The 573,988-nt window shown below is 41.5% G+C and overlaps 13 protein-coding genes and 3 non-coding genes across 20 annotated transcripts; 6 read left to right on the forward strand and 10 right to left on the reverse strand.

The window, feature by feature from the left end:
- Positions 1-229: 229 nt before the first annotated feature.
- EIF1B (eukaryotic translation initiation factor 1B) lies at positions 230-5,356 on the reverse strand. Its single transcript, XM_048950952.1, has 4 exons — positions 5,203-5,356; positions 3,576-3,739; positions 2,792-2,893; positions 230-2,199 (listed from the first exon to the last, which is right to left on the reverse strand). The coding sequence occupies exons 1-4, from the start codon at positions 5,231-5,233 to the stop codon at positions 2,155-2,157; spliced, it is 342 nt and encodes a 113-aa protein (XP_048806909.1). The 5' UTR covers positions 5,234-5,356; the 3' UTR covers positions 230-2,154.
- Positions 5,357-13,601: 8,245 nt separating this feature from the next.
- Positions 13,602-20,094, forward strand: LOC125696442 (prolactin-releasing peptide-like). Its single transcript, XM_048952131.1, has 3 exons — positions 13,602-13,637; positions 16,686-16,854; positions 17,894-20,094. The coding sequence occupies exons 2-3, from the start codon at positions 16,707-16,709 to the stop codon at positions 18,070-18,072; spliced, it is 327 nt and encodes a 108-aa protein (XP_048808088.1). The 5' UTR covers positions 13,602-13,637; positions 16,686-16,706; the 3' UTR covers positions 18,073-20,094.
- A 193-nt stretch (positions 20,095-20,287) lies between these two features.
- LOC125696427 (myosin VIIA and Rab interacting protein) lies at positions 20,288-352,304 on the reverse strand. Of its 2 annotated transcripts, XM_048952071.1 has the most exons (20): positions 351,816-352,304; positions 230,871-230,931; positions 230,432-230,538; positions 198,507-198,657; positions 116,381-116,602; positions 65,712-65,848; positions 64,015-64,095; positions 63,326-63,423; positions 62,934-63,014; positions 61,232-61,381; positions 50,873-51,050; positions 46,534-47,183; positions 40,373-40,612; positions 35,351-35,413; positions 29,552-29,746; positions 26,334-26,495; positions 24,628-24,732; positions 24,472-24,532; positions 23,580-23,698; positions 20,288-22,934 (listed from the first exon to the last, which is right to left on the reverse strand). In XM_048952071.1, exons 4-20 carry the CDS (start codon positions 198,614-198,616, stop codon positions 22,902-22,904), a joined length of 2,685 nt encoding a protein of 894 aa, XP_048808028.1. In that variant the 5' UTR covers positions 198,617-198,657; positions 230,432-230,538; positions 230,871-230,931; positions 351,816-352,304; the 3' UTR covers positions 20,288-22,901. The 2 variants fall into 2 exon arrangements, with proteins under 2 accessions (XP_048808028.1, XP_048808027.1); XM_048952070.1 differs by lacking the exons at positions 230,432-230,538; positions 230,871-230,931; positions 351,816-352,304 and adding an exon at positions 210,235-210,374.
- Positions 314,918-344,524, forward strand: TMC2 (transmembrane channel like 2). Its single transcript, XM_048952107.1, has 20 exons — positions 314,918-314,963; positions 315,258-315,305; positions 317,186-317,507; positions 318,108-318,260; positions 319,920-320,010; positions 320,882-320,963; positions 321,251-321,357; positions 323,370-323,468; positions 325,491-325,633; positions 326,560-326,707; positions 327,219-327,407; positions 329,064-329,243; positions 330,071-330,220; positions 330,912-331,040; positions 334,151-334,218; positions 335,023-335,262; positions 336,805-336,930; positions 341,017-341,095; positions 342,597-342,717; positions 344,268-344,524. Exons 1-20 carry the CDS (start codon positions 314,918-314,920, stop codon positions 344,522-344,524), a joined length of 2,778 nt encoding a protein of 925 aa, XP_048808064.1.
- Positions 352,305-355,515: 3,211 nt separating the features above from the next.
- RPSA (ribosomal protein SA) lies at positions 355,516-360,221 on the reverse strand. Its single transcript, XM_048952128.1, has 7 exons — positions 360,113-360,221; positions 359,725-359,892; positions 359,078-359,196; positions 357,426-357,671; positions 356,465-356,593; positions 356,074-356,242; positions 355,516-355,657 (listed from the first exon to the last, which is right to left on the reverse strand). The coding sequence occupies exons 2-7, from the start codon at positions 359,855-359,857 to the stop codon at positions 355,563-355,565; spliced, it is 891 nt and encodes a 296-aa protein (XP_048808085.1). The 5' UTR covers positions 359,858-359,892; positions 360,113-360,221; the 3' UTR covers positions 355,516-355,562.
- On the reverse strand, positions 357,108-357,263 carry LOC125696531 (small nucleolar RNA SNORA62/SNORA6 family). The gene has a single exon (XR_007378378.1). It is a non-coding gene; the product is annotated as a small nucleolar RNA SNORA62/SNORA6 family (small nucleolar RNA).
- On the reverse strand, positions 358,319-358,477 carry LOC125696530 (small nucleolar RNA SNORA62/SNORA6 family). Its single transcript, XR_007378377.1, has one exon. It is a non-coding gene; the product is annotated as a small nucleolar RNA SNORA62/SNORA6 family (small nucleolar RNA).
- A 7,126-nt stretch (positions 360,222-367,347) lies between the features above and the next one.
- Positions 367,348-374,154, reverse strand: SLC25A38 (solute carrier family 25 member 38). 2 transcript variants are annotated; one of them, XM_048952129.1, is made up of 7 exons: positions 374,064-374,154; positions 373,692-373,813; positions 373,388-373,472; positions 372,525-372,704; positions 371,943-372,111; positions 371,169-371,335; positions 367,348-370,005 (listed from the first exon to the last, which is right to left on the reverse strand). In XM_048952129.1, the coding sequence occupies exons 1-7, from the start codon at positions 374,082-374,084 to the stop codon at positions 369,883-369,885; spliced, it is 867 nt and encodes a 288-aa protein (XP_048808086.1). In that variant the 5' UTR covers positions 374,085-374,154; the 3' UTR covers positions 367,348-369,882. The 2 variants fall into 2 exon arrangements, with proteins under 2 accessions (XP_048808086.1, XP_048808087.1); XM_048952130.1 differs by lacking the exon at positions 374,064-374,154 and adding an exon at positions 373,928-374,051.
- An 854-nt stretch (positions 374,155-375,008) lies between these two features.
- LOC125696438 (C-C chemokine receptor type 8-like) lies at positions 375,009-378,689 on the forward strand. Its single transcript, XM_048952126.1, has 4 exons — positions 375,009-375,101; positions 375,200-375,346; positions 375,436-375,498; positions 376,219-378,689. The coding sequence occupies exons 3-4, from the start codon at positions 375,445-375,447 to the stop codon at positions 377,296-377,298; spliced, it is 1,134 nt and encodes a 377-aa protein (XP_048808083.1). The 5' UTR covers positions 375,009-375,101; positions 375,200-375,346; positions 375,436-375,444; the 3' UTR covers positions 377,299-378,689.
- Positions 378,690-386,626: 7,937 nt separating this feature from the next.
- Positions 386,627-396,554, forward strand: CX3CR1 (C-X3-C motif chemokine receptor 1). Its single transcript, XM_048952127.1, has 2 exons — positions 386,627-386,875; positions 394,979-396,554. The coding sequence occupies exon 2, from the start codon at positions 394,993-394,995 to the stop codon at positions 396,055-396,057; it is 1,065 nt and encodes a 354-aa protein (XP_048808084.1). The 5' UTR covers positions 386,627-386,875; positions 394,979-394,992; the 3' UTR covers positions 396,058-396,554.
- A 7,816-nt stretch (positions 396,555-404,370) lies between these two features.
- Positions 404,371-413,469, forward strand: CCR4 (C-C motif chemokine receptor 4). Of its 3 annotated transcripts, none has more exons than XM_048952124.1 (2): positions 404,371-408,777; positions 409,951-413,469. In XM_048952124.1, exon 2 carries the CDS (start codon positions 409,969-409,971, stop codon positions 411,043-411,045), a length of 1,077 nt encoding a protein of 358 aa, XP_048808081.1. In that variant the 5' UTR covers positions 404,371-408,777; positions 409,951-409,968; the 3' UTR covers positions 411,046-413,469. The 3 variants fall into 3 exon arrangements, with proteins under 3 accessions (XP_048808081.1, XP_048808079.1, XP_048808080.1); XM_048952122.1 differs by having other exon boundaries at positions 404,371-405,915; positions 407,154-413,469; XM_048952123.1 differs by having other exon boundaries at positions 404,371-405,915; positions 408,543-413,469.
- Positions 413,470-424,928: 11,459 nt separating this feature from the next.
- On the reverse strand, positions 424,929-470,382 carry GLB1 (galactosidase beta 1). The gene is made up of 16 exons (XM_048952108.1): positions 470,275-470,382; positions 458,182-458,351; positions 450,086-450,236; positions 449,747-449,807; positions 448,575-448,669; positions 447,628-447,808; positions 446,758-446,816; positions 445,790-445,911; positions 445,641-445,681; positions 444,278-444,390; positions 441,632-441,706; positions 436,751-436,840; positions 435,019-435,132; positions 434,058-434,189; positions 430,424-430,663; positions 424,929-426,889 (listed from the first exon to the last, which is right to left on the reverse strand). Exons 1-16 carry the CDS (start codon positions 470,326-470,328, stop codon positions 426,629-426,631), a joined length of 1,959 nt encoding a protein of 652 aa, XP_048808065.1. The 5' UTR covers positions 470,329-470,382; the 3' UTR covers positions 424,929-426,628.
- Positions 463,115-470,388, reverse strand: TMPPE (transmembrane protein with metallophosphoesterase domain). Its single transcript, XM_048952120.1, has 2 exons — positions 470,275-470,388; positions 463,115-467,554 (listed from the first exon to the last, which is right to left on the reverse strand). The coding sequence occupies exon 2, from the start codon at positions 467,468-467,470 to the stop codon at positions 466,151-466,153; it is 1,320 nt and encodes a 439-aa protein (XP_048808077.1). The 5' UTR covers positions 467,471-467,554; positions 470,275-470,388; the 3' UTR covers positions 463,115-466,150.
- A 228-nt stretch (positions 470,389-470,616) lies between these two features.
- LOC125696523 (5S ribosomal RNA) lies at positions 470,617-470,735 on the reverse strand. The gene has a single exon (XR_007378370.1). It is a non-coding gene; the product is annotated as a 5S ribosomal RNA (ribosomal RNA).
- A 1,779-nt stretch (positions 470,736-472,514) lies between these two features.
- On the forward strand, positions 472,515-495,108 carry LOC125696436 (cartilage associated protein). The gene is made up of 7 exons (XM_048952121.1): positions 472,515-473,030; positions 476,482-476,631; positions 477,240-477,411; positions 480,084-480,212; positions 482,220-482,365; positions 483,948-484,031; positions 494,376-495,108. Exons 1-7 carry the CDS (start codon positions 472,590-472,592, stop codon positions 494,433-494,435), a joined length of 1,182 nt encoding a protein of 393 aa, XP_048808078.1. The 5' UTR covers positions 472,515-472,589; the 3' UTR covers positions 494,436-495,108.
- Positions 495,109-501,695: 6,587 nt separating this feature from the next.
- On the reverse strand, positions 501,696-546,077 carry SUSD5 (sushi domain containing 5). Its single transcript, XM_048952109.1, has 5 exons — positions 545,639-546,077; positions 536,880-537,057; positions 524,129-524,247; positions 516,183-516,371; positions 501,696-505,218 (listed from the first exon to the last, which is right to left on the reverse strand). Exons 1-5 carry the CDS (start codon positions 545,730-545,732, stop codon positions 503,936-503,938), a joined length of 1,863 nt encoding a protein of 620 aa, XP_048808066.1. The 5' UTR covers positions 545,733-546,077; the 3' UTR covers positions 501,696-503,935.
- Between the last annotated feature and the right edge of the window lie 27,911 nt (positions 546,078-573,988).

Below are 573,988 nucleotides of genomic sequence, written 5' to 3' on the forward strand. Positions count from 1 at the left end.
TCATGACACCAGTTTTAAACACAGTTCAAGGATAAATTCCTACATTCTTTCTAGCAAGACAAATTTTTGCTTGCTGCAACAACAAATCCCATCAATTTGAATTTAAAAGGTACTACTTATTCCCTCTCATTTTCTTCAAAAGTCAAAGCACAAGCAGCTCCACCAGTACAGCATAAAAATCAAGCCACCTATCAACTCAAGACTCCTCCTTTCAGAAAGCACTCTTAAATGAAGGGAACAAAATAAAGTTTCTTATTTATTTCAAGTAGAATGACTACAGAGAAATGACTCAGCTTAGGTAATGAAAGTTAACAGAACAGCATTTGAAATGAAGACTGACTCAGTAACACATGAGACTTGCTAATCATTTGTTAATCTCCAATTCAAAAACCCACTACAAGTACTCATGTAGTATCAGTGAAACAGACGACTATCCTGTTTCCCCGCTCCCCGCATTGGGCAACAGAACAAGCTTTGAAATAAAACATCTTTTTCCAGTATTTGATCAAATGAAGATCATTAAGTGCTACACACACCAGAGGATTAATCACCTGTGAATCAGGACTTGGTAAACTCGGGGAACAATGACTTTATCTCACTAATGTGCAAGACTAGCATAATAGTTGTCAGTCTTTGGATTTTAGTTCCATGTGTTGATATTCTGTTTACAGGAGGCTTCTCCTCCTCATCCTAAGCACATGACACTTGAAGGGTACTCTCTCTTCTGGGACACCCTTCTGGAGCAGAAAGGCCTGAAGAATGCATGGAAATTGAGAGACAGAAGAGTGGATTCTTACAATTCTCTAAACCACAGAGTACAGAAATGTCATATGGATGCTCCACAGTGCTCCCCCAGTTGTTGTTAGTGGCATAAAAGTTCTTACCTGAACTCCAGAATCTAAAAATGTTCTAGCAGGTTGCAACTGAGCACTTGTCTAGAAAGGCAAGCCTCTGAATGTGAAGAGTACAGCTACATGTGGTAATAAACAGGAAAATTTCTCACATTCTTGATGTCTGCTTTGGCAATCCATTTTTTTTCCCCCCACGTTCACCAGATGAAGTCATTTCATTCCATTAAGAGACGTGCCTTGCACTCAAAACACTAAATACCTACAGCTAACTAAAACTAGATGAGGAGCTTGGTAGGAAAGAACCCCACCTCTATTGTAACACTGGATAAAGCCTAAATCAGCTTTCTCTAGTAACACACAAACCCCAGAACAAGATCCTCCATATTAAAATTTTTCACACCAGAAAAAAAGCTTAGTGAAGAGCCTGTTCCTTTCCTCGCTTCTGCAGCTAACACTACCAGCTAATAGAAGTACTCTGCCAGCCAACATTAAATGTTCAGTCGTTGCAGAATCCAACCCTGTACTGTTCCCCTTCACTCTGACAGAAGAGATGAAAGTCAAACGGTTTGGGAGAAGCATTCAAGACCCTGATGTTTAATATACTCTCAGTAATAGCAGCTTTAAGTAGATGAACTTATGTTAGCCCTACTATGCTTAACACCATTACTACATTCTGCAGTAAATTTTGGAGAGAAGATTCAGCTACTTAACAAAGAACATCTTATCATGCTGCTATTAAGATACACCTACATAAAAGACTTAAGCTCTAGTCTTACAGCTACAGCATAAGATTGCATCAAGCTAATCTACTGATTCATCAGCTAATACTTCGTGTAGATTTGCCATTTTTTCTCAGTAAGCAGTGAGCTATACTTGCCACAAAACACTTCAGCCACTCTGTAGTAAGGCTGCTGCACTAGTTTAAACCTTAAGCTAAAGCATTTCAGATATCCCAGAAAATACATGAATCAACTTTTATTTTTTAAGCAACACCACACACTATTTTAATACAACCCACACAGTTAAGTCAGGTGAAAAACAGTCAACTGAACAATCATCACTAAAACATTTCCATTGGAAATGTGCTGAAGTTCACAAGCGTCTTCATTACCACCTTACTGGAGTTTTCTTATGTGTTTCTAGTCTACACACCACATGTTTCACACAGTCATGCAAATCTGAAACCAATTCAGAATGGTGACATAATAGGGAAGTCCATTCACTGCAAAGATACATTTTTCACAGAAGAGCCAGGCTGGGTAGGACCAAACACTGAAGGATTCTTCATGGGAGTAGGGGTGGGTTAGAAACCATGAACCTTCAGTTGTTCTTCCTTGACAATGCCAATCTACAGGAGAAAAGCAACAAACTTCAGTACAGCTTCCACATGGAAGATACTGTGGTATTAAGTCACTGCAATCTTCTACTTTGATTAAAGAAACTGAAATACAGTATAAACTCAAGAAAGCAGTGTTCTGTTTTCTAGACTATTTCTGGGCCACAGAGAAGAATTTACTACACCAAAAATAAAATCCTGTCAGATGCTGGATTCTTCTGTAGTCCTAGCACTTGGTCTTCAATGGTTTAGAATCCCTGTGCATCATGATTTACATCAGCAAAACGGTGGCGACAGCTTCCTCTACAGAAGCACCAGTTTTAAAGTTATGGTTTGCATCAAGCACTTGATTTACAAATGAAGTTGAGCTGCACTGCCAGAAAACAAAAAGTGTGTTGTGTTGTAGCAGGGTAAATGCACTCCAAAGCAACATTTTCGCTCAAGGTCTACTAATCCTGCAAATGTCATTCTACTTTCTGGGTACAAGTATAAAGGAACTATCATAGACATATTTAACTGCTTAATTAGCATCAGTGTCATCCATTACACTATTACCTGCAGACAGGTTTAGAATACTGCTAGGTATTTATCAGTAGTTCCTCACCTCCAAGAGGAACTGGCAGATGTTCTTCCTCTGGTCACCTTGAAGCTGGATAACTTCACCGTATTCAGGATGCTCAATCACAGTACCATTACAAGCAAATTTCTAGAGAGAGAGATTTGTATTGTAAGACATCTAACGTGCATTTTGATTTTGCTTAGTAAGACTTTTCAGGAGAATTTTATCCCCAAAGCTGCTCACTAAGTTCCACTGCCAAGCTCAGCAAAGGCTAGATGTACTCTAAGCTCATTCTGAAAGCAAATCGAATGTGTCTGATATATACAGAGAGAAAAAGCAAGCTGCTGAAATTCAAGTAAAGAGAGGATTAGCTCCCATCCTAAAGGAACTGGCCAATGCAAACTACAAGAACAAAAAACAAAAGGCCTAAAGTACTCTTCCAGCTCTGCACTATTAAAAATATAAGTATTGTTACCCTAGAAAAACTCAAGGGCTCTACTTCAATGGTAACCCAACTCTGGCAGAAGCAGGAATGCAGATATAATTTATCTGCAATTGATCTTATTCTTTACATCAACAATGCCCAAACATTTGTGAAATTTAAATGAACAATTCAGAATATGCTGAATTTTATTCATAGGAAAGAAACATTTAGCTTCTTAGCAAAAAGCAAGCATCACTGGACACCAATGGAACTTTTGAGACAGATAGGAGAAGGGAATCTCAAGTGATGTCCACTACAAGGAATGATATAAAACAAATGTTTGGTTACTTAACATTAATAGCTAACATAACTCTTTCATCTTTATTCTTAAATCAACAATTTCACCTTTTTGAAGGCTTTCACAAGTTTCTTCTTGTCATAGTCATCTGCAATTCCCTGAACGGTGGTTAGAGTCTTTCTTCCGTTTCGCTGTTGGATCCTTATATGAATGTAATCCTCAGTCCCTGCCGGGAGTAAGTCGTCACCCTTTGTAGCATCAGCAAAGGGGTCTGCAAGAAGAAAAACATCCATCTAAATCCCATGGAAGAAAAAAAGAACAAGCTTAAAACCCAACAATTCCTCACCTCACGTCTTTTTTTAAGGGTAATGTAGCTCTTTTTCTCTCCTGTTTCAAAATCTGTTAACAACAAACTTTCTAGAGCTCTATTAAGTCTCACCTGGCTTACTCACAGCGCTCTTTAATACCTGTCTGGATGTAACACTTTTCAGCCACAGTCCTATTTTACTGCACTATTTTATTTACTGTAAACTGTAAATTGTGAAGCTCCTCACCTCAAATGAAGAATCCCATACAGCATGGGCTTTTAAAAGCACGTTTCAGACAGTCATTAAGTACTTCAAGGGGAAAAAAAAAGTTTGTAAGGTGGTCATATTTCTGTTAATCAGGTTAACTGATTAAGTACAGAAAAATAGAACAACAACTGAACGAACACACCTTTACAAGTTCAAAACGTAAACTGTATGCCATGACAACTACATTACCAGCCTTTTCAGTCACAGACATAATTCCTAGCTTTTAATGTAAACCATAGCAACAGACACTATGAGATACCAGATGCAGTCTCTGAACCAACCTCTCAACATTAGGTAAGAATTATAACAAGGTTATTTAGGCTTTAAATGCAGCAATGCCAGCTCTGAAGTACTTCCAAGCTTAAATGTACCTAACACTGGTGAAACAGGCATTTCAGAAGAAAGGTTTCCAGTTAATGAAATCATACAATCATTATAATAAGAAAAGACCTCTAAGATCACCTAGTCCAACCACTGACCGACCATGCTCACTGACCATGTCCCTCAGTGCCACATCCACTCGGTTCTTGGACACCTCCAGGGATGGTGTCTGCACCACCTCCCTCGGCAGCCTGTGCCACTGCCTCACTGCTCTTTCTGGTAAGAGTTTTTTGCTACTATCCCGAACATCCCCTGGTACAACTTCAGGCCGTTCCCTCTCACCCTATTTCTTGTTAGGTAGGAAAAGAGGCCGACCCCCACCTCACCACAACCTCCTTTCAGGTGATCGTAGAGAGCAATCGGGTCTCCCTTGAGCCTCCTCTTCTCCAGACTGAACAATCCCAGCTCCCTCAGCCGCTTCAGTCCCTCACAGCTCCGCTGCCCTTCTCTAGACACGCTCCAGGGCCTCTGCGTCCTTTAGTGAAGGCCCCAAAACTGAACGCAGTATTCCAGGTGCGGCCTCATCAGCGCCGTGGGACAATGCCCTCCGCGCTTCCAGCTAGTTATTTCTGATACAAGCCAGCGAGCAGCTGGACGCCCTCGCTTCTGTTGCCCCATGTTGGTGCACAAGGCCAGGCAGCCCGAGGCGGCCTCAGACCGCAGCGCTGGGAAATGGCGCTGCACGAGGGGCTCCGGCGGCTCGACACCGACCGGGGCTCGCTTGGGGCCAGCTCCGCGGCTACCCGGGACGGGGAGGGGGCGGCCAGCGGGCTCTTACCGAAGGATTGGAGGTTCTGGATAGATGACATGCGATTCTGCGGCGAGAGGCTGGCGCAGCGGGGAAAGGCCGCGGCTGGCTCCGCTCGGGTCACGTCTGCGGCTCCGCAATGCCGGCGGGGGCGGGGAGTGGGGAGGGGAGGGAGCGGGGAGGGTGGGGAAAGAGCGAGGGGTGGGATAACGAGAGCGCAAGGAGGCGGACGAACCTGCGAGGGGAGCAAAAAGAGAAAGGAATGAGAGGGGGAGCGAACGCCGGCGGAAAACAGCGCTCGGAGCCCCCGCGGCACGCCGCCCCGCATTACCGCTAACAAGCAGCGGCCTCCGTTTCCCCTCACAAAATGGCGGATCTCCCGCGCCGCGCTCCTGAGCGCCCCCGCCGGCCCCGCGCTGCCTCACGGGAACTCGAGTTCTCCCCACCCCGCCGCTGAAGGCCGCGCGGCGCCGTTCCGCGCCGAAGGACTACAGTACCCAGCGTGCACCGCGCCGCCGCTGGGGGAGCAGATGGCTGCTGGGCCCGCAGCCTCGGCTTTGGGGCGTTTTATTGAAAGAGCAATATTAAAAACTATTTAAAAATATTGAAAATATTGAAAAGGGCAGTTGATCTAAAGAAGTAAGTTGTAGCATATCCTTAGAAATAGCTGATGTGAAAAGCAGAAATACCATATAGATATTAGTTACATATTTTTGAAACATGGTTACGGAATTATGTGACAAATTCTTTCTCACAAAGCTGCCATAGACTTTAAATGTTCTAAACATTTACGTTGTTCATTAGGCCAGCAGGAGTGAAATACATTTAATGTTAGGATGCCATAGGCAGGCTCCAAGATACTCCCCTCTATCCTCCTTCCAAGCTTATCTCTATGCAAGGACAGATGGATGATCGGAACAACGACCCAGTGTAAAGGGCACAAATGCTAGGGGGTAATTAAACAATTAAGAGGTTGTGTTTATGTTCATGTTGTAAAGCAGGCATGAAAGTTATGAGCAGATGTTAAGAAAGCGATTGTTAGAAGGCAATTAACCAATTAAGATATTTGTGTTTGGGTGGCAAGGATTTGTGTTTACTTGGTATTTGCATGATTAGTGAAACATGGTGAAAGAGTGTAATGTAAACCTGCAGTACTCAGCCAATGAGGACCAAGGGGAGAAAGAGATAAGAGTCGAGCAGTAGGGGATAAAAGATGAAACTGTTTTCTGTGAGCTCCTGCTTGCAGGAGGCTCAACACGGCAATTGTGCATAATATCTCCTTTATCAGAGATACAATCCTGGAAAATTATTTGGATATTTCCAACACCTCCATCAGGAAACCCTGCTGGAATAACTACTCTCCAGCATACCTTCAGCAGTTACTGTGACTGACCAGGTCTGATCCTCCTTGTTGCCTCCCTTATCATTTGTTGGTCAAGACTGTGATGCCATATGCTCTTAATTATGACTTTCTCCTTTCCCTACTATTTTTTTTTCCTTATTCTCCACTAGAAATGTCCTTGATCAGAGAGCCTTACAGAAATGAGAAGTTATGATTCCTATACATACTTCTGGGGCATAAATTTAAGCTAAATCCATTGTGGATTTCTTGCTTGCTAAGCCCATCTGATTTTGTCTTTACATTTGATACTAGAAAATGCATTTGTCTATGCAGGTAAATAAAAGGAATACTTTCCTACATGACGCTGCGCAGCCAAGTTAGACGAGTTCAAAAAAGACTGAGTTTCCATATTATCTCCAGCTTTTGGGGGAAATGTTGCCTTTGTGTTAAGTTCAGCCAATCTCTTTATGGTCTGGACTGTACTACAAGAGAGACTTGTGTAGAATTAGTTAAATGAGAGGCTTACCACACCAATACTTTCTTTTTACTCTCTGTCTCCTTGCTTTTTCCCCCATTTTTCTAGCAGTGATTCTTTTTTAAGTTTCTGATTTGAAAGATGAAACAGTAAAAGCCCTGTGATTTTCAAGATGGCTGGAGCACATTGGTAGGCAGGAGCTGATCTGCACAACCTTTTTGTGCTGGCTTTATCTTTCTTTCTGCAATGTTGATGTCTGTGATCCGTAAGGACAACACAGAATAAATTGTACAAACATGACGGCCTGGTGGTGATGGTTGGCTGAGGGGCAGGATGCAGCACTGCGCGCGTGGATCGCCAGCTCCGTTTGGAGTGAAACCGAGACTTTGCGGACTAATCTTTTCTACCTTTATTTTTAAAGATGCTGCTAGCGCCGCTGATGGCACAGCCTCTTGCAGGGCTGCTCTGGGTCGTCGTCACTGTCAGCCCTTCTCTTAGGGGCTGCTGGGCGCCGACAGGGGAGCGGCGAGGAGCTGAAGAGCTGCTGTGCCCCACTCTGTCTGCTCGTGGTTCCCTCAGGCTGTGAGCAGTGGGGCAGTGACTGGGGCAGCCATGAAGGACAGCCTGCGGTGCGCTGGGCAGGTCCTGCGTGTTGGGACTGGTGGGCCGTGAGCTGAGGGTCGCTCGTAGGGAGGCTGTGGGGCTCGGAGCGGCCACAGGGATGTCCTGCTGCTCCCAAGGCCTCGTTGGCACCTTGGAGGCCCAGCTGACTGAGGGCCTCCTCGCCACAGTGGCACACAATGGTGTCCATGAGTCTCTGGATGAGGGCCTCTGCTCTGTCCTCCAGGACAGGCCACACCTCCTGCACCAGGGCCTGGCTGTCCAGCCCGACCTTGCACAGAGCATTCAGGATGATGCTCTCGGTTGGCAGCGTCGGCCACCACTGTGCCCCAAAGATGGCTGTCAGCGCTTGCCGCAGCCAGGGCAGCACAGGGTCCAGGATCTGCTGGTGCTGCCTGAACAGAGCTGCCCAGACCTCAGGCAGGAGACCTCCCACTGTAGGCTCATCCTCTGCCTCCTCAGCCTGCAGCTCCTCTGCTTCCTCAGCTTCCTGGTCGTCTGCTTCATCAGCTTGCAGCTGCTCTGTCTCCTCTGCCTCCCCTTCATCTGACTCTTCGGCCCGCTGCTCTTCCTCCTCCATTGCCCGCTGCTCTTCCTCCTCCATTGCCCACTGCTCATCCTCCTCCTCTGCCCACTGCTCCACTGCTTCCTCAGCCCCCTCTTCATCTGCCTCCTGAGCATCCTGCTCTTCTGCCTCCTCACTCTCCTGCTCCTCTGGCAGCGGCAGAAAGGGCAGAGGGGATGGCAAAGGGGACAGTGAAGGAGATGGCAAAGAGCTGTGGGGGCTGTAGGCAGGAGCAATGCCTGCCTGGAAGCTGGCAGGTTCAGGCTGTGCTGGGGGCTGGATAACGAAATCCAGGTCATCGTTATCGTCCCACTCAGCAACCTTGATGACAGTCATGACCGTCCTGCAGAGCGGGCAGCTGTTCCTCTGCTTGGCCCACTGCAGGATGCAGGCCAGGCAGAACTCGTGGCGGCAAGGTACCACATAGGCCACGTCCTTTTGCTCGTCACGGCAGATGGGACACATCCATGCCTGCTCAGCTGCCATGATGTTCACGCTGTGGCCTGCTGGGGACTGAAGGCGAGGATCGGCTCCCCCGTCACCAGCACCACAGTGATGAAAGTTGCGCACTGCAAGAAGGGAGAGAGGCCACAGTCAATCGCTGTCCCAGGGTCAGGCAGAGGAAATATGCCAGTCCCTGGGCAGGAAACCCTCCTGGTCCCATGCCTGCGCCGCCCACACCCCTCAGGGTCAGGCTTCGGCCCTGGCAGCTCCCCACATCCACCCAGCTCACCCCATTTCCACCCAGCTCACCTCTGCTGCTACGCGTGCACCTCGTGGGACCCCGGCTGCCTGAGCCAGACAGGCCAGGGAAATGCAGGTGATGGCTGTAGGGATGGGCACTGAGAGCCGCTGCCCGCAGTCCCCAAAGCACAACCCAACACCCAAACCAAACGCTCGTTCCACCTCCAAGCCTCGCACACACGCTCGACAGGAGTCCAGGCACGAACAAACTGGACCAGGCTCTGCCCACGCCCAAAGGTTCTCAGTGAGGCTGATGTGGTCACAGTCCTTCTCTTGAACGTGTCATCGCCTGTTGCTCTGTGATGTTACCACTGTCCCTGTGCCCACGCTGCACTTTGTGTCTGGACACTGTAAAACTCCTCTATAAGTCAGGAATTCTTGTGCAGCCACTGCTGTGGCCATAGTTCTGTGACTGTCATGATGCCAAAGGTTTCCAGCTGCACTTTGCTGTAGAAGATTGCACAGAAAAACAAAAAATAGTAGCAGTTAAAATAGGTCTAAAACCCGTGTGGAACCCAGATTTGTTGTTGGTTTGGGTTCAATTTTAGATTATGTCCAATTGTTGGAGAGCCCAGGCTGGAGTTAATCTCAGTCACTGATATCTACTAGACATCAGTACTCAAAGAATGGATTGGGAGTGATACTCCTGCCATTACATGACTAATGGATAACCTGGCAACTGTTGTTCAGGAAAAGATGATCATGTGAGTCGTTTAAGGTTATTTATGACTGGATCAGCTCCAAGGATGAAATCCGGGGATTCATTGGCTTGCAGATGAAAAATAGAATAGAATGCAGGCAAAAAGTACACTTTTGTGCAAAATGCCATGCTAATTCAGAACGCAGCAGTAACTCCCCAGATAGGTCAGAATGCTGGAATGAAGCACTGCATGCTTCAAGACAGGCCAAACTATTTCCAACCTCCATTTCCTTTCTTGAACTGTAATCTTCCCTGCTCCTACTGCATGAGTGTCTACTCTAGCCAGCTGCATTCATACGCCATGCATACCTCAGTGCTGTGCAGAGGGCTGTGTAATGGAGGGAGGAAGAAAAGTAAAAGTTTCAGAAGAAATATTCTCCCTACCTGCAGCAGTGTGTTTTGGAAGGTGGCTGTAACCAGGCTAAGCCTGGCTTCTATTTTTCCATCAGGGTTCTAAGTGTGGTGCAGCATGCCAAAGAAGGGCTTAGGGAGATTGGTCAATAGCCTGAGCTGCATGCAGCCCGTGCCTGAGCTCCTCAGTAAGCCTGTGATAACTGGGAGAACTGGGAAAAGTTGGCACCTTGCTAGTGGTAAGCACATGAATATCCAGTCCAGATTCCTAGAGATCTGGGTCATATGCCGTTTGGTTTAGCTTTAGGTATGCATTTAGGGTTTGACATACTCACCCTTTCGTTTGAAAGCTATGGATGTTCGTTGCTCTGTGATAACAAGAAGATAATTTCTGTGTTAGCCACTAGATGGTTCTGTTTCTCAAAGAAGAAAATTACTCCAGAATACAGCCAGTCCTGGCTTTTCTTGAAACCTGAATATTAGTAGAGAACGGCTTCAGTGTAATTCCACACGTAATTAACACTTCTTCTACTTGCCTGACGTGGTTTTCTGAAGCTCACTTATTGCAGCTGGATGTCTCCTCAATCGCTGATTAAATATTTCCTAGTTAATGTCAATTCAGAATTTCCAGGCAGAACAAATCCCTCCCTCTTATTCAAAGATAAGCCAAATCAGAATGGCAACGTTTTACTGCTTCTTTTCCCGTACAGAAGTCATGCTGTACTGCAGTATGGAAAGCAGAGCAGATTCATGGCTCATGCAGACATTCAGCACCATCGCATTTTCAAACTGTTTGCGTTCTGGTATGTGAAACAGAGTGGTGGGCTGGAAAAAACACCACCACCCTATTTCTCTATCCACTGTATCCAATAAAGTACTGAATGTGCACTGGTGGTTTTCACCTTCTGTTTGTGAGCGCGTGCCCAACTTCTCCCTAAACACAGAAAGATGCAAGTTTTAACACTGAATCTTCTGCCCCTTCACTGCACACCAAGATGTCCTTGAGATGATTTTCCCAAGTCACTCTCTCATTAACTCCATTCTTCTGATCGCTCTCTCCCAGTGACTTCCAACTAGGAATGTCTTGCTTTTCTGTGCAGCCTTGCTTTCCTCAAAGCATAAGCCTTGCTATGAACAGCATCATAAAAAAAAAAAATGAAGATCACAATTTCCAGAAATGACTCTGAGAAAACAGAATGATTGATGTGAAGCTTCTGAGTATCATATATAGCACTGAGGCAGTTTGGTTGTGGTCTGCTGGAAAAAAAAAAAGACACCTTGCAGTCAACACGGATGGAGTAAAATAGTACTGTGATAAGAGAAATGCCTGAGAAGGCTCATTTAAATAGACTGTCTCTATAGCTGATTAATCTTCATCACTTAGAATATTTTATAGTAATGTTTCATGAAGGCAGAAAGACCAAAAGCAAAAATAAAAACATATTTGGAACTGGCAGGTGGTGTGCTTGGGACAGAGGCATGGATGTGATCCTTGTAGCTGGGGGACAGCTGTCAAGTCCCTGGCATATGATTGTGTGGATGCTGAGAATTTAGATGGGTTCAAAAAGCAGTCGTGAAGGAAAAAGTAATCCATTAAAGGCTCCCAGCTACAAAGACACCTTTGACTTGGGAAATCTCTGAGCCACACGTCTCAGGGTCCTGGGAGAATATTCCCATGGGGAACATCAAAATGTATTCCCCTCTTTGCAGCTTACCTAGATGTTCTCTGCTGGCTGCTGCCAACCACAGGATGATGCAGTAGATCGACCTGGGGCCTGAGTGAAGGCAGCTGGGTATATTATAGCATTTTACATGCTGGCTCTCCTAATAATGCTTTTTTTCTATGTACGGCATGCTATTTTTCAGGCACATTTATCTATAAGCAGCAAACCATGTTAACACGAAGGTATTGCACAGTTTTGTTTTACACAGTCACTTCTGAGTAAGTATAAACCAGTGAAAATTCTCACTGCTCTCGAAAGGCTCCCATTGAGGTTGCAATGGCAGCCAGGGGAGAAGGAGTAAATTGGCTTTTATTTCTGCTTCAAGATGATAGGGTCACTTAGCAAAACAAGAATACATGCTACACATCCAGCAGAGAAGAAGCTCTCATGCTCTCATTCTGGCAATTGCTCACTAGAGATCAAGAAATGATACTACATTTTGTGGTCAAAATAAACATGTAGGGAGAAGATCTGTGATCCAAAGCATTGAAGGGCTTTACTTAGTGAGAAGACACCCTCTCCAGGAGTACACATGGAATTAGCACAATGGAAGCACGGCCACTGACTGGCTCTTGGGAGCAGATTGATTTTTAAGTAGGGGGTATTTGCAAGGTTCAAAGCAAACATGCTAATAGGAGGTTGCTGAAGAAAGCATGTGTATCGATTGCGTTAGGTGCAGAAAGACCTTTTGTGCTATCTCAGACTTGAAGTGCTCTTCACATGCTGCTATGGTACACGATCCTAAGTAGTCTGAGTAAACTCTTGAAAACTTTGATGAGGAAGACACTTCTTTTATCTGTTAGTAAATGGAAACTGGAGAGAGGAAGAGTATTTCTTAGGCTTTACTCCATGTGTTCATGCACATGCACATAGAGAAAACTGCTGTATATAAAGGGTAGATTCATTTTAACCACACAAATTAGTGATCACCTCCTCCCCAGGCAGAGATAGGGTGGTGGTGGGGTTACCCACTTGATGCCTGGATACTGAGTAAGCCAGGGAGAGGCATGGGAGCATCTTTATAGAAAAACTGAACAACAGGTCTTGTTGTAGTATTTCCTATTCACTCTCAGCTTGTGAAGTGAGTCACATCTCAGGGCCAGCTTCCCTGAGCGGAGATTTATGGAGGTGCTCACTGCAGATGCTCAGCCTCACCAGGCACAGAGCAGGATCCTCTGCCTGAACAGAACCCTGTGGCTCAGTCCCTGGTCCCTTCACATTTCAGCCTCTCCTCAGGACTCAGATGGAGAAGGGGAACAGTTGCCGACATGAATGCTGCAAAACTTGGTGGTGAATACAGCTGCTAAACAGTGGATTCTTATCAGCAAGAACTGTGCTAACACATTAGTCAAGAGAGAAAGGTAAAAACAGCTGTGCCAAAGAGATGGATGCTGTAGAAATGCAGAATTGCCCAAGATCTCAGCCTCGTGCAGATGAAACTTCCTTGCCACAGCACTTATCCACACTTAGGCATGCTGCTGAACCAGGCTGGGTTCAGTCAGTTGCAGGGCCTCACACATAAGCAGGCTGAGTTGGCCCCAGCTGTGGGTCAGACGAGAGCTCCTCCACATGTGTGGCCTCGGATGGGGACAGCAAGAAGAGGAGCACGGCTGCTACAGACTATGGGGAGGTGGGCTCTGCTCTGTGCTGAACGTGGCAGCCGTGCTGCTCCTGTCTGCCCGTGGCCCCAGCCCTTGGCACTACCCTTGGCTCCTGCTCCCTGTCCTGATCAATGGCTCTCTTAACAGAGCCTCACTTCTCTTCCCCTCCCTTTGTGAATTTAAATTTTGCTCTCCAGCATTGCTGACGTCCTCCTGGCCCACCTCTTGGCTCTCCCCGCCTTCAAGCCCACTTCCCTGTGCTATAAAAGCCACAAGCCCCCAGCATCTGCCCTGCTTTTGCTGGGAGCAGCGCATCGTGAGGAGCAGCCCTACTGCGCACAGGTGAGTTACTCCTGCTACCTGCTTCGGCACCTCTCTCTTCTGGATTTCCTTTGTATTTCAGCTTTTACTTTTCTCCACTAACGTACATAGCTGTGCTTGTTGCTGAGCACTTTGTCTGGTGTTGGCAGCAAAGCAAGCAGGGCTGAGGAAACACAGCTCCGCAGGGACGGAGCCCACTGGAGCCTGAGGTGTGGTGGTGATGGGAGCCCTGCTCCCAGACCTACAGTCACCCCATGTTTGAGCTCTGGCAGAGTTTCCACCACTGCTTTCAAGCGTGAAAGTTGATTGGTTTGCACTGGAGGAAGGTCTGCAGTTGCTGGTCTTGAGTAAGATGCTGCTTTAGGGTTTAAGGAATTTATAGCACTTTGTCTTCTGAAGATATCCACAATCAGTTTAGATCTGGTGGATCTGTAGCAGAGCTCAGGTTCAGTGTGTACTGTGAGCCGGGTGCCCAGCAGGAGGGCTGGCAGGGCCAGGCTGCCTCCACACTGCTTGGGGCTGGGACTCAAGGCCAGAAATGGGACCTAGGTTTAGTGACTTCCTCGTGGGCTTAGCTAGAAATAGAAATGAGTGCTTCACTGTAACTTTACCAGTGATTTGAATATGCCATAACTTTTTCCTCTGATGCTGCTCTAAGTTGCCAGACTGCTCTCATCAATATTGCTCAGCCAAAGTGTAAAGGCTCTGCACAGGGACCAAGAAGAAGTGGCAAGTTGACTGGATTGGCAGAAGTGCCAACTTTGTGCTTTGCTCCAGGAGCAAAACCGTTCCTGAAATTTTTGCGTCATGTTTGGTTGAAACTGGTGCATTTTTAAAGCTTTTTGGCGATCATTTAACAGTTGGAAATGAGGAGCAGGCAAGGAGACCACATCGTCTTGTTTTTACCGTTTTCCCTTTGGAAGAAGGCTGGTAGGCTGTGGGATTAGGAAAATCCAGACCTGAGGAGATCACAGGGCCAACACAAAGACCTGTGAGGAGGTAAACAGGGATTTGTACTTCTCTTTTGTGCCTAGAAAAAGGTGGAGCTGGGGTTAGAGTTGCTTGGCATCATTTGGGGTCAAGTTGGTGGCATCACCTCTGCCTCAGTTTCTCCCCATATAAGCAGAGGTAGAAAAATTAGAAGGTGGAAGAATTAGAGAGAACTGGAGATGCCGGGCCCCCTGATTATTTGGGCATTGCAAGTTACTCAGAGGAGAGCCATGTGCTTCACCAAAACCCTAGCCAGGTCAGGGGGCAAACAGAACATTGAACACACTGCGGCAGTCTGGGAAGTGTCCCGACTGGCTGATTCAGGCAGAGGACCAGATGTTGGATGCTGAGACAAAGCACTGCTTAGGAAAAACTGTGTGCTAAAAGCTCTTCCTTTTATTTTTGCCATTTGCCACCAGTAAGTTCCCAGAAAAGCTGTACACAAAACCAGACAGCAAGTAATCCAGAAAACCCATCTGCAACTGTGTAAGCACACGGGAGAGATTCCTTAAGCACCTTCATTTTTGTCTCACTGCGACATACACCAGCTGGAATTGGTGCACAGAATGCATCCCATGTTGTTTTACACATAAAGAACATTCTGTGCCAGTTGCCTCTGTGATATTCAGTGTAGAAAAAAAAAAAAATCAACTCACAGTTCTGTTAAAATTACTGGTTAAAATCGCTTTTCTCTAAGCTGCCCGCTAAGCAACTGCTAGAGTGGGGGAAAAAATACACCGGCACTGAACAGTAGAAGTTAAAGAGCTTTTGACTTTGTATTGCAATAAAAGACATTATCAGATTCTGTCTTTTTTCTTTTGTTGCCCTTGCAATATGCTTGGGAACAACTTGAATCAAGAGTTTTTCCATTCCTGCTCTGCCCACACTGAAAATGAGCTAAGACTTGAGCATAACAGTGCTGAGGCAGAAAAGGGGAAAATCCCACCCTCACACAGGGAGCAGCTTCAGTGTGGGCATAGCCAAGAGTATTTCCTGTAGCTCTGTACCCGTACATCTCTTAAGTGACACTTAAGCAAGCAAGGCTTCCCCTTACTTCCACTGGCAGAGGCTCCAGACTGTCAAATACAGTTAGATTTTGCACAAGGTAGGCTCTTAGCATTACAACTGGGAGAAACGTGATGAAGCTTGACCAAAATGTCACACATACAGGGTGTAGTGGTAAGCAAAGGCCAGGATCAGGCACCTCCTACATGCTGTTTTCCCAACCCAGCACCTTCTGGCTGTTGCATCTAAATGCATTTACAGGACTGGAAGAACTAACAGTGGAAACAAAACTGGAAATCATACTTTTGCCTGCTATCCGTGAAAGCTCACATAAGAAGATGATTTCCTTTCAAGAAGATTTTCTAATGTATTTAGATGTAAAGAGATTGTTTAAAATATAAATGTGAAAGGTATCTCACAAGTGGGGAAAGGGTGATTGTGCAGTCAATGAATATACAGAGGATATTGTATATCCAGGAGCTTGGCTGATGTAATTATTATATTGGAGTAGGAAAGAAGGACACTCACCCTATCCTAGGCTTGCTGTAAAACTCCAGTGGAGTGGATCTCCAGAAGAGGCCCTTCCCCACTGGCAGTCAGCTCTTCAATAGGTCTAGGAGAGGTGCAGCCAGGCTCCACGCCTTCCTGCAGCACAGCTGAATTGCCTTCACCTGTGCTCCTGTGGCTGACTCAGTGCTCACCTCAGGTGGTCAATCAGAGGCTCAGGCCGTGATTCAGCAGCTCCATACAATGATGGAGATAGTGGCTAGAACGTACTGATGTCCAGTGCCCACATATGAAAGGCCATGAGGACGGTCAGCGACAGCCTCAGGGCTGGGATTCTATGCCCTGTGAAGCTGTGCCATGGGCTTTCATGGATGTTGAGGGAAAGCTCAAGCTGCACGTCTTCACTCAGTAGATGGTTCACAGCAGTCTTTAAACAGAAATACTCAGGACATCCCCAGTGTCAGCACTGAGTCATGAAATGGCCTTGATAGGAACGTGCAGTCACAACTGACATTTTCCTTCACCTTGAGAGCTTTGATGTCCCTATGTCCACTTTCCTCCTCACAGCCTTCCTACCATCGCTCCACCATGTGGCATCTGATCCTGTGGGCATCGCACCCCCCGTGGTCACCAAAGCACTTAAAGCTGGTCACCATCTACATGCTGGTGCTCTTGGTATCGCTCAGCTTTGCTTCGAGACAGAGCAGACCATTTAAACATCAAATAGACAACAGAAGTAAGTATAACTCTCACCTGATGCAATGTGATGGTGATCCTGTGGCCCCTGGTTACAAGGGATCAGGGTCAGGCTTCCAGGCAGAGTTCAACTGCAAATCCTTGCAGGTGTTTCTATGGTAAAACAGTGGAGGGAGGTCCTGCTCTTCAATTTACACTTTTAAGAGCATATACAGATCTTAATCTCTACCTTATAGCCCTGAATATGTCAAGGGAAATACTGCAATTGTTAATAAATACCTGAGAACACACCGATGTACAAAAGACTGACAAAATGCAAGGCGGTTTATATTGACTATTTAAACAGCTTATTTTCAGCTATGTTCCTTAGATCTGTGACAGTTAACATTTACTTTTAAGAAGTAATAAAGCAAGCGCCGGTTGCTTAAATGTGCTTAACAGAGATCCTAATTTGTGTCTGGAAACATCATAGAATCATAGAATGGCCTGGGTTGAAAAGGACCACAATGCTCACCTAGTTTCAACCCCCTGCTATGTGCAGGGTCACCAACCAGCAGACGAGGCTGCCAGTGAGCAAGACGTGCGTGTGGGAAGTAAGGCCACAGGCTCACAGGGGGACATCCCTCTCCTTACAGAGAGAGCTGGAGATGTAGGCAGTCTTGGTTTTTAGGTCCTTGAGTCAAAATAAAGAAACGGCTTGGGATTTGGCAGGCAGCGGGATGTTAAACACTGTGTGGAGAAACAAAAGTGGATCTTTTGTTTGGTTTTCTGAGTTCAAGCAGCAAAACTCACAGGGGAAAATCCTGCTGCCCTGTGTGAGACTTTTGTGTGACTCTCATACTTGATTACGCATTTGAAGTCCTGTTCCTTTGGGGTCTGTTTCCTGTTCCTGTTTCCTGTTCCCTTTGGGGTCTTTGGAATGATTTGGTATCACCTCCAGTGTTTGTTCATTTTCACTGACGCTGTACGTTAGTATTATACCTTCTCCACACCTGCTGTAGAACTAAACTAGGCTATAAGGCCAACTATGAGTGCATTCGTTAGAAAAAAAAATATCAACTCAGCTCTTTGAATTCCAGGCCCTGAGATTGATCCCTTTTGGTACGTGGGACGTGGTGTTCGACCCATTGGCCGGTTTGGGAAGAGGCAGCTGAGAGGTGGCCGTGGAAGCTTAAGGCCTGTGAGCAGGCGCCTGGATTTCCTCCTGAACGCCTTGTGGGAGCAGGAAGTGTTGGATGCAGAGGACAGTGACTGGTGATGGCTGTGCCCTGAGGCGGTGACCTAACCTCTGCACTCCGAGTTGCCCCTGCCTGCACCTCAGGGCTCTGCTTTTGCCTGGCAATCCCATGCTGCTCCTCTCTCTGCTGCGGCAAATTCCTTCAAGAAGAAACACATTGAGGTTAGAGGTAAAAGGCAATGCGTTGACGCCAGCACTAAGTGTAACCATAGCTTTAAAAAGTGTTTCTTCTCTCTTTAATCACCACCGTTCCCTTCTCTGAGCTGTGATGATGCTGCACACTGTAACGTTACTCTTACCCAAAATCCAAAGAGCTCCTGTGCTGGGATTTAAACTCAGCAGTGTTAGTGTACCGTGAAATCCTCCTGTCACATTTTAAAGTCAGTGGCTGTTGGTATGTAAAAATAAAAAGCAATGGTTGGGTGAAAGAAAAAAGGCTCTCGTTACTTTTTAACGTACCTGCATTAACGGCATGAAATCTGTAGCTTTTATGCAGACTGTTAACATTCACTTGTGGGAATGCAGCCCTGAAATACACTCTGGCCTTTTATCATTCTTGCTGTGCTGCTGAAAATATATCAGTGAACAAAAAGGAGCTTCTGTCAAAGATAACTATCTTGTCCCTGAGGAAGGACAGAAAATTAAGAAATAATTACTATTAAAAAAAGTGCAAGGTTTTGCACTTGGGTCAAGGTAATCCCAGGTGTGTACTCAAACTGAGAGGAGAAGTCCTTGAGAGTAGCCCTCCTGAGAAAGACTTAGGGGTCCTGGCTAATGAATAATTTAACACGAGCCAGCAGTGTGCACTTGCATCCCAGAAGGCCAATGGTGTCCTGGGTTCCATCAGAAGAGGGGTGGCCAGCAGGACAAGGGAGGTGATTGTTCCCCTCTACTCAGCTCTGGTGAGGCCCCCTCTGGAATACTGCATCCAGGTCTGAGGCCCCCAACACAGGAAGGATATGGGGCTTTCGAGAGGGTCCAGAGCAGGGCCATGAAGATGATCCAAGGACTGCAGCATCTCTCCTATGAAGACAGGCTGAAAGAACTGGGCTTGCTCAGCCTGGAAAAGAGAAGACTGTGTGGAGAACTCATTGCGGCCTTCCAATATTTAAAGGGCATTTATAAACATGAGGGAAACCAACTTTTTACATGGGTAGGAAGTGACAGGAGAAGGGGGAATGGTTTAAAACTAAAGGAGGGGAGATTTAGATTAGATGTTGGGAGGGAAGTTTTGTACTGAGAGAGTGGTGAGGTACTGGAACAGATTGTCCAGAGAGGTTGGTGATGCCCCATCACTGGAGGTGTTCAAGGCCAGGTTGGATGGGGCCCCGGGCAATCTGATCTAGTACTAGATCTAGCAGCTGGCAACCCACCTGTGGCAGGGGGATTGGAACTTGATGGTCCTCGAGGTCCCTTCCAACCTAAAGTATTCTGTGATTCTAAGAAAATTGGCTAATTAAACTCTTCAGAGTAGTTCTGTGCCTACTGCAGGTAGGGTGCACTGATATAAAAAGAGATAAGGGCCTAAACTGTCTGATTGCCTTTAAAACCATGTTGATGTTTTCAAGTACATGATCTGATCAAGCTCTCTGAGCATCACAATGTATGAATGGCAACATTAGACCACATCAATAAGCCTTGTGTTGTGGCTCAGTACTCCTGTTTGCCAGAGTAATTAACTCATGTTATACTCATTTTAGAAGAAGCGTTATTTGCAGTATGTTTAATCTTGATAACTACTCGCAGCAAGACTACTCAAATGCAGTTTAATCCACTGCACGCATCCAGAAAAGACAGTTTACAATTCAGCTAATGAATGATGGTTACTGAGTCATACTGCAGATGACAAACTAGAATGAACTCGCATTCCTAGTCATGCTTTGTTAGAATCACTACTAAAATTTAATAAAGATTGCATTAATTATAGCAGATAATTCAACTCTTGTTTCTGCTTGTGAGTGGTCTGTCAGTAAGGTACGGATGCTCCACCTCCCTGGAAAATGGAAAATGAAAAACCTGACTTGGGGGTGGTAGGGGTCATTTCTCCCTTCAGCTGAGCAAGAGGACTTTGAGTTGCCCATTTGCATTTAACTGAGAATGGTTGTTTGTGATGCAGCAGTGTGGGCAGAGTGTTTCCTGACCAAAGGGCACACAGATCCACACTACAGAGGAGAGCTTTTGTGTTTTCTTTATGAATCAAGTCCTTGGAAAGGCATTTTTTTCATAAATTGTTTTTACTCTTTTATAATTTCTCTTGACAGTAATTCTTGGTGAGTATGCAGATAACAACAACAAGGCAAGCTTAATATCCACTCAGACTCAATCAAATTGATCATATCGCCTTCATTTTACCTGTTAAAATATTTTCATTTATAAAAATTAATCTAAATATAAACACTAAAGATTGAAATCACTTGATGACAAAATAATCCTTTGTGTGCTATAACGTATGCTTTGATGATTTTTTTAAAACAGTAAATTATATCTTTGCACATATTTGGCACAATAAACAGTTGTAAAAATTCAAATGCCATGTAGCAGGTGGGATTTTTTTTTCTTTTTTTTTTTTTTTGCAATGCCTACACAGTACACATTTTTCTGTCAAAGAAGACTGAATATTTTAACATTGTAACACGATAATAGCTGTTTTTCATGCCTCTTAAAGAAAACAACCTATTCCAAACTTTGTTGGCTTGTTTAAATCACGCTAACAGAACAAAAGCCAAAGAGTTATTCTATTAAAATTAGTCATTTCTGCATCATACACAATATTGGTTATTATTATTAGACGAATATGTAGACCAACCACCAGTAATGACATCTCATAACACACATACCTGCGTTAACCAGAACCTGGGAATGTGTTGTATACATACACGAGAACAGTCAAGGGAGGAGGAGGAGACTGCATAACAGAAAATTCCTAGGCATCCTACTCTGTTTAATCTCCTTTATGGATTGCATATATAAATAAAGTCTATTGTTATATATATACTTATATATTAAACAGAGCGGGCCAAATTCTGCCCTCACATCTGTGCAAACCAGTTCCGGAGAACTGGTATTGTGTGAGAGTAAGAGAAGGCGTAATTTCACCCAGAATAAACACATTGAGCCACATTTCGGCAGATGGAAATTCATTGGAGAGATGGAGCAACACTTCTGCCTCCAAGGTAGGAAGATGGCTGTAGATATGTGACATGTCCCTACGTACGGCTGGACAGCAGCACGCTAACGGGCTCAGCTTCAAATACTGAAGGTGGAAATGTGGCTGGAGCTGTTTTCCCAGCCTGCCCATCCAGCCCTTCCTTACCAGCCTCCCCTGCCTCCTAGGCCCTGATATACTCCGAGCATTAGGTTTTGCTCTGTAGGTACCAGCAAAGGACAGAGACATCTCACTTCAGGGAGGTGTCCTCTGACCCTTCATGCTGTGGGGGATCTTAGCAGTTCATGTCCTCCTTCACAGCATGCCTCCCATCTGCCCAGTCTGCATATGTGTGCATATATCTGCATATACTTGCACTGCATTGTGTGGCATACAAAAGATTCACCAGCCTCACACTTACCTTCTCTAACAAATTCCTTTGTACACCCCAGAACAAAAAGCACTGCAAATTGGCACGGCCCTTCCCAGAAAGGGTGAGAGGGACACCTTGTAAGCAGCATCGTCCCTCGTGGGCATCTGTTCAAAGGCTTTCCAGGGTTTGGTGCAAATTTCTGGGGTCTCAGGAAAGGAAAGAAGACATCTGGTGACTCACAGTCCAATTCAGAGTGGTCCAATTGTAGTGAGCACCAGTGACAGGCCCTAGGTACTACACCAAATTGGTTACGGATGGGTAAAGGAAAAGACATCTGGGCTACATTCATCTCCTCCTCAGAAAAGACAGCAAGTGGCAGAAGGGAATCTCTTACAGGTTGCAGCCACCTCACAGCCACCAGTGAGTCAGCAGAGATCTCACCCACAGCACTTTTACTTTCTTTCTCCAATCTTAAAGACTTGGTCAGAACAGATTCTGAACTACAGAGTGGTTGGACATCGCCAAGCGGACAATGATACCAAGAAGAACGAGACAGACAAAGGTGGTGGTTTCACAACAGTACTCAGATGTGTCCAGATGCCAGGACTGTAACCCAGCAGACATCTGGTCCACATGTGCTGCGTACCACCAATTCATGGCTCATCATGACATCCATGCTCCCCCCATCTCCGACAGAACACAGAGCCCTGGAGCTAGAACTCTGTCAAAGGTACTCTGAGCGAACAGAGAAGTCTTTGCACATCGCATCTCCTCCCACCTGCCTTGTCAAAACTTCCACTGGCTCCGGGGGAGCAGTTAGATACACAGATCCTCCACTCTCACCAAGCAGCTAAAAGCAGCATACACTGCACAGAGTTGTTCTTATTGCTCGACAAGACAGATGCCTACATATATAAGAGGCCAGCAAATGTGGATCACAGGTCTGCTTTGTTCACTCTTTCGGTATGAAATATTGGCCTGTAATTGTGATTGACTGAGTGTACAAAAACATACTGCAGTTTAAAGACGACATACTTTAGTACAATCAATGGGGAGAAAAAGTGCATCTTAAAATGTGGAGCCTTGCTTTTGAAACTCAGCGTCCCTTCCAGAGTCTTGTGAGAACTTTAAGGCAGAGTTTCCTTTAGCAGACCACAATGCTGAAGACTTGGACAGCTTTCTCAGTGAGGTATCCAAACAAAGCCCTATAACTGAGGCATTGTGGGTTCTTGAGGGTCCATTTTCAGCTGGACATACACAATGGCTGTTAAGTAAAGGCACTCTAGTGTACAGCCTTAGGCAGTGTGTTATTGGCAGTAGACAAGTCAAAGTTTAGTACATCACAGCAGATCCTATAGCAGGTTCCTGGAATAGAGAGGGACAAGGAAGAGAGAAAACATCAGCCAAACACAAAACAAGCCTGCCAAAGGGAGCCTGGTCCTTCTCACTTCCTCATTTCTCTTCCACTTATTTAATGGCAAACTGCTTAGGCACAGTTAACATTTTTGCCTTGATGAAAGATCAACGACGACTGATAGTTCTGCAGTGAAACCTATTTGTTCAAATCCTGCCTTGCCAACACACGGCCTGCCTGCCTACTCCTCAAGTTTCACCTAGGCTACCTTTGAACACTTCTCAGAAACCAGTGCAATTCAGGATGACCCCTCACCTGTAGAACTGCACTGTGCAGTTGGTGTTGGGAGGGCCTGAACTGCAGGACCACAACTTTATTTCTTTACTTTAAATAAGGATAGCACCTAACTCATTACCTGACAGCTGGCATGCCTTCCTACAGGCTAACATTCAGGAGCAAACAGCTGCTATGTGCTGGTGGTATATAGTCAGACAGCTTCCAGTATAACGAACACAATCGTTTAGAGCAATGTATTATTTTTCTTCACACTATTAAGAGAAGTTTTGTGAAGATGTTGAAATACATCTGCCTACACTGGCATCTCTCTATATAACCCACTTCATAAGCAGCTTTAAAAACATTTGTGTTGATTTTACCATTAAGTCCTTGGCAGTGCTTTTCCTCTCTTTAGTTCTTTGTGTTAGAGATCCTTGAAGCATGAAGTTTCTGTTAAATGTTCTGACAGTGGTAATTGGAGACCCATCTATTTTTTCACCTGGGAAAAATACAAACATGGAGATTTTTCACTTAACAGACTGCAGCCAACGTAGCAATGCTCCTGAAGAGTCACAGCTGCTGGAGGGAGAAATCTTCCCCTAGGACAAATAAGACAAAAACTTCCCCTAGGACAAAACATGGATTTAATTTAAATGGGAAACAGCATGCTGTGATACTGGAAGTTTACTAAAGTTTGAGGCCATGTCAAATATTGGAATTACACAAGAGTAAAGCAGGATGTAAAACTGTCAGAGATGAAGGAAACATGGAAGAAAAGAGCACTGTATTTTACAAAACTAATTCACAGCCATACTCTAGCATACTAGCCACATCTCTGAGCCTGGTAACATGGACTGAACTTGGTAGGCACAGTCATTAAGAAAGCAGCTGTAGGCTGTGAAGGGTGGCAAGTGGCAATTAGTCCTATGACTGCCTGCCCCTCACAGCCTACCCTTGTGTGCTTGGCAGCAGCCTAACTTCTGCAAGACATGAATTCAGCATGCTTCATTTGCTTTTCCCAGCCTTTTGCTTCTGCTCCTGCTAATTTGCTACTCTCATACCATCTGCTGAAAGAGGGAGTGGTGATGTTTTATGTACTGAATGCGTATTTTGTTTTTACAAGTGCAATGGCAAATGAAGAGGGTGGACACATCTAGGCTTTCTCTGTTCATTTTATAACTTAATCTCACCCCTATTTTGCTGAATTGTACATTACACTGAAACTTCTAAGGAGCGTCTACAAACACAGCATAGGTAACAACTTCAGTGCACCTTTTATTGGTGGAGCTGGAAGTTTCCTCCTCTGCTGTCTTGAGGTGTCAATAGTATGCATCTGAAAACAACACAAATGCATTACTCAACTCCATTATGGAAAACGAGGCAAGATTTCCCCAATGTATTTTTGAATACTACATAATGTTCTGGCACCTGGTTTGTTTGCTTTTGATCCCGTTTCCTTGTCAGGTGAACACATGGAGCCACGTTCAAGCCTGCAACAGTGAGAGCTGATATTCTGCTCTCAATATCTGAAATCTTCAAAGAAAATAAGAGAGAGAGAGAGAGAGAGACAGACAGATGGGGAGGGGGAAAAAGAAGTTTGAAAATTACTATGGATGCCACCACTAAAATATATCCCTCCCCCCAGTCACATCTCCTTTAATCAAAGCATACAAACAGATGGCTGAGCTCTTCAGCAACTCTGACACTTTGCTTTCCTGTATACTTTAGTCCTGATGTCAAAAGGGGGTTAATTAAGATGAAGGGAAAGAGCAATCCAACCTACTGTGTGACTCCAAGGAAAAAGCACTTTGCTCCTTTTGAGGAAAAAAAGAAAGAAGAGAATCCCCTATCTGCCATCTCCCAGTTACTGCTAGCTATACTTCCAGGTTCATTCAAGCTGTGTTTTTCAAAGGCTACATTTAAATAACTACTGCTTGGGACACATTTCATAATTCAAAATTAATTTCAAGCACACACAAAGTACATCCTCTGTCACAAAATGCAAACGTTTGATCTTGAAAATTTGTTGTAAGTAATATCCATGCTAAACACAAACATGCATAAATGCAAGTATCACTATGAAAAAGCATTCAATGGAAAAGAAGTTGCTGGGAGAAACAACAGGCCAGGGAAGCAAACGTAGGGGGAAAGTAGGCTGATGAGTGTCAGAGAAGTGAGCTGTCAGCTGCACGTTAATCTGATTCCTGATTTACAACACCTGAGGCGTTTGTTCTGCAGAGGGCCTTCAGTCCAATTGCATGCTATCTTTTTGTCATCCTGCCCTCGTCACTCAGGCCTCTCCCCTCCTCTCTTCTCACTTCCATTAAGGTGCGTAGCAGAAATTACCGACCATGGCCAATGAGGCCACTGCCAATTTGCCATCTATTTATTTCAGCACTGCACTTCTGACGTCTGGAAGGTATCAAACTGAGGGCTTTGAGCACACTTCCACTGAGCAAAATAAACAGGCAATGCCCTGCTGAGGCCATCATGTGGCACAGCCCAGTCAGGAAGCACTGCAGCACACTGCTACTCATGTGTGCACTGTCCCCATGCAGCATGGCAGCCTTATCTTGTTCAGCTTTCTGATCAGGCCTTGAAGTTTCTTTCAGTCTCAGACTTCCTGGAACCTGCTAGAGAGACACTAGGCCACATAGCACCGGAGCCTCTGCCTTTTGCTGGGCTGTGCACGGCTCAGCAGTCAAATCCCAAAGCAGACTTGCAAATGCTGAGCTCTGCCCATGGCCTTTTCAGGTAGATCCACCCTGGCTTCTTTATAGAGTGCTCTACAATCTGTTGATTAGAACTAGCCAAGGCTGCATTTGCAGTCAGACAACAGCCCCATGCATGACAGCACACCACACGATCTCTATGGGAGCGAGGAGCAGAGACTGTACTACAGCAACACACTGCTGCACTCCTGTCTGAAAACAAGGGAAGAAACAAATACAGTACATCTGGCTGTGCTGAGTGACACGTCTCAGCTGTGCTTTGCTCAGCTCCTGTGATGCAGTCATGTATCCTTGGACCGAGAGTTTGCTGCAGTACAAGAGAATGTTGCAAAGAAGCGTGTGCAGGTGGAAGGGAGGGAAGGCGGCATGAAGCAGCGAGTGGCGAGGAGCAGCCGTCCTCACCTGCAGCTCTGCATGATGCACCTGGGCAGCTGCAGTGGCCACCTGGTCCTCCAGCTCAGCCAGCTCCGATTCTGCTGTCACGCTGCTGATTTGCCGTGCTGCATCCTCCAGGCTGGTCAGCTGCCCCTCCAGGCCATACACTGTGCTGGCCGTCAGGTACACCTGTGGGGCCAAGGGGGACAGGGACAGTGATTCCTGTTCTGTGAGCACAGAGGTTCTCCACGACACCTCTGAGCTCCCCTCCTCACTAAGTCATTGCTAGTAGGTGCTGGCAGAGGTAAATCATTCAGGAATAATCCAAAAACACACATCTGTAAAGAGAAGGGAGGAGAATGAAGAAGCTGAACTCCAAATTCCTTAGGTGCTATGATGCTATGCCAAAAAAGACTTGTTCTGGATTCGCTAGCAAAAAAACCTGCACCAAACCAAACCACAAAAGAATGCTTAAAAGTTTCCTTTTCTATTTTTAACATTCAATTTCACAACAAAAATTAAAGCTCGCAAGGTAAAGTCAACAGATCACACCTCATGTAAAACAGTATTTACTGAAACACTTAATGCCTTCAGTATTATTCACACTCAATGCATTCTGGCAATCCAAAACCGTGCAAGAATAACAGTCCAGCAACATGTGGCCATGAACTTGTTATAAAATAATGGTGCTCAGATGTACAACACAGTTTTGCATTTCACTCGGGTCTCACACAAATATGCAGCAGCCAAAAGTTTTGCCATCCCCTGGCCCTGTGGGGAGTCAATAGACTTATCTGGGCAACACATGAATGACAGATGCCATAACTTAGAGATCTTCCCTAAAAAGAACTTAATATGTTGACCCACCTATGATAATTCTGATAACTGAAAGAAGAGATTTCATTTCCCATTCTGCCACTCAGAGCACTAATTCACGATGCATTGTGTCTTATGTGTTTCTTCTATTTCATAAAGAAACCTAAGATACAGCTGAATGGAGGTGTTTGGTTTATAGAAAAGGGTGATTTTCTAACACCAGCTTTTGACAACTGTGCTTGAAACTGTGCTGACCCATGTCAAAATACTACTCTTTCTGCCTATTTATAGATAGCCAACAGACTGTTCCATGAGGCTGGTAACAGGACAGTGGAAATGAAATATATTTTCTCATTTTTCCCACTGGCAATTTTACTCACCCCAACACCAGTAAGGCTGCAGTGCTACAAAAAGACCATGAATTCAACATACCCTGTGGCAGACTTCATGGCTCAATGGGCAAACAAACGGGATCAGAAGCAGATCCTTGAGTGTAACTTCCCTACATATGTCTTGCACTCAAGTCATTATTTCTGCCTGTAACTCCCAGACCCTGCAGTCCTTTGACATAACAGGTATTTAAATAATTTCTGGCCACATTGTGAGTTTATGGGTCTACAGTGATGAAGAATTACTATTATTATTATTATTATTTTATTTTGTTATTAAGCTCTTAGTTGCTTGCAATTTTTTCTTCGTATTCATTGTTTCAAGGCATAAATGTATACATATCTTGTTCATATTTTTGCTAAGAAACAAACTCACTACATCTTGTATGAACTGCATTTTCTAAGGGGCAATATAATGGCAAGAAATCCTTCTAAAATGTACTTAGAACAAATAAGTGACCTGATTTAACACCTTTGCTCAAGTACTTAGAGACAGATATAGACTGTGAAGGTAACATTATGATCTAAATATAATTGTTCCTGCTTTTGTGGGTTTTAATTATTCTTTCCATTTACTTCAGTGAAGTGTCTTTGTGGTCCAACATACAACAGCCACTTCAGATTAACAGGTCCTTTTTTGGATTTATCTATTATATCCAAAAGCTCAGAGAAAGAAGAAAAGGGACAGTGCAATAACAAACCTCTTCAGAAAGAGACCACAAAAAAGAAGAAAAAAGAAAAAAGAAAGAATGTCAATGATATTTTTGTAACTCAGTCACTCTCTACATTTATTAAATTTCAATTTTATTGATCATTTTCCAGCTACATCTAAATAGAAGGTTTTCCCTAATAGAAAGATTCTCTTTACCTGAACTTCCAAACAGCAATGGTGTATTTCCAGAGGAGGAGGAGGAGGCTTCCAAGAGGATGTAGCACATGCATGTGTGCCCCCATCTGCATTGGTAAAAATTCTGCATTCCTGAATAAGGAATCTTTAAAATTAAGAATAAGGCTCTTTAAATCTGTGGATGTGCAGTACTGCAATCCTGACAGCAAGCACTTTTGCCACCTACTTCAAAATCCTTTCTGAAGCAGAGAAAGATGTGTGGGGTCTCAGCAAGGCTGAGCTGAGCCTTATTAATGAACACCACAGCAAGCAGTGCTCTGCCTCAGCATACAGTATCTTCTCAGTGAGAAATGCCTGGCCCAAATGCAACTGGAGATCACAGCACCACAGATGTCAAATAGTAAGAAGGACATGAAGGATTGCTGGAGCTTAAGTGAGTAAAAAATGCACCTCAGATAGTTTTTAATGCAGTTTCCCCTAAGAAGAGATTCAGTCTTTGAAAATTTTCTGGGGGATAAAGACATACACGATGGGCTTTCTTGAATTGATTGGGATGGTATAATAGGAGTGGATTCCTGTGAGATCTTTTAAGTTACAAGTGTACCAACTGCATGACGTGGGTCCATGAAAATATTCCAGTGGGCAGTGACTTCTCTCTGATTCAGCATCACACCTTTCCTGAAGATGACAGGCACTCAAGAAAAAGGAGATGTTTGTTTAATTTGACCCCTCCAGCCTGCTGCTCTTACTGGCTCCTGGTGCTCAGTGCTGGGGAAGTGTGCACGGAGAAGAAGCCCTCCACTTTTCTGTGTGACTTGGGGCAGGCTTTCCCTACCTGCCCTTACAACAGTGAAGCTGTGCTGGGACTTGGGGATGCGTGGTTTCAGCAAGGCATGGCACAGCTGGACAGCCACAGGGATTTGGAGGGCTTATGTTAATTTTCAAGATAGGGTTTCTGAAATTGGTTGTAAAACACAGCACGTCCCCTCTCTCAAATAACAACACATTGAAAAAAAGGAACACACAACGCAGCTGAATACGCTGCGTTGAAATAAGATCTTCGGTTCTGTTGGTGTATTTGTTTAGCAACACAGGACTAATTCATACCACAGGCTGATGCTGCCTAAGCACTCTCTCTTTCCAGCTGCCTCACACTCACACACACCCACTCAGACGCTGATTTGTGTTCTTACATTTTCTTCCAGTGTGGTGAGCTGCTCGTCGAGTCTGATGGGGTCGGTCCCCAGTGGGAATGAACCTCTTCCCTTGTCCTGAACATCATCTGGGAAATCACAGGGACTGGTGGATTCTGCTATCAGCTCTTCAGTGGCATTGATGACTTTCAGGACCTCTGTAGATATGTTGCAGAGAGAGACAGCAGAGTACTTCTGTTTTGATACAAGAGTAGAGAGAGAAAACAGCACTATGTTAGCACAGAGGGGTATTATGTAGCATGGCTTTGCTTATACCTGTTTAAAAATGCCAAAAATAATACACCTGGCTAGCTGCTGAGGCACCTGTTTCTCCCTTTTCAGCACATGCACACAGATACAGCAGACAAGTAACACACATACACAACTATTTCTACTGAAGGGCTATTCCAAACCTTATGTGAAAGGAGCATACCCATATCTAGCTTTAAAATCCAAGTGAGCTAGATACAGCTATTTTTGCAATAGCTTTTAAAGCAGATTTTGAACCACAACCTTCTTTTTTGGGTGCTGGGAAACAGATGTGGAAGCATGTTTCCTTATCTACAGGAGCCATCCTATTGCAGCCACAAACAGGGGAGAGCAATCTGCAACAGCCCTGTGAGGACAGTAGTTTATATGGATGACTGCTAGGAATTGTACGATGGCCCCAAAAAAGAAAGGTTGAGCTATAAGTACATAAACATTTGTTAAATAAGCTATATCAAATACCAAGGAAAAGCATGCAGTTTAATCCATGTTCAAAAATGTAATACCTCAACCAACTGTAAGCCTTTTTTCTTCATCAGTGTTCCTGATTTGCAATTGGTTGTCACCCATCCCAATTCAGATGATTCTTACAGAAGCTTCAGCCTTCAGCACAAAACCTCCGATGGCAGTGAAATTTCACCTGCCGTAACCCTCAAGCATCAAACCCAACATCTAAACTGTACAACTTGGTGGCTGAGACAGAGCCTGTTGAACTTGTGTTGAAGCCAACACAACCACCATCACTGAATTTACGTGCAATACATACAGTGCTGCTTTGTCTAAAAGTGAAGGAAGTTCTTATCTAAACTCAACTAATCCCTCAAACACGCATATACTTATGCATGTGAATGTGAGACCCATCCACCTACACCCTTTGTAATGCAAATGTTATTGTAACCAATATTTCAGACAGTCTTCTTAGCAGAATATGGGGAAAATAGTGTTTCTTTTGTTCACACAAACGCTGGGGGGTTGAACTGGAAAACTTCCTATTCTCTTTCCTGTAGTTTGTTTCCCATTTCTATGTTAGATATGACTTTTACTGAACTACTATGTCTTTAGCAGTGTCTGCTCAATTGTAGTACACCAGTACGATAAGGCATCCTTAGCACTGTTATTTCTCTGAATTACAAGAAATAATTGGACACATGAGATTAAAAATAAAGAGAACAAAGCAAATACTGTATGCTACTGCACACAGATCTTTTGCCTGGTAGGACAGCCATGAACAAGGAAGCCTAGGACTCTCTTACAGCGAACAAATACTTGAATCCCATAAATAGCTGACTGTTTTTTCCATTTATGTTCACAAGTGCCAATTAGGTTAAAAACAGATCAATAATTTTATAGGATAGAAAAGAAATCAATGTTACTTTGTTTTATTATTTGCTTTTACAAGTACCTAATTCTTATTCTACTTTGTCAGTAGAGAACAAGACAGAATAAAGGCCAGACACTACATTTTCATCATCTACATTTTCTTCATCATCTTTGCTGATGTGTGTTCTCCATTTCAAAACCTGTAACCTCACTTCAGTGTTCTTTTTTTTTTTTTAATTATCCTTTGTAGTTAATGATGGATTTCCAAAAGAAGACTAAATCTAACTAGAAAAAGGTTTCTTACACCAGTATCAGAGAGTTCATACTGGCACTTATTACGCAGTACTGTATAACAGCGTTATTATTTTCCTGGCAAATGTTCTATGATAGGAATCCTTATGAAATCAAGATTTTGATCAAAATACCCTATATTCTCAACATATATGATCAGGAGAAAAAAAGTTCAGCCAGAAACAAATACGAATTTTAGCTTTTCTAGATTTCTGAGGTAAGTTGTTAGTGGCAAATGCTGCTTGGCTTTTAAAACCAAACATTTGATTCACATTAAATGTTGCACAAGGCAGCCGGATGAATGTTTATAAAGCGCCTATCTCAGTGAACATATTTCGATCCTGGTTGCAGGTATCCAGGCACAGGAGTCACAGCTTTTATTTAAGCTTTTGAAACTCCTACTTTTACAGTGTGACAAGGATACAGCACTAAATATCATAGAGAAATAACAGGGACAGTAAAAATGACCTTCCTTAGAGTACCTCTGACCAGCAGATCTCACAAAGCTTAAGAGCACGAGCAACACTTTGAAGTGTTTACACTTAAACTTTGTGAAAGTTCTCTGCTGAAGGCTATTCAGAAGTCAACTTTGCCTTGGGCTGCATGATGCGAGACATAAGAAGTGATCAATGTCTGCTCGAGGAAGACGTGAAATAAAAATGTAGAGTGTTCAGGAGTTCTCAAAGTGGAAAAACTGCATACTCAGTAAATGTTTTCACTGATGTGCCTACTTCTTCTTCAGCAACTGTCAAAAGCTGTTTCAGTCACTCATGTTTCATAACGGCTGGCTTGCAAACATAGTAAGCTACTCTAGGGAAAATTATTTCATGCATGTAAGGAAAAAAGAAAAATTCTGGAATTTTGGTGCTTCACAATCCCTCTCTCAATCCATCACATCAAGCTTAAGAGTTATGAGATTCTATAAAAATAACTTAACATTCACAGACACGCATACCAAGACCATCCTGGTAGGTGGATATTTCAAACTGCTACAGAGACCTTTGGCTGTCTAATTTATCTTGTCCATGCAAGAAAGGTCATTGTTAACACCCATAGGGCATTCACAGAGACAGCTAGCACGCCATGACAAATTCTCTCCCATCTGTCTTGTTGAGCAAAGAATATAGATGTGATACACACAGAAAGCAATTTCTATTTACAAACAGCTAGCACAGAAAAATTAAGCACAACCATTCTTCCTGAAACACCGTGATGCATCCTGTTTTCATCTGCCATACCACAATAGTCAGTTAACACCACTCTTCTCAAATTAAATTGATACAGATGATTTAAATTTGTGTGCATGAACCACTTTTGAGAATCTCACCTCCTACTGAATTTGAGATTAAGAGCTTAGAGGAAAGAGGAAAACATCCATTTGTATCTTTTTATGATAATTCACGCTCAGGCTTACAAATATTGTGGATATCATCAAAAGGAGAAGTTCAGGTTCCTGAGTTCTTTGTGGAAGTGTTTTAAAACCAAAGGAATACTAAAAAAGTGTTTGTGTGTGCAAACAAATGCACATGTACGTGTGCCTGCGTGTTCTGAACATAACTAAAAGCATCATATGAAACATCTTTGCCATTTCCATCTGTGCTTGTGCAGATGTTTCAGTGGTCTAAGCCAGCTCTTCCTGTCAAGCCATTTCCCCTCTCTTTGGCTGACACTCCTTCCCCTGCTGACACTGCCTATTTCTTTTTTTTCTTCTTCTTGAATTAGAAGTGCTGACAGAAAGGATGATGAATAATGGAAATCAAGTAAAATGCTTTATTTATATCTGAATTTATTTATAATTGTCTTTACTTATTTATTTATACCTGAAACAATGTCAGTGTCCAAGCTGCTGAGAGTAGTCAAGCATTAAGTACTTCTAAGCAATTCAGCAACCTATGACATCCACACATCATTTCTTGTCCATGAAAGCTATATATTTTATTGCTCAAGCTCTTTAAAGTAGTGAAGTTCTCCTTTAGTTGCCCTATTTTTCTCTTCACGCTGTACTCAGCCATTAGAATCTTCTTTTTTTTTGCCACTATAACATTATACTACTGTTAAGCTCTGTTAAACTGTTGTGGCAGGCAGCAACCAGTGATTCCTTAGAGCACAACTGACATCAACAGATCAAGAAATAAAGCAAGGGGAACTTCCTTTGTTGCTAAGAGTCGTGCCAGTTTTGATCATGACAACTGCATTGCAGTTATGTTCAGCTCCAGTCTCAAGCCTGTTTCTCAGTCAACAGGCCTCACCTTCTTTATGTGGGGAGCTTATGGCGCTGGGAGAAGAAAAGTTTGTCTTTGCTTCTGGTTCATTCATCACTTCAGGGTACCTAGACAAACTTGACAAAAACAACACCAGAACCCAAATCTGCCTTTTCCCTTCTCTGAAGCCTATGGGAGTTCACTGCAAAGCTTTGAGAAGGACCTGAAAAGACCACCACAAGTTTGCCTTCTGCATGGGCAAGCAAGAGTGGGGACACTGGCCACATCACGGTGTGCAAAGAACAGAGCTACCAAGGCCCAGCCAGCTTCCTTGGCATTCAAAAGACATTTTGGCTTAAAAGTGTGTTGCAACCAATCAACACCATAAAGACTGGGAAAGGAAGCTAAAATTTCCTTTGAAATGAAGACAAGTGCACAATAATAAACTATGCTATTAAGAAATGACTCTTCTATCTGAGACTTCTTACCCTGACTTTAGTATCAATACCTCACTGATGAGTACTCATTTAGAAAAGGAAAGCCAAATCATTGTACAGAATCACCTATTTTCTCTCTCTTTTTGGTTCTGCAAGGTAATTATCAATACTACATTTTTGCTAACGAAGTCAATCCACTGCCCTAATATAGTTACAGGTTTCTATAGTCATGAGGAAGGAAGTTATTTTCCAGGAGGTAAAATATTACGGAAAGGAAACATTCAAGTCTTAAAATCTACCCAGCATTCTCTGTGAGTGTCTACAGCCTGACAACATTGCACAAAAGTAAAAATACTTCTTGTTTAAAATGGTCCTTGGTATTTTCACTAAAGAAAACCAAGATCCTTCGGGTGATTAAAACTCCCAGGACAAAACTTAACTCAGAGTACAGAAAAAAAGGAAAAAGTGGGGAGCAGTAATGCTTTGATGAATTAAGCATCAACCTTTGACACAAAAAAGGTACTGCATTTTTTAATGACTGAGAAAATGGTGCAACATTAGTTTGTTGAGTACTACGTACGAGATACTACAAATAGCATGCATTTTAAAATACATGGTAAGTATACATTTGTTTAGTGAATAAAATGAAAATATGTTCTAACACTTGATTCTTATAAACTGAGACTCAAATAGCACAGAATGTGAGATCTATTCCCACCTAAAAGAATGATAAGCAATAGACATTAGCAGCAAAAAGAGAAAGTGCCTATGCACTGTGTACAGCTTCTATAATGAATTAAGGGTTTTGTTCAATTTTAAATTGGGAGCTTAGAGTGAGCTTTGGAGACTGCTGTGATCAGGAACTGCTAAAAAGGTATTGCTGAAATCAACTTCTAAAATTTTCCTTTCAGATTTTTTAATAGACGTGAATGTGAGAATATGAAGATAATATACCTTATGTTTGCCTTCTGTTCTTTGCTGATAAAATCAGATTTTCTCATAATGAATCCAAATAAGAGAGCCAGTCTGCTTCAAATATCTACTTCATGCTCATCACTGCCATCATAACACAGGTATCGTTCTGATTAGAAAACCATTTTCTGCAATGATCATTGAATCTAGTCAAGAGGTTTGGTATCTCAGGCCTAATATTTCTAGGAAAATAATAAGAATTTGAGAATTTTGCTTGGGGAACGAGGAAACCCTCAATATCACTTTGTAACATCGCTTACGTAAGTACGTAAGAGATGTCAAAAGACACAGACAAAACAAAATGCTCTCACCTGCTGCAATACAGTGGATAAAAACTGCAGCTTTAAATGAAGATCAAAAGCCTTTTGTTTTTCCTAGATAGTGGGAAAGCAGTTAAATAAGAAGGCAGAAAAGTTATGTTAATATCTGCAGAGGTTAATATTGATAAAGCTTCAGACTTAGAACTCCGGGATGAGCACAAGGACAAAGAAACTAACAAACATAAAATACTAGGAAGTATTATCCTCATTACTAAAATATTTAAAACAAAACAAAGTCTGATTTATTTTATATTCAAAATAACTGATCTCATTAAGACAGATTTTGCAAATGACACATAGTTTTTCACAAAATAAAGCAGATTGGAAATACTGATTTCTACTCCCACCCCAAAACAACATGGAACTAGCAACAGGAGATTTTTGCAGCAGTGCTAAGAAAAGTCAGCTATCTCTTCAATTTCTGGATGCTGTGTGTGTTTCACATTACAAAAGGGTATGTACTCCACTTATGCCAGTCACTCATGTCTGAAACACCTGTGCTTAGATGAGATGTCTTGTGCCAAATCACTTCTTACCGCTTACTACTGTCCCTTTCCTAGAGTTCACTGTCCCAAACAAACTCATAAAACCCATCATACTACCACTCTCCAGAGTCAAGTCAGGAGCTTTACCTTAATCTCCCTGACTTACTGAAGTCTATTCAAACTACACTGACTGATTTTGCATTGGAGCAGTGACAGAACCACAGCTGTGCTGTTGGCTGTGCTGGGACACTGTCACCGAGCTGAAGAGCAGCACTTCCTTGAATGCCTTCTGGGCAGATCTGACAGATCTCATCTGTCACTGCCAAATTTCTGGACTGCATAAAAAAGACAAGAAAACAATAACTTTTTGTGTGTGTGTGACAACCTATTTTTTTTCTGCCAATCTGTTACAGGAGTTTATACTAATCGTAACTGATTTTCTGTAGCTGTACCTGTCAAATGACTTTTACGTTTTCTTGCTAAGTAAATAAGTTTTCAATCATCACACAACTGAATGAGATTCCCATTTCATGCACACTGGACAGAGATGTCTTGGACAAACTTCACATAAGTATAAAATCCAAGACTACAGAAAACCTATTTAGAAAGGTGTTGTATTCCCTGTGTGAAGCCTGCTGAAATCCCACACATTCTTCACTTCTCCAGGTAGACTCAATGGCTTAAACATGAGGTGCAGTTTGAAACACCTCAAAGCATCTGGGGACTTTCAAACACAGCTGTCAGACAGACATGAGGGACATGCCTTCCCCAGACAAGCAGCTCAAGATCCTGTGGGATATCCCAAGGCATCTCAGATGGACAAGAAAACCAGACATAGGCAACTGCATTCAGCCCAGAAGGTGTCAGAACTGGGGGATCACAAACATCAATGTCCATTATTAAAAACTTAAAAAAAATTACAATTATGCTCTTGAAGCATCTATTTTGCTTGAAATCACACTCAGATTTTGACAAAACTCTCAGGATCAACTTAATTTTGCATAGTAAATATCAATAAATAATATCTGGGAGAAATCTCACGAGTAGCATTTGTGTCCACCAAAAACTAGAACATATGCTCGACTTCTTTGTTGAATTGAGGATTTAAACATTTACTTGGATACTGATCAAATTGCTTTCTAGGATGTAACTCTTGTCTGTTCCTTGAAATACAGACCTGACTTATTTGCTTTATTTTTTGCTTTTAATTGGATGGGGTATTAGTGGGGGGGAAAACAAAAGACCCCCATGGCCCTTCACTTCATTATGCAGCTGGGATGAGCAGGCTTTTTAGGGGTCTGCACACTGGTTAAAGACCACAAACTGCTTCTGTAACTTAATAAGCACAAAATATTACCTATAAAAACAAGCGTGCTGTGGGGTTATATTTGCTTTAAAGAGTTGTGAACCTCCACAAGACCATTTTAGGCAATCAGACTTAGAAACATTGAAGGTGAGTGTGCTGAGGTTTTAGAAAAGTTTAAGTCATAAAATTAGCCAATATTAATTAATACCCATTTAAACCCTCAAGTATCATACATGATCTAAACAAGTATCTCACAGGTCAGCATTTTCCATCTTGTATCTTAAAGGCAGACATACAACACAAAAGCTCAGTTGGAGGGAAGAAATAAAAATCCATGAATGTCCAGCATCAGCTAACTCCCCACTGAAGATGTAAGGTGTGCCAGTTCTTCTCACTGATAGAAACCTTAATATATTATTTTTAAAGCATCATATAATCAGTGTGATTACATGAGATTCCCTGCTTCCACTAAAAACAGAACTCTAGACTTTTAAAGGTGTAGACATATAGAAAGCAGATTTTCATCAGCATGAAGTACTCAACTGCCAGTGATCCAACAGAAGATACATGTTTTCTGAAATCTTATTCTGTGGTCAGGTGTACTGTAATCAGTAATTCCCTGTGATTTAACATTGCTAATGTGTGCCAGAATAGAGCTTGAGAATAGAAAACTAATAGCTAACAAAGACAGGCAGCACAGCTGAAATGTACTATAGAATATATTACAGTACTAAAATATACTAAAATACAGTTTAGTCTGTGGTCAGAAGCTCCAAGTGGACTGTAGGCAACAAAGCTTTGCTCAGTTAGAGCAACTATAGATTTACTTTGAAACTTCATGCCCAAATCAGAAGTTTGGGTCTCTGGCTGAGAATGTCCAACATCAGTCTGAGATCTGTAACTCCCTGTACACGTATTCCTCTAAAATCAGGCTTTTAAAAATGACAGTTTACAGGGTCTCTGGCTTTTGAGGCATCTAAAATTACTGGTTCTTTGAAAATATGTTTTCTGTGCTTGCCTCCACTGAGACATGCCATCTAGTCATTTACAAGTTAATGCATGGGTATATATGCTTTAGATTCTGGATGGTCTTGAAGTATGTTGTACTGGATGATCACTGAAGGTCCCTTCAAGAGATCCAGGTTGACCATGAAGACAGTGTCCAAAAATATAGTTATGGTGTCAGGAAAGCTAATATCCACCTGGAGTTGAATTTGGTGAAGAACACAAATGGCAACAAGCTTCTGCAGGTAAACCAGCAACAAAAGGTAGATGAAGGAAAATGGGCCCCATTACTGAAGTGAAATGGTGACATGAGACAAGAAAAATACTATGGCTAAACAATACTGTCTTCAGCTCAACTTACACGCAAGATTTGCTCTCAGGCCCCTGAGTCCAATAGAAAAGTCTGGAACAATGAAGAAAAGCTCTTGATAGATGAGCAAACATCTCAACAAATGGGACACATACATGTTCACGGGACCTGATGGAGCACGCTCACCAGAGCTAAGGGAGCTGGCCATTGGCACTGGGAGATTGCTCCTCTTCATTTTTGAAAGATGATGATAATCTGGGGAATGTTGGAATGTTGCTGGGCACTGATCCAGAAGCAAATCCTCCTGGAAGCCGCTTTCAAACATGAAAAACAAGGTGGTGACTGGGAGTAGCTAGCATGGATTTATGAAAGGAAAATCATGCCTGGCCAACCTGACTGCTTTATACAATGAAGTAAATGACTACTTCACTACACTCGAAGAGCATAAAATGATATTTTGGCTTTAATGAAGCTTTCAGTACTGTCTGTCATAGTATCCTCATATATGAACTGAACAAGTATGGACTAAATGTGTAGACAGGTAGACACTGACGTGGGTTGAAAATTTCCTGAACTGTTGGTTTTAAATGATTATGCTGAGAGGCTTTAAGTCCAACTGGAAGCCAGCCACTAGTTGTATACCCGTGTGGCCAGTACTGGGGCCAGTACTGTTTATTATCATCATTACTGGCAGAAACAATGAATCAGAGAATAAATTAGGAGGAGTGGTTGAGATCTGAGATGGCCTTCTTGCCATTCAAGAAGGGACCTTGACAAGCTGGAGAAACAGGCTGACAGGAATTTCATGAAGTTCAACAAAAGGAAATTCAAAATCCTGCATCTGGGGAGGAATTCTCCCTTGTATCAGTATAGGCTGGAGACTATCTGGCTAGGATACAGCTTGACAGAAAAGGAAACAGGATCCTGGAGGACATCAAGTTGCACATAAGCCAGCCATGTGCACTTGCAGAAAAGAAGGCTACCAGCATCTAACAGACAAAGGAAAGAGATTACCCCCACCCCCCCCCACGTTAAATTTAGCTCATCTTTGGTTTACCAAGACAGACCAACAATATCAAATTATTCAACAGAATATGTAGGTTAGCTTAGGATATAACACAATGCAATTAAAGTCCAGAATTAAAGGCTATGGATAGGACTTGAGGAATTCTCCTGTGTGGTGAACTGAGCACAAAAATGGTTGAACACAGCACCAAGTACACCCTACGATATGAAAAGAAATTCAGGAACAGGAAGAGAGCAGATGTTAAGCCCTGTGGGGTGACACTGAAGTCAGACTTCATATTGTAAGGGTGAAATGAAATGAGTGGAAGATCTCCTCCATTATCAGAATTGGATTATTCATTATCTGGCACTAGATTACCATTTTGCTACAATATGTCACCACTGACTGGAGCTGCTTATTTGGCAGCATAAAAGGGCTGTAAAGTTCTAAGGAAGCACAGAATATCCCTACAGATCGAAGTAAAAGAAGAATCCATAATATCAGAATGAGCTGAACAATACTAAGAAAAGGAAAGCAAACAACAGGACTGAAAAAAATTAAATGAGCTAGAGGAAAAAAAAAAAAGGAGATATGGATATAGTTTTAACTAAAAACATATGTGCAGATTCTCCATCAGCATAAACAGACATAATTCCATTAGCATCAGTCACTTAACAGGTTTATTACACAATGTTCACTGCTTCTGAGTTAATGCTGTAGGCTCACAGGATGGAACAAATACCTTAGTTGAAGCTTTATCTGCACAAGAGATGCAAGCTCAGAAGCACTTCAGAGATTGAAGTTTTTTAATCAGCCAACATTTGATTTTCTAGACACAGGTTCCTCTTTCTGGATTCTAACTTGTACAGCATGGACCTACTTCCCTGTAATAAGCACTTACCTTCTTTAACTCCTCCTGAATGCTTTTGCCGTTTTCTTCTGAGGACAAACTTTCCTTCTGGTTTTCAGGGTCTGTTCTAGGTTCAGACTCTTGTTCTTCACCAGAAGATGTTTCTTTGTCACTCATTTTAGCAGCAAGCTGAAATAACCTGGATTTAAGCTCCTCTTCCATAAGTTCAGGCTTGATATTCTGATGTTGATCCTCACTGCTTCTATCCGTTTCTGATAAATCATCCAAATCCTACAAAGAAATTAGAAGAAGAGTGTAAAACGGTATAGGTACAGAAGGAAAGCAGTTTCACAGAAAATGGTATACGTACAATCAGAGTGCAGACAGGATAGAAAGAAAGCAAACAATGTGGGCTGAAAAAGAATTACCACATCTTAACAGAGGAAGGCCAACCTACACCTGTTGTGTTGGATAATGTTTCTAATTCCTGGCTTTTATATCACATTGAAAGGAGCTACTAAAATCATTACACATCTCAGTGCAGCTAATAAAATGAAAGAATAAATGGCATTTCTCATTCCCAGACTGCACTGTCATCACTCTCAGTTATGGTACATATAAGGAAACTAAAGTGCAAGAAGTAACTTATTCTGACAGCCTGGCAGTTGTGTCCACCTTCAAGCTGAAAGCCAGGCTCAGATTCCTTTACTGCTGGTCCTGAGCATTATTCTTATTTTCCTAAGGGTTACTGGAAGCAAGGTTTGAAAAGTAACTTCTTGTTGTTTTTTTTTAAAGCAACATTCATTAAGATTTCCAGCTTTCCCAGTGACTGCTACATAGGTGGACCCACTACAGCTAGAACTATTTTCCAAACACCAGCCTCCTTAGAATGTGACTTCAGGAGCATCTTTTCTTACCTCTGAATCCTCAAAGTGAAAGTACTCAGATGTTTGGTTAAATAGGGTGGGTTAGAAACAGACCTGACCACAAGTTTTTCATTTTGCAGGCTGAATAGAAAGAAAGCAAAATCCTTTTACGTGCCTGCCTAGTACGGTGCCTGCTCAACATTTAATCATGTGCGGAGCATGATTTCTTCTTTCTGCCATCCAGGAGGAGGCTATAAAGAACACAGCCTGGGACTTGGAAGCGGCAGGCACACTGCAGCAGATCTAAGGTAATGGTTCGGAGCAATCTTCAGACAGGATATTATTCCTATTTGGCAGGAAATTTGCCTTGCGCTCTCTTACTGTGACAGGACCAGACATGGCCGGAGAGACTAAAAGCTGCATTTTCTCTGCCATGTATTTGGAAATACATAAGCAGATCTGCTTTGCACAGCTACTCTCTCTCTGCAGCCTCAGCAGCAGCGTTTATGGATGGACCAATTGCCTCCAGTTCTCACAGCAAATGTTAACTCTGATGATTCCCTCAAATCCTCCTCACTCAACTGCTCTTCATGGTGACACATTATGTTTGTAGTGTCAACCTTCATCTCTCATACAGCAAGCTGTACTGTATTCCCAGGCACTTTCACAGCTCAGTGTTACAATTTGGTATGGAAAAATACATACTAAGCTACTGTAAGATCTGAAATTTGCTGCTGAATCCATCTATCCAGTAATTTGGAGAAAAACTATCACAATTTAGATAATTTACGGCACATTTGCATTTTAGGAGTTGCAATTCATTAGCTTGAAATATTTATTATTAGTTACCTAGTCTCAGCTAATTACTAAAATCCCTCTTTATTTAATTTGGGTATTTGGGCATTTATTGAATGGTACCTACTCTCCTGCTTCCAGATGATGTGGTTTAGGATCACAAGACTTGCTAGTGAGCTCTGACAGCTCTGCACCGTGAGTGTAGGCTTCCTCAAGAAACATCTGGGCAGGAAGAGTACGGTTTAGCCTGGAGTTGAGACTGCAAGGGAGCAAAAAAACCACCATTCTATGCAGACACAGAATTTCAGCATAGAGTCCTGTGGGAGGACGCACTTTGAGGGTGTTTATTTGCTTACAGCTGGATTCTTATTCCCCATCTTTCTGCTTGCCAACCTCCTCACATTTAGCAGCTGGAGTATTTACATCTGTAGGAATTGTCAGTTCCTGCTTACACGCAGAGATAATGATATCCTGAAATGCTACATTTTGCTGCTTCTGTTATTGCTGGGCTGCTTGACTTGTGTTTGACTATTTGTGATGAAATGTTACCTCCTCTGTGGATTAGCTGATTAAAAATGCATTAGAAGCCGTGACAATGAATAAAAATAATAAAGACACTGAAAGGTATTATTTATTTAATAGATGCTCTCTTAAATTTCATTATTCTTTACTGGTCACACTTTTGCTCTGTCTGCTAAGTTTAGTGACATCTTTTTGTTCATATAAATCATTGTATAAGTTCCTATCAGCATGTATCAGCAGTAAATAACATGAACATCTGCAAACAAGAATGAAAGGCCTGCTGGTTCATCTGAAAGCAGAGCCTAAGGGAGGGTCTGGCAGGCTGACACAGCCACACTAAAAGTAAATCAAGTAGGTTTAATGCAATTGTAAATCCTTTGGCAGACAATGAAGAGGAAATACACTTTCCTAATACACACTGGGCAAATCCTTGCAAGCAAATAGCTGATAACTCAGAGTAATCTCAGTGAATGCAAAAGCCTCAAAATAAAGTAAGCAAGCCAAATACGGTCTCTGAGGCTCCAGAAGTCCCTGCTACATTATAAACCCTGGACAGAAAAGATCCATTCAAATAGGAAATAGATTAGAAATTCCAGTTTCCAGATGAAGAAGACACAGATAGTGAGTTTGCAGGCAGCTACTCAGTGAGAACTGGGGCAGTTTCAGGGCAGCTGTTCCCATAAATACACCCCAAGCACCATCCTGCGGGCACCAGCAGTCCCACAGTGCTCCCCCCTACCTGCACTGTATGGGGAAGGTCTTCTGATAAAAGAATCAATTCTGTAATGAGGGCACTCTCATCACTGGAAGCAATTAAGTGACTCTACTTTCCACCAGACATCTAAGAATTACAGCTACACTAAGCAACATCTCCACTCAAAATGATAACGAAGGCCAATAAAGCAACAACAGTAATGATGACAAAAACAGAGTGATGGTTTGCGTGGTCACTTCTTGTAAAGAAGTTGGAAAATAATTCCTGTTACAAGCAGGGTAGGTGGATAAAAGTATGCACCACTCAATTATGGTTCCCCAGGAATTTTAGTCTTCTATGCTCCATAAGCAATCAGAAACTTGTTAGTAGGACTTTGGTGTTGTCAGGACAGTTTTCACATCCCACTGTGCTTGCTTTGTGGCTGTGTTTACAACATTTCTACGGGCAACCTGCTACAGGAGGCTGTTCTTTTACCCATCATAAAGTGGCGAAAATCTCCCCACATTCAGCTGCCCAGAGAAGCTGTGGTGCCCCAACTCTGGAGGCACTCAAGGTCAGGTTGGATGGGGCCCTGGCAGCCTGGTCTGGTGGGTGGCTGCCCTGCTCACGGCACAGCGGCGGAACTGGATGGGCTTTAAGGTCCCTTCCAACACGAGCTATTCCATGAAATATTAAGTTCCCTTGTTTGAGTGCAATCCCAGACAGTTCTATGAAATGTTCTGTAAAATTCAGTTGTAAGATACAAACTGACTGCAGTTGTTCCAGAATGTTACTGGTGACAGCTCTGCAGATTTGGAGAAGGGAGAGAGCAAAGAGCCTGCTTTCCTTTTATTGTGAGTCTCAGAGACGATAGTAAAGAGACAAATTAAAAAGAAAGCCCAATGCTTAGACTGCTAAACTGAAGTCTTATTCTAAAATATGGATGAAAACATAACTGTTAACAAGTTATTGTGTTATCATTACAATGCAGTAAGATATGGAAAAAGTATGTTTCTTCACTGCAATTTACATATGATCAGTTGTTCACCGACGTTGTGATGCAATTTTGTGTGTTTTCAGTAAATTCTCTTTAATCTCAGCATGTGAAAATGTACACAGAGTGAGAACTACACAGTGAAATTTCCTTAAGCTGACAGTCAGCAGTTCACTATGCATGCATGCTACCATCTTTTGCAAACTGTTTACATGTAAGTCCCTCTCTGATGCAGCCTCCATGGCTCTAGACCAATGCACTACTTTGGGGATCACATGAAATCCCCACATCCCTTTAATTTTATTTTTCCAAGAAATGGAAGTGATGCTTAGTTAATTTAGTATAATAGCTCAAATCCGACCCCTTAGGCTCTTAATGATTGTAATTGTTTCCTAGGTTTTTTCATCCCTAGCAATTTCCTTGCTATGATGGTTTCTGGCCAGCCCCTTCCTGCTCTGAGTTTTCTGTACCAGAGAATGGAGAAACAAACAGCAGCTGGCATGCACTGATGGTCCCACCAGGGTGTGTGCCCACACACAAACTAAAGGCACGCACCCAGCCATACTACTTCCCAGGGAAAACTGCATTGCTTTAAGAGCATGCATGTGATCTCAAGTCAGAGCATTGCTGCCTGCCCCACTATGGCTGAAGGAGCAGACAGCAGAAAGAATCTCTTTTGCCCACGTGGTAAAATGAAAGGGAGAATGGCTCAGAGTCCCAAACCTTGCATTTTGAGCACAACAGAGAGGTACAGTCAGCACTGAAGATGCAAGGCAACTCATAAGAGAGTTGAAAAGAGCAATTGTTTTCTGCATCAGGTTGCACTCTGAGACACAAACTGGTCTGCTGAAGGATGCAGTCGTGTGTCTGGAGGCACCCCGCTTCTCTGCTCTCCACTGGAGGAACATCTGCAGGACTTACCTGCAACGGAGCAGCAGAACGTAGGAAGACAGACACCCACAGAACATGCACAAATAGGCAAAGCCAGAAATGGAAAGACAGATGTCTATGTACAAAATACAGTCCTTGTGAGTCCCTGGAAAAGTCCTGTCATCCCATCTGATGTTCTAAGAGGTCGTTAATGGCTACTGAAGTGCTGTTGGAGCATATGAAAGTCCCCTTCAAAATCTGGAGCTCACAAACATATGAGGACACGACTATAAATGACTCAGCACAGAACACCCACACCTGCCTCCTAGAAGCAGATGGATAGATACAGAATTAACTATAGTTTATCCTACATTAAAAGCCTGCCTTAAATCCTAGAACCCTAGTCTTGACCTATCAAGGTCAAGTTGTACCAGGAGAGGTATGTAACACTTGTTTCCAGGAGAGATATGGGCTAGGAGCACAAGCAAACAATTCCAGCCATCCTAACATTTCTCAGACAGCTTTAAAGATCAGATTGTGATCAGAAGTATAGTGAGAAGACAGTGTTTTGCTCCTTGCCTCAGACTCGCCACTGCAGCATTGCAGCAATGATCCAGCTACAGGAGTTGAGAGGAGTAGGACACAAGAAATGGAACTGGACAAGAGGTCAGGATTCTCCTCCACCAGATTGAGAAGTGTGCTTGCATGGCTGGTAAATGCTGGGGGACAACTGGATCCCCTGTATAATACTAGTCTCTGACTTGAACAAATCCTAAACAGAGAAGACTTCTTTGCTTTCATGTTATCTCCTGCACGTTTAAGATAAATGTTTGGGGAGTGCTTTACTGTCTTTAAGTTCTGTGATAGTTTTTTTCCAGTTAAAGTACTTACATTCTATTTGCTTCTTAATCAAATGACAAATCACTTAAATGGAAGTAGTTTGTGAACACTGACTGTAACACACCAGAACTGAAACAGTCAAGTGATTAATAAAAAGCAGACAGTGTTTGGACCATATTTCAAAATCATTAATTCCTGAGTTTCTACTGCTCCTTAGCTTTATCCTATACCAGGACATTTGCAAACAGCACAGTGAGGACTCCTAGACATATGAGTTCATTCTTATTCCAAGAACAAAGGAGTAAAAAAAAAGATAACATCTACAGGTGATTACTCAACATTTGATGGCTGTTGGCAGATCCTGACTTTTTCTTAAGGAGTATTGTATTTTTCAGCATTACTGATGTGATTGATCAGATGAAAGTGGCACATCTGAGAAAGAAGCAAAGCCTGCTCATGGTATATTTAACACTTTACCTTTTGTTTCTTCTTGGTTATGAGGCAAAACGAAGATAAGGCTTGCAAGAACATTCCATCTCCCACTCACAATTCACATGCCATTGCCAGCACAGTTTAATTAGTTTTGCCTATATGTATAATTTTAGATTGCATTCAGTAAGATCACAATTACCTGTCTTAAATTCTTCACGTTGGCTTTTGTGTGATTTTTTCCTTCAGATAATTCTTCAGCGATCGTTTTGTTCTTTTTCCATCTTCTTGATCTCTTTTCTAAATCGTACTGAACTTCTTCAGTCTCACTGCTATCTGAATACTCCAGGCTGGTTGCCTGTGGGTTGAAGTTTACATCCAGTTCTCCATGGAAATGTTTTTTTTCCATTCTGGGCACATTGCTCTGAGTTCTGCTTTGTAACCAGAGAAGTTTGCTAGGTCTTTTAGCTTCCTGGGAAGAGTTTACCGACGATGTTTCAGAATCAGAGAACAGCGTCTCAGTATTGGTGTATAACCCAGAGGAAGGTGAGGTGACTGCCTGGTACTGATCATTGCCATAAACCCATTCAGAATCATACTGGGAATTGGTACAATAGAAATCATCCGGTAATTGCCGAGGTCTCCGCCGCAGCTTGTTCAAGGCCACATTCCAGTCGTAATCATCCTCGCTGTCTGAGCCCATCTCGTCATATGCAGACACAACGCTGGATTCATTCTCCAAAGCTTCAAATACTTGACTCTTTGGTTTGGCGAGCATCCGAGGGCGAGGCAAAGAGACATTCTGCAAAGCTACCCAGTTTCCATCAGTGCTTTGTAAAACGGGAGGCGGATCTATGAAAAGGAAAGAATAACAAACTTTTCAAATATCATACATTATCACAGTGTGGAGAGCTCTTGATGCCTGCTTGCAAGTGGCTGGCCACAGACTGGAGATTTCAACAAAACCAATGGACAAACGCATCATGAATTGCTATCTTGCTGCTATCATGAATTCTCTCATGTTCTGAACTGTGCTGCTGTATTTCTGATCAGAAGTCACCACTTAAAGTCATGGTGATGACAACTTGAAATATGAGAGTCCTTAAACCAAGACTCCAGCCCCCCTGGAAAAAAATATTAGGAAAGGATGAAGGAAACCAGTACATAGACATCTATAAATCCCATATTTTGCATATGTCTTTGATTCTATGTGCAGTTTTGACATCCCATCTCAAAAAGAAAAGATAGAAAAAGGATGGAGAAGAGCAAAAAAGTATGAGCCAGATTCTGAAAGGGCTTCCTTTTAAGGAACAATCAAGCCAGAGTGTTCTGGAGGAGACAGAGCACACATTTTGGAAGAGATGAGGCAATCTCCTTCAGCCTAATCACTACAGGACATAAAGTAAAACTAGAGAAATCTAGTTTCAAGATCAACAAAAGACCAATAAATAAATAAATAAATAAATAAATAAAAAGATAAATAAAAAGATAAAAAAGGGATGCAATGGGTAACAGACCTGCCTAAAGATGTTAGGGATGCCTGAAATGAATCTGTAATAACACGGAGATGGCTATGGATATAGAAGAGAAATCCACTGAAAGTCACTAAATACAAAAAAAGACTTCCAGCTGATGTACATTCTTTACTATAATCGCTGATACACAAAGAAGACAAAATATCAAGCATGAGAATCATTCTCACAAATGAGGAGCTTTCTTACATTTTCCAGCAATGCTCCCTAATTTCAGCACAGGACTCTCTTGAGAGAAAGAAGACCACTTTTCCTTAAAAACCTCACTTCTTTCAAACAAAGCAATCAGCTTTTTGGAGAGAAGAAGTTGAATTCGGCTGTGCCATGTTACACAAAAGTAATGCAGTGGATTCCCATGCCATTATGTTTTTTTCCCTCTCCCAAGCCACATCCCTTGATTTTGTTTAGCAACTACACATAAGAATCATCCTCAGTTATCTGAAGAGAGGATAATGACTGATTAGATCCTACAGGGTAAGCAGGATGGAAAGGCAACTCACAGAGAAATTTACATTCAAAAAGCTTCAAGTCATATGAAATGGGCCCTTCTGATTTTCCAAACCAAAGTCACTTATTTGAAAGAATGGATTTTGCGCACAGTTCTTAAGGTGCACATCATCATTTACCCAAGAGAAAATTAAAACAGATTTTAAGAAATCTCGTTAGGAAACTATTGCAAAAAGGGAAAAAAGTGCAAAGTCAGTATTCGTCTCTTGAGTCATCATTTAAACCAGTCTAGTCAAAATGAATTGTGAACTGCTTTTTGGCTATGTGGCTACAAAAGCCCACTAATGTAACCGCTTCAAACTCTTGGCTAAGATTTCTTGCATTTTCTGCATCTAATACAAGCTATTTACTACTCAAGAATAAGGTTTTATTTACACATATTAGCACACTCAGTTATTTAAAATAAGCTCTACAGGCAGCTCAATTTCATCACAGATATGGTTCTTAAATGAAAGGAACAGAGCAAATCTTCTGAATAGAGCACCTGAAAGGAAATTGGGTCAATTTGCCATTCTGCTCTGGTTAAGCAACTGTTAAGTACTAAATTGCTGAACAGTTGAATTCAATGGGATCGAAGTGAGTTCTTTAATTTAAGTACATAATTAACTGCTTTGCTGAAAATAGGCCTCCAACTAAAATGCCCAGGAAAACAACATTTCCAACAGGAGACTGAAGGAACAGTTCACAAATAAAGGATACTTAGCTAAGTCACATTTTAATACTACTTTATTATCACCCAATTTTCAGGTAGAGGACACTATTCATGCTGTCTGATTTTCAGCCTCCCAGCTTCTCTAATACCACTCAATTGGCATTACAGAAACACAAATGGAATTGATGGGAAGTCCCATCAGGGATCACTGCAGGGATCAGACAGATGCAGCAGCTCTACAGCTGCCTTGGGATAAAGCACAGAAATGAGCAGCTCCTGTGTCCTGGAGGAACAATAGCAAGAGGCAGGTCGGCTCTGCTGCTGTGCCCCTTGGAGCCAGGGCTGCTGCTGAAATGAGCAGTTCATTATCTCCCATTGTGCCAACATGATCATTATTAGTGTGTCTGTGAGGATGAAAACTAAGCTGCTCTTTTGTGCAACAGTTACTTGACGTGGCCTCACAAACAGTAAGGCCAGAACAAGAGAGGCAGAGGAAACTGGCACCACAACAGCAGAAGCCATATTCTTCAGTGACAGACTGTACTTATGTCACCTTGAAGCAAGCAGGGAACTGCACTCTAACCCACGGTGCTGGCTTAGTAATGGGGCTAACTTATGATGCTGCTCCACTTATTTTTCACATTCGCATTCGTATCCAATGTACACAGAGAGGGCATTTAATCTAGGGCAACTGCTTGTTCTCACCCATACTGCTTCATCAAACCTGCAGGGCTGCACAGGTGAATTCATCAGGGTAGAAAATGAATGTGTGAGGGGAATCTTAAACTTGAATTATTTCACTGTTTGGTTCACTATGCAGCCTCACAAACGTTAACCTGTGCAGCAGAAGGGAGGCTACAGGCATCTGCAAACTCCTTTCACTGGAGAACAAATAACTAGGCAAAAAAACAACACAGCCCTTAGGCTCCTGTATCTTAAAAGCTCTGAAACACATCCAAGTTACATGCCTAATGCTTCATAATACTCCAAAATCAACTTCCCAAAGGCCCAAATTTTGAATCTGTTATTGGAAAAAAACAATGGTAGGATAAGCAGTGATACAGTCCAATGCAATCATGACCCTCAGCATTACCAAACAGACATACAGACATAGACATCTTCACATGTGACCTCTGCAAGCACAGATGCCAGCAGGAATCTCCTAGAAGAGGCCCTTGCTTTATGTCTTATTTATTCCACACAGTGGACACCTACCTGTGCAGCCTACTGTAGGGAACTTGCTTTAGCAGAGAGGGATGGACTCGATGATCTCAAGAGGTCCCTCTCAATCCCTGCGATTCTGTGATTTTGTGCGTGTGATTTAAGTGAAAAACAAGTGACAAGGTAAACAACTTGACCACAAGAATGTCAAGCATGTGCTAATGTGAGAGTATCAACAAAAGAGGAAGAGAAAGTGCTCCTTAAGTGACCTTTAGGCTCATTAAGGGTCATTAACATATTAAAAAAGACATCCACCAATACAGAAAAAAGATGGACATGAGACAGCAGCTACCCCTCCCTAGACAAGGGAAACCTTCTAGCTCCATAATATGCTTCTCCAATAAAGATGAAACAGAACAACCAATTCGAAACTGTCAAAGAAAATAGTTTTGTAAAGTATTTTGTAAGTTATAAGTTAGTGACCATCCTTCTAGTTGGGGATGTGCTTGCTTTGCAGAGGATCACCTAACACCTGATTCTGTGCAGAAACAAAACAGAGACCTTAGTGTGGATTCTGACTATGCATGCTTAATGGCAATGTGCATTGGTGCGAACCTAATCCCTATTATAGATAGCAAGGGAATGAAAACTGAAAAAAAAAGAATCATATTCGTACTAGAAATATTTACTTGTTTCATTTAGCCTGTCCACACTTTTCCAGCTGGGTAATGCAGAGAGCTTGCGTTCCTTCTGCTTCTTGAATTGTCCTTTCTGCTGTCTCCAAAGAGCCTCGGTGACAGACGATGCAGGGTCCAGTCCTTTGCTGGGTGTATCTTCACTGGCCAGGGAGAATGCTGACTGAGACCTCTGCAGGAATAGAAATCAAAGAGCATAATTTAATTACAGAAATATTTAGTTATTGAACTCTTCTCTGTAATTAGCATGAACATTCTGTTACTCAAGGAAGTGTGGGGCCTGTGAGCATCCAGAAACGGTATTTAATGCGTTCAAAAGAATTGCCTCAGTGCTAGGTTGCTTATCCACGTGTCTTTCTGGTGTTATGCAAGGAGGCAGGGAGTTGTTTGTACTACCAGGGGCCAGATGGAAGGAGCAATTAAGGTGTAGCAGTTCCGAATGTGCTTGGTGAGGACTGTTATCTACCAGTTCCAATTCAAGCTAGCCAGAAAGAGACCCCATTGTGTTGAGACATGATGATCTATTGTTGGCTCAACAGGCCATCTGTTGTAACAATATTCAGAAGTTAAAAATTAAAAAGAAAATGCAAACAAACAGCCTGTTCCCCAGAAATAGATCTGCAATTCAACTGATTTTAATGCCAAATTCTTTTGTTTGCTAGGATATACATATCTCACAATATGCAGTTTTGTGCAATCGACAAAACTGACAATTGCACACCTATCTTTTTGCAGTAAGGTCTCACTTCAAGTCAAGATGAGGTAACCTGACTGTGACTGAGAGGAGAGGGTCCTCCTTTGGATCCACAAAGAAACATCAGACATTTTAGCTTTGATTTAGCTGTTGGGATCAGTTACACAAATTGTATTTAAAATAGGCCAGATTGTCAAAAAATGGAGAAAACTGGCAGTGCCCTGCTGATTTCAAGGCAATTCACTCTCATCTTACACTAGAATTACTAGTGTAATTCTAGAAACATGGTTACAGCAGCTCAAATCATGTTTTAACATCTGTTTGACACTATTTTGATGCTGCACAATTTTATTTCTTTACTTAGTGGCTTTGCTTTTGATGGCACTATGCGTTTAGGCACTTTGAATGGCAGAAGTGATCACCTTTTAGAACGACAACTAGCTTCTTCCCCTCAGAAAGTTTTACCCCTCAAAAACTCTGTCTAGGCCTTCATTAAGGGAGTTTTAGATTGTCTGTATGTTAGGGTTTCATTAAGAAGTATGCTTTCAATTGCTCGGCTTCATTACAGGGGCCAAGCTGGCACTCTGAAAGATTTGTACATTTTAACTGATGTGCACTGTACAAATAATTGACTAAATCTGTTATCCTCAAAAGGGCCAGCCTTTTCCTACATCAGAGCTCTACTTTGCTCTTGTTGTAGATGAGGAAAAGGATAACTTGTCTTTAAGATACTTCCAAGTCCCTTCAATTCCCAGGTAAGCATAAACACTGCTGGGCGTCCTTGATGCTGTGAGAGCAATGTTCAAATGTCTGTTCTGGCTGTGCTTCCTCCCATCTGAAATGCTCCTGTGTGTGTCCTGTGGGACCATGCCAGAAGATTTAATTAGCTGTAAATCTTCCCATTAACTACAAAACTTCACATTTTTACAGTTATTTAGGACCAGTTCATGTCTGCCATATACTCTGATATTTTTGTGTTAAAGCTGCCACGTATTGAGAATAGCATGTAGTTGTGGCTGTCTCCATTTGCCCAGTACCAAGAATATTCCCTTAAGGAGAACAAGGCAAACAAAGACATAAGAGATGCTGAGGAACCCAGAAGAAGTAGTATCCTACAGTCTCTGTTTTCCCTTATTAGTTAAAGAACTGAATCATAAGGAGGAGAAAAAAATAATCAGGAAAAGTTAAGTAGCCTGTTTAATGATAACCTGGCCTTAGATAATGGAAGCAACATGCTTTTCCTTATTTATGTATAATCCGTAGGTTTGACAACTTCAAGTAGTGTTTTGTTTAAATGGCAGCTTCTCGCCTGCCTACTCACCATTTCACAAACATCCCAGTAAGGTTGCATCATGGCAGTGGCAGTGTTTGCACTTAGCTCTCAGCTAACTTGAGATCTGCTAACAGCTTTGCTGCTATAACACAGAACCTGGCATGGGTTGCAAATCTCAGGGAGGGAGCTGAGCAAATCCTGCCTGAAGACCTCTTCCTCTGCAGCACTGCTGCAAGCAGTACCCCTGTGCAACCTAAAGCCAACTCGAGTGCGTGTACACCGTGAGGCAGATACATCCTTCAGGCACACTAGAAGATACACAATGCCATGAAGGATTTTAAAGAGGAGAGGGCTACCTTAAGAGCCTGACTGACAAACAGCACTGAAAGACAGGGAAGCACGCTGTTCAATGTACTGTAGAGCCCAGGAACTCAAACACATTGGAAATGTGTTACTGAAGACAAACTGATTCTTTTAAGTTGTGTCCTGAAGCCTTTGGGTCAGGCCAGATGGAAACTGACTGCAGCCTCTGTCAACTTTCTGTGGGCAGCACAGAACCAGTAATATGCTGAATCTACTGCTAATGCCAGGCTAAGATGGCTTGACTGCACCTCTGTATTCACAATGTAAAAGGGTGAAATGATGCTTCTGTAGGGGGCTGTTGAGGTAGCACACTTCATTACTACTTTTATAGCTGTTTAGTTGTTTTATCTGGACAGACCAAGAAATGGCAGTGCTCTAATAAGCTCCAATTAAGTTGTAAATAAAAGGATTGGGCCATTTCTTGCTCTGAAAGCCGGTTTTAGTTAAGGCTGGAAGAACACAGTGCAATTGTTTTATTCAGACACATGTAAGTGCAAATGCAAGTATTCTCCCATAAGAGAATGACTGGTACAACCACAGGTAGTCCTAATTACTATAAAAAAAGGAGTGCCAATACTCAAGCCTGGTGCAGGAATACAAAGAAGCACATCCTGGCATGAGAACAGATCAGTGTACGGTGGCACAGATACGCTCATTTTTTTCAAAGCACAAAAGCAAGCATTGCCTGTAAATCCATCACTAATTAACTACTGTCCTGATTGGTGACTGTATTTGATGAGAAAATGATTCACGACCTCCTTTTGTTTCTTTTGCAACTAAAAGTAGAGACAAACTAGAATGTCAGTCATCTAAGGTGAGGTTACATAGCAAAAGCTCTAACCTCGGTTGGCACATCAACCAGCTGGCACAGGTAACTCAGCAGCTGTACAGCTATGGGGGTTCTATGTGGGCTACCAACCCACATATGTGCCTGCTGACTGCACTGCCACATGAGGGAACAGGGCTGGAAGCTGACCTGGTACTCCATACAGCTGTGTGTAGAGGCACAGGGGAGACTGAGGAAGGCCAGCTGCACTGACTGGACCTTGGGTCAGTTGGCACTGGAAAAAGGGGCATGTGTTGACTGAATGGAGGAGTCATGGCCCTGCATCTTTACCAATTACCTACAAACTTGAACAGCAATTAGATCTCATGACTGACAAACCAATCCAGTGCATTTGCCACAAGAACCCAAATAATGCAACAGCCCAAATATGACTTTCAAAAGGAGACAGAAGTGTAGGAGCTTTGATTTATAAAGATAAGAGAGGTGAAGAGGATCGTTCTTGACCAGCTAAAACTACTGGCACCTTTTCTAACCAGAGGTTCTGCTTTGTCAGAAAGTGATAACCTGTCAGCCAAGTGCAAATTACAAGGCTGTCCTGTTTGCAGTGAGACATTGAAGTGCTTTAACTGTTCGTTTCTTTGTTTCTGCAATAAATTTAAACATCGGCAGATGGCACTGCAACCATGCAGGTCATTTGCTGTGCTCCCCACACACGCTGCTCCCTCTGAGGTCCGTGCTGCATATTGAATTGCTGCGCGGTACATCACAGCACGCAGAACACAGTTACAGCATTCCCAACGTTTCAGTTAGATGAGTGCTCACCGAATCCTGCCTACTGGCACCTGCTGTGAGACGTTTGTTTCAAAAAGAAATCCTAAACACTGTATTACTGTCTTTCCCCCACCTGTTCAGGCAATTTCTGCTGCACAGTAATAAAGTCTTAATGAAGAAAACTTAGCCTTCATCTTGTTCTGGCATAGCACTAAAAGCAACCTGCTTTCTATGTATAGTCTTCTATAAGCAATGTGATTTCTGAAGATTAAAGAAGGATAGGATAAGAATTAATCACATACAAAGTCTATTATTACATAAACATTCCATCATCTGAACATCTATAGCAATTTACAAGATCATGCTTTGGAACACTAAATAAGTGCTACCAGAATAATTATCTTCAGGAAGAACAATTTTTTTATAAAAGCACTTGCAAATATTGAATCTAAAGTTGATAAACTATGGATTGTTTACCTTTAATAACTGCCACGTATGTATATATAGTATTTAGAGAGAGAATATGCAGATTTTGCTCTACATTCTTTATCAAAAGATGAAATGGTGTAATTAATGGGCAATTCCTCTTGCTTCTTAGCAGAAGCCAGAGTAGTATTACAAAATAGGACCCAAAAACAACTAATTGAAGTCTACAAAGAATATTCTGGATCATGGATGCTTTTCCCCTCACTTATCTTCCATTTTACCCTATTCCTTTGGTCTATTTTAAGTAGCAAAACTTTGATTTATCTACACTTATCTGGTATAGATAAAAAAACTCTCTTAAAACTGTGGTGCCACGAGGATAAGGCACTGCAGGGCCTCCATGGCATTGGAACCTCACCCCTGGGCAGCTGCTGGGTTGAGATTTGAGGCCCACCTTGTTTATTCAGTGATGCAGCCTGAAATTGCCAGCACAAACACAGACGACTTAGGTACCTCTCTCCGTGCCTGCAAATTTTACAGCTACGCCTGTTTGCAGCAAAAAACCCTCACTTGCTTCTCATCTGAGCTCTATAAATACAATCAGAGCACAGACAGAACCAGCAGGTCCCACCCACCTGAACAAGCACTGTAGCAGTCCCTAAACATCAACAGATACTGCATCCTTTGGTATGAAAACTCCCACACCAGGAAGGAGATGAGATGAGCCTGAGAACGGTGCCACTCTGCCACAGCATATTTATCCCTGGAAGTGATTCTTCCCTCTGCTCAAATGTATGCAGTCCAGACATTTAGCAGTGGGTGTGAAATACCAAGGGTTTCATGCATCTGTTCCTTAGTTAATCTTGTATGTGGCAAAGGATCTGTTAGCAACCCTAGGGCTTCTGAAAAGGGGCAAGAATAGGAGATGAAAGGGAGATTTTCTCACTCAACTGATTAGGGTATCATCCCATCCTGAAACACCACCTTGAGTAACAGCATGTGCCCCAGCTACTTGGGCAAATTCTTGAAGAACAGACTGGAAAAAGCAAAGAGAACCGCTCCCTGTCCTGCCAAAACCTCAGAGCATCCATTCCTGCAGGGCTGTCAAGCCGACTTCCTTGCTAGTGCCACAGATGCAGCCTGGCTGCTCTTCAGGTGGGTTTGCCATCCTGCCACTGGCTGCTCAGACAGCCGTTCTCCTCAACATCTCTGGTCCTTTAAAGGGACTTCAAAGGAGTGCTCAGTCCATCAGCAGTATGAACTGCACAGCTGTGAAAGAACACATAGAGCCGTGTTTGGGTGTACATTTGTTTTGGTTCAGCTTGGATTATCTGACCCTGAGGATCTGGAGATTGCAATGGAGAGCCGGGAGATTATTCCCCAACAAGCCCACTGGAGCTGAGCATGCAAAAAGCTCCACACAGCACCACACAGAAGTATAATCCACTGTGTTTGATAGACTTTGTTTTTTTTTCCCAAACAATAACAAAGCCGTGAAATTGAAAATGCTATTGCTTTTAATGCAGAGGATTTTAAGCTAGTAGTAAGGAATATTTAAATATTGGTTCCAGCAAATGAGTATAAACATCCTTCTATTGTACTTAAGTGGTTAACAATTTAGGAAGATACTAGGAACATAGAAGAGCTAGTTCAATCAATAGCATGGATGTATGTGAGCAAGTCTATAGAGGTTTCTGGTACATCAACTATTACAGACTTTTGCCCACTCGACCTTTCATGTCCCATTCTGACCTTTGTCTGTGAAGTCGTGCTCAGAAGAGCACTCACTCATCAGAGAAGATCACAGCATGTCTGACTCAAACAGCTCCTCAACAGAGAAATCTTCAGCGTTCCATGTTTATTCGCTTCTCTCTGTGATAATACACACCAATTTCAACTAAAAATAAAGTAAGCGTCAGGCTCTCTCTCTCTGAACATCACAGATTTTAAATCAGATCTTAAGGCTTTGTGTGTTAGGATAACAACTTCAAACCAAAACAAAGCTGAAAGAAACACACACAATCTATGTTCTTCAGAAAATAACAATGCAGAACAACCATCTTTCTCTATCCTCTCTCCTATTTCCTTTCATGCCTTAAAACCTATCTTGGCTTGCTGCAAGGGCTTGATCATATATCTAGAATCCAAAGCTGTCTTTTTGGATGTTTGTCAAGTGCACAAAGAGTACTACACAGCCCAGAATGAGTAATCTTCTGCTAGGGCTGCATCTCAAACAAATTCAAACTACACAACTTAAAAAGGACAATGCTGCCATGTTGAGCTTTGCACTGATTATTTAGCTACGTGAAGCCTTAAAAGGTGATAATGACTGCTGAGATAGTACTGCAAAAGCAGCTGTAGCCTATCTTCCTATTGCAGTGGAAGAGAGGAAATTAACCAGACTACTGTGCCCAGGGATGTGTTGATCTGAAATGCATGAAGTGTCAAATGGTCAGCTAGCTCCTGATCAGTTTTCCAACGAGTCTTCAGTGTTACACTTGAAAAGCCAGTAGATGGCAGCAGGATTCGTAACCTGCAAAACATTTAGAGAAACTTGATCTGCTTGAAATTGAAGTGAATTTAAAAAGACCCATTATTTCTAGCGCACTCATGGCTTTTCCACTTCAGAGTTTATTGTTCTTTCCCATTATGTGATAGGTTGTGTAAAGAATCTGGCTTCTCTTGTAAGGAAGTAAATAGCCCACCAGGATCCAGCATAAAAGCATGCAAGCCTTATTGGAAGGCATTAGGTCCAGGCAACACGTTCTGTGCAACTTTCTGACCCCTGCTGACGCTGTAAGCTCCACTTATGACATGATATACTAATGAGCCATAATACGTTTTTTTTCTGACACAAAGTTGTTGAGAGGTAAGAACTGGAGTTGGCATAAACTTCCTGCAGCATTACACCTCCCTCATCTGAAGTGGCTCTCCTGCTGCACCACATGACTGCTGAACAGAGCTCCTCCTTGAAAAGCTGTTCTTCAAATATTTGTTTGGGACAAACCTACAAAGGTACAGAACACCTGCAAAATCTGCAGGGATTTCCAAAGCAGTGTTGAACCTCAGACTTTAAAGCATTCAAAGAACAGAAAAGGAAAAAAAAAAAAAACAACAACTCATAGTACACTGCGGACCTTATAATTAGCTTAACCAGTAAATTTCCACTTCCCCTGAGGGGCATCATAATGTGTATTTAATGAAATCCTCCTTTTCCCTATATCCCTAGCTGTTTTAAATATTATAAATTATGGATGAGCTTCTGTTTATATATGCAATCTTGTAGCTATAAAGTAAAGACCGCTAATACAGCACTTAAAGCACACCAGGATGCCTGCACTCCATCAGTGTTTAAATGGGATGCAATATGCCAACCAGTCGTTTGCTCTCACTGGCAGTGATGTATGGGGCAGAAAGGGACTGCAGGAGCATGGAATCACCCATCCATCACGTTAGGCTCCTCCTATCCCAGCACTGTACAGCCTCTGCTTGATAATGAGAAACAGATGGTGCCATCTATCTCTTTTTATGAGATGGAGAAATAAAATAGTCAGCTGTGCTAAAAAAATATGTATTTGTAGGACAAACAACGGATCTTGAAGAAATCCAAGAAGTAAAAAAGGAAAAGACGGTATTTTTAGCTACTGCCATACCATAATAATGCAGTTAAACAATCAATAATATATCTTTGGGAGATACGAGGTGGGAAGGGCTCATTATAGAGGAGATCAATAGATTTCCCTCTAATCAAGCAGGTCTCATGCAGCCGGTCTGTTGGCTTCCACAGTGCACATCTACAAAGAGATAACCAAACAAATGCAATGGTCATTTCAAAGCTGGTGATTTTGGATGCCCACAGGAATTTTCTGAATGATGTGAATGAGCTCCATGTAAGTAGTTGTGCTTAGAAAAAAACTGCTCAGCAAGTGTAACCCCACTATTATATTTGGGATCACTACAGCTTCCCCATGCTGTTAGCAAGCTTCTGGTAATACAGTGCAATGCAGTAATAAATACAGGTTTCTAGTGGCCAGTGTTATGGCACCCAACTGCCTTAAGCACCAACGTTGTTAGCTTTATTATACTAGTAAGCCACACGTGTTATGTTCTACACAGAATATAAATATAGATATCTACTTTAAGATAAATCTCTAGTTCAAAGGTGTGAAATTCTAATTGCCTTCATGTTTGAGATCGTTACTTCCCTGCCCTCTGCATATTTATATTTCTGTTAATTATTTCTTCTTCCCTTACATTTAATCTATCTTGTTTCTGCTTGCTTCAAGGACTAAGTTGTTTCTTTGCTTTCCAAAGACCAAAGTCTACTTAAGTAATCCATAAAGGAAACAGGAGTATATAGACAACTCCAGCCTTTGTAACAGCACACTTAAAATGCTTTCCTTTTTCCTTCCCTTGGGCTTGTTGTGGCTAATATTTGCTCACATTATGACAACAATCACATACAGCTCAATGACAGGATGTGTACAGGAAAATTGAGGGTTTGCATTATTTTGGTGAACATCAGTGCCATCAGTTAGGAAAGCTTCACTTACTGCAATAAAAGCTCATAAAGATTTGCTGTCACAAATTTGGACGAGAGTTCTAAAATCCTCCTGGAAGGGTGTAAGGAACTTTTCATGGAATGTACATCTGGTCATAGGACCTAACTGCCAACTTCTCTAGAATCCAGGCTTTCATTTTGGAAAGATGAAGAACTGCAATACTTTTGTCAGAATAGACGAAAGCTTTCTCAAATGGCAAACAGAGGAGAAATTAATGCAATTCAGCCCCCCAAATCTGGTGTGTGTGCTTAGCATTTATAGGTGGATGAAAGCAATACTGAATGGAAAGCAAGCTCAGGTAAAAGCATTCAGGGTTGTTCTACTGTTGCAGCTGAGTATCAGGCAGGTAGTAACCGCTCTAAATTTGCTCTGCACAAGTTGTCTTTCAGTACACTCTCCAGCAGACCTTTTGCTAGAGTGAATGTGACTGTATTTCTGCTATCCTAGTAGGCTAACCTAACAGCCTAGGAGCTGCAGAGCAAAGTGCTTAAACATGCCCACTCTGATTTGTGATAGCTCGGTAAACAGCAGCAGCTTAAAGGCACTGCTCACTCCAATTTGGAAGTAGATGGGGGGATACTCTCATTTATATCTCTGCAATTCTGGCCCACAGTCTTATATTCTGGGGTAAATCTATTTTCACTGGCAGCGTAAGCTGGCAAACTAAGCTGGAGATAAGACTCTGCTGTGGGGGAGCAGCATGCATGAGCACAGCAGCAGGATATTCAGGAGCAGCAGCTTAAACCTCTCTATCAAAATTTACTGGAACTCATCTGTCACTGTCTTCACTCTCCAGTTGTGAAACAACGTATTCAAGCCTATCACTTATTTTCACTTCTTTTCCTAGCTGCTCTTCTTAAAACATTACTAATGCAGCCTGTCAGATTTTCTCCAGCTTTGTAAGCAGGAACTAAAGGCACTGTGGTGAGAAATAAGTGAGAGGAAGTGGAAATACTCTCTAGTATAAGGCATAAATGATGCAGTAAAGTTGTTCTTAGGGTTTTTTCTTTGTGGTTTTTTTTTTTTTGTTTTTTTTTTCTGGTAGGGACTGTTTTCCTTAAGATGGCTAAGGAACAAAATATAATTTATAGAAATCTAGCATGGTAGACGACATTCGTAGGTAGATTCAGCAAAAAATCCAAATAAAACCTAAGTGAACATAAAAAGTTTAAGGAATAAACACTGAGGCATGGTATCTTTTTAGCATTCAAATCAAGCAGCAAAACCACTTTTGGAATGAACTTAGTTTTCCCTAATGCACTCACCAATGCAGTACAGTGTCTGTGATGTACTTCCCTAACCCAGGGTGTCCTATGAAAAGTACGAACTGAGTGATGTGTCTGTCAACACACAGATTTAATGCTTGTTCTTTGTAAGTCTATTTGCATCATTCCAGGCAGGAAGCATACTCATCCAGGATTTCAATACTGCAGCTTCGTGCAGCAGAAAACATCAATATTTTCTCTTAGTCACTCACCCACAGTGTGTATGACCCCCTGCGACTCCCAGGAAAGGTCAGCATGCTCTGATCTGAAACAGCAACGGATGCCAGGCCACTGCTTCTGGATGGCGGCCATTCGAAGTCAGCCTCAGTCTGCTCAGTTTTGCCTTTCTGCTTCTTTATAATCTGTAAGGTTGGGGGAGTGGGGTGGGAGGGCAGGATATGGAAGGAAGGGGGAAAAAAAAAGGTACTTTTTTTCATGGAGAACATGACATTAACTCTTTCTCAAGACAAACTCCCTAGAAAGCAGTTTCCCTTTGCCTTTTTTCCCAGCTCATGCAAGGATGATTCTGACAAGCTGCACACACACTTCTCATCTAAAGTCAGACTGCATGCAAGCACACAAGCTTCGGTACAATAAATCATAATCAATGCCTGGAGGAACACCAGAAGTGAACTAAATAAACGTGGAAACCTGATCCTACCCTAACACTTTAAGCATCAGCAGCATCTAATGTCAGGTATTTTCTCAGATAAGAACATTTGCAAAGACACATAGTAGATATGAGGGGAATTTCAGAGGCTCCTATGACATCTAGAAACATTTCTACTTAAAACAAAGAGGTTTTAGCTGTCTAGACACTATTTTTGTTCTTGCAAATCTAGACTGTCTTGAGAGAGAGATCATATAAACTACTTTCCCCCTACACTGGCAGATTATTTCCTGCTGTGCTTCATTTCCATACGTTTCCCAACTCCACTTTAAAATATCTACAGAAAGTTATCCTATAAAAGATCTTGCTAGGCAGCTTTTAACAAATGTGGTAGCAATTCAAGCTCAACTAATACAGGCCCTGGACTATCAAAGACCTAGTAAGGAGACCTGATCTTCTAAGATCCCTATTAAAAAATGAGGAAGATTATTTTCCATTGAGCTGCTGCTCCTCTAGCTCTATTTGATAGCCCTGTAAACATGTTCCTGTTGCAGTCATTCATATATTGCTGAATGCTGCATCTCATATACAAATGTGGTAATGAGGTTAGCTCACACAGAGGGAGATTGATCCTCCATTGTGGCTAATTCTTTAATCACTAAATCTAAGAATCAGTTTTTTCATGTTTGTCTTGCCTTGCTCCAGACTGTCCAGGCAGTCTCAAGGGTTATTTGTTTCAAACTAGCCCTCCATTTTGGTTCTATTGTGGCTCTATTGGTGTCACCTGCTGCTTTGCAGGCAGAAGACAAAGCTTCCCAGAAAAAGCCAAACAAATCAGACGAGTTCTGTGATTTTTTTGTCTCTCTCTGTTAATATTTGTCTCGTAATGATTCTATGTTTTGTAGATGCAGAGTTCAGTACAGTTGGTATAGCCAAGTGCCTGTTCCTTTAAAGGGGAAAATTTTGTACCTTTTGGCAAATACAGATTTCAAGTTTGAGCAAGTAGGGTTCTCCTCTTCCCTGTTAGTACATCACAGACAGAAGGAATTGTACCTTTCAGCTCTGAGTGTGTAGGCCATCACTTTAGGCACTAAATTAATCTTATTTGTTCACTAATGTCACTGTCAGATACAGTTGGTTAAACCTTGATTGTGATAGTTGAGGTTGCAACTTGTCATTTATTATGTACTTCCTATATTGATGTCACACTGTTCTCTGCTAGAGCCCAAGCTCACTGGATTAAAGCATCATGTTTTGGTTATTAAATAAGCTAAAATAAAAAAAGTAAAAAATGCTTGCCATACCTTCTGCACAATGGTTGTGGCCAGCTCTTCTATGAGATCCTCCTTGTGTTCTTGCAAGTAACAAGCCTCGTTCTGTTTGTCCTGCATGAAAACAGATACCTGTAGTTGCCAACAAATACCTGTAGACTTCTCACATAATTTGTACAGATCAGAAAATGGGTAATATGTCCTGTTGGCATTGTGGGAAGAGATTGCAGGTACTTACATCACATGTCACTTTCTGAAGCGCAACATACATCTTGAATACAAGTTCATAAAACTCATGCTCAACACTGTAGGTTACACACGAGTCACTACTCTTTTTTCATTGTTTCCTTTATATCTACTTCTTTTAGTACCACATTAAAATAATTGTTATGTTTAAATTAACAAACTATATTAGAAGATGTTACCAGGCTGTCACTGTAGGTCTCTGCCTTAGAAATAGCTTCTTCCACTGCTTCCTCAGCAACACGTAAGGCCACAGCAAGGGTATCCATCATGCTGTGTCCTAGGTGAAGAGTAAATTGAAATGATCATGTTCATTACTTGTGTTTTGCATGACAGAATGCAAACTTTAGACCCATGTTCCAGACATATTTTCTCCTATTTTGTTCATGACTAAATTGATTTCCTCAACCCAAAATTTTGCATAGCAAAATAAACACCTTAAGAGAGAGCGAGCAATTTTTTTTCTACCAACTTCCATGTAACTTCTTAAATTCAAATATTAAATACCATAAACCATGGTATTTCAGTAACTAAGGAGGAAATCATAGGGGGGAAATCCATAAGCTTCCTATAAGCACTAAGAGGATATAAGAAAAAAAAATATGAACATAAGAAAAGAAGTAGGAGAGAAGCAGCAAATACTGAATGTTAAGAAAATCATGCCAGAGTAAGCGTGCAATATCTTGAATACTGAAGCATGAAATCTCAGCATGGCACATATGAACACAAAGGATTTTTAATATATTTCTGAATGTTCCAGCTAAAAGATGGCTGGATCTGTGAACAAGACTTCTCAGCACTCTAGGCCATTTGTCCAGTAATTCAAAGTGTAAGGGCTATGTCTTAATGAAATGAGTCTTTAGCAGTGTACCTTCTGTCTGCCTGTAGAATGTAGAATCACTGCCACAAATGCTTCCATCATTTTCAAAGCTTCCTTCAAAACAACCTCCTTCTGCTCAAAAAAACCAGCAGCACACGTTAGTATAAGAAATACCCACTCACAGCGGAGGCACTGTTAGATTAGGATATTCTCTCGAGGTACAGTGGCAACGCACACAAAGAAGGATAACTGGAAAATTCCTCTTACCTTTTTATATAAAACATGATTGCAGCAATTTTTGCACAAAATAGGACTCCTTTTGAAATGAAAAATTATTTGTACAATAGAAGAGAGAGAGGAAGAAGCGACTAGAATATAAAACTTACATGGTGAAACTTAAGCACTCGGAATTTGCTTTTAATATGGCATGGGGTTGAAATAGATTCTACTTTAAAGGGCAACGCTGTATAAATAAGACAAAACTAGATACCTGTGCTAGAATTTATCTTCAAGTGGAACAAAAGGTTTACCTAACAGTCACATGGAGGAAAGTTAGCCATGACATTTAGACTCAAAGACCTTCCTCAGAAAAGACTCACAGAGCACACGCCACTGCATCTTGTCACTGAATGTTCGCTGTACCACTCAGGGACAAATCCAATGACAGTGTGGCTTAAGGAAAGACTGTATGTCACAGGAAAGTGCTCAAGGATCCCTCCCCTCAGTTTTAAGCCCCACATGCATCCTGACTGATGTATTCTTGCCTTTACACATATTTGCTCTCAGCTGTTACAGAATCTTCTCTACAAAGACAAATTGATGCAGGCACAGCAAAATAATAATAAACCAGAATGCATCGGTCACTGCTTCCTAAAGTTTACAGCAATATTCATGAGAAACAACTGGAATTTTCACTTGGGACTAGAGAGGCCATTGGCCATCCCATGTAATTTCAGGAAAAGTTGAAAACTGTAGAAAAGCTACAGCTGCTGTAGAATTTGAAAGAATTACATTAGGAAAATGTTTGGCCCAATAAAGCCAATGAGATCTCAAACATTCATCTAGTTGAACTTTAATTAATTCACTAAAATTACCAGCATGACACAGAACACCACTTAAGAATCTATTTTACATCTCCAATTATTTTTATGGGGTGATGCACTGTAACACCACTGCTAAGGAGGGATCATGTCTCTTCATTTAAAGGTTGCTATCAATTCTTGATTTTCTTTTAACCCTTTACAAACACCTTTATAAAAATAAAACGTGGCCAGTTTGTGATCTTTCTGATAGCAAAACCTTGTGGATAAACTGAGTTTAGGTCAACTTAGACATAAGAAATGTATCCCATGCTGACCAAATTTTGCTTCAAATGCCACAGAAATATTCTCAGGCCAAATGCTGAATGCAAAATCCTTCTCTCACTCATTGGCTACTCAGAACTGCAATAAAAGTTGGGATACAAACTTGAATACAAACTGCAATTTACTTCACAGACTGAAGATCACAACTCTGTTTTGAGTAGTATCATAATTAAGATTATCAGTGGTGTAACTACAACTAGACATTCTTTACATTATTGAAATGGCTCTCGAGGCACTTTACCTCTTTGTTATCTCTAGTTTGGTATTTCTGGAAAGATACAACATTACAAAATCTTTTAGGAAAAAGATTCTCAGAATTTTCATTGTTTCAGTTCTTGTGTTGAAGCAGGTAAGGTCATAACAAATGAACACAGCTGCTCTTACCTATTACATCAGGACAAACGCCACTCTCCAGTCTATGCTTCTTGTATAAATTCTTCAGGACTTTGGCACTTCCAAAACACTTGAAGCGGCTCTTCACATTATTATAGTACCAATCCAGAGACTGGGTCCTTAAGAGCCTAAAGCAAAAAGGAAACAACATATTTGGAATTATTCTACAACAAACAAAACCGGACATTAAAAGGGATCACTGCTCCTATTTGGGAGAAAACACTGGAGCTGGAGAAGTCTACTCTGCTTAGGGAACCTCAAAGCAGCAAAGAGCTGCATGCAGACAAACTTTCTTGGCTATCTACTCACAACTGCACTTTGGTGTTACTTCCAAGCACCACCGACATCAATAATCCATCCTACTGGATTTGTCCCCAGAGCTCACAGACTGTTAGAAAGCCACAAGAAAAGCTCCGTATCTTTTTCTACTGGGCAGAGAGCTCTCAGTTCACCTCTCTTCCTTCAGTAGCTGGTGATGGAGCATCTATGCCACATCCCCATCCAACACTACCACAGATTTCTATGGGAAAAACCACAGCAGACCCATACATTTCCTAAAGAAGGAGGGATGCATCTTAAGGTCCCCCTATAAAATAAAGCTGACTTACCCAAAGGCATGCAGGAAAGAGAAATACGTTTGAGCCAGTGAACGTGAACTTACACTGCATGTTCTCTTCCCTGTTTGAGCTCATTTGTTTCTTTGCATATTGCCACAGTAGTTCATTTTTAGTTAATTTACTGCACTTACAAGTGCAGGAAGCAAGATATTTTGATATGGCATGAAAACATCTTGTATAAAACAGTATGTAGTACAGGCTGCAAAGGTAATTTCCCCTTTGCACTAATTACTATTATAGAGGTCTTAACTTAAAAGGCTTATCGAGCTCATTACATAAATAAGCAGAGATTATTCCCAACACAAAGACTTCAGAAAACAAAAGACTAAGGTTAGCATCCAGGGCCAATATGTGATCACACAGCAAAATAATGCTAGCAGTGCTGAACTCTCACCACTTCCAGACTTGAAGAAATCCAGATGGTTTAATTCCATTTATTAAATCTGGGCCATTAGGTGAAAACCAAACCAAAACACAACCTCACTGTAACCATAATATTTTGCTTCAGACTCCAGATTTTTCTTTATAAAGAGAAAAACACATGAAAATCCAACCATTTCACAAGGAAATATTCTCTCACCCTTAGCCACACTAACAGTGTAGATCATATTCAGCACTGACGCTCGAGAGATGCTCAACAGTGACCCACTATGCTGAGCAGGAGGCTTCAGCCAAGTGCTTCCAGTCAGCCACTGCATTTTTTGAGTGTCAGTACACTTACAAAGGAGTACCTGATTCATGTAAAGCAGAACGTCATGGTCTAGTCTATTCCTCTGTCACCACTGGAAAGTGTCTAATAGCAAATACCATCAGCGGGAAATTAAAAATGATTAAACATGCTGTATTCAAGCTGTGAAGTCTTAAAGTTGCATTACTTGCTCAAATGAGGGTGACAACTGAAGAAAATGCACAATTGGAACAGAAGCATGTTTTTTTCTGTATGTGATTAGATGTAGGAGAGGTGTGTACAGATAATGTAAAAACATCAGACCTTTACTATCTATCCACACAGTAATATCCCAAGGGGATAAATTAGCTCCACCAGTCACATTTCCACAAATACCATTTGCATCTGACAAGGAATAAGCTCTTTTTTTATTTTTTTTTTCCTGAAAGATGTTCTTACAAACTGAGCAACTGAGATGTGCTGCTGGCTGAACAGGTACAGTGGGAAGCATGCTCAGGTCTGTTTGTGACACAGAGGGTTTCTGAATTCCTGCAATAGTTCTAGCAAGGAATCAGTGCCGATGCCTGACCCGGTCCTGAGCAGGGCTTGGCAGCTGGCACAACTATGAATCTGTGAACGAAGGCCACTTTCTCTCCACAACCCACAGTTCTTTGGTGCTTTGAGATCCTACCTTCTCTGTGGGCAGGAACTGTTAGCTCTCATGGAAACTGTACCCTAAGAAAGCATAAGATTTCAGTCAATAGCATGGAGTACGATCAGTACGATGGATAAAACTAAATCTGCACGACTGGGTTGGAAGATGTTTGGCAGAAGACATTTGCCAGAAAGGATGTTCTTTTACCCCACTTTTACTATCTTTTTCCGGGTCTGATCAAAACTGCTTTCATAATAGCAGAAAGCTAACAACAGTTTTCTTAATGAGTTTAGACAGTGCTTTGTAACGGGCACAATTTTAGAGACAAGCTATTTATTTACAACGATAACATTTTCAGTGTGTGAACTTTGGGAGAGCAATGATAGACTTCAGACAATGAAAGAAGAGGTGCTGCTCTCTTTGCACCAGCTAATCTGGTGGAAAAACAAGGGCTGGGATTTTTTTGTTTAAACTTTCCATTTCTGCAGGATTAATGCTTTGTGAGTAATCTAATCACCTCATCCTTCTCTTCTATGTGCTGAAAAGCTACCAACAACTCCAAGTCTACACTTCAATCCTGCATATATTTTAGAGGAGATTACAAGATTCTTGTAAAGCTTTTCAGCCTCCTAACTTTCAAATAAGTCACAATGGGCCTGCCTGCTGATTCCTCCTGGAGAGAAAGGATTTGGAGAAGAGAGTTCTCCTTATAGATACTAAAACAAAGGGCCCATTTAAGGGACAAACAGCATTTTCTTCTCATTTCAAAATTCTTTAATGCTGACCTACATTTTAAAGCTGTATTCTGCAAAAGCAGTTCCATGAGGCTAGGATAATGAAAGGGTATGGCACTGCTAGCATTAAATTGTAAAAATGAAATGCTTCTCTTATTATCTCTAATAAAATGTGCACAAGTTCTCTCCATAAAAGGAACGTTCACGCTTATAGGATGATAGTTGTATTCATCTTCCGATATTTTATTTATCTTTATTTCTGTGCCATAAAGACTGCTCTGTCTGACTGCTACGTCTATTTCTAAGTAGTCTTAAATGTTAAGGACATCATTTGTATTATATAATATTGCCATGGTACTGAGTTATATTTTGACATGCTCTTTTTATAGTTTAAAACCACTGCCCCTTGTCCTGTCACTACAGGTACGAAGTATTTCCTTGTCTCTTCTCAAAAGCAATAACATATTCCCAGAGCTCTCTCTTTTCTAGGCTGCACAGCTCCAACTCTCTCTATCTGTTCTCATAGCGGATATGTTTCAGATGAGGCACTGATGCCTGTGCAGAGACATCGGGCTGCATCCAGGTGACACTGCAATGCATAAGCACTGCACCTTGACCTGCACAGGTATGCCACAGGAATGGTTAAAGCAGTGCAAAACAAATGCCACGGGAAAAGGCCAGTGAAATTCAAACAGCAGAGGAGAGAACACCTGAAATCAAAGCATCCGTCTGAGAACGAAAACTGCTCAACACAGGGAGAACAGTGCAATCATCTCTGTCCTGTGCCAACAGCAGTGAATTCAGGACAGTGATCTTATTGCAGTCCACAGAACATTAATTCAGTGAGCTCAACATACACTGTTGTCCCATGTAAGGTGTTTCCTAACAACACACGTTCTTCCACTCCACTTAGAAGTTCACTGCCCCAACTTCAGCTCTTAAATTCCCTTGTGGATGACAGAGATGACATCTAGACTCCGGGTAGATATCTGTGTGCAATCTGTTAACATTCATTACCTGGATTGGTTTAAACATCAGCCATATGCGGTGACAATAACATTGTTAGTATGGAAGAGTTTGCTCAGTGGCATACTTTGACCTTCCAGAGCTCCTGAGTTCAGCTGAAGCCAAGTCCTTGCGAACTAAGGAGGCTGGATGTAAGCAGAGCACACCTGTGACCTTGGCTGTGCACCTCTGCTGGCTCCTGTGACCCAGTCAGAACATTTGTATTTTCACATCCTCCTGAGAAATGCCAAACCTGACACACCACCTTTGCTTCAGATTTATACCCCTTCACCATTTACACCTCCCATGCTGCCATCTCCCATGATTTAACCTCACCCAAGACTAAAAGCATACTCCTCCATCACCACATCCTCTTTTCTTTTTGGCAGCCAGCTGCATATTTAACTCACTTCGCCTATGAAACTGTTTGGATCCTCTCTGAGTTTCAGTCTTTCAATTCCTTTTTCCCAGAACTGAAGAGGTTATCTGCAAAAAGACAGCCTTCTTTTTGGATTTCTGCAAAGGATAAAATTTGAGCAAGTGGTGGCTGTACATAGGTCAGGCTCACTGTTTTTGCACATCGTTTAAACTTAATCCTCTCATATGAAAGCAAACAGGCTGAAAAAAAATATGTTGTGAGTGCAAGTTTGATGAGGACCATTTTCAGGTCTGTTCTCCACAGGCAGTCTTTTGAGTGAGGAGAAGACTGAGGTCATATTGGATATAACTGGAGTTAGGGTTCCCTCCTTCAGTAGGAAAACACACCTAAGAGATTAGAACATCAGCCTTTAACTGGGATATCCTGCCCTGAAAGGCTGTATGTCAGGAATACCTGATTCACAAATGAACACACGTTTGGTATATTAGCACAACCTGCTGCCCCCATGAAGCACACTGTGTTTAAGGGTAGCAGAAGTAAAAATCTACAGCAGTTATACATGTCAAATTTTAAGAAGAAAGGGTTCTCAAACCCAGTGCTCCACTGTAATTTTGCTGACAGTAAACATGGAGTCAATGGCAGTTAAAGCATTGACCTATGTAGGGTCAGGACCTCTCTTCAGGCGTCTTACCAGCAGTGAAAGATATAAGAGGCCAAGTCCAATATAGCTCCTGACAGTGTCTCAGCACGAGCTGATAAGCCTTTGCCATAGCAGCATGTCTACGTGGATGTCTGCCATGTCTAACAGCCATTAGTGAATATTCCTTGCCAACTTTTGCTTTGCAAAGGGAGCATCACTGACTGACACTTATTTATTCAGAGCTGACCTCTGCACCTACAAGTTCAGAAGGCCGCATTCCAGGGAGCTTGTGGACTGTTTGCAGTACCAGCTATGGTTGTTTTAAGCCATGAAACAAATGGGATCACATAGGTCTTTCTGTTGCCCCCCTGAAATGATGATGTCTACCAGAAGATACACAGCTGTACTGTTCTTAATGACTCCCCCATCCTCACACTGGTGTTCTTCTACCCTAATATTGAAATGTTTTCCTAACATTTAAGCCACATCTTCCTTGTTTCTATCTAAATAAGGTAACTTACGATGCTTGTTCTCCTCATTTATTAAGGCTAAAGAATCCTGTTTCCCCATGCATCCTGTTTTCTAGCCACCTGATTGCTCCTATTTTTTTTTTAATTTTCCAGGGATCCTCCAGCTCCAAGTGGCCTTTGTCTCTGTTTAAACACAAATCACACAACTGGTCATTTGAGTCCTTAGCTGTACTCCCTCTTTTAAGAAAGCCAAATCTAAGCGTCAGAATACAACTTGCCACAGTGCAGACCCTACACATGAGATGAGATGGCAATCAACAGATATGCCTTGGTGATACTGAATCTGGGTGGTGCGATGCTGTGAGTCATTCATCTATTGAAGTCTTGCTGAGACTTGCAGCTTTGAAACTGCCATCTTTTCAGAAAGCAAGATCCTGTCAAAGTCCAGGGTATTTTCACTCTACCCTTCTTTCAAATAGATAATCATAGACTATGCTTTCAGAAACGACGTTTAGGGTACATCTCCTCACAAGCTGTCACCTGCTCTAAAGCATCACTTTTGTAATGAAATCCACGTGCTTGGCTGCCCTATTGCCTTATCAACAAGCAAACAGCTCTGTGAGATAAGAGAGCCATGAAGCCTGCAGTAGCCAAGAAGGCTTATGGTCACACCCGTATAGATTCCCTCCATGGGCATAAAAAACCCGTCTCTCTTCATTTTACTTCTACTCTCACATCTGTATGGATGTGTAAAGAGCTCTAAACATTACTGCAGTGGCTGTAAATTATTAAGTGGCAAAAAATGGCTTGCAATCCTCCTTGCAGCGGCAAAAATGGAGCCAAAGAACTCGCCACCCTCATTTCTCAGCCCTTCCAGGTGTTTCCTTCAATGTCTGAAAACCACCCCACCGCCACACTGCCAAATGTTTTCCTCTTAAGTTTTTCGTTAGAGGGCTTATCTTTACACAGAGAATTAATGAAAATTAAATAAGTGGCCAATGGATATGTGAAACTAAATTGAAACAACTCCAAATCCAAATGCTTGTGTGAAGCTGGAAAGCTCTGATATTTTGGTTTCAAAATGCTTCAACGCTTTGATATTTACGTACAATCTAAAGGATTTATTTTCATATAAAATAATAAAAATACAAATAAAAACATCGGTAAGACAATACTCTCCCTCTTAAGCAAAAGAAGAGATTTCACTTTATCTAAATCCATTTTCTCCTAAAAATTTCATTTTGTGTGAAATATTGCATGTTTTTTCCTATCTCAATTTGCAGCAAAATACATTTCAGTATCTCAATATTTTTCAAAGGGAAGGAATTTCATACCCTGATCATCTTGTTCTGGATATTTTTTAAGGTAAATGATAGGAATTAATCAACATTGCATCGTTAGCAAATTCATGACACTTGCAGGCACACAACATGCTAAACAAAAATTCAAGCAAACTTGAATCAAAGCAAGTTCTTACAGCTATACTGAACACTGACATGCTGTCTTTTCCCATCACATTTGTTTCTACTTGCTATAAGCATCAATGTAATGTTTACTTTGGATTTCCAAGATAAGAGAGGCAAAAAGAACAAAAATTCACACTGACGGTACCTCAAAATAATACACCCTGCTGTACTTAAGAAACAGCAAGAGCTACAGATATTCCTAAGCTCTCAACTGGACAAGCATCCTTTTCCTACTCCGCTGTCACAGCAAACATTATGAATTTATCCTTTGTTCTTATCCACTGAAGTGAAGAAAAATTCAAACAAAAAACTCATATACATATATTTCAGAATGCTACATCAAAACAGTCTCAGAAAAAATCTGGTCATTGAACTGTGCATTTATGTTAATGAAATGAAAGCATTTTCAGTCAAAATATAACTGAACATTAATGGCTACGAACAAATGCAGCATTCACTGACATGAGAAATGATTTCCATTACCACAGCAGATACCAAAGGAAACAACAGAACATAAAGCAAGTTTGATTAGTTATTCAAATTACCTAAGTGAAAGATTTTCTTTCTGCAAACTTCATTTTCAGTCCACAGATTCTTAAAAAACAGCAGAACAACAACAACAAAAGCGAGGTCGATGCAGCGTAAATATTTTCACAAAAGAGATACAAACTCCATTCCATCAGAAAAAAATACCGGAGGATAAACCATGCAAATTAATTCTGTAATCCTGATTAGAAAAATACGCAGGGCTTTTAATATAGAGCTCAAGAATACCAAAAAGACAACAATCCTCTGCGTTAAGGTCTGTTTCTGTTCTTGTGTCAGGAGAAAGATGTGAACAAACTGCTGTGAAACGCCGCCAGAGATGAGAAGAATCATCGCCAGGTGAAATCAAAAAGGAAGGTGGGCTCATTTCAAGATTATTTAAAGAAAGAAATTAAAAAACAAGAAGAAAAGAATTAAAATAAGCTCAAAATAGGTAAAACTTTGGTGGGGAGCAAAGAGGTGCGATTTCAGGTCCCATCTTTCGCAGTGGTTATCTCACCCACAAGCCCAAGTCGTGCTAAGCCGGGCTGTACCGTCATCCTCTGGGAATTAAGTGCAGTGACTCTACCACCCCCTTCCTGAGATTACATGTATTTGTAGCTTTTCAACTCCACAAGCCACCGCACAGCTTAAGAAACATACTGTTCAGCTGAATGCACTGCTTCATTATAGATACAGCAGTATATGTGACTATTATGTACTTGACAAGAGTAGGACATCTCCAGAGCCCAATCTTTCTAAGTCCTGAGCTGGAAGATGTAAGGGAAGCGTTTCCCCACCGCCCACTTGGCCATGGCAATAAGGAAGAATGAGATGCAGCCATGCTGCGCTCCCTTGACACAGTGCAGATGGATACCCAGCACAGTCCAAGCAACAAGATTTCCTTGAATTACAGTGGAAAATGGGTTAGAATGCGAAGAAGTCAGCTCAGCCACTCAGCCAACACCTGCACCACAGCAGCTCTTCCCCACATGGACCATGGGCATGTCAGCACTGAGTGAATGCTGAGCAATGGTACTGCTACTGCTGCATGTCAGTGAGCAGCCTGAGCACACAGTGTGTGCCTCACCATGCTCTGTCTGCTTCTCTGTTTTGTGCTCCTTGTCAGTGGCGCTCTCTGATTAAGCCTTAAAACCACACACAGGATGCTTTTTAAAAACAAAAACATGTTTTTTCAAAAAAAACCTCAGAAGTCACCACATCTGAAATGCATGTTTTTCCCTGGTGTAGTTTACCCCGACACACAGGGAATATTTTTAGTTGTAAGCTGTATTGTGCAAGCTGCCCAGCAGTCTGACAAAAGCTAAATTCCAGCTTACAGCTGAAAACCGTAGAAAAATTCCAAAGCCTTTACAAATTATACAAATGAGACTTTAATCCCAGCTGGCCTCACTGATGGGGGCTCTACATCTGGGCACACACAATGTACTTTTCATATGGATTTTCAGCTATTTGAATAATGAAAAATGGAAAAAAGGAAACCCCCTGTTTTTGTGTGTGCGCGTGTATGTAAATACTTGTATTGCAATAATAAAAAACAAACAGTCCTATAAGCACAGATTAGAGAGAGATAATGTCAGAGAAATACAGCTGGTTCTGAAAAACAGCCCAGCTCAGAGCTCTTGGGTAAAACCGATCTACTGCCCAGAGCACCAGAAAGCTTCAAGGCCAATTAATCTTCCCATCCTCTCCAGGGCCGGCTGTTCTCATATGCCAGTGTTTCCAAATGTGCTGCTCAGACCCTAACTGAAGGGCCTCAATGTACATACAAGGCTGTATAGAGTGGAATTCTATATATAAAATGCTACTGTAGTCTCACCTGATAACGGCAGAGAAGGTCCCACAGAAGTAACAGAAGATATCTCTAGACAGGCCTCTCTCCTGTATGTGATGGCCATGGGGAGAGTCGGGGCCAACAGGAGCTACTTGTCATTCCCAAGACACCACCGACCCGCGGTTCTCGACAAAGGGAAGAGAGCATAGGTCTCATCTCAAGTAGAACTTGCCCCATAAATGCTCTCAGACACACGGTTTGAATTTTGGGTGGTCACGTATGGAGCCAGGAGGATCAAGGATCCTTATGGGTCTCATCCAACTTGGGATATTCTGTGATTCTAAGGTGGGGAAGCAATGCCCAGTACTGGCCGTTAGTTGGCTGCTGGGCCCTAGTGGCTCAGAGACAAAGGGCAGTGTGCATTGCCTCTCTGCGCTTTTAAGGCAGGAGCCTCACACAAATAAAGTACATCATTTCTCTCTGACATGCACAGAACTTCTGTCAAAAGGCTGTCGAGGAGCCCTCAAGCAGTAAGAGAAAGTTTCTTGCAATTCTTTTTTCTTCTTTCCTTTTTTTCTTTTTCCTTAGGAAAACATGCAGGTGGGATAAATGTTTCGTTTGCATTACTGAGATAAATTTGGCGAGTATTGGAGCAGGCAGTCAGTAGAAGGTGGTACATTAAGGATGTTTTCAGTGTATGTGCTGCTCCATTAGTGTACTGACTTTCTTTTAGGAGATGAGAATAAGAGAAATCACCAGCCCTTGTCCAGCAAATTCTGGAAATATAGGAAAAAGCCAAGTACATTAAATGCTAAAACATTATTACACAGCCTATTCCACATTGCAGAGGGACATGGGTAGTGTTTTCCTGGGTAGTGTTGCTTTACTGGGCAACCCTGGCAGATCATTGATTTGTATCTTGGCCAAGGATTGTGCTGCAACAGGAAGAGAACTCTGCAACTGCAAAGAACAACGCGCTGGTGGAACTGCATTGAGATGGGAGATTCCAATGCACTAGATAGGATAGGTCTGAAAAAGCTGGAGGATACCAGTGTCTTGCAAGAGACCAAATTATCTGACATTAAACATCACGGCTGACAGACTACTGCACTTTGTTTTCACCCAAGGCAAAAGACAGCCTGCCTTTAAAATGATGGCAAACAAACAAATGACTAGTTGCTCAGGACATGACAAAAGCAGAGTGGAAATCAGAAGACTTGGGGATACAGAGAAGTGCTACCCAAGGCCAGAAACTTCAATCTATCACCTCACAGGCATGTTTTAAAAATAGTACAAACATTTTAACTAACACAAATTCCACACTGCAGAATAAGTAAAAAATGATTTAGGACCTAGAAAAACATTACAAGTCACATATATATATGGAACACAGAATAGTTCAGCATTCAATACAGAGTAGTCTGTGTAATGAAAAGTAGAATGACAAAAATGATTATATCTTCTAGCTATTAAAAGAAAGATGTATGTTGGCTACTTGAATGTTTACCCTCACTGTGTTTTCTTTTAGTTATGATGAAGTTTCATAGAAAAATACATTCTTATTTTCCTCAGTTCATTTCTGAAAGAGTACCCCAGGGGTAGAAATACCAGGGAAGCAGGAAAAGCAAACAAAACCCTGAATAAAAAAACCCTAACTTACATTGCAAGATGAAAAAAATAAATTCTTCTTCTCTCCCTGCTCTCAAAACAAAGAGATTGTACCAATATAAAGCATTAGGAATATCTATTTACTTTCAGCATATGAAGGAAAATGATGAAAGAGTCTACATTCAAGGACATTTGACTCCTGGAATGAATCATAGCTTGAGTAATGACAGGTTAGTACTACTGTTTTAAAATATTTGGATTTTATATGTCTAATCCACCTACTATATCAGTCAAATAAGCTTCACACGCTGCAATAGGATTATTTACTGAGTAGAGCTAAAATAAAACCGTGCACAGTGAGCAAAAAGATTTTTCAGAAAAAGGTCTAGAAACAGAGTTAAAAACAAGGACTTCTTTTGTAGTCACAGAAGAATTTTTCAGACCAGAACCAACTACCAGATTCTGTGATACAATCTATGATCTACGCCCTAATCTTTCAACAAATTAACTTCTTACGGAATCAAATGCCACAATTCCACAGTTGGTGAAGAAGCTAATGAAATTTTTTACATATAGTCTACTTCACGCTTCATTTTTCTTTACAATTTCATTCCTGTTCACAATCAGTAAGTATAGCGTATGTATCAGGGTTTCTTAAAACTTATTAACTCATTGGCAATAATGCAATTATCTGAAAGCATTTAAGATCGTTGAAAGAAAGCTGACTAAAGTCTCAGTAAATAAATAAAATAAATGGCTAAGCATTCTTTAAATCCATTTCACAAGTGAAAAACTGAGGTGCTGAAAGACTTGCTTCCAGTTACTTAGGAAACACAGCATGTTGAGAAAGGAATTCAGATAGCCTGACTGTAAAGCTGGTGTTTGTGACTCAAGCTGACCCCTCTTCTGTCTGAGGCATAAACATTTTTGTAAAAGCTCCGTTTTCTTATCTGCAATTTGTTCAGGTTAAATATTTGATACAAAACACTTGTGCTGAAGAGAAAAGGAAACCAACACTCTCTAAACCTCTAAGCTTGAAGAACGTTGAGCGAGATCAAAGGGTCGAGTAAGCCTGCGTGACAACGCGTGCAATCTTCTTCCAAATCCAGTAGACAAGCAGCACATCTGAACTTGGAAACAGCCTGTAGCCAAGGATTTTGCTGATTATTTAGTGAAGATATACGGCAAGAATTATAAATGGCTGAATACGTAACGACAGACACAAACCTGAAGAGTGTTCAGCTGCATTAAATCTATTTAGCACCATTTCTATTACAACACGACACTGCTCTGCTCAGAAACTTATCAGAGAAATAAGACGTTGCCATTTCACAGGCAAAGATCCACAAATACATACCATGCACCTCAGCCAGCTCCTGCTGTACAAATCCCTTAGTGCAAGTCTGCACTCCCTGCAGCCCTAACACTGGCTGGCTTTATTCTCAGAAGGTTTTGAATGGCACAGAAACCTACATGCTCGCACCAACAGGCTTCTTCACGGTTCCTCATGTGTCCTCATTGAGAAAAGACTGTAACTGCTCAAGAGCCCAACTATCAACAGAGCAAAGCTTTTTAGAAATGTTTTTGCAGAGGTTATCAAAAAATGCCCTGCATTCACAGAGACATCACAGCAGCAAGGCTCAGGTCTGCTTAGCTGAATGCTTTTAATTCGATTCCCTTTATAAACAAAATCATCACCAGTAAGTTTAGGCTTACTGAAATCTCCACGAAGTAGAAGACTGCAGGAGAAAAGGGAATTGCTTCCTCATCCAACATCATTCTGTGATCCAATGTCTCCTCTGAATCCACCCATAGCATGCTTTTTAGGGTAAAAGCAGTTTTGCTTTCTTGCAAGCAGAAAATAAATGCACAAATTTCTGCATATTCTTGAAAGCCAAGTGTATCCTCCCCTAAAGCAGTAAAAACATACCTGGAAAATTAACATCAGGGCTCTGATTTAACCTTCATACATGCAGATTCAGTGCATATCAGTTAATGCAAGTCACTGGAATATACATGAGGATACGAGAACAGCAAGGCCGCAGCAAAAAAGATGGCTCAGATACTGTTGTATCAGGCCATACATTACAGAGTGCTAATGGAAGATCAATCTTCATTCTAATATCCAACTTCTCCAGTCACCTATTTCCATGCTACAAGACATAGGGAAGGACACAACAGCCACACAGCGCACACTGCACAGCACTTCAGGATTGTAACGGGTCTGTGCAGACTGTTTCAGAGCTACAGAAGTCTTGCATTCAAGGCACTCACGTATGTAAAGCCAAACAAGATACTGCAGCCGTTATCACAACGCTTCAGCTGGGTTATAGCAAAGTTATTCATCACTCACAGGGTGCACTTACTGCTTACTTAGCACGTGATGAAACTTATTTGGGAGAGGAACATGTTTCTTCATGGGGAAGCTCACTGCTGTTAGCCAAACCTCTGATACCCAGGGAGCAGTATGTTGCTGCCTTTGGGACTGAGTCACTTCAGGAGGGGGAAATGGAGAATGAGGAGAATACCGAAAGCTTTTTTCAACATTAAGTCTTCAGAAACATCGTAGCCCAATTTGTGCAGGTGCCAGCCACTCCTTTTGGCAGAATGCATAATGTCTTGTATTCTACAGCCAATTTGTTGACTCTAATTAGCAATTTGTGAATAGAGTAAGAGCAAAGGAGGAATAAAAAATTGAGAGCACAGTGCCAGAGTTTGTAGCAGGACATGCATTCTTTCATTATTATTTTTTCTAGTTCTTAATTAAATTTTCTTCATATCTCTTAAGATCTATGCTCCAATTTAACCGCAGCAGCCTGGAAACCTGGATGTCTCCAAATATGTTGGTCCCCAAAAGCACTGAGAGAACACTACACAACATAAACAAGCTATTCAACATGGCTAAAAAAGCCACACTGAGTTGAAGTTCACTACGTAGCAGAATACTTAGTCTGCTCCCCTTCAAAAACTTACACTCTAGCATCTCCAGCTTTTTCTCTAGCAGTAAGTGAAACTTTTAAGTGCCAGCGCAACAAATAACTGCAAACCCCCCCAGATTTTTGTACAGTCACTATGTTCTCTCACATGAGCCACCACATTTATGCAATACATTCTCTGATTCATATCAGAGCATTTATGGCAAAAAAAAACCAAAAACAACAACCCACAATCCCACAGATGTTGACAGATCAGTTTTTCAATGCAAAACAAAGAAATAATAACAATGAAAGAGAAAACTGTGACAACCAAGCAAAGAAAAGACAAGAAATACCTATATTTATTTATTTCCTGCAAACCTGGGCCTCTTCTAGAGATCCCTAGACTAAACGTCCCAGTAGTTGATGCAACCTTTCATGAAGTTCGATCTCTTGTGCCCAATTTTTCCTATTTAGAGAGATTAATTTTTCCAACAGCCATAACATGGATTAGTTCACCACCTCTGAACTCTCTCAGATACTTTTTGAAGGGCATTTTGTAACTCCGTTCCCTTTACAGATGATGGAGCTGTGGGGTGGCAACCCCGAAAGTATGAATCAATGCACAAAAGAGAGATGGGTAAAGCACTTCAGCCTGAATATCGATCTTGAAAGAGTCTCAGATCATCCTTCCCATGGTCAGCACCAATATCTCCACCTTTGACAATGTCCCTGAAGGCTTACTCCTGCTGTCTTCCCTGTCTAATGCAATGACTACTCTCACACAAGCAAAACCAGAACACCTTTCCCTGCTTTCACTACTGCCTTCCCTCTTTTCTAAAAAAAATCATGGTTTTTGTTTTTGGTAAAGGCAGCTGTTACCACAGCTTTGGTTGTTGGCTGAATACAGAGCATCTCAGTGGCACAGGTGGCTATGAGACACTTACCCACCCCTGCTGCAGCAAGTTTTTACCATTTCTTTCTCAACAAAAACAAGTGTATCTTAAACAGCGCCCTTCAAAAGAAACAGGGAGGAATAATAAGCTGAAAATTTGCAACGGCTTTGATGAGAATTGCTATTAAAACATTACTCCCAGCCACGAGCATTCACACAGTACTAACAAACACGTAAAAAACCATAAAGAACACACAAGTAATAGGAAGTTTAAAGATATTCTTTATAGTAACTGTTCAAGTTTGTACTTTGAAAATGTACATTCCTAGTGAGAGATGTCATTTGATTTGGAAATGCTAGCTCGGGACAGTTAGGCGTGAGTATCTGGCTGCTGAGCAATTAGCATCTCTTTCAGGAAGAAAGCTTTCCCAAGAGGCATGGTATTTATATCATAACATTCAAATTTATGTGATCACAGTAAGATTAGATAAAGAACACTCACAGACTTGGAGCAATTAAGGAGACTATACAGTCACCTCGTGCAGTTTCTCTCTTCTCTCCATCCTCTCCTAATAAACCTGTTAGGGCAGGAGTGGCCCAGGTTAACACTTCAGCCATCACAGGCCAGTGTATCTGCTGGGTGTACTTCTAGGGCCAGCTCACAGATTTTTGGCATGCCCAGCAGGTGACAGACAGTGGTTGGCTGCCAGCAAGCAAGCATCTGGAGGTCCCTTCCAACCCCTACAATTCTGTGATTCTGTGTGATCCATCAGATGATTTGTCTAATCGGACAGCCTACCAGTTTTTTACCAGCCCTCAAATCTAGCTTGGCCAGAGTGTGGGACTGCTCCCGGTGAACCTGCTAGCTGTAGATTATTAATCTTGCAAGAGCTTGGTCTTATACTGGGGGCAGGACAGGAGACACAAGGCAGTGCTGGAGGTAGAAGCGCAGAATACAACCCAAACTGGCTTGCTTTCGGTTGTTGTCACCTCTGCTCTGAAATATTCAGGACAGACCCAAACTGTACTTTTTGCTATTTGTTAGCGTAACCACAAGCTACTGCAATGTAGCAGAGCAAAAGGAGTACTGCAAAAGGGCTACTACAAACAACCTTTTCCCTGAGCAGAAAACAGTGTCACTAGTAATAACTTCAGAGTTGTGAGATTTTACATGCCTTTATGTGTCTCTTTTAAAAGCTCTGGTATTATGTGAAAACTTCAACTTTGTTTTGGAAAAAACAAAGAAAATGGGTTTGCTGCACAAAAGAGACACAACCTAAAAGTCTGACTCAAAAAGGTGAAAGGAAAACAGAACAAATCTCTGAACGATCAGTATTATCTTCTGCTTTTGGGACTTCCTTGCATGTTCTTTAATGTTTCCACATGACCTAGTTTGAGCCATGACATCTCACACGGCCTCACTGATGACAAGGTATTGTAAAAAGTGCAATGCTTTGTCTCAAGAGAAAGCATCAAGAGGGGTAGGGAGAGTGCTCTGTGTTACCTGTGCTGCGCTTCTTCCCCTGTTCGCTCACTATCATTGCTCCAATCTTTTTGTATTCCAACCCAAGAGAGGAGTGTGCAAAAATCCAAATCCTTCCTCAAAACAAAATCCTTATTTGATGTCTTATTTCTTTGCTTCACTCCCACTCTGCCAATTTCACATCAACACTTTATCCCACCAGCACCTTAAGCCTAGCAAAGCCTAGTATAATTAAATGCCGCCTCTCAACTTGGCTTCAGCAGCTGAATTTTCTGCATCTGCCTGACTCTAGCTTTACATTTACTGATACAACCCTTAGATATTACATTTCAAAGCAAAATTAAAAATGCGAGCATTACCTGATTCCAAACAGTTTTCTCCGCTTACTCAAGAACCTACTTAAGCTTTCCCACTTAAGGTCTTGGACAACAGCTGCTTGCTCACACTCAGTATGCTGGTGAGAATTACCCAAGGGTGACCAAGGAAACCAGCTGCTGTCTCTGCAAGACCTACTCATGTGCTGGCTGGACCAGATTGCCCCCCAGTGTCAGCATGGTGCTAGTGATCTTCAGAAACACAGCCACAACCCCCCTCACCCAATGCAAGAAGCAAAGAACAAAATAGGTTTTATATAAATGCAGTCCAACGGTGCTGGAAGTTAAAATGGTCAGGAAAGCTGGCAGAGTAAAAGCAAAAACCTCTTCCTCGTTCTTCACAGAGGGGTTGACTGGCTGTACTTGCTGAACTACTGGTTCTGTCAACTATAAAATGTTCAAAACGTCATACAGCCTGCAGATCTGCATGGATGAAGGTATTTCAAAAGGTTTGAGGCAAATTATGTAGGATGAGCATCTTTGCTTTACGTAGACATACCTATGAATGCTTGAGGAAGAGAACTACTGTGGGAAACCGCATTTCAATTCAGTTCAATGAGAGGTCAGAGACAAATCACAGAGACACAGGTTAATGATTGCCCCAATTTGTTAAATGTCATTTCCATGCTTTATGTCAAAGTTCAGCCTGACAGTTCAGCATAGCATTAGGGCCGTTATTATTTCATGATATTTGATGAGAAGCGGTTTGTGGCAGCAGCTTCTGAAATTAATTCCTAAATTCTTAGCTGACTCATTTGTATAATTTGTCAGGCACCTGTGGTTTCACTAGTCATTAACAGATAAACTCAAGGCACAGCACCTGGGCTTTAACACGTAAACTGGGATTCCTGCTCCCATCCAGGTCCAAGGGAGGTTAATGAGTCATAGACATACACAATGTAAGACTAAAGATGTTCTGTTACCGACAGACCTCTGACCCAGACACCAAGACTGCAAGTGCACGTAATGGATAGTATTAAAGGGGTTTATGCTAAACATGTGCTTTAGAATTAAGAAGTGTGATCACAAGATTGCACCCACCTACATATTGCATATTTGAATTAGCTTTAGAATGCTTTTTCAGATTCTTCAGAGTATCAAAGACAGGGAAAAATGAAGAATTAATCAAAATGTGATAAAGAGCACGATTAAGAACTCAATGTTACCTAATCTTTCTTTTCACCACTTTCAAGACTTTCAGTGCAATCAGAATGTAAGAGTTTGCCAATTTACAGAAGCTATAAATGCAAAAATGAAATACTGAACCAGAAGCCTGCACATCCTTGAGGTATTCTGATTAAAATATATCATTAATTTCAAATCGCTCATTGTGTTGTCAATCTGTTTACACTTTGCTGCTCACAAACCCTAGTAGCTGAAGTAGAAGGTAAGTTTTATTTTGGATACATCTGGCTCCTAGAGTCCTGAGGATGTACGCTCCAAATGAGCAGGTATTTCATTAGAAAGCTGAACAGAATGTCCAGATGAAGAAATGCTGCAGTAAATAAAGTTATATACAAGTTTAATCTCTTTATTCTGCATTGACATCTTTGCTAGCATTTCCACTATTTTAGATTTCTCTCACATTGTGCTCAGGACTGGATTCCTAGAACTGCACAACATCCTCCTGGCTGAGCACCTATAAGAAGATGCTGCTGTAGGTGTAAAATTCACTTCTTGGGCCTTTACTGGAGCCTTTGATGAAAAATAACACAGACAAAACTGTTGTGTAAGGAGAAAAAATGACCACCAAATCACAAACTACAAAGACTTCCAGTAATGCAAGTCCCAGAGAGGGACTTTTTCCAGATAACATGTTAAAATCTATGCTGATGTGGCACTCAGAACTACTCAGAAAGGTGCTTAGACCTACACAGGAGGTATCAGTGTCATGGCTATCAGTAATTCAGTAATAAGGGTGATGACAATTCTTAGCTTTAGGTACAAGAAGATCTGATGAATTCTTTATCATTTAGCACACCATCTTCTTTGTACTGTTAAAAAGACCCATTTACAAAGTCTCCACTAGCAGTAACACTAATTTTAAACCTACAAACACACTGGAGCATTTAAGACTACTTTTCTGTTTCAAACAAAGTTGCCTTCATACCAAATCAGTGATGCTTGTTCTTGCTGTCTCAGGTGCTCCATTCACTTCCCCTTCAGCCTCAGACTAGCCTGTTGTCTCTTTTATTCCCTTTCTTACAGCCGCTAGATCTGAGCTCCCTGAGGACCTCACTGGCTGCACTAGGAATCAACTTGTGTGTGCAGACCCTGTGCCACAGCCCAAGTGTAAATGTGTGTTATTCCAGATATAAAAGCAGATTGCTTAGATTGTCCAGCAAGCCTGTTGCTGTACTTCTTACACTCTGGTACTCAGAGCAGACCAGGGTTTCCTATGAAATCAGCAACATTGGCACAGGTGGGAAATCCACCCTTGCAAAGCTAATCTCACCTCAGTTTCTTGTACTGGCCTGCACGAGCACATTTGTTCTAACACCGCTAATGTTGCAGTTTGTAAGCATGTGGTCATGGACTGAAAGGGACACAAAGTCATTCACCACGCATATCCACACATCTTGGCCAAACAGGACAGCATGTCACCAGCAGCAGGTCACTCAGAAAATAGAAACCCATGTTCCTCTGACCTCTTTTTCCATCCGTTACCTGGTCATTTGGCATTTGCCAAAAAGAAGTGAAGAAGCAGAGAGGCATGATGCCTGTGCATGACCCTCTGGTTGTAGACACAGCACTGCCTCTGTGGGAGCCTGGCCAAGTCATGCAGCAGCTCTGTAACATCGCTGGCGTAAGAAGGAAAGGAGGGAGCAGATGAGCAAATCCACTAAAAATGAGTCAGATGGAGTCTTTATCAAGTGACTCAGAGTAACAAGTGAATAACAGGGATTATGAAAGTACAGGCTGTTGTGTGAGGCCATTCATCTGACTCGTGTTCCCCAGTGACGCAAGAAGCAAATGAACCTAGGACTATTGACAGTGTACGATTCCTATCTCACTGCCTGCAATACAATTTAGAAGATACTTCCACAGACAGGCTGAGCTGGAGATAAAAAAGTGACAGAAGACAGCTGGGAAAGCGAGAGAAACAAACTAAGTTGAGGTTTTTTTCCACTTTTCTCCCCAGGCACATGGAAACAAAACTGATTGCTAAATGCTTATCAAACAGGGTTCATTCTTCAGTTGTACTGCTTATTCCTCTGGAGAATCAAAGGAGTTTTCTGCATGGCTGGAAGGCTGTCTGGGAGTCTCCAAGCATCACATGCCACCACGGAGCATCTATCTCCACTGGATGCGCTCTGGTGCTCTGGCCTGAGCTGCAACTGAACATGAGGCTGGTACCTTCCTCAGAACCCAAGATAACTACACAAAACACAAGAACAAAGGGGCAGTGTGACATATCTCACCTAGTCTCTGTATCAGGAAACAGTAACTGCGAGAATGCCCAAGGCTTTTTTGTCACTGTTTGACCTGCAGATCTAGAAGCATGTTACACAAGTACCTAAAATCTTATCTACATTTTACAGATGGAATAAAAGAGTGGTAAGCACTCTTTGAAGGAGTGCTTCAAAGGTCGTTAAAATCTCTTTGGCTTGTGGCATGCAATTGAAATGGTCAGTCACTGATCACATCAAAGGAGTAAAGTTACCACAAACTTGCCAGGTGCTGATCCACTTGCTTTGCATTTCTCATGTCTGAAAATAACAGGTTCCTTTCAAAAGCATTCAGAATCAAGTAACAAACACACTGACTAACAAGAGATAGGGAACAAATGGAAAATAATTCAGATTAAAAGATTACCATTTGATCAAACAGGCAATCTCACTGCCTTCCAACATGGGACAGAACCAGGCCTATGATGCAGCAGCTGGTCCCTTCCCTGACATAGGCAAAACTCATGGTGTCTATGTCACTGGATGGAAACCTCTTCAGAGATGGCTAGTACTACTTTCACTTATCTTGATTTCCAAGAAGTCAGGAAGAAAGAGAAGGTTTTTAGTGTCCTGTTGTCCTGGCTTAGTTTGTGTGAACTCCTTGTGGGGACAACTGCAGGAAGAATTATGCTTTCAATGTCAGATTTCCACTGAACTCTGTGTTCTCTATGGAGAAGTATAGTGAAAAGACCTTTTATCTCCTCTATGTAATCTAGAATAGAAAAATGAAACCTACCACGCAATGGACTAGTGAAACAAAGCTACAGCAGCAGATTGAATGATACCGAAAAGGCAAAAAAATATGCCTAGCTCATTAGAAAAAATATTGTAAGAAGTTTAAGAACAACTTTATCTGACATAGTGGAAGACTCCTGGACTCCACTATCTCACAGATGCTGCACCCAAGCCTGCCCCAATCATTCACATTCTCAAGTAGTCCTCAGTTTGTAGGAACAGTGTCCAGCAGTATAACTTTCCATGCTGGCTCCTCCATCACCTGCATCAGAATGTTATCTTCCATGCACTGCTGGAACCACCTGGACTGTATGTGCCTGGCAGCAAATATCAGAGTGGTTTAAGGTCCCTGTGAAAATCAGTGTCTGTGATCATGATACTGTGATCATGGAACTCCACAAACTGCACTTTGCTGATCTTTCCTAAAAAGTACACAGCCATCCATGACAGCATTGTCATGCAAGCTGTCCCACCACGTCTCTTTGACTGCAATGAGATCATGGCCCTGCAAATGCACACAGATCTCTAATTCTTCCTGTTTATTCCCCATGCAGCATGCACTGATATACAGGCACTTGAGAGAACAAACGGGAACAGAGGATGCAGGTTTCCCTAGAGGGATGCAAGAGGATTGCCCAGAATTACACACACCCTTGATGTGGTTGGCCTTCTGGCTCATGGTGTGGCATTAATTAAATTAATTACATCAGAGTTAGAAAATACAAAGACACAGAGGCCATACTTAATATCTGAAACAGAATCAGTGTTCATTGCCACTTCTGTTTAAATTTTCTTTTTGTGATGTGGCTTTGCAGCTGATGTTTCTGTAATGCTTACGGCCTTGCTGAGTTACTGAGCAACTGTAACACTGCAGATTTGAAGAATGCCAACTCCTGCAGACTGGGCAGGAAAGTAGATGGAAATACCTTGCCAGATCCCACACACATTTTAAATTTGATCAACTTGTTAAAGGTTTCCCACACTGGATCTGTTCTGCAGTTACAGGCAGGTATCCTTACTCCCCAACAGAACAAGTGCTATACAGCAAGTCAAGATTTCTTCCCAGCAGCCCAAACAACTTGTATCAAGACAGCAAAGCACCATATGGATCTGTTCAAGGGGCACTTGACACAACTCGAGTGCTTTTGAAGCACTGGTCCTGATATAAAAGCACAGGACCAGCTTTAAGCTCCACTTGCTTCACTTCAGTTTCCCTTGCTCTTCATTTTTAATTATTTCTGTATGCCTTTAGATTTATTTGGAGGCACTTATAAAGGATGTTAACCTATGCTCACCAGAAAGCCAGTGTGCTCATCAACTGTTCTGCAGAACAGAAGTCACTTTGGAAATTAACAAACGCATCCTTCCCTGAATTACCTGAATTCACAGCCTCTGTAAGCATCCAGCAAAAATGGAAGCTGTTGGAAAAACAATTTTTGAAATAACTTCCTCTAGCAAAGCATAACCAAAAAGCCCCAAACCCAATAACCCAGATTTCTCTCTCTTGAGCTATCTACCCTCTGACATAATACTACATTTAGTCACAGAATGCCAACACACAACTAGGATACTGGTTCTTCTCAAGCTTAGGAAAAAAGATTTTATCAAAAAACCACATCTGAAAGCCATTCAGAGTAATTCATCAGATCACACTTGCTCATCTTTGTCAGCATATGAGCTTATACTCTAAGCTGAAATGCCTACAAGCATTAAAAATAACAATATCACCACCACCACCAACAAAAACATAGAAAAGCACACTTTTTCCCCCCCATAAATTATTTTATTAATTCTCACCTGGTATTTAGGGCTAACAAGACAGCAGGCTTTTGATGCAATCCACAATTAGCAGGTGGAATTTTTATTTTTATTTTTCCTAAAAAGCATGAGCCACAGACACCAATTCAGAAGAAGAGCTGCGCAGGTAAGAAGATCCACCAAACCTTTATGAGAGCTGAGTCGCCCAGGGCAACTGCAGAACTTAATTGGCTTCAGAAAAACACAAGGAAAAACACAAAGGAAAAAAAAAAAGAAAAACACACAAAAAAAGCCTGAAGTTTGCTTGTGTTTTTCTTTTTCTTCCCTTCCTGCAGAGTTGGCACATCGACCAAATCTGAGCGCTGCAATAATTTCAGCTGCATAGGTCTCAAAGGGAAATTTTTCATTTAGATAAGTTCTATGCTTTTTTTTTTTAAAGAAAGACAAACCTCAGTTATTTTTGCTTCTCTGAGAAAGTGCCGATTTACCATTAGAGCATTTTACAGGCCAAAGAAGCAGTTGGAGTAGTCAATAATTGTAATTAGATTTACGTAGCTCTTACAATTAAATGGATAAATCTAACAAAACACAGTTAAAATATTTTGTTCTTGTTAAAAACAATTTATAAAACTTTAATTTGCTGTGTTGATAAACCAGAGGACAGCACAGGTTGCATTTAAAGTAGGATGAAGCAATATTATTTGCCCCTCTTGATATTACCAATCAGAACCTCAGTGGGAACAAGTTAGGGTCAGTTAACGAAGTTTAACGAAGCCACTGTCAGCAAAGCAACCTCAATTACTTGTAGGAAGCACCAGACATGAAAAGGCAGTATTACCTCTAATTCCCAACAAGGAAGTGCAACCTGCATTGCAGCAGCAGGGAAGCGACCCGCTTTTAAAAACACCAAAGGAAGGGCTCAGGGTGTTGTGTGGATCCAGACGAGGTTTAAAGTTGCAAAATTACATCCCCCATTTAAGAGCCTGATACAGCTCTATCAAGGCGCTTCCTAACACCTTCCATGTTTTACTTCAACTGTGATTTTAACCTAGCTGAGTTCTTGGACTCAAAATCTCACCTCAAGCGTCATCAAATTGTTATAATTAGATAGACAGAGATTTAGTTTTCGAACTGCTAAATTTTACATACAATTCATGGTCGGAGAATACTGAAAAATTGAGGACTATGATAATCAGTATGATATTTTGACAGATGTTTTTTACTCTGTCTTGGAGACTGAATGGATTTCACATTTTGCTGTAATTGATCATTACTTTTCTTAGTATATGGGACGCAAGGCCATGCAATTACATGGTACTTGTTGCCTTGTACAGCAACAAACACTTCTGAGCTATGCTTGGGAGAGAAATCGTTAATTCTTACAGAATTCACTTTTGCACTGCTGAAAGGAAATTAGCAGCTCATTAGCAGCTATTTTCTGCTCATCCCTAAACTTGAAAAATCCAAACAAAAGCAAAATCAGAATCCTCCTAACTCACTAAAGAAAAGCTTTTTGGAGGGACCAAAGTGACAAGAAACATTGTGACTAAAAATATTCAGCCTACTTATTCTGCCAAAATGAAGGAAATGCCAGCAGGGACACTGAGACTGCCGATTGAGAATCTGTTTTCATGTTATTCTTGTACGTGTTTTTACCTTTTCATCTACCTAGCAACGTGCTGTAGCTGGAATACAGCCTTCAACAAGAAGTTTATGATGCAAATGGTAAACATCTGCACTTCTGGAATAGGTAGAAAATGTTGCCATGGGCTAACAGTGCCCGCATAATGCTATAAATGGGAACATCATCTGCAGTGGCACATTTCAGACTGTCATTAGCCTCATTCTAACAGTAACTCGTAAAATGACACAAATGCTTTTGACTACTCATTTATGATCAGCTCTTCTGGCTTTGTGAAACTGTCCATTGCATTACATCAAGGCACTATCAGCACGGGTTCTGTGACTAATCAGTGAGTTACATCTCACCTAATCTTCATGTAGAAGAGACCTTCATGTTCTGTACCATTTATGAACTTAACTGGAGCAATGCATCAAAGCTAATTGTATTCCTGGCATCATTCTTCAGTGATTGCTGGGAAAGTGCTTATTCTCCATTTCTTCAAATTTATTATGCAGTTCTTACAAATGAAATTAATTACCAAGTTTTCATCTCATCAGCTACTGGGAAATGGCTATAGTGCATGAAATGAGACTTTGTATCTAGCTAGTTGGATGACTTCTACACTTCACATCATCAGAATGACTGGTTTTCTATGTCTTTCCGTCATATATAAATACAAAGAGGTACAAGTGGGAATGAATTGATGAACAGACAAAATACCCTGATGGTTGTATCGACGGTCAATGGGAATCATCTAACATATTAAAAAATCCTTCTTGTACTTTTATAAAACTTGTATGCGTATCACAGAATCACAGAATTGTAGGGGTTGAAAGGGACCTGTAGAGATCATCGAGTTCAACCCCTCTATAATGAAAAGACTACTTTATCAGTTAGAAACATGCTGGAACTTCCCCAGATTAGAATAGAAAATGTATCAAAATGCATCAGAAAAGTTTGTCCTTGGCAATAATCCACCACTTGACACTTTTACAAAGGCAAACATGACAGTATGGTCTTCTATGATTTTACCTCCGGAGATTCATGGTTGTTCAATGCTTTACTGAATGTGAGAGCGTAAGGAAAACATGAAATATTTTTGATATTTCTTTCTAGAGAGTAGAAATGTCATCAAACATTACTTCCAATTCAATATCTTTAAAAAAGAAAGTATCTCTATCATTTGCTGACTTATTAGTAGTCAAAGATTATGTCTTTTAAATATGAGTATGATTATAAAATGGGGTAACTTTGTCAGTTTTAAGATTTCTCTTCTTTCTCTGGTTTCAAACAAATTTATCCTAACAATGCTTACGCCACAAAACTATCATTATTATTTATTTAAAAATAATTAATTTAATTAATCCTTTGATAATATTATATTCACTGGAGAACAGAAATTGCCACAGGAAAACTAATTAGAATGAGTAATCTATGGGAACAACAGGTTACCTACTTGCACCCTTCAACCTCCTGCTGTTAAAGCTAAGGCAGGACCAGGGCCAGAAAATCAGATCCATTTCAGCGTGGAAATGTCAGCACTTGCAATCGAAAGCTGTGCAGTCTGTCCCTCTTGCCCCTAGACTTTCTTGGAAATAAACCCAAATTATACCCAGAAGCTTGCAGAGATTTTAAGGTACCCCAGAAGTAAAGGCTCAGCAAGGAGAGCTTTATGCAAGAGGCAAGGTTGAATGCTTCTCAGTAGACAGCAAGGAACGACGTGGCAAAATGAAGCTGACTGAACTGGCTCCTGACCATGGGGCCTCATGCTTTGCACGTGACCAAATGCAAAAAAGAGGCTCCTGGAAGCCACAGCATAGCCACACAGATGCTAGGAGGGGAAGAGGTGAGTGTGTGGAAAGGAGCACAGACCAGGCCTGTGCTCCAAAGACACCTGTCCACAACCCCCACTGCAAACAGCTCCCAGGCATTTTCAGGGTGACTGCTTGCAGCTTATCAACAACACAATCTGACCCCTTAGTTTTCCATACTATGCTGCTTCATCCTTGCCTAGCAGTCTCCTCCCCATACCACCACACCTCCCTTTTTGTCTTTTATTGCACTGAACATTTACCCAACAGTTCAGCCATCAGACAGAATGTCAGTGCAAGCAATTCCAGCATCCAGCGCTTCTGCTACCCTGCTCCTATAGAGATGCTGGTAGAAATGCAACACAGGCAACACTTTAGTCCTACCTGCTGCTACATCCTAATGCTTAGTTTCTTTGATAGACTGAAAACCCAGGCAGGTACTGTGTGAGCCAGAGGCAGAGCATGCTAAGTGTCACTTCACTCCCCCATACCTTCCCTGCAGCTCCCCTTAGCAGCCTAACCCTCATACGGACAGGTGAGCAATCATCCCACCCTCTGGACTGCCCTCTGTGTGTAACAGACTCACACTAGCCTCCTGGCAGAAGCAGAAGAACTCAGGTCAGAAAACAACCCCAACAAATTTTCTTATTAAAACAGCTGGGATCCCAGGGCTAGATGTTCTTTAATACCAAGAGATCTTTGTAGCTATTTTTTCTGCTGACATCAGGAGCTGCTGGCAGTCTCCAGAACTGCAAACAATGACCACCAGCTATTCATATAGTCCTCTCTTCTATGAGCTGCTCAGAGAAAAGCTGGTGAGCATGGGCAGATCACCTCCACAGGAGAGAGAGAGTAGATACAGAAACAGCTCAGCACCAACAGAATCAAACTACGGTCTGTAACAGCAATGTGTTTGTTTTAATTGATTATACTTGTAAGAAGTAGATTGAACCCTTCAAAAACTAGGACTACTGTGAAGCTGTGTATTACAGACAAGCAGGAATATGTTTCACAGTGATCTAAAAAGATGATTACATGAGCAACCCTATCTATTTTCTTTCCTATCCATTCTACAGCAAAAATAAATACTCAAGATTCTGAAGCTGCTGTGGCTGCCAAGGCAAAACACAGAAGGGAGAATTATCTTCCCAGTACCTATGCCTACGTATATGCAGCGTAATGACGTCTTAGCTCACTTCAGAAGTTGTGATTCCTTCTACACTAGTGGGATAACATATCACTGATCCATCGTCACAACACAGATGCTGTGATGCATCTGGGAAGACTTCGTGTTGACGCCTGTAAACCCCATGTTATGACTGCAGCAGCAGAAAACAGTGTTTAGTGTTAATGCTGCTTTCCTGGAATACATTTAAAAGGCATTAAGAGAGAACATCTCTAGGAGCACTCCAGAATCTTTGTCAAAACACTGTCAAGACAAAAAAATATATGTAATGCTGAAGGAAGCATGTCCTCTCTCAGTTGCAAAGAATGCCATGGATCATCAAAGCAGATTGCTACATCCATCAACAATTCTCTTTGCATTAGAGAACTCCTGATGTATCTATCTGGCCAAGGTATCTGCTGTGTTTGTGTTCACTACGCTGTGTGGCCACATCACAGTGCGCTGTTTGGGATTTCAGCACTGCCAGTAAACATTCCGTACACATTTGTGTTTGCTCACAAATTTAAAAAGTAGAATGATTTCCCTCATGTATGCCTCTCAGTTGCCAAATGTTTTTTTCAAGTCGGCATTTTGGGATAAAGCTATTTTAAAAATCTTTTAAAATCATTACCAATGTAATGATAAATCAAAACATGCTTAAGGAAAACAAAGCTCCCCCTAGCTAATCCACATCAATACTGTACAGAGATAAATTTGTCGGCTCCAAAAAACTGAAACTTAAAATTGTTGTGATCCTCTCAGCATCTCAGCCTCCAAAACTAAAAGACAGTTCCGGTCCTGTGATTAAATCATACACTAATGCTATGAACTGAAAGATCTGCATTGCAAGGACAGTAATGCACAACACAAGGAATCAAGTCATCTCATTTTAATATCACGCAAGACAAAGGGTATTTTTAGAACAAATGATAAGAAATAAAGCAATAAGCAGATTTACCTGGAGCAGTTACCGTGGTCTGTTCCTGCTCTGTTCCATGTTCCTTTCAGGATAATCACCCCTAAGGTACACTTCCCGCTTCGCACTAATATTATTCACAACATGCGTGTTCTTCATCATTAAGTGAAGAACTGCAAGGTTTTCGGATGGAAGGCAGAGAGAGGGGGGACAAAAATCCCCCCATTACCAGTCCTGGCCACTAAACTCTTTTGATGCAGGTGGATGGGCGGATTCTGCTGAAGAGAAGGCACAGTGCATGCAGCTCCTCTCAGCAGCGCTCCTCTCCCCAGCAAACGCAGCTCACTCACAGAGGAACAGCCTGCAGTAGAATAACAAGAGAATTTCTCAAAGTGCTAGTGTAAGCGAAGGAGGGGGTGTGAGGGAAAGCAAGGAAAGAAAATGCTTGAAAAGCTGCTTCTCTCTACTGCTCAGGCACGCTGCATGTCCCTCTTTCACAGGGGTCTTCTGAGGATAGACACACAAAAGCTTCCGAGGTTCTGAGATACTGTGTGAGAGCTAATGCAGACAGCTAGATAAAACAACCACGGTTAGGAAATGCAAAATATTAAGTTTCCAATAGCAACATCAACACCTCTTTGCTGTAGCTCTTGTAACGTGATGAGTATTTTGAGACAAGCAGCAATATTGTGAGATAACAGCCTTGGCCTGAAATCGAGCTGTAAAGTCAATCTTGCTCTACCACCCCTCCCTAAGGCTCATTTGCCACTTTTTCCCTTGTCTGAATTTACGGATGCCATTTTCTCACTGTACTTTCTCTCCTCTGGCGCTAAACGAACAACCAAGAAGTTAACCCTCACACGTGCTCAGGACAGCTCTGTTTACAGCTGGAAGTGACCGTACAGATGCAAAACTATTTTGCATGGATAAGCAGCCAACAAATCTTCAAGTCTGTCTACTAAAAACATCAGATTCATGCAAGACTCTTCCAGACATCATGTAACTGGAGTACAAGAGCCCTGCCCAGCCCCAGGCTTCGTGCACAAGAGTTGTTCTTTTGGCTTCCCCTTCTGAATCTTCCCTCTGGTCCCATGTGACACATTCTATTATAATACTTGCCCATGCTGTACAGGGATTTGCTGAAATTATGACACTCCTATCAAGCTTTAGAAGAAGAACGTGTGCCAGCCCATTTGGGAGCAGCATACATTGTTGCTAGCCAAGGAACAAGGTAGGGACCCAGCATGAGAGTATCTTCCACTGCAGAAGGTGGGTGTTCCCCATCACTGAAATGGCATGGACAGTGGGTGGCAGCAGTTTATCATTTCTTTCCTACATTATGTAATTAGCACTGTCCATCCCCGCCCCCCAAAAAACTCTAAGTTTAAGAAACAGGGCAAACTGAGCTGTTTTTATTTATTGTTTCAATACACTAATCTTTAAGATTCAGATGTTTTTCAGAAAAGGGAGACCTCAGATTTCCAGCACTGAGAAAACTGAAACTTTAAGAGAAATCACAACAGGATCCACCATAAAATCATGACTGCCAGCAACCTTGCACAGTATGCAAAGAATTCCCTTAACAACATCAAGTTGTTGTCACTAAACACAAAGTGTTGATGACTTACCAGGAAGGAACAGCCAGGAACACATGGACTGAGAGTCCAGCTGTGATGCTTCTGGATGGGAAAGAGGGGGGGTTCTATTTGAGGGGAGAGGGAGGCACGGATATCAGCCCAAATGGCAGAGCACTATCAGTGCCTGCTCTGGAGATAACTGTGTCAAAAAAGCAAATGCAGTTGCTGAAAGACTTTCAAAACAAAGAACATTTCCTCAGGGCTGACTGCAAAGACTTCTAACAAGTCAGAAATAGAAAAATCATTAACTCATAGCACTTTCATGCCACTTATCTTTCCAGCAGCTGGTTAATGGTGTGCACCCTGGTTTGCTTTTTGCACGCAAACCCTGTACCAACCAACACACTGTAAGGACAACACTGTATATTCTCTCTCTTACCACATGCAGATCTTGGTCTCCAACAAAATACAAGTTCTTTTGCTATTCCAGTCTCCAAATGGCAATGCAAATAGACTGGCCAGGGTCAGAGTTACCCTGAAACCTGGCATAAGTCATGTCACATACTAGTGTGTGTGTGGCATCAACACCAGAAAGTAGAAACAACACCCATACGAGTTCCTGATACTGCAAAAAGGGTGGGTCTGACACATCCAAAAGGGAAGAGCTTTGTAGTTATATCTCCCTGTTGCATGTTGGTAACACGAGGGACAGGAAAGTCCATCCCTTTGTGGAGATTAGGCTGCTCAGATCTCTGTATCAGAGACAAGCATTAAAACCAATGTGAATCACTATTGTTACAGTACAGGAGACCCTGAGGCCTCAGATGAAACCCAGGGAACTGTACAAACAAGATGAGTCCCCTTGCCTAGGGGAGCTAATCATCTAAATGAAAAAGACAGACAGAGAGATGGCAGGAGAGCAGCAGCACAGGGTGGTGAAAGCAATTAGCCCAAGGCCAGCCAGCCAGCCAGCCAGAGAACCAAAAATAGAGGCTGACCCTCGATTGTCAGCCCATTGTCCTCTCCACTGACTGAAGCTCCTGGGGTGGACATGACATGAAATGGGTATTTCTGATTTGCTGTTGTCATTTTTAAAAATAAAGCATGATGGTAATGTCTTTGTACTAAACTGCTGTAATCAGAGTCACATGGGCACATTTACTAACAAAAACTTCAAGAATTTTTGCTCAGAGAAAAAAGCAAGGCCCCTGGGTGCAAGGTCTGGAAAGCACGTCTTGATTACCAACTACATCCACTAAAGACAAGGGTGACTGCAGTTTTGAAGGTTTTCAGCATCAGTGAATTTTCCAGAGCAAACCCCAGACAAGAACTACAACCAATGACTGCAACTAAGGGCTGATGCTATGAGGAATCCAGAAAGCATCTGCCCTTACACAGGAGAGATTTAGGATGGCAGGCATGTTTGTGAGAATTCTCAACCTGGCGGGATAAATGCTTTTGTGAAGAACTTGGTGCTGGCAAACCTAGACTATTTTAAGTGACCGATCAAGATCCTGGTTTCCTCCATACACCACTCCAAGCAGCAAGGCTAAATGTTACTTTTTGGAACACAAGATGAGGTGAAGATTTTGACAAGTCAAGCACTGCTGTTTCTAAGGGTTGCACCAGCACTACTTCACAGAATCACAGAATCACAGAATCACAGAATCACAGAATCACAGAATCACAGAATCACAGAATCACAGAATCACAGAATCACCCGGGTTGGAAGGGACCCCAAGGATCATGTAGTTCCAACCCCCCTGCCTAGCAGGGCCACCAAACATACACATTCAGATCAGGTTGCCCAGGACCCCGTCCAACCTGGCCTTGAACACGTCCAAGGACGGGGCATCCACAACCTCCCTGGGCAGCCCGTTCCAGGGCCTAACCACTCTCCTTGTAAAGAACTTCCCCCTAACATCCAACCTAAATACTTCAGGCATTACAGACACAGAACAGGACTTCCAGCAGTGCATACCAAAAGCAGGTTTTCAAAACCCCTAAGATACGACACTGCACTTCTGTAGGAGAAGCAGCCATATGTGATGTCCTCATGGAACAGGAGGAAAAATTATATTACCTGTATTCAAGACAAGCAGAATTCATTCTGACTACATCAACATTTTACTCCATACTTTTCATAACAAAGTCACATAGAAAACCTTCAAGTATCTTTTTTTAAACTCACATCTCCTTGAAATTGTATGCAAAACAGTCCTCCAGACTGGAAGACAGCAAACATTACTCCAGTCTTCAAGAATGGCAAAAAGGTAGACTCAGGTAAGAAACAAGTATTTTGTTTATTAGTGTTGAAAACATCATAAATTTCTTAAGCATAAATGGACAGTTTCCAACACATTATTTAATACAGATCCTTAGCACTTGTTCTCCTCTTGGTAAAATAAAGATAAGGAAATCTGTTTTTCTGAAGTGTTAAAAAGTTCATTATTCCTAGACTGACTTAATTTAGAAGCTAGCAGCTTCAGGTGCCTCTGGCATGGAATTCTCTCTATTTACTTCCTGTATACTTAAATATAAAATATATTTGAAGGCAGATAGAGAGAAAAAAATCGTAATTCCACATATCCAGATTTCCAAAGCTCTCAGGGAATAAAGTCCTATTCAATAATACAAGGAAACACTAATGAATGTCAGAAGTTCAATTATACAAAATAATGATGGACAGAATAGATTATCATTTCTTAAACAAAATAAGCTGCTCATAAAAGCTTTTCAGAATTGTTTGCATAGGCTGCTCTTTACTTTGTGGAAGGACTGTGTCTTTCCATATATTCAAGTAATACCAATTGGTTCATCTGTGCTATTAGAAAACAATAATAGAACAACTGTCACCGATTGCAACTTCTTTCATGAGAATCCTCCTCTCATTTAAATCAGCAAGAGGATTAAACACTTGCTTTATTGGAAAAAACAATTCACCTATCTGTGTAGCTCTCCTCTTCATATTTGAGTTTTCTAATAAAAGTTCCACCACTACACTTTACTTTTTAAAATTAAAGACATTAGGATTCCTGAATGCACGCAAGGGACTTGGTAAGGCTTCAGAGAAATTAGCTCTATTAACTAAAAAGCAGTACTCATAAAATCACTGTATTTCTGAAACATGATTTTAGAAGAGCAGCGTCTGTGGTTTGACAGAGGGGAGTAGGGATGTGGGACTTTCTATTAATGTGGCGACCCAGAGAATTCTGAATTATCATTTCTTGTTTGGCTATTATTTAAGACTGATCTCTAGAAGCCAAACCCTAAGATACATCCCTGAACTTTGTTTGACATAGATACTGTTCAATCTGTAGGCGAACTCTTTTGATCAACACTACAGTATATGATTACAAAGATGCTTACAACTTTGTGTATTCTTCTATTTCCTTACAACTTTGTGTATTCTTCTATTTCAAGTAAAGCACACATATCCCCCACCTAAAGGCATTTTTTTTCCCAAGAACTTTACTATATTAAAAAATAACGCACTTGACAGACGCTGCAATATTGATTTCTTTATGATGATGACAGTGTTGGTATGGGAACTGTCAGCTCCTAAAATCTGTGGCTATGGCAACACCGGCTTCCTGTTGTACTCCTCACAGCACAACAGTATTGCACAATACAAGGTTGTCAAACTAGGCTTTAAAAAAAGCAAGCTTGGGAAAGTTATGCTGTGTAATTCTCTGAAACCACTTTTTCTTTTTTTTTTTTTAATTAATAATCTCAGTACGGTGGTGAAGTTTAAAAGAGGAGGATTTTCAGAACAGCTTAAGCTCATACTATGAGCCTGTAGCAAAGTGAGAAAATTGAAGTTGTTTTCCCTTCTGTATCTTCTAAGATCCACCACGTACTCAAGCTGCACGGGAATTTTTTCATGCAGTGCAATTCACAACCTGAAAATGTGCAGAATCCACAGTTTGCCATTTTCAGGCCAACACTGCTGCGTAGCCAAAGAAAGCAAGAGGCTCACTAGAAGAAACAGTACCAAATGTTGGTCTTCCTATGGCAGAAAGCAGAGCAGCTGCCATGGCTATGGTGAGTTGACTAGCAGAGCTAGCAGAGGAACAGACATACCTGCTTACACATCAATATATTTTTTCAAGATCTGCAGATATGCAGCGTTCTGTTGGATCAGCAGGTTGTGACAAAACAAAAATGCACTTACGCTGGGAACAAATCCACTCTGCCAGCAGAGTGGGAGAAATTTGGATGACTGGTGTAAGACTTCACCATATTAATTCCAGTAGGTTTTTGACACAGCAAAGTGTTCTCTGTTCTGCCTGTAAACGAACTGTTTTGCCCATGTATGATAGGCAGTTATCAAAAAGATGGTCACAAGAGAAGTATGTGATGTGATGGCAGGCAGTGTCTGCTGAAAGATGCTGACTTGCTGAAGACACACCTAGCTCTCAGTCTAGTGGCACATGGGGAAGACTGGCTGTTTCTGGCAGAAGGAATCCAGAAGCTGTGAATCCTGTGCAAGAACGTAAGCTGTGTCTCCGAGGCAATTTTTGGCTTACTGACCACATTACTCTCAGCTTCTTGCAAATGAAACAAGTGTTCATCTGCTAGATATTTTTTTTTTTTAATTCCCACAGCAAAGCAGATATGCTGTAGATAAGAAATCTGATACAAAATCACATATGCAAGAAATGTACAACAAACATGCATGAGCCATCACCTCACAGTCTCTTTAACTGCTGCTTTGCAAAACTTTTCTGAGCTTGCCACTACAGCTTAAACATCCCTGAAATATCTTTGTGTGTCACTTAAACCATCAAATTCTCTTTGAACAATCCCAACGATTTTCTCCTGGTAGTCTTCAAGCTTCTACACATTGCGTTAAGTATTATTTATATATTTGAAGAGTAAAAAAGAACCAGATCACCACTAATGCAAAGGACTAAAACTATCATATTAGCTGACAAAATGTAGTATTAGTCAAAATACCCAAGATCACTGCAGTCTGAGATGTATCTTTTTTACTTTTTTCGAGGTAAAGCTAGAGAAAGGGAAAGAAAGAAAGTTGCACGTTGCCATGAAAATGTTTGACAATGAAGACAAATGGAAGGGCTGTAGGAAAACCGTTCAAGTTTTAAACAGCAGGTATCCAAAATAAGGACAAAATAGTCTCCAGAAATCAAAGAAACATTAAGATTGAAAAAGACCTTTATATTAGTCTAGAGTCCAACCACCAACCTACCATCCCTATGCCAACTGACCACATCCCTTAGTGCCACATCCACAGGGCTCTTGAACACCTCCAGTGTCTCCACCACCTCCCTGGGCAGCCTGTGCCACTGCATCATCACTCCTTCTGAGCAGAATTTTTCCCCTAATATCCAACCTGTACCTCCCCTGAAATATAAGATTTTCCTCCCCAGTACAATCTAAACGCCTGACTTTAATTTTTTAAATCATACTTTAACTTGGCATTGCAATTGAGAGTCTGTAGCAGTCACCTCCTGTTAAAAAATCATAAATCTGTGCCAACTATCCCAAACCCAACTAACTGAAAGGTCAACGTCCATCTCAAATAGATACAATTAAAATCAAGGTACGTAACTGCAAAGCAGATTTGCTCAAGCTACTAAAAGCTATGACCGTCACCTGCTGTAAGTGCACCCCTATGGGGAATATAGAAGCCTTTCAACTTCCATGTTAGATTTTAAATATTTTTCAAGATTGTTTCTCATTTCTACTCAGACTGCGACACAACACAAGTCATGATTCAGCTGGAAGTACGACTGTGTCTATACTGCACATATCAGAGGTAGTTTAAATGCAAGGTTCTCTAAGACAGGGTTTAGATTTTGCTCCTGTAAGAGATCAGTAGAGCGTATTTTAAAAGATGTGTGCCTGTCCTGCTGCACAGAAGAGTAATGAAGTCATCTTGGGAGAGCGGGGGGATTGGAAGTATCTGCGACAGAGAAAGGTTACTTTTTAATTTCCCATGGAGAAAGCAGCTTTCAGTTACAGAGAATGGTGGAAAAATGATGACCAAAGAGTAAATTTTCCAAATATACCAACTGCAAAAGTTTTCAGTGATTTAGCAAAATGGCAAGTCTGAGCAACTTATCCTGTTCTGTCATCACTTTATATTATGGACAGAAATAATTTATAAATTTGATTAAATTCAAATTAATCAAGATACATATAACATTTTCAGAATATTTACTCCAACCTCCTAAACATATTTGTTAATCCTAGGGGAAATATGAACTATCCCTCTTGTGGACTATGCTTCTTACGAAGCCCTGCTTTCAATATTAAATTCATTTTAACTTCAATTATGGAAGCACAAACAGTACTGGCATAATAAGATCAAGTAACATTTTGCATATGATGTTAGTGAATATTTATTTACATAAACTAAAACAGGACCACATGATCCCATTACATATCTGCACTGCTGACGCTGAAAGGCAGGTTGGGTTTCACAGTGTTTTTCCATGACTTGACAGCAGCACTGTGGATTTTTAAATATTCCAAATTAGCATCTCTTGTGTCCTTCTGTAACAGGGCCAAACAGGTTGTAAATACACAGGAAAGCCATTCAGACACACAGCAACACACACACAACAGAACTCATGGTATCAAAGGAAACAAAATGTGCAAGGAATGTGGCAGAGGCTTTGTCTGAAACAGTTAAAGGGTTTGGAAGCATTTTGTAAGCCAACTCTCAGTGTGAACTTGACAACAGGAAGAACTGGTGAAGAATAACCACAAATTGTGATAAAGATGCAACAGCAGAAAGCCAGGCAGCACTCTCTCATGGGAAGAGTTTGATATCGCTTTGAAAAAAATATTATTCTTTTGCAGAACTGCACTAACCAGTGCAGCAATTTATTAAAGCAACACAAAACAAAACAAAAAAGGTGGCATGGTACAGCTCCCTGGTCATAGGAAAAAACAAAGCTCATTCAAACCTTGGTGTCAGCCTGAATTCATTTACTTTAGATCCACAGCAACATCCCATGATACTGCAGGCTTTTTAAATTATCAGGCACAAAAGCAGCACTCTCAACAGATACCAACTGTAGGGATAACTGCAAAATCATTTTCCTTGATAATGGCAAAACCATTTTGCTTTCTGCAGGCTCTCAGAGGCAGTAACTGCTGCACTTATTCTGAGGGCAGTGTTCAGGCTGGAGATGAATGCATAGAAACATCTGCAGACAACTATTTGGCAAGAATTAAAAGCAGAAGGGACCTGCAAGATTGGTGTCTGAGGGGAAATCTGTCTTCACCAGAAAGGCTGATCTCCCAGCACCTCACAAGCTGAGACTCTGAAGATTTGCTATAAGGGCTTTGGTACCACACAGCATTCGACTCCTTATAGGAAGATGGTGTGCTAGCAGAAGGTATTCATTTTAAATGAGGAGATGGGAGGATTTTATGCTTGTCATATAAATACTGAATAGGAGAAAAAAAAATAATCTAAGGAACTGGCATGCTGCTTATGAGATTAGAAGAAATCATGGGGAAGGAATAATGCCATTTAGCACTCGGATCCCCATCCTAGCCCTCCTTGGTTTTGCTGCAGTCTTTGTTACTGCAGGGGAAAGACATTTTTGCTCAAGGAAATCTGCACAAAACCATAGCAGGAATGTTAGGCTTCCAGCTTGGCATAATAGAAACTTCTTACTATAGAGGAAATTGTCACTAACACAGAGTCCCACATAAGAGCATTCTCATCAGAAGCTAATTCTTTCCCCTCAGATACTGTTCTTTTCTGACAAAAACAGAAGTAACTGAATTTGGAAGGTACTGTCTGTATTGCTTAACTAGCAATTGCTTGAGCAGTGCTGCAGACTCATACTACCACAGAATCATGGAATGATCCAGATCTTACAACTGAAGGACACAATTCATTGTGCTACATGCAGATTTTATCTTCCACAGGTTAAAAACAGTGAAATTTGTAACATATAGATATTTCTACAGTCCCTGCTAAATGGAAACGACTTCCAGAATCCCAATTCTCACTTATTCTAAGTCCTTACTTTTGCCCCCAGATGCACCATCTTTGAAAATTTCTCCAGATGGCCCACAAAGAAGGATCAGGAGGAGCTATTTCTATTAAGATGCTCACAGCTGATTCCACGAGCAAGATTTACTGTGATTTGAGAGATCCCACTGCAGTGCACCAGGTTAACTGTGAAAAAAATCTCATTAGAGGGGAACACATACAGCTCATATATCAGTTGCCCAATTTCAACCAAATCAGCTAGCATCAGATGCCAATCTTAAACAGACTAGGATTAATTAGGATGCATGACAATCTCAGTCCATGTGGCAACTAGGAGAAGCACCATTTTTAGATTTTGACTGGCTATTAAAAAAAAAAATACTTAAACCATGAAATCTAGTATCTACAGACAGCTACTATGGAGGAAGTGTTTCCCTTCACTAAACACAAGGCTTTATTTTTATTTTTATTTTCTGATCAAGATCTCATTTCCCATCTGCTATGTTATCAACTGAAGGAATTTGCCAGTAAGCTCTCCTCAGATTTTACTTGACAACCATTTAGACAGGAAAGGATGCTTTTCTTACATAGCCCTCTGAGGTTCAACAGCACTGCCTTGACCACAGAAAAAAACCAGACTACTGCAGTAATGGCAGTAATGATTAACAGTTAAAAATATATGACTTGATTGGCTGTGATGGCAGAAACCCCAGATCTGCTTCCCCTGCTTTCCTATGTTACAGCACAGAGGGAAGCAAATTCTGAACTATCTTAATGTCTTTCTGATTCCAGATAAGCCTCTGTAGATATCAGTCCTCTAGCAAAAGAATAACTTAAATTCTCCTGCCACAGTAGGACCTTCTTCAAACTCATATGCTAGAAAAAAAGAACTGGCAGGCTTGTGGAAGAGGATTGGTGCAGGGAGACGTGGACTGGTGATACCCTGCTTCTGACAGATGAAATTCTGGGCTCATCCATACAGAAGACTCAGGAGGAGAAAAGTTTTAAAACATCTCACCTGGTTGGCTGGATGATGTACCTGTGGTTCCCTACTAACACACCATAAAAATATCAGAGCATCCCAAAGCCCTCATTTCCCACATGGTGCTTCTCACACCCTGTTTTTAATTGGACACTCCAGGTTGCCATGATCTCAAGTAAAACAGTAGTTATACAAAGGTCATATAAAGACATTTTATCATGGTAAGGATTATTATCTCTCTCATATTAGAGCAAAAAAGTAACGGTAGGGTAGCCTTCTCTACACCAGGCAGTGAACAGGATATGAGTAGGAAGCAGGACTCAGGTCCACTGCTGCTGCCTCATCTGATGATTTTTGGCACCTCTAGAGAAATGAAAGCAAAAAACAAAAATCCTCCACATATCACAAAATAACTATTTACTAGCTCTTCTGTATGTCTAATATATGAGACATGGGAAGATATGAAAAAAACACTTTTCTTCTAGCAAAAGCGCTCATTTTCTACATTTAAATATACACTAAAGCTGCATTTTGAAATTGAAGTTCTTCTGCCCTTCATAAACTATCCAAAGACATTTGAATTGCACAGAATCAGCATCAGCAATCATCCAGCAAAATGGAAGTGTCCAAATAATTTTGGAAGCCAGAATGATGCCTTTATAACCTAAATGAGAAGTGTGCAAATATCAGACAGCTCACGAGATTCAGCACAATTCTGAAGCTTTGTCGATCAGATTGCATAAGTTCGCTTTCTATTTTAAAAAGTAATTCTGTGAACTAACACTTTTCAGCCTCAGTAGTGCTGGGACAGCAACTTTTTTTGTGATACAGAAAGGGTACAAGGATGTATGGTGTATTTGCGTGCCTTTAAATGTGGAACAGTACATTTGAGGAGAATCTTTGTGGGACAAGAATTGACAAAGGCTACGTACAGGCTGAAAGGCATACCCAAAGGCACCCAGCTATATGAAGGAGAGTTCAGAAGTGGTGCTGATCTGCACTTGCATTCTGGTAACAGCCGTCATCTGTACCTGAGACTTGAGTAGATTGTGGAGGCAGTCCTTCACTGAGAAGCTCTACACTGAAACACAAATGAATTTGCCATTTGCCTCTATTCCCTATTATATTTCACCAATAAAGAATGAGAGCACACAAAACTCAGTATAGCTGCCTTTAGACAGAGATGGTCTGAAGGAAGACTGGGAGCTGAGTCTGGACTTGCTGAATTCCAGAGCAGTAATTCCATAAGACGACTTCTTAACATCAGTACATGCATCTGAGTAACTGCAGCTGTCAAACACTGCCAAACCTGGACCAAGCCTTCAAAAGTCTACATATACACTCATTTAACATAACGCTCCGCATCCCTTTAAAAGTCAGAGGGATTGAATAAAACACTCCAAGAGCCAGTAGGGTGAAGTCATAGCTATCTCAGATCACAGACAACTTCTATCCTGAAATGCTTTCCTTAACATTTTTCACAGCCAGATTGCTCTAGTAGATACTGCTGGAGCTTTGGCTGAACAGCTGAGGAGTTCTTTTGGCATCCATCAATCCTACTATCAAGAGTGAACAACTGCTAGATGTATCAGAAAAGTCCCTGTAGTGAAGTTGGCAAAATGTGTAGCTTTAGGTTTACCTCTGCATTTTTCCTCAGATCCTTATTTGCAAAGAACCACGAAAAAACTTTTAGAAACTTTTAAGTATTAATCTTCCAGGTATCTAGTTATCTAAATAGCACAGAATATGCAAGACCATCTTTGTGCCATGGACTAACACAGACAGACAATGACAAATGAAGAATAGGGCCCCAGCCACATCCCAGTGTCTGCTTGTATCCATACTGGTGAGGTACAGACTGCACAAGTGGACTGAAACATGGGTGGAAACCTGACTGAACCCCAAGCTCAAATGTTACGAGCATAGAGGAGCTTGGAAAAGACAGGCCTGCCTGTTCTGCTTGATACCCAAAGATGGACAAGAGGCAAAGGACACATGAGAACACTGGCAGTTATGATGGGATAGCTCCTAGCTTATCTATAAACCAGGCACACTGCAAAGTCATAGCCAGCTTACTAACTGCAGTTCTGGTTTTGCTGGCACTAATTACGGTAAGCACTGGAATATGGTAGAGTATGGTGCAGGAGGGGCAGGTATCTGTCAACCAATTTGCAAACTATATGCTGAAAGAGTTGTTCAGGATCCTGAACATCACTCTCCAGTCTTACTAATCTTTATGGAGATTTGTGCTGTTAATTGCAAGTTGGGAACTACAGTGACACGTTACGTGACTAATTTTTCAAACTATAATTGTACTATTCCCCTCAACCTCTTCCTTCTACTTATCCTGTCAATCTCCTTTCACTCTATTTTGTTACCTCTTGTTCTTACCATGTTCTTTGCTAGCAAGTAGAAAACATCAAAAATGAAAAATACGGCCCTTGAATGCACTGCAAGGATAGATTCACCTGCACAGGTTTGAAGCCAACCCTTGCTACTTAAATTCTGCATAAGACTGTTTGGAGAACTGGGGTTTCCCAAGAATATTCAGTCTCTAATCGTAATTTCCTTGACGAGAAACAAGAAAATCTATTGCCACACTATGCCTAGGAGTTAACAGAAACAACTGTTGTGCATCCTTCTCATGTGAGTGGTCTACTTTCTGTGCTCCAAGAATCTGATTCAGAGGGCCAAATTTCAAAACACTGCCTTCTGATTTCCTTACTTCCAATAGCTCTCCGATCCTAGAAGCAAAACACCAACAGGCATTCCACAGATCATAGAGCTCAAGACTTAAAGGACTGATTGCAATGCTGGGGGGTTTTTGTTGCAACAAAATTACTTCCTTCCAAAAAAATGAGTAGCTCAGCATTTCCAAAGTACAGGCACTAGAGGTGCTCAGAATGTGATTCACAGAGGGTACTTCTCCATGGTACTGCACTCTACAATTCTTTTTCCCCTCAGGATAATTTCCAAACACATTTCTGATCAGATATACGCACTGCCATCAGAGAGAGATGCATGGATAACTGTGAATTTGCAGGATGGGGGAAACAAATCATAAATTCAATCCTTAACTCTGAAGCTAATTCACTTCTTGCCTTGCCAGAGAATAAAAGTGCTGCTGGCAATTACAGCTACCTGAGATACAGAGAACCTAAGAAATCCCCTATGTTATGAAGCACTGCAAACACATCAGTAAGACAGTTACAACTGTGACTACCGATGCATGCTTTCCCACCATCTCTTCTATCACACAAGCATTCATTCAAAGTTCTATGTTCCAACCTCTACCCAGTGTGTTGCCACACTGACCAGCCTGGAAAATACACGTCAATTTGTCACCCACCAGTTGAAGATTGCGTGAACCATGCTGCCTTCTTTATCCTGTTAACCTCCTGCACAACCTCAGACTATGACAGGTGACAGAACAGAGTATTTTTTTAATCAAACAAACACACACTTCCATGTACTACTAATTATCTCATGGGAGCCTCATGAAAAGGGAAGGAAATCTCCCTTATGCTGAGGTGTGGAGAAGCACCCCTCAGCCTGCACATCGGTGGGCAAAGGAGTCACCGAGGACATCCAACTTGCACATGTTGCCAAGTGACATCGTTCACCAGCAACAAGCTTTACAGCCTATTAAATCTAAAAAGAAAATGATAAGGGCAATCAGTACCACAGCTAGAGCAGCAAAGGCCATCCCTGTACCTTCCAAAGATTACTTCCCTGACATGAAGCAAGATCCCCTGGTCACAGAACAGCCCCTAAGTAAGGGGACTGACAAAACAGCTCCACAAACAGACAGATTTTACAACAAATGTTCAATGCTGGGAAACAAACTGACCCGCCAGATACCAAGGAGAGGTTTCAATCTCAGCTCCCATATTTCAAGCCTGTGATCTCTCTCTCACAGGCTGCTTTTCAGAATTTCTCTGTTGGACCTCATCATTTTCCAGTCAAAACAGGCACGTGCCTGTGAAGAACTGTCATTTTTAACTAAAACAGTTTTCTGATGAGAACATTTTATCAGAGAAATTCCTAAACACACTGGAAATCGAATACTGAGCAAAAAGTTTTCTTTCGCTATGATCAATCAGCTAATTCAACAGTGTTTTAGTTTTAGAAGGCTTTTATTTAGGCACTCTGTCAAAATCCAATCTTCATCTCTGAAGCTGTTTTTGCAAAAAGGGAAGGGAAGGGAAGGGAAGGGAAGGGAAGGGAAGGGAAGGGAAGGGAAGGGAAGGGAAGGGAAGGGAAGGGAAGGGAAGGGAAGGGAAGGGAAGGGAAGGGAAGGGAAGGGAAGGGAAGGGAAGGGAAGGGAAGGGAAGGGAAGGGAAGGGACAACAACTTGAAATGAATGAGGATGCCAACTCAAGGGCAGCTTTAGGTCACAGATGATTTTCCCTTACATTAAAATTATTTTACTTGTGGATACAAGATAAACATAAGGGTTGTCTACAAACTCACAAAGATTGAATGAATGAAGAAGGCATTTGCCTGGAAAGCTACAGCAGAAGATGCACATGTGATGCAGGGTAGAAAAGCGTAGGAAATATAGTCCCAGGAGAGGCAGCTTTACAGGCATTATCATTTATTTCATCATCCACAAGAGTAGTGACATATTTTGAAAGCAGCTGTGGTGGAAGGATGCAAGAAGCATAATTAGCTCCACAGCCAGATGCCAACTCAGTGTCTGGAAAAAGATTTTACAGAAACCTGTAAAATTTAGAAGACATTTCTTGTTTTCGGCAGAAAGACCAGGGAACTGCTTTTTCCACCTTTCTTTTCCCCCAGGTCACAGAAGCAGGATGCTTTACTGAAATCTGTAAATGCCTGGTCTCACAGATTCTTACTGAAGACACTGGGCAGTGAGCGCTTCAGTATCTATTTCAGGTGAGAGATGTATCTGAAGAGAAAAAGCATGAGGGATTTGCTTTTTGTGTGGTTAAGCTTTTTCAAAGCAACAAATTTAATTTTAACTTCCTTGGTGACAAGAACCTTTGAAGAGGATACCACTCCTGATGGCAAAGCACATTAGCTAGAGGAAAGACACGTTTATTATTGCTATTCAGGGCTGGTGGCTGTAAGTTTGGAGGATTTCCAATTTTATCACCAAGAAAAGAAAACTGATGCAAACCATAGCAGTTATAGTGTTTTCTGAGGGTGCCCACACAACTGGGCAGCTGTTCACAGCTAACAGGATAAATCTTTTGGAAGGAAAAAGCAGTCAGGAGCCACAGAGGGTCTTGGATCCACAGGAAGCGGAATAAAAATATAATTTGGCACAAAAGAATCTGAATTACTTGTGGACTGTGGAAACAACCTTCACATATAGCTCGTAATAACAGAGGGGCTTATGATAGCAGTGTAAATAATAGCTACACAGCACTCCCAAGGTGGGAGAATACTCTTCCTTCACTGCAGTGAACTCCCTACTTGATGCCCTGCTCTTTTAACTCACACTGGGCCTACAAAACAAAGTGCCCTTGTGGCCAAGAGGGCCAATGGGGTGCATTAAAAAGAGTGTGGCCAGCAGGTCGAGGGAGGTGATCCTCCCCCTCTACTCTGCCCTGGTAAGGCCTCATCTGGAGTACTGCGTCCAGTTCTGGGCTCCCCAGTACAAAAAAGACCGGGATCTCTTGGAAAGAGTCCAGCGGAGGGCCACAAAGATGGTGAAGGGCCTGGAGCATCTCTCCTATGAGGAAAGGCTGAGTGAACTGGGTCTGTTCAGCCTTGAGAAAAGGAGACTGAGAGGGGACCTGATCCAGGTCTATAAATATCTAAGGTGTGGGGGGCAGAATGGCGAGGCCCGACTCTTTTCAGTGGTGAGTGGAGACAGGACAAGGGGAAACGGCTGGAAACTGCAGCATAGGAAGTTCTGCACAAACATGCGCAAGAACTTCTTTACAGTGAGGTGACGGAGCACTGGAACAGGCTGCCCAGGGAGGTGGTGGAGTCTCCTTCTCTGGAGATGTTCAAGACCTGCCTGGATGCCGACCTGTGCGACCTGCTGTAGGGAACCTGCTTTGGCAGGGGGTTGGACTCGATGATCTCTGGAGGTCCCTTCCAACCCCTACAATTCTGTGATTCTGTGAAAACATTACAAACCCAGCATCTCTACGGTCAGACTATCCAAAAAAGAGCAAAGAGCCCATACAAAGAAGCAGCAGAGCACAGGCCAGGCCTGACTTCACTCTTGGAAGTGGCAAAGTCAGAGGCAGCTGGAGCAGGTCGCTGACTTCTGAGCTTTCCCAAAGCTTGACAGTTGCACAGGAGAAAACCTGAAGACTCAGCAATTGCATGCTCGTGGAACCAAATATGTGTCAAATAAGGCAGCAAATTTTTATATCAGTCATTTAAAGATGTCTACTTGAAAGTCCACTCTGCTCCACTTAAAGGTTCCTTAAAAGTGCTGGCCACAGCATAATTTTTTCTTTATTACGTGTGTTTTATGATGGAAAGAGGTAATTGGGCATAATAAGACTTAACAACTGAAATTTTATTCCACCTTAAATAGTAATTCAACTTAGTTGTCATTTGACAGAGACCAGAAAATGGGATGCACGAAGCCAAGGTTTTACCTAAGCTGACTGCAAGAAAACTTCCATAATAAGAGTACATTGTTAATATCCAGCACTTCACAACCACAGGATTTAACATTTCAACTACTGACCTCCAAAAACTCTGCATCATTAAATCCATTCTGCACGTAAGGAAAGCTTGAGGGACGAGAACACCTAAAACTGGAACACACATCTCCTAAAACACAGCTTAGTCCTGCTTCGGGTGCTCAGCTGCATTCTCACTCCTCAAGCTACTCAGAGCTAGCAAAGATCACCAAATTAACACTTCTATTCAGCTGTTTCAATAAACCTCTCTTCTACTCTCCTGCCCAATTCTGTTTTTACTTTTTTTTTCAGACTGAGTGCAGCATAGCACTGCACTGGTTGCGTTATGCAAGTACAGCTCTATTCTGGCCAGCAGAACTGAAATTGCTCACTGTGTGTACTTCAGAAATAATTAAGGCAGATCAGAATAGAAAAAAAACAAACAGCAGATCAACCTGTCAAAACAACCAATTTGCACATCCCTCCCCCTCCCTTTTCTTCCTCAGCCACGGAGCAAATGAATAAACCAAAGACTGTTCCTGGCACTTGTGCAAAACACAAGATACTGCCCTTGCTCTCATGGATGCCGTAAGCAGAAGTAGTTGGCATCTGTGATCCTCTGTGATGCTTCCACAAGCTTCCAGAGAGAGTATCAATTCACAGTAAGCAGAAGGAGCCAAAGAGATAGGTTATAAACCAGAAATAATGGCGGGAGAAGGAGGAGGAAGAATATTGCAGTAGAGCAGCAGGCATTTTTGGAATGAATAGCATCAATTTCTACAAATACTAGCAGCTGAGGAAAACAACTTTCACTGCTACTTAAAATTAGTAAATCCCTTATGTGGAATATGCTTGGAATCATTTAGAGGACATAAAAACAAACAAACAAAGCAACAACAACAAAAACCAGCCAATCAACCAATAAAACCCAGCAAAATCAGAACCAAAACATTACTTTTCCTGCTTTTCCACACTCCAAGCCAACGTCCCTATGCAATTCTACCTCAGAATGAAAAATACACATTTACACGACAAAGTCACGGCTTCCAAATTCTGTATCTCAACTGTCAGACAGGGACCTCATGGAGGTCCCTAATACCCAGCTCTCACACAGGTACACACAAAGCTGCAGCTGATAGCAGAATATATAAAACGAGCTTCAGCTTCTTTTCAGCAGATGGCTCAGCCTGCTTGGGCACAAAACAAGTTTAGCTAAGCAGCCTTATACTTTAATTAGCTCTCCACAACTAAGCCATGGAACCAACTGTTTTGTTACAGCTAAATGTATCAACAAATATAAAGTTCAATTATTAACTGGAACTACTGTGTTTTTTCAAGTACCAACCCAAGGCCTTGCCAAATTTTTGTATCATCAGAAGCACTGCTCTGTTTTTATATTGTGAAGTATTATTTCCAATGTACATTAGTCAGAGACAAATGTATTGGATGCTGCAGGTAGACTTGACGTTAATTGTTCTTAATTCTCATTGTAATGTATATTTTAAAAAGCTAATGCATATCTAATTAATCTAATTCATTTTCAAGTTCCAGTAAGACAATTAGATTTGCTACTGATGCTAATTGCTAGAGTCTGGTTACAAGCTAGCTCAAAAGAAAGTGCCATAAAGAACATGCAAAAATAACTCTGGATTGAGACTCTATGAAGATAAATAATAGAAGCAGCCAAATTAGCATAGCAAGTTGAGCCAATACTGGCAATGTGAAAAACAAAAAATCCAGTTCTCTTATACACTCAAATAAATCTGTCTCGCAAGCAACCACAGTGACAGTTTTGGGGACCCATTTTGAGCTGCTCAGACTACTACTTTTAATTTATGAAGTCTGAGTTTATGCAGCATCAATACATTTTTCATAAGTCAGCATCATTAAAGACAAAAGGAATATTTGGGTCTCTGTGTGTTACTCACTGTCATTAGAAAGGATCACAAACAGCAAGGCAGCTTCCGTGGAACAGAACAGTGTTGCTCTGCAGACCAGGCAAAGCCTAATTCCAAGAGGCCACCAGATGATGGACTCTCATCATCTGGGTAAGGGTTTGGAGAACAAGCAAAAGAATTACACAACACATGGATGAAAAGGTATGAAAGTATTAGATGTACACATTCCCACTCACTACAAAGATGGAGATCTTCTAACAAATGGTGAGAAGGGAAGAAGAAGGGAACCTAGAATGCTGGAGAGTTGTGAAAAAGTAAAGAAAGGTAAACAGCTCATAGATGTCTGTGTACCTTATTTCTAAGGGATCTGTAGGCACTCTCTCCTACAGCTTAGTAGTACAATGTGATTGGTTTAGAAAATCTGAAAAAACATGCATTTTAAGGGTTTATAACATTAGTAGTAGTGCAAGAGTTAAACTGTACATTATCCCTAGTGGGAGCTCTGCAAAAAGATTCCTTTTGATTTGGGAAAGAGACACAAGGAGACACCTCAGTCTGGGGACATCAGACAAACAGAAACCATGCCCTACTGCTACTAAATGAGGAAAGAACCCGTTTGGTACTAGCTGTTAATTCAAAAGGCAAAGTAGCTGCACCCGGGATCTATTCAGAAGCATGTAAGAGGTCCACATGGCTGCCTCAACAGGCCATCATGGTGTGTCTAACTGGGAAACGTGCAAACCTCTGGAAGAATTGAAAGCGCTCCATACGCAAAATAAAAAATTGATACTAATAATACAAAATTTTATCATAACATACTTAGAAATTAAAAGATACGCACAAGAAAGAAAATAAACTAGAATGTTAATAAAGGTATCAGAGGTAGCTCTAAAAACAAAAGACTTTGTCAGAAAGTGTAGCAGAAGTGGAAAACTGGAAAAGTGAAGGAAAGTTTTTCAGCTCCTCGGAAGAGCTGTATGGACTTTGTTACAAAGACATTTCTGAGAGCTGAGATTCTAAACTGAGCTGAATTGTGTAATACTTAAAAGATGCATGACAAGAGGCAAAGTGCTTTAAAAGAGTGCAAGCACCGACATTTTCATTGGCTTGTAGAGGAGTTTACTACCTTTGGAAGAAGCAAGATTGAAACTTCTTGGCCTAATTTTTATAAACATTTTTGTACGTTTCAAATGCCAACCTGCATATTTGCTCTCTGCTGAATGTTTAATGTAGACCTCTGCTACAGAAGATGAAAATCAACTTCCACAGAACATGTATCTCTGTTACGGTCATGCCTTGTCAGAATAACTCAATACGGAAGATTTTCTTCTGTGTCAAGATCATCTCTCTGCAAGAATCTACCAAGAAAATACTTAAAGCCTGCTGAAGTCAATGGCACTCTTTTAGAGGAAGATTACAGAGAAGACAATGGTCTAAAGATAAGGACAGAGGTTTCAGAAATGTTTTAAATTTGAACCCAAGTAATGCTTGTGCAACTTACTACTTAAAAAAAAAAACAACCACCAAAAACAATCCCCATGACTTAGTTCTGGTTCCCAAATCATACAGGAATTTTTCAGATTTTTTTGCACTTACTTATAGGCAGAAAACAGTTTCTTAATTCACCTACCTTGAGACCTAAGCTCTAGTGTATATAAGGTTTACAATACAATTTTTGCTAAGAATGCTTTACGGCCTTTTGTACAGCAAAAAGCTGATTCCAACATGAGAGAACAGGACAACAGATTTGAAATACATGCTAGAAGCAAAATGAATGATCCAGCACTACTGCAGACCAGAGCTGAAGAGCACAAGTAAATCACTGCATGAAGTCAGAGCTGTCAGTGTTCACAGTTCTTTGCTTTCCGCATAGCAGAGCTTTACAAAATTAACTAGATAATTAAAGAAAAATAAATAGGGAGGGGAAAAAAAAGAACAGCCTGAAAACACAGTCCCCAGAGATGTTTATAGTCCGATATCCATTCTGTGGTGTAGTCAGATGTGCAGAGAAGCAGCAGCCAAACAATGAACCACTTTCACTACTTGCGCTGTCTTACTAAAGGAAACAATAATAGATGTAAAAAGAGAACCTGGAGAGCAGCAGCAGAGCACAGTGCATGCTCCTCCAGATGGATAACTCACTGAAAAGGGGACAGTAAATCACAGCAGACTATGCTAGTTCCCCAGGGTTCTTCCCTGAAAGAAATACTGAAGGATAACTCAAAACAATCCCATTCCCTCAAACAAAATCAAACAAAAAACAGACTAGGACATCCCAGCCCCAGCTTCCTCAGCACAGATGTGTTGTAAGTTGTATGGTTTAATGGACGTAAAATGATTAGCTGCAATGTTACTTTATTCACAGAAAAATAAATCCACCTGAGTCTCAGGTCTCATAAATAAGGAAAATGTTTATAACTGCTTTACAAGTGAGTGAGTATGAGACAACAAAGAGTTTGAGGGTCAAAAATAGCATTCTTTTAATACAGTTCAAGAATTTTCTTCCAAAAGGAAATTCTTCTCAGAATTTTTTTTTTTTTTTTTTTTTTTCCTGAAGCAAAGAAAAAGCCATTTCAAATGCAATTCATCATTATTCACAACCTGGCTGCATGTTCTGCTGCCTGTAAGGATAAGCTCAGGAGAAGCACAGGAAAGAGGTGTTGTATGAAATAATTGAATGAATACAGAAATGAGCACGGGCTCTCTGCACTGCTGGAAAAGAGGCTCCTGCCCTTCTTCTGTCTCCTCAACAGGGTTTGAGGAGTAGGTTTTCCTAGGCAAAAGGCAGAGGAGGGGCAGATGCCTTGGGGAATCCATCCCCCTTTGAGCTCATAGCTGGCCTTCAGAAACACAGAATCACTCACCTGGGAACCCTATGATTTTAATAGCCTGTTTCAAACGGCACATACTTCTTTCAACAATATGATGTGAAAGCTTAACATTCAAGTGGGTGTTGATGAGAAGCAAATATGAGTCCTTGGTAAACACAAGAATATTTTATAGCATTGGAAAGTGATCCGACTTTTGCCTTTATCCTCAGTTCTCCAGCCATTTCTGTCACATTTGCTCAGTTATTTTAGTCACCAATGTTCAAAATTGAACTGTTCAAACTATTTCAACTACCCTGACCAAGTAGAATTTTGGAGTCAGTGTTATGTCACTGCAGCTGAAGCTGGTTTTGGTACCTGGCCTGCAATATCAAACAAGGACTCAATGGTCCCTCCGGATCCCTTCCAAATCAGGATATTCTGTGATTATCACAGCCATGCTCCAGGGAGCAGTCCCTTTGCTGCTGTTATACATTTGCTTGGATTAGCTTTGGTTTCCTGATACTGACTTTAAATGTGCGGCTATGTTAGCCTCAAAAGAGTGAAAGAGAAACCCATCTGCAAACACAAGCCTGGTAGCATTTTTTTAACAAACATTAGAAATTATAACAAGTTGCCCTGCTGTTTTGTACTGTTATTTGCCAAAGTGAGCTCAAAGCATCTCCACCAACAAGCCAGCATTAGGAAAAGCACTCCAAAGCACATTTGCAGCTGAATGATCTGGTCACCAATAGTTTTTCTTTTCCTCTCACCAATCAGTGGATTTGTTGAAAAACAATTAACTGCTCTCAGCTTACATTAGTCACTTAGACATTTAAGATCACAGCCCTGTACAAGCTGTGTCTAATTAGTGTCTGCTGATTCATCAGTCCAGAGAAATAAGCTTGGGAAATGCAACAGGTAGCCAAACATTCTCAGAACAAATTAACCCCTAGAAAAACAGGCACATCACATCTCAGGGACAAATTAATCACTCCATCAGCAGGTACTTCACGTCCCATCCCAGCAGACTTAACTACTTAGGACAGACACAGGGAAAAGTGTGGCTCAGGCCATAGCTGCTATTCACAGGTTGTTGAACAATAGGTCCCTACCTTGCTTGCTGGCAGACACTGCAAATCCAAGCTTTCTCCTTCTTCTGGTAAGAGCTGCAGCTCTTGCAGATGTTGTACTTGCAGTCTTGACACTGTCGCTTGCTGTTGATAAGAAATGTGAAAGGTGAACAGCAGCGAATACAGCAGTGCTCGTTGAACTTCTGCTGCTTGGAAAGGATGCTGCACTTGTTACCCTCTTCATCCAACTTCTGCTTCATTTCGCTGAAACAACAACAAAAAGAAACAAAAGTATAAATCTTTGCCTTTCTCCTCTTCCCTTGTCCTCATGTTATAACTCCTGCAGGTGTAAAATAAAGGTCAAAAACGCATATCTTAAACCCAGAACTGCAAAGCAAAAGCTCCTATATTCTCTGACCCACACAAACTCTAAGCTGAGACTCAGAGCAAAATACCTTCCTCCACTCAGCTCCAGCAACAGAACCCTGTGCAAACCCAGTCTGCTGCTCCATATACTCCAGCTGCACAAAGACCTAATGGCACCTGAAAAGACATGGCTGCTTTCAGAGCACTTTGTGAATCACAAATCAGCCTATGACAGTCGAAGGACTTGGTGTGCAGTAATAAAAAACACCACTGATCAATAGTTTTGACAACAAAAAGTGCTAAGTTTGCTTTGATCTACCTCATTATTTGTAATAATCCAGTCAAGGAAGTTAATCACATGCTTCTTTCTTAAGAGAGATAGGGGTGTTTTACTTTGTTAAGACCCATACTGTGCCAACTGCAAAGTTTCTGCAAATGTCTGCCAATCCCTTGAGTTGTCTGTATTCCAACAGAAGAGCTCTGTCTGTCTGAATTTATGAAAAAGATAGACTTTACGTGAGGCATTCATTAATTTGTTACCTTCCATTTTACAGTGCATTTATTTATTTATTACAAATTAGGCAATGTATTCCACGAGATGAATAATAAATAACAGTCTGAACAAACAGTTGTGCAAGTAGACAGTTATTGGCATTCACAGCTAGTCTTTATGTTAAGAGGGAAAAAAAAGTCACTGTCAATGAAAATCATGGTAGAAAAAGCCTAGAACAACAGTGTGTATATACATATATTTGTTCTTTCTGTTTCTCAGAGTTAGTGGTAGCTAACTTACTATTTCTAAATGCTGATTAGAAACATTATAAGACTGGAGTAACATGGAAGTCTGAAAAAAAAATCCGCAACCCTAAAGGTATCACAAAAGATGGAACAAGTTGCAGGAACACAGTCATGACATGGTGACCTGCATCTCAATTGACACTTAAATAGCTTGCTATGGAAGAAAAAAGAATAATCTTACTGAGTACTTATTCAGAAATTCAACCAAGATCATCTATATGTGCCATTAAGAGCCAAGCCCAGAACGCTAAAAAGACTCACGTGAGTAGGCTGTACACCTTCTCATTTGCCATTTCTGCCTTAGGTTCATAATTCAAATACAGACAGCTTATTTTATGAAAGTCTGACAGCTCTATTCCAAACTTGAAGTCTAAAAGGCAATTAAGGTAGTGTTCTAAAGCGTGTAATTTCTGAACTCACGCATACATCATATTTAACTGTATTCCAAATACAAATCTTCCATAAATTTTGAGCATCAAAAACCAGTGTATTTTCCTGTTGTTTGTTCCCAACACAAAGGCTTGGCCATCTTAGACCACCTGCTGGAAATCTAATAAATGACCCTCAGAGAGTTTCAACCAAATAATCTTCTGTTCAGATGGCAAACTTTTCTTATTTCTGCACATTTTTATAGGACGATTACAAGTGAAAAATGCAGGAGGTTACCACACATGAGAGGAAACGTCTGAATTATGTAGGTTAAACTGGCTTCCTCATGTAAAAGGACAGAATTATCCTGCAGGTTATATGGGACAATCAGACTTGAGAAGCTGAAGTCAGAAGGAGCAGTGAGAAGAGATTTCTGTCCTCTATCTCGCAGAATGAGCAACTCCTTGATACTGAGTAGTGCTACCCTGCACGCTCAGTGGTGTTTTGAACCCTTTGTTTTGAACCCTTCCTAGGACTCTTACACATACAGCGGGATAAACCACACAAGCAAAGCCACCTACTAAAACACTACAACGATGCTTGCACAGTATAAAACCAGGCAGTTTTGTTCACAACACAGCTAATAAAGCCTGATACCTAAAAAAAGCTGAGCACACACTGCAGCCTTTTCATCAGCACAGGCATTAATTACATCTTTCTCCTCTACCCAGCTGCCAACATTCATTACAGGGGTAGAACCTTAATATCATTAAGGCATCTGCCTCACTGTTAAACAGGAACAAAATTGGCCTACGGATGTAAGAAGTCAATAGGATTGGGCTGGGGAGGCAGGCAGTGAAAAAGCATGAAAGAAAAAGCCTCAGTTCCACAAAAAAGCAGGCGGTACAGAAAAGAAAGTGATTCTCATCTACAGTTTAACAAATGAATCCCCTCTTATATTACCTCTCCCAAAGGGTATTCTAGTTTATATTAGAAGTCCAACAGCTAAAAGGACAGTCAAAAGGGCTTGTCATTGAAGCCAGATGACTACTCTTCACACACTTTTCTTTGCCCAGAGAAGTTGTGCACGCCCTCTCCCTGGAAGCATTCAGTGCCAGGCTGGATGGGGCTTCGAGCAACCTGGTGTGGAGGGAGGTGTCCCTGCCTATAGCAGGGGTTGGAACCAGATGATCTCAAACGTCCCTTCCAACCCAAACCATTCTATGATTCTGTGAAGTAAATACTGGCATGTAACTGGATCTGCCTGCTTCAGTGTAAGTTATGTGGTCAAAGGGAACGGCAGGGCCTGGTTAAGCAATACCTAAAAAACCTCACTTGCACATGAATTCAGCAAGGTAAACGTGAGCTTCAACCTCAATAACCTGAAAGCCTGCGGCGTTGAAATTCAGGAGGTGCAAGGTGAAGTTCAAGGTACCTGAGGTACACTTTTGAAACCCCCTGTCTTTCCCTGTAGGACGTTCAAACGACTTGATGCAAGAAACAGGATCATAACAATTGTCCAAAAAAAGGGTGAAAAGGCTGCAGCCAGGACACCAATCCTCTCGTTTACTTACAGGAGGATGGAAGTCACTCATATAGGAGGCAAATTTTTCTAAGAGGCAGGTCAGGATCTACATGGCAAGCTTTCACCTTTCCAACCCAAGCAACATCATTTTCCTCAAGAAAACACAGAGAAAGAGAAGGGACTGAGCGAAGAGGGTGAATGTGTGTGCGCTCCCATGTATCTAATGCCCTCTGTATACTTAAGGAGGGAATGCAATTCATGGGTGTGTAAAATATGCACACAAATAAGGCAATGCAAAAAAAAATAAAATAAACAAACAAACAAACAAAACAACAACAAACCCAGCAAACCTCTAGGGAAGAAGATGTAAGTGTAGGAACCACAAATGACAGAACTGATTTCCATCACTCAAGTCACAACTGAAGATGCAGCTATTACGGTTATGTGCAATGCAGCAATGAGAATCTGCGGAGATGAGAACTCCTGCTGTGTGAATGAATCTGAGACTGGAGTTCATTTTCTATTTCAAGTGGCTGTGTTTCTCCCGTTGCCTTTAAATACATAAGAACTGAAGGACACACAACGCATCTGTCACCAAGACTAATTCTGTCAAAGAACACGGCCTTGAATTATAAGTTCCAAAATACACAGATGCCTATTCAGATTTTCCAAAGGCCTGTACAAATTAATCTGCGTAACAAATACTGAATTTATGAGTATTTCAGTCAATGTTTCGAGTAATAGACTCCTTCTGGCACGTAATCTCACAAAAAGTCAGGTGAGGAAAACTTTTTAACAGACTGGTTTGGATCTAGATTTTGCTATTACACGCTGAGAATCAGTAGTCTTCTCCTCTTCAACCACTACGTGTATTTTCCACTGCATTTGTGAGTATGACATTTTGCTTTCCTGGTTTGTGAACTGTATCTGCTGTAATCATAAAACACCCTGTGGCAATAATGAAATCATTTGCTCCAAAGAAACTGTATATTGAAAGAACACTTTTACAGCATCTTTCATTAGTGACCATATAGTCCTCTCCACTGTTTTATCCTTGCAGGCAACAAATTTACAGCTAATACTCATAGAAGAGCATTTGTTGTTTCTCTGAGCTGCAGTTCGATATTCACACAGCTCCACAGCTGCAATTGCTTTGTATTTCAGTAAGGGAATCTGAAATCCTGCAAAGCTCTGTGTGCCTCCCCTGAGGTGTTGCTGCGTTTACTGCTCAAGGGCTGGAGCAGGTGGAGCTGCCAGTTCCAGATTAACAGAGGTACACAACTCACCAACTCACCACACTAAGATAATGCTGTTAAAATAAGCTGGAAGGAAATCTAGGATATGCTTGAAAAACAGGTTAAAAAAATCACTGCTAGAAGTATAAGCCCTGATTTGTGTTTTTTCTCCCTAGAAGTGGATATCCAAGTGAATGCCATGCCAAGTGAGAGCACCGTGCCTTTGAAGTAAATGCCAAATTAGTTCATTATCCTAAAAAGTGTTTTTTTTCTAGGCACCTATCAACACAAGTCACAGTTGTGTCTCGTGGTGTATTTAACACTTCATAGGCCTATCAGCATTCCACACACTGCTGGTGCTGTCAGAAAACCATGTTACTACACATGAGAACGCACTCCTTGCAGTTGGGGACCCATGGAAACACACAGCCCTTTCATCTGCAAACGGATATTCATCCAGCAGCAGCAGCAGAGCCACAGGGAGGATTAGGTAGCAGGAGTGCACCAGAAACAGGGATAGAAAGAAAGGTAAAAAGAATCTTAAAAATCCCACTGAACTAGAAAAAAACAGTTTTTGAGCGTGAGGGGGGGCACCACCTCAGCATTCCAGCATTAAGAGGCTCATGAATTGTTATCAGAAAACTACTTGTTGTATCTTGCCATCATACTTGGCATGTGATGAATATTTCAGAGTCAAGTCAGTAGGAGCAAGACGGTGCTGTCTATGTATTAACTGATGACAATGTCCCATTAAACTCCTTAAAATTGTTGTCCAAGTCTTGCCTTTGCCACTTAATTCAAAAGGCCTAGGATGACAGCTTGCTGCCATTAAAAACTGATGTAAAGATTCAGTGACTACTGTACATGCAGACTGAAAACTAGTGGGTATGGGAGCTGGGACGACTTTTCTCTCATTAAGTGGTTGTAAAGTGTGAATGAAGACAGCAAGGTCAGTGATGCTCACACTGGAAAGAGCAGAAGCAGCATCCACATGCACAGTACATGAGGAAATGGGCCTGACAGACAAGAATTATAAGGTTTCCCTTTCTGTTGCTGACACAAGTGCTGTCAATCAGTGTCTGTCACCAAATGGAAATGACTGACATGTCAGAGTGTAGCTAAATGAAATAAACAGTACACAGGTATTATTTTAAATTCCTTCCTCTCACACTATAAACCTTTAAATTGTCAAGAGATTGCATTTAACCCCATTTTCTTTTGCCAAATTGACTCTCACAGGAGGACAGACTCTGTACAACACTTAACTGATAGGCTTTGAAACCCTCTGGATACAAGGGGAGTAGGGAGGGAGAAGCAAGTCTGAAGCTACAGAGCAGATATTCTGGGAAGCTCTGGCAACATCAGAGATCTCTACATGAAAGCTGAAATGATCTTTTCCAAGAATCAGTGCTGTAAGGATCCCTTTGCCTTCCTGTTCCAGTAGTGCCACATGGAACACGTGGAGATATATCCAGGTCTTGAGACTTTATTTCTAACACCTAATTTTTCTTTCCCTTCCACCCTCCTAGCTCAGTTAGAGACTATTTTGCAAACAGGAAGGGTGTTCTGAAGTGAGATGCTTCACTGATATTTGGGACAGGTTCAGGACCTCCAAGTCAAATCCTGAGCATTATTATATCTGTACTGATGCTTACCACTGAGCACAGTGAATGTTAAAGTTAACAGAGATCCAGAGAGCAACTGGAAAAACTAATGGAAGAAAAACTTGTCCTGAGTTACCGTAGACTGAGTACTCGGGTAGGCCTGCTGAAGAACTTATCACTGGACAGGCAGTCCCAAACCCACACTGCTGCATGGGCTTGTTTCATTCAAAATACAGGGCTTGGTACTGCCCTTTCAGGAAGCTCCCAGCAGTTCATTTTTCCACCCTTTCAGGATCCGTCTGCCAACACGGTGGTGTTTGTGGATCTGAAGAATGTGGACGCATCTCACAGCCCAGAACATGAATGGAGGCATTAAACCAAATCAGCCCTGCTACGTTATCACTCCCCAAGACTCAATGCTACTGCTAACCACTCAGGCACTGACCACCACTGTCTGAGCCTTCTCATCCAGCCAGTTTTCATCTAGATTATAACGTTATGTGTACATGCCACATCACCCAGATCTGTCTACAAAATAGCTTTGTTTAACATTTGTTTTAGTATTTTGAGACACCTTCATGTTAGAGTACAAAAATGTAACTCAACAATGTTATTCCATCAAACATCCTAACAACCTGGTAAAACCTCATTAGAGGTTTACTACCTTTCTCTAATTCCTTCCCTGCTTTTTATCTTCCACATTTTACACAGCGATTTATATTTATGTAAACATTTACTATCTCATTTCCTCTCAATAAATGTCATTTTGCTCTCCCTGAAGCACCTTCCTAATACTTCCAATACTAATGTCAGTGTTTCTTGCATATTCTAAGGTAATTATAGCAGAATTTTATTTTGTTTTTGAATGTCCTTCCCAAATCATTTCCAGAGATACCAAGAAGTCCACAGAACTGCACTGAACTGACAGCACAAACTACTTGTGATAAGCAGTTATTGATTTGTCCTGTTATACTCCAGAGCCTAACAGCTATCCTCCATATTCCCAACATCTATTAAGCATTATCCTATATATTCAGCAGTCAAAGTGTAGTTCTAAAAGCCTCTAAAATGCACTATTTCTGCATCAGTCACTGTCCCTATTTACCATTTCACAGCTCAAGGTAATGCATTTTGTCACCTATCCAATCCTGACTTCTTTGTCCTTGTAATCGAGCAGAAGGGGAAAAAAAATAACAGAGTTAAAGGCACATCTAATTGAAAGGCACAAAAACTGAATTTCTTGTCACATTGAACAACTCCCTTCTTCTCCAAGTATCTAACTGTATATTCACAATCAGCAGAGGAAATGAAAGCATGAAACGAGTACATTTGTCTGCACTCCTCCTGCCAATTGTCACACATCATACTGCATCTGGTCCCATGCCTCTCTCACTGGAGACTTCCATGTTTGTCCTGTCAGGCCCTGATTTGCAGCAGAAGGACATCTGAGGCTAGGAGCCTTATTTATCCCTTTTGGTTGTACCAGAGCAATAAGTACAGACAAGCATTCTTAAGACCAAGGCATTGTTCACTGTAAAAAGAACAACAAAAAATAAGTGAAAATATTACTAAAATGTACAGTCTTTTCCATCATACTTGTGTGATACCTTCTTTGCAGGCTGGTGGCACCCATGAGTCTCTCACTGACAGTTATCCAAATTCATGCCTGTATAAATGATTTCCTTTAAGAACAGAAACACTCTCACTACATTCGACATTTCTTCTTCCTGGGCTCCTTCCACAGCACCATCCAGCCTGACCTTACAAAACACAACTCACAGCCCAGCTGGAACAACACAGACGCTGCCTCTGAGAAACTCTGAATGTTCACTGTGAGTCATCATTCCCTCCTCCTGGTGGGACTCCGGCAACGCAGACCTACAAACATTTACACTAACTCGTGTTGTCATCAAGTTACTATTATTTACTTCCCTATTCACGAGAAACCAAAGGGAATTTTCCTTGAACCTTCCCAAAGAAGATGCAGCAGAATAAAGAAGAACACGTAGCAGAATGAACAGCAAGGCTTGCTATGGGAGCAGGCTGCGCAGAGTGCTAGAACACAACACGAAGACATCCATCCCACCTTGCATGCAGAGATGAGCAATGCTATGCACATGGGGGCTTCCACCTGGTGAGGCTGCTGGTACCACCATCTTCCTGTACCAACTGCAGCTGCCCCAGTGAGACAGAAGCACTGGAAAGCAGGCAATGCAACACTGGCAAACCAATGCCAAACTCCAAGAGTAATTTTTCCACTTCCTTCAACAGCCACAAAAGCCCTAAGGGTAAAAAGAAGCAAGCAGAAGGAAAAGGGAAAGCTTCAAAGGAAGAGGTCCCCAGGAACTGGTCTCAGAGCAAATTGCTTGCTGGCTGTATCACTTAGCTGAGCACTTTTGATAGGGCTGTATCTGCATAGCTCCCTAAGCACACTTCCCTATCTAGCTTCTCTTCACGGTGCCCATGCTCTTAAATGCACAGTAAACACTGTCTTAAGACATACAATCCAAATACTTTTATTTTTTAATAAATTTAGGCCTATAAATAATGATTTTCTTAAGCACAGAAATGATTGCAGCATCAGTGTGGGTTTTATTTTTTTGGAGAAAAAGACACACAAGCTTCAATTTACTATATACCCCTGCTGTACTCAAGCCAGTACTTTGGCAGACAAAAGAATCTGTTCCCAGAGAAAGCATTTTGTATTTAACCTATGTAACCACAGCATGTTTTACAGCAATATTAACACCTTCTAGAGGCAAGAGCCTGTTCCTTATGACAAAATTGACAAATCTGGGCAGAGGGCAGGAAAATATTGACAGCACCTTCCCATTCAAACACTTATCTAAGGCAGTCCTTTGAGAAGTGTTAGCATATGCTATTGCTATAGTAACAGGAGTTTTTACCAAAGACCCAGTCTCCATTTATTTCATATATCTCCTAATTAATATCTCCTAACTTAATCCAGAAGCTCTTCATTATAGCTCCACAAATTTAACAGCATACTAAGATTTTAACATCTAAAGGGTTACTGAATAATGAAATGAACAGAAATCAGTGAGCTACCACAAATAATAAGAAAAGCTAATAGTCTGGAATTTATTTAGGAATTAATAATCTTTATTTTGCAGCTTAAAGCTGCAGGTATTAGCTTTATTCTGTGTGTGTGAATGGGTGTGTACTCATACAGAAAAAAACCACATTGTTCAGTGACTCTTGCAAGGAAAGGCTGGGATTCTCCCCTACTTGGTACTCTCCACACCTCATCTCCCCTTTAAAGAATGTTGTCTTCCCCAAAATACAGAAGGCTGTACCCTATGGCCTCTCCCACTGGAGAAGGACAAATATTTTCTGAAAGATGATTAGATATTGAATTTTTGGAAAAGACACAGTGGTTCTTCAGTGCCTTTAAGATGATGTGCTTGACAAGCTGTGCTCTGAAAGTGGCTTCTTTAGTAAAAAGGAGTTACCAGACTATTACTCAGCTCTTCCGTGGATCCTGCCATTCAGATCTCTGACACCTTTCTTCCCTTCTCCTTGCATCTTTCTCCCTCCATAAGCAGCAGATGGAAGAGACCTCACTTATATGGAGCTCAAGTCACATTCAGACCCAGACATGGTTCCCTTGCTATGCACAGTCCTTCTGGCTGTCAGAAGGAGCAGAGAACTCAGCACACCAAAGGCAGATCGGTTGGCTGAACCAGACACAGCACTTGGTTCAGTAGGTTTGCTTCAGGGAAGGTGCTCTGGTTCCCCGAGTTAAATATTCCCATCTTGCTCAAGCTGTATCAGGGTGGGATTCATTGGTCTGGAGCTGGATCTGCTCAGTGGAGTGGAGTTTATAATTGGGTTGCATCAGCTGATGCTGATTACTCCAGGAATTCCACCACCCTGTAGTACAGTGAGGCGGATGGAGTGACAGAACAAGGAGTCAATCCTCCACATTTTGTACGTGCAGCCTGAAATGCTATGAGAACATGGTCATAAACCAAAGCTGCACCAAACCACTCTGTTCCTTGGCAAATGCAGCTCAAGTTTCCCTTGCAAGGTCAGCTGTTAGACAGGACAATCCTCTCCTAACCCCCCGCTCCATAGATTTGCACTGATGTACAGTCCCCCTAGTAAGCTGCTTCTCATATATGACAGTGATTTGCAATGATAAACACACCTAAAGGGATAAAGGGGTTAAAAGCAAAAATTCCTTCCCCAAAATAAATATTCTCAAAAAAGAAAAGAAAAAAAAAGAACAATATGAAACACGAATATTTCAAAAAACAGCCTGAGCACAAAAGCACCGGCATCTCCATAAATGCAGGATTGCAAAACTCACTTAATTAAGTGGTCACAGGGGAATGCCTCCATAACTGAAATATCTGTTGATTTATAACAAATAAGGAAGTGCATTTAAATTAAACTCCAAGTGCAGGAAGCTCTACCAATGGGAACCATAGTAATAATTCCTATTAATTTAATTAGTAGAATTCCAGTGCTGACAAAATAGGTATTTACTTTTAATAACTGGATCACTCAGCTTGGTTTTATATATTTAGTTGCAAGCATGTGAAAAGGGTAAGGAGTGACTAGCTTGATTCTTGCAGGGTAAGGCAAAAGTAAGCCGAGATCTCCTCCAAAATTGTCCTAAAATCATGTAAGCAGTTACCTATTGGTTCCATGCTGGATGTATACATGGCTGCTATCTCAATGCTCCCTTACAGTGTCAGCACAGAATAAATACTATTCCCTCCAGCCCTACAAACACTTTAAATTTTCTTTCCTTCCCTTCCCTTCATCCTCCATGTATCAAAGCAATTCTTGGTTTTGTGTTTATTTTTACAGTGCCACACTTTCACAGCACGCTTATGTATGTTCTGGCTGTAGCACAATCATGCTAGGAAAGGTTTTATTCCAAGTAAACTCAGAAAAGGTGACAGAGTGTCAAACTGAGGCCAGATGAACTGAAAGTTGAGTAGCTATCCCTCTGGCTGGGGCTAAAGGAGGATGCATTCAAGTGTCAGTTGTTAGCAAACCAGCAGCCACTTATAGTCTGCCAAGAGTAAGAAAACCACAGGCAAATAGAAGATAGCAAGATGATGGCTTTCTGTGCCTATGGGGCTATACAATATTTTACTCAATTCTGTACTTCACTCTTTTTCAAAACATCACTATAGGACAAGGGTGCAGAATGCAGCTACTCCTGCAATCCACACAAATCAAACACACAAAAATAAAGTATTTTAGTACTTGCAGCAAAATGGAAAAATCCCCTAAAAATCTTGACTCGCTATCAGTTATTTTTACTGAGAAAAGCAGCTGCACAAATAAAACGAAAGACTAACAATATGCAATATTTTTGAACTATAAGACACAAACTGGAACGTGCAGAAACTTCAAATCATGGACTTCCTCCTTGAGCAAAAAGAAAAAAAAAGGAAGAGCTTTCAATACCTCCATCTCCAGCCTTCCTGAAATACCAGCTCAGACCTTAGGGTACGTATTTTGGCATGGGAAGTGTTTATCAAATTATCAACTCCAGAACCTAAACTCCTATAAAGGAAGTTCTCCACCAATCTTTCTGCAATCCCACCTCCCACATTTCTGCAGTTTTCAGAGCTTCCCAACTTCTTTCTGTCTTCCATTACATTGCTGTTGGAGAAGGCATCTCCTGAACCTCAGTACTCCACAGAGGGCACAGAAAGCTTTCAATAACAAACTATTCACGGACCTCAGTCTTGTTTTTCTGCTGAGCGAGATCAAGGAAGCCAGATGTCCATGGGAAAGGCTTTCTAGGAATTCAAATGGAGTGCCCTCATGATTCAGCACGGCTAAATGCAGCAAGGAAATGAAATAGCTTTCTGGTAAGTCCTACACATATAGGAATAGGTACAGTTATACAACAAAAGAAAACAAAGCTCAGTTGTAAAGGTACTAGCATGCTTAACAACTGAACACTGTGCAATGCCAGGGCACTCAGAATATACTGCATAATGCTCAAGGGAGAAGGATGCATGTTTGATACCTAGCCTTTATCAGTGAATCTTGATATCACCAGTTCTGGTGTAGCATATGGATAGGCAAGAGATGCTAAGCTGACTGGAGTTAAAACAATATAGTTGAGGAGAAGCAACAAGGGACCAATGCTGTTGTAATGGTGAAATGAAAACAAAATAAGGAGTAAAGCAGGATTAACTTTGGTAATATTGAAAGTTCTTCTTCCTCTAAGCAATAAAATCATTTGACCAGAAGCTTTCATACCCAGAAATATCCACTAGAAATTCTAACTCTAATCAAGAACTCCGAAACTGAGAAGTGAGCCTTATTTTCCACAAGATGTGAAATTGAATCTTTACAAGCCTACAGTCACACAAACCAAAGCCCACAGAGATTGAAACAACTGAGGCTGAACTCTGTTTTACTTGATGCTGTGTAACATAAGCAGTGGAATGAAACGTGGCTTTGTCAAGCCCTGTTAGGACAGTTATTCTGCAGTTGCTGCTACATGTGTCGTGCACATAGACATAACCCATGGTTACTTGGGCAATATGATCACACATTGGAAATTAAACACAGCATAGAAACTTGAAGCAGGAAAGGCAGCTGGCTGACTTGTGCACGTTGAGCACCACCATGCTGCATGCCTTTCCCAACTGCACCCAAGTCAGCTAGCAGAGGACAAAGCCAGATCCCTGAGTTAGAGACTAAACACCACGAGCTATGGAACACTACAGAGAAAAAGTAAGCGCATTGCAGAACACATCACTTCCAGCAAGGATGCTGCTTTTCACAGTTAAGAAATATTGAGGAAATAATTACAGTGGCTTGAGCAATGAGGCAACAGCAGTTCTTCAGCTAGAGCTGCTTAGTGAAAAATTAAAGGAACAGATTGGTGATCTCCTCTGTGTATGCCACGAATGCTAAGAAAAGAGAAACCTCCAACGCCAGTGGGCACTGCATCCACTTTGGCTTTGCCTCTATCACAAGTCACCATACCAGTATTACTGTCAAAGGGGACCTTGCAGGCCCATCCTTAGAAAACCAGTATGCTTGATGACACTAAATGCCTCACAAGCTGAATACAACTCCAGGGAGGATGGCAGACCAGACAGACTGTAGGGCAGCTGAGTGCCTCGGGGCAGCCTGCTGTAAGCAAATGGCACGCAAACTCTGCTGCCTCAGGTTAAGCAGGGACACTTCAAAAGAAAAGAAAGGGATGGCCATTCCTCTCACCATTACCATTCCTGCATGGGTTTGAAGGCTCACAGGGGACAGATTGTCATCAGGTAGGAAATAAATAGACTAAGCTCAAATAACACTCAATAATTACAGTGATGCTATAAAAGCAAGCTGCGGTTTCAGAGATTTATTGGCTACACAGCACCCAGCTAAGCTCCAGGGCACAAGCAAGCAAAGCAATGCAACAAAAAACCCAGTATCTCATTATAAGGTCTGATTATCCACAGTGCCTGTTCAGCACGAGTTTTTCCAAACTACTTTCTAAATTTTTCAATCCTTTCAATCACTTATGTCTAAAATAAAAAGCTCAGCAAATAAAGTACAAACGTTAAATCCTTACTGCAGTGATACTGCATTAGTATTAAAATAACATGTTCTCATTCAAATCCTCATTACGTGCTCATCACAGGGTCTGTGTGTCAATAGGAACACTTACAGGTATATTGTATACACAAACATCAAATTGTACCTTTTATCCACTGTACAGAATTTGAGCTGGATGATTAATACCAGATTTCTGGCTCCTCAGATATGGGATGTAGAATGACAGATGCTTTGAAGGAAGTGATTTCAACTCATGGCTTGGTTCTTCATGAAAATCAGGTCCCTTATTTGTATAATCATTTCTCTCTCTGCATACCTCAAATTCAAAGATCCAAAAGCACAGAGTTTTGTTACCCAGCACTGTTAAGCAGTGAAAATATCAGCTGCTGTCACTTCCCGTTAAAATCAGTTAAGTTCGACACACTGTACTTCATCCAGAATACCTGCATTCTTTTCCACCTTAAATGAAAACATACTACAAATATCCAGGTGAGAGAAAATAATGCACTGAAATAAACTTAATTTTCTTTAAGCTCTATTGTGCACAGCTGGGAAGTTTCTTGAAGATCATTTCAAAAGTCTTCTATGACTTTCAACTTCTTCAAAATCCTTGATACTAAAATATTTATTTATACCAGGGCAAAAATCCCCAGATTTATTATTTAATCAGAAGAACGTAAAGGGAAGTTTGTAGAAGATCAAAGAAATACAGATACAGCAAGGAAAGCAGTAAGCTACGTAAATGGGATAAACACTTTAAAATATGCATTACATGCCTGTATGTTTGTGTGTATCCAATTATAACATCCAAAAACCCAACCAAACCCCTGAGAGCATGTAAGTATTTCATCTAAATTTTATGATCTGTCCAATAGAGCACAAATGACTCTGATTTTGACTTCCTGGTTTATGCTATTAAAAAAAATAAAATTCAATACAAATAGAAAAAAAGAAAGCTAAATTTAATCAGAGGCATGATTCTCCTACATAAGATTGATGAGGCTTTGCCCCTACAGTAAATAAAGGACATAATTCAAGCCATTTAGCATAAGCCACAAAACTTCACTGTGAAATCCAGTGACCAACTGTGAGCGAGGTTAGCCCATGATTCACCTACTTGGTAACTCAGAGACAGCAAACATAAGAGAATCTGCTACTTAGAAGAAATGAAAGGAGATGAGATTAATTAGCATGATGGGTATTTCTAAGATGCCTCTGGCATCCCAGCACCAGTTATCCTCACATGTACCAGTTTGACATGCCATCTTCCAGAGAAATTATGTAATTCAGAAGCTCAAGTTATGTTAAGCTCCCTTCATGTCAGGTTAGAAATAACCCTCTAACATAGAGGATCTCTCACTAGGTTGGACACGCATTTATCCTAAAACACATCATTTAGGATTCCACATTTTACTTGGGATGCTTTTATCAGAGCTTCAGTATTTCTACTTGATTAACAGCTGCCAAGTAGTTTCTGTTACTTTCTCTCCTTACCCTGCCTCTCTGCAGGTCAGCACCTAACTACGTGTTTGTGTGCATACAGGAGTACGTGAGCATGCATACATTATATATATATATATATATATATATACACACACACTGTATCTATATACACTATATTATATATCTCTTATAAGGTCTGACATGAGGAAAACTTCATCAGTGTCACAAGAATTTTTCTGAAAGATCAGAGAACAGCATGCCTTCCTAAGCACCAAAGCATTCAACCTCCTACTGCACTCCCCAAAGCAAGAGTGATGAAGGCTTTAGCTATTATTCCATGCCATTATGACTCTTTGCTATTGCTCCTTTTCCCTCCACTTCCACTTCCTGTTTTCTTTCCTAATGCAGCAATTCACTCCACAATGCTCAGTGGCTGCGCAAAGGTCCTCACATGGGGCTCTGTGCTGACACATCCAGAAGGGCCGTCATGGCAACTGATGCAATCCTTGTTGCTTGGTGCTCACAGCAGGGCAGATGTGTGCCCACTAAAATCCACCTTATCTTACGTTAGGCCAAACTAGGCAGCAATGAATCCCATTTCACTTCATACTTTCAGCTGTTGCTAACAGAAAAGCAACCATGAAGGTCTCATTACAGCACTGCCTCCTGCAAAGAAATTTCACTTTTGCAAAACACACATTAACTCAATTATTGCTCAAAACGTACTGCCTCTGCTATATTTACACCCAGATGAATTTCGAGTCATTAAGCAGCAGAAAAAAAAATACTTTTTTCCCAAACAGAACTGAATGCTCCAAATTAAGAGGTTTTTTCCTTTTTTTTTCCCTTTTTTTTTTTTTTTTTTTTTTTTTTTTTTTTCAGATTTCCAATTATTTTTTGCAGCAAAATTCTCAACCAGAGTTAATTAAAAATCATCTGCCTCCCTTAAGGCTTTCCGCCACTCTTCTGTGTATCAGTGCCTTATTTTTTATTGACTGCAGAGCACCTGGTATTGTTAATTGCCAAGAGACCAAAAAATTCACCATCATATTACAACAGCGTCAGATCTCCTAGCAAAGCAATTTATTGTACACAATAAATAAATTAATCACTGTACTTCTGTAATAAACCACATCTTTTCCATGCCAGCCCCACACATTCTTCTAAAGACCTACAGACCACTTACTGCACACTGCGCTCTTAGTGCAATTCAGCAATGCTATGAATTTCTCTATTCTTTGGGGTCCCTAAATGGCCCTCAGAATGAAGATTTTTGCATTTGTTGAACTGCAAGGGCTTTTAAGAATACTAAAAACCGTTTTTCCTTGTTTGGTGAACTGTTTAAACAACAGCTAGCAATTTATCTGAACAGCTTCTCTGTCAAGCCTTCACTTAAAAACTCAATCTCAGAATTAAATTTCACTCACCCTATTATTTTGAAGCGCACACAATCCAAACCTGCTATCAAGCTCTACAATAGTTTCTCATGGCAGCATCCTGTGCTGTAACAGATTTTGAAGATTATATATATATATCCATTTTTGCTCACTCTGATCACTCTTCTTCGTACTGCTTCCTCTTCTAACAGCTGTGAAATAATGGACTTTGGCTTTGCAAAGTAAATTCCAAAAGAACCAGGAAGGATTATGGTCCAAGTAACACTTGAGACAGATGTCTAACCAGAAAGGCAGGAGTGACTGGAACACAAAAGGCTTATTTCTAGCTTCTCTGCCTGCTGAAATATCTTCATTCCACAAAGAGTGAACACTGTTATTGAACTCCTGAAAGTCCACAATGGAGTTGTTCCATAAAGATGCTGTAATGTAGAATTTCATTGCTTGCTTCTTCGGTTTAAAATTCTGTTACATGTGAAACTCAATATTATTTGAAAAACTAATTCCTTAGTCTAACTTTGCAAAAATAATTGGTATATTTTGTGTAAATTTGATGATGTTTTGATCGACATAAAAAAATAACTGCAAGATCACTTGATTCTGTGAATCTGTACTTTCACAGTGTCCTCTTGTCTGCTTTCTAAGTTTAACTCTTTACTTCTCTTCAACACAAAAGCTTCTAACAAAAGCTCTCAATTATCTGTGCACTGCTTTTCTGATCAGAAGCAATGACTGCCTTTGGCAAGAAGGTACATCCAATCTGCACAATGCAATTATCACTGGTGTTGCCTTCCACCCTGCGTTCTCCAAAACTTGTGCACGAGTTGAGTTTTTGCCTCGGCATCTTCCTACCCAACTATTTACCATGAGTTTTCAAACTCAGTACAGCAGACCATTTCCTCTACTCAAGGGGCATTGCCCAACGTAAGATGAAAGATGGAGAGAACCATCCCCAATCCACAGTCAGAAATAAACGTTCACCTACACACTTGCAGGCACTTCTGGTTTTACCTAATCTAAATCCTTCTGTTTCTTCTAAACACCTTGTCATCCATTTCCAAATGACTGATAAATAAGCTAAAGAAGTCCTTTAATACAAAGCCCCACATGCCTCTTGCCCAAGCTGAAAACTCATTATTTATTTCTACTTGCTAATTTCAGCTGCAGTTTGTAATCTACAAACTTTTCATTTCTAGCCTCCTGATAGCATCATGACCTTTTCTTGATCTCTTCTTATGGGATTTTTTTTCTAATGCTTTTAGAAATCAAAGTAATCCTAAGGAGTTAGGCACAGCAAGTAGTAAAATGAGTCAAGATTAGAAACTTTCTCTGGCTCCTAGAGTTTATAAGTTAAGCCTGCTGTGTGTGTTTTTTAAAATACTTTAATAAACAAGAATGGCTTTATTAAAATCAAACACAAGTCAGCAGTTCATTAATAATACAATTATTTAGAGACCAAGAGCTCTTTGCTCATAAAATGGAGATGAGCATCATACCTACAAGAGAAAACTGCTCTAAGAAATATACAAACTGGATGTCTTCTAATTTGATTTGCTGCTAGAGATAATGCCATTACAGATTTGAATATAAACATACTTTATAAAATATGAAATATAAACATACTTTAGTTTTAACATAAAGTGTTTCCAACCCTTATTATTTCTCATTTTACTAATTAATGGCTAATACAACAAACATCTAAAAACAACTTTTTAGTACATTCTCAACAGCATTGAAATACTCTTCCCAAATAACAATAAAGTACACAAAACACGGGGCCTTGCAGTACATCAGAACACGAATGCCGTACATTACTTGCAGTCAAACTTCACTGCACATCAAAATGTTTTGCTGAAAATGATTACAAGACTATCTGCTGAACCATGAGCATCCTCATCACGCGCCCAAGTAACTTTTGTTCAAGTTCCTTGGACATGTCTAAGAAAACCATCTCTCTCAGAGCAGAAGACAAATGGTTCCTATGTTCATGGAAGCTTCTACGGAAGAAAACAGTTCTTGTCATCAGAACTATTCTAAAACCTGAAACTTTGGAAGCTTCATTTTGTGCCTCTGCGTAGCCCTAAATACATAGTTTTGTACTTGTAAAAAAGTCCTATTTTTCATCCTGCCATGGAGCCTGTGAACTTCTACTCAGCAAAACCAGCTATGAACATTTGGGCAAAACAGCAGGAAAAGAATGCTTCAACTGCCTCTGGGAGTGGCTGAAATTACCTTCCAAATGCACAACAATGACAGGAAGCACATAAGCTGGGCCCCAGTTCTTCAAGTAGATACACACAAGGTAAGAAGAGTTTTACATCTTTGCAAAGCCTTACTGGTATCAGTGAAAGGCTCCAGAAGGATCCAAAAAAACTTCAGGAGAGGCTCAGCTTGAGGCACAAAGGCTTGCACTAAAATGCAACACTGCTTAATGCATGCTGTTTTCATTAACATTTATAGCATCCTTAAGGCTATGTGAGTTTGCTGTGTTTTCCTAAAATCAAGAACACAAACATGATTTCTTTTTTAGAATAAAGGATGTTTAAGAATATAAAATCGAAACAATTAATACTAATCAGTGAAATAAGCTCCTTTTAAATGTTAAGAAGAGAGAACAATCTTCTCTTCCACTACAGCAGAGACATTAGGACCATAGCTTGGGAAGCAAAATGGCTCAAGCACAAGTTAGCTTTTCTACTACTTGTGAAGAAAATTTAAGGAACAAGGATGCAGGAAGGAGGTATTTCATAAGAGCAGGAATTTGGAAAATAACATTGTTTGTTTGCACAGTAACCAAATCATATGTTAATTATCAAGGTAACACAGGATGGGAAGAGCTCTTCCAACCAGTATAAGCCAGAATAATTACATTAACTGCATTTTCTTCTATTTTTTTTTCCCCTTTCCCATTTTTACAAAATGAGAGGTTAATCTATTAAATATATTCTCTCATGTTGCTCAACAGCTTTGTTTCCTTAAGCTTTCAGCAAGGGAACTCACTGAGAGACTTTTAAATCCCACGAGTGGTACAGCAGCTTGATGGCCCTAATTCACACACTTCATGGCTCCCTCATTGCTCCACTACATTTTCAAAGAGTGCCTTAGCTCTCCAAAATCATGTCAATTCCTCTCCAGCATTCCTGGTGTGAGAGTGGCTAGCTACTTTCTTTATTAACTTTGCCATTCATTCAGTATAGAAATCAGACTTCCTAGTCAGCAGCTTCCCATTTACTGCATCCCTTTCTAGAAACTGGCATCTCATAGCAAATTCATCCATTCTACTGGTACCAAGAGCAATTTAGTAGATCTAGTGGTACCAAGAGCAATTTAGGAGACTGCTTTCATATCACAATTCAACAAGTTCCTTTTTCAGTTTCTCTGGAACCTGTGAGCAATTGCCATCTGGTCCAGGAAACTGACCTCTGTTCCTGTAGTAGCTTTGTTTCCTTTAGTCTCAAACTAAACTTGACACTTCCAGCTAAGGCACATTCTCATGGAGTGGGAGACCAACATGGAAACTGCCTAACTTTCCCAAAGAAGAAAGAACACAAAATACTTATTTTGCAGTCATTAACAGATTGTCCTCCTGGATTGCTCCTTTTCCATCTTCTTCTTCAGACAGGAGACTCAAACACTCTCCAGAAAGCTTGCTCCTGATCTCTGCACAAAATTTCACTTACTTCTATTAATTTTTCTCCCCCACCATTAAGATGTGCTTTAAATCTCCTAATATACAAGAAAATTCTCTCACTCACATTACAGAACTGCAAAACAAGTGATCAGAATGTCACGACAGGTCCATTCTACAGTGAAACTCGATGAATCAGAATCACAGAGTCACAAAGGGTGGAAAAGACCCCTAAGATCATTTAGTCCATCATCAACCCATACCCATAATGCCCCAAATTCATGCCCCTCAGTGCCATATCTACACATTTCTGTTCCAGTGAAGATTCTTCTTCACAGCCTCCCAGGGCAGTGACTCCAGTACCTCCCTGGGCAGCCTGTGCCACTGCCTCAACACTCCTCCAGAGAACTGTTTCCTATATCCAATCTGAGATAGGCTGGGTGCTCAGACAATTCTAGGAATAGGCTACTTCTTCTACTTTCCTGCACATTTTCATGACCAAAGAAATCATTAATAGTGATAGCATCATTACTGTTGTCTGAATTGGTGTGAGACTTGAGTAGTCTAAACCTCCAAACTATCATTTCTGTTTTTGCTTTTTGTTGTTTTTTGGGTTTTTTTGTTTGCTTGTTTTTTGTGTTCTTTTTTTAAAGTCAGGCAAATGCTAACAAATTGGTTAGGTACTAATCAAGTTTTCTAAAGCCTCCTCCATTAAGCAGCCAGCTTTGTTCTTCCCATAATAGTAAGAACTACTGAGCCGGCATCAAAATGTTTTACTCAGATTTTCAAAATCAAAGGTGACATGCCTGCAGGAAATTCTTTTAGGAAAATAATCACATTCTAATAAAATGACAAAAGTATTTCAAAAATAAGCATTCTAGTATCACTGACTTCCTCAGGAGCTGCCAAAGACTGGAATAAAATACGACCGTGTATTTGTGGAACATCCTGAAGTCTTCCAGAACTGATGATAAGATGAATAATAGCAATAATGAACAATGCACAGCTATTTTTCCATTACTGAGTAATTCACTTTAGAAGTCATTAGGCAATTTCAGATTGTTTAAAATGAGATGCTGAGCTGCTGCTGCTGTTTTGCAAGCTTCTGATTCCTGACTTCAGCCTGTAGAAACGCAATTCTGCAAAAGCAGATGTCTCTGGTTTCCAAGAATAGTTTTACTGAGTATACAATTAACTAGGCAAGAACCCAGAGGTTCTGCAAATGATGCACTGCTGTTTATTATTTCACCTGTAAACCTGATAATTTCACCAATAAACCTCATTTGCTGAGGTCCTGCAGAACACCAAGAAAACAGAGACTGTAACCAATGCCTTGCTTGAGCTCTTGATTGTGTACTGTAATGTTCTGCTATATTACCCGCTGCAGAAAATTAAATTACATGCTTGCTCTATGAATTTTCTCACCTGCCAGCACTGGAAAGAAGGCTGTTATATGAAAGAAGTTCATTTATCCCAAAGGTTATCATCAAGCACAAACTGGCAAAAGATATTGCAATTACTGCTTTACTGGCTCTCACTGGCAAAAGAAAATAGCAAGAATACATGCACAGCATAGGCAGCAGCTCACCTAACAGGGATGAAGCTGGGGGAATGTGCAAGCAAGTTCTATGTGAAAACTCTCAGAGCATCCTCCATAACAGGATTATCCCCTTGTAACATAATTGACCTGAAATTCTTCTATGATAACTAAGTGAATCAAATTAGAAATGTAGAAGTCTGAATTACAAAGATCTGCGTAAGCTCACAGTAAGAAGGCAGAGAAACTGAGAAATCACGTGTCAACTCAGGACAGAACTGCTTCAGTTGGTAAGCATGGAAAATTATGAGTGCAAGTACAATAAGGTCTGGGCAGACAGAGCTGCACTCAAGAGGTTGCAGGAGTTGACACAAGTAGTTTACTCGCACCTTCTTTCTAAACAGACAGACTGTTAGGAATTAGCATCTCAGCGATGCCTGGGCATGGCATTCAGTCACTGCACACGAAAACTGCTTCTCAACCACATTTTTGAGTTTGTCATTTTTTCAAGGAGGAGGTTTTTGAGTGTGTAATAAACAGCTCCACCTACTGTCCCAGAAACAAGAAAAACATTTCCCAAGTCTTCCTTTCCAGGCTGTAGGAACTATAACAGTCTTCTCATAATCCACTCTTCATCGCGCCTTTTGGAAGTAAGGGCTGCATCTATACAACTTTAGTATCAAAGCAAAAAAAAAGAAGAAAAAAAAAGCAAAAAGTACCAGTCCTGTAATCCTGTAATACCTCACTTTGAAATTCTTCAGATCTCCTCTGGGCAGCTGAAGGTCCATCCCAACCAGAAAAAGCGTAAGGAGCCAACTGAGAACCCTCCTGCCCCACTCCTGACACAGCACCTAAAAGGGAAAGCAGAGACACTCCCCGCAGGTCTCGCCTTCTTGATGTCTTGCAAGAACAGCAGTGTCTCACAGCCACCGGCTGTCTCCCAGAGAGAAAAAAAACCTAGCTGAAAAAAACTAAAACACTACCCAGGCCAAATCAAAGCTTGACACAATCTGTTGGGAATTCTGAACATGTAAGCTCCTCAAGTGCAATAGCAAGCAGATCTAGAAACACAAAGACAGCCAGCTTGAGCTCACAGCTTCTGTATGAGGTGAGGAGCAACACTGCATCAAACCCCATGGGATCAAAGGGCAAAACTCATCAGTTCCCACACTCTCGTAGCTTAGCTGCATTGGTCAGACCTTTACTCACGCCAAACTTTGAGTGAAGCTCTCCCTCTACCTTATCTAAAAATGGGGAGGTTGGACCAGATGGTCTCCAGAGGTCCCTTCCAACCTCAACCTTTTCATGTGGCTGTGAAATGGAAAAAAAGTTAAGACTATACCCTTTATTTTCAAGTATCTGAGAAGTGTTAAAATACTACAGTGATGTGGCATTCAGAAAAATGCAACTTTGAGACTGTGCTCCAAACTCTGGTTTGTATCTCACAAGATTCCTCTGAATATCTTCACATAAAGAAAAACAACTGTTTATATGTGCTTTTAAAACAGATTCTTACTTTAAGTAACCAGTAGCTTAATATATACAAAATTAAACAAGATGCTACTTACATGGTGTGTAGGACAGACAGGCACTTTATGGTCCAAAATCCACAGTTACAGTCTACTCGTAACTCCTACTCTAACAGCAGACTTCAGCAGGTTTGAAAAAAGCTGATGAATAAAAGAAGAGCACAGTGTGCCTGGCTGATTATTTGGGAACCCTCATGACACTCCTCTGTTGCCACGTCCTGGCAGCATTTACCACCAGCACCCCTGGATAGGATGACACCACTTCATTTGTAACTACCACCAATTCTTTGAGATCAGTGTGACTCTTAAGATGGAAAAAATGCCCGTTAAGCAGAAAATAAAAATACGTGGCCAGTTTTTTAGTTTGGTTTTCTTCAGCTATCTAAATGACATAAAATGAGGATGATTCAAATAAATTACACTGAATTTACCTTTGCTGAGAGTCACGTTTGCTCATGTGACAGCCAGCTGCCAGGAACTGATAACAATACACCTACATTAGTAGGAAGAGTTGTGCTGGGAATTTGAGAAGCCAGGTTTGTTTGCTTGCACTGGGCTACCATGAAGTAATGATGCTAAAGGAGAGGTGTGCAGAGCAGCAGTCACTGTAGCAGCACACAGCTCCTCCTTCAAGCAGCCCTGCTACCTTCCCTGGAGCCTCAGGTTAGATCAGTCCCACTACTTTACTCTGACTTTCAGTGCTTCTGTAAATGCCATCTGCTGAATTTAAAGCCACCCAATGCAAAGCTTCCAGCCCACACTGCAAACCTGCAAGGATCCTTAGCAATACTCCCGTCTCGCTCTGCCTAGACTGTTTTTCAGCTCCTACACTGAGGATCTGTCACTGTATCAAGTAGGTGGCACTACAAGCTTTGGCTGAGTAGCGATGGAGCACACGCTCAGTAAATATTCTAAGATATGCAGAAGGATGTGTGAACTAACACAACATGACCCAACTATTTCAAAGAAAAGCAGCAACACCTTCACTTCTGCAAGAGAAAGCAGCCAGATCGCTAGGTGAGGTGGCCGTCTTTCAAAAACAGAAGGTTGCAAGATTAAGACTCACTTTTCATAAATGAAGACTTGCCCCTTTTATATTTATAAAAGCAACTTCTATAAGAAGGAATTTACATTAAAATGTCTGGTATCGTAACCTCTTGTTCCTTAATTACTAGGCAACCCTGAGGAATGTGTCCATTTCAAAGATGATCCAACTTTTCCCACTCCTCAGCAGTGAAAAGCATGGCTAGTTGAAGGCTGGCTTCACCTCAAGCTCTTGCAAGGATCACTCCAACTCAGGTGATGTTTTGCCATGACAGCACATCCCTTAGCCATCATTATTTACCCTCTGCGAAGAGCAATGGGACGAAAAAGCACTGAGCATGTTGGAAGAAAAACAATTTAACAATTCAGCTCTCAGGAAAGCAGAACAGGGTTTGGACATTTGCATCTGGCCTGAGACTTTACATGTCACTGCATGTGGGCTTAAGTTCCTTTAATATGTGCTGTGAATCTATAAACTATAGCCTCTGCTACAGCAGGGTGAACCAATGAAAAGACAGCCAGAAAACACAGAAGAGCACTGAGCATCCTATCAGGTTCAAGCAAGAGAGTTCTCTGAGCTCTCTCACAGCCCTTTGATCCTGTGATAAATGCAATCCCAGGCAAAGTTTTAGCATCGCTGTTATGAGAGCATTCACTGCAATGAAAAATAATGTTAGTAGTCACATCTCTTGGTATGCATAAATTGTTTTCCAATGGATAAACTAGGTAAATCCTATATTTCTTCGCAGGGATAAATGACAAAATACCATTAAATCCTGGAAAACATAAATCGTCTAAAAGTCATTGAAATAGACCAATTCACAACATATCATTAAAAATTGTACTAATTCCCCTATTTTCTGTAGTGCTTTCTTTTGCTCAGTGCAATAGAGCAACTCAGTAAAGGTGTCTTCACACTGAACTCAAGTTAGTTTTCTATGAGAGATTTTCATATAATTCTATCACGAAGAACACATTATCATAGCCTGAAACATTCAGTATTTACATTTACAATACGGTTTTACTCTCATACATTGTAATGTGATTAACAGCATACTTGTAACATTCTCAGAAAAAAAGGCAAAAAATGTGGGAGAAAGAACATATACAAAGCACTGAGAGCAATGCGCGTAGAAGCTTGGGCTGCTATTGGCATCTTTATTATGAAGACACAGTGAACCCTTGTGCTCAGAAAAGTAGCATTAGCTGTTCAGATACCAAGCCTCAAGGGCTCCATGTGTCTAATCACCTAAAAATCCTGAGTTCATTAACTTCCAGAGGAAGAAATACAAATTTACAGCTAAGAATAAGCTGTAAACCGTATCTTAGCCATCAACTTCTTTTTAAACAGTGCCTTTGGCTCACTTAAACTATATTCAACATAAAATATGGATTAAAAGGGGGAAAAAAAAATAACAACAACAAAAAAAGCCACAACCAAAGCCAACATATGAGTATGGGAAGACGAGATATGTATCCTAAGAAAAACCAGAGTACAGGTTGATCAGATGTTCAGATTAAGTTTGCAGGAGCGTCAGGGTGAACTTCTCACCGTTTCCCCAACAAAAGTCACTCCTGATTCAGAAAAACATAACTCCCCCAATTCCTTAGAAATACAATGGGGAGATTTCAGAAAGCATTTAGGAAATTCCATTTGCTGCATGACACAGAATGGGAATTTGGGCCATTAGGGTATTTGAGCTAAAAATTCAGGCGAGTGAGTTAATATTGAGAGAATGAGTTTTCCCTGCACACTTTTGATATTATTTATAATCTGATGGTGCTAGGAGTTTGGATAAAAGCATATCCTCAGAGAAACTCCAACTGTAAGCAGGGTAAGTTTCCACACTGTCCATTTATAAGTGAAGAAGGTTTGAGCAAAGAGAAGGATGCCCAGCCATTACTAACTCCCAGCTTTGTTTCTGTTAGCAGCAAGACATCCAGCAACACCTGGATCTGCTTTAGATTAAGAACCACCGCTGAGAAGCAATGCTCTGGAATCTTTCCTTCCATAGTTTGAATCCCCATCTGGCACGGCTGAAACGAGGACAGAGCCCTCATATTTTGCACACTACGCTTGCAGATCTCTAGCAAGTTTCTAAGGGCCATGGCCTTCAGGCTCTCTTTTAGGCCTATGAAGACTCAGGCATCACACATCCTTCAGAACAAATCTGCAACAAACAGAGCATAACTTGTACCATAACGTGCGAAAAATAAACAGAATGCATGATGAACAGCTCTTGAGGAGAAGGGCAAAGTCAAATTGCTTCCATCTTCCTCATGATTTTAGCCCTGTATTTCTTTGGGCTGGCCGGCAGGTTCCAGCACAGCAGGATTCTGACTGCTTGTTTAGTTGGAGCAAACAGAGCTGAGAAAATTAGGAAAGAATGTTCTCCCATGAAACACAGCTTGTCAAGGGCCTCATATCTTGTTTTGTTCTGCTTCTGCTTCCCCTGACAGTAGAGAAGCATGTTTAACAGACATCAGGATTACAAGCCTGACAGACATGCTTGTAAAGCTACCCATCAACAAGTACCAAAGCAAACTCCTAGCAAGCAGTCCCCAAGGAGGAGAGAACCTGATGTCGTTTCCAAAGAAGATCTCAAACATTTTCCCTTCCCTTTCAAACACAAAAGATGCAGGTGATTAAAATGGAGAAGAACAAGTCTTTGGCAGCCCATTAACTCCTGCAGTTAAATGCTGACAGTGAGGTTACGGCCCTTTGCTTTCAGTGCTTCCTCTTTGCACTCCATTCACACAACCGCCCAGAATAAATACTTGGACCTATAAAGCATTTGACTCAGGATGTCAGTTACAAATCCTGGAATGCAACGTACACAAATAGGCAATCGAGAATTGTCAAGTATAATATTTTTCCTGAAATTACATGCGGATTCTTCAAAATATTGTTTTATTCTGAATAAGTTCCGCACAAAAATAAAAAACAGAACACAGATGAGATGTAAGAATTGGATTAAAAAAACCTAACATACATAACACTAATTTTCTTTTTTATTTGTGATATAAAATAGGGGGTACTTTAAACACCATGATGATGCTGTCTTTCTAAGTGCTGCTCATCTGGAAAAAAAGAAGTTTGAATTGTGAGACAGTGGAAACATTCAGCGGGAATGCAGTGCTGCAAGTGCCTACAAGCAGCCAGACAACCACCTCCACGAGCTCTGCCTGGACAAAGCACACCAACTGCCTGGGAAAGGCCATTCCACCGGTTACTAACAGTCTATGTGACTGATGATCATAGCTACAAAATTATATCACGAAACTAATATGATTTACATCCCAACAGCGTATTTCAGAACACAGCCAAACCCTGCCCGTGCTTCAGCGTTTAAACAAACAGTATGAACAACTCAAGGCCTGTTTCTGTTCCTCACAAAAGTTAGGTGAGCAAAAATTGCTGTTAATTTGATGCTGGATACCCCAAAGCATCACTCAGATAGTTTTCAAAGATATCTCACCTTGGCTGCTACTGATGCTTTATGAACGTGAAGATAATGAAAAAACAACAGGCTGAATTCAAATGTTTCCTAAAACATTTATAGATCTTGGTATTTCATTAAACTAAACTTTTCACCTTCTTGGCTGACGGAAAAAAAAAAAGTAATATTAAGTATAAAGAGTAGATACTTATGGTCAAAATGTGGTACTGTTTTTAATTTGCTCATATGGCCAACCAGGAGCAGGGCACTTGGGAGTCAGCCCCATTTGTTTTTAATTTTATTATTATTTTTTTTTAATATTGAAAGATTTTGCTCAAAATTTGAAGCAACTTTTAAATAATAAATATTCTTCAGCATCCTACTTACTGTTTCAGTAAGAGCCCAGGTGACTAAAAGTGCTTCAAGCAACTGAAGCACAGATCAATCCAGGCACCAGAGACATCTCCCTTGGTCATTCACATCACACATCAAGAGACAAATTTCTGCTTTCCGAGGAATGTCACGGAGGTGACCAAGCACTCAAATGCAAGCATGTAGGAGGACACAGACAGATCAGACATTTATAGCTTAATACACTCTGACCTTTATTCTTTAGCCCACCTATTTCTCATGTGACTCCAAAGGATCATTCATCCTTTCTGAGAGTTTTAGGGCCTGCCTTTCACACTTTATTTCAGTACCAGCTAAAACAAGCTTTATACTGATTTTTAAAACCCATGCCACTAGCAGCTTGTATGATATCATAATTATGAGTTCCCCAGTCAAGCTTAATTCACAATATCTATCTGCTTTCCATATTTTTGGAAGTATTACAACCAGATCCATAACATCCACATCCCATCCCTTCTTTCTTCCCCACAACACATGGTGAATCTCAGTGCAAAGGTAAACCCACAATAACAAGAGTTCCTTTATTTTCCATCTAAAGACTAGTAGTATGGGATAAACATTTTAATGAGCTTGGTATTAGGACAATTTAATTTCTTTGAATCAAGCCTATATTATACCCATATAACCCTATATTACACCCATACACTTTGCAGATTAACAGCAAGTATACTTTTTTTGAACTAGACATGGACATGACAAGGTCTTCTAACAATGATATACAACATGAAGTATCCTGAAATCCAGCAAATCTTTCTATGACTTCATTACTTCTGCTGTTCTACAGCACTAACCATGAAAGTAGCCTCTGTCCTATTTTTATGTACTCCAAGGATGTTGCTTTCTACTTTGTCCTATGCAATCCACTGACTTGCTTATGTGATCAACTTCTGAGCATGAAAACATTCCCTGAGTAGATTACACAAATTGGATTATTCTGGGGCAATTTTATCCAAGCTTAAACCATTTTACCACAGATGTGTAAAGGAAGGAGACTCCACTTAAAAAAAAAAAAAAAAAAAAAAAAAAAAAAAAAGTATATGTGAAAACTTTTCCTTAAGTAAAAAACAGTCGAGAGCTAACAAAATGAGCAAGACCACCCACAAGATATTGAAGTCTGCTGCAGAACTGAATCACAGAATGGCTTGGGTTAGAAGGAACCTTAAAGATCAGCCAGTTCCAACCCCACTGCAACCAATCATTTCTATTTAGGACGGTGATGTTATCCATCCTGCAGAGACAGAGTACTCATAACCACCATCAATCTTAAAACAGTCACAAATCATAGTTCAAAATCTCTCTAAAGCCTTCAATTCCCATTCATTCAAAATACTCAGTTTATGGAAAAGGGCTGTGGCATCTTAAGAAATCGAAATAAAAAATGAAGATGCAGTGACATTACGTTGCTACCTTCACACAATGTCTCAATCCCTTTGGGGTACGGATCATCTTTTCCTCTCCTTCTCTTCCAAACAGAGTCATAATTTTCACCTGATTATTTAGAATACAGAAGATTCTGAAAGCAACAGCACAACTGTTGTATCCTACAACTGTAACTCAATACAAAACCAAAATGCCTTGTGAGAAGTTAGGCTGTATGTAGATTTAAATGATAGCTTTGGCAAACAACGTGAAAATTCCTATTTAGAAAAATAAATCCAGAACAATACAGCATCAGAAATGGGAGAGATAACGGATCTCATAACAGGAAGCTGCAATCTATTTACATCTCATGTGCATGAGCGTGCGCTTCCGTGATTTCACTTTAGAAGACACTTCTTCAGCTGATTTTGGGTTATTCTCAATTACTTTGCATCCAGACAGACCCCTAATGTTCATTTTGATCTGACATGGCAACACAGTGACAGCACCACCTGGAATTAGGCTTTACTACTTGGATGGACAAAAATCTCATCTCTGATTCTTTGTAACTCATGATTCCCTTACTCTCTGTTGGTCTTCTCAGCTAGAATACAACACACTTTAATGGTCTTAATGCTACCTAAATCATTCTTGCGCAACAGAACTACATAATGTAAATCAAAAGAAATATCTTTTGTTTTTGAGAGAGATAAAATGCCTGATTACAGATGGTCAAAAATGAAATCCTTCATTTCTTAGCTACCTCTAATTACTCATGACAGATTCAGTTAAGTGAATTTCAACAAAGAAGGTCAAACTCAAAAGCCTAATTAATTTTACAAATACTCAGCAGGATAAAGCATGATTCCCTTGGGGAATTACAGAACCAGAAAGGACTAATTAAGAATGAGAATAAGACATGTTAGTCTAAATTGATGGAATTTTTGCATACATTGTCAACCAACTGACCAAGAGTGTCGAAAACTGCAAAGAATTTGCCCCAATTCTTTTATCTCTATTTCTAATTCAAGGGAAATTCTCAATATTTTACTAATAAATGCAGAAAAGAGTTACTGTTTTGTTTTGAACTAATATTCAATTTTTTTTGTTTTTACAACACAGTAATTCACCTCTACTACAGGTTCCAACAGTAAATGCCTATACAAAATTCAGAGCTTTGTGAAGTAATAAACAAGAAAGGAATATAATGGACAGCCACTTCTAAATTTTTAAATTGTATACATTTTCTTTTAAATTCTTTTAAATTTTATACATTTTCAGTATCATCTGATTGGCTGATTTCAAGAGACTCTTCTTCTGCTTCCATCCAAGTCTTATGAAAAATGAAAAGTGTCTGCATATATATTCAGAGTACATGTTTAAAGCTCACAACAGTACACACAAATTTCTGGCCATCCTGAATAAGAGCAAAGCTTAAGGGACAAGCAAATCTCAGCAGAAAACTGAAGTGACAAAAGCCGTTTGGTTGAGGTACAAAAAAACCACCTGGAGTTGTACAACAGGATTACAGGTTGATGATTGCCAACAATTCAGGTCAACTACACAAAGAGAATTTTTCAGTATCAACTGCCAGTGAATAAAGTGAGATAAAAACAATGTATATATTCAGCCATCACCTGTTTTACAGTGGAAAAAAAATGAATAGGACTGTATGATCCATATAGTTGTACTTTGTGTGGAAAGGATACATGCTATGATGTGGCACTGCTCCGTCAAAAGAGACAGACTATGCAGTGATTACAGTTACTGCATATTTTATATTGGACGGATTTCTACTCCCCTACCAGTAATAAATAAATAAAGAAGTGAAATTTATTGTGATATGTTAACATACCATGCCTTAGAAGCAGAGTAAAAAAGGTTACTGCTTAAGTAATAGCAGAGTTCGGAACGTCAGGGTATTTTTGTTTGATCGGTTTTGCTTTGGAAGAACCCAACATGATTTCCTTTATCCCAGTCCATCCCAGTCCAAGGATGCACAGCACAACTGGAAACACAGCACATACAAGGTAACCACAGTCAGTGCCAGGAAACAACTGCACACCCTTGTTCAACATGCATGCAGGCATTAAAAACACAGCACAAGCTGCAGCGGTTCCTTTACACACAGGTGCACATATTGCACATAACATCAATATCATACAATCATAGAATCACCAAGGTTGGAAAAGACCTACAAGATCACCCAGTCCAATTTCAAATTGCTTGGACAAAATGAATGCCTCATTTTACTGCCATCAGCCACTCTGCAGACAGCCTTCCCACAACCACCAAAACCAGACGGTGCATTTTCAAGGAATGCTATGTTTTGCTTTTAACAAATCTTAGGACTTGCATTAATTATCTAACAGTTAGATAGTCAGACAGATAGATAGACAGTTTTTACATTGTTCCCTTATGAATTCCTCACAAACGCACACAATTTTTTCTCCTGAAAAACTTTATTCAAAATATGCACTTTTAATAAAAATACATTCAAGCCCTGGTTCTCAGGCTATTTAGGGTTGACAAACAGAGCTTTTCAGTTCCGTGCAAATGAACACAGAATCAACAGCTCTGGGCAAAGAATACGAATCTCGTATAGAAATAAACTCTTACCATTGATTACTGGACCATTAAAATGGTTCTATTCACATGCCCGAACAGCCAATGAGTCCAAGGAATATCTTCAGCTATATTTACAAAGGCATCCAAGTGTAAAAATTTACCCAACTTTGTAACAAAATATAAGGCAATCATCTTCAATTCTTATACTTGAATGTTGTTTGGACAGGTAGAAGTGTTTGCGTTTCTGTTTTTTATAGTTACATACATTTTTGTCCAGTATCAAGTAGGGCAGAAATCAGTTTTAAGAATCCCTCTGGACAGAAAATAGCAAAAAGATCCATCAGGGCAGTGCTTGAGGCCATAACTTGAACAAGACAAGGACAGGACAGCATTTACCTCACCTGGGCTATCAGAGAATGAACATTAGCACTTGCTCAGGTTCTCCAGTACTACATGTAAAACTAGAAGAGAGAATTGAGAATTATTTAAAAGGCAGACTCATTCACTGACAAAATCAGTCTTGAAAAAGAACACCTAACTAATCTACTCTTGATAATATTAGAGCTGCCTGCAGTCAAAATAAAGCACTGTTGCTGCATTTTGCTTAATTGGTCAAGACTTCAGTGATTTCATCCTTCTGAGCACGTTATGTAAGTGCACATAAACTGGGAGGAGTGTTGAGTAGTTCAGCATGGAACACTATCCAGTGCCACACACATATCAACCAGCTTCCATTTTTCATCAAAATCTCCCATTCCTGGCATAATGAATAATCACATATAATTAGCACGTGGTATTAACCTGCTTACCTTTACTAACTAGTCCAGAAGAAGTTAGCACACTGATTACTGTGTGGAGCCAGTTGGACATGATTATCCTCGTGGATCCCTTCCAAGCCAGGACATTCTCCAATTCTATACTACATCACATACTCATTGTCTTTGTATTCCAAGAAAACTAAGAAGCATTTCCAGTATCATTTACCATTACTCCATTTCAGCATTAATGCAGGCGTGTTGATGTCCACACAAATGTTATCTTAATAATACAAACCCAGCAATTCTAAATTGGGGTGTTACTTTGGGAGAAAAAGTGGGAGTTCTCATCACCTTCAAGAATATGTTCTTATACAGTATAAATTAGGAGTAGATAATAGCTTGTTTTTGTTTTGCTCAGACAACATACTCTGCAATTAAAACTTAGCTCCATGTTCCTCTATGCTTCCATTACTTAATGTGGAAAGAGAGCTGGCTTGGTGGATATACAACGTTTGCATAGTCAATGTAAGCACCAGAGAAGATACATAAGATGTGATCTTATATGGAAAAGAACTAGGTCAAAAATTCTGTGTGTAATTAATCAAATTATTTTCCTGAATTAATGTAACATCTGTTCAACTTGTGAGATCTCCCCTTGAATGTTCCAAAAGCGTCTACTTCCCCCTTGAGCTTTTCTCAACAACAAAAAGCCAAAATGCACGATTATTTGGAAACAAACAACACTCAGGAAAAAGAAAAAAATAAACTATGGAAATGTCATTATGCATATTCAACAGTGCTGGTGCATTAGGTACACAATATGCATTTTTCAATATTGCTTAATTACAGTTTCAGTCTCCTGGGTAATTAAAAAACGAAAACCATGGAAAAAAACTCATGCAAAACGTTGCACATTCTTTTCAAGATTTATCTAGCTAACTTACTGCCCCGTTCTGCTACAGGAAAATAATATCCAGGAAGCAGTGGTAATGAGATCAAAATTTTGAAACCAAACTCGTGGAGTTTTTTTTTTATTCAACCACTTCAATTGTTGATTTTCCAATTTGTTGTTGTCCCACACCAATCTTTCCAGAAAGCACTGTCTGAATCCAGCTACTATTACACACAATAATCTTATATATATATATATATATATATATATAAAGATGGATTAGATGGTATGTATTGTGATAGTTATTAAATAATGCAGTTTCTGTTGGCTTTAAACAAAAGTATGATATATATATATGTATGAATGTATTTTATTAGATAGCAATACCACCTCAGCTACTTCTCAGCTGTTCCTACTTTATTTTTTCAGCCCAAGGCATACAAGCACAGGCTTTAGTCCAGCCTTCAACATCCAAATTGAACTTCACTACTTCCCTAAGGTATACATAAGGAATATGATTGAGTACGAAAAGAAAAGAAAGAGTACTTGTCATGGAGATGGGTCAAAAATCCCCAGGCTGGTCTCAGGCAGGGAAAACAAGGATGCAGGTCCAGAAAAACTGGGCTGAATTGCTGCTGAGTGAACTGTAGGGCAGGTAAGAGATGGGAATAATTCTGAGACTGATGGCCAGCAGCTCCTGTTTACAATATGCAGTGGTGCTGTGCTTCCCAACAGAGCAACTGCTGCCCAGCAACTGCTCCAGAGCCATGGTCTATCGAGTGATGGATTAAGGCTGTAACAGCAGCTTAAGCACCCTTTGTATTTCAGGAAACAACATCCCACTAAGATCTGGACCACCACACAGTGCTGGTTTCCCTGTCGAGGTCTGCCAGCAGAATTTGCCCCCATGGCACAGCAAGGGTTGTATTATCATAGAATTTCAGTATATGGATAACCAAAACTAGGAACTACAGCAGTGAAAAGCAGAATCAATATCTGACCAACAATCCATTGCTCCAAGTCATTTCACACTGCTTTACAGAATAACAGAATCACAGAATGGCTTGGGTTGGGAGGGACCTTGAAGACCATCCAGTTCCAACCCCTTGCCATGGGCAGGGACACTTTCCACTAGGTCAGGCTGCCCAGGGCCCCAACCAACCTGGCCTTCACCACCTCCAGGGATGAGGCATCCACAGCTTCTCACGGCAGCCTGTGCCACTGCCTCACCATCCTTCAAATAAAAACTCCTAACATCAAATCCAAAAAAAGCCAGAAGAGACCCACCAGTGCACTCTCATCCCTGCCCCAGCACTAACTTATTAACTTTGTACCCCAAGTGCTCCCCTGCCAGCTAGGCATTTCTGCAGGCTTGGATCAAGCTAACAGCAATGAAAAACTGCCCTGAATGAGGCAATGTATTAAAACTTAGACTGTGTTGAAAGAAAGAAATCTGGTCAGCTAACTGCATTCTGGGGGGATTTTCAGCACACAATGTTTAGCACAGCTTACAGTTTGCATGAGTCCTGGCACCAAAGCCTCTTATGGCTAGGGACGTGCTGTACAAGGCACTATACAAATGTACAATACCAAACATTAAATGTGCCAGTAACTGGCCCTGACTGCTCTGCCTAGTTAGGCAAAGCTCTGTAGAACAAAGAGGAGAATTAATTAACTTGCCAAGCCTCACACTAGAGGGTAGCAGAGCTCACAATGTTTCTGGGTCACACTGTCCCCCTCTCACAAAGATCATCTTCCCCCAGGAAGATGCATTATGAATGAAGTAGGTGCCCCAAACTCAAGCCTGCAAGCACTGTAAGGCTTGCCAGTATTTGGCAAGCAGTTGGGATCCTGTCGCCCCCAAAATTTTTTCTCAACTTCTGCCTGAGTCCTTATCTCTTAAGTTTAATGAGAAAGCAGCTCCTTTTCCAAGTCTCTTTGATCTTAGGATTACGTATGTGCTGGCTGCCTGCCATTATGTAAGGTCTGAATAATGTATATTGATGCTAGATAGTTCCAAGTACATTATGTACTGAGGAACAAAGAACAGCTAACTTTCTGTAACAGGCATCTCAGAAGTGGTTCAAAAAGCTTGGGAAGGAGAGGAGGGATAAACAAAGCTGGCAAGAAGGTGCTTCCATGCTTGCCCCATGCCCTGCATAGCCCTAAACCATGTCAGGATGTACGGGGGTAAAACAGACAAGAATTAAGAGCAAAATGTGGTGGAGCAATTTTGACATTATTTCCAGACTGCAGATACCTTCATATCTGAGACCTAATTCTTCTAACTTTGCTATCTCTCCCTATACATGCAACTTACCTTTACACTAGGGAGTAATAAACTTATAACTATAGTGCACAAACCCAGCTCTTCTCTGCCTGTCTTTGCCTCTGTGTCTGGAACAAACAGAAAGGATACAGACAAGTTTTGTGTTAGAAAATTCTACCCCCTTTGGCTTTGCTGTGTTAGTCAGCTGATTTGCATTTTGCCTTGCACCACACACTTCTGAAGAGATGAGAAATACACTCTCATTGAACATACCTATACAGCAGGGCATGAGGCAAAGGACTAAAACATTCACTACTTTTATATAAACCAGTGCACCCACCCCATATTCATTTCATACTTGTATCACATTGTTTTTTTCTCTTAATCAAGCCAATGGCTTCCCCCACTATTAGCTGATGTGGTCCTTCAGCTTTCAAGGCAAAGCTGCTCTACAACAAACACAGAGTAATAAACTGCCTTCTTGTCAGTGCTGCAAGATGATTGCAGACTGAAGTTAAATCCTGGCAGTATTTACCTTCCTAGTAACATGAAAATTGGATCCTGCTTCTCTCTATCCACATTAATACACTCAAGTCAAGCATCGGTCAATTTACAACGGAACCTGAAGTACATCATGACCGTGTTAAAAAGTCTTGGGGAAAGATTTTGAATAAACCATGCTGCTAGAGTTGGAAAACATTAAAATTATATTGGTTTCTAAAGCTTTAATGTAAACGCTCAATATAATTTGGGTGTTTGCCATTTGCAATTCTGTATTAGAAAGCGATGGCAAAAATCTTACAGGACACAAAAACATTAAAAGACACGATTGGACAATTTGAGCAGAAGGGGTTTCTAAAAATAATCAAATACATTTTCATTATTGCTTAAACAACACATTTTGATCATTGCTTAAAGGCTGACAAAATGTTTGCTGCTTTTTCCAATTTCAGTAAGACAGCTGGGGGTCAAAGGAAGAGCTGGGGGTCACCACATTTCCCTGCTGCTTGGGCCAGACAACGGTGAACTGCCCAGACTCAATCTGAAAATGAAAATGACTTAAAGAAAGCTAAAATCTGCAGCTAAAATGACCACAAGCCCTAAAAAGAAGCAATTCTGCAGTTCTTTCAGCTTGAATAATCCTTTTGCCACCATGTTCCTTTTTATGTTTCATAACTCCCAAATAAATTCAGAACAGAACAAATCAGAATACTAAACATTAATGTACAAAATAACAATTATTCCACTGTCAGGTGAGTCCGGTTAAGATATTTTATATGATAATATGAAGGGGGAAAAGCTACAAGTCAAAATGTAAAGAAAAGTTAGCTTTTATTTCTCAGTATATAAGCACCACACATTATACCACAAATTCTTACATTCTACGCTTGTCTCTCCTTGGCTTTTACATTCATAATGTGCCAGGTCTCTACAGGATGCCTGTTTGTGACACTTTCATCAGGAAGGGTACGAACAGCTTTGCTACAAGTGTGAGACTTGGGATATGCACAATTCCACGAGCAAGTAATGCTATTCAGGACCTTGAAGAGACAGCTGCATGTAAAAATAATCCACAACACAGACAGGCAAAACAGGCCACTTCTGTAAGTGATCTGTGCTGCAATTTCTCTGTACATACAGAATGCTCATTTAAAATGTGGCCTGTATCAGTTACTGAAATAATTTATTGGTAGCACTCTTGAAGACCAAAGGACTGGCCTGCTCTTATAGTCACGCATCTCTCAGCTGTGTATTCTGCAGTGTGCTCCACGCCATGGAAATCACAATACTTTGGAATCGGATGGTTTGTAAATGTTATGCAGAGAAAGAACAACTGTGATCTGGGGCTGAGAGGTGGATGGCAGAGGTAGTGACCTGCACTGTGGGAAGGTGCTGCAGCATCTGCCAAGTTACTTCTTGGCTTCTAACATCACTCATCCTCTCAGTTTAACCTGGATATAGTACAGACCTGAGGATGCATAGCAGCTTACACAGACTCAAGTATCCAGATGCTACTGTAATTACAGATCAATTAAAAACTAAAGAGAAAGAGAGATGTTGAAATCATTGCTGCTTATCAATGAATGAAACTCTTATTAGAAACCATGAAAACGTACTGCAGTCAGGGGCACAGGTGCTACAACAGATTGGAGCAAAGTCCCTGCACAAACAGCACACAGCCAGCTCTTGATGCTCATAAAGCATTCCTGCATTTCTCTACTATTTGCATTTCTGATCTGTATACATCCACTCAAATCATTCTCCTTGAGCCCCCATCACTCCCTTGAAAAACATCCATCATCTTCAGCAGGAAGGGAAACATGCTTCAAAGTCTAGCAGAAAGGCAAGGCTGCTGAAAACAGAAAATTGCTCTTTTCTCCTGAGGCTATCAGTGCTAAAGTGTCAGATGTGAGGAGCCGTGTAGACACAAATGCAGTTGCATAACGTTACGATGTAGAGATTCTGATATAATTAACTATTAATTAAATCATACAGATGAGTAGAATTGTGCTTGCAGCAAGCTAGCTTATCTTGCATTTTAATCAACTAAAATGTTAGTGAATAAACACTGCAGAAACAGTGATCTGTGCTTGATGCTGTTTCTCTTAGGCATACAGGTGTGATTCAAAATTACATCATATTAATTACGAGTATGGTGGTATAGGAAGAAGTCACATGTTGCAAAGGCATGTCTAAATACCATACAGGAAAGAAGTAAAAGTTACAAAATACAATGGATCCATTCAACAGAGTGGACCGAAGAGAACCTCACAAGGTCCAACAAAGCCAAGTGCAAGGTCTTGCACCTGCTTCAATGGCAACTCCGCTATCTGTACAAGCTGAGGATGTACGGATGGAGCACAGCCCTGCTGGAAGGAACCTGAAGGTACTGGTGGGTGGGAAGCTGGATATGAAGCAGCAATGTGCCCTCATAGCCTAACAAGCCAACTGCATCTTGGGCTGCATCCAAAGAAGCATGGCCAGCAGGGCGAGGGAGGTGATCCTGCCCCTCTGCTCTGTGCTGGTGAGGCCTCACCTGGAGTACTGCATCCAGATGTGGAGTCCTCAGTACAGGAGAGACGTGGACCTGTTGGAGCGCATCCAGAGGAGGGCCACCAAAATGATCCAAGGGATGGAACACCTCTCCTGTGAGATCTGGGGCTGTTCAGACTGGAGAAGAGAAGGATGTGGGGAGACCTAGGAGTAGTTTTTCAGTAACTAGAGTGAGGCTATAAGAAAGGGACAGACTCTTTAGCAGGATCTGTTGTGATAGGAGAAAGGGAAACAGTTTCAAACTAAAAGAGGGAGATTTAGACTGGATATAAAGAAAATGTTTTTAAGGGTGGTGAAGCACTGGAACAGGCTGCCCAGAGCGGCAGTAGATGTCCTCTCCTTGGAAACATTCAAAGTCAGGCAGGAATGGGCTCTGAGCAATCCGATCTCACTATAGGTGTCCCAGACCATTGCAGGGGGACCATTACGGGTCCCTTCCATTGCAAACAATTCTGTGATTCTATCAAAAGAATGACAGAATGAAGATTAGAAGATAAAAGGAGAGAAAGAAAAAGAAATATGTCCAGGTCTTCATCCACTTTTTTTTTTTTGGAGTGGAATATATAGAAATAAATATATATTCATGGCAGGAGACACACAGCTTCAAGAGAAAGGATTCTTCTAGGAATCTCTGAAAATATTGAATATTGAATAAAATATTTGAAATAGTTTGTATAATTTGTGAAACTTATTGCTAGAACACAACCCAAGCATAATCATTCTTTAATCCTCATGATGAAGGTAACAGCCAACACAACAGGGAAAGGATTGTGAAGGAAGGCAAAGAGGAGTTATGCTGTTCAGACTGGTATTGGAACATTCTTCTACAACCAAACATGATGACTACTCCCACACTTCCCCACCAACAGTAACAACAAAAACCCACGACCTACAACCAACTTTTGAAGTCTGACTATAGACTGAGAAAAGGTAACTGCTTCTCTATCCAAAGATTCCCAAAGAGATTTTGAAAGAAATTCAGGAAGGACAAAAAACTTTGTAGGAAGGATGAAAGCAAGCATAGCTGATTTTCAATAATGTAAAGAAGAGTATATAGATACAGCCTACATTTTTCTTAGCAGGTTTTTTAAAAAAGAAAAATGCACATTTAACTCAAGGGAATCGATAGATCGATAGAAGAATTTGAATACTTTCAAAGTCATGGGTCTAAAAGATTTACCCAAGTTCACTCAGCAAAGTCCAAAAATCTCTGGTCACAGGATTTTCCATTTTTTTTTCCTGTCAAAACGTGTGCATAAACCAGGCTGGCTGAAGTGTATGCATTAACTGAGGAGTTTCTGTCAGAGCAAGAAACACGGGGAAAGAATGACTTCAGTCCCTAAGGCCTTCCATAGACAGTTCATTTAAGAACTGCAGGATCTCACCTATGCGAATTGAAGTGTTGATGGAAATAAGCCGTTCAGTTTACGAAGAGCACATTCGAGTAGCAGGTAACCTTGCTTCTAGCAGAAACAGAGAAGTTGTGGCAATAGTTTCATTATCTTAGGATATGCTATTTAAGCTCCATCACTACAAGAAAACATAACCTAAATTACTGCCATCTGCAACTGCACCTGCCAGAAAAAAAAACCAACAGTTTTTAAATGAGTTTTTTTTAAAGAAAAAACAGACGTCAAGCTTTTCAATCGTTTGAAAAATGTTCCTCATTTATTTCTCAAAGAAAAACTTTCAAATTAGGTATTCAAATGTTCAAAAATAAAGAAGAATTAATCTGTGCTGCATAGTCTTGACATAACACATACAAAATGGATCAGATAACTACAGACAAGGAGGAACCACCAATGGACCATTCCCAGAATGGAAAGACACTGCTAATGGCACTGGCAGCTGTCCCAGTTAGTCATGTAATTAATGACACTGACAAAAATATACACTTACTTGCAAATGACAAAGGTAGCCAAAAGAAACCCAAAACGATCTAGAAGATTGATAAACTGCCAGAAAAGAAAGCTCTGAAACGCAGTAAGGGACAAACCAAGGTTGTATGGGTATCAGAATCAGCTGTGCTGCTATGGGTGAAGGAGCAGTGGGGCAGCAGCTGAGCAAGGCTGTATTCTGCCAGGAAAGGATCACAAGCAGAGCACAAAGCAACTGCCTGTCCAAAATAGTGGCAAAGAAAGCAGACAGCAAAACAAGCTGAAAAACCTGGTGCAGTCACCCCTCCAGCCTGTTTCATAGGGGTAGGACAGGGTTAGGGATTGCTTTCCAGTAAGCTAGGGAAGAGCTGAACAGTCTGCAGCAGCAACCAGGATGATCTGAGATAAAGAAATAAAGCAAATAAAAAAGAAAATCTGCAGAATTAAGATTATTAAGCCTAGAATAAAGAGTGACTTCCTAAGGTCCTGTGTAACTCCACTTGCTAATTCTTATGTATTTAATGGAAGGCTTGCTGTGTGCATTTGGATGGTTCTAAAAGACTGAAAGTGATAGGCAGAGGAGGATGTAAACAGCAAAGGAGAGAAAGGGCAGCACAACAACAAGCAAACCAGATCAGGGAAATTAAAGAGAATCCCAACTCAAGAGACTGTCACCTATCAATAACCTTTTCCTGATTTAAATGAGAGCATTTTCATATTAGCTCCTTTATATGCTGTGGTAACAGCAGTATATACACATAGATTAAGTCTGCATGGTCTCCAAAAGGCTAGTCTAGCTCCAGGAATTAATTCCACCTGGGAAACTGCTAACAGCCAAGGCACTGCTGTGATATTATCTGCCTTGGCTTTAGCATCCAGCTTTGCTCGACAGAGATTGTATTTTGCACAGCATTAGACTGCAACACAGCTGCAGCAAATGCTGCAATACACACAGCAGCATGGTCTAAAAATGCTGTACTGGCTTCTTAAATAAAATATTGCAAAGGTCACAATGACCCTTCGAAGACACAGCTGGAATAAGGCTTCTTAACCCTTTGAGCAACCACCTTCATCCTCCACCTCCTCACTGGAAATAAAGGGTTATGAAAAATAATAAGAGTAATTTTTCAAGCAAGATTCACCGTCCTGGATTTTGGCCAAACTGTAATAAGTGTGGGATGCAAGAGCAAAGGGTGAGCAAATTGACTGTTCACCTCCCTGCAGCGGCAGGCACCACGTACAGCAACCCCCAACTTCTGCATATTACAAGTTGTACATCACACAAGCTTGGAGTAAGGCAGCAGCCAACCTATACAGCCCTGGTAATGGCTCAGTCAGCCCTGAGGATACTCCTGGATTGGAGGATATGGATGTCATCTGCTGCAGCTGCTCTGAAAGTGTGGGATAGCAGGTGGGCAAGACCATCCAACATACAGAAGGTCCTGAAGCTCTCCAAAGATAACAGCTGCAGTCTTGGTAGAAAAAAAACAGTGAATTACAGGGGATTCTGCTCCTCTTTTAATTAATAAAAAGAAGATGGTGTTATAGTCCAATTGCAACAAAGCATCTCAGCTCTTTAGCTGGAAATCAACGCTAAGACTCCTGTTTTGATCATAATATGAGACAATGAGCAGCTTTTGCCTTTTGGGTCCCTCTGTACAACTGAGGTTTTGGGAGTAGCTACAGCAAGATTACAAGTAAAAAAAACAAACAAGCATTAAAAAGTGTTAGCATCTGATAAACTTAACCAGATAAGTTCCTGAAATGCACCAAGACTTCACAGGCTTTGCCTGAATGCTTAAGTCCACAACTGTACTGATATGAGGTCGATTTTGTATTGCAGAAGGGATAACTTCTCTGCTGTATACATCAAAATAAACCATGCATATTTCATCAACCTCCTAAAAGCAGATTCAGCTGTCTATGGAAAAAATTACAAAAACACCAAGTAAAGATCTAAGATTCCCACATATTTCATGGCATAACTAATTGCTGCTTTAAAAACTGGACAATCTGTAATAATTTATGTGCTAGCTTGGGGTGAGCCGACTCGACTAAGTCACTGTAATTTATGTCTGTCTTAACTAAATACAAAGTGAATGAGAAATATCTGCTTAATCCTGCAAGGAAAACCCATGTCTACTATCATCTTAAAGCACAGTCAGATCAGATGTTTTTTTTCCAGAAATCTCAATTCATAATAGTTCAGGCATCTTTATTAAAAAAAGTTAATAATTTATATGCTTATTAACTCAAAGTCCCTACAGTCATCCTGTCCAGAAATGAAACAAAACCACAGAGGCAATTTTTATTATTATTCATTCCCTGGCCTACTGATGAACATATATATTACCTAATTGCTAAAAAAAGATAAAGAACTTTCAAAATGCATTTTGAAATAAGCATGGTTATTTCTTGCTAACAGGATAACAGGCCTGTGCTTTTGAGTACATTACTCTTCAGAATTAGAACTGTACATCCAAATACATCTCATCACAGTGGTGTTTTTTTTTCATCTTGGACACCTTTAAAGGGTATCAATTTTCAAGGTGAAGGAAATTGAGTTGTGGAATGAACGTAGCTGCTCTTGCTCTTACCTGCTAGCAGGCAAGAAAGGAGTTGAGCAACACACATATGTAAGGTATCCGAAGGATTCTGCCTCTCACCGCACCTCAGCCATATGCTGACCTCTCCACTTGGCTGGTTTTCCACCTTTCGAACTTAAACACCCTGGTGCTTAAGTAGGCCTTAATGAGGCCTCTACCTCATTTCAAAAGTTAACAGTTGAACATCCAAGCACGTATACTAGGGACAAATATGAACAGATATGAAAGAAACCATCTCACTACTACAGGCAATGTCTCACATAGAGATAAACTGAGAAATGGTTGGTAAATTTTGTCCAATTTGCTGCCTCAGAACAGCAGTGCCAAACCTTGGGCATCCTCCACAAAAATTGAATGCAGTAAAACAATGAAACGTGCTTACAACTGAAAAGCAACCCCTGTTTTGAAAAGGTAGTATAAGAAGTTGGTTAATTACATTTCATAGCATTAACAGTGAAGGGATATTGAAAACAAATCGGAGCACAGTCTTCCTTATGCTGGCCATAAGATTTTCTCTGCTTTTCAAATAGCATGCTATATAACTGCAATGTACTTTGCTTTCATTTCAGAGGCTTTGTAGTCAATATGCTACATTGACAAAAGATACAGTTGATCACCTTCAAATAATGCTCCTGGGCAACCTAATTCAGAGTATTTTAAAGATTATATTCTGAACCCCTTCCACATTTCAAAATACAAACGACTTCTGGGATGACTGGACTCATCACCAAAGATTCTTTCACAGTAGTTTGTGAGTGGTTGTAATAGTCTTTACTGTGGTTAACTTAATAATCATGTGGATTAAAGCAGGTGGATGAAGAACCCAATTTGTTTAGAAGTACATTTTCCTACTTGGTCACTATTATCTTTGTGGTAATAAAAGCTATCCCTACTTCAAAGCAAGTAAATGAAGCATAATTTGTTCCTACAGTGAGTTACAAGCAAAGGAAAACAAACAAACAATCTCACTAATAAGCTGAAAAGCCAAACAAAAGATGAATTCAAATTGCCAGACTAGGAAAATTTGAATTTGGTGCATTCTGTCTACATTGGTTGCAAAGATCAAATAGCATCATAAACAACCTAGTTACTGTAATAAAATAATCATATTAAATTAAAGGACTCAACTGAGGCCCAGCAGCAAATTTGTCTTAGAAAAGAGGCACACCTTAAAAACAGTCTAGGCTCAGCCCTGACAAATCAAATAATAAAAGTTCAGCATGACATAATAACAAGTCTCTGCTATTTCACCTTTCTTTCTTTCACTATTCTCTAATGAGCAATGCTGAAAATCTCCCCTGAAAATAACTGGTACTAAAGCACATGCATTAAGAAGCTATTGCTTTTGTGCACAACAAGCAGTTCCTTTGCTGAATAAACTATTTCACTTGGAGTTCTTTGTTCTAGCATGTTTTCTTCCTCAATAAATTAATCCCCTACATACACAGAACTTCTACCCACTATTGCCAGTGTTTTAGAAGCCTGGTGGTATGAGAAAAAACAACTTCCATATTCTTAGTTTCTGCTAATTTTCTTTCCTCACCTGTTCCTTCTAGTTCCAACAAAACTGCCAAAAATTTCATCAGCAAAAAAGCATCCATCTCTACACTTACAGCCTTATATATTACAAGTTTGCCCACAGGGGTTTATTTTCTTTTTTCTGTATTGGAATAGTCCATAATGTTGAATGAGAATAACATCCATCTCAGCATGGATAAAGCTCAAAGCAAAAAAAGGAGCACAATCCAGTGGGGCCTTTAGAATCAGCGTTTATAACAGAACACTGGCATCAATTTCAAAGCATTAGAACAACTCTTCTCTCCAGGATCTATGCATGCTTGTTTACCATACAAAAGCATACTATAAACTGCTGCTTAAAGAAGAAAAAAGAAAAAAAGAGAAATACTTTATCCTGAAAAACAGGACTTCCACAAAAGCATTGGGAAAGAAACATGATGTTTACAATAAGAAGTTATCTGATCACTGGAAATTGTTCTGTTTTAATGATAAGATTCAGAAAGAGCGTTAAGAATACTGTGCTGATAACAGTGGTTAAAAGGCATGAGAATGCCAGAATCACCAAATTATGGGCATCACGTACCCAGTCTGCAGAGCAAAGTATTACATTTGGAGTAGTCCAGGGAAGCATTCGCTCCTGGCATGAAGCCTGCCTCCCTGCACAGCTCTGAGCTAGATGAGCCTTCAAGAGGATGTGCAGCCTCCCAGCTGCCTCCCACACTCCACAGCCACAGACGTTCAGGAGGAAAACAGAAGAAGACAAGACAGCAAACAAGCCTGGATCTGCAGATGACCAGGAGGAGATTAACACAATAGATACAAAACGCAGTCAGCAAACAAATTTTGTGAATTTCAAACCCTTCCATGAGCAAAGGCAATGCACCCAGCACCTCCAATTCAGGGCAAAGGGTCAGACTGCTCTGGGAGGATACGTACTGCATATTTCCTACAGAGGTTTAAGAAGAGGCTGAAGAAATGAAGCCTAGCATAATTGGCAGAGTTAGAACAGGAATCAATCTTCGTTATTCACAAGTAAAAGGAGACACTAAAAATGAAGGACAAGGAATCTGACTTGGGTGAGCGTACAAAATCAGGCTGGTGAAGGAAGCGACAAGCCAAGAAGGCAGCTGAAAGCTTTAAGTATGCAAGGCAACAGGCTCTGAGGTTGAGCAGACTGGAATTCTAATGGATATAATGACTATGGCAAGGTCCACAAGTTCGAAGGTAGACAGAAAAAAAGAGACCAAGTTTGGCAACTCAACCAGCTAGTATCATATGCCATTACCTACTGTATCTACTGTGCCAGACACAGCCCAGGGACCAGGCCCTATAAGGAAGCAGCAGCCAAGTAAGCCACTCAGCTAAGGGTCAAGGTTACAGGGTCAAAGGAATGGATGGATGGATGGATGGATGGATGGATGGATGGATGGATGGATGGATGGATGGATGGAAGGAATCCTTGAAACACAGGTAAGGACTAAATAGCAACAGCGTTACCCTTGGTAATAAATAGCAGAAACAATTAGCTCTGCATATATTAGAAGGTCTTCTTCCAATAAAAGTTTGAAACACAGGCAAGAAGAGGCACAAAAATAATATCTTTTTAATTTTATTTTTTAAGGTTTTAATTGTAGTACTAAAAGGCAATTTTAAAACTGTTTTTTTTTCTCCTGTGGGTCACAATCATGCCAAATATTTTTGACAGACTAAGAGGTATATGAGGCATTTAAGACAACTCACTTAGGTCATAAAATAACAGTTACAGGAAAGGGCTGACCAAAGCAAAAAGGTGTCTTCATTTATTCTTTCAAAGGAAAAAAATCTCATCTCCCATCCAAACTACTATTTCTTTCTGGCTGTTTTTGTTTTGTTGTTAATTTATGCATAATAATGAATAGGACATTTTATTTGTGGATAAGAGGCAGTACAACTCCACAGCTGACATTACTAGAGATGGTCTGTTCAAGTAATCCACATGAAAAATTAATCCTCCCTAAATATAACTTGTTTAAAACATCGATTTGTACATTATATTAAACTAGCATGCACAGATATCTGAGCTTGTGCTCACAGCATGTCTGAACTTCAGAAATATTTAGGACAAAGAAAACGCTCAGAGGCAACCCATTTGGATTTGACTGCTGTCTGACCACATATCTGTAAAATAAATAACTAAATAAATAAAGATGCTCTGTAGGAGTTGGAGAATAATTAAGCATCCAGATGCCCACTCAATTCTTATCCTCTGGCAAGCTTGATCACTCCCATGCCATTTGCTACAAGGGCACATTCCTACAAAGCTCTAGGCTAGGACCAGCAAGTCATTGCATGAGCAAAGGGCAACTACTCTGTCACTGCCAGTTATATCTGCATTTGAACTTGTGATCTCAAGGAGAAAAGCTTCCTATCATGTCAATGTACTAAAAATCAGTGTTCCTGTGTGTAAAAAACTAAATAATATAAATCACACACACACTGGCAAAAAAAAATAATAAGGAAGGAGTCTGTGAAGTCATTACCACGACACTTCTGGCACAGTGAACACAATAGTACCTTTCTGTTTTTCTACTCCTTTGCTGTTAATTCTTGTGATCCTGGCTGCTCTTATCTTACAGTAATAGAGATGATGTATGCAACCTGTATTTTTCAGCTTGAAAGACTAAAGAGCAAATATGCCTCACTTTACAAATTGTCACAGAGTGCAATTGTGCCTGATTAAAGTGAGGGGTTTTTTTAACCATTGTACAGTATTGTACCAGCAGTTTAATTCTTTGTTACTAGTTTCATTCTTAAAGAGTGACAAATCTATGTTACTCTTAACTTGTACATTTTGCAATTAATTTTAATGAGTCAGTGTTCTTAATTATGAAGTGCTTTACGTAATTAAATTATCAGAATCATAGAATGACTTGGATTGGAAGGGACCTCAAAGATCATCTAGTTCCAACCCCACCCTGCCACCAGCAGCATTGTTGTCAGCCACTAAATCAGGCACCAGACCAGGCTGCCCAGGGCCCCATCCAACCTGGCCTTGAACACCATCAGGGATGGGGCGGCCACAGCTTCCCCATACAGCCTGTGCCAGTGCCTCACTATCCTCTCTGTGAAAAATTTCCCTGACATCTAAACTAAATCTCGCTCTTCTTTTAGCTTAAAACCATTCCCCCTTGTATTGTCACTTATCTACCCATGTAAAAAGTTGACTTCCTTGCTGCTTAAAAGTTCCTTTTAAGCTACATGTCTTCCCAGAGCCTTTCCTCGGTCATGGTGAACAAACACAGCTCCCTAACTGAATGAGCAAACATATCTAATACATTCCCCCCATATGTTACCATATTTTATTCTACCACAGCACACACAACAGTATTACAGTACGATGCTACCCTTGTACCCATTTTGTACTTTCCCAAGATACTTATCTAGAATGTAACATAATGCAGCTATTTAACCCTGCTGCTTGACTTCTATTACAGTACGTTTCAAAAAATACAAAATACAGAGGTTCTTAACATGGGTACAAATTCTTGTGTTCAATTACTACTTAGCACTCCAACAATTCTGTGCAAGAAATACTACTGCCTTTACACACAGCCATAGGAAAACACTTCTGCACTTTGTGGGCAACAGAACACTGACAGGCTGTCCAGGGAAAACATGGGTCTCCTTGAAGGTCACAAAGCAGCCTGGACGTGGGCCTGGGCCCCTGGCTCTGCTCCAAAGTTCCCTTCCATCCTCCGCCATCCTGTGATTCTGGCATCCAGACGGGGTCTCGAATATCTCCATAGAAGAAGAATAAAAGAAATTCACCTCTGAACTGAGGATAATACACATGGTATGCATTGCAAATGTCTGAAAAAAAATGGTATTTTCACTTCCTTCAAAAGCATTTCTCACCCAAATCTCTTTCCACAAGGTCCATTAACTTCCATTCTCTTTCCAAAGAAGAGGCATTCACAGAATCACAGAATGGCCAGGGTTAGAAGGGACCTCGAGAATCATGAATTTCCAACCTCCCTGCCACATGCAGGGCCAACAACCTCCCCATTAAATACTAGACCAGGCTGCCCAGAGCCCCATCCAACCTGGCATTTAGGAGTGCCTCCAGAGTTGGAGCATAGATTAATGTTTGTAAATACCTAAATGGAGATGGGAGGCAAATGGATGAGGCCAGGCTCTTCTCGGTGGTGTATAGCAACAGGACAAAGAGCAATGGCCTAAAACTTGAACAAAGGAAGATCTGTACCAACATGTGTAAGAACTTCTTTACAATGAGGTTGACAGAGCACTGGAATGGGCTGCCCAGAGAGGCTGTGGAGCCTCCTTCCACACAGATATTCAAGAGCCATCTGGATGCCTAATTAACTTTCATTTCTCTCAGAACCTCAAGATACTTTACAGAACTGCCATAATGACCTATTACTTTGCAATGTAAGATTATACACTTCTCTAGACAGATAAACAGAAAAATTACATTGTTTGTCTGATGTGCCTAATGAGTAACTAAGAAAATGTCACTGCTTCCAGTTAAAAAAAAAAAAAATTAACGAGCATGAAAAAAAATATGCAAATACATATTAAGTTTATTCTCTGTGCATGGAATACTGAAGTTAGTCTTTTTGTTCCTACCTTCCTTTAAAATTCAGGAAAGATTTTAGCAAATACTCAATTAGACCAGTAAACTTCTGCCAAAAGAATCAGTGGGGAGGCATGAGACACAAAGGATAAACGTCTGCAAACCACAGAATCATTAAGGTTGGAAAAGGCCTCTAAGATCGTCCTATCTGGCCATTCACCTGCCATCAGTACTGTCCATTAACCACATCTCTCAGTGCCACATCTCCACATTTCTTAAACCCCTCCAGGAATGGTGTCCACCATCTCCCTGGGCAGCCTGTTCCAGTACCTGACCACTCTTGCAGAGAAGTCTTTCCTAACATCCAACCAGTTCTTAACGCAGGCAGCATAATCCCTAGACTGTGTTGAGTATCTGAATTCTCTTATTTATGGGAAACAACTTGAATCAGTCTGCATTTATTGATCAGTACAAGGTAGTTTTGAAATATTTTTGTCATGTGGCTTGAGCCAGTTGGCAAATTTCAAGGTAATATAAGGAAGAGGTAAAGCCTCACGATTGCAACCTTTCCTGCAGTTAAGCAACGAGAAGAGTTAGACCCCCCCCCCAATAGAGCATTAGTTTTGCTCAGCCAAGAGGGAAAGTGTTGGCTGTTCTGCAGGTGGTTGGTGATGCACACATAAGCACAGAACAGCCCCCAGGCCACAGGCAGAACAGCAGGTCCTATGCATACCAGGATGGAGGCCTTCAAGCAAGCTGCCTCTGTTCACAGAACACCACCCATATACACTCCACTGTGACTACATGAAATTGCTTTGATGCTATTTTTAACCGAAAATCCAAAATAGTATTGAATGAGCTGGAGTAAATGGAAGTGAAAAACAGAGCAGTTAGCCTCAAAACACCTTCATATGGGCACTCCACTGCAGTGGGCCATGCTTCTCTGCTCCCCTGAGCACACATAAGGCCAAGCTGCAAGGCCGAGAGCAGCTATTGCTGCTCAAAGCAGTACAAAATGCTCTCTGTTACAAGTCACACTGGCCACACGTGCACATTTCCTTTCCTCATGCAATGGTCTAATCACTGGAGTAACCATACCAGCACCAAGCAGCTCACCTGAGCTTACCTCCCCATGCATGTGTTCACATACCAAAGTAACTCATTTCCTGGAGCATCTCCTTACCAGTTCTCAACTCCACACTATTCCCCTTGAAGTAGCTTTCATCTTAAAGAAAAAAGCAAGCGTGCAAGCCTCAGAAGGGGCCTAGTAAAAGATTAATAAGTGTTAGCAACCCTTCGCTCACAGTAGATTGCAAAGTCAAAACATAAGCGCCTGCTCCAGCACCAGGTGTATTGTGGTGGGAACCTCAGTGCCTAGCTTCATTTGATCCTAAATGCAGCAAAAATTCCATCTTAGGAAAAAAAACCCACAAAATAAACAAAAAAAGAAACTGTTCATTATAGTGCATACTGCATAGCAAAAAAACTCCAAACATTTTGAGTCAACAGCAGTCCAAACACACTAGTTTAATTAGGGAAGTAAGAAGAAACAAAAATCAGAAGCTTTGATTTTCATAAGAACCGTGGAAAATACCAGGATGCTGCAGAAAGCATGTGATTTGCATTCATTAAATATCAAAATACTAATGAATTTGCTACTGTAAACCTGGGAAATGTGTTCCCTGTAAGTCTAAAAGAAATGGAAGCTAGTAGAGAATTTGCCAAGCAAATTCTAATTACCACTCTTCAAAACTCACACTAGCAAATTCCCACTATTACTGTGGAATCAGCTACCTTTTTTCTTATTTTTCTCTTCATAAACAGCATTTTGCATGCTGCAGTACTAAATCACTTTAAAAGAAAATGCTCTTATCTAGAAGGGCTTTTCATCATATGTTCTAACATTCATGTTTGCATTTTCTCATGCAAATACTCAGACATTTCACCTCACGTATGACACAGATCCCTCAATCTTCTTATTTGTTCTTAGCAACTTCCTTTCATTTCCATAATGTCACCTGCTCAAATTCATATTGTCTGCAAAGAGCCAAAAATAATCTGATATCCCAGCTATGACAGCACCACCTGAACGTGCCACTTGTGCCTTGGCAGCAAAATTGTAGACTGATTACATGGGCAGCAAGGTGTTGAAAAGATAACATAGCATAGGCTGGCACACAAAACAGCGTATCACAGCTAAGCCAGCTGACTCAGAGTTGTTCTGGAAATATATTTGTGAGAGTTGTGATAGAAAGCAAGAGTATTTACTAGGATCATGCTTATTACCAGAGCTAACTTTGTTACCTAGCCCAGTGACCATGGGTCAAACCCTGACTGCAAGAGAGACTATCTATTAGTAACATCTGAAAGGAATGTCACAGGACTTTTTCCCCCCATTGAAGGGTCAACTTGACAGAAGCTTGCCAAGCCTTGGGAAGGAGAGGCAATGGAGAGCAGGCCACACACCTACATTTAGCACTGCTTATCAGCTGCAAAAGTAGGAGCCCATTTCTGCCTTTTCCCTCCTTACGAACATGCTCCTCCTTGTGGGGTTTTCAAGGGAGCAGGTCTGTGCTCCAGCAGCAGCTGCTCTACTTCAATCGCCCCTTAATGACTGATCTTACTTCCTTTCCTCTCAAGCATCAGTCTGCCTGTAATATTTTAACCCAAGACAGAAGAATATGCCAGAAAGGTTCCATCTCTGGAGGCAGGGACACAAAGAGCACTACCTCACACTCTCAGCTATGCCACCACCCAAAGGCCCCTGAAGTTCTTTTAAGCATTATGGTCATCTAGCTAAAGACCATCAGCATTCAGCAGCCTAATCATTCCAGTCCTGAAATAAAGCTGCAGTGTGAGAAAGAGTAAAATAGGTTGTTCTTATAATGACAGTGTATTTTCAAATTAAAATTTAAGTCAAGCATTAGTGTGCACTTTGTTCCTTCTCCTTTAGAAAAAGGCAGACAAAGTTGCTTCATTATTTATATTTAATCAATCATTTAAAGACACCCATTGTGCCTATTTATAATTCCAGTGTTTAAAACTAAATATAGTGCACTGATTGCTTCTTGTCTTTTTCAAGCACCATACAATAACATCTGAAAGTTTATTTTTGAAACAAATCAATGGAATCTATCAACCAGAAACCAAGTGCCTTGTAACTGAGCACAGTGACGATGGCTGCTAGGGTGTCCGATCTCATTTTAAGCCAACTGTGACTCTTTCAGCAGTGCCTGGGAATTGTACAGCACAGAGAAGCAGAAAAGAAGCCCCCAGGGAGCACATGGGGCTGAGGACAGAAAAGATAACCAGTGAGAGACCAGCTTTTTTCCAAGAGAGAACCAGACACAGTGAAATCAAAGCAAGCAACAAATAAAACTAGACATAACACTAGATTTTCTGTACCTCAATTAAAAAAACAAAAAAAATCAGCTAAAATTAGTTTGCTTTTTCCAATTACTTTAATAACAGCAAAAATCCCTTTTGGCCTTAGTTAAAGCATCTCCATATCCAGACAGTCATCTCCAAAGAGCATCACAGGCCATCTGCACCCCGAGATCAAGAGCTCATCTGAATGCTGTGTGTTAAAGCATAACTCATCTCCTACCACCTTAACAGCTTACTGAGAAGAGCAATAGATTGAAACAGCTTTGTTAACTAAATACTATGGTGAAGCTGGATGTGGTGCATGAGAAAAGGAGGATTCTGGCTACGCTGCATGTCTCCTTGGCAGCTGATCATCCAGTATAACGGTACCCATCTAACAGTGGGGTTCACCCTTCTTCCTGATGAGCAACACTAAACTGCCTTTAAGCAGTTATGGCCACCCAACTCAATTAGAAAGATAGACTCCATGTCACTAGATGATCAGCTCTTAACGTTCTGGCTGTGTACCAAAACAGTGCTTCAAACACTCCTGTTCTGCTCCTTACTCTTCTGCCCTTCTGATGTAGTGCATGTTATTTGCTACACTCTTCTGAATCACCAAAATGGTAGGTCGCAATTAGGGCTGGGGAAAAAATGGGTTAAATCCGCACATTTCTTCTCTCAAACTGTAAGACTGCTTATTTAAGTGCATTTTTCCAGACAGAACAACGATGTTGTCAACTGTTTGTATTTCAATAAGGACAAACAAATCTTAAAGATTTTGTAAACTCAGAATTACTGCTGGTGCCATCTTCCAACCTCAGTAATATTGGTAACTATGATGGTCTGTGACCGAGTAGAAGGGTCAAGTAGCTTCCCCGTTGAAATTTTCTTTCCTTCTCGATGAGGTCAGCAACAATTGGAGGAAGGAAATGCTTAGGCACAGTAACTGAAGTCAGATGCTGTTCTCGTAAGGTAGAAGAACAGCACAATTCAGATCAAGAAAACCATACACAATTACAGATCAAAATCTGAAAAGATTAAGGGAAAAACTGAAAATAAATATTAACAGCCTTGAAGGCCAACAAAATAACAGAAACAATTAGAACTAAACCTGAGAAAAAGTAGAAAAATGAACCTTACTGAAATTTGACAGGGCATCAAAACACCAGGATAAAGGGACATAGCAAGTACTGAAACAGCCTTGTTTTCTTTCTAGGCAATACGTTGGTCAGATTTTAACTCAAAAAAGGAAAAACAGAAGAAATTTGCTGTCCCTTTCTTGAGCAGCATTCATGTTTAATGAATAGATGTCGGCAAGCCAGTGGGCTATGTACTCAAATCTGCAGTTCACTAAACAAGACTACTCTAATTGTTCTTAAAAATATCACTGCCATTTTTCTATATTAAAAAGATGTAACGGTGGAAAGCATTATCACATCCAGACTACCTGAAGGATTACAGAACAGGTATCGAAGATTTCAGGAACAGTAGAAAGAAAATAAATATTAAGTCATTCAGTCTTATTTACAAGAAAGAAAGGTTTGACTGCAAGATGTTCACATCTATAAAGAAGAGTGCAGATCCTCCTGCTATTTGATACCAAGAGAGCTTTTATGTCTGGAATAAAGGCTAGATAACTCAGACACCCAACTCAACTTACTTCTAGATAACTCAGACACCCAACTCAACTTACTTCCAGGTCTCCTTTAGCTCTCCTCCAGAATAGCTTGGTAATTTCAAATGAGCATGTCAACTAGACTGTTTTTCCATTTCCTTCTCCTTTTTAGCTTCCCTGTTTAGCAACTCATCTAGCAACTTTTCAGTGAATATCAACCAACATACTTAAAACTAAAAATGACCACTTGAAAATATGCTGAGGTTATGCTACACAGAAAACAAAACTATTATCAGAAGTCTAGACTTGAGACTAGACTGCAGCTCTTTTCAGAGAAAACATGCGAACAAACCAAAAGGCATCTGAGCTTTTCCCAGACCACACTGTGCTTCAAATAAGGACCTGCATCTGGTACAAACTGTACAAAACACTAACTTTTGCAATTATGCACGGTCAGAACACACAGGCTTCATCAGTAACTAGGGCATACCTGGAGGAAAAGAATCACAGAATCATAGAACAGCTTGGGTTTGAAGGGACCTTGAAGATCATCTAGTTCCAACCCCTCTTCTGCGGGCAACCGCCAGATCAGGAACTGATCAAGCCTGGCCTTGTATGTCTCCTCTGATGGGCCATTCACAGGTCCTCTGAGCAGCCTGTGCCAGTGCCTCACCACCCTCAGAGTGAAGAATTTCCTCCTAACATCTAACCTAAAGCTCCCCTCTTTCCGTTTAAAACCACTCCTCCTTGTCCTAACACTATCTACCTGCATAAAAAGTCGGTCCCCCTCCTGCTTATAAGCTCCTTTCAAAGACAGCTCTGAGGTCTCCCCAGAGCCTTCTCCAAGCTACACAGTCCCAACTCTCTCAGCCTTTCATCACAGGAGAGCTGCTCCAGCCCACTGATCATCTCTGTGGTTCTCCTCTGAACCTGCTCCAACAGCTCCACCTCCTCCAAAGAGATTATCAATTCAAAGTAAGACTTTAAAATACATTATTCACATAGTGGCTGCCACAAATAAAAAAAAAAAAACAAAAAAACAAGCAAACAAAAACCCAGAATGAAACAGTTGGGCCTCTGACACAATCACATCAATCTGTACTTCCTACCACAGAGGGTGAGAAGTTAGAAGAACCAAGTATAAAAGCAAGAACGTCTGCATTCAAATAAATGCTTTTCTTTTGTCTGAGCTACAATGCTATAAGCAATTTATATGATTATTTGATGAATGGCAGTTCTTCCCAACTTGGCTATTTGAGCAGCTGATGAAGCAGTGAAGATGAAAAGGGAAGACACGCTCTTCAGCGCATGGGTTTTTCTTCAGAATATTTTGATAACTGTGTCTCTTGAGTTAATTAATAGTCCTTCTTCCTACAGACTTCACTTTCTTTTTACCATTGACAATCTTAGCTGCACTGCCAATTCAACCAGAGTAAGGACTCCGACAGAGGAGATGCTTTTCATTTGCTCTTACAAACGAACAATTTCCTCCCTATGTACCCTACCTCACAGTATTAATGTGAAACAGTGAACAAAAAAGTCTGTATTCATGTTTTTTTTCTTAATGACAGTAAGGATTTAAAAGAGCACGTATTTATCTTTTTTACAGTTGCTTGTTTTCTAAACGGAGAAGTTTTACTGCTCAGACTAGAAAATATTCCACACATTTGATCAAACCTAACAACCTTCTCTATGCATTTATTACTGCTACAATAAAGATGAGAAACCTATAGCATTAGAAAAGCATGAGAAAAATAGTGAGAAGTGGATGTGGTACAGATTTTCACATTGGCACAAGTGGTTTTTGATTTGCTCTATTCCTTTGCTACTATATTGTCAATTTCCTTACATTTTTAATTACCTCATACTCAAATGAAGGAAGCACTCTTGATTTCTTCTGATGTGAACTCCAGAGCAAAAATATTTAACTGTGCTGCAAATATATGACTCTTCAGTAGTGCCCCCTTCTTAATCCTAAGTATTACTAGCTTTGCTGACTCCCTGGCAACTTGTTTCTCATTCTTATCTATCAGAATACAGAGAGAATTTGAGTTTTCTGTTTTCTTTGGTGGACATGGCTTTCAATTTTTGAAGGATGCCTTCAATTTTGGTTTGGTTGGTTGGCTGGGGTCTTTTCAGTCTTCTTCCTTTACCTGGTGGGACATTAACTCAAGTCCATAGCTTTCATCTTGCATCCAAACACTTCCATTTTTAGCTGTTCCCCTCTCTTTTGTAAATTAAAATCACTTTTTATCATTCAAAACACTAATATACAAGACAAAGGTAAGACAAGGGGGTACAACAGTACCATCATCTCTTCTGATGAAATTTTTTTGCAGATAAAAAGAGGCCTTTCTATTCAACAGCTATCCTGATTCAGTCTCCAGCAAGGGATGGTAGTGTGATAGCTGTAAATAAACAAATCAGCCATGCTTAAATCAGTAACATAGCTAACACTACAAAACTTGCTTAGTGTTACTGCCGAGTGCAAGTTAAACATAATTCTGTATTCATTATACAACAATCTCAGGATTACATATGGATTTAACAATGCCAAGTGTTTCTCTGCTTAATTAAGAAGAATTAGAAGAAATTTCAAGCATCAATTTTCCTTTCAAAAGCATATTATACCGTTTTTCTCAACAGCTTAATTTGGTAAGTCATCCTCTCAAAAGCCTGGAAAACTTTTATATTATTGCAAATTGGGAGTCACTCTATGGAAAAAAAGTAATCAAGCATGCAAGCCAAACATATGTAGGCTTGGTACTGTTCTGCTAAATTAGGTAAAACACAGATCACAGAATGTCTTCGGTTGGAAGGAACCTTAAAGACTACCAAGCTCCAACCCCCTACCACGGGCAGTGCTGCCACCCAGCAGGTCAGGCTGTCCAGGGCCCCATCCAACCCATCCTTGAGCACCTCTAGCATGGGGCATCCAAAACTTCTCCAGGCAGTCTGTTGCGATGCCTCGCCATGCTCTGAGTAGAGATGATCTAAGCTTCTGAGAGTAAAGAACACCTACACTCTTAAGAGAATTCTTTGATCTCATATTGAAGAAATAGTGTAAAATGGCTGAGTGACCATTTTCTACACCTTAAATCTTTATTTGCGTGTTAAATGTTTGGCACTACGCACTTACTGATGTTTTTTCAATTCACTGTTTTGCAGTTTCCATATTTGTATCAAAACTTCCAGCTTATTCACCCTCCTCACTGCTACGTCTTCAGTGATCTGCAGGGTTCAGACTTGGCACATAAACTTCATCCCGACACTTGTCTGGCACAAATGCTTCTGTTAAATCATAACAGACCAAGCTCCCAGCAAACAGTTCCTCTGACACTATCAAAACTGAACTGCTTTCCTGCCATCAAAAAATGTACAGCCTAGAAAATGAGAACAAAACAAAACAACCAAGACCACAACAATAAACAACTACAAAAAGCCCCTCCAAACAGACACACAAGTGGAGCTGGTTAGCAAGACCAACAATCAACTCCACCCAACCCAAAGGAGTTTACTGTCATTTTCTTTATGCAGTATGTTTTGACACCAGGCAATAGTATCTCAAAATGGCTTTCTGTCAGTTAGGTTTGTTTTAGTGACCATTTACATTCTGTGAAAATTGATTATATGCAGTTGAAGGAAGTTGGGAGCTAGGGATCGACAAATGAAAAAAATTGAAATGGCAAATGAGCTTCAATTAAAAAAAAAACAAAAGAGGTACAGACCAACTTGCCGACATTACAGTAACATACATCTAACGTCTTCTAAATTCTGTTCCATATAAATAAAAATGTAATTGCTGACACCAAATTAATTCAGCCTAAAAGTAGATTAATACTTAGATTAATGCTTTGAATCAAGTGAGCGTTTCTAACAGCCCGCTGCTGTGAAGAGGATTGTATTGTCATATGCAGAGAATTATGTCATCGTGCTGGATGAGATCAGGAACAGATGAATTTACAACCAACACTGGCCCTATCTGCAGACAGCATGCAGTTAGTTCTTGAGTTTTACTTTGTCTCTTCTTCTCAAAGCACATTTATTACCAGAGGTTGTTTCAAGAAACACAGCACTGCTGTTTCAGTCTGCATAATATCAAAACTTAAACGTAAAAACTTTTGAGAACTGGAGAAGCGCTGTTAAGTAAGGAGGGCTGCCTGTCTCGTCCCACACTCCCCTCCTCACCACCTGTTACTCAGTACATTTTTCTTTAAAATGAAGTCCTCACAACAAAAAAAGGAGCAAACTGAGGTTCGGCAGCTTTTCCTCAGTCATTTTCATGTGCTGGCACAAGTTGCCCAGACAGGCTGTGGAGTCTTCTCCTCAGAAATACTCAAAGAGCTGCACGGATGTGGGCCTGGGTATCCTGCTGGTGCAGGGGCTGGACCACGTCGTTCCCAAGGGCCTTTCAACCATTCTGTTACTCAGTGAATATCAGCTGAGTGAGGAAGTACAAATACAATTTATCTCTTCAGAATAAACTGCAGGCTGAACTGCACAAACTGTTCACATTTCAGTTATCAGTTAGCCGAGTTGTAGCTCTTAGCAATAGAATGTTCTTTAGAACCTGGCTTAATACATACAAGATTGGGAACATTCTGAAGAACTAACAATATTAGATCAGTATTCTAAAAAGGATGAAGTTATGGTTTGGAATTTGTTTTAGCAGTAGTAGGTCAACAAATCTCCCATTTCCTACTGCGTTTGGATATCGAACAATAAGCATAGTAGTTAATAAACCCCCAGCAAGGTTAATGAACAAGGTAATATCAATGGAATGTGAAATTCCCATCAGGCAATTGTTACCCACTCTAAAATAGAGAACACAAAGAAGCAGACATCCACTCAAAACTAACAGGTGAACAAAGACCAGGTTGCTTTCAAAATGAGACTCTGCCCAGACAGGACCAGTACAAAAACAAAGCTACAATATGGTACTCTAATGCATCTAAACCAGTAATTCTAATGCATTGGTTTTCATATTGAACTTCATCTTTATAAAGCCATCCATCTCAATTGGAGAGTTCTGAGTATTATGATTCCCTCCTCTGTAAATTTAAAAAGTTAAAAATCAACTTTGTTTTTATGGAATGAAAACCCGGAAGCAAGTATACGTCAATTGTATACAAAATCAAGTATAGCAAGTATCAATCAAGTATACAAAAAGGCATTCAATCAAAGCTTTTGGAGCAGCCACACAACAGGTTTAGAGGAAGGCTTCACATGAAGTTAACGAGTTCAGTACAATCACCCAAAACACATTCCTTATGGTCAAACTCATCAGCTCTAGCATACAACTCAATTTGTACAAGATACACTACTCTACAAGTGCTATCTGTACATAAAGCCCAAGACTTTTAGGGAAAAAAAAAATTCTGAAGTCTCAGATTTTGCATTTACTGATCCATCTCTTCTGAGCCAGTGTCACACACCAGACCTGTTGCACAGGCATTGTGTGTTTTCAACTCTCAGGAAAAGAATAAGAGCTAGGGACACTACATACTTCTCTGAATCAATCTCTTAATGAGGCAGGACTAGGGAGTATCTCTGGCTTCATTTACTGAGTGTAGTGCATGGAAAAGATGATGATGAGAAAATTGCTCCCAACAATTTAATTCATTTTTTACTCCCAATTAAATACAAATGAAAGTTACACTGAAAAAAGTAGCACTGCAGAATGTTATGCTTACACAGTTAGAAAGGTGTCAGGAAGTACATGAATTTATATGGAAAGTGTCAAATTAATACTGTGTTACGAGTCTGCTTTTCGTTACAGTATCCCATGCTGTGGTTTCAACATGCTCCTGGGACCTCCCACATATTTAGAGTCATCCTGACCTTCCTGGTATTTTTAACTTCTGATACTTCCATTGTGAAGCTTTCTTTACTTTCCATACTGTTGTCAGGAGTTATTGCTACCAGAAGCCTGAATTCAAGGAAAAGACCAAAGTCTATTAAAGAGTAGAGCAATATATAAACACCAGGCTATCAGTATTGCTCATAAGAGAAGTGTTCCCAATACTCATTAGTTTAAAAAGATAGTTTAAGCCTGAAGTAAAGATCTCCTTCAAGGACCTGAGAAGGCAACTTGTCCTCTCAAGTTAGCTAACCACCTCACGCTGCCTTCACTTCACTTTCTGGATGCCTCCCACCATCTGGAAGGTGGAAGAACAAAAGATACTTTATATCGTGGGCAGGCTCTAGCTAAATAAATAAGTAAATAAATAATAGCTGGAAACAAAGAGAAAACCTGCAGTAAGAGAGTTATTGTTCATGACCAGTGCCCCAGGAACATGAAGAACCTGCACCTCATAAATGAGTATTTTTCTATGTTATCTGAGGAGAATTATCTTTAATAAAACCAATCTAGCCTTCACAAATAACATGTCAGCTTCAGACAGACCAAAAGAACAGCTACTCACTGAAAAATGACTTCTAGGAGGGGGAAGAAAAAAGTGCACTCAGGAGATCTGCTTCCTGATAATACTTTCAGTCAAAAGGATATCCATTCACTCATATATTTAAAAATGGGAAGAAAAAAAAAAAGAAACTATTTATTCCTGTCATGCCTGTGCTGCTAAGAAGTAGCACAAGGCATAGCACACTGCTTTTGCTGCCAAAGCTACTCTTCACAGGCTCGGAATGGTGCAGGTCCTACCAACCACATCAGTGAGTCCCATGCACATGGCGTGAGGGCTTCTGTGGGACAATGTACTCAAATGGGCCTCAAGCTGGTATTGCTATACCACACAAGCAACTGGTCAAGGATGCTGTGAATTAAGACAGAAAGAATCAAAGAAACATACAAACAGCTAGGTTTCGTTTAAACCGTAAGAGTAGCTTTAGCCACTACCAAAAACACTTGTTACTCTTGTGGCCTTTGTGCAACAAGGCTGAAGTTCTTAAAGTGTCAGATAATAGTTCTACTGGATGCGTTCAAAGGTTGAATGCCCATCAAATACATTACTGTACCTCTGCCAGCTGTGAATTACTGTAGTGCTCACTTTACTAGAAAGACTTCAAATTATTTTGATAGTGCTTGCTATCCTTCAAAGCATTTCCCAAACATTCTGTTAAAATAAAAAGTACAAAGTTTAGTGGAAGTGCTACAGAGCAAATTCAAAACTCATGTCCTCCATCCATTGGTCAGCCCTCTGAGTTGTAATTATTTCTCATGAAGGTATTGTACCAGGGCATTGAACCTGTTCCAAGCAGATTTTAAAGGAACAACCTATATACTTACGGACAGCCTGTCACTCATAATATATCTGCTCTGAGAACAAGACCTGGATGCTTCAAGTTCACAGACATCAGTGAAGCACTACATGTCAAGCCCAGAGAACACTGTATTTGAAAGCTGTTAGCTGGGGGTGGAGGCTGTCAAACACCAATGATAAGGCAGTCCTGAACGTGTCAAGATTTTAATCAATACTTCACGGAAAACAATGCTGGAACCCAGTTGGAAGTGAACTTGTGCCAGAAACTAACTTCAAACCTTAGTAACACAATATGAAAAACATAACATACCAAACAGAAGCACAGAGGATGTGAACTTAAAATACATTTTATAAGCACATACACATATCACTTCATTTCAAAAAGAATACTACAATTAGTATGTGGTAAAGGGCAAGTTCAATGCAGTGACAGCTTAGAATCACAGAATCATTAAGGTTGGAAAAGATTTCTAGGATCATCTAGTCCAACCATCCACCTACCACCAATATTGCCCACTAAACCATATTCCAAAGTACCGCATCTACCCTTTCCTTAAGAACCTGCAGGTGACCCCATCACTTCCCTAGGCAACTTGCTCCAGTGCCTCACCTCTCTTTTGGAGAAGAAATTCTTCATAATATCCAACCTCAAACTCCCCTGGTGCAACTTGAGGCCACAACCTCTTGTCCTATCGCTGTTACCTGGGAGAAGAGGCCAACCCCCACCTCACCACAAATTCCTTTCAGGTCACTGAAGAGAGCAATAAGGACTCCCCAAGCTTCCTCCTCACCAGACTGAACAATCCCAGTTCCCTCAGCTGTTCCTTGTAAGACGTGTGCTCCAGACTCTTCACAGCCATGCTCCGGGGCTTCGATGTTATTCTCATAGCGAATGGCCCAAAACTGAACACAGCATTGGAGATGCAGCCTCACCAGAGTTGAATATAGGTGGACAATCACCTCCCTGCTCCTGCTGGTCATGCTACTGACACAAGTCAGGATGTCACTGACCTTCCTGGCCACCTGACACACAGTTTGCTTGTGTTCTGCTGGCTGTCAACTAGCACCCCCAGACCATTTTCCTCCATATAACTTTCCAGTCACTCTACTTCAAGCCTGGAGCGTTACCTGTGGTTGTTGTGACCAAAGAACAGGACCTGTCATTTGATCTTGTTAAACTTCATCCCAGTGGCCCTGAACTATCCTGAATGGATTGAAGTCTACCCTCCAGAAGTCCAAGGCAGCAGATACGCTGACCAAAACAACTTCAGTTGTATAAAGCGTGATAAAAACATTTTATGAAGATCAGAGGCACACATACACAGAAACACCCCCAAAAGATGTAACACCTTCAAATTTCAGACCTCTTTACCACATAGTGGAAACTATACAATGCATGATCTGTTTCATTCAGGATTTTCCTTATTTTTTTTTTCCATAGGACAGCATGTTGATGCAGTAAATGTTGAAACAGGAAAAAGAAAGAACCTTCAATACAGAGATTTTTGAGTGAGGGATGATACAAGTCATCACGATAGCAAAATAGGATAGAACTAAAGAAGGTAGAAAAACAGAGATTAAAAATTACTTTCAGTTAAAGTCAGTTGCAGCAGCACCACCTGATCCCCCTCAAAAAAAGCAACACCTGAACAGAAAAAAAAAGCAACACAAAAAAACCTCACACTGTCTTATGAAAATAATCCCAATTTTTGGTCTCATTTTCTAACTGTTAGCACCTGTATTAAGTGTGCCAAAGCTAGACATGCAGGACATCCCAGAAGAATACATTTGTACGCACCACGAACCTCACTTCCCTTGTTTTTCCCTTGTGCAGTCTTAACACAGCCAAACTGACTTGTCATTCTTTGCCCAATATCTCAAAGAAATGGTTTTGGCTTGACAGTTTCTCCCTTTCTGCCAGATGCCTCCACTGCAACATTTTCTTAAGCTGAATTTTCCTAATGTGGAGGGCGGCAATCCACACAAAAAACACTCGCATTCATATTATAAAAATAGAAATAGAGGTGATTGTTAGTTTATGGACACATATTTCTTTAATACATTAAAAAAAAAAATCCAAAGTTCAAAAGCACTGTGCCCACTGTTTTAACACAAGAACAGCATTAGCCAAGGCAGGAACAGTAATCATCTCGTGCTTTGCTGAGAAGGGCCCACACCGGATTAAAGCTGACTAATCACCCACGGGTGCACAGTTCCAGAGAGATCATACCTGCAAATTCTAGCTTTATTAATGCTACAAACAGCAAACAGAAGAACAAACCTCTGTTAAACCAGACACATAAGCTTATTTTTTTTAAAAAAAGTGTTCTAACTCAAATCCATGAAGCTAAAAAAACAATCCCAGGAAGGCTGAGGCTTCAGTCCAGGTCACCATACCCTGTTAATCCTTGCTAAGCAGAGGTCTCTGCCTTGCACAGTCTTTGTACACCCAGAATTGCAGTGCTTTCCTCAGATCAAGCACGCACTCAGCTAAGTTTACAAGTCTAATAGAAAAGGATCAGTGTTATTACCCACGGTGCTTAAATTGGTTCTCAGTTTCTTCTCAGAATCACAGAACTGTAGGGGTTGGAAGGAACCTCTGGACATCGTCTAGTCCAACTCCCTACTTCTCTACAGTAGGTTATACAAGAAAGCATCCAGGTGGCTACTGAATATCTCCAAAGATGACAACTCACAACCGCTCTGGGCAGTCTGCCACCCTCACAGTAAAGAAGTTCTTCCTCATATTCACCTGAAATCTCTTATATTACAGCTTGTGCCCATTGCCCTTTTTCTGTCACTAGGCACCACTGAAAAGAGCCTGGCCCATCCACTTGACTCCTGCTGATCAGATATTTAAAAGCATTGATAGGATCCCTCTCAGCCTTCTCTCCTCCAGGCTGAACAGTGCCAGGTCTCTCAGCCTTTCCTCCAGGCCCTCAATCACCTTTGTGGCCCTCCACTGGACTCCTAGGAGATCTCTGTCTTTTTTGAACTGGGAAGTGCAGAACTTGGGACAGTATTCTCAACATGGCCTCACCACGGCAGAGCAGGGGGGAGGATCACCTCCCTCAATCTGCTGACCACACTCCTTTTAATGTGCTATGGGATACCTTTGGTCTTCTTGGGACATGAGAGACAGTGTCAAAAGCCTTGCTGAAGTCAAGATAGAGAGCATTCACTGCTCTCCCTTCATCTACTTTGCCAGTCATGACATCTTGGAAGGCTATCAGGTTGGTCAAGCATGATTTCTCCTTGGTGAATCCACGTTTACTACCCCTGATAACATTTTCTTCCGCTTGCTTGGAGATGACATCCAGAGTAAGTTATTCCATCACCTTCCTAAGGTCAGAGGTGAGGCTGATCGGCCTGTAGTTTCCTGGGACCCCCTTCTGTCCCTTTTCTGAAGACTGCAATAACACTGGTTTTCCTCTAGTCCTCAGTCATCTTTCCCATTCTCTATGACTTTTCAGACATGATAGACAGCAGGTTGGCAATCACTTCTGCCAGCTCCCTCAGCACTCGTAGGTTCACCCCACCAAGGCCCATCATATGTACTGAATTTGCCTAGATGATCTCTACCTAGATCTTCTTTGACCAATGGGAAATCTTCCTTTCTCCAGATTCTCTCTTTAATCTCCACAGTTTTGGATTCCCAAGGCCAGTCTTAGTAGTAAAGACTGAAGTAAAGAAGGCATTTAGTAATTTTGCCTTTTCAGCATCCTGTTACCAGTGCACCCACCTCACTCAGCAGCACGCCCAATTTTCCCTACTCTTCCTTATGATGCTTATATACTTAAAGAAGCCCTTGTTGTCCTTGATCTCCCTTTCCAGATTTAGTTCCAAATGAGCCTTGGCCTTCCTCACTGCACCCTTGCTTGCCCAGACAACATTCCTCCAAGTGACCAGATCCTTTTTCCACATTTCACTAGCTTCTTTATTCCACTTCAGTTTCTCTGTTATCTCCTTGCTTACTCATGAAGGTCTTCTGCCACCTTCTCCTTAATCTACTACAATCTTGTCCTGTTTGAAATTCTTGTATAAATGGTCAGTAACTAGTGGGAGACCTCCAAAGCACAGTTCAGAGCCAGACTGGGCTTCAGAGCACGACTGATGTTCTGTTAGTTTCAGAGCGTGCCTAAAGACACTCAAAAGTAAACCAGTTCCTCTGCCTCAGATGCCCCTCAGGCAGAGTAAAATTAAAGCCACGCTGGATTGGTGCAATAAACATGAAAGCAAAGAGGACAGCCAACTTCACACTGAAATGAAACACTTCTTTTATGCTGTATCACAGAGCTGTCCTTGGGCTACAGTAGGAAAGGTACATCTAGCTCTTAGACAGGCTCAGCCTCTTTCTGCTCCTTCAGTCACGTCAAAAAGCACCACAAAGAAAGCTGCAAAATCACAAGCGAGTAGAAGAGGTAGACAGACCCAAAAATAGGGAAGAATGAGACATACGTAGCACACATGACTTTTCTGAAGAATTTTTGAGTATCTGAAGATGTGAGGTCAAAGCAGCACTGCTGTAGTAACAGAAATTGAAATAAAAGGAATTACACTGACATCTCTGAAGTGTGCAAATTGCCTTTATCCTGTGAAATACTGTACAGTGGTAACCAAAAAACTCTCCTAGAAAAATCTTTTACAGGAATAGGTGTTGTAAAAAAATCTGGTTAAAAAAAAAGAACACAAAAAAACAGTTGCAGGGAATGTTACACAACTATGATTAAGCTCATTGTCCCAAAACAATGCATCCTTTTGAAATTCCCTCTGATCAATGCTTCTGTCACCTATGGTCCCACAAGCACCATTAAACCTGTTACAGGGGAATTTACAAACCTCAAGTGACACAGAGAGATTGAACTGGGCACCTGGCTGCTGTAACATACTTGCTAGCTTAACGTACTGGACACAATTTATCATCACGTTACTTTGCTTTTACCTCGTGACAAGTCCACCAAACTAAAATGACCTTCCCAATATGCTGTAGAGGCCAGACTCTTTAGTTAAAGGAGTGGTCTACAGCTGTCAGATTTAATTGTGCTAAAGCAATCAACAGAAATTTGCATATGGTGATTGCAAAAATAAACATTTTTTAAAACATCAGCCGTGTTTTTGTGTCTACATTCTCAACAACAAAGTTCCCTTATATTAAAACAGAAGTCAGTTGTTTAAAACTGCGACACACTGCAGCTTTCATAGGAACAAGATTACACAAATAAAACGGGAAATTTGCACTATATTTTCATATTCTCTGAGTATTTTTGAAAGATGAAATACGGATTCCTAAGACACCAAGTCCTACTTGCCCAGAGACCAATAACATACACTTCCAAGGGACAAGTAATACAGGTTGTACATACACAGTAGAGAATGCTACCTTACAAATTAAGGAGAAAGATAAATAACTCTGAGAAAACAAATAAAAGGAACTCTGCACCTATCATTTTAATCAAAGGCCTTTGAGAACAGGCAGCAGCTTCAATACCTGGGCTGACGACACCGCATGATTGAACTTCTTTTAATATATCTATGGGGAAACACCACAGAAGCAAGTGGCCGGCTCTCAGTTGCAAGGCCAAATTTTCCGTGTACTTTGCACATGTTCCTGACAGGCCTGTATCTACACTGGAGCACACTGAGAGGCACGGCATGTCTGCCTGACTACAGAAGCAACACAATTGCATCCGTACTGCTCCCCAAGGACAGATACACTGCTTTCAGCCTTGAGATTGCATGTCAGCTTGGTAGGGCCTGATGCTACTTACGGACTCCAGGCTTGGCTGCCTTCAGTGCCTACAGTAGGTATTCTCCCAAACAAAAGTATGCTGCCACACTTACAGAACACCACCTACATCCTCCACTCATTGCAACCACAACTCAATCTGCAAAGAAAACCAAAAGCTTTGAAAGAAAGGCCTCTCTTCTGAAGGGGTCACAACATCACATCGCTGATGAGACAGACAGGCAAGAGGTTCTCCTTCATTATTGCAAACTATTTTCTTAAATTCCTTATGACTGTTCTCTTGAGTGTTGAGGGTTAAAGAAACGATGCCAAACCAGCTGGCACAAACTGCAGGAAGACATGTTTGACTGAACAGAGCTGCAATTTCCTTCTGGAACAGCACTTTGGACTAGAGATTGGTTGCTCTCCTCTTCCTGTCAGGATGGAAAATTGACCATGGCAATGTTTCAAGAGCATTCAAGTGGATGCCTTTGCACTGCCAGAGCAGTAAGAGGATTTTAGCTACCTTGTGCAGAGCTGTAAACCATTTCTTTATATAAGCAGATAAACTTCAAAAGTCCATTTGCTGGTGACGATAAAGACTTCAGCCATCTAAAGTTGCTTTCACATATTTGCTTTTCACATGAGCAATAAAGCTGTTACAATATTAACCCCTAGACAGGTAAGAACCCTTGCATCTATCAATAGGGGACAACAACTACACAGAACGTTGAAACGCTGCCTCAGCATCAGATGTCAATACAATTACACTGCATTGCTATGTTCAGTAAGTAAATAACAAGCACTTTGTTTTTTCTGAAATGGGTACAGGTATACTCCAGATGTATAAATACTACATTTGTCCATACTAGGAATATAGGAAGCTTCCAACTGCAAACAGCAGAGAAGGAAGCAACGTCATCCTTGTGCATCTAGGAGAGAGTGGGAGAAAAAAGGAAGGAGCAGTGCACTCTTTGGTCTACAAAAATAAGACCTCCACAAACATCACTTTCTCTTACTATATCTTCCAAAAAATTTGATTTTTATAGGCTATATTTAATCATAAAATAAACCTTTATGATGAAATGAGAAATTCCCACAGTTAACAGAGACACTCTAAACTTGAACAAGTCAGTAGTTGTGATTTTCATTCCAAAAAACATTGTAAATTGTATAGACGTTTTATTGTGGACATAATATTACCAATCACAGCCAAAAGCCAGTGTTCAGAAATACAAAAAGCAGAAGCCACATTTTACATATTTGCTTACCAAACTCTCAGGATGAGTTCACAAATAGGAAAGTACTTATAGTACAATCTGTAGTGTCAGATGGGTCTGTATTCTTTGTTCATCTGTTTGCTACTACCACAAAGATGAACATCAGCAGGTAAAATCCTTCCAAGCTTAATTCATTTGAACAACTTCATAACAGAAGCTGCATCAACACTACTGTAAACCAGGCTAAAATAGGGGAAAAACTGAGTACTGCCCACCATTTGCATTCAATCCATTATTATTAACCTCCAATTGACAACTGAAAATAGATGAGCAAGTGATAATCCAGTGTAATTCCAAATTCCTTCAACTACTAAAGATGCAAGTCACTAATTAACGCTCAACACTTAGACATGGTTGGTTTCATTTTAGCTACCAGACACAGAAAACTGTATTTGATTTGTATTTAACTCAGGGAAAACAAAAACAAAGTCAACTGTAACAAAGAGCTCAAATAAAACATTCAGCATGCCTAAAATGTGAAAGTTCTGGCATTACAGATGTGTTTGTGGGATAATGGCTTCAAAAATGCTAACTTGAACTGAAACAAGTCTCCACTGTTTTATTTATTTTAAGCTGCAGACTCTCTCCTAGTCACACTTGTTTGATGAAAATCAGTATATAACTTGTTATCCCTCAGAAGCCCTGAAGACACAACACTGCTAGATTGAAACACAGATGGTTTTATTACTTCTTGTGCAGTATCTTTAAAAAAAAAAAAAAAAATCTAATTACAATCATGCAACCCTACCAGCAATGAAAAGGCTGCACAGGCAATACTTCCCATCTCTCCAAGGCTGCAGGGACTTTAAGAGAGCAGTAAGGCATGAAATTAGAAGACCTCCACTCAACTTTTGCAGCAATGGCCAAGTTTGTAGAGTTGGCATTAAGGGGACAAGAACACATTTGGTAAGAGAACACCAACAAACAGTAACTTCACATAAGCATTTTTACATTTACACTTTTTGAAGCAGGAGAATACTAAAGGGTCCCCTTTAGCTAAATAGGATCATACTTGCTGCACCTTGCTATTTCTCACTCACAGGCTGTTAAGCTACCTTCCTCTCTTCCCCACACTAGGACACTCAGGAATTTGGGATTGTATCTTGGCCCCTGACGTAGGAGCTTCAAGACTCCACCTCATATTATCTATGCAGACACAACAACTCACATCAGTGAAGTAAATACACATTTTCTCCTCCCACTATACGCCCCATGAGCCAAAGAAGCAGCAGGATACCAGAGGTACAGCAACAAGTTTCATGCATCAGATTGCTTCCCTGCCTAAAAAATACATTCCTACAGCCTCTGCTCTGTGTGCCAGTGGCAACTGGGGTCTGGTTTTCAGGAGACATCAATCATGTCTGTTTTTCATGATGGCTGCTCACCATACGAGTATCTTTGCAGAGTGGCACTGTGCTAGGCTCCTCTTCCAGGGAGTTTTTGGGGTAATTCCACTAGATTTCACAAAAACATGTGAGTGAATTGGTAACCTGCCATAGTGTTCTTGCCATGAAACCAATCTGCTTTTTATTCACCTACCATCAGTGCAAAGTACGAGCTTTGTTTAAAAATAATGACTACATTGCCCATCCTGAGATCAGAAATGGAAACACTAATGACATAACCAAATGTTCTGTAATGAACTACAATGTGGTTTAGTATGGCCACAGAAATAGATTATTTATTGTCTCAAGCTCCAGAACTGCAATAATGTGCAATCTTTTAAGTATTTCATTACAAATTAAAGTGAACCTTAAATATGATTTCAAGGAAAGATATTAGGCATGATCAAACCTAAATTCGTCAATAAATAATAGCTTACACATCAGATAGGAAAATGAAAGAAGAGGAGTTGAAAAAGACAGACGACTCTTATAGCATGTACATTCATGTATGTATCAGGAGGCAGATCTATTCAGCACTTGAATCAAATGGAAAAACCTCCTCCAAAATCTTCTCTAGAGAAATACGTTCCTTAAAAACAGATCTTCCAAAGCATTAGTGCCATATATCACAGTACCTTCATTTTGAAAGCTACCTACATAACCCCATGCAATGAAAGATGATAGCCATATCATCCCGGTACGATTCTCTGTTTCAGGCTTATTTTTAACTCAGCTTTCTAATTCAGGTTATTCTCTCCACTCCAGAGAAATCTTAAATGGAAGTAATGGTGGAAATGAACCAATGATGTCTATTATGCAGCCAAAGGGTTTATTATTAACACAGAAAAAGGCTGTCCTCCACCTCTACCAGTTACCTCTCAAGTCAGTACAGCTCATTCGAAGGCACAGTGCAAATAATGTGGGCCCTTCTTAAATAGCATTCAAGATTACAATACAGTTTTTGAACTATACTACAACTATTAAGGGATATAAAGGAATCAAAGGTGTTATTTAACCATCCCTTTATTAAATTCCACATGTTTTCAGGGAAGACCAGAACCTTCACCAGTAATAGAGGACCAGAATGAATCTGACCCCAACGTAAATTACTCGAATTGAAACAGAGAGGCCTGGGAAGTTATTATGCCTTCAAACTTCCTTCAGCATTCCGAAATCCAAAAAAAAACAAGTCATAATCATAACTGGGTTAAACACAAGGTATTCGATGTTTTAGGAAGGAAACGGCAATGTTAAAATCTAACTTCTGTTAATCCATGACATATTTTCTAGTCACAAGTTAACTGTGAAGGCTCTGTTTTCTCAAGACAGGTGGCACACACAGTGACACAGTGCTTATGATTTCTGTCACTTAGTTGCTACTTGCTTCACAAAAGTTCATTTCAGTTAGCATCTCTAAGACAAGGTGTTTCAGTCTGGTTCACTATACATTCAGCATCTACCATGTTTAGTGTGATATGCCCAGATTCCCAAAATGCAAAGACTTAAACACCAATGTACCCTGCCAGTCACAGCGCCCCGTTATTTGGTTTTTACTATGCAGAAAGACAAAGCACATCCTGCCTTGTAATCCTCTACACTATCTACTGTTAGCTAAAATGAAAGCATTTGCTTGAGTGACCAAAAACTCCAAAGACTAAAGAGGTGTTTTGTCCATGCAAAGCCAACTGAGCTAGATTCATAAAGCCATGAAATCATAAGCAAGAAAAAAAAAATCAGCCTCTGATTTCACTGGATACTATCTGTTTCTGTGATATTTCTCTTCTTCCTCCTCCTCCTTCCCTCCTTTCCTAATCTCCCTTGTCTCAGATAACCCCAATCACCATTACAAAGCGTTGTAAAACGCTGAGGCAAACAAATCAAAGGAAAATCCCACCACACTGAGTTAAATGCAAACACAAAGATGTACCTGCCATGTTCTGTAAAACCTCTGAAGTTACTCTTCTGCAGCAATCAGCAAATACTGGGATTACAAGACTCTTTTCCCACTGAATCAAAAGAAGCATCACAGTTGCTTCCAGAACACCTGACTGTTCACACACGCTACAACAACGTATTGCTGATTTACTAGGATTAGCATTAATTACTGCAGCGTGAGGAGTAACTGATGCTACAACACCAATTCCTGCAATACCAGGACAAGGCATTAAGATCATCATTTCTGCTCAAAGTGATGATATCAGCCACGCTCCCCTGCTGCAACGTTACCTCCTCTGCCAATTGATTCGGAGGCAGTGCTGAGGAATTCCCTGCCAAACAGTCTCTGAAAAGACAGCATAACAGCTGAGTCCCAGTAGCTCCAGTTGCTATTCCCAGCAGAAGTCACTGCTGCCTCTGAGGTGCACCTTATTTATACCACAGCTACAGCACACCTGGCACTGGGGAGAATTTTCAGACCACTCACACAGTCATAAAGTGCCAATGCCAACAGCTTAACCAGGGACAGGTGGGTCAAAACAGCATCCTCCTGTGAAGGACGTCTCCTGAGAAGTGAAGCTGAGTTCTATGTTGACTAAAGAAGCTTCTGCATCTTTTTACATTACCTGAGGGCAGAAAGGCTTCACCCCAGTGCCTGAACTGCTTCCTCAACTGATTAAAGACAAATGAAATTTGAGAGAACAGCTGTCCAGATGAATGCTTTCAGAGCCTCATGGACTGTGCTAAGGACTAGAATAGTATTTGGTTGGATTTGAAAGAACAATTATTCTCTCCTGCACTAACATGTCTTCTGTCTTCATTTTTATTCAGAAAGCAACAGGATAAAAATAACAGTCTGCAACTAAATTAGGAGTTTGGCAAATATGAATTTAAAGACTGTGCCCTCTTAGACCCACTAAGAACATTAAGAGGACATTTTCCAGCAATTCGATGGACAACTAACTTACTCTAAGCCAAGAAAATCTCTATTGCAGCTGGCTGACAGGCCTGCCACCTAAAAGATAGCCTTTTAATCTGTTCTAGACACACAAATAGTAATTCAATCTAGTTGTCCAGTCTCCCTGAAATTGGGCCACTTGAGAGACTCCAAGCTAAGTGTCTAGATTTCCAGTTTTATCTCTCCAAAATGAAAAGTTGGGCCCATGTTCATGTAACACAAGGATAGGCATGCTTAACTTGCTATAAATCTCTTACTCCCAAGGCTGTCCTCCAGTTCTTACCTGCTCTGGCACTTTGAAGCCAGCATGGTTGTGCTGATTCAGTAGAGTTGCAGAGGACACCAGAAGTGACATTTTAAAAGGCAGAAGAAATGAATGCCCGAATGATGGAAGGAAAAGCAACGGTCAGGATACTGTACTGCCCCTGCTGAGGCACAGATAGTCCACCTGTCCTGGACTGACATGCAGACTGCTTCAGAGTTTCCTTTCACACTTAAATCCACTCTCGGTTTCACACTGACTCATCACCTATCATTGAAGAAAGCTCATTGGCCAACTAGGTTTATGTCAGCACCACAGAACAGTTCAAAAGAGACTGAGTGAGTAAAACATGACAAGTTCACACTGCTTGTAATTAATGAGAAAGTGGTTTTTTTTTTTTTTCAAATCTAGAGGATTAAGTATAATTGAAATACAAGCCCATGTTCCACTCAGACTAACTGCTCGTACCTGTAATATCAGAGCAGTCCAATCAATTGACAATATTTACAAACAATGTATTATGGAATTTAGAGATCTTTATCAGTGACAATACTGTTCAGATTACAGCCTCCTATCTAAAAGGAGATGTTATGTATCTGTCATACAGGTTATTTGTCTATAACCCATTAAAATAAAGTTTAAGAGATATTACAGCTAATATCTTTCCATCAACTGAAGCAACACCACTTCCAAAGACAGTTCCAATCCAGTATGATTGCTTAAGATAGTAATCCTGTTGTAAACCAGCTTTACAGAGATTTATATATTTTTCTTCATGAAATTTGGACAGAAGTCAAGAGTAAAAACATAAAATAATTTTAAAGTTTAATAAGTACCATAGAATGAAAAAGAAAGTACATTTACACTCATCTGCATTCAGGAAAACTTTACATGAGGGCTGCTCCAAAAGTAATGGCTCCTGTTCTATTACATTGGCTCATAATGTTGGAGGAGGATGTTGGTGGTATGGTAGTAGAGACTGAACCTTCCCATCAGTATTCCATTACACGTTGTTATCATGTGACAGATGGCAGCAGAGGAGCAGTCTGACAGAATGGTGTCTGACATGAAAGCACAGATGAAGCAAAGATGTGGAATTGAATTTCTCTATGCAGGAAAAATGGCACCCACTGACATCCATCAACACTTGCTGAATGTTTAAGGAGACCAAACAGTGGTGTGAGTACCAGTGAGTGGTGCGTTTCAGCAGTGGTGACACTGACTGGAAAGACAAGCTATGTTCCAGACAGCCATGGAGATTGTTACAAGCATGGCCTCCCGTTCATTGCTAGTGAAAACACATAGCAAATAGTGGTGACTTTGTTGAAAAAACAGTCTTTAGCTCAGAACTTGCCCATACCAAATAGTGCCATTGTGCTCTTTGTACTTCCTCTAGCCTCAGACACAGAGTAAAATAAACACCGGCTTCAAATGTGGGCACCAGTGACTCCAAGTTACCTCATGTTCAAGTACAATGAGAAGGATCACTCTCTAATAACTGCCCACATTCATACTACTACTCTGAAGTAAACATGAAGCTCCTTACCTTACCCCACAGTCATGATAAGTAAGGTAGAAGCATATACTGAGGTAGCACCCATTATGACAGTGATTTGTGGAATGTTAATTGCTGTACCATTGTCTGTTGAGGCAGCAACTGATGTTAGCACATTCCAAATATTGCAAATGCAAAAGATATACATGTTAGTTTATATTACTTTCTAAAATTACTTTCATAAAGGTAAGAAAAGTCAACCCATTTTATTCCATATGTGCAACCAACAAGTGTACCCATAGTTAGAAAGCATGTTCAAAGACATCTCTGAAACAATATTTTGAAAGTGTTAACAAAGTGTTTTGACATCTCTGTAGCTCTCCCACACATGTAAATCCCATTATCATTTAGCTGAAAATATTCAGCAGTTTCATTTAGAAAGAAAAATGCTGAGCTCTCTCCAACATACCCCTTACTCTAGTTAAGATTGTTTTCTTCCCGAGGTTACCTGGCAGTCTTTTGAACTCACAAAATGAACATGCTCATATATACCAAAAATTGAACTTGCCTCTAGGCAAACGCTGTGACATTTCTAGAAAGAAAGTAGTTCACAATTTCCAACAGCTCTGAATTCAGCAGGCAATGGGAGAGGCCAAACTCAAGAGGTCTGCAACACTCATTCTCGTGTTCAAAACAGGTTCCAGAAATTGATGGCATTCAGACAAACTGAAACAGACCATCCTAAAAGCCTGTAAGACATGTGAATTCCTTTTCCTCATGAGATTCTCTGTATCAATTCATGGACATCTGTACATTCTTCCCATGAACTAGCAGACAGGTTGGATATTAGCGGTCAGGCACTGGCACAGGCTGCCATGGGAGGTGGTGGAGTCACAGCAGAAAGTCATCAAGAAACCACTTGGATGTGGTACTGAGGAACATGCTTTCATGGGCAATGTTGATGGTGGTGCGCAGTTGAACTAGATGATCTTAGAGGTCATTTCTAAACTTAATAATTACATGATTAGCACTAAGAAAGATATTTCCAATAAATTAATAGTGAGTAACATATATAATAAGATTAGTATCTACTTTCTTCTTCAGAAAAAAGAAAAAGCTGAAGCACTTCCCATGCAAAGCACACAAAAGAAATAGCATTTTCAGCAACTATTTTCATTGCAATTCCTGTAGAGCCAGAAATCCACACTCAAGAGCGCATCTCTGCCTCCTGCTGCAGGGCTACTCAGGTGAGATATTACTCCAACAAGTCACGTTTAACACCTTAGACTCCTCATACAGAAGACATCTGAGATTAAATATTGATTTTACATTATAGCTATTCATTATCACTAGACATGCACACTCCTTTTAGTGAAACTATGGTCGTTAATTTGACTAGTCATAACCTGTGATGAAGGCCAAATTACCACAAAAAGCATGTAATAATTTTACGTCTCAGCAACCTCACGGTCCCTTCTTTATTAAATGCATGCCCACAGACCATTCCAGTTCACCACAGACCATACAAATTTCTCGCTGGAATTTTTTCCTTTTTGCATTTCTTCATAAGCATAATGTCTTGTATTAATTGACACTCAGTTCACCAGCATTCTCTCTCAGTTAAGGCATTGTAACCACACTTAGAAGCCACTGTTGCACCAGGACTATGGAGTGTTAGCACAGAGAGCATGAGGCAAACCTCAGAAAGAACAGATGCAGACTCCAAACCAAACACTGCAGCACTGCACATGAATAGCTGCGTTGCACCACTGCTGAGACACCTACTTCTTTGCATAACTTCAAGCACAGCACTTATTTGGCAGCAAACAGCATACTCAGATCACTGTTTCTGGAAATTAATGGCAAGCAACAGTTTCTAAATGCATTTGAAAGTGCATCCTTACTGACTTTGGAGCCAAGGTAAGCAATAGCTACTTGGCTTTTGTTCAGAATTCATCCAGGTCACTAGTTGAATATTTTTTCCTAAGTAACTTAACCTGAACCAAGAATACTGTTGAAGGATTTCTGTCAAAATATGAAGCATCATTATTTAGAGAGGGCTACAAAATAACAGCACAGGGTAACCAGTAATAGAAGAAATAATTGACAACCCAACACTGACATTCTATATTAGCTAAGAAATAGATTTCCTTTCCTACCTTGAAGCATTACACAGTAAAATTGGTGATAATCTAGAAACAAGATTAAGAGCAAGACAGCTTTGCTAACATACCCTTAAAGTGGTACCATTCCATTTAACATTGTCTTAAAAACAAAAGCAGTAGCAAGATAACACGAAGTTGCAGCTACAGTTCTGATGAATCAATCATTTACAGTACTCAAAAATAAATTTAGACAGATGAGTACTAAGCTTACGACATCTCAGCACTGCATTGGAGAAGTATGCAGCTGTGTTAACATGGGAATACCAAAGAACATCCTCCCTCAGAGGATTAAGTCACTCCCAGCTTTTTTCTTTTTTAAACCATGGGGAAGAGAAAGTAAGTGTCAGCACAGCTCATAAATAAGTGCTAACCATTTTTTTTAGTGCTGTGTGTGGCCTTGTTCTCAGAGCCAATGAGCAGAAAGTGGTATATCACAGCCTCGCTCTGCAGATCCCTCGAGGGGTTAATGAGCAGGCACAGGAACCAACACTGCCTACCTGCTAGGAGATATCAAAGCAAGGGACAGAAGTCTCCTTGTGCTCTCCCCAGGCTGTTCAGGAGGAAAGGACAGGGAGACTGATCTTAGGAAAATGCTTTGAACAAGGTATTGACCAGAATTTCACCCACTGAAACTCTGGAGCCTGTGGAGGAAACCAATCTCCGTCACCAGGAAAACTGCTTTAAAACAGCTCTGTTTGAACTGGAGGAGAAGTGGGAAGAAGGATAGCTTTATTTTGTTTTATTCAGGTATTTAAGACATCTGCCACAGGAAGGGAAGAAGAACTGATAAGCAGAATCAACAGATAGCTACCCAAATGTCTGCTTGGTGTCTTGCCAGTTTGATATGACTCATACAGACAACACTTCAATTAACAGGTTACAAGGAGTTTTGTATTTTATCTACTACAAGACCCATGACACATACTGTGCATACACCTAAGCCTACAGTAGTCTCACAAGAAATAGAATCCCAACTGGTTTCACAATATGGCCAGGTATGAGAATTTGTTCCTTAGGAAGCCTCTTCTCAAGTCTAATTTGTACTCCAAAGAGCTGCAGTGTGAAAGGAACAGAAGGATGAAAACAGGCAAAAAACAACTCTTAATTTTAAATGCTTAATCTTGTTCTACACAGAACAAAAGGCTCTATTTTTAATTCCTCACCAAATTTCTGGATGTGAGAAAATAGCAACAATCAGAATGTAGGAGGCCCTCTGCTGAGCACATGCATTCATATTCTCTACAAAAAAAGCAAGCAAGCCAACCAGTGCTGGTGATTTGATTGGGAATCAGTGAAGTTCTTTACCACAGCTGAAAACACAACTGCATAAGTGAAGACAGCAAAGCTAATCTTTACCAGCTAGCTCAAAAGTAGACTGTATCAGGCAAACCATGCAGATGTTCTCAGCCTGTGGATAACAGACAACTCACAACACCTCCCTAATGCTTTTCCAGTCGCTCCATGCAAGTATATTAAGTGAATAACACCTTGTGATGACATGCCCACATGGTACCAGAAGGTCAGTAATTTTTCCTCACAAATCCATTTTCCCAGGTGATTAACAGCAATGGTTTAAATAAGACAAAACCATGTCCCCACCACCACAGAAATGCTTTTCAAACCAGTCCAGTGCAAGTTTCCAAGGCTTACCACAAAACTACCACCACACAAATGACTTACTCAGCATTCAGTACAGTGATGGCCAGTGGTTACAAAAAGACAATTTATGTGGCTTAGGCCACAGCCTTCTAAAAGCAAAGGAGCTAATGACAGAAAAGCCCTTGCTCAGCACCCAAAGGTTCTTCCCTCACTGAACCTCACCTATGCCTGTTCCTTTTCTACCCCTCTGCCTTTTCTCATTTTATACTTGTTTTGAATATTCAATTCAGTATTAGTTAGCAGCTGACCTTCAATCCGTCTGCATGGACTATTGTTTTCATAAGCAGGTTGGGAACACCCATCATTTTTCTTCTGGTAAAATGATAATCTTATTTCATGTTTAAAACTTACCTAATCTTACTTGCTTCACAGCAGTCCTAATCTGAAACAACCAGACAGCACATTTATAACAAATATAACACAACCTGTAAAGACAAAACCAAAGGAGAAACGTGTTTTGTGACAAGGGAGAAGACCAATACACACTTCCATGATCCTGAAGACTGAATACACCGACAGTAAATGGCAACAAATGAAAGGTGGCAATCTCTTTTACACATCTATTTGTGCAAAGAGGCCTATCTCACAAATAAACACTCAGCCTTACAGATCCTTGTAAGTTCTCCTCTACTGTCTCTATTAAAAAAAGCAAAGTGCAGACATAACACAAAAATTACAAAGAAACATGAGAAATCCAAACCTCAGAACAGTCCAATCTTCCCCTTGACTGACAAACTGCAGGAATGCAAAGTCTGAAATTAAAGACTAAAAACAGATTGTCCAGGAGAAAACAAACCAGTAGTGTGTCCAGTAAGTTTACCCTAAAAGGAATCTCCAGTAACTAATATCCCAACAGCCAACAGACAGCCTGAGTAGTTTGTATAACAGAGGTGAAGTACACAAGGCTGTACCATCACAGCCCAATGCTCAGAGTACTTGCTAAGCAACTCAAACTAATCATCTTCCTATTTATGCCAGACCTTCCTTGTTTATCTGCGTCAATTGGTTCACAGAGAACTAAGACTGCTTATTTAGAAGTCAGTGCTGTAATTTTAGCCTAAATGGCTCTGGATGATTATACCAACACTGGAATAAATAAAAATATAACACTACTGCCAAAGAACAGAACCAACACAATCAAAATAGAAAGATTATGGGTGAACAAGCAAGAAAGAACAGTAAATATTATTAATCTGATATCAGACAGAGCCATAGCAAAAAAAAAAGAAAGAAAAGGAAACTGCACTGACAGGGAGCAGCAAAGCATGACAAATCAACCACACTAATCGCTAGCTATTTATATACAGTTATCTTACTGTTAGCTTACTATTTTTACCCAACTGATTTCTCACAAAACATACAAGAGCCTGTCTGATAAGTGGGAAGAAAGATATAAGCTTGAGAACTGCTGCTAAAATTCCTCACTGTAGAGAGACTCAACACAGCTTTGCATTAAAAAAAAAAAATGCAGATGATCAGTATGGCTTCTTAGATGTGTTACATTTCACTTTAGTATTTACATAGCACCCATGTAAAATACGACAAAACTATATTACTGGGAAGAGAACAGGATGCACACAAGTTCTACCCTAAAATATTGGAAAAAAAGAAAATAGTAAGGGCCTTTGACTCCCCCCAAACTTAAAACTGGTGGCTCGTAGTGTTACAACCCTTCTCAAAAGATACATCAAGTCAAATTTTGCCAGCAGTTGAACTGCTATCTATTGTTTAAGGTCACACATTTTATTTGAAACAGATCTATGGAACTATCCAGACAAAAATATAGAACTTTTCTCCACACATTCATTATGTCATTTTGTTTAGAGAAATGTGTGAAACTAATTTAACGTGCAACCAATTGCAATACTGTAAAAAACACTGGTACATTAGCTCTGAAACAGTTGCCACTTTTCTACCATAAGAACATCCATCAGGAGCTAAGACAAACTTCAGTTCTTGTAGCATCTTACTGAAGTTTTCATCTCGGGCTAGAAGAGTAAAATCTTTCTGATCAATTTTCCATGAGCACCCTACATCATCTTTCCGCTTCCTCCTTGCTGTAAGATCTGGTTGTACAGAACAGGCAACATGCCCAGAACTTGCTAACTGTGGTGTGCTTACCTGGTAGAATAAATCCAGCCACACAAATGAGTCAGAAAAAGCCCCTCTATCCACCCTTCTTAAGCTCTGTCTATAACCCCTCCTGGCTTTGTTGTGAAGGGTAACCAAAAAAATGATCAGTACAACCAATGTCAAAAAAGATAAACACTTCTGTGTACCATCCTCCTCTAGTCTTTTTTCCCCCTGAAGAAGAACAATCCAAGCAAGAACCTGCATTGCATGCAAAGAATTAATGAGGCCTATGCTGCAAGTCTCCTTTCTTGTTCCTGATGCTCCAAATAGTTTCAGAAACTATTAACAGAAAATATGTGACAAAGAAGGGAATCTGCTCAGCTCCCCACTGAACTTAAATATGAAACTAAATGCATTTTTGCTTTGCTGACTTCAGCTGGGTGCCAAATGATAAAGAAACATATCTGTGATAGTGGTGTAAGGAAATGTGCATTTGCTAACTATAAATAGGGACTTCAGACTATCCTGGATGGAGGAAAAAAAAAGTGTTTAAAGGAAGTATTAAAAAAATAAGAATTCAAGGAAACATAACTGAAGCTACAAGAAAAGTAGTGCATTTATGAATTCATGCCTCTGCCATTAGCCCTCCTTGTCACATACAGAAGCCCCAGGGCTGAGAAAGCTACCTCACAACTAGTCTCATTTGCTTTATTCTGGGTTGTTTCTGCTTGCAATCATTTTTTTGTCAGTAACCTGAACACAAAGCTTCTGAACACAATGGATAGTGTGTCAGTGCTTATTCTGGGGAAAGAAATGGATAGAGCTTCTTCATCTTCAGATATCAACATGTAGACAATGTATCTGAATAAAGGACAGACAACTATGAACTTCAACTATAGAAAACAAATAATTTTCTTAACATGAACAGAAGTTGATGGTCACATTCAAGGCAACCACTACTTAGACATACAGAGATTAAGAGACTATTCCTGTGGATTAGGCCTGGACAGACTAAACGCATCAACAAATTACTATGCAATAATTGGATCTATGTGAAGAAGGTAGGATGTTTACTGCCTCTCTGAAGGAATGATTATTAATGCACAGAACACCACAAAATTGCACAGACGTGGTCATCTCTACTCTTCCTTTCTTTGCAAACAGGAGCTGCATGTAGTCAGGAGGAGTAATGTGTGTGAAGTGTGTTGACTGGGGCTGTGTGAGCTTCGTCTGGGGTGTCCTTGGCTCCCCCACAGTCAGATATCCTTGAGCACGAAGTTGTGCCATGCCCACTCAGAACAAAGGAACAGAACACTGCTTTATGAGGCAGTGAGCATCTTCCAACCTGGTTGAAATTTAATAGTACATAGACTGCTCCGAGCTATTGCTCACTGATTGGTTCAGCAACTTCCCAGGTAAATATTGGTGTAGTAGCTTAACTCTGCTATTTCTGGCAGTCAAACAGCTGTTAGAGCACAACCAAGCCTTTTGTTTTTTCCCCCACAGAAGTTACATCCTTAACAACTACAGGTCAAACTGCGGACCTCTGATATCAGCCCAGTTATTCAAAGTATACCCAGACAACAAACCAAAGCATCTTTGTTTCTCAGCTTCCCCAAAACCAGCTTGCAGTGATCCAAAAACACCAATGTTTTCAACAGTGTTTTTAATCTTACCTCAGCCTTTCTTCTTCTTTCTTACGAAGGCTGAAATCTCGCTGAACCACCTGAAGCACATGCTCTGCTTCTTCATCAGTCAAGCCAGAAAGATCCAGTTTTCTGCCCATTGTACACTGTGTCCTGGATACGAACAGTTATGAAGGAATACCTGAAATCAGAAACAGTAAAAAAAAAAATAAAGTGAAATACATTGAAAGAACTTTTACTTTTCCCCACGAGCTGAAATCACATCTCTTCAACAAAGAGAAAACATTTATCATCTATATTGGAGAAGAAATTTTTCAAGTTATATGCATCGAAGGCAATTGCCTTCAGTTTTGGGAAGAAATGTAAAAGGTAAGTGTTTGTGGTATGAAATGTTGAGGGAAGACTGCAATGTTGTCCTCCACAAGAAATGCATTAAAATTACTAAACTGAAGCGAGGTTTAGGAATTCCTTGAGATTTTATGCCAGTGGTTTGCAAAATGTGACCTCCGAGACTGTGCATGAACCAAGAACTTGTTTTGTTTTGTTTTTAATAATAACCACAAATGGTTTCTACTAGCAACTAAGGATCAGGAATTATTTTAAGATGTCTTCAAAAAAGTGAGCATATACATTTCAAATGCATTTCCCAGAATAACTGGGAAGTCACTACTACCACAACATCATTACTTCCCCTTCCTGTAAAAGGCAATGGAGAGAAAAAAGAAAAGTAGCAAAGTTTCCATGCAAACTGAAGGCACTATAAAGTCTGAGCTGAAGGAACACAGTACCTTTACTTCATTAATAGCCGCTCTGTTCTGAGTTGTTTCCTCATGACCTTATTAATTGTGCCTAATGTTAGTAAACTCAGCTATCAGTATTAATTTCTACAATTTGATTTATAGAGTTATTTGGGCAATCACAAAGCTGCCCCTCACCACATTAAGTTACAGTTTCAGAAAGAGTACATCATTTTGGAAAGTCTGTTATGAGCTCCTCACAACGTATATAATAATTAGGGACAAGCAGAAGTTCTTATACTGTATCAAGGAGATAAATACTACTTGGCACGAAGGGTTCCAGACAGTACTGCAGCATACACAAACTGTGTGCTTCCTGTACATCCCTTCAATTCAGCTGCTGACTGTGAGCGTACATTAGAAGGGGGAAATTTACCCTAAATCCTGGGCTATGTGGGCAGCCCCCTACCTTTTGTGGGCTGGCAAAGAATTCATGTCTATTCACTTTTAGAGTCACCAGATACTGTATGTAAACCAAACCATGAAAATAAAAACACTGGGAACTCACTGTCTGTATTCCAATATCCTATTAACCTCCAAGGAAATTGGGTTTGGTTTTGTTTTCCCTCAGGAAATCATTTTTCTTCACTTTCCTAAATCACCTCTGATCTGGGAGTATCAGAGCAGTATATAAATATTTATAAACAGTGCTTAAATGTCTTTTTTCAGTAGATCCACATTAAGCACACTGGAAATATACAACAGCAAATTCTCTAGAGAAGGAGCAGCGTGGAAAAAAAAAAGAAGAAAAAAAAGACACCAAAACATTTTACCAGCCTAAAATAACTTCCATCCTTAGCTGAAATAACTTACACAAGGCAGTTTGCCTTCATTCCTAACACTTCTTTACTAAATATCAAACTGAATGTGAAATTTAAGCTCTCAGAGACATCAGTGACTGATGTAATTCCTTAGAAAACTTTTTCTCAACAAATCAACACATTGTAACAGGAAAGCTTAGGCTTATAATATGAAATGGGTATTGTTTGAATAATACACTAATCTTAATACTACTTACAGCCTGGTCTAAATCTAATTAAAACTTCCATATTGAAAAAATTATTGAATTTAACAGTTTAAAAAAAACAAACACACACAAAAAGAAACAGAAACAACTGACAAAATGAAATGCTTCTCAAGAACTGCCAGCAACGTTTCTGCACTTTATAGCAGACAAGAGCACCAACAGAAGAAAGAGGATGAGCAGTACATTTCCCAGTCACTCACATGAAACCTAAGCTGCTTGCACTTGCAGCCTCAGCAGAAGATTAGCATTACATGAGGGTGGGAGGAAAAACCCAAACTTTTTTATTTTTTTTTCCCTTTAAGTACCACTTTAAACAGATCCTACGCTTGACACAGAGCTCCAATGCAAAGTATGTTATGCAAATGGTCACACTGAGTATTGTACAACAAATATGTATCAGAGTTTGATGCTGCAGTGAAAGCCTCACTAGGAAGGCTGCACTGAAAGTCCTATATCTACTCCCAGTCCACCAGTAGAAACCAGGCAAAAACTTCCTGGGCAAACTCTTCATAGGCAGGGCTACAGAGATGAAGAAGGGTTGGAGGATCCTTCAAGCAAGGCAAGGCCAGAGCAGTAGGACTGCTCAGCCTGAAGGAGAGATGCACTGCGGGTCTATCAAGTGCACATCAGGAAGAAATCCCACCAACACCTTTGTCGAGGCAGATAAGAAAGTTCTACATGTCTTCTCACTTTGGCACAAGTTGCCATTGTGGTATCACACAATTCCACAACGCTCTACAGTTTTGGCTTTGAAATACTACTCCTATGCACTAATGAAATGGGATAGAGAAAGAGTCATATTCTTTCAACGCAGCTACTTGCAGCTGAAGTGTTTCACACCTTCCCTTCGCCTGTTCTCAGCTTTAGAAGCACCAGACTCAACAGTAGAGCTTTTCCACCTTGCACAGCTACTGCACCATTTCCAGTATTTCCCAAGTAGAAAGCTGAGAAGAAAAAAAAACAACTGCTAGCAATTACATCTTTTGTTGTGACACCAAATAAGTCGTCTTTATGAGCCTTACTGCCAGCAGACCCACACAACCTATGTTATGACCTACATAATCCTGCTCAGTGTCCTGCAGTTATAGCTGGGCATTATACCAGCTTTTGCAGAAGTCTTCTAGCACCATAAGAAATTCTTTATCTAACCCTACAGTGAAGATTTTGCCCTTTTAACACATACAAGGTGAAAGACAAGGCCTTCCTCCAGTGCAGAGCTCCTTCACTGTATTCCATACTTAAAGAAAAAGTTGTTTCATGAATGTCCCAAAGAAATAATCACATTGCCACATTGTTTTTCCAATTCAAATGCCACACAATAGGTAATATCTGAAGTATATGATGGCACACACCTTACTTGCTGACAAAACTAAATCCCAAGTGCAGAGAGAATCATCTCAAGACAGTTGAGCAACACAGACCTTATCCAAAATAAATCATTTAAAGAATTTCTTGATTTATTTATTTATTTTAAGAATTCCAGTGTGAAGTCCACATGCTGCAATAAGCAACACCAAGGATATTCTTCCCTTTTCACTGGAAATAAAATGGATTCCCAAAACAACAAGAGGGAAAATAAACTCGTGGGAAATACAAAACCTCCTCTTCCAATGAAAAATCACAGTCCAGCTGCCTCTGACATGAGGACTTACACCTGGTATGCAATATCTTCAAATCAGACATAGAACAAGACCTCATGAAAGAGCTTATTGCTCACTAAGCCCAAGCCAATTTTAACTGAGATTTACTGCACATATTTCCTGGTCTACAACCAAAGCAGAAAATGATCCTCCTCTCAGACTCACAGTCATCTTAGGTCAGAAAACTGAAGAGCTTGCAAGTTTCTGAGCAGCATTAGGTTTGCTGAACTGAAGGTGGGGTGAAACTGCAGGTTCAAAACAAAATTTATTCAGTCCCTTCTGGAAGAAGCATTCCCCCTTTATTTTATCACTTGAAGTTAAAGTACTGGAAGGCCACAATGAGGTCTTCCTGGAGCCTTCTCTTCTCCAAGCTAAACAAGCACAGTTTCCTCAACCTTTCCTCATAGGAGAGGTGCTCCAGCCCTCTGATCATCTCAGCGGCCCTCCTCTGGACTCGCTCCAGGAGTTCCACATCAAGTGTTCTTTTTACAGGATAAAGGCAAAAGATTACATTGGAAAACTTCAATTCTGTCACTTACATTTGACAAAATAAAAGGGATATGTAGCCATATGTAAAAAACAAAAAACTGAAATCCACTTTCCCAAATCCCTATTTGAGCAGGGGATTGGACCAGATGACCTCCAGAGGTCTCTTCCAACTTCAACCATTCTGCGATTCCATGAGATTATGATCACTTTATACTTATGTACCAAGCCTACAGCTGACACACAAGCATAAGCCCTAGTGGGAATTCAAAATGTGCTATAAAAGCCAAACTCGTTAACCAGAACCACCTCTTCACCGTCAACAGCAAACTCCTAAAAGAAAGGCTGATCCAGAATCTGGTGACTGTGAAGTAAACTAAGGATCACAGGTCTCCCAATATAAACTTATAGCACGTGTTTCATTATAATTGATTTCCTAATTGATGTAAAATGAGAGTATACAGGAGTCTCATCTCCTACTATTTGAGTTGGATTTAGACAAACCATGTTCTATTTTCTCTAGTCAGCAGCAACTGCATTATGAAGGAGACGATCAGTCTGACAGCACTCTGACTGTGAGAGACTGATGATTACTTCTGCCAGAGTGAGGAAGACAGCTTGGCAAGAAAGACAAAACTAGAGCAGTAACGTGCTGAGATGTGATCGTACCGTGGATGCCTGGCCTCTCCTCCACGTGCCTTCCATCCAAAGCACAAAGTGCAGCTCATTACTGTGACGGGTTGTCAATGAGCACCAAGTGAATCATCACAGGTCAGAGAGAAACCAAAACATGGAGCTGGGCCATGCAAGTGACGAACAGAGAGCAGCAAAGAGCCAGCAGGGCTTTCCTTCCTTCTTTTGCCCATCGAAACTCAGGCAAACAGCACACAGAAACACAAAGACCTCACTGCAGCCTTCCAGTACTTGAAAGTAGCTTACATGCAGGAGGGGAACTGACGTTTTACATGGTCTCACAGTGACAGGACAAGGGAAAACAGCTTTAAAACAAAAGAGGAGAGATTTAGGTTAGATGTCAGGAAGAATTTCTTTACTCAGAGGGTGGTAAGGCACTGGAACAGCTTTCCCAGAGAAGCTGTGGGTACCCCATCCCTGGAGGCACTCAAGGCCTGGTTGAACTGGACCTTTGGCAGCCTGATCTGGCGGGCAGCAGCCCTGCCCACGGCAGAAGCTTGGAAATGGATTAACTTTAAGATCCCCTCCTCCAACCTAAGCCATGTTGTCATTCCATGATTTGCCCAGCTGGGCTGCACAGGCCTCAGCCTTCTCCCAGCACTTCTGTCAGCCCCAGCTCCAAACATCAGCCCTGTAGTCAGATGGAAGCCCACAGGGAGATGGAAGAAACAGCAGCTCCTCCTCTGTTCCTTCAAAAGATCCATGGCAGCTCACATCTCATTGTAAAAGGCAGACAGAGAAGACAGGAGTACTTAGAAAAGGGCTCAAGCTCAGCTGAGCCCAGGAAGGCTCAAGAATCTCTCTCCTGCCCTGTGGCAAACTATCTATCTCCTTTGTCAAGGTTAAGAAGCATTTTCCACATTGCTTTCTAACTCTGCAGAAGGAAATAAAGAATTCATACACAAGGAAAAGCATGTTAGAGAATAAGTCAGGATCTCCCATTTTTTTTGTAAGGCATGAAGGATGGCAGATAAGGTCCAACACCATGCGAGCTGCTGAGCATCATGTAACGAAAAACGTCCTCCTCCAGTACCACAGTGATCACTATTTGAAAGAGTAGATACATAGCAGCATACCACAGATAAGATTCAACAAACTAGCCAAGAAAACTTAGATCCACTGAGATAATTCTCCCAAAGCCAAGATACCAAAGCATCACTATTGTATAAAGCAGTGATAAGACCTCTCATCCAAGCAATTTGTACCTTTAGCTTCCAGAAGGTAACATGGACACAAAAAGAAAAGTTTTTGGAATATCTCAAGCCATCTGGAAGCACCGTATTTCACCACTGCGTAGGAACTTAATTTTGCATTTCATTAAAGACGAAAATGATTATGAAAATTTTTTAAGCTTCTCATCATAACTTGAAAGCCATACTGTGATCAAGCAATACAAGCTACAAAAGCAAACAGCTGAATGTATTGTTTGATTGCTATCAAAAAAATCTACACCAACCAGTATATAAACATACCACAGGCACACTCTACATAATAAAAAGGATTTTGCCTCCACACCATACGGTGTATTAACTGACACCCTACACCCTTTTTACTAAATATCACCCATCCGAATACCCCTACATTTGATCCAAGAACATACATTTGATTGTGACAACATTTCTGTGGGAGCAGAACACAGAATCAGAAACTTGGACTTCTGGAGGTAAGGAAATGCTTCCAACAGTAGTTGCCACATTAAGACTGCCTTGTCTAAGTAGCACCAGATGTGAAAACAAATTTAATACAGTGAATCACTGCTAATTCAAACCACTAACAGGAAGATCCACTGCAAATTACTGCATTTTACAGATTAGCAAGTAAATGAACAGCATAAAAAAAGCACAAATGCGTCATAAGACTGTGCCTTCTGCATTCAACCTGACACCTGTGAACTGTTTCTAGCCCTGATTTATGCTAGAGCAAACAAGAATCATAAGGGATACAAGAGAAAAAGTGACATCTGTAAAGCCACATGTCCCAACTCACCGAGACTTGGTAATGAGCTGCAGTTGGTTGACACATAACTTATGCATCATGAATGGAAAAAGGGTTTCAGAAGCAGGTTGTTTTGGAATTTTTCAGGTAAACATTTCTTAAGAGACATAAAACGGGAGTAAAATACAGACAAAGCTGTAAAAAGCCTCTGAAAATCAAACTGAGGGCTTGGGTTATCTGTCAGTTGTAGGGAAGAAGAGGCACTGGGTTGAATACGAGCTTGATTACCTTTCAATATCAGCATGGAACAACATAGAGCCAACCTGAGATCCCAACAATAAACATAAGCCTGAACTTCACAAGTTTATACGAACAAAAACATTTGCATTCAAGCATAAAACCAAGTTAGGCATTTTCTGGAGTCTGACTTCACTGTCAAGTCGTGACTTCTGGCTCACCTGTATTTGGCTCCAAACTGCAGCACCCTCCCTGCTCCTTTAGATAAGGGAACCGGAGCAGTTCATCTTCTTGAACACTTAGAGAGTCATCCAGATACCTTTGTTCCTGATTCTTATTGGGTCTCACAGTAACCATCACTTAGTCAACTTGATTGTTAAGCCACCATCTTCAGGACATAGCTAGGACAACTGTGTAACCAATATATATATAAATATACATATTTTTTTTTAATGCAATTCCCTTCAACAGGGCCCACTCTCAAAGTTGTGAGCAGCATTAGCAGCACGCTGAAAGAGCATCCTCCTTTGATGGATCTCCATGATCAACAACATCAGCTTTTTAGATTGAAAGACAACTTCAGTTCCCATTTTGGTACAGTACCTTTCCCTAATTTTTAGGTATTGAATATCCTTCACAGGTCCTATGGACCTCAATACAACACTGAGGCAACTTTTCAATTGAAAGCAGAATTTTAGGTATTTTTCACCTACCACAGCTACACAGCAGGTGCATTTCCATGGAGGAGGTGCAGACCACTTGGGTTCTACTCATGATCAAGTCTACACCACTTCCTCCATTGACTGTCCTCTTTAATCTGCAATACTAACTACAAACATGGAACAAGAATCTGAAGCCTCATTATTAAACATCAGAAGAAAAAAGGGAGAACAATCAGGTTGATCTTCCCCTAGAGCTGAGTTGGTTTCTTCTTGTTTGGGACTCAGTGACTTCTATGCTTGCATAGAACAACACACAAACTTCCATGCTGCCTTTTAGATTGAATCCAAAATAGATGGTAGAAACCAACACCACCAGGGTAAATCCTTTAGAATCTTCCCCAAAGCTCTTGCAACAGTTTCTAAGATTTGGCATCCTAGGCAAGGTACACCAAGCAGTGTGGGGGACAAGAAGTGAGGTGTGCAGGGATCTGCTCTCTTATGGGAAAAAATGAGATAACTCCTTGCAAGATAACCAATAATTAGAATAATGCACACACTGAGGTATCCCAAGCCAGTATTAGCTATATCTCAGCCAAGAGCACTTGAACCATATGCTAACTCTCCATGCCACAGCAATTAGCAATAATGGTAAAAATCAGCACTTTCTGACGGAACATGCAGCCCAAAAAGGGACAGAAGAAAATCATGCTAAAAGTCCTTCTGTGTTAAAGGTAACATCCAATAAGCAAAGAAGCCCTTCTAGTATTAGTTTCAGAAGAGATAAGGCATTCATTTGCAAAAACAGAAGATTCACTCCTCAAATTGTTACCATGTTTTGCTTGCTTTCCTTTCTAGAAGGAAAACAGATTACGTACAAACTTCCTCCAAGACCTGAGACTCAGTTTACAATGACAGATCCACACACCATTCTATGGGGTGAGGGTATTGGGTAAGGAACTGTTTTGTTATCAAAAAAGAAAAGCACACAAAGACTTCAGGCTGTTTTCTGGCTTCAAAACTCATTCAAACCAGTGGGAACGCCATGGACTTCAGCAGCCTTTGAACAAGACCCTACAGATCGCAATCACAAGCTACTGCAATCAATTTTCTATATTAAGCTCCCTCAACACCCTTTAGACAGACTTGGTCCAGAAAATTATGGCTACATGAAATCACTCATCTGCTTATTCTTCTCCATCAATAAGCAGCACACATTGCAGGGAAGAGTCCAGAAAGTGAAGATTCCTGGAACTGCTGCCCAGTAGAATTGGAGCTTGGGATTTCAGCAGGTAGGGCAAGCCTGCATCAGCATAACTCAGGAAAGCCACTTAATTGATCGCCGTGAGTCAACTTGAGACAATGCCATCTAAAACATCTCACCCAAAAGATTGATCTCCGCAGTGCTTTGTTCCTCCACTTTAGCAAGCAATACGTTATTTGAAGGCGTACTTTGCCCTGGACAACCCAAGATTTATTTCCTATTGCAGTGCTTTACCTTAAAACAACCAGGAGATAGATATAACTGCAGTAATTTGAATAGCAAATACTAGAATTAGTTTTTATTTACCTGTTGATGGTCATGAAAGAAACTAAGAGGAAGCAGAAGGAGGTTTCTACTTTAATCTTCTCGGAGAGTAGCAAGACAATAAAATCCCGCAAGATGAAGGCTTTTGTTAGCATAACATTGTTTAATAATAGGAAAAAAAAATAACCTTGAATTGCTTTGCTGTTGAAATTTAAATTTCTGGGCCAATATGCATCAATGTGCTCCTGTTCCTAGAACAGTATCTGTAAGATCTAAAAACCTGTGCTTGCAACAACACTGACAATAACTTCTGACCAGTCCAACCTTTGCAATCCTTATACTTTACTCACACCATGCCAGCATTGTTCAGTGATTCACTGCTGCTTTCCACTATTATGTTCATTCATTTATTTTCTGGAAATGCAGTATTTTTCAATAAGCATTCTTAAAAATAAAAAAATAATTAAAAAAAAAGCTGGTAGCACCAATTTCTACTGAAGTTTAAACTGCAAACAGGTTGTTATCACTAATCATTTACCACATAAGTGATGGATCTTAATAGAGTGGGTATCACACATGAAGGCAAACTGAGACCTAGTCGTGGCTTGAAATCTTACTTCGCTCTTCTACAAAATATCCAGCTCATACTGTATATGGGCCAAGTTCCTTTGACAACTTGAACAACAGTACAGTGTGCTTTGCTCCATGCTGAAATATAGCACTCATCTCTTTTCTAGCACAAATACAAGGAGCTTCGTCTGAATGTACACTGCTCCAAATCTCCAAATATAACAAACTTAGGGTTGGAGGTAGCTTATTTTCTGCCTGTCAGTGGCTCACAATAAGCCAGATGTATTTATTATCTCTATATATCCATCTAGTAATTAACCTACCAGGACCTAAAAAGCAAATAAAACATTCCACAGAAGGTTGAGTTAGGCCACTCAAATAATGGTTTTCCCCAAAGAACAAAAAAGTCCCTACAGCTCTCATGGATCTGTTTGACTACTTCCTTTCAACTTACCCAGCTCTCCAAGGGCAAGTTAGGGTAGTTTACACTGCCAAACAGCAGCTTCTGGTCTGACAATAGGTCATATCAATGTTGGCAGCAACACAAAGGAGTCCCATTTTCAAGCAGTTGTACTATTAATGAACAATAGCACATTTGGGACATGCAGCCTTTCTTCAGCATCACCCATGCATAATTTGAGGATTTTTTTCTTTGCGTACAAGTTCTTCAAGTGGTCTGTTTGCTGCAATTACAGAGTGAAAAAGATGAACCCCTACCACGTTCATGCACATGGGTACACCCTATACAATCCCAAAATCTGGTTTAGCAATGCAGTGCGTTCAGCTCCACTCATCAGGTTAGGGTGGAAACGGGAAACAAACTTAGGCGAATTAACAGAAGTTTCAGCTTTGGTTTTGCTGTGGAGCGTGACTGGGATCCATGCTAGGCAGCGCTGGGCAGGATGAGGGCAGCCTGTTAAGCAGCACGTCTGGGAGGGCAGCACTGTGTCACACACACCAGAAGCCGTTTCCAGATGCAAGCCCTGGCACGGGGGCAGAGCTCTTCAGGAAGTCTCACACTGCCGTGCGGGTAATAAGGGTGGGTACCGGCATCAGGGAGCTCCCACAGGCAATCAGTGCGTCGCAGATGTGGAAGTGATGCCCTCCTGTTTGCGTCTGCCTTAGGCGCTGCACTAAGTTACCTAACAGATCCCACAAGAGGGCTATAGATTTGCTGCATGCCTTTTGGATGGCGCACGTGCTCTGATTTAAACCGGTACCTAAGCAGCTAACGGATAACACCACAGCTGGAGGGATCTGGCGTAAGGTAACTTTCTTAAGCAAAAGATGCTGTGACAGAGCTGTGTAATAGAGTGGAAGCGGCCAGCACTGACAGTCAGCTGCAGGGACAGTCAGTGCTTTCAGTGCAGTTCGCGGCTAACCGCTACAACCAAGAAGCAAAAGGAAAACCTCCCAAGCCTGAGTCAGAAAAACGCCTGCTAATGCATCAACCCTTCCCTCCTTTCCCTCTCCAGCCTTTCAGAAAAGGGCTGTCAGAGCAATGAGTAAAAGCTTTCCCTGCCAAATCCCGGCTGCGCTTGTGAAGAACTCCAGGCGCCACAGCACGACAGCTGCCCACATCTCCAGGAACGCAGAGAGCAGCGAGACGGTCGGCGCAAAGCAAACGGCACCGCCGGTCAGTAAGGACTGCTGGATTTCGATAACGCTCCGGCAGGGATGCACACCTGCTCTGAGGCGTTTGGGGATCTGCTGTGCTCGCGTTAAGCTACAGCACAACACAAAGCGCAGCACGCCGCACAGCCCTGCTTAATTAGCCTTCCCAAGAAAAGTCAGCCGGAGCCATATGGTATTTTCCTCAGCACTTACGATAAACTGACCTTGATACTAGCGAAACGCGCGCTTCTGTGACTGAGGCAGGAATCACACGCGCGGAGCCCCGCGATGCGCTGGCAGAAAGGCGGCAGAGGAGGCGGACGCGCTATCCCCAAACCCCCGGCGCTCCCAGAGAAGTTAATCAAGAGTAAAACACCCCATTAAAGCCACCGCGAGGAAGCGCCGCAGCGAACAACCGCGGCGCGCTCAGCCCCAGCCCCGCGCCGAGCCAGCGGCCGGGCACCGCCGCCCTCAGGGAGGGCCGCAGCGCGGCGCCGGGCGCGGCGCGGCCCCAGAGGTGCGGACCCGGCGCGGCCCGGTCCCGCGGGACGCCCCCGGCCCGCAGCACTCACCTCGCCTCGGCCGCACCGACGCAGGAGGAAGGCGGGGGGCAGGCGCCCCGCGCTCGGGGCACAGCGGCGGCCGAGCACGCCCCGTCGCTCAGCGCGTAGAGCCCCGCTCCGCAGCGGCGCGAGCACGCAGCCGCCTCCCCGCGCCGCCGCCTGCCGCTGCGGTGCCGACGACGGCAGCTCCCGCTGCGCCCCCGCCGCTCACCGGCACCTGCCCGGGCGCCGGCGGCCAATCGGAGAGCAGGGGCCGGCCGCGGGGCGGGCCGAGCCGGGAAGGCGGGGGCCCGGAGGGTCGGGGCGCTGCTCGCTGCCGCCCGCCTCGCGCCCGTCTCGGGGTCGGCTCGCCCCCCGGCCTCCCTTCGTTTCGCTGTGGGGAGCCGTGGCGGCGCGAGGACGAAGAGCGCCTGTCCCGGTGTCAGTGACGGCCGCAGGATGTAGGCCACCAGTGCACGAAATGGAGTTGGGACGAGCCCAGAAAGTCGCGCAGCGCCAGAGAGGGTTAATGTGCTGCATCACTGTCGGCGGCTGTTCCAGTCACCGCGGAACAGAATCACAGAACGGAATCACTCTGCCTTTCTATGTCTGAATGTTTTAGATGCTTGGTGCTCATTCCTAAAAATGTGCTTGGTGTGCAACCCATTCACCTTTGGTTGTCCCCCACTAAAGGTTCCCTCGAGCTCCACGTGCCCATGGGCAAGCAGTGATTCTGGCTGTGCCAAGGTCTCTCAAACCGCGTTATCCCACCACAAACGTGCCTTCAAGGTGACTGCATGCTGGGCCACATCCAAAGAGGGGCGGCCATCAGGGCGAGGGAGGAGATTGTCCTCTTCTGCTCAGTCCTTGTGAGGCCTCATCTGGAGTACTGTGTCCAGGTCTGGAGCCCCCAGTGCAGGCAGGATGCAGAGATGCTGCAAAGGGACCAGAGGAGGGCCATGGAGACGATCAGAAGGCTGGAGCACCTCTCCTAGGAAGAAAGGGTGAGGAAACTGTGCTTGTTTAGCTTAGAGAAGAAAAGGCTCCAGGCAGACATCATTGCGGTCTTCCAGTACTTGAAGGGAGCTTGTAATCAGAAGGGAAACTGACTTTTTATGTGGTCTGATAGTGATAGGACAACGGGGAATAGCTCTAACTGAAAGGAAAGATTTAGACTAGACGTCAGGAGGAAAACCTTTATGAAAGGGGTGGTGAGGCACTGGCAAAGCTGCCCAGAGAAGCTATGGTGTCTCATCCCTGGGGGTACTCAAGGCCAGACTGGATGGGGCCATGGGCAGCCTCATCCAGTGAATGGCAACCCTGTCCATGGCAGGGGGTTGGAAATGGAGGGTCTTTAAGGTCCCTTCCAGCTAAGCTATTAAGTGGTTCTATGATTCTATGAATATTGGTGGCTTGTGCACAACAAAAATGCTCCTTAGCCAGAAGCAGCAGATCGGAGCTGCCTCGCGGTACTGCTCCATACACCTCTGTGGGTGCTGCACACAGCCACGTGCAGAGGTGTCTCATGCTGAACGTGAGGCCAGGTGGTGTGCAATAATGGAGGTGTGGCATGGTCATTCATTCCAGCCATCAGTGAGTCACTGCTGTAACGTGAAACTGCTTTTTATCCACCTTGTATCACTGCAGCTTGTACTGTATCGGACTAATTACTTTTCCCCTGGTGTTATTTTTCATCCTTGTTTCTCATGCTTGTTTAACTTCATTTTAAAATAGCTGCAGCTGTTCACTGCAAGGTACCTTTTTATTTGATCTCAGTTGAAGCGCTCTGTCAAGACAGATGTACTCAATAAATCTTGGCAGATTTTCAAGGAAAATGTTGTCTAGGATTATATTTTTGTTTACATTAATGTCATGGTATTACAAATAAACTGGTTTATCAAACATTTAGTTCTCTGCTAACCTACACGTGTCTATGTTGGTGAAATGGGTGCCACAAGACAAACAGAACTCTGCAAGGCAAACGACTCCTATTTCCAAAGCATTTGTAAAAAGACTTACATTTTCTGAATCAGCTATTTTGTATTTCCCAAAAGCATACACAAGTATGTATTTGGGTATTTTCCAAGCAGACAAAAACTTGTTACTTCTTTAAGTAGGAGCAAGAAAGGAGACCGACCATCTTCAGAAGAAATGTTTTTCATGAACAACATGACATGGCAACAAATCAGGACTGACTAAATATAAAGGTCACTCATGGCCTGGTTTGGGATAGTAATCAATAACAAGCACTGAGCATTTCTGAATAATTGAAAAAATACCTGGGCAGAAATCCATCTCCAATCTCATATTTCTAAGCTGGATCACTGAAATAACAATATGGTTTGGAATCAGCCATCAATATCAATTATATATAATGCTTATGATTATACAACTGCTAGATCAAACAGAGGAAACTGTTTTGCACACTCAAGCTAATAAACTACTATGAGTTGAATAACGAATAATGTTTCATTCACATAATTAGACACACAGAGATCTTACAGCTTCCTCTGTAACATTTCTGCTGCAGTGAAGATGAAGTGTTGGGCTACAGGCTCTTCTGTTCCCACTGCTGTAGCAATCAGTATGTTTTCAGTTTGCCCCATTACTGCATGGGGTAGGTACTAACTTATACTACACTTAAACCAGCTGTTAACTACTGCGAGAGTAACTAAGAGAGGAGGAAGAGAAAATCCATGCGTAAGGGAAGAAATACTGGAGTGGCCTTCTGGATTGTATGCTGGGCTTCTCGCTTTGCCTGCTTCTCGTTCTTATTGGATGTCCTATTGGTCTTCACCAACTGCTTTTGATGTCTAACTTCAGAAAAAAACACTGCATCAGCTGTATTTTCTAGTGGATATCACCTTTTTTTTAAAAAAAAAGAAAGAAAAAAAAAGACAAGAATGAGTAAAATCATCTTTTCACGTTTACAAGCAAAATCAGCTTTCTGCTCTGTATTCCTCTCAGCGAGGCAAGGGCCAGATTTCTGACTTTCCTGATATTGCATGTTTCTTCCTAATAAATGAGGGTCTTAAACTTGCTAAGTTTGCTTCCTGAGTTTCCTCAGCCTTAGTGAAAGAAGTAGGGTTTTTTAGGCTGAAAGAAGGAAATTAGGTTTGGAAAGTGTGAGTACCTGTTAGAAGGACGCATGTTCGCCACAGGGAGCAATTATGAATTTATGTCAGCCCATTGCTATCTCAAGGCAGAATATAAAGTCATAAGTAATTAAATTTCTCTTGCTTTCAATAGATCTGTTAAGACCTCAAAGTGTTTCCATAAGATGCAGCGAACAGTAAGTTGATAGTAATTCCCTGGAAGTCATTGTAACCTATTTATTACTTTATGGTCTCAAAGAACTTCATAAATACAAATCACTTTATATAGGAAAGAAGTGAAAGAGCTGAGAATAATAGGCACATTTCTAATAGTCTATAATATGTGCAGCGTATGCTTTGATACGGCACTTTGCCATGACTTTTCTTCAGAAACGCCAACAGCCTCATTCCCTGCCCCATGAGCCTCATAATGAGGAAGTGAAAAGAGAAAAAGAAAAGAGTGGAGAAGACAGAATTAGGATTATGGACATAAATTAGTGAAGAAGACAGCTTGAAGAAGTTAGCCCATTGAACTGGCAGCAGAACTTAGGCAAGCCAACGCTTTGAAGCATTCCACAGTCTCAAAACTGGGAACACAGTTCCCAGATATGCTGTAACTGATGCAGGAAAATGATTTCTTGTGACCAGCAGGGGGTAGCGAGGGGGAGTGGTGGTGGGAGATGTCTTTTTTTTTTCCCCCGTTGTGGTCAGTTAAAATAGAAGCTACCAAGAGGGTTGGCAAAGCAACAAAAATGGTGGTTAAGTGCTATGAGCTTCCTATCATTGCTAAGGAAAATAATCAGAACAGGAAGAAAAGTCTCAGGAGAGAGTGTGGTGCTGATAGTACCTATGTTACTGCAGATTTCCTCATTCATACAGGCTGTCTAAATGAAATCTTGAAGCTGTCCAAGGAAAGCGATGCATGCAGTGAAATGAAGGCTCCTCCCTTATGCCTGCCAGCAAATACATATGCATGAAGACAAGACTCAGCTCTTACATTTCTGCAAGTGGAAAACTCTTTGAAAGACATAGTGAGTTCGCTGGTTGCTGTAAAGAACATACTTCTTGCCTGTGGCTGAAACACACAAGGCAAGTGTCCCTCATCCTTGGTTGTGCTACAGCCATCCTTAACTGCAGCTGGCCCCACCTTTCAGGCAGTAAATCCTCCTTGCTCAACAACAAGCAGTAGCATCAGGGATGGGGATACTGAAGTTCCTGGGAGCTGAACATGCATCCTGTGCAAAGCAGCACTGACGGTATGGCACCATCTCTTGTATGGTTCTGTGCTGCTATGTCCACAGATTAAGGAAAGAGAGAGAGAGAGAAATCTGCACAGTACTCAGGAGAGGAATGAGAAGAAGCACATGAGTCTAGCCACCAGGAGAATGTTCATCCTAAGTCAGCTTTCATTTCACAGATTCAAACATCCTGTTTATTTAAACAGGAGCCAGCATTGGTTTTGGCTCGACTTGTTCCTCTTGTGCTTAGAGGCATTTTCTTTTAGCCTCTTTTGTTTCTTTGGACCAGAATCAACAGGTGGCTCTGGGAAGTTTTGGGTCAACACAGAAAGGTCTAAAACCTCCTTCCCTGACTGTCTAGCTTCCTGGTTAAATTCTCCAGCAGTGTCAAAAATTGTTCATTTGCTTTTAGACATAGCTTTTACCACCTTTGATGCTCAGAGCCAGACTACAGTCAAGTAGGTTATTCTTCATAGAAAGACCTATTAAACATCCTTCTGATTCAAAGAAATGGAACTATTTCATTACTTGAACTTATTAAAAATTAATGTTTAGAATCTGTCATCATCTCAACTGCCTTGGGCTAAAGCTGCCAAATGTAGGTGGTGTTCTTCAGAGGTTTTTTTCCCCCCTTATGATAACTCTATACAAACTACCCTCAGATGCAAAGATTATGCATTATCTAATCCCCTGCTTGTATTTTACAAGCAAAATCACAGCAATAATGTAACGAGTCTTAAAATCCTAGGCAGTACAAAAAACAGTGAATTCCCTCAAGCAAGATTAGTCAAAATTAAAATACTTCATATTAACTTCTTAGATTTTAGTACGTTCTGAATAAAGTAGTTTTACATTTATGAAACTTGAACGTAACCATTTTACATCTAAGTCCCTACTTTGATAACATTCATCTTTTCAGAATTATTACCACATGGCTGAGGAATAAATGAGTGTGGTGAACAGTCAGATCACCTGCTGACACCAAGACAAGCTTTTTGCAAACAACACTGTCTAGTTTATCAACACTTCTGAGCCAGCTTACAGACTGTATGAATTAGAGGCCCTGACCAGAAAGATTTACTCAGCTGTGGCAGCAACACATACTGTGAGAATTATGAGCATTGACCAGAAATAGATATTGAAACAGAAATTGTCACAGAAAAAAATATTTCTGTGATGGCTTTTTCCTTGAATTATTTTCCTGTCCCCAAAGCTGAAGTTTGGAGATGAACACACAGCAGCAATAGCCATGGCGGTTGAAAGAAGGTTGCGTAAGGTTGCCCGTACCTCTTTGCTGGAAAGAACTGAGTCAAAGCAAATGTGTCAGAAGCTGGCACATCCAATGCCATTATTGTTTGCCATTTTCTTGCACAACTGCTCACATGCTTTGATTATGCTCAGTATGCTTTGAGCTGTGCTCTGCATAAGCCCATACAAAATACATCATGCTTGTTTCAAGGAGCTTACCCCATGAATGCTCTAATTCCCCTCCCTGGATTTGGTATAATCAGTTTGTTCCTTGGTGTTTTCTCACACACGTAATTAAATTATTCTTTCTTAACTTATCCCTAAAATAGCATGGGATGTACTGGAACAGGAATGTATCTGTTGCAAGCTGACAAAGTCATTGTGTGGTTTTATGCAAATAGTCCAGGGATTGTTCCAGATCCACAGGAGGTTCCTCTGTTTTTCTGTCTTGGAACCTTGTATTAACTGTTGCACTTTCCCTCCATGCTTTACAGGTACCGTGACTGACAAGATCACAACAGTTATTTCACCCTAGCTAAGTCCTTGTTGAGGGCTGCAGACATGGCACGAATGCATCATTGTGCCAAGGCCAGAAACAGCTCTGCAAGGTTTGTTCCTCCTTCAGCTCTGTCAAAATTAAGCATCTTACTGCAAACCAGATTTCAGGAGTTTCTCATTTCTATAACTCATAAGAGAACCAACTTTCCAGTTTGGAAACTGGAACAGCAATTCAGTATACCAGGAATAATTGCAACGTCCCCCTTTCCTGCTCAGCTCTAAAGCTAACAGGGTGTGACATTCCAGACAAATATTTATGTAATGTGCTTCACTTCCTTGTGCAAGTTCCTGGTGAATGTATACAAACACAGTCACAGTGATTTTAAAATCTAAAATACCCACATCTATTAATTAACTTGGAATTGAAGGGAAGAGACTGGTCTCTAATTGCACAACTCAAATGGCTTGATTTCCTACGGGTGACAATTATTATTGTTCTCCTCAGTGACATCTATGCTGTAGGCCATGGGGTAATGAGGAAAGCTGAGTAAATAGTGTAAATAAGATATCTGTGCATCATTAGTAAAGTCATTAAAGCAATTATAGATGATTTGTACTGAAAGAGGGTCTAGCATGGAGAATGTTTTCTCACTTTCCAATTGCAGTCTGTGGTGTCAGAACTAGAATGCTCTGCAGCCAAGTCTTAATTCAATGAGCTTTCTGGTAACACCATTCTTTCTTTCCAGCCATCTGCTTTGTAAACCCTCAGCTGTTTTCTTGTACCATCCTTACAAGAGACTGTCCAGGTACTTTGGCTGCTGGCTGAGAAGAGAACTCCAGGACCAGAAAGATGCCCGTGTCCCTTTATGGCAAAGCAGAGGAAGCTGACAGCCTGGTCATCCCATGAGAGAAAGAGCACGGACTCTAACAGTAAAACAAATCTAAACTTTCAAAATGGTGTTGAGTGCTTTAAATATATGTGGGCAACAGCAAGGCCACTTCTGGCAGCCTGTTGCAAGTGGCCTTCCTGGGCGGGTGTGTTTTCCTTGAGTCAGTACCAACATGCTGCACATTTACTACTACCCAGCGTGTGACAAGCTGTGGTTGCCTGGATTCTCACTGAATGCAAACCCATTCAGATAGGGCTCCATGGGCATGAACCATCAAGTTGTTACAGCTCAATTGCTTGATGGCTTGGTTTCCAGAACAGCAAATTGCTGCAGCTTGCACTGGAAATTTCAGCCCTTTGGATTTTGCTGTTTCTGTCTGTATGAATTTATGTGCTCACGTCAGAATATTGAAGCTGGAGTGGTCCTGGCGTGCAATCTGAAGTGCAGCCCCAAACTCCTGTTCCTAACTCTGGTGCAGAAAAGTAAGGAATTCTCTTTCCTTTAATTATGCTGCCTTAGGTAAAGATCATTAAATTTTCTTTTTCTTTGAAAGTGAAATGGAACATTAAAAAACAAAAAAACAATCTACAATTTCTATGGTTTTCTACTGCTAAGTTAGAAGAGACGATAAGGTTTCCACAGCAACTATTCATGGTGACCCTGTGCACATCCTAAGTATGATATGACTTCATTACTTCTAAACTATTTGATGGTCTATTTTAAAAAACATTAATGGGAATAGATTCAGTTGCAGTTTTAATACCAAACCCCAGATGATGTACTCGATGTAAATAGCTTTACTGCAAGCTATAATTCTTTCAAGAACTAACAGAGAAATAAACAGCACAGCAGACCAGTCAGACCAACGTTGCTGAAAGACTTCAGCTTTTACATATGACGTTCATACATTTCACTTGAAGCAATGTGTCCCTTTCTTGCAACTTAATCCTACCTCTACTGGATTCATGAACAACAACAACAAAAAAATCCATATTGAGTACCAAGGAATGGAAAGTGTTCTATCCTTTAAGGCGTTATCAAGGGTTTTCACTTATGGGAGGGGATAATTTGCCAATTTGAGAAGTGAAAGGGGAAAGCAAGAGGATAAGCAGAGAAGATTCAGGTAGCACGCAAGACAGGCTTACCAGTGAAGTGAGGTTCCCTGAATGGATACTGATAAGAATCATCATATGGAATTCATAAGGATGAATTCTCTACGAGTAACAAGACAGAAATAGATAGGATTTTACCATCTCCATGAATAATAAAAATAAAATTCCTTCACCATGTTGCGAATTCAGGAGTGAGGCATCTGTACCAGCTTCTCTGGTCAGGCCTTGTACCTGAATATCCTTCCCTACCTGTAGACAGAACTATAGAACACCAGCTGCGCACACTTGTGGAAGCTGATATCTCAAACTAGGACAAATCTGGTGCAAGGAAAGGCCAAAAGAGACATGTTGTTACATGGCACTTTATAATAAGTGATGGGAGAGAAAACATTGAAGAAAGAAAGTTAACTCCCACCTTTCCAACTTCCCTTTGTGTGGCTGTGCTTGTTACTTTGCAGGACTATTCTTAACTTTTAGGATTACTTAAGCTTATTATTTAATGTAAAAGCTAAGTGAATGGTTGGCTTTACCAGCGCAGGATCAAAGCTGTCAGTATAATGCTGTCAGTTGCAGTTGTAATACCAAACCCCAGTTGATGTCCATGATGCAAATAGCTTTATTGCAAGTGAAGTCTCACTTCACAGTGAACTCTCATTTCACTGGAGTCACACATCAATTTTGGTGAGCTCTTGTTGTTTAGGAGCAAGCTCTGATTCTTTTCTGCTATTTAACTCCAACACCATAGAATCTGTCTTTTGCTAAGAGACTCCCTCCCAGTGCAGTGAACAGTGTCCTGGTCTTTTTACAGAAACTCCAACAGCATCAGAACACTGCAGTGCAGCTCATCAGCCTTGGCATAGCCTCAGTATGACCAAGTTGCATAGAATGGGGTGGGAAGTTCAGTCCGTCTTTTCTTCCAGGTGCATAGTAACCCCATCTCACCACATTCAGAATGCGCTCTGTGCCTCTGGGGCTGATGGCAAGGCTGATCTACTTCCTGAGACTCTTCATCTGCTCTCAGTTCAGAGTTGTGGGGGACAGAGCCTTCTGAAGGCATCAGTCACACGTGGAGTCAGTTCTTAGAGAAACCACACAGTCGAAAACAAAATGCTCGCTGCTGTGAAGATGCTTCTTTCTTCTTCTTCATGTTTGATATTATATGAGTTTTAAAATAAATGCAATCACATCCAGACAGTTTGCACTGCATTCTACAGACCAAGGGAAGGATAGAATTAACTTAATATTGAAAATGTCAGTCACAGTATTTTCTACAAGAAAATGAGAAGAGACTGTGTAATATGATCAATATCTGGATCTGTATGAGGGAGATTACATGTGAAGCAGAGAGCCCTGTTACTCTGTGGGTGTGCTTTCTTCCTTGTTCTCCTCCTAACTGCCCATTCCATGTCTTGCACAATCAGTTTGTGCAAATGATTCTACCTCTCTCTGCCTATCCTGTACTGATTGTATTATAAACGAGCCTGCTAAGTTTAAGGCAAAAATAATTTCCTAAGGAAATACAAGTCAATTGCTTTCCAGAGGTTTTATATAACTATGTTTAATATTTTGATTATTACTGTTTTATTATTTTGAAGATTTTTAAAGTCTCATGTGACACTGTATCTTACACATGCATCCAGAGGATTAGTGTAGTCAAATTGCAGTAACTATTTCATACATACAAATATTTTCATTCTACTTACCCAAATTCAAGTGTACTTTTTGTTAACTGACTACTAAAACCCTGCTCCTCAAATGAAATTATCCTTTTTACTCTTCCAGAATAGGAAAATATATACCTACTACTCACTAGCTTTGTAATAAATGAAATAATAAAGTATATCAGCAAAGATTCCAGCAGCACTTCGAGCAACTGTTCTTGCATTCTAACTATGAGGATAAATTTGTTTTTCCACAATAAGTCTTCATGAAAACCAGTAATTTATGTCTTTAGCCTGCTCTCTCCCTCTACTGGTCTGAAATAGAATCTTTCCTAAAGGAAATTTCAAGACCTTTCATATTAAAATTTGACCTTTGTATTTGTAGTACAGCACAGTATGCACGGTGCCCCTGGAGCTAATTCTTTGCAGTACTGATGAGTCATGTACCACTCTAGTTAATGAACAAAAGACAAAAACAATAGACATCTTCAACACCCTGGCCAAATTTAAGCTATTTCTTCTTCAGATACCTTCCCCTCTGTGGGGATTTGAGCTTGATTAGCTACACGATAGCACAAGAGTTAATCACGAATCCATGATTAATATATCATCTTAATCCTCATTCAAGTGATAAGCACAGCTGTTATTTGAAGTTTCCTCTCTGCTAAGTGAAATGAAACCTATGAATGAAAAAAAGATGGGGGGCAGTTTTCATGAATTTGCCATAATGTACGTGTGATATGAGATGCCAGTCTGAGTGAAGGCTGCATGCAAATGATGTTGCCACTATCACAGAATCACAGAATCACAGAATCACAGAATCACAGAATCACAGAATCACAGAATCACAGAATCACAGAATCACAGAATCACAGAATCACAGAATCACAGAATCACAGAATCACAGAATCACAGAATCACAGAATCACAGAATCACAGAATCACAGAATCACAGAATCACAGAATCACAGAATCACAGAATCACAGAATCACAGAATCACAGAATCACAGAATCACAGAATCACAGAATCACAGAATCACAGAATCACAGAATCACAGAATCACAGAATCACAGAATCACAGAATCACAGAATCACAGAATCACAGAATCACAGAATCACAGAATCACAGAATCACAGAATCACAGAATCACAGAATCACAGAATCACAGAATCACAGAATCACAGAATCACAGAATCACAGAATCACAGAATCACAGAATCACAGAATCACAGAATCACAGAATCACAGAATCACAGAATCACAGAATCACAGAATCACAGAATCACAGAATCACAGAATCACAGAATCACAGAATCACAGAATCACAGAATCACAGAATCACAGAATCACAGAATCACAGAATCACAGAATCACAGAATCACAGAATCACAGAATCACAGAATCACAGAATCACAGAATCACAGAATCACAGAATCACAGAATCACAGAATCACAGAATCACAGAATCACAGAATCACAGAATCACAGAATCACAGAATCACAGAATCACAGAATCACAGAATCACAGAATCACAGAATCACAGAATCACAGAATCACAGAATCACAGAATCACAGAATCACAGAATCACAGAATCACAGAATCACAGAATCACAGAATCACAGAATCACAGAATCACAGAATCACAGAATCACAGAATCACAGAATCACAGAATCACAGAATCACAGAATCACAGAATCACAGAATCACAGAATCACAGAATCACAGAATCACAGAATCACAGAATCACAGAATCACAGAATCACAGAATCACAGAATCACAGAATCACAGAATCACAGAATCACAGAATCACAGAATCACAGAATCACAGAATCACAGAATCACAGAATCACAGAATCACAGAATCACAGAATCACAGAATCACAGAATCACAGAATCACAGAATCACAGAATCACAGAATCACAGAATCACAGAATCACAGAATCACAGAATCACAGAATCACAGAATCACAGAATCACAGAATCACAGAATCACAGAATCACAGAATCACAGAATCACAGAATCACAGAATCACAGAATCACAGAATCACAGAATCACAGAATCACAGAATCACAGAATCACAGAATCACAGAATCACAGAATCACAGAATCACAGAATCACAGAATCACAGAATCACAGAATCACAGAATCACAGAATCACAGAATCACAGAATCACAGAATCACAGAATCACAGAATCACAGAATCACAGAATCACAGAATCACAGAATCACAGAATCACAGAATCACAGAATCACAGAATCACAGAATCACAGAATCACAGAATCACAGAATCACAGAATCACAGAATCACAGAATCACAGAATCACAGAATCACAGAATCACAGAATCACAGAATCACAGAATCACAGAATCACAGAATCACAGAATCACAGAATCACAGAATCACAGAATCACAGAATCACAGAATCACAGAATCACAGAATCACAGAATCACAGAATCACAGAATCACAGAATCACAGAATCACAGAATCACAGAATCACAGAATCACAGAATCACAGAATCACAGAATCACAGAATCACAGAATCACAGAATCACAGAATCACAGAATCACAGAATCACAGAATCACAGAATCACAGAATCACAGAATCACAGAATCACAGAATCACAGAATCACAGAATCACAGAATCACAGAATCACAGAATCACAGAATCACAGAATCACAGAATCACAGAATCACAGAATCACAGAATCACAGAATCACAGAATCACAGAATCACAGAATCACAGAATCACAGAATCACAGAATCACAGAATCACAGAATCACAGAATCACAGAATCACAGAATCACAGAATCACAGAATCACAGAATCACAGAATCACAGAATCACAGAATCACAGAATCACAGAATCACAGAATCACAGAATCACAGAATCACAGAATCACAGAATCACAGAATCACAGAATCACAGAATCACAGAATCACAGAATCACAGAATCACAGAATCACAGAATCACAGAATCACAGAATCACAGAATCACAGAATCACAGAATCACAGAATCACAGAATCACAGAATCACAGAATCACAGAATCACAGAATCACAGAATCACAGAATCACAGAATCACAGAATCACAGAATCACAGAATCACAGAATCACAGAATCACAGAATCACAGAATCACAGAATCACAGAATCACAGAATCACAGAATCACAGAATCACAGAATCACAGAATCACAGAATCACAGAATCACAGAATCACAGAATCACAGAATCACAGAATCACAGAATCACAGAATCACAGAATCACAGAATCACAGAATCACAGAATCACAGAATCACAGAATCACAGAATCACAGAATCACAGAATCACAGAATCACAGAATCACAGAATCACAGAATCACAGAATCACAGAATCACAGAATCACAGAATCACAGAATCACAGAATCACAGAATCACAGAATCACAGAATCACAGAATCACAGAATCACAGAATCACAGAATCACAGAATCACAGAATCACAGAATCACAGAATCACAGAATCACAGAATCACAGAATCACAGAATCACAGAATCACAGAATCACAGAATCACAGAATCACAGAATCACAGAATCACAGAATCACAGAATCACAGAATCACAGAATCACAGAATCACAGAATCACAGAATCACAGAATCACAGAATCACAGAATCACAGAATCACAGAATCACAGAATCACAGAATCACAGAATCACAGAATCACAGAATCACAGAATCACAGAATCACAGAATCACAGAATCACAGAATCACAGAATCACAGAATCACAGAATCACAGAATCACAGAATCACAGAATCACAGAATCACAGAATCACAGAATCACAGAATCACAGAATCACAGAATCACAGAATCACAGAATCACAGAATCACAGAATCACAGAATCACAGAATCACAGAATCACAGAATCACAGAATCACAGAATCACAGAATCACAGAATCACAGAATCACAGAATCACAGAATCACAGAATCACAGAATCACAGAATCACAGAATCACAGAATCACAGAATCACAGAATCACAGAATCACAGAATCACAGAATCACAGAATCACAGAATCACAGAATCACAGAATCACAGAATCACAGAATCACAGAATCACAGAATCACAGAATCACAGAATCACAGAATCACAGAATCACAGAATCACAGAATCACAGAATCACAGAATCACAGAATCACAGAATCACAGAATCACAGAATCACAGAATCACAGAATCACAGAATCACAGAATCACAGAATCACAGAATCACAGAATCACAGAATCACAGAATCACAGAATCACAGAATCACAGAATCACAGAATCACAGAATCACAGAATCACAGAATCACAGAATCACAGAATCACAGAATCACAGAATCACAGAATCACAGAATCACAGAATCACAGAATCACAGAATCACAGAATCACAGAATCACAGAATCACAGAATCACAGAATCACAGAATCACAGAATCACAGAATCACAGAATCACAGAATCACAGAATCACAGAATCACAGAATCACAGAATCACAGAATCACAGAATCACAGAATCACAGAATCACAGAATCACAGAATCACAGAATCACAGAATCACAGAATCACAGAATCACAGAATCACAGAATCACAGAATCACAGAATCACAGAATCACAGAATCACAGAATCACAGAATCACAGAATCACAGAATCACAGAATCACAGAATCACAGAATCACAGAATCACAGAATCACAGAATCACAGAATCACAGAATCACAGAATCACAGAATCACAGAATCACAGAATCACAGAATCACAGAATCACAGAATCACAGAATCACAGAATCACAGAATCACAGAATCACAGAATCACAGAATCACAGAATCACAGAATCACAGAATCACAGAATCACAGAATCACAGAATCACAGAATCACAGAATCACAGAATCACAGAATCACAGAATCACAGAATCACAGAATCACAGAATCACAGAATCACAGAATCACAGAATCACAGAATCACAGAATCACAGAATCACAGAATCACAGAATCACAGAATCACAGAATCACAGAATCACAGAATCACAGAATCACAGAATCACAGAATCACAGAATCACAGAATCACAGAATCACAGAATCACAGAATCACAGAATCACAGAATCACAGAATCACAGAATCACAGAATCACAGAATCACAGAATCACAGAATCACAGAATCACAGAATCACAGAATCACAGAATCACAGAATCACAGAATCACAGAATCACAGAATCACAGAATCACAGAATCACAGAATCACAGAATCACAGAATCACAGAATCACAGAATCACAGAATCACAGAATCACAGAATCACAGAATCACAGAATCACAGAATCACAGAATCACAGAATCACAGAATCACAGAATCACAGAATCACAGAATCACAGAATCACAGAATCACAGAATCACAGAATCACAGAATCACAGAATCACAGAATCACAGAATCACAGAATCACAGAATCACAGAATCACAGAATCACAGAATCACAGAATCACAGAATCACAGAATCACAGAATCACAGAATCACAGAATCACAGAATCACAGAATCACAGAATCACAGAATCACAGAATCACAGAATCACAGAATCACAGAATCACAGAATCACAGAATCACAGAATCACAGAATCACAGAATCACAGAATCACAGAATCACAGAATCACAGAATCACAGAATCACAGAATCACAGAATCACAGAATCACAGAATCACAGAATCACAGAATCACAGAATCACAGAATCACAGAATCACAGAATCACAGAATCACAGAATCACAGAATCACAGAATCACAGAATCACAGAATCACAGAATCACAGAATCACAGAATCACAGAATCACAGAATCACAGAATCACAGAATCACAGAATCACAGAATCACAGAATCACAGAATCACAGAATCACAGAATCACAGAATCACAGAATCACAGAATCACAGAATCACAGAATCACAGAATCACAGAATCACAGAATCACAGAATCACAGAATCACAGAATCACAGAATCACAGAATCACCCGGGTTGGAAGGGACCCCAAGGATCATGTAGTTCCAACCCCCCTGCCTAGCAGGGCCACCAAACATACACATTCAGATCAGGTTGCCCAGGACCCCGTCCAACCTGGCCTTAAACACGTCCAAGGACGGGGCATCCACAACCTCCCTGGGCAGCCCGTTCCAGGGCCTAACCACTCTCCTAGTAAAGAACTTCCCCCTAACATCTAACCTAAATCTTCCCTCCTTCAACTTAAAACCATTTCCCCTAGTCCTGCTGTTGTCAGCCCTTTTGAAGAGTTTACTCCCCTCCTGGGTGTAGGTTCCCAAACCTACACCCTACAACCACTATGTTCCTCCTTGGTCACGTTCCCCTCTCCCTGGGTAGCCACATAACGAGCTGTCTCAGAAAACTTGTCTGTCCAAAAATTGCCTTCTCAAATACCTCTCAAAGAGTTCCTATTTAGCTTCTAGAACAAATCACCACCTGACGTTCCAAAACTTTCAGGTTCCCCATTTTTCCTTAATATGGCTTTAATTTGACTTACCAGTTTTCCTGTGCTCTTGTTCCAGGAGGAGGTGGTCACTCTGTCATTGGTTTGCTATCTCTGCCCCGTGCCTATGAGATTTCCTTTAACAGTGCCAACACAGACAGAAGCATGCAGACATCAATGCATGCCTACCTGTTCTGCTGGGTCAGGCATCCATGTATTCCCACTGGACAGTGGGGAGCAGGCCAGTACAGAACGTGCTCGGATAAACACACCCTGGACATCCACTTTCCCTGTGATCTTTAACTTACAAAAGAAATTCTGATTTTTAGCATGGGTCATTGACAAGCTGCAGCTGCTGAAGGTTTGGATTATAGTCTTCTTCTGTCCACAGCAAGATAACCAGATGATTTCCTTCAGAGCTGAGCGCTCTAGGGATTGGATTGGGCCTCTGCTATGCCCCAGCTAAGCTGACAGCAGCAATATACATTTAGTCTGCACGCGGCTGCTGAGGTTTGTGTTCTTGGAGCAGGAACCCACTGAGTTTGCACAAACAGCAGTTCAGTGAAAGAAGAGCCACAGGGGAAGGTTCTGAAATCCAGGAACATCGTGGATTTGCTTGTATTGACCACCCAGATTCACTTCTGCACTGCAGATGGCTTTACTTTTACTGGTGCTATCTCAGCAAGCCCAGTTATTTAGGGCCTGTAAAATTAATGGCTTTTTTTTTTTAATTAAAAAAAAAAAAACCCACAGGCTGGCAGTCCAATGCTTGAAGTGCAGGAGAAGGGAAAAATAAAGAGATTATCAAAAGTAAATGTAAAAAAAATCCCAGTCTGTAAGCACCATTAGGTTTGATGGCAATGTGAAATATTTGCTGAGGAGCTCAAAGAAGAGGAAGAGAACAGGAATAGATACTTGACAGTGTGTAAAAGTATATAACCTTGCTGTCAAAGGAAGTGAACCTGTTAAGGCAGAAGAAAGAAGCCCAGCTCAGCGTCAAGGATGACTGAGCAAGTGTTTAAAAGCTAATCACAATTTGGAAAGGTGTCTGGGAGTTGAAAGGTAGGAAAAAAAAAGAAAAATCCAAAACCATGGGCCAAGGAAAGGAGTGAAACACTCTGGGAACAACTTACTAGAAATAGGAGGTAGGAGAGCAGATCTTAACGCTGATTACTCTTAAGTTTCTGTTGTTGCATTAAAAAGAATTAAACCTGGCCAGAAGTCATCACCCCCTCCTGTCCTAACCTCCCCACTGTATGATAAAATGTACCCACAAAGAGGCTGTCCAGATTGAGTAAAAGAAAAACAAAAAAGCATTAGTAGCTCCTGCATTCTTTCTCATATACTTAGTTTGAAGAAGACATGACGTCTCCCAAAAAAAGTGCCCAGACTACGTAGGGAAACTTTCAGCTTCCTTAACTCTTCAACACAATTAGATGTCACATCATCTCCTTCTGCATGGTGAGATGGATGGATCACTCCCTGCATAAAGAACTGGCTGGATGGTCACACTCAGAGTTGCAGTGAACAGCTGTGCTGTATGTCCAAGTAGAGACCGGTGATTAGTGGTGTTCCTCAGGAATTGGTGCTGGGACCAGTGCTACTTAAATCTTTGTAGGTGACATGGACAGTGGGATCGAGTGCACCCTTAAGGGGAATTGGCTTTAAACTGTAAGAGGGTAGACTTAGACTAGATTTTAGGAAAAAATTCTTTACTATGAGAGTGGTGAGACACTGGAACAGGTTGCTCAGAGAGGTTGTGGATGCCCCCTCCATGGAGGCATTCAAGGCCAGGCTGGATGGGGCTTTGAGCAACCTAGCCTAGTGGGAGATGCCCCTGCCTATAGCAAGGAGTTGGAATTAAATGTTCTTAAAGGTCTCTTCCAACCCAAACCATTCATTCTATGATTCTACAAAATAAGTAAGAAAGCAAGAACAGCAGGCTCCGAATAGAATTCCCCAAATAGAATTCCCCAAATAGGGCAGTTTTTCAGTCTGTTAGCAATGGACGTGGCTTTGCAGTGAAGCAGGACTGTATTGGTTACCAAATACTTCTTTAGCCCTGCAGACAATCAGGCACATTTTTGATTTCTAGACTGGCATTAGCCATGTTAAAGCAGCAGCATCACTGTCACTGCTGTCGCCGCCCCAGCATGTGTACGCACACAGCAGGTCTGGTAAGAAGCCAGCTGGGAGCAGAAAAGGGGAATGTCAGAGCTGGCATGCCCAGGGAGCACACTGTGACCAGAAATGGACATGCTGAGGAATCTGGGGGAGCAAGAGGAGCAACAAGCTGCTAAGCCACAGGAGTGGTAATTGCAAGCATGGCTCAGACAACCTGGAATATGATAAAAGGCACTATTTCTGGTTAGCTGCTATTTGTTCATGCCTCTTCATCCTATTAAAGACATTTTAAAGACCCTATTTGATTTCTGGCAGCCGGAAGAACCACGTCCTCTCACCAACCTTAGCACTGACCACCATTTGACAGCTTGGCCTGGACAAACTTCTTGCACTGCACTCTTCCAGCCCGCACCACACAGCGTATTCAGACTCTGTGCCTGCCATAAGTTTCAACACCCTCTGCACCAGCCCCAAACAGGAACAGGAAAGCAATGAACCACTTCCATGATTCACATCCATGTGCTCCTTTTCCAGAGGTTGCACCAACCCTTGGACCAGGCCCTCAGCTTGGCATGGGCCTGGTGCCCACGGTGTGCTGCAGCTGCTCCTCACTTCCTTTCCTCCAGCTCCCCCAAGGCAATACTGAGAGCCTTAAAAAAAACGAAACAAAACAAAAAAACAGGGCAAGCAGAGGGAGGAGGAAATAAAACTGATCCTGCTTCAGAGTATGGCTTATTGCTGCTTGCTATCAGCCCCTGATGGTGCACGTCATGTCTGCTGTCTGCTTACTTCTCAAAATCCCCCTACAAGTTATTCCAGTCAGGGAAAAACAGAAGTGATGAGCAACGCTGACAGGCTCGTGCTCTGAAGAGTGCAGGGGCAAAGTCCTCTGTCAGGTGTTAAAAATAGATGTGCTGCAAACAGTATAGAAAGGTACAAGCTGAATTTCTTACCCCCACACGCTGCTTCTGCACGCTGAATGCTGGCAGTGTCACCTCACAATTCGCTGTATATATTTAAAGAGTATGGTGAGGCACACTGCTACACAGCTGTCAAAAATGCAAGGATTTCATGCTTTGGGATCATTATCTAATCCGCTCCTCCAACACAGCACAGAAAAAAAACCCATACAGCTTTGCTTAATCACTTACACACAAGCACACAATTAATAGGAATTTATGCCTTTTTTTATTACAGTTTTCCTCAATGGTGTAAGTTTAGTGCTGGCTTTTGCACAGTCTAGGCTTGGTTAGAAAGACCATATTTGTTAGAACAGTCGCAATTAGTTGTAAGGTGTCCCTATTACCTCTAAAGCTGCTGAAAAGAGATTACATACTCATCTCCGCCTGCTAGGAAAGAGGCATTCACGATTATATGTAAATGATATCCAATCCCTTTAAATACAATTTTTGTGGTGGCTTAGTAGAAGGCCAAATAATTTTTTTTTAGAAGCATTAACTCAGAGACATCCGTTACGGTAGGAATTCAAAAGCATTATATTTGGATAGTTATTTTGCAGTGAAAATGTCAGCAGAAAATGGAAAACGCTCCAGGTACCAGCCAACTGATGCATGCTACAAATGAGAAACATACCCAGGACATTTAGGATGTTACTTTAAAAATGCACACTGGATTCAGTAATTCTCAGCAGTTACCACTGCATTATGCTGTAAACAGAATTTTGATTTCAGCACCTTAATTTTAGACTGCAAAGGAAGTGCTTGCAAACTGAGAAACCCCACCAGCACTATCACTGGCAGAAGCCAACAGGAATGTTCTTCTGAGAACTTCAGTAGTCCCAAAACAATTTACTCAGCATTGAAGTTGTCCTACCTGCATACCACACCCACACCTGGACTGGTTTGAATGGATCTCAGGTATTCACATTACTTTTCTAAAGTAGTACATTTGTTGTATTGCTTGTAGGCTTATTTCACATTCTGTTAAAAAAAAGAAAAAAAAAGACAAGGTATATGGAATCGAAAGGTAATCTAACTTTCTAACAGTAAAAAGCAGAATTGACAGAGACACTCAAAGAAACATTAATTTGCTTGCTTTAAGAGCAATTATATTTTGCTGAATCCTCCTTAAATTGTTTCGTATTCCATTTCTTAGTGAAACCTAAAAAGAATAAGATTGTGTGTTCTATAGATCAGATCCCTACCTGCAGGTTGATCCAGCATTTCAGTGAAGTTAAATTGGTTTAAGCAAGAGGAATGTCTTCTACTTTCATGCAACAAAGCCCCTGAAGAAATGATCCAAATTTCCTCACCTGCTTCATGTTAGAAATGAACCACATCCTTGGATGCCAGAGAACATCTTCCAGATGACATCTAGAAGAGAAAATTAACAGTTACTGTTATCAGTGCTCAGAACAACTGCAGAAAGGTCTGTTTCCACACAGTTTTGCAGGAAATACACAGATGCTCAAGATGTGCCTGCACTAACTCTAATGGAAACTCTCCTAATCTCCCCTACCTTGTGAGACCCCACCTGCAGTACTACATTCAGCTTCGGGTCCCCAGCATAAGAAGGACACGGAGCTGTCATAGTGGGTCCAGAGGAGGCCATAAGGATGACCAAAGTGCTGGAGAACCTCTCCTATGGAGACAGACAAGAGAGCTATGTTCTGCTTGTAGAAGAGAAGGCTCCCAAGTGGCCTCAATGCAGCCTTCCCATACTTCAAAGGGCTTACAGGAAAGCTGGAAGACTCTTTATCAGGGAGCATAGAGACAGGACAAGGGGTAAGGGCTTTAACCTAGCAAAGCGTAAGCTCAGATAAGAAACAAAAAATAAATTCTTTACTCAGAGGGTGCTGAGACACTGAAACAGGTTGTCCAAAGAACATGCAGGTGCCCCATCCCTAGAGATGTTTAAGGCCAAGTTGGATGGAACTTTAGACAACTATGGCATGAGGTTTGGAAATAAGTGGGGTTACACCTGGAAAGATTATTGTGGTGCAAATGGAAAAGAAACAAGCAGGGAAAGAACACCCACCTGTATCTGAGGATCCAGGTTCACAGGAAAGACTCCACAGAGGAGGGATCTCCACCAAGAGACCCTTCCCCTGTGGCAGTCAGCCCTTCAATGGGTCTAGGAGAGGTGCAGCCAGGCTCCACCCCTTCCATCACACAGCTGAATTGCCTTCACCTGTGCTCCAGGGCTGACTCAGTGCTCGCCTCAGGTGAGCAATCAGTGCTTCAGGCTGTGACTCAACAGTTCCCATACAGGTGGTTTTTAAGATCCCTCTGAACCCAAACCATTCTATGATTATCTATTTATTTATTGGATGAAATAAGACATTAATTTTGCTCAGAGCCATTTACAATCCAGAAGAAATAGTGGCACTGTACATCACATACCAGCACCACGACCAATCTGGAAAAGGAAGCAAAATTACCCAATGTCAGACTGAAACCAGTGCTTTTTATCTGTTTTGTGTAACACCACAAAACCCTTTCTAGCAACAATTCCTAGCTAAAATACCTTCAATACCATGTTTTTTCCTAGCTACATCTTATTCTCCCTTTGTGCTTTTCCTTGATAAACTTCTTCTTGTTATTCAGAGGCATTTTAATAACCAAATATTATTGAACATACTTTCCTTAAAATTGTGACAATAAATTCCCAGTTTAATCTATTATGTAGCTTATTTTTGGTGCAGGAACACACATCCTTTATTTCTCTTCCAAGTCATACCTTTACAAATTTCTCCTTCACTCCTTCAGAGAAACTTAACCCCCCACGGATTATATTTTTCCTGCAGGAACACATTCTGCTATTTGTTCAGTTGTAACTGATTCAGTCTTAGCAGAGACCTGTTTCTTAGAAGGAGTCTTTCAGTCCCTCCAAAGCTAACCTCAAAGCCCACGTGCAGCCCTTTCCAAAACAGCAGGGTTGCTGCTGCCCTAAGTTATTAGTAGATCAGGGTAAGAATGGAGGAGGGAACTTCAGCCTGGCTATCAGGAACCCTTTTCTCAGCTTCTTGCTTTGTGTTTTCTCTTTCCCTCAGGAAGCAGTGAATGAGAAGAACAGAGGACCAGGAGCTCCCTGCTCAGGTGAGATCCACAAATCTGTTTCCTGTTTCAGTGGCACTGGGAAAACTACTGCAGCCGCTAGATGGGTCAACGTCTTACTCTAGTTACTGATGACAATTTAACTTTGCTCATCCCAAAATTACAGGTTATTTTGTTGGAAGTATACTGTAATCTTATAAACCTTTTCCTGGGTGTTTATTGTTCAGGAAAAGTGCTTTGCTATTTATCTTTTTTTTGCCCTGTGTGGAACAGAGACATATAGGCAACACCAGTGAGAGCTTGCTCATCCTGCCTAGCACCTTCTCCATGGGGACACCACTGGCACCAGCAGGACTGGTACTTCTGCTCCACCTTCCTTTTGGTAGTAGCAGACTCCAAACTGAGAGGTGAAGCTGAACGTTTGGTCTTACCAGTAAAATCTCCTGCACGTTCTGAGATGCAGATTTCCAGTCTTTCTTCAGAGCAGAGCTCTTGGGAGCTGGAGGGCTCTTCAGGACCTGCAGATCTCTGATTTTGTTTACAGAGGGCATTTCTGGAAAGACTGTGATCACTGCCTATGCAGCATGTCTACAGATGCCTGCATTAAAAGCTCCTTTTGGCTAAGTGTTTCACATCTATATTCTTCTAGACAGAAGAGGTATCAGGTGAAACCACGGTTAAGAGCGTGCAGGTTTGTATTAAGTAGCCCTGAAACCTGTCAGACCCTGCCTGGCCCAAGTGTAGATTTGGTTCCTCTTGTAGCATCATTCTAATGACCAGGTAGGTAACTGTTATCTACCTACACAGCAGTGTAATGTTGTGTGATGCAACACCTGTTGTTACACAGATTTTGTAACTGATAACAGTAATTATTGTTTGTAGGATAATAAAATAAGATGCAGCTTTGAGAAATACCAGCTCAGGTTGGTAAGGGAGGTCCCAGGTCTACAAATGGCTCATTAATGGCCTACTACTGGCCCTCAGAGAAATGCAACCTGGAGAACTCACTGTAAACTATTTCGAGGTGGGAAGTGGTAAGAGGAAAGAACATAAATCCAACATACATGAAATACACCATGGGTAGTAAATTTGGGTGTAATGTGAATATGCAGGTCAACAAACGAAGGGAAATGTGGAGAGTTTGCTAGCAAACATAGAAAACACAACCCCAGCACAACCATCCTAAATTGAGAAGAAAAAAAACATAAAGAGCATACTGCTCTAGATGAAGGATCTGGTGCACAGGTCTTCTCCAGAAACTGTCAAAGCTAACATCCAGACAGTGGAAAAATGCAGAAGGCACCATCGAGAGTAGCAGAAAGCTGGTGTACGTGTCACTTTGACAATCTTTCTGCAACCTGGGTGCAGCAAATTGGGAACTATTGCCTGGTTTTATAGATAGGGAAAATAGATGCATGAAGCATCTCAAAATACTTGCTTGAGGAAACACTCCTTGTTTTTTTATGTCAGTCTGGTTCTTTAAATACATCTTTTTTTTCCACACCAGGCAACCTCAGTTTTGAAGTTTCTTTGTCCCTAAAAGCTTAACTAAATGTTTTATCCTTTCTTCTGCCAAAGTTCCTCTTTGGCAAGCTTTACTCCATGGGAAACAAGATAGGGACTCATATTTTGTTGTGAGACACTCCTGTACTGGGTCATGTGGAAACTCCAAATCCAAGTACTTGAACCATGATTGAATTCGGATTTAGATCAGATGATCAAAATTGGTCTTCCATCACAGCATGCTTGAGAGTGCCTTCATCACTTTGTTTCAAGGTGACAAGTGTGCAAAACAACCACAGTCAAGTAACTGAACTACATAGCTGTAGGAACAGGAAGGAACATTCAGCATGAAAGCACTCCAACATGAGGTTAGTGTTCCATATTCAAATGACATAACAGGTGCAGAAGGGCCTCTAAATTTTTCAGTCACCCTTGACCTGTTACAGCTCCAAGCACAGCTTCCGTTTTAGAAGACAGAACAATTCCCAGCTTCCTCTCAACTGTGACATGCCCAGAGCTCCTGCTCTGAAGTCATGTTAGAAGTAATAGCAGATGCCTCTCCCAGTGTGCTCCAAACCATCTATACCACTGGGTGACCAAACGGCATGACTGCGGGCAGATGTCAGATGGAATACTTTGGGATGGGGACAAGGCCTTATTGCACTCAAGAGCTGAAGACAAAAATTACAGAGGATGCAAACTCTTTTCTCCTTCAAACAGTGAAAGGTGCCTCTGAATGGTCAGAGAAAATGTCAGGTTCACAGAGCATCTTGAAATGCATCACATACGGGCATACATGAAACACACCATTTTAACTGTCCCAGCTTTGCTGTGTGTCTGCCTGAAACAGCCTCTAGATGAGGGTGTTGGTGACCATGGTCAGAACCAGCCTTTTGGGGCTCAAGGCTTGATCTCATTTGCTTTCTACTGCAAAAACTTGTTTTGTTTTTAATGAGAAAAGACTATGCCTAACAGCTTTGGTGCACTAGGGGCCAGGCAATCACTACAGGTCTTACACTGCAAAGGGAGGCTAGCCTAATCCTCTCTCTTCATGCTTAAAGCTCAACACTCAGAGAGGCCATTCATTTCCTTGCTTAAAGGGGAACTACAAAGAAGAGCTCAAGGTATGGTTTCTATGGAAATGAATGGCTCACACAGCCTCAGTGGGCCCAAGTTTGTTTTAAATCCTGGAAACTAAAAGCTTCACTGTGTCAAAGCAGCCAGTAATTTTAGTTCAGTGTGAACGGACATGAAGTCTTACATCTGTGCCAGAGCCTTAAACCTTCACCTTAGCAACATCATTTCTCATTATTCTTACATGAAACACACGATTGTGCTCTCCTGTGTGAAGAAGGAGGAGGTGATCTGGCCTGAAGGAGCCTGTTTGTCATGTAAAGGTATTCATTTATACGTTGTGCAAACACAAGTACAAAACATAGTGGTTTCAACTGGTGTCCATCCACAGTCTGTACAGAATGACTTCCACACTTCCCCCAGCTCCTCTTTAAAGCATTCCATCTGTCCCTTTTTTGGCCCAGTGCTCAGCTGATGGAAACCTCCTTGCAAATACAGAATATCAGCCTGCTGCCATTCAGGCCATTCAAGCAAATCCACAAGCTACAGAATGCAGTCAGGGCATCTTCCTGGGGCCAGGCTGTCACCAAACATCCCACAAGCTGGTCATGTTGCTGCAGCCTGGTAAAGGCTTTCCCCTAGTCTATCTCCCCAGACAACTCAGAGCAAGAGCTGCCGAAGGCCACTATGGCAGGCACACACATAGCATTTCCCACGCAATGCTTTCTTCCAGGAAACATTTCTCTTGATATCTGGATGTTGTGCAGGCTGTTCAGCTTGGTAGAAAAGTGGTGGCCTATTAAAACTGAATATCAGACTAGGTTTGAAAAAAATAACTGAAGGTCTTTAGTAGATAATGGATTATGTCAGAGTAACCTTTTCATGGGTTACATTTCAAATCAGTTTTTCCTTTAAGATAAAAAGGAATCATATTTTCCCATTTTGCCAGTATTGGATTTCAAGAATGCTACATTTACCACTTTAAGTGTTGACAAATGAAGCTATTTCCCTTCAGCCCAGCAATTTTTAGCAAATTGCAAAAACCTAAAACTTCATACTGCCTTGAATTTCAAATGTAATATTTACTACCTAAAAAAGCACACGAACAGGTGGCCCTGACTCAACCAGAGCTTGGGCCATGCCAGGGTCCTGTTAGACCACAACTGCTGGCAGTTGCTTGAGGAGGGGTTCAGTAAGACAGCAAACATCTGTAAGCCACAAGAGCTCGAGTCAGCTGTTTGAATGGGCCAATAACTGCTTATAAATGTTTGTTTTTCTAAGGGGTAATAAGGAAGGGAAAGATAGCAAACATGCTCTTGTAACACAACAGAAGGTTCAGATTCATCATTCTGGACGAAATAGCATTGTTACTTGGAAAAACAGAATATCTGAGCCTAGCACTACTAACATATGTTTTAAAATTAAACCTAGACTGGGGCTTGAATAGAGTTTTGACATTTTCATAGATTGCCTGCCAAAATAAATGTAAGGTTGTACACAATCTCATCTTATGTGACCTTTTTTTTTACCAGGACCATTTTAGGATTGAAGTAGACAGTTTGTACTCCACTATATAGGTGTGTCTGCACGCTACAGAGCCCTGTTTTATGGGACTGCTCACAGGCATCACAAAGGGCCAGAAATGCTCTCTGTGGCTTGACTTGGTTCTCACATCAAGTTGATCAGAGAAACCAGCCCAACCTACAGAAAACTTTCTTGCCATGGCAGGTCCAAAGCACTGAGTGTTGCCAGCAGGACGATGCTTGGTGCTACAGGCTGTTCCCCATGAGCTGGTCACAGAGTCAAAACACATTCCCCCACCCCCTCCAACTCTCAGGTCGGAGCTTTATATGAAATATCACCAGCCTTGGTTTCTACACTGCATAAGTGAATCCACTGTGTTTCTGGGATAGACTGATAAATATATAACAGCACTTACCAGAGCTCAGCTTAGACAGTTTTTAGTATATATATAATATGTATATAAATACGTATAAATAAGACATTTGATGGATGACCACGTATTCTATTTAAAACATGTATTTAACCTATGTATGGATTTTTTCTGACCCCGATAAGATCTTTAATAACAATATAACTCTTCAATAATGTAAGATAATAATATTCTCAGTTCTGGCTAGCTAGCAGTCAAGTCAGAGCAAATGGCTGACCACATAAACTCTTTGGTTTGTTTTTCACACTGCACAAGCACAGAGTTGTGAGGCTTCTCCCAGCCCTGAGAGGGCAGTTTCCTCTCAAGAAACTTCCTTAATGACCCATGAACATGCATCAGCTGAGACATGCAGCAATACTGATGAAGAGCAGATCTTTTCTTCTGACTTGGCAAGGCTGCTTGAAACTCCAGATGGATCAAAAAATAATAATAATTGGAAGAAAAGCGGTATCTTATTCCACTGGTTCCCCACAATCTTTTTCCTGTCTCCCACACACCTACACTTTTCCAGTCACGTGCTGAACACTGCTCCCAGCAGGGCCAGGAAGCACCGAGTGCTTCCTACAAAACATGCCCAGCAATGCGCTTTGCAGCGATCCCTCCTTCACCAGCTCACTGTCCCCACATCCATTTCCCAGCTTCTCTGACAAAGTCATGCAGATTTGGGCCTGCCAAAGCAAACTGACCGTAATGGCACTCATCTTAAATAGCATATCCCCTTCTAGCCTTTCTATTTTGATAAATGCCACATTTTCTGTGTGGCTGACCTTTTCCCTTTCTGAAGTTTCTGTGGGGTTTGGCATGGGGGGAAATGAGGTCCCAGAGATGGAGGAGTGCTGTGTGGTGGCTCTGCAATGACCCGTGCTGTGGCAATGCAGCACAGCTGCCACTCTGTGCTCCTGACTGCTGGGTGAGATTGTGACTTCACCTGGCAGAGCAATGTCAGGGGATGGCACAGCCAAAAAGGCTGAGGGAAATGGGTGCATTTAGATTGCTTGGTGTCCTTTACACCGTTTGCAGATTCTACTAAGCAAGGAAACAGTGATTAAAAGCTCTCAAAACAAACAAGATGTGATTTTTTTTTTTCTTAGCAGCAAATCTCTCTGAGCATCTCCCACTGGGACTCAAGCTGATAGAGCTGCACAAAGCCTGTGGGTCACTGCACAGAAAGCCCCCTTCAGCCATGTCTCCTGAGAGCCTTTCAGCATCCCCGTGTCCCACTGGAGCAGTAGGGCAGGTGGTTACAGAACAGCACTGCTGCTTTTCCTTGCTGAGGGCCGTTTCCCCACAGTTAGAGTATAGAAGAACAGAATTCTTTATTGCTTGAGCCCAGAGATAATAACTACGTTGGCCAGCTAAGTCAGTACTTTCCAGTGCTTTGTGCTGTTTTAATTCAACACAAATGACTCTTCAGTTCCTCTTCATCGCCACTGCAGTGACAATCTGCTCTGAGCATTGCACACAGTATGCCTCACCTTGTGTTGCGCTAGATAGTGGTTAGAAAATTGTCCTTGCTGCTTAGGCAGTGGTTTTAGACAACACCATTCTGGTATTTCCCTTGAGGATCAAGATAAACACATTTTCTAGTGATTTCCCTAAGAAACTTTATGTGCTGAAGCTATTCCTTGGGCAGCATTTCTGCTTATCAAGTAACCCAGAGGCTTTGGGGCAGGAAATTAAGACACAAAGAAGCTTTACTTTAAACGGTCCTTTGCAATACAAGTAGCAATACTGGGGTCTTAGACTATTCTTCCTATGCTTTCAGGTTCTTCCACCATCACACACCAAAAGGCATTCACTGTTTTCACTTTCCTACTGTTGTTTTTGAAAACATAATCCAAATTTTCTTTTCTGAATTAGAAGGTTCCCATAGAATAACAGCTTCTTTAATTTCCACTGTGTCTCACAACGTAAGTGATAGGTCATAGTGGACAGATATAGCCAAAGGCATTCTTCTAAAAAGTAAATCTTGTAAAATAACCCAATTCAGAGGTCTGAGGCAAAGAAGGGAAAGTTAAGTGGTGATTTCCAGCACCCCTGGATGTACACCCTGAGCCCTGTGCCATCCATGCACAAACAATTCTGCAAAGCAACCATTTGACTTCCTTTGACTCGACGCCTGGAAACAAACAGCTTCTTTCTGGGAAGAACAGTGTGTTTTGCTGGGCACAGAGAACATTTCTTTCCACTTCCATTTCAGTGGAAGTCTCTCACTTGCATCCACACTCAGAAGCTGGGTTTGATCCAGAAGGAATTGCCTATTGTTTTTGTTCTGCCTTTAAATAACGCAACCCCCACCAGAATATGGGTGTCTGGCTGTCTCTTCCATCCATCTTCTCTTCTTGAAGCTGCTCAGCACTGGAACCAGCCCCAGAGGTCCCTTCCAACCTCTGTAATTCTGTGATATCATACTTTATCACAATGATATGAAAAGAAAAGGCATATAATAGCAAAAGAGTAGCTTGCTGTAGCAGTCAGAGATCAAGACATGGAATCATATCCTCACGTGTGGTGCATTAGCAGTCCATGTGGGTAACTCGTGTGACGCTGCCTCATTGTGCAACTCCATTTTATCATAAAACAACACTCCAGTCAGTTTATTAACAAACCCTAGCAGAAGTGTATATCCTGTAATTATATTCCAGACTCTGCATATATTACAGCCAGAGCTTTTTTCATGCCTTCAATGCAAATGCTTTATGCTGCTGGCCAGTGACACACTCACATTCTTTCTTTTTTCTTCAAGAAAAGCAGGTATGAAATGGTCTTATCTGTCTGTAAGTACCCACATAATTACCTTGAATAAATAGAACAATTTCAGCCACATCTCAAGGAAGAGGAAATGCCTCAAAGCCTGTGAAAAGGTACAGATGTGTGAGAGGGAGAGGCAGTGGAGCACATCCAGGGAAAGAGAGGAGAGATGTCTTACACTTGACACCACAGTGACAGTTCTGCAAAGGCACTTAGAGAAGAAAACAAAGGCAAAAATACAGATCTGTAGGAAACCAGGCTTCCCTGAGTCTGTAACCAACAAAACAGCTTAAATTCCTGGGGGGTGATCATTGCGCTGTTGTAAAAGAAATTAATCAAAAGGGCACGCAGAGCTTTCTGAACTCTGGGCTTCAGGGAGAGTTGGCTGCTCTTCAGCTATCAGCCATAGACTATATATTTCTTTTTTATTTTCTCTCTAGAGGTAGATGTCATCTCAGGAAGAATATACTTGGACCTTAGAGGACTGAAAACTGTCCAGCAGAAATACAGCATTTGCAAAACTATCTAGATGAGGGAGGGGAAAAAAAAATCCCAAACCTTACTGAGCTGATTTCCAAGTCCTTGTTTTCTTTCCCCCACTTAAATGCTAAAATCTTTTTTAGGAGAAGTAAGATCTGAAGAAAATTGGCAAGAATCGAAAAGCACCATGAGAGACTGCAAAAATATTTATCATTTTCTCAAGAATGAATAAAAAGCAAAATGAAAAAGATAATGTAAGAGATCTAGAATGAAAAAACCCTGCATACAACCACCCATCAAATAGTGGACTGCTCAGCATCATCACAGCATGCACCCTCCTGCCACTGGTCCAACCCCACTTGGCTCCAAGGATGGATGGATGCAGAAAAGCATGAAGCCAGGACTTGCAGTAAGCTTGGATCTGTCTTTGCCATGCCACGTGAGCTGGGGAAGGGTCACAAGAAGCCCTCCCTGGGGTCTGTATCCTCTGCACATGCTGAAGTACAGCCATTCTCCTGGAGGCTTGAAGTAGCAGAACTCCTCCTGAACTGGCAATAACTCCATCATGCCATGGCCATATTCCAAAATCCTGGCCTACAAGCAAAGCCTGACAGCTCATTAGAGGCTCTGCTGGCTTTCTCCACTGCTGGTCCTTGTGATCTAGCTTATTGAGTGTGAAAAATCAGCATAGCAATAACAGGGCAAGGAAGCTAAGAACAATGTGCATCTCCATCATGCCGTGAAGCAAGAACTCAGCTGCCAGTCATTGGAAAGAAGAGGATCCCTCTCACACGGCCTCTTCCCAGACTCTTTATCAAAGGCCTCCTATGCAGCTTCACAGTGCTTTGAGAGACAACTGCTGATGAGCCAGTTTTCCCCTCTGAAGCCATTATTAAGCCACGTCTCTGAGCAGAGACATGGTGTCACCCCATGATACAACACATCTGTTGAAGTAGTCTCTGTCTCAGGCTGCCTACATCTTCTGAAGTGGTGATATAAATTAGGTAAACTGAAAAATGCTTTTTATTATTAAACCAGAATGCTGAATCAATGGGGAAATCAACATTTTGATACCCAGAAATGAGTAGGCCTGTCTTATATTTCATCCTGAGGCTAAAACAAGTTTTTCTTGCCAATGAAACTGCTGAGATTTTATACACTTTAGTATATCAGCACATAACACACAGAATTGATTTGGGCACAAAAGAAGTTTCCTCATTCAGAGAGTATGTAGAGATGAGAAACAGGCCAAGGACCTCTGTTGGCTTTCCTTTTCACAAGATCCAGAGATCCTTCTACCAGAATTGCTCTGCAAGAACAGCTTGATACCTGAGTTTTTACTGCCACCTTCTATGGCCCAGAAGATGCCAGGTATAATTGACTGGAGAGAGGCACGCAGGCCTGGCACTGACACACATGGAAAAAATGACATTTTTAACTGCCAGTTGCAACCCTTCCTAATTCCAGAGCTGATTTAATCATCTGAGCCAATGGTTTTAGAGGCGAAATTAAATGACAAAGGTGACAGAAAGGCCCATTGCTGCTTCCTTAAATAGAACAAATTGTTCTGATCTGTCACAGTAGATCAGAATGAAGGCTTTAGGCTAACCATAAAGATCAAACAGGGATGAGGGTAGGGGAGAACTGATGTATATTTAATCCCAGGAACTCTACTGTGATAAAACCTTTAAATTTCAATTCCTAAAGTTCTTTGATGTGATATTAGATGAGGGAGTAGCTCTGCAATCTTGCCCAAAGCCCCCATGCACATAGGCCAGAAGCTAGGCAATGACTACAAGACCAATAGCCTTCCCCTCTCTCTGTCCTGTCTCAAAAGGAGTCCTTGGAGCAGGAATGGGACAGTGTTACCCCAGGGCACTGCCAAGACAGGAAAGAGAAGGATCCTCCATAGCAGGGCCCAGGCTGTGCACTTCCCTCCTTCCATCCATCGCCCCACCAGATGCCATTCCACAAGCAAGTCTGAGGAAATGTGGAAACTGAAAGACTAAAAGAATGCAAGAAGGAAATAGTGCAGAAAATACTGTTGCCCATAACGATGCAGTATTCAGGACACAGATTGAGGCTGTGTGTGCTGAGCTCAGGATGAGGGTTGTTTTCTCCTGCTCTCCAAGGCTGCCTAGCCCAGGGCACACGTGGACATCTCACATCTTCCTCTGTTGCCTGACAGTTCTTTTACAAACCCCCTTTCTCCACTAACTCCAGCCAGTGCATCTTAATGTTTAGAGGAAATCTCAATTCTATTAACAAATAACAATAATAACTGTTGTCGCTATTTGGAAGACTGCTTCTGCGCCCACAAAGAGTAGCCTTTGCAGATCACTGAATGAAGGCTTTGCAATTATCCTCTGAACAAATCAAAATGAAACACAGAGAGCTCGAATCCTCAGCGTGTTGTATTTATGTAAATATCCAAATAAAACAATCAGCAGCACCGTTCACTGAAGTGAGCAGGATGTGTTGGGGCGCATTGCTGGCAAGACTTCCAGAAACCTCAGAGCCAGAAGCTGAAAACACTGAAGTGCCATGAGAAGGATGGATTTGGGTTCTCCAGTCGCTTCACATTGCATTGAACATTACATTTCTGCTTTGTATTTTTGAATAGAGGAGGAAAAGTCCCTCTGGGCTAAAGGTTAAAGGAATCAACAGCAAGAAGATACAGTTGCTGAGAGACAGAGCTTCTAAAATAGGTGCCGGGATTGCCCTAAACGGGCTAAACAAAGGCTGGGTCACAAGATTTAGGCCCTTTGGAGCACTGTCTACTCAGATATTTAACTGAGCTGCTCTCCTGGAGGTCTCTTTCGCACCTTTATCTCCACTCGTCTAGTCTGCAGCTTCTGAGATGCCATCCTTCAGCTGGTTTCTGTTTCCTCGCTGTTATGTACTTTCCTTGTTACAGCCCCCAGTCATAGAAAACACACAGTGGGATCAAATGACCACAATTCAAATGCTCCAGGCCATCTTCATCCAGGGTGGGTTGTCACAATCTCCTTCCCACCCTGGGAAAAAGTTTAAGCAGAAACCTATGCCTAAGTTTGTTAAGACTTGTTCTGCCCAAATGGAAACCGTGTTCTCTCTGGGTAAATCCGAGTCAAACAACAGTTTGCCCTCTGAATGTCACAGCCAAATGGTGGTGTCAAGGAGCTTTTCTTGCACGCCACAGCACACTTGCCACCTTCCCTCTTCAGTATGCTTTTGGATCTTTCTTGTCCAGCTCACTGCCCCAGGGACCCACAGCCTAATCCCATGGTCAGGAGGGAGCTCCTTACTCCAATTTGACACTATCTAACTTTGCTTATGGCTGAAAAGAACAAGGACGTGAATGCCCTGCCCTTAGTTAAAGGCAAGAAATGGGACACCTTTCCCTGTGCAAGCAAAGTTAATCAGGATCATTTTCCTGGATTTATGGTGACAAAGGGCAGAATACCACTTTGGAAGTCACACACCCTGACCTCAGCTTGCAGAGGTTACCTAAGAAGCCCATTTATCCAACCTGCTGCCTGAGAGTGATGCCATTGCTGAGCCCTGCTATAGAGTCAACTAAACCGGCCCATGTAAAACCACATGGTAATGCTCTGGACAATTTGGGAAGTTCAGAATTAAGTTATCATCATTTAGCATCTAGTTATTTATGCTCCTGAGGGAAAAGCTTTATTAGTACGGAGTGAATGTATCCACATTTTAAAGACAAAAGAACAAGTGACTCAACTAATAATTCATAAAATAATCTTCCCAGCTTTCCTTGAACAGTGGTGCAGAAATAACATGGTTGAAAAAAGTATTACAGAACCTCGGTCAAACACGATCCTTTGGAGCTAAGCAACTTCATTTTCATGCACACAGATGTCATTCATTCGGCCCTGCAAGATTTCATACTACATGAAGACAACACTACTTACTGGGGAATTAAGCAAAGCAGTTAGTTACTCTCCTGCTGCAACATAGAAAAACAGATTGGACAGGCCTGTTTCATTGGGATACCCAGTCTGCCACTAGTCAAGGATAATCTAGACCTACGGCACACTTGCTGTGAACAAGTATTTCCCTTTGCAACAGTCCAGGTTGCTAGCATGGCATTGTTACACCTAGGTTAGGCTTTCAAACCCCTTTACTTGTGTTTTTTTTTTTTCTCTTTGAAAACCAAACCACTTTCATTTTTCAACCATTTGTTAGGAGACAGCAACAACACAGTGGTTTAACAAAAAAACAGAGCAACTAAATTCACTCACAGATAGTCTTAGGTTACCTTTGAGCTCCCAATATGAAGAAAGTTGCTCTCCAGCCACACTCAACTAGTCTCACCCACAGACTCTGGAGAAATGCCTGTTGTGCAGTCTGTGTGAATGCTTTGAGCTGAGACATACAGCATTATGGGAAAGACGTAGTATAGCAAAGAGAGGAAAAGAACAGATCCTCCCGAAAACTCCCTACCCGCTGTGACTAATACGTGTCTTTCAAAGCATCTGTACATGATGTGCAGGACAGACAGTGACAGATACGCTTAGATTTGTCACTGTACAGATATGGTTCAGTTGTCCACTCTATTGGCTTGTTACAGTTTTGTGGCCAGGTCCAGAGAGCAGACCTGTGTGCAGCAGGTTGGTGGTGGTGGGATGCTCTGCAGAGAAGAAGCACATCTGGTCTGTTGCATGCAGTGCAGGCTGAATGCAGATAACCTACATGCAGAGGAGTCAGAGAGAAATAAATCTGCTATATGATCTTTCTGCAGTGTAAAGCCTAGGTGGACAGTTCTATAAATCCTGATCAAGAGAAGATTTTACATCCATTTAGATAGACTAAGCAACTCAAATATTAAAAAAAAAATTATGATGGTGCAAAGCCAATGGCCAGCATCTCTGAAGATTTGGTGCTTTGGCCACCACTAGGTGCTGACACAATGCAACTTCCACCCATTTGTTATCTGCTGAGGTTATTACTACTTCACAGTTCACAGAGCAGTTCAATTACTTTCCCAGAGTCACATAGCTCATCTCTGTTAGAAGTGAGAAGTCAGGTGCTCACACTGCCACCCCAGACTACAGACTTCAGTAGTTAGATTTTGTGTTACCCAGCCCTTTGCCATCTTCAGCAAGAAGCAATTTGAGAGCACTTCATCCAGCATTATATGCAGGAAAGGAAACAGAAATTTGAATAGTTGCCATCTGCTAAGTTGCTTTGATTTATTGCTTTCCAGTCTCAGCTGAAGATCAAACGTGCTCTAGAGAGAAATACTTCCTTAATTTGTTGTACCGTGTGCATCTCTGCTCAGCGCTAAACTGAGTCATGGGGACACAGTCAGGGGATGTTCTCTTTCCTCACCAGAATAATTTATACCTTTAATTCAGTACTTAAAACTAACAACACAAAAGGTGCTGTTTCCTCCATACGCTGATGGCAAATTTTCATTCAACCAGCAGCAAATTCAAAATTGAATAAAACAATTACTTTTTGTGGTTCCCTGTATGGCTTGCTGTACTTTCTTAGAAAGAAAATCTTTATCCATTAGAAGCATACTCATATCTTTTTTCAAAATGTCACACAGACAACAGTAATTTTATGGCATTTCACCCCATCTGTCTACATTTTTCAGAAATAAGTTTTGCACTTCCTTTATTTCCATTTCCTATCCAAGTCCAAATCCATGTAATTCTTCAGATAATTACTGTTACAGTTTCCTTCCCATCATATAATCATTTCCCATGTCTATCTATCTGCCCCTTCATTTTCTGTTTTAATGTTGGTTAAAGAGAAATGTGCTACGCTACTGCTATTTTTACTTCAAACAGGGAGTTTCACACCAGGGGAAAATAATTCTAAAAAACAAACAAAAATGGCACAAATATCCACTCAAAGTCATTATTTTCTCATTAATTACTTTTCCCTTAATTTTCTTTACTCCTTCAACTCCTTCAGTGTTTCTGAAGATTTTTTTTCTGTTTGAATTAACTCTATTAGTTTGCTCCCAGATTAATCTTTGGCTCAGGTCCCAAGCACTGGCAGTATCTGAGAAAAGTAATTAATGGTACTAAAGACAGTTTCTAGCGGACTCTTACCTGAAAGGGCAGCATCTGTCCTACCAAGCACGCAAAAGAATATATCAGTTGTTGGGTCAGAAAGTGTTCAAAACTTATCCTGCTTGCCTGTACTCTGTCAGTCTACACTGGGAAAGAAAAAAATATTTCTTCCATAACAAATAAGAGGCAGCAATAATAATAAACTTACAATAATAACCAGTAAGAAGACAGTCCTTCAAATATTCAGATAAATGCTTTGCCAGCTATTGCCTTTATTTTTTAATGTACGAAAACATAATACATAGCTGTATGCTACCTTTGCAAGCAGTCAGCGATTTCACCAACCTGAACAGAACTACAAACAGATATACGAGAGACAGAAAAGGTTTAACAGCTCCCACTGCTACTATCCAGAATTTCCTCACAAGCTTATTTACCTAGCAGCTCTCCATCCTTTAGCAGAGATTTGGGCTAAGTCCTCCCAACTACCATTCCATCTCTCCATCTTTGAGTCAGGGACTCCACACGCTCTTGCAAGCTGAGATCCCCTATCTTCACAAACTCCTGTGTGGGCATCCAAAGAAGAGTCTGGCAGGTGGAAGACTGACTTCTCTTGCCTCTGTGCAGCCAGCTAGCCATGCCTTCAAAGCAATCTCATCTTTTTCTTATATTAAATCATTTTACAGTGATAACTACGCAGATCACTAATTCAACTTCCCACATGCATAGCTGTAACGCCAAGGAGCACCATAGCAGATGGCTGTTTTGCAAGGAACTGTGCTAACATGGAGTGCAAAGAGTTCCTGTCCTCAAACATGTCAAGAAATAAGACATCAGGATGGAAGGATGTTGGTCCAGACAGTAATCTTGGCACTCCAGCAGGCTAGCTGTTGACAGGTTCAGATATCTTACACATTTGCGTGCAATATGGGAGGAGATCTGTTTACGGGGGGGATTTGAAAGATGATGCTGTTTATGGCTTTTAGGTATCACAAAGGCAGAACAAAACAGACCACACCAGAAGGCCTCATTCTCCCCCTCCTTTAGTCAGGGCTGCTCAGAAAACTTAGGGCTCAAGACACTGGACTTAATGGGAATCACAGAATCATCTAGGCTAGAAAAGACCTTCAAGATCACAAAATCCAACTATCCAACTACCAACTCCCATCATCAAACCATGTCCCTGGTCTCATTGAATTGTTCTTGACCCATATATATATTTTTAAAAAAAGTTCAAAATCATTACTCTTCAATTCTTTCTACATCCATTTGTAATACTCTGGCAGAACTTCACTGACTACAGGAGAAGCTCAGCAGTACATGTATGTAAACTGCAGCTGTGTCCAGTAAGACTAAAGCAATGGAGAGATTTGAAATCAGAATCAAGCTTCTAATTCACTGCAGTTAACCTAAAAGAAAGGGCTCTAACTTCATTCCTTCCAAACCAGAATCTGAACTCATATGTCTTCATGTCAAATTCCAACTTCCATCTCTTTTCTTGGCTCTTTCCTCATGCATATCACTGTCTTTGGGGTAACAGGTGTCACATCATTTCCAAGAATTCTTAGACCCCTTAGAAGAGTCTGACTTCTTACATTAAAGGCATCAACAAAGCCTGAAACACAGTGCTCCTTGCTGCCAAAATCATGCCCTAAAAGAAGAATGAAACAACTCCAAAGGGAGCCTCAGGATAAAAACATTCAACCTTATCTTTCAGTAAATACCCTATGTATTCCATTCTCTCCTCCAAAATAATTTCAGGGCAGCAATGCCATTATACTGTACCAAACACAGCCATGACAAAGCCTATTTGTGTAGAGAATAAACTTCGGGACACAGGGCAAATTCTGTAAGACATTCTTGCTTAGTACTTGCCTTAAATTTCCATTTTCTCTGGCAGATTTAAACCTACCATGAATGATTACAATAACTTAGAGGTATTCAGCAGCTTCATCAGCACTAAATTCCCAGAAGGATATATGGCAGAACTGCAGCAAAAACAGGGATATGGTGTGGGTGAACAACAACGAGCCGTCCACGTACCACACGTACAAGCTAATTTCACATTCTGAGAGAAAATCTGATCAAAGCATTAACGACGAGCGATTTAAATATTATAATTAAATCATTATTTTTCCTCTCTTGTGAAGTGGGAAATGGTTGTAGCTTCAAATCTCTCATTTTGCGCAGGAGATTTCTGGTAGAAATCAGTCTGGGATGTTAATGTTTGCATTTGTATTCACCCCACAAACACCTAAAATGTTCTAAAATGTTCGCCTCCTATGAATACTCGGTTTATAAAAATCCAGACAACATTTTTCACTTGCAGGTCAATAATTGCAATAACTTATTCACCAGAAGAGCTGAAATATGTATTGTTGAGCAAATATCTGTCTATCCATCCATTCATCTACTTGAACAACTCATTTTAACTGCAAATAAAGCTTGTGGGAAATGTCTTAAAGCATTTGATCTAGAATGAACTTCTATCAGGACTGGTACAGGTGAAATATTGCAGAAAACAGCAGTCAGTAGATAACAGGCTACTAAAGACGTCACATTCCCCTAGAAAGGAACCCAGTAATGCCATGCTTGCTCTTTAAATCTCATGAAAATGTGAAAATTTGTAAGTACACATAAAAAAGTGATGGCAAATCACAGGGGAGAGAAGGGTAGCCTTGTAGTGGTATGCAACAAAACTGCTTCTAGCATGGGGTTATAGCAGGTATGAAAGCTGGTAGGCCAATTATGTTTCTAAACCACCTGAGGGCAATAGAGAGAGTATCTTTCAATGCTAATTCTGCTGATATTGCTACCACAAGTATTTGCTTTCTTGCAGCTACCAGCATCTGTGCTATCAGGCTTTGGGTTCTGCTCTGTTGCTGTCTGCAGTCAAGAAGACCCAAACCACTCCCACAGCTTAGTTCTGCAGCTGTATTACCAAAAATCAGGTATAATTGTAATTCATGTTACCAACCTACACTTACTGGCAAAATGCTTGAATTACACTTCCTAAGATACAATAATTCACTCTAATTTAACAAGATGGATTTTTCCACAGTGTAGCATGGTGTCCAAAGCTATCTGGAGGTCACTTAGAGCACTTTGAGCTGGTGGCCCCTAGATGCAGTAAAAGGCAGAAGTATATGCTGATAAAGTAGCTGACAAAGCAGAAGCCAAATGCAATTAATATGCATCAGAAAAGGCATTTCCAGGAGGAATAGGGAACTATTAATGTTACTGCACAAGCAATTGCTGCTGTCTTATCTAAAGAACAGTCCACATCTCTGAACACTTGGCAATGTCTAAGAGAATTCAAACCAAGTTGGAAGAAAAACCATGAGGGTAACATTTTTATTGGGATTTGAAAAATCTGTGCTAAACTGGCCTAGAGAAAGGAAAGGTGGGGAGAAACATCCCAGTGGCTTCTCGTACTGTGTTTGACTAGCAAGAACACTCCAACATGATTGTCTGCTAAAATAAGAGGGTGAGATGCTGTGATCCCAGAGCATTTCTTCCAATCCCGTCTCTCAGTATCCATCTGAAGCAGCATCTCAGTGACAGAAATAAATAATTCTTATGAATGAAATGACAAATGCTAACACTGAACTGTGTTGGAAACAATACTTCCATCTCAGAAGCTCATCTTCTTTATACAAAACTCAGAGACTTCAAAGATGGTACAAGAAATGCTGGAGGAAATGACTCTGCTGTTCCCCTAGGACTGCTTGAGTAGAGAGAAGCCCCAAGTACAAATTCACACAATAATGCATTATTCAGATACAAAATACAGCTCCACTAATAAACTTTTTAACATCAAAGGGCAACGCTACAGTAGAATGCAAACAGTTGCTGTGATTACAGAGCAATTTTCTTGTGAGGCAAATGACTTTAAAGAAAAAAAGAATTCAAAGCTATTTTTAAGGGCGGCCAAATTTGTTCCCATTTTGCAAGCTGTAGTAAATTCTAGCAAGCAAGATGAGGAACAAATGACAAGACAAGCCGTGTTTCTTAATTATGAGCTGCAACATGATCCCTCTCTCTCCAAAATGGCTGTACCAGTGCATGAGGACAAGCTTCTTAATTGTCGAGACATCTACAACTATCAGCTATTGAATTCTGATGCTGCCACGCACAAATGGGAACACTCTGTTGGGAAGGACCCACTCAGATCACAGACAGAAGGATCTTCGTGTACAAACAATTGGGAAATTCCTCCCAAAGTAGGTGGAATGGAAAGTAAAGTATAAATAGCAAATCCCTCCAGATAAAATGTTTAAGGTCAGCACAGCTGGAATTAGTTTGCATTTCCTATTTATGTGAAGGACTGCAATGAGATGGGGGGGACCACCCTTCCTGAGCCAAACAAAGCGCTCTATTCTCACGCCTCAGGGTCTGCACTCTGATATATGGCAGTGCTCCCATGAGTTAAGTCTTTTCATATGAAAATGCAAAGAAGGCAACAAGAGAAAGCAATCTGTCACAGCTACTGATCTGTACAAAGAGGAAAAAAAAGCTCTTGGGGAACTACAGACAGACTTTGGTTTCCTTTCCAACACTTCTTGCAACTTTGAGCTCTGGCTTTTTTGAAGATATCAGCGACAATGACCACACACAGTTAGCTACTCTTGGATCCAGTCTTCGAACACATCCATGCTTCTTTTTGAACTCTGCCATGTTCAGCCTATATAACATCATATGCTGGGAGTCACCACATTTATTTATTTATCTAGAAAAAGGTGTCATCAAAATAAACAAGAAATAACAGGCTCTTTTCCCAGTGACCAGAAGCGACACTGTTCCATGATACTGAAACTATCTTCCTCTGTTAGCTAAATTCCCACAACCTACAATGTATAGATTTCTTCAACACAGGTAAATACGCCACTGCGTGCCCTTTTCATGAATATTTCTAGAACAAAAGCAAGCAAATAAATATTTTAAGAGGGTTTTTGATGTAGTGCAATTTCCCTGATGTGGTTTTAGGCAGAAACATCCGCGTTTCTTATAGTCAATACACAAACTAATAATGAAGAGTAGATGGTACAGCTAGACCTGAGATACACTTTGTTAAGCACTTAACATGTCAGATGAAATATGATTTGAGATATCAAACGAGACAGAAGAGCTCAAAGGAGATTCCCACATGAATTGAGAAGAGTAAACAGATGGACCCAGGGAACCTGACATATGAAGAGCCCATTTATTGCCTTAAGATTGCTTTTCTGCTGAAGTACCTTTTTCTTCAGCATCCATTATAATAAAGGAACAGAACAGAAGGTCCACCCTCAAACCTCTCAAGAGCAACCATGGATTAAAGTCTGATCTAGGGGATGGCAATCCTGCCCACAGCAAGGAGGTTTGGAAGTAGGTGATCTTTAAGAGCCCTGTCAAGGCAAGCCATTGATGATTCGACAATTCTGAGAATTGAATAAAATTCTAAGAGTAAACATTTCAGATTTGAAAGGAAAGTATTTGATTGATCAGGACCAGATGTGCACAATAACTGAGATCTCTCTGGTTCACCAGAGACTTCATTTTAAACACCAGTTCCCTCATCTGTGCCATTCACATTATTGTAATATCATAACAGAAGCTCTCTAATATTAAAGTTTAGCTTTCTCCGTACTTTTTGTTCAAAGCTAAAAATTGTCTGAAGGCCCATACTCTTTCCTCATTATTATCTTGTTACATTCAGACTAATAGACTGACATTATGTTACAGTTGCTAGCAAATTTTACAATGTTTGAACACATGAGGTTTAAATAACCAATCTTGAAGTGGGAGAAATTCTGTTAAAAAAAATCCCACCTATCTGTCATTTTGCACACTTCTCACATCTGACGTGATTTTGTTTTATCAGTTGCATGTATATCATTGCATTTGTGAGATTTTTGCCTGTGCTTTTGTCCTGTATTACTACAAAGTTAAAATCAGTCCATTCAGCCCTCAGAAAAGCTTCCTTGCTGATAATAATGGAAAACGATGCAAGTGGACTCTCCTGTAGGATGGACTTGCTAATGTATTTAAATACCACTCTGCAAGGACGCTCTCTAGATGTGAGAAAAGAGAAGAGAGGAGAGAAGGTAGTCCAGACATTGGCCTGTCTGCTTCATCTGCCAAGAAATCAAGATTTATTGCTGACCTTGCTCACTGGGACAAATCAATGGAGCTGCTAGTAATGAGCATGAACAAGCTTTCATCACAAAAGGCTGAAAGCTTTTGTGTGAATATAGTTCTCTCACTGAACTATCGGCCATTGAATTCTGATGCTGCCAACAGCACATCATGGACACAAACGTGCAGAGAGCCCTGAAGATATCCTACATCCTAGTTCTGCAAACAATGCTGGCACATTGCTGGCTACAGGAAAACAGGCTCAGCTGAAAACTCATCAAGATGTTGACTTCCATGCCTGAGCCCAACATGGGGAGAGGGATTTGCATTTCAACATTAGTATTAATGCATGGTAAAATGCTTGACAGATAGTTTAGCAGTAACCCTTCATCAGAATAGTCAGTAGCTTCCTTCTTGCCTTCTTAAGAAACTGTTCATCCTATCTTGGCTACTGAGAAGTTGTTACCAAGACGTCATTCTTGCAAGTCACCTCACTGAATCACTAAGAAGAGTAACTAGGAAATTGTAAATCAATTTGCTTCCTGTTCAGTTCAGTTTCACTCTATTAAATGACTTCAACAAGTAACAATACAAAAAAAAAAAAAAAAGCCCACCCCATTTAAATATAACTGCCCCCTTCAATGCTAAAGGTCATGGGTTAAATTCTTGGAATAGACTTAGTATGGCTATGCCTAAGTCCTGTGTTTTGGTAGCCACCAGAGATGCAAAACGATGGTTTAAAATGATGTTTCCAAAAAACAGAATATTTTGCCCTGCAGCAAACATTCAAGGAACATTTGGATTTTGTTGAGGGAATGGTTTAGTGAGTACTATTGGTGATAGATGGATGGTCGGACTGGATGATCTTGAAGGCCTTTTCCAACCTTGGCAATTCTGTGAATGCAGTGCTGCCTTGCACCTATGGTCACATTTTATTTACAATTTTTAGATACTCAAAGAACAAGCTGGAGCCATATGCTCAATAATAAGATTATTATTATTTATGCCCAGTTTCAGGATATGGGTATGTCATTAATAAAACAGGGAACAAGAAAAGCTATATCAGCAACAGTACAACCAAAACAAAAATGTTTCTGTGACTGTGTCATCTGGCACAGTGGAGTCATAAGACACCTGGCCCCTTCTTTCAATGAATAGATTTACAAAGCCTTAAATCATGTGAAAAGATTCACTTTTGCAGCCTGTTCCATGGAAATACCGGTTGATTTCAGAATTCAGTGAAATAATCCTCATGAAATCATGAGCTCATGAGTTAGGATTTAATTGGAGAACCAGAAAGCTGCTTGATGAAGTTTATGATTCAGGCCAAAACCAAGTTCATCTCTATTTTTAAATCTTGTGCTAGTATGTATTCCTGGATTTAGAGCAAAGTTTAGATTACAGTTGCAGGAGGAACAGGAGATGAGGGATCCTACCATCAGCCTTATTCCTTTGGATGCCTGTCATTTCATCCTGCAGACTTGTAGGTGCTTTAGAGCGAGCTCTAAACCCATCAGCACCGCACCAAGCACATCTGTCCCTTCCAGTCAGAGCCTCACAATCATCCCTCACAAAGATGAGTTGAAGAAAGACAGGGATGATGGCATGGTAAAAGCTGCAGTTGTCAGCTTTAGAGGTTTTCATGTACTGCAGTGCTGCCGGGCAGATGCAGCTGCAAAAGCATTTTCCTGCTTTTTACACACTGCCCCTTGCTGTGCCAAGTGACCAACCTGACCACCACCTGCTCTGCTTTGTCTCTGCTCCGCCATTTGCAAATTCCCAAGATAAAGCACACAGGCATGCCTTCATGAGTCTGTAAGCCACTTCAAAAGGACATCACCTAAAAATTTGTTTAGGGGAAGAAAAAGTAGCGCCTGACTCACACGTAGGCTGACAAACCTTGGGAAGGTTTTCTCTCAAGAACTGAAATTCCTGGTTTCGTTTCTCGCCAGCTGAAATTAACGTCAGCTATAACTGCCCATGAGTCATTCATCCAGCTCTGTGTTGTGGCCACTTGGGTGCATTTGGCCTGTTTTAGCCATTGCAGTTTTCTTTTGTTAAGTATCAAATGGCTTTTATATCATCTAGTGATGCACTGTTATCACTGAAAAAGGCTCGGGAACTTAGTGCTACAAAGTGCCTGCAATCATGTCTTTTTTTTTTCCCCCCTTTCCTTTTTTTTTTTTAATTTTTTTTTTTTTCCTTAAACATCAGAGCTATTTTTTGAGCTGAAGAGAGAGATGAATGCTTCCCTGCTGTGAATACACCACTTATTTGATTACTGAAATTTGCAATAAAGTATGCCCCCCTCCAATAATTTTACATAGCTTGCTGAAGATGCAGCACAGAAAATGGACTGCAATTACAATGGGAAGATTACAACAAAAATAGTTTACTTCAAGATATTTTCTGGTCTTTTTTGCATTTATTTTTTTAATATGAGCAGAATGTTATTATCCTCACTTTAGTTCCATTACTCAGTTTTCAGAAATAAAAACTATGTGTATCTATACATACACAAGACACAAAGCTCTGTGGATGTCTGTATTTTCTTCTTTTATCCTTGAACAGGGCAGCAAGCAAGATCAACTAAAGCTGATCAGTCCTCAGCTAAGATTTGATCTCAAGTTGGGCAGAACGTGAGGTAGCTCTTTGACCCCTCTTGCACGTTCCTGCCTTGATCTCAGATGAGGCTTAAATCACTTTCCCATTTGCTGGCTCCTAAGGGTGGAATTAGGATTATATACGGTGGGATCAACATGCTCTGTTCACAGGTGTTGCAATCCCAAATCTTTGATGCAAAAATATCTCTATCCTTTCACTGATTAAATCCATCTAGAATGAGAGCAGAGACCTGTCATGAGCTTGGGGCATGGCTACATGAACATGGCTACAGAGCTCCTGTACCAGAGCTGGTAGCTTGGCATGGTTTGTCATTACCTTACGTGGTATTATCATGGAGGGATGAACCTGCCTGAGGGATCTCCACACAAAAGCAGATATCTCCAAAGTCCCTTCAGATGACAGTCACCCACCTTACCAGGGACAGTACTATCACAAGACAGGCAAAGAGCTGAACAGGTGGAGTGCAAGTCTGTCCACTTTAAACAGAAAAAAAATCACTTAAAACTGTCAAACAGAGAGAAGGTCACCTTCAGTTGACAAAATGGCTGCCACAAACATTTCATCCATCACCACAGTGGGAATCCTTTCAGAAATTTTTAGTGGTACTTGTAAACACTGTCTTTTGTGATATTAAAATGACTGTAAGTATCCCTTACTAATTACTGAACTTCTGAGAGAGCATTTCTGCTGGTATTTTCATACCAGCCAAAAAAAAAAAACAAAAACAAGAAGGACTACCAGGTGCTTGGAAATTCAAACACTGAAGAGCAATAATTAGATGAGTGCTGCCATTTATGATTTTAAATATTATGAGCTAATTCAGCCACATCCTGATAAATGGTAACTGCTTTGCCTCATTCTAGCAGTACTCAAGCTTGCCCATCCTTGGGGAGGACTTAATGCTGACTGTGGAAAACAGATACAAGGCAGGAGTATGAATTCAAAGCATGGTTTAAAGCGACTGAATAAAAATCACCATAAAGCTGAGCCTCACAGTGGTGTGTTTCAAGGAGAGTCTGAGCATTTCCACTACTTCTACAAAGACATGCACCCATGGCAAGATCTCAGACCTTTGCTGCTGTGTTGCAGGATGAGAAGCAGCCAAGAGAATTATGTCAAACAGATTCATGGCCATATAGATCACAGAGTGAAGTCCACAGCAGCATTTCCACAAGCGTGATGACTCTGTGCCAGAAACCAACGTCATTAGTAGTGCTTATCTCTCAAAGCAGTTCTATGTATCAATTTATATTTCAGGCACTATCTTGCCATTAAATTCCTAGCTAAAAATGCCTCTTTTCTACTCCCTCCCTCCTTCCAGTTCTCTGTTCTCCAAGATTAACAAAAACTCCTCTGTGCCTGCGTATCAATCACACCACAGAACTAAACCACAGATTGGAGCTGCAGCACATTACAACTGCCATTAAAAACTCAATACTGCTATTTTCCATCTTTAATTTTGTGAGGCTGCTGGCATTAATCTCTCCTCTAAATATATGCAACACCACAACAAATACCCTGATAAATCCTGAACTCTGGTAGGTGCCATCAGCTTGCTGTGCATTACTAGAACAGAACCCTTGTCTGGTAACTTGTTGGTGTCTACAAGGTGCAAACACATGCACACAGGATTCAACTGAAGTGTCCTGCCAGCACATGTTGACCGATGCTTTACTGCAGAGAAACAGCAGGGAATATGGCCTGATGCACCTAAGGGTATGGTTGCCCTTTTTAGATGTTAGGGCATGATGCTGACTAGAATTTGGAACAAATAGTTTTGGTTTTTTTTTTCCAGACCCTATTTTAAACTTGTTCTGTAAAGGTAACACTGTAGAGTAAGAGACAACCTCTCCTTGCACTTTGTGTAGAAGCAAGACAGCATCCTGTGCTTAGATAGAAAATAAAGGAAGCAAAACTGGACAAAAATACAGATTGCGTACACACTACTTTACAACCAGAAGTTGAGCTCCTTTACCCTAGTTTGGTAGCAGAGAGATACGCCATGGCACCTTGTTCTAAATGTCTAATTTCACATTCAACAGAGAAACAAAACAAGAAAGGAGAACTGCAGCTCTTGAACAAAACATAAACATCGACACTCTCAAGGACTAGTGAGGTCCCCTGGGAGTCCACAAGAAAAGACAGCAATCCTGTCAGCAAATTTCTTCAAACCCTGTAGACACTGAGTCAGCTATTATATTATGCACTTCAAAAAGCCCTTAGGCTCACACACCCCTGACTTGGAACTGAATTATGCATGACTTTAAGCATGCAAAATGACCCCCGGCCACATTAAGAACTCCTTTATGTTCTTCAGCTTAAGCAATAGGGTCTTAACCTGCAAGCAGCAAAGCTTTGAACTGAATCCCTCTAAAAGGCACCTCAGCTGGTGCAGGCTGTGGCCCTGGCCTGGTGAAGTCAATGAAGGCACAACTTTGCTTCAGGACTCTCTACACACCCTGCTCTCATCTGGAGGCCCAGCAGGTAGATTAAAGGCACGGCAGGAAGTGCAGCCCTGAGGATCTATCTCTCTTCTTGGGAACTGTGGGAAACCTCCAGGACTCAGGCAAACTGAGCATTCCTGCAGGAAAAGTATCTGCCACGTCACCTAGAAGTACCTTCTTGCCTTGCATCGCTCCTCACCTGAGCATACAAAGGGAAAGATGATGAAATTGCCAATGAAACTTGCTTTTCTAGCACACACAGATCTCTATGACTTGTTTGCAATGCATTTGAGACAATAACATTGAAGCTATTTTGCTCACATAGTACAGAACAGCAAATCAACCCAATCTTTCAGATCGGACATACAGTCCCCAGCACTCAATTGCTCTAATTAAATACACATCAACTGTGTTCATTCATTACCAGCAACCCTAACTGCTACACGAAACACTTTTCCTTGCACAGTCTACCTGCACATCCTGATGTTGTGCCTGTGTGCAATGTATTGGGTTGTGCAGTACCAGGGCTTGGCCTAACAACTGTGTTTCCTTTGGTGATATGTGTGATCATGCAAATTTTTTTCTAAATGTCAATAAAAAAAATATCAGCAGAGCAACAAGGTTTTATCTCAGATCATACTTGTTTGCTTGTGAACTCGTACTTGTGTGTGTGTATCTGCAACAAGAAAAATAGCGAAGCAAGTTAGTTGACTGCTACCTTCATTCTCTGTGCACACGTACATATTTTTATGTATAGACCTTCTTCAGATACCTGGTACTGCACAGAAACAGAATCTGAAGCCAAAATCCCACTCTGTTGGCAGCAGCAGACTAACTACACAAAGAAGCTAACAGCTGCATACTACATTTCTTCAAAATTTATAGGTTGCTATTAAACCAGCACTGTCATGGTGTTGGTGGCTAAAAGTTTAGAGCTTTCATTATTTATTTTCATTGCTTTAAACTTTGCAGATTCATTTTCATTATTCCCTGAGGAGCCACATTTTAAATCTCTCTCGAGCTACGATGCAAAACTGGAGTCATTCCTCAACAAGACAATAACTTCTCTGACCCTGCTTCTTCTGCTCCTTGGTGCATGTCTCCACCTTCCTTCCCCTGCCTACACTTCAGGTTTGCTTTGATGCTCTTGCTGTAGGCACCAGTACTTAAAGGTACCCAAATCTGAAGCTGTTTGGGGATCAAGGCAAGGACAGGTGAACGTATTGGTTTGTCCAGAACTGAAGTCTTAATCCCCTCACTCTCTGCTGTTCTGCTACCGCTTGCAGGGCAGGCAAACTCATGCTAGTGGTACCATGCTTCTTGTTCTCCAGACTCCCAGCACTTGTCTTCCCCTGGGATTTTGAGAAGTGAGGCTATGTTGGTAAACAGGGAGCGCTTATGCCTCTGTTCCTCATGCCATTGACAAGGTGGCGTAGGATCAAGTCACAGCCTTATCTCTAGATTTTCTCTAAGTGAGATTTAGTTCAGATTCTTCTAAAAACCCAAAGGTGGCTAACAGGAATTCTCTTTTTTGCCCTGAAGTAATTCAAGAAGGGTTCCCCCACAACAAAATAAATACTGCCAGTTGAACAGTTCCCACACTACTGTAGAAAACACTGTGTTCAGAGCTCGAAGACCAGAAATATTACTTACTGACAGTTCAGTTTTAGGAGAGGAAGCACTACGAAGTTATTGCACTAAATCAGCATATCATAAACACGTATCATTTCAATCTCTATGAAGCCTGTCCACAAGTGGATGAGTCACTGATCAGCTGGGGTCTGGTTCTCTGCTCCTGACCTCCCAGCAGATATGCAATTTTCAGATGTAAAATACTCCTGATTAGCATGTCTTTTTCTGTGAGCACAATGATTTCTTAGTGGGATTTTATGCTTGTTTGCTTAGGCACTGTCATCTATTCACGTCATCTCTCAATCAATCAGGTGGAAATTGTTTGAAACAAGAACTTGAACTTAAACACAGCAACATACTGCTACCCAACCAGCAAATTCCACTTAATGGCTGTATACTCCCAGGTGATTTCTAGTCTATATTTGAAGCAACCCATTGACTGGGTTTAACGTAACATTTTATCATAGTTGAAGCTCGCTCTTTCTGCATCCTGAAGGAATTACACCTAAGCTTCCCAGATGTTTGAAAGTTCAGCTGAGCTAAAAATGGTTAAGATCAACACTAAGATGTTAGAAATAAGCCTTCTTAGGGCAGTAAGTAACATTAGAGGTCATCCTTGTTTAAACTCTGTTGATGAGGATCACTCAGCCCTTTTCCATGAAGTCATTTCAAATTCTCGCATCTTGTCAGCGTTGAGGGACATGCTGCCTATCTATTTTGCTTTATTTATGGATAAGTCATTTGGTTTAACGTTGCAAAGTGTAACTATGCAGGAGTTACTGTGCAGAAAAGCACAAGACTATGTTCTGCTCAAGCTCTGTGCCAGCCAGAAACACCAGCTAAACTAGTGCCAAACTAGAGACTGTGTGGCTGTGTCAGGATGAAGCAAGCTCAAATGCTCTTCTACTGAACCAGCATTTGATGTAGGACCTCAGAGTACAACCTCAACAAGTAGCAAGTCAGTGAAGAGTTTCATCTGAGGCCATGCAGGCAGACTAATACATGCCAGCCAGTTACCTCAGGCCTGAAAAACCAAACGTGGGCAAGACCTTCAAACCCACAGCTCAAATACCATCCTACTGCTCACAAAAAAGACTTCAAGGTCAGTAAAAGTGTTCCACGTTTTAATTTCATGACTACACAATCTGCTTTCCTGTCCTATTAAATATCAGGATAAGATTCCTACTAACAGCTTCAGTATACATCTCGTTCTGTGAGTCCTCTAAAACACAGAATTGAGCAGTGGTATATCCCTCTGTTATTTACTGCTATCAATTTAAAATGCATTTGTGATACCTCAGAGAACTCATTTTTACAGCTTCTTCCTCTACCTGAATAGCAATTGGTTTGTCTCATTACTTAGGAAAACACTTGCCAGGCCAAATATACTACTACAAAGCAAGGTTAACTGAACTCAAAATTACACTTCTCTGTCCCCATTAACACTAACATACACTGAGAGAAAATTGCATTACTAACATAAAACGGTATTACGTGTATTGAGAGCTATATTTACACAAGCAGTTGGATAAGGCTTAACCTCACATGATTTTGTGCAGAAATCAAATCCTGGTGTGGAAAAACACTCTATTTTGCATTCAGAAAACAGTATTTGGCAGCAGATGAAATGCAGTTTTGTTTCATAAGCAGAAGTTATTAATTATCAGACCTGCCCACGGCTATTTCACTGGAAGTAGGGATATGAATATATTCATATTTACTGGAACTTTGTAGGGAATTACAGGCCATGCTAACACATTAATTAAGCTTATTTTTGAATTAATTGCTACAAACACAGACAATGTTCCACAAAATTCTCAAGTTATCTATCATGTAAATGTATGGACACAGCCCCCCTTCAGGCTCTCTTTGCTTCTCCTAGCAGCAACACGTGCAGCCTCTCACAGCTATGCCGGAAGGCAGTTGGTGGTGGCTCACCTTTGAGTGCCAAGTGTGCAGCCATTGTTTCTAATGGGATGCCCACAGAAAAATTCAGGAGAGTGAAGCTAATAAGACACCTTTGGAGATGGAGAAGCAAAAAGAACTCCTGTGGGTTCAAATGGTACCTTCCACACTGAGAATTCCAAGGAAATCAGTAAAGAGAGACCTATGCCTTGATACGCCCACATCCAAGGAAGTTTCGCATACTATTAGTGCAGTGCTTGGTGCTCAATGAAGGCTTTAGGGACTCCAAAGAAATAAATATTCAGGTAGTATTTATCACATCTGCATCTTCGCTAAGGAAACGCAGATGAGATTTTTCCCTGCACATTTAAATACCAGAGCAAAGATTTCACTGTTAGCTACAAGAGGAAATACAGTGACAAGATCCAGAGGGATTTTTATTTTAATAATCATTTTTTTCTTTCATTATTCCTCCTCATTTTCAACCTTTATTCTTAGGTTAGGACTTCAGTCAAAGCACAGAGGTAGACAGTGCTGTATTTCCTTTTGCCAATTCCAACAGCAAGAAAGCTTTAGAAAGTTAAAGTAAAAAACATGAAAGGGAAACTTGAAGAAAAAAAATGAAAAAGAACAAACCTACTCCTATTCTTTTGTATGGGATTTAATGATAGAAATGAAAAAGGGGCACACCTGACTTTTTGATAGAAAACCTAGAGGTGAAAAAATATTGTTCTGTTTTAAATACTTTTGAAGGGATATTTTTTACTGCTGCTAAAGCAACACACTTGTACAACTCACGTTCCAGGTAAATGTGCCCACTTCAGCTACAGGATAAAGGTGTGACCAGGGCTGCCCAAGGACTTTGCTCTTCGAATTGGCAATACCATTAAACCACACTTGTGCTTTCAAAGAATAAAGAAAAAAACAGAAATGAGAAGTCTACAGGATATATGCCTGCTGTACAGCAATTTCCAGTGCCAGGAAAAAAGCTATTTTCACAAGGGCATTAAATAATCCTCAGTCTTTTTACTAGCAGCAGGGAAGGTACTGGGATGAAGAGCAGGTTAAATACAAGCTATTGGGTACTCCGTTCTCCTATTCTTCACACTCCGTAACTGTCTTTGCCCTCCATTTCCTACTAGCAGACAGTTTGAGGTCTAACAGCCTCCACAGTATCACTCTCCTGCTGCTACAGACAATAAGAAAAAAACATAAGTGAGGGATAAGCCTTGCTAAAAGCAAAAAACATAGCACCTGTTAAAGTTGGTGTTACAGCTGGAAAGATTACAAAGATGAAAATGGGAAAAGAAACAAATAGGAAAGGAATGCTCACCTGTATCTGAAGATCCAGGATCACAGGAAAGACTCCACAAAGGAGGGAACTCCACCAAGAGACCCTTCCCCACTGGCAGTCAGCCCTTCAATGGGTCTAGGAGAGGTGCAGCCAGGCTCCATCCCTTTGGTCACACAGCTGAATTGCCTTCACCTGTGCTCCCAGGGCTGACTCAGTGCTTGCCTCAGGTGGTCAATCAGTGCTTCAGGCTGTGACACAACAGTTCCCATGCAGCACCAAAACAGCCTTACCTGATGCAAGGAAATACTACACAATGACTATTTCTCAGCTACTGTTAGCTGGACGTGAGGGGAAGGTGTTTGGCTGAAAGTAGAGAATCGTAGCATGTCTTGGGTTGAAAGGGACCTAAAAGATCATCTAGTATCAATCCTTCTGCTCAGGTCCTAGATCAGGCTGCCCAGGGCCCAGACAACTTGGCCTTGAACATCTCCTGGGATGGGGCATTTACAGCTTCTCTGGACAACCTGTTCAGTGCCTCACCACTCTTTGAGTAAAAAGTTTCCTTCTAATATCTAATCTAAATCTCCCCGTTTTTAGTTTACAACCATTCCCTCCTGTCCTATCACTATCAGACCATGTAAAAATCTGTCTCCCTCCTGCTTATAAGTATCCCTGAAGTAATGGAAAGCCTTAATAAGGCATCTGCAGAGCCTTCTCCAAGCTGAACAAGACAACTGCCTCAGCCTTTCTTCATAAGAGCACTTTGACCATCTTCGTGGCCTTCTTCTGAACCTGCTCCAACAGTTCCATGTCTTTATTGTACGAGGGGCCCCAGACCTGGATGCAGTACTCCAGATGAAGCCTCATGAGGGCAGAGTAGGGGGGATAATCATCTACTTTTCTCTCCCTGCTGGCTATCCCTCTTCTGATGCAGCCTAGGATACAGGTGACCTTCCAGGCTGCAAGTGCACGCTGCTGGCTCATGTCAACTTTACTGTCCACCAGAACCCTAAGTCCTTGTTGGCAGAGTTGCTCTCTGTGAGTTCTCCCTGTCTGTACACATATCTGGGACTGTCCAGATTTTCAAGCCTGTCCAGGTTCCTCTGGATGGCATCCCTTCCTTCTACTGTATCAACTGTACCACTCAGATTGGTGTCACCTGAGGGACACCACTTGTGATTCATCTCCACCTGAACAGAGCCACTGACTACAACTCTCTGTCTGTGACTATCCAACCAATTACTTGTTCAGAATAATCCAGCCTTCAAATCCATATCTCTACAAGATGTGGATGCAATAGGCTTTGCACAAGTCTAGGTAGACAACATCAGTTGACCTTCCTTTGTCCACAGATGACCTTCCTTTGTCCACTGTGTTGTCTTTGAAATATAGCATCAATATTCACATTAAGAAGCTCCTGTAAATAAAGGCAAGCAAACAAACAGTCTTCAAGCAGAAGAGGATTGGAATGTATCTATAAAGCCAGAAAGAAGCACAAAGTGGAGAACTGTTGCTGCAGATCAGAACAGCAGGAATCTGCAGATGTTTGCAAACACTCAGTAAATCTCCTGCTTCCAAAACAGAGGAGAAGAAGGTGGGAGGGAAGGAAGTATAAGGGCTACTCTGAAAGTAATGCCTCCTATTTTGTTATGTTCTCTCATGATGTCAAAGACAGATGTTGCTGGCATGACAGTAGAAACTGAGTCTTCCTACCAATATTCCATTAAATTTTGTTGTCATGTGACAGATAGCAGCAGAGGTGCAGTCTGACATAAGGGCATCAAAACCTGCCTGGATGCATTCCTGTGTGACCTGATATAAGTGTCCCTGCTCCAGCAAGGAGATTGGACTAAATGATTTTTCAGTGTCCCTTCCAGTCCCTGATATTCGGTGATTCTGTGATTCCGTGATCTGACATGGAATTGCACCTGAAGAAAAAAAGTGGAAATGAATTCCTCCATGTGGAAAAAATGGCATGTATTGACACTGATCGATGCTTGCTGAATGTTTATGGACATCAAACAGATATGAGTGCAGCAAGGCAGTGGGTGGTGCATTTCAACAGTGGCAACAGTGACAGAGGAACCCCTTTGCTGGTGCAGCGTAAGGGAGAGGCCTCTGCTTTGCTTTGAGAAGGCCCAGGAAGGATCTGAGTGTTGACTACAGCTGCCTACTGAGAGCATGGGAACACAGAGCATGACAGTGCTCCCAGATACTCAGTGGTGAAAGGACCAGAGGCACTGGGCTCATGCTGGAGCATGGACAACTGCCAGTCAGGCAAAAGGAAAGGACTGCCACCGCAATGGTGCTCAAATGTGGAACCAGCATCCAGACAGACTGCAGGTTTCCATCCTTCCCAGCGTGCTCAAACTTAACTGAGCTTGGCTGAATCAAGCCCACAGCACCAACAGCGAATTCTCTAAAGGTGCAATCTACACCAGCAGCCTTCACAAAAAGGGATGAGGAGAAAAGAAGAAGAAGGAGAAAAGCTACGAATTGGCTGAGAGGAGACAGTGCCCCTGTGAGTCCACTGGGCAGCTTAATAGTTTCTACTGCCTCTTGTCAGTCATCTAGACAAGGCATGAAAGCAAAACACTGCAAACATCCAGGAGAAAGGGACACACTGGGATCACCTGGTTCCACGTCAGCATAGGCACAGCAAGCCATCGCCTGACATGTGAATACAACTGGCTTTGGTCTTAGTTCAGCAACAATCTGTATATGCTCTTGGCACACTGTTGGCAGTTTAGTCATTGCAAACACCTCCCTTTCCTCTTCACCTGATGGTAGGGGCTGAACACTTTCATGTTGCTTGAGGTACATTGGGGTCAACTGATGGGGACCTACATACCTGTGCCCATAAGCTCTCAAGAGCACTATAGCAGAGACTGCAGAGAATGAACCAGTCCAAATTACTTAGAAGGGATGACTGACAGCCAGCTATTCACTGTGTACTGCCGTGGAGGGCCTGGCTTCACCTCCAACCATCCATTTTGTGGCCAAGGAGAGAACAGGACAGCAATCGCCAAATTGGTGTCTCATCCCCCAGGTGCAAAACCCCAGCACCAGGCCCCAAGGAGCTCACAGGCCCTCCAACGCACCCCCTGCAGTCCCAGTGCGGCCGCCCAGAGGACGCCAGGCCCTCTCCTCCACACCCCTCTCCTTTGGCATCAGGGCAGAAGAGATGCCGCCTTCTCACGCTCCGGGGCCAGAGCTGAGGGATGGCAAAGGACGGCCGATACAAACACAGCAACTCCACTGCTTTTAATGACTGCCTCTCCCTCGGCTGCCTGTGGGGTGTCAGCACGCTTTGCTCCTCCTCCACCCCAGGCAGCTGCAGGGTGCTGGAGAAGCCCCTGCCCCCACTGACCCTCTTGCTACATCCTTGCCACTGCCTCCCAGAAATGGCCGCAGGCCCCAACTGCCAGCCGCCATGTTTGGGCCTGCAGTGGCACTCAGAATCCTGTCGCCATGGGCACCCAACTGCCCTCAACCGCAGTCCCTCAGCTGAAGCAGCAGGAGACAGCAGCACTTTCCAGTATCGGAAAGAGATACTTGGTATTTCTTGTTATTTCTGAGGACCGGGATGGAGCAGCCACCTTTAAAGAAGAGGCGGCTGCTGGAAGAGGCTGATGACATCGAGCCCATGGAGGTGGACCTGCCTGGCAGCGAAGAGGAGCCCATGGAGGTGGATCCACCCGTGGCAGATGAGCTGATGGAAGTGGATCCACCTCCATCGGGGCAGACCGGCCATCTCTCTGCTGCTGCCAGGCCAACCAGAAAGAGGTCGCGCCCCAAATTTCATCGCAGGGGCGCCAGGATCCGTCCACTTCCCGCAAAACGGCCGCCTCGACGCCGGCGCTGATCCTCCCGTCCTGTAAGTTTGCCCTTACCTGTGAGAGCCCCAGCTCACGGCCATCCTGCGGGCTCACGGGGAGCCTCCATTGCCTGGTCCTTCTTCTGTTCACAGCCAAGGCTCCTACGAGCCCTTCCTTCCCGACCCCCTCCCTCGTCCCTTCCCAACTCCTTTCATCTCTTCTTCACCAAGTCCTGAGGAAGAGGGCAGGGCAGGGACTGCCATCCTCGGAGCTGCTGTGCCGGGGCAGCGGGACGAGTCTGACAGAAGGACCTCAAACATCGCAGGGCTGTGAGGATCCCGTAAGTTTACCCTTAATCTTAAGTTTGCCAGGAGGGACAGCACCAAATCAGGGCCATCCCATGGGCTCACACAGAGCCTCCATTTCCTGATCATTCTTGTCTTCTGACAGCCAAAGCTCCCATGAGCCCATCCTTCCTGTCCTCCCTCATTCCTGCCCAGGATGGAAGAAGTCAAAGAAGGGACAGAGGCAGCTGATCCTGCGGAGAACCACACTTTGGTTTGGACAGGAAGAAGTGCTGAATTGCAGCAAGAATGTCCAGTCCAGGTGCTTTCCTTTTTGGAAAGTTTAGACTTTCCTTTCAAGAGTGGACAATCAACAATTTAAAACAACAATACAAAATAATAAAAAAGTAAAAACTGCGATATAAAATAAACACATTTTCATTTTTAAGAAGAAAAGTACTGATTGTGTCTGTGCTTTAGGAACCTTAGAGTTTGCACATAGGTTCCCATGTCCCCTCCTTGCCTCCCGCACACAGAATGTACCCCACAGCAGAACACGCTGCCCTCATTGCCAGCCCGAGGAACAGCACCGCACTGCACACACCGCTGGGGCTGCCCCTTGCCCTGCCTCAGCACCCTCTGCTACTTTGCAGGGATATTTCACACACACATCATCAAAAAAACAGTAAAGAGCCTCTTTTTACTCTTGAATGACAGAATCAGAAAACTCACAGTATTCCACATCCTCTCAACAACTGACCGGTTAATGAACAGAGGTGCTTGAGCTGAATACAAGAATTGGCATTTGTTGGGACAAATGCAGAACTAAAGCAAAACATTTTGGTTTCAATTAATGACAGCCCCCCCCCCCCCAGGTGGCAGTCAGAAGTCCCCTGCCCTGTGCCATCATGGCAGCAGCTCTGTCCCACCAAATAGCCTGGCCCAACTGCAGCCACACAGAGGTGTGCAGTCAGTAGCGGATGGGCTGACACCAGGACCTGGGGAGGGCACAGCGCTGTGCTAACTCAGGTGATGGCAAATAACCGTGTGCAGTTTGATAACTTCAGTTTCTGTGCAGTTTCTTAACACAGTCTGTGAGCAGTGGAAAATTCACAGCCATGCTTTCTGTTTTGATTCAGGAATTTGAGAACAGGTTTCAAGATTGCCAGGAAGATGATCAATTTTTTAATCTAATTGCAACTCCTTTTTCAGTCGGCTTAAGTAGGTTCTCTGCAAGTTTTCAAATGGAATATTTGCAGTCAGACACTCAGCTCAATAAAACTGACCATGTCTCTTTTTACCAGACTTCTAAAAGCCCCATCTGACCAAAGAAAAATACCCCTCACTTCACAGTCATGTCTTATACATGTAATTGCTTTCTGCCAGTACATACTTTCGTGATTGACTGTTTTCAAGGATGAATCACAGGAAGAGTAATATTTCATCAAAGATCTCTGACAAACACCTTTTGAGCTTACTGAGAATTGTGGCCACTGCCACTGAACTAGATTGATGCGTTAGCGTCACAAAAACAAAATCAGATATTAGTTCCATTTTTCTTGTTCTCTCTTTATTTTTTAAATTAAAATATAGAAAATAATATTCTATATAGAAAATAATAAAATATAGGAGGGCTGATCCAAAAGTTATGCCTCCTATTTTGTTATGTTTGTTCATGGCATCAGAGGCAGACACTGGTGGTATGGCAGTTGAGGTTAAGCTTTCCCACTAGTATTCCATTACATTTTGTTGTTATATGACAGGTGGCAGCAAAGGGGCAGTCTGACAAGTTGGCACCTGATGTGGAAGTGTACCTGAAACTAAGGTATGTCACTGAACTACTCCATGTGGAAAAAATGGCACACATTGCCATTCATTGACACTTGCTGAATGTTTATGGAGACCACACAGGGTTTGTGACCAAAGTGAGGTGGTGAGCGGGGTGTTTCTGCAGTGGCGACAGTGGGTCAACTCTGCTAGTACAGATTTTTCTGAGCGTAGCATGCAGTATTCTGCTCATTGCTAGTGAAAATGCATAGCTGATGGTGAGGACTATGTTGAAAAATAACATCTTGTAGCTGAGAATGCACTCTATCAAATACTGTGGTTGTGCTCTTTGTTGTAGCTCCTGTTAAAATAAAAAAGGAGGCAGTACTTTTGGAGCAACCTATGTAATCTCAGGTGGATCCAATATGAGGTGAATTGAGACTTTTCCACTATGGAGGCACTCACAGCTAGTTAAACAAGTGCACATAGTCCTGGCCAGAGAGCTGGCTTTTGTCTTTGGGTTGGCAATTGCTTTTGAGGCCACAAATCTATCTCGCTTGAGAGAATTATATTTGGGTATCAAAGGGCACAACAGATAGACTCAAAACCAAAGAAAAAGCAGGAAATAAACACAGTGATGTAGTAAAAAGCAAAGAAAAAAAAGTTCTGCAAGATGGTGGGTGATGCACCACTCTTGAGATGTAAAGCCACCACTGCACCATGAAAACTAATTGCACTGTCGGTTTATCACACACATCATACCAGCCTTCAAACCTTCTACCTCCATATGCAGGCACAGCACCACAGAATTCCCAGGACATGCTTCACAGCTGCTGCTTCCATTTGCAGTGATTTCTGAGCAACACCAACTTCACACAGGATAGGTGCTTTTTACTCCCAGAAAATCACAGACACACGTAGCTGGAGCAGGAGTTCCACAAGTCTGCAGTCCAACCCTGTTCCATCATCCAATCGCCCTGGCTCAAAGAGTTTTCTCTAATGAAATCTTCTTCCTTACAGCTAATCTATATCTCTTTTTCCAGCTTGTGCCTGCTGATGAATATTAGGTTAAAAAGTCCATCTTCTCTCAAATGCCAGAATTTCACTCTGAGTACATGGCCCATTTTTTAATTTTAATTTTGAGCATGATCACTTGAGAAAATGGAAAGCACAGTAACTAAGATTACATAGTGTAGAAAGGAACAGAAGAAAATAAATACAGGCTATGTAACAAAAGAGGATGAAATCACTCTCCAGGGGACATGGAATGAATCTCTTTCAGGAATCCCAATAATGAAATCCAAAAATGTAAGACAGGATTAGGAATACTAGATGCAGGACCTGAGACAAGGGCCTGGAGGTTACAACAGAAGCATTAAGAGTTAAGAAGCAGCAAGAAGAATTTTAAAAAGATCAACTCTTAAATATAAGGCACAGAATCCAGAAGTCTTAAAAAATCTTTTAAATTTGCAGTTATGGAAGTTATTCAGAAATATCAGGCAGCCTGAATAGTCTGGTCTTCCTCAGACTTCCCTAAAACAATTCAGGAGCAAATGGCAGTGAGCAATTCAGGGGTGTCTTTTGCTACAAATAAAATGTTCTCTCTTTGTTGTTTTGTAGTATCTCTGTGTCACTGGGAAATCGCAATAGAAGTTACTGTACAAAAACATTAATGCACTAAGCAGATGAGTTAAGAGACCAGTCAAAACTTTCAAATATCAGCTCAAAAAATGGACTTTTACTATAAATATTAAATGAAAAACCTGCAAAGTGAACATCTCTTGCCATTTCTCATCATGATTCCTTTCCCTTAACTGGAGTAAATATTTCATTGTAATAAAACTGAACTCTCGTTCTTCAGTAATGGATTTGCTGAGATTCAGATGAAAGTGTTTCTAAAGCCAGAACAAGCATGCTGCTCTTTAACCCAAAAGTTCAGCTGTGAAATAAAAACAAGAAGTGTTTTCACAACAAACCCTCACAAGGTCTCAGATGCTCCAACTGCTCTGCTTTCATTGCAGAAATCCCACAACAGTCTCTTCCCTAAACCACTCCAGTTCATAAAGTGAGAGCTCATAGACAGACAGTTCTCCGTTCTCAGGTCCCTTTACCTATTTAACAATTTACTTATTTAATGGTTCTGGAAATAAAATATTTGAATAACAAACCTTTTCAGTTGTCATGGTTTTTTCGCCATTCATTCATTCAGTCACTGGTGAAATCTCAGATTGAATCAGTGTTTTGTCTCTCGAAAGGAAGCAGAAGCAATGGTTGTAACATCAATTTGATGGTAAGAAATCTTGGTTCTGTAAGAACCAAGCTCTAGATTCTTAGCTATAGAGATATGTTAATAATAACAGAATACTGTTAATTTCAAAGAGATAGTTTCCCTTATGAAATTTTCCTACACAGCTATCAAGCGTGAGTTGCACTATGGCAGAGTCAATTGCGCCCTATGGGAGTCTTCAATATATGAAAAAGTAACAAAGATTCAAGACTGGGCTGAGCCTTTACTGATCCCAAGAAACTTGAGTCTCTTAAAACTTCATAGCTACCAAGTGGCTCGGTTTCAAATGACCTGCCCTGCAATGACCCATTCCCACATAACACCAATATATATTTTTTTCCTTTTAAGCTGCGTATTATAATGTATGTCCCATTACTGCAGCCATTTCAGGCAAAGCTGCAGTTAGGTGTGCTACCTATGGGCCTTTCCGTGTGTCACCTTTTGTGTAAGCAGATGATGAATAGTGATGAAACATACTGTAGCTCCACTCATTATTCAAGCCAAGGCTGCCTGTGCCTCCCTAAAATAAAACTTATAACTACCGCTTGCCATCTGCTGTGGTGCAAAATACATTTAGGATAAAACAACCCTTTCTAATAAGAAGAGAGCACAACATTTCATTTGTCATCAGCAAATGTAATAGTAACAGCTACTGACCTGTGGCCACAAACACGTCACTGTTCACAAATACAGAGAAAGGCAATTAAAATCTGAGGTGGTCAAATACTGAAAGCAAACTACAAGGACACGTAAATCGGAGTAAAGGAGTCATTTCAGAGAGGATTGGTTCAGTGGTGGGGGAAGATGAGTGAATATACAAATATACATGAGATGAGTAAACATGTAAATATGCATTTCTTTACACGATGAATTAGGTGAATAGGTCTCACAGCCATGCCTTGTTACATTAATTTCCTTTAAAATGTCATTCCCCAAGCTGTAAAACCAGAGGCTTTTAAAAATGCAGTCAAAATATGTCCAAGGAAGAGAAATCACACATAAAACAAGGCCCAACTTGCCACACTGCTTTTATCAGTTCCCCATCCTCCAAAACCTGCACTCCCCTCTGGCTGCACCTGCTACAGTCAGTGCACCTCCACCCAAACCTAATGGGAAGAGGAGAGTTGCTAGACTCCATAATAAGAAAATGCCTGTAATTTAATGCCCAATAAGACAATTTTGCTACACCTGAAGCAGCCATCCCTGTTCTTCTGGTTGCCATCAGCTAACATATCTTAAATTCATTGCCACTGCTCTTTCACCTATGCAGTGAGCTGCTGTGCAGCAACTCAATAAGGCCAAACAAATTATAAAAAAAAACACCTTGATGGCCAGGTGTTTTTTTTTTTTCCTCTTTACATTTTGCCAGAGTTCTTGCATGCTAATAAGACAGTGTTGGGCACTGGCCCAGCCAGTCACTGCTTCACTATTAATTCTGAGTCTGGATACCGCAGGCAGCATCCCCAGCTATTTGCTGGAGTCCAATCAGCCAGATTCATACAGTCTTGTAGGGAGAAGCAGATTGTATCCATTCATTATCTCTAACTCTAAAGAGAAGTGACAGATGTTTTAGATTCTAATCTTTACAATAAATAATAAAAGCAAAGTAAGTTTTTCCAGGCAGAAGAAAGCAAAGAGGTATATTTCCTGACCTGTGCTAAGTGAAAGTGAAATGAGTGAGGTTTATGATCTTCAAAAGTATCACTGCAGTGGAATGAGTATAAGTGATAAAATTGTTTCATTCTTACAGCAAAATTGAAGTTGGAAACTTCGAGTAGATATTATTCCCAGTTTTGTACTACCAGCAAACCTGTTTTATATAAATAAGTTAAAGAATGACAGTCTAAGTGGATTTCAGAAAATTCTCTGTACTCTTCTGGACGATTATGAAATAAACTCAACTTTGTCTCTCTGGAGCTCCTATGAAAATACCAACTAAATTCAGTTTACTGAATGCTGAGGCACAGCCCAAGCTATGAGTGTTAAATGAATTGATTTGCCTCGAGTAATTATCAAGATCAGATGTTTCCATCACATTTGTATACAACAGCCTGCTGTGCACTCCTTCAGATCACGCAGTAGGATGTTTCTGCTCTCGTATCTCAGACTCACATTAGTCTTTACTTCAGTAATTTCCCATGCTCCACATGACCTGGAGTGGTCATTTTCCTGGAAGAACTCCATTTTTCAATTGTTTTTCCTTTTGATTCACGTACCCATGCCTCTAAAGTTGAGGTGGATTTTCCATCCCATTTCCTCTTATTTTTTCCATGGTCACCCAGGTAAAACCACAAGGTTACACATGGTGTGCATCCATTATATCCCTGTTCTAGAGCAGAGGAATGCTTACTTCCAATAGCTGGGATTCTGGTCCATGCAGCTGGGAAGTAGGACATATTGTCTTTGAATTGCTGGAACTCCTGGGACAGTTTCTCCACAGGAAAAGCCCAGAGGGAAGAACAGAGATTTTCTTCATACTGACGAAGTAGGCTACCCACTGTATCCACCGCTGGTATTTTATCATCTTTTCAAACTATTATTGTTAGTGTGTTGGCATACAATGATGGTGCATTCCACACAGATTTTCACCACGTAGGTCACAGGCACTTTACGTCATTTAGACCTTGGGATAACCACTCACTGTCTGGGTCAATATTATACATCATCTCCAGCACAGTAATTCCTTTAGGTATGGGACACATTTCTCCATGGTGACCATTTACCTGGGTATCATGCAGATCTTCCTTAAAGGGCCTTCTTTCCTTCACAGTTGACAAGAACCGGGATGAAGTTACAGAATCCTGGAGGTGTTCTAGGTACCATTCTAGGTATCTGCCTTTATCTTCCCACACTCCCTACTGCTCGTAATTGTCCAACCTTGGGGCAGATCTTTGTATGGTATTCCTAAATAGTTGTTTAACTTTAAACTAAACCTGAAACACATACAGGAGGCATAGCAATAGGATCATGATGGTTTGAACAGTGCCCATTTTCTCCCCCATAGCTTGACTCTCTGAGGAGACAAAATAAAGAAGGCTATTATTAATAGTTTTTAAGATATGATTCACAAAGAATAAAGATGACTGCAATACTGAGTACAAATTAGACCAGATTAGTCTCCCAATCACTGTGACACGGTACAGAAAATTGATAACCTTAATCTAGCCCCTAGACATGGTGACCAGCACAACAGGGAAAATAAATACCAAGTAAAGTTGTAAATAATAACATTGTGATTAACAAATGTTAAACTACTATAACATTTATAACAATTTAGTTTAAGCATTCTCTGGTCAGATCTGTTGTTACATCAACCCTTTGAGATCCGTGTTGGATTCCAAAAAGGGCTCCTGTGGTTTAATCCAACAGGTAAGCACTGCACAGCCATTCACTCATCCTGCCCATCCAGTGGGAAGGTGAGAGAACTGGAAACAAAATAAAACCCATGGGTTGAAATAAAACTATTTACTAAAACAAGAAAGGAGAAGAAAAAAAAAAGAAAAAACACTGATAACTATGTAAGTATATATTGTTATAAACTTCCACAATGCAACTATTCACCATCCATCAATTGAAACCCAACTAACACCTGCTTGCCACCTGCTGACTGACATTCAGCTAGCAACACAATGACTCACCATCCACCCAGCTTATCCCTGAGTAGTAGCTTCCCACACTGGCCAGCTCCCCGAGCTTTCTAGCCTTCCACAGGTGGCATGTGATAACACAGATACCAATCCAGGCCAGCTATCCTGGCTTTGCCCCTCCTTGTGCCCTGTCATGGTGCTGCAGTGGCCTTGCCCAGGTGCCTACCCATTGCTCAGCAACAACCAAAACATCAGTGTGCTGCTAACACCATTTCAGTGGAAAACTGAACACCTTTAAAGAACACCTTTAGATATGTGTAAGTGCTGATAAGATCTCCTCTCCATCTTATCTTCTCCAAGGCTGAAGAATTAGGGTTAGTCACTCCATCTTGTCTTTCCTCGTAAGGGAGGTACTCCAACCCTAAATCACCGATGCAGACCTCCATTGGACTCTTTCTAGTTGTTGTCTTTCTTGGAGTTCTCCTGCTGTTACTGAGTTCTCAGGTCTTATGTTGTTTATGGAGCTATCATGGAACAGAGTCCCTGCATATTCGCTGCACTCCACCTTGGGAGTTTCCTCAGTGCTGTACCTTCTTTTAAGAGGTGGATATCACAGTAAGTCACCTCCAACAATTATTCCATATAATCCACCTCCAGACTATATTCACTCAAGCTTCACAATAGAGAGAAGGAACTGGTGAGATCACATGCAGTCTTCTTATGAGGACTACAGCTCAAGAAGCTCACTGGCTGCTTCCAGGTTTGCTAGAGATGCCAGGGCCATGTGAAGGGAGCTGCAGATACCCTCCTTTCCCTCTGCTGCTGGCTGTGAAGTTCTTCCTCAGCTATGCTATTCTTTCTCTTGTACTTGTACTATTCTTGTACTTAACAAGGTTAACCAGAAATTAATAGTGGCTTGACAACAGGGTGAGAGATTATATAATTTTACTGGCACTGAATGTAAATACCCAAAATACACGCATATGTGCTCTGAGAAACTGGGAACTCAAAACACAAATGATTAAGAAAATTAGTTTCTGATATGACATCCAAGAAAGATTAATACTGAATTGATGCTTGACATGGGAAACACATCAGTCAGTACTTCACAGTACTTCTTGGACACCCTGTTTTTGGTAACTTGTTTTTGAAATGCCACTTTTTGGATAACTTCTGGATGAGGATCTAATTATCCTTCTCAGTCCTTTGGATTCACTGAGAGAAAGAAGGGAGTTAATTACTTTTCAGTTTTATTTAAAAATAAGATGACAATGAGCAGCATGAAACCAAAGCATATCAGTGATGGTAAGGAACAGGATTTAATACAGAATTTAAAAAATCTCTACCTTACGTGATAAAAAAAAAAGCAGTAAGTGATGCAAACTCCTAAAGCAGGCAGACGTTTACTAATTTTGTTTAATTTAAGTCTCCCTTCTAAGTGTCTGTCTGCCAATGTGATATGAATATCTAAACCAGTAAAAACTGCAGCTAGATACTATATAAAAAGATGAGTACACCTCACTACCTAGTGCTTTTCGCACCAGAAGGGTTGCACAAAATTTACAGTCTGTGGCTGGAGTACAGTACATAAAAACGCAATGCACCATCCATCACTGGAATGCAGAACTGGTTCAGACAAGAAACAGGACAGTTTTTTAACAGCAGCAATGCACCAGAGTTAAGACGAGAAGTGACTGAATTCTATAATGGATATTTGGATAGGTATAATGTCATTGAAAGGAATTCTCACAAGGCAAATGAACTACTGAGAGAGAGCAGGACACAAGTGGTCAAGAGCTCAATTTGAATCTTACCCTGAAAATTAAAATTTCAAATATCAGGTAAGTAATCTCAAAGGGTGAAACCTGTAGTAGCTGTGATGCTTGTGTTGAGCTTGCTTCTCAGCATTTCTGAATGTTTCCCATTCCCCTTATGGTGGGATCCTACCCAATCTTGAGACCTGGGGAGGAAGCCAGGATGGATACCAAAATGCTTAGGAATGCAGCAAAATTTTATTGAGACCAAAAGTTTTTATAAACTCAGATTGAGGGGCTACCACACCATACACATATGTCTTTCAAGCTGAGCATGCACTCTTCAGCAGAGGCAGAGCCAATAATCCTCTGAAGGGAAATAAAAAGGGAACAGTAAAAATAAACTCATTTTCTGGTACTACTCAAGGACAATCCTAACAACTAATGCTGTGACAAACTAGTATGATGTGTGAAAAGGTAGTGAGGACAGAAGACAAGTAGTCAAACCAGTATAAACACAGAGATGTCTGTTGATATAGGGCTATGTACAAAAGATCCAGTAACAACCAGAACGACCCCATGCCCATATTTACTCTGTGGCAGGTAAACGTAGGCCAGCAGCATCTCCCAGCCTGGCTGCTGAGCTAATGGTTCCTTTGTCACTAGCACTGCATTGCACACTTCTTATGTTACCATCTTGGTAATCATTGTCAACATACACATGGTAGAGACTTCAAAAGTCCCGGGGGACAAAATTACCTGATTTCTATCCACCTTGACTTATTTGTATGAATGTGGCTTCTAAATCAAACTTTCACATGGCTAAAGCTCTGTTAGAAAGCTGCTTTTAGCTGTCCTGATGCTAGGTGGCACAGCATGGAGCATCCAGACTGTAGGTTTCGCTAAACTCAGCCTCAGACTCCACAGCTCAAATTGGAAATATTTTTCAGTGCAGTATCTTTGCAGACATATGGTGGCACTTTGGGGATTCTGAGCACAGCTAAACTGTATGCACCACACAGCCTGTGCACACACAGTAAAAACTGCATACACACACACACAGAGACAAGTAGCAATCTCATACTGGAATCACAACATGTTCTGCCTGTAGGAAGCACTTGCTACATGAATACTGACCACAGCCAGCTCTGGCCTTAACTACAACGCAGAGATGTTTTGAAGGATGTCACCTAAGAAAGTAATCTCAGACTGCTTTCACTGTGCCTCAAACACAGCCCATTTGTCTTGTCTTCCAGACTTTGCAGTTGTTAAGGATGCAGTTCAAGATCATACACAGGCTTCCATTTTCCTGTGAGGGTAGGAAGGTGACATAAGGCCACCTGGGGCCTGGACATTTCTTTAATCTGAGTGTGGACAGACACTGGTTGAATGATGAGCGTGTACTTGCAGCTCAGAAAGTCAACCATGTTATGGGTTCTATCAAAAGCATAGCCAGCCAGCAGGGTTAAGGAGATGATTCTCCTCCTCTCCCCACCTTGAACCTGCAAGTCCAGTATGTGAGCCTTGATCTATGTGAAACACAACAGGTTTAAATCAATTTGCAATTGGCTTGATTTTAAATTGATGAGCTAACCATGTGCCTGCATATAACTTTCTAAATCTGCATGATCTAGGGTGTTATTTTAACTGACAGTCCAGCATTGTCTGTTTTGGGGAAATAGAGAAGTAATTGCAGATTTTAAAATAATTGCACAGACAGCAGTCAGAAAGACCCCAAAATCCTTTGCAAGTTGAATACAGCTGCTCAGAAGGTTAAGGTTGCAGGCATGATTGACATGACAGTCAATCACCTTCATGACCAAAATCATCAGTTCTTGTTGAAATTTGCTTCTTTTATCATTACAGGCACTTGCAGATTTAGGATCATGAATGCATCTACAATACAGAAGATCTGCCTCTAGCAATCATCCTACACTGTGCTACAGTGCCACACACAATTAGAGCTGCTCCTTCAACACATCAGACAGGTGTACTTCCTGCCCAGAATTATCTTATGTCTGACAGCAGCATGAAAGGAACTGGAAAAGACAAATTGAGAAATGAGCAAAAGCACATGGGGGAAATTCACAATGCCTGGGAAAGTGGAGGAGCTGCAGCAAAAGGGGGAAAGAGTAAAGGTAGAGAAAGACTCCTACACCAAACCTGCGAAAGTTGTGAATGGTTTCTTCCAGAAGTGCCACAGATGGGTGCTGAGACGGGCTTTGACAGGGTGTCCAGCATCTCTCTACACAGAAAGGAGCATGGGCATGAGGGCACAGAGGTATCCAGTCACAGTGGTGACATCTCCCTGTATGCAGCCTGCTGAGACCTGATGTTATCTCCAGCCTTCTTCCCCCAGCATAAAGTATAGCTCCACATTCCTCCTGAGACATACCATAGCTCTGCAAGGCTGTTCACACTCTTCTAAACCCACGTGAGCAGTGTTTGGAGCTTGTGTGGTGTTTTTCAGAGCAATTGGGTGCCCTGCTGGTGTCAGTGTCCTCAAGGAGGACTGCTGGGGGACACCGAGCAGTTGAGTAGAGCTTGGACAGAGCTAGGGAAAGGCAAATTCTTTCCAAACAAGGTAAGACCAAAGACAAGGTCTCAAGTACACTAACACAGAAAATTTATTGTAACTGCTACCTGTACGCTGGGCAGCTATAGTATTTCACAGGCTTCTCCTGATATCAACAACATTCTGATCAGATTCATAAAGCTTCTTCCAAATGAAAGGATACAGGCTAAAATCAAAACCTCTCTGAATCTGGACTGCATAAAGTACTTTGCAGCCCAAAATACTCTGTTCCCCTTCACCACTTGACACAGCCAGAAGGTCACGTGAATCTTTCCATCTCCCTCAGATAAATGGAAAGAGAATTCTGACTCTATGTGAGAATATCTTTCATTCTAAAGGCCAATTCAAACAATCTTTGACCTCACCCTGGCTTGTCATTTTCAGATAAGAAATAAGAGAAATGCTCAGCTGTCTAGGAGACATCTTCAGTGTTTTCACTACCAGCAGTGCAATGCAAGCGGCATGTAAAGTGAAAATAAAGACCTAATCTGTGATTTTAATAGTTAAAATAACCATGTCTGCATGAAGGAGATGCATGAATTTACACATTAGAATACAACGTATTTGAGGAATGGGCAGAGAGCAAGCCATCTGGTGCATGAGAAGCGTTGTGGTAAATCTGACAGTCTTTCCAGATCCTCATGAATTGTTTCCCATACCCCAAACAAATGGAATAAAAGTCACAGAAAAGGGAAAGTGTGTGTTTGTGCCTGTTTTTCTTCATTATGCTTTATATGGATACAGAGCTCTTGATGGCACACTCTCAGGAATACGAATAGCTGCACTGTCATTTAGATTTAGCAAAACCCCAGATTTCCACTGTCTGCTACGTTCTTCCTTCTCTAAGAAAATACAGTCCTTCAATCATGTAGCCTCATTCTCATTCAAACAGGAGAAAGTAAATTGGTAACCTGGACTGAGAGGTCTGAGAAAAAGATGCCTGATCCAGATTAAAGGAAATCCTTTTGCTTATTACAGTAAAACAAAATTCTATTGCAATGTTAGCATAAGAAAAACGTATAAGCTACAGGGCACTTTGAGGGCAAAATAGACTAGTGGAACTAAATCTGATCTATATCTCAGCCAATGAAGATTTTTGCTTTGCTCTGCTTCAGGATTCTTGTCATCGCTATGCTCTGGATATGTTTTACAGTACATTATGCCAATGAAACATCTTAATTATGAGCATGACTGAGAAGTGGTGCCTTGGGCTCATCTTTCTACCATTTAAATCAGCAAAACAGAGGAAACTATCACAGTGATGGGTTACTCTCAAAACATGAAAAAAGTCACAGGACTGGATGTAATGACAGGGGGAAAAAAAACTTATCCCTTACAGATGGATTTTAAATATTACCAAAGCAGAGTCAATTTGAATATTCCTGTTTGAGCATCGCAACAGGCAGCCTGCACATTACCAGAGAAAACAAAAGGGATGAAGAGCAAATGTAAGCTCCTAAGCTGGGGCAGGCAGGATTCATGACACCTAGGTAAGAGCTCCCCAACCCAGACCCTCACTCCAAGGAGTGGATGAGCAGGGGAGGTTGGGTTTCTCTCCCTGAAATTATAGAGGCTGAGTGAACTTGAGCACAACAGTGAAGATGGTGTCATCTTCTGCTTAAGGCACTGCACAGACTCCTGATGCTAACCTGTTATCAGCCCACTTTGTACTCTTCTTCAAAGTAACATCTTTATTTACATGCTTGTCTACACAGGTTACAGATTTGCCATGGAAATGGATGTTGTCTTCTCTATGGTGATCACACCATGCCCCCAGGACTCTTCCCATTAAAGTCTCCTTCTCCTAACAGCATCTAAGAAACCTTCCTTCAGGCTGACCTTCTGCAATTAATCCATCTTCTGATTAAAAGCATAACAGCACTGCATGTACGGTGAAGAAGGCTTTGATGCACCACAGTGCATATATTCTTGGAGTCACTAATATGCTGGTACCAACTACTGAGTACTAAAGACGGACCATGCAGAGAGGGAGTGTGGAGTACTGCATGAACATCTTGCTTGGATGCAAGCCGCTGTTCCTGCTGCAGCTGCAGACACTTATTTTTCCAGCTTTAGGAAGCCTTCACTAACAGCTCATCTCTTTGGCAAGGCCAGGAACACAAATATGACTCAAAGAATGGTGATTATCTCAGGAAGTTTTCTGACAGAGCAAATGGCTGAGTGAATTTTTAGCCTTCTACACTGAACTAAGAAAAGCTTAGCATGGAAAAGAAATGCTCGTTTCATTTTAGATAAAGGCATTAGGTTGCAAAGGAAATAAAAGTATTATAGTCTGCTTAGCTTAAACTATACACAGAGATGCCATTTATCAACAGAGGATGTGATTTATTCCTCTGACATTTGCAGGTGACCCTCAGGAGCTTTGATAACAAGATCTGTACTGCCAGACTAGCTTTGCTTAAAGTTTGACTGCTTAGTGGAAGTGTGTAAAGCAAGAAGAATTTAGTTCCTAAGTTCCAATTTGAGAAACCTCTTTAAAAACTTAAAAAAGAAACAATATAGTGAAAATAAGTGATGCTGGCTCTAGAAGTGTAGAAAAGTCAGAGAGAATTACACATCCTGAGAAATTTCTTACTACTGTATACGCTTAGAAGATGATGAGCCTATATCTGTGAACAATAGGAAACAGAGTTAGTAACTTGCACACAGCATACAGGCAACAGAGACAACAAGTTGATGAGGATGAAGGCTGCCTGTGGCTCTTTGCTTGCGCACGGGTCCTCTCTGGAGCCACCTAACAGCTAATGTGTGGGAGCCAGACTGACATTATGCTCATGAGGAGGGCAGCAAAGAGAAGGTTAAAGAAGAAAATGAGATGAGCTCTCGTTTCAGACAGCAATATAATTTACTGTGCTATACATGGTAGAGGGAAGGGGAAAAAAAGAAAAAAAAAAAAAGCATTTGGTATTGCTAGCTGAATTTCATAAAAGCCATAAGAAAGTCAAGCAGACAACCAATCAATCCACATTTGCATTTTAGCTTCAGAAATCTAAGATCTAAACAGCAGGACTGAATTTGACTAAGAGTCAGCTCAGAGCACCTCAGATAACTACTTTTTCAGTTTGAGTGCATCCTTTATCGGCTTCACCCAGACAGAAAATGGGACAGGGATGTAGAGATGGTAAAGCCACACACTGAAGTTGAGAAACAAAAATCCCAAAGTGCTTGCCAATGATATATCCACTTGGATATACTTGGATTTTCTAGTAAATATACACTCATTCGGCATGCCAAGTCAAGGCCCACTCTGCTACCCAGATCATAACTCATACTGAAGCTGACTCGAGGGGAGATCTGGTCCTTTTGATACGCATCCCACTTGGACCAGTTGAAGAAATGAGTATAGGAAAAATGCATGCTGCTGTCACACCTGTGTAATCTAATTAGTGTTGCTTTCTTCTCCGTGAATTACAGATTTCTGTAAAACATCTACAATTCAAAGCTGAATCTTAGGAGCTTTTTCAGTCCCTTTTCACTGTAGGCTTGCTATTTTCTAGCAGATCAAAAAGATGTTTCCATGGCTAGCAAAACCACTCAACAGAACCAATGGAGAATTGCTTTGGGAGACAGCCAAGTCAGTGACCTGATGAAATGCAATTTCATTTGTTGTATTTAGGAAACACAGAGTGTTAGCCATTATAAAGACTTTCCAATTCACTTAGAAAAATACGGTTAAATTTTAATAAGTGTTTGCTGATAAAAATGGCCAGCAGGGAAAGCAAGGGGGAAAAGCCCCTTTACGCTGCTGAGCCCCTGAAAAAGCTGTGCAGAAAAATAACCACTTCTCTGGGCCAGAAAGAAGTGCTTCCAAGTGTACAGAGTGCATAGCATGGTTTGGCTGATGCTTCTGCTGAGACAATGACAAACATTACAGAATTGAAATGAGGACTCAGCATAAAGCTGAATTTGAAGAAGTGTGTTGGAACTATTTGAATTGGGAGGTGCTGGCATGAAAGCTTGAATACAAGAAAAACCATTGTCTCATGTCTCATCTCCATCAGAGAGTGAAATGCCAACAAAACATTTCCATGCCATGGCATCAACATGAAGCTAACCAGCTGCTTTCATTATGCTGTGTGGTACCACACGAAAAATAGATGGAAAGGGTATTTTAACCATCTCATGAGCATTTTACTGAGGAAAGAAGAGGAAGGGAGGATTTGGAATTTCTCTTTTTAAGCAAGATCCTTTCTGGCAACATTCATTAGAAAAAAAAGTACAGTCTTGTACTTCAGAAACATCTTCATCTTACTTTACAGAATGTTTTGGTCCAATTGCTGAAGAGAAAGTGGATGGTAAATGTTGCTGTTGGCATGTAACAGGCTCTCCAGGGCAGTGGGCATGGCCAACTTGCCAGAGTTCAGGAGGCATGTGGACAATGCTCTCAGACGTATTGTCTCATTTTTAGGTGGTCCTCTGTGCATCTAGGAGTTGGTCTCAATGATCCTTATGGGTCCCTTTCAACTCAGAGTATTCTCTGATTCTATGGTTAGACAGGAAGCTTGTCTCAGGTCAACTGAATTCTGCTTTGTAATGAACCACTCACAGCAGCTTCGGTGGCTTTTACTAATTATTTGCATTGCAGCAGTGAGAGACTATGAGGAGAAACTAGGGTACATTGGTCCAGTAAGTGCATATTCTAAATTTCAAAGACAAGACAACGCCTGCCCCAAAGACCTTGAGGTCTTCAAATCAATGGAGAGAGCCTCAAGGAAAATTGTGTTAAGCAGAGGATAACATGATTCTCGGAGCAGGATCCTCATTCAACTCTGACCCACTGGTCCTTGTAAAGGCAGCAAGGAAGCAGCTCAGCAGCTGGCAGGGCTTTTAACCTAGAGGGCTTGTTTTTTTCAGCTGCCCCTCTGTGCTGACACTGCATTGCCTTGGAGAGTGCACAAACTTGTGGCAAACAACGCTAGCAATCCCCTTTGCTGTATTTTTGGCCAAGAGAGGAGTGCCATCCATTCAGCCCAACACTGGCACCCAGCAGTGCAGTGAATTTCTTCTGAGTCCTTTAATCTATTCCAAAGGCTGAAATCACTCTTACAAGGAACCAATTCAGCTGTGATAATGACTCCTGTACGGCACAGTTTAGTATTTAATAGACATATCACCATCTGTTCGAGCTTTAAACAATAAAATCAGAGACAATGGAAGCAGCAGCTGCAATCGTTTAAGAGAAGGAGGAAAAAAAAAAAGGAAAGAAAAAAAAAAGAAAACAGAGATGGAGAGGAAGGAGGTACATGAACACACGCATACAAAACAATTGCAGGAGAAACCTTCCCAAGGTGCTCCGCAAGAGTGGGCTCATTGCTATGTTCTGTATTCTGCACAGCATGCATCCGTCATATTTTTTCTTATGTTTTCAACATAAACCAGTGGGGGAGAGACAGGAGTAGAGCTCTGTGCTGAAACAGTGAGTCCCTATCAAATGATTGCACCACAGCAAACAGGAATTCACAGCAAGACCCTTTTCTCATGCTGGAGAAGTGCTAAGATTAGATGCATTGAGGAGGACAGTATTTTTCTCCATGGGCTGCAAATGGGTCTGAGTTGGTGCTATGGTTTATTTCATGCTAAAGGAAGGAACTGCATTTTCCACAAGTCCTGCATCTACCAGCAGCTCAGCACCCACAGCAGTGCTTCTGGAATCAAGCATATATCGAATAAGTGCCAGTTATGGTCATGTTAAAGCAATAGGCTTTAGACTATATTCCTTCTCAGCATCTTTTTAGACAGCTTCTGTGCCAACAAGTCAAAGTAGTAGTTTGGCTGTTTTCACCAACCCTCACACAGAGTGTTTCCAGTGAAACAGCCTAAAAGCTTTACTCTACCTTTTTGAGCACAAGTATGTTTTACGTTTTCCTAAGGAAAAAATTTGAAGCTCAAAAAAGTCAATCCATAAACAATAAATCTGAATGCGTATAAGAACTGTACTATGAAAATAGCTGTAAGAATATGCAAGAGAAGAACTAAAATTTTGAATGTGATTTTAAGCTTATGCCATCTCTATAACCTGATGTGACATCTATTAAAATCAAGAGCAGCACAGCTACTGTCAGGGAGTCGAACCCATGTTAAACAAACACAGCTGGAATCAGGCTCTGTTCCTTATTATCTCACACATTCAAAATTCCTGTTGGTTTTGGTGGTATTTGGTTCTGTTTTTAAGAAATCCCACTGCAAACTGAAAACTTTGCTAATGGCTTTAGATAAATATCATGAAGGCAATCACAGCAGAAGGGATATCAAGATCAGCTCATCTCTTTAAGAGCAGCTGTGGACAGAATTTGTTGAAATAGTGTCTTAGCGTCAGCTGGGACAGAGTTGCTTTGCATCATAGTGCCCAGTATAATGCTATGTTTTGGTTTTAGGAGGAAAATAATGTTGATAACTCACTGATGTTTCCACTTGTTGCTGAGCAGTGCTGTACAAAGCCAAGGACATTTCACTTTCTGTTTCTCAGACTGTCTAGCCAGCAAGGGCTGGGAAGGCATAAGGAGCTGAAAGGGGGAAAAACCAAGACAGTTGACTTATGTCAACTGGCCAAAGAAATGTTCCATACCACATGGCATCATGCAGAAGGAAAGTTGGAAAAAGTGGGGAGGAGTTTTCTGGGCACCCTTCTGCTGCATGGGGGCATCAGTTGGCGGGCGGTGAACAATTACTTGTGCACCACTTCTTACACAGAATCACAGAATTACCAAGGCTGGAAAAGACCTACAAGACGAACCAGTCCAACCATCCACCTATCACCAACAGTTCTCACTAAACCATGTTTTTCAACGCAATGTCTAAATGTTCCTTGAACACCTCCAGTGTTGGTGACTCCACCACCTCCCTGGGCAATACATACATAAATATATTTGTTATAACTATCATCCTTTTGTTCCCCTCTTCCTTTTCTCTATCTTAATAAGTAGTTTTTAACTCAGCCTGCAGGTACTACTTTGCTTTTTTGTGCTTATTCACCATCGCACTGGGAAGGAAACTATGCAGTTTGAACTAATGTACCAGAAAGATATTTCTAAAAGTGATACATTTCAGAAGGACTATTGTGGTTAAGCAGCAACATCCAAGGTGGCAAAATTTGAGCTGAACAGGTTTACTTCACTGTTTTAACATGGATTTGTAGATGCAATCATCTTTCCATGTGAATAGCTTGTCTAAGATGGTCGCCAAAAATGAAACTTGGATAGCATGATATTGGTTTTGTATGGACATCTGCTGCTACTGCTCTTATTTACATGTTGCTGGTGAATTTTTTGACTTGCTTGCAGTAAACATTATTGTTACTGAAGATATGGAGCGTATGCGTCACATCTGTGGAGCTAAGCAGTGAACAACACAGAGCTGGTGGATGCACTTGAAAGCAGGCAATAAAAATCAGCTATTTGGAATACATATAGCACCAGAACAAATTGTTATTAGTAAAATTAGATGAGATCCTCCGAATACTGAGACATGAAAGGACATTTAGTGCCTACAAACTACACAGACCTGTCCAAAATAATGCCTCCTATTTATTTCCATGGAAACTGCACCGGATACAAAGAGCACAGTAACACTATTTGATAAAGCAAATCCTCACCTACAAAATGCTATTTTTCAACAGTCACCTCCAGTTACCTATGCCTTTTTGCCTGCAATGAGCAAAAGCCTGCATGTCCCACTCGTCAAAAACTGCATCAGCAGAGGTGACCCACAGTTGCTGTCGCCACTGCTGAAACGCACTACCCACACCAAAATGCACTGCCATTCACTGTTGGGTCACCATAAACATTCAGCAAGCATCAATGAACACCACTGGGTAACATTTCTTCCTCGTGGAGAAATTCAGTGACACACCATTGCTTCATATGCACTTCCATGTCAGATGCCATTTTGTCAGGCTGCCCCTCTGCTGCCATCTGTTGTAGAAAACAAAACAGAATGGGATATCGGTGGGAAGGTGCAGCTTCTACTGATGTATCGCCAACATCTGCCTCTGACATCGTGGCCTAATAGAATGAAATAAGAGATATTTCTTTTGGAACAGCCATCATAGTTTTATTTGTTTGCTTTCCTTCTACGTTTTGAACAGGGCAGATGGAAGGCTCACACTGATTAGCCAAGATCAAGTAATTGCTATGCTCCTGAAAAACCCTGTTATTCTGCGAGAGGAAAACGAACGTATGCTGTTGAAACATACTTTCTGTCCATGTGTTTTGAAATCATGAATAAAATCAAGACTCCTTGAATACTGGATAGATCAGGACAGAGTGTACATCTTTGTGCTATTTCCACTGAAAAAAAAAATTCCTCTCCTTGGTGCCCTGCCCTGACTTGCGTGCTGACAGATATATGAGAACGGTAAGTGGTTGAGGTGAGATGTCACACAACTAAAACAACAGCAGAAGCCCAGCCACAGGAGAAACCACTCCACACCACACGCGAAGAGCAGGCATTGCTCAGTCCCAAGGAGCAGGGCCTCTCTTGGGACTGTCCTCCCTCACCACAGCACACACATCCAGGCAGCCCACTGCCTAGCTGTATGCCTCTTAGCTAAACCATTAGCAAATAAGCTAGTATCTGCTTGGGAATATCCACAGAAATTAAGAAGGTTAATATCCCCAGGTTCACTGCTTGCAACAATCAATGAAAAGCTCATTTCTTGACCATGTTATGGAAAAAGAGAGTCAGTTCCTTCTACCATCCTTCACACAGAATGAAGATATCTCAAGAAATACATCTCTGTACTGGAGAAATAAACCTTCTTCACAACCTTACATAGAAGAAGGACAAAGAGCTAACACAACTTACTCAAAATATATTATCATCAATAAATGTAATAGTATGTACTGTATTACAACTGGATTAGTTATATCAATACTGAAAGAAATCAAATACAATAAAAGCCAAAGGCTCACTAAGCTATCTGTGACCATCTGGATTTACCTACAGAACAGAACCTGTACATATACAAATGTACAACTTGGAAACTTACACCAAGAAGAGAGGCTTTGATACTATTAACTTTACTTCTGATTAAAAAAAACTATCCTACTGCATTTGAAGCAAACATATCTGTTTCGTTATTTGTGTCTGAAGAGACGCAATCACGTTCCTTCTTGCCAAGTCAATAACCACAGTACCCTGCACTGACCCACCAACCAGACAAGGGCAGGATTCTGGGTATGAGGAGTTCTGAGACAATCTGGAGGAGCAGTGCTGTGTTGTTTTAAAGACCTGTTTAGAATAGGATTTGTCTCAGTTGTTTACACTTTCATTCCATGGATGCCTACATTTGAGCAAGCACCTGAGGATGCACCTCATGATCTGTAGAGAAAGCAAGACTCTGGTGCCAGAACCCCTGGCACACCTGAGACGTCAGCGTGATGGCAAGCTTGAATTCTACTTCTGAAGTATCAGCTCCTCTTTGTTAACTAGAAACGAAGCCAAAAATGACTAGTTCAGGTGTAAACACCAATACCTCAGGCACCAACAGCTCAGAGGGGATGAACTCTGTCCATACAGTTCTACAAATATCTTGCAACACACATCATCCACTTCTGTCACCAGCTTCTGATTGTTTAACTGGAGAGTCGGAGTCACTAATTCTTAGTACTTAGAGGTTCTTTTTGACCAGTAAATATTTAAGACTTTACATAAAAACTATATATTCATCATTAACTAGAAAGTTTTGTCATCAAGAATATAGTTACTTTTTATAATCTGTTTCTTGGTAAAGGTTATATAACTATACAAAATCCACAGATACAGAAGCCTTCAGAATGCAACATCGGATCCTGCCAAGTAAAGTGGTGTCAGCAGCTGAAACTTCAGATTATAAATTTGACAAATGGGAGAAAAACTAAGAAGTTACAGCTGACAGATTCAATGAAGCACTGTGTCTGCAAAAAACTACAAGAGAACTCTGTCCTAAAAAGAGATCCTGGAAGGCAGGGAGGAAGATAATTTGAAGGTAATGACTCCATGATGAATAGTATGACCAGAAACAGCAATGATGATGCAGACTCTCAGAGACCAGATCAACTTGGAGATGTAGCAAAACTGGTGGTGAACAACCCCAGATTAAGTGCTTGTTTACTCTCATGGGGCATGATATCAGGAGAAACAAAAGGAGCAAAGTTACATCTTTAAACATGGGAAGTATCTTAAGGAACATGTGAAGAAGAAACTGGTAATCGAATAGTGAGAAAGGGAAAGAGCTTTAAACTATGAGGGGGGAGACTTAGGTTAGATGTTAGGAAGAAATTCTTTACACAGAAGGCAATGAGGCCCTGGCACAGCTGCCCAGAGAAGATAAGGGTGCCCCGTGCAACCTCAGAAGAGCTCACCATCCATGTTTTCAAAGGACATAAAAGTCTGGGGAAGATGTGGAAAAGTCTCTACAAAAGTCCTCCATATGAAAAACTGCTTTTAGGGGAATGTCGTCCATAGGCACAGCCACAGACAGGGAGTGACTGCATGCTTCAAAGTAGGTTTTATCTCTCTAATGGACATAGAAAAGCAGCTATGCGAGTCAAATGCAAATGTTAGCAGCAACAGATCTGTCAGGAGAGTAGCCCATGGTCTAAAGTCAAACACACCCAGGTTCTCCTCCTGTTCCCAGAAAAGTAGACCAGGGGATGCAGGAGCAATGCAGGCACTGAAGCCATATGCTGCAAACCTACACAACTGTTCAAGGTAACAATCACATCAGAGAGGTCCACCATGCTGAACTGAAACCACTGCCTCACCACATGCCAGGTGAGAACCGCTCCAGGAGGTATAACAACATCCTTTCCTACCATCAGTGTTTTACTGAACTCGTAGCAAACAAGGAGGAGGTCAGGAGGAAGTGACATTGCAGCCAAGTGCCTGAAGAGGTGGCAGTGGCAGGGAGGGCACACGAGGGCATCAATCTGTCCCAATGCATCAAAACCACTGCGGATTGCAACAAAGGGAAACATCCAGCAAATTTCAGACCCAGGCTTGAAATACTCTGAAACTAGGATTTAGAGTTATTTGATCTTCTTTTCCTGTAGAAACATTTTTTGTATGACCATAAAAATGCTCCTAAGAGAAATTATTACCTAGGGGCATCAATGTAGAACTAAACTGTTCTGTGAGATTTTCACATGAGGTTGGATGATACCTCTATGAGAACATTATAGAATTCTGCCTTCTTTCTTCCCCCTCTACTAAATGATTTCTGTGCAGAAAATTTTGCACTATGAAAAAAAGCAAAAAGCACACAGAACAAAGTTTCTTGACTTCAGATGCCTCCACCTTTCAGGTACCAAATTCTGACATACCTTTTAAGGTAGTGGAATGATTTTGAAAAATGATTTTGAGTGTATCTTTTCTGGGAACCAGGTTCCTTTGCAGATTTTGAAATTAAGAATCTAAATACCAATTCAAATACTTTAAAATAGAACTCCTACACTTGATCCATCTCTCTGAAGAATGGTCAAAGGACCTCAAGTTAGCAACTCCCTGGAACTTCAGCTTCAGTCAAAGCAAGTCCCAGAGCAAACGTAAATTGTTGGATCATTCTCAGATACTCAGTTACAGAAATGGCAGAAGAGCTACTCTGCAGAAAAATGGACTAGAGCCAGGGCTGCAACCGTGGCTACATGCAGGATCCAGCAGATACGTGGGTGTGTTTTCCATGACTCTTCTGATGAGAAATTCTTCCCTCACAGCATAGAGGATTTCCTTAATTCAATGAGCCAAACTCTCAGCTTAGGGAACAATGTGAGCAAAAATAATTGATTGTTTTTTTTTTTTTTTTTTTTTTTTAACTGAATATCTCATGCAGCTTTGATCTGGAGTGGGAACAAAGCAGACTGAAAGCATCGACAAGAATTTTCTGAACAGGAGGAGTTCTAGAAAGTACCCACATAGGGATACAGTGCAAGCTGCCTTTGCACATACTTCTATTTCAGAGCAACAGGATGCTTTAGCTTTATAGCACCCTGAAATCTCTTATTTCAAGAGGCTCCAGGAGGAAAGGGAAGCAAAAAGACAATTGCACTTCCCCCTTGACACAGAACCTCTTCACAAAGGACCAGTTCTACTGCTGACAGCATGCCCAGTGCTCTGCACAACATGCCATGACTCCATCATCCAGAAAGCTACAGTACATGTGCCAGGCTTTCTGTGCCTTTGGAATCACAAGGCATCTGCTTCCTGAAAAACAGCCAGAGCTGCCTGGAGATGAGAATGCTTTTCTTGTGCTGGAGTGGATCCATCTCTGTGTATGCCACAAGGTACTTTGAATGCAGTAAGTATTCATACATCACTGGTAATGCAGAGGACTTTTCAGGAGCACTCAGCCAACACCAAGTACCCCAGAAGTGAATAGTGTTTTTTGTTCTTAATCACAGAAGAGCTTTGGAAAAATCCAGGTAGTGTACCAAAATTCCCAAGGCAAGTGTAAAAATTACATCTTCTTTCTCGCAACTGCTTATGAACCTAAGCAAGGTATATGCAACATGAGACATTCAATTGCAAAGCAGAATTAAATAAACAGATAAAATTAAGTGCTCCAAGCCAAAGTCATAATGAATCAAAATATAATTACATCCACAAATTGCCATAATCTGACAAATTCTACAAGTCATCCTAGACTTCAGTTAATGTTATCGCCTCTACCAAATTACCATAATGATATTTCACAACTTTGGCAGTCTCAAGATAGTTTAACCACTGGTGTTACTTAGCTCCAGCAGCCTTGCCAAGGAGCTGTGACATTTTGTTCACTTATTGCTGGATGTCATCACTGAATTGCCTTATTTCCTGCCCTTAACCTGAGATGCTTTGCTCTGGACAATACCCTCCAATACTCAGCATGGAAAATGATCAGCTACACACACTGCTTTATAACAACTTCTAATGACATAATTGCTGTGTCATTGTCCCGTTGAGGACCTGAACATCTGCAATTTTCAAGCTTGGCTGTTGAGCTGACCACAGTGGTGAAGAGTTTTCTCCATATGCTCTTTGTGTTGGAGATGGGGGTCTGAATGTGAGCTGACAGACAACAGACTGCACTGTCATTACAGCCAACAAGAGATGATACTGAATTTAAACTTCCTTTTTTGACACCTAATGAAGGCAATATAAAAGAGCTGCTTCTAGGAAATATTCTGAGATGGAGAAGTGCTGGGTTAATTCTTAAGAGGATTAAAGAGATAAATCAGTGTTAGTTTGTGGGCACAACAGAGAAATAAAGGGAACTGTTGGAAATACAAGCTGAAGAGAAAAACCTCAGCCTTTGAATTGCAAGAGCCTTAACATTTCCCCGTGTCCAGGGTAAAGAAAGAAGCCCTGCTTGGAGTTTTCAGTCTATGCTGTGGTAGAAAGCTGTGGGAAATGATTCCCAATGGGAAGAAGAGCAGAGTATTTGACTTGCTAGAAGTAAGAGGCCACAAGGATGAAGATAAATAGAGGTTCCATCAAACATTTTAAGACAAAATGGTTTTGCCAATTTCTGTCCAGGACAAACACATTAGAGAGGCAAAGGCAGCACAGTTGGCTGGAAGGCTGTCCTGCATGGAAGCACAGAAAACACTGTTTATTTAAAAAGGGAGAAGGAGGGATTTGAGGACAACCTCAAGGTGTGATAATCTAGCCTCACAGCACACAGAGGTTCAGAAAAAGTTGTGATGGGGGAAAAAAGAAAAAAAAAAAAAAAAGAAGAGTAACTTAAGACATAAAAAGAGACAATATTTAGCATGTAGTTTTCCAATCCCAGTTACATCAGAATAGCCTGTTGTCGTTCTTTGATGAAAAACTTATTTTTCTAGAGAAAGGAGATCTGGTACGTTGCATCTTCCTTGCACTTCTTTGTGATGCTACCACAGAAGTTTACTAAATGAATTAAGAATTAATGCAGGAAATTTCAAGTGGTTAAAGTGACTGCAACCAGCTGGGCTGAAGAAAGGTTTCATCAGGCCAGAGGAAAATTAGAAGCAGAATTCATTATAGATCAATCTTTTCATTTTTTCTATTCACATTCATCAGTGTTTTAATTAATTACATTGCGTCATCAGCACATTTCCTACCAAGATGTTAAAGTAGAAACTCACTACTAGCATGGAAGGAAATAATAAAATTACCTAAAAAAATTAGGCAGCATCAAAGACAGGACTAATGGAAATATAATGATAAAGAGCACCAGATTGTGCATTTAAATACACAGAGTCCTTGATGGTGGGGATTGCTCGATGTAGTCACTTGTAAAAGCAGAGGCTCGGACCTGTGGTTCTATAAAGTTTTGTTTTGTGTGCTGACTGTATGCAGTTGTAGGTCAGGAGAGGGAAAATAAGATACAGGGGTGGCTACACTGTGCAGGACCAAAGAGCCACTATCCCCAAATGGTTTATTCACTAGTAAGTGTCCAAGACAGTGCAAGAACAGGACAAGTCCTTAGCAAGGCCTCCTTTCACACTGGGGAGCAGGAGCTGAAGCATTCTGTAAAGGTGACAAGAGAGGAAGAATCATCACTTTATGAAAGGTGATCATATTGTATCCTCACGGGAGTCACTGCCTCATCTACCAAGTAAACTGAAAAAGGCCACTGAGCGTGGACTGTGTGTTACAAAGGAGCAATAATGTGTATTGGATTTGGAGTCACAGGATGCTACACCGTGAATTCCCATGTGATTAATTAATCCTGTCCCCAAATATCAGGGATGCTGGTTGCAGAAATTACGGAAATCCCTGTGAAACTGTGCTACTGCATGATAAATAGTCACTCAAGTTTCTCTGTTATTCCCATAAGCAAAGGTATTAACAAGTGAACACTGATTGGCCTTCTTGATAGGTTACCACAGCTTTGTCTGCACCCTGATTTTGCTATATACAGAAAGGCACATCAGGGTACAGATAGTCCTAAATAATAAGACAGTCGATGCGTTAGGATCCCATGCAGGTGTGAAAAAATAGGCCTGCCTGATTCTAGCTTCATCCTCTGCACCAACTTGTATGAGAATCTCTCTAATTTACCACAATGTACTGAAAGCTTGGAAACAACTCAGCAACAAGGATCGTAACCATCCTGATTTGGAGGCTAAAAGATGGCTTTCCATTGTACAGGCAGTGATTACAGTGTATAAGAGGAAAATCAAAGTTGAAGGATTGCAAAATGTCTGTCCAGTGTGTCAAGAGATGGCCTTGTACTGTGTCTGCTCTGATGTGAAGAGATTTGGCAGTCATTGGTCTCGAGTGTAATTTTGGCCATTGTTTTCACTAAGAACTTGGAAAGTAAAATTAAATGTGTGGCAAAGAAGGATATACCAAGATTTAAGAGGCTGCAGTAATACTGAAAATCATCTTGACGAATTAGAAAAATAATCTGAAAAAGCAGAATTAAATTCAGTAGTGACAAATGGAAGAACATGTTGGAGGAAGAGTATATGGTGTAGGGAACCTGCTTTGGCAGGGGGGTTGGACTCGATGATCTCTGGAGGTCCCTTCCAACCCCTACAATTCTGTGATTCTGTGATTCTGTGAATCACTCCCAGAAATGAAGCCTGCTCCAGCCACCAACTCTTTGCTAACAAGACAAAGGAGATGGAAGATAAATAAATAAAGATCAATAAATAAAGTAGAAACGAAACTGCAGAAGCATTTTACAGCAAGGCAGGTACATATCCATCATCTGCAGAGTAAACAGGCTTAAGAACAAGAATTTCTGTGACTTTCAAGTAGGCAAAAAAAAAAAAAAAAAGCTCTGAAATGAAACAGTAGAGTAACATACTTCATCTATCAAAACCCCAGTTACTCCCAGTTATCAGGGTGGAGGGATGTGGGCACAGTTTAAAGAACAGATCATCACTTGCTTCACATCAGCTTTACGGTTTTGTGTCAGGGAGTTTTGTTTGTCTTCCTGGCAAATCTTACATAACATATTTTGTTGGCAAAAAAAAGTGATGTTCTGAAGGAAGGTGGACAGGGGACTTGCCATCAAGGACCCGGCACCAGTTTAGGTCAGCTTATCCCCAGACAGGCTCCCAGAAGGTTGGAAACAAGCACGTGTCTGTAAATAACCAAAAAGGAATGGGCAGTCTTAATGTGAAAGTGGAAAAAAAAAGTCACAAAACATGGAGCAGTCCTTTTGTCTGTCTAATTAAGTAGGAGGAGGAAATGAGCTAAGAAACAAATAATCCTTCTGCCATTGAAGAAAGCTGATTTCTGGATATATTTTGCCCACCCAGAATAAGAGCATCTTAAGTCATTACTGACTTCATAGGGCTTACAAAGATGGTTCTGACACGGGTTTATCCTAGCTGAAATCTTTGCTGGCTCCCTGCAGATACGGACTTGTCTCATCTGAAGTTTGATCAGCCATCAATAAGTTGTACAAGAAATCAGAACTCAACTTTCCCCGAAACATGGGTACAACAATGCCCTAAACAACTTAAAACTGTGACCGAGTCGCCTTCTGGAAGGTAAATTCCAATTTACAAACTTTGCCAGTTCATGAAATAAATGGATTACCTACAATGCGCTAAAATGCAGAGATTATTTTTGCGCCATATTCAGTCGCCTGCTCAGTATGAAGCCGTTTTTCTTGTCTCAGTGCTTTGAAGATAATAAACCTCAAACTCACAAAGCTACTTGACATGAATTTAAGAGACCAGAAACAAATTCTTCATAGATTCACTAGCAGTATCCTACTGATGTCAAATCAATGACCATCTACAAACTACATTAAATCTGTATGGCAAAAGTGGGACTAGTATGTGCTAAGATATTGAGTGATGACTCACATCAAGTGTTTGGCATGCCCAGAAGATGCTTCAGGAAAACTAGCAATTGGAAGAAGTCTATTGATGCAATTTTGTAGTGGTCTGTTCATCACAACACCTACTTCTGCATTATCAGAATGTCTAGTGGCTCTAATGGCATCCCAGACCTTGACATCTGTGTTTCTCAGACTCCTCATGGTTAAAATAAGAAGAAAATCTGCTCTGTCTTAAAGAGGGGAAAAAAACAAGCAAACAAACAAGAAAAAACACCAAAGGCACTTCAAGAATGAAATGGCGCCCTTAAGATACATTGCATTCTGGAAGAAAACAAAAAGCTTACCAACAAGTTGTTGGTGATGGGAAGGGAGAAAATCCAAGTTGTCTTCCAAACTTTTTTTGTTTATTTTCAAGCTGTTGATGTATTTTGTAAACCAAAGGATTTAATAAGATCCCGGGAGCTCCAAGGCGTGGAAGACCAGCACGATTGAAAGTAGTAGAGGGAGTAAACGCTCATGAACTATATTCTGTTATAATTAAATCATTTTGCTGAATACATCACATTGCTAAACACAAAAATGCTTACATATAAATCAACGTACCCTTTCATGTTTCTGGTATAATTACAAAATACTATTTATTTTGGTATCATGACTACAGATCAGTGCCAATTCTCATGCTGTCCCTAAGAGGAGAGCTACAGCAAGGAAGAGCCTGGATCAGGAGTTCACTCCAAAATTGCCCCATAGGGAGAGATTCAAAGCTACATATAGTTACCCTGAGAAACGAGTCAAACACATCACAACTGGGTAGCCCCTACACTTCTCACACCTTAGTCAGACAACATAATCTAACAATGCCAACAACTGCAACCAGCACCAGTAGCCCTTGTTTAGATTACCATTCCTAAAAGAATGGGTGTTGGGCCCCTAAAACAAAGGCAGGAGTCACAGGATCACGTCTTTGGCATGGCAGGACAAAGCTTCTATTTAATTTAAGGCATGGCATTAATATATCACTTTACAGCACTTGAGGCAGGCCAGGAGTAACACAGAGCAGCCGCAGGGATTTTGTTTTCTTTCAGAATCCATTATATCTTCTCTCACAAAACCTACATGGCAAGAAGGTCCAAACTCCAAACACACAGTGTAGGTTTTCAGCAATTATTGGTTTTGCTATTCAAGTAGAAAGAGTGGTTTCCATGACAACAAGCCCATCACTTTCTACCTATGGCATCACTTGTTCTCATAACATGAGCTCTTCATTTAAAAAAATATATATGCTCCCAAGGCTGTGCCTCAGAGAGCAATTTCCTTTCACTTCACAAAAAGAGGAGCCTGCCTTGTGTCTGACTGCTTGAAAATACAGCAAAGGCTTCCCCGGCTCCTGCAGGGACCTGCTGTCACAGCCCAGTGAGCAGCTATCACGGGGTTGTTGGGGCTGATGCTCTGCCCCACGTCCCAAAAGACCTTGCATCACTTTGGAAGAAAATGGATGCTCTGAAGCACTTCCAGAAAAGATACATGAGGGCACACTGGGAGCTCTCATTTTGCAGGTGGTTTGGTTTGCAGTGAAGCCCTGTTCTCTCAATATCAATGCCAAGTAATGGCAGAGGTGCCCCCCAGTTTTTCTTATTTATGCCATGCTAAACTTGACACCTGTGAGAAGCAAATTCACCATTATTCACAAGATTTCCACACACGTCTGTCTAATATTAATTAAGGAAGAATAAATAACTCTCAAAGATTATATAATTTAAATATATCTAAGTGATAGCATATCACTACAGAGAAAGTATGACAGCTATGAGGAGAAAAGCATAAAGTCAACCACTTTGAACATTTGCATCACTTAAATAATACACTAGCAGCAGGGGCTGACTCCTCAGGAGTTGCAAGTCAGCATGGTTCCTCGTTACCTTAACAGCAATCAAGTTGCACAAGCTGATGAGCAGGTTTCATATCTCAGGAAAAAATGTCACTCAAAAATGAGAGATGGAGGGGTGACCGGCAAGGCTATGCTGTGGAGGCTGGAGACACACTGCTACTCTTACCAAAGGTGGCAGCTGGCTCATGTTGCAGCTCCTCTCCCACACCAGGAGGGGAGAGGAAAAGGTACTGGGACCTGGTGAGGAAGCATGAAAAAGGCCAATTCAATTTGGAAGACAAAAGCAAGATCTAGGGGCAGAGAATATGCAAGGAGAGAAAGCAAGGGAGAACATGCAAGACTCAGCTTGGGAGAAGTAAGGTGTTAAAGCTGAAGAATGGTGGGCTGAGAAGAGTAAGTATTAAAAAGCACAACAGGAGGAAATAAATCAGTTGGAATAACTTGATGTGAAAAGACAAGGAGGATAGTGACTTTACAGCATGCTACTTGGAGACATGCAACAAAGACCAGGAAGATAATAATGGACATTAGAAAAAAAAAAAAACAAACATTGCAAGTCTGAGTGAGATGCCATTTATTAGAAAGGAAGGTGTGAGGACTCAAATCTGGCTATAGAACTGGGAGACAAGGGAAAGTAGCCAGGGGTGCACTGGGGTCAGATAACGTAATACAAAGCTCACAGAGGTAGGAAGCTATTGCATGAGAAGCTCTAAAATGGTGGTAGTATGCATAGTATGCTGTCTCATGCCTGAGCTCATGCTGCCAGATGCTGTAGCAAGAGGAGAGGTTGGGAGACAGCTGAAGTCTAGCCTTAGAGGTGTAGCTTTAGGCACTAGAACACCCTGCAGCAAACTGGACCCCATCAGCTTGTCTAGAGATCATTGCACAGATTTGAGTTAGTTTTATTTGGGAGCTGGATGGACATCAAGTTTATTTGTACATACATAGAGGTGAGAGAGAAAATATATACAGAAAAATGGGAAAACAAGCATCATCCTGCTTGCTTGACATACTTAATAGATCCAGAACAAGTTGGGAGGGGAGAGTTCTTATTGGTTATTTTTTTCTGAAGACAAATAAATACAACTGAACCTGTCAGATGCTCTCAAATAAGATTTTTCTTCAACACCTGTTATTCTGCTCATTCTTAGCTTCCAGGCTGGAAAAACAATACTTGGGTATACCGTCCTGTCTCCACCATCTGCTTGGATCAATCTGGTTCCTGAAATATCCTTTTTCAGTTTATTGTCTATGGTTGATCTTGACTACTTTCAAAAATAAGAAAGGAGAAAAATCAAAATAAAAGACAACTTGAATCATAAAATAAACAAATAAAATAAACCAACCTACAGGAGTTTTCTGGCTTGTTTTGTTTTCCCCATGCTATTGTCCAGATATATGAATTCCCAACTCATGGAAGAGAACATCTGTTTCACTGAGACAACTGAGCACAAGGAAGGATGAAGCACCCCAAAGGGTAACAGAGGGTAGGACGTACACAGCATCAGTCAGCCCACTGCATCAGCAAAAGGAGACAGAAGTAGCTTCCCATTGTTAACTTCCATTTACATCTGCTTATGTAGCTGAACACACAGTCCTCCAGGACACCACAGTGATTAAAAACAAGACAGTAAAGAAAGTCATTGATATTTTATATCATACACTACTTAGCTAATATTGAAGACTACCAGCAAGATTGCTCATTTGCCCTCAAGGCATAGAAACTTCAGGTTCTTACTATTCTGCTTCCTTCCCACTTTCTAATTTTCTGCCAATTCTCATCTAATTGAAGGCTGTATATCAATCATATCTCAGGATCAGTCTATAGAGAGGTATGAAAGTGGTAAGATAAAATTATTTTGTAGCTCTTTCTTATTCTTATCAAAGCATGCTGATTGTAATAGAATTTTTCGGAGTCCATTTCTGGATCTGCATGGAAGGGCAAACAATTAGGAATCTGAAATATTCTCTGGGGATAACTGTAGGTAACCAGGTGCTCCACAAGGGAAGGCTGCCTTCCTATCGCCATCACAGAACTGTTGGCTAACTGTCATAGAAACAGGACTGTGCGAAATAGGTATCTGTTTTCAAGACTGTCATGAGCTTGATTCAGCCAATGTACTAACGACAAAAGCTCTCTCCATGCAAATAAGATTGCTGCACTGTTCACAGAAGAAGCTGTTGCATTTTTTTTTTTTTATAGTTCACTGCTGAACAAGGCTGGGATGCAATAGGAATGATGCCCTTGGCATGTCATGTACAAGGCCACATAAATAGTAAGTCTCTTGTTTACATCTGTTTCCTTAACGCCATTACAGTGTAGTTAAGAAAGACCATTTTACATTAAGAAAACAATACAGGTTCCATGATCTCATCCAATAGGATATAAAGGATGGGAGAAAATTAGGATTTCCTGCTATTTAATCTAAGGATAGGAGGTGAACATAGATGGCTACTTTCCTGTTGAGATTTTGTCATTCAGTGTATTAGTCATCAATTAGATGACCCAATTATCCTTAAATATGTAAAGTGCAGCCTTTTAAGTAGACTAATTTATGAGCTTGTTTCATGGCCCTCTGCATCAATTTACCATTTAGTCCCAAATGAGAGGGCTGGATTTGTCTTGATGAGGTGGCACTTCTGAGGGTGCGATCGCAGAGGAGTGCAAAAGCAGCATCCATCCATTCCCTTTCATGTGTCACAGGAAGAGAAAACTTAGTTGCCCCTTCTATAGGGCACAGGCTCAAAAAAGGCCCAGTTGTACCCATATTAAGACAAAGAATAAAGAAAGAAAAAAAAAAGAATGAGAGAATCCATGGATGGCAAGGATGGCATGGAGTTTAAGTTCTAAAATTATGATCACCTCCAAAGCTGCTTCAAGTTCAGTTAATCTTGCAAGAGCAGAATTCAACACAAAGCACTGCAGTCATGGATATGACTGGGATGCTGTGCAGCTCATAAAGCAGGTAGTCACTCAGCACCACCCACCAATCCTTGTCATCATTAGCAAAAACACAGATTATACCAGGACTATATGGAGTTTAACACAGGACTACCTGCGCAATCATTCAGCCACAATTTGCCATCAGAGAGCTCCCAACTCTGCAAAGCTGAAAGTAAGATGGAGAACCACATACACCATACCACCAATAAAGATAGCGAACACAGATCTGGGTGGGTGAGAAGGAACACCATAAGTAGAAATAAATGCAAATTCACCACCAAAGGAGACAGTGGAAGAGGAAGTTCACCTCTTCCACCCACATTCCAAACAATTATTAATTGACCAAAGTTGGCAAAAACAATAGCTTTGTAAGATGGAAAAAAAAAAGAAGAGTAATAAAAAATTGAACTTATAGCTTAAGACAGAGGCAGTTAAACTACAGAACTTGTCCAGAATTATACCTAGACTTGAACTGTGTAAGTGTTCTACTATAAAGTGGGGGGGAACAACAAACAAACAAAACTGACAGCAATATCTATCTGACCAAACAAATTAAATGGAAGGAACAAATTTCTTTTTATGTTGATTAAGAGAACAAGGTAACTTCCAATGTGCTGGCTCTTAGTCAAAGTCCAGGGCATTTCAAACTTGAGTTGTGTCAAAGATTTCAGGTATGAGCTAATAACAAAAATGAAATTCTGTTACCTACTTGACAGGGAAAGTCAGATTCAAGGATTATAGTGATTCTTTCAACTTTTAACCTACTGGTCCCTGTGTTGCTGCAAGTTGGCATCAGACCCTCTGCCAAGAGGTTCTTCAGGTGTTGGTGGCCCTTAGCCTCCTTCTGCACTTAAAAGCCTCCATGAAGAGATCCAAGGAGATTTTTACTTGTTTAGCATCTCCCTGCTCATTCGTTTTGATTTGCAGCATATCCCAGATCTGGAAATCTCTTGCTTCTTAACAAGCTGGGAGCTGCACGGATCCAGAATTTATGTCAATCCCACAGAGACTATTTTTAAAATCTATCATATGTCACATTTATGCAGGTTTCTGCAAAAATATTCAGCTTTTTCTAGTGGGCTATAGATGTGTCTTTTTTTTTGGAGTACATAACTACATGTTTAATTATTAACTGGAGTGAAATAAGATGCAAAACTGGATTCAGGTGTCTCCATGAATGAATACCCCAAGAACTCAACTTTTAACCACTGCTCAGAGAAATCCATCACTTAATTGGGAAGCAGAAGTGAGATTACAAGGAGCAGCATGCAGAACCCCAGAATGAATAGCAGCTTTGGACATGAACCACCAGAAGAGGATAGTGGGGCAGGCAGGCCCCTCTAGGCTCCATGCATTCTGCCCCTCATGTGGCAGCAGCTCCATGGCACTAATGACTTCAAACCATATTTAACATGGCTAGAGGTAAATATGCAGCCATGCAGCCCAAGGCAAATTAACAAATACTCTCTCCACCTTTTCTGAGCCTCCTGGGGCAGGCAGCTTTGGATTTAACTGCTAATAACGCAGTGAATGCTAGTCGGCTGCCAGCTGCTCAGGAAGGCAGCAGAGTTGTCATGAAGACATGTTTGTGGGGGAGGAACAGCAGCTTCTGGGGTACAAAGCATTATCTCCTTCACAATATGAAGCACCAGGAGGCAGTGCAGGTGATGTGTGCTGGAGTGCTGAGGAGATGGATGGAGGCAATCCTGTGTAACTCGGAGTCGAGAGATCTTCCAGAGCCCACTTGGTGCTTACAGTGTTTGTTTAAATGCATGAGTCGTCACATAATTTAAATCCACAGGGATTTTCCCTCCCCTAGGAAATTAATTAAGCTACACAGCATGTTTTGTTAGCTTACAAGAAGCCTATACCTTTTATAAGACTGTGAAAGAAAGCATGAAAGCTGACTATCACAAATACTATACACACAGTGCTGACGTGGCCAGCATATGCTGCTTCTCAAATGTGCTTCCAGCCTTCCACAGGGGAAAAACTTCCCTTTTCAGATTAGCAGCATCTGCATGCAGCCCTGAGCCCATCACTCTCCAAAATTAGCAGCAAATGCCCAATTTACTCTATTTTCTTCAACAATTTCAGTGCTGAGTTTCAAAATTCAAAATGCTGGCTTCACTGTGTGACCTTGAACTAGTGTAGACCATGGTGAAATCCTGAGCTCAGCATCCAAAAATCCACACTGCAGTCAGTGCTCTGGGAAAGGCTTCATACACAGAAGAGCAGCCCGCAGCCTTCCTCGTACAATCCTGCAGATGCACGTCCTCTCATTGTGACTATCAGCTTCAGCTCAGCATACCTGACCACAATGCTACTTTTCTACATGCATTGGCTACTGGGGAAAGCTACCCACAATACAACTATCCCTCCTGCATTTCCAAGCAGTCTGTCCCTGACCACCTTCCATCCTGTCATCTTCAACACTGTGGAAGTAGAGATGATGTTGGGTGTCAAAAGCAGCCACCAGACTGACTCCACCCTCCCATAATGGCAGCTGATCAGGGTCAAGTTCTAGGGCTGCCCTTTTTAATTAGCACTACAGATATTCCTGCAGCATGACTGGTTTGCCCTCACTTGCCTTTAGTCCAAATGATTTGAGGCAAAGACTTTTTGTTCTGTTCCTGGCATAATGCACTTCCAACCAGGTCAGCTTCTAAGTACAATAGCAGAAAAAAAAGCAGTAGTATCATTTGAAAGCATAAAAAGCCTGTGTGTTAATGTTCATGCATTGCCATGCCATTTTTGCTTTTTTTCCCCCCCTCTCCAATTTTAAGCAGCATGCAGAGGTACAAATGTGGGTTCACACCAGGAGTAAGTCGTCTTTCTGTGGTCTACCATGGCAGCAACCGTACAAAACAAAAAACAATTTGTCCGCCCCACAAATTATTTTCAAACAACTGAGGAGAGAAAGAAAGGCAGGCTGTTGCAGGAGCCTTTCCAATAATTTCCTTTTTTCTTTCTCTCCCACCTGCAAAAGCCAAACACAAACTTCTCCCAAGGGACGCATCTGCATTAAGTGCTCCAAACTGCAACCAGATGCTCAGTCTTTCACTATTGAAGATAAGAAAGCTCATCATAGGACATATTTTTAAACATGCGATGCATCAGTGTTATTTTTGTTTCATTTTAGAAATAAAACATCAGACAATCAAAGCAGCAACATCACAAATACTCCCTCCCTGATAAGCAAGAAGAGCCAGGCTGCTTGTTTAAAATTCAGCACTTTAGTCAAAGGAAGCACAGCCAGATAGAAAGGCTCTAAATTTGTGCTGACAGCCTCAAAGATGGTAGAGGCCAGGCACAGGCCGTGCCCCAGGTGGCAGCAATTATCAGGGTTGTGCTGCCTGGTCAGCCCACAGAGACCCATGACCTCGCTGCCAAGCCTGCCATGTGCCCTTTACCTAAGCATCACAAGACAAGAAAGCAATCTTCAACTTGTCTTTGTTTTGGAGAATGGAGTCCTCTGTTTCATATGATGCTGGGAGGGAAAATTACTGATGGCTGCAAGTGTACAAGTATTACAGTACCTAGAGAGAGAACTAACATCCCTAACTTTACACATACCAAACTGGTTCTCTGTGTGCTGTCCCTGTATTTAAATGCAGGCTGGAAAGCTGTGTTGCAGTTTCCCCCAGTATTGGAAAAAAAAAAAAAAAAAAAGGGCCTAGACAAACCATGGATTTGAATATTTTATAACAAATCATTAATAATACTTCTGAACTCACTGACTTCACTCTGAATTCAAACAAGCATTAGCAGAGATGCTCTGGACAGAATCTCTAAAACACATTTTCTGAAGAGAATGCACAGACAACACAAGGGAGCACGGATCTCTGTAAGTACAGTTTCAGCCAGGTTTCCAGCAGTGGACAGAAACAACAATGGACTTCAGCTGCCCAGACCAGCTATTTCACTTACACTCTTTGGACCTTCTGGCCTCATGTAGGTTCTCATGTTTGCATACAAATCATAAGCCTGTTTTCACAAGCATGATATGTGTGTTTACAGCAAGTAACTTTCAAGAATAACTTCTCTCATGCATTTATGCAAGCTTTGAAAAAAGTTTCCAAGCATGCATGCATCACGCTTCTGGCTGCATGCATGCCAGAATTCATGATACGCTGCTTAGGAAGAAGTAAATGCATACAATGCAATAACATATCCCACCACTACAAGAAAGCAAAATTAAAAATGCCAAGATCTTCTTGACCAGCTCACAAGACATCCCTGCATCCACGCATCCATTCACACTTCATGCGCTGACTTCCCAAGCTCTTCCTGCTCACAGTGAAGGTAACCAGAGCACTTGCTTTTACACCACTACAGTGGTATGATACACAGGCTTTTGTGCAACACATCACTTTTTAGCACAGGGAGTGAATATGTAACATCGCATTGATGGTACTCCTATTGAAATATTTGTTATGAGAAAGAGATCAAAACCTTCAGAGAAGTGAGGAGTAGCAGAAGCACCTACAAGCACTCAATGTACATGGTTCAGACAGGGTAGGTCCCTCAGCCTGGATTTCCCAAACCCCAGACAAGTGTCCTAGCAACTAACTTACAAACGATAGGGAGGAGTGGTGGGGACAGCCTGTCCTGCTCCTGGCTCTGACACAGGACAGTGCTTCCATTTGCTCATCCGTGTATCCTGCTGCCCACAGTCAGAGACTGCTAATACTGTTGATCCCAAAATAGTAGCAAACGAGTAAATTTAAGTTTCTCCTAAGGAACAATTTGTATTTACTTCCCTTCAGAAATATGAAATAGAAGGACAGTAGCATTTTTGTAACTTAAAATGCCACACCATGCTCTTTTAGCATAGCTTAATAAGATAAAAGTTCAAATCTTAGGTAAGCCCCAGAGGGACACAGAGTTTAGCAGGTCAGAAAAAAGGCCTTTCAAATCCCTTTCATATGTGCAAGCTTCAACAAAATCTCTTTAAGTATTCCATAAAGCCAAGGTAAACAAACAGCCTAGTGCTTGGGGATGTGGGGAAAGCATTCACCGTGTAAAAGAAAAAAAGAAAAAAAAAGGTGCAGTCTGAATTTCTGACAGAAAGAGCACCAACATCCTTTTTGTAAAGAGAAGGAGGGATTTCAGACCCCAAACTAAACCTCTAAGATACATGGACTAGACTAAGTCTGATCTGCCTCTTCTTCCTTCCCTGCAGAAGAGACCCCATTAGCTCAGAAGTCCACAGTGTTTTCCAATTATAACATATCAAAGAATGAAGGTACCCCAGAAGATCTGTAGTCCAACCCTCTGTTCAATGTGGGGTTCCAATTGAGTTCAGACCAGAGAGCTTAGGATTTTGTCCGTTTTGGTCTTAGTAAGTACAGATCGCTCTCTTTCTCCGATGGCCAAAGCATTGATTTTGACAAGCCTGTTATTAGGCTAAAAGTATGACCACACAGTGTCACTGCAAGTGTGCATTTCCTAATAAATTGCCTTTTGTGGAACTTGGAAACAAGTTTCACTGCAATACTAAAAACCTCATCCATGCCAGATCATTCAACACCGGATTTCCCCAACACACGGATCCTCTGGAAGTGGAAGTCAACGTCAACATTTGTAAAACAGGAAGAATGTTGACATGCTATTTTCCCAGCCATACAGAACAGGCACACAGGTATGTTTTACACTATACACTTAATGCTGGACGTGAAGTTTCGAGCATCTGGTCCTAACACAGAACTTACTGTGTAACACAACCAGGTTGGGACTGCTAAAATCTTCAGCGATGAATGCCCTGAGATTCCTGTGATTTTTACCTAATTGACAGCAACAGCATCCCAGTTGTTTTTCTACACACACAAATGCAAGGATAAAAAACTGTACAAGATGGTGACAGTGCGAAAAGAACTGACTCTGCTTTGTGTGCTATTCAGGGAAAGTCTGTCTTTTGCTCTGAAACGGTATATGAGCTCCAAGTAGGTTATTTCCATGGAGGTCCACAATGTATTAGGCACAATTTCCTACACATTTAACTGCTCTCCTGTGCTAGCACATTAAAACATGGAACTTTAAGTACTGACTGTCTTTTTAATCAGTGGAAATCAGACTCTCCAGGTGCTTTTTGGTAACTGGAGTATAATATCTTCACATATTCTGAGAGCTATAGCTTAAGGTTAACTGTCATCCCAGGAGCACAGCAAAGCTTATTGACACCACCACTACAGTAGTCTGAACAAAAGCAGATACACATACCTGCACGGGCAGTCACATACAGGCATATTTATATGCAAAAGCATCTATAATAAGTATAGATTTAACTGTTCCTGCATCTCCAAAGAGAAGGATCTTCCTCACAAGTCGTCCAACAAAAGGAATGAAGACATACCATGACTTTAAATAAGTGCAAACAAGAGCAGCAACTTTTCATAAGACAGTGATAGCAGCAACACAGCCTGGGCTGGTAAAGGCTAGCCCTTGTCTAGCATGTTTTCACAGTGGGTATTTAATAATGCACAGACTTTATAATGATATGCATGAAAATATCTAGAAGTTCAAAAACATGTGACCTGTCAGAGATTTTCTTCCTTTGCAGCTGGGTAGGTATTTGATTTACACATAAGACAAAGCAACAACAAAGTCTTCCATCTAATTTGGGAAATGTTTTGCTGTGAATGAGCGTCTAATAGGATTTGTTCAGGACATGTAACTAGCCTTGACTTTTGATAATGTACTACAATAGTAGTACAGTGAAAGAGAGAAAAAAAGTATCACAAAAACAAATCTCAAAAAATTGAGGCAGACAGCCCAGAAGTTTTTCCTTACCCCAGCAAGACGTACAGATACCACAAAACAAGTTTTTCTAGCATCACTAGGTATACACCAGAAAGCACCAGAGCAACACTTCTTGCCCTGGGTTCCATAAGTGCCTCAGTCTCACAGTTTGTAAAATTACACCTCAGATAACATGGCTGAAGTGAGCTGGATTATTCCACTATTTGAAAACAAACCCCTACACTCTTATCTCCAATATCCACATTATCTCTAATTCCATATCTATATACATTTCTGTGCTATATTACTCACCTCAGGCCATGAGCTCAGCCTCCCTCCACAGATTTTTACCCTGGTTTACCCTGTTCAGCTGTGGGTCATACTTCATCATTACCTTAACCTGCTAGAACACAACCTCTATATTTCCTTCTAGTCCCACCCCTATTATTCGGGGCTTTCCCTCAAGATATTTATACTAAGTGACTGTAAGTTATTCCTTATCATAGGATATTTTCCAGCTTGGTTTTCTTACTGAGCAAGAATCCCAAGCCCACCTGCATTCTGTTAATCACAGATTAATTGAAAGGAAAAAAAAAAACATATCCTTGAATAGTAAGAAGTTTAGCAATTATTCCTTTAAAATATATGAATGAGAGGAAAATAGAAAAGTATGAAAAGTATTCTAGTTAGGACTTAACACAGTATGTTATAAAAGATCTCATTTTTATGTACTCGTGTAATTTAGGCTGTGATGAATGTTCAAGCCCATTGTGCTTTCTTTGCTTGTCTTCTGTTTTTCAAGGCTGAGACTTAATTGGGAATTACAGAATCACAGAATGGCCAGAATCACAATTACAGTTCTGCCTGAGAGATAAGAAGATGAAGACTTTGAGGGCTTTAATAAAAACTGTACTTTTAAAATATACATTCACTGCAGTCCTCACCCAGAATTTTCCCCACGTTTCCCAACAGCTACTCAGTATGCTGTTCAGCATTTTCACTTCAGACAGAAGTCAAAGTATTTGAAGAGAAGTTACTGACATGGGCACCCCTGCACAGAGACATGTGGTGTTGAATATGAGAATTAAAGTCTCAAAAACATGCAGGCAGAATACAAAATGATATCTGTATTTGGCTCTCATAAAGGAAACAAGCAGCTGGCCCAGGGAACTGTCTGGAGAGGAGGGCAGAGACGTACCTCCTTTCCACCTACACTTCTGCAGTCTTGGTCATTCTACTGCAAGCACCCAACACAGCATCATTTTAATGGAGTGCTATTTCATACAAAAAGTAAGGAAAACCTTGCCCTAAAGTTCTGGAGAGTTGTTTGTTGTTTTTTTTTAAATTCCTTTATTTTGATGTTTCAATAAACTGAGAAAACCCTCGGTTTTGAAATGCAGATTGTGTTTAAGCAAAGCAGCTTTTTTCCACTCAGTTTCTCAGCTTGGCAGCCACGTTAAAGAGCCATACATCACACAGTCCTGGTTGTAGCTCCAGTCCCACAGGATGCATCAGCCCAGAGGTGCTCACTTGGAGCATATTCTCTTAATAAAACACATACAACACCACTGGAGGCACGGGGGGTGCGAAATGCGACGATGCTTTACAAACACAGATATTTCTCTCTAGAAACACCCATGGAGATTATGGCAAGCATAAAAAGGACTTTTTTTAATTGTGATATTTCAACTCAGTACCACGCCTGGTCTACCGCACCAGATTTCTTTCTGAATCAGATGCTAATGAAACCTCTGCTGACTCAGTAATGAGACAGAAAGCAGACACAGCGTGAAGGAAAAAAATAAATACACAAGCGTGCCACCTCAGCCAGAAGAGAGGGCAAATCTGCTAAAATGGAGCAATTTGCAATGCAAAGTAGCTGCCACGAGAGGGAGGCACCATTGCACTGAACTGGGCTCACCCACCTCAGCTACATTGAGCGTGGAAAGGTAGGATCACTGAGGCTGAGAAAGGTGTTCAAAATCATACAGTCCAACCTGACCTACTGAGTCCCACCACTAAACCATGCCCCTAAGCACACGTCCACACATTTCTTCAACACTTAGGATGGGAATTCACCACCTCTGGTGAGGCAGACCATTCCAATGCCTGACCATCCTTCTCCATGAAGAAACTCTTCCTCATATCCAGTTGAAGCCTTCCCTGGCACAGCTTGGGATTGCAGATCACCAAGCCATCTTACTCCTCTGCCATGAAAGCCTGATAGCTATACTATTATCTTCCTTTTGCTGGGGCTCATCTTGCACAGGAAGCACACCTACCCCATGAGGCACTGTCCTGTTCCATGTCACCTCATCACATCTCTTCCTTGAAGAGGAGCTGTTCAAGGGCCAGGAAAAGCTTGGGCCACCTTTGTGCTTCAAGATCAACAGGGAAGGCCAATAGAGGTCATCTCTGCTGGTTTTGGCCCTGAAGATCATCCAGCACTCTTTGTCCTTCCATCATAAACCAGAATGAGATGAGTGAATTACTCCTGGGGACCAGCCACTAGACTACAGCTAGAAGACACTGTGATGTATTGTATATCATCATAGACTTGGGCCAGATCTGACCTAGCTAAGACTATACTAGGAGCACACTGCATGCAAGCAATTCTTTCTTAGGAGCAGTCTTATCAGTGGTACCTGTGCATTACTCAGAGAGTAACTATGTAATGATATAAATGCATTTGGGAGTAATTTAAGATGCCTAAAGATTGTATTTCTCTTCCCCGAACAAATTGATTTTCTTCTGTCTTAGCTTGTCTCATGCTGTGTGAGGTTTGTGCACAATCTTGATGCTGCTTTTATGCTGCATTTTATTCCCTCTAAAAACTGAACTGGAAAGCCCAAGAAAAAGATAATTCCAAATACATTCTTAATGTGAGACATGGGGTCAGTGAAGACAGCTGCAAGCAGGCAGACACCATCCTGTGTCCTAGGTTAGGGTCTCAATAATTGCAGTTTCCCCCATGAGGCTGCTGCTAAAGGAGTGGTCTCTCTTCACACAACTGGGAGTATCATTACAAACAAACCTTTAAAACAAAAAGCAAAAGAAACATTTATTACTAGCTTCTACACCGTAAGAAGTGGAAGTCTGAGGGCTGTGCTCTGTGATTGATCGGATGCTCAATGATATCTCTCCTTCCTGGCACAGCTCCAGGACCTGCCAGTGCACTTCCTCTCTCTTCTTTCTTTAATTCCTCCTGACAGGCCACCTGAATTAGCAGCCCTCCAGCAGTAAGTGTTCTTCAGCAGAAATACAGACTAACAGCATGTCCAGAACTTGTTGCACTCCTTCCCAGGAAACTTCCAGATGTGCCTTCAGGCATCAGGTAAGTGAAAGCCAAAAGGAGAACACTGAAATAACAGCAAGAAAGAAATGAAAGAAAAGTGATGGCTTGCCTCTGAGAACCTTGTGCTCACTACCCTGGCTTGCAATTATTCAGATGTGGGTTATTTCCATTGGCAAAGCACAAGATGGCAAGGCATTAAGCTGAGCATCTCAAACACTTTGGGATTAGTCTCACACACATTCTTTCAGTGGTCCCTGAAAGTAACAAATGCCCATAGTGCACCAACAGCACAGGATCTATGTTTGACATAGTCTAGGCCCACTGTTCTGCATGAGATTATCTTCAGAGACTGCAAAAAGCTGAGAAATTTTCTTGCCAGATGATGTTAAACTAACAAGACTGCCTACCCATGTATTTACAGTGAGCACTGCTGATGAATCCTTGCGTCCTGAGCATTTTCCTGCTGCTTTACCTGAGATCACTCCAAGTACCAAGGTACAGAGCAGCACTGCAGCATGGCAGGGATTTTATAGGGGTGAGGATGGCCTTTGCATGCATATATGCTCAGGTTTAATGTGTATCCCAGACTGCAGATCCATTGCTTAGTCAGTATTTGTTTTGTAAAATAAAATGCAGATTTTGGTCAACAGACAGATTGAATCACAGCTGAGCTGGAAGCAATTTTATCAAGCATGTCTGAAAGGCCCTTGAAAACATGATTATGTCCTTACTCAAAACATGTAGCTGTCTTTAACAGACAGTCCAGCAGAACTGAGTCAGTGCTGGGAAGAGATCTCTGACTTTAAATGTCTGCCTCAGATATGTCATTAGAATCGGCATCTATACTTGGCAATTTTTTGGCTCTCATCAAAATATCCACATGCAGCACCGGTATTATTGTTATTACTGAAAGATTTTCTCAAGTAAAGATTACTTATAGATGAGATGAATATTGAACAAATGTAATCCATGGATTAATTAGCTAAAGCCCTATGTTAATCAGAAAGCAAGCAAGAAAGAAACACTATCTCATTAAGCATTTAGGAGCATGTTGTATGTGCCTCCAGGATTCAGTTACCCTCTCTCCATAACACAACTGCTTTTTATTTAACACTTGGAGGTGTGTGAGAAGACTAATGTCCTTATATGTTAAAGCTGGAGACTGTCAAATTGTGTAGCATTAGTCATCACCGTGAGGAGAAACAAACTAAATGGTGTAGGACCAAAAAGTTAGCTCCAGAACTCCATAAATTGCTCACATTCTGCATAAAAGCCTGACATTTACATAAGTAATAGCTGGATTCATGATTGTGCATTACTTATTCATACCTTGTGTGGAGTAACTCTGAGGTAACAGACTAATCCATTAATCCCTCCCAGTCTGTAATCCTAAGAAATCATAAACCATGCAAGACACTTTATCCTCTTAGGAAAATCAAACTCATAAGCTGATAGCGTATTTGGGGCTGGAGACCAGCAGCGTTTCCCCGCTGTAGAGACATGTAAGCTAACGTCAGTCCTACACAGAGCTGTTTTGGGATCTGCCACCAGTTTGATGCATGCATACCAGTGTGGAAGGTCCTCCTGCGCATCCTCTCTCAGAGCACATGGGATGTCTCTCTCGGTGATCCCTCAGGCCTGCCATGCTGGTGTTTGTTGCAGTGTTTTTGTGTACATTTCCTTCAGTGAAGTTTCTTCTAGCATCACAGAAAGATGTGTGTGAGAAGGACGTGAAATGAAGCACATTTTTTCTGCTTCAAATACAGTGTTCTGTAGAATATTGCAGCTTAGTTGTTTTTTTCTTTGTGAATAATCCAGCTTTGCATGTAAGCAGTAAAATTTTCTTCTCTTCACTCTTTTTTTTTTTTTAACCAATGCTCATTGGCTTCCAGCCTCTCTGACATGCACTACAGATACCATATCACATGGGCAAAAACAGCACAGAGGTAAAGGGATATTTCCACCAGCCTAATTCTGGAGCGTAATTACAGATCTTCAAGCACATACAAATATAATGAAAATGGGGAAAACAAGGCAGGTGTATCTGTTGGTTAGCCTAACCATACTAGACTTTTCTTGGGTATCATATTGTATGTCACCACATCACTGCATTAAACCTTGCTCCTTGGAGGTTTCCCAGGCTCACCGTCTCAGCCTGTCTCTTGAATCCTATTACCTGGCACTGCCTGCTCCCCCTCAGCCTCTCCCTGCAAGAATGTGTGTCAGAAAAGGCAAAGACCATGAGTTGTTTTTGTTTTTCTCATGTGACTGCAAAACTGCCTTAGGTGGACTGCTGCTTCTGGAGAATGAAGGCAGCATCAGTTGGGGTGCAGTTTGTTTGGTTAGGTTGAGGTTCTCAGGCAAAGGGAGAAGTAGTTCTTGTGCAAAGGGACTGATGTATAATATGTCACATCTGAAAAACAATGTTGGGATTTCACCTTATGGTTCAGGTGTTGGTCAGCTATTTTAATAACTCTCTCCTCTTCAAGTTGCCAGTGATTAGGCACCTCCCACTCTCCATGTGAGTGACTCCAGTGAAGCTGGCAGTGTGAAAAGCAATGATTCTCACCTGTAAAAAGGGAAAATGCTGCTCCCCAGCCTGAAGGGGGGCTGTTTGGTCATGGTCAACTTTGCTACATTTGGCAGTGTTGGTGCAGTGGAGGGAAAGCAGCATCTGAACAAAGCTTGTTGCAAGTATGCTGAGCAACTAAACAGCCATGTCCATGCATTATCTTACATGAAATACAGATAACATTCATGCTCTTTCCTGTATGCTGGGACTCCCCATTAACATCCTCTCCTACAGTATGATGGGATCTCAGTCCTGTGCAGCAAGAGGTGTGACACGAGTGCTGCAGATTTCCTCCAAGTGCCCACAAGACATATGGCTGCCATAAAAACATCATAACTTTGCCACCACCTCTGCGAACAGGAGTGCAGATTGTAACATCAGAGGGCAGGCATTTCAACTGAGCACAGAATTACTTTGGCCACACATTCAGTTGCATTGGCACCCCGTGAGCAGGTGGCACTGGACGCTGAGCACTGCTTCTCAGGAATGGAGTTCACAGACCTTCAACACACAGGAATCCACAACAAAATGAATCTTCATTCCCTATCACCTTCCAAAATCACATAACAAGGATCTGTGGGGATGCCAAGTCACACAAGCTGTCCTAGAGCTTGTGGCTTTCTTCCAAGACGATGGATAAATGATTGCTCACACAGTGGGGCAGAAAACCAGATAACGCAGCTTGCTCCTTCCTAAAGCCTTTTGAATACCTCCAGCAATGAGATGCTTACTTGAGCATGCCCTGAGCATGCAAACGGTGCTAGATATTCCATGCTGAAGGAAGAGGATGCCACTTGGCAAAAGCTGTGCCAACAATGGGAGCAGTGCTGGTTCTCCAGAAACTTGTTTTACAGCTAACAAGGGAAATGACATTCCCTTTGGGCAAAGGACATTTCGGACTGAGGTTTGAGGCACCTGAAGTGGCCTGCAGAAAACTTGCTCCAGTAGCCTCCAGCTATCAGCAGGTTGCTCCGTCTTGCCCACAGCGGTATAAACTCAATGGGCTAGTAATCATATCTTCAGTAATTTTCTAGCCCACTGCATTAACAGGTAGAATCATAGGTGAAACTTCTCCATGGGGAAGACCTTCAAAGATGTCAAGTCCAGTCAGATCCATCCACACAACGTGTGGGGATGCATGCTGGAAATGCCCTGTGTGATGAACCTGTAGGGCCAGACCAGTTAATAATATATGGGCACATACCATACATTATGTATTTAGCTCAGGCGAGCTACGCTGAAGTCAGAGGTAAATCAAACTATCCATGAGATCAGATCAGGCTTAAAATACTTAATGGTGTTTGTGGACCAAAACTCAGCAACAAAAGGTCTCCTCCCAGAAACTGCTGAGGAGACATTGACTCAAGTGAAAGCTAAAGCTGCTGCTGAATTCCCCTCCTGAGGCTGTTGCTGGGGCAGACACTGAGTTTTAATGCAGAGGTAACTCAGACAAACCTATCACCGATGGAGCCCATCGAAAGACTCAAGCTGCAGGGTGCAACACAATACTTTGTGGCACAAAAAGACCTTCCGAATGAGGGTCTCGCATTAATTAATTAAGCATCGGAGCACCTAGAAGGAAAAGCTATCCCATTTTACCAGCAAGAACAATGAGTCTGCAAAGGTCACACGGAGCAGAAGGAGGGAAGGAAAGAGAGAGCCCGTGAATTGGCTGCCAGCTCTTCTCTGCCTGTTCACTCCTGAGACCCCTACAGAAGCCACAGGCGGAGGACGGTAGGACCAAAGAGAGTCACTGCACTGAAGTGTTTAACGAGGTGCAGAAGAAAAACCAACAGGGCTACACAGATTGAGGCAGGGCAGTAAAGAATATGGCATGAAGATAGCTGATACCTTCAAAGCCCTCAGCCCCGGGCTTATGCCAGAACTAGACGTGACTTGTGTCTGTGTTTCATACGATACTGCCAAGCATCCACCCCGGGGCTTTCCTTCATGTTTAAATCATGGCATGCAATGTAATGCTGACAGCTGCCTTTCAGAGGGAGAGGGGAGAAGAAAGGAAAGTGTTTGGGTGGGCTGAGGCAGAGCTGCACTCTGCTCTGTGTGCCCGCACGGCTGTCATGCTGCAGCTCAGCTTTGGCGAGACGTGCCCATCTGCTTGCCATGCCCAGGAGGGGAGCACATGGAACTGGAACAGGGAGTGAGCCGCCTATGATTGGGGTGCATAGCGGCTGCTGCGGCTGTGCTGAAGGCAGAGGCCATCATGGGGAAGAGGAAGAAATGCAAACTGCGGGACATCATGGAACATGGTTGGTATCATGGAGAAATGATTTCAGCTTGGGATTTTCCAACTGTGTCATTTTGCACCTCTCAAAGATTTCAGTTTCAGTGCAATTTCAGTTTGCTCAGGGAAGGGAAGGGAAATGTTGTCAATTTTCCAAATTAAAGGAGATATTACGAACATTGCTTTAGAAAAAAACACAACGTGTAATCAATAAGGAATGCTCTGCCAAGCTTCTCTCGTGCTTAGGAACCCTGCATAAAGCAATGCATGTGCAAATCCCAGCAACAAGTGAAATTATTCTTTGTTCTTTGTCTTGCAGTTGGAATGGAGATCGACGGACAAGTCGAGAGTGACTCAGAGAGTGAAGGTAACCTACAGATTTAAAAACACTGCCTTGCTTGAAATACAAGAGGTGATATCTTTCATTTTTCTCTCTGTGTTGTGGCACAATCTACAGCAGTAACCATTTTGTGAGCTGTTTGTAAGCACCCAGACTTTTCTCTAGAGGTTTGACTTACAACAGTGATATATAAAGCAATACTCTTAAACAGCCTACCCCCCTCATCCTTGTTCTTATAGCCCATGTCTCTTGGTCATTACCCTAACAGAACAGTTGTCGCATTGCCCTGCAACTGCATTGCACCACACCGAGATCCTGCCTGCAATGCACACCACTGTAATACATGGGTGTCTTGATTAGTCCTGACCACAAGAAGATAAAAATGAGAATGTATCGGGGAGAGGCTAACAAAGAGAAATAGCTAAGGGGTAGGATTATAACACTAGATAGACAGCTGAGAGGTAAGATCGTAACACAGATGATATGAATGGATGGACAACTGCAAAAATGGTCCACAGTCATGTCTGTGCAGTCTGCACTATCCACTAAGCATGAGGAATTAGAAAAATGACAGTGTTGTGTTTTTTTTTTTAATAAATCATATTCACCTTTGCCATACAGTCAAACCAGAAAATAAGATAGAAGCAACAAATGAATGTTCCACATTTACCCAAGTATTTGATAGGCTGCAAATGAAAACAGTGATAGCTGACTGCACAAAATGAACAGTTTTTCAAAGAGGGCAGTTGGTCTTTTGATCTAGATTAGCTAAGACTTACTACCACAAAGTAAGTGAAATCTACTGGACCTTAAGAAATGAGTTGAAAGATCCTTCTCATGCCCAATGACAAGTATGACCACCATTTCCTACTATCTTTTTATGACTATCAAGCAAAAATAATTTGCTTGTTATTAATTTCTGTTAACCAAAAGAAAAATGCAAGCTATTGTAAATTAAATTTTATAAATAAATTAAAATTTATTGTAAAATCATCAAAAGAAAAAATGTAAATCCTCTCCTTCCATTTTCTTCTCCTTTTAGGCTGCTCATCTTTTACTCCGAATCCCACCCTAACCCAATCTTCCTCTTCCATCCATTTCTCCAACTGTGAAGAAAAAAATCCATGCTGAAACTATAAATTCTATTTTTGATGTGAACGTTCTATTTTTGTTAGTTAAGTTTTGGAAAACTAGAAACCAAAAGAATCTGAAAACCTTACTACTGATTTTAATGTCCTTGGTGGCAAAAGGGATGGAGTTTTTTGAAAGTTATTTTTCCCCTTTCCATTACATTCTGCAATTGAATCACATTCCACTTCAACCCTTCAAAATGGAAGCGCTTCAGACTTTGTACAAATTAGATTCTTAGCTTGCAATGTCAGAGAGAACAAAAAATGTATCTTCTTTTTTTTCATCTCTGGATACAGACTTCCTATAGAAGGAAAAACTCAGAGAACCAAAAGGTGATCCTGCCTAAGCTGTACCTTTTCTCTAATTTAAAATAAACATCTCTGAAGGAGCTCTCACCAAGCAGCAGCACGTTGTTTGACTGCAGTTTCTGTTTCCACTGCCCAGCTTTGCTTACAGACAAGAAGATATATTTGTACTCGTGCTCTCTGATGGATTGCCTTTTGCTTTTGTAACTAATTTCCAATTTTCTAATGGTCACACATGCTAAAAATGAGCCTTACTGTCTTAAAAGGCAGCTGGATGTGGCCTTGGGCAGGGCATAATGCAAAGTTCACCGAAGTAAATGGGAGCCTGCACACCGACTTCTCTGGGGTTTGCACCAGGCATCCTGATGGCACTTCTCTGGTGAATCCTCTTGGTGTCAGCACAGAAAGCTGTTTCCCAAAGTGCTTGTTGTTTCATTGGTTTGGGTTTGTTTTTTTTTTTATCCCTTGCAGAAGATGAAGTAAAGGACAAGAGATCCAAGAAACAGACCCGCAGGGAAATAGTCAGAGCAAACAGACTTGAAAGGAAAAAGTCACAGAAAAATGAAGAAGAAAATGAGAGCGAAGAGGAAGATGATTGTCCTCCACAAAGCAGAGCTTCTAGGAGGAAAAATCACCGAATGAAAAGAAGTGATGGGAAAAAGGAAGGCGAGGGAAGAGAGAGAGACAAAAAGGCTTCTTCCAAAGATGAAAAGGAGTCAGAAAATAAGGAAAAGAAAATAAACAAGAAAGGAAAGGAGGAGGAGAACAAACAGAAGAAAGGCAGGAAAAACAGGTAATTCATCAATCCCTGAGTAGTGCCGGGTGACAGATGTGCAGTTCTACGGGCACACCATGAGCCCAAGGCATATGGGTCGTAACAGCAAAACCAATAAGCTGCAAACATGTTACTGCTTCTCAAAAGGGGGGAAAACATCAGTGTGAAATGCCATGTGGCAAAACCCTTTCCAAGTTCTTCTCTTATTATTCTTTCTCAGCCAGGGTCAGACTCACACTACAAGTAAAGCACTCTTAAACAAGATAGCTTAAATGTCTCACATCAGGTACATTTTTTGTTTCTCTATGGAAACAGTAAGGTTAAAAGGCATCTCTCACATTTTCAATGCTATTCCAAACCACATCTGGCTTATCCAAAGCATGAAAAACATTTCTCCAGAGCCAGCTCTAGCATCAGGCAATGCTTCCACAACTGCGGTGAGGTCCAAAGCTCAGTGTCAGGTGAGTTATGGTTGTTGGGTAGGGAGAGCAGTCCCCAAGGGGGCAAAATCCCACTCTTGCACATCAGCCACTGGCCCTGCACATTGTACTGGGATCTGCAAGATTCTAACTCCTGTGAGTTTTTCCATTTGTGCCCTTAATTTTATGTCTCTCCCAGTGCCTCTTCCAACTCTTCCAACTCTTCCGATGAGGAATCGCTGTCAGAGGAAGAGCTTGCAATGCTGATGGAGGAGGTGGAGCAAAAGAAAAAACTCATCTCCACCATGAGAAACAAGCCCTGGCGAATGATGAAGAAGCTCTCTGTGCTCAGGTACTGGGAACCCATCCTCAGCTGCTGTCAGCTGCACTTTGCCTCTTCCAGACACGGCATTTTTGCCGATGTTACCATAACACTCCAGACTTGGAAAAGTGACCAGCTGAACCTGGTCACCTTATCTGGGATTAAAGGATCAGAGTTAAAATGTGGAATTTGATTTTCAGTCTCTGTAACCAGAGAATGGACGAGGTGCAAATCTGTTCAACTGATATCCACTGCCAGGTCATTCTACCCTTGTATTTAAAACCAAATGACTCACTGCTGTCAGTCTGCTTGTTAAAGCAAACTGTGCCCTGCTTTGCTTATTCATGCCCATTGTTAGACAGAAATCAAAGCGGCAGGGTGACATGTTACTTCAGAGTTTGAGATGGTGCTGCTTGGAAAAAAAAATAATAATAATGTATTATTTGCAGATGTTTGTAAAACAAAGATAACTGCTGCCCACAGTTCAACAGGAAAGGGCTCATCGCAAATGGTTCCTGTGTAAAGGCAAATCCCAGATCTTCTGATCTGAAATCTCCTTTCCACCAGCAGATAATTTCAGCTTCCAAAATGACGATGTAAGGTACATGCAGCCCCACAGGGACTGGGGCTTGACAAGAGGCTGCCCAGAGCTGCTGTGATGGGCTGCAAAGGAGGGCAATCCCCATGTGCCTCTGCTTCTCTTTAACACGCCCAAGGCCAAGAGCTGTTCCATCTTCCCTTAGCATCACGAGCTGTGAACACCAACAATTATTTCTAAAAATCTGGGTAAAGCTCTGTACACCTCAGAGTCTAAAGTTTTTCAAGAAAAGAAAGCAAACAAATAAAAACAGGAGTATTAATTCTGGCGTATTCTACCTTTGGGGTAAGACCCTATCTAAAATTCTGCCAAGGATCATGTTTGGCACTGTACCTCCATCTTAACCCTGGATATTGGTAATCAATGCCTCCCTCCAACAAACCTAACCAAAATTGTTGCACTGCCTGTGCAGGGAGCTCTCTGAGGGCTGCATATCCATAGTCATTTTGGTTGCATAAACTCATCCACAGGCAAGAAAGGATTAACCTCATTGTGCTGATAAGGAATGCAATGCATAGAGAGAGTGAAACAACGTGTTCAACACTTCCAAATCTGACATTAGGTTTGCAATTAAAGTCACAAGTGGTTTTTCAAAGGTTGTGAACTGAATTTGCTGATAGTTTCTACCAGGTAGAAGCCTGTCTTTTTCACAAGCCTAGGATTGAAAAGGATCTCCCAAGTCCTTGAATTTAATTTCTTGTTGTTGTTGTTTTTTTCAATGCACCAATATACAGCATAATTTTATTCACAAACTCATCATACCCCAATACCATCTACCCTGTTTGTTTCTCTCTGTTTTCCCTGGAAACCTCTTCTAAAACTGATTTAAATTTCCAGTCTGATTTTACTCCAGACCAGCATGCACTCATTTCTCTGGCACTGTTGGGCCATTTCCAGATGTCTGTGGAGGTGTTAACATAGGGAAATTCTGTGTTCTCTTTGGGTTGTTTCACTAGAAATTAATTTCTTCTTGACAAAAGCACTAGGCTAGAGAACTGTCACAGACATGCTGGGATTGGAGAGGTAGAGGTGAAAAGCTAAAGACCTCCTTTGCTCTTTCAATAATCTGCACTTTTTTATTTTCCAACTAGGGAGGCACAAGCTTTCGTTGAAAAGTTTGAGGGAGCCCTGGGAAAAGGGAAAGGCAAGAAGTTGTATGCATATAAGATGATGATGGCAAAGGTAAGCACTCAAATGATGGTAAAGAGTGCAAACTGGTTATGTATTCAACATACTGTCATCAGTTTATTAACTCGCAATTTGCAAAAGAAACACAAAGATATATGGATAAATCTTCCTGTCCACATTCAGAAAAATACTAGCCAGCTTCAAATCTGTGGTGATTATAGAAAGAACAGGGGGAAATCTCCCCTGCCTTAATTTCATTGCCACCTTCCCTGAAGTGAGGGAGGGATTGGAGAAGCAAAAAGCACAGCCCTCTGCTTGCCTTCTCCAAAAATGTTAAACTGAGAGACCCCTAAAGACAAGAGGGGCCATGCAAAAGCCCTGCACTACCCCATGGACTCCTGTAAAATGTCATCCCCCTGGTTAATGCAGACAGTATTTTAAGACTGTATTGGTAACCAAGTTGCATGTTGTCATGGAGATTATATTGAGAAGGGCAAAAGGAAGCCAGCCTTGAGCTGATGGGAGTTTTGTTGTTGGTTTGATAAGGAAGGATCCAAGCTCAATCTTTTATCAAACCAAAATTTGTTTTAAACCGGGTTGGTTCTGCATTAATACTTTCTGCCCAAGCTTGATCTAAATTTTCCACTCCTATGGCAAAATCACAGGGCAACCATAATTTTCTAAAAGGCTGGGAAGGGGAAAAATCCAGATAATGAACATGAAAATTTAGGGGGGCTTTGGGCTTAAAAGCAGTTTCTGAAGTAATCCAAAAGATCAGACTCAGAACAGATTTTGCTTTCAACTTCAGGACTTTAAACACACACTTCTAGCAGTGCTTGCAAGTTCTGGCATTACAAACACCCTCCAGACCAAGCAGCCTCCCTCTTCCTACCTCTCTGCTCACAGCCATCTCATCTTTTTTCAGAAATGGGTGAAATTTAAGAGAGACTTTGACAACTTTAAAACCCAGTGCATACCCTGGGAGATGAAGATAAAAGAAGTGGAGAGTAAGTAGAAGTCACTTCATGCAGCGAGATGGCAATGAGGCATTTTGTAAGGCAGCTTTTCTTTCACTCAGACCGCACTCCGGTCCATAGGTCCCCACTCACCATGGGCACTGGTGCCACAAAATGAGCACACGACCAGCGCCAGCCTCCTCCTTCATTTCTTCCCTTCACCATCTGGAGGGTTTTTGCAATTCATGGAGGAAGAGCTGTGGGTAGATAGCTCTAAGTCTTGCTGAAGACAGATTAACCCTCCTAAACTCCTAACTATAAAGTATCTTCTGTTTAAGGTCACTTTGGTTCCTCTGTTGCTTCCTATTTCATATTTCTGCGATGGATGTACGGTGTAAATCTTGTCCTTTTTGGATTAATATTTGGACTGGTTATAATTCCAGAGGTAAGTGCTTAATTCTGTCTCTAATATCTTGCCCATTGCTTAATATGAACATTAGATTGATGGCTTAAATAAGGGTTTGTAACACACAAAGCTTTAGAACAACAAAATGAGGATGATTATTTACAAAGAAAAACTTCCAAGGAGGCTACAGAGACAGAACAAAAGTTGCACTGAAATGAGTAGCTCTAAAATGCTACTCAAGATTTGGCCCATCCAGCAGCTAACACAGGAACTCACAGACCTAGCATGAGGCTACTTCTGCATTTTGACTAAAGTGAGAAGCACGACCAAGGAATCCTCCTAGGCGTAAGCTCAGATCTGCAAGCGCCCGAAGAAATCAACTGCGGTCTTCAACAGATTAAGAAAATCCCAGTGACAGTATGGAATCTTCCAAATATTTCCTCCACCTCTTTGCATTGTACAAACTGTGGTAGAATAACAACGTAGGATCAGTTATTCCTATGCAATTATGAAAGATCAGAGCCATCACATGCATGCAATGCAGTCCTCACTGGATGTGTTGAATCCAGTTTTGACAAATGTGCCTTGGCACAAGCGTTCACAGGCTCTAGCATAGCATTATTGTGGAAAACTGCCCAGGTCTCTGATGGAAAGAGCCAATGGCAAAGTCCTTGCAGGAGCCCCTTTCGGCTCTCTGAGGGGCACAACCCCAAGATGATGACCACAACAATGTCCTGAAAAAGGAGCCACTGAAAAAGGAGGAACAACTGATGTCCCAAGTAGTTTGCCAAGTACTTTGTTTGGGAACTATCTCTTTTCTATATTTCTAACTCTGATGATTCACAAGGATGTTTCATTTTTAGATTCTTGCATGTCTCCCTGTACTTGGAGAAGGAAAAGGATTTCGTAGCCAACTGTATATGGTCATTTCTTGATGAAATTTTTAATACAGCTATTATAGTGCTGGTTAAATTATTTGGTACAGTCCTCAAAGGCTGTGCAATTCACAAACAGTGGCATGTGATCTGTTCAATGCAGAATTTTAGGGAGTAAAATTCAGCACAGAGTCCTTCCTGAGTACCATGCTTTTGTTCTCCTTGATGTGGTTGTTCACCACTAGCAAAAGCTAAAGCTCTGTTTCCTCACAGAATGGAGAGACATAGCTATTAGCACTGAAAAATACAAATGTATTTTCTGGAGAAATATGCATATGGTTGAACACTAAATAGCTGTATGTAATTTGTCTTTAAAGAATGCATACTGTTACTGCCTACAGAGCTGTTAGAATACAGAGAGAAGCTGGGCAATAAACATTTAATCATAAATGATTTAAATTAACTAGATAGCCTTAAAAACTAAGTGATAGACGATATGCTAGGATCTTTCTGGGCTAAGAATGCTGAGATACTTTGGCATGGGCACCAGTCAGAGTCTGCTAGTAAATATGTTACTAACTCTCCACAGCCCTTAATACTCTCTTTGTGGACTTAGCTGCTGAAGTTGCTGCAAGGCCTGATGTGCATGGTGCCATCAGGAGAGCTGTGTCATGAAAACTGTTCTTTGTGTCATTCTGTCATACACTCCTTCCCCAAACCTAACTGTCCTTCACTTCACCTCAAGACCATGTTTTCAATTCCAGACTGTATAATAGAGAATCTACCGCAAGCTTGACCCAATGCTCTTGACTTCTCTCTAAGGAAGAGTCCTGCATAAATAGATAAAAGTAATCCCTTTATTGCATTAGACCCATGAAATTCAAGCAAAGAAGCCTTGTGCTAAACTAAGGACATTTAAGCTGGAAGTGTTCATGGAGGGATGTAATTCATTGGCAAAATATTTCCTGCGCAATGGATGTGACCAAGGAAAGGGAATACCTCTAGTAATTAATTATGAATATTTTAAACTGCTCTTCAGGTACTAAGAAATAAAATATATACTAAAACCAATCAAAATAAAATCAATGGGGATTTGTTAATGAAAAAAAATACTGAAAAAAAAATATCTGTACAGCGTCTTACTGAACATGCATCGCTGTTATTAATGCTTACCAGGTCCTGATGGGAATGCCGTACGGGAGCATGCCAAGAAAAACTGTACCTCGGGCTGAACAAGCAACAGCTATGGATTTTTCTGTTCTTTGGGACTTTGAGGTAAGTACAAGAGTGTTAATCATAAGAGACCAGTTGAGTACACAGTAAAACCCTTCTGAAGCAAGAGGAGCTACAGAAATGAATTTGTCCCAAGTTAAATCACTAATACAACTGTTTCTTTTAGAAGATGAAGAGATGCCAGCTGCTATGAATGACAGGCAGTACAGATCTCCAGAATGCAGATACATATGTATAGGTTTGAATTCTTCCTTCTACGTGAGAGCTTGCTCACAGCCTTTGGAAGAGGAATATCCCCTCTTCATTGCCATTCCTATGTGCCAGGGTGAAGGGATGTTGCTGATTTTAACTGAGAGTCCATGAAATATACAATCAGTAAAAAAAAGTTATCTTGGATGAGGCTGTACCATCACATTAAGGAGTAGCTACTAAGACCTGCCCACCTCATGCCTGCGGCTGGGTACACCCACCTGCATGGCCATGCTGACACTGAGGTCTTGGTCCTGCCAACATCTGCTGCACAGCCACACCTGGCAAGCTTGAGAGGCAGCCTTCAACTATGGGTCATCAGTGCACAGCTGAACCCTCTGCAGTCTGAAGATGTCAAATTAAGCCCTTGAACAGATGCTTGCCCTTTAAAAATAAATGGATGCTTAGTCCAGCGTGCTCCATAGAAGAGGTGCAATGGGGAAACATATTTCAGAGCAGGTGTAAAATGATGAGCCAATACAGTGAAACTGAAATACACATTTTGAGAGGAGCCAGGAAAAAGCATGCTTTGGCTGGAGGAGATCATATCACGGGTTTCCAGAGGGAAAAGGAATAAATCTCCCTTGACACCATGCTTCACAAATGGAGCTTAAAGAACATGCTGGATGACGTGTAGATTCATTTTTTAGTCCCCACAATTTGATGAACCAAGAAGATAAAGGTTAGGATTTCCAAGCTGAGAAAAACCTTCATCAGTGCCTTCCAGAAAGATCATCTTTGTGTTTCATGGAGATTTTTTCACTACAGCTCCCTGGCATACACTATACATAACATGCTCCAAATCCCAAGGAGACGTACCGAGGGTCTGTCAGTCACAGGCGTGCTCTTTTTCCTGCAGCTGCAGTCAGCAGCAGCACCAGAAGAAAAACATGCAAAGTTACCCTGTTCCTGTGACATTGCACTCGGTGCAGGACAAATGTGCAGCTCATGTTGCACCCAGGGATACCGGAGACACCTCTAAACTAGATCCAGTGCACAGCCTCCAATACACTTTTCAAGCGATGGCTCAATTTTGCGTTTTCCAAAACGTTGATTGGAAGAGAGCCTGCTCAACTATCACGGGCAGATTAATCATCTACACTTAACTTACAAGCTGAAAGGCACAATGTGCAGTGATACATACCAACTTGGACGAGACACGACAGAAAAATGGGGAGAGATCAGGTTAGGAGAACTGCATACTCTTTGAATGTCCCATAGTTTGTGCAGAAAAAAATAGGTCTAGTTGGGACAAGGTGGTTGTTATCATGTCTGAGCTCTGCTTTGTGCAGAAAAGAAATACTTTGATTTTAGTCTTTAGTTGAATTTGCCCAGCAGGTGGTGGCCAGTAAAAGGAATTAAATCTGCAGGGTACCGAGCATCTGCTGCCTCCCAGCTGACAAGAAAAGTTCCATCTCGTGGTGGGGAGCCCCTTTACTACAGCATTTCTACAAGATTTGAGTGTTTGATACCGACTTAGAGAAGCAGGTGGGCTAAGACACAAAGAGCAATAAGGAGGTTTTTCTGGTAAGGATGAAACAGCAATAGACAAAAAATGGATGCTAGTTTTGATCCAGTATCTTCTGACGCAACCCCTCTCTTTTCCTCTCTTGGAGGAAGGTAAGCAGGGCACATCAATGGTCCTCAGAGATGATGGGACAGCAAACAACTTTGAATGATACACTAAAAAAAAAAAAAAAAACCTGCCAAGCTGATTTGCCTTGTTTTAAGTTTTCAATTTTCATCAGAAACCTCTTTCCTACGGAGCAACAGCCACATGGCTTTCACAAAGGTTTGTGTTTGCTTTTCCTCTAGGGGTACATCAAATACTCAGCACTCTTTTATGGCTACTACAACAACCAGCGGACAATTGGCTGGTTAAAATACAGGCTGCCAATGGCATATTTCATGGTTGGGATCAGCGTGTTTGGCTACAGCCTGATGGTTGTTATCAGATCGTAAGTATGGCAGAGTTGCCCCCCTGCACAGCCCACTGGGAGTATTTCCTAGCTGGGCTCCTCCAACAGTACAGCACTCAACCAGGTCCAGCTTCTACAGGTAGAGCACAGAAAGCAGCTTCATGCCTGCTGGGTTCCTCTTTAGTCTGCTTCATCCCTTCCTCTAACATTACTGCGGGGCTGCCTTGCCAACAGAAGTTGTACATGAAGGTGCCAGGGCAGCAGGGACGCAGCTGAAACTGCTGCTGAGCCTGCCTCTGCCAAAAATAAACCCCTCTGTCTGTATGAAGGCCATACTGTGGAAAGGTTATTCTTCCCTTGCAAGAAAGGAGAAGCCAATAGATTTGTATTGCTAACAAAACAAGCCCTATTGCTATACTGCAGAAAGAGCCACATGAGCCTTTGGCTGGAGCAGGGCATGGGGATTTGCTGTATATTTGCCACGAAATGGCAGCATCTGTTGTCTCATCTTTCTTGAGGGGCTGGTGCTAGGAGCTCTAGCAGGAGTTACACAAGGATTTCAAAGATTAAACAACAGAGAGGAAACAACAGAAGCCATAATCAGTTCCTATGCTGATTAGTAAGAATAATCCTTTGCCTCTCCTTGCATGATTTGCTGCAAGGAATCTTGACTCAACAGCATGCAGCTACCAAAATCTCACTAAAATGCTGTGTTGCAGTCAGCATACTGGACAACAGCAGTGGTTTTTGACTAAATTTAACTAGCTAAAGTCATTATCATTAACCCCACCCCGGGGCCCAGAGGTGCTGTAATAGACTTTCTTCATACACTAGGTGATGGAAGCAATCCCTAGCCTGCTTTCATCATCCATAGTAGTTTTTGTACACAATACAGATTTTAATATAAGGCCTGTATACCTCCAACAACCCCAACAGACAGTTCAGTTTGTCCTAAATGTTCACAGGATGGCACGCAATGCCAATGAAAGCACAGCAGATGGGGACGATGACAACTTTGTTTTCAGCTGGAAAATGTTCACGAGCTGGGACTACCTCATTGGCAACCCAGAGACAGCAGACAACAAGTTTGCATCCATCACCACCAGCTTCAAGGTAATCCCTAACCAGCATTTCTCAGTTCACTTCTGGAAATGCTCCCAGCATCTCTTGAAAGCATGAATAGCTGGTCCAACAACCACCAGCTCCACGCTTTCCTTTACACATTCATACCAGCTCACGTAAGGAGAAAGCAATAAATAAAAGAGCCGTCAGTCAGCATCCAGCTACTTGATCTGGAAAGTAACTTCATCCAGTTTAACCTCATTCAGAGCTAATGCTCCATGTAAAGCCCCAGAGAACAAGGACTTGATGGCACCCTTGCACACAGATAAAACCAGAAGGATTTTTGCTAACAGGCATGAACAAATTTTGGGAGTGTAACACAGCTAAGGCTTAGGATCCTGAGTAGACATTAGCTACAGAAATTGCTCTTAAAGTACCATCTTCAATATAGCCATCATAGTTCTAATTTACACTTTGTAGGGTAGGAAACCACCTGATGTTGCTTTAGGCTCAGTGTTATCACACACACACTCCATTTCTGTGAGCATCTCTGGTTTTCCAGGAATCTATTGTGGATGAGCAAGAAAGCAACAAGGACGAAAACATCCATCTGAGGAGGTTCCTGCGGGTCCTGGCCAACGTCCTCATCATATGCTGCTTGTGTGGCAGCGGCTACCTCATTTATTTTGTGGTGAAACGCTCCCAGACGTTTTCAAAAATGCAGAATGCCGGATGGTATGAAAGAAATGAGGTATGGAAAATATAATGCCAGTTTACTGCTATGAAAGCATTCCTTGAACACTAGCATAATTGTTGCACCAGCCTGAAGATGGCATCCAAAGCAGAGAGATTCCCTGCCATGGCCCTGGAGTCCCTCTGTAGCTTCATACTTGTGTTAGCCAGGAAGAAGACTGCTCTCGTTGAGAGTTTCTGGGACAAATCTACAACTCTTGCAGGCAGGGAAACTGCTCTCACAATAAATAGCAATAAAAGTCAGTGCAACTTCAGCAATCACATTACTAATATAAATGCTTCAACCTCCAGTTGCATATTACTACTCACAAACCCCATTGTACTAGAAGGCTCTCTGGGTGTTGAAAACATTCATAATCAGACATAAGTTAAATTCAAATCTTCATTTCTATTGAATAACAAGAATAAGGTTTTACAACCTGCAGAAAAAAAACAGTTGTCAAAAATCTTTCTGTGTCTGATTTTGGAATGAAATACAAAAGTTATTTCTAGCCACTGAAAGGCTTACTTTCAATGCACAATTTCTTACCATGTATCTATATATCAAAGTCAAATCAAATTCAAAATAATGTTTTCTCCTAATTCCCTCAGAAAACTCCGAGACAGCTCACAAAATGCTTTGATTTATTTGAGTCAACATTTTCAAAAGAAAAAGAAAATTACTAGGAACTGCAACTTTTCTGTTGATAACTTAAAATCTGCACATACACAATGCTGGGTACTGTCCCCCATCCAGGGAAGAAAAATTAAAAAAACAAGTGACTGAGATCGAACCTGCTGTTGTGGTCCTCTGTGGGCCAATGGGCACTGGATGGCTTAAAAAAGAAGACAGAGCCTGCAAGTCACGCCTGAGCTAATGCTGACATGTCAGTGACTTCACTGACCACAGTGACCCAATGCTTTGCAACTCACAGACAAACAAAAATGAGACTAGGACATATTTTCTTGGACTGCAGCACTGAGTCCTTGATGCACTTGCATTCACATTCATAACTGCCTATCAAAAAAGCGCAGGTGCTGAATGCAGCAAATAAGCATTAGCATCAACTAATTATTTCTATGCACAAATACAAGCCAAGCCTCATGCTTCCTCTGAAACTAAAATAAGCAACTAGGAGCTGATGCAGGCAATAGCATGAAGGATGCGAGGAAACTAAATATGCATGAGCTTGGACCGACCAGGAACAAACTCCTCAGAGCTCATCCCTTTGAGATAAGGGCAAAAGTGCTCCCGCGGGAGCTGTGCAGCTGACACACTAAGCCAAGCTGGGAGTTGAGCTCATTCTGACTCCCTCTCCTTCATAAAACCTTCAAGAAGCCCCAGACAGTTGCTGACAATTTGCTGGCAGCTCCATGTGTTCCTCAGTCTAAACCTTATTACTGTAATTGGTTGCTGTTAATAGGAAAGAGCAGAAACTCATTTGGCGGCACGCTATCACATAACGCAACTTTCTCCCCATTACACACCAATGCCACTTTTGCTGCACTGCTCTAATAGAAAGTCATTTGGTGATGGTAAAGATGTTTGTCAGCTTTCTCCCTGGTGGAAGCAGTGGCCTTGCTATAGGAACAGCTAGCACACCTAATTTTGATAACAGCTCATACTAACGTAGTCGTTCTTGTTGCTGTTAGCAGTAACCTTCTCATCTGACAGGTTGAAATTGTGATGTCCTTGCTGGGTATGTTTTGCCCTCCCCTGTTTGAAACTATTGCCACACTCGAAAACTACCATCCACGCATCGGTCTGAAGTGGCAGCTGGGGCGCATCTTTGCCCTTTTCCTGGGAAACCTCTACACATTCCTTCTGGCCTTGATGGATGATGTCAACGAAAAAGTAAGGGCTGAGATGAGCAGCCAAGTTTCCTAGCATTTTCTGGAGCCAAGGGTGATCGCAGCCCATCTCTTCATCCTTTGCAGCAACTCCTTCTCTCTTCCCTATTGTTCTCAACCATTAAGTTGTCCCAGAGAGGGGCTGAGTTGTTTTGGGAATACCAGGTTAAGGTCAGGGACTCAAGGACACATTCGTAGGCCTGTCTCCAACCAGCCTCCAACTTCTTTTTATGGACACGAAAAAAAGAGGTGCTATAGTCTTCTGTAATCACAGACTAATAAGGTAATTTGACTTTTTTCTCTGACACCATTTGCAGTTTCTGTTAATGCAGACCCTAAGGATATGATTTATAATCCTCTTCCCCTGCCCTCCCCTCCTTAGCATGATCCTGGTAGAGTGTTGCAGGCAGATAACTGGTGGAAAGGATAAATGTCTAACTGATCCACAGAAAAAAAATGACTCCATTTTAAGCGGAGAAGAATAAGAGGAATCGAGGAGGTTTGCTCAGCCCTGAAGAACAATGAACAAAGCAAGGAAGGAGGACTGCACAGAGGTCCCTCCACATACCTATTGACAGTCCTGGTCTCTTTTTTGCTGTGGCCCCACACCATGGCTCATGGCTCTTCCATGTGCAAGGAACAAGTTGCTGGCTCCCCAAAACTTGCTGCTTTTGGTCTGGAAGGGCTGTTAGTTTATATTCTGGTGCAACTCTATTGTAAGTAGTTTCTTGTATTAGGGGTAGTAACTAGTAGAGAAGAGAGGGGAACCTGTTAGCATCCTTTGGAGACCCATGTACTTATGTTTTTGGCTGAGGTGTGTCTCCATTGCAGCTAGCTGAAGAGGACGTTGTGAAGAACATCACGCGCTGGACACTGTTTGGCCATTATAACTCATCCATGGAGAACAGCACAGCTACCCCTCCTCCCCTCGACCCTGCAGACGTGCCCAGGGGACCCTGCTGGGAGACAACCGTCGGCATTGTAAGCAATTTGTTAAGTAGAAAATCTCCGGGATTTTTCAGGATGGGTTTTTTTGGTTGACGTTTTTGATGTTTCCAGGAGCAATGTTTTCCTTCCAAATGGCATTGTCCTTCCCAACTCTCACATAGTAGCACCAAGCTAACAAAAATCCTTGGCCACGGTTCTCAAGCTATGGCCATGAAACCTCCAACACACACAGATCTATAGCACTTTCCACAAAGAAATCACCCTTCAACTCCCCTGCTTTGGGCACCAAGAAGTTCTGCAGTTCTTCAGAATAGAAACTCCAGCAAGAATAGACATCAATCACAGACATCAAACCATAGTAATACAGAGATTTTTTTGACAGCACAATTAAAATTATTCTCCACGTATGTATGTTCTACACCAGCATTACTGCAGCACTGGCTTTGTGCTTTCATTTTACATGCTGCCACAACACAGAGCGCAGTCAGTAACATTAACATCAACTACTGGGGCGAACAGCCATAACACAGCTCATCGTTCCCAACCACAGAGGTGAAGTTTAGGCACAGCTGAGTGCCTGAAAACAAGTAGGGCATCTGCACAAAGCATGCCTTTCTGAAGGTTATTGTCATAAAAACTGAAATGTCTTAATAAAAGATGAAGTCCTGAATGCGCTGCTGAAATTACAAGAGCTAAATGGTTTTTTCCTTGCTTTAAATTGCAGGAGATTGTAAGGCTCACCGTGTCTGATATCCTGGTGACCTTTGTAACTATCCTGGTGGGAGATTTCGTCCGAGCTTGCTTCGTGAGATTCATGAATTACTGTTGGTGCTGGGACCTAGAGGCTGGATTTGTAAGTCAATGTCCTGTTGGGTCTTATAGTTGAGGAGCCAGAAGTAATTTAGGGCCATATGTTCAAATATGGCAAATAGGTTGATTTTGAATGATTCCAGCCTTTATCTGGTCTTACTTGTTAATTTAATTGATGTAGTGAATGAAGTCTTTGCATCACTTCTCTGGATCAATCGGTTTGATCCCAGAAAATACCCTACAAAAATAGGGTTCTTTCTCCCATAGCAGGACTTGAAAACATGAAGATGAATTGAAAAAATATTAGCATAATATTCATACCGTCATTATAACCCCAAAACTTTGAGTCCATCTATATTAAGTTCCAATTCTCAACGCCTCATATCTTCCTGTACTCTGTAAGAAGTAGGATGCTTTATTCACAACACAGTTTTCTAATCTGTGCTGGAGGTTGGCCTTATTTCTGCTGCAGCAGAATAAGGAACTCTTCCTTCTGTTCTCCCCATGCATAACACACAAGAGTGCTGAACCCTTTGATACTCGTAAAGGCTATATTACCAAAACTGCCAGCACTGGAGCTGCACAGATACAAAGAAAAACAATGAAAAATAAAGAGACAAGGAGAGGAGAAGGAGAGGAGAAGGAGAGGAGAAGGAGAGGAGAAGGAGAGGAGAAGGAGAGGAGAAGGAGAGGAGAAGGAGAGGAGAAGGAGAGGAGAAGGAGAGGAGAAGGAGAGGAGAAGGAGAGGAGAAGGAGAGGAGAAGGAGAGGAGGTCCATTGTTTCACATTATTAACAAACAAACAAACAAACAAACAACAGATGGATTAAGATAGAGAAGCAAATACCTGGAAATAATGCAATTATATAAGAGCACCAGCTGGCTACCCATCCTGCTGGAAGGGTTTCCTGGAGAGGTCTAGAGAAGAGCAATGAGGTGAGATTTGCAAGTGCCTACTGGGCCTTGGTAAGACAAGGAAAGCTGGTAGTGGGCGTTTTGCTGCCCGTGGGGCTCTTTGAATTTATTCTGGAGGAGGCAGAAAACATTTTCCCTGATGGACAATGGAATTCTGAGCCTCCTGACAGCTCCCTCTGCACGTGCTCACAGATCTTGTTCTCAGGTAAGCTTCTGTTTTCCTCCTCCAGGCTATCCCTTTGCCTCTCTTTGTTAAACACCTTTTTTTTTTTTTTAATTTTATTTTGATGCTTTCCTCAAAACAACCTTTGGAAATACCACAAAGGGTTTTTTTCTTCATTCTTAAGAAGATTTCCATTTTACAAATAGCTGGAAGTCTCTTCTGTACTGCAGGCATTCCTTGATTTATATAGAAAATAAAATAACAATAACAAACATAGCTATCCATTTTCTAACTCTCAGTGAAATGGAAAAGATCTGTTTCAGAACTTCCCCCTCTCCTTCTCCCTGGCTTTCAGCCCAAGCAAGCTGTGAGGTGATGCTGCACTCAGATACGAGACCCATCCAGCATCTACCAGGAGATGAGCCAACTAACATGCTCCATCAGATTGCCTTTTGCAAATGAGCCATCTAATCCACTCAAGCTCAGAAGGAGCACGGCAAGGCCCTTACTTACTAGGACTGAGCAGCAGAATAATGTTGCAGCCCTTAACATGGAGCACTGCTAGAGGGTTTGCAGTACAATCTGGCGAAAGACAAACTCTCCTTTCATGCCATGTAGCTCCCATTGTAGTTACAGAAATACGGAATTACTGTAATCTTACTGTGATTTTACTGTTCTTTTTCTCCTACATCTTTGGAGGATTACTCCTGGTGCTACATGTGTAACTCCAACAGAGCTCAAGTAGGGTTATGCTTTTCACCCCCCAGCTCAGGAATGATACTGGATGTTTTGGCAGCAGCCATCTAAACCAACCTATGGGATACTGCACAATCATACTTGTGTTTCCTAATGCATGAAGTGAATGGGGCTTTTGCTTAATCTGGCCTTCCTACAGAGACTTTGCTTCCCTCAAAGCAGAAGACAAGAGACATTGAAAACTTTTGTTACTTTCATGTCAAAAAAACAAGCAAGTATCAATATACAACTTAAGGTTTCAAGTCGAAGTGGGCCAGAATCAAAAGAGAGAAAAAAATGTTATTTTTGTACCCATTTCTTCCCAAAGCTGTGAGCATTCAACTCAGCACGGCTCTGACTAAGCTTCTTTTGAGTTTTCAACATAAAAGTCACACTTGTTAAGACTCAACTTTATAAAACATAACAGTATGAAGTACATGCAAAGTGGGTCAAAAGCAGACATGCTACACTGGACTTTTCAAACACATGAGGTCATTACCCATCATTTTTTTTTAGAATTATGTTCTGTTTTGTAACAGAAAAATAAATGTCACTCATGAAAACAGAACTTTACCTATAAACTGCCAGAATTGACCTAGGTTTTGTATGTATTAAAGCATATCCATGAAGAACAGCAGCTATATGACAGCAAACCTGGCACAATAATAACTTACAAAATGACAAGAACTATCAATAGATTAGAGCTGCCTGTTCTGAGTTTAGCACTCATATCAAACAGGTTGCTTCACAGAAGGTAGTATTTTAACTACTGACTAACACAGTGCAACGCCTGATACTGACCAGGTTAACTATTCCTCCAGTTTTCCCTTCTCATGCTCTGTGTTTCTCCTCTACAGCAGCCTGCTACTCCAGGATCTAAGGACACGCATATACATATCTGGTGTATCATTTACTTGCCAGCTCATCATTATGGCTGGTTTAATATTCAGTACCTTACTGTGGTGAAAGTGCAAGTCTGCAGCCAGATACACCAGCTGGTATAAAATCGAGTCCCGTGCCATGATTCCTTTGCTTGGAATAGCCTTTGCTTGGAATAGAATAGTAGGGAGGAGATACAAACATGGAGCAACTTAAGTACTTCCACACATCCATGTGATTTTAAGCACACCAGAAGAAGAGAAGCAGCCTGCAACACAATAGCTCCAATTCTGCTTTCACAGCTCTTGTTCTCAAGCAACATGCACACAGTGGGAGCCTTCCCTGAAATCCCTTCATGCCCTGTCTGAATAAGTGTCCTTACACCCAGAGCAATAGCAAGCAATAAGCAGGTACCTCTGGCAACAACACATTCACTTCTTTTTGCATTCTTTTCCCACACAGCCTTCCTATGCAGAGTTTGACATCAGTGGCAATGTTTTGGGTTTGGTCTTCAACCAAGGAATGATTTGGTAAGTTAATTTCATGTTTGGTTTTTGAATTACTGAAAGAAAGCTATCCTGTGGAGTTAGAATGCTTGGGTTTCAATTTCTCTCATTGTTTTGCTTGGCTACCAAAGCAGAAATTTAAAACTGTCGGTTTAGTTGCCAAAGAACAGCTGTCTGCTGAAACAGGGAACAGTTTTGGAAACTCTGCCCCAGTCTCACTTTCTAAGGTCATTTTTTGGTAAAAATGTAATTTCCTTATCCTTTCAAAATGACTTAAGAGCTGGAGGAAGAGATTAGGAAGGGTTCTGGGAAAGCTGCAAGCTCACCTTGTCAGCACAAGGGTGGCCATGGAGCCAGCTGAGCACGTCAGGCAAAAGAGGCACAACCCAAAACTGCCCCAAAGGAGGGCAAACTAGAGCTGCTCTTGTGACAGTACAAGGCAACCACACAAAGACCTTCACTTCCTCTGGGAACAAGATTTCATTTGCCAGAGTTTAACGTTCCTCTACTTCAACATCTCTGCAGACTGAAGGATGCCTCCCTGCTGAGTACATCCACTTGACATTTCCCAAGCCATCCCCACGCAATTTTTGCCACAAACTGCAAATCCTTTGCAGCCACTGAGTTCTGAGGCCCGTCTGGTGGTCACTATAAAATGGGCACAGGCACTTCTCCTCAAACAGTACAAGGATGTCACAAACCAGCCCCCTCAGGCTTTAGCTGTGGGCAAACTTCCACCATACTAACAACAATTTTTCTTCCTTTGAAAATAAAAAAACCTTCCAGTCTGTCAAAAATTGGTACCTTTTCCTCTTGTTTCCTTTTCAGGATGGGATCCTTTTATGCACCAGGGCTCGTGGGTATAAACGTGCTGCGCTTATTAACCTCCATGTATTTTCAGTGCTGGGCTGTCATGAGTAGCAATGTTCCTCATGCACGAGTATTCAAAGCATCCAAGTCTAACAACTTTTACATGGGACTGCTGCTGTTGATCCTGTTCCTCAGCCTCCTGCCCGTGGCCTACACCATCATGTCCCTGCCTCCTTCCTTCGACTGCGGACCATTCAGGTAGTAGCAAAATATCAAATATACCTGTTTGTTGCTCTGGTGCAAAGGATTATTTCCACAAAGTTTGAAGGCCTGGTCTCCAGCAGAGATGGTTTAATACCTCCAATTTCCATCATGAGGCCATAAGCCTTGCTCACTTCTGCCTTAAGTCTCCCAGCAACATCGTGGTAGCAGAACAGGATTCTAAACCCTCCACGATCTTCCACATAACCAAGAAATCCCACGCCATCAGTTGTGCTTAATTTTGATGGGAAATTGAAGGAAATGAATAGGTCTGAGTCTGAAGAGTTGCTGCTTTTAAAAAGAAAAGCCTATTTTTTTTTCCTCTCCTAGATTAGCACTGCTCAGAGCATTCAGTGGACTGGATTAACATGCCAATAAAGTCTAATTTGATCGAGTAACACCATTTCCTGGTCCTACTGAGTCTGACTCAGTACGGAGCCAGATTGGAACAAATTGTTCCTGTGGGTTATCTATCCACTGATAGAGAATGATAACAAAAGATTCAGGGAGAAAGGCAAGAAACCAAAATTTCCTCTGTTCTGTAACAAGGACAGGTGTCTAGCAGCAATGTCAGAAGATTTGACAGGAAGCTAGTTGCCTGCATGCTATCATTTGGAGATGACTAACCTGAAAAGAGAGAGAGCTATTTTAATTCTCTGTCTCTTCTTCAAAATCCACTCAGCCTATTTCACCCCCTCAGCACAACTTTCCACCCATAACTTGACTGAAAGCTTAACTCTCCTAGGCTTAAGGCAGCCGAGGAAGCTGGAACCCCATCTAGCTAATCTTGTCTCTCATCATAAGGACAGAGTCCAACGCTTTTCAAGCAGAATCCAAAGGGACTCTGGATTCCTTTGGCAAGGAGGAAGAAGGCCCAAAAATGAGGAATAGCACTTATGGGCTGAATTCATAGGTGCTGGGGGAGAAGGTCAATTACACAATCCAGCCAAATTCTCAGCTTTTACAGTTTTGTTCTACTTTCCCATAGAATACCCTTATCTGCTTTATCAATCCAATTTGAAATGACTCTTTTGCTGAGTTTCCTATTAAGTGATAATCACAGCTTGCTATTTCTGTCATTGCTTAACAGCTCTTCAAGTTGGTTCATCATTTCAGAAAGGCAGAATTTGCATAAGGAAAGTCATCTCTAATGTGAGAAGGCCACATCTAACAAGATATTGATCAGAAATGTACGATTATTGCAATCTGCAGACTTTTATACATTCCAGAATGGTAAATGGATAGAATTCTTAAAGGACCTGCCTACTGAAATAAATGTACGATCTTTGGGATCAAGGTGGCTTAGCAGAGATCATTCCTATAATCAGTGGTGGGGCTGGTCAAGGAGAAATGGACAAAAAGATAATTTGGAATGAAGTCATTTCAGCAGAATTTTTACTTCCAAATCCTTAGTGATCAACAGCAAGATGACGTTCACTGACAGAGAGGAAACATGCCACTCTAGCATCATTACATTGGGAATTACTGTGTCCCTCTGTGTTTTCTCCACACTTCTTAACTGACCATTTGTCTTTCCAGTGGAAAGAAAAGGATGTATGATGTCATTCAAGAGACCATCGAGCTTGATTTTCCACTTTTTGTTGCCAAGATCTTCGGCTATGTGGCAAATCCAGGACTAATCATTCCCGCAATTCTGCTCATGGTGTAAGTTTTCCTTGCAATATTACAATCACAATATGGTGGGAAGTGAGGAAGAAGTTCTAAAAATGGCTGGGATTTTAGCAACGTCTACATACATCTGCTGAGATAACAGCCTAGATGAAGACAGACACACGTCCTGCTCCCCAAATCCTTGCCTGACCCAGTTTCCCAACATTTAATTTCCCAACCCAATTAAACACAACCTTGTAGATTAAACATATTGCTGACAAAGGCCTCATGGTTGTCACAGCTTCCATTTGAAAAATTTTCAGTAGCCAGTAGGAACTAAATGGGCAGTGTCAGCCTGGTGCCTTGTGGAGAAGCAATTTCTGTCACAGCTGGTGGCATTCACAGCACTGCCAAGCCAGGGCATTCAAAAATTACACGTTCCAAAAATATGAAGAGTATCTTTTCTTCTATTCTTACGAATAATATATCTGAAATTTGTTTCATTGCTGTTAGATCATTTCAGCTTTGAAGCTACGTCAGAAGCCGTACTTGATCCTTGATGCCTCCAGCAGCATCAGAACCAGGGCAGTTCTCATTTTATTTATTTACACATATACATTAAGAGACTTTTGGCATTACTCTTGAGGTTTCCAGAGCTATCAAAATGAGTGGGAGTGCTGTGGCCAAATTTTACTGGCAGCTTCAAACACATCAGACTAAACAGCTGAAGATAGTGAAGGGTTGGAAAGCATATTTTACAGGCTTGCCTCTCTTACACTTCCTTTGGCACGTGATCATGTTGGCTTCAGGTCTGATCTCTCTTGGGCACTGTGGTCATTCACTGTGAGTAGGTTACACAGAAGTTAATGCCATTAAATTAAATCAAATGTAAGTTCACGTGTTACAGAGTTTCTAACAGGAACAGCCTGATAAAAATCCAAATTAAACTGAAAATCACTAATTGTCACTCACCCTGTCTCAAACTCCATGCTCATTTTAACCTAAGTAAGGATTATTAGATACTGTAATACATGCAAAACATCCCAAACTTGGAAGAATCCGATATGAATCACACAGAAGACAAGAAGTCTAATGCCACAACTCCAATATGGCCAAACACATTATTGAGCTATGCGCTCTAGCTCCACAGGCCTCATAGTAGTACTATCAGATGCTACAGCTTGTATGAAGACCGCAGAACTAACCCAACTCAAATGGATAACCTTTGCAAAAGGGCTATATGTCAGGTTTTTGGGCCTTCAACGCAATCCCTCCAAAAACAATAAATAAATAAATAAATGTGACAGATCTTTGAAAGTAATATTTTGGTCAGCGACAATCTCCAACCCTTTGCTCCACTGACAGCTGGGTCAGGACATGGCAGAACTCTTATCTACCTGCTGAAGATGCTCCTTTCATCAGCCCTTCCCCATATGGGCTATTCGTCATCTACATATTGCAGCCTTCCCATGGGCCCATCTCACCTACATACACTATTTGGTCTCTGTCCTGATTCCAGCTCCAACAGAGACACCACCTAAAACGTCCTTGCTTCCTACCCAAGCCTGTGCAGCTTGGAAAGATATCAGACACTGGACTTCCAGTTATCCTGGAAGAGGGTAGTTACCATAGAAAGACTTTTTCTAAGGCTTTTTTTCATCTCTCTCATCCTGGAAACTTTTCAGTTGAAGAAATCCCATTTAATACACAATCTTCACCTACAAAAGTCACATGCCTCTATCTAGAAGCATGGCCCTATTTAACAATCCACAGCAGCCTCTCACGATATAACTGGAAATGACCTAAATATACAGAGAGATAAAATTATCTCAATTTAGATCTTGCCAGAAGAGCAAGATAACGTTCCTTTTCGCTTGCAGTCCTGTAACTGATTGCTACCACTGGTCAGAAGCTTAGGTTTCTGTGTCTTTCACCATTTTATTCAGAAAGTAGGTAACTATAAGTCATATAAGTAATCCCTGGCTTTGCTTCCTTCTGCTGTTCTTTCTGCTGTGGTGCAGTCAGCCTCAAAACCGTGGATTACAAATTCTTTTTATATTTCCCAAGCAATCAGTCTGATAATATGTAAAAGAAATCCTTCAGAAGAACAAAAATAAGAATCCAAAATGTTTTTTCAGAGACAGAGCGCCTACCTCACCAAGACTGACTGTAGATTTAATTCTAGGTAAAAATAAGTAAATGTGTTTCCTTCAGACAGAACCAAGCTGAAAGGTTCCAGAAATGCCACCCAAAGTATTCCCTTCCAATCTTCTTCCTGGAAACCAAAATGGCTGAACTTACACTACTAAAACCCTCCAGCCCAGTCTGAGGATGCTGAACCTGCATCATAGCCGTGCATTCAGGAAACTGACTGGAAAACTGGAAAAGGAAACCCTTATTTTAAAAAATCCACTTACTTTTTTTGTCTAACCTGAATTTTCTGCTTATTAAAAAAAGCCATACACACACACACACACACACACACACACACACACAATAGCAGTGAACTGAATGGGTGGTGGCTTTCCCAGGAATGGCTCGAAGTCACTGAGCAGATGATGTTTATAATTAAGAAGAACAAAAGCTCTCTACAAAAGCTGGAGGAGACAGTTTTGACAACCACAATATTACTGGGTGAGACAGCCTCAGACATTTGGGCACATTTGGAAGCACACACCTCATCAAGCGCCAAAGACTGGCAGCCAACATGCCCTCTCTGATCCCAGTCACTTTTCAGTTTCTTCCAGCATAGCTGGTTCCTTTCCCTGCTTTGGCATGCCTTTTTTGCAGAAGGAATCTAAACAAAAGCCAGTGTCTCTGTGCCAGCCTGGCTCCTGCTTGCCCTTAGTTCTAATCTCTGCTCCCTTACAGCAGGCAGACCCTGCCTTGAACAGTTTACTTTACAGGAGTGGGTTCAAGGCCTTCCTCTGCCTTGTTTTTCCTAGTTTCTTACGTTTTTCTAACCTCCCTGAGTAACCTGTTCTGTCTCGTGTTTTGTTTCCTGTAAGCCACAGCAAAGACCTGTGTGTTTTATCTGCTTCACTGGTTTTCACCCAGAGAATGCGCTGGTCTCACCATCAGTTAATGTGCCAAGAACCAAGGCTAACCTAGAGCAAGCCAGACAAGGCAGAGGCAGAAGGATTGTTTTTCTTTTATTTGAGCAGAACTGAGCTGTTGGACTGGCTCAGGGCATTCAATCTGTCTGCACCCTGAGGCAGCTTGAGTTTTTCCTAAGCCTTGTGCATCTAAAGGCAGTCTGCAGACAGCTGTCAGGAAAGCTGCATAAGGGGAGGTTGTTAAAACTTTAACAGTAGACTCAAGCCCTTCTTCTTCCCACTCAGTGCATTTGACACTGTACCACACAACATCCTTGTTTCCAAATTGGAGAGAAACGTATTTCACAGATGGACAACTCTGTGGATAAGGAATTGGCTGGGCGGTCACATCAAAGGATTATGGTCAGTGGCTTGATGTGCAGGTGGAGAACAGTGACAAGTGATGTCTCTCAAAGGTTGTATTGGAACTGGAACATCTTTGTTGGTGATACAGACAGTGAGACTGAGTACAATCTCAGCAAGTTTGTGGGTTACACCAAACTGTGCAGTACGGTCAAAACACAGGAGGGAAGAAATGCCATCCAGAGGGACCCTCATGGGCTTGAGAGGCAGGCCTGTGTAAACCTCATGAATTTCAACAAGACCAAGTGAAGGTCCTGCACCTGGGTCAGGGCAATCCTAAGCACAAATACAGGTTGGGAGGAGAGTGGACTGAGAGCAACCCTGAGGGGAAGGTCTTGGGGGTGTTGGTAGATGAAATGCTTCATGTGAGCCAACAGTGTGCACTTGCAGCTCAGAAAGATGACTGTGTTCTTGGGGGTGGAACAGGATGATCTTCAAGTTCTCTTCCAAGCCAAACTATTCTATGAGTCTTTAAGTAACCGTGTAGTCCAGGCTCAGCAACCAAGTTTAATTAAGCCCTATATGTAATCCTACACGGGATGCTTGTGCACAGGCTCACTGCATGGGGGGCAACAGGTCCTACAGGAAACCAAGTGGGATTTTTAGGCCTTTGTGCTCTCAGGAAGGCAGCAGCTTTGGGAATTACTTTGGGAATACTGCAGCAATACGTTTATTTTTGTAGCCTCGCTATTTATTATCTAAATGCTGTGTCTGAAGCATACCAGCGCGCCAACGCAGAGTTGAAGAAGAAAATGCAACTGGTAAGTATTCGTCCAGCAAAGCCATCTTTGAAATACCATGCACTTCAAATTTGATGTGCAACATATGCTTTTAAATTGCTGTTCATTTCAGACCATGTTAGTGACACAAGAGGAAGATGCATTTAAAGCTAGCTCATTCCTCTCTGATGGCATTTAATGACTAACTGCAGAGCGGTCCCATCCCATAATAGGCTTCTATTTCAGACATCAGAACTACAATAAGTTTTCCCATAAACTGCACTTTCCACCTACAAAGATAAAATACCTCAGAGTTCAAGTAATGTTTTGGAGCCTGAGTTTTCCCGGGAACAACGATAAGCCTAGCAACACAGCAGCCTGATTTTGTAGAGGCTGAAGAACAGAGATCCATAAATAACATGGCAGTAACATACAGTAATTCTCAAAGCCCTTTAGAAAGGAGACTGATGTTTCTGTCTCTGCTATACAGATGAGAAGAGCAAGATACAGACAGAGGTAATGACCTGAATGTAAAGGGTCGGATTGGACCTTGTGGCATCTAGAACTGAGGGAGGTTGCACCATGCAGAGGACCACAGTGCAGAGACCCCAAAAGTAATGTGGATTAAGTTTAGAAGCATAACACCCACAGAAGTGCAGCTCTGCTTAGAGAGTGTCAGAGAAACAACAAAGCTGTCCCACAGCCATGGCTGTGCTGACCTGATAGTACAGGTTTCTCTCTCAGCTGTGGGAGACTGAAAGAGGCTCAGTGTGACAACACACTGAGCTCACTGTGATCTGCTGCCGTTGCACAAAAGCCTGCAAGGTTTGCCCAGCAGAACAGAAGCCTCTCTGCAGGTCGGAATCTCTCAGCTTTAGCAAGACCACAAGTGCCCTTTGCCTACCCAGCTCCAGCATCCAGGCTCCTCTCTCGAGGAACTGCCCTTTTTGGAGGAGGGAAGAAGCCAGAGTGGCATGTGTCTGGGCTTTCTCTTTGTGTAGAGAGGAAGCTCTCCCTTCCCCGCACAGCGTGCTTGTCCTGATCAGAAACATCTCCCTGATGTTCCTTCCCCTCTGCCATAGAAATGGAAATTTTTCAAGACCTAAATACACGCAAGTAAAACTGAAGGCAGCCTGACAGTGCTCCCCAGCCATGCCATTGTCCCTTCCTCCCCTTCTTCTGGCGTTCATCACCAGTCCTTCAATACACCCTCCAAGATACAAATTTAAAACAAACCAAAACCCTGGTGGGGGCAGCTAGGCAGCAGCAGAAACACAGGCAGATCTAAATTATGTTAACAGCACATTCTTTGCCCTAACAGAGGCAGAACCATCTCTTCTAAGGCTCCCCATCCTGCCCAGGGTGTACTTTCTCTCCATAAGATTGTTTGAAATCTTGATCACTAGACCAAGGTTCAGCAGTACTTTGATCTTGGCAAAAAGATTGCATTCATCACAACAAAACACTTAGCATGACACCAGGCTGCCATTTCACAGATTAAATCCTCAGTTTCAAACTAAACTCATGATTTTCATCAATGCAGCAACGTGAAGAAGAGAAAAACAAGAGGAACAACAAAGCCAGCACTAATTCCATGATGCAAGATCTGGAGGATTTACTTGCACCGAGTACAAAGAATGAAAGCTCTCCCAAACAAGCAGAAGGTAAAAACTAAACAACCCCCCCAGCTCCCCTGGAAAAAATCTCTTTTGTCTTACAGTGATGACTGGGAAGGACTGAGATATTGGGACAATGCAAATTTGTGCGGGACCAGATGAGTAGAAGATTTTGTCCCCTTATGGAAATCCATTGGACACTCAGGAAGGCTTTTAGACTACGTTATGTCAAACATATGCTTATCAAGGCATGGGAATTGGAATCCAAAATTATGATTCAATTCCCAGCTATCAGTCATACCAGTCATGAAACCAACAATTAATTCAGAAACAATGCTGAACATACAGCATTGTTTCTAGACTGATGAATTGAGCCAGAAATGTTTTTTTTAATTGAGATTTCACTGGAAAACTTGTTATGAGTGAGGTGGAGGCATTTTTCAAAACTGCCTTGGTCTTAGGGCATAGAAAACGGCTGCTCCAAAAGTAATGCCTCCTACTTTATTACATTGGCCCAAAATCTTAGAGGTGGGTGCTGGTGGTATGGTAGCAGAGGCTGAGTCTTCACACCAACATTCCATTAGATTTTGCTGCTGTGCAACAGATGGCATTAAAGGGGAAGCTGACAAAATGGTATCTGACATAGAAGTGCATCTGAAACAAAGGTGTGTCATTGAATTCCTGCATGGGAAAAAGTGAAACTCATTGACATTCATTGAATAAACATTTGTGGAATTCAAACAGTGGATGTAAGCACAGTAAGGCAGTAGTGGTGCATTTCAGCAGTGGCAACGGTGACAGTGGGTCACCTCTGCTGGTGCAGATTTTGACAAGTGTACCATGCAGGCTCTTGTTCTTTGATGGTGAAAATACATAGCCAGTGGTGGAGTCTATGTTGTGAAATAGTGCTTTGTAGATGGGAATTTGATCAATCAAATAGTGTTATTGTGCTCTTTGTATCTGAGCCAATCTCCATAATGTCAAGTAGGAGGCATTACTTTGAGAGCAACCTACACAAGTGCATGCTCTAGGTTCTGGTAGGTGATCCCTGTCTAGGTGGAAATGTGCAGGGCATGGCATTGGCATCAGACAGATCCTCCAGACTGTTTGAACCATACCCTTCTTGAATGCCAAAACCTTCTGCTCTCATTTGTAAAAAGCAGTGCAACAAATGGAAAAGATTTTATCTCAAAGCAGATTAGAAAATCGAATTAGTTCCACCATAGCCCTCTTGCACTTAGATGGGTGGCTGCTTTCTGGAGAGGCCAAAACAAGCTGAAAACTTTGGCCAACCTGTTACAGGTTCGAGCAGGGAGCAGACACAGAACGCTCACTTAAATGAAAATAGTTTGCAACATTGGGGGTGCACTGAAAATAAAGACTGAGATCAGTAATTATCCATAACCACGACAAGGTGCAAGTGAGCTAATGTAGTCTGTAGGACTGCTATGTATTTTAAATGTATTGGTAAGAACATGCAAGAAGTACTTGGACAGCAGAGACTGTTGTTGCATCTAGAAGAAACAGCATCCAGTGGGGGAGAGGAAGAACGGCAGCGTTTGCTTTCAGGAAAATAATATTAATAATCTTTACTCTAGACAAGAAAACAGATTCTCCCAGTCAAGCCAGCCCTGCTGGGAAACAAGAAAAAGCAGAAGCCCTGAACAGCAGCCCCATAACCGCTGGGAGAAGACCAGCGTTCATCCCACCACCACACGTACTGGTGACACGGCCACTGACACCAGGCACTTGGGCACCGTACCCTCAGCCAAGACAGCCCTGGCCAGGAGGACGCCCAATGGGGCCATTCCCTGGAAGAGGGAGAGGACAGCCACGATACGTGTGCCCTGTCTGATAAACTCAGCAACGTTTCTCCTGGAAGTGTTACATAAGCTATAGTAGTTTTCATAGGAAATGACTGTTGCTTGTTGGTCAATCACTCGTGATTATCTGTATCTACCCAATGCTGATTTTATCTAAAAAGCTTTGTTTAGAGGTTTAGTATTACTGCAGCCCCTTGTGGCTGCCCTGATTTTGATCATAAAGGAGATGGGAGGTGTTGGGCTGACAGTCAGTCATGGCATTGCTAGCCTACTACATAGACGACAGCCCTGTGGCCACCAATAGCTGTGTGGCAAGTACACTTGGTGGAGTGAGCATCTATCAGGCCCCTTAAAGTCTCTTTCAGTTAATAAAAATAGAACGATTTTACATTCCAACAAAGATCTTTTGCTGTTCCCATCTGAGGAATTAAGTATTCTTAGGGAAAAAAAAAAAAAAACAAACCCTTTCCAGCTGCACAGCAGCCAGTATTGGGAATAGAGGACACTTAGTAGGCCAGCACAGGACATCGTCAGCAATATTTCGTCCTTCTTGACAGCTTTCCTCCTGTCTGCATCCTCTAAAATTTCATCCGTTTGAGCCCTGCTGTGCATCTTTCCTCCAGTTTCTCCGTCTTCTCTCTCTGCTCCTCTTTTCAGTCAGCTTACAATAGCTTGAACCATTATTTCAATCCCTCACCACGAGTTCTGATTTAGTAAGATCAGCCAGCACAGTCGAGAGACAAGAAGTACTCTGGACTGGTTTCTGACTGTAACCAGAAAACCTAAGACTTTCTAGAGCAACACAGCAAGACTTTGCCCAATTGTCCTGTTTTACATCTTCAGTTTGTTCCAGTTGCCACAGTCCCATCCCAGCCAGCCTGGGTCTGGAGGAAGATGTTCGTGCACTTGGCATTCTTCACAAAATTTATACAAATAAACTCATTTTCTTCAGTAAAAAGAAATCCATACATACTTCTAGGAAGATTTTCACTACAGCAAACAGTTATTTTGAGTTAAAGGTGCCCACCTTAATTTTTCCTCACTAAATGCAATAAGTCTTCTTGTGTGATGAGTTGAGTACAGGAAACTCAGCAACTTCTCCTCTATGTCTGACAGAGGAGAAAGCAATTGACATTCAGTGCAGGAATGTCTGCATTGAAGGAACTGAGTAAAGAGATGGAATTCACTTGGACAGAAAGCAGATTGGGAAAATTGTTCCCTTTTTCAGGTCCAAATCAGCAAAGGTATTTAGGTATCTGACTCTTCATAGAAATTAACAACTTAAACATTGTGCAGTGCACATTTGTAGAGAGAGATCTAGCTCATTTCTTGATGCCTGGGCTTATGAAAGAGAACAGAGCCCTAAGGAAGTACTTCCAGGAGATTCAAATGAGAATCAAATACATGGAGGATTCAGAATTTCTTCAAAAAATGAATCATTGCATTTTGCTTCCAAATACAAAAAGGCAAATCAGTATGTATATATATAAAATATTGTGGTTCAGAGTCAGCTTGGTTGTTACCAGGGTTTATGATGGTCAGCATTACCTGGTCCCCTAGAGAACCTCATCATGGCATGTCACTCATCAGATTTATTCCTGGCTTTAGAGGGATGCTGGGTCTCACAAACAAAGTCTCAGACCTTGACATCTCACACGTGCCTTGGTATCTCTTCCAGGAGGATCCACTCCGTGATCTTCCCAGGCACACATGGGAGGCTCATCAGCCTGTAGTTTCCTGGCTTTTCCTTTTTCCCTCCCTGGAAAACTGGAGTGAAGTTTCCCTTTTTCCCGGGAAACTTTTCACAGGGGACTTTGCCTGACAGCCACAATTTTTCAAATACAATGAAGAGAGATTTGGTGACCGCGTCAGCCAGCTCTTTCAGAATCCTGGGATACACACCATCCCGCTCCTTACACTCCATTCACCCTCATGAGGTTGTCTCAGAACTTGCTCTGCTCTTATGCTGAGAGAATTTTGCTCCCCCAACACCCCTCAGGAGTCCAGGGACACAAGAGGCATTTGAAGCCTGACTGGCAATAAAGACCAAGGCAAAGAAATTATTACATGGAGAAATTATTACATGGAGAACCTAGCGTTCTCCATGCCTGAGTAGACCAGCCCATCTTTTTCATTTTTAGAGGGATACGTGCTCTTTTGCCTGTCTTTCATCTCAATGTATTTAAAGAATCCCTTATTGGTGTTTTTCACATCCCTCACCAAGTTCAATTCCATCTACGCTTTGGCTTTCCTGATGCCACTCCTGCACATCTGAACAGCATCCCTATATTCTTCCCAGGTCATTCATCCCTGCTTCCACTGCTTTACCACTTTCCCCTCCCCTCAGTCTGACCAGGAGGCCCTTGCTCAGCCATGCTGAAGATTTATGAAGAAGCCAGAGCAGAAGAGAACTACGGACAGGTTTTGAAAACCTGGAAAACTGAGGTAGACTTAGATCAAGATTGCGTAACTATTCTAGGATCTGGATGCTCTCCAAATCAGGCCCCCGAGCCTTGCAATAACACTGAGCATTACAAAGCACTTCATTGTCTCTGGATCATGCATGCTCATTAGCTAAAAGTTTGTTTGTCTCTAATTACGATACATTAGGTTCATCCATTGATCAATGTTGTGTGTAAGCTCAGCGTCCTCAGGAGACAAGTGCAATAATAACAGATAGACAACAATATCTGCAGGCTGGTGACAACTTTCTCCTTGGCTCCAGTACAAAATAGGGACCTCTTTTAAATTACAGCAGTTCAAAAGGGTGTGAAAATGCCACCCCTTGGACATCCCATTGACTGACACGACTATTTGACTCCAAGTTTTGAGCCTATTTACTAATTACTCACATATAATAAGGTTAGTCTTCACAAACTCATTGGAGCACTCAGTAGCATTTGGTTTCATCCCTATTTTTCTACTGGTAGGAAGGAACAGCAATAAGCATTTTTCTAAGAATTCAGCATTGATTTTTCTCACCTCCTCCCCTGGCATTCATCCCAAGATTCCCATGTGTTCCAGGCTCACTTCAAGGCAAACTGCAGAAAAACAACTCAGTGGTGTGTTACTAGAAAGTTCCCACTACATCTTGCACAGTACAGAGCTTGCTTTCATACGCTGCTAGAACTGTGCTCTGCATTGCAAATTTTACATATGTCTTGCTACTGCTAGCTCTAATGCTGTATCCAAAAGGTTTCGGTAGAAAATAAGGAGATACCTAAACTTAATTATTATCTTATTCTTCTTGATGAAGGCTTATTTTCAATCGGGCATCTCCCAGGGATATCAGCACTTAGTTTGTGCGAGCAGACAGAGCAGGTAAAGATCGATCATCTGTTCGATATCAACGAGGAATCGGAATCCATTAAAAAATAATTAAAATAAATAAAAAGAATTGAAATAAACTATTTTTTTTAAATAGCAGTTTTGCAAAACACGTGGCTAAGCTTGAACCTTGGAAGGGACATCAGCATTTATACTTAGGGTCAAAAGCTGTTTGTCATAAAGTGCTCAACAGTGATGCAAGACAAAATGGTTCTTATATTTACAGTGAACCAAAAAAAGTAAACACTACTAAAGGGATCATCAAGAGATGTGGAATAAGGAAATAAATACACCTGACAGAGAAGGACAAGAGCTTACACCTCCACAGACAAGATGCTAGTGATGCTGACGCAGTTTCTGCCACAGAAGCAACCATAAATCAAGCACTTCCGCTGCCTCCAAGGCAGGGCAGACAGGGACTAGTGAAGTCTGGCCTCGCCAAATCTCCAAACCACATCTCTTCAGATTGGCCATGTCCCACACAGGGAAAGAAAGGGAAGGAAGCTCACCAAAAGGCTGATGCCAGGCTTTAGAGAGCAATTATTCAGCTTTGATTCATGCTGCATGCATCGTTATCAGCTCTTCAGCCTGACAGCTGCAGGGACTTTTTTCCTCTCCACTGCACTTTCCTTACCATTTGTCTAAGCCCCAAGGCAGCAGCCTGTGCAGGTGGCAGCCTGGTTTCATCCTTGGCCAAGACTTTATCACTCACAAATACTCAAACGTTATTTTTTCCTAGGGAAAAGGCAGCTCCACAAACTGAGGATTTCTAGGTCCCAGCCCATGCCTCGCACAATAAAGTCATAATTGCTGAATCTGAATTCAGCAGTGTGTTGAAATGAACCACATCAATGTGATGCTGCAGCAAGCTAATGCTGGAAGCTCTGGCTTTGCTGCAATTACTCATTTCCAATCACAGAATCCAATTCCCCTGCTCCCCTTCAATTCAACCATCTACAGTCATGCTGAAAAGATGGTGAATATTGTCTCTAAATCTTCTACGTATCACATGGCATTACTTAAGGACACTCATCTCCTCCATGTGCTCAGATGTAGACCAAGGTCTTCACCGTGGGATCTGAAAATCATCTTTGTCCCCCAGAGCCTTTGGCACAATTGCAATTATCTTCATAACTGGGTCCTTCCATGGGTGACCACACTTCCAGAAGGAACCTATGGCTTCCCTAAGAAATCAGCAAGAATCACTAGAATTTGGAAACCATATTTGTAGTAAAGAAAAAGGGAAAACACAGATCCACATAACATTTCTTCCACAGAAAAGTCCATCTGAGTGATTCCCCCACTCCCGGTTCCACTCCTGCTTTCCTGTAGCAACTTTCATATAAAATAAAATCCACCATAGTGACACAGAACCATTACCTGGACAGTGTGGATTTGGGCAAACCATCACAGTGATTGAGTGCATGGATAAGGTGAGTCATAGATGAAATAGTAATAAAGCCAAGTAAGTAACCCATAGCATATCACTGGGGAACAGCAGCTGCAGTCATCCCAGCCTCTCTCCTACCATTCCAACCAACCGCGCAAAGTTGTTTAGGGGAACCAAGGCTTCTGCAAAAAGGCTGCAGAACCAAACCTTGCTCTCAATGGGAAGCATTTTACACATATGGAACACTTTATTATTATCATTTAGATTTTTCTAGATAGCAGACACAGTGAATAATCCAGTGTCTAAGCACTAAGTTGTTTACGATCTCCCAAATACGAAGTTTACTATCAGGTTAATTAAAACTAGGTGTCAGGAAGACCATCGAAAATCAGGTAGAGAGGGAAAAAAAAAACCCAAAAACACATTGTTTCTTCAGTAAATAGAGCACTTTGGCACAGCAGCTTGTGCATCACAGCTGCCCCCTGCTCCATGGGCAGCAGCTGAAGTGGGCAGCCCGGGGGGCTTGCTTTGCACCCCAGCACCAAGTTTGTGCCCCAGCAAAGAGAGCTGCTGCACTTTAGGAAGCCCAGCATTTTGCTGGGGAAAGCTGCAGAAGCATTTCCACCCTGCACATGTATAAATAAATAACTAATGGAGACCGCAAGCAGCCGCAGCTCAGCAGGGCACCATTGCCCTCTGCTGATAGCAGACTTCTGAAAGAGTAAGAGGTGGCAAGGAGAAACCATGCAGAGGGGGTATGTGCATGCTTATAAATTATCTTTCTGGGCTTGGCTGAGGCTATGCAGGTGCTGTGCATCAGTTGCCATCACGAGCCCCTCCTTTGGTCACAGGGGATAAATAGAGTATGAACAGTTCCATTCACTAAAGGCAAAGGCAAGATAGCGAAAGTCAAGTTCATTTTAGAGGAAATGAAGGAATCTGAGCAAATATGTCAAATATAGAAGAGTTTAAGGACAGATGATAAATATTCAGGGAACATAAGACAAACAGTTGGGAACATACACACACCAAGTATTTCATGCTGACGGCAAGAGTATGGGTGAGAAACTGTCCTTTCACCCTATCCTGGCCCATTGCCATCAACTTTTCTCCTACTTTGAGTGATTCATGCTCAGCTACAGCACAACCACCACTGTAGGGAGGGGAAGAGGGTTAGGGGGATATCTGGGATGGTCACTAACACACTGCTTTGACAGATACCAGAATCACACCCAGCAGCATCAGATTCCCAAGAGATGCTACCTCTTGCCCCACTGTCCCTCCCTTGGCAAAGATGTTGCTATGTTTCAGGTCACTATGTTTCAGCTCACTGCCACAACAGCACATGTGGCACCAAGTGAGCACCGCAAGACATGAACTTCAGTCATTCCCAGAGGTGCAAAATACTAGTATTGGATATCTATTTCCTTGTCGATAAAACCCTATCATGCACTACAGTGCTGCCAACAGATGTTCCCTTAATCTGCTGAGATAACCCTGTAAAGGCATCCCAAAATAATTTGCTGCACAGGGTTGCTACAGCCCTGTTGGAAGTGCATCACCCCCACATTGGGATAAGGCTGTTCCACAGCAGCAGAAAGCTGGCAGTGGGGAAACCTTTGCACTGCCCTCAGCATTGAGCCACTGACAAAGCTGGTTACCTTGTACAAAGACAGTGGAATTGTAAAACATCTATAGGAAAGCCAAATATCAGGGATGTTTCTTTCAGACCACTTCCATCCTCATAAATGCCAGTAACAAGGAAGAAATTCAGGAACAAAATCAAATATCCATCCAAAGATACAGGGAGGTGCACATAGCAAGGACAGCTTTTTGACTGGGACAAAGCTCACACCTCCTCACTGTAACTCAAAACAGAAGTACAGCAAGACCTCACAGCCATATTCTAATAATCCTCCTTGTCTGACAGGAATGGGAAATGCTGCCTTTCCCCATTCCATTTCCTGCTATTGTTCCACCTGGCAGTGGGTGAGAAGGGAGCCCCAGGAGGTTTGGGGTCCATCAAGGCACCAGGCAGAAGACTGAGGCTTCCCAGAAACAGTGTCTCCAAAGTGGCTCCAAGGCATCAGTGCTAGTTCTGTAGCAAGCTCTTCACATACTGCAGTAACCACTTATTGTGACCCTAACCCATGAGAGATGACCATAGGAGGCTCCATGTCATGAGACTCATCCATGGTGGCCTCCATCATACCTCATCTAATCCAATAAGGTCCAAAACCCTATCCTCATCACCTCCACTTTGCATTACCCCCATGGGAGACGTTTGTTGCCCTCCTTTGTATTTTGTGTTACAATTTATTGTTAGCAGAAGAGCCTCAGAAGTCACTAATCACAAAAGCACTGTTTCAGAACACAGCAGAGTGCAACAGCAGCCTTCTTATACCAGAACAGATGCTGTGTTGTACATACACACACCAAACCTTTCCCACACTGCATCCAGCCAGGAGACTCTCAGTTCTAACACAGGTACCTACAAAGCAAACATTAGACGCAAGAATAAATCTATCCACTCTTTGTGTAGTTCTAGAAGGACAGACAGTCAGGATTTAAAATCAAATCAAACAAACAAAGACTTTGTTACTTACCCAAACCTCCACCTCCTGGTTCCCAATGGAGCAGATTCCTGCATTTCTACTTTTCAGCCAGTGCAGACCAACTTGCAGCCTCAAGAGGATGGTTCTCCAGTGCAGGTCTCACCTGTGCACCAGGCGGTGCTGGAAACTTGCAGCATTTTATATCAGAAGTCTCACATTTGACATTTTCATTGAGCTCCTTGCTTCATATTTGAGGCGTGGTTCAAGAAATCTTAATTCTTAGTTTAAAACAACATGTAGGAAGAGCCTTAAAGTCAAACTCCAGCAGGAGAAATCCAAGCCATGTTCAGGCAAACAAAAGCACATTTAAAGCTAAGCTCACAGCTTTTCAAAGGGTTGAACCCTTGACGTCAGCAAAACCAGTTACTGCATTTCTCAGCTATGTGATGGACAGGCACTGGCTGTATGCACCACTCAAATAAAACGTGCTCTTTGTACAAAAGAAAGAAGAAATCAGAAGCACTCACCTGTTCCCCTCACAGCAATCCTTGTGGGAAAGGAGAGGAAGTGCTCTAGCACCTGGGGCTTATGGAGCCATACCCAGCTGGGTGAAGAAACCAGGCTTAACACCTGCAGAAAACATGCACTGAGAGGGGAGCATTAGGGTTATATGTGTGTTTTTAGTCTTGTTTATCAGTAATCTTGTTTATTAGAGCCTCTAATAGCAAAATAACAAGTTGTAAGAGATTGTTAACGTCTGTGTCTCAAAGCTTGCTGGGGACACAAATGGACTTGTTCAAGTGCAGACAAATCCCGAGCAAGGGCTGTGAAATGCTTTGTCTGAAGGACACAGATGAACAAGGCCAGGCAAGTCCTGGGCAAAGGTTGTGAGATCCTTTGTGTGGGAGACAAGATGGACAAGGCCGGGGCAACGAGAGAGATGAGCTGCAGCTAAATGGCTGTGAAGTGCTCCTTTGTGTGGCCTTATCTCAGGATGATGACCATCTCCGGCGGTATTCAATGACTCTAGCTTGAGGCCCCTCCTTGTCACGTAGGCAGGAGAACGAGGATAAAAAGAGGAACGGAAAACCATGAGGAGAGGTTTCTGGCAACGGGTTCCTCATGAAGAAGATCAAGGATTCCTGACGATCACATTCCTCGTGAGGTGACGCCTGCATGCTGTCGAACTCTCCCGGCCTGCTGCCTGAGCGCTGCTGCTTCCTCAAGGCTTGCCTCTGCAACCGCCTCCGCTGCCTGCTCGCTCCCCGCTCGCTGCCCAAGGCCGCCGCGCTGCTGCTCCCCGCCCCCGCTGCCTCGGACCTTCAAACGCCGTGCAATGTACCGCTGCTGGATCCTGCTGGTGACTCTCCCCGCTTTACGCAATTCTTGCTTCTTTCCCATCTTTTCTATCGCCCTCCTTCCCTTCCCCGTCTCCCTGATTAGGTTTTGTAATAAACTGGTCAGACCACCATACTGTTTCTTAATCTCACACCGAGTATACAGATATTAAAAGAACCTCATCTCCCTCCTATAAATTGGAGCAAGACACAAGTAAAGGGAAGTGGTACTCGCTCTGCTTTCCTCTCCACATGTGCTGCTCATCTCTCCTCATTTAAGCAAAGCCAATAGGTACAAAGTTGTACAACCTGACTTTGCTACTTTGCTTTGAGGAGGAGACAAGTCCCTTCAGAAATGCTGGAGGTGATGTGCCAAGAAAGATGGATGAGCTAGAAAGTTTCTGAGGCATCTTAAATTAGGAGCACTGCATTCCTCTGCTGGAAGCCAACAGCATCCCACAGCTGCTCCCTCAGAGAGAATTATAAAGTACAGCTGAGCTGGGAGGCAGCAAGTTTAACACTCGGTTTATATACAAAACACAGTTGTGAAAAGTGTAGTATGAGGGAAAATTTACCATCCTGCTGCAGGGAACGAAAAAGCCAGGGGAGGCAGGAGAGTACCGGCTGGACAAGCCCTGCCCGGCCTGGGGGCAGTTGGCAGTCGGACAAACCAGGACTAACAGCCCCATCTACCGGGCTATCGGAAATGCTCAGGACTCAGGTTTTGCAGCTGAGCAGCTCATCGTGATCACCCCTGCCAGGTGGAAATGATGCACGGAGTTTTGCCTGCCCCCAGAAGCCCCTTGTGTTAGCACGTCTGAAAAGCTGGCGTGGTCATCATGTGATCTACACCCCATAGTTCCGACCCAAAAGGCAAACAACCCTTCATCCCCTCGGCTCTCTCTCCGGGGGCAAACAAACTCTGGCAGAACCAACTACTTGAGCAACACCACCGAGTTCAGCATCACAAGTGAGGCAGTGATCCTCAGTCAGATTTCTCGGCTGTGCAGCCTCATCTGGGAGTTTTCAGCCACGGCACAGAAATGAGCAGTGCCTAGGCATGTGGTTATGGCAAAAGCTTGTCCGAGTCATTGGCACAACCTCCAGCAGCCACAGCTTGAAGATCTGGTAGAGCAGAAGCTGCTGGATCCTGCTGTCCCTTCCCTGAGTGCTAGGAATAGAACAAGATTAAAAGCAAACAAAAAAAGTGGTGAGATGCTCCCTGGAGACTCAAGGATGCAATTTTCCCCTGCTTGGGGTTAATCACAGCACTCATCTCTGAGCCAGCCAGGCTGAGTTGCTGACACCGCCATCTTGTGGTTCACCAGCTTTACTAGCAGCCTAGGGGGAAGCAGCTCACTTTGAGGGATCTGCACAACCAGGAGCAAGAAGCCATGTCCCTTAATTAGCCATGTACAAATACAATGGCATGAATTGAGCTCACACCACCAAAAAACTGTCAACATCCCTCCTGTCCTTCTTTGTAGTGTCAGATGCACGATGCATACAGTGGACTCTCACTTTGCATCCCACCCAGCCCAGGTAGTCAGGGTGCCAAATGAGTTGTACTTCAGTACCAACCACTTCTGAAGCAGCCCAAACCCCTCCATATGCTGCCAGTATCTCTTTTCAGTTGGAGTGCAGTGGGCTTTGAGTCTCCATAGTGCTTTCTACCACAGTCTCCAGGTGAGGCCATTCTCCCCAGCTGCAGTGCAGAGTATGTTTTTTACATCTTGTTCTCCCAGCTCCTTTTGCAACTGAGCCTCTCCAATGGCAGGACAACACAAAAAGCAGAAAAATCCTTGGTTTTTGAGTAGAGCAAACTCTATTCAACATTATCAACATTTTTTATCTGAAACCCAAACCCCAATCCCACATCAACTACTGATGAGCCTTCTACAGGCTGAAGCCCAGCTCCTTCAACCTTTCTCCATAAAGAGGTGCTCCTTTCTCTGATGATGTTCATGACTCTCCTCTAGACCCACTCTAACAGATCCCCCCCACATCTTGTGCTGCAGCACCAGGCCTGAATGCACTACTCCACATGGGGCCTCACAGGGGCACAGCAGAGAGGTACAATCAGCCCCAGCACCCTGCTGGCCGCCCCTCTTGTTGCAGCTCAGTATCCTGTTGGCCTTCCAAGCTGCAAAAGCACACTGCTGGCTCATGTCATTTTTTGTCCACTAGAACACTCAAGTCCCTCTCTGCAGGGCTGCTCTGATTTTTTTCTCCCTATCTGCATACATCTAGAATTTCCATGACCCAGGTGGATGGTCTTGCACCTGACATTGCTGAACTTCATACTGTTCACACAGGCCCACCTCTCAAGTCTGTGAGGCCTTTGGCTGACATCCCAACCCTCCAGCATGTTGAAGAAAAAAAAACCATACCAACCAGCACTCGTACAAGTAGAATGGATATTAAACTGATCTTTATTTTTGACAGTACAGCGGCTCTGAAGTTAAGACCACTCTGTGGTAGTTCCAACCCACTCTGTAGCTTGGGCAGTGGGAGCTGCTGACCAGTCCTCAGTGGCAGGCTGGGCGCTCCAGTCCTCTGAAATTACAAACAACAAAATTCATTGCATTCCTACTCTTTTTATCCATAAAACACAGTGCACACTGACATTCTTGTACAGGTATATGCAAGTACACAAACTAGTGTTCTTCTCATGACTCCAAATCAACTTACTTGGGACTTCCAAGTGCAGTAACTAAGGTACACGCTCACATCCACTCTGCCTTAAAAACGCATCATTTTACTGCTTAAAGACATTGCTGGCAAAAACTTGCATAAAGCAAGTGAAGTATACTCCTCAATTTTCCCTACAAAATACCAGTATCTGTGACTTGTTAAAGACAGATGAATCAGTACACCACCACTGTGCATAACCCTGCAGCTAATCACACAGTGACAATTCATTTCTGCTCTCTAGATCCCAATTCCTCTAGACACCCCTTCACAAAACTGACCTGTGGGGAACTGCTGGATTGGCACAGATGGGACCTGCACTCCCTCAGACCAATCAGCAACCTCAGGCTGAGGAGGAGCAGTGAATTCAGGAGCTGGGGCTGTCCATTCGGTCTGGAACTCCTCCTTTGTCACTGCTTTCTCAGCAGCAGCCTGCTCCTCCTTCTCAATCTGCAATGAAGAACACAGCCAACATAGCACAGGAACAGACACACCTCACCACACACCAGACAACATGTACCAGCTGACAGACAACCAATTAATCTCATAGATTTGACACTTAGTCAAATCTATGAGACTGACAAGTATCTGCCCTCAGGGGCAAGCACAGAGAACCATGGGCAGGTATACAAGCAGCACATCTCACTCACACTCCCTCCCACAGGTCTTTACCTCCTCAGGATCCCTGTAGAAGTACAAGTCAGGCATGACTTCCCATGGATGTTCACGGGAGATGGTGCCACGCATGCGCAGGACCTCTCGAGCCAGCATCCACCACATCAGGCCCACTGAATGGGCTCCCTGGAACAGGAAAACAAAGTTACATTAAGATCTGCTTCAAATATACACCTTTAAATGCCTTTTCCCTCCCCTGCCCTCACACACCTTTAAAAGGAAACTTATTTGCACACAAAATTCTTTTCAGGCAAGAGAATCCCTGACAGATCTATGATGTCCATGGACTCAGGACACAGCAAATTCAAATTCTCAGCAACATTTTCAGGTCTCTGCAGCACTGCAGTCACCTGCATTTGAATTTGCCTCAATCAGTACTCCTATTCAATGTCCCATGTAAATCTTATCCAAAAACACAAGGATTACACATCCATACCACATGCTAATACAAAGAAATTAATCTTACAGACTCATTCCAGCTCAGATTTAGCTTACATTGTTTTGTTAGTAGCAGTGTCTAGATATCTAGAGATCAAAGCTAGTTTACCACTTCCCTAGATTTTACCTTCCAGCTGCTAGTAAGAGTCTACTTCATAACAGTTTCTTCACAAAGTCATGTTACTTTTCTTTCATGCTCATGAACTGTGGCAAGATTGACTACCAAACTCCTTTCACGGGGACACGAAGACCCTCAGGCTGTCAGTAAGTCCTGCCATGTTACTGTAGCACACATCCTACGCTTGAGAGTTCCTTGGCCAGAAGTTGGCCTCAGCTCCAAGCTCCAACAGTGTGCAAGCTCAAACCCTCCTCACCTACCTGTTGGCTTGGCAGAAATTTATTAGCTAACCACCCTGGGAGTCACACCAGATACATGCTAACCTTCCCTACAAAAAACATCTATCTTGCAACCTACAGCACACTCTAGAGAAAGCAGCTTTACATTCTACAAAGCAGTAACCTTGTTGTTGCAGGGGATAGCAATGTCCACATAGCGCAGTGGGGAGTCAGTGTTGCACAGTGCAATGGTGGGGATGTTGACATAAGAAGCCTCAGTCAGTGGCTGATGATCAGCTCGGGGATCTGTAACAACCAGGAGCCGTGGCTCACGGAAAGCTGCCTGGATCTGATTTGTGAAAGTACCAGGAGTGAAACGTCCAGCAATAGGAGTAGCCCCGGTGGCAGCAGCAAACTTCAGAACAGCACGCTGCAAAACAAATCAAGAGGTGAAGTAGGAAATTCAGTTTCAACCAACTCACCCTGGCATGCTATCAGTGACCACGTAAACTTGTTTCCATTCCTATAACACCGGGGCTTAACATACCAGTTCTCTGGATGAGTGAAAATCATACCGCTTTTAAAGATAACTACAAAACACCACAAAAAGGAGTGATAAGAACACATCCACCAGTAAGGCTGTGCAGTCAGTGTGAAGAACAAGTCTCCCTCCCCCCCATTAAACTGTGTTGTATGCTCCACTCCAAAGTCAAGAACCTCCATCAAACCATGAAAAGGGTACATTAAACAAATGGCATTACAGAATCATCTAGGTTGGAAAGCGACGCTTCAAGATCACCAAGTCCAACCATCAAAGTGACCTACAAAGTTCAATTCCTAAACCACATTCCTGCTCTCCCTGGACTGTTCTCGAGTCATATAAGAAAAAAAAAAAAAAAAAGCCATTCTCCTCCATTATTTCTGCATCCATTTACTATGCAGTAGCATAATATTTATTAACTACAAAGAAGGCTCACTAGTACATATATGGAAACTGTAACAGTGTCCACTAAGATTGCAACTGCTAGTTCCTGCTCATTTGCAATAGTTTCTAATTTCTCAAGCATAAGCCACAGAGCATGTGGCAGAGCTGCTATCAAACACCAATCATAGAGGCAGCTCCTCTCCTGGCATTAGCAAGCACTCTGCCAACTGCCTTGTTGTAGCACACTTCCGACACTTGAGAGCTCATCGGTCAGGAACTGACCTCAGCATCAAGCTTTAACAGTGTGCAAGTTGGATAAGTAGGTGCTCCCATCTTTCTTTTGTAAATCCACTCAAAGTCATTCTGCATTCTCTCCTATGTTTGTGGCACTGTCTAGATTAGGAGAAAGAAATTAAGTTGAGCAGTAAACCTCAGTGACAATTAGATTTAATTTGAATGGTGCATCCCTTTCTATGAAAGTTTCTCTGCTTAAAATCTACAGGAAAAATCTGAAATGTTTGTTTCCTTGTTACAATTCCCCTTCTAGTAAAAGAATATTATTCCCTCTTTGGAAAAAAAAAAACTTAGATCTATCAGGTGCTTTTTGTTCCCAAAAGCCACGCTGGTGACCCCAAAAATGGAGGAGGTCCAGCAGAACATATTCAAATAAGGCTAAAAGGAAAAAAACATACTGTTCAACTACTCATATCTGCCCTGAAATCTACAGGATCTGGGGCTGTGCACAGACCCTCTATAGAGCTGCTCTACACTTCAACCACAGCATAAGAAATACACTTCTGAAGCTGTTGGGTCACTGTTTTATCATCAAGCTGCCAATGGCATGCACTGGTACAGGGCAACAGTCCTGCCCCCAATACTGAATGCCTCAGGTAAGTAAAGAACTCCCATACCTGTCCAGTATTCCTGGAAGAAATGACGCTCACATCAGCTGGATTCTCAATAGCCACAATAGCACGGGCTGCCAGGAGGAGCTTCTCCCAGGTCCTCTTGAGATTGATAATGTAAATACCTACAAGTGACAAAACGATTTAGAGTAACAAGTAAAGAAATTTCTAAATCAAGACAGCACTCGCCTGCTATTAAACTTGTCACAGAGCTGCAGTTACTACAAAACACGAGTTAGCAGAAAGCTGTTCCAAGAAAAATCCAACAGCATTATTTTAAAATAGTTTAACTGTAGCCATTATGGTCCAACCCATAAATACAAACCTGTGTCTGTTATGAGCCGGAACCTTTTCACATGGTGCCTAGTAGATTTAAGAACAGCACAAGAAGCACGAATTACTACTGAGACTACACTTATTGCTACATTGCTACAGTCAGGAACTAGTAGAGACGCCTCAATCCTTTGTGTTCTATCAGAAGTGCTTTGTTTTACTTTTTTGAGGAACGCGATTTGTTTGAATTTCTGTACTTTGCAGGGCCACGAACTACTGGGAAACTGAAACGGTAGCAATCGGCTCTTTTTCCCAGTTTTGCTCATCAACTCACAGCTAGGCCTGTTGTTGCAACCCAGACTCCCACCCCAGCAATCTACCATCGCTCTTCCTCTTGTAGATATATTGCTCCATCTGGAAGTCGAGGTTGGTGCCTCCCAGGTGGGTCCCGGCAGCGAGGAACTTAAGGACATCCTCCTCCTTCATCTGCAGGACATCGAGACCTCCGGACATCGTGGAGTTTCCCTTAAGAAGCAACGACAGGGAACCTGCGGGCACAACCACCCAGCTCAGTCCCTCACGTGGCGGGCGCCCCGGCCGCCATCTTGCCCGCGCCGGCGGCCTACCCTTCAATCCCCCTCTGCTTTCCCGAGGAAGCTCGGCCCGCTGAGGGGAGCACGCATAGAACACCCGCTAAGAGCCATTAACGCCTCAAGGTGCGCGCACCGCCACCAGCCCCCAAACCGCCCCGCCGGAGCCGCGACTCACGCGGACAACGCCGTGTGGAGGCCTCGGCGGGCGCGGAACGAAAAGGAAGGCGCGGGCCGTATGACGTCAATATATAGCCTCCCCACAGCCAATGGGAACGTCGCGTTCACCGGAAAGGGCGGGGCTCCGCGGGTTGCTAAGGAAGTAGGCGCCTAACGACCCGCGGCCTGCGTGTATCGCGGCGGACTGCGGGGCGGGTGGGCGTAGCTTGTCTGTGCTATGGGGAAGCTGCGGCAGGAGAAGGGAGGGGTTGATTCGCGTTATCCTTAAGCGCTGCTGAAACAGTAGCGATGTGCTCACCAAACAGTCTAACCACAACCCTCGCCCCAAAAAGGAGCAGCGGGCGTTTTGATATGTCACTGGTGAAATAAGTCACACTTAGCACTGGTGTTTCATCACATTCCTTTGGCTTCCAATTTTGCCATTAGGCATTTCCTTTAATAAGCATTTGAGATTCTGCTCGCCGTCATGTTTCTATGTACCTCGTCCCTTGGCTCTTTCACAGTGCTCTTTGCCACCCTGAAGGCAGGCTGAGGAGTGCAGTGGGCAGCCAGTACCTGTTTGTGACAACACCTTGCCCATCATTCTGCATATAAATTCCTCTTTCCCTATCAAAAATCCTTCAGTCTTCCTGTCCAGTGGATGGTTCACATGGAACAAGGTTACCCTTCGCCCCTTTGTGGTGCCAACTGATTTGCCTGGCAGCACTCTACCTGGTATTTCAGGTGGTTTGCTGCTTGCTGAGCTTTTGAGACTCTACAAAGCTTCACCAAATATGTTATCAGTGACCAACTGATGTTCCTTTCATTGTACCAGTGTCTGTTATTCATTTGAATCAATAAAAAAATCTGTCATTCTATTACTGAATGGTAATAGAACGAATAGAATACTGAATTGGGAAGCTCTAGAAGTGCTTCAGCTTACTTGTGCAATGAAATGGAAGATTATTACAGCAAAAAGAGTGTTCATCCACAGTGCGAGGCTGTTCCTGCTATACCTAACTTCACGTGACAAATACATTTCCTTGTGGACAATGTCATGCACTAGGCTAGCAATGGCTTTAGTGGCACTGCAGCTAGAACCATAAAACAAACTACCTGACTGGTATGAGTGAAGCATATGAAGAGTGAAGAGGAATGCAGTTATGACCGTGCTGCAGAGCATAACCTTATAGAAAGCTGCCCTTCATTCTTCAGCTTCTTGGATGATAGTATCTACCAAAACTACGTGATTTGTTTGTCACTATTCTTTAAGAGAGTAATTCATACATTTGCCACGTGGTGGTGACAAAGGTATGTAAAACAAAACGCCATGCTGAAATGAGCAAGAATCACAGAATCATAGAATTTCTTGGGTTGGAAAGAACCAAAAAGATCATCTAGTTCCAACTCCCCTGCTGTGGGCAGGGCTGCTACCCACCAGACCAGGCTGCCCAAGGCCCCATCCAACCTGGCCTGGAATACCACCAGGGATGGGGCATCCACAGCTTCTCTGGGCAGCCTGTGCCAGAGCCTCACCACCTTCATAATGAAAAGCTTCCTCCTAACAACTAACCTAAATTTCCTGCTATGTGGAGAGCGAAAGTTGACATTTAGGATTATGTTCAACATATATCTCCTAGCAGAAGGAGACTCGGGGGGGGAGGAGACAGGTGCTGTTACTGCGGTGCGTGGTATGCTTGGTTTGGAAAACACCGTAGAAGAATAATAATTTTTAAAATTGTATTAGAAGTTTATTTGAACACGATTGAAAGATTAGTAGAGAAAATGCAGTACATGCAGTGTTATCAAATGAGTGCTGCTCATAAGCATTCCAAGCTCCTCTGCAATCTCTAATTTCTTATACTTGCACCTTGGGCCTTTTCAGGTGGACTAGCTCTTCCATCTGCAAGAGCTCTTGCTCCACAACTCATGAAAGGCCTTGGAAGGGTCATAAAGCTTGACAGTATTTTTAATTATTTTCTTAAGCAACCTGAAAATTCACTTTTTTGTGTACTGAGACACTTTAAAATGGCTCAATCACTAATCATAGAGTCATAGAATGGTTTAGGTTGGAAGGGACCTCTAGTTCCAGCTCCTCTACTATAGGCACCTCCCACTAGACCAGGTTGCTCGGAGCCCCATCCAGCCTGGCCTTGAACAACTCCAGGGAGGGGGCATTAACAGCCTCTGTGGGCAACCTGTTCAGGTGCCTCACTACTCTCACAGGAAATAATGTCTTCCTAACATCTATTCTAAATCTATCCTCTTCGAGTTTGAAACCATTTCTTCCTGTCCTGTTGCTACGTGCCCTTACAAAAAGTCCCTCCACAGCTTTCCTGTAGGCATACTCCAGGTACTGGCAGGCTGCTATAAGGTCCCCCTGGAGCCTTCTCCAGGCTGAAAAGGCCCAGCTCTCAGCTGGTAGGTGGGGGAAAGGTTAAGTGGCAGGGGGAGATCATAGAATCATTTGAGATGGAAGGGACCCTTAATGGCCACCTAGTCCAGCTCCCCTGCAGTGAACAGGGACATCTGCAGCTAGATCACTGCTCAGTGTCCCATCCAGCCTGGCCTTGAGTGAGTCCAAGGACATCATCCATCACCTCTCTGGGCAACCTTTTGCAATGTCTCACTATCCTTATTGTTAATAAATAAATAAGTTCCTTATATCCAGTCTTAACCTTCCCTCTTTCAGTTTGAAACCACCACAACAGACTCTGCTGAAAAGTATGTCTCCTACCTTATCATCCCCCTTTAGATACTGAAAGATCACAATCAGGTCTTCTTGAAGCCTTCTCTAGTCTGAACAGACCCGGCTCTTTCAGCTTGTGAAATGGAGATGGTGACCACTGGCTCAGCTTAAAGCCAAAAATGCCTCCTCCACAGCGGGGAGCATGCATGCTAGTTTGGGTACATAGAGCCAATAGAAAACAAGTAAATATATCTAATGCTTCTTGTACTAAATGTCTATGTAACTACAGACTCATATATAAGTACTATTTTGTGGGTCTGCTGAAGGTGTGCTAGCTTTGTGAAATTTGCACCTAGCACCCATCTTTGCACAAATACAAACTAAATACATTTTTCTGTTCTCTGTGTATAGAATTGGCAGGTAGGACACCAGCTACCAGATGCCATTTGCAGGACAATGTTAAGAGTTTAAAATGGCTTCAGTCAGTTTTTGGCAGCCTGAAGTCTGCAGCTCAGTCCACTGCTTAGGCAGCGAGATGGTTTCAGAAAACCACAGAGCTAGAGAAGGTTTCCTGCATAGATCAGGTCTGCCTGCAGGAGTTCAGCTCTTACTCTGTATGTCCATTTCTGTTCATAGAACTTAGATGCCTTCAGCAAAACATAAGTTTGTGTCGTAAAACCATTGAGATCAGTGGTTGTAGATTCGAACAATTAACAATGATTTAAATCCATGGAAACCAGGAGGGTAAGATGTGTAGATAAAAATTAAATATGATAGCACCTTTAATACCGGTCAGGTGAAGAACAGCAGTAGCTGTGGCTCTGAAGTGCTTCCTTGTTTCTGTGTGGTTGTTTCTGTTGTGGCTGTGTGGTTCCAACCTGTCACTAACTCGAGATGCAGAAAGCTGGTGCACAGAACAAGCACCCTGTATCCACAGGTGTGGATGTGCTAGAAACCCTCAGTGCAGCCAACAAATGCGGCAGTTAGCACAGAAGGAAAAGAGGAGGCCTCAGCTAAATTCTTGTTGGCATAAGCAAAAAGCTGGGAAAGAACAGCTTTTCTGTGTAAGTGTTGTATTTGAGGCTATTCAAAGTGATCTCCAGCTCTTGTTCATAGCTTGCTTTAAGTCAGCTCTGCATGTTTCTCATGTGATAAAGAATGAAACTTATCCTGATTACTGCAGTAAGTTTGCTTCTTCACCAGCTGGGATATTTCTTTATGAGGGTAAGATCTTCATAGCTGTTATGATCTGCGCTAATGAAATCCAGTGGAGCTGATTTTCATTTCACTTTTTGTGTGCGTCAGCATGAACAGACAGCTCACTTACAGTTGTATGTTGTGTTCTGTGCAGAAAGCTACAGTACAGGAGGGATCTGTACGCAGATGGCAGTGAGCCAAAGGTGACACAGGACCCTTCATGGTGAGTTTTGAAACTAAGTCATGAAATACTGTGGTGGCTTGGGAGAAGTGGCCAAGGGGAGTGCAAATATGCTCCCAGCATTACAGAGCTTGCTGAAGTCTAATTATGGCTTTAAGATATTTTTGTTTTAAGTTTTAGACTGGGTGAGTTTGTGACAGAACACCCCTGCCACAACTGCTGGATTATTTCCCATTAAATGTAGGCCTAATTCAGGTCTGCTTTGTGTTCTCAAATATTAGCAGTGTGCTGATTAATTGTAGTAATGCGATTACTTTCTCTACTGTTGAGCCAGGAATTTGATTTGTGGGTCCTTTCTAGCTCACAGAATCACTCTATGATTCCAGATCTGTGTGGTCTGGGGCTATTTTGAACTGTCAGTACCAGCAAGGCAGTGACATCCCTGAAGAAGCCTTGTGCAGAGCAGCAGGGTTGGAGCCCAGGATGCACAATGGGACACAGAAGGCTTTTCCTGAACATAGGAGCAGCCTTAGCAAGCAAGTTGGCACACGGGAGTGAACCCACAGAAAGGAGTCCTTAGCATATGGTCACTTCTGCAGCAGCAATGAGACTTGAGGCAGGATGGCACAGAAGCATTACTGAGTTAGTGCCAACCTCTCAGAAGTCTATCAGTAAGGTTGAGGTTCCTGGTGTGCTCACAAAGCCTCAGAAAGACAATCTCCCTGGCAGCTAACCCAGGCTGCTGGGAAGAGCAACAGCCCTTGCTAGGAGCCACCTCTGAGCAAGGAGTCTGTATGGGATCCCCAAGTGGAGGGAAAGCCACCTGGCTGCTGCACAGACATCTATGCAGAAGGGATCCTCTGAAGAATGGATCGAATGGTTTATTTGGTGGGTGACATGAGAGAGGATCAGGAAGGCAGATCTTTGGGCTCTATCTTTGCCATCGAGCATGTCTGGAGGTGTCATGCAGGAGATAGTATGGAGTCAGTGGAGGAAGATCCACACTAAGACCAAAATGAGAACATAAATGCACAGCCATCTCCCACAAAGGTTTGCACTGTTCATGTTGCCTAGGATTCCTCAATGAAGAGGTGGGAACTCAGCTGAATGAGACCCTGGCTTCTCTGATGCCTCGGCCCAGTGCCTCAAAAGGGTGCTTTGGTCCACTGCCAGAAGGCAACTGAGGAAATGGAGAGTGAAGGTGTTGCCTTCAGCCAGCCTGTGCACAGCCTCCCTACTATCCATGGAGTTGCTGAGTTACAGGTGTTGTTTAAGCCTTTTTTTCCCTGTCCCGCAAAGTTCTGGTCTGGCAGTTCCATTCAGTGGAACTGGTGAGCATCCAGTGAAGGGGATACAGTTGTGCAGCACCATGCCTAGGATCCCATTGACAAAGATGCAGAAATAGTCAAGCCGAGAGGATTATGGCCTCACACTGCTTCAGGAAGGACATCCCACAGGTGGGAAACAGAGGTGCTAGCCAGCTAACACAGTCTTCCTATGGTCAATAAAAGACACATTACCTTTTAAATGTTGTGTGAGTCCTTCCTTCTCATCTCACGTTGTCTGTGGCTCCCCTTCCCCCTGTCCCTGGAGCATGAAGAGGAAGAGTCTGTTCCAGGGTGAGCCCCCATGGGGAAGGGAGGAGAGGGCTTTGCTTCCCTTATGCTGTTAGAACAGAAAGAAAAGGCAACTGGCAGAAGGCAACCAGGGTCACTGGAGGTCTGGAGGTGTTTTGTGTTGTGCTTTTTTAAAGTTGATGGTATTTTTATTTGAAGCAACAGATTATCTTCATTACTCCATATCTGTTTCTACACCTTGGTTTCATTTTTATGTGTGGAGATGGGCCGATATCCAGTGAAGCTGTGCAGTATTGTACAAAAGCAGTATTTCCAGACATTAACACATGCAGTGCACAGCCTAACAGGTGAACTTCAGGTCCTTCCAGGTACAGGTTTAACTGAGTGCATGGTACACTAGGAAAAGAAAGAACCATTCTCCTGCAGCTGCGTGGCTTTTGTCCAGAGGTGGTCCCACTTGCCTTTATTCAAACACAGTGACTGAATTTTGTGAGGCTGTTTGTCACTGCATATCATGCTACATACTTCTGTGGAAACTGGCTCTGGGAACAGCTACAGCTTTCTTCAGAAATGTGCTGAAACCTCCATGAAACTGAGGTTAGTACTCAGTGCAGTGACAACTCATGCAGTGCATGGAGGCAGGGTTCTAAAGATGTAGTTTTCCCTTCAGCTTGCAGTTTCATGGGAGAAAAACGTGTCACAACTGCATTACTGAAGTTAGAACTGCTATCTGTTAGAGCCTTACTAGTATTATCTTTGTGAATTCCAGCTTAGCCTGCATTCCAAAGGCTTTTCTTTCACATTTTGGAGAAACAAAGCCTTCTAGTTCTACAGAAGTTGCAGATGTCTCATCTTTAGCCTCATTTTGCCTGTTTTTTTTTTTTTTTTTTTTTTTTTTTTTTTTGTTTTTTTGTTTTTTTGTTTTTTTAGTAGAGGGCAGAGTAAAGGCAATGTTTTATTACAAGGACTTCAGCTGTTCCCTTTCCCTTTCCCCCCCAGGGTTGACAAACCTGTCCCTTATCTCTCCTCCCAGCTGGACAGTTGGCAGTGGTGCGAACAGAAACGCCCTCTGAAGTGAATGTGGGTCTGCAAGGCAGCAGGAGTTCTGGGAGCTCTGCATGCTATGAATCCCAGGTCAGCACTATGACAAGAGGAGGTCAGCAGTCAGCTGTCTCCTTGCACCATGCTTTGCAGTGGAAAATGAAATCCCAGGCACAATTTCTGGCCTTTTGTTAAGAGCAGACTGCCTGAGTAGCACAGTTCAGGTTGGCTGGAGATGAAAAAGTTAGTCTCTACCCAGCGTGCTCAGAATGCCAGCATCTGAAAGCATTTTTAACACTGGATATTGAGATTAAATTTCTTATCAGTTTTGACACACACAACAGGCAGACATAGGATGGTGTGAGAAAGACAAGAATTGCTATGTATTATTTCTTTCCATTTAATAAAAAACAATTTAGGTGTGTTTACTATGCCCCCAAAAGACAATACTCACTGCCTTGCATCAATCTCAGCTCATCCAACAGTTCAGTTCCCTTGGGAAGCTTCTTTTGCTTTCCTAAGCCTCTTCTCCATCCCACCCCTTTAGATTTTCTTTTTTGAAAGAAATATTCAGAAGACATTCTTAATTTTGGTAACCACAGCTTTTAATATAAATATATTCCTTATCACATAAATATTTCATGTAAACATACACTCAAAATACTCTCCCAAAGCTCCAGTTCTGTTTAAAAACAGTGCAAGAGGAAACAAACAAACAAACAACAACAAGAAAAAACACTACAGGCAGCATGGAAATAACACAAAACCAATAGACATCAGACTATTTCTCCTGTATCTTTATAATTTTCAGGTAAATACTGACTGCCTCCATCTGTTAACCAGTTGTGTTCTTAGAGCACAGCTGCAGGAATAACAGAATCAATGCACGTTGACTAACATTGAATTGCCAACAAGTGAGGTCATTGGGAGAGGGGTCTGATGGTGATCTGGCAATCTAAAAAAGCTCACACTGTCACCTTAGCTTCTCCAAAATCCAGGCTAAAATGACTTTGTCAATGATTACCTGCTGGGATTGTTAGCACTGAATTGCAGGGGTTATGCAGACAGGAGACTCAGTACCTGCCTCTGGAATTTTCTTTGGTTTTTATTTGCATTTAAGTTGTACAACAATAATTTGTTGTTCATTAGAAGCACAGAATATCACAAGCAATATACCCAAAAAATTGTTTTTGACTTTGTATAACTATCAAAAAGTAACTTCAACAAATCACTCTAGAAATAGAATGTTCTTGAAGATAATAAAAGGGTGAGGGGTAGTAAGGATCAGAGCTGAGGAAGCTGAGTCTTCCTGCCTATTGATACAGATGTCAGATCGCAAAGCAGAACCTCAGGCTCTCTCTTACCCCATATGTAAGGGAAGCAACAAAAGAAATAATACAAACAAACTCACATGACAAAACTCACTGGCTCATGTCTAGAGAGGTTTTTGGATTTACAACACCAACCGCTAATGAAACAGGTGGTGAAACTTAGGTTTGTTAAACACCAAGAGCCCAGGCTAGTTCACATGTCAGAAGCACACACTTTATCACACTGCTGCAACAATGAAGAGCCTCCTCATTCTCCAAAAAGTGCAGGAAATGGAAGGGCTTTCAAGAAGAAAAATCTAACACAGCATTAGCTAGAACCCAGATAAAAATCAGCTGACTTTGAAGACGCCAGCAGTCAACTAGATTCTTCAGGTCTTTGTTACTTGACCAGGCAGAAGGAGAGGGCCTAAAAGCCACTGAAGTATTCCTGCATTTTAGATTTCTAATGAGGACATAACTTAATACAAGATTTGTCACCTAGCATTCCTTGCTCACGTGCCTCATTATGCCTCTGTGTGCACAATTTGTACAGTGCTTTCCTATTGCTACATCAGCAACTAAAATGCATAGGGAATATACACACACACACACACACATTTCATCTCCAAGTTTAAACTCAGGAATACTAAAATAAGAACAGGCTACCTGCTAAGAGAAAACGAACATCTGACAATCTGTCCAGGGTTTCTTTGTCCCTACCAAACACTCAAACCCCTCAAACTTTGGAGACAGCTTAGAGAAAAGAACAGCCTCTTCTCTCAAACCAAAGATATTCCACATGCAGTCAGTAGTGGCTTCTCAGGGAAATTTAAAGTGTCAGTATCTGTACCTGCTTCCATTATAGATTTACGCTCTGGAAGCTATGATCTTAAAAGCTACATCTAAGGAGCAGAGGGATCAGCACATGAGCAACAGGAAGCGAGTAAGTCTCTAGTACAACTGGATAAAAAACATTGAAGTTCTCCTGATATAGTCTGACCAGCAGGAAAAATGTCTTTCAGAGAATCAGGAGAATTTTGGTAGCAAATAATGCGCTCTCTACTTCTGGTTTAAAGTGCCTTACTCTTTCTAATTCCACTGCAAACGCTGTTGTAGCTACAGAAATGTATTTGAAGTGTTAAGATGCTCAGTTACCAAATGAGGCAACACAGCAGGGAGGTGCACATTACCTTCTCTGCTATCAAGCACAGTACAAAAATAATGACAGAGAATGTATTCCTAGTTTTCCCTCGGGGCCTCTTTTCTCTTCCATCCACTCTTGCATTATAAACATCAAGACACATATCCAGTCTCCTACTGTGGTCTGCAGTGCTCCCGGGGAGAACAAAGCATATGAGGAAGAAGGACCTGCATCAGATGGTGTACCATGATGGCCTTACTGGCCAGACAGCAAGGAACACTTAAGCAGGTTCTGCAGTCAACACTGCCCTCACTGTTTTCTCTTCAGACACTCAGCAATTTCTCATTGCATAAAGGTGGCAAGCACAGAGCTGTTTTTAAAATGGGCTTCTCTCAGCATAGATACCATGCTGTGGAAACCCTGCCCAAGGCAGTCCCAAGTACAGTCCTTCTGGAATGCACTGATCAAAAGATGCAAAGATTTGATCTTTCTTCCTTCTACTTCCCTAAAGGCCTAATCCTCTGCCTCAGAAGGGCTTTCTTCCTCCCAGCTGAGCAAGGCTTATTCCTCCTTGGAGCTGGGAGCTTTCCAGTGCCAGCTGGTCACAGCAAGCAGGAGAAGGAGTGAGGCTGGTCAGTTCTAGTGCAAGTCAGTCAGGATTTCAAGCCCATTTTTTCCATCATCTGCTCATATACAGTCCACGCCATTGCTGCCATCAAAGTACGCCTGAGGGCACGAGGCACACCGCCTCGGAAGAAGCCAACCAACCCAAAGTCCTGCAGCAGAAAACGAACAGCAATCCATTACCATCTACCTCCAGCATTTTAAATCCTCATCATTTATTACATGGAACAGCCCAGCACGTATTTCAGCTCAGATTCAGATCAGCCTCAGAAAGATCCAGGCTTAAATTACATTCAAACTTTAGGAAGAATCCAAAACACTGTGCAATTACAGGGCACCCACTGAAAAAAGAAGGAGAAGGGTATGCCAAAATAACAAAGGACAGGGAAAGCCACACTCTAGCCTGACAAAGAAAACGTCAAGGAGCAATTGTTTTAATATGCTTCAGGAAAATGACTTGTCCTTGTCTTAGTGCTCATTCCTGTACATAGAAATAACATAACTGTTCTTTAAAAACTGAAATTTTTAAGTACTGAAAATAAATACATCTGTTAGGAGGAAACAGTTCATGCACAAAAAAAAAAAAAATCCGTACGCAAATACAGATTCTTGTTTAGGAAAGAAAACAAAGCAAAGCTGCTAAGATCTACTACATTCTAAGGAAACCCTTTGCCTTAGTGTGGTAATTACAAATGTGCCTACACAGGTGGCAGCAGCTGCAAGCACAGCTACTCCAAGCTCACATTCGGAGCTGAAGTAACCACCAGTGTTAAGACAAAGGCATAGCAGACAACTGAAGCCTAATCATTTAGCAGCTTGATGCATGAGGCAGATCTGTGTGGAGAGATACTTGTGGAATTAGAGCACAAAGGTGGGCACAGCTTACTCTTCAACTGCCTACCTTCTGTAATTTTGTGCAAATAGTTAAAGGATTTGGGAATGGCAAGAGTAATTGGGGAGCAAGTTCCACTCCCTTGTAATCCATTCAAGAGGAGCAGGAAATAATCTCAGTAGTGATAATAGCCTATTAAATACAAAGAAACTCAAGGAACAGACTGAAACATCTGCCTTCAAACCATCAACCACAGCACCCATCCAGTTAATTCCCTGAGCAAAATTCCCCACACAAAAAACAGTAACAAGAGATTCAGCCTCAGACTCCCCCAGAATGACCCCCCTCATCTTCTGAAAACGCTCACAGTGAATAGCCAGACTGCAAGAGCATACAGACAACTTACTCAGCATAACTGTGCTCTGGGCAAAAAGACTCAGAAGCAAGGCTGCAGCTGCACCAATTAGAAGAGATTCGCCTTACCCTGTAGATGAAGGCAATGGCCTGGCTTGTCCTGCGGTACTTTTTAGGGGACAGCTGCATGTGTGTTTTGATGACATCAGCAGGCTGCGTTGCCAGTGAAGCCAAGATTCCCGCGAAGATCCCACAGCCAAAATTCACCACAGGCATGAGCACTGGATCCAGCTGGACTGTGAGAAGAAGGAACCCACTCAGATACAAAAGAGGCCAGTAATACCCACACTGCATAATGAAGTGACAATCTACTGAATTACAGAATCAACGGCAGAACATGACAGAAGTTAAAATCTCCTGAGGGTAGAGCAGAAGGGGAAAAATGGCTACAAGTTAGAACAGTTTAAAGCACTCACTGCTAAGGAACTGAATGTAACAAGAACTTAGATAAGGAAAAGTTGTTTACGTCTTGCCTCAGCCAGTTCCATAAGCAGAAACCCCAGCTCAGTGGAAACTAATCAGTATACAAAACAACCAGCAGCAAAAACCACTGCTGAACAAACACATCCCCTCTTTCAGTTCTTCACTACCCTAACTTATGCATCACTCACCTACCTTAAGCAAGAGTCCTCAAAAAGACAGTAAATCTTGGGCCAATTTCCATCTCTATACTGACATGAGATCTATAGTTCTCCACAAGCAAAAGGCAAACATCTCACCTAAAGCCCCACAGCAGAGTAACTGAACTACTGATGACACATGCAATAAGCAGAGCAGGGAATTTTAGGGCACAATGAGAGAAAAGCAATGTTTTATGTCACAGCCTCCAAAGTTCAGCCTTACCCTGAGGTGTGAGTTTTTTGGTCTGTGTGTAGAACATCAGGTAGATCCCAGAGAAAGGTGCATCCCGTAGCAGAGTGGCAGTGAGCCCACTGAACATGCCACGAGCCCCTTCTGTCTGATAGATACTCTTCAGAGCTCCATACACGCTCCCATAGCCAAATCTTCCACTCTGCAGAGGTAGGTAAGAGTCAGTCATCACATGCCAAGGAGCTCCACTCACACCCTGAGGCCAGTGTTCTCATCTGATACAAGAGATGGCAGTAGAGAGGACAGGCCAAGGCAAAAACTGTGTTCCACCTACCTCAGCCTCTAGAAGGTAAAACAAAAATATCCTACAATTACAGAGGCACTGCATACAAACAGAACTTTAAAATCTCAGTGTGAGTTTCACATTCACTTTCTGCTTAGTTATCAGTGGTATGGCTTGGCACTTGTGGCCGAATGTGTGAAGCAGGATGACACCACGACTACAATCCCTGGCTGTACCAAGGGGCAGCAATTTCCTCCTGACAAAAATGTCTGTCATCAGGAGAAAGGGATGTGACATCATTAACAGTGAACTAATTAGAAAGTCATACTCACCTCATACCGTGTCTTCACCACTGTTACTGGCAACATGCAAATCCCAGATACTGCACGTGCAGTGGCACCCAGAAAGACAGACTCCAGGGCTGTGGGTGAACGGTCCCCTAGAAACTTCTGCTTCATGGTGTACAGAGTGCTGAAGTAAATCCCGACCCCAGGAATACATCTTGCAAAGGACTTGACAGAAGCAAAGAAAGACGGAAAAAGCATACTTTAGACAAAACATACCACTAAAAGCCAATGGTTTCCTGGGGTATAAGGAAGAGTGTCACAAAGATGGTGACAAAGGTCATGAGGGGCCTGGAGCACCACCCTTATGAAGAAAGGCTGAAAGAGCAAGGATTTCATCACTGTTCATAAATCTAATGGGCAGGAGTCAAGTCAGGTTTGGAAGCGAGCTCAAGCACCATGAATCTCCAACCCCTCTGCCACATGCAGGTCCACCAATCTCCACATTTAATACCAGATCAGGCTGCCCAGGGCCCCATCCAGCCTGGCCTTGAACACCTCCAGGGACAGGGCATCCACAACCTCTCTGGGCAGCCTGTTCCAGCACCTCACCACTCTCATACTAAAGACAGTATCCCAAAGCAGAATGAGGCTGGTGCAGCTGCCACTCACGTTTACAAAGTTTATTTGTGCATTCAGCTGCTCTGGATTGCAAATGCGCAGTGACTGCACCAGTGGCACTCACCACATTAACCATTAACTTCTTACAAGGGGATTTAACAATCCACATCACATGATTTCGTTCATAATTGTACAGGAGCCAGCCACTTCAATCCAGTCCTTAGTTATCAATAAACGGCAGGTTTGCTTGTGCATGTAATTATTAAGTCAAGGTCGGAAGAGCCACTTACAGGAGAGACGCCTTTCCACAGCCCCAGAAGACTTTCAGTTCGAACCACCCTGAAAAGCACCGTCACCATCCCAGCACGACCGGACCTGGAAGGAATACCAGACAGCACTCCAATGCCTCCCCGCACCACCGGGCCCATCGCCGCACCTCCACGTGTCACCCCGGCCCTCATACACTCCTCGTGGCCCCTTGGCCGCTCCTTCCAGAACACGCCGCTGCTCCATAGGGCCTCGGAACCAGTTACCCGTTCAATTACCCACCCAGTTACCCTCCAAGAGCGCCCGGCGCAACCCCGCAGCCCTCACCCTCCCACGGCCGGCTGCAAGGTCTGCAGGCGGGTCTTCAGCAGATCGAGGGGCTGGAAGAGCAGCGTGGAGCAGGTGCCGCTGATGGAGCCGCAGACGAAGGCCTTCAGCACGGGGTGCATCTGGAGGGGAACGGGGGACATGGCTGCTTTATCCGCTTCTAAACCGCGTCGCAAGGAACGGGAAGGGCGGAAAATCGCTCCTTTAAGGCGCGGCCGCGCGGCCGGGTCCCGCACCTCGCACCCCACGGCACACGGGGCGCCGGGCAGCGGGCGACGCGGGCCGCCCCCCCTCGTCTGCCATGCAGGGGGAGCCGCGCGGGACCCCGGCGAGCTTCGCGTGCGCCGCAGCGGGCCGGACGCACGTCATTACCTCGTCCTCTCGCCCCGGCATCCCAGCGCCCCGTTGAACCAGTGAGCGCGGCGGGCGGCAATGACGCGCGGACCTTCCCGCCGGCGGCCAATCCCAGCGCGGGCTCGGACGGCGGCGGGAGCGAGCCGCGCATGCGCAGCGCTTAACCCTTAGCGTGCCGAGGGATGCGTCAGTTTTGGCTTATTGCATCCCGGGCGTGTGATGGGTCGGTGCCGCGGGCATCGCTAAGCACGGGTGTGTGTGGTGGAGTGGCCTGGAGATGAGCGCTGTGTTTAGAAAGCTGCTTTGGGCTTCTTTCTCTGGTTTGAGACCCCGCGTTCTGAGGGGTCACGAATCAGTGATTCTGTGAGTCGGCACCTTGTTTGGCTCCTGCTTTGAGGACGCAATGAAATACACGTGTCTCGAAGTGCTGGCCTAGTGGTGTGAGCTTTCACCTCCAATAAAGCTGGCAAACCCAAGTGAGGTGTGTTTGTGTGGAGGTTTTTGTGGTGCTGGGGTGGTGCGTTGGGCTGCTTTGTCCAGCTCATGGCGGCAGCTGGGTGCCCGTGGCTCCAAAGACCCCACAGCCGTGCTGCTCCCTAGCAGTGCCATCCTTATCCCCACATGGAGCCACCAGGGCATCCGTGGATCGGCTGTAGACACCGGGACCTGCTGAGCCAACCAGAGGCTGCGGCAATGGCAGCCGAGCAGCTCACAGCCCACGCAGGAGCTGGATGCTCTGGCAGTACCGTGGCCTCCTGGTGCCCACCTTGCTGTGGGTTTGGAGGAGATTTGCTCTCTCGTTATGATCACGATGAATGAGGAGGTGACCCAGCACAATGGGGACAGTAACAGTGGGGCCACCTCCTCTGGTGCAGGTTTTGACAAGGGTGACGTGCAGGCTACTGTTCATCTGCATCACTGGGACGTCCCCCACAGACATCTTCCCCGATAGTCCCTGGTGTGCAAGAGCAGCAGTGCTGCTTCCCCCTCACGGTGATGCAGGGCAACGGTGCTGGAGCGCCCAGTGGGAGACAGGACACCTGGCAGACGCGTGGGGTGAGTGACAGAGCTCTTTCATTGACGTTCCTGCTCATGTGAAATGACGTACTGATCATCCAGGAGATAAGTCTGACACACGTTTCCTTTTCTGTAAGCATGAACTGAAGAGAATGAACTGACTGCCTTGTGGGTTTGTGCACCTTGAATATAACATCTATCACACAGAGGAAGAGGCACTTTGAGATTCTGTGCTGTTAGGGTAAAGACTTTGCTGGCGGCTTGGTGCTGAAAGGTAAACTAAGGTAAGTGCTGCCACTATATATGTATGAAGATATACTCACCTCTCAGATGTGCTTTATACACTGAGACATTTTTCTGGCACTTCACACAGTACTGGAATATGGATGGGGACCTGAGGAGCCTGCTGGCCGGAGGAAAGCAGGAGGACTTGCCGGTGAGTGGATGCATCTGGGCTTGTTCCTGAGGGGCTGTCACTGGGAGAGGTCATTCTGGTGGGGACAGTGAGGATGTGGAACAAATCTCAGTGGTTGGGGTTCTTTGAAAGCAGCGTATGTGAAGGCACCTTCTGCAGAGGAGGCTGCTTGTGTCAGGGCTCACACACCCCTCCCTAGAGTCACAGGGGAAGTCCCTGTGCAGGAGATGTGCCCTCACCAGTCTCAGTGGGCTGGGCAGGCTGTGGTGGGCACTGCCAGGAAGCTGCATGGCTTTGGAGCCGTGGGCACCCAGCTGACTCCATGAGCTGGACAAAGATCTTGACAGAACATAGAGCTGAGCCGCAAAACCTCTGCTGAGGGCTCTCAGCACCCTGGCCCATTTGACTGCTATTTTGGTGGTGCTCCCTCCAGCACTTGGACCAGCAGATCAGGCTGGATACAAACATGGGACTAGGCACATCAAGAAACTGTGGAAGGAGGCTGATTTACCACAGCAACTGCATTTCCTTTCATCTTCCCTGCCCCTCTGGCTCAAGACCCTCATCCTGTCAGGGCAGAGCCATCACACATGTTCATTCTCCATTTTCCCCATTTGTGTCATCTGACCTGGCCAAGGCACACCTGATTTTAACTTGTGGGCTTCATGTGAGATGAACTATATTTTTGCTAGGAATGTAATTTCAGATTAGGATCTCACGAACTTCATTGTCCTTGAACAGGTGGATTACCATTTGTCACCAGCAGTTAACTCCTCTGCACCCTATGATAACATGTACTACCCTGAACTGGACACTGACTGTGAATTTGAAAGTATTCCATCATTTGCATCTTCATTTTTTCCAGTGCTGTACTCTATATTGTTTGTGGTTGGCCTCATGGGAAACGCTTTGGTTGTTTGGGTCCTAACAGTCTTTAAGAAAATCAGGGCCATGACTGATGTGTATCTGCTGAACCTCGCCATCTCTGACCTCGTCTTTGTCTTCTCCCTCCCTTTCCTGACTCAGTACTCCCTGGTAAGCCAGTGGACTTTCGGCAACGCCATGTGTAAAATTGTCAGCTCTGCTTACTTCATTGGTTTCTACAGCAGCGCCTTCTTCATAACCATCATGAGCATTGACAGGTACTTGGCCATTGTGCACTCTGTATATGCCCTGCAGGTCCGGACAACCACCCATGGAATCATTGCAAGCCTGGTCCTTTGGGCAGTAGCCATTTTAGCATCAGTGCCAGGCCTTGTGTTCTTCCAGGAAGTGGATGATGATAACAGGACACTGTGCATCCCTCTCTACCCTGGCAGCGGTAATGGCTGGAAGGTCTTCAGTAATTCTGAAGTCAACATCATGGGGTGGCTGTTCCCTGTGAGCATCCTCACTTTCTGCTACCACAACATTTTGAGAAACCTGCAGAGGTGCCATACTCAGAACAAATACAAAGCAATGAAACTGGTTTTTATCGTTGTCATTGTGTTCTTCCTGTTCTGGACCCCCATCAATATCGTGCTCTTTTTGGACTCTATGAGGAGCTTGCATATCATCGATGACTGCCAGACTAGCCAAAGGCTTGACCTGGCCATGGAGCTGGCCGAGACACTCTCCCTTGTGCACTGCTGCCTCAACCCCATTATCTACGCCTTTGTTGGGGAGAAGTTCAAGAAGTATCTCTGTGAGGCTTTTGGCAAATATACCCATTTTCTCTTGATCTGCAAAGGACACAGTGCCTTCAACAGACGCAACACGGACAGACGCTCCTCTCTGTACACAGCATCCTCACAGTCCTCTTTCGTCGGCAGCATCTTGTAGAGCTGCAAGGCAGAAGCTCCATACTTTAGACTCGATTTGAAACCGAGAAATTCTCCCAGTACTTCAATAAAAACAGTCTTTCTGTTTCCTTGTAGGGGGAGGTTTCGGTGCAATGGCCTGTTATCAAAGTAAGACTAGGAAATCACACAATACCAGAGCAAGCTGTAGTGCCCCTTGCTCTTTCATGTGCTCTGACACCATTCTGAACAGGGACACTATTCTGTCCCGTGCTTAGCAAATGTGAATGAGAACTGCAAACACTGAAAATCACCTTGCAAAATTCATCAGGTACCCCCTGCCCACCAGCTGAATAGTTTATCAAAGAAGATTTTTGTCTCTATCGCAGGGAAGTATGGGGATGCACTGTTCAGACAACTTTTTAGGACAGGAGGTACCAGAAAAGTAGAATCATTTGCTTAAGCCTGCTTGTATTATTTGGGATTCTTATTTTTTAGCACCTTTTTTTATCATCTTCCTCCCTTTCCAGTAGCTCCTTCTGCCCAACCGACTTTGTGGAAGTGAGGCTGAAAAATTATTAACAGACTTCACACCAAGAGATATGCCCTGTCCCTCCAGCACAGGACACACGGTCCTCCAATATTCCTAATGAAATGATGAAACCCTTGAAGGATGGGAATACGCAGCCTCTCTATGCAGATAGGGTGTCAAAGTCACACCTCAGTATTCCTCACCTAGATGTTGACAAAACGCATGTATAATATTTATTTTTTTTAATGCTTATTTAATTCCTCATGCATCCTGAGTGAGCTGCCACTCTGAGAGAGACAACTAAGTTTCCCCTAAGGAAAGGTAAGTGGTTTGCATACTAATACCAAATGGATGATGGTTATGGCACTGGGGCTGAAAGCCACCGCCTTCTGGTCTGCATGAACAAATGTCTAATTTTGGAGAGTGGATGAGAGCAGACACTGTTGTCTTAGGAATGTTTCTTCTCTCTGCTCAGGCCTGGTGTCGGGAGGAACAGCTCTAATTTCCAAGCCTGGGACAGCAGGCAGCTCTTTCACTTGTCTCAGCAGAGTGGATTTATCCTACAGGCAGTGACTGTGCTCATCGCAGGGTTGAGAGCATTCTTTGTGAAGGGAAACAGTCCCTCAGTTTAAGGAATCACTCCAGGGCTTAGCTGCTACCTGATATCTAAGCAAATTTTCCAGATAAAGCTTAGTGAATGAGTGAACTAGGCAAGCAGCAAATAAATTACTGTTATATGGTAAGAGTGATGGGTAAAATCTTCCTGGGGATCTGCAGGAGGTAGCACAAATATTGACAGATAAATGCAATGGTGCTTTGAAGTTTTTGTTCCTTGTATATTTTTCTCTACAGGATATCACCCTATTTTCAGTTTTATAATAAAGATTCTTCCTGCAGTGTAAATGCAAGATCTGAGGAACTCCCTTGTCCTATCACTGATTATTTCAGATTGCACATTTTCTTCTGTCCTGGTAGATTCACATAACTGACCATTCCTCCAGCCACCTCCTCTCTCTTTCTCCCTCTTTCCTTTTCCCTGGGAGAAAGAGACTGAGAGCAGGTTGTCTTCGGGCAGGTTATGTTCTAGCAAGTCAGCCTACCCTGGTAAAATCCCTACACCTTTCGAGTACCCTTGAGGTTATTTCCTAGAGAAGATCAGAACAAAACTCAGAAGACAATTCTCTTTAGCTGCTGATTTTCAGATAGTGTTTATTTTAATGTGCATCCATATTGGTGATCTGCAAAATGCAGTCTTTTACAAGAACAGGTTGATAACAATGTATACTACAGGTAATGTTCCTTCATGTGGGCAGTGACAGATTCCCCAAATGATAAAGCAAAGACTGTGAAAAGATGAGTTTTAACCACTTCCTCAATACCAGCTCTGCACTGCAGCTCCTGCCATTTGGGCAACTTGCCACCTTTGTTTTTTTGTATGTACAAGCGTTTAAATGCCCAAGAATGGGTTTCACAGAAATTAAGGTTGAAGCTGAAGTGTGGTGAACAGGATGCCAGCGCCAGCTATCTTTATCCCCTGGAGGTTTGCAGCAGTAGCGCTCTATATCATACCTTGCTCGTAGCACAAGGATGGCAACAACATCTGCTTTCCCACAGCACATATTTGTGTATGTGCACCACTGCAGGATTTCATGGCATGCATCCTGCAGTGAAGGATTCTGTAAAACTGACTTGCAGACAAAAGCCTTCCTTGCATGGCACAGCTCTCCCCCCAACAGCTGGCACAGTCATTCAATTTCCATCACAAGATCACTGCAGGAAAATAGCAGCACCTTCAAATAACAGAATAATGGGAAATGCAGAATCATTTCCATCCCTTCTCACTGCCTACACTCTTTGTCTGCCCATGCTACCACTGTGCCACCCTTCAGAGCTATACCCCCTTCATATCCACAGACAAGCAGGCTCAGGAGTTGGGTATCTGCATTGGAAAAATGTCCCTTTAGTAACAGAAGGCTCCTTATCAAATGCTTGTCATCCATTTCCACGTTTTCCCCTTCCTCCTCTATGTAGGAACAAAGCTTTTTTTTTTTTTTTTGCTAAATTTCACCAACACTTGTCTTGTCCAGCCCCTGCACATCAGGTTTTGCAGTCAGATCTGAAATGGACATCATTTGCAATAGAGTAAAACAGCCCCTGACCTATGCAATAACAGGACAGAGATCTTTCTTTCAGCAAGTTAACTTGTGGCTTAAAAGGGATCCAAGCCATGTAGATTAAGAGCAAAATATTTTTTTCTGAAGTATGTGTCTCTAAGTTTGACAGAAAGTCATCCCTCCCTTCCTGGACCACATCAGGCTCACTCTTCTGAAGCCCAGTAGTATCTGCTATTTATTCTCAGGTCGTGCTCCCAGCGGGCAATTTCCAGTAATAGCAAAAATAATCAAACAAGAAGCTGTTTCTCCATGCATCTCAGGCAAAGCTGTGTGGAGGTGGTAGCTTAGGCATGGTGACCAAAATGAGAGGTGCACAGATTGCAGTGAGGCTCTGCCGCAGAGCAGAAAGGTGTGAGGAGAGGACAACAGGGTGCAGCTCACCCTGGGTGCTGGGGTTTTCTTTGTTCTGGATGTGCTGTATTTGTGTGATATGCTCTGAGGCGACTGTGAACTTTTAGATCTATGCATAGTATTAGTCTCAAGTGAGTCTCGGGCAAAGAAACCACTCAAAGACCCACAGTGCCTCCACGGTGCTCCTGCAGCCTATCTTCAGCTGCTCAGGTGAGCTGGTATGTTTGCTGTGCTCTTCCTTTGCATCCTCCCAGCTGGAACTCCACAGTGTAGCAAAAATGGGCTCATTTTGCTGTCATTAAAATTTTAATTTCTGGTGCTGATTGAGACGTCATGCTGCAGGTCACCAGCAACCAAGTCAGGACGATGTTACGCTGCATGAAGGAGCAGGTAGATGTCAAGTACCATGGGCCTTCACCAAAGCTCTCTGTGTTTTGAAAGGGGGATGCTTTGCTCCTTGCACACAGCTCTCTGCAGCGCTAAGGATTTCCTGCCAAGGCAGCTGCCTCCCTCCTTGCAGCAGCAGCACTGGGAGTCGGACCAACCTCAGCTCCCCGCTGCAGCCTGGCGCTGCGAGCTGCTGCTGCCGCAGGGGCGGAGGTGAGACCCACATCCTGATGTTGTGTGGGCAGCAGAACATGCAGTTCTCTGTGCTCCTTTCTGAAGGGACAGGCCTGGGAGATGCCTGCTCTGAGCTGCGTGCAAGGGCACTAGGAGCGCAGGACAGCAGAAGGAACCCTCTGCATCTTCCTTGAGCCTGAACGGCATCATAGTGACTCCAACTTGCAGGGCTGTCCCAGCAGCTGCTCAGGTTGGCTGAGCTTGTCTGCTCTGCACAGACACAGTGCATGGTCACTTGTTTGCTCAAAAGGAGCCTGCCACAGTTTCAGCACTGGTCCCCACTCACTTCTGCTACTCAGCTTTACATCCTGATCTTGGTCTTTTTGCTGCAGTGAGACAGGTTGAAGGGAAGTCAGAACAACTTGGGCACATCACATAGTCAGATATTCTCATGTGTATCATCCTAAAATCAAGATAAAAGTAACAGTCACATTCAGTCTTGTTTCCTCTTGATTCACTATTGGTATGTGTAAAACACAGAGTAAAAAGGAGTGAGTAAAAGCTATGTTCCTGGAGGAAATATGTCTATGCACAATGTAACTCCTTTTACAAGTTCCTGTGCAGGAGGCTGACCTTACTGGTAACCTGTGTCCTCCTGTGTATCTTCGATATGCCTGTAGGGTTTTTCAATCACCCTCTTAGGGGAGCAGCAGGGAAGTTGCAGACAGCATGCTGACCAAATTAGCTCTTATCCATAATGTGGCTGTGAGGCTGAGGGTGGGCTCTGCACCACTTTCCCACCAGTAGCCCAGCCACATCACTCTTACTCCAGGAGATGTCTGCTTCTTTGGGGCAGGCAGCCAAGCAGAAGGAATATTCCACCAAAATGGAGTATTGAGCCAAGAAGGGGAGGGAAAAGACAATGTTCAGCACACAGATGTCAGTCATAGCCCTGGCTTTCTTCAAAACTAACCCAGGTGCAGACCAAAGCTTCTGAATGTGCTGCTGTGCTCAGCTAGCAGGGCAGTAGCCAAGGAGTGACTCACTGAAGACCTGTGCCAACCACAAATCTATGAGCTTGGTTCTTTTACCTGAGATTCATACAGAAACAGCAACCTCAGCTTCATCTTGAAATGTAGCTTCAGTCAGCGAAGAGATCTGTAGAACGTCAATGGAAGAGTTCTGTGATTTGCCCCACACATCTGTGAGCTGCTCACCATGTGCCTCACACCACCATCAGGGAGGAAGAAATACAAGGACTGCTGGGATTCTGGTGAAGGTGTGCAGCCCCATGTTTTGCAAGGTTTGTTAGTTTATTTGTTTTCCTTAGGAAGTATCCACCCTAAAAGTAAATTCAGTCTGAGGTATCACTTTGTTCATGCCTCTCCTTGAGACATGCACTCTGTGGGATGGCTCCACTATAGGGAATTACTAGAAATGATCCTTCCAGAATGACTCCTCCCATCTAGAAGTGCTTCTCCATCTCTTCTCTGCCGTAGTAACATCCAGCTATGCCCAGAGATAGGATGGTTCACATTTGTAACAGGGCTCTTCCTGGGTGTATGCCCTGCAGTCTGGGCAAGTAATGCTGACCAAAGCAAAGCAGCTGCTGAACCGCAGCAGTTCCGATGCACAACTTGCACGGTGTGCTTCTGCTTGACTGAACATTTTTGCATAAAATTGTGTTTCTCTTTGCTGAGCTAAAATGCCAAAATGTGCAGAGGCACATCACAGAAATCTTCACTCAGCACAGTGGAAATGTGAGTTGGGTTTCCACAGAGTGCTGACTCGTGCTGAGCTGTTGTCTCCACCCAACACCTCTCTTATTTCAGAGCTGGCTGGTGCTTGCATGGGTCCACTGTGCTTTTTGGCTAATTGATGCAGTCAGGGCTAATTAGTGCAGTCAGAGAATGCCAGGCCAGCTCTGGTGTGAGCACCTCTGTCAGACACCATGTAGGACAAGACACCTCCAAAAGACCAGTGCTACCAAGCCAACAGCAAGGCCTGCTGTGATATCTCTCACTGAGCTATTTTTCCACTCCATGCACTGCTATGCAGGCAGACTTTCCACTGACATTAATATATGTGCCATGTGCTTGCACATGGACATCACAAAAAGATTTATTCACACAGCTCTTCTTCACCTCACATACTCCAAGAACACTCAGAGCCTCTAAAATCATCTACACACTTGGTTTTGGGGAAGGTAAAGCACATGCATTTTGAGAGGAAGGGCACTTCAGCCCCAAGGTCTTCACATCCCATCTGCCCCCACTGGCTGCCTGGGTATCTCTTCCTGTCTTCAAGGATCCTGCAGCACAGGTTCAGGAGGGACTTTTGTGCTAGACCAGCATGTAACAGTGGTCCCCTATTTTCTCCTTTCTGTACAGGAAAAAGGAAATGAAACAAAAACAGGCTGTTTACTGATGTAGAGCAGCAAGGGAACGATGCCCCAAAGTCCTACCCCTTTGCTGACCCACGCTTGGAAGTAAATGCAATCTTTCTAGCAAACAAGAGTGGAGTGCCAAGGTGTGGGCAGAACACGTGAAATGAACTGCTGAATATTAAATGAGTCATAGAATATCCTGAACTGGAAGGGACCCACAAGGATCATCAAGCTGCACAGGTTACAGATTCATAAGTTGAGAGGACATAGATAGTTCTGGAAAGATGTTTGAGTAATAAGCCTCTGCTCTCAGGTCATGTTATTTATTTATCTAGTTATCTGTTTATTTATTTATTGGTACTGGAAATGAAATATTTGAACAATAAACCAATTCTGTTGTCTTATCCTTTTAGTCATCCATTCATTCGTTAATTTGTTTAATAGTGAAATATCAGATTAAATCTTTGCTTTGCAATGTCAGCAGTGTCCCAGAGGCTGCTTGTAGGTCCAACTAGAAAAAGACACTAAATGCATTTTGCTGATGGCATAAACGGGAGATGCTATGCAGAGAGATGCAAGCTCTCTCTAGTTTGTGTCCTTGTCCTCATCCTCTGCGACAAGATCAAGGAGCAATTAGGGATGCTGCTGCAGCATGGATAAAGAAAAGGATTCACTAACATCTTCTGATGAAGAGGAAGCCAAGCATTTCCCTCACATTTCTTCCAAGGAGAGCAAGGCCAGCGCCTCCTCAGCCCTCAGCTTTCCACAGAAACTCTGCAACTGGTTGAAAGTGACCAATTGAAGATGAGTTCGGTGGGATCACACTGGAAACTGTTGTCATCGATAAAGAGATGCTTAAGGTTGAAGTGCTGGGAAATAAACAGTTGGTTTATTTGACTGAAAACATGACAAGTCTCTAACTGCACATAGACACGGGATCTTGCTGTTGGAGTAAGATGATTTGGATATTTTTTCCTGGAAGAATAACTTGGGTTGTTACAAACAACAACAACAAAGAACCCAAAGCTATAACTATGCTTCAGTAACTTCACTTCTCCACCCGAGACTGAAGCTGAAGATGCAAATCATTCCCAATTTAAAAAAAAAAAAGCTATATTTTTTTAATTACCCTGGTGAATTTGTAAAATAACGCTGAGCTGTAAATTAGGAACTGACAGCAGGTTCAGCAATGGTGACACATGGAAAATATTAAAAAGACCGAGGGTGAACTCAATGAAAATATGAAGGAAACAAAACACCCAAAAATGAAAACTAGGGAGCATCCTGTTACATGTGAGTAGAGAAAACTGTGTACAAGTAGGTTAATAAGCCCGGAAAGGTTTCTCCCTGTAGACAGCAAAAGAAAAATGTAGAGGTAGTTGAAAACTGAAGACCAGAAGGCATTTTTCTACCATCTGGATATTTTGTGAAAAATGTAAGGCACAACCTGCACCCTGTAAACTGTGGTAACTCAGATGTGCCAAGCAAGGTCTGAAACAGACCAAGAAACAGAGCAGAGCTGTGGGTCTCCACTCACCTCTCTACTTCCATGCAGTACCCCAGTAATCCAGCACTGATACCAGCACAGCACGCCCTGGCTCCTCTCGATTTCAGAGACCCACCAGCCCCCTCTGAAGCCTGGTGCCATGGAGGAATGGCCACAGTCTGACTCATCCTTCAACCTGAATGCTGATGCTGGGCTCACCAACTGCTTGCTGTGGAGGCTGGTTCAGAAAAATGAAATGAATCACCATCTGAGGTGAGATACCCATTTAGTGCTGATCTCTTAACACCAGCATCCACTCAAGTCAAGGGCTGTGCAGGTCTTTGCAGACCAACAGATCAGGGCACGGCCATCAGAGCAGGTTTCAGGAGAGAGGTTCTTTTTGCTTGCACAGAGTGTGCCAGCTTTGTGTGCAAGTGTGCCAGCTTTTTGTGGCTCTTCCCTTCTCTAGCCCTTGAGCTAAGACATTTCCACACCTAGATGTAGCTTTTCTCCATCTCTCTCAATTTTTGCCTCTCCAGATCTGCAACAAAGAACAACTGCATCTCCTACCGGCAGGCTGGAAAGCTACCGTGTCAAGTGACAGAAGACGACGAGGCTCCCTCTGCTGGGTTTTGCTTTGCCTTTCTTCTTAGCTTGGAGAAGCAAAAGGTGCTTTTCCCCCTTGTGTGTGGAAAGGATGAGAGCTTTTCCAACAGCTTTCTCAGTTTTTCTTATCCCTGAGCCGTGTCCCAAGCACCAGTGTGTGAAATGAGGCAGATAACAGAAAGATATTTCTTAATGCACAGTTGTCTTTTGGGCAGCATTCACTCCACGTGTATTCAAGTTACACTGAAAATGCATGCTATGATAATGAGTAACACTCTTATCTAGGCTTATCACTGACATCAGAGTACAACAAAAAGTCTTTTCTGCTCCCTGGGGGGATCTGTTGAGGAAGTAAATCTGTATGACTTAGTTTCTCTTCATTTGAAGCCCTGCATTACAACTTTGTGGGTATCTCTTTTGACACATTTGTAGTGCTGCAGGAATAACTTCAAAGCATTGTTGGCATCAAGGAAGATTAATTCATCTTTCTCAATCAGGCATTTCTCGCAGTGAGGTTTCCTTAACGCTGTGTACTGGAAATCATCTTCCTGAAAGCTGAAAGTTTGTGATTTTGGCAGTCAGAGCTTCTACTTTCAGTGTGTGGGGAGAAACCAGCTTTGGATACTTTCCTGCAAAAAAAGTGCAGAATTCCTTACCTCTGTTTGTAAAGAAGAAAAAGAATGGAGCTGCTGGCACCCCAAACATGCTAAACCATGACACCTCTGATACAACCCTGAGCATCCCATGCTCAAGTCCAGACCCAGAAAGGCTCCTGGAAAAATGAACATGCTTAAACTCTCAGAATTCTCCAGCCCAGAGGACTGCAGGGAGATGTGCTCAAAATCCAGTTTGTGGGCGAAGAAGCAGCACAACGTATTGTGAATATAATGGTAGTCTCAAGGCTCTAAACATTACTCCAGATCTACTGGCTGCAGAAGAAGAAAGAATACCAATGCAGCTGAAATTATTTTGCATGTACTTTCTAGCCTTTTTCCTTCCCCTGCTCCTCTGGGTCCTAACGCTGGTGACGTCACTCTAGTGGTGATATGGAGGTGTCACAGCAAGCTGTGAACATTGCTGGAGAAAAGTTGCTGCCCACACTCCCCCAGCCCCTGGCATCTGAGACCATCCCCAGTTGAGAGGTTCAGTCCATGCCATCTCCTTGGTCCCAACTGTCCTCACAGAGAGGGTCAGCATTCAGAAGAGTCACCCTTAGCATTGTGCACTAGGGGAAAGGCATGAAGATCCCAAAGGATTTCTTGTCTCCTCTGCTGTGCTTCTGCATGCACTTCAGCCCCACAGACTAGCCGTGTCCTGCCTCACTATTTCACAACATGACAGCGGGACCACAGCTGAACACATCAGTACCCAGCTCAGCTCTGAAGCTCAGCCCAGGAAGCTGCTCTGCCAAAGTTCAGGTTTCATAGGGCAGGCATAAATGCTAGAGAAGAGGAAATATACATCTGAAAACAATCAGGTTCAGCCTGAAGAAAACACTGGTTTTCAAGTCAACGACGAATTAAGGTAAGAGACAATTATATTTCACCTATAATTTGACAGGTCAGGATGACAAGTGGCACCTCATGAATTTAGGGAATCTCCTCACTGCTTAACTCTGGGAATCTAAGTGAGATTTACTGTGGATTATGATGGGGCGATGCTTACAAGCCAGGAAGGCAGAAAGGAGAACACTTTTACCAGTCAAAGCAAATCAGAGCAGATGCATTTTACTTGGTGGCTGATTTTTTGTGGCATCTTGTGGTAAAAGAAACGTTCACCCTGCTAGGATCCCTCAAGGTTAAAGCAAAACATTGAGAGATGAACAGTGTGCAGCATCAGCACACAAGGACGGACCAGGAGGATACAGCCCTTCTACTTCATTAGGTGCACTTTATTGGAAGCCTGCAGGGATTCTCAAACGCTACAATTGCCAGCACTGCTTGCTTTTGGCTTTGGCTCCTGAACCAACAGCAGAAACATCAACGACAGTGAAAAACAGCCCAATACAGGATTTTGCTAGAGATGATAGGAAGTGGGCAGACTGGCAAGGTAATGACAGAAATCCAAAAATTTGAGAAATCAACTTTCTGTATGACCACATTATTTAATTTCTCTGTGACTCAGCCTTCCATGGGAAGGGTGTTACACAATCAGTTTTGGTGAGACATTCATGTAGTAGAGTTGTTGCAGCAGCCCATTAAGTACTCGTGTGATATAAATACAGAAGCAGAAACAGCTGCTCCCAACATCTATTCTGCTGGGGCAAAGCTTGGGTGCAGGACAGTGAACTGGGCAACAGGATGAAAGAAGGAAAGCGACTGCAATGAGTTCTGAAAGTTTGGGCAGTGCAGAAAAAGTCCAAAAGGGGGATAAATAAACCTAAATTTGGGAAAAGGGGATGCAAGAACGTGCAGCGAGCTGGGAATCCTGCTAGGGGATAGCGTGGTCTTGACAGGAAAATATTCATCAGGACATCGTCATAGAGTAATGTGTGCTACCCTCTGAAAGCACAGTGAAGAGGATAGTTTAACAGATCTCACATTTCTCGAGTTTCTCAAAGGCGATATGATTAAAAGATCTTATTAATAACAAAAAGGGGACAGGAAATACATAGGCACAACAATAAAGGCGAGGGGAGGATGGTGCCACCAGTAACTGTAAACAAGGCACAAACAGTGCACACTGCTGCAAACAACTGTCTCTTTCCACAGTCCCTCCCATAGAAAATACAAAGAAAATCTGAATGCCACACAAGTAGAGAAGGCCTGGGAAAAGGAAATACTGAGGAAGAGCAGTTCAGAGAAAACAAGGGCAGAATACATGTAAAAATTAGAGGACAAAGCCATGGTTCTTCCAGCCCACAGTTCACATATGTTACTGTCCTGTGGCAGGTCCCTGGAACTGTACACAGCCTTGAAGTCTGCTCAGCGTGCAGAGCTTCTGCAGAGGACCCTGGCAGTGGGTCAGTTCATCAGCATCAGGACCACAAAGCCATGACCTTAGAGGCACGGGGGGAAAATTGAGAACATTTTTCAATGGTTTTTGAACCTCAGTTGTAAGATCCATGGGAGACACAGGAGCTGGGGTCATACTGTCAGGTCATAATCTCCTAAGTCATTTCTGAAAAAGATATCTAGTGCTCTGAGCTTCTTAGAGCCACGTTTCTAAAGTAGTTGGACTGCCAAGGGCTCAGACTGGTGCCTTGTGATGTTCTTGGAAGTACCCTAGTGCTTAGCTCCCATTAGAAGAATTATTCCAATAGTGACAGCATCTCAGTAAAATGCTTTGATGTGGTTATCTGCAACCTCAGTTGCTCAAGAGCCCTTACAGGTCACGTCATGAAAGTTGAGCCCATATCCCACTCCATCAAGGCCGTGTTCATTTCTACTGTTGCCTAAAGGGTAACAGCAACAACAACTGATATGCTCCAGCAAAACATCTGAGCGTTTAAAGAGCTCCCTGAGGATACAGCGTGACAGAAGACCCTCAGAATGGCCTGGAGAAAATATGAAGAGCAAGATGTTGGGAGCACGTGGGACCCTTGGCACATGGGCACCATATTTCCTGCACGGCCACAGCCTCTGGGGGACTTTGAGAGAGGGAGCTTGAAGTGTTAAAAGCCTCATCTCACAGCTTTCATTATAAATACATTCAATAACCGCAGGGGCGAGCTGCCACAGCCCCAGAAACCACACAGAGCCTGGTGCAAGCAGCGGGATGTGGCTGGAGGCACAAAGTCCTGGCACTGAGGCTCAGTCCCCTTGCCCGGAAGTTAGCATGAGCAGCAGCTGGACCAGGGTATGAGCATCTCCAGCTCTTGGTCGAAATAAGACCCTTGTGTTTGCTCTGCAGCACAGGTGGTGAAGCCTTCCCCATTGGTAAACAGGAATAGTTCCATGTTTCTGTTTTGTTTGCTTTATAAAATCAGAGTATAGCTAATTCTGATGTAATGGTTAAGCTGAAAGTTGTGCCTTAGTTTCTTGCTGCCTTGCAGTTATCTCCAGATTTAGCATTTTCCAGTTGCTTTATAAAGCCTTAGGTTACAGTGACAAAGATCCTGGACTCAATGCTATCCCTCCTGTCCTCCATAACCCAAGCCCAGATTTTTCAAGTACATTCCTTTTACCCAGAACTTTGGCTTAAGTTTCTGTATTTACATGCTGCTCATCTCCAGCTATTGGTTTGAATTTAAGTTATAGAATCTACTGATTCTAACTTAACTTGTGATGGTGACATAAAAACTATAGAACTGGTTCAGGGAAGGGGCTTCTTTTTAAATCTTTTTGACCTAAATGTCTTTGTAAGGGGCTACAAGCCTCTGCAATTTCGAGTTTTATCTTAATCTGAAATAGTTTGATCATCTTCCATTTCTAAGCCTTTTATTTTGTAACTTAAGTGCCCTGATTTTTGGAAAGCACTCAGTGTTCTTCCTCTTCGCCTTGATCTTCACACTGAGTTGAAAAACCTAAGAACGAAGTGGCCCTGAGCACTACTTGCTTTTGAAAACCTTAACCTCAGAGCCTTGGGGGGAGCCTCCATAAATTAAAGCACTCAAACTGATAAGCAATAAGTAAGTTTACAGAACTCTGCCTGGCCACAGAAATGGTCCAAATGATCTGATAATAAATCACAGAATAAAGAATAAATCCAAAGAAAGTCACCTTAAAGTCATTGAGAAGGAGTGTGGGAGCAGAGAGCAAGGGTGCACCTGACAGTGTCCCAGTGGTTTGCTTTCTCTCCTCTATTTTCTCCACTCCTTATGAGTTTGCACACTTGAAGCATGCCTACAGCCCCAGTAGTGAGCCCTACAGCAATAAAGTTTTCCCTCCTGTGCTCCTTCTCACATAGTACAGCTGTAACACCCAAAGATTGCATCAGCTTTTTGTACTGAGACATCCAGCCAGATGCTCAGTTTCAACGTCTACCTGGTGGATAGACCCTGTGCTCCAGGCACGGTTTGTGGTGTTCATCTCTCCAGCACGTAACGTTGGCTCCAATAAACATGAGGGTGAATCATCCCAGAAACCTCAGATTACTCAGAGCTGGCTGAACTGCTGCCCAACATGAAGTTGTCTGATCACCCTACTGGCTCTAATTCCCAATCTGCTTTCACTCCGCTGATGGTAGCACTGAAGAGTTTTTGGATTTGAATTCATTCACAAAGCTTTTACAAACAATATATCCAATATATCCAGTTTGGTAAGGATTCTTTCACTGAAACTTTCTTTTTTTTTTTTTTTCATTGGACAGCTCATCAGTCCGAATCCAATCATACTGCTGTGTGACTTGTGTTGCCTTGGGCTGGAGAGTGTCAGTCACAACAGCAGGCAGCGCAATCTAAAGCTGCAAATCTCCTGCACACCATCTATTCTCAACTTTGTTATCTCATCAGAAGACCAAATCAAAGTAACCGTTGTTGGGTTTTTTTGCTATAAAACCACATGAAGTGGCATTAGCTGCACTCTCCCTTTTCACTGTTTAAATTTTATTTTGCCATCAGCTTGTATGAACTGTCCTATCTTGCCTCCTGCTTTTCAGTATTGGCATTCTCTTCTCCTTCCAGAACTTGTAGAAAGAGTCCCCTTTCGGGACTGAACAAAAGACTCAGTTTAAAGTAACTGCACTTGCTGGGCTGCGTCTGCTTCAGACCCTGGCTAGCTGTCATTTCACTAGCTAACACGTTACCAAGTAACTCTAGTCAGCATCCCCTAAGGATGGAGCCGCCCAGCTTTGAAAGCTGAATCACAACAATTGCACCAACCAGTTGGGTGTAAGACTAGAAACTGGGCACTATCCCCGCTCAGTGCGTTACTCTCACATCTCAGTTTTGTTTTAGGCACCATCCAAACTACCATTAGCAGCATCTGCAGCATCCTGGTGACTACATGCAGAGTGGTGCCGGAGTGTCACCTAGAGTGCTAGGAAGGCTTACAACCAGCTTCCCTCCTGCTCAATTCCATCCAGTCCCAATTAATTCCATTAAATCTTTGTGGTGTGTACTAGAAGGGCCACCAGCAGTTAGGTTACTTCATTTGGAGGACATGCCCACAGTCTTGCCAAGACTCACCAGCAGGTGTGAAGCTGATGGGTGTAGCTACAACAGCACAAAAGCAGTGATGTTTGTATTTGGGTAGGGTGGTGGCAGCTCAGATCAAGGCGTGAGAAAGGCAAATGTGCTGATTGGGTTTCACAGGGGTGCCCACAAAACCTATCAGCTTCTCTAGGCCAGCACCAGGCTGAATCACTGCAGTGCAGCTCGGGTGCGTGGGGCCAAGAGCATGCCCTGTCCACATGGGAAAAGCAAGTCAACCTCGCCCTGAAATGCTGACTAAGGTGTGAAAATCTTGAATACTTCATCAGCTTATTTTGCAAATTTGTAGTGTGACTCTTTGGCAGAGGTCTGCTTTGGGTTATTTCTTCACTTCTTTCAGTCACAGCAGAGGCACAGCGGAAAGCCAAAGAACTAGCAGATCTGGCATCTTGACAGTAGAGCTTGTAGCATGGCATCCGGCTGATAATGAGATGGATCAGATGTGCAGGCAGGATTTGGCTCTTGTGTCACCCAGTCTAATGTCAAGGCTGTTTGAAGGTTGAAACACAACATCTGTTGCTTAGGGGAGTTTGATGAATCTCTCATAATTTCACTTCCCTATATATTATATACAGTGCACATGACAGACATTGGCTGGGAATATCTGGGTTGAGAAACAGGGTTTACATCCTGCCAAGTATTGTCTTTTAGACAGCTAGAAACATATTTAAAAGCAGAAGTGTTTGTGGGGAGTAGAGCCCAAAGCTGCGCGTAAATCTGGAGAGAGAAAAGCAGTTGAACAGCTCCATGAGAAGCAGAAGTGAATCTACTATTTCCTGTATTCAGCAAGGGAAAATGCTTGGCAGAGATATATCGCAGCCACATCGTTCTTACTCAGCATGCTCTGCAGTCTTCAGTTAACTTTTCCCCTTATTTTAACATTTATTGTAAGCACAAGAGAGTAATTTGTGTTGAGTCAGACAGTGAGAAGACTATCAGTGCGTGGGGTGGGTTCTGCAAGTCTGGCAGTGGACACCTGGCTGGGAAGGATGCGAGCGGCCATATTCTGGTTCTCAATCCAGAACGCAATGAAATTTTATTGCATTATGCACATCTGACATATGAGTTGTTTCCTGTGAGGCTTTTGGTTGGTTGCAGCCCATCTGTTGGGTAATATCAGCTTAAACTGAGCAAAGTGGTGTCAGACAAGCTAAACATTCAAAAAGAGCTGACCACATTACCTATGCAGGATGACTAGCAGTGAGAGAAGACCACCAGGGCTTAGGTTCATCCCACGGCAGAAACTGCATTTCTTGACAAGTATGAGACCTTCCCTGCGCCCAGCATGATATACTGACATGCACTGGCTCATATAGAAAACTTCCAAAGGAACAAGCTGCCTTTCTAGGCATGAACTGAGGCAGCAAGCATGGGAACCATGAGCACAAGTAGAGGCCCTCAGAGAGGAGACAGCAACACAGTGTGAGCTCCTTCTTTCCACTTGAAGTTCACACTCCAGCACCACCAAACAGTTCTCCTTGGGTGCATGGATAGCGGAGATGCTAAGGGGATAAGAGAGCTATCAATGTGTCAGGACAGGCTGGGACCTTGAGTCTTTGATTTATCCCTTGCCAAGGTTGATCAAACACTGTGCACAGCCTCTTCCATTTAGATCAGTGAAGAGACAGCTGTAAGCAAGAAGGATGCCGTGGGACAGTGCAGAGAGGTTGCAAGGAGCCAGGTGGGCTCTTAGTGACTCATATGCAGCACAAGAGTCCTTGGTGCACCACTGACACGTTTTTTCCATTTTAAAGAGACCCGCTGCAGACATTTAGTCTCTGAAGAGATGAAAGAAAAGGTCAGCATGGAAAAGCACCACCCAGGGAGGTGGTGGAGTCACCGACCTCGGAGGTGTTCAAGGAACATTTAGACATTATGTTGAGGGCCATGGTTTAATGAGAACTACTGGTGACAGGTGGGTGGTTGGACTGGATAAATTTATAGAATCACCAAGGCTGGAAAAGTCCTACGATTCTATGATTATATACTGCATCTGCTGCTTGTTCCTGTACCCCTTAGCAGAGTAAATAAAGCAGTAACTGGGCAGATGCAGGAAGAGATAGGCAACGCCTCCGCCATCTCCACAGGCAATTCCAATTAGTTATATCACCAGCAGAAAATTAAAACCTTGATTTCTCATTGTTTGCCATGAATTCTGCACGTTGCCATCAGAGAACCAATCCGGGCAGCAGGCAGAAGGCTCAGTTCCAGATGCCGTGCAGCCGTGGGTGCTCCTGCAGGCTGCACACAACCCAGCCCTCTGCCAGTGCCCCACAGCACCCATGCTGAGACAGCCCTTCTGCCTGCCCTGTTTTTCCTGTGCCAAACCACAGAGCTTGTTTGCTAATGACTGTGGGTACTTCTCATTTAGGTGCCTGAGGGACAGCGAAGAATAAAGTGTTTTAAAACAGAGACTGCCTGTTGCCAGCTGGCACCTTTGAGTAATGACTACAGAATGAGAGGGCAGAACTTGATGGGCCACACCACAAATGGCACTCTAGCACTGAGGCATTTGGAGAAAAATACCAGTATAGTCAGATCAACCATCCGTAGGGGAGTTTGTTGTAGTCACCACTGCATCGTATGAAACTTCTTAGGCAAGGACTGTCTCGCACCTTGGGGCATTTTTACTTCATGCTTAGCCATGCAAAGCTTTCTGCAAAAAGGCTGGAGAAGTTATTGCTGGCAGGGGAACATGGACACATAGGCTGGGATTCCACTTGCTTCGCTCCCAATCTTTGCTCCTGCCACATCAGCATGCATCTGCCCAGACATGGCCAAGTTGAGTGTCTTACCACGCTTCCACCCTGCTGTTAGCATTTAGGGTTAGGCTTGGTTCCTGCTGATCATAGTTTCATTTAGAATGTTGCCTACTGCCAAATGCCGCCCAGCAAAGTGGGAGAGTGCCTACATTTGTCACGCAGCAATGCACCATCTGCACTGCTTGTTTTGCTGCTACTCAGCTGCTCATGCACCCTTCAACATTTTCACCCTTTTTTTGTACTAGAGAACTAATTTTTAATGAAGTACATGTAAGAGAAGAGCATATTCACCTTAATATCTTACCGCCACCATGTATAATCAATGAATATGTAGATCTTACAATTAAGAAATATACAAAAAAATTAGGCTAAACAGCTTCTCACATTAAAGAAGAATGGATTGATGGAAAGCTTACCCTTGTCCTAGGCTCACTGAGAAGACTCCAAGAAGAGCAACCTCTAAAAGAGACCCTTCCCCGCTGGCAGTCAGCTCTTAAATGGGTCTAGGAGAGGTGCAGCCAGGCTCCACTCCTTCCAGCAGCACAGCTGAATTGCCTTCACCTGTGCTCATGGCTGACTCAGTGCTCGCCTCAGGTGAGCAATCAGAGGCTCAGGCTGTGATTCAGCAGTTCCCATACACACCTTACAGCATTAAAACTCTCACTAACCCAAATAGTGACATAACTCCAAAGTGAGCGTTGGTGAGGCCTCTCACACCACATCCAGGATCTCTCTCTAATGTTATTCTCCTTTCCCTTTTCGTGTTGTCTCTAGCTGGACAATTCAGCATGACAGAAGCACTGCCTGAAGTGACAACCGAATACAGTTACGATGAAACTGCTCTCACCTGTGATGAAACTGACATCCAAGCATTTGGAAAAATATTTCTGCCGTTGTTTTATATCGCCGTGTTCGCTGTTGGCCTTGCAGGGAATGTAATGGTGGTTTTGGCCATCGTGAAAGAAGGCAATAAAAAGAGCATTACTGACATTTATCTCCTGAACTTGGCTGTCTCAGACCTTCTTTTTGTGATCTCTCTCCCTTTCTGGGCTTCCAACACGGTGAGGGGATGGACCCTCGGCACCATCCCCTGCAAAGTCGTGTCCTCGCTGTATTACATCGGGTTCTTTGGGGGCATGTTTTTTATCACTGTGATCAGCATCGACAGATACTTGGCCATTGTCCGGGCAACGTATTCCCTGAAATCCAGAACGATGAAGCACAGCTTTCTGATTACCTGTGGGGTATGGGCAACAGCACTTCTTGTTTCGGTGCCACACTTTGTGTTCTCCCAGATATTAGAAAATGACTGCATCCCGGTGTTACCCCAGGTGCTGATGAACATCTGGCCAGTTTTCTGCAATGTGGAACTGAACACCGTTGGTTTTTTCATCCCAGTCTGCATCATATGCTATTGCTACTGCAGGATCATCAAAACCCTGCTGTACTGCAAAAACCAGAAAAAAGCACGAGCCATAAAACTGACCTTGGTTGTGGTGATTGTGTTTTTTCTGTTTTGGACGCCATACAATGTACTGATTTTTCTTGAGACTTTAAGGCACTACGAGTTGTTTATAAGTTGCAATCAAATTAAATCACTGGACTATGCAATGCACCTGACCGAAACCATCGCATTCAGCCACTGCTGCCTTAATCCTCTTATCTATGCCTTTGCTGGGGAAAAATTCAGGAAGTATCTTCACCGTGTCTGCTTCAAGTACTGCCCATGCCTGTGCTTCTGTGGGCCCTGCAATCATTACGAAGTCCGCCCTTCAGCTAGCTATGCAGAAAGCATGGTGAACAGCAACATCACCCTCAACACCAGTGACCAGGATGGAACTGTCTTCCTCTGAAGCAGAAATCCCTCCTTGGGAAAAGAAATCTCTGTAGATACGCCTTCTGCAGGGCTAGCACTGCCAAGAGGCTGATGTTACCCACTGGGAAAGACCTATGACAGCACTGAATTACTGACGTGCTTCTTGCTAAGCATTAAATATTCTAAAGCATTGAATATTTTAAAAACAAAAGCAGTACAGTATGTCAAGGCTGAACATTGAAGTGAATCAAGAGAGAGGTAAAGTAGAAGCAAAGGTATCCTCTGCCCAGAACAGCAATGAAGAAGAATTCAGGATAAGGATACTGTTACACAGTTTTGTCATTTACAGTTCCATGTCTGTATGTGCATGTGGTATAAATGTACATAGACCTTAACTCCTTGTTAAGAAAATAATCCCTTTAATTAGTAGTAGCTGACTGTTTTTGTTGCTATATACTGAACTATGTCCATGTGGAAGAAATTTTGGGGAGTTACTGATTGCAACAAATGTTTTACCTGTGCTTTCCTAACTAATAAAACCCTAAAAAACAGAGTTCTTTCTGAATATGCATTTAGTGCCAACCATACTTTCAGCAATATGTAATAACCAGACCAAGGACTGTCCTGAAGAGCTCGGGACCCAACCAGGAGCTCATCTGCACCAGCAGCACCTCTCCTGATTTCTTTGAGCATCATTTGGCAGAGCATTTCACGTAGCACAACCTCAAGAGTTCTGCAGAGTGCCTGCCGAGGTGGTGAAATGTTGGCACAACTGGCACTGGGGTGTAGCTGGGGGTCGTCGTGCTTGGCCACTGCAGTACACAGCAGGTGTGTGATTCACACCCATGCTCTGCTTGCCCCACCTTGTAAACACCAACTGTGGGATGTATGCACCAAATGTGCTCTCTGGCCTCCAAATGTGTCTTTTACCCATGCAATGACAGCACGTCAGGGTGGTAAATGTCAATCAGACAAGAGAATGTGCCTTACCAGGGCTTCCCTGGAAAGCTGCTGCCATTATCTGCCACAGGTGAGATTTTCTAGTGTCTGTGGGCAGGAGATATGGGAATGGGAAATGGCCTGTTGCCATCTGTGATGCTGAGATCACCATACAAAGAAAAATCAAAGATCAATCTTGCAAAACAAATCCATGCCAATGGGACACATTATAACACATCGATGAAACCAATGAATACAAAGCCCTCTCATTTCCTGAGTAACACAAAAGAGCATCAGTGAGAGGAACAGGCTCTTTCTGGGCCTCAGTAAAATCATTTTTCTGAGAAAGCTTGGAGTTGAGCTTCTCCATTCGGTAACTGACCAATTTTCCATAAGCATTCATTCAGCAAATAGGAAATAATCAATACTTTTTTCTGCTGAACTTTCAGCACAGTCTACAGTGTAACAACGCCTTTCCATAAAGCACCTTGTATTATTTATAGGTGTAAATACACACATTTATAGGTGATTATACACACTTAATTTTTAAAATTTCAGCTATGGGTGAACTTTCAGATCTCTCGGCTAATAAGAGTAATGTGAGCATCAATTAGAATTAAATTATTTTTCAGAATTCAGTCTGCCTAGGCAAGAAAACTCCCCTGCCCCCACCCCAGCAAGTGATTCCCTGCCTACTAGTGGTATTTTAAGAAATGCTTAGATGTGCAGGAATTAAGAGGAAGGTGCTCTGAGACCAAACAAGAAGTCGTCTGCATGAAATCAGCCTGGAGAGGGTTTATTGCAGGGCTGAGCACTGCAATCTCACTTGGGTTGTTCAGTCTTTGCTTTGCTTTTCAGAAAATGGTAAGCTGCTGAGTGCAAGGAGTAAAAGGCAGCTTTAACTATGAACCAGAATGACACGCTCAAGCCCCAGCGGCTGGCCAGCTTTCTGGGAAAGGGGAGCATGTTCCTGTCCATCCTCAGTGGTTTCACAGGAACTCAGCACACAGCATTCACCTCACAGCACATATCCTTGCACGTTCATCATAGAATCACCAAGGTGAGAAAAGACCTCAAAGACCATCTAGTCCAACCACTGACACTAACATGCCCCCACTAACATGCCCCCCAGCCCCAGCAAAGCAGACTTTCTGCTGTGAGTCAAACCTTTGGCAAGCCTGGGCTCTCTGAATGATACCTTGTGCAAACTGCATGTGCTCCTCCTGCTTTTCTTCTGCCTCCTTTGCTACACCATGAGATACGGGGCATGTAAGGATTGTCAGAATAATATCACAGGATCACAGAATGGCAGGGGATGGAAAGGGCCTCATGAGATCATTGAGTACAACCCCTCTGCTGAAGCAGGTAGGTCACACAGGTAGGCATCCAGGCAGGTCTTCAATATCTCCGTAGAAGGGGACTCCACAACCTCTCTGGGCAACCTGTTCCAGCGCTCCGTCACCCTCACTGTAAAGAAGTTCCTCTACATGTTTGTATGGAACTTTCTGTGTTCAAGTTTTATGCCATTGCTCCTTGTCCTGTTGTTACATACGACTGAGAAGAGCCTGGCCTCATCCATTTGGCCCCCACCTTCCTTAAGATGTTTATAAACATTACTCAGATCCCCCCTCTGCCTTCTTTTCCCCAGGCTGAACAGACCCATGTTACTCAGCCTTTCCTTGTACAGAAGATGCTCCAGGCCCATTAACCTCTCTGTGGCCCTCCGCTGGACTCCTCCTAGGAGATCCCTGTCTTTTTTGAACCGGGGAGCCCAGACCTGAACACAGTACTGCAGATGTGGCCTCACGAGAGCGGAGGAGAGAGGGAGGATCACCTCCCTTGACCTGCTGGCCACGCTCTTTTTAAAGCACTCCCGGATACCTTTGGCCTTCTTGGCTACAAAGGCACACTGCTGGATCATAGCCAACCTGTTGTCCACCAGGACACCCAGGTCTTTCTCTGCTCAATTTTTATGTCATTTATTTGCAAGTCATTATATATAAATTGCTGTTTATGCACAATGTCTTTTTGCTCTTTTTTTAGCATTTGCATGACATTTTAATGCTTTTAAGCTTTGTGGGGGTTTCCTGGCTCTGTTACACAGAACTATTGAGGCGCCTCCTCAGAGCAGAAGTGGTAAATCTTCGAAAACATGATAAAAACCAAGATCATCACTTTTTGCTTGGTTTGCATTAGCAGGAAGAGTTTTGTTGCAATGCCCCTTAAAAAACATCTCAGCCTCCATGAACCATACCACTTCCCCAGGTTTCTGCTTATTTTGCACACTGCACTCCTGGAGGTATTTTTTCCACCATTTGAGCCTGACTGTCGCTCTACTGGACTTCCAATTCACTGGAGCCTTGACTCAGAGGTGATACTTCTCTATCAAAACCTCTGCAGCAGGAAAATGGTATTTTCTAACCACTCAGCTACTTTACAGCATAGACTTTTCCAAGTGTTTCTTGTATTGATCCTGGTTGAATATCATCACCTCAGTTCCCCTCTTCCTCCATCAATTTTTAGGTGAAAAATAATATACGTTTGGGAATGCGTAATGGTAGAATCCCAAAAGTCAAAATAGATTCTGGAGCTGTTTCCCATCCACCAAAAAGGAGACCACAGTTCCTGCCACGAAGCACAGTCTGGTCAGGGGGCTCGGTCTGCAGATGTAACACACACGGTGCCCACCATGTTCACTGCTCTCTGCTTTGGCAGGGGGGTTGGATTCGATGATCTCTGGAGGTCCTTTCCAACCCCTACAGTTCTGTGATTCTGTGCTCTCTGAAAAGCCAAAGGTCTGCATGACATAAAAATTAGACTTGGCCAGTCACAGTTTGCAGATGAAAATACACACACAACTGTAATATCTATTGACTGAAAAGATTTGCAAAATGGAGGCCAGGTATCCTCTGGGTTCAGTAGAAGGTTGTGTTTTAGGGACTTTTTGTCATCAAAAAATCTAATCCTGCTCATTCAATATCACATCGCAGTCCTATAATCATGTCTAAATTGTCTTTACTTTCAAGCAAAGGATGACAGCTTCTAATTCTTTTCATCGACCTCTCGGGGTTTATAATTTGTACAAAAACCTTGGGAATGCAACTGGTCAGAGCATCACATTGAGCTGGGAAATTGCTTAGGGGTGAAAGCTGGACTTTTCAGCACCAACATCAGAAGAAGACGCTGTTCACATATTCCCTTGGATTTAGAATTTGTCTGGGAGTGGGTCTGAAGTCCTGGTTCTGGGGTACCCTGAAGCTTTAAGGGCTACATTCCACAGAGAAACTATTTATAAATGCATTGGCTATGGATTAAGCTCTATTGTTTCCATTTTATCACCTTTGCAAGATGCCTCCCTGAACTCCTGCAGGTTACACAAAACTGTTGTCCTAGCAGGACACTGTTGCCAAAGACAAGACAAGTCCCCTTCATGTAAGCCCCAAGTTCTGTCATCCCTAAAAGCTGTGGGAGAGTTTTCCAAAGAAAAACTCAAGTTATCAGCTGCATTCTTGTCAAAATTGAATTGTAGGAACCACATTGTCTCTGCTCACCTTTGCTTTCACTCCTAGCTGCTAGCATTTCTGCTCTGCAGTCACTGCCCCAGCACTGTGCCATGCTTTGCCAAAGGCCATTGACATACCACTTCCAAAGTAGCCACATGTTAGCAGTGCATGAAGTACTTTCTGCGTTAAATACATACCCAGTCCTGCTCAAAGATTTACTGTTTTGCACCCTGGTTTATTAAGTTGACAGAACACCTGCTTTTTTTCTTTTTTCTTTTTTTTTCTGGAAAAAAATGGTGACTTCCAGAATAATGATTCAAATTCAAATCTAGTAGTTGAAGCTGAAAGATGTTCTCTGTCGCATAGATACAATTTTTGCTGAACCTGGTAATAATTCTGCTGCTGCTGTAATAATTAGCTGCTAATTGACTTGGCTACTATTCTAAGAGTCTGACTCACACATATTCACACCCAAGCCTCAAGATCTGGGTGTTGCAGACTTAGAGTTAACACATTGTTTTTCAACAATACAAAAAATACCCACCAACAGCTCCTGTATAAATTTGTTCCATTAATAATCAGTACACAAATACTGAAATACTGCAAAACAGCTTCCCATAGAAACTTTTTTTACTAGTGAAGAATGGTTTGAGGTTTGTATTTACTGTATTTCCACCAGTGACCATTTGATCAGCAGGAAGCAGCACACTAACGTTATGCCACTGAAGGCAGGATCAGTGAATGGGATGGAGAGTGCAAGCAAAGACTCTGGGCATACAAAGACTCTTCCACTACACAGGAGATATTGCCATCCTCACCTGTAGTTAGAACAGTCTTCTTCACATCCCACCCAAAGTGGAAGTCTCTGATCTGATATATGCATTTGTCACTGCTTCATATTCAGCTGCAGCTCAACAGTTAGGCTACCAAGCATTAGGACTACAGATCCACTTGCTGAGATACCTGGGCAACTGAGAGAAGCTAATAAAATAAAATAAAACTTTAAAAAAGGTAATTTAATTTAGCCCACAAATGCTACATAAAAATTAAAATCAGCAGCACAAAGAAAAAGTCTGTGATGGCCACGATTGGCAGGGCTAGAGGATAATGATGAAGCCAATGAAAGAGAACAGTAGATGGCTCCATGTCTCTGATGATGAGTCAGTTCTCCCGAGTGACAGAAATGAGCTGCTATTTCTACGGGCAATTTCCTCTGCCACTGACTTTACCAGTACAGCTCATTACAAATCATAATTGCTTGAAGCCCTGATCATAGAATCATTGAATTGCAGAATGGTTTGGTTTGAAAGCCCACCCAGTTCCAACTCCTGCTGTGGGCAGGGCTGCCACCCACCAGAGCAGGCTGCCCAGGGCGCCATCCAACCTGGCCTTGAGAACCTCCAGGGATGGAGCACCACAGCTTCTCTGTACCAGGGCCTCACCGCCCTCTGAGTAAAGAAATTATTCTTAACATACTTATTCTTAACATTCTTAAACCTCTCCTCTTTTAGTTTAAAGCCATTCCCCCTTGTTCTATCATTATTAGACCTTGTAAAAAGTCAGTCTTCTTCCAGTTTATAAGCTCCTTTCAAGCACTGAAAGACTGCAGTAAGTTCTCTCCAGTCTTCTCCAGGCTGAACAAGCCCAGCTCCTTCAGTCTTTCTTCACAGGAGAGTGCTTGTGGCTCATGACACATGGCTCGTGGTAGGTGGCACATGCCATGCAGCTCCCTTGTAGCTTATGGCTCAGAAGTACATCCCCTTACCCCATCAAATCTAGTTTAAAGCTCTACTGATCATTCCAACTAGATTACTTCTCAGAACATTCTTGCCTTTCCTGGTCAGCTGTCATCCAGTGTCAATATGGCCACTCTTTCAAGGGTGTCTCCAAAATCATTGTACCCAAAATCTACCCAAAATCCTGAGTGTGACACTATCCATGCAGCCATCCACTCAACTGATACCTTCTCCTTCCTAGGTCCCAGTTTCCAACCAGGATAGAGGAGAACAAGACCTGCACTCCCAATCCTGTCACTGTCTTTCCAAGAGACATGAAGTCTCCTGATATTTTATTACCTTTTTTTATTGCAGCCTCATATGAATTGACTTGAAAGAGCAGGAATGGCTAGCAGTCCTGCTTTACCAGGGACAGTAGTCTCTTCGTGATACCATGAATGTGGGCCCCTGGCAGGTAGCAAATCTCTCTTAGAGAAATTGTCTTTATGTCAAATGTGCATGAGTGCCTCTCAGCAAGTAGTCCCCAATTACTACCATCCTCCAACTTTTTTTGGTGGCACTGGTTCTAATGTTACAGGTGCTTAGCTGGACCAGCTTAATGTGGTTCTCCTTTGCTGGATCTTGGCTGCTACCCACACATTCATTTTCTCTGTCCCCAGAGCCTTGTATGTGTTGCACAGGGGCACTCTGGGGGCAGATTCCCTGGTCTTTCATGTTACTGCAGGCTGTCTTCACAGGGTTGACATCTCAGTAGGCCTCCTGGTACAGACCAAGGACCTCTACCAAGATATTTTCTTTGCTGCAAAGGGAAGTTGTCTGAGGAGGCCCAGGGCTGCATTTGCCTGTTCAGTAGCAGGGCAGCATTAGAGCCGACTAAAATTTGGCAGGGATATGCCCCCCACCAGCTCCAGAGCTCCTCTCCAGTGAGTCTTTGCATTATTCCAGCCCCTCTTCTCCTCGGGGTCCTTTGTTAGGGAACAGGTTTCCTCAGATTGCGGTCAGATCATTTTTCAAAGGGAGCCCTCATTTGAATCATTAAAGATCACTACCTCTTGGTCTCTTTTTCGGTTCCTTCTTGGTCTTATTGATGACCCCTGCTCCCTAAAGCCTCCTGGAAGCTTGGGTTTAAGGATGTCATAATGCAAGGGAAGGAAAAAATACAAGCTACAACAAAGACAACAGTCCACACACAAGTCAGAGTTTACAGACCAAGACAGACTCAAACAAGGCAACTGGAAGCAGTGGCATGCATCTTTTTTACACAAGACTAAAGGCCTTCTCCACGGTCACCATGGCCTCTTGCTATCCTTGTGATCACTCTCGCTTGCCTTGTAAGGCTCTCTGCCCTGAGCTTGCTTCATCATTTCTTCTGCCCACCTCAAGTGGCAAGGCAGTCTTTTCCTATCTCCCTCAAGGTGGCACTGTGCAACTCCATGTACTTCAAAATCATTCATGATCAAGCAGGACACCACAATCTAGCAACTAGAGTCACTGATGAACAAGCACAAAGCAGGAAAAATATGTTTGAGAGAAGTAAGAACAAAAATAGCTATGAAACCTTGCTGCAGGAAGAAACATCAATTTCTCCCAGTTCTCTAAAGTGCACATTGCTACCGAGCAAATGAAAGCTTGTGGATGTTAAATTAACCACAACGCACACCCGAATATCTTCTAAATCACGAAGACTTAAGATAAACTCAAGTGAAAACTGATAACAGCCATCCAGACCGTTTTTTTTGCTCCCATCAGTTTTATTTCTGCAGCCTGATTGGTTCCACTTCTATGAAAAGTGAAATGAGTGTTGCATAATCTGTTGATACAGCTCGCCAGTGAAGCTTTCCTCTTGTGACGTCAGAACGCCTGGATCTTACAAACATAGAAAGGTGAATATTGTAGCAACTGACAAAAGCAAGTTTTGGTTCTTAGCCTTGATCCTCTGTGAATACTTTCTTTTCTAACGAAATTAATGTTACAACTGCCATTCTGTGTCAAGCGATCAGCTGTGTAAATCTTTAGGGTAGCGTTTTGGCAAGCTTTTGAAGACTACTGAGAACTACAGTATTTGAGACTTGGAAGCAAACAAAACACAGCCTTTATTCCACAACATCACTTTTATTTACTTATTTTTTTATATAAACTCATTACAATAAACGCTAGACAAACTGGCCTGAGGAGATCTCTGCTGCTCCCTGCTGCCTTGGCCTTTTTTCCCTTGGAAAGACCACCTTGTAGCCAGGACATCACGGCGACGGTTGGGTGACAGCTGAGAAACATATGAAAAAAATTGTCTCAGGTATCAACTGCTCTTCAGACTTGGAAACGGCATGAATTTGTCATCTTCCTGTAGAAAGAGCTTGGGAACATTTGCTAGATCACTGAACAAGACAAAGAAAGCTCCTTGTAGCGTCATTTCACTTTTAACAAGAAAACAACTCATGGTTTTTTGCATCAGTGATTTTTATTTTAAGAAGAATTCAGTATACACAATGACTGTTTTGTCATGCTTAAGGTTTGAAGTTTCAGTTCTTTTTTTTTTTTAATGAGGAGTTTTGAATATAGCAGCTATGCTAGCACAGGACAGGAAAAGAGAACAGATTTGGCCAAGAAAAACAATGGATACAAACAGCAGAATGCAAAGGACCAGACCAGTGAAAGGAAAAGAATGATGTAGGGAATTGGAACCTTCACCTTGTTGAGCAGCCTGGTCTAGAGGGAGGTGTCCCTGCCTATAGCAGAGGGATTGGAACTAGATGATATCGAAGGTCTCTTCCAACACAAACCACTCTATGATTCTATGATTGGTAAGCACAGAAAACAGTCATGATTCTTTAAGACCTAAAATCTTTTGCATGCCAGCACAAGCAGCTGTCTTAGCTAAAAGGAATTCTTGCATTCAAAGCGTTCAAGATAAACTATGAATGAAGTACCTGGGAAAAGCGTAGATGGTGTCTATTTCTAACACTATGAAAAGAATTCGCTTTCTGCTTCTAGTTCACTTATCAGATTGCTTCAGCTTTAGTCAGGTGCATTAAGGTTGGACTATACTGAAAATTGGCAGGCAGACACCTGCACAGCAAACAGATGACACAGGCACTCTGCTAACGAGAAAGGCTTGGCACTACAGATAAGCAAACTGTGACTCCAATTCACTTGAATTGCAAGAGAGTGACTGGGAGAATAGGCTTTGTAAGGGGGATATCTGGTTACCAAAAAAGGTCTCTCGCTGCCTGCATGGTGTTGCTCTGGTAGTTTGGATGAAAAGAGTGGTTTAACTTCAGTTTGTCTTTAGTCACTGTCACCTGCCTCTCTCCAAAGGCCCTTCTGTACAAGGACTTCTCTGGTTTGCCTGTGTCTAATGCTGAATCACTGGTGCAGATAAGCACCTCTCGGTGACAGCATCTAGCTCTTGGGTCACAGACATCTATCTCCAGTCCTTCCTCTGGTGAGATCTGCGTGCAGCCTGCAAGGCGGCAAGTCAAAGATGAGGCTTTCCATAAAAGGGGGGGTGGAGCTGAAATCTCTTGGCAAGAGGCAAGGTCTTCTTGGCTCGTGTTGTTCTGCTTTTAGTTTTTAATAAGTTCCGTTCTGTTGGCTTTAATGCACGCTCATATAAAGGGTTGGTTCCTCCCAGTCAGACTGATCAGGTTTGGACCCCTTCTCTGTGCCGCTATGATTTATTTGGCTGGCATCACAGACCTCATGCCATCTAGCAAAGAGGTAAGACCTCTCCTTTCTTTCCTCCTGCCCCTGCCAACCTCTTAGTTTTACAGCAGCATCCTCACGGAGATCCCTTCTCCCTTTCCTCCTAGCCTCGTGGTCTCCTGACACTCCCTGCCAGGTTCTCTGAGGAGGAGCAGAAAAAAAGACACCGTGACACATTAGCCAGGACCTCAGAGTTCCCCTGCTATGCACTATCTCTTGCTCTCCAAGTCACGGCAGACCCTCCAATGGCAATAACTTTCATTCATTTTCTGCCTCATCTCACTTGATCAGAGATTTCATGCATTTCTCCACCTTTTCTGCAGTTTTCCTTTCAGGTTCCCATAGGGATTCTTTTCATCACCAGACTAACAGGTGTCTCAGAGTTCATTTTTATCCTTTCCATTATCATGAACTGGCAGCTATTTTTTAGCTTCTTTTTCTGGAGTTCACACATCCTAAGCAGCCACGATTTCTCTGCTCTTCTTGTAGCTCCGCACTCCTCTTCCTGGAGACACACTCTTAAAGTCTCCTCGCCAACAGCCCTTGCCATCTGCTAATATAACATGAAAAATACTGATATAGTAGGCTCCTGCAGTGCAGCTGCTGCGTTACAAGATGCAGTAGTACAACCAGCCCTCCCCGCAGCCACAGAAATGTACTCTGACAAGGAGCCTGTGCTGCCCTCCTCCTGAATTGACAGACAATTCCTCCTTCCCTCCTGCCTTTACCTGAGCAGAAGTATGAAAAATGCAGACAGCTAGGAAGCATTCGCTATTTCAAAGTTTTTTTTCTAAGGGAGGACTGGGCAAAAGATAATTTGCCCAACAGGCTCTTTCTTCAGGCCAGTGCCATGCTAAACTTGCAATCTGAAGGCTGCAAGCTTGATTCCTGCTGATGTGATTGAAAGATCAAAAGCATATTTGAATTGTGACGCGGTACTAATGAGAGCTGGACAGTCCTCAGAAGGTTACTGGCGATGTGAAATCAACCCTTAGCCAAGGTGGGCTCTAGGAGGGTAGAAAGGAGATTAAATTCAGTTCTGTTCACTGCTTCATCTGGAAATCCAGAAAAGTCACTACTGAAGAAATCCAAAGGCAGCAACCAGTTTGTTGGAATGGAAAATAATCACAGGGCAAGGTAGATATGCAGGCACTCGGTGGTTTATTGTGGCTAAAGCACTGCAGCCAAAACTAATGAAGGGTAATACCTACAGAGTAAGGAGATGCACTTTTTTTTTTTTTCCTTAAAAACAGATGCTTACATCACTGAAAAACTGAGGCTTTATGTCACTGTTACCACGGGAAACAACACATGAAAGAAGAGGCCCTTTCAGGGAGCAAGAGGAACAGCCTCTACTTTCTGAGAACAGGGCTGATGAAACTGGTACCACAGTGTTGCCTGCTCATCTGATAGCCACATCTTTAAGGGGCTGTTAGCACACCGAAGAGAAGACATACATGAACCTGCACCGGTGATCTCCCAGCGATAAATTTAATACTCCACAGATGCAGTTTGTGAAAGATGACTGAGCAGCTACTTTCTGTATGAGTGTTTTATTCTGGAGAACAGTAAAGCAGTAAAGCTTGTATGGAGGAAACACTTCACCCAAATGTAAGTTATTGGGCAGAGTAACAATGTCATAGGCAGATATGATGGCAGCAGATAGAATAATTGAATGTAAAGCTATGTCCAGAATAAAAACAATTTGGCATAGAAGACATCAGCTCAGCTGGGATCTATGAGTCTTTTTCCCTTCCCAGACAACTTCTGCAGCTTTCTTGTTTCTGCCTCTAACTCTGACTCTCCAGTTTCTCTTATCCAGCATCTCTTATCTTATCCAGCAAGCAGCCTTCCCTGTTGAGAAACTGCTTTTACCTTTGCTCAGTTGGCCTTTTGTGGGACACGGAGAGCAGCATTTGCAGGCTGCAAGCACAGCTGCTCTGCCAGAGGGACTCAGAACCATCCTGTTTAGCCAGCATTTGTCCTGTGCACTCTTCTCTTTCCAAGGACTCCCCAAAATAGAGCTGGGGGATTTATAGTGAAATTAATTGCAATAGCTGGGCTTCCTGCCGCAATAAGAACCATAGGAAACCTCAGCCCCCCCTGCCCTTACACCGCACACACACCCTACTTCTCATTTGGTATTTTGACCATTATCAGCATTTGTGTAAGATCAGCAGTAGCTTTGCTGTATATAAAACCTGCTGTGGGAGACATCAAGCAAAAAGGCACGAACTGGCATGCCTTCGTTTCTTTCCCTAGCAGAAACAAAGCAGACATTAGGAAGACCAGAGAGCAATGAATAAAAAGAGATTCCCCTATACTAAGTCTAGACAGCTCTTTTCTTCTGCAGCTACATGGTATAACTTTGAGAACTGGTTGTCCTACTAGAAACACCTCCACACAACCACTGAGTGCCCACCTCCTCACTGCACTACAAACTCATTACTTGAGTTTGAGGTACACTTTTACAACCCATAAAAAAGAACGAAAGTTCTGCTGAACAAGAGCTCCTCGGTGGCACCTACTTTTATTAATCATTAAGATGACGCGGCTTCAACTCAGTAATCAGGCTCTCACTGGAAACTTTGTGTGGCCTTACACAGTGTAAAATGCATTTTACTTCTGTTCTGCATTTAAAGGACTATCTCTCGTGAGGATCGACGAGAGAACCACTTGTGATACGATCTGCAAGGAAATACAGAGTTTCCGCTGACAGACACAGCTACCTATTGACATCTGCTTTTTGCAGCTGCTGGGTATCACAGCGTAGGCAGCACGTCGCTGGCAGAGATACCTGGCCAGAAACAAGCAGTTCTGCTCCACCAGAACTGAGGAGCTTCTTTGCATCATTTGAAGAGAAAGAGAGGAGAAAAGGTAATGTTTACAAAATGTAGTGGCAGAAGCAGTTGTCTGTCATACCTGCTTATAATGTACATGACTGTAGATGCTTCTACCTTTAGTTGCTGCTTAGTCATTTTAAAAGCAATTTTCAGAAATCCTGCATAATTAGAATGATGTGTATGTGCATTATGTGAGCATATGTTTTCAGTTTAAAATACCTGAGTAGCCATTCTGAAGGTGCATTAGAGTCAGGTATGTTTAGCTGCTGTTGTTGCATCTTTAGGCCACTGGTGCCAAATGGTTTTGTAGCCATGATTCAGATTATATTTGTGTACAATAGAATGGAGCTGTAGACTGGAAAGGTGTCACGACAGTGACTGTGCATGGAAGGGGACAGGTTAACGATAGTCTGTGTTTGCTGCTAATCAGCAACAGTATGCAGAGTGAAGACAAACAAAGAGATGATATTCACTTTTCCTCTGATTCCCATTCATAAAATAAAGACAAAAGGGAAAGCCGTAATCCCAGCTTGCAAAAATTCTGATGTGTTAGGCTAAGAAATGAAGTTTGCTGTGCTGTGATAACTCACATCAACAACATATTTGCCCTGTGCCCACTATGTGATCTAGTCAACTTCAAAGTAACATCACTTAAAACTCTCAGTCTATCAGAGAAGAACATACATATGAAAATGACAAATTCCTGTTATTCACTTTGCTACTACAGACAGCACTTACTGAGAACTGCTGTCACCTTTCAGTGAGCTTCATTTTATTAGGATGGTCAGATGCGTTCTGTTTCTGTCTTCCTTCAGTAATGTTTGTCTGATTGGAAAGATGGGTAGCATCTCAAACTTCTGTGAACAGTGGCTTCGCTTTTTACTTTACTCCACACAGAATTTCTCCCTCTCTGATTTGGTATCTCTGGTCTGTATCTTTCGTTCCTGTTTGTTTTCTTCTTTGCAGCTTCAGTGGCATTCAGCATTCTTGACATGTCTGTTTGCAGTTTTGGAAGGACATGCGTGCTAAGGACAGTACTTTTGCAAGCATTGCATAAGAATCCTATAATACTTAAACACTGTTTGAGAATCTGCAAGTTAGTCATTGAGTGTTGCAGACTCCCCAACACGATTCAGGCTTGCTGAGTAACCATATGATCATCATCATGCAGAGAGTGACTGACCTTTTTATATTCTTTCATTCTCAGGAACTGGGGGAAAAAACCATGAGTTTATCAAGCACGGAGTCCCTTGAAGCTGACACCTCAACCTTTTATGACTTTTATGATAATTATAATGATGCTCCACAACCTTGCAGTAAGGAAACCGTCAAGAGGTTTGCAGCCTCTTTCCTCCCTGTTCTATATACCCTGGTGTTCCTGGTTGGGCTAATAGGAAACACTCTGGTCATTGTGGTCCTCTTTAAATACAAGAGACTGAAGAGTATGACTGATGTGTACCTGTTAAACCTCGCCATCTCAGATTTGCTCTTTGTTTTATCCCTGCCCTTCTGGTCTTATTTCATGATAGACCAATGGGTTTTTGGAAGTCCCTCGTGTAAAATTATTTCGTGGCTCTATCTGGTTGGGTTCTACAGTGGGATATTTTTTATTATGCTTATGAGCATAGACAGATACCTGGCAATTGTTCGTGCAGTGTTTTCCTTGAAAGCAAGAACTGCCTTCCACGGCCTGATTGCCAGTCTTATTGTATGGCTGGTAGCTCTTTTAGCCTCAGCTCCAGAACTTGTATTTAGAGAATCTTTTGTTGAACAAAATTATACTACTTGCAAGCTGAGATATCCGAGCAACTACATGACATGGAAACTCTTCTACACTTTGGAAATCAATATTCTTGGGCTCCTACTCCCTTTTATAGTTATGGCATTTTGTTACTCCATGATTATTAAAACTTTACTACACTGCAGAAATGAGAAAAAGAATAAGGCCGTGAGGATGATCTTTGCTGTCATGATTGTGTTTTTCTTCTTCTGGACCCCCTACAATATCGTAATTTTACTACAACTGCTGGAAGCTACTGGAGTCATTAGAAACTGTCAAACAAGTAAGAACCTGGACTATGCATTTCAAGTAACTGAAACCCTTGGCCTTTTTCACTGTTGCCTCAATCCAGTCATCTATTTCTTCATGGGGGAAAAATTTAAGAAGTACCTGAAGATGCTCTTTAAGAACTGGCAGTTACCTGGAGTTATTTGTAAGTGGTGTGGACTCCATATCACTTACCACACCGAGTCTACAGGATCGTTCCACACACAGTCAACCGGGGACCAAGAAGCTCTGTAACGCGTTCCACACCGACTGACAAAAATAAAATGACAAAAGCAGGAACTTCAAAAAGCTCAGAAAATGCACAAGCATTTAGCTTGTCTTTGATAATAACTTCATCTTTGATTTCTGCCTCTTAGATTTTCTGAATACTATGGCAGAAGCTGTCCTAGATGTGAGATCTGGCAGTTGGACCCGTACGCTGTATCTGCTGCAATTAGAAATCACTGCTCAGATTAACAGCAGCCTTAACTCACAAGTGCTACACTTGTGTGTTTTTCACCAGCACCAAGAAATGACTGGACTCAATGCAGGGCAGAGGAGAAACAACTTGCTATCTCAAAGTGCATTTGAAAAGTATCTTCGTTTATTCAAGGAGTAGGTGGTTATTACAGTATTTTTTACCCTCAGCTGATCTGTGCAGCTTTTGTTTGCTCAAACATGTAGCAATCTATTAACAACAGCAGCTGCTGTTAGAAGTTTAATCTCAGGGAAGGCTACACCTTCTGCCATTAAGAAAAAAAGGACACAGAACATACACTGTGTACAAAGATGCAAAGCCAGTGCATTATGCTGTGCTATAATCTAGCTTTGTTTTCTTTCAGGTATCCAAACTGTCTACGCATACGTATATATAGGCATTTTTGAATGATTTAATTACCATAATTCAGGATGGCAATTTTTTTTTTTTAATTAACATTGATAATGTGGTGGGTTTTTTTTGTTTTGTTGCTGTTGTTTTTAAATAAATCTTTTAAAAGATAATTTTTTCCAGCATGCATTAACACATTTGAAGCATCTTTTAAAAGTATCTTTTAAAATGAACGTTCTTTGTTCGAAAAATACCTAACTCTGAATTTGTGAGTTGTGAAGACTGAATTTGTGTTCACGATATAAACATCTGGCAAGGTAAAAGAAAGCAAAGACAGATTGTATAGGGAAGGTCTGTCATAATTTAGAAACCACACAAAGAATAGTTGCATTTGATTGCAGAGCAGAAGGCAAAGAAAGATGCCACAGTAGCTGCTTGTAGATCTACACTTTGTTAGTCGGGTCTGGAACAGGAAGAAAAGTCTCAAAGCAACATCTAGATTTTGGCACAAAAATAATTTTTTAAAAGGCAAAACTCAGTGATGTAGTAGCAGCTAAAGTAAGAGCTGGAAAACCTGCATGGAAAATATTCCTGATGGCTCTTTTTTTTTGCTAAATGACAGCTACTCAGCAGACTGTCATCTTTCTTAGGCCATCGGTAATGAAACGACCACCCAGCATTCAAACGTGGCTGCAAATAGCAGACAAAACTTAAAAATATCAACAGGCAGGCAGTGAGAAGGAGCATTAAGGTACATATATAGTATTAAAGCATATATATATATAGTAGCTCTGTTGTCATGCTCACTCCAAATTAGAAATATAAGAGAAAGCTCACCTCCACATCACATCCCTCATGATATAACAAACAGACAAAGTAAAAACCAGCACTCTTAAATGCTCAAGCACACATACATCCTTCACAACTCATTGTGGGGAATGCATTGCCATCAGCACTTTGCTGATGCAACTTTGGGCAAGGAACTGCAATAAAGCAGACAATGAGAATAGCTGTGGAAGGCATTACTGCACTAAGAAGATATCTTCCTTGCTACAAGAAGTGTGTAATTCTTACTACTCGGTACAAGTCACTAAATATATCAGATATGAAAAACTGCCTCAAGGAGTGTGTTAGTCCATCTATTACCCATTTTTATAAGGAAGAGCAAGACAAATTGTAAGTATCAGGTCTAGGAAAGTCTCATGGATGCCAATGAACATAGTGATATCACTGGTGAGCTGGCATGACATGTCAACCTCGCAGATGTGACACAGTGGCATTGTGATCTGCTGAGCTAAACATCAGTCAAGAGCCTACACTGATTTGGAAGCAATACGGTGCAATACAGTAGTTTGTTCTCCTTGGTCCCATTCTGTGACCTTCTAGTCAGTAAGATCAAGCAGGTCCTTTAGATAAACCTGAGATCTTGCTTTCCAGAATAGGGCAAAGGCTCCCTGTGCTGGACTGGCAAAAGTGAAGGTCAGCAAGCAAAAAGCAACCCATAAGAGGCTCTTGGCGATGGCAAGATACGAAAGGTCTGGAGCTCAGAGGATGCTGAGGAACAGCACCAAGATGGCAGCAGCCCTGGGCACACACCCTGCAGTGAGGGAGGCCGTGAGCCCATTCATGTGTGGAGTTATAGGGCGCACCCAGCAGCTGCCCAACGCCTCTCTAAATGGAGACAGCAAGGAGGCCTTTTTCCTCACAAAACTCAGAGGTGCCCCTAGTCACTGCGAGGCTTTCTGCCCTATAATCCTGTGCACGTGTGTGCTTCGGGCAGTGTCTGCTGCAGGCCAAGCTCCCCCCCGAGTGAACACTGACCTCTCTTCCCACTGAGCCTTTCCCAACCCTCCCAGTAATACTCACAGCTACCTCAAAGGATGAGCCACCGGGATGGAAGCTGGATGAGCCACCAGGATGGAAGCTGTGCTCTGAGTGGGCTTCCTGAATCAGCTGCTCATTATTAGCGGCGGGCTCAGGAATCCACAGCTCACCAAAGCTGGATGGTTTCATCTTCTCTGCCACCTGGAACAAACCCTGCTCCCCCAGGCACCAAGCTGCTGTGGATAACACCACTCCTCTTTTGAAAGAGGGCTTTGAAATCTGCTGATGAGAAAGGATGAGATAATACTATTAACACAGACAAAAATAAAGCAGGGATTTTCATAATGTCAGATGATCAAAGGTATAATTTTAGCTGAAGAAGAGTTTCCAAGTGATGAATGAGGTACAGGCAGACCTATTGAACTATGAAAAACAATAAATAGGTATTTGAGTGAAGCAAAGCTGACTCATTCTTAAACCCACATTTTTTACATCGAGGTTCCTTGGAAGGCCATTCAGAGCAACTGAGAGGACCCAAAGCTGCCACAGAAGTGCAGACCAGGAAAAAAAGAGCATAATGACATTAACTATAAATAATGATGAAAAGGTTTAAAAAAGTTGATAGTCCTGTTTTCACACAACACGTAAGTCAGTGCAGTCATTCCCTAAGCATAAGAATTACACACTTATCTTGGAGTGACAGACTAGTTGACCTTTAAGGGTCTCTTTCAAGTCAAATAATTCTACAATCAGCTACTCTGGAGCATGGCGTTATCCCCTTCGTGCAGAGAAGGCATCATAATAGGCCACCTTCTCCCAAAGTACTCCTCTTGTTATTAGAATCAGCCTTGGAAAGAAACAGGATTTGTCCTTCTTCTTCCCATTGCTGTTTGCCACTGTTCCAGCAACAGGTCTGGACACCTGGTGTGAAGGACAGTGCAATTCAAAAGGTCCTGTTGTGCTGCTCTGCTACTAGGATGCTTCCAGTGGTCAACACTTACACACTTTACTCCAGGAGCTCACAATGATTTCCTGTTTTATCTAGCATTTTAACATGACTCTAGCTCTTAACATGACTAGAGACCAGTTTCATCAGCTCCCAGCTCTTACACAAATATGTTCATTTGACTTTATTTACAATTATGAATCAAGAGTAGTTCAGTAATGTCAATTAAAATGACCATTAAAATACTCTTGAAGGTACTGCCTGCAGGGAGCTCAACAGGACTCCATTACTCCAGCCATTAATAAAGTTTTTAAGTAGAAGGCTGGAAATTAATAGAAAATAGAGTTGTAGTGAGAGTTCTAGCATTCACATGGCTGACAAAAGCATTCAAAGGTGATGCAGTACTGGTCAGGTAAACTTACCGTAACACAGCAAAGATGTATGCCAGTACCACTGGCAGTCACAAAGAAGTCACTCCAGATAAAGCAGGCAGTACAAAGCGAGATGACATGAATTTGGATGCCTTCAGGAAGATTTTTTTCATGATCATTTCGCAGCAACAACCATCAGGAAAAAAAAAAGAAGCAAACAAAAATCTGATCTTATAGAAATGTCAGAGACACCTCCTGCAGAAACGAAGCTCACAAATGGTAGTCGTCCATCTGTTGCAGACTAGCAAAATCCAAGTCTTCTTCAAACAGCTTGGTAGAGACAGGCACAGCTGCTAAATGCTGCAAATGCTCTTTCCTTTGGATGTAAATATCCCTCCACATATCCCTCACATGATCAGCGCAAAAGAGAACTCTTCGCAGGCCATTGCTCAGTGTCCCAGGTCAAAGGCTTCTCATTCATTTCTGATCCTCTTTTGAACTCCCAGAAATAGCAGCATGCATGTAATACCTCTTCTGAAAATAGTAAATATCTTCTCTTATGCATCACTGGCCCCTTTACCATTATTTGTTGTTTGGTTTAAGAAAAATGAAGCAGCCTTCAGATTAGAGCTGTACCATATTTCTTCTGGTAGTCCAACCTCAGATGCCCCCACCAAGAAACTCCAAGTCAGGATCCAGGCTGCATGAGAAAGAGCACAGGTGAAAATGAAGGACATGAAGGGTATCTGGGTGTAAATGGATGAAGATGATGAGCTAATGCCACGGGGTTCAAGTTAGATGTTAGGAAGAGTTTCTTCAACAAAAGAGTGTGAGGTACTGGAACAGGCTGCCCAAGGAAGCAGTGGAGTCACTGTCCCTGGAGGCGTTCAAGCAATGTGTAGATGTAGCACTGAAGGACGTGGTTAGTGGGCACGGTGAGGATAGATTGGCAGTTGGACTAGATCATTTTAGAGGTCTTTTCCAGCCTTAATGATTCTATGTTCTTAACTGGATTCTATGATTCCGTGTTCTTAACTGATGTAGAGGCTGTTATCTGTCTTAAAATAGGTGAGAAACAAGGATTAATGCTTGCAAACGACTTGAAAGGAAAAAAAATAAATCGTATCCTCTGTGTAAACACAAGCCAGGTACATGACTGATCAGAGTATCATGCTGCTTTAGTTTTTCTGCTGGTGTTTTTGTTTCAGGTCATCGTGGAAGGGCTGAAGTTTCTCTGGGTTTGAGCCTGCTTCTGAGCAACAGCGTGCAGTCAGTATACAGAGCTCAGTAACAGCATGCTGCAAGCTTCTCACAGTTTCAAGTGTTGCAAAACAAACAAAAAAACCTTTTTCCTTGCTTTTGCAAGGAAAGTAAGTAATCAAGAATCTGATATGTTTCCGCAGATAAGAAACTCTCATAAAAGACACTTTCAATGCTACTAGCATCCTGTAAGACAACAAAGACGTTACCAGATTCAATTTTTCTCAGAGGTCAGCAGCATTTGATCGGCATTTTACAAGAAGCTCTGAGCAGCCAAATTCAGCATGAGATTTATGTACCTGGGACAGGTGACGGGAACAGCAGCTGCACAATCCTGTGTGAAAAGCATATTTGTCTCTTCTGCACTGGGGCACTTCCCCTAAGCTCCCCAGAGAAGTATCCTGGTTTGGGACAGGTAGGGGAGGAGGAGATCCACCTCTCACTTTAGCCAGTTTCCATCACACACAAATAGAAAGTGTAGTACCACCTAGCTGTAGCACGAAAGCATCTTAATCAAAGAAAGACCACAACAGATCTTTGTGTTTACTCATAACTGGTAAACTGAAATTTGACCACAAGTAAGACCATGACCGCAGACAGAGTGACTTGTCTTTTCCGCTCCTAAAGTATGTGGGGAAGGTGCAAAGAACATGAAGAGAACAAAGAGAGAAGGATGGCTTCTCTTGCTGCTTATGCACTCCAGTTCCCTGATGCACATTTAGAAGGACTGAAGTGGAAAGAAAACAAGGCTTCAAGGACCAGTTGTGCTGTCTGTAGGTGCTGAGAAGTTGCACAGCAGAAGTCTTACCTTTGCTTTCAGAAACCTTGTTTGCGCTTCTAGGGATCTGAAACTGAGCGCAAAGTGTGAGACAAACTTGCCATGCTACTACAGAGATGGGCCTGAAGAGCTTACAGAAGGAAAGAATAAAGAAGTTCGGATGTTGGATATTTCTTCCTCAGCTCTGCTTCGTTGACTTACTCATACATCATTCAGGTCAGTACCTGATCCTTTGCATCAGAAATACTAGGGAACCACCAAAATCCCCCATGGGGAAGCTGGTTCCTACTTGCTCATGCTCTTGCTTTTCACATGAACGCATGTGCCACAGCCCTCCTCACCGCAGTCACACAGAGGTCACAGTAAATCCATTCACCTCCTTGCCAGCTAACGCTCAAGATCTCCCTGTGCAGTGCTCACACAGGCAGGATGTTTGTGTTGTGACTGCACTACCTGCACATTTTGCATACCAGTGGCAGTTTCATAAACATCTGAGCACTGGGGAGAATGGATCTGCAGTAAATGGATCTGCACTGGTGAAAGACCACCACTTTTTAATCCTACTATGCTGTCTTGATTTTGTTTCATCAAACTATTTTAGAAGAAGTGCAGCTAATTTTTCAACATATTTGCTCCCAATTCCTATCTTCTGATGGAGGGAAACAATTTCAAAGTTCCTTATGAAACTCACGTAAAAAAAACCTACAGAGCCTTGTATGCCCTATCACAACAGGTATGCGTGAATAAAATTAAACTGATCAAACCTCAAGTTAACGTTTCTTTTTTAAAGTTGACTGTCAAATAATAATTATTTAATACATTGTGTTGGCATCTGAGAAAGCAAGCTTAGCACGAGATACCTACGCTTCTGAAAACTTTTGGGGTGGGAGCTTTTTCTCCTTTTTTTTTTTTCTTTTTTGAAACACAAGGAATGGCTTTGTACAGATTCAGGACAACTATCAATCGTGTCAACAGCTTTTCTGTAAGGTGATTCATAATAAGAAGCTGATTCATATTTGGTATGGCTGAAGCCGTCTTCACAATATAACATTAAATCATATTATATGATATGAGTAAATGTAGCCTGGATTTTCTGAAGGGTACATGCCCTTACCTATGCCCAATTCATTAACAGCCATGCTAATATAAAATGCTGGCTTCCCAGATCCTGGGGGAAAAAAAAAAAAGTAAAAAGAGCTCCAGAAATGTCAAGCATTTGTACATAATTAGCTGTAGAAAAGTTGATAGCCACTAATAACAGAATAAATAAGAAGTTTTTTGTTACAGTGTCTATTTTAGTGGTGCCTCCTAGCAAAATCATGTTTTCTAGACCTGCAGCTGCACGATGCCATAATCACTGCTTTGGCAAAAACAAAACAGTTTAAAAAAGCAGTCTGAGAGATCCTCACAGCAAGAGTCACATCTCCCTAGTGGATGCACAGGACAAGGTAGATGTAATTGCTCCAAAAAGAGCAGCTGCCAAGGCACCAATAGGTAGGGTAGCAGGAAGTGCTGCTTACTGGACAGCTTTCATTGTCTCCATTGTCTTAGTGTATTGAGCTGCAGAATTAAACCAGTAGCCAGTAGCCTAACCAGGTCTGTTGCTACCTATCAGAGTCAATATGACCAAAACAGACTACAGCACCCTTATCCTTTCCATCTCTCTGAAAAAAAAAAAAAAAAGAGCTTTTAAGGTTCTGTTTTCAGCCTTGCCATGGATGTCAGACAATTTAGATCTTATGACTGCTATACAGAAATAAAGACTGTGCCCCCTTTGTAAAACAAAGGCATTTTGTAGACCAATGCTATAGTGAAACTATTTATTACTACAGAGACAAAAATTTGTGTGTTCACTGCTATCTGTCTTGCCTTGCACCAAGACATCAAGAACTACACACACAAAATTTCACCTCCTTCCACAGAAGATAAAAACAACTTCATAAGGGATGGTTCTAAAAAAAGCCTTTGGTTTTGAGCAATTTCTTCCTTATATTTCTCCGTCAATAGGTGGTTGCTGGCCTGAATCACTGAGGTTTGCACACAAAAACCCTACCCCTTCTTGACTTGCTTGCCCAATTTACTTCACATTTTGACATTTGCAATCCTAAGGGGGTTTCAGCAATTTGCACGAATGCACTAAAACAGGTAGCAGAATAGGAACATTCTTTCCATGTAAAAGCAGCATCAGATTTTCACACCAAAGGACATCCAGGCTGACAACAAACAAGCCCCAAAACCAAAATATACAACAGAGCACAGACTAAAGTACTTACAAGAGGTAATACTCTTAAGTAATCTTGAATCTACTCAATGCCAGCATGTGCCACACAGTGTGAGCTTTAGGTCTTGGGGGACTTTTTGCAAACTGAGTCAAGGCAACTGAGCTAAACAGCTAAATCAGCAGTCAAAGCTGTGTCCCTTCCACTGAAAAGAGTATAAAAGTACTCAAATGCCACCTCGACTTCATAAGAAAAGAAAAAAGAGACATTACCTGAAAGTTTCAGGTGCATAAGCTTAGAGAGAAATTACTTGCTAAGCTCACCTTCAAAGAAAGTTCAGAAACAGAAATTCGTCATGCTAAGTACCATTATTCCTCTATGAAAAAACACACTGCTGTTAAATCAGAAAAAAGAAGACGACAACAAGTGATGTGGGCTGAGCAATGCACACTTAATTTATGACAGAAATCCTCAGCTTCTAAGACAAAAGCATTCTTATATGCTACACGGATGGGGCAAGCCCTTGAACTGATGACACAGAGAGAGCAGAAATGGTGGGAACCTCTGAATATTCTTTCATCCACCTTGCAGGACAGATACAACAAGGTTGTATTTCTGCAGACAATAATTGCTCACTAGAAAATGGAGTGAAACCAGTCTAGGCACCATCGAGCCTTATTATTTTGAGATAACTGAAAATAGGTGATACGTATTGAGAATTGCATGAAAAAGCATGTTTTTTGTCTTGAATTCCCAGGGTAAAACGTAAGAAAAGGTAGCAACAAGCCCCTGGGCAGTAAGCACTGTCAGAACTGAATGTTCACAACCTTAACGTTTCAGCAATTTTTTTTAATAAGAATTGGATATTTTCCCCATCCTGTACATCTAGCCGGGAGGGCTGAATCTTCACTCCAGCTCATGTAAAATTTCCCCCTTGCAGCTTATGAAAATCTGAAAACTACAGAGCTCAGCATCACTGCTCTTCTCCGTTTTAGCAAGATGCAAGGCCACAGCCTTTGGTTGGAGGCACCAGAAAAGATTATTTTTCCTTTCCCCTCACAACCTGCTTGGGTTTGGAAAAAAAAAAACACAAAACAAAGTAAAAACCACTACTGTCTACGTGCCATACTATCATGGTTTCCCTCTGTCTACACCAGGCTTCTTATACGCACCGTGTTTTGAAATTCTGACTATTCTTGTTTGCATCTCTGTAGTGTTTAAACATCCCTCCAAATCCTCTAGTACTGTTTGCATAGGTACGGTAAACTGGAAACAAACTGCAGTTAAGTCAGGTATGCTAGTACAATAATCTCATTTTGGTATCTTTGCACAGAATGTGCTTTTCAGAATTAAAAATAACTGCCTTTTGGGTGATTTCAGCATAGATAGATTCTACACATCTGCATTTCAATTACTAGCACTTTCTATCCGTGTTCTCTTTACTTCATAGGTGGATGATCAAGCTTACTTTTTTCCTTAGCTGCTTTTCTTTTTTTTTCTTCTTCCCCTCAATAAAAGAAGAGCAGTCCAAAATGTGGCTAATAAAGCATCTTCTTTTGATGTCAGCTGAAATAAAGATCTGCAGAGGCTTTCTTCAATGCCTTTGATACATTTGAGTCACGCCAAACAGATCAGAGAGGTTAGAAGTGGATAAATGAAAGAACTTCTGCAGCAGGTATCAACCAACAGCACTTCCTTTCTACTTCAGCATGAGCTAAAGGGCTCAGTGCTTTAAATAACGCAGTGCCCGCACATACCTATGTTTGGCTGTAGTCAAAAGACTCACACTGCTTTAAGCTTTTGAGGTAGATATTGCTCTGAATCAAAGGACAAAAAAGCAACATAGGAATGCAATGTGGCTGAAGTCACCGCTTAAACAAAATCATGCAGGAAATCATGCAAACCTGGTATGAGTTCAATGCTAGGTTCTCAGGTTTTTCAGAGTACCGGATCTACCTGTTCATGATTAATGCAAACCACATCCTAAAACTGAGCAGAAATAAAAAAAAAAGCTTGAAGAAAGGTATGTACAGTATGCAAAGGAACTATCTGTCAAAGCCTAAAGTCTTGCAGAAAACCTAGGGAAGAAACCAGCAGTTTCTTTTTCCTCTTCTCCTCAACAATTCTGCCAACACTTGACCTGCAGTGCTGGATGATGTGTAGATCCCTCTACAGTCTCCACACACAACACAGCCACTCACTGTCTCCCAGGGAAAGGGATTTGGAAAGTGCTATTGCAGAACTCCCCGTTTTTGGATAAATCTTGACCAGAGATCCAGAAAGCATGCATCACGTGCATCTAAACAACGTTTGTGGACCTTGGAAAAATGGAACCTCTGAATGGGATTTGGACAAAAGGCATAACCAAACCAGAAGCAAAGGCATTTCTGTCCAACTTGAAAGTTTATGATTGATAGGTGGAGGGATGGAGATCACACTTCAGACATCTGAAGACACACTGAAGGAAATTCTCGTGGTTCCTCTAAAGAAAAGACTTCCTCAGTACAAAGGGAAGAAGCAGTAAGATGCAAGGAAGAACAAAACAGGAAACATATGGCAATCATTTCTTATGAAGCACTGGAGAGATGACCCACCATCACTAGGCACTTCTCCACATGAGGCTCAGAACTGAACTCTGGCCCGCAGCCACAGACAATACTGAAAACACTCAGCCAACAGACATGTAAAAGCATGAGCACTAAAGAAACCTAACTCTAAACAGACATAAAAATATATACATAGTGCATACACTTCAATGACTATAAGGAAACCTGACAAAAAATTATTTTAAATGAAAAAAACTGACTGTTTTTTCCTACGTTATCTGCACCAGTATTCAAGAGATCCACTCTATTTAATGACCCCTTCTGTTGGAGAGTTTCAGACTCAATTCACAACCCCACTTCAGAGTTAACTTGCCTACTCCCCCCAAGTTTAAAAAGGCTAAGTTACAGGCATGCAGACTGTAAACACATTACCACGGTGCAATACAGTAATCTCAGCAGACTCGCTCTGCAAGTGCCTTGATATGAAGGTGTGATGAGGAGCTTTATGAGCAAGACGATGCTTCCCATTCTGACACAACACCATTACAAGTGAGCCCTACCCAAGACCGTTATGTTTTAGTGCTGCATACACCTGAACTTCAGGAGTTGAGTCTGTGTACCAAGGCCTAGGATGAGAATTTTAAAATACATCCCTTCAATTCCTTAGCCACATACAGATGTTATATGCTACCAAAAGGGGCTTGCACTACCAAGTGAAACTAGCACTGGTTCTGTGAAGCCTCTGCTGGTAACACACACCTTCCAGATTTCCCTCAAAGCTGGGGAACTCTTGTTCACTACTCCCATTTTTGATAACATAATAAGCAACATAAAACCCCTTCTGAAAAGGGACTTTTAGACATACGTACGTCATTCAGCAAAGGAAACACGAAGATCCCTGTGATATGTTTCCAACACTCATCCATTCAACCTTCTGTATCAAGTTCCAGGATCATCTCCTCCTGCCCAGTTTTGCCTTCTCATTCAGAAAGAACCATTAGGGCAGACCCCAACCTTCCTTTAGTCAAACAGTCTTTCTGCCAGCACCTTGGAGTTAGTCTGGGCATCCATGCTTTTTAAGTCTTGGCTTCCAAAGCAACATTCTTGCAACTCTCATTTCTTTCAGAAAAATTGCTGGAGCACACAGCAAGGTAATTGAGAGGAATCTAGTGCCTCTTCACATCCTTATTCAATCTTCTCTATGTGGCTCTGCACTTCTTTGTATTTTTGTTCATCCAGTCCATCCTGGTGGCAACACAGATGAGATGACACAGAACAGCCCTCAAACCAAGCTGAAGTTAGGTTAGGATTTATCAACACTCTAAGATGTTTGATCAGATATGGACACAAAAAGTGTCAGAATACCAGTCTTAGACATTCAGATGCTGTTGTTCTCAGTGATTTCAATATGTCCAAAATTACAATACAAGGAGACTTCATAGTTTGCCTTCATAGTCATCTATTTACAGAAAATTGACCAATCTTACCCAAAGAGCGTAGATTCCTTCCCCTAGTAGTCAACAGTCACTGTTTTGCTTATAGGGCACCTTCACAAACTGGATAATGCTCACCACTTGTTTCAAATCACACTGTTAAGGACAGGGTTCTTCTTCTGCAATAGCCATTTCTGAACACCTGATGCATATTTGTCAGGATGGTGGTGTTTGCTGTCCAATAAGGTGAATTTTCTAGACTCATACTCAAGTTACCATTAAAATTGTCCAAAAATCATCCAAAGACTACAAAGGGAAGCTGAGAGGCTGTAGAACAAATAGATCTGTCTGCAAAGGAGAACTACAAAGGGCGTGGAGGGGCTGAAGGGATGCAGACAAAGCCAAGACTCAACCCTGTGACTGTGAAATTCTGGTTAACTTCTATGTAGATTGTAACTCTGTTATCAACATAAGGGGAAGAGTAGTCTACTCCACGTGTTATCAAAGAACACAACCATGTTGTGCACACTGTTGGCCAGTTTACATTTACCTGCTCATTCATTCATGCACAGGCAGCACCACAGTTTAAGCTTAGAAATCTTGATCCATGTCTGGCAAAATACCTGTGCTGAGTCCTTACAGCTAAACCTTGCAAACAGATTTCTGATAGCATAGGAATTCTGGCACATAGTCCCAGGAATCACAGAAATATTTGAGTTAGAAAGGACCTTCAAATGTCATCTAGTTCAACTCTCCTGCAATGAACAGGGACATCTGCAGCTACATCAGGTTACTCATAGCCCCATCCAGCCTGTCCTTGAATGTTTCCAAGGATGGGGCATCTACCACTATCTGTTCCAGTGCTACACTACTCTTACCATAAAAAACTTGTGTCATATCCAATCTGAATCTTCCCTCTTTTAATTTGAAACCGTTTCCCCTTCTTCTATCACGGCAAACCCTGCTGAAGGTTCTGTCCCCTTTTTTCTTACAGCCCCTTTTTAGATACTGAAAGGCCATATAAGGCTTCCCTAGAGCCTTCTCCAGGCTGAACAGCTCCTGCTCTCTCAGCCTGTCCTCAAAGAGGAGCTATTCCATCCCTTGGATAATTTTTGTGACCCTCCTCTGAAGGCACTTCAAGATTGCACACTAAAGCAAGGAAGTCTAGAATAGACCCCAGCCACGTAGTAGCAGTAAAAGTGGAGGCATAGGGGCCCATTGCATGATGTGGTTTGAGGAGAACACAAACTCACAGCATCCACAGGCACAGCTACAAATGAAGAAATAGCAAGTGGCAGAAGGCTCTACATGGTAGATATTTGCTCTGAATGCCATAGAGAACTCCCTTCATGTTCTCACACAAACACCACACCATGAAGCAACCTGGTTTTTTTATAGGCAGAGCAGGATCAGGAATCAAGGCCCCAGCTTTCAGTTCCTTTCTGTAGACAACAAATCACTTCCCAGAAAGCAATTAACAGGCAGGTGCATTATTGAAGCTGTCTAGAGACCTAGTTGAAAAACACTGAGTTTATCATTTTGTTCTTGACTGCCTTATATTTATCCAGATGAATGTTTGCAATCCTTAATGCCAATAAATAAATAAATAGTGTTTGTAATATTACACTGAGTTTTGACAAAAAGAAAAATATGAAGGATTATACTGTACTACATTTTCATGAATGCAATGGAAAAAATGAAGTGATGACAAGAGCTACAGGATGAACAACTTTTCCGGTCTCTTCACAGCACTAATTGGCAGAAAAATGAAAATACTCCTTCCTTTTAAAGCACTGAACTGTTGTAGGAATTGTATCTAAGTAATATCATTAATCTGCATGCTGCACGCCACAAAACCCACAACCGGTATGAAACTAATTCTGTTCCATTCCTTACTTTCAAAGCCTAGCTTCATAATAAATGGCTTGGAGAGCGCGTTCCGAGGTCTGCATGTGGATGATGCAAAGAACAAAAAATTCTGGAGTCAGCACAGAGAATGAAGTGTTTTGAGCACTGCACACAAAGCCCACAGCCATAAAACCTTGCATTTGTGTAAGAATTTAAGACTCAAAGTTCTCTGGTTCTAATGAACTGGTCTGAAAGCACCTACAGCAGTCAGCCCATCGAACACATACCAGAGGTGTCGATAATGGGGTGGCATTCCTTTTCATTCTCTTCTCAGGCAAGGGTAGCAGTCTGCATTAGCTGCAAAGAAATAGTCATGTCTTTGCACTGACAGTCTCAGAAGACAGTAGCACCTTGGGAGACCTCACAGCCCATTACAACCACTTTCATTTGCTTTACTTTGCACAAATTTTCATGATGAAAAAACAAACCAGACATCAACAACAACTTGTTGTTCACAGTGACTTTACAACTTCATTTCTTACACCACACTTTAAAAACCAATCTTCCACCTCCCCCTTTTTCACTCCCAAGCAATCACAGGAAGGATTTCATCTTTAAAGAACAATTTTAATAATGTCAGACAAAAAACTAAAAGGGAACAACCTCAGGTTATGAAAATTTCAATATTTTTATCTTAATCTTCTGTTATTTAAATCTCACAAGAAGTTTTCATGATTGATAACAAAACCCTAAGAATTAAAGAGATGATTCAATCTGCTGTAGAATGTCAGCTTTTCTGACATCAACTGTATATCTTTGCAAATAACAGGCACTTACAAAGATTATCAGTTTACTGGAACAAAACAGAAGGCACGAATTAATGAATACAAGAGTTCAAATTCTCTAACTTAAAACCCTCTACTTCCAAGGTTCCAGCCTATGAAAAACAATTGTTCCATGTCAGAAAAAAAACCACAATTTCACAACTACATTCTGCAGATAAGTTAACTAGAGACTATGGTCCAACCAAAACAACCTAAATTTCACATAAGTCCTATCAACTTAATTAGAGTCTTTAGAGAGCAGAAGGGAAGCAGTCAATCAGCTTTACAGAAGGGACAGAAACACAATACGAGGTCTCTCTCCACAGTCTGCATTGCTGCTATACGGATCAGCTTGCACGAGTGCTCTCTTCCACAGTGGTTCTCACTGCTCCCATAACAAACCAATTTGCATGGAGATAAAAAAAAAAAAAAAGAGGCCCACTCAATGCTGGCTGTCAGCATAGACTAAAATGATTCTGATACTAAATAGATAATTGGAAAAAAAAAAAAAAAAAAAAAAAAAAAAGAGTTGCAAGTATCTAGTCCATTGGCAGCACTGACTTGCCAGGCCATGTGAGCAAGCAGCAGGCTTGTATGATTGTACAGCCCTTTTGTAGGCTTCTCTCCAGTTGCAAAAGACAGTAAAAAGAAAATCATAAAAGGGTTTCTGTAATGCGAACAGCCTACAGGAGCACATTTTTAATAGACTTTGATGCTACAGTTATCTTCTAGATGAGCTCAGTTTCACAGCCTAAGGCAAACTCTGAAGTTACAACTTTCCTTTTTCAAGAGAATTTGTGTATTTAACTCTGACCAGCTTAAGAAAAAGAGTCTTTGAAGAATTTAAAAAGCTGCCTCAGCTAGACAATGTACTGATTAACATTGACTTCAAAAAAGGGGAACTGTGTTGGACGGAAACGGGAAGCAAAGTGTGGGGAACGTAAGGAACCACTCAAATCATTATAGATGGCTCAGCCACGTGTCTCTAACAAACAGGGGGGGTGCATCAATTTCGTACTGTGTGGTTGCATTAATAATAGGTTTATCTACAAATTCTATCTCACACAGCTGGATGCTGCATGGAGAATGCTCCAGCTCCAACACTGTTATGTTGTTTGGCACCGATGAAACAAGTATATTCCTTGGAACAAAAAGGGTCAACTGAGGGCCACGGGCTGGCCAGTAGCGACCGAGATTAAAGCCGTTGATCCAAATTTGCCCCTGTTCAAAGAGAAAGAAAACATGATGAAGTTTTAATAGTTTGACAATGATCAAATGATTACACTTTTTAAAACATAACATGCTTCGCATTGTAAGTGAGTTTTCTTGATCTGTCAGTTTGATAGGACACCAGGACAGAAAATCTATTCGAGAAATGCTAGAAATAACCAAAAGAATCTAAATTCCCTGATGCTTTGCTGCTGTTTTAAAATGAAGTGGTCAGATACTGCGGTCTTTCCAGATATGACAGTCCTTAGTTGCAGATTTCTAACAACGAATTTTATAACTAGCCTCAGACCAAAGCAAGCCCTGAAAACTGTATTTGTTTGAAGCTGATTGCTGAAGAGGGAGAAAACTTGCAAAAAAAGAAATCAGATTCTAATTCTGTTGTCGTCCGCAAAACATAATACTATATCATCTTTGTACTCCTCTCCTTTGCATGATTTTACAAAATAAGATGTACAGCTTGCCCTGGCATGTTAAATTCCAATGCTTATTATACTTTTAATAGTTCAGTTAACTAAGGAAATTATAAAATTACAGTACAAAGGTACTGTATTTTACACTGGTTGAAACAAAATTTTTTAGGTTTTGCTAGCATTAATGTAAATTCAATGACATTGTGGTTAATTCAGCATACAAACTCTTCAAATTACTTTTTATAACAGAAGTGACCCCTAACAGTTTAAAATACTGCTCTAACATCATAAACATCCCAAACAAAAAAAGGAAAACAAGAAAATAATGTAAAAATGAAAACAGTCTTTTATACACCAGAAAGTGAACACACTGCAGTGAAACAAATACAGGTTTTTCCAGATGTTTTGAAACTGAAGAGATGCTAAATGTTCAGCAAAACTGCAAATGGATTCTGGAGGTGAATTGCAGTGTTCAATAGAAAAGATATAAGCTGATCTGGACAAACCATCTGCTTTTATTCTTCTTAAATGTCCTTTTCATCATGTGTCAGACAATTCACAAAGGGTTCAGCAGCCAAGGAAGAGGATGGGAACAGACAATTTAATCTGTGTTTTCCTTTTTGCTTTAGACTGTAGAAATCTGAATGCAGATTTCTGAAATGCAGTCATGGCACTGATGTACATTGACAAAAATTACAAAATAACCTGAATCTAGGATTGCTAAAATTCAGATAATAAAAAATTACAGAAGCACTAATGTAGAATACTGAATCTTACTGTTCCAGGTGCGTTGGAGGCATTTTTTTTCTGGTTTCTTTTTTCTATTTCTAAAATAGCTTTTATGGAACTTGCAAGATACATTTTCAAGGAGCTGGTATGTTTGTCAATGCTGACGAATTATTTTATCTCTGTATCCATTACCACATGCCATGAGGTTAATAAATTTTGACCTCAAACTTTTTTTCATATTTAAATCAAGTTGATCTTCGTTCACTGCTTGCTTTTGATGTATTTTAATCTTGTCCTTTAGGAGCTTTTTAAATCAAGCTTATTACTTTACTTCTACACTAGTTTCATGATAAAATGTGACATTAACACAAGCTACGCACCAACGCACAAAATGAATTTGCAAATGCACTTACTACACAGTAGTCTAACAGACAGGGTGACTGTAACCCTCTTTTGGAAGGAGGAGTTTAGCATAGGAATCATCTGCATTGGAGTTCTATGCAGCAGGTGTGCTCATACAGGTCTTGGTTTCTGATCTTAATCTTGTTTTTCCAGTAAAACCACGAACTTTGTTTCTCATTTCCAAACTGACATTTAAAACAAGAACAGCAGAGGCAAGGAGTGGATGTCTATCTTCAGAAACAAGATTTCCTCTGTCAGGGTCACCAATTACAACCCATGATACCACAGAAATGAAGAACAGTCATGACTGCAAATCCTCTTTTTTATTCAGATCAAAAAACTAATAATAATCTGACAAATCTAACCATATATCCAGTAACGTGCCCCATTAGGAACACCATGCTTCCTGAAGTGAGAATTGAGGAAGTTTTGTTAAGAGAAAGGTTTTAAAAAACACCAAAGGCGAGTGAGCAACAACAAGGTCATGATTGTTAATGCTGCATCCTTCTGGGTTATCCAGTATGTCATATTCCTTGTCTTAATATGCAAAGGTAGGATACTACTAAGAACTGCATGTTTTCTTAACAAGCACTGTTTGTGTGGATTTTGAAGTACAAACACCTGTTTTTTTTGATCCTATTAGGAGTTCCTCTCCATACCTTGCCATCAGCAATTTATGCAATGCCACTCAAGGAATTAAGACCTCCAGCAGGACTTGAGTGGAATTTAATCTCTTACAGCCTTAAGCCTTAATAGGCGTTTGCTCATTGTAGAGTTATCTGCAAGTCCAAGATTCTGTCTTTCTTCTCCCCAAACTCAACCTTTCACCTCAATCTTATTACTCCTGGGTACCTTATTTAAAATTTTAGTCTAATCCATACAAAGCTTGAAGGATCCATCCAATAACCATATTTACATTTTGTCTGGTATCTCTTCTCTTTGACCTCTTCAGAGGGTATACCAACTACATAAAGCAGAAGTTTATGTTCAATAGACAGATGAAAAGATTGCCGCTAACACCTAAGAATTCCTGGACACATTTGCCTTTTCAAAGATAGGAAGATGGCTTGTGATTCTGTGATTACGTCACAGAATTTACTGCAAAAGTTCCAGATTCCAGCTCCTGTGCAAATAACTATTTTTATTTTCTTCTGTGATTGTGCAAGATGTGTACATGTACAGAAACAGGGACTGTGAGACTTCCTCATCCAAGCTCAGTGCAGGCAGCACAAAAAGCCTGCAATGAATCAGTCTTCTGCATACTGGAAAGTTTGTTAACCACTAAAATGCTGTACAGAGATCACCAGCAACTTCTCCTACTCTCCTTTAATAGCTATAAGTAAACTGTTTCAGAAAGGAATAACTTTGCTACCTAACTTCATCACTCTGATGTCTGGAGTTAATTCCTGAGGCCTCCAAAGGGAGTGATGTTTCAGTCCACACATTCTTGCCCTCCACGTCTCCCATCAGCAACATGAATGGTCTTCACCCATTTTGCACACTGTCTCAAACATGGCACCCTGAAAACATACTCTTTTCTGTTCTAGCTATACTATACAGCTATATATAGTATATATAGCATAGCTAGCTATACTCCAACCCTGTCAGAAGTTCCTATTAATGGACACCTGCTCACAAGCTTCTTGTGGCATTGCTTGCTGACCCATTCAGTCCGGCCACAGGTAAGCACCAGAAGACAGTGTTACTGCCTGTCTGGGTCCATACTGACAGACACTCTATCAGCAGTGCCCAATTCTCTCTACACTATGTTACTATGTACCTTTTGAGTATGTTTCCCTCCTCTTCGTGGTTTACTTACAGATTCACTCGAACCAAGGAATCCACTTCCTACTCATTCAAATATATTTGACATATTTCACTATAACATACTCCTACCAAGCCACAGAAAGGTGGACTTTGACCTTCCATAGAAGTTTTAGTAGCTGCCTGAGTAGACTTCAAGTTTTAACAGCAAAAGTTGTACCTTTGTCCAGCCAGGAAATTTAACATAGGTGTCTTGAGGCAAGTCTGGAATCCCTCCAGGAATTGAAAGTGTACCAGTGTAGAAGGCAGGTGCTTCGTAACTCTGTGGATTGCTATCAGATCTCTTTGGGTGGCCAGGGTAGCCATGAAAGAAATGGTTCACTGCTCCGTCTATATTTAGGGGATACATTTCCCATTCAACAAGAATATCTTGGCCAAGAGTTAAATTTGAAACTAGACCCTAGGAGGAGAAAAAAAGAAAAAAAAAAATCAAAGACAACATAATTAGCTTCATGTTACTGAAGTTATCCAGATGCAATTATAAACAAGGAATAAAAACTTTTCTGAGTCAAAGATGGAAAGACAAATATCTGGGCCTCAACAAGTTGTAAGTTCTACTTAAGAATAAAGGATTTAATTTATTCTCTGTGAAAGTGCTGTTCCTTTTACAAAGTTTTGAGCTTTCTCTGATGCCCAGGTCTCTTTTTCAATTTTTTTTTTTTCCCCATTAACTGAAAATATCTACTTTTCTTCAATATGAACATGATTCAATAGCACAGGACTTAATAAAAAGCAGAAAAGGGGTCATGTAGCTTAAGTTTTGAGATAGCATCTAAAGATTTGGTAACATTGAGTCACTAACTCAAGATATTAACCCGCACAATGGCAGAGAAAGCAGTATTTACTTCCTACAAGCCTTTTACAGCGAGCATACAGTATCACAAAATCAATGCACATGCTTCGTGACCCCGATTCAGTGAAATACTTTACGTTTACAGTCAGCTTCAAGCCCACATAGAACCTGTTTTCATTTCCATGGAACTCTGTGCACTCTTGAAGCAGACCAGGGTAGTCACAGAATGAATGCAAAAGGCAAGGCAAAGTCACAATTTAAGAGGAGTGAAAGGAATGTGAACACACTTCTTAGTTGTGTTACATTAATGATCTCTAAAGCTGAGTTTCACTGCCAAATGAGGAATTAATTTTAAGCCAATTCTGCTACATCCATATAATCTCCTGAACAGACCCTGTATAGAAGCTGTTTTTCAGTACAACTGAAGTTCTGTTGCAAGCACTGCAAGATGAAGATGAACAAAAAGTTTTATGAATAAAGCCACGAGTAAAAAAACATTTTTTGTTGTCATGGAGGGCTGACAATATATAGCGTGTCTGTTCTGATGTCTAATACACATTGCACTGACATCACAAGCCTAGTGATCAGTATAAGCAGAACAGGAACTTCCTTTTCTTACCTGAAAATAAAGTATCTGCACAGAGTTAAGTGGCAGAACTCTTCTCTACAACCCAGACTTTATCTGGCAATCACTTGGAGTAATGCAACAAAGTTCTAGTCAAAACTTTCTAACCTGTCTCTCATCTACTTCTAGGTGTTAAGAATGGTGTGGTTTTCAAATGAGTTGAGGTGCCTAAAGGCACTCTTTCTTTGGTCAGCATAAGAATGCACACGCAAGAGATCAGATAGGGACATGAATTTTCCAAGTAAAATAAAGATGTAAATGGCAGTGAGTGTGAAAAACAAACAAACAAACAAACACAGAAACCCCACTCTTTCTTCCTATGTTTCCTTTAACAACAAGGCCTCAACCAGCAGGATGTTTTAAAACCAGTATCTGCTTAAGATTCTTTCCCAAAAGATAGATGCCAGGTTCCACTTCAAACTCAAAAAACTGAGAAAAAGCAGCTGAACAAAATTCCAAGTCCATGAAAGTCCAAGGCTTAACAAGATGGAAACCTCTTCCCCTAATGTTATTTTTGAAGCCATAGAATATCTAAAAAGGCAAAATTATCCCCCATTTTCAAAAATCAACACAATGAATATCTGCCTTAAGGTATTCTTTGCGAAGGAATCTATGGGAATAAGCAACACACATTTTCCAAAGCTACGTGGACAACGTCTCCTCCTTCTGTGTGAAAGGACTGTGCTTGTAGAGGTTTATTCCCACAGTGGACATCTACTATATTCGCTTTCACTTCATCTCTGGAAAGCTGAAACCCTGGTATAAGTGTGAATTTCAGCTTAACCACAGCAGCACTGAGCACCTTCCTGCTCCAGTTTCTAACACTTGATTATATTACTGTAGGTTAGCAAGGAGTACATAAATTTCCTTATCACCTGGTCTGTTAATAAATCAAGACAACATTTCTGCTGCCTCTAGATGAAAGTAGAACACCGGGGAACTAGCTACTCTCTTGCCACTCAGAAAAAGAGTAAGGAGACTTGAAATGACAGTCCAATTAAGCACTAATTCTTCACTCTGAAATTGCATGTCACAAGCACAGAAAACATTCAGATACTGATAATTTAATTCAGAGACATCCTGAAATCTAAGTTGCTTTGCCTTGACTACAGCCTTAGAATAACTGGAGATAGACCTAGAAATTCACATCACAACACACTTGATAAGATAACCAGTCAACTAGTCACCTTTAAATCAAACCTTCTGTGCTGCTTAACCATAAACAACAGATACTTCTTTATCAATGCAAAGATGCCCATCCTCTTCACGGCAGCAAAACACAAGTGTGAGAATAGGTGATTCTGCCTGCTGGTGATCTCACAAGACTCTTCCCAATCTATGTTTTACTATTCAACTGGATTTTGTAACAGGCCCAAACTCAATCCGAGTTTGGAATCTCATCAACAAAGTAAGGTAAGATTTATACACTCTTCCTGCTTTCTCACAGCATATGTGCCTCTAACTCAGTGGTACAGTTTAGCATGTGTCTTCATTCCCATGACGTTTGTCTTTCTCCTGCTGTTGCATCTAATCTAACCAAGATACACTTTGGACAAGTCTCAGTTCTGCTCGCAGACAGAATTTAGACTGAGAGGAAACATGGGCTTCCACCAATTGGTGTCACCTGCAGTACCAGAGGGAACCACAGTCACCAGACAGTTATTAATCTGTACAGTCAAACATTTGACCAACATTCTGAAAGAACACTGCCAAATCAATTTAGGCCAAGTCTAACGGCAATTTACAATTTGTACATTTTGGGGCCTGCAATTCTCAACTTAACTGTAAAGCTTTCTGTCATTACCCTGATACTATTTGTAATCTACTAACATCAAAAACTGAAAAAGAAAATAAAATAGCATGCTGTGAACACTGCAGAAACACATCAGACTGACCTTTTTAACACTTCTCTTCCTTTCACTAGAAAATGTCACTCAGCACTGGGAACCCCCTTAAGTCTAAAACCAGATAACATTCCTTTTTGTCCCCTGCCTTTCTCAGTGTTTCTTTTGTGGTATTGCTGCTAATGGCAGGAGGTGACAGCTCCAAAGTGTAGCACGGCTTTGAGAGTGTTTGGAAGCTTTCTGAAGATTACTTCTATAAGATCAGTACAAACCTGAACTGGCCACATGGCATGGTGAAGTACTTGCAAGACAGCCTCACATCACTGCGCTGAAAATGTTGCAGGAGTGCACTACTGACTAATGAAATGGGACACAAAAAGATACACAAAGGTACGTGTGTACACACGTAAATACACACAGAAATACAACCTCAGGATTCACAAGCTGCTAAGCATGATCAATACTAGACAGATTTCCAACTTACTTTTGAGTTTATCTAAACAGTTTTGCACATCTTAAAATTTCTCCCTACCTTGAAGTCGTTATTGAATCTTCCAAAGTTGACCCGGCCCATATTCTCCACTAAGATGTCTAGATTTGCTCCAGCATTTCCAGTTATATTTATCATTAGTGACTTGTCTCTTTCAAGGACTCCTTGCTGAACCTATATGAATTACACCAAAAAGAAGAAAACAAAAATAATTAAACAGAAAAGATCTACCATCTCTTTCTTAAATTTACATGAATAAAAGAAAGGGATGAAGGTAAGAAACAAATGAATGTTAAAATATATATATTTATCTTTTCCTTTCCTCCTTTCACACACCAGCACACACACCCACAAACCTGGTATGTCAATATTCACATTTCAGTACATCAAATAGATGTACAAGTCGCACTGGTCACATTCATCCAACTGAAATCATCTCTTTCAGAAGTTTAATTCAACTAAATCAATTTTCAAATTCTAGTGGCTTTTGTTGCACTCACAAAACATTAATCCAGTAACTGAAAAAATGTTGTGTCAGAGATTAAGAGATGATTCACATCCCAGTTAAGCTTACATCAATATTTAGCTTTACTTATTCCCATTCTCACATCAGGAAAGAAGAGCTTGACATGGCAACATCAGTGAACACACTGCAGCCAGCCATCAAATGTAAGTCTGTGTATATGTACCTGTGTGTATGTATGTATGCATACCAAAAAACTTCAAGTAAGAAGTAATTTTTAATACTTATTTTTCACTGATGTCATGAATGTGTATCAACATTCAAGTACCTCAAAAACTGAAATAACATTTTGTAATTTCTGAAACATTACTACGAATGTTTACTACAAATCAACTGTATACTTTTTTGCATCTTATTAAATGATATTATTTGATAAAGTTGTTTTGGTAAGCTGAAGAAAGGAGATAAAAAGCAGATTGTGTTCATATCCTTCATGAAGGCCACTCATAATAGTAATGGAGGCCAGCAAACAACGCTTACCCCATCCACAGAGACATAGGCACGATCGTGGACTCCATTTAAAGGTGAACTCAGTTGTGTTGGCTCTGTGCAGTTTTTTGGAAGCTTCGTTCTGTATAGTACAAATCCAAAATACTAAGAAAAGAAAAGGAAAGAAAAAAATCCCCAGATTAATCAGCTACACTATTCTCTAACTTCAATTGTGGTCATGCAGTAAAATATACTCTCACTGAAACAAAACTTTCATTTGCTTCAGAAAGTATTTACCAGAGATACCAGCTTCAGATTAGAGTTCACTTTGACTTTTAAGCAATGTGTGTAAATTCCAGTTTCCATTTTGAATTGTTCATCGTAAATTTACATAACTGTAAAAGATAAAAGTCTTGGCTACAAATCTATTTCCCCAATAAAACCAAACCATTAATGACTAACAGTATGATTTCTTCATTATGATCAATTAACAATAGATGAAAAATCTTTTCATAACTGACTTCATATATAACAAAGAGCACTTTGTCAACCAACACATTCATCAGGTCAGTATTACCTATTTTACAAACTATCAGGAACATTTTAGAATATTTTTCACTAAGTTCTCCAGCAGTAAACAAACAAAGTCATAGTCATTTGATCTTTTTTTCTCATCACAAAGTACAACACAAATTAAAACCAGTAAAAAAGGTGTATTGTCAGCAGCCACAAAACCATTTATCTTCAAGATTTGGATTAGAAGGGAGAGTAAACATTTCCAGTTTGCTATTATTATGACATTTACCTTACATTTGTAACAGGGTGCCCAGAAAAATGAAAAGAAAATGTGGGAAAATATTATGCAGCTCGACTGAATGGCTGCTCAAAAGCTTTCCTAAACAGACTTCAAAGGTGGGAAGAACAGAGGATGAAATAAAGACCAACTAGATAATACATTCTACTACAGTGTACTACTTAGTGAAGCTTCTCTAGCACCTCTCTATTAGAGTCTTGGAAAGGAAAAATTTGAACTCTCAATCCTTACTTGATTAATGACTTAGAAAATATCCCAGGCACCTGCTGAAATGCATCTGACAGGCAATGAGCACCCATGTTCCAGTCTCTGTTAAATTCAGCACAGAAGGGAGCCATATACTGTTAATGGAAATACATCGTCACTCAGCAGCAAGGGAAAGATCTTCCACTGTGGGGGAAGATATGGAAGTCACCACAATTGACGGGGACATTGATGCAGAGACAGGGAAAAATAACAGAGGGAAGAGTGGCAGTCAGCAGAAGCTATAGCAAAACACAGTTATGTATTTTTCTTATCAGTCAGTGAGAATGCCCTGGGCAGCGAGTTGTAACACATTTCTCCTTCACCACTTCTTCTCTTGAACAACCATTTGGTAAAAGGAAAGGACAAAAAAAATAGGTAGAAGGCTCATAAAGAGTGTCAAAAGGATTGCATTCCCCAACTCCAGGGTCCCTGACCTTCATGAAAAAGCAACGTTTCATCCACTGCTCTCACTTCGACAGCAGGTGAGGAAACAAATATATATAGCATATATCTACACTCATGAAAAGAGAAAATCTTGAGTGCAAAACAGTAGGACTGTCAAGTATGGAAAGGTCTCATATCCAAAAAATCCTTTCCAGCATTATTACTTCATGTGCTGAAATAAGGTGTAATACACTGGACATAAGAGCAGTCATACAACAGAGGGATGTTCAAATAAACTTGGCAAAATAACTGCAAAATGCCTAACAGAGGAATCCTTACCTGCTTGAGCTGAACAAAGGTTAATGGGTAAGTGCTTTTCACCGGTCCAGAAGGTGACAGCCTATCAAGAACCTCCACCACAGTGCCCACCTGCAGCAGAAAAAGGAGTAAAATTCAGCCTAAATGTAACTTGGTTTTAGAAACTTTAAGGCTGTAACTTAGTGTCACATATAAATGTGACACTGGTGGACTCATTTTAATAAGCAAAAAAGTACAGGCTAGTCACGCGCTTAACTACCTTGCTGAATAAGGAAGGTACATACGTACAATTAAATTGCCTTTTGTTCCCATCTGCAACGTAAATTTGTGCTTATACAAGTTTTCTGCTCATCCACAATCCTATCTGAAAACCAACTATGAATGTGATGTTACTCAATACGTACCAGTATGCTTAATACTTAACAAGCTCAAAAAGTCAAAAGCATTTATACGGTTCATGTAAGATCTCAGTCTGTTTCACTAGAAGTACCATCTCTGTTACATTAATTACACACAAGGCATTCCAGTACTTCCCAAATGCAGATTTGCTTTCAAATACTCAACAAAAAGAACAGTTAAAAAGAAAAATTAAAGAAGCATTTATGATAAAGAAAAAACTATCTCTACGTGCATCCACAGCAATACAAATTTCTTAGGCTAATGAAATAATGGAGATATTAAATTTTTGCACAGTATATATAAAGAAAACTGCTGAAATAATAAAATACATAGCAATATACACTGTTTGGTTTAAAATCCTTCTATATGTGACAGAAGTAATCATGAATCATCTACACATCTGCAAGTATTTCTTCAGTATGTAGACATAGATCTAAATGAAGTTAGCTCTAACTAGGAACAAGAGAGCAAGAGGAGACCATAAGCACACAAAGGGCAACACCTTCACTACCTGAAGGTTGGGTCTTCCTCAGTAGTCCACACCTAAACACCTTTATCGAGGCAAAAGGCTGTCTGTCAAATGATGGCTTCCAAATTTCCTGTGGAAGTAGCTTTTTCTTCTACATTTTCACCTTAAGCACTTCACTTAAGATGACAATCAGCTTTCAAAGAGTAAAATTCCCCAAATTGTAATGCAGGATTCAGTAGGCCACAGCAGATTGAACCACTGGATCTTGTACAACAGCTTTGAAGCAAGGAATGAGCATCTCTGCATAGATACTAAAAGATTATGGAATTAATGAACAAATTTACAAGCGTTAGCAGCCTAGGCTACTAACAATAAAACCAAGAATGGACATAAGTGGAATTAGATCGTATGTGGTCACTTGAACAGGCTACTAACAGGCAATGAGTGCTGCTTTGGACCTTCATAAACTGAGAATTAGCCTACAGATGTGCCTGTCTGATGTTCTAAGCTTACACTATCAAGGTGGCTTCTGTTCCACATGCGAGTGAGTTATGTGTTTGACCTATGCACTAGGTTGGTAGAAACTAATTTCTTTGCAATCTCTTATTAAGCTTATCACTCTTCAGTGATGTGCACAGAACAAAAATCAAGATCTGCTTTTGCTGCAGGTTCCTACTGATTACTACTTAGCAGACAATTGCTATCATAACAGAAACAGTAAATTTTAAAAAGTACCTACTTTGAACTTGGTCAAGAATTTCTAAAAATAATCTGCGCAGAAACAAACAGGAAAAAAAACAACCAACAGATGACTAACAAATAACAGCAACACTTTTTGATCCTCCAGAGCAAATTTTCAAAACCAAAGTGAAAGATCAAACATGAAAGAGAGAACACAGCTGCAATAGGAGTGGTATCACCTACTGGCAGCATCCTGTCTGCTGAAACTATTTGTACCCCAAATTTTGTCCCCGACTCAAACCTCTCAGATTGCCTGCTACCATATTCATAACTATTACTTAAGCTTTTCACAGCCTAAGAAGCAAGCACAGCTACAAGATCTACAAGTCTGCAGGCCACAATACTGGGGCAGGCATTTCATTGTGACCAAGCACTCCTCAGGGCCCCCTGAGTGGTGACCAGAAACTACCACCTGTTCTCAAGCCTCCAAGGCCACTAGACACACTGTGGACGGGAAGACGCCTTCATTTGCATCTGCAAAGAACATTTCCCACATTCTGAGTCTTAAACTCTGCCTTTTTGCTCTAAGTTCTTGAGCCGACCTATTACAATTCCACCTAGAATCATAGAATTGCTCAGGCTGGAAAAGACCCTAAAGATCAAGTCCAACCACAATCTAACCATACTACCCTAACAACCCTCTGCTCAATCATGTCCCTGAGCACCACATCCAAACAGATTTTTAACACATTCAGGGATGGTGACTCAACCAGCTCCCTAGGGAGCCTATTCCAGTGCTTGAACTTTTGCCTGTCCTTATTCCCTACCACCAATACATTTCTCTCTTCTATCACTGCAACAAGCTCTTTCCTCATTGCTTTTCTGTCCTCTTCCATAGCAGCGGCAGCATCCTTAGGTCTATTTTTCAGTAGATCCTCCCTTTCTTTTCCCTCCAGAATAACTCTAAAATCCTTCAGTAGCTCAAAATGAACAACTGTCTGATAAGGGAACAGCAGAAGGATGGGTGAGGATGTTTTATTGTTTTATTTCTTTACAGTTAGGTTGAGTTCCCAAATGACTTTGAGCTAGTGAAACTTATGTGCAAACATCTAAGAAGTAATAATAGCACAAGGACCTCTCCTCTTCAACTAGAGGTAATGAGCTGCTGATCAAGCACTGAATTGTCCCAGAACATCTTGTGGGAAAATTAGAGGATAACCTGGTCTCTAAATTACATGAGCCTCTGTAAAGTACGCCATGCATCCACTGAAAATACTCTGGTGTCTGTTCCCTGTTTCTTTCTGCAGAAAGGTTGCAGCAGTTGGTTCATAGCAGTGGATTTGCTGCTCAGCTAACAACTAACTGCTGAACCCCAACTGCACAGTGAAGTTTTCACATAGTACCTGTTCCAGAACTGTTACTGCAAATTGCTACAGCTGGGAAGACCACTATAGAATCATAAAATATCCTGAGTAGAAAGGGACCTCCAAGGATCACCCAAAGCAAAGTTACATTATTTTCAACAATTCCTATCTGACAAGTCACCCAAATACATTCAGGTTTCTCTAGACAAGAGGCATTGAACCTTGTTACAATAGGAGTGGACAGCTTTGGCAGGAACAGTACAACCTTCTGTGATCTGTGACTTGTTCTGTGTTGCACTCTAACTAAGCAAAGGAGTAAACAGAAGTTGAAGTAAAACAGTGAGTTTACAGAGGAAAAACAATTTTCTTACCAGAAAACAATTCTAGAGGCTTTCAGTACAGATGACAATATATGTACAGAAAATGACTGGAACCTCACACCTGATAGCTTAGAAATGCCATCTTGCTTTCTAGAACTGCTGGGTTCAGAATAAAACACACCTCCTCAAACAAGCAGGAAGTGTTGGAGGTAGAAGGGAAAAGGAACAGGGTTTCCAGTGTGATGGTCAGGTCAAAGCTGTGATACTTGAGCCAGTTTAGTCATTTGCCCTGACCACGCATCTGTAAGACAGGATTCTGGTCCTCATGCTTTGCAGCTTTCATTTCTTGGAGACAGAAAAGAGAAAATTCATAATTCCCATGAAACTAGACTGTCCTATCTGAAAGGCATAAATCATGATAAAGAGCAGAGGCAAAATCTGATTGCAAGGTTTCTGAGTGCCTGCAACCCACTACAGCAGCAGAAGTGGTGGGTGTACAGATAACAGTATAAAATTAGTCACTACCAAATGTAACCAATTCAGTGAAACCTCATATGGCAACCCTGACCTAAAAGGTCTGAAGATACACAGAGATTGCTGAAAATGATATAAATCTGTGACAAATTCAAAAGTTGTGTCACTTTTACAAAGAACTGATTCCTGCCCACCACTTGTGTGGGATGACTCGAAAACCATCTGCAAAGCCTTATCGCCACCAAATTTTCCAACACTTCAGCTGCAGCATGTAACAGATCAGATAAACTGTGGATTGGAACAGCAGCTGCCAAATTAAGCATACCAAATATACACTGAACTGTTATGAATTACAGTACTTACTACAGCAATCACAGTAATCTTCCACCTCCAAACAATTTGACTGGGAACAGCAGACTGAATAGAGACAAGTTCATACCTCTTTGTCTCTTTACTCTCTTAGACTGTATTTTACACCCAGTGCAGGAAACAAGTTATTAACCACATTTTACAAAACTGTCTCTGACCATGAAGGATGGTGCTATAAATGGAGGATGGATGGTGCCAGCTACTCATGTGCTGATCAGTCACATGTCAGTTACCAAAGAAGATACAGTCAGGTTGAGTTCCGTTTGCTTTTCCTTCAGCAAGAAGCTTCTTTCATTAATTATAGATTTTCACAGTTCTTGCAAGAAACTATACTGACCAGACTTTCTGATTCATTACAAGTGTTCCATTTTTACATTTTACAAGTACTCAAAGTATTTACCTAAAAGATACATACATACCACCTACTCCTTCGCCATCAGAGGCATCACCAACTACAGAAACATATTTCTTATGCTAGCATTTCTCCTGCTATACTACTTATACAGCAGTTCTCAGACAACTAAGACTCTACTGTGCTAAGAATGTATTACTTCTAGTTTAGTAGAACTTCATACACAAATGGCATGTAGTAAAAATCATTTTTTATATTGAGATAACACATATTTATCATTTTCCAGCAAGGACATGGTTTCTAATTCCCAAGCTCTGTCCTACCCTTCCTGAAAATTTGCTTTTGAGGTTTTCCCTCCTATTTTGTATGATATCTAGAGACTGTCATGACACTTTCAAACATATTTAAAAAAAAAAAAAAAAGCCAACAGCATTACAGAAAGATACACTTAGCATATTACAGATGTCAGTTTACCTTCTGCAAGCGAACCTTCCCATAGGCAAATTTGGATGTTGTTGGAGGGATAAGACCTTCTGGTAACTGGTTATACTAGGAAGAGAAGGAGGGAAAAAATACATGAAACTTAAATACAAATATGTCTTAACTGAATTCTTGCTTTTCATTTTACAACTTATGGAAGTAGAGCTTAAGCTGAAAATAGATAGTCCCACTGTGCTAGTGGATTACACTGGCACCCAGTTTCAGAGGGAGGCTTCACAAAGAAAAAGTCTTATTGGATCACTTGCAGTAAATATAGGGTTGGGTTTTTTTTGCAAATACTGAACTCGAGGTAACAATGTAAAAAATAAAAAAGCAAAACCCTCCAAAATGAAAAAGCAAAGTAAGAAGCTGTCACAGAATCACAGCATCACAGCGTTCTTGGAGCCCTCCTGTGGCTATAGCGTGCATTACCATCTCATTAACTTCTGGGCAGGTTTCTTTCATAAATACTTGTGAAAACCTCACACAGTGGAAAATAACTTTGTTAGCTGCTACTAGGCTGCTGGGCAACCTCTAATCCTTAATGGCTCACTGAGAAAAAGGAGGCTGGAGAAAAACTTAGATTAGCAGGAAGCCAATATAGAAACAAACGTGAAAGTGATGGAAGCTCTTGAAAAGAGGTAAATCTAGACAACTGATCTAGATTCTGCCACACACTGTAGCCCCCCTTCTTTCTCAGCCTACAACCTTCTTACCTTCTTCCCATACCATCACTCTCTCTTTCTTCCCATTATTTATTCCTTGCTTTATGTCCACTTTTCCTACCTATTCTTTCATTTATTCAAAGGGCATTCTCTGTTGGGATTTTGATTTTAATTTGGAAGGTTTTGCACAAAATATGATTTGTTGGCCTTAACATGGTACATGCAGCATAAAACTAATGCTCAAAAGCTTTCTCTCACCAAGACAACCTATTGTTTGTTTAGTTGGTCTGACTGCTTTTTAAACAAATAGCAGTATAATTTCTAGTATCTCTATGCCAAACTTAACTAAAAACTAATTAAAACTAATTGGTATCATTGGTAGCTGTTTTGCGTCTTCCTCTTTGTATTTGAAAATAATCAAAACAGTCTTAAAAACAAACAAAAAAAAAATGACAACAACATTGCACTAAAATCAAACAAAAACTATATTTGCCAAGAAAAGAAAACGAGAGTAGAAAATTTTAGCCCAAATGGTAAAAATACGTCCAGCAATTGAAAGAATTTTTTGACTGAAACTCTTCCCCTTTATTACTTTTATTAACTGAAACCAACTGTGTAAGAATCAAGATTAAAATAGGTTAGCCTTGTAGCACAAATAACGTTTTGAAAGCAGTTGTTAGTTATTGTCAATTTCATTTTCTTTCATCAACATCAGCCCAACCTGCACTGAGTAAACGTATTATTTCAAGGTGAGAAGGCACAGCAGAGACAGAAAGCCTTCACCAAGATTCTATGGATATAGAAGAGAGAAACAAACTGCACCAAAAAAGTTGTACGATGACCTAACACATCTTAACTTACACTGATTTGATCAAGACTACCTCACAGCACTGGAACACTACTTACATTTCTCATAGAGATCTTGCCTTGAAGAAAATAACTCAAAAACAAGAAGCTTGGGTATCTTTCTCTTGAGAAAAAGCTGTATCCAGCCTAAGATACAAAGGACTCAAAAGACTACCAAAATTATCCTATCAGTGTAAAGCTGAGCAATAATGAAGAAATGAAAGAAAACATTCCACACCAGGCCTTCTACAGGTGGGGAGATAAAGGCATGCTTTACTCTGAACATAATATAACTTCAGGAGACCTACTGTCAACCAAAAGTGTCTCCTAATGAATAGGAATGCTTTGACATGCAATAGGGAGAGAAGAGAGTACAAGTTTCAGGATTCCCAGGGACTTTGTCTTTAAGCCTTTCCTGAATGGCCTCCAATGCAAGTCTATTCAAAATCCAGATACAGGTTCCATATTTCACTCCATGCTTCTGTTTGTAGAGATCCTAGTCACTTCAAAACACTTTTATAGCAAAGGCAAAGTTGGTCCCACCCATGATCTACAGCTTGTGGCATCTCTAAAGCAAGATGCATTCTCTTGTGTAATCATGCTCCTACTTACAAGACCCAAAAGAACAACATGAAGTACAGGAGACAGACAGACAAAGCATAGAGCTGCAGTGCTATCAGGCCAACATCAAGTGACCAGCTTGAGCCAACTGAGTGCCTGATCAACACAGCAAGGGAAAACTATTCATCTGTCTTCCATCTCTACTCCCAGACAAATGCTTCTCGTGTCCCTCTGCTCCCTTTCTGCCAGCACCCCTCTGGATCCACTGAGACAATTCAGCTTACTGATCTCAAACTGAAAGAAAACAAACCCAGCAAAAAAGCAGAGGTGCATCATCTCAGTGTCACATCTGCAACTGTATCTCCTTTGAAAATAAGGAGACAATCTTTGGAACAGCAGGAAAATAGAGAGGTGAAACTCCTTTTTCACAAGGGATTGGGTTGGCCTAGTGACCTTGTTCTAACTCACTGCTTTTTCCTGCAGAAAACAGTAATCAACACAAGAGCAAGAGTTTGCAGACCTGGGATATCTCGAAGAACCATTCTAAACATGTACTAGGGATACTCACCATACCAATGACTTCCCTCAAGGCAAAATATTTTTCAGTCAGATCCCCTGCTTCACTTAGTGGAGCATCATAGTCATAACTAGTGGGTTGTGACATATAAGGCATATTAGCACCTAAAAGAAGTCAGGAAGAAACAATTAATAAAAATGGTGAAAGAGTTGTGTTTTTCTCTCCCAAGGGGATCAACTTTCAGAATTTCCCTCCAAACACAGCCCGTCTGTGTACTTTTAGATTCAATGTAGACTTTGGTGTTTGGGATTCAGCACTGAGAATATATTCCTTATGGAGAACAAAATCCTTCTGAGCTCACATTGCTGTGATAATGTCTTTAGAAATATCCTGAAGAGAAGCAAATTTATTCATGTTTCAATTGCTTCACAGCATTGAGTAAAGCAAAAGTACCCTTTGCAAAGGTGAAATACCATGTGTTTAGCAGAAAATGCTGGCAATAGCCAGAGAACTGCAAATGCAATGATCTTTTGCCATGTGAAGGCAGGCACAGCTTACATTTTTACAGAACATGTCACTAGAAGTGGGTCCATATGAACCAAATGAGGTTCAACAAGGCCAAATGCAAGATGTTGCACTTGGGCCAGGGCAATCCCAGGTATTTATACAAACTAGGGGAAGAGCTCACTGAGAGCAGCCCTGTGGAGAAGGACTCGGGCTCCTGGTAGACATGAGCCAGCAGCGTGCAATTGCAGCCCAGAAGGCCAACTATATATCCTGGGCTACATTAAAAAAAGAGGTGGCCAGCAGGGAGAGGGAGGTGATTGTCCCCCTCTACTCAGCTCTTGTGAGGCTCCCTCTGGAGTACTGTGTCTAGCATAAGAAGGATGTGGAGCTCTTGGAGCGGGTCCAGAGAAGGGCTACTAAGATGATCAGAGGGCTGGAGTACCTCTCCTGTGAAAAAAGGTTGAGGAAACTGTGCTTGTTTAACTTGGAGAAGAGAAGGCTCCAGGAAGACCTCATTGTGGCCTTCCAGTACTTGAAGGGAGTGTATAAACAGGAGGGGAAATGGCTGTTTACATGGGGTTGATAGCAGTAAGACAAAGGGGAATGGTTTTAAACTGAGACACTGGGGGTTAGGTTAAATATTATGAGGAAGTTTTCACACAGAGGGCGGTGAGGCACTGGAACAGGTTGCCCAAGGAGATTGTGGATGCCCCATCCCTGAAGGCATTCAAGGCCAGGCTGGATGTGGCTCTGGGCAGCCTGGTCTGGTGGTTGGTGACCCTGCACATAGCAGGGGGGTTGAAACGAGATGATCATAGTGGACGTTTTCAACCCAGGCATTCTATGATTCTGTTTAACACATTAGCAGCTCTACTCTATAATAAGATTAATTTAAATAATTTCTTACCATTCCAGTAGGCAAAGTTAGTTCCACCTATAAACATGTACCTAAAACAAATCAAAACAAAAAAAAGCCACCACTTTAATCAGGTTTTGAAGAGATGGGGGAAAAAAGAAAAATCACCCTAAATTACCCTTCACTGAAGGCACACTTACAGGTTAACATTAGCACCACGTGCCAGGATTTCATTAAGTGTTTTAGCTATAGTTTGTGAGGGTACAACAACGTGACGGTGCCCCCAGTGATCCAGCCATCCAGTATAAAACTCAGAATTAACCTGAAAGGAGGAAGGGAAAAATATGAAGAGGGTGCAAGAACAGAATGCAACACGACTTGGGTTACTAGCTGTAAGAGAGAATGAAAAAAGGTACCTTGAACCATTTTAACTATTTTTAAGCTTTATAAATACAGCAGAGTATACATTTAAATCAGTCTTTTTTAGTAGGTGACTCAAAGAGACTAAACTGTCTTTTCAATAATTTTGTACATGCACTTTGAAAACCATTGCTTAAGTACTAAAAAACACAGATTTCCTTAGAACCTGCCAAACTTAATGTTCCAGATAGTTGGCATAAAAATAAATGATGAAACAAATACATTCTCTGCAGAGTTTGTAGATTATATTAGATGCAATGAAAAATAAATCTTCCAAACACTCAAGTAGCATCCCAAATGATTTTACAGCACAGAAGCAGTTCCCTTAAAGGGTCTTCTCTTTTGTCAAAATGGCTTCCAGTAATCTCACATCCCATTATAGGTTGTGTAGAAGCTCTAGAGTAGCTGACAACAGGAAGCAACATTTAATCTGCCCTTTTAATGTTGCCTTTAACTTCCACCCACCCACATTCATGACTAATGCATCTAATCATACTGTTTCCGCTGCTATGTAAACATTTGTCTTTATAAGGAAAAATACTGAAAATTGGTATCTCCTGGGACCAAAAGAATATCTGCAGAACACTTAATGTGGATTTGACAAACACACAGAAGCTCCTCTGTTCAGCTTTTCTGACTGACTTAGAAATGACATCTCTGTAAACATTCCTGAGAAACTGTTGTCAACTCCTCTGTTGTTAACCACTAAGAGTAGGAATGATATAAGAATGTAAATTAAAAGACATACCAAAGGGCCTGTAGGTTCACTGCTCCTTTGAGCTAAGAAAGCTGCTGTGACGTTTCCACCTATTAAAAGAAGATTGAGTTGCAATATCCTCAACTTATTCCAGTAAAAAAAAAGAACTGAAAAAGTGCCATACCTCCTTTCCAACATCTAGTAAAAACATAAACAAGAAACTTTGGAGAATGTAGGAATGAACATGCTTCATTGTAGTGCTTAAGTTGCAGAACTTATTTAAAATGCACACATGAATTCATACGCATGTATGCATGCATGCACATCTCTGTTTTTGAGGTACATCCTCTGAAAACCCAGCCGTTCTCAGGAATGACATCTTGGCTCCAAAAACCCTGAGATGTGTCAGAATTACTACACAGTCATTGGAACATATCGGCCTGGGATTGTGGTAGCAAGAGGATGGGGAAGAACAGTCTTCCTGTCAGTTTGTAAAAAGGAGTTTCACTTCTGAGCAATCCTAGTGGCTTAAAACACAGGAAACAGAAATAACTACTCATGAGCAGCTTTCTCATCATGAAAGATACACGTGAAGGAGTTCTTGATTTCAATCCATTTATAAAAAATGAATTTCTACTAGGAGTGTATGTTTGACTATAAAGAGAATAACATACATAAAAAGTCACAAATACAAAATAAACTGGAAAGATCCATCTTTGAATTTGTTTCTTGTGCTTTAAGCCTATTTTGCCAAGTCTGTGCAGAATATGAGTGTTCACAGCCTCAACTTCCCTCTTCCATCAAATGGACACTTTCCAAACACACTGTGGTTGCTTGATCATTCTTCAGACCTGTGTCACAGCAAACTGTGGCAGTGTGCACATTTTACTTTAATTTTGGTAACAAATAGCTGTCTCCAACCTGGGGCAAAGTCTACTGTCGCATAAAGACCCTGAAGAGCTCCACATTTCAAATGAAACTGGCTTGCACCATCAGTTGTGAACAGCACCACCTCATCCCCAAGATGCTGGCGAAAGATCTTCAGAAGGGAACGCAGATAGTCATAGTCACAAGCAAAGTAGCTTCCATACTCATTCTCCACCTGCACAGCAAAAACAAGTCACCAGAGCAGTAAGTAGCGAATTCCAGGTTGCATCTAACGCCAAAAAATTGAAGTTTAAATGCAAGTCTCTTCTTCCTTTGAAAGAAATGCTGAAAATGCCATTTAAAATTCCAGAAACGAAGAATAACAGAAGGGAACACTTATAGGCACTCCTCACCGGTATCTCATGCTGCAGCAATCACTGCAAGGAGATTAAAATAAGCAGCTCAAAGCTTTTGCTACAGTCAAATACTAAGAAAATTGAACAAGCACTCCTACATATTTAGTAATTTAAGAGAAAATACATACCAACAATGCACAGCACTGTACCCTGAAACATTTACAGCTCAAATCAGGTGATCAAAACAAAAAAGTCTAAATTTTGAAGCTCTTCTGGATAAAATTTTGAGGCTTATTTCATACTGCTCTTGCTCCTATGTGCAGCAAATCCTCCCATCAGAAGAGTTTAGGTAACCATAACGTATTTTGGCTTGATGTGAGAATTGGCATAAACCTCAGATCTAAAAAAGCTCCATAAGCTTGCACTATTGTTTCCCATAGTTTTGGGAACAACTGTGATGGAGCACTCTGAATTTTGCAGACAGTACCTTCAGTTCTTTAGAATAAGAGACTCCAATGAATCTTCCAGCTACCTTAAACTGTTAAGAAACTTTTTTGTACCTTACTAGCCAACACTTATGGAGCATCCACAAGAACAATATAAGCATCCACGCTGCTTGTATTTATTTGTTTTTCTGAAAGTTACCTGTACCATGATGATTGGACCTCCATTTTGATAGAGGTGAGGCTTCATCTTTGGCAAGAGGACCCCCATCCATTTCTCCACTGCTGTCAGGTAATCTGTAATGCATAAAGTGTAAATGGTTCACAACTGCTCCGCTTTTCTCTGTCTTTTTTGTTTGTTTCTTTGTTTTACTGTATGTGTAGTTTTTACCATGTAAAACAGATAGATGTAAATAAATATAAATTTCTAAATAGTAAAGTATATCAGAACGCCACTTAATGAACTGATGTGTCCTTACACTCATTCAAAAATGTCAGCTTCCACTACAGTTTACTAAATAATAAAACATGAAATACTGATGAACTTTGAAGAACACCAGAGGCTTCAGTGTGTCTCACACAAGTTGTCCTAATGCATTTCAACAAGTGTTTCCATCTGTACTATTTTTTTTTTTTTAAGTAGATAGTTTATCTCACAACAAGCAGAACTAAAGTCAGGTACGATATGGATCTACATCTTTGTCCCCAGATCCCCTCTCCGATATCCTGTCTCACCTCATGTCTATAAATCCTGTCCAGGACATTAAGAGTGCTGCATTTAGCTCCAGAATTTCATGCACACCGATCAGCTAGGAAGAATTCCCACAGTGAGTGGCCAGTTGTAAAATCAAGAGAAAAAAAGTCAAAGCTGAGAGCTACTTGCCATTTCTTTAATGATGACAATAAATTTTTTACTTGGTACCAGTTTGATGAAACTTGTCAACAGCTTTGTAACTTGTAACAGTTTTTAAATTTAACTGCAACTGATGGTTGTTTAAGAAGTTCTTAACAAAAGGTTTCTGGAGCAAAGAGACAGGGTGGTTCCACTGTGACTTTTTTTTTTTTTAATTATTTCAGTCATTTTCTTAGAAAATCAACTTCTGAAAATAAAATAAACAAGCAAAAAACAAACAAACAAACAAAAAACCACCCCACAAATTCTAGGGCATGCATCCACCTTAAGGACTCAGCCTGTAATTCCTGAAATGACAGAAGGTGCATGATTTTTGATCCCTCCTTGTTTGCTATATATATTTATTGAGTGCATAGTTTTTAACAGAAATATGTGAATATGAATTACCTGGAAATAACCTCAAACAGTAAGCCACCTTGTTGCTGAAGAATATTTTTGCCAGACATTTCTGATGCCCTTACCTGAATCAGAAGATCTCAGAACAATAGATTCCTTCTCCAACAGCCATGCTGGAAGACCACCCTGGGAAAAGAATTGGAACCATTTCAGTGACCACTTTCAGGAAATAAGAGGAAGTTAGTCTATTATCAGAACATATACTGAACTTGCAGATTTATTTTTATATAAGCAAAACAACTATTACTTAAGTTTGCACTGTAGAAAGTCAGTCAGAATACGTTGGTTTAAATACAGTGAACCAGAAGTCTTTTTGAGGATACATCAAGTACCCTTGTCTACTCTGAGACAGAAATCCTTGCATTGTATTTACCCTACAAAGTAACTGTTACAAAAGGCTGTACCATGTCCCATTCTGCACAGATGTAAGGTCCAGCTCTTAGGATCACCAGCAAGCCAGTTTCACTAGCAAGCTGCAGGAAATGCTCCAGATCTCTGTCACCAGAAAAATCATACACACCCATCTGGGTTTCATGGTAGTTCCATGGTACATACCTATCAAGAGAGGAGATAATCTGACATTAGGAAAATAATAGAGCCCTATTTCAATGCAGTAATAAAACTGCCAAACAAGCAGATCGACATTTGCCACACTTCTCTCCTACTTCCAGAACGTAGGAAACTGCCACCTCATCACAGAATCTCTCCCAGAAGACGAAAGAAAAAAAACCAAACAATCTCTTGATTGCAGAGTAATAAAGATATTTGTTATCTACCAACTATTACAAGCACAGTTGTAGCTTACAGCCCATGCAGAACAACCACGAGTTGTCTCTTAGCCCAGCGCTAAGTGGCAGCTGTAGCAGAGGCAGACATTAAAATCAGAGATTGATACAGCCTAGATAAGGATTTGAGAGAACAGGAAAACTCGTTCTCCAGGCATTTACTTTTTGCACATAGGTTTGTGATTCCTCTAATAGAAGTGGTGCCGCCGTTCCAGAGTACAAATTTGAGAAAGCGTGTAAAACCGAAACTGTGGTTAGCCAAGCAAAGAGCCTCTCCAGCAACACCTTTGTTGCTTGGGTTTGTTTTCATGTTCAGTGTTAACCTGGTAAGAACTACCCCAACAGGAAAAGAGAATGTAGAAAACATTGCTTTCAATAACAAAGAAAAAACAGGAACCCTCACATGAACACATTTAATTCAATCACCTGTGATCATACTGGAATCGGAAATACATGCAAATGAACAGATTAAAAAAAAGCAATATGATAATGCTTCAGAAATGGTAGTTAGTTTTATTTCCTTACAAATGCCAAACTGCAAATCTCTGTTTGAAAAGCAAAAGCTTAAAATTTGTATGCCAGGATAGAGTCTAAGCAACATATTCAACAGACAGCAAAATGCAGATTTTCCTCCCTCCGCTATATATTTAATTTCTTTGTCAATCTGATGAAACTGCTTCCAAAGTGGTCAATTAACTCACTTCTTAGAACAAAGCACACACGTATTTGGTGAATATGTAAACCACACCAAAATACATTAATTGTTAATTTGGTTTTGTGTATTTTGCCTGTGTTTCAAGCAGAGAAGCAAGCTGATCAGAGATGCTTAAAAATCAAAGTAGATAAAGTAAATTACTATTAAAAAAAAACAACATACCTCAAAAAGGCCAATACAGTAGAGTATCATACTGTGCTTGCTTTCCCTTTTCAATATACCTTTATCCTGATTACCACTGCAGAAATAACTTGAGTTTGCTTTAAGCACTAACAGCTATGTTACTGTCAGAACCATTCTTCTGTATTACATATATGTGGCTCGAGATGATATCTTCCTTACAAAAAAAGAAAGGGAATAGCAGGAAAGAATATTATAGAAAATAACATGCCAATTTAACTCCAAGCTTAGGAAAGGTACCAGAAAAGCTACAGCATGATTCATGTCATGATGTGATTAAAAAAAGAAACACAACAAACTAGATTTGCCAAGGACAGATATATATAGTTTCATTCTTTCAAAGTAACACTGGCCTAAACAGCTAGGGAAGAGAAAAAGAAAAAAAAAAAGATGATGTCTCTTGACTTAGCAAGGCTTTTGGTAGTGTGATGGATGACATTCCTAGAAGCAAACAAGCAAAAAAAAAAACCAAAAACAGGTAAGTTGATCTAACATTAACAAAGAACAAAAATTAACTGAAGCATAAGAACCACAAATTCTTTGGGCAGGCAGCAGGATATTTTGAGAAATATGCCATGTTTCTTTGTTAAGTCAAGCTATATCCAAAGCTTTTGTTGCCACCTGATTGGCAAAGGTGGGGCAGGTGGAAGTCCATCAGCAATCATGTTCAAGTTCCTACATGTTCGTAATTAATCAGCAACATGGCCTGATATCAACATGAAAATTAAGAGTTATCACTTTCTTCTTCTCCCTTGCAAAGGCAAAGATAAAGATTTAAAATGAAAAGGACATATGACATTAACAGAATGGCATTAACAGAAGAAAAAAAGGTGTGTAGGTTCTACTGTAAATTACCACATGACTACAGATCATCAGCACTGCAAAAGAGACAACTCTATCTGGGTTACATTAACAGGCATGCTTATGCAGCAATTCATTCCCTGAAAAAATACCCCTGTTTGAGCTAAATAAAGATGACTTGGTATTAACTTCACTGTAAGTTTCTCATTGTCTGAAAGAGTGCTACAGAAAGACAATAATTGTAGTCCTTTCTTCTCAAGCTGCCCCATAAGCTATTCCTACTGATAAGGAAATTATAGGTTCATGTAAGAAAAGCATTCTAACTGTAATTTAGCTACAACTTGAAACCTGTTATTTATGAAAATATGCTCCTTGGAGGGTTTTAGGAACTTGTTCTGGTAATAAATCTGAACACCTAACATAGTGAGATGGGGATGAGGGTTTCACAAGATCCCTTATAGTCAGAATGGAAAAAAGTTGAAAAGTTCTTCCAGACACAATTTTATGTCCCATGCTGCCTCACATGGCTAAAAAAAAAATTAGTAAAGAAAGTTAAGAGAAAAATGTATTTGAAATGCTTTCTTATTTGAAATTCATTTCTTAAAAAATGAGTGATAATATAAAAGCATCTTTGACTGCTTTAAAAATCCTAATACACTCAAATCCATGAATTTATTTTCTACAGCTAGCAATGACTTCAAATCATTTAACTTCAAAATTATTAGCATTAGCAAAGTATGATTTCTATATGCCACTGTATAAATAGATGGTTCTTACTACTGTAAGGATAACGAACATATAAAGAAATGCCACATTCCTTTTTCAAACTTGAAGCTCAGTATTTTTTCCATATTTGAATAATGAAATTTAATTTCCACTTACATACAATTGGTAAGTTTTAGCCCATAACCTTCTTTTTCTTCGAAACTTTTTTCTCCTATTTCAGAAATACATCAATAGGCAAAACAACAACAGTTCTGCCACTGCAAAACACAGCATAATTCTCTCCGTAATACTTGTGTTGTGTGTTTCCCCCCCCCCCCCTTTATAAAATTAAACAGCTTGTACTCCTTTCATAAGTAACAAAACAGCACTTTACACATACTAGTTGAATTACATGAGTTTTAGAAAAAGCAAACTGTGGTTTTTTTTTTTCATGGAACACTAAGTATTGGAAAAAACTTCTAAGATTATCTAATCTAACAGTCTACCCATCATCACCATGCCCACTACTCACATTGCTCAGGGCCACTTCTACACACTTACTGAACCTCCAGAGCCAATGATTCCACCATCTCCCTGGGCAGCCTATTCCAGTGCCTTCCACTCTTTTGGAGAACAAATGTTTCCTAATATCCAACCTGAGCCTTGCCTGGTGCAACTTGAGGCCATTCTCTCTAGTGATATCAGATTCACTTGGGAGAAGAGGCTGACCTCCCCCCCCTTACCCCTCCACCTGCTGCAACCTCCTTTCAGGTGTTTGTAGAGAGCAATCAGGTCTCCTCCGAACCTTCTTTTCTCCAGACTGAACAATCCCAGCTCCCTTAGCCATTCCTCATAAAACTTGTGCTATAGACCCTTCACAGCTTCAGTGCTCTTCTCTGGACATGCTCCAAGGTCTCAATGTCCTTCTTGTAGTGAGGGGCCCAAAACTGAACACAGTACTTGAGATACAGCCTTACTAGAACTAAGTACAAAGGGATGATCATTTACCTACTCCTGCTGGCCACACTAGTTCTGATACAAGCCAAGATGCCATTGGCCTTTCTGGACACACTGCTGGCTCATGTTCAGCTGGCTGTCAACTAGCATTCCCAGATCCTTTTCTGGCATGTGCATTTTAGGTCACTCTGCCCAAAGCCTGTAGCGTTGCCTGGGGTTGTTGCGACTGAAGTCCATGACCTGCCTGGCACTTCATCCTATTGAACCTCTTACAGCTGGCCTCAGCCCATCAATCCAGACAATCCAGATCCCTCTGTTGAGCCTTCCTACCCTCAAGCAACTCAATACTTCTTCCCAACTTGGTGTTATCGGCCAACATACTGAAGGCTCATTCAATCCCCTTGTCTAGATCATCAATAAAGATCCATCTGGTCACCAGCTGGATTTAACTCCATTCACCACCACTCTCTGGGCCCAGCCACTCAGGCAGTTTTTCACACAGCTATGAGTACATCTGTCCAAGCCATGGGCTGCCAGTTTCTCCAAGAGAATAGTGGGGGAAAGAGTCAAAGGCCTTACTAAAATCTAGTACAGTCTAGGATACCCACAGCTTTTGTTCATCCACTAGGTGGGTCACTTGGTCATAGAATGAGATGAGGTTGGTCAAGCAGGACCTGCATTTCACTAACTTATGATGGCTAGGCCTAATCACCTGCCTGTCTCTCACATGCTGTGTGCTCACTCTCAAAACAATCTGCTTCAAGACCTTTCCCAATACTAAGATCAGGCTGGCAGGTTAGTAGTTCCCTGGATCCTCCTTCTACAAGGATGTCTCTCCAGTTATCTGGGACTTCCCAGGTTGACCAGGACTGCCAACAAACAACAGGAAGTGGCTTAGCAAACACTTCCACCAGCTCCCTTAGTACCCTCTGGTAGATCCCACCTGGCCCCATAAATCTGTGATAGTCCAGGTGGAGTAGTAGGTTGCTGTTTCCTTCTGAATTATTGGGTTTTATTCTGCTCCCCATCCTAGTCTTCCAGCTCAGAAGGCTGAGAACCCTGCAGATAAGTGATTTGACTGCTAAAGACAGAAGCAAAGAGGTCACTGAGTACCTCAGCCTTTTCCTCCTGCTTGGTGGTAACATTCCGTGCTGCATCCAATGAATGACAGAGAATCTCCTTGGTTCTTCTTTTTTAATGCAAAGACATTCTAAACAGCAGTTCTTTCCTACATGGAATTTCTATAGGTGTTTTCCTTTCCTAATAAATATGTTTCTTTGAACTTTTAAGTAACTGCTAATTCTTCCAGGAAATTTCTCAATTTCTACAGTCCTGTAAATGTTTAGCTCCATCTAGTGGTTAATTGTTTATCTCCTCCATGATAAAGCCTACAACTTTCAGTTCTACCCGGGTGTTTGTGACTGTACCCATTTCTAGTTCACATATCATAGTTCAGTAACTGAAAACAAGGACAATTACAGTTGGGTGACCAGATGTCTCTGCAAGTAGCATGCAGAGGGGAGCAGAGAGGGGGTTCCTAGGCGTAATACCTCATCTTCTGGGATGTCACACCACATAATCAAATTTCAATCTGCTATTTGGAAGGGTTAGATGTCAATATTTTCAGCTTTAACATAAGGTCAGGCTTCCTACAATATTCTCAAATGATCTCATATCCTCTCTCATATACTGTTACTGCTTAAAATATTCAGGTCTAGAGGAGGGCAACAAAGATGATCAGAGGGTTGAAGCACCTCTCCAATAAGACAGGCTGAAGGAGCTAGCAGGCTGAGAGAGTTGGGTTTGTTCAGACCATAGAAGAGAAGTCTCTGGGGAGACCTGACTGTGGCCTTTCAGTACCTAAATGGGCCTACAGGAGAGTTGGAGAGGCACTCCCTCTGGTGGAGGTAGGTATGGGACAAGAGCTGTTATAAACTAATAGAGGGTAGATTTACATTAGATGCTGGAAATAAATTCTTCGCAAAGAGGATGATGAGGCAGTGGAACAGGTTGCCCAGAGAAGCTGTGGATGTCCCAGCCCCAGAAGAGTTCAAGACCAGGTAGGATGGAATAACACCAACCAGTGAAAGACTTAAAAGGTAGCTCAAACATAGGGCGCCCTATAGCCACATTCTGCCAAAACATCTGGCAACACTGCTGCCTATCCCAGAATGGTTTCATGCAACTAGTATCTCAGTCTCTTGCTAATACTTTCACTTATCCCCAGAACAGTAAGCAGGAAAAAGACAGAAACACAACTAAATAATAATCATTTTATTCAAAATACACAAAATTGCAGCAGAGCTATTTGGAGTAATGTGGAAATTTATAGCTTCATATCAAATAATAAAGAGCTGTACAGCTTGATTATATCTGCAAGCACAGCCAAAAAACATCTTTATTTTTTTAAGAGAGGGGTAGAGAGAAATTAGTGTCAAATGATGAGATTCATGTATTTGATTCTTATAGAATATGCAGGGCTCTGAAGTACCTTTTGCCTGTAAGATACACATTTGAGACCTATTTTCACCATAGCAGAAAAAAAATCCATAGGTAAGTAATGTTGGGAGAAAAATATAAATAAATTCCAAACTGTTGTACAGTGGAAAGGAGGTTGTGATAAGCTTTTTTTCCCCTGTAATTAATGATCCACTAAAAACAGCAAAGGCTGCAGCACGTCACATTTTCTCAAGGAAACACAGCTGTATCCTATCTTTTGTACCTGAACATAAACAGTCCTGAAGACCCTAACACCAAGAGGCCAGTCCTTCCTGTATACCAGAAGTATGCTTTGAATAAAGCACAGGAATAAAAGATCCCAACAAGCAAAAAAATGGGGAAAATGGAAGAGGGAAGAACCCAAAAGTACCACCCCAAACACATGTGTTAGAGTTTATGAGAGAAGGAAGAAGGAAGCAATGAAAAAAAGCAACAGGAAAAAAAACAGAAGGAAGAAACTGCTTGAAAAAACTGGAAAAGAAGTGAGGGCACTGAGGGTGTATGGGGGTTAGCAGTAAGATGAAAATAAATCCAAAAACTAAGGGAAGTATAACATACTTTGGGTCATAGGAGTTACAGAGCCACTGTTAGGACCTAGGCTAATCTTCAAACCAGGTATCAGATGATATAATTTTCAGGTCTGTTTGAGAGTACCTTTATTGCAGTAAAAAATATTCACATGGGCATTTCCTGCAACTCTGTCCTGAGATTCCTGAGCTAGAGTGTTATTTAATCCAGTCGTTCATTTATGTAGGAAGACAGAATGTGCTTACTTGGTTTAATCAAAATGAAGAAACAAAGTCACCACATTATCACAGCACAGTTTTATGAGGAGGAAAAAAAAAAAGAAGAAAGCTACAAGTGAAAAACAAAAAAATAACAAAAAAAACCACCCTACCTTCTTTTCCCTCCTTGCTACCTCTCCAGCTCTTCTTCACATATCAACCCTTGCTAATCAAACTACTAAGTGTACAAAGTAGCCCTGAAACTCACAGATTAAACAAGACACAGGTTTTCAGAGAGAAAAAGCAGAGTGCTCCCACTGAACAAACCACCCCAAACAACAGGCTCTGTGCTGCCAAAGCCAACATTGTTCAATGGCCCACAGCAAAAAAGGAGACAGTTTTAAAGACATGCTCCAAGCCCTGTAATGGTTTAAGAAAGAAATAAAACCACGCATGGTAATTGCAACCATCACTTGAAAAGACTGTGCATATTCACTTTTCTGCCACTCCTCTTTCCTTGCCATGAAAGGGAGAGGACATGGAGTGAAGGTTTGGTAGACACAACTGACTGTTGAGTTTGTTTCTGTTGTTTTTTCTGTTCGTTTGGTGTTTTTTGTTTGTTTTTTTTTTAAGTACTGCTCTTATTTCGCAGCTATCTCCCTAAATTTAAACACTCCTGGTAAAATAGCTATACATATTTCTACAGCCTCTGCCTAAATTTTCAAGACTTCAGGGCAACACAATCTAAACTGTAATTAAGACTTTACTGTCACCTCTCACCTAGCCTGCCTCTCAACACGAGATTATGATATCCTCTGGCAGATGACAGGATTATCTGTTTCTTAGTTGCCAAAGTTCACAGTCCAACTATTTGTCTCAGGTCACATTTGCATTCTGGATTGTGAAGCAGTAAGCATTGCTGAATAGCAAAGAAGCAGACTATTAGCTGCTATCATCCCAGACCATGCTAAGGTGGTCATCATGTTCCACTTTTCATTTCAAGAGATTTCTCAGCTACTACTTAAAAAACAAACTATTTAATTTAAAAAGTAACAACGGCAACATTCCCCCATCACTACTTCTTTTGGGTCTCCCAGGACTACAAATAATTTTGAAAATCAGCAGCTACTTACGTTTGAATTGCATCCAGCCCAGCCATCTTCATCTTCAAAAGGCGGTCTTTCCAGTAATACCGGGGCACCCGGGAATAGTGAATGCTGCCAGAGATGTAACGGAAAGGGCGCCCATCCTTGACAAAGCAGTTGCAGCCATAATCAATCCCAAAAGTCCTCTGCGGTATATTCTGCGTACAAACAAAAGGAAAGTTTTAAAAGTTATACAATGTAAACTTTGTCTGCTATGAGAGACATGAAGAACAGTCCACCACTACACAAAAAGATACCATGTGTATTCTCCACTTTCAGCAACTGACTGCATAGTGCTATCTTTACACAGTAACACATTTTGCAGTGCAAGTGATGACTAATTCGATAGGGGAGATTTACCAATTTGTGGAGTGCCAACACACTTCACTCACTGAGGTTTTGGAAAATACAACTGATTTCCAACTCAGTGTCACACTAGAAACAAAAGCCAACTGGGAGCTTTCGAGGAACAAATACCATGCTCTAAGTGCTCCATGGCACGGATAGAAGCAGGACTGAAAGCTTATTTAGTAGTACATGTTTATTGTGCTAGATCAGTCTAAAGAATTTACATATTGATATAAATCAATGAAGATTAGTCATTTTTAGAGACAGTCCTCCTTTCAATACTTTTCCAGCTAAGCACACCTAAAACATTTACTCCACAGCAAATTTAAAAGGAGCAGGAAAATTCAGCACCTCTGAATCTGTACCTCTGACACAAAAGAAACATACTTTAACTTCAAGATCACTAGGATTACCCCTTAAGAGCCTAAATTCATTCATACTCAAACTGCTGGGAACAACAGCAGTACTTCCTTTGTTTCAAGTGAATTGCAAAAAACAGAAAGGACAGGAAGACAGATTTTTATTAATTAAGTGCATGGCGCCATGCCTTTAAGAACCTTTAATTTTTATTTTTATAAACCCTACCATCTTGCATCTCACACTTTCATCACAGATCTTTGACAGTTCTGTCTCCAGTACCATTTCTGACCTTTCAGTACAGGTCAGTAGGGATTTATGAAGTGAAAATTAAGGTTAATAACTGTTAATCAGTTAGTTTCCTGTGCCTATCAGAAATATGTCAGAAGTCAAACCAACATAGCCCATATTTCATTGGACAATACACTACTATAAACAAAACACACCTTTTAATAGCATAAATTCAAACCTTTTATAGGGCACTGACTTGTTTTAATCTGGAACAGGTGAACCTTGGCCTACCTCACACAAAGAACGGAGTTTAACAATTAGCAAACTGACTGAATCATAGCATCACCAAGGTTGGAAAAGACCTTAAAAATCATCAAGTCCAACCACAACCTAACCATACTACCCAAACTCTAACAACCCTGCACTAAATCATGTCCCTGAGCACCACATCCAAACGGTTTTTAAACACATGCAAGGATGGTGACTCAACCACCTCCCTGCAGAGCCCATTTCAGTGCTTAACAACCCTTTCTGTAAAGAAGTTTTTCCTGATATCCAACCTAAACTTACCCTGGTGCAACTTGAGGCCATTTCCCCTCGTCCTGTCACCAGTGAGAAGAGACCAGCCCTGCACTTGCTGCAATTACCTTTGAGGTATTTGAAGAGAGCAATAAGGTCTCCCCTCAGCCTCCTTTTCTCCAGACTAAACAGCCCCAGGTCCTTCAGTCTCTCCTCATAGGCCATATTCTCCAAGCCCTTCACTAGCCTTGCTGCCCTTCTTTGGACCTGCTCCAACAGCTCGATGTCCTTTCTGTACTGAAGTGCCCAAAACTGAATGCAGTACATGAGGTGAGGCCTCACCAGCGCCGAGTCCCGGGACAGGATTCCTTCCCTAGTCCTGCTCACCACACCATTCCAGGATGCCACTGGTCTTCTTGGCCACCCGGGCACACTGCTGGCTCATATTCTGCTGACTGTCCATCAGTGCACCAAGGTCCCTTTCTGTCAGGCAGCTTTCCAGCCACTCCTCCCCAATCCTGTAGGGCTGCCTGGGATTGTTGAGACCAAAATGCATGACCTGACACTTGGCCCTACTGAAACTCATATAGTTTACTTTGGCCCATCGATCCAGTTTATCCAGGTCCCACTTTAGTGCCTTTCAACCTCCTGGCAGATAAACACTTCCTCCCAGTTTGGTATCATCTGCAAACTGACAGAGGGTGCACTCAATGCCCTCATCGAGAACACTGATAATGAATAGGAGTGGCCCCAGTACCGAGCCCTGGGGAACACCACACATGACTGGCTACCAGTTGGATTTAACTCCATTGACCACAACTCTTTGGGCCCAGCCACCCAGCCAGCGTTTCACCCAGCAGAGCATATGCCCATCCAGACCCTGGGCAGTCAGCTTCTCCATGAAGATGTAGTGGGGGTCAGTGTCAAAGGCTTTACTGAAGTCCAGATAGAGGCTACTGACAGCCTTACCTTCATTCGCTAAACTGGTCACCTTGTTATAGAATGTAATCAAACAGGATCTGTCATTCGTAAACCCATGCTGACTGGTCTGATCCCTTGGTTGACCTTTCATTGATCCGTGATTGGATGAAGCCAAAGCGACGAAATCTGAGAGGCAACAGAGATGCCATCATACAACTCAAGGTGTCCCCCAACTGCACAAGAGCCAACCACTACCACACTATCACTGTATGCCCAAATGTTAAGTAGGGACCAACAGACTACAAAGTTTTGAAGAACTTTCCCATGCAACCACTTTTTTCCTGTTACCTGGTGAACAATTTCACTGTAAATCTGTACTACAGAAAAAGTGAAGTGAAAGGAATAAGTGACGTGCAATAGGCAGGTGTAAGCACAAGGGTGCAAACATCAAGACTCCTGACCAATAGCTGGACAACACTGCCAACCAAGAGTATATTCTTTATGCAACCGGACAGAATAAAGGAGTCAGTTTAATGTGTCACAGACCAAAAGGACAGGAGTACAAATAAAGGATAGGGTACAAAGTAAAAAACAAACAAAAGAAACCACCTACATTGCTAAAATCTGGAGGAAGAAATTACTGAGTAAACCTGCCTAACCCTAGACTGTCATTAAAAGGAGCAACTCAGTGTGATAACAGAACAAACATTGGAGGACTACAGACTCCAGGGAGGAGATAACTACGGTGTGTTGCAACTGTGATAAAGTCACAGTCCTCACAGTAAACCTGAAATAAAGCTGTAGAAAGCATCTTACATGCACACTGCATTCTGCAAACAGCAAACAAATGAAAGTGATTGTTTCACACACAACAGAAAACATACAGTCCTGGGCTGGCAGGGCAAGAAGAACTGGAAGACTGAAGGGAGTGTAAAGCATCGCACATGATGGCTGCATGTGATTTCCTAAATATATACAGTGTTTTTAGTTTCACCTTCCAAATAGAACTAGCTAAGTCCTGGAAGTAAAGAAGGATGATTCCAGCAGCTGCTGCTCCCCTATGAGAGAGAATTCTAACCCCCTTACTCACACTATCCACAACAGGGGCCTTTGGCAAAGACACTTCAGTGCTGAGACACTGCACAGTGAACCCACAGCTCCATTTTCAGGGCACAGACATCTCTGGCAGCAAAAGAGGGATTTCTTAAAACAGAGAAAAGAAAGTATTCATTATGAAAGTGGTCACTGATTCAGTTACCATTTAAAGCTGCAAATGTAACTGTAAACCACCTTCCTTATGAGTATATAATATGAAAATATTATAATAAATATATGTACATGGTATGATATGGTGGAGGCAGGGGGGGAAGCTTCCCTGGTACTTATTCTGATTTAACTCATTTATTGCCCACTGTAAACAGACTTCCCTTCATAATCATGCAGGACTTCTCTATTGTCTGCACACAACTCTAGCTCTTCCTTACAGCTAGTGCAGGGCTCATGAAAAAAACAAATTACCATCAATTTGTCTGATTTGGTCAATATTCATGGTTGTGGATATACAGAAGAATATTCGGAATATTCTTCTGATAACATTCTGATCTACAGAAGAATATTCCCTGTTTGTTCATAGCAGATGGGGCAGCAAAGCTTCCACTTTGGTTGGTAAGCAAACTGACTACCAACTGTTTTGGATCTTTATACCAAACCATAGTACCAGCCAGACAAAAATTCAAGCCCTCAGAGGCAATGGTATAAGGCTGCATCTTATACACACATGTGCAAAACAGATGAACCAGAGCATTTGTCCTTGCTTAAATCAAGCACTTAGTTTTGCAACCTTAATGCTCTTCCCATGTTTTCTAATGTGTACTTCTCTCAACTTAGGAAAAAAAAACAAATCATAGTTCTGGCACATCAATCTATCAGCCATTTAACAGATCCTAGAATCTCTCATTCTTCAAATTGATAGAACAGTGGAGGTTTTTTTCCCTCCTTATTTGGAAAAGTCAGTAACGTGAAATATAAATCCTCAGCAAACCCCTCCACATGTGACTATGTCTAGCATCTCTAATAATGACCATGCAAAACCAGATATTTTTCTCCACCCAACAAGTGCGTGCATCAGAACTGAGAACCACAAACCACTCCTGCTACTCGCTTGCCATGAAAACCCAGCACAACACACCCCCCAAAAAAACCAAACCCAACAACTCTACTCTTTCTCTACCATTATAGTGGTTCTTTTCTCTGCCTCTCATCCCCTTCAGCACATATACCTTCATAAAAGCAGGCACTGGGAAGCTTAACAGTGACTTTACCTTTACCACTTTCATCTACGCCTCATTTAGCAGTGAGGGTGTCAGATTTTCCAAAACTAAGTCAGATTTACAGTCAGTTGTTTTTTGCTGGCAAAAATAGAATGAGTGTGTTAAAATTCTTCAGTGTGAACTGCTACAAGAAATACCAGTACAAAATAAATGGGCATTAAAGGCATTTTTTTCTTGCTAAGTAAATAAAGTTTTATTAAATTCCAACATTTAAAGCATTTATTATACAACAATTTACATATTTCCAAATCCACTTTCCACGGATCATATACCGTAATTAATATTATTCTGGTTTTATTCCGGCAGTGATTAACTCTGCCCCCACCCAATGCCCCAAATGAACTGGCCTACTGTAGATGAAATATATATTCATTTAGTTAAGTTCTACAAATCAAATACATTCCACACACACAAAAATTACAACAGAATTTAATAAATACAAAATAAGCAGCAAAAGTTTGAGTTTGGTTTGTTATTTTTTCCATTTGAAATACTGAACACAGGTCTAAATCACACACACCAAAATAAAATTGGAACATGCATACAGAAATCCTTGAAGGGCAATTAGGGATTTCTGTCTTTGAGAAATATTAGAAAGGGTTAATTCTTCATGCTACCGAAACTAAGACTGATCTAGGATACATCCCATATGTAATTAAAATAAAAAGACTAAAAGAATGGGAGTGGGCTTTGAAGTGTTTTTTGGCACATTTTAAATGGTACTTATCATCAAGTAACCAAACTTTCAGAAGCAATTAAAGAAAACCAAACAACAACTAAATTATACTGGCAGAACTCAATGCATTTCTGAAATGATAATATGACCATATCTGCTCCTGAGAGGATACATGGAGGAGTACACACACACAAGTTACCTGTGCACCTTGGTGACAGCAGGATTGGTGCAGACAGGTTTCTGCATGCATTCGGGCCGAACGAAGAGAGAAATAAAAAGCAGGGAAAACAAAATAAAAGTCAGACTAGCAGCAACTCATTGGGAGAGCACCTAAAGACAGACCTACAAAAGCCTCCTGTTAAGGCAACCAGCAATTAGTCTTCTTAGCCCAGTAAAACTTAAATGAAAATCTGTACACCAGGACTGCTGGTCTAGAGGGAACATCCTACATTGCAGAATCCAGAGCAGAGCTTTTAAATGAAGGCATTTAGATAAACAGACAGAGGGTTACAGGCTATCAAGATTCTCTCTACATAAGACCATTTTATGCGATGCCACTGATGGGAAAGAATCCTGAAAGACAGAGCATGGGCAGGGGGAAGTATTAAATACATGTGAAAGCTTCTGAAAACTTAAACAGATACTGTTGCATGAAGAAAAAAAACTGCAAAGTTATAGGTGCTGGGAAACAGAATGATCTGGTCTAACAAGTAGAAGATCCTAGCAGGTTGGGCGAGCTCTGCTTTCAGACTAAAAGATGACTGACTGCCCCAGCTTCTCCATCAAGCTTCCAGTGCACAATACATTTGCTAGCGTGCCCCTAACAGTGTTTCTCAGCATTCTCGTGAGTAAAAATGCAAGACTTACACAGGGAAGAAGGGGACACAAAAGTAGGTCAGTAGTTAACTCAGTGTTGGAGGGCTCAAGGTGATGAATGAAGTGAGACTTCAAAATTTCACATACAGAACTTCTCATATTTACAAAGCCTATGACACTCATCAAATACACCTCAGACACACCTCCCACGAAATGAAAACAACTGCTGAAGGGTAAAGCAGAAGTGTGTCTGGCTCAGGACCACACAGGAACACAGGAAAACACTGAAAGCCACAGTTCTGGTCCTGCCATCCTCAGCAATGAACACTTTTGACCCATGGCACATAGGTCTGCCCAAGAGAAAGCTAAATATCAGAGAGCAGAGTGAGTGACTCCCTGTGACTACAGCCAGAGATGCCAGTCTCTGCTGCTGTGGCGTTTCACAGAGCTGCACCAAAGAGGAAGGGGAGGAAAGGAGGTTGTACAGAAGAAAACTGGTTCATCAGCTGCAACGTACTCATATTCATTTGCATCCTACCTTTCTTGTACAAGCTATGAAAACAAGAATGTTTGTATTAAGGTTTTCTGATCTCTCATATATCCCCCAGAGTGATTTTAGTTTGTGTTAAGCTCGTCTAGGAAAGATGGAGAGAAAATTCCCTGTTATCCTGTAGCAGTTGGTTATTCTGCTATGTGCCTGTCAGACAGCCAGGCCACTGATATGCTAATATTATCAAAGAAATGACCTGCAGAAGCCTTTAGTCTTCTTAAAGAAAACACCACTTACTTGAAATATTAGAACCTTACAACGTTCAAGCTTTAACTCATTGAATCTTATCTGCATATTTTTCAAATATCATTCCCATACTCTCACAAAAGAAATTAAGTATATAAAAAAACAAACCAAAAACACTGAACAAAAAGGAAAAAAGAGACAGAATACCTCAGCTTTTGACTTTATGCTTTACAACAGAAAGCAGTGAATGCTCAAATAGCAACAGAAATGATGCCAATTAAGATATTATTGTTCATTTGCTTTTATTACCGCTGCTTTCAGAAAGTAATTACTAAATGCCCAACTATTCTAGGGAAAATGCCTGCAGAAAGACAACTACTTTCATCTTAAATATCAGTTTCCCTCAACTTCTCAAGTGGAAGAAAGCCTGAATTTCAGAAAATAATGTTGGCACCTCCCTGCACTGGTGAGCAGTGCAGACTGGTAGACCCACAGCATGCTACAGACAAAGTGGGACAAAGACAATCAAATAAAAATGAAATTGTTCCTTTCCCATAACTTTTTTTAGCGTAAGACTTCTGGAATTTAGATATTCAGAGGACACTCTGTGGCCCTTCTGCAAAACACGTGTGTGTCATTTCACTGCAAGAGATCAGAATTTCACCAGTCTGAGATTGGGTAAGGCGACTGCCTAACGCGTAATCAACAGAGAATCAAGAAGCAGCTGTAGGACACACAATAAACATGCACAGAACATGCATCATCTCTGTGACCGTGTTATCTTTAAATGCAGAATGTCAATAATAGTGAACTCAAAGAAGGAATTTCTTGAGTATTTTTACACACACTCTGATTTGTTTCATAGCTGAAGATACAGTGTTTTCTCCTCAGATTTAACAGAATCTGCTTAAGTCCATCCTACTACGTTCTTATAGCTTTCCTGAAAAAGCATTTTCTTTCAGAGCAAAAAAGCCAATGTACTGACTAAAAAGGATGGCAAAAATCCATGAAATGGGAAACTCCTCAAGGAGAACGTAGAATTATCTCTGTTATTTCAGCTCTGCTGCCCAATCTCATGGGTATTCCAAAGTACATCGTCCCTGGGCTGACGTAGACAAAGGTGTTCTGCCCAACTTTGTACAAGCCAACAAAGAAAGGATTCAGAAAATAAGCTCCAGCATTTAGTGGGAACATCTGCCCTCCATGAGTATGACCAGAGAGAATTAAATTTATTTCTGGTCTCTCCTGAAGGGCCCACTTTGCAGCCATCGGCTGATGAGCTAGCAGCACTATTGCATGCTCACTGCTACAACCTCTGAGAGCTTTTTTTAAATCCATGCCATGCCCTGAGTAACGTAATACATCTGCCTCAATATCATCAACACCAGCCAGGCAGAACCAGTCATCAGTGCTCTCCGGTGAAACAATCTTCACGTTCTCATTATGGAGTGGCCGAATGTTAAAAGATTTTAACAGCTCAAACCAGTTGCTAACATCTGATGTGTAGTATTCATGGTTTCCCGTGACAAAGTACGTTCCCAGAGGAGAATGAAGCTCTCCAAGAGGCTCAACAGCAGGCCGTATGATCTCTGCCTCGGAGTCAGTCAGGTCCCCAACGATCACTGTGATATCTGGTTTCAAAGCCTTAACCATGCGCACGATCATGGCAAGCTTGGTCTTCCCAACCGTAGGTCCCAGATGGATATCCGAAAGCAAGACCACTTTTAAGTTGTTCATTGTTGAGGGCAGCTTGTGAACTGGAATCTCCACTCTATTCACAGTAGGAGGCTGGGAAGCATTTAGCAGCCCAATGACAGTCAGTACAGCAGTCAGCATGACTGCCAAAACCGGCTTTGCTGCTGTTCTGCTGCTCTTACCACTGCTGTTTGCCTTAATACCTCTCCCAACAAAGAACTTGTAAGCTTGTTCTACCGAGCCTAGAGCAAAGAGGAAGAAGATAAGAAGAATATAGGCCCCCAGGCAAGTGTAGGCAGCTAAAGAAAAGAAATAGGGCTCTTCTGCAACAAGAAATAGCAACGTAAAGAAACTTGAGTGAGCCAAAGCTAGAAACATGAAGACGGCTATCTTCCATGGCATGAAAAAGAAGGAGCTGGCAGCTGAAGACCTGGAAAACATGGTGACTGTGCTTTTCCAAACATGAAGAGATCCTATCAGCATCAGCGTGTTAGCAAACAGTGCCATCTGCAGCCTCAGAAGCCAATGCCGCGTCCTGAGCTCCAGTTGTTCTGCCAGATAACTCCGTGATAACATCATGGAGAAGAAAACCACTCCTGCAGCCACTGCAGCCTTTGCCTCAAGGGGCAGTTGCTTGAAGGAGATCATCTTTGTTTCCTGTCCGTTCTGTTCTGTAGGAGTCTCCAGCAGGCAATTATGTGGTTATGAAGGGATGCCTTGGGTCAATGCAGCCTGCAACCAGGAACCAGTATCAGCCGTTTTAAAATATTACACACATTCCCTTTCTCCCAGACTGCAATAAGGGACTGTAATTCTGCACATACTACCAGGATACTGGGTCATACAGAATCACTACCATAACGTCAGGAAGGAAATTTCCTCATGCTAGATAAATAATGAACTGAGAACACTCAACCCTGACATTCTGCTTCCATGTTCTCTGCCTGCTTCCCTCAATGATTCTTCCCCTTTTCTTTCCTTGAACATGTTCTCTCTCCACTATGACTTCCTTACAGCACTTGGCAATAGATCACAACACTGATGCAATGACCTCTGGAAACAATCATTAAATTATTGGCAAACAATCATTATAGTATTCTACAAGCATGACTAAGCTGTTTCTGCTACTAGCGTACACTTTTTCTGTTCTTTTTCACAAGCAGTTGGCACCATCCCAAAAGCAGGTATTACAATATATCCTTCTTAGTGAACACAAAACTCTATAAACTCATACATCAGCAGTGGGATGCCCACAGAATGGCTACGAGATGCAGCTGTGATCCTAGAATAATGGAACACTATGGATGCGGAAACATCCTTGCCTCCACTCGTGAATAAGAGCTCCCCGTATCTCTCAAACTTGGTAGGGCCAGTGAAACTCACATTGTGTTTTGTTACTCACTTCCTGCTCACTCCCGTAACATGCAGAGTTCCTAAGACTTGACACCTATTTCAGCATACCCTGGCCTAACAGGATGCAATTAAATTGAAATGGGATTTAAACATCATGTACTGTGTTCCTTTGGAAGGAGGGTACTAAGATAATACAGTTCTGCTGCCTGACTGAAAACAGCTAAGCAACCGTTCTGTATAAATTCTACTGGAATTCCCCACTTTAATCTGTATTTCATCCAGAGTATATAGTGTTTCTACTATTGCATAGTTCACGTATTCCTATTTAAAATAAATACAGTTTTATTTTAACCACAGGTGATAGGTGTTTGGATGGTCTTTTGTACTATACAATACTGACTGAATCTGAGATATCAAAAAAACTCGATTTAAAGCCACACAGGAACACACACTGTTTCAAAACACTTCCTGTGTTTTGGTCCCTATTTAACTAGAAAAAAAGAAAGCAATCACTATCACCAAAAATACCTCAGAAGTAGGGCAGAAGAACAGTCTTGTAAGATTACACAGAGAGCTAGAGACCAGATGTCTACAAACCTAAGTTTGCCATGATACTTATCTGTAGCACATACCTCCCCTAACTGAAAGGGATGTTAGCATCTCTGTTTTGACAGGTCCCTGCTATGTTTTGAGGACTAAATCAAGCTTTACAAGGACCCCTTCTTTCATTGGTTGGTCAGTGAAATACAGGTTAAGAAAGAAAATGTGCTGCAGCTCTCAATTCCTCCAGGCCTCTCAGCTGTTACAACACTGTCCTTAAAAAATATAATGCTGTTTTACACAAATTTACCTTCTCAACAGAAGGTAAAGCTAGGGAGATAAGAAATGCCCAACTGATTCAAGTCCACAGATCTCTTAGACTCCAGGCCATATTCAGCCTGGACAACAGCAATAAGAAAGGTCTGTAGGAATAATGCAACTGTGGCCACTGCCTGTGTGCTGTTCCTCTCCTACTTCTGCAGCAGACAGAACTGTTACATTAGGGATGTACCAAACACACCCTCTGCCTTACCCTTTATATACATTATTTATGAACCTGATGTATACTGTCTAACCCTTCTTGTTGGAATCTGTTTGCTTCTACAACCTCCTGTAGCAACAGGCTACTAAAATTCACTGTATATTTTTATAGCATTTTATCTACTTTAAACTAATCTACTAATCTCAGACCATTAATTTGGTGCCAGCTCCCCCTCATCCATTACCTTCACAACCTCGTAACACTCAGTCATAAACCCACCCCCCTCTGTGACCAAAATTACTGTCACCGAACTCCCTTGGATAAATATGCTGCTTTTCGTATAGCTTTAGCCATCTGCACGTCACTCAATTAACAAAAATTAACATAAGAGCAACATTTTGCTTCAAGCTTAAGGAGCAAGTGACAAAGCCTATCTCTCACAGCGACTGTCTGGACAAAGAATTTGCCCGGGCCTTCGTTAGGCAGCTGTGCAACCCTCCAGAGAGACACGGAGGGAGCCAGTGCCACAACGGGGCAGGACGGAACACAGCTCCCTCACACAACACGCACAGGAACAGCCAGTTTTTCCATGTGATCAGCTAACGCGGTGTCAGGCAGCAGCTCCGTTTCCGCTCCCCCTCCGCTTCCCCCCTCCCCCCTCTCCAAAGCCACTTAATGTGTAATTCCTCATAAAATGGACCTAAAGGGCGGATGGGGTAGAACCAGTCCCAACCAGGTATGCGTGAGCCCGAGAGCTGCGAAGCAGAGGGGCTGGCGGGGCGGAAAGCGGCCGCCTCACTTCCTCACACACGCGGGTGGCGCCGAAACGAAAGGCGCTGCGGGAAGGAAGGAGCCGGCCTGGCCCGCACCCCCAGCTTAAAGCACTCATTGATAGCGGCTCAAAGGTCGCTGTTATTAAATAAAAAGTAACGAAGGCCGTGCAGCGTCCTCCTTCCTAGGGGCAGCGTCCTCCTTCCTAGGGACAGCCACCTGAGGGGCCATTCACCTCCCCTCCGAGCCTGGGCAGCCCGAGCGGACACGCGAGCCGCCCGCTGTGCGAGGAGCCGAGAGGACTCACCGCCGCACGGAGGAGCTCCGCCAGGCCGGCCAGCGGGAGCAGCAGCCGCAGCATGACGGCAGCGAGCGGGCAGCGAAGCGTTCCGCGGCGTTCGACCCCGGCGCACGGCGCCGTCAGCTGACTGAACCCGGTCCCCACTCGCCCCGCCCCGCGGCTTGAAGGGGCCGGACCGGGAAGGGAAGGGGCGGCCGCGAACCGCTGCGCCCGAGTGGGGAAAGTGCGACAGAGGGGCGCGGGCCGGTCGGAGGTGAGGGGTATTCCCAGCTAAAAAGGTGCAAAGAGAAAAGTAAACGCAGAGTCGCCGTGCGCCTTTGGAGACAGCAGCGCCAAAGCAAAAATAGAAGCCTACGACACTCGGTATTCCCAGGCAGTCTCCCATCCAAGTACTAACCGAGCCCGACCCTGCTTAGCTTCCGAGATCAGACGAGATCGGGCGTTTCCAGGGTGGTATGGCCGTAGGCGCTAGAAAAGCTTCTCCAGCTGGCTTTAAGGTGCACACTGCTATGTTTCAGTGACAGGCCTATCTCCGTTCTTCCTCTGCTCTGCAGCAGCCACCTTCCCATTGCCACGTTTGCCTCCATCTTGCTCTACCCACATCTTACAAACTTCACCTGCTTTGGACAGCACAAAGAACTCTTTAAGCAGCAGTATGATAAGTGTACCTAATTTCACTTCCCTCAGCTTCCCCTTCAACACAGCTACCAAATCCCCCAAAAGATTGTCCCTTCTCTAAACCTATTCCTATGTTTCAGCCACCCCAAACCCTCTGCAGGTTTCATGAGCGTGAGTGAGCACAACATACTGTCCAGCTGAGCAGGCATCTTCTTACCACAGAATATATAAAGGCTGAAAAAGACCTCTACCACCATCTACTCCAACCATCAGCCCATCATCACCATGACTGATAGCCGTATCCCTCTGTGCCACATCCACATGGTTCTTCTACATCTCCAGGGACGGTGACTCCACCACTTCCCTGGGCAGCCTGTCCCACCACCTCACCCCCACTTCCAAGAAGAAAAGTTTCCTCATATCCAACCTCAACCTCCCCTGGCACAACCTGATGCCATTCCTTCCCCTCCTATCACTGTTACCTGGGAGAACAGGTTGACCCCTACTTCACCACAACCTGCTTTCAGGTGGTTGTAGAGATCATACAAGTCCCCCCTGAGCCTCCTCATCTCCAGACTGAACAATCCCTGTTCCATCACCTGCTCCCTGAAAGACTTGTGCTCCAGACCCTTCATAACATTGTTGCCCTTCTGTGTACCTGCTCCAGGGCCTCAATGCTCTTCTTGCAGTGAGGGGCCCCAGACTGAACACTCACCAGGGCTGAGTACAGGGGACAATCACCTTCCTGGACCCACTGGTCACACTTTTGATATAAGCCAGGATGCCATTGGTCTTTCTGGCCTCCTGGTACACTGCTGGCTCATGTTCAGCTGGCTGCCAACTAACACCCCCAGATCCTTTCCTTCTGTGCAGCATCCAGCCACTTTGCACCTACTCCATCTTCATGTCACTTTCCCCACGCTCACACCTCCTGGAACACCTGCAAGCACACACAAGCTCCATCGGGCCCAGGGACATGCCCCAGTGCCTGAGGGCTTGAGGAAGACCCTGTTGCTCTAACTGGGCAGAAAGGCCACGCTGCCTACACCCACCTTCACCTGTCCCAGCCTGCATTTCTGCACAGAAGCACTAGCATTAGTTTACCGTGATGCTGCTGGCACCAAATGGAGATGGCCTTACATCTGTTAGCACCACCCAATTTCCATATTGTATGTGAAGCTTTATATGCATGACAGGGAGACGATAGAGAGGAGAGGGACAAGAGGGAATGGCCTTAAGTTGCACCAGGGGAGGTTTGCATTGGATATGAGGAAAAAATAATTCTCTGAAAGAGCAGTGAGGCGCTGGGACAGGCTGCCCAAGGAGGTGAATGGAGTCACTGTCCCTAAAGGTGTTCAAGAAACATGTGGATGTGGCACTCAAGGACATAGTGGTGGTGGTGGCCTGACGCTTGGACTCGAAGATCTTAGCAGTCATTTCCAATCTTCACGATTCTGAGAAAAATAGAAAAGTCCTCAGGCAAACCGCCTTCAGAACGCGCAGATTCCAAGCAGCTTCCCATCCGTGCACCAACCGGCCCCAGCCCTGCTTAGCTTCCGAGACCGGGCTGTTCCTCCCCCCTACGCGCGGTCCCGCCCGGCCGCGCAGCCCCCCGCCCCCGGCCCGCCCCGCCCGGCCCCGTCGCTGCGCTCCGTCTCTCCCCGCCGAGGCGACGTGGTGTCGGCCGGGCCCGAAGCGCAGCGATGTGGCGGGCGCTGCTGGCGGCGCTTGTGGCGACGGCGGTCGCGCAGTTCGAGCGGTACAGCTTCCGTAGCTTCCCGCGGGACGAACTGATGCCGCTGGAATCCGCCTACCGCTACGGCCTGGACCAGTACAGCACGGAGAACTGGCCCGAGAGCGTCAGCTACCTGGAGGTGAGCGTGCGGCTGTACCGCCTGCTGCGCGACAGCGAGGCCTTCTGCCACCACAACTGCAGCTCCGCCGTGCCGCCCGCCGCCCCACCGCCCGCCGATGGGGAGCTGGCCGAGCTGCGCCTGCTGGCCGGGGTGCTGCGGCGGGCGCAGTGCCTGCGGCGCTGCAAGCAGGGGCTGCCCGCCTTCCGCCAGGCCCAGCCCGGCCGCGAGCTGCTCGAGGAGTTCCAGCGCCGCGAGCCCTACAAGTACCTGCAGTTCGCCTACTTCAAGGTGAGGCCCGGCCTTGCGCCGCCCCGGCTTCCTCTCCGCCTTCACACCTGCCTCGTGTCACCGCTGTCACACGCCTGCGTGTCCACGTAGTGCTGCCCAGCTCCTTCCTCATCACTCATCCTGCGCAGCCCTGCTTTAACCTCTGGTTTTCATCAAGACGAGCTATTGGACGGCCTCCTTATCCCAATGCCATGCTGTTCCTACCCCCAGCTATCCAATCTTCCCACCTGCATTACTTTCTTATGACTTAGTTTAAAACCTACCTCAGACCTTTTCAGTCTCCACTGTGCTATTGTGAGCACTCATTTCTGCTTCCTCTCTTCCAGCATGTCCAGGTTTCTCGCTCAGTCCCTGCTAGTCCCATTCTTGCAGTCACAGCAGCCCCCAGCATGTAGCTTGCACAGTGTCTGCGCTGCTTTGGCATTGTTACATCCAAAGGAAGGCATAAAGCAAAACTGTTGAAGGGTCGGAAGCACAAGTCTTATGAAGAATGGCAGATGAGGAGGCTCAGGGGGGCCTGTATGATCTCTACAACCACCTGAAAGCAGGTTGTGGTGAAGTAGGGGTCAACCTGTTCTCCCAGGTAACAGTGATAGGAGGGGAAGGAATGGCATCAGGTTGTTCCAGGGGAGGTTGAGGTTGAATATGAGGAAACTTTTCTTCTTGGAAGTGGGGGTGAGGTGGTGGGACAGGCTGCCCAGGGAAGTGGTGGAGTCACCGCCCCTGGAGATGTAGAAGAACCGTGTGGATGTGGCACGGAGGGATGTGGTTATCAGTCGTAGTGATGATGGGCTGATGGTTGGATTAGATGATAGTGGAGGTCTTTCCCAACCTTAATGATTCTATAGATTTTATAGAAGTGGCTGCTGGAGTGTAGCACTAATGCCAGCCCTGGAATGTTATTTGCCTTTTGCTCTTTGGCCACCCAGGACTGGGAGCACCACTTCCACCACATTCACTCTTGTTTCTCTAGCTTCTTGTCATCCTCCTGGATGACAAGATCCACCAGGATCTATTTCACTATTCTATTTCTATTTTCCCACTCCACATTTTCATTTTTTGTTCTCTAAACCAGGGCCCTCATTCCATTCCCTCAGATTTGCAGTCACTTGCATTCCAAATAAATGCAATATCTGTGTGGAAAGAAAACAAGCTGACCTCTTTTGTTTGGATGGATTGCCGTTTCTTTTAGGGATTTGGTCCTGGTGTAACCCAGTATTCATTATATGAGATTGTGTGCTTGTGCATTCCTTCTGCGACCTTTGCTTAAAACATACACATCTTAGTAACTGTTGCTATGTCATATTTGTAGGAATATCTTTCCCATATGGAAATATAAAATTATTTTCACAAGTTATATAAACCAAAGCAGGGAAACAGTCTCACAGAACACCAGTGATCAGTATCCATACACACGTAGTATCACACGATGAGCAGCGTCACACCAGCCTAGTTCTGAGCATTTGAAGCTACCCCAAAGGCTGTACAGAAGAACTTACCTTAGTATGCTTTAGTTTCTTCACACGGAGAGTAGAAGGTACCAAATGAGACATTTCTTTTAAATGGCAGGCACTGCTAACTCTTAAAGCCGTATACCAAAATGATACCTCCACAAATGTTTCCATTTATTGTCTTTCTTTATTTGTTCCCCCTGTAGTACATACAAATGTGGCTATGAGTGCACCACATCAGGAACTGTCATGGAGCAAAAAACAATTCCTATGTACTGTTTCTGACATGTGAACGATTTGAATGTGAGTGTGCCTTTAAGCTGTTTTCCAGCCCCATTTGCAGTAGGTCTGTGAACAGCAGTTTGGTGTATCTCTGATCAGTGCTGTCATTTATATTGCCTTTGTTTTTATACTGTAGCCCAGCTTCGAGCTTTCATCACTCACTTGGAGAGCTCTGAATGGGCCTTCTAAAAATACAAACTGCTGCCTGCAGAGGACTTTTTCTTGGCTGGTGGTTTTCTGAAGAAGGGTGTGTCGCTTTTTTCCTTCTTCCATAATATCACATATAATACAGAAAGAAGGCATAAAGAAACACTCTATGGTGTTGTTTTTTTTTTGAGTGAGCACGTATTTATTCAGGTGGGTTCAGGAGTGAAATTTTGCCACGTCTTAGATGATCCCGGGAGCAGATGTTCCTGTGCTGCTTTTGCTCCTCTGGAGGGAGCTGCCTGGTAGCCACTGAGTTTACATAGGAATGTGTTTCTACACAGCTTTCTTTTTTTCCCCCTCACTCACTTTCTTTTTTTAGCATGAAAGTTACAATCAAGAGTAAATCATGTACCAAGTGAAGATGAGAGATTGGCAAGCTTCCCAGCAAATAGGGTTAAAGCATTAAGTATGGGAGAACTCGGGCATTTGATGAAAGTGCTTCCCCCGCGCATTCAGCAGCATGTGGGCTGGCTAGAAGTGCATAGTTTGGGGACAGCAGGAAATGCAGCTGGTATGATTCCATTGCATTGGTACTTACTGCAGCACAGCAGTGAGAGCTCGTCTTAGGGTCAAAGTGTTTCTTCTGGTGTGACAGTCTCTCGGGTTTCCTCTGAAATGAAAAGCTGCCTTTTACGGATGCAAATGGATGAGTGTGTATGTGTGCATACATGCTTGTAATTCTTGCTCATGGTTTTATACATACACTGCCATAAGCTATTTCAGATGTTTAATGGAACTCAGTAGCACCTATGCTGGATGGACTGATCTGGATCTCAGCTTACAAGAGAGAAGTGCTTAACATTTCACTAGTACTTAAGGCTTTTACTTTCACTGTCACACACTATATAAATGTGTATATGATATGTATTTGGAAAGTTATGCTTACATAAAATATTAAAAATACACATACAAATGTAGATGTAAATATGTATATGAGTAATGTATACTTCTGATACAGGGGTTAAATTTAGTTTAAAATCCAGTACAAAAAAATCATGTAGTACATTAGAACAGTTATTGAACAAGTACCTGCTGTTTAACTTCATAACAGCACCAGGATGGTATATTATCATAGCAACGTCTTGCATGCTGCTAGACAAATAGGCTACATAAACACCACAGAGAGGAGGTAAGTGATGATTCCATACTTGGGCATCAGTAATTGCTGTGTGATTAATCCTACACATGAGTAACAATATAATTTTATGCATCGCCAGCTTTATGAACAGAGAAGTGAGAAGGGCAGAAGTGTTCTTTTAACTTACAATCATTTATACTATTTGCAACAATAACAGCCTTTAAAAAAAAAAAAAAGAATGAAGTGTTCATAGTGGTGCAGCTAGTAGTAAGCTGAGAAGTATTATATCAGCTTTACTGTACCACTGTCTCTGCTGAGAATGTGTTTTTAGCACTGGTAAGCTTGCAAAAATAGATCCTGCAGGAATCTTACATTTTTTTCTCCCCCCTTCCCCCCCCCCCCCCCCCTTCTCTCCCCCTATTTTCATGTTTAGGCTAATAACCTTCCTAAAGCTATTGCAGCAGCTCACACGTTTCTTCTGAAGCATCCAGATGATGAAATGATGCAAAGAAATATGGCCTACTATAAGAGCATACCTGATGCTGAGGAGCACATTAAAGACTTGGAGACAAAGCCTTATGAGGTGTGTTTATTCCCAGTTCAGTCTTTTGAAACCATTCCATTACTGCATGAGATTTGAAGATATAATTTACTTACATGTTCTCAGCTCCTACCTCTCCTTTTTATCTTATTAGATACTTCAGACATCTCTGTTCCTCTTTTTTAATGCCTGCAATAATTCTTACATCATTTGCTTTTCACTGTTCCATAAGTCACAGCAAATGACATGGAGTGGCATACTTGAAAGCTACTACATGCAGATAGCTAATGGAATTAAGCAAGTACATGGAGTTATTCAAATGCTGCAAGTGCTGCAGAGGTACAGCTTAAAATTGTGTTTGGTTGTTTTTTTTTTTTATGTTAAGATGCTGAAAATCACCATCTCAAAACATGCTCTTTGGAATCACACTATCTTTTCCCAGCAGGCTTTTCCAGTTTGTCTAAAATGGAGCTACATACTCAACTATGTAGGAAATATCTGATAAAATCTGTTCATCATCTGTTTCATATTAATAGGATAACAGCTTATCTAGTAATTCAAAAATGCTGAGATACCACTTACTGTATTTGAACTTACACACAGCTTTCCACAGGTCACTTACTGGTAGTTCATTCCTGCCAATTTTTCAGAATCTCTTTGTCAGGGCTGTGAGAGCATACAATGGTGACAACTGGAGAACATCCATCTCAGATATGGAACTGGCTCTTCCTGATTTCTTCAAAGCCTACGATGACTGTATAGCAGCCTGTGAAGGCTCCCGAGAGATTAAAGATTTTAAAGACTTCTATCTCTCCATTGCAGGTGAGTACTTAGGAAACAGTCAAGAAAGAAGTATATTCAGTTTCATCTATAGGATCAGCTGCCTAAGTCCTCCTTCCTTAGTTTGCAATGGAAGCTGCTCATGGTGCCCCCTGTTTAGTTTGGGCCAATATGAGGTTATTAGATACACTGAAAAATGTTTGAATTGTGGTTTACTTTTCTGCTTAGTAACATAAGTGAGTGTTGTCAGAAAATTGAAACAGTTCTTACATTAACTTGGAAATCAAGAGTGTCAGGATAACACACACATGTAAGTAACACCTGTTCCATCCAGCTAGCAACTGCTAAGCAGACAGACCTCTTGACCATAATTTCAATATCAATTTGTCTCTGATGCTCAGCAATTAGTCTTCAAAATCTGCTTTGTGGTTTGTGTACCACTGTTGTCATATTTATGAAAAAAGCGTGCATCAAGTTTCTGTTAGTTATTTTTTATCTTTCCTTCCGTAAAAGGAAAGTTTTCTAGCAAATGAGATTTCCTAAGAGCGTAGCTTAAAAAAATATTGCTTTTTAATGAGAAAGCAGTGCCTCCTCTTTTAAGTGTCAGAATAGCACATGCATATTTCCCGTGCACTTCTGTAATGAAAGAAGACATTTCTCCAGTGCACTGAGCTGAGTGCTACTGACAGTGTTTGTGTGAAGAATGCTCACATACTTTGTAAAGAAATTTAAAGAAAGGGCAGCTCCGTGATATCTCATAGTAGTGAATTAATATCTACCTGTACTGCTAATATGGAATAGCTACTGCTTCCTCAAGCGTTACTTCAGCAAAGGTGGCAAGTGCCTAGAAAAGTAGATAAGGAGTGGAGGAAAATGAATTACGAGTTTATAATCGATGAATATACAGATGCTGCAATTATGAAATATAAGAGAGTTTAGCTAAGCAGGTTATTACACCAAAGAAAGAACAGATAGAGTGCTTACCCTTGTCCTGGGCTCACCGTAAAGCTCCAAAGGAGGGATCTCCAGAAGAGATCCTTCCCACCTGCAGTCAGCTCTTAAATGGGTCTAGGAGAGGTGCAGCCAGGCTCCACCCCTTCCAGCAGCACAGCTGAATTGCCTTCACCTGTGCTCCCAGGGCTGACTCAGTGCTTGCCTCAGGTGGTCAATCAGAGGTTCTTCAGGCCGTGATTCAGCAGTTCCCATACATCACTAAACCATGAAACACCCCCTGTGGTTTGGATCACCTCTAAACCACTGTAAAGGATGTCTGTATATTTGTCAGTGCTCATTTATGACTAGCACTTACTGTCAATGCTCTTCCTCCATGAAAGGAAGGAAAAGACTGTTCCAGCAGCAGTGGTGAGACAGAAAAGTAGAAGTACTGCATGATGTGGGCAGTTTCAAATACTGTATGTATGTCCTGAAAATGGAATTCTTTGATGGAAGGCTTTCTTGGGAGATATTTTCTTGAATCACAGAATCACAGAATCGTAGGGGTTGGAAGGGATCTCCAGAGATCATCGAGTCCAACCCCCCTGCCAAAGCAGGTTCCCTACAGCAGGTCGCACAAGTAGGTGTTGTCCAGGCAGGTCTTGAACATCTCCAGAGAAGGAGACTCCACCACCTCCCTGGGCAGCCTGTTGCAGTGCTCCGTCACCTCACCATAAAGAAGTTCTTGTGCACATCTGTGCCAAACTTCCTATGCTGCAGTTTCCAGCCGTTTCCCCTTGTCCTGTCTCCACTCACCACTGAAAAGAGTCTGGCCTCGCCATTCTGCCCCCCACACCTTAGATATTTATAGACCTGGATCAGGTCCCCTCTCAGTCTCCTTTTCTCAAGGCTGAACAAACCCAGTTCACTCAGCCTTTCTTCATAGGAGAGATGCTCCAGGCCCTTCACCATCTTTGTGGCCCTTTGCTGGACTCTTCCCAAGAGATCCCTGTCTTTTTTGTACTGGGGAGCCCAGAACTGGACACAGTACTCCAGATGAGGCTTACAAGGGCAGAGTAAAGGGGGAGGATTACCTCTCTCAACCTGCTTGCCACACTCTTTTAAAGGCCATTGGCCTTTTTTGGCCACAAGGGCACACTGCTGGTTCATGACCAGATATTGAAGATAAAATCACTTCTAGCCCCACCCCATCGTACCTAGTTTTTCAGACTGGGAAAGCATGTAACCTTAAACCTTTTTGGATTAAAGTTTTTCTATAGTGTGCAGCATATCCATGTCTTTTAGAACATCCAAACATCTGGCATAAAATGCAGGTATCTCTAGAAGTTTATTTTGCAATCACCTGGTGTCTTTCTCTGTGATACCACTGTACTAAGGCAGACCTTAATTATGCAGTAATTCAGTGTAATTACAAAGGTTTTCAGAAATACCATTGCTCATTTCATAGTTTGCTAATAACACTGTACTCCACAATGCTTTGTATAAAACCTAGCACCACAGACTGCCTGTAGGTGTCAGTGAAACCTAACTGCTTAGTTCTCTGGAATTGTAGTTTTGATATCCTTGAAATGCTGATCCTACTGATTTTACCAGAAGGGCTGAATGCCAGCACTGGAGATGTACTTCAGTAATTCCAAGCAGCAAGCTTCAGATGCACAGGACTTAAACATTATAAGGCCAAATTTTGATGGGTAGCTACTGGGAAGGGTTGTAACAGTGTGTTCTACTTATATCCCGTGTTGCTGTTTTCTTCCTTCTAGATCATTATATTGAAGTCCTTGCATGCAAAGTGCAGTGTGAAAGTAATCTGACACCCATTATAGGAGGCTTTGTTGTTGAGAAATTTGTGGCCACCATGTACCATTACTTGCAGTTTGCGTATTATAAATGTAAGTAGTGATTTAATGGACTTAAATAATGTTGGGATGATGTGGGAGAGCTTCCATTCCTTGTCTTTTCATGGTTTGGAAATAAATAGTGATCTCCATAATCTGCATTTTTGCCTGTGCTGGGGCTGTAAGTCTGAGATGCTCCGTATCTTTTTCTCAGTATATAACTGTAGACATGGGAGATGAGCATGTTGGATCCCTGGATCATAAAATTGTTCATGATAAAGTGAATTTCTAAACATAGAGGTTGAATTCTGCCCAGGCAAGTCCCTTTGTTTTAAGATATTTTTGCTTGTGACTGATCTCTACTTGAGTGCTGGAAAGTTGTGACAGTTACAGAGCAAGTGTGATCTGACACATCACCACCCCTCATTCTATACAATGCTGCCAGCACAATTTACTTGCACTTTTCAGAATTTCATATAAACATTAAATGTTCACCATATGTATTTTATGATAAAATATGTAATACACCAGCTCTTACACCTTTATGAAGCAACTCATAATATGACAACTTAGGGTAAATAGTGTCAGCCATTTCCTATACACTAGAACGCATGCAGTGGCACTGATGGATTCTATACACGTATGTAGAAATAAAAAAGAGGTGACCAAGCTTTTGGACCCACATGGTTAAGCAGCTGAACTTCTAACAAGAACTTTATTCTTTAATTTCTTACTTATTCATTAAGAGAGAATCATAGAATCATAGAATCACTCAGTTTGGAAAAGACCTTAAAGATCATCAAGTCCAACCACAACCTAACCATACTACCCAAACTCTAACAACCCTGCACTAAATCATGTCCCTGAGCACCACATCCAAATGGTTTTTAAACACATGCAAGGATGGTGACTCAACCATCTCCCTACGGAGCCCATTCCAGTGCTTAACAACCCTTTCTGTAAAGAAGTTTTTCCTGATATCCAACCTAAACTTACCCTGGTGCAACTTGAGGCCATTTCCCCTCATCCTGTCACCTGTCACCAGTGAGAAGAGACCAGCCCTGCTCTCGCTGTAAGCACCTTTCAGATATTGGAAGCGAGCAATTAGGTCTTCCCTCAGCCTCCTTTTCCCCAGACTGAACAGACCCAGTTCCTTCAGTAAGAAAGATTGTGACCTCAAGGCAACACATTTAACATAGCAGTACCTACTGAATGAATACTAAATTCTCAATTTATTATTCAGAATTTCTTCCAGAGACAAACCTGCAGAGTATTTCATGCCATTCTCTTTTTCCTAGTGGATTCTCATACTCTCATTAGAATAGAGCACATGAGGCTTCATGCATTTTAAAGAAAGAGAGGACCACATAACAAACAGAAATGATAGTGTTCTGGTGCTCAGTGCGTATTCATTTTGATAAGTACATCATTCAATGAATTTTGTGGTTTTTTGGGGAACTTCCTGCACTTCTAAGAACATATTTAGCCCTTAGTGCTGCTCTTCCAGGCTCCAACACCAAGGGAAAGGAATAGCTAAGCCATTAATGACTTTTGCATGTTTTTTGCCTACAAATATTGACTCTTCCATCTTTGTCAATCCAAGTAAAATGAAGTGGATTTTTTAAAATTTGTTTATTTGTTTCTTTAAGAAGTCCCACAGTAGGCATCTTCAAGCTGTGGGTTGATGGCTCTGTAGCTGGGAGAGACATTTGGTTAGGGTTATCTTAGAAAACCACCATGAGAAAATAAGGCCATAGGAAAACTATCTTCTGTGTTAATGGTAAGTTATCCCCATTTTCCCTACAAAGAAGAAGGTAGTTCTTAGGGAAGCCAAGTAATTTGGATTGCTCTCGTTCATGACCTGACTCCTGTAGCCATAAGCTTTTGTCAGGTAAGTCTCCATTTCTGAATCATGACCTTACCTGTTTCAGAACATAAAAATAGCATATTCTGCCTTGGAAACATTTTTTTTAATATATATTTAATGCAGATGGTGGAAAGGTGGCAATATGTTTTTGGTTATTTACCTCATGTGGATTTGTTTCTCTGTCTATTAATTAGTGAATGACATGAAGAATGCAGCCTCTTGTGCTGCTAGTTACCTTCTATTTGACCAGAAAGATGAAGTAATGAAACAGAACATGGTCTATTATCAATACCACAAAGACAAATGGGGACTTCAAGAAGAGGATTTTCAGCCCAGATCAGTAAGTGAATTTAGTGCCTTTTCTTTTTCTTAAGGCATGACTTTCCCATGTAAGAGTCATTTAAGTTATCCAAGCTGCATCAACAGCAGGCACTCTTTAGGCTGATGATCAAGTCGTCCTTCCCGAGTTGCTTGTTCAGACATCCGAGTCACTGAGGCCAGTGCTGGCCCAAAGGCACCCCTCAGTTCTTAGTGTGGCATTAAGCTCATATATCTGTGCATTGCTTAGGTGACTTGCTTTATCTGTAGCAACACTGCGGAGCAATTCATATGTATACCTTATAACTTGTAATAATTTGGTAATGAATGTAATAATTAATGAAATAATTTGATAATGCTTTCCTTCCTCTTAGGCCAGCCAGCTCAAGTAAAAAATACCACTCCATCTGTTAAGCATTTTTTGTTTGTGGGCGGCTGTCAGGTTATGTGCAACACACCTTATTCTCATGCTGGAAACCAAGGCTGTGCTGCAGGACTAGCAGAAACAGATACAGAGAAAATGCATTTGGTTCTTTCAGGCAGCAGCTGTGAGTTCATGCAGGAAAGAGACCATTCTTTTGCTGCTGTTGTTGGGAACAAAACTGTGCTTTGTAACCATACTGGAGACAATATTTGACGTTGGTGGGAGTGAGGGGTAGCAGCAGTTTAAAACTGCAGACCACAAACAGATTTGGCGTCCATGTGCAGAAAGGACAGAACAAGGGCCCTACACAGTAACTGTGAATGTTTCATTGATAACTTGTCGGGAGTTGGGGCTACAGATAATTTAATTTTTAAATATTAAATATCAAATGTATACAGCTGTATTTTCTTGTACTTTGATCTGTCTTGCTATGAAAAGAAGTTGCTTGCTGTCCTAATCACTTGCCATGAAAACCATGTCTCAGGTTTGTTTTCACAAAGTGGTACCAGAGTGACAGCAGCATTTAACTCTGAGCTTCAGATGTCCTTGTGGAAGGGAAAATCTCCTGTTTTCCTCCCTGAAAAGAATTAAATGGAATAGTCAAATTATATTACTGGTGGTATTCACAGTTCTGAGAGTGACAGCTACCCTGTGCTGTCCAGGCAAACACCCAGGGAACTGAGGGACAGGCAGGTAGATGACCATACAGAATTTCCCACTCCCAGACGGGCTGGGATGGTGAGTCATTACAATGCAAAATACCTCAGTGTCTCTTTTTCCCAGAACTGCCTGCCGCCTTATGCCAGCGCATAAGGAGATGGAAGCTTTCTCATATCCAAAGCCCACTGGAATGCAGGCGCAGGCTGCTTGCTGCTTGGCTCTGGCAGTCTCATTCCTTATCCTCAGACTCGCCAATGCTTTGAAACATGAGAAATAGGAGAGTGCTTTGTTCTTCTCACACCGGTGGAGCTTACGCTTAGTAGGATCCGCAGAAGACATTGGATATGCTGTATGCTGTTCTGCTGTTTCCTTTCTCAAACATTTTAAATCCTCTGAGACCTGCCTTCTGCTAAATCTGGGTCTAGCTTCACTTGAATAGTTCTAGATGACATGTGATGACACTCCTCCGTCTTACTACCTTCAAGTAACATAGAAATTTAATATATTTTTTTTTCTGTAGGATGCAGTTAGATATCACAACATAACCACACTCCAGTTGGAAATGTATGAATTTGCAAAGGAACATCTAATGGATGATGATGAGGTGAGTTTTCTAGACAGAAAATGGTGATTTGAAAAAGCCAAACCCGAATAACAGCAATTGCATTAAAATAAGTAATTAGAAATCCAGGCTTTCTGTACTGTAGAGAAGTTGTTCTGGTAACTGTGACCAATTTATCATAATTTTTTCTTTTGTGAATGAATACAGGAAACAAACCCAAAGAGCAGTAGACCACTCACATCACATTTTAAAGCAAGGGTAATTATAATGCACTCAGCCCCCAAAAGGAAATTAATTTTGCAAGCTATAACACCAGGGGGCAGAGAAGTCGTATGTGTATTTAAACCAAACATTTTTCTTTTTCTTTCTGAAACATTGTTTAAGGTACATTTTAAAATCCTCATGATTTTGTCCAGAAGTCCCTACCTGAACTATCATTTTATCACAGGGACGTCCTGTTACCCCCTTATTTTCTTTTTCACTGTAACATCTTGGTTACCCAGTCTTGCATCTGAAATGGTTGGAATTCATGGCCCAGTAACATATAGTGACTGATATTAGGCTTGAAACTTGTAAAGTGGTTTTCTTGTGTGGAAAAGGTAGTTAAAACTGTTGAAAGATCATTTCTTTGTCTCCATCAGTTCAAGTATGTCATGAATTTGAGTTGCATCTTGTTTTGTTTTCAGTACCTTTCATTTTAATGTTTAAAAAATGTTTAAATGATTAAATACTTCATTGCTGGCACTGTCAAAGCAGTGTGTTCAGTCATGGCACGGGGCAGTATACTTGTGAACAATGCTACAGTGTTTTTTAGTTACAATCAAAAAGAAAAGAAACGGTTTATGTTATAAAATTTTATCATGTTTTCACTTTTTATTTTATCCAGCACATAGGTAGAGATAATATTTCATAGGGGAGAAGTAATAATATGTCTATACTGCCTTCAGTATGCTGGTGACCTGAAAACAACTCTTTATGTAAAATTCCATTACAAGGTTATGAGATGATAGGAAGACTGCTAAGTCTTTCCATTATAATAAATGTCTCTGAAGGACAGTTTAATATTCTCATTATATGGTTAAGCTTAGATGAGAACTAGTCTATATGGGTTTCCAATCAGGGTGTGTAAATTCTTGAGTGCTTTTTTATATTCCCTTGTTGTTTTGGGCAAACACTCTGCTATGTTCATAATGTTTTCTTATGGTAGACATAAACTTCATTTGTAATTTTTTCCTTCTTTCACATCTGCTGCTCCAAAACAAAGGGATGAGTAATTAAGGAAGGAGGAATGCGGTCTATTTTGAAGACTTTCCCTGTATGTTGTTAGAAGAGGGAATTATAAACACAGTCTTCAATCTCAAGCTTTTAATACAGGGAAAAAAAAAAAAAGTTTGTTGGCTTTGGTTCCTGTAGTCCATTTCATGAGTGCAATAATAAATGACCTTGCAGTCTACAGAAGGGCTGTACGGTGGAAACGTCAGTTAAACATCTGGGGAAGTGTCAAGGAAGTGTCATTACCTGGGCTACATTTGGGCTAAACAAACAGAATTAGCAGGCCTGGCCGTGCCACCTACATCCTTACCTCACACTCTTCATATTAGAAAAATTATCGTTTTCATTTCCTGGAGAAAAGCTGAAGGGCTTCTGTGCTCTCCCTTAACAGGACCGAGGAACCTAGGAGAGATGGAGGCTGTCCATGCCTCTGGCTTGGCTCTGGATTTTGGTAGTGAACTCATAAATCCCTGGCTACCAAAGCTTCTTCTTGGCTGCAGGAGCCTTCCAGGGAGTCCAGACAGAGCAGGAATAGCAGCACAGAGATAAAATCGCTACCTTGTAGTTTTTGCTGTATGGGCAGGGCACGGTAGTATAAATGGAATATTTTTTAATATTTCTACTGGCACAGATAGAAAAGTTTATTCCATGGGAATGCGGAAAACTGATGAAAAACTCAGATAAAGTGTTACAGTAAAAGCTTTATTAAAAATTGTCAAGGAGGGAGGCGACCTCTGTTTCTAGTGGACGCAGTTCTTTCAAACCACTTGATCCATAGACTGTGCCTTTTGTGAGTTTCTATGCTCCATCTTTGCTGTCCGTGGGCTCTGTGTTGCTGGTGGGCCAACAAACCTATAAAATAATCAAAGGGAAAAAAACGTTCTCTTTCTTTGAGTGAAGCTAAAGGATCTCTTTATGTATGTCCTTATTCTTAAATGGAGAATCTTACTTTATTCAAACTTAACAGTGCCCCTATATTTCAGATCATCCGTGGGTCTTTTTAAATCCCCTTAGCAAAGCACGCGAGAACTTGTGGCTTCTTCCAGTAGTACATGGCAGTAATGACAGAGGCTGGAACACATAGTAATGATTTTTGCATATGACGCTACAAGAAATACTGTCCTGTTCGTGTTACTTTATTAATGTTTTTCCACAAGGAAATGAAAAACTTTAGTTCAAACATTTAACACAGTAGAGGTGACAGAGAATATTAGCACCAACAAATGATTTTTTCTTAAAAGTAATTATTAAATATCCTTAAAGAGTTTTCCACAGCGAAGCTAACAGAGCATTACACGGCGTTGTCATCTTAGTTGCCTGTAGATAATCAAGCTTCTTGATTTCTGCTCAGCTGTGTAACACATAAAAGCTCTAATAGTTTTAACTCCCAGTTCTGCACAGATGTAAATAACAAAATGAGCCATTAAGAGCCAGATATTCAGCTAGTGCAGATATAACTTCAACATTACACTAATTATAGGAGACAAGTTTCTGGCGCATAGATTCAGTGTTCTTGAGGATGTGGGTTGTTTTTTTTCAGGGATAGCTACTTAGCTATTCAAAATTACATAGGAACCACAAATATTTGGCTAAGATGATCCAATAGTGTCATTTTTCTTTCAGTACATAATCAGTAGGAGAAAAACTGTTGGCAGCCCTGGCCCATTTGTTGTCGTTCTTTTCTTTCTTTCTTTTTGGCATCCTGCTCTTCTTCATTGTTGATCATGTGCCTTTCCACCTGTACAACAGCTGAGACTTAGATGTTTCATGCCTAGATATGATGCAGAGGAGTGTGAGTGTTGAACTAATGAGTGGTGGAAAGACATGGAATAGCATCAAGGCAGGAGTGCCCAGTAGACTACTGGTTGCCAATTATAATCTGAATTCAGCCTATTTTTCTGTTCAGAAATCACTGACAACATATTTTTTGCTTTATTAACTCACACTTTATATATTTTCAAATGATTTATACAAGTGTGCTCGTAACAGCAAGTTGTAAATGCGGATGTATAAACCCTGCCCTGACCTCAGACCTACACAGCTACAACAGCGTGGCTCCACTGACAAAAGCTGGTGGCAGCTGTTTAAGAGAGAAGTTGTAGTTAACTGAGATTGTTATGGTCCCTGCTCAATATCAGTTTATAAAGAAAAAAAAGAGATTATTTTTCATCGTTGTTTTCTATTGGAGATCCTGCCTATGTCGCTGGCTCTCTTCAGAAGTGTCTTATCTCTTGCTGTTTTACCACTGAAATTACACTGCAGTCTAAGTCATTTCTCCTTCCATTTAAATCACCTACAATGGGAAGCTTATTAGGGCTTAAGTGGCAGGATTAGATAAGAAATTGAGAAGAACTTTTACCTGCACCAATTTGCTTAAGGCTCTGTGTACAAAAGAAAGTGGCAAAAAGAGCATAAGCTGAGTTTAGAAACAAAGCCACTAGAAGACTTGTTTTCAGTGCAGCGGGAGCAGTGTTTTTTAGTTGCTTTGAAATTGAATTGACTCATGTTTTATAGGCATAACAAAAATGTTAAGAGGAAAGCACGCTTATTAGATTACTGTAAAATATTGTAATCACTGCAGTGTACTGCAGTCTCCTACAATATATCGGGAGAGAACAATTTATGTTCAGAATATGCAATAAAAAATGAAATGGAAAAATATTTGAAAGAAGCAGTTAACACAGATATGGGGAATAACTAAGTTCTTTTAAAATTAAAAAAAAAAAATCACTAAAAGCATATGACAGTGGGTCAAACTGTTGACTGAGCATCTGAAATATAAATAAGTGAAGGGCCAAATTATTTTTCTGAGCAAATAATTGAGGGTTTTTTTTCCCTGCTAGAATGCAAGGAATGTCAAGTCTGCCCTTTAGTGCTCATAGAGAACCTGGAAAGTGGTTACACTGAACTCTCGTGTTTTAACTGAAGGTTAGATGAAGGAACTTTTTCGTGATTGAAGGCTGAATAAACCTTTCAGGCACCACGGCTGAGCCACTTATTGACACATGCATTACTGTTATCCTGAAATAATGCTCCATCCAAAATATCAAGAGTTGGCTGGCTACATGCTATGAGTTTACAGCATCCCTCAGGCCTGCAAAGCACATCTTCCACAGTCAACCATATCAAACCTTTGTCTTTCCTCTTGCAAAATAGTTATTTGTCCTTGAAGACTTAAGAAAAAAGGACAAAATCTGCTGGCCTTTGTGAATTTAACTGTGTTGCTGTTCTCATTAATTACTCAAATTAGTTAGGGAGTTTGAGGATACTTACTCCTGACTTCCAGGGCAGCCCCTGGCCTCTTGTCACAGAGAAACTTTCCTGCTACCATAACATAGACACCTACACCTGATACATAAGAGAATCAAATTCGTTAGTCTCACTAACAAGTTTTCAGTAATTACTATTTTCCAACTTTTGCCAAATCCAATTTTTTTTTGGCTGGGAAAGACACTCGGGGGACATTTTGTCAGATAAGTATTTGCCTTTTAGGCCATAGATTATAGGGAAACAGAGATCTAGGCAATTCTTTCTCTGCATATTGTCTCTTCAGTCTCAGTTTCTGAGATTGGTGAGAATAAAGGCTTTTCCTTTCTCGTCCACTGATACCAGTCAGGCATGAGTTTATGTCCATAACAGTATTTTTCTGTAGATCTTAACTCATTCTAGGAAGCTATTATGTTAATATTCTGTTACTTCCCTAAGGAACAGGCTATTGCACTGCGCTACATATGGAATCCCCTATACAAAATGCCATCAGCTAATCTGCGTGGAAAGTGTGAGTTGTCACATGAAAGCTATTTTTCCCAGAACTTTTCCAGTCCACACTGAGAAAGGACAGGAAAGATTGTATTTAGAGGCAAGGGCCTATGAATGATTAATATTTGCTATGCAGAAGGCAGTGCTTACTTAGTCTTGGCAACCCAGGGCCAAGCATCTGGGCCTGTCAGTGAGCAGTACAGACACTGCTACAACAACCGGTTGCTTCTATTTTTAAATGCAGCTGGCAAAAGAAAAGTTGGTGCTTGACCACCAGTCTCAACTGGGCTATAACTGAGGCACGTATTGGGAGCTTTTCCTCTTTGCTGTTTATTTTAATAGCTGGCAAGTAATCTCCAAGATACAGATGGTTCTTCTAAAAGGTTGTGTTTTTTGTGTGTGAGTGCAGCACCTAATATTGCCTAAGAAAGGGTCAGTAACAACCCTTGGCCCAAATGCATGCCTTGGTGTTGGACACTCAGCTTGTGGTAGTGAGGAGGTCTGCATTTTTCCTCCTTTTTAGGACTCACTTTTTTAAATGCTCTAGCTTTTCTTAGAATAGCTAGTGTGCCAGTCTTGGTAGCCTGGCTTAGCTTGTATAGCATTAACCAAGAATTCTTTTTTAAAACTATTATTTATTATTATCCACCTATTCATTTACCCGCTGTAAGACCTTGAATTACTATAGTGCAAAGTTTGTTTTTTCTGTTTGAGCCTCTGTCCAGTTGTTTCTCTAAGCCAAGGGCACTCAATCTGCATATCTAACAGCTAACTGGAAGCTCCAGTTGATCAGCTTGTCTGATTCTTCCTACCACTCACACCTGCCTGGGAACATTCCCCTGCTACTACTCAGTATCCTCCCATATTTCAGGCTATACCTGTCCATCTTTTCCCATGCATTCCTCTTGTCATTCCCACTTTGCTGATAGACCCTGGTTGGAGAGAGGGGAGAGGTTTGTCATACAGGTTGGTAGCTCATGGAGTGCTGACAGAGTCGCACCCCTGCAGCAGATACTTCTGGCCATCAGATCAAAACTGGAGGCAGGGACTGGATGAAGGGACAACTCACAATAAAGGTGTGCTTCTCAGGAGTGGACTAAGCAGTCTGCATGTGTGATCTCCAGTGGTAAACTGCCTAATGATCAGCTAAGTACTTAGCAGCAAAATCTGCCCTTCCCCACACTCAATCAGAATTCACATATTGACCTACTAGCTACCAGCCACACAGCTACATCACGCTGTATCATCACATCAATCAAGGGCAGAACCTTGATTTGCATCAGCACTGTCTGAGCAGTACATTTACATAACCTGCATTAGAGCTGGATGGCTGGTATTCCCTGTAGTAGTTGTCAGCAGGAAAAATTATAGTTTTGCAGCCATCTTCACATGTAGAATTTGTTGTGATTGTTATTTACGTAGGTAGGAAGAAAAAGTCTGTCACACTGAATGCTTAAATCATACCAGAGAATCATTTTCTGATTCCAGGTCTGAAAGCTAAGGTGAAGTTATCAGATACAAGTAGCCAGGCGGCTTTTCTTAGAGCCATAGAATCATGAATGGCTTGGGTTGGAAGGGACCTCAAGGACCATCAGGTTCCAACCCCTCTGCCACAGGCAGTGCTGCCAACCTCTAGATCAAATACTAGATCAGATTGCCCAGGTCCCCTTCATCTTCATGGCCCTGCTCTGGACCCTCTCCTAAAGCTCCACATCCTTCCTGTGCAGGGGGCCCCAAACCTGGATGCAGTATTCCAGATGGGGCTACAAGTGCAGAATAGGAGGAGACAGTCACCTCCCACACCTGCTGGCCTCCCCTCTTCTGATGGAACGTGGGATACCATTGAGCTTTTCTCCTGGAATTAACATGTAGGAAGTATTTACTGACATCAGACATGCAAAATGCTTGATGCAGTGTCAAGGGAGCGCTAACGGAGCAAAAACTGGTCGTAACTGTTAGCATAACAACGTGGTAAACTCTTCTGATGTAGTATTATCACCTTTCACCAGGATGCCAGCTACAGTATGCTCAATGTCTGGATGTTTTACATTCTTACTGTGAAGTGCAGGCAAAAATACTTCAACTACACCTTTTGTCTTTAACTGTGATAGCGATCATTCATCTTTTTAAAAATAATCAACATCCAGGCAATTATTAAATTGCATTACAGCATATTTTCTGGATGCTTATTGCTTAAGCAACTATTTTCACCTTCTAGCTATGTTTGAAATTCTTTTACTCCTCAGAAATTCTCAATAGACAGAAAGGACTTATCACACCCATTTTTAAAGATGACTTTCATACTCTGGAGATTTCAGGCAAGTTTATTTCAAATACTGTTGTGTTGCTTTTTTAAAACATCCTTTCACATTTAAAACTTTGGGCTCTTGCAAGTTTCTTGGTTTGAAAACATGCCTGAAGAAAAAAATTAGATGTCTGGATAGAATCATAGAATGGTTTGGGTTAGAAAAAACCTTAAAGACCATCTAGTTCTGACTCCTCTCCAACTAGAATAGGCTGCCCAAAGCCCCATCCAGTGTGGCCTTGAACATCTACAGGGATGCAGCATCAACAGCTTCTCTGGACAGCCCATGCCAGTGCCTCACCACTCTCTGAGTTAAGAATTTATTTCTTATGTCTAATCTAAACCTACTCTTTAATTTAAAACTGTTTCCCCTTGTCTTACCATTACACACCCCGTTAAAGAGTCTGTCCTGATGTTTCTTGGAGATTCCCTTTATACACTGAAAGACTGCAGTAAGGTCTCCACAGAGCCTTCTCTTGTGTAAGCGATACAAGCTCCTGTGTCTTCTGGAATATCCCCCCTTACAGATGAAGGTGACAGTATCTCAAATTGAATTACGTTCACATTTGACTGAGTTACTAAAGTCACAGCATTGACATCTCAGTGTCTTCCTTATACTTTATTCTAGATCATACAGCCCGATGCTTACTCCCTTCACCCTGTCTCTCAGGCTTTTTGAGAGTTGCCTTTGCAGGTAGACTGAACAAAGAATTCATTTTCAGTATCTGTTATTCTTTTATTAAATGGTGATTCTGAGGTGTAAGAGAATCAGTCTAAATTAGAATGAGAGCCCTGTAAGGAGATAAGTGCATTCCTAATCTGGTAACTCAGTTTATAGTTAGTGGGGACTGCATCTCTGTAGTGCTTCAAGACTACATGTTTATGCCTGCTAATTTAGAAGTTGTGCTAGAAAACTTGTCCTTAAGTCCTCTGAACCTTTGTTTCAAAGGCTTACATAGTGACTGTTGGACCATGTGGCTATTTTCTTCACATGCATTTGTGAAGCAGTGTTAAGTTCCTCATGTGATTGGGCTCCTTAGGCAATCCAAATACTTCTAACAAAAGAAAACGTGCAGAAATGTTGAATTCCTGTTTTCCAGTAGCCAGACTTCCTGCAATCAGGAAGACAAGCAGAGAATATGAGAGTTCTGGCATTTTTTCTTGTGTTTTTGTTGAACTGGAAATTTAGATGTTTTGAATAAATTCAAAGCAAAATAAATTGCCATCCTTCAGGACTTTCTAAAACCACCACTGTTGTGAAAACTCAACAGTCTTTTAAGATGGAACTGTGAAATGGGGAACAAAAGCAGCAGTTACTTACGCTGGCTTTCCTCTCATTTCTTTTTGCTGTTGTTTGTTTGCTTGGTTTTTATTATTTCTCTCCTTGCTGGCCACATCTGAAAAATGTGCTGTTAGTATTTTTAACCACCACGTCCATAATGCAATTGTTCTGTAGAGAAATTCTGTATTTTGACTATTTCTTCCTGTTATTTTCACTGTCCTCAGACAGAATGCTCTTTCCTTATCACAAAACAGAGCAGTTAACTTTTGAGTCTGAAACTGCACGTATCTGGAAGGTGCTGTCCTACCTTCCAAGATAGAAACGTGCTTAAAATTGCATTAAGATTACAAATTACTGTTTGCAGCCTTCATTAACCAGACTCCAAAACCTGGTAGAGATGACAAAGACTCAGACTTGAGTGGTGAAGGGGTTATGAAAGTGAGCAATCCAACAAGGCTGACTTTCTTTCAACACAACTGTTTTAAATTCTGATTTTTTTTTTTTATCTGAGAGTAAGGACTGCTCAGACATCTTAATTTTTTTTCCCTATCAGAAAGTTGCCACTTGTTCTGGAAAAAGGCTAAATTACATATTGTAACCTTTTTAAAACACAGAGGATTATGTCAGGAAAGGACGGACTGGATTTTTAAGCCATAATTTAAATTACAACATTTTAACACAGCACTGTAGTTATTAGAATAAAAGATTGGAAATTCAAAGCTGACCATCTGTGTCTCTCTTACAGCGCAGTATTGCAGTTGTATCAAAAAGTGGAAATACGTACAAGCTGAGGCATCAATGTGCCTGAACTGTGCATGGAGGGGAAATAAGAAAACACTGCTATTTCTGAGGGTGCAGGCAGATGAGCTGCTACGGTCAGTTTTGTGCAGTCTGAGGTGCTGCTGCACGTTTACAGTCAGCTCTTTCAACAAGTGCTCAAGGTGTGACCTGGGCTACGAGATGTAGCTCAGTTACTGTAGCTTGGTTGGCAAGGCAGTAAACTCCAGCTGAGGGGACAGTATCCTCAAAGGTACTTTGGCTAACCCCAGGAAGACAAGTCTGTGGTATGTAACTATGCCAAGAGTTTAAAGAAAGTAAGTTTGATTGTTACGTTGTGTTGGTACAATATACAAGAAGGTTGGAAGTTGTACGTACAATATTATGGAACTGAATTTAAAAGCAGATTATTTGTTTCCAATATGGAAAACATTCTAGTATCTGTGGTCCTCTGTGTTTTTGCTGCTCTGAAGTGTGAACGTTTACAGGTGAAAATGGAGAAAATGTATTTTGAAGGGCATACCAAAGAACATTAACTGCTAAAGGAGAGAGATTCAAAGTCATAATTATGGTTTACAAAAACACTTTCTCTTTGAATTTTGAAGCTTCAGTTTTTCATGGTATTTCAACATTTTTTCTAATTCCTATTTCTTTAATCCTTTAAATTCCTAATTTAACAGGTGCTTTAAACATTTATATGTCTACTTTCTAAATGTGAGGATTTCGTTGTCTATTTAAATACCTGAAAAAGTACAAGATTTAATGTGGAGTGTAGCATTTTCTTCTTTTAAGGTCTGTATGTCCTTGCAAGTAAGTGAATGTGTGGTTTACCTGTATGGGCCATTTATTTGCATTTTACAGGCTTGTTGTGCTAGTACATCAAAGTGTTAAAAACCAGTTTATGTGACACTAGTTATTACAGTTTGTTTTAATGGTAACCACTACTCATTTTGGAGTACACAACCTATTTCTTAATTTTAATCTTTTCTAGGGTGAAGTGGTGGAATTCCTGGATGAGTTGTTAGAAATGGAAGAAAAGAATGAATCCTGATGAGTGAAATCACCGTGAAGTATTCTACGAAAGTGAACGCTCACTGTTGTGCCTTATTATTGTTTTTGGTCACTCGTAGTTCCAGATAGATATACCTCAAAACTGTTCCTTTACTCTCCAAAACACATCACATCTACCCCTCAGATATCACCTCTGTGCTGCACTGGCTCTTTCATGAGCATGGGTTTTCACTGTGCCTTTACACAATTGGTGCTTATGAGTTTTCCTCCCAAGCTTTCTTTTCTTTACACAAACACAACAAAACTGACAATTCTTATTTTCTGGATTGACACTAAGATTTCTTGTTCCAGTGCTGTGCCATATGCTTTAACAGTGCAGATAAATTTGGAAGACCTTCTGTCATATCATGAACCAGGGATGACATAACAGTTCTTCTACACTTTCTAAGCTATGTAATTGTATTATTTATATATATGACTGTGATGATTAAATAAAGTGACACTGAATCCCAGTGCATCTCACAGATGTTAAGGTAACAAACAAGGACTTCAAACAGCTTGAAAGGATTAATGAAGCACAACTGGTGAGCTTCAAAAAACTGCTTTAAGAATTCTATAAACATTTTTGACCTTACTCTCACATGGAATTTCATTCAGTTTTAAGAAAGGTCATTTAGAATTGAACAATAAATAATTCCTACTTCCTACCAGTCTTTCTGTTGAAACAAATTGTGGTTCCTGTGCAAGGTGGGGCCAATCTTGTGTAATGTAATTTTAAGCTATGTATTTAGAATCCTCTTGAAGAATGTTTGCATGGATTTTTGTTTATTCTGCTGGGACTATTTTTCATTCAAAAATAAGTACAGGTGGAGACTGAGTCAATTTTAGGTGTATTCCTGACATTTTTATTAACTAAATGATAGTACTCTGCAGAAGTACTTTTATGCCCCAGAGATATGTTGAAGATGAATAGTGAGTTATTGCACAAGATTACTGAAGAACAGAAATCTCACTGACCTCAAAGGATCCATGATTTATCCATCCTTTACATTAACCTTATTTTTAATTAAGTCCTACAAGTTGTTTCAACCTACATCAAGGGGACGTGGACGTTCATTACCTTTATGGCTAAATCCAAATTCAGTTGAATGAATGTGAATTGCCAAAAGAGCATCTGCTTTATGTTTTTGAAAAGGTAAGCATGAACTGTCTTGCTGAGTTGTTGCTTCTGTAGCTTACACATGGTATGTAAGCATAGTGTCTGCTCTGCTGAGCATTAACAGAGAGCAAGAAGGAAAATCCACAGCATGAGGTTAAGGCATCCTCTACCCTGTGACAGCAGTAATAGAATCATAAAATGCATTGGATTGGAAGGGATTATAAAGACCATCTAATTTCAATCTCCCTGTCATGGCTGGGGAAACATTCCACTAGATCAGGTTGCCCAAATCCAATGTGGCCTTGAACACCTCCAGAGAAGGGCATAAATGACTCATGCTGAATATCTATTAAGGCTCTTTTAAACTTGAGGAAATTTGCCTAGCTTCACATGCAGCTTGTCTTACCATTTACAGAGGAAGTATCTGATTTTCTTGTTACATCATTTGTTATTGTTTTATATAATTATTTAACTGCTTTTAAAATTTAAAAGCAATTAACTGTAAAGCACCACTTGAAATATAGGTGTCATAATACCCTGCTGGGGTAACTTCTCCAATCTGTTGCTCAAATCACAGATTACCCCAACCTACAAGGATCACCAAATCCAACCCCTGGTTCCACACAGGACCACCCAAAATCCAAACCCACTGTCTGACAGTACTGCCCAAACACCCCCTGAGCTCTGGCACTTGGGGTTGTGCCCACTGCCCTGGGCAGCGCATCCCATGCCCCTGGTGCAGAACCTTTCCCCAACACCACAGCTACATAACAACATGCCAAGCAATCCTTCAGAATGTTGTTGAACTAAGAAAACTGAAGCAGTTGTGTTTCTGACGACAGCTTGCTGTGCCTATGCTGACACAGTACCAGGTGACCCCAATGCACCCCTTTTTTTCTGGGTACTTCTAGTGGTTTGCTTTCATGCCTTGTACAGATGCAGGAGGTAACTGTGATTACTAAGCTGTACAACAGACTAAAAGAGGGAAGGTGTCCTCAGCTGCTTCACAGCTTCTTTCCTCCCTTTGGCTCCTGCTTTTTCAGAAGGTCACTGGGCAGACTAAAACTTAAGAGAACTGGTTGTCAATTCTTTCCCTCTAGACCCTTCACCATCTTTGTAGCCCTCTTCTGAATGATCTTGAACTGTTTTACATCTTTCTTACATTGCAGTGCACAGAACTGCACACAGTGCTCAAAGTGAGGCCTTGCCAGTGCAGAGCAGAACAGAAATTCCTCGAGTTTCCTTGTTTGAGAAATATAAACCTTCCAGAAGAAAGATTACTGCTCTAGAGGCCTCTTTTGTCTTTCTGCTTTCCAACCTGCATGGAACAGCTCCACATTTCCTTCTTGGGAACTGTACTACTCAATTTAAAATCATATGGCCACATAGCTTCAGCTTTGACACACTTGCTGTGCAGCTACCCTGACTCTAGAGGATATGGAGCTGGTCAGGGCACAAATATCCATCTACATCGATTTTATTTTTTTTTAAATAATGTTTTTATTTAATTTTTTTCTTATTTACCAAACTGACTCAGTAGCTCAGCTCTGACTCTTTGTGTGGTCTTAAAAGTCCAGGGCACGTCGGTGTTGTACTGTAGTACTCTTAGGTACCACAGTGCAATACTGAAGTACACTAAAGACTTTAAAGAGGAGAACCTGTATTTTACATTGCTAGACTGCAGGGTCTGAGATCTCCCATGACTGTGTACATTTACGGAAATAGCATGTTTTCAGAAAGCTTCTGAACCAATTTTGATGAAATGAGGGGAATATACAACAGCAGGTCTGTGCATAATCAAAGAACATACAGATGCTATAATTAAGAAAGATACCAGAAAGTTAAGCTAAGTAAGACTATTGCTACAGGACAATAATAAATGGAAAATACTTACCTATGTTGTAGGCCTACAATATTTCCCACAAGGAACAATCCCCAGGAAAAGATCCTTCCCCACTGGCAGTCAGCCCTTAAATGGGTCTAGGAGAGGTGCAGCCAGGCTCCACTCCTTCCATCACACAGCTGAATTGCCTTCACCTGTGCTCCATGGCTGACTCAGTGCTCGCCTCAGGTGCTCAATCAGAGGCTCAGGCTGTGATGCAGCAGTTCCCATACAGTCTGAGATTACAGGACAGTTACAAGATCCCTTTGCTTTGCTGGGCTTTTCCTGTTAAGCAACTCCTTTCCCCGCTCCACCACTGACCGACAGTAACTGTTTAACATTAAAAAAATATATGCATCATGCGTGGTAAATTATTGTAATATTTTTGTTCTAACAGTAAAGCACTGAGCACTAGAGTTAACCTGTTCAGTGATTCATTTGCCTGCAATGGTTTACACTGGGGATACATTTAGTGCCTATGAGCCCTAGCTTTTCCTTTTTGTCAAGCCATTATTTAACCATTGCAAGTCCCTCAGGTATTACCAATTTTCTTGTAAGCTTGTGACCATTTTTAGGGCTTCCTTAGATGATCTCTTTTCATGTTCAGTCATTTCCTCAGCTCTCAAGCTTACAGCTGAAATCCCTTGCTGTTCAGCATTCTCAGGTGGGAATATCATGGTTTACTAAAATGTCCATGAGGTGATGATTTATTTTTCTTAAATCTGCATGAGGTCTGATACACTTTACCATTCTGTTCAACCTGAGGAGGCAACTACTATTCTAGCAGCCTTCAAAAAGGGCACTTTTTCACATTGTTTGAGTGTCTGTGGATTTTTTTCTGGCTTTCTTATTTTCCACTCCATATGGTCCCAAGCCAGTTCAATCTTAATAAGTACAAGTAGCTCTCAAACTCTTGTCCTTTCCTAATGAGAAATATCTCCTCTTCCAGTTATTCGGTATTTATTGTGGCTTTTTTCAGCATTCTCAGGTTCTTTCAACTGACTTTTCTCTCACTGCTGCTATTGTTAAATGCCAACATTTACATGTGACTGCAATAAACTAGTGTCTTTTCCTCCACTTTTCTGATCCTGCCAGCTCTTCTTGGGAGGCCGAAGGAACACAGTTCTTTCCTCTCTTCTGCCACCCCCAATTCTTGCCGTTATGAGTTTTGCCGTTACTGCTGCCTCCAATGTTAGCAGCCTCTGCTGTTTATATTCCATCACCTTTTCTTATCTTGACAAGGTCTATGATATGACACTGGAGCCATCATTCTGTTGAAGCCATCATCTTTTTGTGATTGGATGCAGCTCTGCTACCACGCATCTGGTGATTCATATCAACTTCAGCAGTAGTGTTGCTTGTTGTGGAGCAGTAGCCTTACTCTTTTTGATAATTTCTCACATCTGTGATAACAAAGTTAGCTGTTTCTATAGCTGCTCTTAGTCTTTGATCCTCCTTTGCTGCCCACAATCAAGTCTGTAATAACTTTGCCATGTATTGAGCATGTGATCATGTAATTCAGACACTGAATTATAGGTGACTGGTGGATGAAGTGCATCTAGTGGCAGACGGCCAGCACAGGAGCCTGTACACAGTCCTGTACTTTGTCTTCTGGATCTTGACTAGTTCATCATCATAAATATCAGTATTAAAATGAAAAACATCAGTAGTGATTTCACTCAAGTCTAGCTCAGTTGTGTTCCCAGAAGACAGCATCACAGACTCCGTACTCGCTGTGTCTTGGTGACTCCCAATAACCAGCATCAAATAACAAAATACCTTTGGGATGTTCAACTTTGATAAATTCCACAGGAAGTCAAATACTGCGCAGGGCTCTTTCATTCACAGTAATCATTCTGCAAGCAGAACTTCATTAATTCTGTTGACAGTGCATGTGCCAAAACAGAATTCAAATTGCTCCATTTTCCAGAGCTTTACCACTTCAGAATACTAAAAGATAAACTTAAAAGTTAGTTGGATGCTGTCCTCAGTTCAAGTGAAAAACCCATCTTATCCAACCAAGGATTTACCTTCTTTTCCCACACGTACCAGAATAAGTTCTAGATCGCATAAAGGTTTGTCTCTAAAAAGCAATCTATTCCTCTGAAAATCAATTAGCATGCCCTGCTTTACAAAGGTTTTTCTCAATGCTGCAATACAATTCTCTTGCAGTACATATCTATCCTATCTCACGCATTCTTTACTGCTAATTATCGGTCTGTACAGACAGTGAAGACAGACTAAGAAAATTTTCGTTTTCTAAAGAGTCTTCCTTTAAAATGGTTTAAATAGCATGCAAATTTTACAGCTCTGAAAACGAAGTTGTGATTAGACAAAGATTTGTTGGATTATAAAAGTACAAGTGTTTATTATGGCTGGTACTGAGAATAAACAGTTGCCTGCATATGCCAGCTACTATGGAAATATGTTTTTAAGTTCTAATGTGAGCTGTAAACCAAAGCTACTTCAGTTAAAAAAAAATCAATACTTAAACTGTGGGGAGAAGTAGTTGGTGCCAGAGAAAACATTCCCATTTAATAATGTTTGAACATAGAGCTGTGATGCAGTTTGTAGCAAGGCAGCGAGAAAAACCCACAACTAATCCTTCATTGCAGCTGTCTGAACTTTTGGTTGTCTGCCATACTTTAAACAGCAACTTCTTTTTTCTGGTGACTCAAGACTTGAATGACCCAGTGTGGAGAGTTTAAGCTATACAAAAAATAAAGAAGTTGAGTAAGAAATAGCCAAAGTGAGTTGGGTTGCACACCCCAGCAAACCAACGTTTTGTATCTTAAGTCCTCTTCAGTGCTTAGAAAAAAAAAATATCAGAATAAATAGATAGCCACTTATTTATTTATTTTTGGCAAGGAAACATTCCGTGGTTGAGACACCCATCTCTCCTCCCGCCTCTCTTCTCTCTCCCTGCAGTGCTGATGATATATGGAAACTGAATTCTGCGGAGAATTCTGCGCCTTTTTTCTTTTAAGTTTATAAACGCTAACTTTTCGGTTGGTAGAAAAAAAACTAAGTTTTCTTTGATTATTTTTACCTTTTTCTTCCCTTTGATGTAGCTTTTGGGCAGACCTTTTAAGTAGCATGAAGTAACAAATATGGTCTTTTACCGATGACTTCTGCAAAGTAATGGAACTTCGTTACCTGCAGATGGAAATACCGGAGTCCGAGCGGCAGCATTATGTGACTGCTAACTTTACAGAGAAAAATGGGGCTTTCTGCCTTTATCCCTTTCTTATTAGCACTCATCTAAAAAGGCATTAAACATTTGCGTATCGTCCTGAGCTGGTGACAACCCTGCAGCCTGATATGTCTTACAACTACCAAAACATTTCTTGCTATGACCAATTTTTAAGATGGCCATTCACAGCTATATGCGATGATATTTCACAGCTAGTATTGCAATATACAGCCAGTAATTTGTAGTGTTAAGATAGAAAAAACTCAATTATTTTCACTGGAGAAAAAAAATCAATCTGTGCTGTCTTTATGCCTGCGGCAGCAAATCCTCAACATAATAACTTTTGAAGTACAATATGCAATAAACCGTATCTCATCACCCAGCTGGCAAATGCAATCGCAACCACGGAGTAAAGGAAAGGGTCTCAATAATTTGCGATTCCGATGTTTCTGCATAAAGGGGAGCAAACATCTGTTGGTTTCAAGGGCTTGAACCCCAGAATTCTGCCTGAGAAAGGTACAAAATGATAGCTGTAATGCCTGCGAGTTGACTCCAGACAGCATGTTGTAACATGTGGCTCCCCTGCAAGAGGATAAGACATGCTTTTCATCATAGGACAACACATCAACCCCTGATGAGCAGGTATCTTCAGAAAAATCACACCTGGTATTTCCCCCTGCAATTCTTCCCTTCCCAACTCCAACCAACACCCAGCACTTTTAGCTCTAACCACCTGTACAGGGCAATTCACCCCTGTATTTTGCCATTACCATCTTCTCATTCTGTATTTACCATGCCATATTGTTTTTTGGTTTTTTTTCCCCATCTCTTCTGTCACTGCTAAGCCAAGTTACACACACAGAAATCTAATGTATCATTCATGGCCTGTTCATCCCTCTTTTTGTTCATTTTCCCAAACTCCATGCATCACTGTGGCCAAATAAAAACTGTGACCACAAGCAGATGCTGCTGGACAGGAGTAGATGCTTTTCTGAGCAGAACTGAATGCTATTCAGCTGATTTTTTAATATCAGAATGTCTTGTACAAGAATGACCCAAGAGACAGACTTTCCTTCAGAAACACGTGGGTAAACTGGATGATTCACACAAGAACACACACAGCCATTTTCTTTCCCTTTTCTGTAACTTGACTTTTATTTAAATACCTCCAAAGCTCTATGTTAATGTGCACTTTTTTCTGGTTCATGAACAACAAGTGATTTCTGTGCCTCAAATCATATCCCTGTGCAGTTTATGTTCATAATGATATTTTGAGTCTCATTTTTACAGTCCAGTTCCTGAGCCAAACACTACTGACTTTTCATTTCGAGTGATGCTTCATAGAACTGCAACACATACTTGTACCATTCAGTTAAACAACATTTTAATGGATGTTCCTGTGTTTATTTGTCAGCACATTTCCACAAGATTACACAAGGTACGTTTTAGTCAAATTAAGTCTCCATAAAGTTCCTTAGTGCTAAATCCATTGTTTTTTAAAAACACTGCCGCATAAAAAAATAGTTTACAACAGAAATTCTAGGTTATTTCGTATTCTAGAATGCATTAAAAGCACAGTCATGCATATGTCAGAGAACACAGTATTTACAAATCTGTACAGTGTCTGCTCTTCTTTCTTTACTCTGGCTTTTGCCAGGCCATTAGATTCTTACCACTCTGAGGTCCAATTCTCCAAGATACCTTCTATCTGCTCTTTTAAAAACCCCTTTGTTTTCCTTACCAGCATTGGGAACGATGGCTGTATTTGTGACAGGCCAAGTGCTGCACTCCATTTCACAAAGTCTACCTTCCATGGAGTTAGGGATGGTTATCAGTGTGACTCAGAACAGATCATGAACCTGAATGAACTCCGCCAAGTCACCTTTCCTTACTCCAGTACTTTGCTGTGCTCAACTTCTTGAGCGTCTTGGCTGGGGTTGTGCAGGACAGCGGTGGATGCATCGCTTAAGACTTGGAGGTTATTCACACTTGCTAGACTTTTTCCTGCTCGTTCAGAAAGGTAAGGAAGTACTTGATAGTAGACACTATTAGAACTATTCTGAGGGATTCTAGAAAACATATTCCTCTCCTTCCATGGTCATTTTCAAAACTATTTGAAATGGAACATGATTTTGAAAAGGCCTCTGCGTTTGTATACTACCATCCAGTTTAAGAGTCAAGTTTTTGCATTTTATCAACTGGATGTAATTTCTCCCTTCCCTAAGTTCATTTTCCCTTTAAGCAGCACTCCGTATGAATACCCATCTCCCATGCCAGCCTTTGTCCCCTCCAGACACCTTTTCAGCTGATGAAAAAGCAGAATGGTGAAAATCAGTCATTGCACAGAGTTCATAGGGCAGAAACATGAGACGTGGCTTCGACTGCCAGTGGTACTGCTGGCTTTGAACTGAAATTCAGTATCTTGGTCAGTCACCACCATATTCAGAAAAGTGACTGACTTCAGGTTGGTTCCCCTGCAAAGTGCTTCATCACCATCTGCTCTGTAATACGACGCTGTTCATCGTGACATCTGAAATCAGTGCTCTGAGTCCCCTTCTGCTGATATTAAAGGAAGAACGGCCCATACAGTATTCTCTGAATTCCAGGGAGGCATCATCATTTCTATAAAAAGATTAGTATAAGAATGGCACTTCTTCACTAAGGCTAAAAGAGCACCTTCCATAGAAATACCTTAATGGTTTTTGGCTTGTTAAATTCGTATCATTGAAGAAAAGTACCTTAGTAATCATTGCAATACTATCCATTAAAGTACGGTAGCAAATAGCTTTGCTTTTTAAGACACATCAGGCAATAATTTGTTATGGTGGTTTATCCTGACCAGCTTGGTCAGGTTCTCAAAAAAGGACCAGATGTGCAGTTACTCCAAAAACATCCTTTTCCCCTCCTCCCTTCTCTGTTCCACTGAGAGTAGTCCAAGAAGGCCCGACCAGCCCTGCCATTAGATTACAATCAGGTAGCATGGAAATTAATCAATTAATTTATTATTAATAGGAGCAAAATGTAAAAGCAGAACAAACTGTAGATGTCCTAGCAAGCACACTGTGTCCTGCTGATGACTCCAAAAGATCTTTTGATAAAAACATACAGATTCTTTAGTTCTGAAAGGTCAGATATGCTAAACTGCAATTTCAAACAGATGAAATCTCGTCTGTCTTCTGTGTTCTTTTAGCATTTTGTCTTCTTCTGCTTTCTGCACTGCTGGATTTTAGTATCCATGGGTCACGTGATCCTTCTAGCATCAATACCTTCTTCTGATATCTAGCTTTTCTCCCAGAAGACCCTTGGTTAGACTTTCTGCATTTCAATATGTTGGTGGTGGTAGTGGTGGTAACAGTGATGCCGGGGCTGACACCTTCCATTCAGTTTATAGACAGAATTTTTCTGCTGCCGTTTTTTGAAAAACCACACAGCCAGCACAGCTGCAGCCAGTAACAAGCACAGGAGAATCACAATTACTGCTATGACAGCACCTTTACTTGACTTGGGGCAATCCTCTCCCTCACAAGGTTCAGAAGTGGGGACTGGCTTCTCTCCAAGGCCCTGGGTGAGATTTTCTTGCTCATCTAACTCTGGGGATGATGTGCCAGTAAGGCTATCTGGAGCTGGTGCAGTGGTTGCTACTTGTGCTGGGTAGGCTGTTGTTCCCCTTTCTTCTTCCTCAGGAGTATGATCGAAGGGGCTGGCCATCGCAGAGGTTTCAGACATGGAAGTTCTTAGGCTGGTTACATCCAACAGCAGTGTTGTACCGGGCTCCTGAGTCACAGTTTCCAGAGCTGTAGTTGGGTGGTCCCATGCAGCATCATCATAACCTCTGCTCACACTTAAGTCCTCCAGACCACTCACTGATGTAAGAGGTACTGACGTCTCTTTGACCCTCTCATCATCTATGCTCGTTGTTGCTGCCACAATCTGTGTTAAACCTTCCTCTGGAGCAGGGCTACCACTGCCCAATTTCCTGACTTCAACGTGATTTGGTCGGTCAGTCGTGAGGATAATGTCTTCCTCTGTTCCCATCGATCCATCAACTTTATCCCCCTCCTCTTCATCATCCTCCACCACTTCTTGTGTTACTGGATAGCCATCTAACCATGACTCATCAGTAATAGGAACTGTATCTATCCCTTCCTTTGTATCATTAGCTGTGAGAATGGGCCCAATGGGGAAATCTTCACTGTCATAGAACATTTTGGCACTGGGTTCATCATACACTGTCTTGACTCCGATGTGATTATCACCCTCAGAAAACTGTGCTTTAGTGGAATCGTCTGTCTCTTTCTCTGATTCAGGCTCACTGAAAGCCTCTGACGGAAACCAAAACAAGTTTTTTTGGCTTAGGAGAGAAACGGGGGATTCAGTTGGTGCCCTGCTTCCTTTTTCAGAAGTATCTACATCCTGAGTAACCCCATTAGTATTTCCAGTTCTTCCTTCCTCTGAATTTTTACTGAAAGAAAGCTGTTCTTGTTCCTGCTCCATTTCCTCTTTGCCATTGGCATGTTCATTCTCAGCAACAGGTATTGATCTGTCATCAGGAAAATTATCTTCATAGTCAATATGTGCCTCAGTTTCATCTAGAAAAGTTAAAAATAAAGAAGCCAACATTTAATTTTCCCCAAAAATTGCTGGACTTATTTGTTACAATAGACAAGAAGAAAGATGCAGCAAGGTATGATTTTCAGACAGTGTTTTTAATTCAGTTTTGTTGCTTATTTGAAAAGGGGCGCTCCACCATAAACTTGATGGTCAAGATAATCTTTTAAAGAAAACAGAAGAGGTGTCAGTGCTAACTGCTCACGTCTTATCTTTCCAGATTAAAAAAATACATAAAATCAAAGTAACTTAGAGTTTTCGGGACTTTCTTAAAGATAAAAATGCATAAGTTTCACAGCAACTTCATCCCTTTTGAACCAGAAGGATTATACTCAGTTCCTTGCATTCAGTTTTTTAATTTATTTAGTATTTTTCTGAAATGACTTTGGTGCTGTGGTGAGAGGATACCTGGAGCCAAGGGAACCAAGTGGTAGCTTTCATCCCATGGGAGCTCTTCAGAGCTGCCTGGGGAAATAATACCCTCACCGAAGCTGACACTGCATTCTGCTTGTCCTCATCTGAAAAAAAGCAAGCTTGCACCCTCAGCTGCAAGGGTAGAGAAGTCTGGCTCCAATCCTTCAAGCCTAATTGCTCGATATCCAGATAATACCATCTGCTTCTCCAATTTAGTAATGCGAATATTACAAAATAAAATACGAAGAGCAAGAAGAAAACCAGCAGAGTGCTACAGAGGGGTGGATTCATCACAAAGTTGGAGTCTGATTTAGAAATATTCCCCAGGCCTCGTCAGACCTACCGCTCACAGCAAAATAGCCTCAACTCAGAGCATGAAACCGTGTTTGAATTTGAATGAAATAATGTATTGTAATTTATACTCTTCTAAAGCCTTAGCCCAATGAAAAATTTTCCAAGCTAGACAGGGTGGTTGATTTTCAGCTCACACAAGTTTTACTCCATAGAAAGCTGATGTAATTGTGGAGATTTATGCTGGCATTAAAAGTCCTAGAAAATAGTGCCTTGGGATATGGAAAATAAAACAACATGATTCAGGGTGAGAATTTTTCTTTTTAAGAGAGTGTTTAGTCTTTTGTGAAGACAGTGAAGCAATAAACCTGGCATGACATGGGAAACAAGAAATTAATAGGAGAAGCTGTATTACAAATCAGTGCATTCATAAAGCCTTATCTTTTTTGCCTTTTTACACTCAACCAACTTTGAATCACATTTTCGTCTGGGGCCCACCTCAATTTCCGAATGAGTCACATTCTCCTTGGAGACTCCTTCCCAGACTCCTGGCAGAGCCATATTTGGTCTACTCTTAAGAAAGATTAGAAATATTGTCAAACCAGTCTGACCAAAACCACTTAGCGGTGATACAGCTCACACCAGCTTACTTTTTGCCAGAACAGCTTAAGCCAGGTGCCAGAACAGAATGAGTATTAGCAAAAGGTATTTTTCTTGGAATAGCATCTGGGACTACCATAAAGTGAAGTGGTTATGCTGAGGAAAATAAAATGTGTGACACAGCCTGCAGAGAGTTAATACCTCCTTCATGGTAAATTTTACATAGAAGTGGATCGCACACAAAGGTGCCCGATTCAGCCTGCAACAAAACACAATGGGACCAGCAATAGGTCTCTCTCCCTCCTGGTCCTGGTCTCCTCATCTGCTCGGACAGCCTTCTAGATCCTCTCCAAAGCAGGAAAAAGCTTCCCAGTGTGGGAAAGACAGCTTAACAGACTGGGATTCCTGCTCTCAGAGTGGAAAGTTCCCTGGTAGGAATCTCACTTTTTGAATTCACCCCAGCCCTCCTTCCAATACAATTTCAGACCTTAGTGAATGACTGGAGGGTACTTCTGAATACCAAAGCATTTACCTTCATTTTCATGAAGCTCTGTGTGGGCCACTGCAGCGTAACATTTATAACCAGTCTTACTTTGCTCCCTTGTCTCACTCCCAAGAATTTTTCCTATCTGGCGCTCTCTTTGCATGGAAACAGAGCCCCACACCATTTTACCCTCTTAGCATTCAGACCCCTGCCAGAACCTGGTGTCTACTATGCTTGTTTTGCTAATTACCGGAGTTCCTCAGGACAGCCTATAGCTGCCTTTTGGATATACATGAACTGTAACATCATCATGATGTGATAACTCACCATTTACCAAGTCTACTGCTCACCACACCAATCTGTCTTGACCTGTATGTTATCTCTACATCTGACCGTTTTTACCACTCATTTTTCAGACTAGAGTAATCCAGCAGAGGACAAAGTTGATTTTTACGTTATGGTATTCTAGTGCATGCATGTACATCCGTGAACAAAGATTATATTCACTTGTTTATGTTGTTTCTTCCAAAACTATTCTTTGGTCAGCAAAATGCATGGGAAGCTAGCATTCATCTTACTGACCAGTGTGGACCATTGGTCAATGATTGACGACTGTAGTAATACAGAGTTATGTATACAAAGCTCCGGCCCCCACTGTGTCTCTCTCCTGTGAGATACTTTCAGTTCTCCAGAAGAAAGTCCTGTGGAGACACATCAGGAAAGAGCTTGTGTGCCTAGGGAAACACGAGTTCTGCATCTATCAGAACATATTATGAGTTTGTTGAACCATCAATCACGCTCCCAAACCTGCTGTCTTTTGGCCTCATCCTGTATGTATAGAAATGAATTGGTACTTTCTTAATGCTCAGCTGAGGAAAGAAAAAGCCCATTGTAGTCTAAAGAGAGCCTGAGATTGGAGTTCATTATGCACTGCTTGTCACTGCATAAGGGAGTCTTGTTCTTTTTGACAATCAGATTGTGGCCCAAGCTGCAAAGCTGCTATAATGTATTTTCATATGCAGTCTCCTCTATTTGTACAGTTTACAGCAAAGACTATCAACATAACTAATGTTAGCTTATGGGATGTCAGAATGAAAGCAACTATTGAGCTCCCTAACCATCAAAGGAAATACAGACCCCTTGCTCTGAAGCTTTGATTTATGCGATCCTGAATCGACTTACACAGTAATAATAGTCTATTCTTTATCCTGGGTCTCAGACCTTCAAGTAGGGCTTGGACTTAGCATTTTGTGAGCTGTGTTACCATGACAATCTTTTAGGTCAGCCGTGAGCGTGATTTTCCAGATTGCACAACTTTTACACTTTTCTTTGCTCACCTCCTCAGCACTTCCCAGGGCTTTCTAGTTCTCTGAATTTCAGCCTCAGAACTGAAGAGCACCAACTACAGTAGATTCAGCTCCACCTCTTATCCAAATAGTTGTAACCTTTATTTACATGCATTTTAAAGACAGCTAGCAACTGATTTAAAAGTGTTTGCACCTTCCTGGCCAGGCAGATTTGGTTTTAAGAGGAGCCAACACTGAAATTAATTAGCTGGAGACAAATCTGTCTATATATGGTTACTGTTAGATCCTGCCCCTACCATCATCCTCTGGCAGACTGAAGGATCAGTGAGTTTTGCTTCACTGTCTGAGGGATTACTGAGGCTGAAATGAACATTTTCCAGTAACAGATGCTGAAATGGCATACTCCCAGAGATGTGAAGCTCAATTAAAAGGTAAAATCCTTTTAATTTAGCCTCGTCCTTTCTGGTAAGCACCCAGTCTCAAAAAGCTTTCATCTCCTTCAACTTCAATCCTAATGTGAAAACAGTGACCAAACACTGAGACAGGCGAAAAACAAAGAGTCTCATTTTCCACACTCTAGGATCAGTTTAATTTTTCTTCTAGATAGCATATTGGCATCCGAGCTCTATTTTGAGTGTTGCTATTTTGGACAACCATGAAGCGCCCTGCATATTTCAAGGAAGTATTTTTGGAGCACAGGAAATTGAAACTTGATTCTATGTAGACCATCACCATAAACATTTCTACTTATAAATACATCTTTATTCTAGGAATCTCAGAGTAGTTACAGCAAATATTAACACGCTGGCATCTGTCTTTAGGAGTGAGAAAGGAAAGAGCTTTTACATGCATTTGCCTAAGATCTTTCAGGTTTGTGAGCTACGGCATCCTGAAGAATTACCCATTTGACTTGGATCAGGCTCAGGTGCATGAATACTCTTCTGTCAAATTAGCCAGAGCACACAAGATGAGGAATTGATGCTGCCTTTTTCACTTGCAGCAGCTATAAGAGGGAGGATGATTTTCAGTCTGGCAGAAAACCTGCTAGCATAAATACATAACTCACCATATTTTTAAAACTAACTTAGTTTGGCAGAATTGTTTCTTGTCATATCGATACTTTGCATTAATCTAGCACAAGTGCTAAGTGACAGACCTGAAAAGAGAACCAAAGTTTGCCATAGCAATCCTTTTGACAGGCCTCGGGTGTATTTTTTGCTTATTCTGCTCGCCTGCCACAGCTGTCCCTTCCCACTTAAAAATAAATAAATAAAGCATTCAGAAAAAAGATGAAAAGCTACCATATGTGTTTTCACCCTTCCCACTGAAAAAAAGGGAATTAAATGATGGCAGCGAGTCATGCTCATGCACCACATTAATGTGGATCAATATTTCTCTTGAAAATTCAGAAAGCATTTGAAGTAATGAGAGCAGGCAAAAAAGTCTGGGGGCTGTAGATGAAGCTTCAGCAGTGTTCAAAGTCATCTGAACCCTTGCTGTGCTGAAATCAGGAGCGTGTCCTCCGTGTGGAAAAACTAGACCAGCATTGAGTGTGCAAGGAGAGCACCAACAGATTGACACTGCAGAGGCTTCTCAGATACACAGAAGATAGGACCTCTGTTGTTTCAAGCTTTTAAGTAGGAAAAAAACAAAGCTGTCAAGGGAGAAGGATAAATGAATTGTGTTCTTCCTATCCAATTTGAGGGCAGAGATCACAGAATTGCAAGGGTTGGATGGGACCTCAAGAGACGGGCATGATCTCCCAGTCTTCCAATCTGCTTTCACTTTTAGGAAGCAAATTTTGAAGGGTGTTTATCCAACCTCATGCAATGCAGTCCAGACTCTCCTCAAAACACCAGTATTAACACTGTTGACATTGAACAAATACTTCACTTCTGAGAAGGGGGGAAAGGATGCAATTTAGCAACTGCCAGCAGTGTGCTCTCACATCCTAGAATGCCAACTGTATCCTGGACTGCATCAGAAAAAAGTGACCAGGAGGGAGAGCATTGCCCCCTCTGCTCTGCCCTTGTGAGGCCCCACCTGGAATACTGTGCCCAGGTTTGGGCATCCAGCACAGGAAGGGCATGAAGCTGCTGGAGCGGGTTCAGAGGAGGATCAGGAAGATGATCAGAGGGCTGAAGCATCTCTCATACAAAGACAGGCTGAGGAAACTGGGCTTGTAACCTTCCAGTATTTAAAGGAAGACTAGAAAAGGAAGGAAATAAACTTTTTACACAGGTAGACAGCAGCAGGACAAGGGGGAATGGTTTTAAACTAAAGGAAGGGGAAAATTTTCAGTGGGAGGCACAGCTGCCCAGAGAAGCTGTGGTGCCCCATCTCTAAAGGTGCTCAAGGCCAGGTTGGATGGGGTTCTAGGCGGCCTGAGGTGGAGGGTTGCAGCCCCGTCCATGGCACAGGGGTTGGAACTACATCATCTTTGAGGTCCTTTCCAAACCATTCTGTAACTCTGTGAACAGTCAGCTTGGTTTCAGTGCCTGCAGGGCAGCCAGATCAAGGCACATAGTGCCTGCTTTCAGACTTCACCACAATGCTAATCTTCAGGTTATATTTTGTGAAACAAATATGTTTTCTCCACAGAAATTAAAAAAAAAATAAACTGCAAAAACACATTTCTCTGTCCTCTGCTTAAGGTTGCTTTGTTGGGTTCAATACCCCTGTGTTTGCAGCTAGAACACAGCATCTTTTCATGATGAGAAATTACAGGAAACACCACTATGCAGAACCACTTTAATTTAAAAAAAAAATCTTGATTAAAAATTGTACCCTCATATGTGAATGTGCACTAAAGCCATTTGTAATACATTCTACCCTCAATTTTGATCATACCTTATCCTATGCAGAGTCCACTTAATGTAACTTCTAAATGACACCCATAGCCAAACTTGCCAGAATATTTTGGAATAAGTGGGCATTAATACATAATAAATTTTTTTCCTTTTAGTTGATGGATTTGATAACTGAATAGTTATGTATCTCCATAGTGGGTGCTAGGATGGACCATTTCTATTCCGACTGCTTGAAAACAGAGAGGAGAGATGATCATAAAGGTGCTTCTATGAGCAGCTTTACACACTATTTAGCTGCTTGTATAATCAATGAATATACAGATGCTGTAACCATGAAATATACCAGAGAGTTTTGCTAAGCAAGCTATTACACCAAAAAGAGAATAGATAGACTGTTTACCTGTATCCTAGGCTCACTGTAAAACTCCAAAGAAGTTTGTAAAGAAGTTTCTTTACAAAGAAACTCCCTCTTCCAGCTGTTCACCCAGAGAACGCTCAGCATCAGGGAACTGTATCATCTTACCAACCTCTAAGCATAGCACTCAGATGTTCATTAAGTTCCTTTGAGATCATCTTTCCTCCGTTGTGAGCCGGTGAGAACAGAAACAGTGCCGTCTGCCAGCAGGGACATAAATTCTCCCTTAAGTCCAGTTATTAGCCTTTATGATAGAGGAGTTATTTGCTTGCCTCCAAGCACTTAGAAATTGCTGTGTCTGCTGTCTCCTGGAGTACTTACATAATAATTATTCTCCTCTCTGCTATGACCCCAAAAATATCTGTCAACTGTAAATCAGGCCTCTTTTAATTAAATTCCAATTTTTTTTGTTCTTTTTGACTGAATTCTTACTTTTTTATTTTTAATAATGAACTCTAGCATCAATAAAACACACTTCAGTCTTCTTGTGAAGCTTCCTTTCTTCAAGAATTGTCATTGGGAGGCTTGAATATGTAATTAATAATGATTCTCTGAACACATATTTTCTACCCCAGATTCTCAAAGTGTTTTAAAAACATTAATCAAAGGCATCCCCTCAGCATGAAATCTACATTTAAATCATTTTAAAAATCATAATCCTCAATGTAACATCTGCTCCCAAGTTCCAGTGTTGATGTTTGTGATTTTACAGCCACACTTTCCTATTTCTTTTAAAAATATTTTTCTCTCCCCTGCGGCTGTGTGAAAGGCTGAGGCAAAACAGGGGAAATAGACTATTTATCCAGGGAAAACAGTGAAACACACACAACTTAAATGGCCTGATTCTTTCCCATCCTTACTCTGGTGTAGAACAGTTTTATTTCTACATCTGACGAAACCCGCACTTTCACAGTGAAGGAAAAAGAAATGTTTGTTGCAGATTGTGAGAAATTCAGACCCACTGGGTTATCAGATGTAGATTCCCTTCTTCCCTTCTCTACCTGCAAGTTCCCCAGCATCCCCTGCAGTATTTCACTTCATCATATAAACCGCTGTTAGCAGTAACAGTTCTGGAAGCTGAAGTAGTCCAGAAAGATGTCAGAAATGTTTCTGGTACCTCTGCACTAGTTGGATGGGTCTGAGTATCTGGTTCCTTGCTGCACAGACACAACTCACTGCCACTCAGAGAGAACTTTCCTCCTGACTGTTTCCACCTGGTTGTGTATATTCGTGAGTAAGAACAATTCCTTGCAAGAACACGGGCATTAAGGAACACGTCAGCACTGAAATGGGTGTGCTGGCTCCAGCCTATTAGATCACTTCACTCCAATATCCAAGGAAACTGTCCACTCTGCCTGCTCAGTTGTACAACAGCTGCCCATTCTTTCATTAGAAAGGGATCTCTATGATGTCCACAAATGTAATCTTTAAGATGTGATGATATCCTCTACAAAAATAAGCATAAAAATATCTATAAGGTTATCAGACTACCGTTCTAAAACACTGGAGCAATTCTGAACTTTATGCGTGGAATGGAATAATACAAGAAAGAGAATGAGAAAGTAAAATCCTGATTGCATCCAGATGTGAATTCACAGTAGTATTTCTTTTATCATTTAACAAAGGGAAACTTCAAACTTTGTTGCAGAACCTAAGTAATGTACAAGAACTGCTCCAAAATTAATGCCTCCTACTTCGCTGTGTTGGTCCGTTACATCAGAGGCAGTTGTTGGCGGGATAGCAGGAGAGGTAGAACCTTCCCACCAATGTCCCATTACGTTTTGTTGCCATTCATCACATGGTAGCAGAAGGGAAGTCTAACAAAATGGCATCTGATATGGCAGTGCATCTGAAGAAAAGGTGTGCCACTGAATTTTTCCATGTGGAAAAAAATGGTGCCCAGTGACATTCACTGACACTTGCTGAACATTTACAGAGACCAAACAGTGGATGTGAGGACAGTGAAGCAGTGCGTGATGTGTTTCAGGGGTGGCAAGAAGGACAAGACGTATTCTGGACGGCCATGCACAGCAGTCACACCTCCAAGTGAGGAGCACCTTGGTCACCTCATCCAATAAACCAGCAGATTATGAACAGGAAACTGTTTACAGAGCTGAATACCAGTTTCAATCTTTTGGAAACTACAGTTACAACGTTGGAATATCACAAAGTTTACCAGTTTACAAATGCTCACCCAGGAGCAGAAAGCACACTGTATGCAAGTTTGTTGAGACCTACTGAACCAAAATGGGGCTTAAAATGACAGTTTTCTGTTTCACATCATAGTGGTGATGAGATGTGGTGTCACTACACAACCCAGAGTCAAAATGGTAGTACATGGAATTCCAAGTGAATTCCCCATCAAAGAAAAAGTTCAAGACAGCCCTCAGTGAATAAAGTGATGTGCACTGTCTTTTGGAACAGGAAAGGGGTGATCCTTCTGGATTTCCTGGGGCCCAGACAAACCATCTGCTCTGACCACTGCATCATGATGCTGACTAAGCTGAAGGCTTGAACTTTCAGAACTAAGCCAAAGAAGAAGACAACCTTCCTCTTGCAACACAATATTGCCAGGTCCCAAGTGAGTTTGAAGACGATGAAGCACACTGCCAATCCTGGCCGGACTGTCCTACCATGCCCACTGCATAGTCTGGATTTGGTGCCTTCTGACTTCCATCTATTTGGGCCAATGAATGATGGACTTCATGGATAACGTTCTCCTAACAACATCATCACCACCATCACAGCAGCTGTGAAATAGTGGATAGTGGGTCACCTCCACTGGTGCAGATTTCTGAGAGTGTGGCACGCAGTCTCTTGTTCATTGCTGATGAAAATGCATACCTCATGGTGGTGACTACATTGAAAATAGTGTAGCTGAGAATTTGTTCTATCAAATGGTGCTATTGTGTTCTTTGTATCTGTTGTAGTTTCCGTGGATTAAATAGGAGTGACACTTTCAGAGTGACCTATGTATAGAGATAGTTTTTGAACATTTCTGAACATCCAGTATTGTAATTTCCTAGAGCCTTTTTCAATTGTGGTTTTCTTTTCTGATTTGATTTTATAAAAGTCCTATTCCTTGAGTCAAGCTATTTGATAATATAATCTGTTTTCACTGCTTTTAAGGGAGTAAATATCTGGGTAGCCACTGATATGCTTTCAGAGAAATATCCTGAAAGCATGGCTTATCATAAAAATTGTGTACTTTTTAATAAGGAAAATTAAAATTAAAACTTTTTCTAACCTTTTCATCTTGCTGCCCAAGTCTAACTCAAATTGTATTTCTGTGGGTTACTGCCACTCTGTCACAGTGTTCTTCTGTGTCATGGCCATTTCTCTTAATACATCTTTAATTTTCCTAACAGCAAAATGAAATGCTATTTATGATATATGCAAGTCTGAAAGTTCAAGAGTGCTACAACAACTACTAGGGAAGGGCTAGTTAAAGATTGGCTTCCCATTAGCCAGTGGACAAAGAGTGGAATTTAAAAGACAGACAACCACCATACTGTCCATTTGCATCCCAAATGAAAGCCAAGAACACCTGAAGGACAGACAGGTCAATTCAACCTGGCAATGAGAAGGCACAAAATTAAAATGTTATAAAACCCACCCATATACTATCAGGAATTTTAAAAATGTGAACAGATGTTTTTGCAGACGGAGCAAGTTTCCCTGTCTGCACATCCCACAGCAGCTGGAGCTGCAGACACTCCAGCACCTTCACCATGGTTAAGAAGCCCAGACAGCCTGAGCTGGGGGCTTGGATGCTGGTAGCCATCTTATGGCATGAGTACAAAGTGGGGAAATGTTGAGTATGTGTCTGCCACACTCTTGAAAAGCATTGACCCCCATCTCCACAAGGCATTTTCTCATTTCTGGAAGGAAGATCTTTTCTTTGGGACCTCAGCATGTATCACTGTAAGAAGATATAAAGCTGTTGACCAGCTGCTAAAGCCACAGGCTGCCTCAGCATGTCTATGGTAAGGAAAGATGTTATTTGTGTGCAGGCCATGCTTAGTGTCTTCCTACAGAAAGATAGCAGCTTTTCTCTGTGCTTACTTTGGTTCCCAAAAGCAAGAACAAACACCGAATTTTGATTTCAATAGCCTGGTCTGTAGCAACTCTGTGGCTTCGTATGAAAATAAACATAGCAAAAGACATACAAAACCTGCATTGTGTATTCCATCTGGTAAACAATGTCTTTGGCTCACTGACATCGACTGGGCATGACTCCTCTCAAACTACACCGAAAGAAATACCTCTGGTATTTGTTGTAACATTAGCAGTAATGCCTTTCCTTGAGTAAACAAAGCAAGTACACTGAAAAATTAGAAACTTCATCCAGGATCAGAACGAATGCACACAAGATCATAAAGAAGATCAAAATCATACAGAATTCCAGAAAGGGTCTGATGCTGCTATTAAATACGTGGACGAAGATTCTTCCCAAAGGCTTGTTTCCAGGGACTAAAAACAATATTCAATAGTAAAGAAAAAGGCTATTGTGGGAAATATAAGGAAGATGGTGTGGAAGGCCCTAAGATAAGACTTAGTGAATCCCTGACATGGGTTCAGCAGATACAGCATGGATAAAAATGGTTCTTTGTGCCAGGCCTACCTTTGACACAGGCTTGCACCTGCCCATACCACTCCCCACAGCTGTCGCAGAGCAGCGTGAACGCCGTCTCCTTGTTGCCCATGATGTACCCCTGGGCACAAACGTACAGCAGCTCATCCCCCATTTCAAAGCCGGTGTGGCCATGCAGGATGGTGTGAGGGAAGGATGGAGGGTCTCCACATGGCTTGTCTGCAAGCAGAAAAGAAACAAGGTTGTAGAGATCTCTCAGTGGTCTTTAAATCCAGTGCTGAGCATGTGGCTAAAATAGCAACCTGAGGACAAACCTACAAAAACCAATAAATCTCATCTGATTCACACTCCTGCACTCCTTCGTTACTGTTTTGAATTGTAAATTGAAATTGCAATTGGGATGGTATATACTGGGCTATGACTGCAATGCAGTAACTGTGACAGATGTTACTGATGTGCAACACCAACACATCTAGAGGGGCTTTGCTTCCTATCAGTCAGCTCAGATGGTCAGGCTTCACTGCCTGCTTCTGCAGAGGCTTGGGTAGGCTGGGACTGGAAAGCAAATGCCTGGACACGGTAATTTTGCTGAACTGCAGAGTGACTTCTGCAATTGTTCAAGACTGGTACTTTAATATCCATTAGATGGAGAAGTGACCGAGTCCCTGTCATAGCAAGGAAATGCCCAGAAGGACAAATCTTCTAGACATGCTCTAAATCAAAAGTTTGTCCTCAGAGACTCCATTTCCCTGTAAGAGACTACTAACTTGTAATAAATGGTTACTTGTGCTCTTCAACTTAACAGAACCCAGGGATGACTTAGCTTTGCTCTCAGTGAGCTAAATTTATCACATATAAAATCTGATTTTGTTTAATAATATTTCTGCCAACAGCACCAAAAAGCAGGAAGTAAAAATCATGGCAAATGGTATAAAAATGGTTTTCAGCTTTTTGTTCTACATATTAGAAGCACATGTAGGGAGTAAACAGACCACTGTCAACACCAGCACAGACCAAATTTTAATTCTCTTTTTAGGTTTGAACTGTCGCAACTATTGCTAATAGTGTGAGTTGAGGTCTTCCAGAGAACTGATAGGCACTGCAGTTTCTCTTCACTCAAAAGTCTTTGCCATGACCCCTTTTTTCCCAGACTTTTTACCATCTCTTTTGCAATACACATCTCCTGCTTACAAAAAATAAAATAAAATTAAAAAGCAAACAACAACAACCCTCCAGTGCAAAAAACCTGGTCTTATGAAGAAACCCAATAGACAAAGTCTGCAGTGTTGGTAAAAATAAATTTTTATAATATTTTTCACATCTGGGACTTTTTCCATTGATTCTAGAACACTTATTGACAGTAGAAGAAAAAAACCCAAGTACTCCATTTGCCAAAATAACTGAAGATTCAAAAATCTGCTTTTGTCCTGATACAGAGCAGCAAAAATAAAGACTAGTAGGCAAAAGCTCAGGAATCTTGATAATTATACAGGATATGGGAAATCTAGGGTTGGGTCAATGTCCTAGTATTGATCTCTCCTGTACCCTGTTTGCTTGGATACAAAAAGCTAACTATTTAGTTGGCTATGAAAAGGTTATGTTCCATGAAAAGACTTTTGTTTGGAAGGTGAAAACATGACCTCCAAGACTATGCTCCTTAAAAAGGGAAATGTTTTCAGAGAACACCTCTGCTGCTTTACTGAAGCCTGCTTTTGGGACAGCATCTACATTGCATAGTTGTCGTCCTAACAACAACAAATGAACAACACTTCCATTGATAGCACTTCATATTCACAGTTTTGAACGAGCAATAGTTTTGACTGAAAAGAAAACACGCTTTTTTCAATCCAATTTCTGCACAAGCTCAGACTGTCTTGCTAGAGAGCAAGCCTCACCAGCACCGTGGGCATCCTGCAGGATCCCCATTGAGTTCCGGAGTCCCCACCACCTACATGCTTCATGTAAATAAATGCTTATGTAGAAATATGATGTGTTTACGTTAACCGTTATTTACCTCATAATGCAATGATAAATAGCCACGCTCTGTGAAAGTTCTTCTCAGTCAGGGTCTTAGAAATTGATGGCTAACCACATCTCCGCTGGGTATGCTGAACAACATCTGCCACTAATTTAAGGGACACACTACTGAAGTCAGAGCTTTGAAGTCTATTCTCCGCACCGTACACACACATATACTGTCTAACACCTTCAGAAGTTAGTGGGAGTTATGCACACACACACGGACAGAAAAAACAAGCTCTTGAGGCTACACAAAGCTCAGTTTATGCACAGTCTTCTGGAGGTTTGGCATCTGAGGAAGTGAGGAGTAGTTAGCAGCTAATGCGCTTCCTGTGAGCCAGTAGGATGAATAGAGATTGATGTGGATGAAAGGAGTAAAAAATATTTTATTGCCTCATAGGAAGGCTACAGACCCCTGCATTTCATGTACTTTATTTATGCAGTCACTTTCATCTGTACAAATGGGAACTGTGTATCTGCTCTGAGGGAAGTATTGGTCCCAAGGCTGTAAGGGACAAATACATGTCAGAGAGTATTCTTATCTACAAAGCCTTGCTTGTCTGTTATTTGGCCAAAGGAAGCAGAAAAATAACACACTGACTAAATACATTTACCTTATGTCAAATACATTTAAAAAGCACGTTATAATCTTCCAGGAAAGAAAGCAAGCTGAAGGGAGCCTTACTGTACAACCCAGCAATAGATGTGATCACAGCGAAGAATGAGATCCTGAAAGAGAGATCAGGCTGATGTGTAAATGGAAAGAAAAGGAGAAGTTCATGATGTCCCTGGACGAAACTGTGTATGGAACTTTTGAATGTCTCGTATGAGATGTTGGAAGGTAGTGTCTTTGCTGCAGAGCATACTGTGTGACAGAGCAGACAGGACTAAGGGGCAGCCACTATCCTGCAGATATACACCAGTTCCTACATTCACGTGGCTGTGATCCTCTCACGTAACAAGTATGGAAATTTTCAGAGCTGCATCTTACAGATCTTCACCCTTCTGCAGTCTCAGTTGCTATGACAATTCCTTCTCAGCTCTTCATCAAACCTGCTTGTTCTGCTACAAGCACAGGAGATACTGGCCTAGCAGCCCATCAGACTGAGCCACATCTGGGGATGTGCTTCAGGTTTTTGTTTGCAGCCTGTGTGCCAGGAGGTGGCAAATCATGGATGTGTTTGGAAGAACAGCTTGTGCTCAGTGTTGGCATTTGGGCTGGGAGAGAGGAGGGCGATCAAGGCCACAAAGCGTGACAGAGGGCATGCTGGCAGCAGCTTGTCATTTGGAGGAACAGCAGTGGTCTGTGTTAGTGTGTCTACAGAGGTTGCCTGGAGTACTGACTGTAGTAGATGAGGATTGGGCTCCTCCTGTGCTGTGGGAGCACTCTCCATCCGGAGCATTGCTTTTTGTCTCCTCTGTCCTCTCAGTAACCACTGACTATGCTGGTGCTAGCTAAAAGATGAGCCCAGAGCATGTTTCCAATTACAAAAAGCCTGATGTGCTCTATTATATCCCCTCAACACTCCTGCCACATGTAGAAGACCTCATTCTCCCCCCACTTGTGCAAGATTACATGTTCAAACCTGGAAATCCTGAGTCCATTCCCAGGTTTCACGGTCCTCACAGATACATGGAAATGTGCAAGAATATGGAAGAAGCTCCTGTCAGCAGTAAAAAACTGTCTCCAGGAGTGACAATCCCTACCACAGTCAATGTATATGACTGGAATTCAGAACAGAGGCAACATCTAACAATTGAACAGGAATTAATGGTGCAGCAAGAGTGTGAGCGTTCAGCACAGATATATTCACCAGGGCTAGTGATGATTCTGGTGATGAACATCTCAAGAGACTAAGCAGCTATTTTTTTACAAGGGATACAAGGGATTTAACTCACTTCTCATTAACTGATTTAGCAGATTCTGTCTTGATTGACCTTAGGGAATTATGGCCCCTCTGAAGAGGAACTTTAATGTCAAAACATGTGTGGGAAGGAGCTTGTGACAGATGATTTCTGGCAGTCAACATGAGACACTTCAAGGAAATAACATCCCTCTTCACTAGTCCAGAAACGTTTTCTCAATTTAAACTACAAGTAACTCATCAGTTTGTAAAGATTTTTAGTGATGCTTTGATATCATACTGTCTAGAGAAAGGACAGCCAATGGGGAAAAGGAAAAAAAAATCAACTCAAAATAGATGCAGAGTTCTGCTTCCACGCCACCTGGCAGAGCTGCAAATCTACTGAAATCTGATTATCTACAATGGCTACTTTACCAGTGCACCATGCTCTGAAAGCTGACACGAAACATCCTATTTGACATAAAACATTCCCTTTCACAACCGTCCAATTCAGCAGAGTTTTTCTAAAGAGACCACTGGAATTCATAGGATGTCATCTTGTCATTAAGAAATTGGAAAACACAACTCTTAGAGCTCAGCGCTGTGAAAGATGAGTGTGGATGTTTGTTCTTCTTCTTGATTGCAGAGACACTGAAATCTATGGAATTTTTCATCTTGGATAAAAATACTGAGTGCAAATAAAGTACAAAAATCAAACATAGCCAATGTGAGTGCTGCTCATAAGCTACTGATGTTAGGATGTCAATACCTCTTTCATTAGATAGGGCTAGTAAAGACTAACTTCATTTATTGGTTTAAATGACATCACCAGGTAGCTGGAAATTCACTGTCAGCTATATGCAAAGCTCTGGAAAAGAAAGCTGTAGCAATAAAGTAAAAAGAAAAAAACTCATATCCATAGGAAAGCACGATAAATTAGAAGAAATGGCTTAAATACAAACCAAATAGTAGTTTGATTGCATGTTTCTTTTTTTTTAATTCGTTCTGCTGAAAAAGGCAAGCTGAAATATGTACATCAGCCATCAACTTTTGATGGGTATCTGGAGCCAGCGGTCCTGTTTAACAAAGTTTGATTTGCATTTATGCTGTAAGTACTACAATTTGTGGCCTGTTTACTTTTTCTATGATGGCAGAAAATCAAAGCCTTACAGAACAGAGGACTTACTTGTTCCCTATAAATACCAGTTGTCACCAAAAGAAAGAACCAGTAAAACTTGGAAAGGATGAACAAAGAGATCATTCCTTTGTTGCATTAACAAAAAAAAAAAACCAACAAGAAAGATCATCACGATGATTATATACAATTAAAATTGAATGATATGCTTTCCTGAAAAAAAAAAAAGTGCTAGTAAAAAATTCAGTCTAGTGTTTTTCTGTTGTTTTCTTTCTTTTATACTTACAGGTGTTTGCTTGTGAGCTTTGAGAACGAATGCATGCTCTGTGGGCCAGGTTTGACTTGCATGTTCAGACTTCATTTTTAGAAGAGGCACTCTACCACGTTTTTAGGTAATTTTTGGCACTTGGAGTTGAGAGAGAATCTTGCTGATCTCAGAGATTGCAAACGAGTATAGAACTGTCTTCCTAACTAATGACTGCATGAAACACTTGTTTCTGAGGAACTGAGGAGACAGGCAATTTCTCTGTATTATGAAAACTACAGCTATCCTCACAGTATTCATAAAACACAACAGCTACATTCTTCCCTGCAAAACATAACTCCTAGTATCAAAGGTTGCTGTGATTCTTTATTGTGTACACAGCCAAATTTGTTCCAAAAGCATTAAGAAGTTGTATCTGTCTCCTCAAAATGTTTATGCGCAAAAGCCTGATCCCGTAAACATATGACCACTGCCCCAACTGTTGGGGCACACCGAGGTATATGCTTTGGCAATTCAGCTGAACTCAATCATGGACTAAATGATAACTGACTAAAGATTCAGTGTAAATCAAGGCCTAAGAAGGCAATTTTGCAATGACTTGTACTTGTTTCATGGTGGTTTGAGATGCCCTTTGCATAGCTATAAGGTCAGAAAATAGGGCTGTTAAGAGTCATGATGGATGTCACTTCTGAAGACGGGAAGGCTGATCTGACTGTTCCCTCCACCTGCCCTCAACCAGCCCCTCTGTCTGAGCCTTCAGCTGACTTCAGTCAGCTTGGACAAAGAGGGAGAGCTGTTGAGTTTCTGCTCAGCTTGGTAAGATGAGTTTCAAAGAGGAAAGATGCAAATCCAGGCATCTTTTCTACTGGCATTTGAACAAAGTAGTGTTCAGCTCTTAACCTTTCCCACAGGCAATGCTTTCTGGCTATCAGAGCTGAGTGCAGGTGGGTGAACCAGGTAGTGCCCATGGCTGTGGTTGTGATGGGAGGCTTGCTATTGCTATTTCTTATTGGATAATTACTTCCTAAAACTGAAAGCGGCATCCTCAGGCGTATGATGTTCTTTTGTCATTCAACTACTTCATGCTGTCCTGTATGTTAGTACGCATTACAACTGTGAGTGATGGCTGTTTTCTTTCTGGACATTCACCTGTTCACATCAGCTATAGATTGGGTCTTCCAGACACAGCTTCACTTATGACTTCTTTCTCAAACATCAACTCTGCATACTGATTTTTTTTGTGTGTGCATATAGTCAAAGAAGAGGGAGCCTTACTGTCATCTGGAAACATTTCTGTATTTAAGTAATATTTGATGAGTATGTTGGCACGATCATCCCATTCTGTCACTAGGGAAACTCCCTGCCTTGAACAAAATACTTGCGAACAAGTCTCTTTTTAGCAAATGATCTGATTCTTCCCCCGACTTTTAGCTGTGCAGCGTCTGGGTATTAAGTGGGACTTCTTTCCAACAAACACAATCAGATTCCACTCTTATTTTCACCACCTCCCCTTTACTGCCAGCAGCAAACAAACACAAAATGCAAGCACAGTTCCTTCCCCATGCGTAAGGGCAGAAGCAGCAGGTGGAGAAGGATAGGGGAGCACAGGATACAATGGGACAGTGGTGCTCACAGCATGACTTCAGCCTGCCACAGCTGCCTGACCCTTTGCAATTATTTTCTCTTTGGGTGGATACTGACAAAAGAGAGATTTGAAGGAAGACAATGAGATAGTTTTGCAGATGTTTACAGGGAGCTGCTCTCATATGTGAGAAAGCACAAAGGTGCTTGTGTGACAGCATTAACAACTGGGTGACAAAGCTGGCACTGCTTGTAGCAGCACGGAGCCTGAAGCTCATAGCACGGTGGTTATCTGAGAGGGTGGCCAGTCAAACTCTGCAGTGCTTGAACGACAAGGTGTAAATCACCTCTGCCACATTTCGCTTCAATCATATCTTCATTCTCTCTGCTGACACTCTTAGTTTAGATGTCCTCACTGTAGCTTGAGCTTAGCATTTCTCAGTGAAGGCCATCTGCTTTCCTTGAAAAGAAACGCAAAACTTCACTGCAGACACCAATAATTTCCTTACACAATTCTGTCTAGCAGCAACAGTTTATGTTTTGCCTTTGGACTCCGTTTTCCCTTGTGCATTCCAGCATCTGAATCCCAAACTTTAAGCACCAAGTTAAACTGGAAATAATTTGGCTTTCAGAATCACACCCATGGGCCAGACTACAATTGCTAACAAAATAACTAACAAAAATAAAATGGAGGCAATGAAGATATTTGCACACAAGTACTGTATATAGACAGATAGGCAACAACACAGTGTTTTGTGGCTGGAAGCCAGATTTCCAAATTACATTTAGTTACAGTGCTGAGTGTGGGAGATGCTTCGGGTATATCAGATAAGTTGGTGCCAGATATATCCTTTTCCATAAAGAGTGTTCTTTGAACTCCAGAATGGGCTCTTTCAGATCAGCAGTGCTCTTTGAACTTGCTAAACTGTAGCAAAGACAAATGGTAATGCAATTTATTCCCTGCAACCAATGTCTTTGTAGCAGTTTGCTCTCCCAGCAGGAGATTACTGTACAGATTTATTCCTTAATATCCCCATTTTGCCTCTCAGCAGTAGAAAAATTGAAGGCAAAACTTCTAATGTTTCAAGACAGTGATTACTGTGCATTATTTCAATAGTATATCAGTGCTGACCTTCATCCTTTACACAAAAAGCATCATATTGGTCATTCACAAAGGGATCGGTTTCAATTTTAACATCAATGGCTTTCACGCTCTGTTGTTTGCTGCCCGTCTTTCTGCATATTATTGTCCTAAAATAAAGAAGAAGAAGAAAAAAAATAATCAGAAATCTTCTGGAGTTGTACATGCAGATGAAGTTTGGAGATCTTTTAGCACAGTAGTCAGGCTTTAGGCTTTAGCCTTAGTTTAATTGTTTAAGAGTTGGCACATAAGGCATTAGTATGGGAAGACGTATGAAAAAAGCCAAGGGAGAATTAGAAGTAATTAAAAAAATGCTCTCTGTAGATCAGTCCAAGGCATAGGAAGCAATAAAGGATGCTTATCATATATTCTGTAATGCTTCTAAATATCAGACCAAGTCCCAGTGTATTTAAATCCATGTTCTGCACTTCTATTTCAGTGATACAAATTCTCATCAATGATACCTGGATAAAAAATGAGTGAAAGTCTCAAGACTTGATCTGAAAGATTATAAATCACTAGTAATAAACTTATGCTTGCATAAATTCCAGGTTGTTTTATCTTATTTGTTATTTTTATCTGCTGCACAGCTGTGACTGAAAGCATTTTTACCTGTTTCACTTTCTCCATTTTGACAACAGAAACAGCAGTATTTACTCCCATACTGAGCTGTAGCACCCAGTTCTGGTGGACTAGGGATGGCGTAGACGCATAGCCAAGACACTCTGCTGCCAACACAGAAAGTAACTGGCAGGAACTGACAAGACAGGAATGCTGCATTCTCTAATTTCAAATCACGCTCCTCTTACAGGTTAAACTCTCTTAAATTGTTATTACATGGCAGCCTGAGAAAACTCATCTTGAGTTCTCAGGAATAAGCTGGCTGTTTGGTTCATTGGTAGGCTGGATAGTTGGTTTCACAGTTTTTCCACTTCTTTGTTTAAAATCCATTTCTTCTGGTTTGGTACTCAGCAGTACTTAATCCATCCTGTTGCCTTTTTATAGGCTTGAACAAAGGTTAAAAAATTGTATTTAGTTTTACAAGTCTGTAGATGCTGAACATAGAGGAGGAGATTATTAATTATCTCTTCTTTCAGCTGTGTTGGCTGCTTAAAACTTACTAATAAAAGACAGTTTGTTAGAGAAGACACTGCTCTTATTGTTACACTGAAGGTTAGAAAGGCTGGGAAAGTGAATTCAGCCCCAATTTTTGCAGCTGGATATTAATGGTGTGGGTTTTATATTTTACAGACAGCAGGTCTGTAGAAGCGTTGCATGGTCAGCTCCTCTAGTGAAAGCAAGACCAAAATGTTTTCCACAAAGCAATCTTTCCAGTGGAGGAAATCTATCATTTCATATTGCGCAATGGTCAAACTAGCTTTGCCAGCAGTCCCACACTCATTTTGGATAATAAAATAAATGTTGACTAACTGCCCATTTACTGAATGTGGAAAAGCTCTAGTAGAAAGCCAGTATTTGATCCCATACTTAAATACTGCATAACAATTGATTTACACAAGTGGACTAAATTATGATTGTGCAGACCATCTTAATTCCGGCATATGTTGGCTCTTGAGCTGTTAGACAGGCAACTTTAATGTGCTTTAATGCAAACAAACAAAAGCAACATGAAAAAAGCCATATGGTACCGGTCACGCATAAGTACCAGAATGGTTCCTACCACACTTCTGCTCTGGAAAACAACATGATGTAATCCCCTACTAAAAGCTGCTCTGTAATTTCAAAGCAAGCATGTTTCTTTTGTAAGGAAAGCACCTCCCGACTTTTTGTGGGTCACTTGAAGACTATATTGTCTACAGGAGTTTAAAATTGAGTTCTCTTAGAATTTAATGTCATTCTTTAAGATCTGACTCCTTCAAGAGTGCCGCCGAGCGCCTAGACAAACTCGTTTGTCCAAGTGGGTTTAGATGACTTGGACAATCAGTCTGTTAATTGCAAATTTTTGTATGTGTTCACATATTGTCCCAATAGGTCTTTCAAGGCATAAGTGAATGAAACTGACTTAGCAACCTTAATCTTTCCAATGGTCACTTGCTCTCCTGTCTTCTGACCTTGTTTATGCCTTGCAACCCTGAATACACAGATAATGAAGTATCTTTGAAAATCTGGATCTTTTGCTTGTAAGACTTAAGACTTTGCTTGTACTTAAGACTTCAGCCCTTTTAAACAACAGCAACAAAAATATAGTTGTTTTTATGTTACCTGCAACCCTGTCTGCTAAAATCAGGTGATATTTCTTCGCATGTTCGAGCATGGAATAAAATTTCTGATATTTAGGATCCAGCTTTAAAAATCCTTCTCAAACACTCTGATTTTGAATTTCAATCTCTAGCAGTTGTATTTTGCTTCTGCCCAAAGCACCATAATTTCTGTATCATTCCTTCAACAGGCTAAAAAAGTTTTCTGTGAGTGACACATCCTTATTATGTTCGTATCATCACCAAACCAGGGTATTTGATTCACATTTAAGACCACGTGTTCAAAGAGCATGATCATCTTTTTTTCCAAGTATTGCACAGCAAATTACAAGTTTGTAGGCAATAAAAATAGAACACAATAAGTGGCTGATTGATTTTAAAGCATTTCTTTGATATCCAAGTACATGAAGATGTTTCTTAAGCACAGTTTCAACATTACATATTAAAAAAAGACTTTAAATGATGTCAAGATCTCCTAATGTAGTTCTCACTGTGTGTCTTTTTCTACACGAAGCTTTAAAATTGCTTTTCCTATATTTTCTTTTTCCAAAACAGAGCAGACCTTGGCTAATCCGCCACTTAGAAATTTAATTTAGATTTTGTCATATTAAAACTGATCTGATTGAAATAGAAAACACTCTAATGTAATTACTCCAAGAGGAAAGAAAACATGCCCTGTAGACATAGGAAAAAAATAAAAGAGGAAAACAAAATCTATTTAATGTCTCCTATTCCTCCTTCTCTGTCAGTAGTTTCCTACCAAAGCTCAATCCTGCAGGCTTTGAACATCTTCCATAAGCTGTTATTACCACTGCTAAAAGGAGCTTCAGTAGTGCTCAGCATTTCTCAGCAGCAGCTCTAATGATTAGACCTGCAACGCCTTTGGCACTGAAACTGTGTCTTTGCAGTCAGTAGAACTGCAGGCACAACTGAAAATATGCAAAAATAGCCTCTTTTCTCAGAGTTCTTGAGGGCAGGTATGTTTCTCCAAATCTGTAAAATGCTGTAATCACAGATGAAAGATGTAGGTACACAGTTGTCTCAGCTCTCACAAGTAGGTTTTGGTGCTTTTAACTTTGTCAATTGCTTTCATCTGATGACTGGAAAATGGCAAGCACGTTCTCAGTTCACAATTCAACATATGTTGACATTTGCTTAGCAGCAGCATTGCCATACTGCAATAAGAAACCAATAAATAGATATTATTCCTATCTACAGCCATCTCTTGTAGTTCCAGCACCCTGGTGAGAAGTTGTGGAAATGCAGATTCTAGCTGATTCTTTATCATTTTGAATTGTTACAGTGGTGCATCATGCATCATGGTTGAGAGAATGCCACCAAGCTTATATTTTTTTGTAGGAAGGCATCCAAACCACCCAGACATTTAGAAGAATGTAGTCATGTAGGGAATTTTAATTCTATTTATTGCTACTTTCATGGAGTAATTGAACGTAAACTTCTACAGAATTGCTCATTCCTCACCTTTCTTGGATACGTTATAATCTGCTACTTATAGCAGTGTAATGCATGATTTTGTATCTCATTAAAAAAAAAAAAAGTGATTTTATTTTTCCTTCTATGGAAATTCTTATGAAAGTAACATTTCAGACATGCTTGGAAGAAACTTATTGAGTTCAGAATGCAAATCATCCCTAATAGTCTTCTATGTTAGATATATATCTACTTGAAATACTCATGCATCTCCAGAAAACTATTATTGCACTGCTGTGAACTCTGAAAAACTCTCACAATGACAGCATAAAAATCAGCCACACACATATGCTGTAAGTATCATATACTGTCAGGAAGATAAATATCCAGACACAGTATTAGCATCTTACTTGTTTCATGGCTATGGTGTTTTCAAAAGGTTTCCTAGCTTGGTTCTATTTTTAAATCTTAAACAATTGAAAGAAATTGTTTTGCCTTACACAATAATTTTATGAGAAATCATTCCTAAGATTTTCTTTTACCTCATCTTGCAAGTTTAAATGAGGACTGAAAATCAAGGCTGCTTTGAAGATTAGAAGAGTCCCATGTTTTACAGTTACGAGCAATTATGGTCACCATTTTCATATAGAGGCACTGAACTCTTACTTCAGCAACAACCATCACATGAGAGCTTACCTGTAGGGCATCACTGGACAAAAGATTTCACCTGTGTTGACAACAGCCTCTGCTGTATGATGGAAAGCAGAAGGGCACCTGATGGTGTTTCCTTTTGGTATCTTGACAAGTAGAGCCAAAATCTAGTGAGGTTCTCCTCAGTCCATTACCACTAAGCCTAGAAAGACAATCTGCTTCACGGTGTCTCTCCCCCTCTCAAGCAAGAGTGCAAGAGAAACGACGGGGACTCCGCACTGTTTTGGACCCAGCTTATTTATTTCTGGGCAATTCATCCACGTAAGAACAATTTGTTGTGCTTGCTCAGTATCCACCCTGAAGGTAAGACCAGAGGATGGTGAAGGTAATTCAGATACTGCATTTAGCATATGTGTATGAGAGGAGAGTTTAATATTTAGCACAAAGCAGGAACCAGATTTTCTTTAAGTATTCCACTTGCATTTGTGCTGGTTACACACTTTTCTAATCCATCTACTGAACAGTGAGCTATTGGTATATTTTGCATTATTCCCAGTTCCTCTGCTCAGGGAAGGAAATAGCAGAAGAGGCTGATTTGAATACTGTTTATTCCACTATATGATATAATACGCTATTATCTAATAAACATCTAATTAAAAACTGTATTTTACATAAATAATAAATTATGGCTACACTAGTGTCCACTGGTACTTCTGCTTTCTAACATTATTGCATAGCAATTTTGTAATACTTGAAAAATTTTCAGTAAACCTAAGTTCATATAGATGGAGTTAATGGCTGAGATTATACAACACAGCTCAATCAATTCCAGCATCAATGCAAAAAAAACAGTAGGTGGAACCAGGGTGTTTTATAGTCACAATGCTGTCTGCCAACTGATTGCAAGTTATCTTGTCGGTAAATTAGCTGGATTGAGTTAGGAGGATCTTATGGCATTTCTTCATGGAAGTGCAAGCTTGAATATGACTATATTCTACTCAGTAGCCATCATCAGTGATGTGGAAGTAGAGGCACTGTGAAAGTTCATAACATAATTAACTATAACAAGACTTTCTCTAATTAGTAAGCTTAAAACTTCATCGCTATCCTTAGTCAAGATAAATCGTTAACATCCTGTGCTAATTTTTTTCATGGATCAGTTTTACCACTTGTGTTTCATTAACTAGGTGAGAGAAAAAAAAAAAAAAAATCAGTAGTCTGGAAGCCAAACTGGAGGATTTTTATTCTTAGTCTTTCCCTTCTGTAGTTTGAGAAACTGCAAATTATAAAGCTGGCTCTGATGAGGAATAAAATACAAATGACATGTTCATGATTACTGAAGGGAAGAAAATTTCCATGAAAAGTCATGAAGGGGAGCACAGGTGGGCTTTGGAAAGTCCATTGACTGGGAACTATAGAGGCTAATTTTGGCTGGATGTGACCCAAAGAAAGCAGCTGCTAAGTGTGACATGAAGACATTCCAACAGCAATACTGCCACTGGAAATGTCAAAAGGAGGTCTTAGCGAGGCAGAACCAATATCCTTTAAATTCTTAAAAATATATCCCAAAATGCACTCTTTTGTGCTTAAAATTGTATGTATGACTACTGAAATAGTAAGGCCTCTGTTCATTAAATAAATATGGCCCATTCATGCAGATTTTTCATACTGTAGCCTAGTATGAAAGATTTTATATAGCCATTTTACTATAATGTCACTATGTACATATAATTTGAGCATTTTCAGTGTACATAGAGGAGAGCTGGATTGCTTCCTGTCCTCGACCAGTTAGTTGGGTGCTCACAGACATAGCAAGTGTCATTAGGCAGTTGGTTTTACCCAGTTCAGCTGTACGTGCTCCATGAATGAACCACTCCACAGTGTTCGTAACAAATGATATTAATTAGTTACCAAAAGGTTTTAAAATGTTTACTAAATGCTGTTAATTTACAAAGAAATTCGATGCTCAGACCAGAAGCTTTCAGATGGGATTGGATAATAGAGAGATTGTGGGGAAAAAAAACAATATGTGAAGGTGAAGTTCTTCTGAAAAACTGAATATCAATCCCATTAGACCTAGCTGGCAAGTTAAAATCTTGGTATTAGTCACTGTTGTAGATTTGCTAAGATTAAGTGCATCTCCAAGTCTGAACTCATCTCTTCCGAGCTTGGATATCAAGAATCACATTGCAGTATTGCAGGTGCTGTCTCACTCATGCCTCGTTCAAGTCTTTCAGCACTGCCCTGCATCTCCTGGAAGAGGTGCTGAACATCTTTCAGGAGTGCATTTCTAAGTCCCCTTAGTCTCAGAACCAGATTTTGCATTTTTAATTGGACCATATGCTGTCACCTATGTCTGGATTATCTCTTGAAGGGAGTTAATTGGCCCATGTCATACAGGCATGCAGGAGAAAATTCATATGCATTCTCTCATCAGGCAGTAGAGCACAGCCTTAAAATAAAACAGGGAGCTTGGCAAACTGACATATTATTAGGACTGCTCCTCTGCAGATAAGTAAGCAGATCTGTTACATTATACACACCTGGACAGATTTCATAGGGCCAACAAATCCAAGGGTCTCCATACATGGATAAGAAGACTGGCAAGAGCTAGAGATTTATTCCTATTTCATTCCTTGGATATTGTTTTTCAGTTTCCCAGGAAACAAGCTGTTATTACCCTACTGCCAGGTGCTGGGCAAGTCTCACATTGTAGGCAGAAAAGGGAGAAGATTGCCCTGTGAAATGCTAATTTTGCATCTTGTTATTATAGTTCTCACTGGTGTTATCTGCACCAAGGACTCCGTTGTGTTAGACACTGTAGAAGCATTCAAGAGGAGTCAATGCAAAACCCAAAGAGCTAACAAAGGAAGGAAAAACAGAGATGAAGTAATTTTCCTAGCAGTAAACATCTGGTCTGTGGTCAGCCAAGAAAAGAACCTCAGTCTTCTGACTCCCACTGCAAGGCTTATTCTAGCTGGCTGTGTTTGCTCACTCCAGAGTTATCTATCCCCTCTGAGACAAATCCTCCAGGGACTGGGTAGGAACCAGCCTAGGGCAAGTTCATTCAAAGAAACACGTTGAGTGTCCTGCAGGACAGCTATTATAGAACAGAGAGTCTATGCAGAGCTTTCAGGTAATAGGTTACAGTTGGACTACATGCATTCATTCTTTCATAGAAAAACAAGGAGCAACAGAGGGAATAGGACAGCTTCATCTTCTCAGGCCTGCAAAAGTGCTGGAAACGAGTGTGCAATGAATATCTTAATACAAGTTGCTGACACTTTTACTTACAGCAAAAAAAAAAAAAAATCAATAGCTGCTTTCTAATATTCTGTGCACAATTAGTAGGGCTGATCATAAGAAAAACTATCATGCTTACTTTCCAGATTAAAAAACAAAACAGAAATGAACATGTGAGAGAACACACTGCACTGCCCAGTGCTGCAGGACTAGGCACAGTTTTCAGAAGACAGCTGTATAATCAATGAATATAAAGATGTTATAATTATGAAAAAAAGAAATAAACCAAGAGAGTTTGGCAAAGCAGATTATAATAACAAAAAAAGAGTAGATAAGAGTGCTTGCCCTTGTCCTGGGCTCACTGCAAAACTCCAGAGGACAGATCTCCAGAAGAGATCCTTCCCCACTGGCAGTCAGCTCTCAAATGGGTCTAGGAGAGGTGCAGCCAGGCTCCACTCCTTCCATCACACAGCTGAATTGCCTTCACCTGTGCTCCCATGGCTGACTCAGTGCTCACCTCAGGTGCTCAATCCGAGGCTCAGACCATGATTCAGCTGTTCCCATACAATAGCAGTAAAAGCTTTTCAAAGAACTCTACAACCTTTTTTTGTTGTTGTTTATATTCTGGCAGATCACTTTCTGGTTTTACTGACTCACTCGTCTGACATGCAAATAAGTCATAAGAGTGTCATTTTAGTATAAATAGCCATTAGGGCTCATTCTAATCTGACAAATGAAACCTGCCTAAACAGCATTTCATTTTCTGCACTCTAACAATGTGTAATACTTCACAAGTTACACATTTCAAGGCTGACTTCTACATGACTTACTTCTGGGCTGCTGGAAGAACGTACCACTTGTTCTCTGGACCCTACTTATTCATCAGTGGATCTTATCTAAAAGTTTTCATGTCCCTGGACCTGCCAGCAACTTGCCTGTGTGAACAGCCCCAAGCTCTGAATTGGGTTGTTCTGAACAATTGACAGTGGAAGACAAAAACATAACCTTATGCCTGTGGAAGACGTTCTGTCCCAGGCTGCTCAAACCACAATGCCAATGAGTTTATTGTGTCTTTGGATTTACTGGCAGAGAACAGTTTGTTTAAGCAATTTCCATCACAAGTCAGTTAAGGCAATTTGTATTTGTCAAAACCTGCTGCTTAGGCTACCTCAGACTACAGAGCAGAAAATGGGTTAGAGAACTCCAATGAGCAGCTCCATTAGCAGAATGATATCTATTTCCCCTGGCATCACTCTTTACAAAATGATGTCTTTTAACACCTAATACCCTGAGAGCAACTGGTATAAACACACTGACTGATTCAGAAACGCACCTCAGACATTAAAGGAGGAACTTCCACAGGCTTACAGGCCCTCATTTGGACGTAAAAATGATAATAAGGTCACAACAGCAAAGAGTGATGAGTATCATTCAAAAAGATCAAAGAACAGCCACCAGGTATGAACTGGCTGTCACCAGCTTATGTAAGACCCAAAAAACTCACCATGAGGTGAAAGTGTCCTTACATGCTTATATGCAGTTTTAAGTCTATGTTGTGGAAGGAGGACTGAAGCACATCATAAAATCTGCAGCTCCACTATGCCTTCACTCATATTACTTGTCTGTGCTTGCTTCTGTTGCCAGCATTTAATCCATTTTTCCTCAGAGGAAGGATTAAGATATTTTTCAGGCATAAAAAAAAAAAAGCATAATAATAATAATAATAAAATGCATTCTTCCTGAAATTAGGAACTACTTTTATCATGTTCCCATGTTCCCCCTTATTCATCTCCTTTCTGATGCACATGATCCAAGAGGATATGGGAGAATACAGGACCAAAGCTCTGGGATCTTCCATGGATTCCAGTCAGTTTCTGGGTGGGATCCAGGCTTTTAGTTCCAATTTCTAAAGACCTAAATAGTTTTGGACTAGTAAATGTGGGTGGTGACTTCCTCCTCTGGGCCATGCCATCACATTTGAAGATGTGAAGCTCCATCAAGATAAATAACACAAGAAGTACCCAGTGAGGAATCCTATGTTTTGGAAATAATTTTGTCTACTTCTGTGATCATCTGGATCTGCAGGGAAGCCCGTTTTGCCCCCTCCTCATTACATCATTTGAGGAGAGCGTGGACTGAAGTGTTCATATTCACAGTTTATCCTTGATCCTTGCTGGTACTTTTCATTTATTAAATAAATGCCCAAAATACTGAATAGGTTCCTCTAGAAATATTTTTTAAAGCAAATAACTGACAAGTACAAATGTGTTGAGCCCCCCCTCAATAGCTTTTCCATGCTTTTAGTCATTCTTAAGCCTTTTTTTTTTAGCCTGTCTTAGGCTTTTTTTTTTTTTTTTTTTAAAGATGGAGTAACAGGAACTCTAAAGGAGTTACTCCAAAGCCTCCTGTTACACTGACCTTTATATGAGTGTATAAATATATACACATTTATGCATTTTTCATTACAGCCAGCCCATCCCACAAACACTCTAAAAACTTAGTTCTGTCTTTTTCGACAGTGGTTTTCTTTGTTCCCTCCACAGTGATTTCCTCATATCTTTCCTGGACTGATAGACCACACACTATTGGTGTGTGAAATATTTTCAAGTAGACTGCATACTCATTCCCAAGTATATTGTTATTGAACTTCATTTGTCATCATTTTATTCATTAATCTAAATCCCTCTGAAAAAAATCTTCATATTATGCACAGGCTTCTTCAATTTGAATAGCTCTGTCCCATTTACATACTTTGCACTTGGCTGCCCATTTCTTCTGCCAGAGCTGCCTTAACTAACAGTGAAACCAGTATAGTCTTCTCAGACATTGCACTTTCCCTGAGTGTATTAAGAACTCACTTCAATGAAGCAAGCAATGCAGGTTCTGGAGCTTGCCCAGCCATAAGTAAGAGAGTCCCAGACAAGAAAATAAAGAAGTTCATCTTACAGGAGCTCCGAAGAACTACTCTCTGGTGAGTACCTACAGAAATCTCCATACATGGCGTATGCACAGCAACAGTTTGTGCATGTGCCCCTGTAATGTCCTTTCTGATGAATAGTTTACAGAATTTACCAGATGAATGGAGTACGGGAAGATGGAAGAGATAAAAAGCCTCCTTCCTCTCCATTAGTATGATACCTAAGTAACCACTCACCATCAGAACATAGCTAGTGTAATCCTTGAATGCGACTTTCCATCTTTTCCAAAGAAAAGAAAGAAACAAGAAGATGGACTGAAATATAGGAAGAAAATACCAAGCATTTATTAAGTACACTAGGTAGTACAAACCCATTAGTACTGCCAAGTTCTTTTGTAAGCATGACTTTGAAGGATTTGGAAGAGGACAAAGAAGTAGGGAGATGTAGAGCAAGCTCATTCTAACAAGAAAGGCACAGTAGAAAACAGCCCAGCTGATGCTTGATGAATTAACAGGCTGCTCAGGGAGGTGGTGGAGTCACCATTTCAAGAACTGCGTGGACATGGCTTTGACAGACATGGTTAGTGATCATTGTGATGACGGGCTGATGGTTGGACAAGATGATCTTCATGGTCTTTTCCAACCTTAATGATTCTATGAGTCTATGTTGTGTGCATTCCCACGTCACCATGATGTGATGCACACAACAATACCATCACTGTATCCAATGCCATCACTGTATCCAATTTTCATTTTAAAGATATTGAGGGATAGATCCACAACTGGTCTACTCATAGTCATAGCTCCAGAGCTTATATTAAAGAACTGAGGAACTCTCAGACAAATCAGTGGTACTACCCAGATAATAAAGGTGTGCTTCCTTCTCCCACCCTTCAGCACTCTTTGCTTCCATAATAGAGAGGTGATATGAAAGGACTTGTACAACAACTTCTCCTTGCATTTCTTAGACACAGTTTTTCTGGCTCTTCAGCCTACATGACATATCAGCAACTGGGGCAGGAAGAAAAAATTTTAGTGTTTAGATCACTATCTTTTATATTGAGACATTTCTTGATCTTTTTAAATGTCTAAAGGTACATAAAAATAAATCTTCCAGAAAAAAAAAAATATAATCTTTTCCACCTGGAAAATAAAGGATCACCTGAACAAGTTTCTTTTGCTTGAAATTGTTTAAATATTTTCAATTGTTGCTATTTCTGTCCTTTGGAAGTTCTATTTTACTACTGAAAATACATGAACACCAATGTGTGCTTACAGGGTAACTGGTAACTCTCACAAAATCCAACAGTATGCTAAAGTTTGGGAAACTGGAAATAGTGTCTTGATATATATATATATATATATATATGTTATACTGAATTCTCTGTGATTTGGTCTCTTTGTCTATCAAATATAAAGTCTCTTCACCTGTGGCATGCTGTAAAGGCTTTCATTTTGGAAGAGATGGGGAAGTTGAGTTGTATGTTCTTGGCACAGCTCAGCACTGTAGGGTAACAGGAATGAGTCAGCTTGGGTTCTGGAAGCCCTTAACACCACGCAGAAGGAGCATGCATCAGCCAGGATGGAGCACCATGGTGGTACAGCCGTGCTGCTGCTGGTACACAGCTAGCACAACTGAGGACACATCCTCAAAATCGTAACTTCACTGAAAGTCATTTAGAATTCTTCAGTATTCATAGCAGAAAAGAAACATCACTGTGCTGAATTCACCCTGCTTCTTTTCCTCCTTACTTCTTGTAATGCTGTTTATTTGAGAGACAAATCTCAGCCTACTGCCATTTGGAGTCACCTGTGTTACCTCCATTAATATAGTTCAGTATGTCCAGTAACAACATCAGCCCTCTGGTGAGCTTTCTCACCCAACTCCCTAACAGGTTTTCCTTATCATATCTAGGTACACCTGCTTGAACATGCCTATCATATACTTAGACAGCAATAAATAACTGAGACAGAGACCCAATTTCTATGAGAATCTCAGCAAACTGAGCACGTACCTATAGTCAGTGGGAGCACTGATGCTGATAACTCAGTATTATGCCCATAGGCTGCAAGCTCCTTTAGGGCTCATTGCCCCACTGTGGGGCAGAACTGTGACAACTCAGTAAGAAAAAGGAAGAGGAAACTCTGGACAGGATGACATGTATACCACAGTGCTTAAACTGTGGCCAGTGTTTTTCAGTAGTAAACTTAGTCTAAGAGGAAAAATGTCTTTACAGCAGTCATTTATATTTCTCAGGAAGGTTTACACTGTTGTTCTTACCCAGCGGTGCCATCAGCCAGCCATCCCGTGGTGCAGCCAATGAAGGAACAGTCCAGGACAGCCCTTTTCAGCTCTTCTGCGGTTGCTAAGCGAGCACTCAGGTCAACACAAGCTTTCTCAGCTTCAGCTAGATCCAGACCCTGAGAGTTGTTCTTGGACTCAAGTGCAAACACTTTCCCTGCAGCACCAAGAAAGATCAGGTCACTCATCGTGGCATGGTACTCAATATATGTTCCATAAAAATATTGCAGATTATTACCAAATAAAGTCTTCTTGCTCTTACTAAGTTCAAACCAGAGAGCAACCTATTTCTTAGAATTAATTAGCTAGCAACACTGTAAAGACTTTTACTGAAGTTTTTCTTTTACTTACATTAATCAAGAGAAATACAAACACAGCTGAGTACCTGTTCATTCCTAGTCTAAACAAAAAACTTGCCATCCTTCTACAGGTCTCTGCTTAGGATGTGGAAAGAGAAAGCACTGACACTGTCTTACATGCACTTAAGTAGTCAAAGTCAGAACGCCTGCTGTTAGACATAACGTTGGAATTCATTACCAAGCATATTGTAACTACAGTTATAAAATTACCTGTATACAGCAAGAACACATCTACATCCCAGTATTGTAACTCACTCTTCCACATCAGAGATTTATACTCAGTCTCTAGAAAAAAAATTCTGTGGAAATCTGCACCTAAATGCTGCTGCAAAGCCACTTTGTTTTCATATCTTTCTGGAAAGACAGAGGGGATTTCTTCCCTAATAGAAGACTTTTTGAATGAGCATGAGGACAGATTCAGCATAACAATTGCTGGAGTTATTTTTATTTTCAGTTCAGTTTATTTTAATTTATTTAACATCTTGAAAGATGTTAAGGATGAACATTAGAGATTCCTGCAACTGGGCAAAGGGCAGTTGGGGTTTTGGCAATAAAGCTTGAGACATTATTGGGTTGTGGAATAAACACATTCACCAGATGTCACCAGAAAAAGAAATACACAACGAGACCGTTCACAGTGCTGGCATTTGAACTGCCATAAGTGTCTTCTTTCTGAAGGTAAAATCCCTCAGAATATCTTCTGAATTTTCAAGTATAAATTTAGATTGCTTGCAGGCACAGGAAGACATCTTTTGAATGTCCATAAACATTTATGGCTTATTTAAAAATTAGATTAGTGGCAGTGGTTACAAGAAATCGTAACTTCCAGCACATACTAACAGTTCATTAGGTAGCTAGCTTCACACTCACACCATATACTGACCAGTATCTGTAATCCTTCAGATTGCTCTAAGCTGATTGTATACAAAGAGACACCTCCACCCATGTATCACTTTAACGAATTAATAAATCTGAATTTAATCCTACACATAGCTACTGATACAGGGTAAGTCTGCCCCAACAGCTCTCTGTTCTCTCTAGTACAGAGTTTAAACTTATGAAGGAACAATCATTACACTGAAATATGCAAAATCTCTACCATGTAAATATGTAATTTGTGTTTACACTAACAAGCATAGATGGGTCCTGATAAAGATTTCTGTTTTGGTGGTCATTCTAGATATGCACAGCAAGGAGTTGACATGATAGACAGAAAGCAATTTAAATAAACAGGACAAGCAGTAACGATAAAGAACGGGAATTCACAGTAACCAGAGTGATTTTCTCAGGCAGCAAGTTGACCTAGGAGCATGTATAATTAATGAATATAATGATGTTAGAATTATGAAATAAACAAGAGAATTTGACAAAGCAGATTATAGTAACAAAAAGAGAATAGATAGAAAGCTTACCTGCATCCTAGGCTCACTGCAAAACTCCAGAGTAGGGATCTCTAGAAAAGACCCTCTCCTACTGGCAGTCAGCTCTTAAATCGGTCTAGGAGAGGTGCTGCCAGGCTCCACCCCTTCCAATTTTTTCCCAATTGCCTTTACCTGTGCTCCCAGGGCTGACTCAGTGCTTGCCTCAATCAGAGGTTCAGGCTATGATTCAGCAGTTCCCATATAGAGTGCAACCCAGAAGCACTGATCAGTGTCCTAACCACTAGACTAAACAATATAATGAATTATGACTAAAATTAGGGAGTACACACAGACCGGTGAAAAAAGCAAGCCTCTTCACTCCTGAGAACAAAAACCTCCGGATTCTTTGCCAATGCTCCAAATTTTGTTGTTTCCAAAGCCATGAACAGCCACAGTGAAGAATGCGGGCAGTCGGGAGAAGCAATATAAGCAGAATGACTTTAAATTGCCACTCCATAGTTGTGGAACATCTTTCATTTATAAAGATTTTAAAGCATTTTATTTAGGAGGCTAAACTTGAAAGAAAAATCTTTAAGGACTGAGTTCTGTGAAAAAATAATTAGAAGAAATAAAGTTCATCATTTCGCCTTTGTACCAGTAGATGCCCATTATGGTTTTCCAGGTGTTTTACAGTTGTTAATGTAAATTAACTTCTTGCTAGAAAGTATGAAAGTGCTGGACTTCTGGGATATCCAAAATATGTAGGCAAATAGATTTTAGGGTAAGCTAGGAAAGTCTTACTGGTCAGGAAAATTATAGTGAACTGCTTTATAGGAAATTCTGGTCAGCCAGAAGGGGATGAAAATGGCTGTCCATCTTACCAGAATGACCTGTGAATCTTCTCCAGAACTCCAGAAGTTCTATGGCTATCTGCCCAGATTTTAACATGTGCTTTATGTTTTGTTTTGTTGTTGTCTTTCTTTTAATTTACAAGTAGTAGCAAGCTGCACCTGGTACCTTACCAATGAAACATTTGGATCCCCAGTATTCTGCCAAGTGTCACTTTACAAAGGGGCATTTAGAAGGAAAGAAATAAGTAGGAGACATATTAGAACAGCAACAGGGAAAAGCCCATCAAAATCCCTTAAATAAATAAGACTGCAGCAGTGCACCTTACAGTGCTGTGACTGACTGGCTTGAAACATTCTTGTACTGATTATTTTCACTTTCAGTCACACAAGTGGTCTGATTTTGAAGCTGTGCACCTAAGGGCAAGATATTTGTAAACCTTTTGTTGTTGCTTTCTGCAGAGAAAAATGAAGAAAAAAAACCCTGCCTCACATACTTGCTGATACACAGTCAGTTTTACTATATGGGTTGTGAAATATTGAAATGGTATCACCCCTCTGTTCAACACACTATGACAGTGTAGAGTAGTTGAAACCAGTTTTCTCTCTGAGATAATCCCAAGAGATGTATTATCACCCTGTTTTAAATACAAGGCTGCTGTATTTCCATAATGCACAGCATGCAGGGATCATGTCTTTTTGTATATTTGCATGAATACCTTTGGTTGTGCAACAGCCAGCACGTCTGAGCTCCCTCCCTGTGCTCTTCCTTCATTTCTGCCTGTAGCATTTCTGCTTCCCATAGTGTAATGATGAGACAGGTGGTATGGAAATCTGTTACCAAAACTCTGCATACTTTTCTGAAGATTTCAGACAAAGCCAGTCTCTATTTCAAGTTCAAGCTAGGAATCCATGGGAAGTAGCCTTTCTCAGAATACTTAATACATAATTTGAGTTTTACAGTTTCAGATTGAAAAATGTCTTCATCGTAGAGATTTTTCAGGTATCCCTTTGAAACTAGTGAAAAAGTTCTAACTTCACTGCTAAGACATAAATGATAAGACATAATTCTTCCTGTAGTTAATTAACAGCTGAACTTGCAGTACTCGATAAAAATTCACGCTTGAAATTTCTTTAATAACTGCAGTATATTATATGCATAGCCTCTGCTATCATCATTACAGAACTGTAATTCTATTTTGATAAATAGATAATTTTTTTTTTTTATTACTTATTGTTTGGCTCTAAAATTTTGTCAACAAGCAATAGCTGAGGACAGTTTTTATTAAAGAGTACCCCAGTACAGTATGATTGAGAACATAACCATAGATCTCAAGCCCTTTAGGATTCATTTTTATCACCTTGTTTGAATATCTGCATAACTAGACTGTAGATTTCCCCCTGTAGTTCCAACACTGACTCCAAAAATTCATGGTTGAACTGGAGCATGTCTTTTCAAAAGGCATCCAGTCATGATTCAGTGACTCCAAGTAATGGAGAATTTACAGCACGCTTTATAGTAAACTGTTCCAATGGTTCATTACTCTCACTCCACCTTATTTCCAGTTTCAAATTTTGCTAAACTCAGCTTCTAACAACTGAACCTGATTATGCTCTAGAGACTGAAGAGCTGTCTGTAATCAGATACAGAAAAGCACAGAAAGGGACACTTCAGAAGACTCCCAGCTCCATTCCTTCTTGTAGGAATCTCAGTGGAATTAACAGAAGAGTTGTATAATTTATTCTAATACATTAACAAACAGAAGTTCTTTTGAGGTATACAGGCACTGTTCAAAGCCTACTGAAGTTCAAATTCTTCCATGTCCTCCGGAGGACTTGCACCATGCTTGAAGGAACCAAATATACTTTAAAACAGAAGCGTCTCTCACAAATAATATAAAATGAAGTACTTAAAAAGGCATGTCTATTGTGCTGATGATGTTTTACTAGCTCAAATGGTAGAACCTCATCACTTAACGAAATAAATGTGGTAAAAGATGTATATATTTCACCGCTGATTTATTCTTACTTAAATGCTGAAGTCTTCAAATCGAGGTAAAGGAGAGCGGAGGAAGAGAAGTTCAACTCTGTACTTCAAAAGCAATTTCATTTCCATTTCTATGGCTATGTGTAACAATGGCCTTGATTGTAATAGCAAGGGTGGAAGATTCAGTAAAACTGTACAATTACAGAGAGAGATCTGGGTAATTACCAGAATGTTCATGAATGTAGAGTTTATTTCTATGAGAAAATAAAATGAATGATGTCTTATTTAGTTCAAACTGCTTAAAATATTGCATCATCAGAAAAGTAGAAAAATTTGGAGGTCACTTCAGAGTTCCTCCTCAGCTAAGCTCACGTTGAACTTAAATTTTAATGTTAGTAAAGGCTTTAGGGTCAAATATTTGCAATTGTTTATGGATTTGCTTTTGCATCATACAAACATATTAGCTGGTTTGCAAGTAGGACCGGAATTGCTTACACACCTGCTACTCAAACACAGCTGTATAGATACAGCAGAAGAGAAGAAGCATAATTTCTTTTCTTTTCCTTTGGCTTTCTTTAGAGCCTTTTCATCAAGAAAGACCATAGTAGGATTTTTCCCTCGTAAAATTTTCCAGGAGTTTTACTGCAGATCTAAAACTGCTCCTTATCTCTGCTATCCACTTAATTCTTTTTTGTTTTGGGGTTTTTTCTCTTTTTTTTTTTTTCAGAATAGGTACTTAATTTGTTTCATTTTTTCTTATTTACTGAAACATACTTGATAGCTAGTTCTGCCCACTGACTTCTGCTTAACAGCAATCCTATAGGGAAGAAAATCTTAATTATTACCAGTGTAAGACTTCTTTCCCTACAGGACTGAAGTACTGTATCTAGCCTGCATATGTAGCAAAAGGGCAGCTGTGTGAGCACCAAAGTGATATCAGTGTGCTCCAATACACCGAGAAATATTAGCGTATCAGTAAAATTCTACTTTCAGATTTGTCTGCTTCTAGGGCAGCAGTGCGGTCAGATCCTCACTTAATTGTGCCTAGCCTTCTGGATTCATAATCTTTCACCTGCAACCTCTGCTGTCACGGTGTGTGCTCACTACCAAATGACTCGCTGATCTCTGGAGCTTCCTTCCAACCCCTGTGATACTGTGATTGCCTTGGCCAATTGATTTTGTACGTACCCCAAAACTGAGCCAACAGAACACCACTGCTTTGAAATAATTTCTCAAGTGTTACAAATAGAGCGTTTCTCAAATCAGGTGTGTATTAGTAAGGTAGATTAACTGCCATAATTCTCTGCCACACACTTTTTCTCAGGGCAAGTTATCTGCAGAAAACTATGGCTCATACCTATTTACATTTTAATAGCAGTGACAAAAGGAGGAGTCAAGAAAAGCAAAGGTGACTCCTGTACACCACACATGAAGCCAGACTCTTTTCTCCTATCCCAGCACAAAGATATTCCAAAAAGTTTCCATTTGCAGTGGGTTATTTAAGAACTGCTACAATCACAAGAACATAATTAAAACCTTTATCTTTGTAAAGGTGAAGTTTAAAGTTGGTTCCAGCTGAGAAAAAGTTACACCGCAGTGCTGTTTGACTGTGTGGTTCCCATTCACAAACCTGGAACCTACCAGGGCTAGCTGTGGCTGAGCAACTCCTGAAGGCTGAGCTGTGTTTATTGACTCCTTTCCATAACCTATCTCACTCAGCAGTAACTGTGCTGGCAGTAGTAACGCTACACTGCTGCACACTTACACCAGAGTAAGTCCGAGCAGAAACAGGCCCTGAGGAGACCCTTATCTGAGGGACCATGATCTCCACAGCTATGAACAACCGTATTTCCATTGTAGAAAAAGCAAATTGCAAAGCGAAACAAAGCTATCTTTTGTTTAGGTGTTTATCTTTGTCTTTCTGGAGTCTATCCGCTCTACAGCAATACATGTTGCAGTAAATATTAGTCAAAAGAGATCAATTGAGCTTCAAGGCTTTACACTTTCACCAGACCCCAAGGGTCTCCACTTTTACTGTCTGCTCTTTGTCATTATTTGTGTGTGAGATAATAAAGTGAAAGTCTTCCTTTGGGAAATATATTCCAAGCAGTTTTGGGGAGTTGCCTGTAACAGGGGCCAGTCTGGATTTCATTGGGTTTTTACAAGGTGGAGTCAAAATCCCTTCAGCACTTTGCAAAACGTTTAGTTCCTTCAGTACCCAATACATACACACGTCACCCAGAACCATCCTTCGTCACTAAATGACATTTGCATATAACAGAGAATGGCACAGTTGTATTTTTACCTAAAATTTCCACAACTGAGAAACTGGTTTCCTGTTGGATCGGGCTCAAATGCGCTATGTAAGGGAGCATTACGGCTGTTCGTTACTCTCAGATCTTCTTAAATACGAAGACTTGTGTGTAACAGTAAATTTTTAAGTTCAAATCAAATGTTTTCTTCTGCATATTTAGCCAGATGGTTTGCAGGACAGTGTTACAATTGTTCGCTGTAGTACTAATAGCAGGAGAACACGCTGAGGAGCACGTTGGTAGAGGATTTACTCGTTTTCAGCAACGACTTTTAGAAGTTAAATAAAAATCAGAACAGCGGTGTTATAATAACGGTTGGCAATTATAAAGTACTTCACATATCCCGCCCTTTAATTCTTAAAGTGCTTTACCACACGTAAAGCAGATTTGACAGACTGTTGAAAGTCAATTAAAATCTGTCATGAACTTTGCCTCGAAATGGTCTCCAGCATTTTCCCCTTTCTCTTTGAGAGGATATCTATGTCTTCAATCCTACAGAAACAAAACAAACTGGGAGGTGTTCCTGAAAAGGGAATTTTTCAGACAAAGCACTCTTAGCAAAGGCAAATTAATTATTCCCGTCCTGATGCCTTTTGCAAGTCATGTGGAGAGCCTTCATCCATAGTGATGCTTTTTTTCCTCATTTGAGAGGGATTTTGCTGTGGAAGGAGGACTTCCTAAAATCAGAACTGCAGTTTTCCTTCTGCAATACAGTGGGGTCATCTTATACATTTCTTTCACTTTACTCTTACTCCCCTTTTCTTTGAATTTACAAGACAAGGTTCTGGTGTATAAATGCATACCAAGTGGTAGCAGTGAGCAGAAGGACTGTCCCCTTTCCTTTGCCATATTTCGTGACCAAATGACAGAAATTTCAGCCGAGGTGGAAAAATGCTCCGAGAACAAGCAGAGGTTTTTATTGCCCTATAATGTTAAGGAACTGTTCTCCAGCACAATACAGCAAACATCAGTGGTAAAGGAATTCTGTACTGACAAAATATATATATCCTGAGATCAGGCATAAATCTATTGCAGCTGCAAAATGAAAAAACAAAACAAAACAAAACCATGTCCATTCAGCACTGCTCTCCCAGGAAAAGAAATAGTTGCTTTAAAAATTAATGATGTTATCACCAAGGCAAGTTGGCCATCATCAGGGGGGCTTAATTATTCAAATGGGAACGGGCTGCTTGCAAAGGATGTTGCCATTCGGGATTACCGTCAGCGAGTGTCTTGCAGAGTAAGCAGCCGGTGGTGATTCAGCCCAGTTTGTGCTCCGATCGAACCCCTCAGTGGTGCAGAGCAGGTGAAGCCCTAGCAGGAGGGTCAGCTGCTGTCCTGAGCGTGCTGTACCGGATCAAAAATGCTGTGAGCAGAAGCCTTCAGCTTCTCGTCTCCCCTTCCTCAGTACCTGCCCGTGTAAGCTGATGTTCGGTGACATCTGAGCTGGGCAGATGTGGAAGTCGTTCAGAGAAATGGTATTTTTAATTATACATAAAATAATTTAAAAAATAATAATAATGGAGAGAGAGCTGCTGCTTCTTATTTGTGTTCTGGCTTTGTTCTGTTATCCTTACTTCCCCTGGAAAAGGTCACTATCCTGTTGTTCTGTTGTAATAAAACAATCTGAGCCTTCTGGGATCTTATTTCCGTTCCTTGCTTCACCCCAGGATATTTGCAAAGTCTCAGAAAGCTCTGAATCACACGTTTCCTAACCCATACTGGGGCATGTATTTAAGTTTCTTATTAAAAAAGAAAGGTTGGTTGTTGTTTTTCTTTTTTTTTTCTTGTTGTATTTTTCAATAACCCATTTCAACACAGAGCTCTTCTTCCAGCCCCAGCAACCCAGCCCGAACAGAGTGGAGACTCACCATCAGCCCGAACTGAGATGATCTGGAGGATGAAGAAGACGGGTCCCACACCCCGGGCAAAGGTGAGAGATGATCTCCGGGAGCTCAAAGCCATCGCCCTGCCGCGAAGCCCCCCGATGCAGGAGGTGGTGCGGAGGTTTTCCTCTCCCTCCTTCGCAGCACGGGCTGCGGTGATGGTTTCAAGGAGCCGCTTTCTCTCAGCGGGATCCTGAGTGTTGGGTCTGTGCTGAAGGCGGGAGGGGTGGAAAAAGAAAGGGAGAGGGAGGGAGAGTGGAATCTGTCGCTTGGCGGGTGTGAAGGGGAGGGGAGGTGGGGGGAGATGTCCGGCCAGCTGGGGCTGGGGAGAGGCTTTGCCCAGCCCAATCGGCAGGGCAGCGAGCAGCGAGAGCCGGTGCGAAAAGTCACATTGCCCTGTCAGTAAATAGCGAGCGGTGCGAGAAATGCAGACACCGGGAGGGAGGGAAAGGGGGGATGAGGCAAGAAACGAACAGGAGAAATCACTGGCTGAGGGGAGAAGGGCAGCTGCCTAGCTGGCGCTGGGAAGGGATGAGTTTGTGGAAGGAGCTATGCATCCCACGGGGATGGGATGGTGAGTGGGGAGTGCTTTCCCTCTGTGGGGTGAAAGCAGCCAGTGTTGCTTAGGGTTGCAGGTCAGCATCTGCCACAGCAAGAGTGAGGGTCTGCAGGTGAGAGCAGAGGAAAGGTGGCAGATGGCACTATACCATGACAGTGGAATTTCATTGAGGATGGGGACTGCTAGTCCTGCTGCTCCAGATCCCAGCTTCTGGAGGGGCAGAAGGAAGTACAGATCAAAGTTGGACTCTGCTTCAAAACACTGTCCTTCATCCCTTCATCAGTGCCCCTGACACAGAGGAACGGGCTGGTGCTCCTCAGGGCTGGAGGCAGTTGGTGAGGGGAATTTCCAGCTCCCGTCAACACTTGCAGCAGTGACATCTGTCCCTTATTCCCACTCATCCTAAATTTGTCCAAACAAAACTAAAAAAAATATAACCCACAATAAGAGGAAATATATGAGTGGTGATGCCAGGATTTATTTCACTAAATATATAAACGGAATAGTTTCGTGTTGCTGTTGGAACTCAGCAGAACTGAGAAATGTTGTTTTCATATTCCCATCCTATTTTGCTTTGATTTCAGCTTCTTAAAATTTTTTCCCTTAGAAATTCAAAGCTGGGCAAAAATGTTCAGTTAGCTGGAAACTCCAAGCCACCGACAGCTGGAGCAGGAACCCGACCTCCCTACCACCACGGCCCTGGTGGCAGAAAGGGCAAGGTGCCGGTAGACATCTTCTGATCACGATGAGCCTGCCAAATGCTATTTTCAGTCTGATTGGAATGACTCAAGCTTAGGAACCTCCCTGTATGATGCTCAAGCAAGCAATAACACCATGGTATTGGAAACTTTAAAAATGCCTATGTTTGATGAATCTGGGTTGATGAAGTTCTGATTCAGGTGACTTTTAAGAGATCTTAGCCTCTTTCCATAGGAAAATGAACAAATATGCAGATCTTCTTTACTGTGAGAGTGACAGAGCACTGGAACAGGCTGCTCAGAGACTGTGGAGTCTCCTTCTCTGGAGATATTCAGAACCCACGTGGATGCCTACCTGTGTGACCTCCTGTGGGGAACCTGCTTCAGCAGGAAGTTGGGACTCTATGATCTCTTCAGGTCCCTTTCATCCCCTACGATTCTGTGATTCTTTGGTTCTGTGACTATACATACACACGATGCAAATATACACTTTGAAAGGTTTTGGACAGGTAGCTTTGAATTTTCTGTTTATCCAAAGAACACAGATGGCAGCAGGTTTCTTTACCTTGTCTTGTCAACCAAGGACTTGTAAGGAACGCCACCAGAATTAGAAGGGCAGCTTCATGCTCACTAAATCTTTAACAATCAGTGCACTGTAACTACATAACTGCATTTTGTGCCAATGGAAATTGTATGCTATGTACTGCAGAAATTAACATGACAGAAAAGGAAATAGAAAATTGTAGCATTCTTCAAACTTTTCTGTTTCTTTTACTGGTGACTTTGCCAATGGCATAAGATGCGTTTTTGACTCTCTGATATTCCAATAGTTTGACATCCATTTTAAAAATCAGTGGGCACAAAAAGAAAGAGGATGTGGGATCTATATACTTTCAGTGAGATAGCAAAGACATTTCATGAAACTGAGCAACCAGTTACATCAAGACACACAGACATGAACCAAGACTTGACATGACCACAGCAGTAGCTCCACGTTTCCTTGACATTTGTCATAAGGCCTGACAACTTTATTTGCCCTTTGCTGTCCCCAAGGGATTGGCCAAAGCATTTGTGGGAAAGGGCAGCATCTTCTAGATTTCCATCTAAAATTCCAAAGGTCTGCTTGATTTATTTTGCTGTAATTGGATCATTTTCTCCTGTTGATATATGTAAGGGCATGTTGCCACTCTGGCTCCTGTCTTGGAAAATCTCAGCTTGTATTCTTGAGCAGAACATGTCACTGATTTCAAAGAATTACAACAGACCACAGGATATGTTCCTTACTGAAGGCATGAACAGTTGGTAGAGTGAACCGGCTTCTTCCTCTCATCCCATCTCAGCTGTAAATTAAGAATGTAAGCTTGAAATGGTAGGGATGCTTGCCAGTTATTGACTCCTGGAAGTAATTAAGTGCATCACTGCAAACCAGTTGTCCTTCAAATCTAATATTTCAATAGGAAAAAAACTCTTGTTCCTAGTGTATTTTGGAATATTTATATAAAACTGAAGAGTTCAGGTTTGGTACTGAAATGATGTGCACATTGTTTTGCATTGAAATCAACATTAATTGGGTTAAATTTCTGCATTTATACACTGGGCTTCTTTGCACCAAATACTCAAAACGAGGTCTGGATCTTATGATGGATAGATACAGATATAAATATTTGCTCAGAAACTCTAGCATTCACAGTACTACAGTAACACATTGGTCGAACAACTCAGTTTGTAATGTACAATGTTTTGTGTTACATTACAAAAGATTAATTGTATGTGTAACTTTACACAGGTCATAGATCATGCCTGCCTTGGGAGTAGTGAATGTGCCAACAGTGATATTTTATAAAACACTGTTTCACTGTGTACAAGCTTTTACATAGAGAGTAAGACACGTGAAGGCATGGTGCCATGAAGTATTTATATGTACACATGTGAATGCAGTGCACACAAAGCACTCGTGTACTGTAAAGCACACAATAATGCTTTGGGCATCTAGTAACTGGAAAGCATCTACATACATTTCCATGTGGAATATGTCATTCAAGTTAAGAGTGAATTCTTTGCACCAAAAAAACACCTAAAAGAAATGTAGGTGATCAAAGACATATTTGAAAGCATTTGAAAATATGTATCTACCATAGAGCCCATATTATTATTGTATTTGACCTTTTCGTATCTACTCCTAGGAATATCTACTTTCTACCACGAAAGACTTACATAATATAGACATTATAGGTGTGAAAGTCACAATTCTGCAAATTCTTACACGTGATCTTAAGTCTTTGCAGGATAAAGGTGCAAGACCCTAAGGCCTTGAGCGAATAGACACCCTTTAGAAAAACCTGCTGTTTCCAGCCAAGCTGGGTAGATGTTGGCAGAATTGTTCAAGAACTGCAGCTGGCAGTGAATCTGGCCTTTGAAGAATGCTGGAAAGTCAAAGGAAAGGTCACTTTTCATATCACAAGAAAGCACAATAGAAAAAAAGTGACTGTACCAAAAAAGATATCTCTCATCTCTGTTGAAGCAGGAGATTCAGTTTAGCTTGTTTCCTTGATTAACCAATAAATTTCAGATGTTGACAGTATGCATAATTTAGTCTGAAGAGCTAAATTTAAACGGATTATAGACTTAAGGTTTACTTACCATCCTATTTTTTTTTTAAAAGAGAACTAATTAATACAAAAGTGAGTGAGGTGGTAATTAAATTGCTCTAAGAAGTATGATTGTTGAAATTTGTCATACCATTTGGAACATCTGCAGCACTGTCCCCAGATGAAGTTGCAAGGACGTGCATAGGGAAATTATTGAGGTGTATATTTTGCTTTATGTCCTACACTCAGCTGCACAGCTTGCATGAAATAATGGCACTGATAAATAACTCCACAACCATTTGTGGCATCCATGCCAAGCTAAGAGCTACCAATGCCATACTTTCAGATTCTGGCTGATGTATGTTGATGTAATGAAGGAGTTAATTTCCTACAGGACAGTCATGCTGAAGACTGCACTCTCTACAGTGGAAAGAACCGTGAAAATCAAGAGGATTTGTCTACTGCAGGTCACTAAGATGTCAACCTGTAAGTTACACAGCATCTTCATATTTTCTCTCTGCACGTACAAATGGAGCTCATCAGCTATACACACCATTCTGACACACTCCTAGTAAACCATCACAAATTCCTTTATAGATATCTTTGTAGTATTATGACTTTATCACTGGAGATGTCTGCTTCTTAAAGCTTATGTCTTCAGCTGCACTAGAAATAGGACATCCAGAATTTCGGCTCGGCTTACCAAGCACAATGAAAAGGGATCTGAAATACCTCGCAGACAATATAGCATTTACGTACAAGTATTGCAATGACTGACTGATGTGTCTTGAAGGACATGGAGTCTGTGCAACTGAAAGGCAGTCTGGAATCATTGGTAGCACTGTACATCTTTTATATTCATTGATAGTACACCTAGTGTATATGAGGATCCAGACTTATTCTACAGCTGTATCCGTGCTTTTAGCCCCCAAAAAACTGGAAAAGAAAAAAAAAAAAAAAAGGGGGAGAGAAAGATTTCTTTGTTTATAAAACCTGAATTATTAAGCAACAGTAATGGAGACAAACATTTTTCAGTGTCTGGCAGTCTGCAACAGTCTACTAGCTGCAGGGAACTTTTTATTTTATTTATACAGAGTGTTTGCACCTAATTAAATGAAAAAGTAGAAACATGCAGAACTACCTGAAAGTAATTCAGGGAGCTGACAAAAAAATAAAAATAAAAAAGAGGAAAAAGATATATGTCCCACTTTGTGGGTGGTGTGTTGAACACTGGGACCTGTGTGATGGTTCTGCTGACCCTGAGAAAGACTGCAATTCTTACACTTACATCATGTTATGTGGGGTCAGGTGTTGTCATGTGACAGGCCGTGACCCCCATATAAATCACTGCCATGCAAACTGTAAAAATCACACTTCATTTCTTGAAGACTGAGCAGTCCCATGAAAAAAAACACAGATATCTGGCCATAAAACAGTAGCCACAATATTAGTGATACACAAAATGAGCTTCATTTTTTTTTCCCGACGAACAGAGGTAAATGTCTGAGTGTTCTTGGTTGGTGCTATTTGGCTGGGAGTGGGGAGCAGGAGGCTGGAATTTTTACTTTCTTCTCTTCATTTTTTTTCTAAAACCTTGCAGCAGTTTAATGGGTGAAAGGTATGTAGCAGTGCAAAAGGTACTGAAGTTTAGCCAAGTGGTTTCCCTTGGGTCTCTCTGGGCATCTGTAAAAGTCTGAGTAAAGACAGAATCTAATATTTCGCCTGGATATCCTTCGTCTGTTTGCCAGTGAACCACTCCCATTTCATAGTTTCACCTTTCTCTTCCCACATCCTCCAACATTCACCACGTCCAGATGGGTTTTGAAGATCTCCAAGACTCCTCAATCCCTCTGAGCAACCTGCACCAGTGCTTGGTCAAGCTACTGAAATCCTCTGCAGATGCCCAGACATCTTCCTCTTTCCTCAGAGCATATGTGCAAGCCTAGAAGCCCCATGACAAACCCTGAAGTGTTCACATATCTACCTTTCCTCCACTAGTCTAACTGGGAGAAATCTCTTCAGGACCTACTTGTTCGTATTCCCACTTCTTCTAACAATACCCCAATCTGTGAGACATTTTTCAACCTCACCAGCTCTTACCTCAGAGAAACCCACCTCAGCACGAAGGCCTCCCAGCCATGTAAGCTGTACTTTAGTCTCTGTGATAATTATGCAAAAAATTGTGCACAGCGAGCCCCTGGAATACAGAGGCTGTCCCTGACAAATTTGCAGGATGAGGCCTCTCCAGGCACTTTCCCTTGTATGTGGCACCTGCCAGGACATTGCTTGCTACAGCAGAGCTGTGCTCCAGCACCTCGGGTTCACTTTGCAGAGTGACATGTGTAGTTCTTCCGTTTGCAAACACAGGCCGGTAAATATGAACAAAATGAGTCCGGAAAGCTGGGAACAGTGTGTCTCAGAGCTGTGAAGGGTCTCAAACAGAGCCTGGGGGATATGCAAGGCCATGACTGTAGTATTTGTCCTGCTTCCAGCGCAGCAATTAATCTACCATTTATTTTACTAGTCACCTCATATTTCAGCTTTTGTGTCTCAGCCTGGTTCTCCAGCTGTTTCCTAGAAGTTTACTTAACTGCATTATAAGGTATGTTTCCTGGACCTTAAGGCATCCTCAATTTCTCATTAGCTGTTAGCTCTGCCCTCTAGTGCTGCACGCGACACAGGAACTGGATGTTGTGTCATAGACCAGTGGCTTTGCCATAAAACCAAGCTGACATTTGCAAACCGACCACATTCAAGGTCAAAAATCTACATGTTGGCTAAACAGGATAGATATTTTTTGCCTCCCAGGAGTGCTTACTGGTCCACTTGTAGTCATTCAAACAGCAAGCCTCTCAAATTCAGCCCACCTAACATCCAGAACTTGACAGTGCTGAGTGGTTCAACTTAAGTTTACTTATTGCATGCTTATAAGGCTCAACCCATGGCTTTGGTCCTCATCGCAGGTTCTCAGCTTCTGAGGATTTGACCAAGTGTCTCTCTGAGCAAAGCACAACTGAGAAAACACTGTGCTTGAAATTCGAGGTTAAGCTAGGATGAATGGCTGAGCCAACAAGATCTCAGAGACCTGCTGAGGCAAAAGGCTTTTCTAGCAAGCTATCACAGTACCCAGATGTCTCAAATAACAAGGTATAGTCATGAAATACAAACTGTACCTAGACACTGAGTTTTGGCTTTAACATTTCGGAGACTGCAGTGCATGTGGAAGAAGTTCTGCACTTCTGCACTTTGCACTTAAGTAGAAGTATTTCTAAGTAGAAATCTGTGCAAACCCTTAAGAGCTGTTTTCCTAATTCCACTTGAGGAAAATGGCACGGCTCAAACACACCAAAGCACTTAGGATAATGCTGTCATGTTCCTAAAGAGTGGATGAAGTGAAATGAAGACATATGACATCTTCAAAATGCACACCATCATCAAGGTCAGTAATGCCGCTTGGTTAGGCATTAGGGAATATGAGGCAAATGGAAAACAGAGAGGGAAGAAAATACCCTTCAATACTCCTGGTCTTCTCTTCCTTCCCTCCCTTCCAGCTAACACACTTATCTTTCAGCCCAACCCCTTTCACACATTTGTGGTCTCTCCAAGTCATTCAGGTAAGGAGAGAAGGATGAGCATTTTGAAGTGTAAAGCTACTGAGTTTTATGTTTAGATATTATCATAGAATGGTTTGCGCTGGAAGGGACCTTTAAGATCATCTCCCCTGCTACAGGCAGGGACAACTCCTACTAAATCAGGTTGCTCAAAGCTCCATCCAACCTGGTCTTAAACACCTCCAGGGAGGGGGCATCCACAACATCTCTGGGCAACCTGTTCCAGTGTCTCACCACTCTCACAGTAAAGAATTTCTTCCTGATAAGTACTGGAAAGCAGCTATGAGATCCTCCCAGAGCCTTCCCTTACCAGGCTGAAAACCCCACTCTCTGCCTGTTCTGACAAGGGAGGTGCTTCTACTCCCTGATCGTCTTCATGGGCCTCCTCTAGAGTTGCTCCAAGATTGCTGGAGGAATAAGCATGACAGAGAAGAGACTGCAAAAACTCATGAAGATACAGATGGTACCAAGCTACCAGGGAAATCTGGAGAACTGAGGCATGGAAAGAAAGGTTAGAAATAAAAACACTGAACTATTTGGCTCTGAGTGATTACAAGGAAAGCTAATTTCTGTTCTCTCAATCTGCCAACTACATTCTTGCCCACAGTGTGGCTTTCCATCTTTTCAGAAAATATTTAACAGGTTCTCCTCTGCATCTTTTCTCCAGCTTTTCAGTTCTGAGTCTCACACTGACATTTAGTTTTCCTGGAGGAGAAAGCTAAAGAAGCAAAGCCACATTTTCTGGACAGACACAATGTCAAGAAAAGTGCATTTGACTCAAAATCATTGTTAAGGTCCCGTGCAAAGCGATGGTCACCAGGGATTCAGCAGTATCAGCAGGCACTTGGGCTGGGCTGAATTATGGTACTGAGAATGTTCCAAAGACTGAATAGCTAAACAACTTACAGAAGCAGATGTACCTGCTAGTTTTACAATGGCTGTGCTACACTTTGGGAACATAATCTTGCATGTTCTCCTTTTCAATGCAACCCTTTAGTTTGCGTCGGGGAAATCAGACACACGATATTCAACCCTTGCCAAATACTATCCACAGCTTCCAAAGTTCACGTTCATTCTTGAGATCAAGTCTAAACCTCAGGAGCTGAGTAATACTTAAGCAGCTGTTAAAGTACACTCTACATGCCATAATGACAGCTAGGGTGGGCCAACAACATAATTTGTGTACCAAAATCATTTACCAGAATTAGCAGTCTATGAGCTAATGTCAGCCCTTCGGACTGGTGCACTCTTGCAAATGGGTTTGAGCTTAATAATTTGAGAAACTGTAATTGGTGTATCAGCTCTTGGAAGACTACTAACGTTGCAACCAACATTTTTTATTACCTGCTACAGAAATAGTAGTGGATTATTATTAGCTTTAAAAATACTGAAAATATATAGATGTTACTTTAAACTTAAAATGACATCAAAACACACACTTTTAGCAGAGGAAGTAGACAGGATATTTTTGACGCAAAAATATTTATTTTTTTAAAAAAAGAAGCATTCTCTCCCACCTGGTAAAAGAAAAATCAGTACTGTGTATCCTCAAAGAATTGGTAATTTTAGCTCTTTAAGCAGAAGTATGAAGAAAATAACTCTGGACTCCCAAACCACTCTAAGCATGGAATATTGCTACCAATGAGATGACTTTAAATCTTTTAAATTAAAATATTTCTAATATATAAAGCCTTATTAGCATATAAATCATATACTCCATTTTCAAATGAAATTAGATCTTCCTCTGCAGTCTGGAACATCTGCAGTTTGTAATGGTACAAAGAAGCTGCGCAAACTGAATCAAGACAGAAGCTTTTTGTGCGTACGTGCATACATGCATGCATATGCACATGTGTGGGTGAGTGTAACTCTGAGGGTGTATGAGAAAAGGAGGGAGAGAAAAGGGGAGAACATTTTCCCTTGCTTCTTTATTTTTACAACTCAGGATCTGGCAGTAGGTGATTTCCAGACATTGATCTAATGTTGCAGACCTCGTTGTATGCTGATACCTCCAGAATTAGATCTGTGGTTAAGACTTCCCACTTGAAGAACTCTGATTTTTTTTCTGCATACCTCATGCACATGCAATAGGTTTCATTAAATGTATTAAAAGGATAATTAAAATATGAAATGAAGCAACTTTTAAAACTTTTTTTTTTTTTTTTTAAAAAGGGCTATGGAATAGGAAGGTTATTTAATAAGGGCTCTGATAAAATGTTTGGATAAATAAATCAGCATTCAATTATACAATAATTAGTATATAATTTCAGTAGCTGAGACACTGTTGACCAAGCTACTAAAACCTATTTTATAATAGTCATGAATTATTGACCAAGGATAGGGCTTAAAATAAGGCCTGTTCTTTCTGGTTTAGTCTGTGTTCATAGTGTACTTATCAAACCCTCTTTTCTCTATCTGACTAATCTTTTTTGGTCTCATTCAAAGTCTATATGTTATCCTTGCTATTTTTTCTGGCCCAGATGGTGAGCCAGTATTTGGAACACAACCAATACTTACTACTAAGACAAGCAGTCTTAGGGTAGGAGAGATGACTGCATGACAGCTTCGCACATGAATGCACGTGCAAATGTTCTGTGTCTCTGAATGCAAGAGAATTGTTTATTTTTTTTAGTATTTCATACTTCTTTTACTAGTCAGAGTGGTACTGCAAGAGCAATCCTGGCTCCCCATCCAAGTCACGATAAGTAGGACACATCTCAGAACTTTGAGGACGAAACAAAAAAGTCTAATAAGAGAAAAAGAAAGGGAGCAATCAAAAGACAACAAGTGAAAGGGATAGGATGCTACAGGGAAACAGTAGGGAAAAGTATATAGAATGGTAAAGAAGAGAGAAGTTCTAAAAATGAGAACAATCTTCTACTTTGAAGAAATAGTCAGACTTTGGGCCATCTTGCTGAACTATTACTTCAAGCCATATGAAAGTTTGGCATCACAGACTACGGAAAGCAGGTTCTGACAGCCCTCCATGGATTTACATACCTGCTAAAGTAAATGAGAAATGAAAAGAAAGAAAAAGTAAAAAAAAAAAATAGAGCAGAGGAGAGCAGAGGAGAGCAGAGGAGAGCAGAGGAGAGCAGAGGAGAGCAGAGGAGAGCAGAGGAGAGCAGAGGAGAGCAGAGGAGAGCAGAGGAGAGCAGAGGAGAGCAGAGGAGAGCAGAGGAGAGCAGAGGAGAGCAGAGGAGAGCAGAGGAGAGCAGAGGAGAGCAGAGGAGAGCAGAGGAGAGCAGAGGAGAGCAGAGGAGAGCAGAGGCCTTCAAACATCATTTAGTCAAACTGCCTGACCACCTTAGGGATAACCGAAAGTTAAAGCATATTATTGAGGACAATAATATGCCTCTCGAACAGTGGCAGGCATGGGGCTTCAACCACCTTGCTAGGAGGCATGTTCCATTTGACTGCTTTCATGGTGAACTGGGTAGAAACCTTGCATACTTGATTTCAGATCTAACAATTTTAAGAGTGCACTCTCAACATTCTTGAATATCTCTGAATTTCAAGTAACTCTGCCCTTCCAAGAGAAATATATGCAGAACAGAATGAGTGTGTGGCATCTAAATGCTTTGAAATACCTGGTCTCCAAATACCTACATGCCCCTTTGCTATGATAGGGCTCATAATTGGATAGATACTGCAATGCCTTCAAATAACTAATTATAGATACATAATTGTCTGAACCCTGTCAAGCCCTGATAGATTCCAGAGCCCTAAAGCAGGCACCACACTTTAAAATAATAGGTAGTCATGTAATGATATTTCCTTTTTGTTTGCTTTGCTTTCTCCTCCTAAATCTCCTGCACTGTTAATATCTTCATTTCTACCTCCATCTTCGTTTTCTCTTCTCTGTTTTATATTAACTTGTCCACTTTCTTCTTCCTCTGTTGTTCTACTCTTGACTTTACAGCGTAACAAAGAAAACAAAATATAGGTGGAAAAAAGAAACATTGCAATTTGATTTAACTTCTTGTACGTCTCATGCTATTTTGTACATGCAACCTTAGCTTGCGACTGACGTTTCACTTGAGAAATATTAGTTTTATTTTGGAAAGGGAAAGTAGTTTTCTAGTACACGTGGTTTTTGGGAAAATATTATCTGAGTGTACCCTGAAGGCTAGGAAACCAAAGGCAAATAAAAAAGAACCTCAAATTGATTATTTTTAAGTCAGAAGGCAAATAAAAAGGAAGTCCAAATTGATTATTTTTAAGCTACCCTCATCACGTATGATTTTGGAACACTTAAGGTTGGCAATACTGCAACATGGATCAGGAGCGGTATTTGCCAAAAATCAGTCTGAGCTTTCTCCCTGTTTGCTTCTTTTTGTACCTGGTAGCAGTGCAGGATTTTTCAGGACAGGCTGTTAAAATACACTGTCTGCAAAGTAGCAAAGCAGGAGTGTGCATTCTGTAAACAGGCAAAATAGAGAACAGGGGCATTTCCTGACTGCCATGCTCCCTCTTGTCTTCAATCCTGGATGAGGACGAGCTTTGAGTCTGGCTCCAAAACAGCCTCAATTCTCTGTCTCATTCCTTGGACTGATGTACTAAACCTTAAAGCTTCCTCGTGCATCCTCTTATGATCAGAGGTACCAATTAATTATACAAATCAGTGGCATTTTGACAACACAGGCAGGCAGCAAGTATTATTTGTCTTCAGACTATTAGAGGTGAAAAGGGCAAATGCAAAGCCATAGCATCATCCTCCTATTTTGGGATGGGGGTCAGTTTCCTCTGCTTTGTTTTCCTCTGCTTTTAATAGCCTTAACTATGCCTGAGAAACATCTCAGCTTTAATAAGCAGCTTTCCAAACCTGACCAGAACTTCAATGGTGGCTTGTAAAGGACAATTCTCAACAGCTTCATAGTTTTTTATTTCATTAGGAGAAGGAGCAGAAGTAACAAGACATTATACAAGTGGGATCGTGCTCCCTGTTCTCAGATGTTTCCTTCTATTTGTGTAGCTAAGATGTCTGTAACCCTGGTAAGTACCACACTATTTCCAGTCAGATTAACACAAGTTGTTCTGGAAATTCCATGGCAAGCTCCTCTCTATGCAGCTATTACTTTATTTTTCAATCATTTTTAGGCTTGATGCCATCAATTCCACTCAGATATAAAGCCTGGAAATCAGAATACGTAGAATTCATAAAGGAAATATCATACAAAGAAGAAAAGCAGTTATTTACAACTGTAGCAGTGGGGCTTTTCCAAGAATTTCTAAATCTGCGTATTCCTTTGCCCACGATGTTCAGCTTCTGCGGTGGACAGTTTGACAGATCTGAATTGGAATGACGTTCAACACATAAGAAACAGAAACAAGTGCAGAAATCTTGGCAGCACTGCTGCTGGCTCCTTGCTGGTGGCACAGATATTGAGATTAATCAGCATTATAGCTCAGGACACAGTGAGTTAGGACCAATTGCTGACAGGGAGCCATGGAAGGGATTTGGCAATCCCTATGCAAACTGAACTTACCACAGAGGGTTTTGCGGGTATCTTGCAGAGATGCACGCTGCTATGAATGCATATATGAGGAAGCTGAACATTTCCAAACTCCCAGCAATGCTAGGAGAACACAGATCCAAGTTTACCTTTCCATGAGGGCATCACACTTTCTCTGCATTACTATCAGTCTGTTCCTCAGCTATGTGCAGACACAGCTGTCTCTTTCCTGAACCTTCTTGCCATTTGGAAGCTCTTGTGTTGCTGTATAAATAGGGACAAAAGCTTGAAGCTTATCCTAGCACTTGCATGAACCGCACAGGAAGATAAGGTGCTTAAAATCAGTAGTAATATCCTAGGCTGAATGGTGCATTTAGGAGCTGGCAGAACCTGGCTTTCGAAGCAGCATCTTTTTGAGAGTCAGAGGGTCTTGTAGATACAGCCAAACTGTTAGAAAAATTCCTGACTGTAGCACTCATTTGTCCAGTTCATAAATCTGTCTCTCCGTTCTTCAAAGTGCCAAAAGCTATCTAGCCAGACATCCAGCTTTTACAAGACAGTCTAACAAGCTGTCTGGCTCAATTAGTTGAACTCTGATGGTGCTCCAGATTTTCAGTCAGCAGACCACTTTATAAGTAAAATATCTACTCACAGACCCTGTTCCCTTCCGGTACTGGTAGCTTAATCTACCATGTATTAGCTTTAATATGTGTTTTGTTTTTTTTTCAGTGAACCACAAGAAAGAGCCTTGCAGTCCATCCACACACCGCAGTTTCAGATCCTTGATTCCTCAGCCTTTATTGGCCTTCTTTGCTGTAAATGGTGTCAGTGATATTTTCTATGGTCTGGTTGTGCATAACATGATGTGAAAAAAAAGCTGCATACTTGGTATGACTGAGAAATTCTGAGTACAAAAGTACTCTTTGGGATTTCTTCAGCCTGAGCTCACCCTGTTCTTGGATAATCCTGTAACAGACTGTTCTCTATGATCACAGATATAAATGGCCCCACAGAAGCTGGAGTACTTGACTATATTACCAAGATACACTGCACACAGTTATAACTAATTGCTGTTTCCATTATAACTTGTATTTTAAAGCTGTTATGGTGCAGTTAAACAGCAGCAGTCCTTGTAAAAGCAATGTTAAGGCTTTTGATCAATAAAGAGTAAAGTAACTCTAGAATTCTACTAGAATTACAGATTTGTTGTGATGCCACTTCCTAAAAATGGAAATGCTTAAGAAAGAAACCTTGTTTGAAACCAATTCTTCAAGATCTACTCTTGGCATGTATACAAAGGGATTCTCTTTCTTGGCAGAGTAGCTTTCACCTTCCCATGTTTCTACCACTCACTGCTAAAAGCTTCAGCGATGGTCCCACGAGTGCTCCAGAGAACCTGGCTGCTTTGGTGATGAAGCACAATTCTCACTGGCGATGCAGGCATTAGAAACACAGCCACACAGGCAACATCTGAAGGAACAAAATCCACCTCAGAAACAAAAGCCAAGAGACTGAAAATGAATTATTCCCTATTATTTCACATACTGTTTTCTTCTTCTGAAGGATTATTATCCTTCCTCCTATAGTTCTTCCATAAGTGCACACAGTTCTGTCCATCTCTTAAGTGTGGAGTCCGTTATCTTTGCACTCTCTTATAGTGCTGTCTGTGCAAAGCTCATTCAATTACCTTCTAGCCTGTGACTGAAAACTGATAGAATCCTGAGTCATGAAAAATGAAGAAAAAATGGTAAATACACTATGGGAATGTAATGCTACTAGAGCTCTTGTGTTTTAGAAACTTAATACGTTTTGGCAGGGAAATTCAGTACAACCATAGTGATTCATTTTTCTCTGTTTCGTTTATGGAATTTGACTAAACTCTAGCAATACTGCATGAATCCAAATAAGATGCTACTTCTGTTTACAATCTTATTACATGACTAATTCTGCATAAAACTTTGGCTAAATATGTAAAGCACAACATAAAACTCATCCTATATACAGCAACTAACAGAGGAGAATAGCTATTTTAAAACTAGGTGCACCTATTTAACACATTTTAGAGCAGGCCTTATTTTCACGAGCTTTATAACTTAATATGCTGTTTTTTATGAGAGATAATCATCAGGATTACATGGAAAGATGTTAGCAGAGTAACACATATTGTGAAACAATTCTCAAAATACCAATCAGTATTCTCAATTATGCTTTCTATTTGATTGTTAAAAGCCAATCCTGTTGACCCAGCAGTATACACTTGTTTTTTGCAGCCACTATTGCTGCTTAGTAATGTCTTGGAAAATCCTACAACTTTTAAACTTTATGCAAATCATCTAAAAGGAGCCAACTTTAACACTCAGGTCGAATTAGAAAATAGGAAAATACACAAAGTAAGTAGTTTAAGGACAAAGTTGTCTCTAGCTAAAATGAAGCGTGAAGTCCTAGTGACATTATGAAAACACCAAAATGTACATTAAAATTCCTAAACATCGCTGCTATTCACAACAAGCCAATGAAAACATTTGTTATTTCTGTGTCTAAAAGTGAGTCTATAAGTTAGGAAAATGATGTCAGTGTAAAAGAATTCCAAACTAATTTTATCTGATTGGCAAGTGAATTCAAGTACTGAGATATTAAATAAATATTTGACAGCACCATTCCATAGTACAATTTATTTCACATATGCACTAAATTAAAACAAAACGTTTAAACATTTTTCTAAACTGCTAGCAATTTCCAGGCAAACCACAAAGTGAGATGATGGCGATGGTTGCTATTGTGTAACGGTGGAGAACCTTCTCATTCTTCCAAAGGTCATAAAGAGTTTTGAACAAATAATCAAAACCACAAGGCAAAGAAAAGTATGGCAGTTCAGTTTGAACTTGTAATGACAGAGAATTAAAATTTATTCCACTGAGCACTTCTGCTAGTGGAGGAAGAGGAAACAACGCTAAATGCCTGGTGTTGTATCTGTATCAGGAAAGACTACTGTGATCATTAAAGAGCCCAGTTTTTCTTGGATCTGGGAAAATTCATTCCATGCGACAAGGCTGTTAAGATAGTATTTGAATCTGTGATGTGTCTCAATGACTGATGATGAAATATGTTCGTTACATAATGACCAATAGGTATCAGCAGAGGATGACACACAGGGAGACACTAAGCCCTGCTGAGAAGGACTTAGGGGTTCTGGTTAACGGAAAACTTAATATGAGCCAGCAATGTGAGCTTGCAACCCAGAAGGCCAATGGTATCCTGGGTTCCATCAGAAAGGGGGCGACCAGCAGGGCAAGGGAGGCGATGGTCTCCCTCTGCTCTGCCCTCATGAGGCCCCAGCTGGAATACTGCACCCAAGACTCAGGCCTCCAACACAGGAAGGATGTGGGGCTTCTGGAGGAGGATCATGAAAATGATCCAGGGGCTGGAGCACCTCTCCTATGAAGACAGGCTGAGCAAACTGGGCTTGTTCTGCCTGGAAAAGAGAAGGCTAAGGGGAGACATCATAGCAGACTTCCAATATTTGAAGACAGTTTATAAATGGGAAGGAAATCAACTTTTTATGAGATTAGATAGGATAGTGATAGGGGAAATGGTGTTAAACTAAAGGAAGGGAGATTTAGACCAGATGTCAGGGGAAAGTTTTTTTTACTGAGGGAGTGGTGAGCTGCTGTAACAGGGTGCCCAGAGAGGATGGGTGATGTCCCATCCGTAGAGGTGTTTAAGACCAACCTGGATGGGGCCCTGGGAAATCTGGTCTAATACTCAGTCTAGTGGTTGGTAACCCTGTGTGTGACAGGTGAGTTGGAACTTGATGATCCTTGAGGTTCCTTCCAACCTAAGCCACTCTATGATTCTATGAATCTATGATTCTATGACAAGAGGCATATAAGAACTTTTAGATATGTTGCACAAACAGATCTAGAGCTCAAGAAATCCTTTAGAAGGGAACTGGAATTTTGTGTACCATTTTTTACTGCATGCTGCAAAGGGACTGTTTTCGTATTTACATAGTTTTGGAGGAGATAAATCTAATTCAGCGGCCCCTACCAAAGTAGAGTTTCTGTGCTAGAAAATCTGTGCTATTCAAGATTCAAGCAAAGAAGGAAGAGTTTCACACCATCCCAAGGATACAGTGGAACATTTTTCATACTATAATTATGGGAACAGAAAATCGAGCTAGTTTCAACTTGGTTGAAATGCTAGGGTCAAAGAACTGAAATTCCTTCAGATTGAAAGACTATTAATATAGAATTTTGATTAGAATCCCCATAGAGACAATGCATAGCTGCAAAAAAGTTCAGCTAGTTTATATTCCAGAAGATTTATAAAGAGTCAAGTTCATAACTAATGAAGAAAAAAATATAGATAGTACTTATGTCAAACAAAAGCTTTACCTAGCATACCATATGCCTTTAAAATACTACAATACTCATAAAAGATTCAGATATCAAATGCAAAACAAAAAGTACACAATAGCAGTTACACTTACAAAACAAGAATCAAAATATCTGTTCTTTTTTTCTCCTCCATTACAGAAAGAGCTGCAGTCATATTTAACAAAGTCCCAAAGAAGCAAAATGGAAATGAAAGCTCAATTTGATTTATGTAGTGAGATCAAATTCGGAATGATATTTTCCAGGTTTTTTTTATAGTACATTTTATGTTTCCCCCTTCAGATTCTTCCTCGGCTTACAGAAGCCTGGAGCATCTATTGATTATTCTACAAGTCACAGAACCTTAAACAACATGACATTAGAATACTTGAGCTATGGAAAGGAAAAAAAAAAAAAATCAGAGAGTATTGGAGGTTCTACATTAATCTTCACTCTTGAACTAACAATTCATATGTGAATATACACACTCTAATCTTCTTGACGTACTTGCCATTCTGCACACAGGGTTCTTTTCTCTCTAAACAGTGTTAATACAGAAAAATGCATTTGTTGTGAAGCTTCATTCTAAAACAATACAGACTCTGTATAGTACTTTGGCATTGTTTGGGATGAAAAGCATTACATGCACGTAAGCTATGTTATTACAAAGGAAAACAACAAGAACAACAAAAAAAAACAATTAGGGAGATTAGAAAGTGTGAAAGAGAAGGAAAATACGGGTTTTGAAAGAGTATAGTGGTGCTGGGAAGTAAACATTTCATCTTCCCAGGCTTACAGTGCCACATAATTGCCATTGTGAAATAGCTGCTCATTTTATTGATCATTGAAAAATAAATTATTTGTGTACATGGATGTTCTGCTGTAGTTTGGAATTAGCTGCACTCCGTGGCTATTGGAACACAAGCAATGACCTGTTTTCCAACAACATGCAGAAAGGGCCACAAGGTTGACACCAAAATCAGTACTTAATTATCTACCATCTTTCTTTCCAAAGGTCTCAATATCTTCTTTGGAAATTTCTCCTATTTTAAAACTTTTTGTTTAACTGTACATGGACAGATGTTACAAACAGAATCTTTTATAGGTAATAATCTAATCTAATCCAATAATCTATTGGATTTCTGTTTGTGTAAAGCTATCTGAATGACATGAATTCTGGTAAAAAATTTAGTAAAAAAGTTTCAACCCTCTATAAGAAAATGCCATGTATTTTTTCAAGCTACAGGAAAATTAACTTTTTTCATTTGTATGTCAGTGAACATGAACACATGGCATGGAGCTGTGGCTTCACCGAATGAGTACAATTTTTTTTTTAAATAAAACAACATTGCTCAAGTATGCACCATTAAGCAGCTACTGTGCTGCTAATCTATTATCCCAAATTACGTCAGATTACTTTGGTAAAATTCAACTAGAACATATTAGAGCTACCTTTATTTCTGCTTGTACTTGGTTTGAGTTGAAATGTACTTAAACGTGTCTGACATCAGGATATGTCACAAGTTCAGAGCTGATGATGTCTAACACTTTTAGTTGAGGCTAAAAAAAAAAAAAAAAAAAAAAGTATGTAGTCACTCTTCCCATATTCTACCAAAATAAATTACCATTTTCAAAATATTATTGAAAAATACACTTCCAGTAGGTGAAGGATTTTAACATTGGACGTAAATACAATTGAACTTCTTTCCCTGATCTTTAATTATATTAACTTTCTTCCAGCTCTACTTCCCTCATCACTTCTTGTCATGACCCTAGTGCAGCGTTATGCTGCCCATCAAACTGGACTAAGTTTTTCTTCTGGGATTATAGCGAATGTAGGCTTCAATTCTGCTGATCTGTATGGTGCCTGGAGAATTGTTTTGTTTTGAAATGAGGTTGGTTTACCACTTTCTGTTGTAAATGCCATTCTACAGTGCAAACACATATGTTGATTTGGCTTATTCACGTCTTTCAGCTCCCTGGTGTTACGCTTTAGAAAATTTTACCACAGAACCACTGCAACAAGCATATTCCACACATCCAAGTCTTAATCCTGTACAAATATCATGCAGACATCTTGCTTCTGAGTATCATTTTGAGTCCATTTCTGTAGCATGGAGTGATCATACTTGCTGTAAAGCGTCCTTTTCATTGAGCTCAAGAACAAGCAAAGAATACGAGTAGAAAAAACATAGGTGGGTAAAGTCAGCAAATAGAACTGATAACGTGGACTTTGTCAGCAATTTCAGATTCCACTTTGTGTAACAGAAGCGCGAAGTTAAAAGATGCCTCAGCAAATGATTGAACCAAAGTGACTCCTGAGGGAAATTTTTAAGATGGTCACCATCTCACACTTGTCTCACTGTGCAAGGAGCCTGCTGCTTTTCATTCCTACTACAGATATAGAGACACCTTGTTTGCAGACCTAACACATACAAGGCACGTACTTATTACTGCATCCATTACACAAAGTTTGCAGATCATCTGGCGGTATATGCATTCCTAGATTAATTTGCCTTTCTGAGAATAAATTCCGCTTCATCCACCTGCAGGACACTAAGGACCATCAGGCTCCAGAACCATGTAATCAAAAGAGCTAATGTTGAATGAAAGAGCTAAAACAAGAACCAAGAAGCACTAGTAGAATACCATTAACCAAGGATTCCTTAACGCATCTATTTGGAGACCCATTGCTCACAGTTCCTCTCAAGCACACATCAAGCAAGGTGCTGGAAGAATGGCAAAGTGCAAGCTGTCACTTCAGTTCAGTCATATTAAGAGAGCTGTGGAACTTGAGGGCTTCGGCTCAGTCTCCACATGGGAAAGCTCAGTAAAAACCGTCCTGCTTGAAAGAGCGAGACCTGGCATCTAATGTTCATATTATTCATGGACTGCACTTACATTTCCCTTAGTGACAAATGATATTTAGGCTTTTTTAGGAACATCCCAGAGTATTTTTTTGCCTTCTGTGTACCAGTGATAAACAGACAGCAGCTGTGCAAGTGAACACCTCTCCACGCACAAGGTATACTTAAACTGCATTAACACAGAACATAAAGTGTTCACATTCTTCCAAGGAAATTATAAGCCATACCATATCTTGACCCACTGAGCTATGTGGCAACTTCCCAATAGACTTGAAATCAGGACATTGCTCCTAGATAAACTGAAACATTGGTCGCATTCTCTAGCCATTGAAGATTTGCACTACTTAGGGTACACTGTATGTATATTTAATTCTGGGGAGTCTATTTCCATAAAGAAATTCTCCAGAAATTTACAACAGCACCAGAATACCTGTACCAAAGAATCACAGAATGCAGTGGATAACCTCTAGAAAAGCATACACAGCTGTATAATCAATGAACATACAGATATTAGGAAATATACCAGAGAATTTGGCTAAACAGTTATTATACCAAAAGAGAATAGATAAAATGCTTACCTGTATCCTAGGCTTGCTGTAAAACTCCAAAGGAGGGGATCTCCAGAAGACATCCTTCCCACCTTCAGTCAGCTCTTAAATGGGTCTAGGAGAGGTGCAGCCAGGCTCCACTCCTTCTGGCAGCACAGCTGAATTGCCTTCACCTGTGCTCCTGTGGCTGACTCAGTGCTCGCCTCAGGTGGTCAATCAGAGGCTCAGGCTGTGATTCAGCAGTTCCCATACAATAGTTCTACAGATAGTCTGTAGAAATCTCTAGGGATTGCTTGATTGTTTTCTGCATCAGAAGAAGAAAAAAAAAAAAAAATTAGCAGTGAAAGTCACGTTATGAGTTCTTGAACTAATTTCACTGATGTCTGTAAAATTACAGTGGAGATTAATTTAGTTCTGTGCCAAGGAAAGACATTAAAATTGAAGTTATGGATTTGTGTTTTTTTGCCTGATTTTGTTTTTCTGGTGATGAAAAGACACAAAAATACATTTTGTGTGGACCTACAAATGGTCTTAATAACATATTCAATCTGAAATAAATAAAATTCACCTTTCATAACTTTTAATGCCTTTCACTAGTATGCTTATTACAACAGATAATTGTAGAGTTGTCATGAGGATTTTGTCACCATTTATTGTAAGCCAAAATAAAATTTATTTTTAAATCTAATGTATTCAACATTTAAAATATATTTCCTTCATAAAAATACAGAGATTATGGAAATTCTTTAGAAATACGGTCTTGGCTTTGTTTTTGCATGTTTTTCTATGTTATTGCACACTTTTCTGGATATGTTACGGTATTTCCAATCAGCCATTAGTAATAGGTTTAGCAGTTGTTTCAACCTCTCTTAAAATGTTGTTGTTCTCATTTTTATTCCATAGAAGGCAATTTAGGCATCCATCTGCAAACACTTGCTATTTGAAGCAATGCCTGCTATCATTAATAGTCCTTGTGAAATCACAGAAGCAAGTACTTTACCTAGTAATGGGAGTCTGGAGGATTGGAGCTTAGGTTGCAAATGTTCATTTAATTTTGGGAGAACATTCAAGCAACCCATGTTTCACACTACAAGTGCATACCACGTTCTGTAACTCCTGGTTTCTATTTCTGTCACTGCCTCTGACCAGCTGTATGTCCTTGAACATGCGCCATGCTCTCACTATGCTTCAATTTACCTAGATTTAGAACAGAAATAAAAACTGTCCCTAGGCATTTTGAGAGCATAATGCCTCACTGGGTAATCTGAGAACTAACTGTGCCAATGACAAAAGTACACTGAGGTCTTCAGTAGAAATGCACCCTTCTGAAAAGTCCATGAACATCAAAATTTTCACAAGGGATTTATTCTCCATTTCCAAGAGGGCATCACATCTGTAACTCCCACTTGTAGTTTCTGTAGCATCAGTATTTTGAGGTCCCACTCAAAAGCCCATGAAACTAAAGGATGTTCTGGTAGCATTAATATTTGTACTTCATTTTGTCCAGATAACTGTGCTTATTTCAGGAATTTCAGGTTCCTTATATGGTCAATAGGGGACAGGTGGATACCTTACTTCTCACAGGTTATCTAAAGGGAATTTGTTCTAATCTAAGCAGCTAATTTAGATGCATAAAACTCACTTGGATCCAAAACTGTGCACTGAAACAACTGAATACAAACAATACGAAAGCCTCATGCATCCAGTTCAAAATGGTAATTTGGAAAGATATAATCTCTGAAAGGATCAGTGAATCTAAACCAACCAGAAAAACACATAAAGTAAGTATCTATGCTATCTCCTCCCTACTGTGTTCTAACTTTTTATTGGCGAGCCAGATGAGAAGGAAAGTCTCTTCATTTAAGTCTTATTCAAAGTCCAATATTTCACAATGTTTGCTTTTTCAAACAATCAAACAGATTTTTTTACATTTAAGAAATCATAAATAAGAAATATACGATAACGGAAATGTCAGAGACATAAACTATCTGTGGTGTTAAAGCAAAAGCATGTATTCCAAATTTAGAGAAGTCAGACATACTGCCAAATCATTTGGTCACAATCATTTTCATTTCCCATTTGAAATTCTAGTATTCACATTCTCTCCTGTCTTTATCCAACCAAACACCATTCAAGTTTCTGCCTGGTGAGACAACACAGATGCAATGATTTTTAGCTTACCTGGACAAAAACTAACTACATTAAAAGGGTTTTATTTCAACAAACTAACATCGTTAGAGAATTTCAGGATAAAACATACAGTGCAAAATGGGCTCATCAATGGGCCGTCAAACAGTTTCAACTTAAACTATGTCTACTAAATTTTAGTAATAATTTCAGTGCACCAATGTGAAAATCTTTGGCGGATACATTTATACAAATAAATATACACATTCTCCAACAATGTAAAGTTCAGCTAAAAATCTTTGCAAAATATTTTGAAGATTCACATTCACATCTGCTAGTGTGGGGCTTCCAAATACCTGTAAATTAAAAAGAAAAAATAAGAAGCACAGCAGCACAGGCTGTGAGCAAAGGATTTTATCACACTTTGTAAAGGGTATCCTATTCCATCGATCAAACGAAACAAATGAGAAGTAATTTAAAGAAATTCTAAACAGTAACTTTCATTGGTGTTTATGACACAGGTAGAAGACTGACTCGGACTAAAACAACACTACACTTGCAACTTCAGTTTTACTTTTAGTTGCAATCACACAAATTTTACTTCAGCTACTTTTAATTCCTCTAATTGTGACTTCAATTTCTGAATACAGCTCTAAGCCAAAATATACTAGGCTACTGGGGAAGCCAGACCTGGTCAAATAGTTACCAGCAGTCTGTACCACATGAAAAGCTAGTCTATATCTGTGCAGTGTTGATAGATACATGAAACAGCAGTTAAGCTTTTGTTCCATGTCCTTGTCAGGAATCTAAGTCAACTTTCCATACTTTTGTCAGACTAGTTTTCTCAAACAAATATCTTCTAATGGCAAATGTGATTGACATTTCAACACTTCTTCAAGTATAAATTAAATTAAAAGCACCTACGCAGAGGATCTTCTGTCAAAACTGTATGGCAAATGAAAATGTGCTCTGAAATTCTTTAAATGTACCAGATTAGAAGAAGCATATATACAGAAAATTCTGGATTTGCATATGGAGAAATTTCTATACCAGCTCTCAGATTTCATGCTTGCTGAACTACTTTAGTAAATGAAGATAATCAGCCACAGTATGCTCTTATAGGACAGGTGCCATGGCTTATCAAGGTCTCACATACAGATAACAACTATCAAGCAGTATTATCTGAGTGACTGTGGTAAAGTTCGAAGTCTGTCATATCTGGCTGAATCTTTGTTTTTTGTTTGTATAAAGTAATTAACTGTCGCTTTAAAAGCAGAGTTTAAAAGCAACTCTCTCAATTTTTCCGAGATAATGGGAACATAAAAGAAGGACCAATGTTGACCTCTCAAAACTGAAGAAAAAAAAGATGCTGAGAATGCATTATAAAGAAGTTGCCACACACACTCTCTTTGGCTGAAAATGATGTCTGATGACTCTCAGAAGACAGTGCAGTGATCATCTACTGCACTCTCCATTTTGTCAACATCTCCCTGACAACCAGGACACAAAACTAGTTACAGCACTTCAAAAGTAGTCTCACAAATGCTGTAGCTGGTACAATCACATCCCTCAACCTCTCTTGTTAATGCAATTTTTGTTGCTGCCAGAGCACACTTGTCACTCGTGTTCAGTTCACTGTACACTAGAATGCCCATGTGCCCTCCTACAGAGCTGCTTTCTAGCCAGCCAGCCTCCAGCCTTGTAATCATGGATGTTACTACATCCCAGATGTACGACTTTCCATCTGCCTTTGCTAAACGGCCTGAGATTCCTGTCAGCCCATTTCCACAGCTCGCAGAGTTCCCTCCAAATGGCTGCCCTACTTGACAGCATGTTACCTGCTCCTCACAATCCAGGAATGAAGTGGTTGAGGATGCACTATGTCACTATGCCAGGATGCTATGAGAAACTGTGTAGAAGGCTGCACTTAAGAAAATGTCTTGACAATGTTCTTCCCCCCATCCATAGTCATTTCAACCTAAAAGACAGTCACAATGGTTCATCTGCTGAAAGTTTCATGTTACCTTACTGTATCCTCATGTGGCACTTTCCATGAGGACTTCTTCCGTAAGTTTTCCAAGGACTAAGGAGAGTCTATGGTTCCCTGGACCTTTCTGCCCTTTGAAGTTGAGTGTGACATTTGCCTTTTTCCAGTTTTCAGGGACCACCATGACCTTACAAAGATGATAGAGAGGCCTCACAAAGACATGCTCACCTCTTTCAGTTTTTCACCTCTAGTGAAAGCTCAGAACACTCTCTAGTTCTGAGCATTTGTGTATGCACAGTTTACTTAAATAATCACCAGCTCAGCAGTCCTCTACTTTTAATGTTTTGTACACATAAAATGCTGTACACAACCCACCTACTCCTTCAAACAAATTGAACTTAAGTAAAAGTGATCTGCCACTCCTGATAAAATATTCAGGATATCACTGTGAGTAGCTCCCAATTACTTGACAATTCTCTCCCTCATTGACAGCTCCATACAATCTGAGCGCTGCTCAAGTCCCTCTCAGGAAAGAAAAGCATAGAGGTATTAGTTTGATTCTACCCGAGTGGGTAGTCAATCCTACCACCACTACCCAAATGGCAGTCAGTTCTGGTATACTCAGCTAAAAATCTGCTCATTTCCCTCTACTTTCCTAAGTAGAAAAGATCTTGACAGCAGATTTACTACTGTTAACATTTTGCTCAGAGGAGCTAGCGTACCAACAAATTGTCTGAGTAGGGCAGAATATTCCCAACCTACAGTGAGTGCACTACTAGTAGCATGAAAGCAACTTCTAAAGAGACAGCAATACCATGAAGTATAAATCATGGCACAGGGCTGGCATGTGCTGGTGCTTTGCTCAGGGAAGGAAAACAATTTGGGAAGTCTCAGTGCATGAGTCTTGATGCACATGAAAGGCTATGTCAGACATTAAAACATGACCTATTTATGCTTCAGTGTGAACATGCATAGCACATCAGAAAAGCATCCTAGAAACATGATATCCCCCCCAACCATTTTTACTTGTAATGACAATTAGTAGATATGGAGCTTCTTGTTGCAATCATTTAACTGAAGAAAAGATGAGCTTCAGATCCAGTTAGTAGTTTCAAAAGTTAACCACTTACTGCCGTTTTCCTTCACACTTGTAGTCAAAGCCCTTCACAGCTGAGTTGTGTTAACAAGATCCTAAGTGAGCTCTTCAACAGTCTCAGCACAAATTTGCTTGATGCACCATCAGGTAAGCTCTACCAGCCTTGGGTGTGCTGTGGAAGCAAGAGTTGTAACAAATAGCCAGGAACTGCTGCATCCGTAATATGTGCTGCCTGATCTCTAGGACCTACTCTCATTTGACTTGCATAAAAGGAGATAGGAAAAAAAGAAGGAAAAGTGAGATAAGACAGGTAATTACTTTGCTTCAAACCAAGTTCCTACAGCTAGTGAGGCAAATTCCTGGAAAAAAATTCTACGCAAATTTATAAGCTTGAGCCCACTGCTAAGAATACCAAGCCAGTTCTGGACTTGAAGGCAATCAAACGACCACTGTAGAGGAAACTACTGCATGGCAAGTTTTCTCCTGCACTCCAAATATTCAGTAACTGCAGCCTGGCAAGGTTGGGAAACAATATGCTTGGGGAAATTTTCAGTGGTTAGGGACTGAAGTTGGGGAAAGAATGAATGAAATGGCTGGAATCCAGAAATAAAACTCAGGCTGCAACACTGGGCTTCTCAGTTGTTGCAGCTAGAATCTGAAAGTCCCTTCTGGGCTGCAGAACCTAACAGCATAGAGGCCCCAGAGCTGTTGTTTAGGAAGAGCACGGCCTCCAGAATGAAGTCCCTCTGCTTTAAACCCTTACACTCTCTGCAAACTAACCCACTCTCTTGTAGTTGACATTTGTTCATTTCCCATGGCAAGTACTTAAATCATTTTTCACTTATTTTAAGTTTGGTTAAAAAAAAAAAGAAAAAAAAAAAAAAAAAGTAAGTAAGAAAAGAACTGGGTCAGCATTTAATGAGAGTCCAGAACGATTAGGAGGAACTTAAGGCAGCCAAGTTAAAGTTGAGCTGCTGAATACAGTTTTGTAAGAAAGTAAAATACATCAGTAATAGCTAGTTAACCAGTCTTTCTAGAATGACCAGTGTAAGGCATTAGCTAAAAACCTGATCATTTTAGAAAAATGATAAAATGAGAGTTGGATGAAAATTTTCAAATGAAGTTTTTTCCATCAACAGCACTGCAGTGCATCGGTTGAAAACAAGACACTAATTGTGGATATATTCTCTTCACACTTCAAATGGGGATGCTGAGACATTCCACAGATGGCAAATGGAGAAGACGGACCAAGATGTATGCACATTTGTGAAGTCTCCTTCCCAACTAATTGCTTGTCTGTCAGAATTGAAGCCTGACTAAAGGGTTGGGTTTTTTTGAGTAAGCTTTTCTTGGATTGAATTTTCAAGTTATATCACAATGCAATTCAAAGAGAAAAAAATAGTCCAGAAAGTCAGTAGGTGCAGCACTATATCATCATTAGTTGGTCTGGATCCAAAGATAAAAGATTTCAGTCTCTCAAATCCTGAGCACATTCACAGGTGGCAAATACATAACTGCTTTTTCTTTCTTGAGGGAAGAAACAAGGAGTTTTTTCTCCTACAGCCTTTTAATACATAAAATATTGGTTCAAATCTATTCTGTAATGTTCCATTCCTTCCCACAGTTTTTGATCAAATGAGAACTGATGTTGGGCCATGGAAAGCCTGCTCCACATTTGTCTCTCATCTTGCTTCAAAGAGATCCCTATTGGGCCAGTTGTTCAGAACTCCATTGAAACAAATGCAGTCATTATTCTGCAAGGTCTCTTGGTTTTGTAAAAGATGATCTCTTTTTTCTTCAGGTTGCTGCAACTCTAAGTGATTCTGGCTCCTTAAATTGCTTTCTCTTTATGGTAGTGATAGGAAAATCTATCACTATTTTTATGAGAGTCCAGAAATTCACATTGAACTAAAAATCATGCAACAATCATTTTTTATTTTTATTTTTATTTTTTTAATGTGAAGCAGTACCACTCAGGAACTGCTAGCCTAGGCCTCCTGCAATTCAGCTGAACGTGTCCGAATTGTTTATACATATTTCACATTTCTGAGGCTTTCTTCCCCGCTATACAAACCAGATCAGCTGTACGTATGAACCAGGTTATTCTCTGAAATCTGGAGAGCGAGACAGTAGGTCCAGAGAAGTGCCAACAAATGGTATGTGTACACACCAACTATTTCTCTGTGGGTTCTGAGAAAGGGCACTTTCCTAAGAAAACATATTTTGCTGTTAATCAAACCAGAATGTCTCATTTCTTCAAGGAATGAAGGCAGCTCGTTCCAAACAGCAATTTTGTGTTTTTCTACAATGGCCGCTTCTGTCTCCTGCAAGCCTGGAGGTCGCACCAACAGAAAGCAACGCCTGCTGGGATAGGCAAAACTGAGGAGCAGAACCCATCTATCTCCTCGGTGTTGTATGCGGTATT

The sequence above is a fragment of the Lagopus muta genome, chromosome 7 (genome assembly GCF_023343835.1).
Source record: "Lagopus muta isolate bLagMut1 chromosome 7, bLagMut1 primary, whole genome shotgun sequence".
Lineage (NCBI taxonomy): Eukaryota > Metazoa > Chordata > Aves > Galliformes > Phasianidae > Lagopus > Lagopus muta.

What these genes read in the sequence shown, in the direction of transcription:
- TMC2 (XM_048952107.1), top strand. Translation starts at nt 314,918, where the DNA reads ATGGGGAAGAGGAAGAAATGCAAACTGCGGGACATCATGGAACATG. An exon ending in CCATCACCACCAGCTTCAAG is followed by an intron (nt 326,708 to 327,218) that starts GTAATCCCTAAC and finishes CTGGTTTTCCAG; the next exon opens with GAATCTATTGTGGATGAGCA. An exon ending in CTCTCCCAAACAAGCAGAAG is followed by an intron (nt 342,718 to 344,267) that starts GTAAAAACTAAA and finishes TCTTTACTCTAG; the next exon opens with ACAAGAAAACAGATTCTCCC.
- LOC125696442 (XM_048952131.1), top strand. Translation starts at nt 16,707, where the DNA reads ATGTGGCATCTGATCCTGTGGGCATCGCACCCCCCGTGGTCACCAAAG. An exon ending in ACATCAAATAGACAACAGAA is followed by an intron (nt 16,855 to 17,893) that starts GTAAGTATAACT and finishes TTTGAATTCCAG; the next exon opens with GCCCTGAGATTGATCCCTTT.
- CX3CR1 (XM_048952127.1), top strand. Translation starts at nt 394,993, where the DNA reads ATGACAGAAGCACTGCCTGAAGTGACAACCGAATACAGTTACGATGAA.
- LOC125696436 (XM_048952121.1), top strand. Translation starts at nt 472,590, where the DNA reads ATGTGGCGGGCGCTGCTGGCGGCGCTTGTGGCGACGGCGGTCGCGCAG. An exon ending in TGCAGTTCGCCTACTTCAAG is followed by an intron (nt 473,031 to 476,481) that starts GTGAGGCCCGGC and finishes TTTCATGTTTAG; the next exon opens with GCTAATAACCTTCCTAAAGC. An exon ending in ATCTAATGGATGATGATGAG is followed by an intron (nt 484,032 to 494,375) that starts GTGAGTTTTCTA and finishes AATCTTTTCTAG; the next exon opens with GGTGAAGTGGTGGAATTCCT.
- GLB1 (XM_048952108.1), bottom strand. Translation starts at nt 470,328, where the DNA reads ATGCTGCGGCTGCTGCTCCCGCTGGCCGGCCTGGCGGAGCTCCTCCGT. An exon ending in TCTGTGCAGAATGGGACATG is followed by an intron (nt 449,808 to 450,085) that starts GTACAGCCTTTT and finishes TTCTTTTCCCAG; the next exon opens with GGTGGTCTTCCAGCATGGCT. An exon ending in AATTTCCTGGCTGGACAAAG is followed by an intron (nt 426,890 to 430,423) that starts GTACAACTTTTG and finishes CTCTTTGAACAG; the next exon opens with GGGCAAATTTGGATCAACGG.
- CCR4 (XM_048952122.1), top strand. Translation starts at nt 409,897, where the DNA reads ATGATCATCATCATGCAGAGAGTGACTGACCTTTTTATATTCTTTCAT.
- RPSA (XM_048952128.1), bottom strand. Translation starts at nt 359,857, where the DNA reads ATGTCCGGAGGTCTCGATGTCCTGCAGATGAAGGAGGAGGATGTCCTT. An exon ending in CTACAAGAGGAAGAGCGATG is followed by an intron (nt 359,197 to 359,724) that starts GTAGATTGCTGG and finishes TGTCACTTGTAG; the next exon opens with GTATTTACATTATCAATCTC. An exon ending in CTTCCAGGAATACTGGACAG is followed by an intron (nt 357,672 to 359,077) that starts GTATGGGAGTTC and finishes TTTGTTTTGCAG; the next exon opens with CGTGCTGTTCTGAAGTTTGC.
- SLC25A38 (XM_048952129.1), bottom strand. Translation starts at nt 374,084, where the DNA reads ATGCCGGGGCGAGAGGACGAG. An exon ending in TGTGGAAAGGCGTCTCTCCT is followed by an intron (nt 372,705 to 373,387) that starts GTAAGTGGCTCT and finishes GCTTCTGTCAAG; the next exon opens with TCCTTTGCAAGATGTATTCC. An exon ending in TGGTGAAGACACGGTATGAG is followed by an intron (nt 372,112 to 372,524) that starts GTGAGTATGACT and finishes CTACCTCTGCAG; the next exon opens with AGTGGAAGATTTGGCTATGG.
- TMPPE (XM_048952120.1), bottom strand. Translation starts at nt 467,470, where the DNA reads ATGATCTCCTTCAAGCAACTGCCCCTTGAGGCAAAGGCTGCAGTGGCT.
- EIF1B (XM_048950952.1), bottom strand. Translation starts at nt 5,233, where the DNA reads ATGTCATCTATCCAGAACCTCCAATCCTTCG. An exon ending in CCAGAACCTCCAATCCTTCG is followed by an intron (nt 3,740 to 5,202) that starts GTAAGAGCCCGC and finishes TTCTTCTTGCAG; the next exon opens with ACCCCTTTGCTGATGCTACA. An exon ending in TCTGCCAGTTCCTCTTGGAG is followed by an intron (nt 2,200 to 2,791) that starts GTGAGGAACTAC and finishes TTTCTCCTGTAG; the next exon opens with ATTGGCATTGTCAAGGAAGA.
- LOC125696438 (XM_048952126.1), top strand. Translation starts at nt 375,445, where the DNA reads ATGGATGGGGACCTGAGGAGCCTGCTGGCCGGAGGAAAGCAGGAGGAC. An exon ending in GAAAGCAGGAGGACTTGCCG is followed by an intron (nt 375,499 to 376,218) that starts GTGAGTGGATGC and finishes GTCCTTGAACAG; the next exon opens with GTGGATTACCATTTGTCACC.
- SUSD5 (XM_048952109.1), bottom strand. Translation starts at nt 545,732, where the DNA reads ATGGCTTTGAGCTCCCGGAGATCATCTCTCACCTTTGCCCGGGGTGTG. An exon ending in CTGGCTGATGGCACCGCTGG is followed by an intron (nt 524,248 to 536,879) that starts GTAAGAACAACA and finishes TCTTTATTTTAG; the next exon opens with GACAATAATATGCAGAAAGA. An exon ending in GGTGCAAGCCTGTGTCAAAG is followed by an intron (nt 505,219 to 516,182) that starts GTAGGCCTGGCA and finishes TAACTTTTCTAG; the next exon opens with ATGAAACTGAGGCACATATT.
- LOC125696427 (XM_048952071.1), bottom strand. Translation starts at nt 198,616, where the DNA reads ATGGGCAGAAAACTGGATCTTTCTGGCTTGACTGATGAAGAAGCAGAG. An exon ending in AGACCTACAGTGACAGCCTG is followed by an intron (nt 63,015 to 63,325) that starts GTAACATCTTCT and finishes GTTTTCATGCAG; the next exon opens with GACAAACAGAACGAGGCTTG. An exon ending in CCACAACCATTGTGCAGAAG is followed by an intron (nt 61,382 to 62,933) that starts GTATGGCAAGCA and finishes CCAACCTTACAG; the next exon opens with ATTATAAAGAAGCAGAAAGG.